The sequence below is a fragment of the Thamnophis sirtalis genome, unplaced genomic scaffold (assembly GCF_051295495.1).
Source record: "Thamnophis sirtalis isolate CommonGarterSnake01/CBP01778 unplaced genomic scaffold, rThaSir2_p1.2 scaffold_4, whole genome shotgun sequence".
NCBI lineage: Eukaryota > Metazoa > Chordata > Lepidosauria > Squamata > Natricidae > Thamnophis > Thamnophis sirtalis.
Window position 1 is genome coordinate 71026937 of NW_028261384.1, and position 576716 is coordinate 71603652.

A 576716-nucleotide genomic window follows, 5' to 3' on the forward strand; every position below is an offset into this window, starting at 1 on the left:
AGTAGAGCTTCATGCATGCATGCTTGCCCATCATTTGTGTGGCCTGGTTTCAAACTGGCTGCAGCCCAGTAGTGGACTGCAGCCCAGGGATGGGAACCCATGGATGGAATAGAAAAGTGATGGGGTTTACTTATAACCTAATTTCACCCTAATGTGCCAAATTCCTTTGCTCACTGATCCAGATAGCGACTGATTACCATAGTATTTGCAATTAATGAACACTAGATTTGTGATCTTAATTTTGACTGGAACAGGTCTTTCTCATCCCTTCAAGATACAGGGAATACTCCTATGAATTTGTGTCTGAAGTATTCATATAATAGACAGTTCTGAGACAGAAATAATTGCTAAAAAAACTGAAGTTAATGAAGTTAGTGTATAGGTGTATTCCATGGACTAGGAAAATTTGAATTTAGATTCCCTACTCCTAGGATGCCGAACCTATGCACAGAGCCATTTGTCAGGGCATGTGAGGCGTTGCCCTGTCAGTTGGCCAGCACGCATGCGTTCAGCCTTTTAAAAGTCATTTTCCACCCTCCCCAGGTTTTATAGGAGCCTGGGAGGGTGAAAACAGCTTCTCCTGCCCCCCTGGAGGCCCTCTGGAGTGCAAAAAAACGGCCCTACAGGCAAACTGGAAGTTTGGGAATGTACAGAGTGCTCGGCGACCACTCTGATGGAGCGCAGGAGTTCATGGCTTCCATGACAGCCATGGGCTTGACTCAAGTAATTCGGGGCCCGACTCACTCAGTGGGTCACACGCTCAACCTCATATTTCTCTCGGAGCAGTGGAGTTGTGATCTTGGTTTGAGGGATAGTGAGACTTGCCCCTGTCATGGTCGGACCACTTCCTACTGAGGCTCGACTTTCGGAGGCCAATCCCCCACTGTAGGGAGGAGGAACTGATTAGGTAGTTCCACCCCAGCCACCTTATGGATCCTCAGGGTTTTCAGACGGTGCTTGGTGTTGTGCCTGATACTCTCGCCCACAGTCCGGCAGAGACCTTAGTTGCTGCTTGGAACTCGGCAGCGTCTGAGGCTCTCCACCGGATTGTGCCTTTATGGCCGATCCGAGGCAGTGGATCCAGGAGGGCTCCTTGGTTCACCGAGGACCTCTGGGAAATGAAGCGCCAAAAGAGACGCCTAGAGCACCACTGGAGGTCCAGTAAAGCCGAGTCAGACCGAGCACTATTAAAAGCCTGCATCAGAGCTTATCTTCTGGCAATTTGGACAGCCAAGAACACCTATATTGCCGCTCTGATTGCGTCCACTGAGTCGCGCCCAACCGCCTTGTTTAGGGTAACCCGCTCCCTCCTGAATGGGAGGGATGCGGGAAATCCTTTACAAGGTAGAGCTGAGGAGTTCATCCAATTCCTCGCAGACAAAGTTGCTCGGCTTCGGACAGACCTGGACTCCAATTGCGCAGAGCCAGCCGAGGTACCGGGGGAGGGTCTTCAGTGACATCTTTGGATTGATTTTCAACTTGTTACTCCTGAGGAAGTGGACAAGGCCATGGGAGTGGTGAGCACCTCCATGTGTGCACTGGACCCCTGCCCCTCCTGGCTGGTCGCGAACAGCAAGGAGGTGACACGGGGCTGGATCCAGGCGATAGTGAACGCCTCCCTTCGGGAGGGCTTCTTTCCCCCTCTATTAAAGACAGCGGTGGTGAGACCCCTCATGAAGAAGCCATCTCTAGATCCAGCCATTTTAAATAACTATTGTCCAGTCTCCAACCTTCCCTTTGTTGGGAAGGTTGTTGAGAAAGTGGTGGCCTTTCAGCTCCGACGGTCCTTGGATGAAACCAATTATCTGGATCCCTTTCAGTCTGGATTCAGACCTGGCTACAGCATGGAAATTGCTTTGGTCGCACTGACCGATGATCTCTGGAGAGCCAGGGATGGAGGTCATGCCTCTGTCCTAGTGCTTCTTGACCTCTCAGTGGCCTTCGATACCAATGACCATGGTATCCTTCTGCGGTGGTTACGGGAGGTGGGGGTGGGAGGCACCGTTCTTCAGTGGTTCTCCTCCTACCTCTCGGACAGGTTGCAGTCAGTGTTGTTGGGGGGCAGAGGTTGACCCCTAGGCCCCTGAAATATGGGGTGCCGCAGGGTTCGGTCCTGTCCCCACTCCTGTTTAACATCTACATGAAGCTGTTGGGCAAGATCATTCGGCGCACGGGATAAAATATCACCAGTATGCGGACGATACCCAGTTGTATCTGTCCGCCCCATGCCAACTCAGTGAAGCGGTTGATGTGATGTGTCAGTGCCTGGAGGCTGTTACGGTCTGGATGGGGGTAAACAAGCTTGCACTCAATCCTGACAAGACCGAGTGGCTTGTGTGTTTCCCTCCCAAAAATTGGCTAAGTATTCCATCGCTCAGGCTGGGGGGTGAAATTCTATGCCCCTCAGACAGAGTTCGCAATTTGGGAGTCCTCCTGGATCCACAGCTGACCTTAGAACATCATTTGTCGGCTGTGACCAGGGGGGCATTTGCCCAGGTTCACCTGGTGCACCAATTGCGTCCCTACCTGAACCGGGAGGCACTCGCAACAGTCACTCATGCCCTTGTGACCTCAAGGCTGGACTATTGCAATGCGCTCTACATGGGGCAGCCCTTGAAGAGCATTCGGAGACTTCAGCTCGTCCAGAATGCAACCACGCGAGCGATTGTGGGTGCACCTCGGTACACCCACGTTACACCTATCCTCCACGAGCTGCACTGGCTACCTATTGGTCTCCGGATACGCTTCAAGGTGCTAGTCGTCACTTATAAAGCCCTTCATGGTATTGGACCTGGGTACTTGAGAGACCGCCTGCTGCCAATTACCTCCCAAAGGCCCATTATATACCATAGATTAGGCTTCCTCCAGATTCCATCTACTGGCCAATGTTGCCTGGCTACTACCCGGAGGAGGGCCTTCTCTGTGGCTGCTCCAGCCCTCTGGAACGAACTCCCCGCGGGGATTCGGACCCTCACCTCCCTCCAGGCTTTCCGTAAAGCCGTTAAAACCTGGCTGTGCCGGCAGGCCTGGGGTTGACGAGTTCCCTCCCCCCCCTCGAATTTTGTGACTATTGATTGTTTTTTTAATTCTCTTTGTATCTTGTTTGTTGTATTACCTTCTTGTTTTACCCTCCCCCCTTTTGGGTTTGTTAGCCGCCCTGAGTCCCTCCAGGAATAGGGCGGCATATAAATGCAATAAACCTTCAAACCTTCAAACTTACTTCTGGTTTGCTCATAGGGCCGGTTTCAGCCCTACGGATCCTTCGGGGGCCTTCCAGAGCTTTCTTGAAGGCTACGGAGGACGAAAAATGACCTAACGGAAAAAACAGAAGTCACTTCAGGTTTGCTCATAGGGTTGTTTTTAGTCCTCCAGAACCTTCAGGGAAGCTTCCTGAAGGTCCCTGAAGGCTCCGGAGGACTAAAAATGGCCCTATGAGCAAACCGGAAGTGATTTCCGGTTTGCTCGTACGGTCGTTTTTCATCGTTCGGGACCTTCAGGAAAGCCTCTGAAACCTCCGAGGGGCTTAAACCCACCCTACGAGCAAACCGGCAGTCCATTCCTGAATTTCCAGTTTGCCCGTAGGACCATTTTTTTTTTTGGCACTCTGAAGGTTCAGAGAAGCTCCTGAAGCCTCCAGAGGGCTTCCAGGGGTAGGGAGGGAGGCTGCTTTTGCCCTCCCCAGGCTCCTATATAGCCTCTGGAGCCCGGGGAGGGTGAAAAAAGCATACAAAATAGGGGGAGTGTTTGTCATGTGCGCATGCACACTGGGGGGTTGCACATTACATTAGGGTGCAGCACATCCATGCATGACCCCCCTGTGCTCCCCCCACTTATGGTGCACAGGCCAAAAAAGGTTTGCCATTGCTGGCCTAGTCACTCATATGGTTTGCTATTTTTCAGTCTAAGCTACATAAGAATTTGGTAGTAAAAGTAAAATAGAATTCAAAATTGTCCCTGATAATTGGGGCCTGGCAACCATAGTCCCAATCTTTAAGAAGGGCAAGACAGACGTCACTGCTAACTTCAGGCCAATTAGCCTTGTTAATATAACCAGCAATTTTCAATCCACATGGATCAAAGCTTTTGAATGCAATCTTTTATTGATAGGCTACTCTCTTTTCTTCCTCCAATTCTTAAGATGGAACATGATCAGGTGAAACAAACTCTAAAGCAACAAATAAAGTATCAAGCAGATCTAAAGAAAGTCCCAACCTTCCTGTCACCAGTGCATAGCAGATGTATCATCACTGCTATCAGCTATCTTTACATAGCTAGAAACAGACATTTGAAACCTTTCTGTTTTGCCTGATGCCAGGTGCTCCCCTCTGCAGTTCCATTGGTTAAAAGGCTTTGCCCCTGTGATTCCAAAGAAGTAGAAACTATAGACCATGGCTCAACAATAGTAATTGTGAGTGGGATCTTGGAATCCTAGTGGACAATCACTTAAATATGAGCCAGCAGTGTGCAGCAGCTGCCAAAAAAGCCAACACAGAGGGATAGATCGAGATGACATGAAATGTTAGTGTGAGTACCACTTAATAATGCCTTGGTATGTAACTTGGAAGATTGCATCCAGATTTGATCACTACAATATAAAAAGGTTCTAGAAGAGTGCAGAGAAGAGCAACAAAAATGATTAGGGGCTAAAGGCTAAAATATGTGAAGAATGATTACAGGAATTGGATATGTCCAGTTTAATGAAAAGAAAAACTATGAGTGACTTTCAAGATCTAAGAGGCTACCATAAAGAAGAGGGAGTCAATCCATTCTCCAAAGCATCTAAGGTAAGGTGACCAGACGTCCTGATTTTGGCGGGACAGTCACGATTTATAACAATTTGTCCCGTGTCCCAGGGCGTTTTTAAAAAGTCCCAATTTTCTGGCTTCATGTTGAAAGCCCAGTGGATTTGCTTAAGAAATCCTAACCGGGGCAAGACAAAAGACACTCTGTCTAAACCCTCTCTATGTCTCAGTACTTTCATTGAAGATAAAATGTTAAAGCAAGAAAATGGACCCCCCACACCCGTTTTACTTACTTTTATAAGAAAAGATGACCCAGTACCATAGAGCTCCAGGAAATACTTGGCTAGAGAAGTCGCAAGTGTTCCTTCCTGGATTTCCTGGAGGGGAGGGGCACGGAGGTTGGAGGTCGGCTCGTGTGAAAAAAATGGTGGTAAAGTTTCTTTGAAAAATATTTCCCTGACTAATTTCACTATTTTAATTTGCTCAGTTCTTTGTATTAACATCTACATCATTCTGGATTGATTTGGAGTTCCTGCCTGCTGGTAAGTGAGCTGGGTTTTTTCTGTAAAATACATTTTTTAATGTATTTTAAAATAATATTTTATTTATTGTGCATAGGATTTTTTAAAATAGTTTTATTCTGTGTGGATTCCTTTTTTAAATTGTCTTAGACTATTTAAAAAAAGATTCTATCCAAAATAAATTGAAGTGAACCCATTTTTAAAAATTCTATGCACAATACTTTGAAATATATTGTGCATAGAATTTTTAAAAATAGTTTTACTTCAATTTATTCTGTGTGGAATAGTTTGAAATGTTTTACTTCAATTTATTCTGTGTGGATTCTTTTTTAAATTGTCTTAGACTATTTTACTTAAGAACTGTGGCAAGAAAAGTGGTATAGTGACCAAAGTTACAAAAAAGTGACTGATGACCATTTTTCACACTTAGCAACCATTTTCACACTTAGCGACCGTTGCAGCATCCTCATGGTCACGCGATCAAAATTTTGATGTTTGGCAACAGATTCGTATTTATGATGGTTTCAGTGCCCTGGGTCAAAGTCAAATGGGTAAACCAGATTCACTTACGTTACTAACTTATCAGCTGCAGTTATTCACTTAAGAACTATGGCAAGAAAGGTGGTATAGTGACCAAAGTTACAATGGCATTGAAAAAAGTGACTGATGACCATTTTCACACTTAGCGACCGTTGCATCATCCTCGTGGTCACGTGATCAAAATTTTGATGTTTGGCAACACATTTGTATTTGTGATGGTTTCAGTGTTCTGGGGTCATATAATCACCTTTTGACAAAGTCAAATAAGGAAACCAGATTCACTTATGTTACTAACTTATCAGTTGCAGTTATTCACTTAAGAACTGTGGCAAGAAAGGTGGTATAGTGACCAAAGTTACAATGGCATTGAAAAAAGTGACTGATGACCATTTTTCACACTTAGCGACCATTTTCACACTTAGTGACCATTGCAGCATCCTCATGGTCACGTGATCAAAATTTTGATGTTTGGCAACAGTTACAATTTATATTTGTAAATTGTAGTTATGTTGAAATAAAAAAAATATTACAATACCATTTTTGCGTTGTATGAAAATTTGTGTTGCTCCGTATAAATTTTTTAATCAAGTCCCCCCCCCCCCCCGGTCAAAGGTGTCCCTCTTTACCAATCTGAAATTTTGGTCACCTTAATCTAAGGCAAAACAAGAAGCAATGGATGGAAACTAATCAAAGAAATAACTTAGAAATAAGAGAAATTTCCTGATAGAACAATTAATCACTGGAATGGCTTGCTCTCAGAAGTTGTGGGTGCTCTATCACTGGAGATTTTAAAGAAAAGATTGGACATTGTCTGAAATAATATGGGGTTTTCTGCTTGAGTATTGAGTATGGAGTTGGAATAGAAGACATACAAGGTTCCTTTCAATTTTATTATTCTGCCCTTGGGAGGCATCAGAACTAGATTCATACTTTCTCTGAATAGCTGATATCCTGTTCACCTAGATTCAGTTTATGCCCAGATGTTAGTCATCGTTGAAATAATTCTTATTACAGCACATGTAACTAGGTTTTGTGTAGCAGAACAGGATCCATCAAACCCTGATGGCCCAGAATTCTATAATACATTCATTGTAATTGTATTTATCTATATTTTAGATACCACTTCCTTGATATTAATAGTTTTAGATAATTTTTGTTATTTTGTAATTTTTAATGCAATTATACTAATATAACTTTAATGTTATATTATGATCTAACATAGACTGTATCCTATATCTTACTCATTAGATGCCAGCTAGCTCATTCTATAAATGTACTTAAATTGTTGGTGATTTGTTCATTGCTTATACTGGTCTTCGATGGTAACAAACTGAAGCAGGCTAAAAGTAACACAAATGTCAATTTTCACAGATGAATGCTATAATAATATTATAATATAATATAATATAATATAATATAATATAATATAATATAATATAATATAATATAATATAATATAATATAATATAATATAATATAATATAATATAATATAATATAATATAATATAATATAATATAATATAATATAATATAATATAATATAATATAATATAATATAATATAATAATATAATATAATATAATATAATAATATAATATAATATAATATAATATAATATAATATAATATAATTAATATAATTAATATAATATAATATAATATAATATAATATAATATAATATAATATAATATAATATAATATAATATAATATAATATAATATAATATAATATAATATAATATAATATAATATAATATAATTAATATAATATAATTAATATAATATAATTAATATAATATATATTGAATGTAGCAGATACTGTTACTAAAAAAATAAGATAATTCCAGATATACACTTATCCAAGTTTAGTTAAAATATCTGCCAAATTCAAACTAATTTATGCATCTGGATTAGTTAGCCAGAAATGTTGCAGATTTCCCCCTGATTGAACAAGTTACATTTGAAGTACTTTAAGTCAAAAGTAGATTAATTTATTTCCTGGAAAAGTGGGGGTAAGTATTATTGGAGTTAAAAGAAAAAACAAACAAGCAAGCCCCTAAACAATAACCATCTGAAAAACAACCACGGAGTAATGTTAGTGGATGCTATCTGCAATAATCTAATGCTGACAGAGAGTAGTATTTTATTTAGTAATTAACAGTGTAAAGGGGAGAGGAGCTGTCATGTTGGTTCTTAAGCTGGGGAATGTGATGAAAGATGATATCTCCGATCTCATCCTTTCCACTTGTTTAGGATTGTCAGGATGAGAAATGTCAGCATTATGAAAGCTCAGCTCTGCTCTTGATATGATAAAACCCTTCAAAAGCCAATCTCTCTCCTCCCTCCCCTCCTCCGTTTCTCTCTCACAGCACTTGCTTCTTTTTTATTTATCCTGTTTTGTTAGATGGCAGAAATATAATTCTTTTCTTTCCTTCTATTATAAGCCACCATTTTTGTTTTATTATATGTTTCACAACCCCTAATGCCCCACTGAAAATTACCTTGTTAAATGACAGTGTTTCAAAGCCATGAATCCTTCCTTACCACCCCATTTCCTCTGAGATTTGAAACAGTCAACAGACTGTAAAGAATAAATAATAAAAAAGTATTGATTATTTTGATGACTGTGAGATTCAATTAAGTATTAATTTTGCCCTCCAGTGGACCTATCAACGTATTCAAAAGGGAGGATTCGGCTTGAACTAAATGCACATTGAGTGGTTTAGCTTTAAATAGGGAGAAAATGTGTTTACCTACAGTATTTGACGAAGAGTGCATTGATGCACAGAGTCCAATACTTAAGGCTGTGCAAATTAAACCCTAGTGACAGTGACATTGTTTTTGGCAATATGAGTATTGACCAAAGAAGTGCATTTGATGACATCTTAAACTATTTGTATTGATTAACATTTTCATAGATTATCATGTGTCATATCAAATTCACTTTTCAAACATGAATATATTAAAAACCCATAGGCAACCACTGACCAATATGTTAATGGGCAGATGAAACATACTAACCAGCCTAGTTGCACACTGGCCACCTGTTCTGTATATAAGAACCAGCATGAACTTGAAAATAAATAGTTGGGAAATTGCATGAGATGGTTACTTGCCCACCAAGGCTGATTTAATTGCAAAACCAAGGGTAGATGTTAGGGAACTTAAAATTGCTCCTCCCCTCTCCTCATTCTTCTGAGAAGATTCGATATATCCTGATAATCAAGAAATATCTAAAGACGATATACATGTATTGCTACTCTGTGTGTGTGTGTGTGTGTAGGTTTGGTAGAATTATAATGTCCTAAACAAGAAGGATTACAAAACTTTAGTAAGCATCCATTGCAAGTTTTTTTTCTTTTTTAAGAATGTGAGTGTTCTTGTTTTTATATATATATATATATCTGTTCCATGTGTGTATGATTAGGGACTTTTGAAGCCTAATAACCCCAAAACAATGCATGAATGTTTCTTCTTGCTTTGTTATATATGATAAAATAAAAGATTTCTATTTTAATTTTTTAAATGTTGGTGTGGGGTGTTCGGGAAATGTTATTTATACCGTGTAGTTTTTTCTTCTGATATGATTAATGTTATAGAAGTGAATTTTTTGAGAAATAATTCTAGGACATTTTTGCATTGCCATTTTTATTGCACTGCTCGACCATAGTGCTTACATTTCCCTCCCTCTTACCACATTACATTAAAGAGTGAAGTGTAAAAAACATTCAGAAGAAGTGCATCTCACAATTAAAGCTGTGTTGGCTATGTAGCTTTCACTGAAGTTTTTCTCCAAGCATCCGGAATCTTTCACATGCTAGTTGAGCTTTAATAGGGTGGGGAGTAATGGAAAACTCATTGGATCTGTAATAGCTCTTCACTTGACTGCAGCCAGCAATAACAGCAGGAGCAGCAAGAGATAAGAGAGAGAGAGAGAGAGAGAGAGAGAGAGAGAGAGAGAGAGAGAGAGAGAGAGAGAGAGAGAGAGAGAGAGAGAGAGAGAGAGAGAGAGAGAGAGAGAGAGAGAGAGAGAGAGAGAGAGAGAGAACGCACATCAAAGCTACCACTTTTTCCCCCTCTTTTTCCCCCATCCTAGGATCCAATGATAACTGGACAAGTCAGTAAGCTCTTGTTGTCAGTGCAGAGTGAAATGAATGCAGAGTTGAGAGGTGAGGACAAGGCAGCTGCTTCAGACGACGAGCTGGATAAGTCCCTGCTTGAGCCTGTGGAATCAAATGACAACGAGGACACTCCCAGCAAGCTCTTCGGTAAGTCTGCCTCGGTATTTCGTGTTTGGGGGCTGTAGTTGCCTCTGCCTCGATACCAGAAGAGGAGAGAAAGCAAATAAAGCTTTCGTATTTGGAAGAACCAACTTCTAGGGAAAGGAGAATGGGCACAAGCTTTCTCTGTCCTGCTTGAGAGTATGTGCCTACTAACTGATAAGAGTTTGGCCTGAGGAATAGCATGCCCTTATTGATTTTAGCTGAAATTGACAAATTGCATGCATGAGTCCCATAGAAATCAGTGGGACAGCATCTTCATGCAAATGGTTTGTTGCATACAATTTTTTTGCTTTGAGATACAAATATAACTGCTTCTTAAAAAATTGACCACTGTCATCTATCTATTTTGTTAAGCAATTGATAAACAACTGAAATGTACAAATATGTAATCAAAGGGTTATGTATTCTTTGTATTACACCATGAAAATGACCTGTCAGGAAGCTGTGGGTGTAGTAAACTTTTCTTAAGCATTTCCAAGAGGGTTTTTTCCTTTTTGTAGGAATCTCTTTTAAAATAGGAATAGATATAATGCTTCTTTCTTAGATATTATTATCATATTCTGGAAAAGTGGTTTAGATAATTTGGAGTAATCTAAGAAATTAATCTTACATATTTTAATGAGTAAGGAAATCAAAAATACTTTTTGTGGTTTATCCCTGTTTCTTAGGATGCATGAATATAAGTATTTTATGTTTTAAACAACTGGACAAATAGTTTATGACATAATAGCTTTTCAGCAATATTGGTTTGATATCTAAATGAAAATAAGAGTAGCAGTCTAGTTTGGGCATCTGTCATTCAAACCAATGACACTCTGTAAGACAACTCAAGCAACTGTAATCTCTAATCAGAAAAGGGAATAAAGCATGTTCGGTGGTGTGCTTGAGTGATAGATGTTGATACATGTCTGAGCAGGAGCAATGCTGCACAATGCAATGTGACATTTCAATTCTATAGCCATTGCTTCTCAGGGAGTTCTTTTTAGTGATTATCATGTACAAAATTTCAAGAACAACATGCTAAAGCATGTATAGTTTGCATCTTGTAAAAGTGTCAGGTTTGAGGGAGGAATACCTTTAGCAACAATCAAAATTATGTTGCTTCTTTATCTCCAATAAAAGTCTGTAATTTTGTGAGACTGCAAAATATTTTTTGCAAGAAAAAAGACCATGCAATATTTATAAGAATATATGCCGTATTATGTTTTTCTCAGAAAGACAAATAGGCACAAGAATCAAGTAATTCTCTATAACAAGGAAATTACAACATTGCAGCTAAAATATATAATCCTTTGTATAAGCTATCATTTCCTGTTTTTGTACAAAAAGAGGTTTTTGAAAGAAAGAAAATAATTTTCTTTCACAAAAGAGATTTAAAAAATAATTTTCTTTCACATAGGACATTACCATACATTTTAATGCAGAGAATACATTTTGACTTTTCTAGATTGCAAAGTAATATTTCAAATGTATAAACATGTATAAACATAAACATATATAAATATGTAATTCTTTAAAAATGTACATATGTTTGGAAGGGAGGAGATAAATAAAAGTATTTTTTGGCTTCAGAATGCATTTATTCATACTTTTCTTCCCAAAAGAAAAATGTTTTCCTGATTATCATTGGCTGCTACTTATTTTAATAGAAAATTTCTGTGAAAGTACTATTAAAATGATAGAGAAGTTTAAATTATTTAAAGTATTCCTAGAATTATGTAAATTTATAATGTAAAGATAAAATAATGTACTTTTAATGAAAATATTATATTTAGTATTAACAACTGCAAGGCCTTGCAACATATTTATACATGATTTCAATAGCCAGCATGTTCTTAACAATATAACCCAATGCATGTCACATTGACTTCAAAAGGAATAACTCAGATCAAATATCATTCTCAGGTAAAGCTTAATTCTCTACAATTTCTATTAAATGGAAACAAAATATTAATTTTGGCTGGACAGTATTTTATTTGACCCAATAATGAAACAATCTAGTATTCTAGACATGCACTCAAAAATGTCATGAAGGGCATTGGGATGATTTTGATAAACATGACTAGAAAGTACTTTTAATGGGGACTCATTCCATTGATTTCATAGAAAGGGCCTATTTACTCCTGTGAATTTCAGTATGAGGTCTTAGCCCATATATACCTATTGAATATTTCACAGAAATTTGTCTTTGAGAGAAGTTGTAAAGAAACAAGGACAGCTATAGAGGGGAAAGAAAATTGGAAACATATATGCAATACAAATTACCTTTTGTGTGTTTAATTAAACATATCCTGTCTGATTGTAACTGATTTAATTTTTATTCTCTAAAGTAACTGTTCCCTTTTTTGAGTAGCTCTAACTATTATTTAAGAATTTAATACAGTTCTTAGTGTTAAATATGTGAATATTTTGTTAATTGCTTTTTAAATGTTTGATAGCCTCTTTTTTGGTATTAAAATACTTAATAGTTTTGTCATAAATCATTTTTATTATTAAATTGAGGTCTAAATGTTAATCAGTCTTGATAGGAAATATAAGGAAATAGAGTTATGACTGAGGCTATCAACATCCAATGAAAATATCTACTGTTAGAATATCTCACTTTTCCCCACAGCTGTAATGTCAGATAGTTTCATGGACAGAACATAAGTAAAGTCTTTTGTTTTTTACTAGTTCTAGTTCTAATTTTAGAGGATAGAGATTCAGGAATAAAAATCTCTATAATGATTTTCTGAACTGAATTAGATTTTTGCACTAAAACAGTTTTTTTTTAAAAAAAATCATTGGATTGAATTGACATTTCCAAGCTGATTTGATTTGGACTGTTTAGATACCATTTCACACATGTTTATATTATATTTAAAGTATCTTAATTGGCAACATTATTTGTCCTCAGAGTAATTTCCTTCTCCATCACCTTTTCCTTTGGGGGATTTTTGAAAGTATTACTGCACAGTTTTATTAAGTCACCAAAATGTTTATTTTATCAATCAATTCCAGAGGACAATTGAGCTTCAGTAATATCTAGTATCTGAATTTATTCAGCTTTCAGATATGTGAGGAACTTTGCTAGATATCCTTAATTAAAGTATAACAGTTTTTTAAACTACTTATAATTCTCATATTTTAGTGTCCTTCTCCTCACATATACCATATTATATTTTCAAAGTCCCTTCATGTTTAAATGACAAAACTTTGTGTGATTACTAATTTCCATTTGAAGTGAGTATTGCTTCTAAAGGATTTTTCTATTCTCTAATGCACTATATCAGTCATGTAATTTTTCTTACAGTGTTTTACTAAAATATTTTTTTTTAATTTATTTTATTCTAATACTAGCAGAAAAGTTGTCTGCAATTAACAACCACTTCAGAAGTTTGCTATAAAATGAATGTAGGGACTTGCTCTTATTTGGAAAGAGAGAACAAGCTCATTGCAATAGCATAGTTCCAATTTATGACACTGATTCAAACTGTAATCCCTTAGATCGAATTTGGTAGACTGAGAAGATATATGATTTAAAACTAAATTAATTAAGAATTATTAATTCTTTAGACATTTACATTCTAGAATGTTTTATATGAAAAATAATTAGGCTTCAAAATGTGTAGCTCTTATTTTAATCTTTGGGGGGTGGGTTGCATACTTACATGCTAAATTAAAGTTACCACCAAATTAAGAGGAGTGGAATTTTAGGGATGGCATTTGGTGCCAGGGACAGCTCATTTTTGTTCCTCCTGCTTCTATAACGTCTAGCAAACTGTTTCTTTTAGTTTTATCTTTGTATTGATAATATTGATTAGAGACAGCAAAGGAATTTATTCATAGTTTAAGTCTGATTCACTTAATTCACACTTTCTTTCTTTTTTAAATGTCACATTACAAATTCTACATATTAGATAGTTCCAAATGTTGCATGGCAATTCTTTTTATAAGCATGTAAAACTCAAACAACTTAACGACTTGAGTTATTTAATAAATGTCTGATTCAAGTGTATTTTATAAATGTATGCTCTAGATAGAATGCAGTGACCATATTACTGTACCATATCTATTACAATGAAATAACATTAGTTTGTAACTTTTAATCTCTGTTCACAATTAATGTTTTTTTAACTGTAACAGAGGCAGAAGTAGTTATGGTAAATATGTTTGCTGTGACTCGATCCCACTTGGACCTATATGGAGAATGTGTATTTTTCCAGTCTTAGTGTGCAAGTGTATTATCTCTTATTGTATATTCTAAGAAACCTTTGTCACCCTGTGAGAAAACAGAATTCCAATATCAAAAAAGAGAGGGGGGGGGGATAAAAGGAAAGAAGTATGCTGAAAGCTGGCCAAGAGCTTGGTGGAAGCTGACTAGGTACATGCTGAGAAAGGTACATGCTTTCAGTCCAAAGTTCCAAATGGTTCCAAATTAGTATTTAATCTTGTTCAACCTTGGAGATACAGCATATTCCTTTATTTCTATGGCTTTTAATGAAGGTGAAATAATTAATAAAAATATTAAAACTAGGGAAGAAGGGAAAAAATAGCCTTGCAGTTATTTTTTCTCATTTCTGAGTTGTGAAAAGGCTCCGAATTGCCATTAGATTTTTCAGAGCAGTAGCGCTCTCAACAATAGCAAATAAGTTTGCTGAGTTAAAATGGGAAAAAACCCTAACAACTGATCAACCAAATCCACTGTTTACTGTTTGAAACAGAACATGAACTAGTAAAATGATTCCATGTAAATATAGAATTAAATCCTTTCTGATGAAGTTTGATCTAAAGAAATTAGGCAAGAGGTGCCTTTTGTAAGATCTTTTAGATCATTAGGTAAATGGTACTGAAGGAACCTCTAAAGTATATTTAGTATAAATCACCTTTGCCTGAAGGAGCTATAAGTTTTACCATGCAGAACAAATATCAGCTATGGGAAATGAATTTGATTTGAAAAATGATGCAATGAGAAAAAAAATAAATGTTTCATAATTTCATAAATGCTAACCCTTCCCAATAAATGAAGTAACAATGAATCAAAATCAGCAATATGACCATGAATTTCTTAATATCTCATTTAGATTGTAATCATGTAACTGAGCAGGAGAATGATGCACTGAACTGTTACACTTACTTATTTTACTAGAACATTCTAAAACAGAAAATTAGGTTCCACTAAAATAAATGGCAATTAATATATTTACCTGGCTTGATGTAGATTATAATTTTTAAATGTTACCTTCTTTCACTGGACACATGACTAAATTATAAATATGGCCAGAACATGCATGCATTTTGGGGGCAAATAATATTTTATAATGTTAAAATGCTTGTCATTGTGTAAATATGCCTATAAGTATTTACCGGATACTTCTTTAATTCCTTCCTATTAGTTTGTTTTCAATGACTTTAATTTTTTTTTAAAAAAATCAGTATCGGTATGTAATTTCTTTGGCAATATTGTATTTTATTTAATAATAAATAAATAAAAAACTAACTATATTATTATTTTACTGGCCTTATGGTGATTATGATGTAAGTAAATCATCATCAATAACAACAAAAACATTCCAATTGTTTTTAGTTAAACTAAGCAATTGTTTTAGTGTTATTAAAATTAGTTTGATCAAATCATAAGTAGATATGAGATATGAGGGCCCAAGATTGAATGGCCACTTTCTTTTTAAAATAAGAACTATTCAGAAGGAACATTTGTGTAGAGTTACTCTGAGAAACAAAATTCAGTTTATAATTACTGTTCATCCCATGTGTGAAATAAAGTTTCTTGAATTTCCTGATATGCACTTGTTATTTTGAGTGAAATGCTGTAATTTTTGATGTCTAAATCTTTACATGTATAATTATGTAATAAATGCAGAATCTGCATATGAGTGTTTGGCTTTCAGTGAGAAAATATTGCAGGATACAGGGCACTAAAATGTACAGTGAAACAAACTTTAAAAATAACGTTCTCTAGAAGGCTGCTACATTAATTCAGCAATAAACAAATCAACATCAAAAGGAACTCAGAATATATAGTTATCTACAAATATATACAATGTTCTCTAACCATCTGAGAATTAAACTGCTACTTTGATCAGAAGAATAATTTAGATGAAAACTCCTAGTCTATACATAGCTTTTCTGAGTTCAAGCATTTAGCAGATTTGCTCTGACTAAAAAAATTACATAAAAACGTTATGAAATTATCTATATCTCTGTATCTGTATTTATATTTCTTTATTATCAGGTGACACCTGCTTTTGCTCTTATCAGATGCAACATTTTAGGCAGCAGTTATGTGCTCTTATATCTCACTGATATCTACATAATGTCAATGAGTGTATCCAAGTGGAAAATTACAACCTCAATATTTTGTTTATAGGTATAAATCAGACACCAATTTCTGTCTTTTTTTGTATGCCAAGCCACATTAAAGTCTAAACATATATTTTAGATTCTTAAGAGAAAGCAAAACAAATAAATAATAAACACAATTTTATGTTAAATAATTATCAGAATTATTAGAGTTTTTAATTCTCAGGTATAAATTTACAATCATCTTCAAATATAGCAGTGTGGGAGACTGACCTAAATAAATAGTTTGTGAAGACAATTTTCAGAGAAAACATGTATTGAAAGATAGTTTGGTACTTAGATTACACCTTTTGATTTCAACCTTTCTTAGATGTATAATATTAAATGAAACATTTAAAAAGTATTTTGAGAAATAATAAATACTATTATTTTTTTCATCAATTTTTACAAAATGGAAGAAGTTTCAAGAGTTTCTGATCTATACTGATTAGAACAATGGAGGAGATTTAGTTTGGAACACTTTTCCTTCAAAAATATTGTAAGGGGAAAAAAATGTAGTGCCCCCCCCCACAGACATCCACATAGACACCCCAAAAAAAAAAAACCTGAACTGAATGAACTTGTATGACATGCAGGTGTTGAAAAAGTAAGTTCTGCTGCTTTCACCAATGAAAGGCAATGCATTTCATTTCTAAATTGGTAATATATTCATTTTAGAAAATACAGTTGCAAAAGTATATTCAACATACCTTTTGAGTAAGTGGAAGAAGGCTATCATTCACAAATTTCCATTAAAATGCATAAATTGAATAATTTTTGTTTGTGTAATAACTTTTTACACAAATAATAAATTGCTTATTTGCATCATATGCATAATGACATTATTACACAAATGTCATGACATTCCACAGAGTATTTTCCCATTGCATGTTCAGTCTATTGTAGTACATTTTGCTAAATTGGCTTTCCTGTAAAATTCAATGAAATTTAGCCATTTCGATCTATATTTTGGGAGGACAAATACATGCATTTGTTTGAAGCCAGAGAAGAAAGTGTTAATATTCTTATGCATGCATATGGGTAAATGTTTTTTGTTGGGTGGACTTTTCTAGTTATCAAAACTGCTCTTGATTTGTTTTACTTAATTTGGAACTGCAGATGTGGTAGTATCAGCTTTGGCACTTACCTCTTTCAAGAATGAAATGTGTATGTGTCATTTTGCTGTGCTACCACACATATAATGATTGCTGCCAAAAACAATGATGTTAATCTTATAATCAACAGAGAGTTATTTGGACCAACAAATTGCTGTGAATGTGTATGCTGGACAAGGGTTGACTAAATTGACTTTCTAATTAATGCAATTAGTTCTTGCAATTTAGGCAATTAGACCATCTTGCAATTAAGGCTATTAGACCATCTATAATAAATTAATCTACTATCAGTCATAAAATTGTTCAATGTGTTAGATTTTGTTATGCATTATACATATGTACAGTTAACCAAGTAATTTTAAATTTCAGGGAAAAACAAAACTTCATGTTTTATTTGCTTCCTTTTAAAGCATATTTTTAAACTGTTACTTCTTGAGTAACTCAATTAAATATGAGAAAAGTCATATACTGACTAACAAATCTTGCTGTAAATGGAAATATTTACCTTCAATGTATCTAGTCCTTCAAAATCACAGCGTACATTGAACATTTTCTTAGTTTTAGCAAATAGAACACAATCTTTGAGATTTTTTTAAAGTGGAAAAATAGGAGTATATTTAAAATTAATAATACATCAAACATTAAAAAGATACGGCTGTGAAGGAGTAGAGACTGATATTTATTCAGACTTTTCCTGGGAACACAGAGATCAGACAAAGAAGCTTATTTCGCATCACTTAGTATCTTCTTTCATATAACACGTTTATTCTTTTCTGTACAACTTTTTCCCCATTCTTAGGTTTTGTTCTTTTCTGACGCTATTGTCATTTTAGTATTTAAAATCTTTCTTATGCAAAGTTTTCTATTAAAACATTTAGGAATATTTGGAGGTCCTTTTATTTAAATCACTTAAATATCTTGAAGTTGAACTGATGATTTTGTGAAAAGTGGGGGTTTTGGGCAACAATATAGGAATGGTGTACTATTGCCTTTTGGGATTTTGTTTTCACTTCCCACTCTACTTATATTCAGCATTCCCTGGAGATCTGCCATTCAGACCAGCCCAATTAGTTAAGATTGACTGTACAAGGCCAGGCTGGATCAGTCAGGTCCTGCAATCTACTGAAATGAGCATTTTCTATACTAACAGAAAACTAGCACTCACAAGCAAGTACTCACCTCTTATTTGGAAAAAAAACCTTTTGCAATAAGATTTATTGCTTTCAAGGAACTTAGGTCTAAAATTTTTGTCTTAATGTATGCATAACTACTCTGAAATAATTGAGACCTATTTAATTGAAACTATCTGAGAAGAATACTAAGGCTGCTTTAGAGGGATCATAATAGAATCAATTTAATATATAAATGTACAGCCTGATATAAACAAAAGTTTAAGACAAACTGCCTACCTTTCTCTCCCCCTCCCCATCAGGCTACATGCATTTTCTTTTTTATTGTGTTTTCATTAGTAAAATAATTCCTATGTTTTTACATATTTCATATATAATGGGCTGTAAGTACTAATCTTTAAAACTTAGTTTAAAAGATTGTTTTTAAAATGCTCCTATCTGAATTTGTATTCTACTGTAAAAAACAAACAAACTATAAAACTTTAAAAAACAAAAACATATTTGTGTTGTGAATATTTGACATCTGCTTTGTTATGTTTTCATAGTTTTGACACTGCCAGGCCTGGGACAAAACACATTTAGTCTGAAAGCAAAGATCATAAAGAGAAACTATATTCTAATGAATTTCAGAGCCCATCCTTAAAGCTTTTCAGTTGAAATTATATTTGCTTTTCAAGCATGTTAGAAATTTAATCAAATAGTAGTCTTAAAATGTTATCCTATTTCTTGAATATGAAGCTATTAGTTACAGTTTATTTACAGTTTTTATTTTGAAATTGGTAAAAATATTTTGTACCATGAGTCTTTTCCCTCATGAAGCATATTAGAAGAATTTATATTGCCTTTAGTTGTTGTAAGCTTTAGCATTTTTAAGTTGCAGATAAGTAACATGTTAATGGATCCAATTAAGTTCCATGGGACTTACGGATAAATAAATATAGCTAGGATTGTCATTGCCATTTATTAGTTTAGTTATGTCAATCAATTAAAGCAACAATTAATTAAACAATAAAACTGAATATTATGTTTGTCAAAGTGCTAAATCTGTTCCAGACCTGAAAAGTAATTTTAAGTAGAAATAACAATAGAAATGACAGTTGAGTAATGAAAGATCTGCAAACAAACAGCCAAGCTCAGAGAACATCAAGTAATTCACCATTCAGCCTTGAGTTACATAAGTTATCTTCTATTAAAATAAAATTTACATTATTTTATTTTAATGATTATAATAGTAATATAATTATGTAAATTATGCAAAAGTATTACCAATAATAATAAGCACCTTTGGATGCAATCTCAAAACAACTGGAACTCCACTTGAACACCTTTGCATGGCAAATTCACTGTCAGTTGCAAAAAGCAGCTTTAGAATATCTTACATTCAATGACAAAAAATGTAACACTATCAAGCATCCATATCTATCTATTCCAAGTCCTGGGGAAGGACTTGATAGACAAAAATGCCGGATCTAATCTGAACATCTGGCTGACTAAGTGATGAACCATAATTATTACAGTTTTATCCTGCATATACCTTCTGATTCACATAGTCTCTAGGTTATTCAGAAAACTACAATTGAAACATTGTAACTTGCACTGGATGTGGTGCATGCTTAGATTAAAATTGGGTTTTATTATTGTTAAGTCCTCAGGGCTACGACGCCCATTGAAAGTCATTGCCGGCTCCTGATTGGCTAAGATGCGAGCAGCTAGCTGGCGGGAGAATGCAGCCGTTCCATTGGTTCAGCATCTTACAGCTCCACTATAAAAGAGCTGTCAGTTGTCAAATGTGGCTGTTTTGCCAGTTTGAGGTTGCCTTGCATTTTGCCTTGTTTAAACTGTTAATAAGGGTTGTTAGCTTCAACCTGCCTTGCCTCAGTTCCTGCCTGCCTCGTTCTCCCTACAGAACACTGGCGACAAAGGTGGGATTAGGACTGAGGTAAAGGAGAATCGAAGTCACTAATAAGAGCTGCCTCAAGTCATAGGCAACGAGATGTCGCTCCAAACCTAACTCCTCAGTTCTGTCCTTCTAAGGATGGCTAGTCTACCGGCATTCACAGCATTCAGCCTGGCCACTGAAACATGGGATGCCTAACTTGAGCGGTTTGAGTGTTTCCTGGTGGCAAATGACTTCACCAGTTTGTCCAGTGGCCGTAAAAGATGGTATTGCCTCAGCGCATGTGACCACGAGATGTTTGGGACGACTAGGGCTCTCGCCATCCCTCAATCTGCCCATTCAATGCCTTGGGAGACTCTCTTGGAGAAACTTAAAAATAATTACTCTCCAACTCCCTCATGCATAGCCAGACACTATGTGTTTAGGCAGAGAACCCAGAGAGAAGGGGAATCTGTAAGCGATTACATGGCTTCCCTCAGAACAGCGTTCCTGCACAGTGACTTTCCTGTACTGGATGAGGCCCTGTTAGAACAGCTGGCTTGTGGTATCAAAGACCTCAGACTCCAGCGATGCTTGCTGGTGTGAAAAGAGCTGAGCCCTCCGGCAGCCGTGGATGAAGCCATGGCAAATGAAATGTTGGACAAATCCAGCGCAGAAATTCAGAGATTTCTGCCACCAGCCACCTATGCCAGCAGGGGCCATGCCGTTCACTATGAGGAAGACAATGACGAAAACATATCTGATGAGGAAGAGGAGATTAGTTGCTTCAACTGGCCACCAGGAAAAAACGGACTCAGGCTGATTTTTTTACCTCAGGCGGGCTGCCTGAGTTGCGGCGGGAACCATGCAAGGTCAGTTTGAAGGTTCAAAGCCGCAATATGCCACCGTTATGACAGGAAGGAACATTTAGCCAAGGTCTGCAGATCAGGCCTTTCCGAAACAATTCACAAAAAAACTTCCCAAACGCCGTGAAGACTGCTTTACCATCTCCAGTGCCCAGCAACAGCCTGAACTGGCTATCAGCCATGCTTCCCTGATCAAGCTTATCCATAAGATCTACCTGATCGTACATATAGAGGAACAGCCCTGCAAGATGGAAGTGGACACTGGCTCCTCCAAATCTCTGGTCTTGCCTGACCAAAACTCAACTCAGACAGTGCCCACTTCACCTCAGAGACTATCAGGGACAGCCAATACCGATTGTGGGTTGCGGCATGTTCACCATATCAAGCAAGAACTTCCAGGGGCCCCCTCCCCTTCATCATTGTAGATAGCCATCTGCCCAGCCTCTTGGGGCTTGTCTGGTTCTCCGCATTGGGGCTCAAAGTCTGTTCCTGATGCCTTTGCCGTGCTAGCCAGTGAGTTTGTGGATGTGCTTGACAACAAGCTGGGTAAATATAAGAGGACTCCCATTTCCTTTAATTTGGACCCCCAGGTAGCACCAATTCATCTAAAACCCAGGAGAGTGCCATTTACTCTTCTCCCCAAGGTAGATTTGGAGCTAGATAAATTGATAGCACAAGGAGTGCTTGAAGCTGTAGACCACTCTCCCTGAGAGACCTCCATAGTGATACCAATTTAGCAGGATGGAAATATTAGAATTTGCGCGGACTATAAATGCTCAATTAATAAAGAGTTGCAAGCCAATCCTTACCCGGTGCCAGTGGTGCAACATCTGTTTCACTCATTGGGCCAGGGAAAGGTTTTTGCCAAACTGGACTTGGCACAAGCATACCAGCAGCTCCTGGTAGATGAAGCCACTGCCATGGCTCAAACCATTGTAACTAACCAGGGAGCTTTCAAATGTAAATGCTTACAATTCGGGATTAGTGTAGCCCCAGGCATATTCCAGAGCCTAATGAAACGGATGCTTCAGAGGCTGCCAGGGGTGGTCCCCTACTTCAACCATGTGCTTATCTCTGCCTTAGATCAAGCAGAGCCCGTCGACAAGGGCATTCCTGCTCCGTTTCCACCAAGCGGGGCTGAAACTCAAGCAAGAGAAATGCAGGATAGGGATTCCCAGTGTAGAATTTTTGAAGTATCTAGTTGATTCCAAAGGTCTCCACCCTACGCCAACCAAGGTAGAAGCAATTAAGAAAGCCCCTATGCCCTCTACCAAGGCAGAGCTGCAAGCTTTTCTGGGGCTGCTTAATTTTTATTCCATTTTTTTACCCCATAAGGCATCTTTGGCAGAGCCTCTTCATAGGCTCCTGGACTTCAAAACGCCCTGGCATTGAGGGTTTAGGGAAGCTCACATCTTTAGGGCATTTAAGGATATCCTTACATCCAAGGCTTTGTTAGTGCAGTACAGTGACTATCTATCATTAACACTGGCGTGTGATGTATCGCCTTATGGCATTGGGGCCATTCTGAGTCACATCCTGCCCAATGGCTCAGAGACACCAATCGCCTATTATTCGCGCACACTCTCAGTGGCTGAAAGACATTACAGTCAACTAGATAAAGGGGCCTTGGCTGATGTAGCAGGGTTAAAGCGGTTTCATGACTACGTTTACGGCCGTTTTTTTCACTTGGTGACTGAACATGAACCCCTTATGGGTCTTCTGGCAGGGGATTGCCAGACTCTCCAAATATTGTCTCCAAGGATGTCCAGATGGACAGCTTTTCTTGCTGCCTATTACTATCAGCTGCAATATAGGCCAGGAAAGGACTTAGGTCACGCTGATGCCCTGAGCCTCTGCCCCCTGCCAGCACCAGCCTTGGAACCTGCTCCTGCAGCTTCAGTCCTCTTAATTGAGGATTGCCCATGCCAATATCCACCTGGGATATTGCCAGGCTCTTTGCATCAGGCCCCATTCTGGTCCAGATCTTGGACTGGGTGCGCAGGGGGTGGCCACAGGGGCCAGTGGATCCTGGGTTTCACCCCTACTATATACGGCTGCATGAGCTGTCTGTTCTTAATGGTTGCCTGTTATGGGGCAATAGGGTGGTAGTCCCCCCCAAAGATGAGGTCCACAATCTTAAGCTGCCTGCATACTGCTCATCCACGCATTGTGCGCATGAAGGCTTTTTTCCTTCACAACTTTGTTTTATTTCATTTTCATTTTACAATCACTTGTATACTGTGCGATTAAACACAACTCATCTTGTATTCCACCATAGGAAACCAACATAACACTTCATCCTCCATACACCCTTTCTTCTCCCCCTCCAACTTTCATTTCTCCCCTCCAACATTCCCCTCTTCTACTTCCCCTCCCCCTCTAACATGCCTCTCTCCCCTTTCCCCCATCTCACCCTCCTTACATTCCCCTCTCACTCCCTCTCTACTCCTCCCTCTTCTTTCCCTCTACTCCTTACTTCGGTGTATTTCTACTATTCATTAATCTATTCGATTTGTATTTTATACTAACATTAAAAGAAAAAAAGGAAGAAAAAAAAAGAAAATAAAAGGAAAAGAGAAAAAGAAAAAGGAGCAACAATGTACAGGTGCATTCTTATTGTTTTGAAAATTGAAACTATGTTTCCCCCTCCCCCCTCCCCCCTGTAATCCCCCCTCCCTACCCCACTTTGACTTCCCAGATCCCATACCCGGTATAGCTTTTTATCCAACACAATCTAGAATATAATAAAACCAAGTAAGTTAAAAATTAAAAGATAAAAAAAGAAGAAAATAAAAAAAATGAGAAAAATCAATAAATTCTTTTCATTGAACTCAGCTTCCCATCATTATTAAGACTTAAACAATGTACATCATTCCTGATCACAATTAATTAATTACTTGCAGGATTTCAAACTCTATTGAAACCAAATAAAAGCATGAAGGCTTTTTACATGTGGTGGCCAAAGATTGACCAGGAAATAGAAAGCTGGGTAGCCACACGCCAGCAGTGCCAGCAATCTAGGCCAGCTTCCCCCTCTGTGCCTATTGGGGAATGGGACATGCCCTGGGCTCCATGGGCAAGAGTCCATTTGGACTTCACTGGCCCGTTCTTGGGGCAGAATTTCTTAGTCCTTGTAGATGCCTACTCAAAGTGGGTGGAGCTGGCATTTATGCCCTCCACTACTTCGGAGGCCATAATTAGAGTGCTGGGAAGGCATTTGCATTCCATGGGTTGCCCGATGTGGTGGTGTCTGACAACGGACCTCAGTTCACGTTGGCATCCTTCCAAATGTTCTTGGGCCAGCATGGCATACGACATGCCCCGACGGCCCCATTCCACCCGACCGGAAATGGCCTGGCAGAACGAACTGTCTGGTCAGTTAAAGAGGCATTGGGCAGCCTGGGGCCAGGGAATTGGCATGACAAGCTCTCCCAATACCTCCTGGCACAGCATGGACCTTGTCCACTCACCAAGCAAAGTCCCACAGAACAGCTTATGGGTTGTCGGCTCCGGACAACCCTGGACCGACTACACCCTGGTTATGCAGTAGAGCAAAGTCCCATCACAGGCAACTCCACATGGGCTTTTAATGTGGGAGACCCAGTCTATGTCCAAAACTACGGGGCCAACCCAAGGTGGCTGCCCGAACAAATCATGAAACTAACTGGACCCTACTCTTACAGGATCCAACTCAGCGACGGGCAAATGTGGCGCTGGCACATCAACTAACTCAAATGGCGGGCCACTAACGCAGCAGATCAGTGCCCAGGGCAGGCCCAATCCTGCCCTGGGGAACTAGCACCACCAGAGACTGCTCCAGCGTAACCAGAGTCGCACGCAACACCCCCCACCAATGTGTTCTTGTCACCAGGCTTACCTGAGAACCCAGTCACTCCTGCAGTGGTTGAGTTTCCCGCTGGCACAGCTGCGCAGTTTCCAGAAGTTCCAGAGGACGCTCCACCAGCTCCTCCTATGGCCGCCTCCCCTGAACTAAGACAACGCCGGCCAGCGTACTTGGCTGACTACACATGTGCTGACTGGGAGGAGAGGGGTGTTAAGTCCTCAGGGCTATGATGCCCCTTGAAAGTCATTGCCGGCTCCCAATTGACTAAGACGCGAGCAGCCAGCCGGTGGGAGAATGCGTTCTATTGGTTCAGCATCTGACAGTTCCACTATAAAAGAGCTGTCAGCTGTCAAATGTGGCTGTTTTGCTGATTCGTGGTTTGCCTTGCATTTTGCCTTGTTTAAAGTGTTAATAAAGATTGTTGTTAGCTTCAACCTGCCTTGCCTCAGTTCCTGCCTGCCTTATTCTCCCTACAGAACAATTATGTTGTAGCATATTGGCAAAAATGCATCAGAATTGGCCACTCATGGCCTAACTGTTAGAAGAAAATGCTCCACGTGCATCTGTGTGTGCTGCTATCACTGATAAACTAATCTAAATCTTCTTTCTATTAGTAAAAAAATGATTAAATTATTACATTGATTAAAATATGGATAAAAGAATAAGAGGTCAATATCAATGAGTGTCTCTGGTCAGAACCATTTCATAAGAAAAGTTGGGAATTAAAATGTAAGAGGAGTAAATAATGAAGAACATGAATTAGCAAAAGGAAAATAGTCAGAAATAATACATATTTATGAAATTAAGACAAAGGAAAATGTCATAATTGATGAAGATTAAAGTGATCTGATGCTTTGGAGTGGTTTTGATGTATATGTGCTATGAAATAAAGGTGTAAATTTGATTTTGAATGGTAGGGTGAAAAACTTTGAATATCATCTTGGTTCCTATAGTTATATATGAAAAATACAATTTCATGAACTAGTAACTGTTAGTTGTTTTTTAGTAAAGAGTACCAGTGGAAGAATCAGAAATGAGTTTTCGTAATAACTTGGTACAAACTTTGGTAATTCTTTGGTAAGTAGGATTAAGCAAAACCCTTCAGCAGAATGACTGGAATTAAAATAAAAGTTATAAAATGATAAAAGTATTTTAGAGATTTGTACGAAAATTGTATGCTGAGTGATGGAATTGAAATGGTTGCTTAGTGCTTGAGATTTAGGATAGGTATATAATAAGATAAATAGGCTTGAGCGTGCAAGTTTTATGTGCATCGCAAGAAGTTTACAAGAAATAAATGAATGTACATTGGTAAAAAATATAAAAAATAGGAAAATGAACATAGAAATTACTAACTATACAAATGCTAGTAAAAAAGTAGTCAATGGTACCATATGTGATCTGTAGCAAGGAAAGAGTAGTGTCAAAATCGAAAAAGAATATGTATAAGAGTGGGCTTTATTATACTGAAATTAGTTCTGAAATTATGTCAGGAAAAATAGTTGGATAAGACCTCTCAATATTGTTTAATATTTGCCCTGGTGGGGGAAAACCATTAGGAAATATTCAGATTTTTTAAAGCAGTATTAGTGTTAACTAGCTGTGCTAGTTATAAGAGATAAATGATCTTAGGTTCTATCCTAAAAAAATCACTACTCTGTAACCATTAGCTACCATTTAGGAACGAACAGATAGTCATTGTCTTACAATTGTTCATTCAGTGACCTTTTGAAATTAAGATAGTGCTGAATGAAGGGACATATTCCTGTTCAAAGTGCCAACTGATGCAATGCCAGTATGGCCATGTGATCAAAATTCAGATGCTAGGTGTGCGTTTATTCTTACAACTATGGAAGGACTACATATCTCCTTCACTGGGTGGCTGACTAGGTTTCTTCCACAGGAGCCACAACCTTCTGGTGCACAGAAATCTGCCATGACCTGAAAGATTTCAGCTTGCTAGACCGAATAGCACACAGACCTCCTTTTTCCCTGCCAATCCCAAGAGGCCTGGCCTTCTTCCTGCCTGATGGTTGACTTCCTGTTTTTGGACAGCTTTGGGAATGTTGCCTCTGAAGCCTTGAGGAAGATTGCCTTTGCCAGATTCTAGTTGAACTTTGAATCAGCTGGGTTGGCAGTCAACAACTGCAGGTAAAAGGAAAGTGAACTTGGGTATGATGGGGCAGGGAGAAGGTCTGGGACTGGAGGTGGGAGAAAAGAGACCTGTGAGATGTTGGCTGAGGACAACTTGTTCTGAAATGGCCACATGATTTTTTACACACACACACACACACACACACCACCCCCAGCCAAAGTTTTTTGACAGACAAGGTTCGATATTAGGACTCTTCTGATGGAGAAAGTGGGATGGAGTAATTCTACTGGGGCGAGATGGCTCCTCAGCTACCCTGGACCCATGCCATAAAGGGCTTTGGGATATAATTCCACACAGATATCCAGCCATTAGGGTTAATAATGCTCATGCTATGTAGAAGATATTACCAACTTTGATCATAATACATTTTATTTTATGCACAACATCAACCTTTTTGAATATCTAAACACTATTGCTTCTGTGATTGCCTCCCTCTGCCTAATGAAACTACCGCTTGTAGTAACTAAATCAGTATATGTAACTTAACACAGCATGCTAGAATCAAATGAACTGCTATGTAGTGGAAGCAATATTCTTTTTCTTTCATCTAGCCTGGTATAGATATAGATAGTTCACATCATATAACGTGCAAAATGCACTACAAAATATAAGTATCTCATTTTAAAGTTATAGTATTGGTATTAAATAAAATGTATTTTATGATTTTGACATTTTGGGGACATTATTACACTTGTTAATGCAGATGATCTTTTGTAGAAGAATTTTATTCACTACTTGAATTCAGTAATAATCGAGTAACTCATTCATATGAGGAAATCTCTGCAGAATATAGATTGATTTACAGTATTTAATTAAGTTATCTACTTTATTCTTTATTAATAATCAGATTCCATTAGCAATTGAGTTTTTGTTAATTGTTCATTGTGTGGAAAAATACCTCCATTACCTCATAATTATTCCTCCTCTTTCAGAGTGGCAGATTTAGAGCATCTGAATCAGAATAGAGCTGGAAGGGATCTTGGAGATCTTGTAGTCCAACCCTGCTCAAGCAGGAGGCCCTATACCATTTCAGGCAGGTGGCTGTCCAGTAAAAGCCTAAAGTACCTGAAGCATCTACCTGAAGTACCTACAACTTCTGAGGCAAGCTGTTCCACTGGTTGATGCTTTTCTCTTTGATTAGTTTCTATCCATTGTTTCTTCTATCCATAAGTTGACGCACCCCTTCTTTGTGGCAGCCCCTCAAATACTAGAATAGATAGCAGGCACCCATAGTCCTTCATTTCTCTAGACTAGCCATACCCAATTCCTGCAACTGTTCTTCATATTTTAGTCTCCATGCCTTTAATCAACTTAGTTGCTCTTTAGTTGCATTTCCCCCCCAAATCTCAACATTTTTTTGTAATCTGGTGACCAAAATGGGATGCAGTATTCCAGATGTGGCCTTACTAAGGCTTTATAAAGCAATACTAATACTTCTATTAGTATCTCTATTTATACAATCTATATATATCTCTATTTATACAATCAAGGATTGTATTAGCTTTTTGGCTGCAGCAGCATGCTGTGGACTCATGCTTAAGCCATCATCCACTAGGACTCCAAGGGCCTCTCACAGTTACTGTTTTTGAGCCAGAGTTTGCCTAATCTGTACTTGTACTTTTGCTTTTTCCTGCCTAGGTGCAAAACCTTGCTTTTGTCCACATTAAATTTCATGTTGTACGTCTATTGTTCAACTCTGTCAAGAACTTTTTGGATCCTGAGTTTGTCTTCTGGGATGTTAGCTTTCCTGACAGTTTAGTGTGAACTGCAAATTTAATGTGGGAAGCTCACAACAACAAAGTTCATGTGCATGTAACTTTTAATCAGCATAATTCCCTAGGTTCCTTCTTTTAAATCTTGTCATTTTAACTGCATGGATTTTCTGTGATTGCCCTGTTTTCTGGAATAACCCCTCCCTCTTTGGTATACAAGGCCAACTATTCAAGGCCTCAACTCTGCTCACCTTTAGGAAAACTCAATTCTTCCTACAGGAAGTTGAACTCTGCTCACCTTTAAAACTTGACTCTTCCTCCAGGAAGTTGAAAGCAGTTGAGTGAGTGGACTCCTCATTTGGTTGTTCTGTTACAGTTCTTAGTCATCATTTGTATTTTGTATTTTTATATTTTATATGTTTAATGTTATATGGCTTGTGGGGGATTTTTTAATTGTTTTTTTAATGCTGTTTGATTTGTCAAATTTTCGTAATAAACTAATGATAAATAGACTTATCTCACAGGCTCCTTCTTGTTATAAAGGAAAATAAGGAGAGGGAATGTTATCCTGAGCTTCTAAATGAAAAGTGGGGATATAAATCAAACAAATATTTGCTGTTAGCTACTACTATATAATTAGTAATTTATGAATCAGACAATCTATCTAAAATTCTTCCGAATAAGGCCTAAACATAAATTTCTTAATTTATACATTTTTATATATATAAAGTTTTTTTTTATTTTTTTCATTTTCATAACATATAACCTCATGTATACTATTACATAGCCAACATCATATTGTATTATTAAATGTTTACATCAGTTCATCGTACCATCAACTCCCAAAAACAATTATTGGCTCTTCTGCTCTCCATACACTTTGCGCAATTTATAATTTCTTTCTTTTCTTTCATCTTTCTCTTCTTTCTTTGTATGGGCTATGCATGAGGTACGCTTGAGATGAATGAATGTCCCACTTTTATGACCATATTGTTGTAAATTTTGTGTTTTTAACTTTTTACGTGGGGACTGTTTGGGGGAGTGTATGAGTATGCGTGATTCGGAGGACCTGCCGGGAGTTGCGGGGGCCACGGGGGTGGTTGAGGGGACCAGAGACATGGGAGAGGGTCGGGGTATTGTGGTCGTAACAGGGAGGGGCAGATACGGCGGGGACTTTAGGGCAGGCCATTACCGGGGAAGGAGGGTTCGCTACATTACAGAGATCCCTCCTTCCGGCCCTAGGAGTCCCACTCCAAGACCAGATGGCGTATTTTCACCCATATAACCCGCGGGTTATATGCGGTTTTTACAAGCACAGCGCCCCCCTGCGGGTTATATGCGTGGGCGGGGTATACGGAAAATATTTTACACGATCGGAGGCTTACACGATCGGAGGCTTGCTTCTTTCTCCGTTTCTTCCCCCACCCCGATCTCAGCTGTTTCCTTCTCCTCCGTTCCTTTCCTCTTCCCCAGCGTGCGCAGGCTTCTTTCTCCATTTCTTCCCCCACCCCGATCTCAGCTGTTTCCTTCTCCTCCGTTCCTTTCCTCTTCCCCAGCGTGCGCAGGCTTCTTTCTCCGTTTCTTCCCCCACCCCGATCTCAGCTGTTTCCTTCTCCTTCGTTCCTTTCCTCTTCCCCAGCGTGCGCAGGCTTCTTTCTCCGTTTCTTCCCCCCCCATCTCAGCTGTTTCCCTTCTCTTTTACTCGTCGCGGGTTATATGCGTGGGCGGGTTATATGCGTGGGCGGGGTATATGCGTGGGCGGGGTATACGGGAAATATTTTACACGATCCGGAAAACCCGCGGGTTATATGCGTGTGCGGGTTATTTGCGTGGGCGGGTTATATGGGTGAAAATACGGTAGTCAGGACCCTGGTCTCAGGCTGTTGTCGCTAAATGCCAGGTCTGTTGTACATAAAGCTCCTCTCGTCCGGGACTTAATTTTAGACGAGAGGGCAGACCTGGCATGTATTACTGAAACCTGGCTGGGCCCAGAGGGAGGAGTCCCCCTTGTAGAGCTGTGCCCAGAAGGATTTCAGGTGCTACATCAGCCGAGAGCCCAGGGAAGGGGTGGGGGTGTGGCCGCTGTTATCCGGGAGTCGTTAGTTCCTCGTAGGGTCCCTGCTCCGGAGATTGTCGGGTGTGAGTCTTTGCTGTTAAAGTTGGACCTCAAGGGTCAAGTGGGTCTGCTGCTAACGTACCTGCCTCCCAACAGCATTGCAGCAGCCCTCCCCTCGCTCCTCGAGTCGGTAGCCGAGCTGGCAATTGAGTTCCCTAGGTTGATGGTCCTGGGGGACTTTAATTTGCCATCGCTCGGTGAAAACTCTGATGGGGCGCAGGAGTTCATGGCTTCCATGACAGCCATGGGCTTGACCCAAGTAATTCGGGGCCCAACCCATTCAGCGGGACACATGCTTGACCTCGTATTTCTCTCGGAGCAGTGGATTTGTGATCTTGGTCTGAGGGGGAGTGACATCATACCCCTGTCGTGGTCAGACCATTGCCTACTGAGGCTCGACTTCCGGAGGCCAAACCCCCACTGTAGGGAGGAGGAACCGACCAGGTGGTTCCGCCCCAGGCGTCTTATGGAGCCGTCAAGGTTCCAGACAGAGCTTGGGGTTATTCCTGACACTTTCGCCCACAGTCCGGTGGAGACTCTGGCTGCTGCGTGGCACTCGGCAGCGTCGGAGGCCCTCGACCGGATTGCGCCACTGCGGCTCCTCCGAGGCGGCGGATCCCGGAGACCCCCTTGGTTCACCGAGGAACTCCGGGAGATGAAGCGCCGGAGGAGATGCCTAGAGCACCGTTGGAGGTCCGATAAGTCCGAAGCGAACCGGGCAATGGTAACCACCTGCACCAGGGAATACACCAGGGCACTTAGGGCAGCAAAAAGATCGCACATATACTGGATATTGGTAATAATAATATTATAATCATAAGAAAAACAAAAAACAAACAAACAAACAAAAACAAAAAAAAAGAAACACCCCCAACCGAAACGCAACTCATAAACCCCACCTATCACTTTCACACATCCCTTCTTCTCCCCCTCCAACTTTCCTTTCTCCCTTCAACAATCACCCCTCCTACTTCCCTTTCCCCTCCTATCTTCCTTTCTCGCCTTTCTCACCCTCCTTCCCCTCTCATCCTCCTTACATTCCCCTCTTCCTCCCTCCCAGTATATAAGTGAATGTACAAAATTGAAAATGAAAATGAATAAAACATTTATAATAGAAAAAAGATCGCACATAGCCACCCTGGTAGCATCCGCTGAGTCCCGTCCAGCCGCCCTGTTTAGGATAACCCGCTCCCTATTGAACAAAAGGGAGACGGGGGAACCCTTGCAGGGCAGAGCTGAAGAGTATGCCCAATTCTTAGCGGACAAAATTGCTCGGTTTCGGTCGGACTTGGACTCCACCCCCGCAGTTCCAGCCGAGGCGCAGGGGGACCAAGTAGAACAGCTCTGGGTTGAGTTTCAGGACGTTACCCCCGGGGATGTGGACAAGGCCATGAGAGCTGTAAGTACCTCCACCTGCGTTCTGGATCCGTGTCCCTCATGGCTGGTTACTAACTGCAGTGAGGTGACACGAGGCTGGATCCAGGCGGTTGTAACCGCCTCCCTTCGGGAGGGGAACTTCCCCGCCACACTGAAAGCGGCGGTGGTGAGACCCCTCCTGAAGAAACCATCTTTGGATCCAGCTGTTCTTAATAGCTATCGTCCAGTCTCCAACCTTCCCTTTCTGGGGAAGGTTGTTGAGAAGGTGGTGGCCTTCCAGCTCCAACGGTCCTTGGAAGAAGCAAACTACCTAGACCCCTTCCAGTCAGGCTTCAGGCCCGGTTACAGCACAGAAACCGCTTTGGTCGCATTGATGGATGATCTCTGGAGAGCCAGAGATGAAGGACGTTCCTCCATCCTGGTCCTCCTTGACCTCTCAGCGGCTTTCGATACCATCGACCATGGTATCCTTCTGCGACGACTGCGGGAGGTGGGAGTGGGAGGCACCGTGTTACGGTGGTTCTCCTCCTACCTCTCGGACAGGTCACAGTCGGTGTTAGTGGGGGGGCAGAGATCGTCCCCTAGGCTCCTAAATTATGGGGTGCCTCAGGGCTCGGTCTTATCCCCCCTACTATTCAACATCTACATGAAACCGCTGGGAGAGATCATCCACAGGCACGGGATTAGATACCATCAATATGCGGACGATACTCAATTGTATCTGTCCGCCCCGTGCCAACTCAATGAAGCGGTAGACGTGATGAGCCGGGGCCTTGAGGCCGTTATGGACTGGATGAGGGTTAACAAGCTTGTGCTCAACCCAGAAAAGACCGAGTGGCTGTTGTGTTTTCCTCCCAAAGATTTGGCTACTATTCCACCAATCAGGCTGGGGGGTCAAATTTTATACCCCTCAGAGAGGGTTCGCAACTTGGGAGTCCTCCTGGATCCACAGCTGTCATTTGACCACCACTTAACGGCTGTGACCAGGGGGGCATTCGCCCAGGTTCGCCTGGTGCGCCAGTTGCGACCCTACCTGAATCGGGAGGCTCTCACAACAGTCACTCGGGCCCTTGTGACCTCTAGGCTGGAATACTGCAATGTGCTCTACATGGGGCTGCCCTTGAGGAGCATCCGGCGACTTCAGCTAGTGCAGAATGCAGCCGCGCGAGTGATTGCGGGTGTACCCCGATTCACCCGCATAACACCTATCCTCCGCGAGCTGCGCTGGCTACCTGTTGATCTCCGGATGCGCTTCAAGGTGCTATTAATCACCCATAAAGCCCTACATGGCGGTGGATCTGGATACTTGAGAGACCGCCTTCTGCCAATTACATCCCTGCGACCGATAAGATCCCATAGATTAGGCCTCCTCCGTATCCCATCGGCCAGCCAGTGTCGGCTGGCAACTACAAGGAGGAGGGCCTTCTCAGCAGTAGCCCCGACCCTTTGGAACGAGCTCCCCGTGGAGATTCGTACCCTCTCCACCGTCCAAGCCTTCCGCATAGCCTTGAAGAACTGGCTCGCCCGTCAGGCCTGGGGATAGGATAGTTACCCCTCCCGAATGATGAATGTATGTTGCTTGCTATTTTATTACATGTTTCTGTCTTAATGTCTGTATTCCCCCTTCCCAGTTTTGTGTGAGCCGCCCTGAGTCCCCTCAGGGAAAAGGGCGGCCTACAAATACTAATAAAATTCTAAAATTCTAATAAAATTCTAAATTCTAAATACACCATATTAATACCTTATCCATCACTTTCTTCTCCCTCTCTCCTCCCCCTCCCTACCTCTTTTATTCCCTCTGTCACCCTTCTCTTCCCCTTCCTCTCTCCTTGTCCTCTCTCCACTTTCCACTCCTCCTTTCTCTCTTCCTCTTCCCCCCTGCCCTCTCCCCTATCCCTCTCTTCTTCCTTTACCTCTCTCCTCTACTTCACACTCTTCAACTCATTTACTTGGTGTATTTCAACTTCTCAGCAAGCTCCATTTTATGTTGATGGTATTTTTAATTCCTTTTCAGTATACATATTTAATTTTAACATATCTTCCTCCTCCTATTTTTTAAAAGAGAGAACAAAAAAGTATACACATATAGTCATTATATTTTTAAACCCCTCCCCCCTCCCGCCTAATTTTGGCCGAGATGTAGACCTGGTTATAATTCCCAGCTATTCTCATCATTATGTTTATATCATTATACATCCACTTTGTAATTCTGTCTTTAAATCTCAATAGTTTCCCATTGTAAGTATATTTCATGGTCCCTCTCCACTTTTCCATATCTTGGTTTAGCTTACCCTTAATTGTCTATAAATGGCAATCCTTACTGTTCAATGTTCATTACAATTCCCTTAGTCTACTATATAGAATAGCAAGCGGCACACATCTCACTTTGTTCATCATCTTAAAAATTCTATATATGTCCATGTTTCATATATTTTAATCCATGCTTAATTGTTCTTCTATTGTCATATTCAATCAATTAGGAACTCAGTTTAATTATCATGTATAAAAGTGAATCACAAACCTCTACTTTACAATCTCCCCATATCAGTTTCATATTTGTCCATATTCCATATGTTTTAACCTTTATTTAATTATCTTTCCATTATCATATTCAGTCAGAGCAACTCCATTTTATTGTCATATTTAGGAATAAACCCCTTATCTTAGTTTTATATTTTCCCATATAACAATTTGTGGTTGTCTGATTTTTTTTCTAGTAAGTCTTTTGTCCCACTTCTCTATTCCTGTCTTCTCCCTTTTCTTTGTTTTGACATGTCCACCCTCTTCAATTTTCCCCACACCTCTGTCAAAAAGATCTTTTATATTTCCCTTTGTTGGGGCGTAACCTCTTATTTCAATTTTCCTTATGCCACTGTCAAATATGTCCAAAACATATTTTGTCTTCTTTTTATACCTGTTGCACTTCCTCTGGATCTGATGAGATACTGCCCCTTCTTTACACCCCCCCACAGGGGGGGTCTGATCCAAAAACAGATCTTGGAGACAGTTTGTCAGACAGGGTTCATGTGAGACTCTTCAGAGCTCACATTCCCTATGTCTGTCCAGCTGGAAAACTTCAGGTTGAACTTATACATTTTTAAATGTTCTGTTGAAAAGCCAAAATTTGATCTGCTGTAAAGCACACTGAATTTTCCAAATGTAAAAGAGTATGAGAGATGACTATTACTATTGAACTGAAAGATGAAGATACACTAATTAAACTAATTTTCCTGTACTTTTATTATTCATGTATTCATGATTTCCACCTTTCCATATTGGTGATAAATTAGTGAAGATTCACAAATGACAATAATTTCTCTTTTTATGATCCTATAGTTTCTTAATTTAGGATAGAGTTGGGGTGGCTAGATGGAGTTGAGCATTTACTGGCTGGATACCTTTCCTGATGCCCATGTAGAGTTCAAAAGAAATATTTTTTCTCTTGTTAAGAGAGAAACATCTGCACCAGAGGTGGGATTTTGCTGGTTCCCCCCCCCCCCCCCCGGATCGGGGCACGTGAGCATGAGCGAACCAGTAGTAAAATAAATTGAAACGCACCACTGAACTGCATTATCTAGGATTGACGTATCAATCTTCCAAATGAGATACAAGTATCTTCACCACTATGCCACCAATCACTTTAAGTATATATGACAGTAATAAACCATAATAAAATTGATTTTCTGACTAATATGCATATTTATATGCCTGAAATTTACTTTCACTTTCACTCTGCTGGGTGTTGCTTCACCATTTCCCAAAAATATTTTATTTCAATCAAAATGGCTCTATACTTTCTCTTCTTTCAATCTTAGCAATATTTTTCTCTCTTTATCTACAATTCATTAAACTTCCTTTTTCTTTACATATGCATTACATATTAACAGTGTCTTCATCACCTCACTTTGAAGCAATTGTTTTGTTATACCAATTTTTTCTAATGTGCATTCACCATCATTCCATATGATGGTAATATTGCAATGTTTTTCATACTTCCAATCAGTATAAATTCTGTGGCTCTCTTTAACATAATTCTTTTCATTCTATTCCAAGGTGCTTTCATATCCTTATATTCACTTTAGCTTCCTTTGGTTGATAAACTGACTTATCTATGAATATTTATGCTTTCTCTTTATGCAGCTGTTTTACTTTCATTCTTGTTTCTTTTACTTATTTTACCTTTCATTTCATGTTCATTTTTGTCAAGATCAATTTTTATATTGACAAAAATGTTCTGTGCATCATTGGAAACTAATCATCTTTATGTCCTTTACTGATTTTCTCAATCCTTCATCATAAATAATCTGTTTATTTCTCATAGATATTGATGATTAGGCTGTTGTTTAAAGCATGATTTTGAAATAAAAGAATGTTTTTGAAATAAACATATGCTTAGCTAATTGTTACCTTTCTTGTCACATATGGATTTCCAAATAGTCCTGTGAGTTTTATCTTACGAACCATAACCCATGGTCATTTCACAAATATTACCTAAACAGAACAGGAATGATCATGGCAAAAAGGCAGTAGGAATGAAAACAATTGTTGCCCTATAATGCACCATTTTGCCAAATTGAAGGTTACAAACAATCAAATAAACATAGAGTTTTAATAGTATATACATACTGTATGTGTGTTTCAGTGGTGGGTTCCAACCGGTTTGGACTGGTTCAGTTTGGCGGCCTGGATCATTGGAACCAGCAGTTGCCCAAGTCTGCCATGTCCCCGAACCAGTTCTCTGGGCAGTGCCATAGGTGCTGCTATCTTGATTTTTGCTTCTGCTCATGTGCAGAAATTGTTTTATTATACTATGCATGTGTGCATAGTGTGCATCAAACACACTCACGGCGCACGCATGAGCAAATCGGCAGTACTGACTATCAGGACCCACCCGTAGTGTGTTTGTGTGTGTGTGTGAGGGGGGATCAAGAGAGAGAGAGAGAGAAGGAAAGGGGGTAGAAGAGAGAATGAGAATATCTAGCAGGAGTCCAATGCCAACTGCAATTCTTGCATCATTTATCTCATAATGAAGAAGATATTGTTCAATAAGATGTAAAAAGTGTGGACAAGTTATATCCATAGTATATCCATACTATGTGCTGCAATTAATGTTCATAGAAAATGCAATAATGATAACTAGCATAATGTTTCCCCCCGGCTGTTATTTATGCCTAGTAACATGCTGAGTACTCTTGATATTCCCAAACTAATTTCTATTAACTTGAATTTATAGGCAACGACTATCAACTTGTGGATTCTCACTTTTGTAATTAAAACAGCAACATAGATAATGCCATACATATGTTTAATCATGAATGAAAATACTACACCTTTTACATATGTATTACATATGTATATTATATTTTCATTCATGATTAAACCTATACCTTCACTTCCAGCACTTGTATTCTGCATGATCATACTATTTTCATTGAGATATTACATCATTTCACTTTGTTTCATAGATATGAAACTTATCTATAGCTTTCTTTGATTTCATTAATGAATACATGTTATTTACATTTATTTTCATATTCCAAATCATACTCTTAGATATGTCTTCAGATACTGACCTTCACTATCCAGGTTCATGACAATGATGATGATTATATTATTATTGTCTTTATGTCTATCTTTTTATCTCGATCTATCTACTGTGTATGAAACTCCAGGCAAAAAACATACCTAATTCTCCTGCCTCCTATTTTTCCCCATGTTAACAAAAAATCTATGAGGTGTGTTATGCTGATAGAGAATGTTTTACCAGTCACCCAGCCAACTTTCATGGTTAAGGAAGGCCTACAACTCATAGTATTTCTGGTTTCTAGACTAGAATTTGATTATCATACCAAACAAATCATTGTTCAATAATAATAATAAGAAAGTGGAGATAGGTTACTAGCATTTGTCATATCCATGCTGCCTGCTCCATTTAATGCTGGTAGAAAAGACAATAATGATAAATGTTGGCATTAGGGGGACCAGTATACTTCAAGCAGAACAATTTCCCAGTTTTATTGCAAGCATACATATGCTATTCTGTGCAAGCTCTTTAGTGGGCATTTCTCGCCCACATTTAGGAAAAATATGTACACATTAAAATGTGATGCATTTTAACCTATCAAATTTGTTTTGGAAATTGTGCAAGTTTTCAATTTTTAAAAATTGGCGTAATCAGAAGGTGCTAGGAGTTTGTTCCTTATCTCATAAAGCCTCTACATGCACGTTTATTGATTTTATTTGTAATGCTTATATTACTACACCTACATATTCATGGACAAAATTATATCAAACTCTATGATTTTACTTTTTTAGTCTTTGTCACTCTTTATTTAATTTTAGATTGTTCCCTACTGGCTTTCTATGTCCCACCTGGTCATATGGCTGGCAAGCCACTCCCACAATGTAGGCCACACCCACAGAAGAGGTTCTAAAAAAAATTGAAACCCACCACTGAGTCTGCCCATGCAGTCATTGGGAAAGATAGATATGTAAAAATGCCAAATCTAATCTAAACATCTGGTTGACTGCAACCAAGTATCATCATCATCATGATCATCATGATCATCATCATGAAATAGAGAGTCACCAACTATTTTAAGTCAAGGACTACCTATATATATATCTATTGTAGGAGAGGGGAATCTCTTATTTTGGTGTCCTGAATACATTGTCACTTATTTTAATGATAACCAGCCCTTAAAAGGATATACAACATGCAAGCAGAATACAGATTCTCACAACAATAATGTTAAAATAGGATGAATGAGACCAACTATTAATCCATTATTCTTTATGATTGAAGTTCAAAAATATCTGTTTCAAACTGATAATTGTATCCTTTTTCTTATATGTGATCCAATTAAAATAAAACTAAAATCCAAGTGAGCATTTGAATGCAAATGGTTTGCCTCCATTGGAAGAAATGTTTATCTGGGTTCAGTTCAAAATGTATGTGTGTGTGTGTGTGTGTGTGTGTGTGTGTGTGTATATGAATATATATGTATGTGTGTGTTTATGTGTATGTATATGTATGTATGTGTCTGTGTCTCTGTGTGTGTGTGTATACATACATACATACATACATACATATACACATACATACATACATATATATACACATACATACATACATACATACATACATACATACATACATTACATACATACAGCCTCTCTTAGGCTTTGAACTTGCTTCTTGTTCCTGTGAAAGAAATGTATTTTGATTGGTTGCCAGACTCCCATAAGGCCATGCAGAGGTAACTTCGTAAGTTGTCTTGAGTCCCAGGCATGGTTGAATCTTGCTGGGTGATGTAATGAAGGAGCCATCTCTTTATCTTTTAAGTGCTGACATCTGCTGTGGGCTATTGAGGAGGGTGGGGGCTATTAAGAGTGGGTCTGCTTCCTGCTTTAAAAAAAACATGTTTCTCCATTTCTCATCCAGAGAAATATAATATTCTGCCTTTTTAATATTTCCTAAAATATTTCATTTTTCTAGGAGAAGGGTAGGTGCTGCTAACTTTCTACACATCTTAGTTTTAAATTTTAATACAATTGTATTTTGGAGCATACAACATACAATTGAAATGAATTCAATTTCTTGGGTTTCTGGGATTATGCTTTAAGTACTATGCTACTGAGTAAATATATCCTTAACCCTGGGATTTAACTACATTTGTTTTGTACAACATGAAACTTTATTTTTAAAACTCCATTGAATAACAAATTTGAACAGAATCAAATACTGTGTTTTGATTTAAAAAGTGAACAAAACACAGCAATATACATGTAATCCAATATAATGCTGCTTAACTGATATTTGTACATGTAATATTTCCTTCATTACAACGTTTATTCATCTTACAGGCTTTTTTTGTTGCTCTTGTTCAAAGCAGGTTTGAGTTGATATAAGAGTATCTTCTTTAAAATACAACTTCCTGCTGTTTTATGTTATGTTTATCTTTGATTTTTTTTAATACATTCATTTGGTAGTTGTAATAAACAATTGCAGAACCTGAGATATCGTGATCTGCAGTGCATCAATATGTTTTTTACAATGATACAACAATCTGAACTTTGTAACATTTATGATTCATTTGAGAATTCTTATAGATCCTCAGAGTCTCAGGAACCCGGGAAACAGTAGTTGACTGTTAGCAAAATGGATTCCGTGACAGAACTAGCCTGCCTATGACTGCATTGCTAAGAAAACATATTGATCTGATTTATCATTAAACTTAAATTAAAGATGGAGGGACATTAAGCACATTGTTGGAAAAGTATACATAATTGAGGCTTAGAATGCACATAGGACTATGCCCCAATGCCCATTGACACAAATATTGATTTGTTATGATTAATAATAGGAATTTTATACATACAATATGTATTGCAACAAATGGCCTTTTTAAAGAGAGGAACATTTTGTTGCTGTTTTCTTTTTCATCTTATATTAAAAAGAGTACAAATAAAGAACTTGAGTAGTAAATTGATGATGATGTAGGAGAAATAGCATGAAATATGGGAATAAAGAATGTTCATGTAACCCTTAGTCACAATATATACGGAGACTGAAATCTCAGTTGTCTTAACATTTGTAATGGTGCTAATTTCCAAGTGCTTTTTAAAATATGCTTCCACATGAGCTCGCAAAACCCATAAAAGCCTAGTGTGTAAATTGTTTGTCACATTGCTGACTACCTGCCATATTTATTGTCAGGAAAAATGGACATTAGTTGGAAAAGCAGTTGTTAAAGGCCAAACAATTTTTAAAGATGGCAAAAGATGTGCAAGGGTTTTTCCTTTTTCTAACAATGAGACACCCTTCAGACATCAAAAGACAAGATAATAAGACACTTCAAGCACAATTCAAGATTATATTCAACATCTAAAGGCTCATCTCTTGTCAGTTTGCATTTACTCTCCCAGGGCTATGATGCTTCTATCATCACGCTGTCAAGAAGTGTCTGGCAGAAGTGATGAGGGTCCCTCATTTCATACACTTAGTATTTTTTTTATCAAATAGCCAGTACTCATTCTGATTCAGCCAAAATAGAGGGATAATTTGAGGAAGGTCATGTGCAAGTACAAAAATCTTGGGTATCGATTTTTATGATTAGAAAACATTAAAATGTTGTAAACTGGTTGGGATTTTTTCTCTCTAGGAAGTAATGTGTTCTTTAAAATTAAAAAGGGAGTTTATTTTTTTTGAAGAGGCAAATGCCCAGAAATTGAAGGTATTACAGACTGTAAAAGTTCCATAAGAAAAAGCATTCTGCAACCTTAACAGAAATATTTACTCTGTGTACAGACACAAGTAATACTCTGGTAATACAACATTATGATGCTTAGCCTAAAAGTGTCACATAGGCAAAATATATTTCTTCTTAAACTTTAATTTAATATGTAGATCAGCCACGACTAAATAGAACTGCAAAACTAGCATTGATTTATATAGAACAGAAATAAGCCATTTTAAATATATAAAAAATTGTGAAGCAATATTTATTATTGTAAATTATTAAATAACCTTTAGGACCAAAGATAAACAATATACAAGAATTAATGTTCCAAAATCTAAAGGGATTTGGGTTGAATTATATTTTAAAAATGACTTCAGTTCTATATATGTAATTTTTTACAGCAGCACCTTTGTCTGAATATACTTTATATAGTCAGTGAATAACTCACGTCATGACAGAATAGTTTAATTTAGTATCAGCCCACTAAGGTACACCAGACTAAGAATTCAAATTCACATAGGTTAGGAATGCTTTTATTGTAACATCTATGGTAACTTCTGCTTCTTTTTCTTTTTTAGAGAGCTAGTTTGGTCTAGTGATTAAGCTACCAGGCTAGAAAGTAGGAGACTTAAATTCAAGTCCTGCTTTAGCTATGAAAACCAGCTGGGTAACCTTGAGCCAGCCATTTTCTTAGACCAACCCACCTCACAGGGTGGGTTGTTGTGGATAAAGGAGAAGGAGAAAGGTGTGCTGAATATGTTCCCTGCCTTGAGTTATTTGTGAAATAATGAAAGCGGGATTCAAATAATAAAAAACATAATTTTTCAAGTGTGAATGTGCTTCATATTTTTCATTTTATTTTTCTACAAATGAACTAGATAGAATCCTATCTGACTTGTGTTCTCACATTGTTTTCTTGGCCCACGCTCAAACCTCTCTTTTCTGATTGACTTGGTAGTTGCTCTTCCTCTTATTCTTCAAGGCCATTACCTCTTTCTTCTACAAGCAGGAATTTAAAAACACAATTATTGACTTGATCCAGCAAGAGGAAATCATGCATACAATTTGCTATACAGTTTGTCAAATAGAGCAGGAAGAGGGCAAATGTATATATTATGTTAATAATATTGGTCTCTTTGTTACCTTAGCAATACTGCTATTCAGTGACGTGCGGTGTGGTTTATGGCTGGTGAGGCACTGACACAGTGGTGGGTTTCAAATTTTTTTAGACTTGTGGACTTCAACTTGCAGAATTCCACAGCCAGGCATGCTCAGTTCCGATTTAAAGTGACAGCATTTGTTTTTCTCCTTTGTGAAAAAGTTTCCTTCATTCTTTTTCTTCTCCCTCCCCCTCCTTCCTCCCTCTCTCTCTCTCTCCCCCTCTCTCAAAAAGACACACGCACCCAGAGAAGTTGGATTGGACTATCTCTCCTACTCCCTTCCCTCTCTCACTCACTCTCTCTCAAACAAACACAGAAGTTGGATTGGAGCCGATCCGAGCCTTTGATTGAAGGCGGAACCATGTTGCCTTTTCAAACTTGTAATCAGTGAAGCTAGGCTTATATAGTTTTATCCAGCTGTGTGTGTTTGTGTGTGTGTGTTTGAAAAGGCAACTTGGCTCTGCCTGCAATTAAACTACACTTGGGGAGGAATCTACACTTGAGGATGAAGTTTGAATTCCTCCCCTTCCCTCCGACCCACATGTACTTTTTCCAGCTGTTTCAGAGAGGATTTCAACTCTACTCTTGCCTGTCATCATGAAAAGAAAAAAAATGTGAAAGGAAAAAGGCAAGAGCTGAGGATGAGCTAGTTGCTGCCAGAGTCACTGTGGATGACTCTGCTTAACTGTTTAAAAAAGCCTCTAAAAAAGCTCCCTCTATAAGAGGAGGCAGGAGAATGACGTGCCTCACCTACATCAGGAATTTTTAGGCTTTTAACCCTTGCTGAACTCTGCTCGAGTGATCATAAAAGGCCTATAGTCAGACTAGATGAGGTACATTGTTCTCCTGCCTCCTCCTGTAGAGGGCACTTTTTAGAGACGTTTTTAAACAGTTAAGCACTAAGCAGTCATCCACGGTGGCTCTGGCAGCAACTAGCTCAGCCTGACCTCAGTTCTTGCCTTTTTCCTTTTACATTTTTTTTCTTTTCATGATGTCAGTGGTGAGGCTCTGCCTCCCCTGCCTCCCCTGACTGTGCATCCCTGCTGCTATTAAAGTTGCTGTGACTTTCCTTTGCAAATGTATATTTGTCTCTTTAAATAAGATAAAGGTGTAATTTCAAAAAAGTACCTTATTATTTAATTATATAAAAATGTATCATTCAGAAAAATACCCAATTAGTCTTTTGATTATAGTGCCAAAGTTTAGGTCTTAAATAAACTAATGCTGAAAAAATATAGACACACTTCATTAAAGGCGGAGGCATACATATATTATTACCATATATTATAAATATACATTTGTGTTTAGTCTCTTGGTAGTTATTCAGTGATGGTTTGAATTTTTGCAGCCCTTGGATAAGTATTAAAGAACTGGAATTTGAAAAAGGATTTAAGCTGTAGGGATAGACATGGGAGCTGTAAACTACTCTAAGAACATTATATGAGAGGCACAAAGAAGAGTATTTCTTGCCAGGCTACAGAAGTACAAGAGGTGAGTTTTTTCACTGATATCCAATTTTATGGATTAATCCAGGCAAGTCAATTTCATTTGGTCAACAGGTGGATCAATCCATTTGAAAAAAGGGAGAGGAGAAGCAAGAAAGTAGGTTAAGGAACCAGGAAGAAAAAGATGTTCCTACAGCAAATTAGCAGAACTGTTTGCGGATACAAACCAAGCAGTGGTGGGTTTCAATTTTTTAGAACCTCTTATGTAGGTGTGGCCTGTTTTGTGGGAGTGGCTTGGCAGTCATGTGACTAGGTGGGAGTGGCTTGGTCATGTGACTGGGTGGGAGTGGCTTGGCGAGCATGTGACCGGGTGGGCATGGCCAACTTGGAAAATGTGGTGAAACCCACTTAATGATGCTCTTGCTTAGCAATCAAAATTTTGGGCTCAATTGTGGTCATAAGTTCTCTTTCTTTTTCTTTCTTTCATCTCTCTCTCCCTCCCTTTCTTTCTTTCTTTCTTTCTTTCTTTCTTTCTTTCTTTCTTTCTTTCTCTTTCTCTTTTTCTTTCAGTCTCTCTCTGTGTCTGTCTGTCTGTATCTCTCTCTTTTTGTGGCTCTTTCATCTCTCTCCCCTCCCTCCCTCCCTCCCTCCCTCTCTGTCTCTCTCTGTCATTCTCTCTATGTCTCTCTCTCTCTCTCTCTCTCTGTATCTCTGTCTCTCTCTCCTCCCTCCCCCATCTCTGTCACTCTGTGTGTGTATGTGTGTGTGTCTGTCTCTCCCTCACTCTCTGTGTCTCTCTCTGTCTCTCCCTCCCTTCTCTGTCTCTCTCCCCTCCTTTCCTCTTTCTCTGTCACTCTGTGTGTGTGTGTCTGTCTGTCTGTCTCTCACTCATTCACTTAATCACTAACTCTGTGTGTGTCTCTCTGTGTGTCTCTCTCTGTCTGTCTGTCTCTCCCTCCCCCCCTCTCTCTCTGTGTCTGTCTGTCTTACACACACACACACACACACACACACACACACACACACACACACTGTGGTCACCTTGTTGAGTGTTCCAATCACATTTAAAACACTCAATAACTGGCCTGCATTTATGTTTTTTTGCAGCATTCTGCAGTCATAGGACCAAAATATATGGTTAAAAGTACCTAGCAGCGGCGTTGTTCCCTGGGGGGCTCCGCAGAATATCCCAAGACTTCGAAGGGAAGCTTACTGCCTGGAGCAGGACTGAAGCCCCTCTCCCAACTGGCCCTTCCTTCCTCGGAAGGCTTTCTAGGGAAGCTTCTGCAGAAGCCCAGGTGAGTAAGAACAAGTTCCTGCTGTTACGAAGTCTCTGAGATTGTAATTTTACGAGCTGTGTGCACACGCCTATGTTTTCCATGGCCTGGAGCAGCGTTGAGGCTCTGCGGAGCCGGCGATGACTCCACATGCCATCCGGAATATGAAAAATGCGAGGGGGACCCCGCCCCCTTGCGGATGGCCTCTGGAGTCATCACTGGCCGCGCAGAACCTCACTGCTGCTCCACACCATGGAAAATATAGGCGTGCATGCACAGCTCATAAAATTACAGCCTTGGAGACTTCGTGATAGCAGGAACTTGTTCTTACTCTCCCGGGCTTCTGCAAAAGCTTCCCTCCGAAGCCTTCCGAGGGAGGAAGGGCCAGTTGTGAGAGAGGCTTTGGTCCTGTTCTGGGCTGTAATTGCACGAGGCGTGCACGCACCTATGTTTTCCACAAAGTGGGGCTGTGGCTGGAAGACAAAGAACATGAGGTGGCGTAGCGGTGGCGGTGGCAGAGGGGGGAGTCAGGGCGCTGCCCGCTGAGCAGCGTGACCCACAGCTATCCCAGGAGCAGTAGCTGTCATTGCCAGTCACACTGCACTGCCATTGCTCTGAAGTTTTATTTAGATAAATCTATTATGTTTGGGCAGGAAGATTATAGCATCTTGGGGTAAGGGTAGAAATTAGAAAACTTCTGCTTTAAGCATCCTACCAAGTGCCATGACAGTAAGTTACTATGCAATGCAGTGTCACTGATGACAGCATCATGATGGATTCAGATATTATTGGCTATGCAACTACCATATTGTCATGGCTCTGGGAAGGATCCCCAGAACTGTGTTTGCTTGAAGGTTGCTGCAATTTTCATAGAGAAGAAATGATGCCATTCTGTACAAGTATCAAGAATACAAAAGTGTCTTCATTGAACTGGTAAGTCCTTTTTCAAAAGACAATTGGATTGTTTTTTTCTTTCGAAAGACAATATGTTTCATTTCTCATCCAAGAAGCTTCATCAGTTGTGATGTGGTGGCGGGGGGGAATGGAAGGATAGGTACTGACAGTTGAGAGTGGATGGTTAGGGAGTGGAAGGATAGATTTTGACTAGATGATGGTGGTTGGGGCAATGGAACGTGTTAGATACTTGTTCTAACTATAGTGGTTTCCACCAAGGTCCTCTGTTCCGGCGGGATTAGAGGTTTAATCCTATTGGTTGAAAGATCTGACAGCTCCCTATAAAAGGGCTGCTGTCAGACTCAACCTTCGCTGGATTGTTCTCACTTGCTGTACTCAATTAAGAGCTGTTGTTACCGTTAGGCCTGTGTGTGCCTATTCATTACCCAATCCAACACTGGCGACAAAAGTGGGATTGGAAGGCAACTAGGCAAACCAAAAAGAGCGTACAATACAGCAAGTACATCCAGCCTGGAGCTTAGCCCGGCTTCGAGCAGCCAATTTTGAGCAGAAGACTCAAAGTGCTCTCAGAACACAAAATGGCCATGCACGCCCCACCGACTCTGTATGACCCAGTCATCGAGCACTGGGACTCATACATACTACGATTTGACTGCTTTCTTGAGGCAAACGACCTCATGGGCCTTTCTGAAGGCCGCAAGAAGAACATGTTCCTCGGATATTGTGGCCGGGAAGTGTTCAAGATGGCAAAAGACCTCTCTGTGCCGACACCGCTGCAATCAGTTGCCTGGTCCATGCAGATGCTGAGGACCCACTATGCCCCCAAGCCATCCAAGCACGTTTGCTGGCATGAGTTTAACATCAGGAACCAGAAAGAGGGTGAGTCGATTAATGAGTATGTTGCGGTGCTTTGCAAGGCTGCAGCATACTGCGAATTCCAAGATCTGGACAAGCTGATTCTGGACCACATAATTTGTGGCATGCAGGACATTAACCTACTCGCTAAATCTAACCTCACTCTGCAGATCGCCTTGGACAAAGCCAGGGCGTCCGAATCAGCCATCAAATCTACTCTGCAACGCTGCACAAGACGCGGGAAAGAGTACACGCGTACATCGTGAGACTGCAGAGCCCGAGAGCTCAGAGGGTGAGGAAGATGACAGCTTCTGCATATGTAGTAGCCACGGCCAGCCGGCGCACAAATTCAAACCTCGTCTCCCACCTTGCACTAGCAGTGGAGGAGACCATGCCAGATCGGTTTGCCATTTCCACGACACAACCTGCCAGCGCTGCGAGCGAAAGGGGCACATCACCAAGGTGTGCCCAAGTGAATTCCCTGCCACTACCTGGCAGCCTAGAAGTGCACCAAACTGCCACAGAGGCCCAACCAAGAGGCCTGGCAGAAGCTACCACGGGGCTCAGAGGGCGACAATAGAGTCATCTACCATACATCAATCAGCCAAGTCCGCACCAGGCGGCCAAAAAAGCTGAAGGTCACAGTCCTCATTGAGGACTCTCCATGTGAGATGGAGATCGACACTGGGTCATCACTGACCATCATGCTGTGGTCTAACCTAAAGCAGGCTATTCCTGGCCTAAAGAAGCAGCATCTTTGCACCCCTGACATCTGCTTACGAGATTACCAGGGAAACTGGGTCCCCATCGTAGGCCAAGGCACCTTCCAGGTGAAGTTCAAGCAGTTCAGCAGTAAACTCCCAGTGACAGTGGTCAGCAGCAACCTGCAGAGCCTTCTAGGGCTGGATTGGTTCCAAGCCCTGGGCCTAGAAGTGCCGATATCAACGCCTTGAAAGATGACGGCGCTGAAGCCATCTTTAAGGGGTTTGAGGATGTTTTTGGCACCGGTCTGGGTAAGTATGTGGGGACCCCAATTTCCTTTAGTTTGGACCCCAACATAGCCCCAATAAGGCTAAAACCCAGGAGAGTACCTTTTGCTCTCTGCCCCAAAATTGACAGGGAAATTGACAAGCTCGAATCCTAGAGCTGGTCGATCATGCACACTGGGAGACCCTTATAGTGACATCTGTCAATGGGTCTGTCCGCATCAGTGCAGACTACAAGTGCACAATAAATAAAGCGGTACAACAAAGTGCCTATCCTGTACCCATTGTACAGCACTTACTTCATTCACTAGGCCCCGGAAAATTTTTCGCAAAATTGGACATGGTGCAGGCATACCAATAATTGCCTGTAGATGGTGCTATGGTGGAGGCCCAAACCATTGTGGCGCACAGGGGTGCATTCAAATGTCACTGCCTGCAATTCAGCGTTAGTATCGCCCCTGGGCTGTTCCAAAGCGTAATGGATCGGCTTTTGCATGGGATTCCAGGAGTCGTCCCCTATTTCGATGACATCTTGGTATTGGCTGAAAATGAGGTGCAACTTTTAAAGCGTGTAGGAACAGTTTTGGCTTGAATTAGAGACAAAGGCCTCCGTCTCAAAAAAGAGAAATGCCAAATTAACATGCCAAAGATTGAATTCCTAGGGTACCTAATCGATGATTCACCTGACCACACAAAAAATTAAAGCTATTCAGGACACCTCACAATCAAACCGAGCTGCAGGCGTTCCTCGGGCTCCTTAATTTCTGCAGCGTCTTTCTCAAACAGAAAGCCACTGTTGCTGAGCCCTTACACTGTCTCCTGGCTAAGAACGTGAAGTGGTCTTGAGGCAGAGCCGAGGCTGCTGCATTTGCTATGGTAAAACGACTCCTGTTGGCAGACTCCTTTCTAGTACAATATAGCCAGACACTGCCGTTGGTGCTGACCTGTGACGCTTCCCCATTCGGCGTTGGCACCGTCCTCAGCCACCGCATGCCCAACGGAACCGAAGCCCCTACTGCATTTTACTCCAGGACCTTCTCCTCTGCAGAGTGGAACTACAGCCAGCTAGACTGTGAGGCTTTGGCTGCAGTGGCCAGAGTAAAGAGTTCCATGAGTATCTATATGGCTGGGACTTTGAACTGGTTACGGACCACAAGCCATTGTTGGGCTTACTGGCTGGGGACCAACCTACCCCAGTATCACTATCACCGTGGATGACCAGGTGGACCATCTTCCTAGCTGCCTACTCTTACTGCCTCATCCACTGACCAGGCTCCACTTTGGGGCATGCTGATGCGTTAAGCCGTTGCCGGCTGCCTGAACTTCTCACTGACCCTACCCCCAAGACACCAGTCCTCCTCATTGACTGCCTTGAGATTGGGCCTGTCTCGTCCAGTGACGTTGCCCATCACTCTGCAAAGGATTCCACCATCAAGCAAATTTTGAACTGGGTGTGGAGGGGGTGGCCCAAGGGGCCTGTTGGGGTTGATTTCAAAATGTATTTTACCAAATGTGATGAGTTATCAGTTGTTAATGGCTGTTTACTGTGGGGGGAATGGGTCATTGTTCCACCCGCATTGCAGTATTAGAATCTTTACATGTAGGGCATCCTGGAATTGTCAGGATGAAGTCTTTGGCTAGGAGTTACATGTGGTGGCCTAACATGGACAGGGAGATTGAAGAATGGGTGGCTACCTGTACACCATGCCAGAAGTCCAGACCAGCTCCCCCAGAGGCTCCCACTAAGGAGTGGGAGTGACCTCAAGCACCATGGTCTAGGGTGCACATTGGCTTTGCTGGCCCAGTTCATGGCCAGACATTTCTCGTAGTTGTGGACACCTACTCAAAATGGTTAGAGGTAATCCTGATGACCTCTACTATGGCAGAAGTGGTCATCAAGGTGCTACGGAGACTTTTCTCCATGCACTGTCTGCCCAACGTCTTGGCCTCTGACAACAGGCCCCAATTCATGGCCATGCAATTTGAGACCTTCCTAGCAGCTCAGGGAATCAGGCATGCCCTGGTTGCGCCATTCCATCCAGCCTCCAATGGTCAGGCAGAGATAATGGTGAGATCTGCAAAAGAGGCCCTCTCTAGAATGGGCCCGGGGGATTGGCAAACACGTGCTGACCACTATTTGCTAATTCAGCACATCGCACCCAGTGCCACTACAGGGAGAAGCCCCTCCGAGCTTCTCATGGGTCACCGGCTAAGGTCCCACTTAGACCGGCTACACCACAATTATTCTGCCTCATCGCCCCCAGACTCCACAAGCAAGATTTGGATATTTAGCATAGGGGATTCGGTATACCCCCACAACTAGGCTGGGGAAACTCTGTGGATTCCTGCCATAGTGATAGGCATCACCGGCCTTCGCTCTTACCTCTTAGAGCTTGAGGACGGTAGGAATTGGAGAAGGCACATTGATCAACTCCATGGCCACCTCTCCAACTCCACTCTTAGACAACCAGAGATAACTCCTGTACAAGTTAGCCAAAGCCCTATCCAAATGGAGCAAACACTCACTCCTTCCACAGCCAGCTCAAGCCCGAGGGTACAGGGGAACTTATCTGGTTATGTTGCAGACCCGCAGTGAGCTCTGAATGAACTGGCTCCAGAAGCTCCAGCCGTGGCCTGTGAAAGGTTCCAGGAGCTTCCACCAAGCAGAGCTGCGGAGCAAACAGGTCTGTCTGACCTGCCCTCCTACTGAAGTGCGCAGGTCTGGCAGAGCTACCCAAAAGCCCACCTACCTGCATGACTACATAACAAGTAAAATTATTCCATCCAAGAGGAGAGGGGTGTTAGATACTTGTTCTAACTATAGTGATTTCCACCAAGGTCTTCTGTTCTGGCGAGAACAGAGGTTTAATCCTATTGATCAAAGGGTCTGACAGCTCCCTATAAAAGGGCTGCTGTCAGACTCAACCTTCGCTGGATTGTTCTCACTTGTACTCAGTAAAGAGCTGTTGTTACCGTTAAGTCTGTGTATGCCTATCGATTACCCAATCTAACAGAAGGATTGTACTTCTTTGCAGTCATCTGGTTGTTAGCATCTCCCTGACAGCTCTTGAGACCACTTGCGGTTTATCTTTGCCCTCACCTAAATTGGTGTGCAACTGGTTATGGAATCTTCATGGAACTGTGCAATGACTGCATTGTAGACTGGAGATAGGTGGTATCTTATCCCTCCTGTTGAGAGAGGGCTGCTCAATGTTAACATAAATGGCCTCTTTTATGATTTATCTCCATCACCCAGTCTCAACTGTCAGTACTTATCCTTCCATTCCCTCTCTCCCCCGCCATCACAACTGATGAAACTTCTTTTTTTAAATAGAATTTATTTTTATTTTCAAAACAAACACAACACATAAAATCTTCCTTCTTTACATATTGTAGAAAGTGTATCAGTTGGTTACAAAATGTTTCTGTGCATCTCTTCCACAGTCATCAAGCATAATTCATATTAACTCAAGTATTTTAACTCAGATGTTTATGCATGTTACCCTTATACCTCCATTTTTATTTGACTATAATTGTTTAAATGTCCTTCATCATAAAATATACCAAGATTTAATACATAATCACATACTGGCATTTTATTTAATATTTCTAAAATCCTCCAATAACACTGAATCCTTATGTTCTATTCTAGCCAAACATCCATAATATTTAATAACAAACTTTTCTAATCCTCCTTTCAAGATCACTGTTTGCAATTTTCATCCAGTTTCCTTATATTGTACCCATACATATATATAGGTTGTCATCATTATCCCTCCTTGATTTGACTATATCCTGTATCATAACATTTCCCCCCTAATAATCAAAACTTAACTGTATCTAACTTAGTTCTTTTTTATTAACCTTTGTATATAATCCAAAAGGATTTCTAATCTTCCTTTCATGGGTACCAGTCAATATTCATATCCAATTATTACTTATCATAACACTACACATTGTATACATTATTATCATTATCAATTATTTCTTTAACTATATCTATTATCACTAAATTTCACTGTTTAACTAATTTTAAGTTATATTCTTCCATCTATCAACCTGTATCTTTCCAATAACAAAACAATCTCATATCTTCTGCCATTTGTGGTACCAATCCTCTAGTCATCTTCTTGATCAGCTTTGTATGGACTTCTCTTAGCAACTCCTTGCTTATAAGATCTCTCATATAATCTTGATGCCCTCTTTCTGTTTCCTTATTCAGTTTGTCTTTGATTGTCAGCAGTGTTATAAAAACTTTTGCTAGTGGAATTCCTTTCTTTAAGTCCATAGGTTCTTTAATTTTATCTTCTATATCTTGACCCTTGAAATAGATTTCCTCCCCATTTAATTCTTCTTTCTGTATTCCATTCTTTCAATTTTCAGGAACAAACCAATTACCATAGATATCAGCAGGTTTAGTCTCTTTATATTCATTTTCCACTTCGGTGTTTTGAGTTTCAATCACCCCGTTTTGCATTTGATGAACATTTTCAATTTTTTCATCGTATTTTCTTGTTATGTGCTCTAGGTATTCCAGTTTTTTCTCAACTATATTTGATAATTTCTGTAGTTCTGAAAATATATTTTGCAAAGTCAAGACCTCTATCTTTCCTTGGGATTGTGTCATTCTAACAAACACAGCTACTCTAAGCTTGAAAGATCAACAAAATTAAAGCATAGAGTCACAAAGAATGCTGCTCTCACTTCTCTCTGGTCAAAAACATACTTCAAAGGGACATCTGTGTACTCTTATAAGTCTGTAGCCAAACAATAAGTCAAAGCAATCCATGAAAGAAAAAAAAAACATTCCATTTTGAATACACAAAACTCAGATCAACAATACCTCCCAGCCTCCTGAGTGGTGACACTATTAAAGAGTTTCTTTTTGTATCTTTTTTGTATATCAAATTAGAAAAAGAGGTCCAATTATTAAACGAATTAGAAAAATACCCATAGCAATAAAAGAGGAAAACTTTAGTCAGTGAATTACAGAGAGTCACAAAGAGAAGGTAGAAGAAGAAAACTTTATCCATCTGTTTCAAAAGGTTTGCATAGATTCGATCCATGTAAATAACATTTAAAAAGTAAGATAACTACTGTCCAAAACCATTCCAAATTCAATTCCGCCACTTGATTCTTCTATTCTTTAATTTAAATTGGTTTTTGAATTTTTATAGGCAATCTTTTTTAAAAAAACAATAAAAATTCCTCACCAGCTGGAAACACTTTCTCTTTCCATATCCTTCTTTTTTGGAGCTGCCCCGACTTTGTCAGCCTTGGCTGGATTTTTTGACACCGGCTTGAAGAACTTCTCTTGTTTCTTTCGAGGATTTTGTGATATCCCCGAGATCAGCAAGACGTATTCTTCCTGTTCACCATCTCTTCAGGACAGTTTAGGTCCATTTGGACCACGCTGTGGCAAAGTGTTGGCTGTGGTCTCAGAGCATTGAGACCACACAACCATCTCATCATGACATTGGCTCCTCCCTCCCAACTGATGAAGCTTCTTGAATGAGAAGTTAAATGTTTCGTTCTTCTTCCTCAAGGAAAAAACAGACCAGCTACCTTTTTGAAAGAGCAACTTTGAGACATTTAAATATTTGTTTCCTCTCCCCTCCTCATCTTGGTAACTTTCTTCTGAGTTCACTCTGGTTCATCAATTCTTTTTTCTTTTTTTCTTAGACTGGGATGCCAAAATAGAGCAAGTAAACTAAGGAAAAATATAGAGAAATAAATTATTTGTCCTTAAATATAGAGAGAAAAATTGTCCTTATCCCAAAGTAGCATGTAAATTTTAGCTGCTGTTGCTTAATGTTTAGCTTGTTGTTATCTGCTGCAATACCTTAACCCTTTTCACATGTATTATGATTAAACCACATCTCTGCTATCCTATATTTCTTCTTTTTCTCTCACTGATGGAGGATGTAATATTTCTTCTTATTAAGTATCATCCTGTTTGTTTTCGGTCCATGCTCAAATCAATCTAAATTTCCTAAAGTTTTAATTTAAAATTTAAAATTTTGTGTTATATGTCAGTTTAAAAATCATCTCCTTAAAGTCCTCATCCACGTCATTAAAAAATCATTAAACGAAACTGGTGACAAAACTGAATTATGTGGCATTCCACTTGACAGTACTCTCGTAGATGTGGAGACATTAACACACAATCATTATCTGTGATCATTCAGCCAATTATAAATCTAACATATTTATAATCTGCTCTATTTTTATCCATTTTATTAATGAAGATAGCATGATAGATTTCACTGAATTCTTTGCTGAAAACAAGATATGTTGTGTCCACACATTTCTCTGCTCAATTAAGCCAGTCATTTTATTGAAGACAAAAATGAGATTAGCCTGGCATTACTAGTTAATTTTTAAGATGACAAGATTGTAATTTTTCTTCTTTATCTTTATCTTATTTTGTACACAGAGATGAAATTTGCAAGTCTTTTTGAACCTCACCAGACTTCCATACCGTGTTTTCCCCAAAATATGACAGGGTCTTATTTTATTTTGCCCCATTAAATATGGCCTTGGGCTTATTATCAGGGAGGGCTTATTGTTTTGGGGTTGCTGGGTGGCTGCTCTCTTGCGAGTGGACTTCCGAAGAGCCAGGCACAGCCTCAGGGGCAAAGCAGCCATGAGGTGGCCATGCTCACGAGCAGCCACCCAGCAAATCCCCTCTCCAGCTGGGCAGAGCGCTATTCACTGACCTAGGGGGTATCACTAAGGCGCCAAGCCACATGGTGCTTTGCTCGCCCCCCCCAGGTCCCGCAGCTTGGCCCATTAGGATACCCCCTAGGTCAGTACATGGAGCTCTGCCCAGCCGGAGAGGAGGGTTGTGCGCATTCCTGTTCCACCCCCAGCCTCACCAAGCCCTTGTGCAGTTCTCCCAGGGCACCACCGCTGGCTGCCGCTGCACGCCGCCACCACCGCCATGCTCCGAGCATAAGTTCCAAATTCCAAAACTCAGCTGCCGAGTCTTCCAGCATCGGCTGCTCTAGGAGTGCTCTCCAGACAGAGAGTCTTCCGGACAGAGAGTCTTCTGGATAGAGAGTCTTCCAGCAGCCGAACCATCATAGAGAGCGCTCCTAGAGTGGCCGATGCTGGAAGATTCGGCCCCTGGTTTTGGAGTTTGGAAGTTATGCTTGGAGCGTGGCGGCAGCAGCAGTGGGCAGCGGCAGCCAGCAGCGGTGCCCTGGGAGAGCTGCGCAAGGGCTTGGTGAGGCTGGGGGCAGAACAGGTGCTCGCGCAACCCCCTTCTCCAGCTGGGCAGAGCTCCATGCACTGACCTAGGGGTTATCCCTAATGTGCCAAGCCGTGGGAGCTGGGGGCCGGGCAGAGCACCACGTGGCTTGGCGCCTTAGTGCAGTGTTTTTCAACCTTTTTTCATGAAAAAAATCACGAGGCACACCACCATTAGAAAATGCTAAAAAAATTTAACTCTGTGCCTATATTGACTATATATAAAGTGTTTTTCCCACGGCACACCTTACACTATGTCACGGCACACTAGTGTGCCGCGGCACAGTGGTTGAAAAACACTGCCTTAGTGATATCCCCTAGGTCAGTGAATGGCGCTCTGTTCGGCTGGAGAGGGGGTTTGCCAGGCGGTTGTTCATGAGCTTGGTCACCTCATGGCTGCTTCGCCCCTGAGGCTATGCCCAGCTCTTCGGGAGTCCACTCGCAAGGGAGCAGCCACCCGGCAACTCCCACCTCTGGCCAGGCAGAATGCCACTCCCAACCTAGCAGTATCCCGAAGGCAACAAGCAATGTGAGCGCCTTTCCACCCCGGCTCCCATGGCTTGCCGCCTTCAGGATACCGCTAGGTAGGTGAGTGGTGCGCTGCCTGGCCTGAGGGGGAGTTGTCCAGGGGGTTATATTTGGGGGTGGACTTATATTTTTGCCCACACAAAAAATGTGACAAGGCGTTAGTTTCAGGACAGGATGTATTTTCGGGGAAACATGGTATTTCTAAGAATGCTTAAAGAAAAAATTACGCCTTTGCTACTTCCTTCAAAATCTTCAGTAATTCAATACAGTAGTGCATCTGGTCATGGAATATAACTTTGTTTAAAGAAACTAAATGTAATTTTACTCTCTCATTAATATTTTTTTAGCTGCAGTCCACATTTTCTGCCAATGGCCTCACTTCTGCTAGAAAACATATATAAAAATGAGTGAAGGTATAGTCTCTTCTTGCCATCACTTATCATTTTAACCATTTGTTTTGCCTTTCATTTACTTTCTCACATATCACTTACACCTTTTTGTTGGACATTTCTCATAAGTCTTAGTTCACTTTGTGCTTTAGTCTTTCTAGCATAATCTATACTGGTTTCTGGTAACTTGTATCTTTCTTGATTACTGTATTTTTCACACTATAAGATGCACTTTTGTCCCCCCCAAAAGTGGGCGGAAATGTCTGTGCGTCTTATAGAGTGAATATTGCGGTGGGGGAAGGGGGTTAGTACCACTGCTGCTGCCTGTCACCACTGCCACTGTTCGCTGCTGCCGGGGAACACTGGAGCCTTCGCTGCCAAGCAGCTGATCGGTGGTTGGATCGGCCTCCCAGAATACTGCCAATCAGTTGTCCTAGGCCAGTGTTTTTCAACCACTGTGCCGTGGCACACTAGTGTGCCGTGACATAGTGTAAGGTGTGCCGTGGGAAAATTACTTTATATATAGTCAATATAGGCACAGAGTTAATTTTTTTAAACATTTTCTAATGGTGGTGTGCCTCGTGATTTTTTTCATGAAAAAAGTGTGCCTTTGCACAAAAAAGGTTGAAAAACACTGTGACCTAGGCAACAGGGATCACCAACGCCATTTGGCACCACTGTTCACTGCCTCTGTTCACCACCACCGCTGTTCACCACTGCTACCGTTCACCACCGCTGCCATTCACCACCACTGTTATTCACCACCACTGCCATTCACCACTGCCAGCAATCTGCATCAATTGCCGCCGCCGAATCATCAACAATTGGTGGCAGCGGCAAAGAGCGGTGGTGATCCCCGCCAGCTAGAACAGCTGATTGGTGGTGTTCTGGGAGGCCAATCCAACTGCTGATCAGCTGCTTGGCAGCGAAGGTGCCAGGGTTCCTTGGCGGTGGCAGCAGCTCAGCTCAGTTAACCAGTGGTGGGCGCACTGGAGCAAAGCCCTGATGAGCCATGTGCTGGGACTGCAATAACGTGCTAAAGTTGACCAGACTGTTTGCTGTTTGCTGTAAGGATGCTAGTCAGATGAATACCAGATGGATGCTGGGAGGCAGATTTTTTTCCTTGTTTTTTTCCTCTAAAGTTAATGTGCATCTTATGGTCTGATGTGTCTTATAAAGTGCAAAAAAAAATGGTACATGCCTCTCTTTCCCTTTTCTATACATATGCTCCCCTGCCCATTTTAGAAAACTTGAAGTTTATTTACTGTATCTTGGTCTCTTTAAATATCTCCTTTTTTTCTTCTGACAGAAAAGAATGTTAGTTTCCAAATTACAATATAAATTAAAAAATTAAGTTTGCTCATATAATAACTTCAGCTGTGTCTTAACCACATAGCTTTCACTGATGGAGTTGTTACTGATGCCCATTAGGATATAACAAATAAATGCTGATCACACATTTTCTAAAAAAGCTAATGAGAATTACAAAAATCCTTTTTATATTTTATATTTTGTTAAACATTTTAAAGAACATGTAATAAAAAATAAGAAAAAGGGATAAAGAAATAAGGTACAAATGAATAAACAAAGGTTAGAAAACCCTTCTAATTCATTCTGATATAAATTGAACTTGGCAATAATATTTATTGTGGTATTTCCATCATAAACTGCACAAATATTAAAGTTTTGTAGATTCTTCTCTTTGGTATTCAACAGAAGTATCAATATATAGCTAAATACAGGAAGATCTTAAAAATTTTAGCTTATCAATTGTTGTTGTTTTGCTTTGTGTTACTTATTTTACAAATGAAAATTAAAATTACTGCTTTTTAAAGTAGAATGTTCAATAACCTACATCTCATTTCTAGTTTTTTAAGTTGATCCTACCTTAGTAGAACTATGAGCTGGTTTTGTGCTCCAGTGGGTAGTGGGAATCAAAATGTAAATATTGATCCGTGTGAGTGGGTTTTCTGCACAGTTCTGGAAGGCTAGACTATTTTCCTTAACATATTCCCATGTAGAGATTGGCTACAATGGTTTAGGTAATTACCATCTTTACCCTGGGAAGGCTACCTAATGCATATATGGACTTCCCCAAATCCACAGAGGTAACTCTCCTTAGACCAATTGTCAGCAGCATCAACTCTGCCACCTACAACATTGTAAACCATGTAACCACCTTATTAGCTCCATTAGTTGGCATCACCATCCATCACATCAACAATTGACAAGACTCAGCCAGCAAAGTTTGGAAATTAAAACTAGACCCAGATGAGACCATGGTTTCCTATGAAGTGAGTTCTTTCTTCACCTGCATTCCAACTACCAAAGCTGTCATGGTAGTGAAAAAATGACTGCTACAAGACAGCACCTTATATGACAGAACTAACCTCAGCCCAGATCATAGGTTCCACCACAAAACCGCGGTAGACTAAAGCGCGCTCGACGAAAGCGCGTACGTGATGTCATCACAGCGTGACAAAAACAGCACGCTGTGAGCGGTAAACTTAAAATTAATGCGCAAATCTAAACCTAACCCCCCCAAACCTAACCCTAAACCTAACCCTAAGCCTAACCCTTAACCTAACCCTAAACCTAACCCTAAACCTAACCCTTAACCTAACGCTAAACCTAATGCTAACCCTTACCCTAATGCTTAACGTAACCCTAAACCTAACCCTAACCCTTAACCTAACCCTAACCCTAACCCTTACCTTTATGTGAATCGGCTTGCTTTAAAAGTGCTTTTTAAAGCACCCTTTTTTCTCCGCGGTCGTATTTGTCGCGCTGCTGATGACGTCAGGTACGCGCTTTAATCGGGCGCGCTTTAGTGGACCGCAGTTTTGACGGGTCACGAGATCACATATGTGCCACGTTGGACTCTGCATGATCATTACCTATTTTAAATACAATAAAGGTTCCTACAGACAAAAACACAGCTGTGTTATGGGTTCACATGTGTCCCCCATTGTAGCCAATCTCTACATAGAAGAGGTAGGAACCAAAGCCCTAAACTCCTTCACAGAAATTCCATCCACTTACTGGTATAGATATGTGGATGATACTTGGGTCAAGGTCAAAACATAGGAATTGGATATGTTTCACCGAACATATCAACCCTGTGGAGAGACACATCAAATTCACATGGAAATATGTTAAGGAATATAGTCTTCCTGGACTGTGCAGTATATATTAAGGAAGACAGATGCCTTAACATTGAAGTTTATAGAAAACCCACTATCAACCCACACAGATCAATATTTACATTTTGATTTCTACCACACACTGAAGCACAAAATGGGAGTAATCAGAGCTCTACATAACTGAGCTGAAGACCTGCCTACCAGTAAAGATGGAAAAGAAAAAGAATGAAAACACATCAAGGAAGCCCTCATAACATGTGGCTAGCCCAAGTGGGCCTTCATCAAATCTCAAAAAAGACCCTAGAGGAGCTCCTCCATAACAGACAATGATGAGAACAATAAATGAAGCAAAGTTGTCATTCCATACCCTGCAGGAAAACCTCAGAAGGATTTTCAGCCAACATAATAGCAATAGCAATAGCAGTTAGACATATACCGCTTCATAGGGCTTTCAGCCCTCTCTAAGCGGTTTACAGAGTCAGCATATATTGCCCCCACAGTCTGGGTCCTCATTTTACCCACCTCGGAAGGATGGAAGGCTGAGTCAACCCTGAGCCGGTGAGATTTGAACCGCCGAACTGCAGCTGGTAGTCAACTGAAGTGGCTGCACTCTAACCACTGTGCCACCTCGGCTCTATAACATACGTGCACACTTCAAACCCAAGAATACACTAAGGCAGAAGTTTATCCACCCCAAAGATAAAACATCCAGACATAAACTGAGCAATGTTGTATATGCAGTACAGTGCAGTGAGCCATGTGCAGATCTGTACATTGGGCAAACAAAACAACCACTTGATAAGCGCATGGCACAAGATAGAAGAACAAATACACCAGCAGTCTATCTGCATTTAAAAGACACAGAGCATTCTTTTGAAAACATCAAAGTCCACATTTTTAGCAGAGAAGACTGCTGGTTTGAAAGCGGAATTAAATAGGCCATCTATGTCAAAAGTGAACAGTCCTCTCTCAACAGAGAGGGAGGGATATGACATAATCTATCTTTAATCTACAACACAGTCCTTTCAACAGTTCCAAGAAGGCTCCACACCCATTGCAACACTCAGGTGACCCTGATGATATGATAAAGTTCCAGGTGACCTTAATGACACGCTAAAAGAATGCAAATGAACAGCTATCTGCAAGGAGTATAAATCCTTCCATTTTCCACCCGAACTGAAGAAGCTTCTTGGATGAGAAGCAAAACAACTTCAAAGAAAAATCAAATAGTCCAGTTGCCTCTTTAAAAAAAGCACCTTTGGGACATAGTGTTAAAATGTTTCCGGCCTGTGGCAGTGTCAGCAGATTAGTAAAAATAATTGTTCATCTTGACAATGAAATATATATTGTGCTTTGAAAGTCATTAAGCAAATATGAGAAAGTGAAAAATACATTTTAGACACAGAGAACCTTTGCACTGAGAAAAATGGGAAGCTGGAACACCTATAGAGTTATTTTCCTTTTCATACTTCTAAGATGTTTTGATTAATTAAGAAGTGGTTCAGTCACTCTGGTCTGAATTAATCTAAGTGTATTATTCTAGTGGTACCTTTCAATGTTTTCAGTTAGAGAGAGAGAGAAAAAGAGAAAATAGTGGCATTCTGCAGAAACTGTAATAAATTTCAAGGACTAGTCCAAAAATGTTCTTGAAATTATATAACCTTTGTAGCTTTTCTCCAACTCAAAAATGCCTAATGTTCATACCGTTTAGTTCTGTAACCAGGGATTTCAAGACACAATGAGTGGCATTATGAAACAACCCTGGTCAAAATATTTTTGATGGCCCCTCTGGCTGGTGGGAGACCTTTGAGAAGAGTGAGATGATCTAGGTGCTATTTTATTTCTCACAATAATTTTGGATTTTACTACATTGCATTTTAGAGCAGTTGCCTGAATGTTGTATCCTAGGAGTTTCCCAGAGGACCAAGTAATCCCACCTTTAGAAATCATCAAATTGGACACCATATTTTTTCTTTGGAGTCAAGCATTCAGGGATTTCTTATAGTTATTAGAGGATAGTTATTACAGTGAACAGCTGTTACTTGACATTTCTCCAGGAAACCATTTAAAATACTTCAAGGAATATGATCACTATCTTTGATATGGTGTCACAATAATTTATTTGGCTAATCTTTAATAAGCCAAAATATCATATTAAAAAATTAAACATCAAGCATGCAGGATGTATGGCAGTGGGATATAGTCATTTGGATTGCTGGTTTCTAGGAAAAAGCAACTTAAACAAGCAATTTAAACAAACAGCCTCCTGAGGCTTTCCTGAAAATGGCCCCAACGTCCCAACTGGAAGTTCGGAAATGAACTTCCGGTAGGCCCATTGCAGCCATTTTTTTTGCCCTCCCCAGGCTCCAGAGGTTTTCCTGAAGCCTGGGGAAGGCGAAAATGGCCTCCCCCAGCATCCCAGAGGCCCTCTGGAAACTGGAAATGGATCCTTTCAGAATTTCTGGTTGGCCCATTGAGGCCGCTTTTTGCCCTCCCCAGCCTCCGGAGGCTTTCCTGAAGGCTGGAGAGGCGAAAAACGGCCCAACCGTAAGTTTGAAAATGATCTGTTTCTAGCTTTCAGAGGGCTTCCCGGGGGCCTCCCCAGGCTTCAGGAAAACCTCCTGGGGGGGGGGGTCATGTGTGCATGCATGGGAGCCCCATGCATTCATGCATGGGGGTCACACATGCATGTGCAGCTGGGCGGGGAGGATTGAGTGGGCACGCACACATGAGTGATAGCACATGTACAACCAATGTTGGCACACCATAGGAAGAAGGTTCGCCTTCACTGGTTTAGAATTATTCCTCAGTTACCAATGCATTGCAAAATATCATGTCCCTTCTATGGCAAACAATTCCATTGAAAACCATGTGAAGTTTAATTTTGCCAACTGCTGCATGGGAGGGGTTAAATCACTGGGAACAACTGATCTCCACATCAGCTTAGGTTCATTTAACAAATAGCTAAGGGTGTAAGAGGCATCAATCTTTCAGATATTGGTCATTTTATTATGTTTGAACTATAATTCAACTTTTTTCAAATACACATCAACTTTAAAGAAATAGAGTGGTAAATGTTTATCAAAAAATCAGATTGATTTGATGTGGAAGAAGACTGCCCCTATGTCTAATCTTCTTTTTAATAATAATAATTATTACTATTTTTAATTGTACAATTTTCTTTGTTATATATAAAAATTTCCATGTCCACAATGGCACTGTACTGTCTGGGTACAATCTCTTTTAAATACAGATAATAAACTTTATACACACCATATTTATAACCATTATTCTCCAAGTATATTCACCATGATCTTCATTTATCCTTATTAAACATTTTCCATTATTAAATTTAAACATTCTATTCAGGTTGTCTATAATTAGTTAATAATATCAAATGTTATAAACATCACATTTGTAACCATTATTCTCCAAGTCTATTAATCATAATATTTACTTGTTCTAATTATTCAATGTTCATTATTTAATTACATCCTACATTTTTATTTACATATCCTCTTTCAATTTAAATTTCTAACTTCTGCTTAATAATGACAGTAATAATCATAACTATAATTGTAATCACATTGATAATGATTTTTGCTTCTCCATAATAATAAATTTTCATTGCTTGATTAATCATTCTCTTAATCTTTTAGTTTCTAACTTTAGCTTCTATTATCTAACCATTGATAAATGTGTCTGATCTTGATATGGCTATGGCAATTATGCTATGTCCAATAGAGAAAATATCTACTTGCTCTAACTTTGATTTCATAGCAGCCACCCAATCACCCCTCAAAGTAGTAGAGCTGAGCAAGACCCTTGTTCTTAAGGTACTATTCTGGCCTGGATGAATCAAAGATATGATTACAAGGCAGCTTTATTTGCTTGTATTTTCTTGTGTCATATGGCTAACAAGCAGTTGCTTCTGTGGTATTTCTACTGAGTCAATAGAAGATTCTCCCTTATGTGTGCACCCACAAGGGGGTGAATATGCACCTTAGCGAGTATGAAAGGAGCAAAGGTCTTCTGAAGATGTGAGCTTCTCCCCAAGCAATTTTTATTCAGTTCTACCTCCAATAAAATATCAACATGGGCTGATAATTACATGACCGAAGGAAACATTTATAGTTAAAATGTATATGAATGTGCAGTAAACACATTCCTAAATAATGATTTACATTTGTAACTATTTTTTAAAAAACAAGTTAATAGTTTTTGACAAGATATTAAATAAATTCAGAGGAAATAAAATTTCAGAGGCAATTACCCATTATAGATAAATGGAACATCTGTGATAAAAGGTATTTAGTTGGGTTCAGATCTAATTAAATTAAGAATATATCAGTAAGCGCGTATTGAGTTCAAGTCAGAGTCAATATTCTATATAGTTTATGGAAACAGATGGTTATATTTTAAGTATGACTAAGGTTGGATCCATATTGATTAATACTGGATTCACAGTATTGATTATTATTTTTGAGAAAGTAACTGATTATTTTTGAGAAAGTAACTATTGCACCATTGCACTCATTTCACATTTCAGTAAAGGTATGCTCCAAATCCTACAAGCTAGGCTCTAGCAGTATGTGGATCAAAAACTACCAGAAGTACAGGCAGGATTTCGAAGAGGCAGAGGAACTAGCGATCAAATTGCCAACATACACTGGTTCATGGAGAAAGCTAGGGAGTTCTAGAAAAACATCTACTTCTGCTTCATTGACTATGCTAAAGCCTTTGATTCTGTGGATCACAGCAAATTGTGGCAAGTTCTTAAAAAGATGGGAATACCAGATCATCTTATTTGTCTCTTGAGAAACCTATATGCAGGTCAAGAAGCAACAACGAGAACTGGAAATGGAACCATGGATTGGTTCAAAATTGGGAAAGGTGTCCAGCGAGGCTGTAGACTGTCACCCTGCCTATTTAACTTATATGCAGAACACATCATAAGATAGGTGGGGCTAGATGAATCAAAAGTTGGAATTAAGATTGCTGGGAGAAATATCAACAACCTCAGATATGCAGATGATATCACTCTAATGGCAGAAAGTGAAGAGGAACTAAAGAGCCTCTTGATGCGGGTAAAAAAGGAGAATGCAAAAGTTGGCTTGAAACTTGACATTAAGAAAACTAAGATCATAGTATCCAGCCCTCTCAGTTCCTGGCAAATAGATGGGGAAGAAATGGAAGTAGTGGCAAATTTTATTTTCCTGGGCTCCAAGTTCACCGCAGATGGTGACTGCAGCTAAGAAATTAAAAGATGCTTGCTCCTGGGAAGGAAAGCTATGGCAAATCTAGACAGCATACTAAAAAGCAGAGACATCACCCTGTCAACAAAAGTGAGTATAGTCAAGGCTGTGGTTTTCCCAGTTGCAATATATGGCTGTGAAAGTTGGACCATAAGAAAGGCTGAACGCCAAAGAATTGAGGCCTTTGAACTATGGTGCTGGAGAAGATTCCTGGGAGTCCCTTGGACTGCAAGGCGATCAAGCAGATCAGTTCTAGAAGAGATCAACCCTGACTGCTCTTTAGAAGGCTAGATCCTGAAGATGAAACTCAAGTACTTTGGCCATCTAATGAAAAGGAAGGACTCACTTGAGCCTAATGCTAGGAAAGATTGAGGGCAAAGAAGAATGGAACGACAGAGAAAATAGGTGTCTGGATGGAGTCACCAAAGCAGCAGGCGTGAGCTTAAATGGACTCCAGAGGATGGTAGAGGACAGGAAGGCCTCTACCTTGCTCAATAGTGGTAACTGTGAGAGGGATCTTGGAATCCTATTGGACAACCATTTAAATATGAGCCAGCAGTGTGCAGCAGCTGCCAAAAAAGCCAACACAGTTCTAGGCTGCATAAACGGATAGAATCAAGATCATGTGAAGTGTTAATACTACTTTATAATGCCTTGGTAAGGCCACACTTGGAATACTGCATTCAGTTTTGGTCACCATGATGTAAAAAAGATGTTGAGATTCTACAAAGAGTACAGGGAAATGCAAAAAAGATTATTAGGGGACTGGTGGCTAAAACATATGAAGAATCGCTGCGGGAATTGGATATATCAAATTTAATGAAAAGAAGGACTAGGGGAGACATGACAGCAGTGTGCCAATATCTCAGGGGTTGCCACAAAGAAGAGGGAATCAAACTATTCTCCAAAGCACTTGAGGGTAGAACAAAAAGCAAAGGGTGGAAACTAATCAAGGAGAGAAGCAACTTAGAACTGAAGAGAAATTTCCTGAGAGTTAGAACAATTAATCAGTGGAACAACTTGCCTCCAGAAATTGTGAATGCTCCAACACTGGAAGTTTTTAAGAAGATGTGTCTGAAGTTTTTTAGGGTTTCCTGCCTAGGCAGGGGTTGGACTAGAAGACCTCCAAGGTGCCTTCCAACTCTGTTATTCTATTTTAATAATACATCTATAATATTGATAGTAATATTTAATGTTGTATTTTTAGCAACATGCTGCTCTCAAAGAATGAAAGTCATCTGTTGAATATGATTTTGTTTTATCTGATAAATTGCACATCCAATGCTAGATTAAAATATTTCAAATAATATTCTTTCTTGTTATGATGCGTTTTGATCAGGGACGTGCAGTTAGGGGAGGCAGGGGAGGCAGAGCCTCACCACTGTCATCATGAAAAGAAAAAAAAATGTAAAAGGAAAAAGGCTGAGCTAGTTGCTGCCAGAATCACCATGGATGACTCTGCTTAGTGCTTAACTGTTTAAAAAAGCCTCTAAAAAAGTGCCTTCTACAGGCGGCGGCAGGAGAACGAGATGCCTCATCTAGTCTAACTTTATGATCACTCGAGCAGAGCTAAGCAAGGGTTAAAAGCCAAAAAATTCCTGACGTAGATGAGGCACATCATTCTCCTGCTTTCTGTAGAAGGCATTTATTTAGTGGCTTTTTAGAGGCTCTGGCAGCAACTAGCTCAGTCTGACCTCAGCTCATGCCTTTTTCCTTTTACATTTTTTTTCTTTTCATGATGGCAGGCAAGAGCAGAGTTGAAATCCTCTCTGAAACAGCTGGAAAAGGTACGTGTGATTCAGAGGGAGGGGGAGGAATTCAAAAAGTTTGATTGCATGCAGAGCCACTTTTCTTTTCAAACACACACACACATACACACACAAATATATAAGCCCAGCTTCATTGATTACAAGTTTGAAAAGGCAACGTGGCTCCACCTGCAATCAAAGGCTCGGATTGGAAGGCAGCAGGGGAATTGGGGGGGGGGGGTTATGGCAGAGGAGCTGCTTTCAAGCTATTGGAAAATATACCCAATCCAATTTCTGTGTTTGTGTTTGTTTGAGAGTGAGTGAGTGAGAAAGGGATCCGAATTCTCTGTGTCTGTGTGTTTGTTTGAGAGAGGGGAGAGGGAGGGAGGGAGTGAGAAAGGAGGGGGAGGGAGAAGAAAAAGAATGAAGTAAAACTTTTTCTGCAAAGGAGAAAAACAAATGCTGTCACTTTAAATCGGAACTGAGCATGCCTGGCTGTGGAATTCTGGGAGTTGAAGTCCACAAGTCTAAAAAAATTTGAAACCCCTGTGTCAGTGCCTCACCAGCCATAAACCTCACTACACGTCACTGGTTTTGATCTTATTGAATTGTCAGATATTTTGACATAGAAAACAAAAAAATTAATCCTTATACTCTGATTTGAATATTGTTTTGGAAAAGTAAATAAGGTGCAGAATGATGTTATAAATAAAATGTTAACTCCTGTGAAATAGATTGTTACAAATATATGTCTTTTTATAGATTGATTTAACAGTTCATTACTGGTTACATATGTTTTTGAATTTCTTTATATGTTTCATGACATTGATTCCTTCTTGTTCCCTGGTCTGTTCTTCTTGAGTGCTTGTATGATTATGAATACCAGGTCTTTATCCCTAGCCTGCCTTTCTCATATATTTTAGCTTGTATCATTTATTTAAATGACCACTAGTTCTTGCTTGTAGAAAAATGATATTTCTTGCAGATATTTGAACACACTATTGTTGCTACTTTCTCATGCCATTGTCAATGGTGGATCTGGGTAATCTTGCAGCAGCCAACAAAGTGGTTCATTATTTCTTCAGCTTGTTTGCAGAGATGACATTTGCTGTCCTCTCAATTCTGGATATATGCATTTATTCTTAGGGCTTGATGTTGTGCGGGCAGAAATAGCTCATGTACATTTAGAGAATATGAAACTGTAAATTAAACCTAATATAATACTTTCCTAGAAATAATACTAGCAATATCTACCACTGAGCTGACCATTTCTGAATTTAAAGATACTTGATATTTGACTTCTGTAACTAGAGATATCAAAAACTGAATCTGGAATTGTCTTTCATCCAAACTTGTACTGTGTTCTTTCCCATGTATTAATTATTTTTCTAAAGATAATTCTTTTGAATTTCAGAAATTACTGTTTTAAAGAGAAGGAAAAAAAAAACAAAGATACTGTCAACTAGGGGTGAAATTCAGCAGGTTCTGGAGAACCAGCATCAGAAATTTTTAGTAGTTTGGAGAACTGGCAAATACCACCTCTGGCTGGCCCCAGAGTGGGGTGGGAATGGAGATTTTGCAGTATCCTTCCCCTGCCACACCCACAAAGCGACACCAACAGAACTGTAGTAAAAAAAATTGAATTTCACCACTGCTGTCAACTCTAACAAGATTTCATGCTTATAGGTATCATGTCATATTATTTGTTATGCATTTTTCCAAGAATTCTTTGATTAACATTATTTCAAGTAATGAATAAACAAAACACAATTTAATTTTTTTTGAATAAATGTATTCTACATAATTTATTATTAAAACTATAATAATATGTTGATTCCGATTAATACCCCATCTGTTGGATGGCAGTTTACAGCACCTGGATCATTGGACATTGACACTCAATTTGTCGAATCCATTTGATTACTTTTTAAAGTTGTTTATTGCTAGATGTCACGATGAATTCCTTTTTCTAATTATGGACTTTCACCGTCGTAAACTTTTGCATTATTATGTGCATTTATATACATTAACTACAGTCTATTATTTATTTTATATGCACCCTAAGCCATTTTTTCTGCACTTAATGCAGCCCAGGTAAACCAAAAAGTTGGACATTCCAGTTCAAAACATTTCAAATAATTTTGCATTAGCAGAAAACATTACCACATCTTCGCTCACTTCTAATTCTTCTAGACTGTAAAAAAATTAATTAAAAAGCTCTGTGCAAGATCTTTTAAGGACCAAATTATTTATAAATTGGATGGGTGAGATCATCCATCACCATGAACAGAAATATCATCAATATTGTACATACAGTCAAATGACCCATTTGATGGGCTCCATCCCATCCTGGGTTCATCAATATTTGACTGTTTGTACTTTATTTTGTACAATAAAAATAAAAATTCAGCACTTCAATTATCCTCCTGGGATATTCCAACAACTGTCTGCACTCTGCAGATACCATGGTTCTTTGCCGTAAGAAACCTTTGAGTAAATTTATTTATTTATTTATTTGTTCAGTTTCACACAATTAAAAGACATTAAGGGCATTTTCCCCACTCTTACGTGAATAACACATTTCCTCTCAGGACATATAGAGTCAGTAGTAAAGTAGTAGAAGGAAAACCAAACATGTTGATAGATATTAAAACATTTATAAATATTTAGAATATTTGATGATATGCTTTAGAACCCAAATCAACTGCTGGTCTTCAATTGTGTGTAATCCAGATGTTCACCTTTATGAAATCCATTTTTGCAGATAAGTTGCTTTTATATATTACAGTGTTGTTTATAGTGTTTGAGCTTTCATTATTGATATGCCTTAAACACATGGCTTAAAATATATGACATACATTTTTCATTGTCTTCTCATTGTCACACACAATTCAGACTCACACAGTACATACAATGCATTAAAAAGATTCCACAAGAGTAACTATTCCTCTCTCAACAGTTCATAAATTGTTCTCACTTTTTTTCACCCAATGGCAACATTTAAAACTTTTGAATGTCTGCTACTGTTCCTCAGCATGGAAATACATACTTCACAAAAGTATCACAAGTACACAAGTGCACCTGCTGTGGTTTTTGTAATATGCTTTACATGAGGCTGCAATTGAATAACATTTGGAAGCTAGAGTTAGTGCAGCATGGTGAAACCTGAGCAGTGAATGGGTTTTCCCAATATTCCTGGGTGAACCCACTACTTTGGGAGCAGTACTAGTTGTGAGGTGGTTTCTAGGTTCAATTTAAGATATTGGTTGACACTTTTGGGGCCTTTTTAGGTTCTGCACTTGGTTATCTGAGGAATTAGTTGTTCTATATTCATCCCACATACTTTGTAACTTTCTTCTAGTATAAATTCAGTCAGTTTCATTCTTCTTGAGCTTTAAGGAAACAATGAAGACCTACCCTCCTTTACCTGACACAGGACTGCTATAACTAAACATGGGATTTATGGATTCGTGTTGTTTGTGTTTTTCAGTATTCTATTTTTGTTGGTCATTTTTTATGTCTAAGTGGAGTTGTATTGACTTTGGAATGGAATAGGTTTTTTGCTGACAAAATTGTTAATAGAATGCAACACGTGTGTGTTTTATTAACAACAGGAAAAAAGGAATTAGTGCTGTCAAACAAAAGACTGAGAGAAATAGCCAAGTATGTGTGCCCCACTCAGCAGATCTGCAGGTTGAGACATTATGATTGACATATTGGGAGTGCTCTGTTGTTTCACCTCAGGGATGCTGTTTATAGATGATATAGACCACTTATAGCAGATTAGAACTAAATTCCAGAGAAATATTTGCCCTCTGTTTCTCAGTGTGCCTGCATATGAACAGGACATCACTTACAAAATCAGGTAAGAATCTATCACAGATGAAAGGATTTCCATTTATATTTAAAGCAAATTAGTTTAAATATTTACCATGTGCTTTCTGAGATTTAATGAAGCTTAATTTAAAAAATGTTACACATACACACACACACGTATATATTAATATGCTGTGCATACATTAGCAATTCCTGTTTACAAAAGGATACTAAATTATTAGTTGAAATAAAGTGCAGAAAAGTTATAAAGGTACTATTTTTGGCAAGGAGCTATGTTTTTGTTTGTGATCCTAAAATAAACGTACATGTTTTTAAACTCTAATAAAGGAGTTAATGAAGAATGGTTCCCTAATTGTGCAAAATAGAGTATGTCAGATTAGAAAAGAAGGAAGTGACCTGATAGAATAAGGCCATTTTTTTCTGCTAATGGAAAATATATACTTCTCAATGGGAGTTTGGAGAGTCTATTGTTCAGCAAAGGCTGGTTTTCAGCAAGACCAGGTTACACAGCTCTTTTAAGTCTGGATCACCAGCCTATTTCTCCCACTATTGAGCAATTACTCACTAGACTTGCAATCTCATTGTCTCAGGTGATCAGATCTCTTCCTTTGTTCCTTAGAAGGTCACAATCTGCCCCTTGATGCCTGTATGAATTTCTCTTTCCTGTAGAGAGCCATCATCATCATAAAAAAGAAAGGAAGGAAGGAAGAAAACACTATGCATTCAATACCTTTTCAATTTCATAGATAAATTGAAAAATCTACCTTTTTTAGTGTGCATATTAAAACATTTTAGATAAAATACGTAGAGATAGTTATGAAAATTCTGCCTCTAAACCTTGATTTCAAATAATATTTTTAAAATGCAGAAGTGGAAAGTCTTTGGTCTCTGAAACATTAAAACAAATAAGATTTTTAGACACAATGTCTATTTTTGCTTAATTCTATTTATGAAGTTTTCTTATACTGGTAGATTGGGTCCAAAATGACTTGAAGTTTCTATCCTTCTTTGTATATGTGTGTGTTTTCCTCAATGAAAAGTGAACAATTTGTCCTGTTTCTGTCTTGATCCACTATGAGAAAGAAATAGAAAGCAAGCACTATTTAAAAATATCCCATTTAATTAAATGTGGCTTGGGGGATTTTATTTCGTTTGCATTACAGAAGGAATTTAGACTTCTACTGCTACCACCTGCTGCCAAGCTGAGACTGGAGCATTGTTACTTTGTCTTTACAGATGCAGGTGAACTTAGTGCTCAACCACTTTCACAGTCCAGAAAGCATGACATTCCTTGTTACCAGTAGGAGGAAAGGCTAATTGAGAAGTGTGTATAAAAGCTGTAATGAGTAGCATTTACATGTATTGATTAGAAGTAGGGCCACCGGCTTTCATTTATCACTGCTAGCAGCTGTGGATTCCCCACCCCCACCCCCACGTCGATTGACACAGCTCATATTCTTGTTCCCTTACTTTATTGCTTTTTCCTTTTCTCTCCTTTCACTCTCTCCCCACCACTCCCTCCCCTTCCTTTCTGAACCAGAAGGCCGATCCACTGGCTGGAATGGGCTAGTAATTACTACAGAGACTCCACCAGCTGCCACAATTGCCAAACTGCTGGAGTGAAAAATTCCATCCTACATTTCCAATTTTTTACATTACCACTGCATAATCATATTTGAATAATAATTAACCTGAGTTAATACTTCAGAGAGCCATTTGCAAGTAAATTGATAAGCCAAGTGTTATAAACAGGTTTCTATAGTGGACTAGAAAGTTTAGGCAACTGCCTGCAGTAGCTAGTGAGTAAAATCTTCTAATGTATGCACACCTCTGACCATCTTAATTAAGAGTGATATGCAGCCACTTCTTGTTGTCTTACAAGTTGCCTAAAGTAGTAGAACTGTAAATCAAGCATAGCAAAGCAATGAATGTTAGGGTAGCAATGAATTTTATGGTGCCTTCCTTGAAAGAAGCAATGGATTCCATATCTTTTCTTGCTTTTTGATATGCTTTTCACTCTTGTAAGTAGAATTATTTCACAGGCTAGTAAAGTTATGCTCAAAATCTTACAAGCTAGGCTCTAGCAGTATGTGGATCAAGAACTATCAGAAGTACAGGCAGGATTTTGAAGAGGCAGAGGAACTAGAGATCAATTTGGCAATTTGATCTTGCCAACATACGCTAGTTTATGGTTTGGTTTGGTTTGGTTTATTGGATTTATATGCCGCCCTTCTCCCAAGGACTCAGGGCGGCGTACAACATTAAAAAAATACATATTACAAAAGTTAAAAAAATTAAATAGAATATCCCAAACAAACCCAATTAGGATTAACAATAACATTTTTTTTTAAAAAAATGATTAAAATTAACAATGATCAATAATTTATTTTGTTTTGTTCAGGCCAGGCTGGCTTGATGGAAAAGCCAACTTTTTAGGGCGCGTCAGAAGGACCAGAGGTCAGGGATTATACGAAGCTCCGGGGGCAGCTCATTCCAGAGGGAAGGCACTCCCACAGAGAAGGCTCTCCCCCTGGGGGTCGCTAGCCGACACTGTCTGGCCGACGGCACCCTGAGGAGGCCAACTCTGTGGGATCGGACTGGACGGTGGGAGGCTACCGGTGGCAGTAGGTGGTCTCGCAGGTATCCTGGGCCTAAGCCATGGAGCGCTTTAAAGGTCATAATTAGTACCTTGAATCACACCCGGAAGACAACCGGCAACCAGTGCAGACTGCCTAAAAGGGGTATAACATGGGAGCACCTAGGTGCCCCCATGATAACCTGCACAGCCACATTCTGGACCAGTTGAAGCCTCCAGGTGCTCTTCAAGGGCAGCCCCATGTAGAGAGCGTTACAGTAGTCCAGGGGAGAAATGACGAGGGCATGAGTGACTGTGCACAGAGCATCCCGATCCAGGAAGGGGCACAACTGATATACCAGGCAAACCTGGTAAAAGGCCCCCCTGGTCACGGCCATCAGGTGTTCTTCTAAACTAAGCCGCGTATCCAGGAGGAAGCGCAGATTGCGGGCCCTCTCTGAGGGGGCTAAAATTTCTCCCCCTATCATCAAAGATGGAACAAGATGCACAAATTGGGATGATGGAAACCACAGCCACTCAGTCTTGGAGGGATTGAGCTTGAGCCTGTTCCTCCCCATCCAGATCCGCACAGCCTCCAGGCATTGGGACATCACGTCGAGAGCATCGTTTGGGTGGTCTGGGGTAGAGATGAAAAGTTGGGTATCATCAGCATATTGATGATACCGTACCCCAAAACCATGGATGATCTCACCCAGTGGTTTCATATATATGTTGAACAGGAGGGGTGAGATAACCGACCCCTGGGACACCCCACAAGTGACGTGCCTCAGGGTCAATCCCTCCCCTCCAGTCAACACAAACTGCGACTCATCTGACAGGTAGGAGAACCACCATAAAATGGTGCCCCCCACTCCCAACTCCCCGAGTCGTCGCAGTAGGATACCATGGTCGATGGTATTGAAAGCCACTGAGAAGTCTAATAGGACCAGGACAGAGGACCAGCTCCTGTCCCGGGCCTGCCAGAGATCATCGAGCAACGCGACCAATGGGGAAGCTGACATGCTACTGCATTCTCAACAATCTTCGCTACAAAGTGAAGGTTGGAGACCAGATGATAGTTGGCTAAAGAAGCTGGGTCCAGGGAAGGCTTCTTAAGGAGGGGCCTCACCACCGCCTCCTTCAAGGCAGTAGGAAAGAACCCCTCTCTCAATGAAGTGTTGGTAATCGCCTGGAGTCAGCCTCGTGTCACCTCTCGGGAAGCCAAGACTAACCAAGAGGGACACGGGTCCAGCACACAAGTGGCAGCACTGAGTCTCCCCATAATCCTGTCCATGCTCTCGGGGGTCACAGGGTCAAACTCATCCCAGATGGTCCCATTTTCCACCTCTGATTCCATCTTTGGCCACCAAAATTGATGCCTGATGAGGTGGAGCATTTTAAGGAATCCAAAGTGGCCTCCTAGTTCTGCCTCATGGCTCCTCTATAGAACTTCCAGCCTCAAAACCGTGGGGACGTACAGTTTGGACCCCTTCCAGGCTAATCCATTTTCCATTGTTAGGATTGCCTGGTTGTTGTTGAGCCACTGGTCTGTTGGGAGCGCCAATTTCATAGCTGTCATCAGCTTATCCTGCCATGCTGCAGGTTTCTCGACAAAACATCCCCCAACAAGTTTTTGGGTACTTATTGGACAGCTGGGGTTTTTGATTCTGCTGCAGGTTCTGGGCTCTTTGATTCAAGAGCTGAGGTGGCGCAGTGGTTAGAGTGCAGCACTGCAGGCTACTTCAGCTAACTGTTAGCTGCAGTTCGGCTGTTCAAATCTCACCGGCTCAGGGTTGACTCAGCGTTTCATCCTTCCGAGGTGGGTAAAATGAGGACCCAGATTGTTGGGGGGGATATGCTGACTCTGTAAACCGCTTAGAGAGGGCTGAAAGCCCTATAAAGCGGTATATAAGTCTAACTGCTATTGCTATTGCTATTCATCCTTGGCTGTCCCTTTTCCTCCATCAGTGGTAGCGGCTCAACCACCATCATCAATTTCCTATCACCATCTTCCCACTTTATCATAGGCTTCCGTTTGTCAAGCCATGCAAGTCCCAAGATTATTTTCTCCGGCATCTCCGGAGCAACAATAAATCTGAGAAGCTCACAGTGGCAGCCCACTTGTAACTTCACCAGTTCAGTTACTAGTGTGGGTTGGGCCCCTCCAATTAGTGTTCCATCTACCTGCTCAACCTGAATGGGACAGGCTAAAGGTCTTGTGCTTATGCCAAGTTGCTTGACAAATCGATGTGCTGATTAAGCATCGAGCGCAACTGGTACTCACAACTGCTTCAACTTATATACATCTTTAACAATCATATTCTAAAATAAACTAAAAGAAATTTAGCATCATCTTTCATTTGTGCTTTAACTCCTCTTTTGTTAAGCTAACTCTAAGCAAATTATATCATTCCTTGCTTTTTCAGTCATAAGCTATTTGGAATTTCTTAGTCCCATATTTATTTTGAATATAATCAATCCATCTTTTCCACTCCAGTTTGTATTTCTCATCTGAATGATCCTTAAGATATGCTGATACTTTAGCCATCTCTGCTAAGTTTGTTACTTTTAATGTCCATTTTTGAATAGTAGGCAAGTCTTCCTTCTTCCAGTATTGCGCCACCAACAGTCTCGCTGCCGTTGTTAGGTTCAAAATCAAATTAGTCTCTATAACAGTACAATCAGTAGTTATACCTAACAAGAATAACTGAGGGGTAAACTTTATCCTCTTTTTAAAAATATTTTGCATAATCCACCATATTTTTATCCAAAATACTTTAACCTTTTTGCAAGTCCACCATATATGATAATATGTAGCATCAACACAATCACATCTCCAGCATTTAGGTTGTAAATTCGGATACATGCAAGCCAATTTTTTAGGATCCAAGTGCCATCTGTAAAACATCTTATAAAAGTTCTCTCTCAGATTTTGCGCTTTACATTTCTTACCTATATCTTTTCCCATGTGTCCAACATTATTGGTTCTTCAAAATTTTGTGCCCACTTTATCATACAGTCTTTAATTAATTCTGTTTCACAATCCATTTCTATTAGAATGTTATATAACCTTTTAATATGCATTTGACTTTGATCCCTGATTTGTTTTAGTAGATTGTCCTCGTCTTGCGTAATACCAATTTTCTGATCTTTTTTCCATCTGGCCTGCAACTGTCCATACTGAAACCATGTTTGGATTACCTTTTCCTCTTTTAGTACATTCAAGGGTTTTAGCTGTAATACACCTCTTTCTATAGTAAAAAGCTGTATACACAACTGTATAGAGGGCCAGTAGAGTTTTCCTAATTGCTTGAAGATAAAACTTGGAATGGCCTCAAAACCAAATCCTAATCTGAAACCTCCTTCTTCAGCCCCCAGAAGTACATCGCCAATACTTGGTACAAAGTATGGTACAAAACTTGGTACCCTCTATGCCCCCTACTGGAGAGTTACTAATGACAGAACTCTTCCTGAGAGAACTGAGTGAAGCTCATAACATGCTGACAATTAAAGTGGAAAACAAACTGAAAGATTTTAAAGAGGAGATAAAAGGGGAGATAAAAGAGGAGATAAAAGAACTTAAGGATGACTTGTATGATAAAATTGATGCCAGGGTTGCTAAAATTAAAGATGATATGCTGGGACTTGTAACTGTACTGACAGAACATGTTTCAGGAGTTGAAGATAGTTTAGAGGATCTTAATCAAGCTAATACTAATTTGACATCGAAAACAGAGGTGGTGCAACAAAAAGTTGAAAATGCTGAAAAAGAAATTATTATGATACAGTACAGACAAATGGAACTCGCATTAAGAGTAAGGGGGTTGCGTGAAGAGAAACAGGAAAACCTGAAACAGATTCTTTCAGAAGCCTTTGATAATCTGGTGGGAAGACAGGGGTTTGACTGGCAAATTGATAAAGTTTATCGTGTTAACTCTTGGGCGGCAAAGCAGAGGCAGCTTCCTCGAGACATTGTTATATATTTCACTACAAGAGAGCTCAGAAACACGATATTACAAGAGTCTTATAAAACTAAGTTCCAGATTGGGGGTCAAGATCTGACTGTTTTAAAAGAGATACCACCTCAAATGCTAAGAGCCAGGAGAGATTATGCCTTTTTAGTTGAAGAACTTAGAAATCGTCAGATACAGTACAGATGGGACGTGCCATTTGGCATCATACTCACACTGGACAGGCAAAGATATCATCTCAACTCCGTATGGAAAGCCCGAGATTTCTACCATAATATTTTGAAGGCGGGACACCCTGCACCATCTGGATCCGGAGAAAGACTACAAGAAGGACAAGACAGACAGCAAACCACACAACTACCAGACAAGATGTACCATCTCCCCTCCCTAGAAGGGCAAGGTGTTATGGAACAAAGACCTAGCCGTATGACTACCAGACGAATGGAAAAACAAGCTAAAAGGCAACAACCTCAACAATCACCGGCCATCGATCAAGGAGTTACAGCAACAAGTTCAGAAGCCGTGGGATGAGCTAGGCCAAAGGTTAAACAGGCCATGCAGGAGGCTCTAAAAAAGCTTCAGGTAACCAAAGATGACAACTGAGATTTTAACATGGAATGTCAATGGGCTGAATTCTCCACAGAAGAGAAAGAAAATATTTCACTATCTTAAACAGTTTAAGAATGATATAATTTGTTTACAAGAAACTCATATCAAATCAACTGATCAAAAATATTTGATTAACTCAAAACTTGGTCAACATTTTGTAGCATCTGCTATGGAAAAGGAAAATGGTATAGTTGTATACTTAAGAAAAGACATGAAAGCTGAATTAATTGAAGCAGATCCCTTCGGAAGATATATCACGTTAGCTCTAATCCTAGAAGGGAAAAAGACATTACTTTTGGGAATTTATGCTCCTAATCAACAGCAAGACGGATTCTATAGAAATCTTCATGCCAAATTAGTACAGTGGGACTATAGGTCTTTTATACTATTGGGTGATTGGAATGGTGTGATAGACACTAAAAGAGATAAGAAGACTTCTCGCCCAAATACTAAGATGTGAGCAAAGATGGACGACTTTGAATTGACAGATATTTGGTGAGAAAGAAAGGCAGAATATGATTTCACTTTCTTTTCTGATAGACATCAATCCCTTTCAAGGATTGATTTTATACTAATCACTAATGATTTGCTTTCTAGGGTGAAGAAGATAAAGATTGCAGCTAGGGTCCTTTTGGATCATAACCCAGTTTGGATGGAATTGGGAAGGGCAGTGCAGGCAAGAAGGTCTTGGAGATTGAATGAAAACTTATTTAGATATGAAAAGTATATTAATGATTGTAAAAAATTGTTATCTGAATACTTTGTTTTGAATATGAATAAGGGTACACCTATGGAATTCATATGGGATGCAAGCAAAGCATATATGAGAGGACTGCTGATGAATATAAATAAAACACATAGACATAAACAAGGGCTAAAACGAACAGAATTGGAAGAGGAAATTAAGAGGAAAGAGTTGGAGTTAACAAAGGTTAAGGAAGCAATCACCATATTAAAATCTCAATTTGACATGATGATCTCTGACCAGGTAGCCACTAGTTTATTATATGCAAAACACAATACTTTTTGTAACGCAAACAAACCTGGCAGATGGTTAGCTTATCAGATTAGGAAAAAAAAGGAAAACTCGAAATATATCTAAACTGACTTACAGAGGGAAGGAGGTGTTTCAACAGGAGGAGATTCAAAAGGCATTTCGGGAATTTTTTACAGAATTGTATAAAGGGGATAAAATTAATGGTTTAGATATAGACAAATATTTAGATAAAGAGAAAATACCCTCAGTTAGAGAAGAGCACAGGCAAAAATTGAACCAACCAATTACCTCGGGGGAAATTTTGCAGGTAATTAAGCAATTAAAGTTAGGGAAAGCACCAGGTACAGATGGTTTGACAGCGGTTTACTATAAAAATTTACAGTTAGAAATGGTATAACCTCTTAGAGAATTATTTAATAAGATTCAAACGGAAGGTAAGGTGCCTCCATCTTGGAAGATAGCGTTTATATCTTTGATACCCAAAGAAGATCAAGATACTACCCAACCAAAAAATTATAGACCTATCTCATTACTTAATGTAGATTATAAAATTTTTACTAAAATACTAGCAAATAGGTTAATGCTGGTTATTCAACAATTGATACACACCGACCAAACAGGTTTTATACAGGGGAGACAGATGAAAAGTAATGTTAGATTAATTATTAATGCATTAGAATATTTGGGAAAGAACAACCAAATTCCTGCTGCGTTTATATTTTTGGATGCTGAGAAGGCCTTTGATCAAGTTAACTGGCAATTTCTGTTGAAGATATTGCAAAAAATGCAGATAGGAGATAATTTTTTACAGTCAATTAAAACAATATACCAACAGCAAACAACACAAATCATAGTCAATGGAAGTTTAACAGACTCTTCAAATTGGAAAAGGTACAAGATAGGGCTGTCCTTTGTCCCCACTATTGTTTATTATAACTTTGGAAGTATTGTTGAATAAAATACAGGGCTTGGATGGTCTAAAAGGGATCAAGATTAGGCAGCAAGAATACAGAGTGCGCGCTTTTGCGGATGATTTGGTCATAATATTGGAACAACCGCAGGAATCCAGTATGGTTTTAATGAATACGATTAATCAATATGGTCAAGTGTCTGGTTTTAAAATAAATTTAGGAAAAACAAAAATATTAGCTATAAATATGAATACTAAACAAAAGGAAGAACTAGGAGGGATGCTAGGATGTGAAGTAGTCAAAAAAGTCAAATATCTTGGAGTTAATATTTTAACTTCAAATGGGAAAATATATAAGCATAATTATGAACCACTTTGGCATAGTATACAGATAGAGATGAAAAAATGGGAGAAATTGCACTTATCTTTGCTGGGTAGGATAGCGGCAGTGAAAATGAACATCTTACCAAAATTTTTATTTCTCTTCCAAATGTTACCTATACTTAAAAAAGATGCGAATCTTTTAAAATGGCAGAAGGGTATCAATAAATTTGTATGGGCAGGAAAGAAGCCGAGGGTAAAGATGAAAATAATACAAGATGTACGCGAGAGAGGAGGCTTGAAATTACCTAACCTAAAACTATATTATGATGCAGTGGCGCTATCTGTAATTAGTGATTGGACTCATTTAACTAATGATAGAATATTGAATATTGAGGGACACGATCTGGTATATGGTTGGCATGCTTACCTGTTATTCAACAAAAAATTGGACAAAAATTTTAAAAGTCATATTTTAAGAAATGCTTTATTTCGGGTCTGGAAAAAATACCAATATAAATTAAATGACAAGATACCCATGTGGGCAATTCCTAGACACGCAATTGAAAATATGAATATAGCACAAAAACAGGATAGAATTACCTACAGACAGCTTCTCATTTTGGAAAGGGGGGTACTACAACTAAAATCTTTAGAGGTATTAAAAGAGGAGAAGGTAGTTCAAACATGGTTCCAGTATGGGCAATTACAGGCCAGGTAAAAAAATTTCATTAGGTTTTCATAAAATCATCATTACTGTGGAACCGGTGGGCGGTTAGAAAATTTTACTACTAACAGAGATACAAAAGTGAGACGGTGATTAGGAAGACAAAACCTTGCTGGTTGCAGGGACACCGCAAAGTCCCTGATCGACCCAAGGGAAGCGCTTCCAACCAGCGGCAAACAGGCAGCCCCAGGCTGACAAAGTTGGAGATGGCTTCAGAACGAAAAGAAGAAATGAAAGTGTTCCATCTGGTGAGGGTTTTTTTCTTACTTTCAGAAGATTACCCTAGGAAAGCTTTTTTTAAAAAAAGATAAATTAGTCCTCTATGTAAGAATAAAGTGGCGAATCCTTTTTGGACTGCCTTAGAAAGTTTTTTGCTCTTGCTTGTAATGATGTTTTGTGGATTGAAGTGATTGCAATGTTCCCTGTTTCTCCGCTTGAAGTGAATGGTCTGATCTTTTTCTTCTATTTTTTACTACCTTAATTCTTTTGACTTAAATTAAAACTTTTTTTTTATTTTAACAAATTCCTCCATCTATTTGTTATTAAAATATATTAAAGATACTTAAAGAAAAAGTATACAAAAAAAGTTGAATCTGTCATTCGGAAGCCTGAGTCTGAAGTTTTTTTTCTTGAAACAATGTATCCTTTGTTCATTCCTATTTGACTTCACTGACTTTGTAATGGAAGGGTTTAGAACTTGTTTATAAAACCTGATAAAGACTCAAGGGCACGAACAGTGTTTTGCAGGTGCTCTTTGAAAATATTTTGGCAAGAGAAGGAAAAGGAAAGAAAAAGGCAAAAACCCTTCCACTTTGAAAACCACAAAAGAATGTGCTTAAGATTTAAAATAAATATAGATATATTCTTTAAAAAAAATTTGACAGGCTAGAGTGGCAGTGATTATCAGATTCCTCTTTTTCTTTTTCTTTATGTTTCTTTTCTTTTGGAAAAATGGATCAATATTCAGATGAGGAAAACTTAAAATTTCAAAACATCGTGGCTGGACTTCAAAACATTTTAGAAGGATTTGAGAGATTTGACAAGAAATTGGACAGACTATTGGGTATCACAGCAAAAAATGATGGGGTTGGAGCCCCAAAAATTTAAGAAGAGAATGAAAATACAGAAAACAAAGACAAAATAATAGATAAACTCATTAATGGAGTAAATGTGAGTGAAAGTGGAAAGAAGGGAAGCTGGAAAAGTGACTGACAATTTGGAGCTTTATCCCATATCCCAAGATGCAGGAGAGAAAAAAAGAGTGAAATGGATGGAGTTAAGAAGACAAATCTATCCAGAAATAAGTTTGATAACCAAAGTTAAGCTTATGGGCAATTCAAGGGCAAAGAAACTACATGAGAAATCTAAGCTACAAAGTGCGGAGAGAAGTTCAAAACTCTGGAAAGGAGCTGAAAAGAGAATTGACACAACAGCTGGCGAGAGAGATAAGACCATTTTGCTACTGGAAAGATACTGGTTGATAATGCTAGTTGATGATAAAAAGTTAGCTAATTTTTGATGATTAATAAGTAGGGATTTTAGTATTTTGTAGACTGTTTTAGATTATCATTGAATGTTTATTCATTAACATATAATTTACTATGATATTAATAATGAAATGATAACCTTAATTAGGATAAATAATCGGGCCATAAATTGTAAATTGGGATCTGGCGAAAAGACATAAATTTTATTAACAAATTTTTGTTTAGATTTTGTTATGAAGGTATAATCAATCTGGGTCAGAAGAGAGGAGACATGACACAAATAGCAAATAATTCCTTTTTTTAACAACAACAACAACAACAATAATAATAATAATAATAATAATAATGAAATGTTAATGGATACTTTTGGTGATTATTAAGTAGAAATGTTAACATCTCTTAGATCTGTCTTAGATTTTAAATGTTTATTTTGTTAACATGTAATTAACTATGATAATAATAATGAAATGATAACCTTAATTAGTAAAATAAACTGGAATAAATTGTAATTTGGGACTTAGGGAAAAGACATATAAATCTTATTAATAAATTTCTGTTTAGAGCTGGTTATAAAGGTATAATTTCTTTTGGGCCTGAGCAGAGGAGAGGTGAGATAAATAGTAAATATTTTTTAGCTAACTACAATAATAACAAGGAAATGTTAATAGATAATATTTAATGATTTATACAGGTGTGTTGTACTAGTAAAAGCAAATTGGACAGAAACGTTAATTTGTGAGTTGCGGAAGAAAAAGGAGAGGGAATGTTACATATCCCACTAACTGACTCTTTTTTAGAATATAATATAAAGATGTAAAGTTATGGCAGACTCATTGAGATTGCAAAAGTATGCCAGTAGGTGGTTGTGATTTTGGAAAGCTCTGCCAAAGCCCCGGCACGGCTTTCCAAAACCCCCGCCAAAGCCCCAGTGCTGTGCCCGACATAGAGGCATCCCTCTATGTCCAACACAGCACCGGGGCTTTCGGAAGGGCTCTACCACACCAAGGGAGAACCCATCTTTCTCCCCTCTCCTACAAAACAGCATCAGAAGGAGAAAGGGGCAGATTATATTAATGAAGACATCCCATACTTAAAGTGGTTCCCCTTAGACAGGAAACGGAAAATGATTATAAACATGCCTGCTGAATGGTCAGCCTCCTCACTTTAACAGTTTTGGGTTGCCGAAACATAAAAGAGAGTGCCAGCCCGTGCACCAGCAGAGGCGGGTAAAATACACACACACACACACACAAATTACTTACAATAATACAATTACTTACAAATTACATTAACTTTGAATTCCTCCCCCTCCCTCCCACCCACATACCTTTTCTAGCTGTTTCACAGAAGATTTCAACTCTGATCTTGTCTGCCATGATGAAACTCTGATCTTGTCTGCCATGATGTCTGCCATGATGAAAAGGAAAAAGGCAAGAGCTGCTGAGGTCAGGCTGGGTTAGCTGCTGCCAGAGTCTCCAATGGATGACTCTGCTTAACTATTTAAAAAAGCCTCTAAAAAAGTGCCCTCTAAAGGAGGAGGCAAGGGAACCACGTGCCTCATTTATATAAGGAATTTTTTGGCTTTTAACCCTTGCTTAACTCTGCTCGAGTGATCATAAAGATAGACTAAATGAGGCATGTGGTTCTCCCGCCTCCTCATGTAGAGGGCACTTTTTAAAGAGGCTTTTTAAAACAGTTAAGCACTAAGCAGAGTCTGGCAGCAACTACCGCAGCCTTTTTCCTTTTACATTTTTTTCTTTTCATGATGACAGTGGTGAGGCCCTGCCTCCCCTGCCTCCCCTGACTGCACGTCCTGTAATGATGGTATCTGGAATGTTATTGTAAATCTCTTTGCCAGAATTCAAGCTTTTTTTTTACCTGATCATTGTTTAATTAACGAATCACCCCTCTATCCTTCAAGGGTATTCTCGGTATTCACTACAACTCTTTCTGAAGTTCATTTTATTTTTCTGAGTTTCTTAAAAAAACTATTGCTATTATTTATATATGTTTAATGCTTTTTATAATTTATTGTACATATTACAACAATATTAAATATTGTAAACATAAATTAAAACAAGAAATACTATGTTTTTAATTACATGTTGCTCTCATTTAAAATTGTCAAAGATTTATATGGATTTATTTAAAAATCAAATTTGGTTTTCATTAAAAGTAACTAATGTGGGGTATGTATACCTTTTATATACTTTTTTTGAACTTTAAATTTCATGAAATTTGTAAAAGAAATCCAGATCTTGGCACAGAATTTTTTTTCAACCAATGTACAGATTTGAATAGACTGAAAACTATTGTTTTCATATACCAACTGAATTCATTGCTTTTCCTCTCTTACATTGATCTTTCTTGCTTATTATTCAAATACTTGACCTTTTGAATTGTTACCCAATAATGCTAGTGCTGTATTCATATTGCCTACTCTGTGACATAAGCAGAATAGTTTCTTCTAAGTCCACTGTGGGTTCATCTTCATGGTGTTCAAAAGCACTTGATTAAATGTGGGGGAGTAGTTGATTATTCTGTATACTTATACAACTTTCAGTTTGACATTATCATTTTGGATTAGAAATTATTTTGTAAATGAGTTTTTTGTGATTGGCTGTGCCTACCAAATGTGAGCTACAAGACCTGTTAGGGAACATGTTCAAAACATTCCAAATGTGCCTATTCTCCTCAAGAGTTTACTTACCATTGTCTTAGGGAAAAATCAATGAAGATGAATTTGATTGAATAGAAAATAGTTACCTGTTGTGAGTCTTTTCAGGATGCAAGATTAACTATGCAGCTGGGGCTCGTTAGGGGCATATTCTGGGGATAAAAGGACGGATGGTGCCACGCCCTGGTTGCAGGAGTCAACGTTCCTTGGTTCGTTCAACATTGATTGATCATCGGTCGTGGTTTATGTAAGATACACTTGGAGAAGTGCTTTGTTTTCCTGTAACCCTGATTCAAGACTACACTTGGAGAAGTGCATTGCGTGTAAGAGTTTTTGTTTGGTATTTTGTTATCTCGTTAGAGACTTTATTTATGTTATTTTTGGGCTCGCAGCCAGTCAAAGCCGAGAACTGATAAAGAGAGTTCCTTTTAAGTTTGTCTGCCTGTCGTCTGTTAACGAGCCGAGAAGGGGGGACAGAACAGTTACCTATGCATCAATGTCTACTTTCAAAACTATCAAGAGAGGCAAATGTGTTATTCAAATAAGAGGGAGAGAGAGGAAAAAATTCACTTGGCCTAATAACTGGGAAATCTAAACCAGTTACCTGTAAAATGACTGTTCATAAAAGTAACTTCAGCAGAACAGTAGATTGAATATAGACAGAATTACAGAGCAACAAGCCCTATTGAACTCAGTGCCAACTTTTATTTTTTACTGACAAATTCATAATTATTGTTTGAGCATATTGGAAAGAGGCTTGGGCCCTTGAAAAAGCATTACACTTGAAATAGCATGACATTATCATGTAGCATCATACAGATATAAAACATTTCCTAAAGGAAAAAAGTAACTTAAATGCATTACATCCTTATCCTACCAAAAAAAAACTGTTTAGAATTACAAACTCACATTTAAATTTTTAATCTTCTAGCCTGTAATCAAAAGTAGTCTTACTGAAGTCTATGAAAATATTTTACATTTGTGACAAGCAATATAAGCAATCTGAATGCTAATTTCATGTCACAAAAAATCAAAACAAATTATTTTTTCTGTCTGAGAAGAAGTGAATGGAATTTGAATTTAAATATTTGTAACCGAGTACACAATACAAAATTAAATTTCAGCCTATCTAAAATAAAACTAAGCCTTGGGTTTGCTATATTTAGCCCCCTTTTAATTGACTCAAAATACCAACTCATATTAAATATGGCATCTGTTTCTATTTTAATATAGCTGAAATATTTTCTACCTAACTAGAAAAAGCTCAAGAAGCACCATAGATAGGATATTTTCTCTTTAAGATTCAGATGATAATGGCATACAACAACCTGATGACTTCAGAAATGCATTAATTTTGAGTTGCATCTATCAGCTATACAAATTATTACCCAAGAAAGCGCATATCACATGTGCTTGTGCAATAAAAAGCTTGTTCAAGTATCTATCACCAGGTGAGGGTAGTAGCTCCTTTTCAAAGCTCAAAGACAGCACTAAGTGAAATCAATAACTGAACAATCTAACACAATTGATAGAATTAAACACCGCTGTTAATGTGACATGTCATTGATTTGACAAAAGCCAAGACTGGGGGTAAGCTTTTAGTCTCTGCATTTATGCAGGAAATACTGGTAAAGTTATGTCTTCCTTCTGAAGTGAACATATATTAAACATAAATAAATAGTAGAAAGAATTTTTTTTCTGGAAAAAAGGCAGGTTTATCTTCTGTGTCAGAGTCAGTATGGCTCAGGAACATTTAATTTTACCTAAAGGTCAGAACATTAGAAGAAATGTACACCTTGTGTACAATTATGTGTGACCATAAGTATTAGTAAAATGATAACATAATATAATATAAATTATAAATACAATCTCAAGAATAATAAAACATAATAAAATAAAACATAATTCCATCACCAGCACCCTATGCTTCATATTATTAATCATTTGATTGCAGCAGAATACTTATATTCTGAATAACAAATGAGTAAATGAAACAGGAAAAAAAACAGCAAAATGAATGAGGAAAAATGCAATATGATTATTCCAGAATAAAAAGTTACTTTTATTGTCAATTACAATATACAGGGCAATACTCTGTGTTGGTAATGTGATAATCTAATTTAACACTAAGGATATTGGCAGAGAATGTCTTGTTAAAGAAGATGTGGCTGGAAGGAGGAGCCAACATCGCAACGATACAGATGTGCGGTCTCGATGCCCTGAGACCACTGCCGATACTTTTGCCGCTGGATGGTCCAATTGGACCTAAACCATCCTGTAGAGATGGTGAACAGGAAGAATATGTCTTGCTGATCTCAGGGACACCGCAAAGTCCCTGATCGATCCAAGAGAAGTTCTTCAAGCTGGCGACAAAAAGTTCAGCCCCAGGCTGATGAAGTTGGGATGGCTCCAGAATGGAAGGGAAGTGGAAAGAGAAAGTGTGTCCATCTGGTGAGGAAACTTTACTGTTTTGGAAAAGACTCCCCAAATGGACTATTTCATGCAAAAAGATGTTAAAACAACCACAGTAAAAAGAGAAGTGTGGTATGTTGAGAGTAAGATATATAAAGATTTTTGATTTAAAATATATAATGTGATTTGAATTATAAGTAATGACTGTGGAAGAGATGCATGAAAGTTATTTGTAACCAATCGACACATTTCTACAATATGTAACGAAAGATGTTTTTTGTGTGTGTTGTGTTTGTCTGATTAACCAAAAATAAAAAAAATTCTTTTCAAAAAAAAGAAGAAGAAGATGTGGCTGAAAGCTGCAATTCCTAGCAACTTCACTTTACCCAATATTGGCTGGGATTTGTAATTCAGCTTTAATGTCTCTGTCTCTTTGTTCGTCTCTTAGTTTCTCTAGCTAAGCTATCATGACACAAACCCATGTACATGCTTATATATATTTTAAAGGAAAATTGTAGTTCTCAGTGAGATGTGGTATTTCTACCTACAACATGTGTTTCAGAAACTCCCAAGCTTTGTTAAATTGGCATGTGGATTCTCCAGCTCCACCAATTTCAATCTTGAACATCTGATTAATTGTTAAGTAACTGATACAATAATATTATTATGTAGTATAATCAGAGGCCAGCCTCCATCCCCCTTTCTTAGGGCTCTGGAAGTCACTTTGCTTGCAGTGGTACTCCTCCTCCTAAGTAGATAATCACAACCCTGCTCATATGTGGAACGTGACCCTCACTCATTTCACATAGAATAATAGAGTCAGAAGAAACTTCTGAGATCTTCTAGACCAACCTATATTTGTGATAGTGAACCTATGGCATGTGTGCCACAGGTGGCACACAAAACCCTCTCTACAGGCATGTGAGCCGTTGCCCCGGCTCAGTTCTGCCATGCATGCATGCATACCTCCCGCCGGTCAGCTGATTTTCAGGTGTCTGCTGTGCATGCATGGGGGCGGGGTGCATACAGGAGATGTCCATGCATGTGTGGTATGGAGTGCACATGGGGTCATGTTTGCATGTGCAAGGTGTGGGGCACACACACGGGGGTCACATCTGCATACACAGGGTCTCACATGCATGCACAGGAGGTGGGGCACATGCAGGGGCAGCATGTTCACATGCACAGGGGACACACATGGGGGGTCATGTATGCATGTGCAGGGGATAGGGCGCATGAAGGAACGCTTTGCATTATGGGTGTGTGTGTATGTGCACGTGTGCGTTTTCAGCACTTGGCACCAAAAAAGTTAGCCATCACTGCCCGATACCATTTCAGACTAATGGCTACCCAATCTCTTCTTTAAAACATCCAGTAATGAGGCACTCACAACTTCTGGAAGCAAGTTGTTCCACTGATTAATTGTTCTCACTGTTGGGAAAATTCTGCTTAGTTCTAGGTTGACTCCCTCCTTGTTTAGTTTCCAGCCATTGATTCTTCTTTGGGCTTCTGGTGCTCCTCTTATTTGTGGCAAACCCTCAAATTTTGGAACACGCTATCGCATCCCATCCCTAGTTCTTCTTTTCTCTAGGCTATCCATATCCGATTCCAGCAATTGTTCTTTGTAAATTTTAGCCTCCATCCCTAATAATTTTTGTTGCTCTTACCAGAGTCTTAACATCTTTTTTTTTTTTGTGGTGCCCAGAGCTGGATGTAGTATTCCAAGTGTGGTCTTAATAAGGCTTTGTGATGTGGTAGAACTTTATGTGATCTTGATTCTATCCCTCTATTCATGCAGCCTAGGATTGCATTTACCTTTTTGGCTGCTGCCACACACTATTGACTCATATTTAAGTGATTGTCCACTAGGATTCCAAGATCTCTATCATAGTTACTGGCATTAAGTCAAGTTTCACATAGTTTATACCTACATAGTTGTTTTTTTCTTGGCTAAGTATAAAACCTTATCTGCAATGAATTTCATTTTGTTAGATAGGGCCCAGTCTGTCAAGTTCTTTTTTGATCTTGAGATTGGAATGTTGGCTATTGGATCTTGCACTTGGGGTGTTGGCAGTTGTTGTCAACTTAGTGTCATCTGCAGATTTTATCAGTTTCCCTTCAATTCCCTGGTCTAGATCATTTTGGATTGTAGTGGGCCTAAAAGAGAACCATGGGGTACCCCACTACTTACTTCTCTCCATATGGATGTAGTTCTGTTGAATACAATTTATCAACCAGTTACAAATCTACCAAGTGGTAGTTCTCTCTATCCCAATTTTACTAGCTTGCCAAGAAATATGTTATGATCTATTTTATCACAGGCTTTACTGAAATCTAAATATACTATTTCCACAGCATTTTGCTGATCTACTAATTTGAATACTTTGTTGAAGAATGAAAAAAATATTTGTTTGGCATGATCAGATTTTTGATGAACCTATGTTGGCTTCTGAGTATAACCTTGTATGCTTCTAGGTGTTCACAGATTTGTTGCTTCAATATTTTTTCAAGATCTAACTGTCAGGTTCTGAAGGGTTAATGAAAACAGCCAAACACAGAAACGGTTTGAAAATGCAGTTTATCTTTCTATGACACAAACTAACCAACAAAGCACTAAGACAATGAATAAATTGTCAGAGCTGATATCCGTTGCTCTCCACCAGCTTTTTTTTATTATTAACTGTTTTGTTTCATTTTCATTTTCATTTTATACAATCACTTATATACTGTGCAATTAAAAAAACAATAAACACAACTCATCTTCTATTCCACTATAGAAAACCAACATAACACTTCATCCTCCACACACCCTTTCTTCTCCCCCTCCAACTTTCATTTCTCCCCTCCAGTATCCCCCTCTTCTACTTCCCCTCCCCCTCAGGCATTCCTTTCTCCCCTTCCCTCCATCTCACCCTCCTTACATTCCCCTCTCACTCCCTCTCTACTCCTCCCTCTTCTTTCCCTCTACTCCTCGCTTCGGTGTATTTCTACTATTCATTAATCTATTCGATTTGTATTTTATACTAAAATTGAAAGAAAAGAAAAAAAAGGAAAATAAAAGGAAAAGAGAAAAAAGAAAAAAGAGCAGCAGTATACAAGTGCATTCTTATTGTTTTGGAAATTGAAACTATATTTCCCCCCTCCCCCCCTCCCCCCAGTAATCCCCCCTCCCAAGCCCCCTTCCAACTTCCCAGATCCCATGCCCGGCATAGTTTTTTATCAAACACAGTCTAGAGTATATTGAAACCAAATAGATTAAAAATTAAAAGATAAAGGGGAAAAGAAAAAGAAAAAAAGAAAAAAAAAGGAAAAAATCAATAAACTCTCTACATTGAGCTCAGCTTCCCATCATTATTAAAACTTAAACAATGTACATCATTCCTAATCTCAATTAATTTATTACTTGCAGGATTTCAAACTATATTGAAACCAAATAAGTTAATCAAATAGAATTCTACTCTAGCTAGGGGCCTTATCTCTTTGTCTAAATATCTATCTATTTCCAAACCTTTAATTTGTCCCTTTTACCTCCTTCTCTAAAAAGCAGTTTAAACACATCTAAAATACTTCTCTTGGTTTCCTTTTCCAACTCTTCTCATCCTACCTCACCCGTGTCCATATATATATATTATTTTCATCCGTACTCCTCTCATATTTGCTCCGCCTTCCTGCACACTCCCTGGGTATATCCTTCCAGACATTATATTCCAATAACAGTTTATATAAAAATCAACTTACTTTCTGGCTCAAAATAAGCTCTAATTGAACCTTCACTACCCTCCCATCTACACCAGGCGTCCCAACTCTATTCAACCTAAACCACAATCCAAGAACATCCCGATCTTCACCCTCCTCACCCTAGAAAATAAATCATAAACAATTTATATAAAAGTTCAGAGTTATCCATCAAGTCTTTTTTTAAGTCTCATACAATATATTTTCCGAGGAAATCAGCGTCACTTCTTTCAGCCTTAATGTCTCTTCATCGGTATACAACTATACCATTTTATACAAGACAGAAGTCACAAAGTATTATTCAGATTAAAATTAAGCAAATGTTTTGGAAGCATAACTAAATCCTTGTTCTCTGCTCTTCTGCCCTTCCGGAGGGGGAAAACGATACCTCCCGCCTTGTAGTTGTGTGTTTTGTTGTTTCTCTTCTACTTCTCCTTGTCTTTCTCCAAGTCCAGGTAATTCAGGAGGTCCCGCCTTTAGGATCTTATAGTAAAAGTCTTGGGCTTCCCAAACAGAATTGAGGCGATGTTTTTGGTCATCAAGTGTAACTGTAATACCAAATGGCACCTCCCATCTGTACTGTATCTGATTATTTCTGAGTTCTTTAGTTAGAAAAGCATAGTCTCTCCTGGCTCTTAACATTTGGGGTGGTATTTCTTTGAAAACGATCAAGTCCTGTCCATCAATTCGCAGCCTGTTATTGTAAAACTCTTGTAGTATCGCGTTTCTGGATTCTCTTGTAGCAAAATATATAATTATATCTCTTGGAAGCTGTATCTGTTTTGCTGCCCATGAATTATGGCGGTAAATTTTTTGGATCTGCCAATCAAAGTTGAGTCCCGGACTTCCCACCAAACGACTGAAAGCCTCAAAAAAGGTCTGTTTCAAATTCTCCTGTTCATTTTCACGCAATCCCCTAACTCTTATTGCAAACGCAGTCTTTTTATAATTTGTCATAACAAGTTGCCTTTCTGCGTTTTCAACTTCCTGTTGCAACATTTCAATTTTAGATGTCAGATTAGAATTAGCTTCTTCCAAAAGCTCCAGTTTATCTTCCATTCCTGCAATATAATCTGTCATTACAGTTATGACCCCGATCATATCCTCCTTTGTTTGAGCAATCTTGGCATCAAGCTTATCACATAATTCCGAAATAAGTTGCTTCATTTCCTCTCTAAATTCTTTAAGAGTTTCAAAAAGAAATTCTTTCGTTAACAAATCTCCAGTAGAGGGCGTAGAAGGCAAAAGCTGCGGCTTTATAGCAATTGCTTGGGATGTATTGTTAAAGAAACGTTTAGACTGCTTTGATTTGGGAGCCATTATAAAAAGGAAACAAACAAAGTCTCTGCTCACCTTGATTTAAGATAAAATACTTTCAATAAACTTTTGGCAATTAGTAAAGAGAAGTCTTCAGGAAAACAGGGCTGATTAAATATATCATATATCAAATGCGGAAGCTATAAAATCGCCATTTTGAAAAGCAGTTAAACAAAGGAGTTTTTTATAAAATTGAAGCTGGTATTTTGAATAATTTTTTAAAAAAGGGTTCTCAGGAATGGTCGCTGCTCGGATTGATTTTAAATAGCTTAGTTTTGTCCTGGGGGGGGGGGGCGACCTGCCTTGAGCTGGAAAAAAAACAGCTGAGAAGATCTGGCCGGAGTAAAAAAAAAACTCAGCTTTTGTTGAACCTCTTCTCCGTTCACAGTGAAAAACAAAAAGCTGTGAACTACAAAGAGGATTCTAACGACTGAGTTCCTCCCTGCTCCTTTCTTGCCTGAAAGGAGAGATATCTATAGATCTTGTAGATATACAGACCAGAACTCTGAGGGCAGCTCTGTTGAGCCACCGGCGACGGCAGGCCCCTCCCCTGGAAGTCCGCTCTCCACCAGCTTTTATAGTTACTTGGTAATTAGGCTAAACTCCACCTCCATGCATGCGCACACCCATCACCTCCTGACCCAGAGTGAAACCACCTGTCAATCAATCATGGATTGTTCTCAGTCAGTTATCAGTTCTGGAATGCTCTTTTGGCAGTCAGTCACAAAGAGTTTGTAGAGTTCTCATCTGGACTGCTTGTGGAGGAGGGAGATCTCCATCTGGTAAGCATGAGTTTTGGCAGCCCACCCCCCAAATGGCAGCTCTGGGATTCTGGGCTTACCAGAGCTGACATGCAGCCCCTCTACCATGGGGACAGCATCTGGGGAGGAAAAAATTACAGTCAGTTAGGAGCCAAAGGACCCCTTCCCCCCGGTTTTGTGGGATGTGTGTGGTGGAATCTCCATACCAGGTGGGGCTCTCTACAGTCCTTACTATGAACCCATGATGCCTCCGACATGGGATAACCTTTCCATAAAACAAGGTATTGTAATTGCCCTCTGTGCCACCTGGTATCTAGTATATCTTGCACTATATACTGCTGTTCCCCATCTACAATAACTGGGGCTGGTGGCCGTACTGGGTCTCCTCTGATATTAGATGCCTGAATTGATCAGAGCACGCTGCAGTGGAAGACTAGATGTGTTTTTCCCAGTAGGAGTGGGGAGCCTTAGCTGTACTGTGACCGGGTTAATAACTTGCATGATTGGGAAAGGTCCAATGAAGTTTCTTATATGGCAATGGCAGCCTGAGATATTTAATAGAGAGGCATACCCTCTGGCCCACATAGAAAGGTACTTGCACCTTCCGCCTTTTGTCGATGTTGTTTTTATATAGGGCAAAAGAGTGACATAACACATCCCTCACCACTTTCCAAACATTTTGCATTCAGGCTATCCATTCCTGTGAGGTCATGTCATCTAGGCACACTTGGGACAAACTCTCCCCCTGTAGCTACATGAAATGGGGTAAACCCCGTACTTTTGAGCACTGCATTGTTATATACACCTTCTGCAAAGGGGAGGAGTTCAGCCCAATTGGTCTGTTGGTACTGGATGAAACACCTTAAATAGTGCTCCACCATCGCATTTGCCCTCTCCGTGGCACCATTGGTCACAGGGTGGAAAGCTATACTAAGTTCCTGTGAAGACCCGCCATCGCCACAAATCTGTGCCAGAACTGGGCAGTAAATTGCCCTCCCCTGTCTGAAATTATCCATTTGGGGATGCCATGGAGTCTATAGACATGGGCAGTAAATACATTGGCTAACTTCCTAGCAGATGGAAGGCCAGTACATGCTACAAAATGAGCCTGCTTGGAGAACAGGTTTATTATCATCCAAATGACCTTGTTCCTTTGCCTGTCTGGTAAGTCCACAATGAAGTCCATGGCTATCTGTTCCCCTGGACGAATCAGATCTGTCACCTGCTGTAAAAGACCAGGAGGCCGGCCAGGCCGGGCCTTCATGGGAGTGCAAACAACACAACTCCTTAGCAGCGCCACAGCATGGTCACCCATGCCACAGAGCTGGAAGGGACTTTAGAGGTCTTCTAGTCCAACCCCCTGCCTAGGCAGGAAACCCTACACCATTTCAGACAAATGGCTATCCAACATTTTCTTAAAGACTTCCAGTGTTGGGGCATTCACAAATTCTGGAGGCAAGCTGTTCCACTGATTAATTGTTCTGTCAGGAAATTTCTCCTCAGTTCTAAGTTGCTTCTCTCCTTGATTAGTTTCCACCCATTGCTTCTTGTTCTACCCTCAGGTGCCTTGGAGAATAGTTTGACTCCCTCTTTTTTGTGGCAACCCCTGAGATATTGGAACACTGCTATCATGTCTCCCCTAGTCCTTCTTTTAATTAAACTAGACATAGCCAGTTCCTGCAACTGTTCTTCATATGTTTTAGTCTCCAGTTCCCTAATCATCTTTGTTGCTCTTCTCTGTACTCTTTCCAGAGTCTCCACATCTTTTCTACATCGTGGCGACCAAAACTGAATGCAGTATTCCAAGTATGGCCTTACCAAGGCATTATAAAGTGGTATTAACACTTCACGTGCAATGTTCCCTCTAATTTTTTTTCAGTGTGTGCAGAAAAGTATAGTGTTTGAGCAGCACATTTTCATGCCTGAGCACCTGAATTTTTTTCACAGATGTTTCACAGAGCAATTGATTTATAGGATCCGAATTGGAATGGGGAAAAATGGTTTTGTGCATGTGTGTGTGTGTTTTTGAGTGAGTGAGGGATCCGGTAAGGGAACTGTGCCTATTTAGGAAAGAAGATAAATTATTGCAAACATGATCAGTCGAAGATAAGTATGGGGACAGACTGGACGGTAGAGAGAAATAATAAGAGTGGGAAAGAGGAAGAAAAAAAGAGGGAAGAGAGACAGAGAAGGAAAGAGAAAGTGACAGAAGAATGGAAAAGAAAGAGAAAGAGAAGAGAAACCAAGAGAAAGAGGATGAGAGAGACAGAGAGAGAAGAGAGGAAGAGAAAAGAGTAAGAGGGAACATCTCATTTCAACCCTGAAGTGCAAATATTCTCTTTGATTGGTAATTTTATTTGTCCATTTACTATGCAGTACTCTTATTTCTCCTTAAGTTCATCAAGAATTCCCTTCTTTTTATTGAATTTATCACAATACCGTGAGAATAACTTTTTCAGCATAGCTTTACAGCTATTTAAATTACATAGTAATTTAGGTCAGGTTTTCAAAACATTAGTCTATTTATAAGTCACTAAGTGCAAAGAAACAGAATTCAGAAAGTTGGCTTCCCTTTTTGCAATTGCCTATTGCCTGCTTAATTTTCTACCTACATTTTTGATAATTGATATTCACTCTTGACCCAAGAAGCCCATCGTAGAAAGAAACCCTCCCTATGAACTTTGTTGGGTTTCCATGGAATGAAGATTGATCTTTTTCTCAACCATACAGTAGCATATTCTTTCTAAGGAGGATATAATCAAGATAGTCCATAATTGCCTATCAATCTAACAGTATGGCGATTGACAATCTCTTTATATTTCAACTCTAACTCTTTCAGTCTTAAAGGTTTAGGGAGGAGAAATCCAAATATTCTTTTAAAGAGGAAAAAAATGCTTGCACAACTGCATCCATGGAGACATGTATATATACACAACACACAGAGAAACAAACTTAACAAAGTGCTAAGCCTGCCCACAACTCTCTCTCTTAATGAGAGAGAGAGAGAGAGAGAGAGAGAGAGAGAGAGAGAGAGAGAGAGAGAGAGAGAGAGAGAGAGAGAGAGAGAGAGGGAGGGAGGGAGGGAGGGGGAGTATCCCTCCTTCCTTCAGCCCAACACTCTTGCTGGCATCCCGGCCAGACGAGAGGGACTGCAGAGGGTCTAGGGCAGTGAGTCATTCGATGGGAAACTTGCCTCTTGGAAGGAATGACCTGGCTTGGCTCCTGCTTTCGATCTGCCGCCCAACGACCGAACGGAGAAGCGAAGAGGCAGGAGATACGAAGCAGGAGCCAAGCCGGGTCATTCCTTCCAAGAGGCAACTTTCCAATCGAATGACTCGCTGCCCTAGACCCTCTGCAGTCCCTCTCCTCTGGCCAGAATGCCAGCGAGAGTGTTGGGCTGAAGGAAGGAGGGGTACACACACTCGCGTTCTCCCCCTCCCTTCCCCCCTCTCTCTCAAATGGCAAATCCGAGCAGCCGTTGCTGGGAGCCCATCCCATGCCTTCTCCCAACCCCCGCACCCCTTCTCTCAGCTACTTTCTGCCTTGTGATTGCTGTCTCCAGGCTGGCTCTCCTCTCCTATTATGGTGGAAGGCATCTCACAAAAACCACTGGGCGGCAGTTGGAAACTGCTGCGTGGTGTTTTGTTGCCACATGCATGGCCATGCACCCGCGCAGCTTAGAGGGAACATTGTTCACGTGATCTTGATTCTATCCCTCTGTTTATGTAGCCTAGAACTGTGTCGGCTTTTTTTGGCAGCTGCTGCACACTGCTGGCTCATATTTAAATGGTTGTCCACTAGGATTCCAAGATCCCTCTCACAGTTACCAACTATACTGTAGCTGGTAGTACCAACTATACTGTAGCTGTGCATTTTGTTTTTCTTGCCTAAATGTAGAACCTTACCTTTTTCACCATTGAATTTCATTTTGTTAGATAGTGCCCAATGTTCAAGTTTGTCAAGATCCTTCTGTATCTTAAGCCTGTCTTCTGGAGTGTTGGCTATTCCTGCCAGCTTGGTGTCATCTGCAAATTTGATGAATTCCCCATTTTATTCCCTCATTCAAATCATTGATGAAGATGTTGAAGTGTATTGGGCCTAATACAGAGCCTTGGGGTACTCCACTGCATTCTTCCCTCCATGAAGATGCAGTTCCATTGAGGACTACACGTTGAGTGTGGTTAGTCAGCCAGTTACAAATCCATCTGGTGGTGATGCTGTCTAACCCACATTTTTCTACTTTATCCAGTATTAGGTTATTGTCTACTTTATCAAATGCCTTGCTGAAGTCCAAGTAAATTATATTGACGGCATTCCTCTGGTATACTAATTTTGTCACATTATCAAAGAATGCAATAAGATTAGTCTGGCATGATCTGTTTTGACAAACCCATGTTGACTTTTGGCTATTACTTTGTTTACTTCTAAGTGTTTGCTAATTTGTTGCTTGATTATCTTTTCCAGAATCTTCCCTGGTATTGAGGTCAGGCTGATAGGTCTATAGTTTCCTGGATCTAATTTTTTTTCTTTTTTGAAGATGGGAACCACATCAGCTCTTTTCCAGTCCTCTGGCTGTTCCCCAGTGCTCCAGGATCTCTGAAAGATATAGTTCAGTGGTTCTGAGATCTCATCTGCCAGTTCCTTCAGAAATCTGGGGTATAATCCATCTGGTCCTGGTGATTTGAACTAGTCTAGGGTAGACACGTGCTCACTTACCATTTTCTTCCCTATTTCAACTTGTGTTCCTAATCTGATTTTTGTGGTGCTGTTTTTGGTAGTTTGGACTGTTTTTTCCCTTTGTGTAAAGACAGATGCAAAACATGAATTAATTAGTTCTGCTTTCTCCCTGTTGCTTGTCACCTTCTTGCCACTTTTTCCCAGCAATGGACCCATTGTTTCCTTGACTTTTTTCTTGTTTTTAACATGTTGGAAGAAGCTTTTTTGCTATTTTTTACTTTTGTGGCAAGCCTTTCTTCATTGTGAGCCTTAGTTTTTCTCACCATATTTAATTCCTCTGTCTGTATTCCACTCTTTCCATTTCCAGACACAAACCAATCACCATAGATATCAGCGGATTTAATTTCTTTGTAGTCATTTTTCTCTTCGGTTTTTAGGACTTTAACCTCCACTTTTTCCACTTGATAAATATCTCCAACTTCTTCATCATATTTTACTGTTAGATGCTCTAGATTTTTCAACTTCTTCTCCGTCCTCTCAAATGTGTTTGATAATTTCTGAATTTCTAACAATATATTTTGCAAACTTAAAGTTTCTTTCTGCTGTTGTGATTGTGACATTATCTCCAGCTGACAAACACTGCTGCTCTGGCTTGGAAGGTTTTTAGAAAATTAAGCATAAATTCACAATAAGGTCTTATTTTCACTTTTCTCTGGTTAAAGATATACTTCAAAGGAACATCTGTATGCTTTTCTTCTTACCACTCTCTATAGACAAAACAGTGATACCTTGAAGTGCCAATCCAGAATAATCAGTGAGGAAAGTAAAAGTGTTTTGTTTCCAATACACAAGCCTCCAGCCTCCGAGTAGCAGTGTCTTCTTAACCTCTGTTGTTACAATTTTCTTTGTTGCCTTTTGTATCTTTTTTATTCCAAGTTTAAAAAAAGTCAAATTCTTGAATGAAATAGAAAAGAAAAAGGGAAAAACACATGCAGTAATGAAGAAGGAGAATTTTAGTCCATAGGTTGCAAAAAAATAATAATGAAAAAAGAAGAAAACTTAATCCATTCATTTTAAAATCCTTGCATAAATTCTATCCATGAAAATAACATTTTAAAAGGTAGATAACCCACTGTCCAAAACCATTCAAAGCTTAATTCCGCCGCTTATTTCTTCGGTTCTCAAATTTAAATTAACTTTAAGTTTTTTATAGGCAGTCTCTTTTAAAATGGTAAAAATTCCTCACCAGCTGGAAACACTTTTTCTTTCCGTATCCTTTCATTTTGGAGCCGCCTTGACTTCATCAGCCTGGTGGATGGACTTTTTGTCGCCGGCTTGAAGAACTTCTCTTGGATCGATCAGGGACTTTGCGATGTCCCTGAGATCAGCAAGACGTATTCTTCCTGTTCATCGTCTCTGCGGGACAGTTTAGATCTGATTGGACCACCCAGCAGCAAAAGTATCAGCTGCGGTCTCAGAGCATCGAGACCGCACGTCCATGTCATTGTGACATTGGCTCCTCCCATCGAGGGCCTCCAAATTCTTGTGGTCCATCCAGACCTTGAAGGGTATCCTCCCCTTCTAGTAAATGCCGCCATGTCAACAGGACCCACCAGACTGCAAATGCTTCCTTCTCCCAAATGGGCCAGTTGCATTCGGTCCCTGTCAACTTCCTTGAGGTGTAGGCACATGGCTGTAGGGCTCCTTCATTGTTCTTTTGTAAGAGGACTGTGGCTACTGCCACATTGCTGGCATCTGCCTGAACCACAAATGGTTTAGTGGGATCTGGATGTTTCAGTACTGGCTCTTGTGCAAACAAGGACTTCAGACGCTCCAACATTTGTTGACATGCTGTTGTCCATTGGACTCCCCAGTCAAGGGTTTGTTATGAGATGTTCTGTACGTAAGAGGTTGGTTAGTGGAAGGGCCACTTGGGCAAAGGACGGGATGAACTAGTGATAGAAATTGACAAACCTAAAAAACTCTGCAACTGCTTACAGGTTTTAGGATCCTGCCAGTCCAACACCATCTTTACCTTTGCAGGGTCCATCTCCACCCATTTAGGTGAAATACAGAACCAAAAGTAATCCAGTTGCATCCTGTGGAACTCACATTTAGACAATTTGATGTATAAATGTGCTTCCAGCAGCTTTTTAAGCACTTGACATACAAGAGTTATATGTTCCTCGATGGTCTTGGTATATCGAAGGATATCATATAAATAGACAAGTACCCCTTGATACAGATACTCATGCAGCACCCCACAATTGAAGGCTGTCTTCCATTCATCACCAGCCCAAATGCATACCCTATAGTATGCCTCCCTGAGATCTAATTTCGTGAATATGCATCCCTCTGCTAACATAGCCAGCATGTCTTTCATTAAAGGGAGAGGGTGCAAATGTTCCACACAGATGGCATTAATCCCCTGGAAGTCGACATAGAGGGGTAAACCACCATCCTTTTTCTCTCGGAAAAGAATGGGGGCAGCTACCCTTGATCTAGCTGGCTGAGTAAAGCCCCTTTTCAAGTTCTTCTCTATGTATGCCCTCATTTCTGCTAGCTCTTGCGGGGTCATAGAGTACATTTGGGGCTTTGGCAATTTAGTCCCAGGGAGTAGTTCCACGTCACAACTAGAGTACTGGGGCAAGGTATCATATTCCTGTTCACTGCATACATCTTTTAAGTTGGCATATAGCTGAGGGAATCGCTCCTCGCCAGCTGTATGGATGGCACTGTAGCTAGCAATCCCACTGGGCCCTGGGCCATGGTTTGCATCTCATGAGGAGGGGGCGTCAGTGCCAAGCCTATTCTGAGATGTGTACTACCAACACCCCACCATATCGTGGGTCCCCCTTTGTGCAACCACGCCAGGCTAGTACAATCTCCTCTGTAATGTTTGGAACCACTTCAAAGTACAGGACATCCCAATGGGGCCTTATATGCAATACCATCCAATCAGTTACATGCATGGCTGGTTGGCCCCCCAATAATGACCTATTCATCTGTTCAAAATGGATTGGCCTAGCCAACTTCCTGAAGCCCACCCCCAGACTATCAGTGATTGTGGCATTCATTGAGCAATGAGAGCACCCTGAATTGATCAGGGCTGTACATTGTCATTGCCTGGCCACTTCCACCACTACCGGTTTCACAAAAGGTTTGATACGGCTTAGTTACCATTGGGTCAGAACCCTCCTCCCCATCACTTCTACCGGTGTTCAGCATATCACCCATAGGCTGGAGTCAACTGGTGTAGGAATTGGTTGACTCGCCCCATGTGACTTCTCCTGACCACCCCTCACACTCTTCCTGGCTGTCCCCCTTTTTTTTCTTGGTGTGCTTATGGATGCTGTAGGACTGGTCTCACATCATACTGCCATTCTATGCCCTGGCCTCCTGCATCTAAAACATGTGATGGGTGGCTGGATGGGTGTTGTCTATCCAGCTGCCATCGGGGAAGGAGGCTTCACTATGGAGATCGCTGAGGGTTGCGGGTTTTGGGGGGCAAATCCGATAGGACGCATCTCTAGCAGTCTTTATCCTCGTGTACTCCACTCCCTTCCTGGCTTATCCTCATGGAACTCTATAGCTAATTCCATGGCAGCCTGGAACCTTACAGTCAGTTTTGGTGGCAACCCTCTGTAGACGCAGGCCTGGCGTAGTGTTCAGTCAAGACTAGCCTTGAACTAATGCACACCAACATCCTCAAAAGTCAGGCTACATCCTCACTTTGCCAGCCAGATGCTGGAATTCTCTGATGTATTCAGCTACTGGCTTCCTTTGTTGTCTTACAGCCAGCAATTCCGCTTCCGCACACTGGATATGGTGGTATCTTCAAATCTTTCCTGCAGTGCAATCAGGAAAAGACCAACAGTCTCAGGCTGTTGTCGCTAAATGCCAGGTCTGTTGTCCATAAAGCTCCTCTCGTCCGGGACTTAATTTTAGACGAGAGGGCAGACCTGGCATGTATTACTGAGACCTGGCTGGGCCCAGAGGGAGGAGTCCCCCTTGTAGAGCTGTGCCCAGAAGGATTTCAGGTGCTGCATCAGCCGAGAGCCCAGGGAAGGGGTGGGGGTGTGGCCGCCGTTATCCGGGAGTCGTTAGTTCCTCGTAGGGTCCCTGCCCCGGAGATTGTCGGGTGTGAGTCTTTGCTGTTAAAGTTGGACCTCAAGGGTCAAGTGGGTTTGCTGCTAACGTACCTGCCTCCCAACAGCGTTGCAGCAGTCCTCCCCTCGCTCCTCGAGTCGGTAGCCGAGCTGGCAGTTGAGTTCCCTAGGTTGATGGTCCTGGGGGACTTTAATTTGCCATCGCTCGGTGAAAACTCTGATGGGGCGCAGGAGTTCATGGCCTCCATGACAGCCATGGGCTTGACCCAAGTAATTCGAGGCCCAACCCACTCAGCGGGACACATGCTTGACCTTGTATTTCTCTCGGAGCAGTGGATTTATGACCTTGGTCTGAGGGGGAGCGACATCATACCCCTGTCGTGGTCAGACCACTGCCTACTGAGGCTCGACTTCCGGAGGCCAAACCCCCACTGTAGGGAGGAGGAACCGACCAGGTGGTTCCGCCCCAGGCGTCTTATGGAACCATCAAGGTTCCAGACAGAGCTTGGGGTTATTCCTGACACTTTCGCCCACAGTCCGGTGGAGACTCTGGCTGCTGCGTGGCACTCGGCAGCGTCAGAGGCCCTCGACCGGATTGCGCCACTGCGGCTCCTCCGTGGCGGTGGATCCCGGAGACCACCTTGGTTCACCGAGGAGCTCCGGGAGATGAAGCGCCGGAGGAGATGCCTAGAGCACCGTTGGAGGTCCGATAAGTCCGAATCGAACCGAGCAATGGTAACCACCTGCACCAGGGAATATACTAGGGCACTTAGGACAGCTAAGAGATCACATATAGCCACCCTGGTTGCATCCGCTGAGTCCCGTCCAGCCGCCCTGTTCAGGATAACCCGCTCCCTATTGAATAAAAGGGAGACGGGGGAACCCCTGCAGGGCAGAGCTGAAGAATATGCCCAATTCTTAGCGGATAAAATTGCTCGGTTTCGGTCGGACTTGGACTCCACACCTGCAGTCCCAGCCGAGGCACAGGGGGACCAAGTAGAACAGCGCTGGGTTGAGTTTCAGGACGTTACCCCCGGGGATGTGGACAAGGCCATGAGAGCTGTAAGTTCCTCCACCTGTGTTCTGGATCCGTGTCCCTCATGGCTGGTTGCTAACTGCAGTGAGGTGAGACGAGGCTGGATCCAGGCGGTTGTAACCGCCTCCCTTCGGGAGGGGAACTTCCCCGCCGCACTGAAAGCGGCGGTGGTGAGACCCCTCCTGAAGAAACCATCTTTGGATCCAGCTGTTCTTAACAGCTATCGCCCGGTCTCCAACCTCCCCTTTCTGGGGAAGGTTGTTGAGAAGGTGGTGGCCTTCCAGCTCCAACGGTCCTTGGAGGAAGCAAACTATCTAGACCCCTTCCAGTCAGGCTTCAGACCCGGTTACAGCACAGAAACCGCTTTGGTCGCATTGATGGATGATCTCTGGAGGGCCAGAGATGAAGGACACTCCTCCATCCTGGTTCTCCTTGACCTCTCAGCGGCTTTCGATACCATCGACCATGGTATCCTTCTGCGACGACTGCGGGAGGTGGGAGTGGGAGGCACCGTGTTACGGTGGTTCTCCTCCTACCTCTCGGACAGGTCGCAGTCGGTGTTAGTGGGAGGGCAGAGATCGTCCCCAAGGCCCCTAAATTATGGGGTGCCGCAGGGTTCGGTCTTATCCCCCCTACTATTTAACATCTACATGAAACCGCTGGGAGAGATCATCCGCAGGCACGGGATTAGATACCATCAATATGCGGACGATACTCAATTGTATCTGTCCGCCCCGTGCCAAATCAATGAAGCGGTTGACGTGATGGGCCGGGGTCTTGAGGCCGTCATGGACTGGATGAGGATTAACAAGCTTGTGCTCAACCCAGAAAAGACCGAGTGGCTGTTGTGTTTTCCTCCCAAAGATTTGGCCAATATTCCAACACTCAGGCTGGGGGGTCAAATTTTACACCCCTCAGAGAGGGTCCGCAACTTGGGAGTCCTCCTGGATCCACAGCTGTCATTCGACCACCATTTAACGGCTGTGACCAGGGGGGCATTCGCCCAGGTACGCCTGGTGCGCCAGTTGCGACCCTACCTGAATCGGGAGGCCCTCACAACAGTCACTCGGGCCCTTGTGACCTCTAGGCTGGAATACTGCAATGTGCTCTACATGGGGCTGCCCTTGAGGAGCATCCGGCGACTTCAGTTAGTGCAGAACGCAGCCGCGCGAGTGATTGCGGGTGCACCCCGATTCACCCGCATAACACCTATCCTCCGCGAGCTGCGCTGGCTACCTGTCGATCTCCGGATGCGCTTCAAGGTGCTATTAATCACCCATAAAGCCCTACATGGCAGTGGATCTGGATACTTGAGAGACCGCCTTCTGCCGATTACCTCCCTACGACCTATAAGATCTCATAGACTAGGCCTCCTCCGTATCCCATCGGCCAGCCAATGTCGGCTGGCAACTACAAGGAGGAGGGCCTTCTCAGCAGTAGCCCCGACCCTTTGGAACGAGCTCCCCGTGGAGATTCGTACCCTCTCCACCGTCCAAGCCTTCCGCATAGCCTTGAAGAACTGGCTCGCCCGTCAGGCCTGGGGATAAGGATCGCTACCCCGCCCGAATGATGTATGCATGTTGTTTACTATTTTATTATATGTTGTTGTCTCAATGTTGTATTCCCCCCTCCCTGGTTTTCTGTGAGCCGCCCTGAGTCCCCTCAGGGAAAAGGGCGGCCTACAAATGCAAATAAAACCTCTAAAAAAACCTCTAAACCAATGTCCCTGAGTTCCACAGCATGATCCCCATACAAATCAACCACCCAGTTGGCAGCCTCTTCATCCATCACTGTCATCATGGCCATCACCATGTCCCACTGCAACATATACATATGACTGTAACGATCCATGTGATTTAACACCTGGCCTAAGAAGAGGGCCACTCTTCCTGGACTACTATCAAAAGTAGCCTGTATTACCAGTGTGCCCCAGAATTCCATCACTTTGGGCACAGAACCAACTGGAGATAAGGATAAGGAGAGGGTGGGGTGCATAGCTCTCTCGTGCCACTTGTCTCCTGCAGGTATCCTGGGCAGCTTGAGGTACCCCTAGTCTGGGCTGCTGATCTCCTACTCTTTCGACCCCTTGGGCATCATACCATTGTGGAGTGGTTATCCTGGATTGTCCAATGACTCCCCCTGTCTGTTGGAGTCCATGTTCCAGGGACCCTGCTGCAATATCCCTCCAACCATTGCTATGTCAATTATTTTGGAAGCCATTACCCCAAACATTTCCTGCAGCATCTGTAGTGTTTGGCTGCCCACCACGGTGGAGTAATTCCAATCATAGTCTGAGCTGCGCCTTTTACACCATTGGGCAAAATGCATTCCAGAAAGGGGGAGCGGGGGAGCATGGGGTGGAAAGCCTCTGTGGTCCTCAGCCACTGGTGAGTACAGACACCAATCCCCTGTCATTCCTGCATGGGTCTGCCCCACATCAGCCTCTAGAGATTATGCTGTAGGCTTCCATGCCACTGAGTGGTTCTTAGACCTTACATCCAATGGTGCTTCTCCTGTTGGCCCAGACACAGACTCCAGCACAGTTGTATCAGTTGCCACGGTAGACACCTCCAAGTCCACAGCCTCCAACCCAAGCACTGTACCTTCAGTGCAGTGGTGTGAGCTCTGGTGTAAGCTCTGGTGAGAGCTCCGACAAAACTGTCAGGTTCCAAAGGGTTAATGAAAACAGTCAAACACAAAGACGGTTTGAAAATGCAGTTTATCTTCCTATGGCACAAAGCACTAAGGCAATGAATAAATTATCAGAGCTGACATCTAGTGCTCTCCACCAGCTTTTATAGTTACTTGGTAATTAGGCTAACTCCTCCCATCCCTACGCACACCCATCACCTTGTGACCCAGAATGAAAACCACCCGCCAATCAATCATGGATTGTTCTCAGTCAGTTATCAGCTCTGGAACGTTCTCAATGGAAACCTCCCGGCAGTCGGTCATGAAGAGTTTGTAGAGTTCCCATCTGGACTTCTTGTGGAGGAGGGAGATCTCCATCTGGTAAGCACAAGTCTTGGCATCTGGCCAAGTCCCCCCCCCCCAAATGGCAGCTCCAGGCCTCTGGGATCACCGAAGCTGACTCTTTCCAGATATTGATGTCAGGCAGTTCTGTGATTTCCTGAAACTTTTTTTTCCTGAAGATGGGGACCACATCAGCTCTTTTCTAGTCCTTAGGTGCTTTTTTTCAGGAGGCAACTAGACTTTCTGACCGTATGGTGGGGAATGGAAAGATTTATATTCCTTGCAGACAGCTGGTCATTTGTATTCTTTTAGCAAATGACCAGCTGTTTGTAAGGAGTATAAATCCTCTCATTTCCCACCATCTAGTCAGACTGAAGAAGCATTTTGTATGAGAAGCAAAACACCTTCAAAGAAAAAACAAAAAGTCCAGTTGCTTCTTGAAAAAAGCACCTTTGGGATAAACGTGACCTGGATGACTGAGAATCTCCATAGGTAGCTCCCCAGCGCTCCAAGAACTTTAAAAAATATGTTCTCTTACCTTATTTTTGCATAATTTGATTTGCATTCCTCACCTATCATATATGGTTCTGTTTTTGGTAAATTGAGTAGGTATCACATTCAAGCTCTATTTATAGTGAAATCAGTGTCCAAATTCTTGTGTAAATTCTCCTGTCTGTTTGATGTAAGGGACTTGAAGTTATTCTCTTTTCGATCCTAGTCTCTTGTAATTGTAATAAAGTAATCTGATTTCAGTCTGTTTTCTTTTGATTTTGTGGGAATTGTAGTTGTTTTACAAAGATAATTTTAAAATATGGAAATTATGTGTTAATTACCTTTTTTGTTATTTTGGCTTCTAAGAAACTGAAAATACTATATATGGCCTTATCTCAGTTCATTTTTTTTAAAAAAGCCTTGTAAAATAGTCTAGAGATGGTTAGAGGTTGTGATTAGTCTGCTATTTTACTAGTTTCATGCCAGAAAGGATGTTTGAACAAATAATGCTTATGAAGAAGATATGGTTTAGTTAGCATATTGTTGGAAGCGTAGTGTTTGTAAGGCATGGGTTCATTTAGTAATATTTATATGCTAGACTTGTCCTTTTCTGTATGCAAGTTATAGATTAATGTTCTTATTTTGAATCAGTTTCCAAGTTGTAAGAATATATCAGGAGAACAATAAAAAAAGGGAATTGTATGTTGGGGGAGGGGGTTACAAAATAAAAAGCATATTATTATAAGACTAGAAAATATCCATTCCCTTCTGATGCTACAATAGCTCTCTTCTTCTGCAGTTAAATAAGCATGTTACAATAAGAAATCTAACTGATTCCTTGATATTCTCTGTGTTTGGTTGTTTGCTTGCAAGTGTTTCATTACTTAATTAGATAATTTCATCAGTGTGAGTGAACATCAGGTGCTCCATTATAGACAACAGTTACCTTACAGATGTTAGTGGGGGTATGGTTTTCTCCGTGGTAGTTCCTTGATTAGGATACTGTCTAATATTAATTCCTGATTATCTTTGGTGTTGGCTGTTGTAGAAGGAAGATATGTTCTGATCTTTTTGTTTCCTTCTTGTGTATCATTAATAGACATGTAAAAAACCTGTTTTTATGTACCATTCAATACAGACAATAACAAAGATAAACATGAGCGAGCACTAAGGTTCTCACAGTTCAACCTTGAACTACATCTATTCTTTTATATTGAAGAATTACGGCATGATGATTTATTTAGAAATTTGGTCTTAGTTCCCCGCCCCCCTCCAATTGTTAGATGAGCCTATTTAAATGATTAATATCATATAATACACTCATGTATATAAAACTAATTTTGTTTTGTGTAAGATTTTTTTTATGGGGTTCTCTCTCACATACATGCAAACACTTATAAAATATAAGAATTAAAAAAGAAATTCAGCTTTTACTCTGCAGGATTAGGATGTGTATCTTTTGTATTTTCTGAACTCTGTTTCGATTAAGTGCATAAGAGCTTTTAAAATATTTTTAAAAACAACTGTGCAATCAAAATTAGAAATATATCCTATATATTCTATAATAAAAATTAACTTTACATGCAGTGTTATATTTATCATTTTATTGCCATATATTATGGTAATTTTCATCTGTGTAGGAAGTGAAATAAATCTTTGTTGAAAATAATTCCTCAGCCTGAATGTGTGAGGTATTCCTCCTTCCATACTTTCATTTCTCTGTTAGCTATTACAAATGCTAGCTTTCCTTTGATGCATTAAATTAAAACTATTTTTAAAGTAACATTTTTGTTATGGTCTGTCTCCCTGCTTCTGCTGAACACTAACATGCATGATGAATATCAAATAAAAACTTAGGTAGAAAATTGCAGATGTGCTTCAGTATAGAATATATCTACTGTTCTGCTGAATGGACTGCCAGATACATTTTAACATCCCAGTGATCAGGATTGGATTTTAATGGAACTACTTCAATGTAGCCCTGAAGCAGAAAAAAAGGAGTAAAACTGAGAATTTATACTTTAGCCATCATTGGTCTTCTATCCATGGTGATATACAGACCTCATTGTAATAGCCCAATAAAGTCTGATATATGCATATTACCTTAGTGGCAGGAAAACCATGGCCATCTCCTAAAATCTTACATTGCTGTAGTCATGTCTGTTGGACATGATTAACATAGGATGATTAACAACTTCAAATTTTACCTCAGTCATTGATCAGAAACCTGGTAGAATAATATGAATTTAAAATAGAATAACAGAATAACAAAGTTGGAATGAATCTTGGAGGTCTTCAAGTCCAACCTTCTTCTCAGACCTGAAACCCTATACCAGTGGTGGCGAACCTATGGCACTCATGCCAGAAGTAGCACTTAGAACCCTCTCTGTGGGCATGGGTACCATTGCCCCAGCCCAGCTCCATTGCTTTTTTCCATCACATTTTTCACTGCAGGGAAACAAAAAGTTGTGGGGCTAAAAAAAAAGTTCACTCAATCAATTCCAACTTCTCACGAAAGAAAAAGATCTCGCGAAGTTGGAATTGATTGAGTGAACTTTTTTTTTGTCCCACAAACTTGTTTCCCTGCACATGTTGAAGAGAAACCTAACAGAGAAATGCAATGGAGCTGAAAATCAGGTAGGCAAAGAAATGATTGGGAGAAGTTAGGGCATCTGGGTGGTGGTAGTGGGTGGGGCAAGCTCTGTGGTGTGGTGCTGCAATGGCGAAATGGGCAATGGAGCAGCCAATACAAGGTAAGGAGGAGGCCTCTTTCCCTCTCTTCTCCCTGCTCCTCCTCTTTCCTTCATGCTGGTCACTCCATTTTCTGTTTCTACATTTCAGTACAGTGCCCAGGATCCACTTTGATGGGGGGGGAGTAATTTGCCTGGCCAGTCCTGCCGTCTCCCCTATATTGGGCTCTGCTTTGTTCAGGTCAGCCAGTTGGTCCGTAGCTTTGTCGGCGGTGAACAAATATCCCTGTCATGCCGTGACTCCTCTTGCCGCCAAGCACACCCAGCCATATGTGGCCTTTCCTCCGCCTTTCTTTCCCTCACAGATTGCAGTGGGGGAAAAAAAACAATGAAGCTACCCACTATAGCCAAGGCCACCTGGCCACCAAGGCCATGGTGGTGATGGAGCATAGGGCAGAGAAGCAAAGAGTATAAATTGGTAACTACCCATGTTGTACTTTTCAGCCCTAGACAATCACATTATTGGAAGAAATGTATTGTGGGGGGTGGGGATAAGCATATTTCTTTATTGGAACCATTCATCAAAGAAGCAGAACAAAAAAAAGGTTTGTGGTCTCTGTACAGTGGATTCAAAGCATCCCTAACCTTGTCTTATCCTGCAAGATACAGGCCACGTACCAATAGTTTTGTGCCCCCTCTTTCTTGTTTTGAATTTCCTGTCCCAAAGTAATGGGATTTTTTTGGCTTGTAACCAAAAGTATCTAGGTTCGGACTCTCCATTCTTCTGTTCCAGACAGGACATTTTATGATGATACAGTTTTCTTCCAGATAAATAATTGATGGGAATTTAGTTTAGGAAGGCTATGTCTCTTTCAATAATAGAAATTAAAACTATTTTATTTTAACAAGAAAAAAGTAAAAATATACAAAGAAAATTGGGATAAGAAAATGAAGAGAAAAACTAAGGAATTATATTTCAAAAGTTTTTCTTTATTTGTTGCTAAACATATTTCAAAAGCAGGGAAAAATGAAGGAACATAAAAGTGCATTTATCATGTTTTTCTTAGAACAATTAGCTGAATTCTGCCTTGTTTATCATTATTTTATGTAGTAAAACCTCAATATTCAGGTTAAATTGCCATGTTGGTACTTTGCAATAAATAAGTGGGTTTTAGGTTGTAGTTTGGGCATTCGGTCTCTAAAAGGTTCACCATCACTGTCCTATACCATTTCAAACACATGGTTGTTCAATCTGTTCTTTAAAATATCCAGTGTTGGAACATTCATAAGGTGACCAGATTTTCAGATTGGTAAAGAGGGACACAATTGACCGGGGGGGGGGGGGGGACTTGATTAAAAATTTTATATTTTGTCAAAAGGTCACAAAAGGCGATTACATGACCCCCGGACACTGAAACCATCATAAATACGAATCTGTTGCCAAACATCAAAATTTTGATCACGTGACCATGAGGATGCTGCAACGGTCGCTAAGTGTGAAAAAATGGTCATCAGTCACTTTTTTCAATGGTTTATTTCAATTTATTTTGGATAGAATCTTTTTTTAAATAGTCTAAGACAATTTAAAAAAAGAATCCACACAGAATAAATTGAAAACATTTCAAACTATTCCACACAGAATTAATTGAAGTAAAACTATTTTTAAAAATTCTATGCACAATACACTTCAAAGTATTGTGCATAGAATTTTTAAAAATGTAAGTCACAGTCATATACCCACAAGATTCTGCAAATGGCTATAAATGTGGGTCAGTTATGGAGTGACTGCAGGGGAGACATGAGGCATCAGAACTTCGAACCAGGTTGTACCTTTTGGGAGGGAGGGAGGAGTCTGTCATAACTTTGAACAGTCACTCAGTTACCAGGCATAAGTCAAGGTCTACCTGAGCAATCCTGCCTTCCAAATGCCAGGTAGCTCCATCAACAATCCTTTTCATCTTTTTGTAAGAAAAATATGATGGAAAAAGAAACAATAACTATTGTACATTTTATTCCAGGACATACACGAAGTCATAGGAATGGATCATGAATGAGAGCACATTTCCACCAATTAATCCAGAAAATAAATCAGCAAGGATCCCACTATCCCCCCACCTCCTCTTTCTCCCTCTCGTTCTCTTTTTGGGGGGAAGGAGGAGAAAGGACAAAAAGGAGAAAGAGGGAGAAAGAGGAGGTGGTGGGGATAATGGGATCCTTGCTTCACCAAGCTCAGAAAGCAGCAAGGATCCCACTATCCCCCCACCTCCTCTTTCTCCCTCTCATTCTCTTTGGGGGGGAAGGAGGAGAAAGGAAAAAAAGGAGAAAGAGGGGGAAATGGCTGCAGGGAGAGCAGCGCCCGAGAGAAGCGGGCAAAAAAAAAAAACAACTTCTGATGGCTGAGCCGCTTGGCCCGGGACCGAGCCTCCTCCTCGCTGTGCTGCTGCCGCCGGAAAGCCGTTGCTCTCCCTGCAGAAAAACGTCACGTATCGGCATGCACAGGAGGGGAGGGAGCCTTGCCCCTCGTCGGGCCTGTGAGTAAGCCAAGCGGAGAGAGGGAAACCACTGCCCTCTAAAGGCCACATCAGAAACGACACTTCAGAGAAATAAAAACTTTTTTTTAACGGCGTCCTTTTTAAAATTGATTTTCTTTCTTTTGGAAAATCGGGACTTTTTAAAAACATGCCGGGAAACAGGACAAATTGTTATAAAGCGTGATTGTCATGCTGAAATCGGGATGTCTGGTCACCTTAAACATTCACAACTTCTGGAGGCAATTCGTTCCACTGATTAATTGTTCTAACTGTCAATAAATTTCTCCTTAGATTTAGATTAGTTCTTTCCTTTATTAGTTTCCATCCATTGCTTCTTGTCTTGCCTTCAGGTGATTTGGAGAATAGATTGACCCTCTTCTTTCTTGTGGTAATCCCTCAAATACTGCAACACTGCTATCATATCATCCGTAGTCCTTCTTTTCATTAAACTAGACATACCAAATTCCTGCAACCGTTTGTCATATGTTTTAACCTCCAGTCCCCTAATAATATTTGTTATTCTTCTCTGTACTCTTTCTAGAATCTCAACATCTTTTTTATATTGTGGTGACCAAAAGTGGATGCAATATTCCAAATGCAGTTTTACCAAGGCATTCTAAGTAGTAATAATACTTCACATGATCTTGATTCTATCTCTGTGTTAATGAATCCCATGACTGCATTGGCTTTTTTTTGGCAGGAGCAGCACATTGCTGACTCATATTTAAGTTCACTAGGACTGCAAGATCCCCTGGTATCATCCATTCTATATATATACAGTTGAATTTTCTTGCCTAAATATAGAACCTTACTTTTCTCACCATAGAATTTCATTTTGTTAGATGGGGCCCAGTGTTCAATCTGTTTTGATCCTTTTGTATTTTGAGCTTTCTTCTGGAATGTTGGCTATTCCTGCTAGCTTAGTATCATCTGAAGATTGTATGAGTTTCCCTTCAATTTCCTGGTCTAAACCATTTTTGAAGATTTTGAACCTGGGGTACCCCACTGCTTACTTCCCTTCATGTGGATATAGTTCTGTTGAGTAGAATTTATCAGCCAATTACAAACCCACCTAGCGTGGTGCTCTCTATCCCACATTTTACTATCTAGCCAAGTAGTAGGTTATGGCGTACTTTATCAAAATCAAAACTTGTGGTCTATTGTGACAACAGAAAACTCTTCAGGCACATTGATAATATTCACTAAACTTCTTATAGATTCTGCCAATCATCTGCCACTTTCAATACTTTGTTTACATCAGTAGGCTCAGAATACAGACAAGAATCTGATGAATAGAATCTTTGATTCTTTTTTTTTAGCAATAGCAGTAGACTTATATACCGCTTCATAGGCCTTTCAGGCCTCTCTAAGCGGTTTACAGAGAGTCAGCATATTGCCCCCAACAATCTGGGTCCTCATTTTACCCACCTCGGAAGGATGGAAGGCTGAGTCAACCCTGAGCCGGTGAGATTTGAACCGCTGACCTGCTGATCTAGCAGTAGCCTGCAGTGCTGCTTTTAACCACTGCGCCACCTTGGCTCTAAAATCAGCAGCCTGAAATATAATAGAGATAAAATTTAGTTAACGTAGAACACAGATGCATAGACTAAGCAGCCATCAGTTGTGTTATACTAGTTGAGGTAGCAGCGATTGCATTGGGTGTTGTATAAAGAACTAAAATTCTGAAACAATCAGCAATTTCATTTTGTTATACTATTATGTGGCAAGGCAAAAAGAGAGATTGCCATTGTTCATATTTTCTGTCACCAATAGAGGATTTTAAGTTGTAAAAAGGCAGTTTCAAAATCAATGTATAAATCAAATAAAAAGTAAATATTATTTCTTTTTATTAAATAAGAAAGTCCTTAAATATATTTAGCAGACCTGACTGCTAGGAATACAATAAAGGTGATGAACAAATAATTGCACTTTGATTTTGTTAAACTTGCGTAGAGCATGGAGATTGGAAAACAAGATTTGTCTGGATATAGTGACTTTATCCATGAGTGTATATGATATGGTTTTTTAAAAATGAATGGTAAAAATGTAAATTAATGCTTACTAAATAAATATTTTGAAAGATGGAATAAATATTATTATGCCCACACTATTGAAATATTTCTGTACAAAGTATGGAAAAAGATAGTTTTCCCTCCCCTAATACTGACAAGAAAATAAGGGAAAAATCACTAGGTAATTATTTCATATTTTAGTTTATATATGATAGTTGGAATCCAGTTGGATTTAGATGGTCTTATTAGACAGTGTTAAATATATACAGGTTGGTGATTAAAAGCTGTATAAATTGAACTCCCTTGGCAATTGACTTATAAAGAACACAGTTGGAAAGCAATTCAATGTGTCATGAGTTTCCAGGCACTGTGGTACATATCAGTGAAACTTTATCAGCAAATGTCATTAATTTATTCATTGTTTATAGGTGTTTGTTTAGGATTGTAGTTTTGAAGTGTCTTTCAATGTAATGTCATTAGGATTAGGATTTATTTCATTTATATGCCGCCCTTTTCCCCGAAGGGGACTCATGAAATAAAATCTAATTTTGGCTTTTCTCCATTTATTGATTCCTTAGCTAATTTTTTTTCTTTTCTTAGATGATTCTCTGATAGAAAACATTTTTAGAAGTTTGCAAGAATGCAGAATTTATTTTTTACAATATGCACATAAAGGAACTTTCACATAAATTATTCCAAATTTCATCCTCAAAAAAATCCTTTGTAATACATTGTTAGAAAGAAAACCATAGTCGTTTGAAGGAGAATACCATATAAGCATATCTGAATTGCATACTTAAACTGCTCCTGTAATCCACTCATATTATTTGATTGTAAAATTCCTGTTTTCCTGTGATACTTTGGTAATAGATTGCAAGCTATTAGGTCCAGACTGTAACTACCAAGGGGACAATGACTGGTCTCTCCTCCCCATCTGCCTCACCCAAAAAGTAGTTGCCATTCACTCTTTTTTTTGTAGACAGAGGTGTGTGTGTGTGACAAATTTACGAAGTCAAATTAATGTTATATATTTTACAGAGTTAAACCTTTAAATGTCAAAACCTGTAAGTTCAACAAGAAGCTTTAAAATGAATTTGCTTTCTTACAGCTCTGTTGGTCTCTAAAGTCTTCTAAAACTACCGTTGCCAATAGTCCTGCAATAGCAAGGTGAATATAACTCTGTTTTAATATACAGAATATTCTTAATTCAGAGGTGTTTTATGCTTCATTGCTTCAACTATGTCATAAAGTAAATTAAAGTAACCCTTTTCTTAAATAAAAGAGTAAAGCCATTTTCAACAAGGTTTCAGACCCAAAAAAATCTAGATATAAGGCATATACTGAAGAACTAAAGGAAGGCTCAAGAAAATATTGGAAATTATGGTAATTGCTGGCTTAATTGTTGAGACATTGCTACTTCTGCAAAGTAGGCAGTCAAAATTTAGGCATTGGTTTAAAAAAAAACACTAATATCACAGTTAATATCAGCCTTTTGAGGTAATCCAGACAAGAATAACACTTATGAATATTAGCTTTAGTTTATTGTAAGATTACATTAACAAATTTTTGCAAGTCTAAAGGTACAACTCTTTCTCCTTGGCTTTATAGTCCAAACTAGGGAGGGTCCATTCTGAGATTTTTGTCACATCCCTATTGCTTTTGCACACCCTCAGTTATTTCTGATCTGACCAATGTTTAATCCTATTTCCCAAGGTCATTATCATTTATCTTTGCAGATTAAATGGAATTTAAGGCCAGGAACAGGAAGGTGACACTTGGAATGCAGAGTAAAAAAAGTAGCCTGGAGGATACTTTACAATAGATGAAGAATGAGTACAACTGAAACCCACTTCTGTCATTTGGTAATAGTTGCCAGCCCATCCTAAACAACATGGCATTGTGTAAAAGTCTTACGCTAAAATATTGAATGTATTACAAGACAGCTCCAAGAATATCAAGAATCTTTAATTAAGTAGTATGATTAACTTCTAATTTAAAAATGTGCTGCAAGGAATGGTAGAAGAGTAAAGGCAACCAAGGAACAGAAAAGAAAGCAAAAAAATGAAATACAGATTAAAAGACTCAGTACAATATTAACAGACAACATTCTGCATTATCAGGCCATATTCAAGCCTTCAGTTTGGGAGCAATATTTGATGGAGCAAAATTATCGAGTCTTCTTACTGTCTATATGCCAAGTTCTATAGGTTTTTAAAACTTTCTTGTGATAATGGTACTACAAAAAAAGAACAGCCCCCACTGATCTACTTTAAATGAACTGGGGTTTTATTTATTTATGGGTTATGTTTAAAGCCAATAAGAATTAGTTAAGGGTTCTTCAAGGGAGCTTTTCTTACTTTTGATTAAACTTTGTTGAGATAGATACTACAAGCAAACACATTAAGTTTTTTCTTTAACTTAGGCAGTGTTCCCAGAAGAGGCAGGGAATGAAATCTAACCTCTTTTAATAGTTTTTCTCAAGATTCCAGTATATTTTATAGGAAGTAGAATTTATTTAATTCTGTTTAATTTATTCACCACAGATATAAAGCACCTGAGTTTTACCAAATCTCTCTATATATATCGTGAAAACACTCACACAAGAATCACAAAATCTCTAGAACCGTAAAGCCTACAAATGTGAAATTTGGCACATATGTTTCTCTTGGCTTCTAGGTGCCCGGTATCAAAGGATTTTTCAAAATGACCATCAGAGCATTAGTATTCCATATATTATTAATAACATGCTCTGATGCTAAACAGTTAGATATTCTACTCCCCCTCCCAACCTGAAAATTTGGATGTGGGCATGGCCAGCTGTGACTCATCCAGCCTGAGGGAGAGAAGGTGATAAGATAGATAGACCTTCTGTGGGGCAAACCTGGGGGAGAGAGAAGGGGATAGGATAGGTGGGGGTTCTGTGAGGCAAACCTGAGGGAGAAAAGATAGGAGAGGTTTCTGTGGGGCAAGGCTGAGGGAGAGAAGGGGATAGGGGAGGTTTCTGTGGAGCAAACTTGAGGGAGGGAAGGTGATAAGATAGGTGGGGCTTCTGTGAGGCAAACCTGAGGGAGATTAGGTGATAAGATAGATAGACCTTCTGTGGGGCAAACCTGAGGGAGGGAAGGTGATAGGATGGGGGGATTCTGTGGGGCAAGCCTGAGAGAGAGAAGGTGATAAGATAGGTGGGGCTTCTATGGGGCAAGGCTGAGGGAGGGAAGGGGATAGGTGGGGCTTCTGTGGGGCAAACCTGAAAGAGAGAAGGTGATAAGATAGGTGGGGCTTCGTGGGGCAAACCTGAAGGAGGGAAGGTGATAAGATAGATGGGGCTTCTGTGGGGCAAACCTGAGGGAGAGAAGGTGATATGATAGGTGGGGCTTCTGTGGGACAAGCCTGAGGGAGAGAAGGGGAGAGGATAGAGGAGGCTTCTGTGGGGCAAGTCCAAGGGAGAGAAGGGGAGAGGAGAGGTCGATGATAACTACTCAATAATTTTCACAGTATTCATTTATCAAGCCCGATCACATAGTTTTGTAGAGGAGTACGGGTATTCAGCTAGTAACATAATAATTATAAAATACTCAGCACTATAGTTTAGTAACTTTGGTTAGTATGTGACTTCTGTTTGTTGACTAAGGCTTGCAAAGTTGAGCAGAAAATAACCAATTCTCTATCCAGTGGAGCCTCATATTCATTCATATTTCCTTAAAGAGTCTTATTTATTTCCATTTTATTAGGTATTGTCTTGCTTGTCCTAGTACCAATTGCATTTGTGTTTTCAGAAAGTCTCTTCCTTTATTTATTGTTATCTGTGAATATTGTATTTTACAGTCTGTAAATTAGATATGGAATTTAATACAGTAGCTGAACAAAAGAGTAAATGCTTGGTTCCAGCAGGGAAGCCACAGGGATGTTTAGAACTTGATGCATATAATGTTAATATTACGTTACATGCTCGGCTGTTGCACCGGATGCTTACAGCAAATGCCTATAGGGAAAATCAGTTTGAAAGATTTCATTTTCAATAAACAGATTATGCAGTTCCACCATATACAATTAAAGAGGTAGTAATGAAATGGTTATAAAATCCCCAGTTGCTCCCTTGTTGTTTTTTAATTTTGTAAATAGTATCAGAAGCAATCTGCTGGGAAGTGCTTATGTATTTATTTATTATTGATTTTTTAAAATAAAAAAATAACATTTAACATTACTTGTTATTGCAAATCCAGTCCTAGGGATGGTGAGACAATGAACTATTTCCACATTATTAAATGTTGGATGCTTGGGGAATTGAAGCAATATATTCCTTGATAAGAATATATTAAATATTAATGACCAGTTATTACATAAATTAATTTAAAGGTACAGTTAATTTGTAGATGAAAAGTTTTCACAACTTTGTTCTTTTGTTGCCAACAATGCATTTTAATCCCCTGGCAAATCACTTGGATGACTGCTGAATTATTCTTTCAAATGTCTGGAATTCCACATGCCATACCCAAGGTAAAGCAATAGATATTCAAAAGAAATTGCTGTACCCTTGACAATAGAGAGGTATTGCAGAAGAACAAAGGATGCATCTGAATGAAAAAAGGACAGGACCAATATCATGCCAAAATCTATCTGTAACTTAGGCTACAATCATACAAACATATATGTGTCACTAAAATCATCTTGAGGGCTACATTATATGTAACTATGAATACAGCCCTATACATATTTACCAGGTAGCAAAACTCCATTAAAGTTAGGTGTGCTGAGTTTCATGTTCCATCCCATTACTCTCAATAGACTTTGGTTGCCCTCATGTTTGGGAAAGTATGCAAAATATTGTACATTTAGTTTATCCATAGGAAATTAAAAATTAAAAAAATATATAAAATGTATCTCTTCATCCATAGAAATTTAATTATTTTAAAATAGTTCTATACTTCAGTTAAGAGAAAAAAGATGAATTTTCTAAAGATTAACAGTACATGTTTAACATTATCTATAAAAGAATCTTGAGGTAGGCTATCTGGAGTGCCTCAGATGTGATAAACATTTCTATTGCTTGTCTGTAGAATAGATTTTTAATGCCTTGCTTTTGAAAAAAATGGAGTATGAAAGTGTGTTTATTTTAAAAAATTTACAAGTTGTTCAAGTGACTTGGATTATTTACAAGAGGTTCTATCAGTCACTCAGTGACCATTCAAAGTTATGACAGACCCCCAAAAGGGGACTTATTGATCCAGATCTGATGGTTGGGACTCCTCCACAGGCATGTGACTGAATTTTGGGTGCTCAGCAACATCACTGCATTTACAGCTTTTTGCAATGTTCCATAGTGACATGATTATATTTTACAATGGCTATCCCAAAACCTGATATTTCCAATTTTAAGCAAGACAGTCCTCATTGCTGACCTTGCTCACTTCTGCTAGGGGTGTGTGTGTGTGTGTGTGTGTGTGTGAAAAAGATCTCCAAGAGTGATTGAAACATGTGAGCATGTTCATGTAAGTGACAGTTTTTGAAGTACATCAACAACAGTGACTTTTCCCATTTTCTATTGTTATGTGATGTTGTCTATGTAATAAAAAATAAAATTATAAAAAAAAACAAAAAAAACAGTGACTTGCGATGAGGTTTATGGCTGGTGAGGCAGTCCTCTCCCCTGACACCCCACTGACTAAAGCATTTTCTTTCATCTGCCTGAGCCTAAAGCACTTTCTTTCGCCCGCCTGTGCTCACAGCAGAGCTTGAGTGGGCTACCACGAGCTCAGGCAGGCGAAAGAAAGTGCTTTAGGCTCAGGCGAGCGAAAGAAAGTGCTTCACTGTCTAAACTGCTTTCCTTCGCCCACCTGTGCTCGTGGCAGAGCTCGGGCGGGCTGCCACAAGCTCAGGTGGGCAAAAGAAAGTGCTTTAGGCTCAGGCAGGTGAAAGAAAGTGCTTCACTGACTAAAGCGCTTTCTTTTGCCTGCCTGTGCTCGTGGTAGAACTCTGGCGGGCTGCCGCGAACACTGGCAGGCGAAAGAAAGTAACTTTCTTTCACCTGTCTGAGCTCGCAACAGCCCACCTGAGCTCTGCTCTGAGCACAGGTGGGCGAAAGAGCCTTTCTTTCACCCGCCTGTGCTCGCCTCGTGGCAGAACTCAGGTGGGCTGCTGCGAGTTCAGGTGGGCGAAAGAAAGTGCTTTAGTCAGTGGGGTGTCGCGGGAAAGGAGAGAATGCCTGAGCATTGCATTTATTAAAGAAAAAAGAAAAAGGAAATTTGAAGGAAAAGAGCATGGGGTGGAGGGGCATCAGAAATGGAGAAAGAGAGACTTCCTGGGCAGAGCTTACTGATGGTGGCAGCTTAAAATAGCTGCCCCCGAATTCCTGGTCACGTATCTGTTTAGATTATCATCTACCTGACGTCTAACAGGTTTCTTATCCTTCATGCAAGAAGGGAAGAAGATATAGTTTTGCTGGCAAATGCCCTTCGATTTTTGCAGCTTTTGTCTCTGCAGAGAGAGGGGGGCCAGCCCAAGGCAGAATGACGTCTGTGCTAGGAACTTCAAACTGCCTTGTGCAGTACAAAGTAAGATCTCTCCCACTCAGTTCACAGTTTTGATTTATTTGATTTTAATGCGAGCTGAATCCGTTTACGAGGACATTAATTGTTTACCAAGATCCTAGCTTCTTTTTTTTTTACTTAGAGGCTTTTAAAATGGCGCCGAGCTGGCTGGATTTTCCTGTAACAATGATTATTTTCTTACTCTCCTTGTTAAACGCTACAGAACTTTAAAACTTCAAAGGAGACAGGAGTGATTTATCACCCTGCCTCACAATCGGCCAGCAGAAACTTTTTAATTAGTTTCATTTTTACAAGACTTCCTTTCTCTCATTAATTTTGCTTATCTGGAATTTAAATGGTGATGAATCTGCTGAACTGTCTTGTTACAATCCTTATTTTCTGAAATTCTTGGTAAAGCCTTGCCAAGCCTCAAATTTCAAAACAAAGGGAGAAATTCAGCATCCCTTCCTATAGCTGCACAGTCAGCCAGTAGAGTTTTATTAACTGCTTGAAGATAAAACTTGGAATGGCCTCAAACCCAAATCTTAATTTGAAACCGTCGCCCTCTACTCCCAGGGGCACATCCCCAGTGCCTGGTACAAGGTCGCAGCCTCCGCTCCCTACACCCCCTGCTGGAGACTTGTTAACGAAAGAATTCTTCTTGAGTGAATTAAGTGTGGCTCTCAACGCTCAGACAATTAAAATGGAAGATAAACTTAGAGATCTTAAAGAGGAGATAAAACAGGAGATAAAACAGGAGGGAAAAGAAGAAATAAAAGGGGAAATAAAAGGGGAAATAAAAGAACTCAAACAGGAGTTGTATGATAAAATTGATGCCAGGGTTGTTAAAATTAAAGATGAAATCCTGGGACTTGTAACTGTATTGACAGAACATGTTTCCGGAATTGAAGATAGTCTAGAGGATCTTAATGAGGCTAATACCAACTTGACTGCGAAAACAGAGGTGGTGCAACAAAAAGTTGAAAATGCTGAAAAAGAAATTATTATGATACAGTATAGACAAATGGAACTGGCATTAAGAGTAAGGGGGCTGTGTGAAGAGAAACAGGAGAACCTGAAACAGATTCTATCAGAAGCCTTTGACCATCTGGTGGGAAGACCAGGGACTAAGCTCGACTGGCAGATCGACAAAGTTTATCGCGTTAACTCCTGGATGGCAAAGCAGAAACAGCTTCCTTGAGACATCGTTATATACTTCACTACAAGAGAGCTCAGAAACATGATACTACAAGAGTCTTATAACACTAAGCTCCAAATTGGTGGTCAAGACCTGATTGTTTTGAAAGAGATACCACCTCAAATGTTAAGAGCCAGGAGAGACTACGCTTTTTTAGTCGAAGAACTCAGAAAGCCCAAGATTTTTACCATAATATTTTGAAGGCTGGACATCCTGCATCATCTGGACCTGGAGAAAGACCACAAGAAGGACAGGACAGACAGCAAACTACACAACTATCAGATAAGATGGAGCATCTCTCTCTCCTAGAAGTGCAAGGTGTTATGGAACAAAGATCTAGCCATATGATTACTAGACGAATGGAGAAACAAGCTAAAAGGCAACAACCTCAACTATCACCGGCCATCGATCAAGGAGCTACAGTAACAAGTCTGGAAGCAGTGGGAGGAGCTAGGCCTAAGGTTAAACAGGCCATGCAGGAAGCTCTAAAAAAGCTTCAGCCAACCAAAGATGACAACTAAGATCTTAACATGGAACGTCAATGGATTGAATTCTCCACAGAAGAGAAAGAAAATACTTCACTATCTTAAACAGTTTAAGAATGACATAATTTGTTTGCAAGAAACTCATATCAAATCAACTGATCACAAATATCTGATTAACTCAAAACTTGGTCAACATTTTGTAGCTTCTGCTATGGAAAAGGAAAATGGTATAGTTGTATACTTAAGAAAAGACATGAAAGCTGAATTAATTGAAGCAGATCCCTTCGGAAGATATATCACGTTAGATCTAATCCTAGAAGGGAAAAAGACATTACTTTTGGGAATTTATGCTCCTAATCAACAGCAAGACGGATTCTATAGAAATCTTCATGCCAAATTAGTACAGTGGGACTATAGGTCCTGTATACTATTGGGTGATTGGAATGGTGTGATAGACACTAAAAGAGATAAGAAGACTTCTCGCCCAAATACTAAGATGTGAGCAAAGCTACCCAAACCTTTTTTTGACATGATGGACGACTTTGAATTGAGAGATATTTGGTGAGAAAGAAACGCAGAGGAATATGATTTCACTTTCTTCTCTGATAGACATCAATCCCTTTCAAGTATTGATTTTATACTAATCACCAATGATTTGCTTTCTAGGGTAAAGAAGACAAAGATTGCGGCTAGGGTCCTTTCGGATCATAACCCAGTTTGGATGGAATTGGGAAGGGTAGTGCAGGCAAGAAGGTCTTGGAGATTGAATGAAAACTTATTTAGATATGAAAAGTATATTAATGATTGTAAAAAATTGTTATCTGAATATTTTGTTTTGAATATGAATAAGGGTACATCTATGGAATTTGTATGGGATGCAAGCAAAGTGTATATGAGAGGAGTGCTGATGAATATAAATAAAACACATAGATATGAACAAGGGCTAAAACGAACATAATTGGAAGAGGAAATTAAGAGAAAAGAGTTGGAGTTAACAATGAATCCAGGCGATACAAAGATTAAGGAAGCTATCACCATATTAAAATCTCAATTTGACATGTTGATCTCTGACCAGGTAGCCACTAATTTATTATATGCAAAACACAATACTTTTTGTAATGCAAACAAACCTGGCAGATGGTTAGCTTATCAGACTAGGGAAAAAAGGAAAACTCGAAATATATCTAAACTGATTTACAGAGGGAAGTAGGTGTTTCAACAGGAAGAGATTCAAAAGGCATTTCGGGAATTTTTTACAGAATTGTATAAAGGGGATAAAATTAATGGTTTAGATATAGACAAATATTTAGATAAAGAGAAAATACCCTCAGTTAGAGAAGAGCACAGGCAAAAATTGAATCAACCAATAACCTCGGGGGAAAATTTGCAGGTAATTAAGCAATTAAAGTTAGGGAAAGCACCAGGTACAGACAGTTTGACAGCGGTTTACTATAAAAATTTACAGTTAGAAATGGTAGAACTTCTTAGAGAATTATTTAATAAGATTCAAACGGAAGGTAAAGTGCCTCCATCTTGGAAGACAGCGTTAATATCTTTGATACCCAAAGAAGATCAAGATACTACCCAACCAAAAAATTATAGACCTATCTCATTACTTAATGTAGATTATAAAATGTTTACTAAAATACTAGCAAATAGGTTAATGCTGGTTATTCAACAATTGATACACACACACCAAACAGGTATTATACAGGTGAGACAGATGAAAAGTAATATCAGATTAATTATTAATGCATTAGAATATTTGGGAAAGAACAACCAAATCCCTGCTGCGTTTATATTTTTGGATGCTGAGAAGGCCTTTGATCAAGTTAACTGGCAATTTCTGTTGAAGATATTGCAAAAAATGCAGATAGGAGATAATTTTTTACAGTCAATTAAAGCAATATACCAACAGCAAACAGCACAAATCATAGTCAATGGAAGTTTAACAGACTCTTTTCAAATTGGAAAAGGTACAAGACAGGGCTGTCCTTTGTCCCCATTATTGTTTATTATAACTTTGGAAGTATTGTTGAATAAAATACGGGGCTTGGATGGTCTAAAAGGGATCAAGATTAGGCAGCAAGAATACAGAGTGCGCGCTTTTGCGGATGATTTGGTCATAATATTGGAACAACCGCAGGAATCCAGTATGGTTTTAATGAATACGATTAATCAATATGGTCAAGTGTCTGGTTTTAAAATAAATTTAGGAAAAACAAAAATATTAGCTATAAATATGAATACTAAACAAAAGGAAGAACTAGGAGTGATGCTAGGATGTGAGGTAGCTAAAAAAGTCAAATATCTTGGAGTTAACATCTTAACTTCAAATGGGAAACTATATAAGCATAATTATGAACCACTTTGGCATAGTATACAGACAGAGATGAAAAAATGGGAGAAATTGCACTTATCTTTGTTGAGTAGGATAGCAGCAGTGAAAATGAACATCTTGCCAAAAATTTTATTTCTCTTCCAAATGTTACCTATACTTAAAAAAGATGCGAATCTTTTAGAATGGGAGAAGGGTATCAACAAATTTGTATGGGCAGGAAAGAAGCCGAGGGTAAAGATGAAAATAATGCAAGATGTACACAAGAGAGGAGGCTTGAAACTACCTAACTTAAAACTATATTATGATGCAGTGGCACTATCTGTAATTAGTGATTGGACTCATTTAACTAATGATAGAATATTGAATATTGAGGGACACGATCTGGTATATGGTTGACATGATTACCTGTTATTCAACAAAAAATTGGACAAGAATTTTAAAAGTCATATTTTAAGAAATGCTTTACTGCGGGTCTGGAAAAAATACCAATATAAATTAAATGACAAGATACCCATGTGGGCAATTCCTAGACACGCAATTGAAAATATGAATATAGCACAAAAACAGGATAGAATTACCTACAGACAGCTTCTTATCTTGGAAAGGGGGGTACTACAACTAAAATCCTTAGAGGTGTTAAAAGAGGAGAAGGTAGTTCAAACATGGTTCCAGTATGGGCAATTACAGGCTAGGTGGAAAATAGATCAAAAATTGGTTTTATTCAAGTTGAGGATAATCTGTTTAAACAAATAAGAGATCAAAGCTTAATGCATATAAAGAGGATATATAATGTACTAATACAGATGGATTTGGAAACAGAATTAGTTAAAGATTGTATGATAAAGTGGGCTCAAAACATTGAAGAACCAATAATGCTGGATACATGGGAAAGAATCTGGGTAAGAAATGTGAAATTTACACAAGCTCAAAACCTGAGAGAAAATTTTTATAAGATGTTCTATAGATGGCATTTAGATCCTAAAAAGCTGGCTTCTATGTATCTGAATTTACAGCCTAAATATTGGAGATGTGGCTCTCTCGATGCTACATATTTTCATATATGGTGGACCTGCCAAAAGATTAAGGCATTTTGGATAAAAATATGGTGGATTATTCAAAATATCTTTAAAAGAAGGATAAAGTTTACTCCTCGGTTTTTACTAGGTATAAGTATTGACTTTACAGTGGTAGAGACTAACTTGATTCTGCACCTAATAACGGCAGCAAGACTGTTGGTGGCACAATACTGGAAGAAGGAAGACTTGCCTACAATTCAAGAATGGACATTGAAAGTTACAAACTTAGCCGAGATAGCTAAAATATCGGCATATCTTAAAGATCACTCAAATGAGAGATATAAACGAGACTGGAAAAAATGGATTGACTATATACAAAATAAATACGGGACCAAGAAATTCCAGTTAGCCTATGCTTAAGATCAGAAATGATTTAAATTGTTTAAAGTTAGCTCAGCAAGAAGAAGCTAAGATCAATGTAGAGATGTCATTAATTTCTTTATTTCTTTTTTCTCAATAGATTTTAGACTGTGTTTGTTAAAAATCCATACCGTGTATGGGTTCTGGGAAGTCGGGGGGGGGAGGAGGAGGGGGTTGGGGGGAGGGGGGAGGGAGGGAGGGGTATACATTAGGCTAGACAAGAATTTGGTGGTAAAATAGAACTATTTTGACACACACAAAAAATTGTACTCCGATGTCTCACTGATTGAGGAATGATGAAATGTTTGTTTTAAAAGAAAATAAAACTTTTGAAACCAGAAATGGAGAAAGAGAGGAGGAAGAGTGAGCGCAACGCTGCAGCTTTAAACAGAATGACAGAATTGAAGCCTCTAAAAAATGCGCCCTCTACTATGAGGCAGGAGAACTGCGTGCCTCAACTACCTTGGGATTTTTTAGGCTTTTAACCCACATTCAACTCTGCTCAAGTGCCTAAAAAGTCAGACTAGATGAGGCATGCAGTTCTCCTGCCTCATAGTAGAGGGCACATTTTTAGAGTAGAGGGCACTTTTTAAAACAGGCAGTCAGTCACAGTGTGGCAGCAGCTAGCTAGCCTAACCTCAGCACTCACTTTTTCCTGTTTACATTTTTTTTCCTTTTCATGATTGACAGTGGTGACGCTGTGCCTCCCCTGCCTGCATGTCACTGATCAACAATTCAAACATGCAAAACTTTAAATTATTAATACTTAAAGAAGCAGTTGCACCAAGATAGATAAACAAACAGTCATATTCACAGTCCCAATAATACAGGTAACCCTCAGTTATTGACCACACTTGGAACCAGCCTCTCTGTTGCTTGTCATTGCGGTCACAAAGTGAAATATGTGATCACATTCCACTTAAAAATGTCACTTCTAGATCCAGTTATGAAGTGACTCAACCATAAGTGCGATGTCTTTTAACTTCTTACCAGCTTTTAACTTCTTACCAGCTTCTGCATTGTCTCTGCATATAGAAATCAGCTGTAAAAATTACAAGTGATCATGTAACTCCAAGATGCTTGATCTTCATAAAGGTGCACTGGATGACAAATGTCGACAGCTGCAGGTTTGACGCCTGGTTATAAATATCCTTTTCTAGCGTCTTTGTAACTCAATTTTCACAGAATGAGCAGCTGATAAGCAAGGACTATCTGTATAGCTGACATATTTTCTATAAATTATGCAAATTATCATTATAGGCAAGGGGCTCTTATATTATAACATCATAACTATTCTAGTCCAATGTAAAAAAATTATACAACTGAAAGCAGACCAATTAAATTAATTGAATGTGCAGGTAAAATGGCAACCAGTGCAGCTTATAAAACAGAGTTTTTACATGGGCATACTGATATTCCAGTAGTTGTATCCTAGACCAGTTGAAGCTTCAGGATGGTAGGGCAGCCACATATATAGGACATTGCAGTAGTTAAGCTACAAAGTGACCTCTCTCTAGGGTCCCCTGTTCTAGGAAAGGACACAACGGGTGCAGTGGATGGATTCATTCCAAGACCTTCCTAACTACAGCTGCCAATTTGTCAACCCTTCAGGATTGTCTGTGCCAGGAAACCAAACCAAAAATACTAATCCTATCTTTATTATAAGGTTGCAGTAACAGAATTGTACAAATGTGGTAGTGCTTTTCCCTTTCTCCTCTCTTTACATTCTGAGATATTGTCTTTATCCATTCCTGCCTTGGACTCAAATTTCTCTTCTCAGATCGCTACCTAGCTTGCAATGATGTGTAAGAATCACTTTGAGAGATTGGGCAAAGTGGTGCTTCCAAGGGTACAGTCAGGTAAGAGACTGCTGGATTGTGGTGAGGACAAGAGGCTCAAAAGGAGTTATGGGAGAAATGTACTTACAAGATTCTAGCAATGCAGTTTTACCATTAAATATAGGTTAGCTAATCTGGTTGTGTTGCAGTGGTGGGTTTCAAAAATTTTTAGAACCTGTTCTGTAGGTGTGGCCTGTTTTGTGGGAGTGGCTTGGTAGACATGTGACTGGGTGGGAGTGGCTTGGTGATCATGTGACCAGGTGGAAGTAGCTTGGCAGTGATGTGACTGGGTGGGCATGGCCAAGTCGATGTCACTGAATTCTTTGCCCCAAAGAATGGCCTACAAAAAGAAGATATAAAAAGAGGAAATTTATTATTTTGTGCACTTACTACTTAAATAAGAATAAAATAAGTACACAAAACAATAAAACAGCTATTTACAGAGGAAATATGGCTGTCCTTGCCAGTCTTAAACATTACTGACCACCTTACACACAGACCTCCAGCCCCTCTGCCTCTTCCCTCTTCCTGGATTCACTCAAAGTTTTAAAAACTCACAGCCTTTACACAGCATACAGTCTTCCAGCCACTCTGCCTCTTCCCGGATTCATTCAGATGTTTTTAAAACTCACAGCCTGTACACACACAAGACATTTTTAAAACCCACAGCCTGTGCACACGCACACACTTCCAGCCCTTCTGCCTCTTCCTGGATTCATTCAGACATTTTTAAAATTCACAGCCTGTGCACAGCACGCACTCTTCCAGCCCCTCTGCTTCTTCCCAGATTCATTCAGATGTTTTTAAAACTCACAGCCTATGCACACACAAGACGTTTTTAAAACTCACAGCCTGTGCAGACGCACACATTTCCAGCCCCTCTGCCTCTTCCCTCTTCATGGATTCACTCAGACATTTTTAAAACCCACAGCCTGTGCACACACAAGACCTTTTTAAAACTCACAGCGTGTGCAGAGCACACACACTCCCAGCCCCTCTGCCTCTTCCCTCTTCCTGGATTCACTCAGACGTTTTTGAAACTCAAAGCCTGTGTACAGCACATACACATCCAGCCCCTCTGCTTCTCCCCTCTTCCTGGATTCACTCAGACATGTTTAAAACTCACAGCCTGTGCACAGCACACACACTCCCAGCAGCTTTGCCTCTTCCCTATTCCTGGATTTACTCAGAGGTTTTTAAAACTCACAGCCTGTGCAAACACACACACTTCCAGCCCCTCTGCTTCTTTCCAGATTCATTTAGACATTTAAAAAACCCACAGCCTGTGCACACGGACACACTTTCAGCCCTTCTGCCTCTTCCTGGATTCACTCAGATGTTTTTAAAACTCACAGCCTGTGCACACACAAGACGTTTTCAAAACTCACAGCCTGTGTAGACGCACACACTTCCAGCCCCTCTGCCTCCTCTCTCTTCCTGGATTCACTCAGACATTTTTAAAACTCACAGCCTGTGTACAGCACATACACATCCAGCCCCTCTGCTTCTCCCCTCTTCCTGGATTCACTCAGACATTTTTAAAACTCACAGCCTGTGTACAGCACATACACATCCAGCCCCTCTGCTTCTCCCCTCTTCCTGGATTCACTCAGACGTTTTAAAAACTCACAGCCTATACATAGCACACACACTCCCAGCAGTTCTGCCTCTTCCCTCTTCCTGGATTCACTCAGACATGTTTAAAACTCACAGCTTGTGCAAACACACACACTTCCATCCCCTCTGCCTCTTCCCTCTTCCTGGATTCACTCAGAGGTTTTTAAAACTCACATCCTGTCCACAGCACACACATTCCCAGCAGCTCTGCCTCTTCCCTCTTCCCGGATTCACTCAGACATGTTTAAAACTCACAGCCTGTGCACAGCACACACACTCCCAGCAGCTTTGCCTCTTCCCTATTCCTGGATTTACTCAGAGGTTTTTAAAACTCACAGCCTGTGCAAACACACACACTTCCAGCCCCTCTGGCTCTTCCCTCTTCCTGGATTCACTCAGACGTTTTCAAAACTCACAACCAGGGCACACACAAGACGTGTTTAAAACTCACATCCTTTGCACAGCACACACACTTCCAGCCCTTCTGCCTCTTCCATACACACTACCACCTTACACACACACTTCCAACCCCTCTGCCTCTTCCCTCTTCCTGGATTCACTCAGACGTTTTCAAAACTCACAACCAGGGCACACACAAGACATTTTTAAAACTCACAGCCTGTGCACAGCACACACACTTCCAGCCCCTCTGCCTCTTCCCTCTTCCTGCATTCACTCAGATGTTTTTAAAACTCACAGCCTGTGCACACACAAGACGTTTTTAAAACTCACAGCCTGTGCACATACACACACTCTTCCACTCTTTTAAAAACATCTGAGTGAATTCAGGAAGAGAGAAGAGGCAGAGGGACTGGAAGAGTGTGTTCCTATAGTATCTTCCAGCCCCTTTCCCTCTTCCCTCTTCCTGGATTCACTCAGACATTTTTTAAAACCCACAGCCTGTGCACATGCACACACTCTTCTATCAGCCCCTATGTCTCCTACCTTTCCCAGCATCCTCCCCCCCATTTCAGCCACTCACCAGTTCTTTCTTCTTCTGGTTCTTCTTCTTAGAACTTTTTGGTGGCATGGTGAGGATGGGTGGGGTGAGTGATAGAGTGAACGTGGGGAGGAAGCGTTCCGGTATGGGGCCTCCTGACCAACAGGTACGGGAAGGCAAGCTAAATTTCACATTGTGTTGGCCATCTAGTTTACCCTGCAGGCTAATAGCAATGTTGCAGGCCTACAAGTACATTTGTCCCCTCATCTCCTTTATGATGAATACTTTATAGGTCATGAAACAGTGACCTAAGCATCTTGGTCTTCCCTGACCAATCAATAATCTAGGTCATAGTAAATCTAAGCAATTTTATCTGTCATATAATCTGAATAATCTTTACAGAGGCCCAACAGATGTTCTGAGGAGCCCTCCCACCCAACTGCAATTGGGCATCTTAAATAAGATGTAATGATATGTAATGGATGTGATATAAAAGGCAGCCTAGCCCAAAGCTGTGTAATAGACACAAAAGGAGTTTCAGAAGGCACCCTCTCTAACTTCTCAGGCTGGAAAAGAAATGGCAGGAGATTTGTATTGTTTGTTTGTTTGTTTGTTTGTTGAATTTATATTGCTGCCTATTTGCCCATGGCAACTCAAGGCAGTTTACAGAATATAAAACCTCATTTAAAACAATAAAAAACTAACAAAAAGAATCATATATATATATATATATATATATATATATATATATGTATGTATGTATGTATGTATGTATGTATGTATGTATGTATGTATGTATATATATATATATATGTGTGTGTGTGTGTGTGTGTGTGTGTGTGTGTGTGTGTGTGTGTGTGTGTCTGTCTGTGTGTGTGTGTCTGTGTGTGTGTGTCTGTGTCTGTGTGTCTGTGTCTGTGTGTCTGTGTGTCTGTGTGTCTGTGTCTGTGTCTGTGTGTGTGTGTATGTATATATGTATGTATGTATGTATGTATCTGCACAAAACCATGTGGACCACTGCATTTTGCACCACCTGGAGCTTCCGGATGCTCTTCAAGGGCAGCCCCATGTAGAGCGTGTTGCAATAGTCAAGACTAGGGCATGAGTGAATGTGAGTAGGAACTGTTGATCTGGAAAAGGGCATAACTGGCGCCCAACCCATAGTTGCACAATGATCCTCCTAGCTACAACCACCACCTGCTCTTTGAGTAGGAGTCGTGAGTCCAGGAAAACCCCTAGATTATGCACAGGGTCTGTTTGGGATAGTGCCACCCCATCCAAGAGCAAAGGTGGCAATTTTCCCTCAGCCAACAAACCCCAAACCTAGAGCCGCGTGGTCTTGGAAGGGTTTAGCTTCATTCCGTTGCCCCCCATCCTGCCCCTAACAGCCTCCAGGCTCTGCAAATGGGAAGAAACAGCATAATTCACCATGGTCTGAGACATACAGCTGAGCATCATCAGCATATTGTGATACCCCAGTCCATGGTGATGGATGATTTCACCCAGTGGCTTCATATAAATGTTGAACAGGAGCAGAGAGATTACTGAGCCCTGGGGAATATGTAAAGCAGTGGGCAAGGGCTGGATCTCTCCCCTCCTATCCATGCTGACTGAGAGTGGCCAGAGAGAAATAAACCAGGATAGCACAAGGCCTCCCACTCCCATCCCCCAAATCTGCCCCAGGAGAATACTATGGTCGGTGGTATCGAAAGCCGCCAAGAGGTTAAGTAGAGCAAGAATGGATGCACTATCCCCATCCCGCTCCTGCCAGAGATCATCAAAAGTGCAACCAATGCTATTTCTGTCCCAAATCCAGGTCTGAATCATGATTGGTAGGGATCGGGATAATCTTTTTCATCCAGCAACCTCTGGAACTGACTTCTCAACAATCTTCCCCCAAAAGGGAAGATTAGAGGCAAGTTGGAAATTATCCAACTGGGTGGAGTCCAGCAATAGTTTCTTAAGAAAAGGCAGACCACAGCCTCCTTAAAGTGCTGGGGCACCACCCCCTCCTATAGGGAAGCATTAATCTCAGAGCCCTTTTAATTAAGCATATCAACAAGGTTCTAATTTAGTTAGAGTTTCATGAAGACAATCATATTAAAAATGGATAAAATAATATAATAAATAGAGCATCTATTGAATTGATGAGGAAGTTCTTTCTAAACTTGTCTTTTACTGCAATTTAATAAATGTGAACATAAACTCTACATACACTTTGTTAATGTGTAACAAAAACAGAAGATATAAAAAATGAAAAAAGGTAGATATGGAGGCAAGAAAAAGTGACTTGTTGATCTTATTGTCTGCCATATTCTGACATTGCAATAAAATCTTAATTATTTGCATAGGGAAGACTCAATTACATCAATATATGTCATTTCAACAACTGGGTTAATTATAGGAAAATTAAGTAAGAGTAGCTTTAGAAGTAATATAACTTGCATTTCTCAAGCTGATATTTTTCCACTGCTAATATTTGGTGAATTATGTCAATAGATCCTATTCAAAGCATAATATAACAATGTGGTTTATTAATATAATTATTAATAAGTAGTGTTAATAAATTGGAGAATACTACAAAATATTAAGATCTGAAAACTGAAATTGAAAGATTAGGGAAGCTTTGGTGATCTCAGTGGCTATCGACATAATGGGTGCAATATCAGAAAACTTGGTTGGCACTTAGAAATTTTGTGCATTAACAAAATTTCCATCCATTGATTACAAAACTACACATTGCTTGAATTGTCACACATGCTATTTTGATATATTGCGATATCCTAGGTTCTTGGAAAATAAAGTTATATATGAAGAGCAGGATGCTTATAGAATATGCAATAGAAAAGTAATGGTACTTTTGGTTATCAAGCTGCTCTACATTTACATATTGTAATTGTACAGAGATATTATCCTTCATGATAACATATCTTTCTGCACATTTATTCAAACCTTAATTCTCTCTTAAGTATGTGTGATAGTGCAGTCCTATGCATCCATATAAGCTGATTTCCTTTAAGTTTAATGCAAATTATTTCCAGTTAAAAGGGTGAAGAATGAATGGCAGCTGAATAACAGTGATTGCAACTGTTAAATTATTGCCATTCATGATATATAGAATGCAATGTTAACCCTCTTTATTTAAATAATATTTCAAATATATTCTCTACCTGTATTACATGCTGTAGCGTGTTTCTGTTTTCTAAAATGAATTTGGTCAATATTTGTTTGAGCAAAATGTTTAATTCTTTTCTAGTTGTGAAAGTAATATGCAAGTCAATAAAGTTTGCCTTCTATTGAAAAAAATATTAAAACTAATATTTGATATCCATCCAAAAAAATCTGTCACTAAGATTTATACAACAGAAAACTGCCAAAATGAAAGATCATTTTGAGATAAAACAGGCAAACAAAAATGTTTTGCGAATAAAAACAATTAAAAGTAGATAGTGGCTTTGCCAATGAAGTATGTGATAGAGTGATATCATATCATGGACCTCCTTGGTTCTATTTGGAAGACTACAAGTATTGCATAGCTTAAAGAGCAAATAGGAAGGAAAAATGCCTAGTTAGGATTTTAGTTTTGGATCTTCATGGCTTATTATAATATAAATCCTTGGCAAAACGATCTCTGTTTTGCCCTATTTCCTATTCCTTCCCCCCACCCACCCCTTTCAATAGAAGAGCATCAATCAAATTAAACTAGACTAGTTCCACAATGTATTTTGGTGCATGTACTGGGGCTGCTTTATGAAAAAGCTCTTTTTTGATCACGTGATAGGACTGATGTCTGATATTTTTCCATTCAAGATTTAGTTGCATTGGCTACTATAGTCAACACCCATATACAGTCCCTTAACAATGGCTTTGGTGTATCCATAAAATACCACTGGTGAAGTGCATTGGTTATCAATTATCAATTTAATTTAAATGGTCATCTATAAAGTCCTATATCTGCACAGGCACTAGATATTTGAGGGACCACCTGTCTCCAATTATCTCTACTTATTTTGTTATTTATTTATTTTGTTATTTATTTATTATTTAAACTTATGTGCTCCTTGTCTTGCAGTTCGAGGTGATTCTGAACAGCTTATAATAAAACATATGGATATAAAAACAATTATAAATATATGAAACATTAAAATTACAAAAGATTGAAACATTTAAAAAAACCACAGCTTGACTGAAGAAATAGTGGGAATTTCTCTGTTACTACACTAGCCACCTCCAGCCAACAGCTTCTCCTCCAGGACTCATGCCAACATAGCCAAGTTTTAAGGCATTTCTTAAAGACCAGAAAATGAATTAGATCTCAACTGCAGCAAGATGTTCCAAAGAACAAGGGCAAAAAAGGTTTCTTCTCCCAGAGTGCACCAACTGCAATTCCTTGGCTGATAGAATCCACAGTAGGCCATTTCTGCCATCATGAATACAGCAAGCCAATCCCACTGTCAAATCCTGATTGTGATATTGCCTTTCGGGGGGGAGGGGGTTTACCCCGGATTATTTTAGTCACTTATTGCTCTCATCCTCGTTTCCTATGTATCCTTTAATTTCCTAGTTTATAACTTTTACCCTGTCACCTATTCTGCCCTGTGCTTTCATTTATCTTGGGGGATGTGGGCGGGGAGCATCTGTTTTCTCTCAGTTTGAAAGGCTCACAGAAGAAGCGCATAGGAACAATTCCTTATAATCTCAAAAGTTTCCTTTTGAAATGCTAAAGTTTTGAGAGTCTGTGCTTTCTTGAACAGGAGGGAGAGGCAGGATCTTACATAAAGCAGGGTCTGCAAAAGTGGTCAACCTGGCGAAGCAAACTTGCTCTACTGAGGGAACCCTGCACACAATGTGCAAGCAAAGAGGTGAGCAAAGAGAGGGAGAATGCTGGGATGAGATCTCCACCCCCCCCCCAGCCAGAAGCCAGTCCTTCTGCCCCATCAAAGACATTGAAACCAGTTTGGAGGCCCCTATGAAGCCCAGATGGTTGATCCGAGTGGGGAAGAAATATAACTGGGATGGAAGAACCCGAGGAGTCACCCTCACCCAGGGCAATTGACAACCAGGCTGAAAACGTCAGCTAGAAGCCCTGTCTGACCAGGAAGAACTGATTGAAGAACCGACCAGAGATGACCGCCTCAAGAGAAAGGTTATGTGGTTAGTGATGGAGGCTTTTGAAAACCTCAGAGCCAGGGGGGAAATTAGATCAACACCAGAGAGGGGGTGAGGGAGCAGCAGCAGCCCATGAGGCTGGGGCTGCTGCTTTGGATCCAGCAGCAATAGGCCAAGCAGATGTAGCAGTGGGAAGCAGCTATCCAGGTGAATCCACTCTGTGTAGCACCAGCCCTTGCAATCATTCCTGGCTAGCCCAGAGCACCACAACTAAAGAGGAAGACTCACTCTCCTTGGGAGTGAAGTACGATGGAGACCCACAGCAACTGGGGTTTTTCCTGGCACATGTCCTCATGTACATGCAGGAGTATGGGAGGGATTTCCAGACCTAAGGTGCTCAGGTCCGAGTCATCACCTTGGCCCTGAAAGGGGCAGCTGACCATTGGGTGGTGATCTTTCACAACGCAGACGCTCCTGAACTGTGGAACTTCAACTAATTCATGGCTCTCTGCTGCCGATTTGAAGACCCCTTGGCAGATCATAAAGCTCACAATCACATCAGAACCGTGAAATGGGGGACCTGGCCAGTAGCTGAATGCACTGAAGAGTTCCGAAACCTCGCCCCAGAATGGACTGGCTGGAAGACATACTAGTGAGTTGGTTCAAAGATGGCCTGAATGATGACCTCTACCATGCCTGCCTGGCACGAGGGGCCTCAGACTGCCTGCATGACTGGTACGTGGCAGAAGAAGTGAAGATTGGCATGGCCAGAAACCAGTACCAAGGGGGAAGAGCCTGGAAGAGATCCACACCCCAGGGGAAGCAAGAACCATTCAAGCCACAAATCCCCTGTCACTGCTTTAAATCTGCCTGCTTTAAATGCAGGAAGGAAAGGCACTGTACAGCTGAGTGTTGTTCAAAAACTCCTGCTTGAAAGCCAGAATGCCTGTCCAGAGAAAAGCCTGCGAAAATAACCCCCTGAGGAAAAGACAGCACACTGAGAAGTGGAGAAGCCATGGAGTTTTGCTCCCTTGCAAAATCGGGGGAAGGAACTCCAGCATCACTTGGGGAAGAATTATACCCATCCGAGAGTGATTCTGAAGACAACCCATTGGTACGTGAATCAATTGAGCCACTCACCCTGCCCCTAAGACTATTTGTTCCCAGTTGGGAGAAAAGAGTAAAAATCTCAGCCCTCTTGGACTAAGGGTGCACCTGGTGTTTGATTAGCTCAGGGGTCCTTAAACTTTTTAAATTCTCAGTTCCTCAGACTGTTGGGGAGCTGGATCAGCTGGGTGGGTGTGGTTAGGTAATCATGTGACTGGGTGGGTATAGCTAGGTCATGTAACTAGGTGGGTGTTGCATCCTCCCGATGCAGCCGGCAGGTGGGGCCGGAGCTGCTGGTTCCTGATTGGCTCCGGTGCACCTGCCGGCTGGCGGGAGAATCGCTGGCCGCCTATTGGCCAGTCGCCTGACAGCTCAGATATATAAAGAGCTGTCAGGCGAGCTGGCGCTGTCCGTGTTCTGAAGTTACCGTTGTACTTAACTGCTGAATAAATCCGTTCTGTTACCTCATGCCTCGTACTTATTACTGGCGACGAGGATGTCGGACATGGACCCCGTCATCGTCCCTGCCCTGGCCCCGTCATCTGTTTTTGCTGCTTTCAGGCCAGAGGCCGAGTCATGGGACGCCTTCATGGAGAGGTTCGAGGTTTTCCTCATGGCCCACGACCTCTCAGAGCTCCCTGAGGGGCAGCGGCGGCACATTTTCCTCCACTATTGCAACCCTGAGATGTTCGTTACCGCCCGGGTTCTAGCTGCACCGGCATCGGTACATTCTCTGCCTCTCGATGTCCTTACGGAGCGGCTCAAGATCCACTATGAGCCTTTGCCCTCCAAGTATACCCGCTGGCAATACTTCCGGCGTTGTATTCAAAGGCGGGGCCAATCCATCGCCCAGTATGTCGCCGAACTACGTGCAGCTGCCATCAACTGCGAATTTCCTGATTTAGAGGACGCCCTCCTTGAACAATTCATTTACGGGCTCCTCGACATAAACCTCCACAGGAAGATCCTGGCACGTACCAAGCTCTCCATGAAAATAGCTGTAGACGACGCCCAGGCTTACGAGATGGCCGGGCAGTCCACTCCTGATGTCCGCCGTTTCCTGCCATCGGCATTACCGGCGCTGCCCAACTCTGCTGTCCACAGCCAGATGTTGGTCCTAGACCCTTGTGCAGACTCCGTAGCCTCCGTCGACCACCTTCGTGCACAGCCTCCGTGAGATGGTGGCGTGTGCCTCAATTGCGGCGGCCGCCATCCCAGGGCTTCCTGCCGTTTCCACATGGCCGTTTGCCACCGTTGCAGCAAGAAGGGCCACATCTCGAATGTCTGCCGCTCTGCTTCAGGGGATGCTCGAAACCCGAGGCCGCCTCCTCCTCCTCCGCCTGCTCAGCCTCCTGTCAGTCACCGCCAGCTTCCAGGGTCCTCTTCATCCACCCAAATGAGCTGCTACGCTGTCTCCGCTCCAGAGCTGTCCCTGCCCGATTGGCAGGCCGATTCCGCTGCTTTGTCCTCCTATGGCGGCCAGGGTAAGATGCATCTCCGCATCTTACTTGCAGGCCGCCCCTGCAAGATGGAGTTGGACACGGGCTCTGCCCGCACCATCATGTCATGGGACACCCTGAGGTCACTTATACCAACCCTCAAGGCTAGCCAGCTGGGCCCAGCTGACTGCCTCCTCCGTGACTATCAGGGGAATTCCATCCCCATTCTGGGTTGTGGGCATTTCCCTGTCTCCTTCCACAAGTTTCAGGGCTCCCTACCCCTTGTCGTTGTCCAGCCACCCCTAGCTTCTCTCCTTGGAATGGACTGGTGCAGGGCCTTGGGGCTGAGCATCACTGGCATCAACTCCCTTGGCGTCATCCCTCGATTCCCTCTTGTCGGAACGTCAATGACGTTTTCTCTGACACCCTTGGGTGCTACAAGGGCACCCCTATCTCCCTAAATTTGGACCCCTTGGTGGCGCCCATCCACCTGAAGGCCCGACGGGTTCCCTTTGCCCTCCGGGCTCGCGTGGACGCCGAACTCGACAAGCTTGTCGCCCAAGGCGTCCTGGAACCTGTCGACCACGCCCCCTGGGAGACCCCCATAGTCTGTGCCGATTACAAGGCGACCCTGAACAAGGCCTTAGAAGCCCACCCATACCCCGTTCCGGTTGTGCAGCACGTTCTACACTCCTTGGGCCAGGGCCAGATCTTTGCCAAGCTGGACCTGGCCCAAGCCTACCAGCAGTTGTCGGTAGATGAGGCCTCTGCCACCGCACAGACTATAGTGACCCACCATGGCGCCTTCAAGTGCCGCCGGCTACAGTTCAGGGTCAGTGTGGCCCCGGGAATCTTCCAAGGCCTTATGGAGCGGGTGCTCCATGGCATACCGGGGGTTGTCCCTTACTTTGACGATGTTCTGATTGCCGCCAAGGACCAATCAGGACTTATCAAAACGCTTAGGGAGGTCCTCTCGAGGTTCTGTGCCTCTGGCTTGCACTTGAAGTGTTCCAAGTGCAAGCTCGGCGTGCCCTCCGTGGAGTTCCTAGGGTTCCTGGTGGATTCCTGTGGAATCCATCCCACCCCCTCCAAAGTGGAGGCCATCGCCTCTGCACCCACGCCTACTTCGAAGGCGGAACTCCAGGCTTTCCTGCGGCTCCTGAACTTTTACGCCTCATTTATTCCACACAAAGCCTCCACCAACCAAGCATTCCAGCAAGAACTGGAGGCCTACCTTTAACTCTCCCATTGGACTCCGGGGCTGGGCCTTCCTATCAGCCACATCACGAAGGAAGGACACCTCCTCTTCACTCGGAGGACACTCCCAGTCTGGAAAGATCTCAGCACGTGCGCAGGAAGCCTGCGTACTTAAAGGATTATGCATGCGCTATCTGGGGAGAAGGGATGTTGTGTCCTCTCGACGCAGCCTGCAGGCGGGGCCGGAGCTGCCGGTTCCTGATTGGCTCTGGCGCGCCTGCCGGCTGGCGGGAAAATCACTAGCCACCTATTGGCCAGCCACCTGACAGCTCGGATATATAAAGAACTGTCAGGCGGGCTGGCGCTGTCTGCATTCTGAAGTTACCGTTGTACTTAACTGTTGAATAAATCCATTCTGTTACGCCACACCTCATACTTATTAGTGGGTGTGGCCAATTTAACAGTCATTGAACAATGCACACAAATTAAACTTTAATTTGTTTTGCTCTTGGGGGGTTTAATTTGATTTTGTTTGCATGTTGCTCTTTTGAAGAGCCGAGGTGGCGCAGTGGTTAAATGCAGCACTGCAGGCTACTTCAGCTGACTGCAGTTCTGCAGTTTGACTGTTCAAATCTCACCAGCTCAGTGTTGACTCAGCCTTCCATCCTTCCAAGGTGGGTAAAATGAGGAGCCGGATTGTTGTTGGGGGCAATATGCTGACTCTGTAAACTGCTTAGAGAGGGCTGAAAGCCCTATGAAGCGGTATATAAGTCTAACTGCTATTGCTATTTTGGTTGCCTTTTTTTTACTAGATTGTTTTTTCAGTTGTTTAGGAGTCTAGTAGTTCACTTCAGGAAACTCAGTTTTGCAGCAATTCTTCCCAAGCCCAAGGAGCTTGAGAAAACTCTGTCTCTGTCTCTTTCTTTCTCTCTCCCTCTCTCTGCCTTTCTTTCTTTCTTTCTTTCTTTCTTTCTTTCTTTCTTTCTTTCTTTCTCTCTCTCTCTCTCTCTCTCTCTCTCTCTCTCTCTCTCACTCATTCCCCCTCTCTCTGTCTATCTATTTCTCTTTATCATCTGGAGGTGGGAGAGATGAAAAATTGGCTGTTTTGCCAGTTTTTTGGCCTCCTGGGGCATCCTTGTGCCCCATTTTTCACCCCCCCAGAAGCATTCTTCAGGCCAAAAACAGCAAAAATGCCCCATTGGGGGGGGGCAAAAACAGCCTATGCTGTTTGTGAAAATGGGGCCTTTTTTTCAAACAAATTGCATGCATAGCCTTATGGAAGCTTATAGAGTGCTGCTGGGGACTGAGGGAGCAACAAACGGCCCATTTTTTGCTCATTTCTGCCCTTCCCAGTCCCCAGGAGCTCTCTGAAAGCCTCCATAAGGGTATGCACGGCCATTTTAGTGAAGGGGCGGGGCTTCGGGAGGCAAAAAATGCTGTATTCGATGTATAAGACGCACCCAGATTTTCAGCTTCTGTTTTGAGGAAAAAAGGTGTGTCTTATACTCCGAAAAATACGGTAGTTAAATTCAAGTGCAGATTAAACCAAGTAATACAATTATGTCTATCAAGTACAAGTGTCAAATCAAAATCTCTGTTATGGTCCTAAACCCACATTGATGTCTTGGCAATAGTCAAAATTTTGGATGCTGTGTTTGCAAATAAAATGGTTTCATTTTCCAAATAGAGAAAACTCACCATATATAAATATATAAATAAAGTGAAAAAAAATCATAAGATACTATTGTGATAAGTAGTTTTTCTTTTTAAAGAAAAAACAAACAGTAGCAATGGTTCCAAATAATAGAAATTCTTTTAATATGCTCAGCCTTTGGCATTTAGCAAGCTTGCAGAATAGAAGGAAAGGAAGTCTAATTTAGAGAATCATCTGGTCTGTTTAGTGAGGATCAGCTGCCCAACATAAAATAATAATGCATTCAACTGCCCATCTTCTAACAGGCAACCTTTATCACCACTACATTCAGCTGTGCTGACAGCAAATGAAATATTGTATGCATTCACACAAAATTGATAGAGTCTGTATGACCTTAATGTGTGTGCTAATGCATTCAGCAGAAAAGAAACCAGAATTTACAATGAGAAAGGTCCGGTTCATAAAAGATGTACGCACTATTACTAGAGGGATCTGTGCACTACTTGGGAAGGGCAAGTGGGGGTAGCTTATTTTTTAATAAAGAACATGTTTTTACATGAATTCTTTTCATGCAATGGCTTTGCTATTCAGCCCTCATTTAGCAGTAAAAGGTAGGAAATAAAATAATGGCATGCCACAGTTCCAATATGCCTACATGTATCTGTTTGTGCAATTGTAACTAAATCAAATTTTAAAAAGAAAGCAAAAATATTGCTAAATAGACTAGTTTGGATCCAAACTTAATAGCAATATCTTGAGTGCAGTAGAGATTAATGATACTAACCCATTAGAATATATTGAGGTATAAAATTTGGGGATTGCATGTATGTCCAAGTGGTGTGATTCACTTACCTTCCCTACTGGTTCACAAATGTGAGCGTGCGCAGTGCTTGAGCATTACATTTGGGTGGGGGGCGTGGAGCCTCCCACAACCGCCGCTACCAGTTTGCCCAAACCGGAGAGAACCGGCTGAGTACCACCTCTGATATGTCCAGTATATAAACTCTCAGCTTGGGTTGCAAGCAGCTTGAGTTGGAAGAAATTCAGCCAACCCAAGCTGCTTGAGAGTTTATACATTGTTAAGGGTTTTTTGAATGTTACAATATGGAAGTGATATAATTATGTAAATTGTTAACTTTTATTATAATCAAAATGAAAGGTCTCAGTGGAAATTGTAAACAAGTGGCTCCATTAAAATAGGATTATTCATTAAAAAAGCTGTCCTCAACACACCCACCTATGTCTGCACTGTACCATATTTGTACTGTACCATATTTAAATATGGTACAGTATAAACATAGGTATGTGTGGTGAGGCCTAAGATTCCTCTTAATTTTTATACTAATTTTTATTGTTAATTAATTGCTGTGTTATTGGGGATGTGATGGCTCAAAGATTACAGACGCTGAATTTGTCAGCTGGAAAGCTGATAGTCTAGGTGTGTGACTGAACACTGCACAATGGGGTGAGCTCCCGTTACTTGCCCCAGTTCCTGCCCACCAGTCAGTTCAAAAGCATGGAAATCAGTGATGAGTTTCCATTTTTTACTTCTGCTTTGCTGCACATATGCAGAAGCATCCTTGCAGCTGGTGGAGCCTCCTGCAGCCCCAATCCGGCCGAACTGGGAGCAACCCACCTCTTATGGAAATGCAAGTACATAAGTAAGTATCACTTTGGTGGGAAGATAACAGCATTCCCTGCACCTCGCCATATAGTCATGTTGGCCATATGACCACAGAAATGTCAACATTGGCTCTCTCAGTTAAGAAACAGAGATGAGCACTGCCCCCTAAATTCAGACACAACTAGGCAGGGGAAAATTTTACCTTTAATTGCTGTATTATTTAGGGACTTTCTAAATAATATTTAAAATTATTACTACTATTGTAACCAGAATAGCCCCATTTCATCCATTAGTTATGTTAAAAACATTGTAAAGAAACAATACAAGTTTTCCTTTGAATGTTTTCTGGATGTACTTTTTCCTTCTAGGTATTTTCACCTGTGTTTTCAGTTACCGTATTAGAAATCAAAGAATAAATTCAACTGGAATGTGGGGTGCAATGGTGCTTCTAGCCAGCTTGAAATTGCTGCTTTACTGCTTTACTCAGGTTTCACATTACAATCTACCAATTTCTTTTCTGGCTTTCAACTTGCTCTCCTCCCCCACTTCCCCCTCCCCCCCAGAGCAATCCCTATATAGTAGCTAGATTAAGAAAAAAGCCAAAAGGCTACAGAAAGGATAAGAGGGAAATAAATGATACATTCCTCTTTAATCTGAAAAAAAACCCAGCATGAATATATAAACATATATAGATGGTATAAAGCCACAGTACTCATACACATGGAATTGTGTGTCACTTCACAAGCATTGCTAAATGACTGAAGAAATATGGACAATTTAGGGGCTACTTATAAATTAGACATTTAATCCGGAATTACTTAAAATGTTTGCAAAGGGCAAACATTTGGATGTAACTATGAATAGCCTATGAGAAAAAAAAGACATCTTCTAATACTGAAACAAAACTATGTACAATCGATATAAAAAGTATATGCATCCCTGCTAAAATGTTTTTTTAGATATAAAAAATAAGATCAAGATAAATCAATTCAGAATTTTTTCCACCTTTAATATAAGTTGTACAATTCAATTGAAAAACAAACTGAAATTGCTGTGTATAAGTTCTCCCTCTGGTCCACGTAGCTAGGGAGCACTGTGCTACACTGTGATTGGTCACTTGTTTTACAGCCAGGATATATAAAGAGCTGTCAAAGAGGCTCTCAGCTGTTGCTGTTAGCTGAGATGTGTGCGTTGTGAATGGCTGCTTTGGCAACCTGTTAGTAATAAACCTGTTAGCACATTTTAAGCCTGGCATGAAGATGTGAGCCCTGACAATGCAACTGATGATGATGACGATGTCCACTGTATGAAGACTGGGAAGGTGAGAGGTCAGCAGGGTAAGCCCCAGAGTTTACAAGCTAAGTGCTCTGGGTGTGGAGGTAGACGTGCTAGAGCAGACTGCCAATTTAAAACTGCCTGGCTCACCTCAGTACTTAAGTATAAGTATAATCTTTATTGCAGTGACATGTGGTGAGGTTTATGGCTGGTTAAGCACTGACTCAGTGGTGGGTTTCAATTTTTTTTAGAAGCTATTCTGTAGATGTGGCCATTTTGTGGGAGTGGCTTGGCTGTCATGTGACCGGATGGGAGTGACCAACTTGATGTCACTCACCAGGAGATGTCATGGATTGGGTAAAATGTGGTGAAGCTCACTTAACAACGCTCTTGCTTAGCAACCAAAATTTTGGGCTTAATTGTAGTCATAAATCAAGGACTATCTCTGCCTTCTTCTGCATGGCAGCCTTGTCCTAGTAAACTATTTTTCCTTTCTTCAATTTTCCTCTCTATTAGAGGCACCAAAATAATCCATACAATGTAAGGTTTCCTGCTGCAGCAGCCCTAAATTGCTGTTCCGAGCCGATCCGAGCCTCCCAAAAGAATGGGGCTGGGGGAAAGTGTGTGTGCTACAGCATAGCTCTTTGCCTGGCTTCCTGCCTCCTCCTGTGGTCTCCTCAGTGCGCTCTTGTGCTCTCCCTCTTCAAGTGTAGTTTGATTGCAGGCGGAGCCAAGTTGCCTTTTCAAATTTGTAATCAGTGAAGCTGGGCTCGATTTTTATAGTTTTATCCAGCTGTGTGGGTATGTGGGAGAAATGGATGGGGACCTGGGGAGGAAGTCACTACACTTGGGGAGGGAGAGCACCAGAGAACATTGAGGAGACCTCAGGAGGAGTCAGGAAGCCAGGCAAAGAGCCATGCTGTAGCACACTTTCCCCCAGCCCCAGAAGTATTCACTATGTAAAAATCCAGCCCAGCTTCACTGATTACAGGTTTGAAAAGGCAACGTGACTCCGCCTGCAATCAAACTACACTTGGGGAGGGAGAGCACAAGCGAGCCAGGGTCCTTCCCTCCAGCCTTTGCCCAAAGCCCCACACAGCACCAGGAGGATTAAATTTGAATTCCTCCCTTTCCCTCTGACCCACACGTATCTTTTCCAGCTGCTTCAGAGAGGACTTCAACTCTGCTCTTGCCTTGAAGAAGAAGTCCCGCCCTTGCTTCCTTTTCTTTGAGAAGTGCCTTGCAAATGGGCTGTGGGGCAGGGAAGCATACCGGTATGGGGGCATGGCCACGCCTCCGAGGAACAACTGTCACTTACTCTGCTGCTGCTGAGTCACAGGAAGAATGAACCCCCTCTACTATGAGGCAGGAGAACTGCGTGCCTCACCTAGTCTGAGATTAAGCTCCTTCATTCCTTTACTTTCCATCCCCCACAGGCTGGGCAGACGCATCTCATCTCAGCTTCTTATCTCAAAAGGCTGGCTCCTAATTGTTCGCTGATATTTTACACTGACCGGGTGGCTCAGCAGTTGGAAAACAGCAACCTTCACCAGCCCCACCCCCCATGAGGGAGGGGGTGCTGGTGATTTATTTTGAAGAGAATATTGGAATAATGTCAGCGTTCCAAATATCATGCAGAATTAAATCAGAGTCCAAGGCAGAGCTATCCTTAAGGTTCCAATTTAATAAAGCAGACATCTTGGCACATTGCTATGGAATTCCAATACTGGAAATGACATCAGAATTCCACCCAGTTAAAAGTTCATGATCTTGTCCCCACACCCACAATCTATCACATGATCCAATCTTCTTCTTTCATTTCATTTCATTTCATTTATTATATTTATATGCTGCCCTTTCCCCCCGAAGGGGACTCGGGGTGGCTGACAAATCAAATCTGGGAAGGGGGGGGGTACAGACAAAAAATAAAAAACAAACATGACAATACATAATTTAAAAACACACAACAGTCATACCATTCGAGACGGGGGCAACAGCTCTTTAGCCCCAGGCCTGTCAGAACAGCCAGGTTTTAACGGCTTTGCGGAAGGCCTGGAGGGTGGTGAGGGTTCGAATCTCCATGGGGAGTTCATTCCAAAGGGTCGGAGCAGCCACAGAGAAGGCTCTCCTCCGGGTAGTCGCCAGTCGACACTGGCCGGCGGATGGAATTCGGAGGAGGCCTAATCTGTGGGATCTAATCGGTCTAGTGGAGGTAATTGGCAGCAGGCGGTCTTTCAAGTACCCAGGTCCAATACCATGAAGGGCTTTATAAGTGATGACTAGTGCCTTGAAGCGTATCCGGAGACCAATAGGCAGCCAGTGCAGCTCGCGGAGGATAGGTGTTACGTGGGTGAACCGAGGTGCACCCACGATCGCTCGCGTGGCTGTATTCTGGACAAGCTGAAGTCTCCGAATGCTCTTCAAGGGCTGCCCCATGTAGAGCACTGGCATCCACACCCAACTTCTTCCGGTCAGGTGTACTGGTGTGGAGACAAAGGATCACCTTGGCTTCTAGTAAAGAATGAAAAACAATACATTCCACAATCCTACTCTTTCTATTCCCCCCTCCCATCGACTATACTAATGAAACAGCATAATGAAATAAGAGAAAGTGTGGCAGACCAAAATTCTAAAAGGAATATAATTGCAGGACTGACAGCCTGACTAGTTGAATGGTAAATGTGAAAATTCTGCAATTTTAATACCAAATAATGTAAAACTGGTGAAATTAAATGGAAAATAACTTTATGGTACAGATCAGTAGATAAATACAAACATTTAATTTATTTTTTCCTTTTACATTTTTCTTTCTTTTCATGGTGAGAGATGAGGCTGTGCCTCACTTGCCTCACCTGACTGCATGTCACTGCTTTATTGTCATTGTACTTAAATACAACAAAATTGGTTACTAACTCTACCGTGGCACCAGAAGCTCAAAGCTGCAGTGTCTAAGCACACTGCCATCTTGGGGGGAAAAACTTCTGCCCATCGTTCTCCTAGCTAGAACAGAAATCTTTTAGGAGGGAAATTAAAATTAAAAAAACTTACAATAGAATGGTTGCATAAATGTACACATCGTTAAACTAATATTTATTGAAACATATTTTGATTTTGTTGTAGAATTCAGTCTTTTGGACTGAAGATGTTGTCTTGGAAAACTTTGCTCACTTTTCCTTGCAAAAGTGTTCCAAATCTGTCGGCATTGCTGTGCAAAGCCTCCAAATCATCCTACAGATTTTTTATTCAATTCTGGTCCAGGCTCTAGAAAACTTTGATTTTCTTCTGGTGAAGCCATTCTTTTTTTGATTTGGAGTTATGCTTTGGGTACTTGTTGTATGGAAAAATGAAAATGCTCCTTATCTGTATCATTTTAGCAGAGGTCTAAAGGTTATCTGTCCAAATTGACTGATATTTGGAATTGTTCATAATTCCCTCTTGGAGAAACATCCACCTATATTTTCTCCCTAATGATCAATCTCTAGTCTATTATTTCAAATCTCCCAGTGGTACACTCACTGCTGCTACTATCATTCTTTCAGAATCTCTTCCTCATGTTGCAAAAAATCTAATTTACAGGAAGAAAAAGAATAGGAAGAAAGGACATTTCCCAATTTTAGGCCTTTAATTTATTTGACTATAATATGTTAAGGTTTTGAGAATTTCAGATTTCTTCCTTAACCAAAATTATAAACACTTGGATGAATGATAACTATAACAACTATAACTATAACTGTAACTGTAACTGTAACTGTAACTGTAACTGTAACTGTAACTGTAACTATAACTGTAACTAACTGTAACTAACTGTAACTGTAACCGTAACCGTAACCGTAACCATAACCATAACCATAACCATAACCATAACCATAACCATAACCATAATTATAAATAAATAATAATAAGCACTGAAAAATTGCTGCAGGCTGTGAAAACACAACAGAAACAAAGGCAAAATATAAGGAAAAACAGCTGGATGACAGATTAAATAGAGGAAAAACCAAAGCTTTGCATGGACAGCACTTGAAAAACATTGAAGGAAAATATGATGACAACTTCATATGGACATGGTTTAAGATGGGAACTAGCATGAAGGAAACAGAAGGTTTAATACTGGCTGCTCAAGAACAAGCACTACAAACTAATGCCATGAAAGCGAAGATACAAAAATCCACTGACAACCCAAACTGCCGACTTTGCAATAACAAAGTCGAAACTGTTTCACATTTAATATGTGAATGCAGCAAAATTGCACAAACTGATTACAAAGCTAGACATGACCGAGTTGCTAAATTAATCCACTGGTCACTATGTAAAAATATGATTTACCTGTATCCAGAAAGTCATGGGAACATAAAGTGGAAAAAGTTATTGAAAATGAGAAGGTGAAAATCTTGTGGGACCTTCGAATACAAACAGATCATCATTTGGAGCACAACATGCCAGATATCACAGTTGTAGAGGGCCAAAACATTCAGTTTATTGATATCTCTGTTCCAGGAGATGCCTGCATCAAAGAAAAAGAACTAGAAAAAATAATGAAATATCACAACCTGGCCATCGAAACTACACAGCTATGGATGAAGCATGTAACAGGGATACTCATTGTCATCGGGGCACTTGGCACCATGTCCAAGAATTTTATAAGATACATCAACAAATTGCAGCTTCCTGCAATAACACCAGCAGAACTGTAAAAAACTGCGCTACTCGGAACATCTTATATTTTAAGAAGGTACTTGGTTGATACCTAGGACACTGGCAGAAAACCGTATCAACCATTAGCACCAGTCAACGGTGTTTGTAATGCATTTTTAATGTTCAGTTTACTGAGTTTTATGTTTAATGAATAAGGTATATAATAATAATATTGCATTAATTCTCCTGACAACACTAATCCTATGAAACACAAAACTAGGATACCAAATCTCAAGCCAGCATGACAAGATAAAACTAACATGGATAGTATAAAACTGCAGAACTGGGTTATAAATGAAACTCACTGGAAACTTCCACCAAAGTGGAAAATTCGACTTGAAAATTTAAAAAACCTATGAGGGGATGTCAGCAATCTGAAGTACCTGAAAGAAGGAAAACTAAAAAACAAAAAGCTGAAAAATAGTTTACACAAAAAATACAATCTGGAAGAAAAAGCAATAATCGTAATCGTAAAAAAAAAAGAACTAAAACAATGTGTAATAGCAACAGCAAAGACAATTGAAAAATACGAAGGACAAATAAAACAGTATCGTGAAAATGCCCAATTCAGAAGAAATCAACATCTTTTCTACCAGTCCCTTGATAAAAATCAAATCCAAACTAATGTTCACCCATGTAAAAAAAAAACTTTGAACTTTTGGAAAGAACTGTGGGAAAACCAGTGTGGGAAAACACAACAAAACTGCCTCCTGGATCAAAGATATTCAACAACAAACAACATGAAACAAAATGCAAAATATTTTAATAAAATCTGACATGGTGGCAAAACAAGGAAAGAAGGTCAAAAACTGGAGTGTGCCTGGCCTGGACAAAATGCATGGATACAGGCTAAAACATCTGACCAGCCTCCATCATTGCATGGCCACTCAATTTGATGAAATGCTTCAAAATGCAACAAGCAAAGTATTGTTAACAGCTGGTCAAACACACTTGATAATGAAAGATCCAGAAAAGGGCACAGAGCAAGCAACTATCACTAAATTATTTGTCTGCCAACAATGTTCAAACTTTTTACAAGGATACTGGCAAGTTCAGTATTCAATCATCTGATGGAAAACAGTTTGTATCTAGTAGAACAAAAAGGAAATTATAAAAAATCAAGAGGAACAAAAGATCAGCTGTTCATTGACAGAATGGTACTAAAAATGCAAAACAAAGAAAAACAAATATAGATATGGCGTGGATTGATTACGAGAAGGCACTTGACTCATTAACCCACACCTGTCTGGAAAACTTTGGAATCAGCAAGAATATTCATACATTTTTGAAAACAAATATGCAAAAATTGAAAACAATTCTAACAGTAAATGGGGAGGAACATTGGTGAAGTAAACATCAGACAAGGAATCTTCCAGGGGGACTCACTTCCACCACTACTGTTCAACATCAAATTAATTCCACTGACAATAATCCTACGAAACACAAAACTGAATACCAAATCTCAAGCCAACATGGCAAGATAAACCATATATGGATGACTTTAAAATATATGTGAAAAGCTCCACTGAACTTAAATCAATACTTAACACAGTTCAGCTGTTCAGCAGCAACATCAAAATGAACTTTGAACTTGAAAAATGTGCTATATTATCCATGCAGTAATGAAAAATGGAAAAGACCCAGAAGAAATAGAATTGGAAATGGAAACATAGTGAAAGCATTAGCAAAAAATGATGGTTACAAGTACCTATGCATATTGGAAGCAGATAACATCTTGAATGGAAAAGTCAAAGAGTCAACGCCAAAGAATACATCAGGAGTATCCGCAAAATATTAAAATCAAAGTTGAATGCTGGAAACATAATTAAAGTCATTAATACATGGGCAGTACCAGTGATACACTACTCATCTGGAATCATCAACTAGACTCTGGCTGAACTGGAAAATTTGGACCAGAAAACATGCAAACTTATGAATTTGTACCATGCTTTACATCCACGAAGTGACATCGACAGGTTGCACCTGCCAAAAAAATAGGGAGCAGGGGGCTATTGCAAATCCATCAAACTGTAGAAGAAGGAAAACAAAGTTTGAATGATTATGTGAACCAAACTACAGAAAAATTGCTACAGGCTATGAAAATGGAGAACATTATAAACACAACAGAAACAAAGGGAGAATATAAGGAAAAACAGCTATATACCAGATTAAATAGATGGAAAACCAAAGTTTGCATGGGCAAAACTTGAAAAACATTGAAGGAAAATGTGATGACAACCTTACATGGGCATGTTTAAGATGGGAGCCATCAAGAAAGAAACGGAAGGCTTAATACTGGCTGCTCAAGAACAAGCACTACAAACTAATGTTATGAAAGCAAAGATACAAAAATCCACCGACAATCCAAACTGCCAACTTTGCAATGACAACGTTGAAACTGTTTCACATTTAATATGTGAACTCTGCAAAATCACACAAACTGATTACAGAGCTAGACATGATCAAGTTGCTAAATTAATCCAGTGGTCATTATGTAAAATATACGATTTGCCTGTATCCAGAAAGTCATGGGAACATAAAGTGGAAAAAGTTATCAAAAATGAGAAGGTGAAGATCTTGTGGGACTTTCAAATACAGACGGATCGTCATTTGGAACACAAGATATCACAGTTGTTGAAAACCGAAACATACAATTTATTGATATCGCTGTATCAAGAGATGCCAGTGTCAAAGAAAAAGACCTGGAAAAAATCACGAAATACCGCAACCTGGCCATCAAAACTACGTAATTATGGATGAAACATGTAATAGTGATACCCATTGTCATCGGGGCACTTGATACCATGTCCAAGAATTTTATAAAATACACCAACAAATTCCTGCAATGACATCAGTGGAACTGCAAAAAAATTAACTACTTGGAAAATCGTATATTTTAAGAAGGTACTTAGTTGATATCTAGGATGCTTGCAGCAACCCGTATCAACCATTAGCACTAGTCAATGGTATTTGTGATGCATTTCTGAATGTTCAGTTGACTGAGTTTCATGTTTAATGAATAAACTAAACAACAACAACAACAACAACAGTGATACCCATTGTCATCGGGCCACTTGGTACCATGTTCAAGAATTTTATAAAACACATCAAGAAATTGCAGCTTCTTGCAATAACACCAATGGAACTGCAAAAACTGCGTTACTCGGAATGTCGTACATCTTAACAAGATATTTGGTTGATACCTAGGACGCTGGAAGCAACCCGTATCAACCATTAGCACCAGTCAATGGTATTTGTGATGTGTTTTTGAATGTTCAGTTGGCTGAGTTTCATGTTTAATGAATAAACTATATAATAATAATAATGAAAATCACCAACGGTCAACTGCAAAAGACAGCTTACTTGGAAAAGCCTATATCCCACAATATCTTTAACACTATCAAAAATCTACTTTATCCTGTGTTCTTGGGAAAAATTCAGTAGATGGGGAAAAATACCAAATCCAGTCTAATTTATTTGACTGACTATGCAGCCAACCACAACATGAAAGTCATCAGTTTGATATATAAAGTAGATTATGGGAATATTGCTGATGCCTTACTAAATCCAAGTTATATAGGAAATAGAAAAATTCAGTTGTCTTGCATGAGCACAAGTTTAGCAAAGTCAGCTTCTAAGAGAGATTTCAGACAGCTGTAAAAGAATGTGGTAGTTAATACTGGAAACCCAGCTTTGTTTCTCATCAAGAATAGTTTATGTAATCAAATATTTATTCCACAGGAAGGTTAGCAATTTGAAAGTGACATAGGAGATTTATTACTTATTCTATTTTAACTCTCAGAGGTTGAGTTTTTAAATACATACTTACCAGTGGTGGGTTTCAAAAAGTGTTACTACCAGTTCTGTGGGCATGTCTTATGTTATGGGCATGGCTTGGTGGTCATGTGACTGGGTGGGAGTCGCTTTTTGGCTTGGCAGTCATGTGACCAGTGGGAGTGGTTTGGCAGTCATGTGACTGGGTGGGAGTGGCCAATTTAGCTGTCCACTAAACTGCTAAATTTAATGGAAGGAACTTCTGAGGTTCCTTCCAGCCCTGGATTGCTGTGCTGTTTCAAAGCAGTCCATCAAACAATACACAGCAGCCCCTCTTTCTATTCTTTTTAATACTGCATGATGTTTTTGCTCTAGGTTTTTTTAACTAGGGGGGGAGAGGTTGGCAATGCCTGGGGATTTCTGGGGATTTCTCCTCTGTGTTAGAGGCACCAAAATAACCAAGATGATATAAAGTCTCCTCTGCAGCAGGAGGCTAGACTAGATGACCTCTGAGGTTCCTTCCAGCCCTGGATTGCTTGCTGTTTGAAAGCATCCTCTGAAGATGCATATAGTGCCAAGTCTGTGGTTCTTCCTTCCTCTCCTTTTTCTCTCCCTCCCTCTGTCCCTCCCTCCATCTCTCCATATCTCATTCACTTTCCTTTCCCTCTTTCTCCCTTCCCTTTTCTCCCTTCCCTCCATCCCTTTCTGTGAAGAACCCCAGAATATCTTTGGTAAGAGGAAGAAAAGCCAGATGTTTTAAAACTGAGAACATGCCCATTGATCATCTGGAATTCTTAGACCTCCACTATTGATTAGCTTAGCCTGAGTAAGGATAACTAGCAGCACTTTCAATAAGCTCTCAATTCAAACTCCATGCACTTGGAGATATCCAAACAGTGAGGATTTCTTTCTTTCTTTCTCCCTTGAAGTCCCCCCCCCGGCAGCCCATTTTTGTTCCCAGGGGGCTGCAGGGAGGCTTTTTAGGCACCCAGTCCCTATGTTGGGCCTAGCATAAGGTGACCAGACGTCCCAATTTCAGTGGGACAGTCCCTCTTTTGAACAATTTGTCCCGCGTCCTGGTTTTTTTTTTTTAAGTCCCAATTTTTTTTAAGTTATGAAAAAGCCTCCAGCCGCCTTGAGGCTCTCCTAGCAACTGGGAGCGTATATTTTTCTTTGAGCCAAGCGCATTCCCGCCCGCACGTCCTTGGGAGCTGTTGCCAATGGCTGAGGAAGGAGAATACTTTACTCCATGTGGAGACCGCGGACTTCCCTCATGCATTTTTTCTTCTGTTGCTTTGAGCAGCCCCTCCCTTCCCCCCTCTCTCTTTCTCTCTCTCTTGGACCTAGCGGCTGCGTCCGAGGCTGTCCAAGCTCAGCCCCTCCCCCTTCCCCCAGACTGCCGCTTCGCCTCGGCTGCTCGGGGCTTCTAAATTGGCATTGCGTGTTGTTTGGGGAGGGGATTACTGTGCCATAGAAACACAGCGTATGTCTCACATGGCTGATAACCTGGTCTCTATACCGAAGAGGTAATTTTAAAAACTTCGGAGCGAATCCGGAAAGAGGGGAGAAAGAGGCTGAAGGAGTGTGTATGCACAGGAGGGGGAATTTATAAACAGTCCAGTGAATCCAGAGGAGGAGTGTGTGTGTGTGTGTGTGTGTGTGTGTGTGTGTGAGAGAGAGAGAGAGAGAGAGAGAGAGAGGGAGGGAGAGAGAGAGGGGGGAGGGAGGGAGGGAGAGAGAGAGAGAGAGAGAGAGAGTTGTAGCTTATGATTCTTGATGAATGTATTCTATTTTATTTTTCTTTATGTACACTGAGAGCATATTCACCAAAGAGAAATTCCTTGTGTGTCCAATCACACTTGGCTAATAAACTATTCTATTCTATTCTATTCTATTCTATTCTATTCTATTCTATTCTATTCTATTCTACTCTATTCTATTCTACTCTACTCTACTCTACTCTACTCTATTCATTTCTATTTCAATTCTAATAAGGAGTTTAGCTTCTCTCTCTTGAAAATGTAAGCTAGCATAAGGCATTATAATGCAAGCTAGCTTTAGCTTTCAAACAGTTCATTTAGTGACGAAAGTTACAATGGCATTGAAAAAAGTGACTGATGACCATTTTTCATACTTAGCGACCATTTTTCACACTTAGCAACCGTTGCAGCATCCTCATGGTCATGTGCCAATCCAAACTGGTAGGAATACTTACCAGTTACTTACAAACTTGATACTTACAAACCAGCAGATACCAAGCTTATCATTGAAGATGAATATAAACTTTGACAAAAGTTTGTCAAATGACTTTATGCGGAGACAATCCAAATGGTCTTGTTTGAATTACTTTCACAAAATAAAGCTCACTTGAGTTTTTGAAATTATCACAGAGAAAAAATCCCTTGCAATATATATTTTTCTTACATCTCCTCAGTATGGAAGCATCAGAAAAGGAGATTGTACATATTGTCAGCCAATGAAGCTTGTGACAGGATCAGTGGGAGATGATACCAGCTCCACTCCACTACAATTCATCTTACAGCTTCTTTAAATCCCCCAGGAATAGCATCTGGTTTCATATAATGAAGTGGCTAGATATAGTAGTATTAAACCACAAAAAGTTATGTTCGTTATCCTTATGCATTTTCATATGAAGATTACATGAAAAGTATTCGAAGACGTTCTTATCAGAGGTAAACTCATCCATAAAGTCTTGTAACTTAGTTTCTTAGACACTGAGTTACATTAGCATTTATTCTGATAGTTAAGTAAATTGGATTAAATTCCTTTAATTATTATACCATATATAAACTATGTATTAATATCTAATTCCTTGTCTGAAAACTGTGCCAGACATAATCTGGTTTTATTTTTGGAAAATTAGTTGATCAAATGCTTCAAATATTGATAGGCAATAGGTGATGGAAAGAATGCTAAATGCAAAAGAATTTCATGATTGTTCTGGAGAAATTCGGTTACTTCCTTCCCTGCAAGGACTCCAATTTGCCAATCTTTTCACTCTTCCCCTAACTCTAGCTACAGATTCTACCAGATTTCTAGTACAGCATCTTTATTTAGAATTTTGCTAATATTATCAGAGAAGGTCCTTCTGTGTGTACCAAGACTTCAGGGGTGGGTTTCTCGCCCCGTTCCAACCGGTTCGGTTGGAACGGGGCCGGCGGCGTCCTCATGCACGCGTGCAGTGCATGCATGCATACTAGCGTCTGTGCGATGCTCCAGCTGCTCCTGGAGGATCGCGCAGGCGCTGTATGCGTCCTGTGCATGCGTGGAAGTGCAGAACTCATCAAAAGAGGGCCAGCCCTTCGCCGTTCCCGGAAGTTACTTACTTCCGGGTTCGCCGACCAACCGGTTCGCGGGGACCGCCGCAAACCGGTTGAAACCCACCCCTGCAAGACATCTTATTTGCATGTGCTGCAAATATGATGCCTATTAAAACACCTCTTAAGTATCAATTGAAGACTACTCTCTTCACCCTGGCTTTCTTTGCATGAATGTTGGAGGAATTGCTTTCTTTTGCTTTGTCTCTCCTTTCCCGGATTTTCTCATTTTTATTACAGTATTTTAATTATTATTATTACAATATTTTGTTACAAATCACATTGGGATACATTTTCAAAGCTATTGACAGAATTTTATTGAATAAATAAATACATAAACTTAAAAATTATGTAATTTTTTTTTGCTGCACTTGGCTCAGTTGATGAGACGTGCTGTTGTCTTCTCCTGTAGTATGGCAAAATGTGAGAGTTTCGGGTGACATTTCTTTTGGGGATGATATGATGCACTCTTTTGGTGTGGAACTGAGGGGACGAATCAAGATTTTAATTAAAGCTTAGCTTATTATATGGAAAGTACATTTTGGATAATTAATTGTATAAGAAAAACAGTGAATTTGTATCAAGTCAGAGTAGAAATTTCAGGAACTCTTATGGTAGTCCCAATACAAGGTACATCTCTTTTTTTTCTTTAATTACAAATTAGTCAGATGCAGTAGTTTCTGCTTAATGATTCTTCTCATGTACAGCTTAATCTCTTTATAAAATATTGTTAAGATTGACACATCACTGTAGAGATAAACGTCAATTGAATAATATGTACAGTAGTAATGTATTTTATTTGTATCTTAATATGGTGAGGTTTTTTATTCACATTTCCATTATTTATAAATCTGTCCCCTTAGAGAATATATAGAATAATTTGTTTTAAATGAGCAGATAATACCTTCTTTAAAATTTATAAGTATACCAGAATCAGAATCACTTTTTACTTGGCAGTTATGGTGTGGCAATAAAAATATGCTTGTTATTCAAAGAACAGACATTAAGGAGAAAAGACTTTTGTGAAGATGGGTTAGAAATTCACTGTCAATATCCAAGGTTATATTGCCTCTTTGTTCATTTTCCCTTGGGTTTTTAGGATTCTAGCTTTCACTTTTTCCATCAGGTTTTACCACATTACAATTTATATTTTCAACATTTCCCCATCTCTTCTCAATTCTCTCTGTTGTTTCTAATAATTTTTGAATTACAAACATAATCTGTTGTAATGTTATGGTTTCTTTTTAATGTCTTGCCATCCTTCCAATTATTAAACACTGCCACTCTGGTTTAAAAACAAATCTTTGTTTTCACTTCTTTCCAGCTACCAACAAGCATCCAAAGAGCACCTGTGTAAACAACCCATGCTCTTCTCCTTATTTCTTCTATAAACAAGCTGAAGCCTTTGAAGTGCAAGGTCAAAATGATCAAAGGGAAAAACGAAAAAGCAATGTTTCCAGGTCTCAACCTCCAACCTCCAAGTGGCAGTGTAACTTATTTTCCCTCTAAGATTATTACCCTCCTTATATTCCTTTTATATCTTCTTTATGTTTCAGGCTTAGAAGAAACAAAGTTCTTAAATGAAACAAAATAAAAAAAATCCATCCCAACCAGTATTGTAGAAATAAAGGAAAAGATTTAATCCATAGGTAAAAAAAGAAATAGAAGAAGAAAATCCGATACTTTCACTTTAAAAAGTAAAAAATGTTTTAAAAACTTCAATTCATAGAAAAAAAGTAAAATAAAAAAGATAACACACTGTCCAATAATGCTTAATTTTGCCACTTATTTCCTTTTTTTACCAGTTTAATTTAACTTCAATCTTTTTTGGGTAGTCTTTTATAAAAATAAGATTTCCTCACCAGATGGACACACTTTCTCTTTCCACTTTCCTCCCATTGTGGATCTGTCCCGACTTCAGCAGCTTGAGGCTGTGCTTATTGTTGCCGGCAAGAAGAGATTCTCTTGGATCAATCAGGGACTTTGCGGTGTCCCTGAGATCAGCAAGACATACTCTTCCCTATCACCGTCTCTTCGGGATGGTGTAGGTCTGAATGGACCATCCAGTGGCAAAAGTATCAACTGTGATCTTGGAGCTCCGAGATCGCACGTCGTACCATCGTGACGTTAGATCCTTTCTTTTAGCTATTTTTTATATTGTTGATAATTGTAACTGCTTGTTAGTCATACTGCTAATAGCTGGCTATGTAAATTCAATTAAAATGAATTATTATTGCAGTAATTGCATTTAATAATAATATTATAGAGAAACTGAGATCTCAGAAATGTTTAACAGGGAGAACAACCTATATAACTGCATGCCTAGTTAGATGGCAGCACCTAACTGATCATAAAAGGTTAAACCCAGGTGGACCTGCAGTTTAGACTTAAAGATATCCATAAAGATAGTGAAGGTAAAAACACTTAATTCTAGTAAAGTAGAAATGCAATAGTAAGGCTATCAAATAGTTGTTGCTTGTTCCTATTCTTTACAATTTTGTTCAATAAAGGAAATGGAACAGCAGGGTTTTTACTTATGTATACACTACTAAAACTCATTTTTATGACCTTTAAGTGGGTGAAATGTTACATCATAGGGAAATTTTTGAATCAAGTTACCTGAAATGGGCTAATTTACAGACTGTGTTCAAAAGCCAGCACCCTTATCCTATACATCTTCCTCAATCCATGCAACACTTCTTGGGCATACTCACACATCCTTCCTAATCTGCCTCCCCCACCCATCCAATTCCTGACAGGTACAGCATTTCTTACTCACCCAAAGGTGCCCTTCCTGATTTATGCTCACTCTTCCCACAGGCCATCTCCAATCACGCAGCTCCTCTCACATATCCCTACAAGACCCATGCATTATTATTATTATCCATCCTAACTGTCATGTGCCTCACTTGGCCTGCACAGAATCATTAATTTACAAAATTACAACTGGCTTCCCAGGGGACAATTACAATTCAGATTTTAAATTCCAATAACTCTCACAGTCACATAACTACACTTTGGGAACTTGGCAACTGAACCACATTTATGACTGTTTGTATTATCTTGCAATTGAATTGTCCACATTACATGTTTTATGATATTTTGATTTTGATTTTATTTGATTTTATTGCATTTATATGCCGCCTATTCCCGGAGGGACTCATTTTTGCTGAAAATTGGAGTTTACTGCCAGTTTTCAGCAAAACCACTCCATTGTGAACCATTTATTTGCTTAATGACTATGGCATTTTCTTAGCAACTGCCACAAAAATTGTAAAATCATGTTAATCATGAATAATTTATGACTGTCAGATGTTACAACTGTAATGGCCAGACTCCATTATGGTCATAATTTGAGGACTACCTGCATTCCTTACTTTAGTCAGTTTGAACTGACTTTAGATGGCACTGCTTCATCCTGAGCATCTTATTGGAAATGTAATCAAATAGCACAACAGGCAAAAAAAAAGGTCCTTGGTGTGGTTGTTTACATATCTGCTTTCATATCTGTAATGTCCACTTTTTTGTGTATTATGGAGGACCATGCAAAACTATGATGCTCCTCCTGTGGTTTGAAAGGATACAGTCTAAAATATTGAGACATTCATTTCATATTCTAGGCACCTGGTAGCACTTCTTATGTAACCACACTTGTTCTGCTTATGGGAAATTGCAACCATAGATTACAGGATGACTCATATTGTATATCTAATGTGTTTTATTACTAGGGAGGTAAATAGATATGACTTGACTTTGGCACAGACTCTTTTCTCCAGTGAAATCAACGTAGCTTTTACTTGCTTTTTAAGATTCTGGAAAGATTTCCTCTTGTGAAGAAAGCTTTCCTGTAAGTGATTGTACAAACCACCTGTAACTGCTTGTACAATCCACATTAATAATGATGATAGATGCAATTTCACTGTTTTCAGATTTCTGTATTAGTTCAAAGGATGGACCTGGACATAATGAATGTTGGATAATTTATGCATCTGATAAGTGAATTGAGCACATGAGTTATTGATAAACTGGTTTGACATATTATTTTTAGTATGATGCTATGTGACACCACAGTAAAATGTAATGTGCTGGTCCTCAAGCTAGAAATTAAGATATATATTTTTTTTATTTGAATTTCAGGAGCCAGAGGAAATACAACTCTGTGCGATACAAATATTTCTGACCAGCACCAATCTAGTAAATCCCATACAACATTCCCTGTTGGATCCCAGGTATGTTTCTCATTGAATCTAAGCTTTTCTGAAAGCAGATTTTATACCAACAAGAATCATATAAAAATGTTCACATGCTTCAGTTGCAAATGTTTGTAGATGTTTAATACACAACAATTCAGGGTTTTTGTTTGTTTTACTACAAGAATATGTGCTTGTATATGTATAGGGGGAAAGTTGCTCATTCTTTTACAAAAATAAGGTATGAATTTCTATACTGTTCAGGAAATATTGGGAATATTGTGGTCAGTTTATTGGGGGTATTGTGGTCAGTTTGAGTTGGTATAATCATAATAAGATATGAAGAAGATGGTAAGATTTCAGAAAACAACAATAAAGCATTCTCTTGAATTTAGAAAATACATTGTCTGTTGTAAATTTAAAGGAGCTGAAATTATTTATCTCAAAGAAAAGTTGAGTGCAGCTTTTAAAGCTGAAATAGAAATTGGTTCCATCTGTTTAATTATGATTTTTAATTTCTTTCCCTGCTAGCAATCAGGGGAAAGCATTTGTGTTTCCAAACAGGAATTATTCATATTTTTCCTGTGATAAAAATATTGCAAATAACATTTGTGCTTAGTTAACCATCATGTTCAAAAAGTCAATACATTTTATTCTGTGTCATTCATATGAAAATATTAAAAATATTTACATTAAATAAATATATGAAAATGAAATAAATGTATAAAAATAAAAATGAAATAAATGTAGAAAAACTTATATATGGAAAGTAGCTGTTAATTCTTATTGTGAATGCATAGTTATGCTACACCCAACTGAAAAAGATTCTCCAGCAATCACATTCCCAGTCTTTAGCATCAGTATTGATCTATGAATAAGATAGAATTTTCCAGATTAGCTTTTGGTTTGTTTCTTCTATTAATGAATAAATATGAAGTGTTTCATTTTTCCTAATTGGTTTGGTATTTTGTAATCAAAAGAAGAGTTGCTAATATAGTTGTTTAATGCACTATAGCTGTAAGCTTAACAATGGTTGCATCTGCAATTACAAGGTATTCCTCAACTTACAACAGACCATTCAAAGTTACACCAGCCTGAAAAAAGTGACATGATTGGTTTTCATGGCATTAGAGCATCCCCATGTCACTTGCTCAACATTCGGATGCTTAGCAACTAACTCATATTTTTGATGGTTGCAGTGTCCCAGGGTCATGTAATCAGATTTTGTGACTTTCTAACAAGCAAAGTCAATGGGAAAACTAGAATCAACTTAACTATGCTACTAATTTAACAATTAATAACACTGAACAAGAAAGGTTGTAAAATGGAACAAAACTCACTTAATAACTACCTTGCTTAGCAACAGAAATGTAAGTTGATGACTAACTGTATTAACAGAGGATTATATATTTTTTTCTTTCACATGAGATTTATCGATTGGAATTGATAAAACACCCCAGAAAGTGAAGAATGTGTTTTAAAGTTTCCAATTTTTGCACTTAATTCTGTCTCTAAAAAGACAGATTCTCTTTAAACTCTTTGGTACAATTGCTGTCCTTGCATCCAGCTAGCCCGAACATAACTACACATAAATATACAGTATGTATAAATATGATTGCTTGGGAGAATAATGGGTGCTCCTATAAACATTGCTGAATTTAATAGCAATTGCAATAGCATTTAGACTAATATACACTTCACAGTACTTTACAGCTCTTTCTAAGTGGTTTACAGAGTCAGTGTTCATTTTACAGACCTTGGATGGATGGAAGGCTGAGTCTAACTTGAGCTTACTGTCAGGATTGAATTCCTGACAGTAAGCAGAATTATCCTGCAATACTGCTTTCTAACTACTGTGCCACCATGGCTCCAACTAAGGTGGCAACATAATTAAATACTAATTTATATTTTTATACATTTTAAACTTTTAAATTATGTTTTATCAGTTATATTTACACCAAGTTGCATAATTTTTCAAGAAGTATATTTAATTTTTTAAAGATAATAAATAGAATTTATCCCTTTAAGATGCTTCTTTTCATTTCAGCAGTCTTGATAACCAGCCTGGTTAATTGGGGACAATTTCTGAAACAGTTACACTTTTAAAAATATTGATTAGTTTAATATTATGTCTCATCTTTGGACAGGGTATCTTAAATGAGTCACAAGATTAGATGCATTGGAAGAATCTGTGGCTCCAGTGAAATAATTGTTTCCCACTTGCTATATGTCTATTTTGTTATATGATAATCTGTGATTACTATGTTTTGTTGCAGCCATTGTTGACAGCTCAACAGTTAGCCTCAGCTGTAGCTGGAGTGATGCCAGGAGCCCCTCCAGCACTGAATCAACCTATTCTGATTCCTTTCAACATGGCTGGACAATTGGGTGGTCAGCAAGGTCTTGTCCTAACTTTACCTACTGCTAACCTCACCAACATCCAAGGGCTTGTAGCAGCAGCTGCAGCAGGAGGCATCATGACATTGCCACTGCAAAATCTACAAGGTAAAAAGTTATTGAATCTTCATCGTATTGATTTATTAGCACATAACAACATCTGTAAATCCAAAACCATATTTTGAAAAGTTACATTCCTTGATGCAGATTCACATGCTTGTTCCTTGATAGTTGTCTCTTTGATATAATTTATACTTTTAAAAGCTTGGATGGTAAAATTCATGCCTCATTTGATTCTTGTGTATATATTTATTTATGAACTTCAACCTTTGTCATTTTTGGCAATGACTGAAATAGCCAGAATTATAGAAATATGAAATCTAGTTTGAAAAAAGCATGTGCTATATAATGTGCTAACCTGTGGAAGTTGTCAGTAGATTCCCTTGTCTACTTGTGGAGAAATATCCACAGTCAGGCTTTCTTACAAATGCTTTTTATTTTATTAGGAAAGTTTAATATTTCATTGTGTGGATTCAAGAAATGTGTCATGCAAAAACTAAGCCAGAAATAAGCTTTTGTCAGATTTTTTGCCCATTGGGCAGCAACTCTATTTCCTATGGATGATATGCCCTTGCCAAATTTCCTTTCTCCTTCTAGACCACCAACATCATTATGCTATCTGCCTATAGCTATAATTTTATAGTTTTGCCAACAAGCTAGGTTTATAGCTAGTCTCAAATCTGAAGTATATTTTGGGAGGAAAAAACCCTTCGATTTGTTTATGGACTTATAACAAAGAGAGACAATATTTCATAACAAGGGTCATTACAAAGAAAATTGCAATTACTTTCAGTTTCCTGATTCCTTCTTTGTATTTTCTTCTATCCATGGTTTCATTAATTGAAAAAACATGTATAATACTTGTAATAATACAGGCTTCTCAACCCGATGTTGAGGTTAGGGTTAGGGTCAAATATACCATTGTTGTAGATATAGACTCCGGTAGTTGCAACTGGAGGCACACCTAGGAAGGCTGACATTGGTGAAAACATTCGTGGTAGATTAAAGAGATACTGCATTAATCTGTGGAATAATGTTTTTTTTTTACAAATTTATTTTATAATCAGATGATGATGCGAGGAAATTGTGCAAATTTTTGAATAGTTAATAAATATAATACAATATTGGTATCAAGGCACTATGAATGGTTAATTGAGACATGCAAATTTCTTTTCCTAATGCATATTACACTTAACAAAGCAATATAACATACAGCAGGAATATTCAGGGATGATCCAATGTTATGTGTTCAATGTTTATTACACTTGTATGCCGCCCTATTCCCGAGGGACTCAGGGCGGCTAACAAACAAGGTGGGGGGGGGGGAATACAACAACAAACAAATACAAAAACAAATACAAAAAACAGATTAAAAACAACGCAACAGTCGCAACAATTCAAGTGAGGCTGGGAACTCATCAGCCCCAGGCCTGCCGGAACAGCCAGGTCTTGATAGCTTTGCGGAAAGCCTGAAGGGTGGTGAGGGTCCGAAGCTCCACGGGGAGATCGTTCCAGAGGGCCGGAGCAGCCACAGAGAAGGCCCTCCCCCGAGGGGTCGACAGTCGACATTGGCTAGCGGATGGTATTCGGAGGAGGCCTAATCTGTGGGATCTAATTGGTCGTAGGGAGGTAATTGGCAGGAGGCGGTCTCTCAAGTACGTGTGTGGCTCACATATGCATTTATACTCTATTTTTAAACCCATAATGATTCTGTCATATGCTAATAATGCAAGAAATTATGTGTCTTGAATTGGAGAATAAGAGTCTGTTAAAATGTATAAAATGGTAATGCTTATTATAACTGTTGTGTAAGGTACAGGCAGAGTTTAGATCAAAATATTTTTGTTAGAAAAGCAATCCCCAGTCGCTTTTCTGTCATTATACCAATAAACGATGTAATAGCTGCAGTTAGGACCATCAATGGGTCATCCAGTGACACTTAAGATTTCATTAGCCTTCCACTGAAATTGATTGAGGACTGATAAAATAGGAATAATATACAATTAATTTATATAATTATAATGAATTATTATATAATGTATATAAGTAATCTTATATAGCAGAATTTTAAATAGAATTAAGAAACATAGAAGATACTTGCAACAAAGAACCATTTGTTAGAGAAATGTTTCAAAAGATAGAGATAATGGGAAGGCACATCTCCATGTCCTCCTGTCTATGGGCTCCCATCAATATCTGTAAGCTATTCCTGGAAACAATGTTGGGTTAAATATTGAGGATAGTGACAGCAACATAATGAAACCAAATGTGATAAGAATTCCTCAGTTAAAATTAGTAACCATCCAGGATACTGTGGGAGATAATCTGCATAGAACATTTCTTATGCAGAGATTGAAACTCTGGATTTGGAATCCAATCCAAATTCTGGATTTTACCTCTTTTCTTCAAATCAGTTTGCCTTTCTCTTTTCAATGTAAGGTTTCTTGCATTGAAAAAAATAAAGCCTTGTTTAGAAGCTGCAACAAACATGTTTTATGTCAAATAAATTTCTTGTGTTCATTCTTTTCCTTTCGCTTTCTCTTCCTTCTCTTGTTTTCTTCATTTTTACTACAAATAGTATTATCTTGAATATATTGAATACGATCCCTCTATCTTTGAAATGGGCCAATCAATTCTGACTGGGTTAAAAATATAAGCCTTGGAGGAATTTTTTACTCTCATACTTCCTACATATCAGTTAACTGCCTCCTTGTTTTTCTACCTTTTAGATATTCTGTTTTCAATTGTGTATCCTGAGTTGAACTGCTTATAAATACAATAGACAGATAATAGATATTACAGTAGCAATATAAAACTGCTATAACAAGTCCTTATAAAATGATGCATCATTGAAATGTAAAAATTAAGTATTTAAAAATGAGTGCTATAAAGAAAAAAAACAGTTGTTAATTATTTTATTATTTTTGGCATAGAAGTCATTAAGAGGAAACTTTTTTCCTTAGTCATCTTTCTTTGCATATTCTTTTTACCATTGAGGAAATAAGAACAGGAATTACCAATCTATACTATAATACAGCACATAAGATTCAATTTGAAACATTTTCAGTTATCATTCAACTTCATATTTTCTATTTCCTAATGCATACTCTATAGCTATGTATTCCAAAACACAATCTAGAACAATATGTAATGGAAAAACATTGAAGCATGTGTGAAAGAATTAGATCCACCTTAAAACTTTCCATTTTATATTTTTTTCTATTTGCATATTTTGCTGACATAAAGACAGGCAAAATTTTCTCACAAATCAAATGGGACTTTCATTAAGTGAAACTGACTAGCATTCTAAATAGTTTTTAAGTAATTAAACTGCAGTTGCTTTGATAATATGATGGATTGTTTGATGCACCAAAACTAAACAGTTGCCAAAGATTGAGAAAGGAAGACAACTAATGTGCTGAACTATCTACCAATTGCATGCATGATGCCCTCACCTGTTAGCTCAGTGGCTCACCTCTACCTTGGGCAGATTTTAAACTTTAATGTCAATAGACCTTTCTTATCATAGTTGGAAATGGTTTTTACCTTAATGTTTAAAATAATGACTTCCTCTCGTACCATCGTACCATTATGCTGCACAGAAGAACCTGTCATTCATAAATCATAAATGAAAAGGACATACTAATGCACAAATTTTGCTTGTTTAAAATTTGAGAGTGCATGTAAAGTAGGGAACTGCAGATTAAAAAAAAGAATGGAGGAAAAGAGTTATGATGAAATAAAATGGAAGGAAGAGGCTTTTTAGTGTAGGTGGGTGATGAAATCTTAATAAGGTCATAGGCATTTTAAAAGCACAACTCTTGATTCCTTCATATTCCAGTTTGTATTTACTGCAGGTATTATATTATAAATAAACGTAAGATGATATATATTTTCATTCATTCTACTTTACTAAATTGGATTCATTTGTTCAGCCTGTTACATGGTAATTTAAGAATCCATGGAATAAATTCCTAAATGTCAAATACAATTAATGGAAATATTCATAATTGGAAACCATTTGCAATATATTCATAGTAATAATAAGAATTTTTCTACAAATTACATTGACTCTACAATATACAATATGATCTTATACTTTTTTCTAGAATGTTGCAATATCTCTTTTTATCAAGGGAATGAGAAAGCAGGACTATGACAAAATATTCTCAAAGTGCTGGAATATGTTTCAGTCAAGAAGCATGAACACTTTACACAATGAAAACAAATGTAATAATAAGACACTTGGCCTCTGCATGCCTACTTTGGTTGATGGGGGAAATAAAAATGGAGAAGTTTTTTAAAATCTTTTCATCTACTATACTTAATAAGGAAGTGAAGTTCGTGTTATGTTTGGGTGGAGGGATCATTGTCTTCCATTTAATTACAAATGGAGAATAATTGAGGAAGGCAGATTATCTACTATCATTTCTTCAGTACTCACTAGAATAGGAAGGCAAGATATACTTGAGTTACATATGGAAATAATAAAAAAACTTTGGCAACACTAATTTTAGAAGGTCAACAATCTCTCAGACCCAGTAGTAAGTCCCTGTTTCTCACCAACTGATTCCAAAAGATATTCCCCCGTTTTCCATAGCTTTTGTTCTGTTTTTCTTCTGGGAACATTTTTTGAAGCATGGTTTTTATCCTGGAAGATAAAAACACTGCTGTATTTCCAGTTGAATTTAGAATAGCCACAATAGTTACTCTATGTACTAAAAAAAGGAGTTGTGGTTTCTGATTTCTCCAAATTGTAATTTTACTAAAAATATCCTTAAGTACAGGTAAACATTCTCCATGCAGTAAAGATAAATTTCCTAGAATGCAGGGACATGCAGTCAGGGGAGGCAGGGGAGGCAGGGCCTCACCACTGTCATCATGAAAAGAAAAGAAAATAAAAGGAAAAAGGCTGCGGTAGTTGCAGCCAGAGTCACAGTGGATGACTCTGCTTAATGCTTAACTGTTTAAAAAAGCCTCTTAAAAAGTGCCCTCTGCAGCAGGAGGCGAGAGAACCACCTGCCTCATTTAGTCTCTCTTTATGATCACTTGAGCAGAGTTAAGCAAGGGTTAAAAGCCAAAAAATTCCTTATGTGGATGAGGCACGTGGTTCTTTCACCTCCTCCTATAGAGGGGACTTTTTAGAGGCTTTTTTTAAACAGTTAAGCAAAGTCATCCATTGGAGGCTCTGGCAGCAGCTAACCCAGCCTGACCTCAGCAGCTCTTGCCTTTTCCTTTTTACATTTTTTACATTTTCAACATGGCAGACAAGAGCAGAGTTCAAATCCTCTGTGATTGTGAAACAGCTGGAAAAGATATGTGGGTCGGAGGAAGGGGGAGGAGTTCAAAATTAATGTAATTTGTAAGTAATTTTTTTATTGTAAGTAATTTGTGTGAGTGTGTGTGCGTGTGCGTGTGTTTGTTTCTTCACTTCACTCAAATAAACTCTCTCTCAATTTGAGAGCCTAGAACTGTGTTGGCATTTTGGCAGCTGCTGCACACTGCTGAATCATATTTAAATGGTTGTCCACTAAGACTCCAAGATGCCTTTCACAGTTACAACTGTTGAGCAAGGTACCACCTATACTGTACCTGTGCATTTCATTTTTGTTGCCTAAATGTAGAAGACCTTACTCTTTTCACCATTGAATTTCATTTTATTAGTGCCCAATGTTCAAGTTTGTCAAGATCCTTCTGCATCTTTAGCCTATCTTCTGGTGTTTTGGCTATTCCAGTCAGCTTGGTGTCATCTGCAAATTTGATGAATTCCCCATTTATTCCCTCATCCAAATCATTGATGAAGATGTTGAAGAGTACTGGGCCCAAAACAGAGCCTTGAGGTACTCCACTGCATACTTCCCTCCATGAAGATGCAGTTCCATTGAGGACTACACGTTGAGTGTGGTTGGTCAGCCAGTTATGAATCCATCTGGTGGTGATGCTGCCTAACCCACATTCTTATACTTTATCTAGTAGTAGGTTATGGTCTACCTTATCAAATACCTTATTGAAGTCCAAGTAAACTATATTGACGGCATTCCTCTGGTCACAATTTTGTCACATTATAAAAGAATGCAATAAGATTAGTCTGGCATGACCTGTTTTTGACAAACCCATGTTGGCTTTTGGCTATTACTTTGTTTGCTTCTAGGTGTTCACTAATTCACTGCTTAATTATCTTTTCCAGAATCTTTCCTAGTATTGAGGTCAGGCTGATAGGTCTATAATTTCATGGATCTGTTTTTTTCCCCCTTTTCTGAAGATGGGAACTACATCAACTCTTTTCCAGTCCTCTGGCAGTTCCCCAGTGCTCTAGGATCTCTGAAAGATATAGTTCAGTGGTTCTGAGATCTCGTCTGCCAGTTCCTTTAGAACCCTGGGGTGTAATCCATCCGGTCCTGGTGATTTGAACTTGTCTAGGGTAAACAGATGCTTACTTACCATTTTCTTCCCTATTTCAACTTGTGTTCCTACTCTGATTTTTGTGGTGCTGTTTTTGATAGGTTGGACTGTTTTATCCCTTTGTGTAAAGACTAAGGTGACCAGACGTCCTGATTTTGGCGGGACAGTCATGATTTCTAACAATTTGTCCCGTGTCCCAGGGCATTTTTAAAAAGTCCCGATTTTCTGGCTTCATGTTGAAAGCGCAGTGGATTTTCTTAAGAAATCCTAATTGGGGTAAGACAAAAGACACTCTATCTAACCTCTCTCTCTGTCTCAGTACTTTCATTGACGATATTAAAATGTTAAAGCAAGGAAACGGAACCCCACCCGTCCTTTTTACCTCCTTTTATAAGAAAAGATGACCCAGTACCATAGAGCTCCAGGAAATACTTTGGCTAGAGAAGTAGTGACTGTTCCTTCCTGGATTTCCCGGAGGGGAGGGGCATGGAGGTTGGAGGTCGGCTCGTGTGGGAAAAATGGTGGCAGGGTTTCTTTGAAAAATATTTCCCTGGGACTAATTTCACTATTTTAATTTGCTCAGTTCTTTGTATTAACATCAACATCATTTTGGATTGACTTGGAGTGCCTGCCTGCTGGTAAGTGAGCCGGGTTTTTTTCTTTTAGTTTTTTAACGTATTTTAAAATATTTTATTTATTGTGCATAGGATTTTTAAAAATAGTTTTATTCTGTGTGGATTCTTTTTTTAAATTGTCTTCGACTATTTAAAAAAAGATTCTATCCAAAATAAATTGAAATAAACCATTTAAAAAATTCTATGCACAATACTTTGAAATGTATTGTGCATAGAATTTTTAAAAATAGTTAATTTATTCTGTGTGGAATAGTTTGAAATGTTTTACTTCAATTTATTGTGTATGGATTCTTTTTTTAAATTGTCTTAGACTATTTAAAAAAAGATTCTATCCAAAATACAAAATACCAGCTGCAGTTATTCACTTAAGAACTGTGGCAAGAAAGGTGGTATAATTTTAGTGACCAAAGTTACAATGGCATTGAAAAAAGTGACTGATGACCATTTTTCACACTTAGCGACCATTTTCACACTTAGCGACTGTTGCAGCATCCTCATGGTCACGTGATCAAAATTTTGATGCTTGGTAACAGATTCGTATTTATTATGTTTTCAGTGTCCTGGGGTCATGTAATTTTTGTTGCTCCATATAAAATTTTTATTCAAGCCCCCCCCCCCCCCGGGTCAATGGTGTCCCTCTTTACCAATCTGAAAATCTGGTCACCTTAGTAAAGACAGATGCAAAACATGAGTTAAATAGTTCTGCTTTCTCCCTGTTGTTTGTCATCTTCTTGCCACTTTCTCCCAGCAATGGACCAATTGTTTCCTTGACTTTTTTCTTGTTTTTAACATGTTGGAAGAAGCTTTTTTTACTTTTGTGGCAAGCCTTTCTTCATTGTGAGCCCTAGCTTTCCTCACTTCATCTTTACATGCTCGGGCTATTTGCTGATATTCTGCCTTAGTTATGTTCCCCCCCCCCCTTTCCACTTTTTATACTTATCTTTTTTGTCTTTCAATTTGTCAGAGAGTTCTTTATGCAGCCATGCGGGTTTCTTTTGGGAGCTGTTATTTTTCTTCTTCATTGGTATTGTGCTAGACTGAGCTTTTTTAATCTCATTTTTCAAAATTTCCCAAGCTTCTTGAGTTGTTTCCCCCTTGACGATTCTCATCCATGGAATTTTTCCCAAGCTCTCTCTAAGTTTATTGAAATTAGCTCTCTTAAAGTCCAACACTCTAGTTTCACTTGGTTCTACTACTTGTGTTGAATTATAATGTTGAATTTCAATATTGCATGGTCACTTGCCCCCAGGGTTCCTGTGGCTTCAACACCTTCTATCATTTCCTCTTGGTTAGTGAGAATTAAGTCCAATATGGCTGATCCCCTTGTTCCCTTCTCTACTTTTTGGGAAACAAGGTTGTCTGCTAGGTTTGTTAGGAACCTGTTGGATCTTCCACTTGGTGCAGAGTTTGGTTCCCAGTTGATGTCAGGGTAGTTAAAATCTCCCACTACTATTGTGGTGTGCTTCCTACGTACCTTAGTTAGCTGACTGGCAAAAAGTTCATCTACTTCCTCTGCTTGGTTGGGTGTCCTGTAGTATAGATCTATGGCAATGTCATTCGTCGTCGTCCCCCCACCCAACCTTTAATATTGACCCAAATGCATTCAAGATAGTTCTCATCATTGTTATGCTCTATTTCTGTAGAGAGGTAATTATTTCTTATATATAGTGCAACTCCACCTCCTCTTTTATTTTGTCTATTTCTTTTAAATAATTTAAATCCTTCTAGCTGTATGTTCCATTGTTGGTTTCATCCCACCAAGTTTCTGTAATGGCAACAATATCGTATCTGCCCTCTTTTACTTGAATTTCTAATTCACTCTGTTTATTCCTCATACTTTGTTCATTGGTGTATAGACATTTGAGTCCATTTTGATTGACCCAGTGTTTACTGTCTACATAACCTGTGTTATGCCTGACTGCCCCTTTTTTCTTGCCACTTGTATGATTCATGCACATGGTATGGCACTCACTATTAAATGCTTGGTTTTGCTTGACAGCGGGAGTGATAATCTTACCCGCACAAACATCTGTGTTACATGCACTGATAACCCTAGTAGCCAGCATGGGTTTGTTAAAAACAGATCATGCCAAACCAATCTTATTTAATTTCAATTTTTCATAAAGAGACTAAATTAGTTGAGCAGCAAAATGTTGTGGACATAGTATACTTAGATTTCAGTAAGGCATTTGACAAAGTACAATTTAACCACAATCTCCTTCTTGGTAAGCAAGAAAAATGTGGAATAGACAACATCACCACCAGTTGGATTTGTAGCTAGTTGACAAACCATACACAATGAGTAGTCCTTAATGTAGTCCGCATGAAGTCCACATCGAGAGAAGAGTAGGGTACCACAAGGCTCCGTCTTAGGCCCAGTACTCTTCAATATCTTTATAAATGACTTAGATGAGGGAATAGAAGGGGAGCTCATCAAATTTGCAGATGATACTAAACTGGAATAGCAGGAATAGCCAACACTCCAGAAAACAAACTCAGGATCCAAAAAGATTTTGACAAACTTGAACAATGGGCCCTATCCAACAAAATGAAATTTAATGTGGAGAAAAGCAAAGCTTTACATTTAGGCAAGAAAAATCAAATGTATAAGTACAGATTAGGTGAGACCTAGCTCAAAAACAGTAACTGCGAGAGGGATCTTGGAATCCTAGTGGATGATTACTTGAATATGAGCCAGCAGCATGTAGCAGCAGCCAAAAAAGCTAATACAATCCTGGGTTGCATAAACAGAGGCATATAATCAAGATCACATGAAGTATTAGTGTCACTTTACAGAACCCTAGTAAGAACATACCTGGAATACTACTGCAACCAATTTTGATTACCATACTACAAAAAAAAAATATGCTGAGACTTTGGAAAACATTAAGAGAAGAGCAACTAAGATGATCAAAGACCTGGAGACTAAACCATACAAAGAATAGCTGTAGGTTTTGGGTCTGGCTTGTCTAAAGAAAAGAAGAATAAGGAGTGACATGATAACAATATTCTAGTATTTGAGGGGCTGCCTCTTTACCAAAGAAGAGGGGATCAAATTATTCTCTAAAGCACCAAGGGGAGGACAAGAAGCAACCTTCTCTCTTTGTAAGGAGAATCCTCCTAACAGTGAGGACAATTAACCAGTGGAACAGCTTGGTTTCAAAAATCATGAGCACTCCATCATTGGAGGCTTTTAAGAAGAGACTAGGCAGTCACTTATCTGAAATGACATAGGTTCTCCAGCTTGAGCAGGGGGCTTGACTAGAAGACCTCCAATGTCTGTTCAAGATTCTGTTCTGTTCTATTCTATTCTATTCTATTCTTTTTTTAATGTGTTATAAAAGAGCTCCTGGTCCCATTAATGGCAGAGAATCTCTCCACCTGTCACAGTAGCAGTAAGTCTACAACTCTGTGACCTCCTTCCAAATCACATCTTTTTTAAATTATAGGGACAAAGTGAACATATTCACTTTTATTGCCATCCATTGTCCAGATCAGAAAGGAAGATGGTACCGTTAAATCTGCATCTTACCTGAAATATATCAAAGAAACAAAGACTAGATTCTTCATAAATCATAGAGTAATATATTCTAAATGTCACCATAAACAAGGTCTATTTAAGCATTATACGTATAGGGCACAGGTTACAGCTCATTGGGGGGATTCACACATGTACAGTTTTGCTGTCTCCATGGAAATGGGCTTTTCAGTTTTTCTCCCATGCTAAATTATTTATATTCCTGCCAAATAAAACTAGTTTTGCACTAGAAAATAGGATATTAAGAAGCTGCACATCAACCATCAAGCCACTACTATTTTATTTTATTTTTTAGATTTTTATCCTGCCCTTGTTATTTTATAAGTAAATCAAGGCAGTGAACATATCTAATATTCTTTCTTTCTTCTATTTTTCCAACAAAACAACCCTGTTAGGTGGGCTGAGTCGAGAGAAGGTGATTGGCCCAAAGTTGCCCACCCAGCTTACATGCCTATTGGAAGTCATAGTCTCCTAGTTTCTAGACCAGCACCTTAACTACTACACAAGATTGGGTCTCACTATTATGGCAGATATATAAGATATGGAAAGATTTCCATATAGCATCTGCATACTTATTCTCTGGTTTAATTGATCGATTGAAGGGGGAAAAGAAATTGATAATCATTTGACATGATTAAGATATTTGAACTATGTTATGTCAGACCTAAGCCAGCAAATTTTGAGACATTAAAGGTAAAGGTTCCTCTCTTACATATGGGGTACTCATCTCCGTTTCAAAGCTGAAGAGCCAGTGCTGTTCAAAGACGTCGCCATGGTCATGTGGCCGGCATGACTAAACACTGAAGGCACATGGAATGTTGTTACCTTCCCATCAAAGATGGTCCCTATTTTTCTACTTGCATTTTTACATGCTTTCGTACTGCTAGGTTGGCAGAAGCTGGGATAAGTAATGGGAGCTCACTCCATTACGTGGTGCTAGGGATTTGAACTGCTGACCTTTCTGATCAACAAGCTCAGTGTCTTAGCCACTAAACCACCACGTCCCAAGGCATTACTGGAGGTATAAAACAGCTTAAGTGATATTTCTACTTCTAAAGTAGTAAGTTTTAGGAGAAATTTTCTATTATCTAAAAGTTTAAATATTCCAAAATTGAAAAGTTTTATGACACCAATATATTTATGTATCTTTGGTTCCTGAAGTCAGTAGGAATCAGATATCTTTTGTCATTAGAGAAATGCACAGTGCTAGAAGAAAAATGTATTTTTTTCCTGAAAACGTATTTGTTTTATGCTTATGTCTATGTGAATTAATGTAATGCATTTATTATTATGAGAAATAGGAACTGAAAGATGAGTGTTATAATCTTCAGACTGATACTTATCCATATAATTGGCCTCTTTATAAATAAGCAAAGCACAATAAATTTAATGCAATTGATAAAGCTTATGCAATTCTAATGAGAAAAGATACCTAAAAGCTGCATGAGACGCTTTCATTCTTTTTGTAAGTTTAATTTAAAATTTAGACTTGATACATAAAAAGAGAAAATAATAAAACAAGTTCTACCACAATGGCTTACTGATCTAAAACCCAGAGTTCTTCCCTCGAAATCCTCTTTTTAACTAATGTTATGCAGTCCTATTCATTTATATTTACTGTCCATTTACATGAAGTAGCTTTCAGGCCCTACAGAAAAACTGTTTTTTAATGAGCACCAATGTCAATAATAATCAAAATGATATTTTACTTAAAGGAATAGTTTATTTTCATGTACTTTTGCATGTACTAGTATTATCAAACAGGAACAGGAATAATAATGACAATGGTTAATAATAGGTTACTCAGTAATGTTTCTTTTTTTTTAATTGAAAAGACAGTGCCATATCATGATAACAATTACAAATAAAGCAAAGCCAAAGAAAAAACAATAGTAAATCTTAATATACAAGCTAATAACTGTAAAATACTATATTAACAGTAATTACAGTAATATAACCAAAAGAAAAAGAAAACAAAAAGAGCTTTAACTAAATTTCTTCTTACATTAGATTATTTATAATTTTTCCATATTATATCCATAGTTTTATACTTCTTTGTTTTCCAAACTAACAATTATTGACATTCATAAACTTCCCTCTCATTTCTACCTTTTGTCTCTATCCATTCATAAGATGTATTCCATGTCCTATAATATTTTGAGTCTTCTTTATCTTTAATTTTTAAGGTTAATCTATCCATTTCAGCACAATCCCAAATTTTCCTAATTATAGCATCATCCAATAGGGTGTTCACATTTTTCCAATATTTAGCATTATCAATATATGTAACACTAAGTATATGGCTGCTTTCTGGCAGTATACCTAAAAGCCGTGACGTGCAGTCAGGGGAGGCAGGGGAGGCAGAGCCTCACCACTGTCATTATGAAAAGAAAAAAAATGTAAAAGGAAAAAGGCAAGAGCTGAGGTCAGGCTGAGCTAGTTGCTGCCAGAGTCACCGGGGATGACTCTGCTCAGTGTTTAACTGTTTTTTAAAAAGCCTCTAAAAATGCGCCCTCTACAGGAAAAGGCAGGAGAACGACGTGGCTCATCTAGTTTAACTTTAGGCATTTTATGATCATTCGAGCAGAGTTAAGCAAGGGTTAAAAGCCTAAAAATTCCTGATGTAGATGAGGCATGTCATTTTCCTGCCTCCTCCTGTAGAGGGTGCTTTTTAGAGGCTTTTTTAAACAGTTAAGCAGAATCATCCACTGTGACTCTGGCAGCAACTAGCTTAGTCTGACCTCAGCTCTTGCCTTTTTCCTTTTACATTTTTTTTCCTTTTCATGATGACAGGCAAGAGCAGAGTTGAAATCCTCTCTGAAACAGCTGGAAAAGCTACGTGTGGGTCGGAGGGAGGGGGAGGTATTCAAACTTCATCCTCCTGGTGCGGGGCTTTGGGCAAAGGCTGGAGGGAAATGCTCTCCCTCCCCAAGTGTAGTTTGATTGCAGGCAGAGCCATGTTGTCTTTTCAAACCTGTAATCAGTGAAGCTGGACTGGATCCTTCCGGAGCTGGAGGAAAGTGTGTGTGCTCCAGTATGGCTCTTTGACTGGCTTCCTGCCTCCTGTAGTCTCCCTGACTCCCTCCAATCCAACTGTGTGTGTGTGTGTGTCTGTTTGAGGGGGGGAAGGGAGAGAGAGAGGGAGGAAGGAGGAGAAGGGAGAAAAAAAAGAAAAAGAAAGAAGGAAATTTATTTCGCAAAGGAGAAAAACAAATGCTGTTGCTTTAAATCGGAACTGAGCATGCCTGGCTGTGAAATTCTGGGAGTTGAAGTCCACAAGTCTAAAAAAATTTGTGTCAGTGCCTCATCAGCCATAAACTTCATCACACGTCACTGCCTAAAAGGCATTTTCCTGGTTTGAACTCAATATGTTACTCAGTAATTTTTCTGATATGGATTTTTATGGATATAACTAAATACTGCATCATTTTTCATGCATTTAATTATATAAGTAAACATATAATATAAAGTTAATAGCTAAAAATAGCCCAATACAGATTTATTCAAACATTTAGAATTTGGACCAGAAAAATAAAAAGATTTAATCTAACAACATTACTTTACTTCAATTTTATATACTTACACATATAAATATATACATACATTTAATATCCTGTATCCTATTATTTGCTCAGGATCTCAAAGCAGTATATAAACCCTTCTTGAATAAGATCTCAATACAGGTTGAAAGAGAGAATCCTTAGTGAACTTCAATAGCTTGATTTGAATTGCATCCTTCCCTTCTCCTATCTCAATAGTTTGATCTCTATACCACATTAATATCATATATAAAAGCTATAGGAAGATTATTATATTTTAATTTAAAATAGTATGTTTTCCCACTAAAATATTTTGATAACACTATATGACATAAGTCTTAAATGGCAAGTTTAGAGTATTAGATAAGGAAATGAAATGAAATGTTAAAAGGTAAATTTGCTCTAAGAAACTACAATGTTAACTTGAAGAAGTTTAATTGATTACATTATATTCTCAGTATCATACTCAACTTGCAGTAGATTGCAATAAAAATAAATACCCAAAATATTAATTTTAAAGCAATTAAAAATAGTCAAATGCTGCTACTAAGTTGAATTTTTATAATAATGATACAAAGTCATACAAAAAACAAAACATCTGCTTTGAAAACCTTCTGAAAATGTGTCATGACAAGTTCCAGCCAAATCTTGGGATGAGAACTGTTGCATAGGATGAAGTCTGCCACAAAAAATGTTTTTACATTTTATCCATCAAGACATGATACACACCCTTTTGTCTGTATATGTTCAGAAGTTTAAAAATGCTTACATTTAATTATCAATGATATTAAGTGTCAATATTCTTCTCTCTATTGAACAAAATATTTTATTTATTTAAACATTTGTACTCTACCTTTAGTAAGGCTCCATCTTACTGAATTGCTATGATATTCCAGACCGTGACATATTTAATTAGAGATTCAAAGTCTACTAAAGCTTATGGGATGGTGCTTTATTAGATCACATAACTGTTTGACATTTTTCTTTGAAAAGCTGAACTCTATGCTGTATAATGCAATTCTTAGAAATTTATATACTACCCATCAGGACTGATATTAAAGGGTACATCTCAGGAAAAAATATATCAAAAGCTCATAGAATTAATTTAATACAACTGGACCTCTCAAATTAGATTTCTTAACATTTCTTTTATCAAGATGTTGTATAATATTTAACATTCCTAAGTCACTTATAGGTCTTGGGAATAGGTTGTATATTATTTTGATAATATAAAAATAATTATTCTCTATTCTAAGAAAATTTATTGTAAGCATTAATTTAAACTTTTAAACAGGTTTTCCTAGCAATTGTCCATCAAATACAGACTTAAACAGGAAGACTGTAGTTTAAGAACCAAGAACGTATGCTGAGGAACAATATGTGCTTAGGCACTTAGAAAGCTTAGGAATTATGCATGAATCCTATTAACATTTGTGGAATGTTGACACACAATAAAATACATGTGCAAACTTTATTAAAGCTATACTAGCTAATATAAAGTTTATGCTATGCTCTTCCTATAGTTTTAAAAATATATATATATGCTTTAGAGATGACTTATCTAATCAGACTCCCCAGTTGAGAAAAGATAAACTTGACTCAAAGGAATGCTTATAAACCCAACAAAATACATTCAAAATACATCCGTTCATCAGTACTTGTCTTTAAAAAGATACCAATAACGATGTATTTAAATTACAGCTCTCTCTGTTGTACAGGATTATGCTGTAGCATAAAATGTTTGAGATCACCCTAAAAATAATAATAGGTCTGGGATTATAAATAAACAATGTTTCCTCTTTTTGATGAAATGTACATTTTAATCCAAACAGTGCACACATATAGAGAATCCAAAAATGGTACGTCCTTGAATTTCCACTTTTCCACCTATTTTAAAGTTACAAAATGAAGAGATATTGAATAAAACATGAAAATCACTTTTTGCTACACGTAGCCTTGCTTACATATTTCAAATAAACATATGTAGAATTTAAAGCCTAATGGATAAGTGGAATAAAACTGGGTGAATAAATTGTCAGAGTTGGAACACAAGCAAAATCAAGTTTAAAATATGAGACTTTATCTAAAAAACATACAGATATTGATCATACATTCTGTGTTCCTTAACTGTCAACTGCAAGATAGAAAGGAAATCCAAAATAATAGATAGATAGATAGATAGATAGATAGATAGATAGATAGATAGATAGATAGATGATAGATAATATGGTATATTAAATGAGTCACATTCATTTATTCATTTTATATGCTTTGCACTCATTTCATCTGTGAGCAGGTTATTAAAAACAAATCAAAAGACAAACTACACCAGATTAAAAGTACCAACATTCATTTCCTGTTCCTAAGTGAAGAACCAATGTCTAATGATATCTTCAATGTTCTACAAACCTAGAAGAAGCAGGGCCATCACAATTTCAGGAGCTATATTGTTTCATAGGGCAATTACCTCAACAGTTTCCTGGGACCCAAAAAATTATACTGTTTAATTGAAGGGTACTAAAGTTTCATTTCATTTCATTTTTTCATTTTCCCTTTATTTGTATGCCGCCCTTTTCCCTGGGGGGACTCAGGGCGGCTCACAGTTCAAAAAAGCGGGGGGGAGGACAAACAATTTTCCAACATGAAGACAATACAACATATTAAAAAGAAAACACAACAGTGACACAATTTGAGTGGGGTTAGACTCTTAACCCCAGGCCAGCCGGGACAGCCAGATCTTTAGAGCGGCGCGGAAGGACTGGAGGGTGGTGAGGGTCCGAATCTTCATGGGGAGTTCATTCCAGAGGGTCGGAGCAGCCACCGAGAAGGCTCTCCTCCGGGTAGTTGCCAGTCTACACTGGCTGGATGATGGAATTTGGAGGAGGCCTAATCTATGCGATCGTATCGGTCTAGTGGAGGTAATTGGCAGTAGGCGGTCTCTCAAGTACCCAGGTCCAGTACCATGAAGGGCTTTGTAGGTGATAAGTAGCACCTTGAAGCGCACCCGGAGATCAACAGGCAGCCAGTGCAGCTCGCGGAGGATAGGTGTTACGTGGGTGAAGTGAGGTGCACCCACGATCGCTCGCGCGGCCGCATTCTGGACTAGCTGAAGTCGCCGAATGCTCTTCAAGGGCAGCCCCATGTAGAGCACATTGCAGTATTTCAGCCTAGAGGTCACAAGGGCACGAGTGACTGTTGTGAGGGCCTCCCGGTTCAGGTAGGGACGCAACTGGTACACCAGGCGAACCTGGGCAAATGCCCCCCTGGTCACAGCTGACAAATGATGTTCGAAGGTCAGCTGTGGATCCAGGAGGACTCCCAAGTTGCGAACCCTGTCTGAGGGGCGTACAATTTGACCCCCCCAGCCTGAGAGATGGAACACTTGGCCAATTCATGGTAGGGAAACACAACAGCCACTCGGTCTTTTCTGAATTGAGCACAAGTTTGTTGACCCCCATCCAGTCTTTAACAGCCTCAAGACCCTGGCTCATCACATCCATCGCTTCGTTGAGTTGGCACGGGGCGGACAGATACAACTGAGTATCGTCCGCATACTGGTGGTATTTTATCCCGTGCCGTCGAATGATCTCACCCAGCGGTTTCATGTAGATGTTGAAAAGAAGGGGGGACAGGACCGAACCCTGCGGCACCCCATACGTTAGGGGCCTAGGGGTCGATCTCTGCCCCCCAACTAACACCGACTGCGACCTGTCCGAGAGGTAAGAGGAGAACCACTGTAAAACAGCGCCTCCCACCCCCACCTCCCGCATACCGTTCTGACAATTAAATGATAAACACCTACTTTTCGGCCAACTTTCCTATCTAGGCAATATTTGAATGAAAAGTGCCAGTATCGTCACAAAACTGCATTCCCATGGATAGATCATTAAAGAGAAACCATACTAACTGAACTGGAATAAAACACAGATACATACATAAATATGAATTTGTAGTGGCAGATGTACTGTAGGAATTTTGTTTCCTGATACCAGTTTGTCAAAATGATCTGTTAGCATTGCAGATAGTAAAGATTTGAATTGTTCTTTTTTACATTTGTACTTATTATTAATAAAAATTTACTATTAAATAAACAAACTATTTACTTTGTTTTTAATCTCTGAAATCTAAATGATAGTTATCAGCAATTTCTAATTATATTTACTTCAGTCACTTTCTTATTAGTTTATATATTATATTGCATTATTTACCTGCTTGTAGGTAATTTAGGTACATCAACCTATCTGGTATTTTCAGATGATGTTTTATTAATATTTTAAAATATTTCAACAGTCTTTCATTTGTATACCTCTTACATAGATATTATATATGTATATTAAGCATCTGATTAAGGTCTGATTTAAGCTAATTTGAGTTTTTTGTGCTTGTGAACTTATATCCAAAAGTGGGGATTGGAAGTTGTATTAAATAAATAATAAGGAATAAAAATGTATACTCCCATATGTTTCAAAGATAATGCAACCAATATATAACAGACTGGGAACATGAAGGCATACTGTGCTGTAATTTGATTGATTCATTTTGACAGCAGCCAAATAATTGAGAGTGAAAGGTGTCAAAACAGATAAAATATTGTAGACGTTACATTCAGAAGGCAACCCCAACAGCAATTGCAACTGGAGTTTTATTTCCTTTAATATTGTACTGTTACTCACTTGCAGTTTATTACAAAACTCTGAAAGATAGGCAAATTTTCAAATAAAAGAAGTGCTTACATGGAGAAGAGCAAAATAGGGGTTTATATCAGATACTTGAAGAATGGAGTATAGTTTGACACTGAATTTATGACAGATATATTGTCAAAAGCAAAATTATTTTAATCTTTCCCCCTGCTTTCTCTCTCTCTCTCTCTTTTTAAAAAAAAAAAACCCTTTACAAACTGCTGCTTATCAAGTACTTATTTCTAGTTTAGAGGGTTAGTGAATCCCTCTGGAATTTGTGCCATTCTATGAATAGTTTACTAGGAGTTTACTGTATCAACATAGTCTTTTGTTTGGTTTAGACTTTGAGCAGATACATTTTCTACAGCACAGCAGTAAGAAAACGTGAGGGTTAACTAAAAGGTAAACAGCAGTCAGGAAATTGGACATAGTGGATCCAGAAAATTGAAGCTGGATGTTGCAAGATTGAACAAATCAGTTCATTCAAAATTACTGGGTTAAACTTGCATGGCTTAGGTTTTCTTTTGTAGATTCATATTTAAATCTATGATACATATAATTTGAATACAAAAAAAAAACTGAATTTGACTCATAGCTTTTGAAACAAGGGGAAATGTTATAAAAGACTGTGGAAAACCTAGTTCTAGTCCAAAAGCTTCCATTTTAACCCAATTCTGTGTTTCTAAAAGTGGGTGATAATTTTAGGAAAGAGCCAGTGATTGGTCTAGTAGTCTGGCATCAGGTTATAAACTGAAATAATGATTTCTAGTTCCCCTTTAGGCACAAAGTGAGTTCTCTTAGCCATAGGAGGAGGCAAACCACTTCCAAAATCTTGTCATGAAAATTGTAGAGATTTGTCCAGGAATGACTCAAAGGCAGAAAAAGGAGAATTTTTTTTAACGGGAAACCTACCGCTATAGCATCATACTACAATATTCCTGAATACTGAACTTTTATTTTGCTGCTATATTAATAGCATTGTTAGCATACCTTTTTTCTTGAAAGCCTTCTAAATGTAACACTCCAATTTTGGAAAATTCTTTCTATGCAAGGTCATGCATATGAATCTCGCTTCCATCATATTTAAAAAAATTTTAAGTGCTATGTTTTGTAGATTGCCTAAAAATGGACGTATTTAGCATCTTTAAGCAATACACTTCTGAATCATACTGTCACAGAGATGAGTGGCACAGGGGTTGGGCTGCAGGTAAACTCTGAAATGTGATTGGGATGCAGATAAACTCTGCCTACAGCTTGGAATTTGATCCGGACAGGCTCAAGGCTGATTCAGCCTTCCACCCTTCTAAGGTCAGTAAAATGAGGATTCAGATTGTTGGGGGCAATATCCTACATTGTAAACTGCTGAGTGCTGTAAAACACTATGGCACAATATATAAGTGCTAGCTATTATATTCTTAATTTAGATGAAATAGCTATGTAGTATCAGAAATACATTGAAACTTATACTTGCAAGGGTATTTTTGAGTTTAATAAGGAAAGGAAAGTGAAAATCTTCATAGCATCTATTTTGAAGAAGTTGTTGGGTCCTATAAAAGATTTTATACATGCATTCTGGCAGAAAATGTATTTAATTAAAATAAATAGCTGCTTCTGATCTAGGGACAAACACTTTTGGAAGAGGAAATTTTACAAAGGTGGGAAAAGGACATTCCTCATTGTGCCTGAATGAGACTTCTCTAGCAGTCCTCAGATAAGTTGGGTTTGCACATTGGTATCTGGAACCCATTGGGATGAATGAGTTATTTGGTGTAGAGAACCAGCTTTAAATTGCAACACTTCTGATGATATCCTAAATTCTTTGGATTGCACTACTTTGGATCAGAGGTGGTTCCTCTCTGTTTGGTCTGGTACACCAGAAGAGGTAGTGAAAATCTGGCGGTAGTAATAGTGGCTTGGCCACACCCACAAATCTGTTGTCCCGGCAAAAGCTTTGTCAGAAGCTTTTTTTAAAAAAATGTTTTCCCCTGCCAGTTCAGGCAAGGGAAAAGAAGTTTTTAAAAGTAAGGAAGATGGAGGGAGGGAGGAAAGAAGGGAAGGGAGAAAGAAAAAGAAAAAAAGAAGGAAGGAAGGAAGGAAGGAAGGAAGGAAGGAAGGAAGGAAGGAAGGAAGGAAGGAAGGAAACTCACTTTTCACCCAGGAGATTCAGCAAAGGAGAAAAACAAATGCTGCTGCTTTAAATCGGAACTGAGCATGCCTGGCTGTGGAATTCTGGGAAGTCTTAAAGCTGCAAACTTTGGAGTCCTTCTTTAAATTGAAAAGCTCCTTGGAAGGAGGTTTGCAAAATGACATTCAGCCATTATTTGAGGTACGGGGGGTGCTTTCCACAGAGGGAAGGGAGAAAGAAAGAAAGAAAGAAAGAAAGAAAGAAAGAAAGAAAGAAAGAAAGAAAGAGAAAGAAAGAAAGAAAGAAAGAAAGAAAGAAAGAAAGAAAGAAAGAAAGAAAGAAAGAAAGAAAGAAAGAAAGAAAAACAGCACAGCAATTTAGGGCTAAAAGGTTACTCAGAAGTCATCTACTCCAACCCCCTGCTGCAGCAGAAAACCTTACATTGTCTGGATTATTTTGGTGCCTCTAACAGAGAGGAAAATTGCCAGAAAGGGGAAGGAATTTTCGAGGACAAGGCTGCCATGCAGAGGAAGGCAGAGATAGTCCTTGACTTATGACTACAATTGAGTCCAAAATTTTGGTTGCTAAGCAAGAGCATTGTTAAGTGACCGAAATCACATTTTACCAAATCCATGACATTTTCTAGTAAGTGACATCAAGTTGGCCACACCCACCCAGTCACATGACTACCAAGCCATGCCCACAAAATAGGCCACACCCACAGAATAGGTAGTAAAAAGTTTTGAAATCCACCCCTGCTTTGGATGATATATTGACTTTTGTGTTGTAGAATTCCAAATAATTTTATCAGAAGGGTGAGAAGTGTGAACTGTGTGCCGTTGTTGAGCAATTGATAACCACAGGTTTAAACCTAGGTTTTAAAGACTTCTAGCACAGATTCTAACCCAACTATGCTTTTCCTGCCATTATATAATTCAGATATTTTCCTCTGGAGAAGCAGAAACATAAGCCAAGGCTTTTCAAAACATCTCCCCTGTAGCATTAGCAATGATAAGAATAGAATCTGAATTCGCTTAAACCCAGGAGTGATGACCAGTGAGTGGTGCTTCATCAGGGACAACAAGGATTAAATAGGCCTTTGTCAGCATTTGGAGGCCTGAGGTGCATAATAAATCCTTTACTTATGACTGATTTTATGTGGGAGTATGCCAGTAGGTGGAGATTAGTCCCTTGACCCTATAGTTCTTGCTCACTTCAGATAGGGCGACAGATGAAAAATGCAGCTCAAAGGGCAATTAGCCCAGTAATTGATGGCTATTCTTGTGAAGTATCACAGTCTTTTTTTTTCCTGGCTGGCATTTCTCATGCCATGGGTTCCAAAGCAGGAATAGGAATGCATGCAATTGCCAATCACAAGTGTTCAGACATCGTAAATCAACCATTCCTACTGTAATGACAGGTTTAAAAATAACACTACCTTGTTTGTATGTACCTTCTGATTCCAAGCCTTTAGGGTGCACTGCAGTTTGCTGTAAATCTTTTCCCTGACAATACAACTACTGGCTCTTTTAATGTAATGTAGCTTTGCCTCTAAAAAGATTTTCATTACACAATCCAAATGTATTTTATTTTTTTTATTTTTTTTTATTTATAAAATTTATATGCCGCCCAATCCCGAAGGACTCCGGGCGGCTTACAAAAAAGAGAGAGAGAGAGAGAAAAGAAAGACTCATAACGAACACATAACGGGGAAAAAAACCGGTTTAAAATAGCAACACCTCATATAAAAGTGAGAGGAAACCTTGATTTTCCTACTGCAAAAATATCTGTAAAGATCTTAATGTCTTTGTTTCTTTTCAGGCACATGAAATTTAAAATTGAGAAGTTGGTGAATCAGTATATTCCCAACTGATCTATACTTTTTCATTCAAATACTGTCAAATATTGCAGTGAAAATTGTTCTTTTTAATAATTTAATATTAAAATTAAAATGTTATTATTTTAATAATAATAACAGTCTAATAGGTAATAAATATGGTACTAGAAAAATAAATCAAAGGAAAAACAAACAATGTAAGAAAAGAAAGGTTTAAAAATTGGAAAAAATATAAACTGGCTTCTGATAGTCTTCAATTACAAATTATAATGTTTGTCTCTAAAGTTGCATTATATTACTCTTGTTTCTATAATATATCCTATCTAATTGTCGTAAGTCACAAATTCTTTTTTTTTTACACAAAAAGTTCATAAGGGACTTCCAGTTGACAATAAATCTAGATAGAGTTCTTTTCTAATCAAAGAAGTGAATTTATTTTAAAATTTAGCAAAATTTGTCAACTTCACCAACCATTTCTCCATGTCAATCTTCAATCTTTCCATCTCTGTACATGCAATAATTTCACTGGTGTGATCATATATTAAAATAATCTTCCATGGCTTTTTTCTGTTTGTCAATTAATCCCCAAAGGAAAAGTTATGATTTCAATTGAATATTAATCTTTAAAATCCTGTGTATCAAAGCATGTATTTGAATCCAATTTTTAGCTTTTTATGTCTACCAAGCACAATAAATTTATATTATTCACATTTCCAACATACATTTGAAATGCCTTTATACACTAGATAATTTCTCTTGCATCATGTACCAAAGATACATCATTTTATAAGAATTCTCTTTGCAATCGGAACAAAATATAAATTTCAATTATTTTAATCCTATATTTTCACTGTGTAAATCATTTCTGTTTTGTATTGCAACCATCATGGATGGCATTTTTCTGTGTCCCTTACAGCCATCATTCAGCATTCTTTAAACTTTTCAATTCTCGTTGCATGGTTTTCATTGGTGAGGAGAAGAGATGTCATTCTTAGGTTATTTTCCCGTACAAGCCCTTCCTATACCTGCATGCTTTTGGTTCTCTGAACCTGCCAATAGCTTGTTTCTCAACACCCCGTTTTTGCTATTTTTAGTTTAATAAAAGAGTTATTATATTGCATATCATTGGAATGATGATTACATTTATTTAATTTAATCATTTAATTTATTTGGGCAATTTCATTAGATTTATTTCATTACAGCAGAAAGAGCTTGTGGTTGATTTTGGTTGTATCTATTTTTTAATTATTCTATACTTTCCTTGTTGCCCAATATTTTTGACTAAAAATGCACAGAAGAAATATTCCCTCCTGGTGTGATTGAAGAATCAGAATTCTAGTAATGAGAGGCCAATGAAACAATAGTACAGTAAATGAGAGAATATATATATCAGTGGTGGGTTTCAAAAAATTTTGCAACCTACTCTGTGGGTGTGGTCTCCTTTGTGGGAATGACTTGCCGGCCATATGACTGGGTGGGAGTGGCTTGCCAGCTATGTGACTGGGTGGGAGTGGCTTGCTGGCCATGTGATTGGGTGGGAGTGGCTTGCTGGCCATGTGACCGGGTAGGTGTGGCTTGCCGGCCATGTGACTGGGTGGGAGTGGTCAAGACGATGTCACTGAATTCTTTGCCCCAATGGATGATCTACAAAAAGAAGATATAAAAAGGAAATTTATTATTTTGTGCACTTACTACTTAAATAAGATTAAAATAAGTATACAAAACAATGAAAGAGCTACTTACAGAAGGTAAGTAGCTTACTACTTACTACTTGTATTTCAAAGGGAATATATACATATTTAATTTTACACATGTTAACAGCTGCTGGAATTGTGTTTGCACAACAGTGGAAAAAACAAAGATATGAAAATGAATAAATATTAGAATATGCAGGAATGAATAAATTGACAATTAAAATCAAGAAGGCTTCGAGTACTTTTTCACGTGGGATTTGTTTTATCAATTGCTAACTAACAGAAACAGCAATTAGAAATCTAAAAGTATGAAAGAAAACACCAATTTTGTAAAGAAATGTCACTAAAATGTATAAGGAAATATTATTAATACTTGGTCATTATTAATGTGTAGATAACTGTGGGACATTACACACCCACACACACAAACTGTGACAGTGCCAGGAAAACACCAAAAAATAACAATTTGCCCCCCAAAAGATTGCAGATGAAACCAGTTTTTTTTCCTTAACACTAAGAACAGGAAAGACAAAGCCACTGGAATGAAAACCATCAAGGCACTGTGGAAAATTATAAAGGACAGTGCCAGGAAGCTCACAGAACCAGCAACCACCTCACAATTACCTAAACAACCAGGTATCACACAGAAACACACAAAATCTGGCAAAGCTGACTTGCACCAACCTGGCCTGCCCATAGAAAAGCAGCCACCTTGAGACACATAAACTATGCACCAACCTGTACACTTAAAAGCAATATATTGCATCACAAATAAAACATTTGCAAAAAGGAATAACATTTCTTGTAATAAACATTCTATAAACAATAAATAAATAAAAATTCCATAAAAATAATTAAAAACCACCAAGCTCAGGGAACACCAAGGATCCCGTTGTCGTTCCCCTCCCCCCTCCTCTTCCTCCTCTCAATATATCCCACTCTTTCTAGCACTGATGATGATGATAATGCCTGGTTTGGGTAATGAAACATCTGCAAGAAAACAAGCAAACTCAGAGAGCACTAAGGACCACACAGTTGTTGCCCTCCTCCTCCTCCTCTCTGCATACCCCATTTTTTCTAGCACTGATGATGACTCCTGGTTGGGTAATTAGATCCCTGCAAGAAAACCACCAGGTTCAGAAAACACCAAAGGATCCCACAGTCCTCTCCTTCCTTTTCTTTTTCCTTTTTGTCCTTCAACTTCTCCTCCTCCTCCTTTCCCCACAACTACATTCCCTTCTAGCACTGATGATGTTACCTAGTTTGGTAATGAAATATCTGTAAGAAAACTACCAAGCTCAGAAAGCAGCAAGGATCCCACTATCCCCAACCTCCTCTTTCTCTCTCTCTTTCTCCTTTTTGCCCTTTCTCCACCTTCCCCCCCAACTCCACTCCCTTCTAGCACTGATGATGTTACCTAGTTTGGTAATGAAATGTCTGTAAGAAAACCACCAAGCTCAGAAAGCAGCAAGGATCCCACTATCCCCCACCTCCTCTTTCTCCCTCTCTTTCTCCTTTTTGTGCTTTCTCCTCCCTCCCCCCAACTGCCCATTCAAAGTACGGTAGTCTGACACCTTCTTTTCCCCCACAGCAAACTTGTGGCAGCTGCCCGAGCTCCCTCCCATGCCTTCTCACCTTTCCTCAGATGGAACTTGCTCGCACTCACCCTCTCTCAAGGCTCTCGGCTCCTCCAGGGACGCTCGCCGTGGTGGCTCAACAAGCTCTGGCTTCCTCTGGCTGCTGTTGCCGCTGCATTCTGGCTCCAGCAGAACGCAGCATAGGAGGGCTTGGGGACACGGCGTGGCCGGCGCAAAATACCATCCGTTTCCCCATGCTTAGAAAAGGAAGCCCAGGTAAGTCGTTTGCTAGCATGCAGGTTCTAGGACAACTGCCACCAACAAAGGACCTTCCTGAAGTTGCTTTTCTGACACAGACAGTAGTCTGCGCGGTGCGGCCAGCACCTAGGAGGTCCTACGAGCTCCTGCCCCTGCACCCGTGCTTTTTACCAGCCAGGCATCTTGGGCAAGTCCGGGGACCTTGCAAAGGCCTTGCAAGGTCCCCGAACTTGTTAAAGATGCTGGCCGTGCCACGTAAGCTCCCGCCCCCGCCCCCATGCCCGTGCTTTTTGGCGGCCAGGCATCTTGGGCAAGTCCGACAACCTTGCAAAGGCCTTGCGAGGTCCCCAAACTTGTCAAAGACTCCAACCACGCCGCGTAAGCTTCAGCCACCCTCCGACTTTGCTTTCTGGCAGCCATGCGGCCCTGCGCTATAAGCGAGCCTGGGATCCTTGCAAGGCTGCAAAAGAGCCGAGGTGGTGCAGTGGTTAGAGTGCAGTACTGCAGGCCACTTCAGCTGACTGCTATCTGCAGTTCAGCGGTTCAAATCTCACCGGCTCAAGGTTGACTCAGTCTTCCATCCTTCTGAGGTGGGTGAAATGAGGACCCAGACTGTGCGGGCAATATGCTGACTCTGTAAACCGCTTAGAGAGGGCTGAAAGCCCTATGAAGCGGTATATAAGTCTAACTGCTATTGCTATTGCTAAGTCACTGGACTCACTTATAGTTCAGGGCCGTGGCAGGCCACTCCAAATGGCCTGCCGCTGCCCCCCCCCTGCCCCGCACTTAGTTGCAGCTTACTTACCTCCTCGGAGTCAGCAGGCAGCAATAGAGAGCCAAGCAGGAAAAAAGATAAGTGGGTTTGGATAGGGTTCTTAGAGGCGGGTGGGGCGATTGGTGAGCCAGCCAATCAGTGAGCGGTGGATGGGGCTAGGATAGTGCAGACGGGCAGGAGGAGCAAGCAATGGAGCAGCTTCCAGATGGGCGGAGGTGAGCGAGTGAGCGAGAGACAGAGCCAGGGGCGGGGCAGGCATTCTGGAACTTACTTCCGGGTCCATCGGTGATGAACAGGTTCGCTAGAACCGGTGCGGACTGGCAGAAACCCACCACTGATATATATGTACTATTCTCATCCACTTTATAATTAAAATAAGTGTCACCTATGAAGGGTAACCTATATGGGTCGGTCTGTCTGTCTGTCTGTCTGTCTGTCTGTCTCCCTCCTCTCCCTTTCTCTGTCTTTGAGAAAAAATGAAAAACAGCCTCCCTGTATCAAATACAAGGAAGAGTTATGAAAAATGCAAATAAATTTCAGCACAGAACTAATTATCATTGCTTCTATAGCATAGAGGGCGCTCCATGAAATATAACTCTAAAAGCTTCTGGACATTATTTGTCTCTGGGGAGTTCTAGGTGACATTAATGCTAAGAATTAACATGTTTCCTTTGTTACTGTTGCTATACATTTAAATAATTAATACACACACATGTTTCAATTCCATATTCTGTGAATATGCACCTGTCTTGAAAAGAAATTATAGGAGTTGCGATCCAACATATCTGGAGTTATGTCTGATAATGACTATGTACTCTACATATATAATTATAGCTTAATCAGAATAATTTATTCCTATGATTCTGATTTTTTTGAGTAAAAGTATGTGTGTGTATGTATGTATTGTCATATTTTCAAGAGCAATTGCATTTAATGGAAAAGAGTGAACAAGGAACAGGCCCTCAAAATCTCATGTTTTTAATGTAAAATTAATTCCCTTAAAAAGATTTTTTTAAACCAAAAAGCTGCTACAACATTTTTTTTCTAATATGCATTAAGAATGTTGGGGAGTTCAGTGAAGCATATGCCTTGAGCTTTCAGGGGCAATCTGTAGTCAGGCATTTTAAATGAGAATTGATTTGTGATTTACATGGTCAGTGGAAAGAAAATTAACTTATGGAAGGCTGTAATGAAATATTAGACAAGTAAAAAAGTAGATGGTGATCTAGGGGAACTAAAAGTCCCATCTGGAAGAATTTGGTGACATTTTTACATTTATCTATGTTCTGCATGAGTTGTAATGTTCATGGTAATTTTATGGGACTGAGCTGAAATGAAAGGGTGGTATCAAAGATTGCCTACAGTATATGATTGTGTTCAGTGGAGAGTCCTGTATCTTTTTCCTCAATTTTCTTATAATATGAGTCATCACATTTTTAGCTATTTTGTTGAAGTGATTCATCTTTATTCTTGAAGTTATTAAAGAACATAAAATGCTCACAAATACAATTTAAAGTGCTTTTTAAAAAAAATCTTCTGCATGAGCTTCCAGGAACATTTAGTAAAGACCATCTCTAGAGTGTGTGCCACAACTAATGTGAGAACTACTACCATAAAGGATTTAATCTCCATGGACCAATTTGCTTATGAAGTTACCCTGTCTGATGTGGTCACTTTCATAATGCATGGAACAATGGTTGGGTCAAGCTCATGGGAAGAAACCATTTTTGTTAACCAATATGTACATTGCAATGGGATATATGTGACTATCTTTGTAATTGTTATAGCTGTTCTAAAAGTGTTGATTGGAATAAATGAGTTTTATCTGCAAGCAAGCTTGATAACCATCTTATACTGTATGTTCCTAGATTGGTAAAGAACATAACCATAAGAAAACCATTCCTCTGTGTGTGAATTTTTCTCTGCTTTAAAATATGTTGCTCAGTAACTTAACCCAGAACAAATAAGCATGCTACTCTTCATAAAACTCTCTCAGTACCTTAAAAATGATGAATGGTAAATAGAAAAGAGGACAGAATGAAACGTTTCCATGAGAAATTGTATGCAATGCTCAATTAATATATGCAGCATAATTCACATATTGCTTCTCAGGCTGCTGATTCCTGCAATTGCTTTTCCCCCCCCCCCCTTTTAATTGCTAGGTCTCTTCTGCCATTTTTCAAAAAATTACTTTTTTTAGGGAAGTGACCTGTTTTTCTATCCTCTATAAACAATACTCATACATATTGTTTGTAATAGTAATAACAGCAGCCACAAGTGATTTGCAATGGGATTGGTTGGACAAGAAGTACAATATTTGGAAAAAAATTTACAACTTCAAGTTAATATTTGGTTTTGAAGCCATTTCAAAAAAATTTTACAATTACAAAATTGTAAATTTTTTTCTTATTACTATTCAAAATACCAGCTTCAATTTTGTAAAAGGCTTTCTTATCCAGCTGCGTTACAAGATGGCGATTTTATAGCTTCTGCGTTTGATATATGACACACTCAATCAGTTCTATTCTCCTGAAGACTTCTCCTTATTAACTGTTAAAAGTCTATAAATAGTATCCCATTTAAAACCGAGGGGAGCAGAGACTTTGTTTGTTTGTGCGTTTTTTATAATGGCTCCCAAATCGAAGCAGTCTAAGCGTTTCCTTAATAATACATCTCAAGAAATTGTTACAAAATCGCTGCCCTTGCCTCCCACACCCTCTACTGGAGATCTCTTAACGCAAGAATTTCTTTTTGAAACCCTTAAAGAGTTCAGACAGGAAATTAAACAACTTTTATCGGACTTATATGATAAACTGGACGCCAAGATTGCTCAAACAAGGGAAGATACGATCAGAGTTATGACTGTTATGACAGGCTATGTTTCTGAAATGGAGGACAAATTGGAACTTTTGGAAAAAACTAATTCTAATTTGACATCTAAAATTCAAACGTTACAACAGGAAGTTGAAAATGCTCAAAAACAACTCATTATGATAAATTACAATAAGACTGCGTTTGCAATAAGAGTCAGAGGATTGCGTGAAAAGGAACAGGAGAATTTGAAACAGACCTTTTTTGAAGCTTTCAGACGTTCGGTGGGAAGTCCGGGATTTAACTTTGATTGGCAGATTCAAAAAATTTATCGCCAGAACTCGTGTGTAGCAAAACAACGACAGCTTCCGAGGGACATAATTATATATTTCACCACAAGAGAATCCAGAAATGCGATAATACAGAAGTTCTACAATAACAGGCTGCGAATCGATGGACAGGACTTGATTGTTTTTAAAGAAATACCATCTCAAATATTAAGAGCAAGGAGAGACTACACTTTCTTAACTGAAAAACTCAGAGATTCTCAGATACAATATAAATGGGAAGTGCCATCTGGTATCACAGTCACATTTGAGAACCAAAAATATCGTCTCAATTCTGTTTGCGAAGCCCGAGATTTTTACTACAAAACTCTGAAGGCGGGACTTCCTGATTCACCCGGACTTGGAGAAAGACAAGGAGAAGGAGAAGATAAGCAGCGGGACACGTGGCTACAAGGCGGAGGGTGTTGCTTTCTCTTTCCGGAAGGGCAGAAGAGTAAAGAATAAAGATCCAGCTATGCCTTTAAAATACTTCTTAAATTTTTAATTTGAATAAAATTTCAGGACTCCTGTCTGGTATAAAATGACAAAGCTGTATACCGATGAAGAGATATTGAGACTGAAAGAAGCGGTGCTGAATTTGGACATATATTGTATGGGACTTATATAAGACTTGTTTGAATCTTAATTTAAACTGCGCATGATCTATTCTTTGGGGCGAGGAGAGCGGAGATCATAGTTTTCTTGGATTGTGGTTTGGGATGAATGGAGTCGGGTGCGTGGGGTAGATGGAAGGGTAGTGAAAGTTCAATTAGATCCAGAATGTAAGCTGATTTTTGTATAAATTGTTATTTGAATACAAGGTTAAGAAAGATTATCTGGAGAGTCTACACGAGGGTGGAGTAAATATGAGAGGAGCAATGGATGAGGATAAAATATATATGCGGACACGGGTAAAGGCAGGATGGGAGGTATAGAATTTATATGCGGAAGCAGGTAAAGACATTGTTTAAGATTTTAAAAATAATGAGAAGCTGAGTTTAATGTTAGAGAGTATATTGACTTCTCTTTCTTGGGGGGGTTCCCCCCCTTTTTTTTCTTTCTTCTTTTTATTATTCTTTTCTTTTTTGTTCTTTATTTTTTATTATTTTTTATTATTTTGTAACTTCTAATCTATTTGGTTTCAATATACTCCAGACTTTGCTTGATAAAGAATGATGCCGGAAATGGGACCTGGGAAGTCGGAAGGGGGTCAGGGAGGGGGGTTCAGGGGGTGGGTGGGGGGGAGGGTGGAAGTACAGACTCAATTTTCAGAACAATGAATGCACTTGGATACTGTTGCTTTTTTTTTTCTTTTTTTCTTTTCTTCTTTCTTTTCCTTTTATTTTTCTTTTGTTTTAGTACAAAACAAATAGACCAATGAATACTAGAAATACACCGAAGCGAGGTGTAGAGGGAAAGAAGAGGGGGGAATTAAGAGGGAGTGAGAAGGGAATGTAAGGAGGGTGAGATGGTGGGAAGGGGAGAAAGGAATGGCTGAGGGGGAGGGGAAGTAGAAGAGGGGATTGTTGGAAGGGAGAAATGAAAGTTGGAGGGGTAGAAGGAAGGGTGTATGTAGGATAGAAGTGTTATGAGTTGTTTATTGCTTCTTCTTTTTTAACTGCACAGTATTTAAGTGATTGTATAAAGGAAAATGAAAATGTAATAAAAGAATTTTAAACTCGAAGAAGTACAATATTTGGGATGGTTTGGAAACACTTCAACTGTCATAATTGTCAATCTGTAGTTCACTATTTCTCACTCTAACTCTCTTCCAATGTGGTTTTTAATTTCCAGAATTTGACTATTTGATTAAGAATTTTGGGAGATGAATGGTACACAAATTAGCAACCATTTATTGAAACATAGCACATTCCAGTCTAGAATAGAGCCCATTGAGTTCTAAATAGACATTTATAGAATTTTATTGTAAGACTGGAATCCTACTTACCAGAGCAAAAATTAGCATTCATAGTTAAATTAATTAAAAGCATTCTTATATTCTTCCATTACAACAACATTAGAAAGAAAAGGGATGACTTACAGGAAATATCTATGTGTGTCAAATGTCCACATCTGTAATAGAATGAGTGAATGGCCTACACAAATGACAAGAGATGCTGGCTAAAAAACAATCAGACAAGGGAGATCCAATGGAGGAGTGGGTTTCAGCTGGTACGCACCAGTATGCCCATACCCCTTCCTAAAATTTAGCATGCCGTCCCGTACCTGAGCTTCCAGAGGCCAGAACGCTCCTTCCTCTGGCCTGCCTCCTGCTCTCTCTCCCCTCCCACTCGCTGCTCACCCTGCCTGTCATCGCTAGGCTTGCCCCGTCCACCCACTTCCTTTGCCAGAGCGGAGGATTCGGCGGTTGGGATAATCCCATGTGTGCCATGTGGGCTTCTTCCAATGAGGAAGAAACAGAAGCAGAGGACTCGCCTGCTCTGCCAGGCTCCCCCAGGGCTCTGTGCCAACAGCTGAATCCTCTCCTCCTGTTCCTTCTTTGGCTGTTGGAAGAAGCCCAAGCAGCGCACACTCCCTTCTCTTGACAGCCACCTGGTTTCCAATGGGGAGGGGAGAAATCCATGCATTAGAGAGGGAGAAAAAACACATGGATTTCTCCCCCCCCCCATTGGAAACTGGGTGGCTCTCAAAGAAAAGGGAGCATGTGCCACATGGGCTTCTTCCAATGAGGAAGAAACAGGAGCAGAGGACTTGCCCGCCCCTCCAGGTTCCCCCACAGCTCTGCGCTCTCCAAAAAGAGCTGGGCCAATGGGGGATCCCTGTCCTGGGATCCTCCAGGGAAGGGCTGGGGACTGCACTGGACCTTATTCCGGCCACTGCTTTTCTCTCGCCCTCCATTTTGGGAGCCAGGTGGGCACCTGCGCAACCTCACCTGGCACCTTTGGTGCCTAAGGCCCACGGGGGCAGGACCAAAGTTTCAGCACCCAGAGTTGGAGCATGGGGGGAGACAAGTCCCACCAATCTCGGCTGGCCCGAGCACCAGCCACTCCTTTGCCTGCATCTCCAGGGCAGACGATGGCTGCCTCCCTGGCGCAGCCCCCGCCTGCCCATCAGAGAAAGGCAAAGGGAGAGGCAGGGCAGTCAATTGTGCTGGATGCACAGCACTGAGGTGGGGAAGAAGATTGAGGCACGTGGAGCCACAGACTCCCCCCTTTCCCCCGCCCCACAGCTTGCTTCCTTCAGTGGGACCAGGGAGTGCATGGGATAAGTGGAGTTTGTGACCAACTTCAAAGTGAATGGGGCTGTTTGTGACTAAATGGGATAGAGAACATAGAGGGATGCAAAGGAACGTGGAGGTAATCTAGTCCAACCCCTTCCCAAGGCAGAAGTCCTTACACTTCCTTCTCTTTGAGAGCTGTCAGTGGCAAACATGAGGGAAATTTGTGTGTGTGTTTGTTTGAGAGAGAGCGGGGGGGGAGAGGGAGAGAGAGAGAGAAAGAAAGAGAGAGAGACAAAGAAAGAAAAAGAAGGAAAGAGAAAGAAAGTTGGAGAGAGAGAGACACAAGAAAGAAGGAAAGAGGGAGGGGAGGGAGGGAGGGAGGGAAGGAAAGAAGGAAGGAAGGAAGGAAGGAAGGAAGGAAGGAAGGAAGGAAGGAAGGAAGGAAGGAAGGAAGGAAGGAAGGAAAAGACAATCTATGATCACAATTGAGCCCAAAATTTTGGTTGCTAAGCAAGAGCATTGTTAAGTGAGTTTCATCACATTTTCCAAGTTGGCCGTGCCCACCTGGTCATATGTCCACTGAGCCACTCCCATAAAACAGGCCACACCTACAGAATAGATTCTAAAAAAATTTGAAACCCATCACTGACCCACTGGCTTAATAATCAGAGAGAAAAAAATCACAAATGATCTGTCCTAATTGACCAGACCCTTAAAAATATAAATTTGTACCTTTAGACTTCATAGTCTGTTAAGGTAGCCCTGACAATAAAATATGATTAACTTATCTAGTCTTTCCTGCCTGGTTTATGTGGGAGGGCTGAAGAGAGACAGAAAATACAAAGTTGCAACTTACATTCATAGTCATGTTAGTTCTAAACAGAATGTTTCTCTTGCTTTGTGAACATTTCCAACTTTATACTCTGTCACTGGCTTCTACAAAACATAACAGCTGAGTTACAGCTAAAAGAGCAGATTGCCAAGGATTACTTTAGCTTATTTTGTAGGAGCTGCACTGGCCTCTTATTTGCTACTGAGATATGCTCAACATACTTGCAACCACATCTATAGCTATATTTTTAGATAATTGTTTGAATATCTTCCCTCCTGGGTATTTGTCTGATATTAATATACACCTTGGCATGAATTCATTAGGCAGCAGTCTGCAAAAGACTGTCTATAATATATAAGGAAGAATCAAATATCCACCATATCACTTTAATACTGCCTTGGCCAGTGGTGGGATTCAAATTTTTTTACTACTGGTTCTGTGGGCGTGGCTTGTTGATTATGGCATGGCTTGGTGGGTGTGGCTTGATGGGTGTGGCAGGGGAAGGATACTGTAAAATCTCCATTTCCTCTCCACTCCAGGGAAAGAATACTGCAAAATCCCCATTTCCTCCCAATCAGCTGGGACTTGGGGGGGGGCAGAGAATAGATGGGGGCAGGGCCAGTCAGAGGTGGTATTTACCAGTTCTCTGAACTACTCAAAATTTCTGCTATCGGTTCTTCAAAACTGGTCAGAACCTGCTAAATACCACCTATGATCTTGGCCCAGCTTGTTCAATTTAATTCAGCTTCTATATGTCTAGTTGAGCTTTCTTCCCAAGGAACAGCAAGCAAGACATATAAATCAATTGCTGATGTTGTGCTATATGGTAATAAGCCTTTTTTTTACCTGCTTCCATCACTACATGAATAGGTCTCAATTAACCTGTCCAGTTATGTAATGGAATCCATTCCCCTTCAGGATATTGCTCCAGTATCATGAACAAAGCATTTCAAGACATGAATTGGGCTGCAAGTGAACTTGTATTTTTTTAAAAAAAAAATGTTTTAGTAATTGTAAACTGTCCAAAATTGCTGGAAGTCAGGAAACATATAAACGTAATATTTTATAATATGGTTCTGTGTCTGATCATCTGATACAGTCAGATGATCAGACTAGATTTAGCATTTTGGATCTATTGAGTCTTTCCCAAGAACCTGGGTTAGGCAGGAGTTACTGTTCATGGTGTTCAATATATTGTTGCATATTAGCTGCTTTTCATAAACTTCATCTTTGAAATTAATTGATTTATGACCTTGCCAATGCCAATGGAGTTCAAGTATTGCTCCAAATGATTTTGAATACATCCAAGGTACCAGGTACTATTGATTCTATTTTTGGTGGGGAGGGGGGGTGTTGCCACAGTCATTCTACTTTGTTTTGTAAGTTTTCATATTTTGTTATTTTTTTCCAATTTTTTCTCTTTTATTGTGCTTTCTCCAGGTATTGCAATGTGCACTAAATTTTGTCTTTGTTATCCAAACATTAAGTCTAGGATATTATGTGGCTGGTGCTTATATCTGTTTGAATTCTAAAATCTGAGAGCATTTTAGCTTCTATTATTTTGTCTGATTTGTGATCATACCAGTTCCTGCTTGCAGGCAAATAATATTTCTGGAAGATATTCCAATGCACCATTGTTGTTACTCTATTATACCATTTCATATATTGATACTTTGTGGTTTCCCATAAAACATCAGATCATCTATATAATGCAAATGTAAGATTGTATTACCATTTTTGCTTGATACCAAGATTTGTTTTCCTCACTGAAAGTGAGGTGATGGCAATGACAAATAACAAGGGTTTGAATTAAGTAACAGGCTTGAATTGAGGGAAATGTCTCATTTTTAGATTGTACTTGAATTCTGTAAGACATAGAACAGATTCATCATAGTATTAATAATTTTGGGAGGTGAAATGGCCATTCCTCCTTCTGGAAATCTTAAAAAGTGGTGGTCATTGTACATAATTTGAAAATAAAATAATTCCTACAGGTTTGTAATTTAATAATTTTCTTAATTATTGAGTTTTTCCTATCATGTTTTACTTTGTCTACAGATCTACAGATCTAAAAGAAGGAAATATCACATGTTTTTCAATAAACATGTATAGCAATCTTTTTAATTACCCTATATTGTAAAAGTCAATATTAAGTATTGGCTTTCCATCCTGTTTATCTGAACAGCAAACTACAGTGAATGCATTTGGTAAATGGTGCTAAATGAACCTTTCAGAAGTATTAGAAGAGCGGAAGGGAAAATCTGAGATTAGCTGCTAAGTGGATCTCGTGGTTTACAATTGTAGTCTGGGGAATAATTATCCTAATTAATAGCTGTGTAATCCAGCTATGTGCTCTGTGTGAATTAATGACTAGTGTTCTGTTGTGCATGTATTTTAGTAGCATTGCCAAATATGTCAAAAAGGTAAAAAATCCTCAGGGGCCAGATTTAAAGATTTAAAGCTACTTTCTCTAAGCCACAGGAACAGTACTCTGGGATCAGATAACGTTTTTATAGACCACAAAATTGTGGATCATGGTTATGTCATACTGAGTGTAAAGATCTATTACATCTGCCTCACATTGGCGTTGACAGAACAGCTTCATTTTAAAAGCTCAATGCTTTACACACATCAACTTTTTTTTGTCATGATATTAATTTATTTCTCCCTCTCCTTTTTCTTCTCCCTATTCTTTTTGGATTAAACTAGCAGTAGGGACTATATATATATAGGGAGGGATATATATATATCCCTTCATTTATTTATCAGCACAAATACAACGTGTGTGTGTGTGTGTGTGTGTGTGAATTAGAATTAGAATTAGTTTATTTGTATGCCGCCCTTCTCCCTGAGGGGACTCAGGGCGGCTCACAATTCAGGGGGGAGGGGATGACAAACAAGTTATAGACATAAGACAATACATTATTAAAAGAAAGCACAACAGTCATACCATTCAGGCGGGGTTAGGGTCTTTAGCCCCAGGCCTGCTGGGACAGCCAGATTTTAAGGGTGGTACGGAAGGTCTGAAGGGTGGTGAGGGTACGAATCTCCACGGGGAGTTCGTTCCAGAGGGTCGGAGCAGCCACCAAGAAGGCTCTCCTCCGGGTAGTTGCCAGCCGACATTGGCTGGCTGATGGAATTCGGAGGAGGCCTAATATGTATATATGTATATATGTATATATGTATATATGTATATATGTATATATGTATATATGTATATATGTATATATGTATATATGTATATATGTATATATGTATATATGTATATATGTATATATGTATATATGTATATATGTATATATGTATATATGTATATATGTATATATGTATATATGCATATATGCATATATGCATATATGCATATATGCATATATGCATATATGCATATATGCATATATGCATATATGCATATATGCATATATGCATATATGCATATATGTATATATATATGTTATATTTGTGCTGATAAATAAATAAAAGCACAAATATAACACAAATATAGCAAAGGCAACAGTAAAAATATTGGGTTTCTGTTGTGATGGACTCTTGTGACGAGCCGATTGACAGATAATGGAAGCAGTTAGCTTCCTCCCATAATTGGGGCATACCAGGGATTGTGACTATATATATATAGCATTTGTGCTGATAAATAAATAAAGGGAGACTAGTATAGATCTATTTCAAGCTATTTAGTTCTCATCAGCTAGCCATACCCTTACTGGGATTTGAACCTGTGCTGTATTACATATTAAGCAGTTGTGTTCGTGTGAAGTGTGAAGCCACACTTGAAACATTTAATACAGGCTTTATATAGGTTGAGAGGCTGTTTGGTGTAGTCATTAAAGTATCAGGCTAGAACCATAAATTTTAGCCCCATAGGCACAAAACCAGATAGATGACCTTGGAACTATTACTTTCTCTCAACTCTAGGAAGGAGGCAGTAGCAAAGTACTTCTGAAAAGCCGTACCAAGAAATAAGTGTTTGTGTTTGTTTGTGTGTGTGTGTGTGTGTGTGTGTGTGTGTGAGAGAGAGAGAGAGAGAGAGAGAGAGGGAGAGGGAGGGAGGGAGGGAGGGAGAGAGGGAGAGGGAGAGGGAGAGGGAGGAGGGCGGAGGGAGGGAAATTATTATTTGAAACTCTTTTCAATTAGGTTTTCAGTTGGTTTATAGAGACAGGTTGGTCACTTTATGAGTGTTCTATATTGAGAAATGGATAAAGAGATCATGTTTTCATGGACCTTTTCATGGCTGGTCACCATATCCTTTGGAGCCTGTAGATAACCTGTTTTACAGTCATTTCTGCCTTTCTTTTCAGCAAGCGACACAGATATTGTTCAACTTTTAACTATTGAGTTATGGATCAGCTTGCATTTGTTGGGATTGTATTCTAACTGCAAAAGAGGTTTGCCTTCTGATCTTTCAGGAAACACAGTTAGTTATCGTGTCTAAGAATATATTTAATAGAGTAACATAATAACAGAGCTGGAGTGCACCTTGAAGGGCTTAAAGTTCAACCCCCTGCTCAAGCAGGAAACCCTATACTATTTGAGACAAATGGCTGTCCAGTCTCTTATTAAAAATATCCAGTGATGGAGCACCCTCTACCTCTAGAGGCAAGCTGTTCTACTAATTAATTGTTCTTGCTATCAGGAAATTTTAGCTCTAGGTTGATTCTCTCCTTGATTAATTCACATTCACTGCTTCTTGTCCTGCCTTCAAGTGTTTTGTAGAATAGGTTGACCCCTCTTTGTTTTGGCAGCTCCTCAAATACTGGAACACTGCTATCATGTCATTCCAATCCTTCTTTTTAATAGACTACACATACCCAACCATACTTAATATGATTTAGCCTCCAGCTCCCTAATCATCTTTGTTACAATAATAAGCCATAGGTGGGAAAGTAGTTCCATTGAAGACTACATGTTGAATGTATTTTCTTAGCTAGTTACAAATCCATATGGTGGTGCTTCTGCCTATTCCAGTTATTCTATCTTAACCAAGAAGCAGATTGTGGTCTACTTTGTCAAATGCATTATTGAAGGACTTCAATAGTATACTTGGACAAGTATACTATATGCACAGTATTTCATTTGTCCACTAATTAAGTCATTTTTTTCAAAGAATTGAATAAGATTTGTTTACAATGATGTTTTTGACAAATCCATATTGGTTTCTGGTTATAATTTTGCTTGCTTCTGGGTGCTTGCAAATCTGTTGCTTGATTATCTTTTCCAGGATGTTCTCAGGTATTGATGTCAAGCTATTTTATAATTTTATATAATTATTATATATAGTATAATAATAAATATAATTATATAATTTATACATGTATATACTGTATATTCATATACTTTGAAATTTTGTTTCTAATGTATTTGTATCCTACTCTTTTCTAGAACTCATGCTGTTAGCTATAGTAATTTGGTAAACAAGCATCTGCAAGAAAACAGCCAACCTCAGAGAGCACCCCATAGTTCAATTCTGAAAATAGATATTTTCTTCTATTGATATATTCAGTGTCCCTATTTCAATGTTCATCAGTAATTGGATCTGGAAACAGTTACTCCTGATTTTAGTGCAACCTGATTTGCAATGCTTCCACATGTTCCCCTGAAAATATGACATACTCAAAAAGTAAGTCCTAGCTTTTTTTACATGTGCACCCAAAATAAGCCCTACCGCCAAAATAAGCCCTAATTAAGACTCAGCCTACTCCAGGATGCACAGGTAAAAAATTAAGCTAGGGTTGGGGGAGTGGAGCTGCCGTACTACCTATCTTCAGATAGTTGCAGCTAGGCCTCTCACACCTCAGTCCATTTCTTATGTTGCAGCTGGCAAGGCTTTCCTAAAGACCTCTCTAGTTGATAACAGAGCTCCAGTTCAATCCAGAGCTGTTATCAGCTACAGAAGCCTTCAGGAAAGCCTTCCTGGCCTTGATGGATGAAGAAGTTCCTGAAGGCCTCTGATAGCAAAAAAGAGACTGTGGTCAATGCGCCCAAGTGAGGTAAGTCAGTGGATGACATCCCCCCGCAAAATAAGAACTGGTGCCTTTTTTGGTGGCAAAAGAAATATAAGGCAGGGTCTTGTTTTCAGTAGTACATGGTACCTTACACAGTAGGTAATCTTTGAAGGCAAATCTGAAAACCACCCTTTGGTAGAAAATATTGCAGTCAGGCTGCTAATTGATATATCATAACAGAAACATATTATAGTTGTGCTGAAAGACTTGAATGATCACCAATTATTTTCCATGTACAAAATATGAGGTTTAGATTTTAAAGCACTATATAGCTTGAGAATTTGCAATTGTTATAAACTACAATTATTATAAATGTATCTTGGCACTGAAATCAGCAGCAAAGGCCCTCTTAAAATGCCTTTATTTTTCAGGAGTTGGGAGAATCATTTTGCTCTGAAATGTACTCTTAGTCTAACAAGTTTCGGAATGTTGCATAAATGGTCTGAATAAGTAATTGCTAGAATTAAAACACAAGTACATTAATATAGTATTTTTGTTGAACTATTATTGCATAAACCAGTATTTCTGCAGATTCAAATGAAAGTTTGCAGTCTGATTTGGGCTTTTCTAACTAAATAGGGTGGCTGGGGATCAATTGAAGATGGGACTTATGGATCTCACTCCTCCAACTCCCTTTACGCAATTTTCATCTCTTGTATAAGAATGCATGTTGGTAAGGAAGAAAGGGCCTTTTACACTACCAGTAGCTGATTTTTAAAGCTCTATCTAGATCTTTAAATATTTCTACATTTATGTTTGTATGTGTATTATGTTTTTTTTCCCTTTCTTTTTAAGTTTTCTTTTACAATTTCTTTGGGACATTTGATGATGGATGGATGGATGGATGGATGGATGGATGGATGGATGGATGGATGGATGGATGATTCAGTGCTTCAAAGGACTAGATTAGAATATAACATTGGAAAGTTGAATCAAGTACAGATGCCAAATTGTGTGTTAAGGAAGCACCAATATATCTGTTCAATAAAGGGGATTAAAGGGCAGAGCTTGTTTTTTCTCAGTCCATTTGATTTATGTAGATGGAATAGAACACAACCTACTGATCAACATAGGCAACTTAAACTGATATGATAGATAATCACATTGCCAGAATCAACAGCATAAATTGTCTACTGATACATGTGATCTTGGGTGCAGAAATTTGGTTATTATTTGTTCCCAATCCCGTACATTAGTGGTTAGAATTTTGAAGGAACAAAGCTAGCAACCAAATTGAGAGCAAAAGAAACCATCAAAAACTTTTAAAATGGGCATGCAAAAAGAAAACATGGATGAGCATTAAGAAAATTGTATTATTATTTTTGTTAGGTATAATTACTGATTGTACAGCTGTAGAGATAAAATTTGATTTTGCACTTAATAACTGCAGCTAGATTGTTGGTGGCGCAATACTGGAAGAAGGAAGATTTGCCTGCTATCCAAGAATGGACATTGAAAGTCACAAACCTAGCCGAGATGGCTAAAATATCTGCATATCTTAAGGACTATTCAAATGAGAGATATAAACGAGACTGGAAAAAATGGATTGATTATACTCAAAATAAATATGGGACTAAGAAATTCCAGATAGCTTATGATTAAGATCAGGAATGATATAAATTGTTTAGAGTTAGCCTAGCTAACTTATTAATTTTCTACTCTCTTTTCAAATATATTTGAGACTGTATTTGTTAAAGACTTATACCGTATTGGTTCTGGGAAGTCAGGGGAGGGAAGGTTTGGGGGGGTGTCAGAGGGTCAGGTGGGAGGGAGGGAAGTATTTCCACTAACACTGGTATATTAGGCTTGAGGAGGGGTGTTAGGTTTTAAAGTAATATGATTGTACATGTAAACTGTCTTCTCTTATTTTTTTAAAACAAAGATATGTTATGTATATTGAAATGGAAGTATAAATACCATCAACACAGAATGGAGTTTGCTCAGAAGCTGAAATACACCAGGTGAATGAGAGGAAGAGTGGGAAGCAGAGGAGAGAAGAAAGATAGAAAGAGAGGGATAGGAGAGAGGGCAAGGGGGGGAAGATGAGGATAATAAGGAGACTGGAAAGGGGAGAGAGGAGAAGGAGAAAGGAAGGGGAAGTAGAGTAGAAAAGGATGATGGAGGGAAGAAAGGAGGTAGGAAGGGGGAGGAGAGAGGCAGAAGAAAGTGTTGGATAAGGCATAAATATGGTGTATAGAGAGCGGAAGAGCCAATAATTGGTTTTTCTTTTTCTTTTATTTTTTTCTGGGAGTTGATGGCAAGATGAACTGATGTAATTATTAATTAACACGATATTGGCTATGTAATAGTATACATGTGAATTATATGTTATGAAAATGGAAAATAAAAAAAGATTATAAAAAAAAAAGAAAACTGTACTATTAAAATGGAATTTAGGTGGTATGATAAAATTTATTTGCCATGGCAGATTTGAATATGTTTCAACCAAGTTGTGGTCTTTTATTAAATCAATATTTTCCAAAGAAGAGATACACCAAGTCAATATTCAGGTGAAATATCAATAGCATAATTGGGTCTGCTGGCAAATAATGTGTGATAGTGCCTTGAAAATGTGGGATTGGGTAGAAAGGTGGGTGTTTTTTTAATATAATAAGTGAAATAATAAGAGCCTGAGAAGAGCAGATTGTATGACATAGGTTTGATAAGTCCTATTAAAAAGTTTACTATTAAAATAAAACTATTAATCAGTGAATAGGTACCATAGCCTTATTGCTTAAATGAGAACTATTTTCTAAATTTTAGTGTATTTATGTTAGCTTTCAAACACTAACACCACATACTGTATCTGCAGGGCTAATTTTGACATTGATCAAGAAATCATTTACGATACTTATTAAAAGTGTACAGATTTACTCTTGCTTTATTTACAAGGTTAGATAACAATCACAATTTATATTTAAATTAATTATACTTTATTATTTCTTTTTAATTACATTTCTTAATTTTTTAAAATGCAGATTTCACTGTTATGCTGTCATTAGAGTTTCAGTCTCCTTTCTATATATTACTAGAACAGATATACCAGATATACTCTCTCTGGAATGGTGGACTGTATTGTTTTTTACTCTTTTAAAAATCATATCCGAGCAAGCGAGGGATTACATTATGACTTTGATTTTTATTTATAAAACATAAAAGACTAATATATATCAGTTAGGAGTTTGCTTCTGAAGTGCTCTGTAGCAAAAATAATTGGAAGGCAGTTGTAGTGTGAAATATATGACAGCTTTACAGGTCATAAAAAGCAGCTTTTTCTTTGTAATGGTGTAATTGCCTTAAACCCCACAATCATAATTGTTATCAAAAAATAATCCCAAGGAAAGGCTAATATAAGGTGAGCAGACTATTATGAGAGCTTTAATACACTCAATTCCTTGGAATGGGAAATGCAGGCCCTCAATCTCCCAGTGCTTTTAGTGTCAGTCAGAGAGCACTCTGTCATTTCAGTGCATCAAGCCTGCAGTATTGATTTTTCCACTGACTGAAGCAGCCATATAAGCATAAATTTTGCATGAGGCTTTCACTTTGTAGACTCTCCTTTGGTCAGATGACACATGATGTGAACATGAAGACTGGATAATAACAATGCACGATCAACCTACAGGCATTAAAGTATGGGCATTCGCAGCTTTGAAGGACAAAAGCTGGGGTGGTGTCTCTCCGGCATGATAGAAAACAGATATTTCCATCTTGGCAGCAGGCACTCATGTAGAGTTTCCATCTATCTCTCTCGCCCCCTTTCAAGGGAAAATATATGAATGTATATTGTGAAATTGTATGTATTATTATGGTGAGGGAGGAAGTATTTATCCCACCTTCTCCCCCTCACATACATCTCAGAATCCACTGTAGATGAAAATCTGTTCATTGCTGAGACAAGATTTTGCTACCCAAGATGTATCAAAGTCACAACTCTTTCTCTATTTCCTATTTTACTATTTTCCCCAGTTTATGTGTATGTACTACTCTGTTTTTTGGCCTATTGCCATATCTTTTAAGTCAACCTTGGGACTAAATACTGCATTGTGGGTTTAATAACTTCTAGTATCTGTACTTTGTGCTTTCTTTTCTTTTCTTTTCTTTTCCTTTCCTTTTTAAATCCTTATTCTGCCGCATGATAGACAGGCAAGAGAAGTGAAATCACATCTTAAAAGCAATGTCCTGTTCATTCCATTTTGATCCTGAGTGATTTTCTCTTCTTGTTAATATTCCTTGACTTTCCGCTCTTCATTCATTGTTTAAGTATTCCATTTCAGAATCCACTCATCCGATTTTGAGATCATGTCACTGGATGAAGAAAGAAGAAGTCTAAGTAATACAAATACCATAGTTTCCAGTAAGAATTGCCCCAGTGCACTAACAACTGTTTCAAGAACATTAATTACTGCTGTTTGTAATATCATGGACTGAAACTTTTTCAAATTAAATTGAATTCACTTGAAGGAAGATATATTGTAAATGAATCCATGCCCATTAATTCAATTTTAAGCAGTAAAAAGGTGAAAGCCATTTTGCTTTAAATAACAATCAGAAGAAGAAAAAAACCACTAGAATGAATAATTACATGAATTTATTTTTCATTTTGCTAAACGTGTTTTTTTATCTACTATAGCTGAAGGCATATTTCAAATAGACAAAGATATCCTAAGCCATATTAAAGCAATCTTCATATAATGGGTAAATATTGAGTAGTAATTCCAAATGAATCAGAGATTATGGGTGAGATCCATGTATACATGTTCTAAAGTGATAAATCGCATGTGTGTATTCTTATTTCTTTTATTTTTCTTTATTTTACTATAGTTACACTATATGATCACAGCATGGTTACTTTCTAAATGTTGCTTTTCTTTATTGACAACACTTGTTAAATTATTATTATATACTTTATTCATTAAACATGAAACTCAGTCAACTGAACATTCAAAAATGCATCACAAATACCATTGACTGGTGCTAATGGTTGATACGGGTTGCTGTCATAGTACCTTCTTAAGATTTATGATGTTTCTAGTAGTACAGTTTTTTTGCAATTCCAGTGGTGTTATTGCAGAAAGCTGCAATTTCTTGATGTATTTTATAAAATTCTTGGACATGGTACCAAGTGCCCCAATGACAATGGGTATCACTGTTATATGTTTCATCCATAATCAGGTAGTTTCAATGGCCAGGTCACGATATTTTGTGATTTTCCCAGTTCTTTTCTTCTGTTCTGACGTCTTCTGGCACCACAATATCAATAAATTATACGTTTTGGTTTTCAACAACTGTAATATCTGGCATGTTCTGTTCTAAATTACGATCCATCTGTATTCGAAAGTCTCACAAGATCTTCACCTTCTCATTTTCAATAACTTTTTCCACTTTATATTCCCAAGACCTTTTGGATATAAATAACTTCTATTTTTTACATAATGACCATGAATTAATTTAGCAATACGGTCATGTCTAGCTTTGCAATCAGTTTGTGCAATTTTGCAGCATTCACATATTAAATGTGAAACAGTTTCAACTTTGTTGTTGCAAAGTTGGCAGTTGGGATTGTCGGTGGATTTTTGTATCTTTGCTTTCATGGCATTAGTTTGTAGTGCTTGTTCTTGAGCAGCCAGTATTAAACTTTTCGCTTCTTTCTTGATGGTTACCATCTTAAGCCATGCCCATGTAAAGTTGTTATCACATTTTCCTTCAAAGTTTTTCAAGTGCTGTCCATGCAAAACTTTGGTTTTCCATCTATTTAATCTGTCATCCAGCTGTTCCTTATATCCTACCTTTGTTTCTATTGTTTTAATAATGTTCTCTGTTTTTGCAGCAATCTGCAGCAATTTTTCTGTACTTTGGTTCACATAACTGCAGAACTGCAAAAAACTTCATTTTTCTTCTTCTACAGTTTGATGAATTTGCAATAGCCCTCTGTCTCCTATTTTCCTTGGTAGGTACAACCTGTCGATATCACTTCATGGATGTAAAGTGTAGTACATATTCATAAGTTTGCATGTTTTCTGATCCAAGGTTTCCAGTTCAGCCAAAGTCCAGTTGATGATTCCAGCTGAGTAGCATATCACTGGAACTGCCCATGTATTAATGGTTTTAATTATGTTTCCAGCATTCACTTTCATTTTAATATTTTGCAGACCCTTCTGATGTATTCCTTTGGCGTTGACTCTTTGACTTTTCTATTCAAGATGTTTTCTGCTTCCAATATGCCTAGGTATTTGTAACCATCATCCGTTGCTAATACTTTCATGATGCTTCCATTTCTCAGTTCTATTCCTTCTATTTTTTCCATTTTTCCTCCCTGCATGGGTAGTATAGCACATTTTTCAAGTCCAAAGTTCATTTTGATGTTGCTGCTGAACAATTGAACTGTATTGAATATTGATTTAAGTTCAGTGGGGCTTTTCACATACATTTTTAAGTCATCCATGTATAGTAGATGGTTTATCTTGCCTTATGGCTTGAGATTTGGTATCCCAGTTTTGCGTTTCGTAAATTTGTTTTTCTTCATTTTTCATTTTTAATACCATTTTCTCAATGAGCAGCTGATCTTTTGTTTCTTCTTGTTATTCTACTGGATACAAACTGTTTTCCATCAGATGATTGAATACTGAATTTGCTAGTATACTTGTAAAAAGTTTGAACATTGTTGGCCGACAAGTAATTGGGTGATAGTTGCTTGGTTCTGTGTCCTTTTCTGGATCTTTCATTATCAAGTATGTTCAACCACCTGTTAACCATTCTTCACTTGTTGCATTTTGAAGCATTTCATCAAATGCAATGGTGGAGGCTAGTCAGGATTTTAGCGAGTATACATGCAGTTCATCCAGGCCAGGTGTACTCTAGTTCTTGACCTCTGCTTGTTTTGAAACCATGTCAGTTGTTATTACAATAGTTTCCATTTTGTTTCATGTTGTTTGTTGTTGAATATCTTTGATACGGAAGACAGTTTTATTGTATTCCACTTGGTTTTATTCTTCCATGATTTCTGTTATTGTTTTTTCCCCCAGGTTGTATTTTTTGTGTAAATTATTTTTCAGAATATTTTTCAGAATATTTTTCTTCTTTAGTTTTCCTTCTTTCATGTATTTTAAATTGCTGACATCGCCTCATAGTTTTGATTTTATTTTCAAATCAAATTTTCCATTTTGGTATTCTAGTAGGTTTCTTTTTTGGCATGTTATAACCCAGTTCTGCAGTTATAACAGCAGCTGTGTTATACATTAGTTGTTTGGTTTCATATAGTGTGCTGGATGGGATGGAAGTTAAAATGTTGTTCACGGCAGTTAATAGAACTTCCACTCGTTTGCTATGCACTTCATGAATGGTAGGTAGTCTTTTTCTTTGATGTGGTTTTCAATCTTTTCTTTCAGCACTTAACTCTACACTTTTGAGTTGTTGCATAGGAGGATTTTCATCCTGTATGTTGGTTTCTTCCACTGGCTAGTCAGTTTGTTCAGGTGTTGGAGCAGATTCTTCAGCTTGTTCATCATTACTTGTTGTTTTCATTTTAGCCAATATTTCTAGATGTTGCATTTCCACTTCTGTGAAAATTTTATGGCAGATTATGAAACCTCTTTGATCCATTAATCTTTGTTCAGTTATGTCACTTTCTGGGGTTTTTCCTTCTACAGTTGCATCATTCTTTTTTGAAATACACTGATTGTTGATTCTGCCTGGTAGTAATATTTGATGATTTCTCGATTTTCTTTGGTTGTGCAAGTTTTGCCCTTTTGTTCTAGTTGCTTTGCAGTTGCATGTCCTGTTTCCCAGTAGTAACAATTGACCCCTGTAGCCCCTTTTTCGACAGACGTCCAGGAGCCATAGTATCTGACAGGGCCCTTGTTGATCCAGGCAATGACTGATCCAATGTGGAATTTTGATGATTTCTTCTCATCATTAGTAATGGTAGGTGCCTGGGTTTGTTCATGGTGGCTAAGCCACTACTGATCCAAAGATGGTAATCTCATAACTGTAGGATAGCTGTCCAGGCTTAGCCATGGCAGCCTAACTGCCCGTTTGATGGCAGAACAGCAGGATCAGGACTGGTGGGGGGAGGAAAGCAGCCTAACTTCCTGTTTGGTAACAGAAAAAGAATTATTATAATTATAATTATATTACTTTATTCATTAAACATAAAACTCAGCCAACTGAACATTCAAAAATGCATTACAGTGACTGGTGCTAATGGTTGATACGGTTTGCTGCTAGAATCCTAGATATCAACCAACTACCTTCTTAAAATATAAGATGTTCCGAGTAGCGCAGTTTTTTGCAGTTCTGCTGGTGTTGTTGCAGGAAGCTGCAATTTGTTTAATGTTATTGCTATTGCTATTGCTATTGCTATTGCTATTGCTATCCTTATCATCATCATCATCATCATCATCATCATCATCATCACAACAATAGAATTGTATCACAGCGGCCAGTTGTTTCGCTGGATTTGGCATTGATTACTAGTCGGGGCCCACCCAGGGGCCTAGGACGTCATAACGTATTTTCGGAATATGCGTGCAGATCCAAGCAGTGCGGCTTTTTGCATTTGACTGATGGTGATTTTGTCAATTTTTAGCTGTTTTCTTTGTAATTCCAGTGCTTTTGAAATAGCACCCATTGTGCCGATTACCACTGGAATTACCACTGCTGGTTTGTGCCATAATCATTGGATTTCGATTTTTAAGTCCTGGTATTTCACAATTTTTTCATATTCATTCTCGTCGACCCTGCTATCACCTGGTATTGCAATGGCTATGATTGTAACCTTGTTTTTCTCAACCAGTGTGATGTCTGGTGTATTATGTGCCAGTATTTTGCCCATTTTTATGCGAAAACCCCACAAGATCTTGACCATCTGATTTTCGGTGACTTTTTCAGGCTGATGTTCCCACCAATTTGTTGCTGTTTTAATATTATAATTTTTGCACAAATTCCAATGGATCATTTGTGCTACTGAATTGTGCCGCAATTTATAATCAGTCTGTGCAATTTTTTTTTTACAGCAGCTGAGTATGTGATCAACAGTTTCATCAGCTTCTTTGCATTTGGCATCATCAGAGGATTTTTCGATTTTGGCCTTAATGGCATTTGTGCGGATAGCTTGTTCTTGCGCAGCCAGGATTAGTGACTCTGTTTCTTTCTTTAATGTACCTGCTGTTAACCATAACCAAGTTTTTTCATTGTCCACTTTATCTTTTTTTTTTTTTCAGAAATTGGCCATGCAATGCTTTGTTGTGCCAACTGTCCATTCTTGATTTTATCACATCTTTTCTGTATTCTTGTTTCGTCTGTTGGACCTTCAATAGATTTTTGTTCTTTACTTCGATTAATAGATGTTCTTGACTTTCTTTTAAATAATCAGCCAGTGCATGTTTTTCTTCTTCAACTATTTGCTTCACTTGTAATAATCCTCTGCCACCTGATTTTTGGGGCAGGTATAGTCTATCAGTATCACCACCTGGATGTAAACTGTAATGCATTGTCATTAGTTTCCTCGTTTTTCGGTCCAAAATGTCCAAATCAGCTTGTGTCCAGTTAACTATACCAGTTGTGTATCTTATAACTGGTATTGCCCAGGTATTTATGGCCTTGATTGTATTTCCACCATTCAATTTAGATTTCAAAATTTTCCTAACTCTGTTGGTATACTCTCCCCTGACAATTGTTTTTATTTCTCCATGCTTGATGTTATCCAACTGCAGAATGCCTACGTATTTTTAGGCTTCATTTCCGCTGCATTTAATTAGTTGGCAATTGGGCATTTCAATTCCCTCACATGTAGTGATTTTTCCCCTTTTTATGGATACAGTGGCACATTTTTCCATGCCAAACTGCATTGAAATATTGGTGCTGAATACTTGGACTGTGTTTGTCAGTGATTGGATTTCTATTTCTGACTTTCCATAGAGTTTCAAATTATCCATATATAATAAATGCGAAATTTTTTCAGCTTCTTGGCTGTTTGGTAGCCTAATTTCATTTTTTTTAAGATTACTGATAGTGGGATCATGGCGATGATGAAGAGAAGAGGTGAAAGTGAATCAGCCTGGAAAATTCCTCGCTTGGTATTAACTATTCCGTAGTTCTCATTCCCTACTGCCAACTCAGTTCTCCATTGTTTCATCGCCTTTTCAGTAAAGGATGTAATATTTTTGCTAATGCCAGTTGTTTCTAAGCATTTTATGATCCAACTATGTGGCAATGAGTCAAATGCCTTTTTGTAATCAATCCAGACCATATTCAAGCTCGTTTTTCTGTTCTTACAATTTTCTAATATCATTTTATCAATTAGGAGCTGATCTTTTGTGCCTCTGCTCCTTCTTTTGTTGCCTTTTGACTCTACTGGCAAGATGTTGTTTGTTTCCAAATAATCCATCATGTTATCTGCAATAATGCCTGTGAGTAATTTGAAGGTTGTTGGCAAGCATGTTATTGGTCTGTAGATTTCAGGTGTTGTTCCTTTAGTTGCATCTTTCTGAATCAAGTATGTTTTTCCAGTTGTCAATCGTTCATTAATTTGGCCCTTTTGTAAAATTTCATTCAGTTGCCTAGCCAATATTGCATATAAACTGGTCAGATATTTGAACCAGAAACCATGTAATTGGTCCTTTCCAGGTGATGTCCAATTCTTTACCTTTTTTACTCGATTTTTGACCATCTCAGTTGTTATTTCTAATACTTGCATTTGTTTGTTGCCAATGTTTTTCTCAAAGTCATGTATCCACTTTGCTTCCTTATTGTAGTCCTTTGCATTTTCCCACAATTCTTTCCAGAATTCAACTGTGGCCTGCTTTTTCACTTTTGGTGTCACCATTCACATTAAGACTTTGATAAAAACGCCATTGGTCTGATCGAAATTGCTGATTTTGTTTATATTGGATGATTCGTGTCTCATATCTTTCAATTTTTCTAGCTGTTGCTGTTATCTGCTGTTTTACAATCTCTACAGTTTCATTGATGTTTCTTGTATGCAATCTATATCTTCTGATTAGCCGATCTATGATTTTGTTGTTTTTAAGCCGTTGCTCATGCATGTTCTTTAAGTTACTAGCATCTGCCCTTAAATTTTTGACTTTTTGTTCTAATCGGATTTTCCACTTTGGCTTTGATGCTTTTTCTGTTGTGTGACTAGGTATTTTGATTTTAATGCCCAGTTCATTAGTGACTATTACAGCTGCACTGTACATTAACTGGTTTGTTTCCAAAATGGATCCCGATTCAATTGTTGAAAACACTGCATTAACCATTTTCATGTTAGGGGCCAAAATTTTCTTAGACACAGTTTTTAGTGATGGTAAACGTTGCCTTTCCTCATTAAGCAGAAAATGCTCGATGATCTTATCCTTCAATTCTTTTTGTTTTTGAGTTAGTTCATCAGTTGGTTCAGTGATAACTGGTTCTAGTGGTAGTGTTGTTATTTCCTCCCCGACAGCTTCTTCTGGGAGTTCTACTATAATGTCTTTAGTTGTGTCTTGAATATCAGTTATTTCTGCTTGTGATGTTGTTTTTTTGGTTTTGCAATTTGCCTGAATTTCCTCAAGTTCAACTTCACTAAACACTTTATTCCGTATAATAAATCACCTTTGATCTGCTAGTCGTTGTTCACTAACATTTGAATCTGGATATTGTTCTTTCCATAATTCATACATTCGCTTTAAATAACCTCTTTTTTCTGGCTCTGAGTTGTAGTAACAGGCCATTATGGCACGGTTTTCATCTGCACTATATTTTTGTCATTTTGTTGGCTGGTCCACTTGTAGCCCATTTGTCGACGGATGTCCAGGGACCCCAACATCTGCCACGGCCCTTGTTAACCCACACAACGACCGATGCGGTATAACATTTTTATTCGTTTCTTTCACCATATTGTATGGGTTGGCGGGTTTTTTTTATGGGGCCAGGTTGCCAACCTGACCCCAACCCTCCTCCTTTCTCATCTGGGCTTGGGACCAGCAATGGCAGAGTTGTTGTTGTTGTTGTTGTTGTTGTTGTTATTGTTGTTGTTGTTGTTGTTGTTATTATTATTATTATTATTATTATTATTATTATTATTATTATGTTAATCTTTGGTGAGATTCACAGCCTTTGGAGCTGGTTGGTAGCTCAACAGCTCGAGTCCTAACCAAGGACCTAGGAACTGTTAAGGTAACATTGGAGGATATAAGCTGTTCCAAGTAGGGTGGTTTTTTGTAGAATCAGAATGTTCAAGTTTGATAAATTTAGAATTTCCAAATAGTGAGGTAGCCCTTTAGGTATTGCTCCAAGGGCTCCAATTACAATCGGGACTGTTAGGTAAGCTCCCCGTTGGGAGAGCGAGTGTGTTCAGAGAAGTGTTGTGAGAGTTGTGTTGGAGAACACACAAACCAGCAGACAGAGACACTGCAGTTTAAATAGGCTTTTACTTTCGTGGAAATAGAGGTATCAGAGTCCATCAAACAGTCCATGTCATACACGCCTAAGACAGTCAGTCATCAATGTCTTTCAGTTAAGAGATAACACAAATAACATAGTCCTTAAACATACAACTGCTAGCAGTTGCAAAACCTACAATAGCTCACAGCACTTTCTAACAGCCAGCTTCCAAAAACACTCAGATCAGCCCAGCATCTAACAAAGAGAGCTAACAGTCATTCTGGCTCCCTCTTATGGCCAATTGAGGAAAACAGCAACCAATCACATTTTACAGTATGATTCAAAGAAACAGATATAGCAATGTTACATGATTTATATATTGCCAACCCAACCATTAGATTATATTCCTAATATTCTTCCCTTTGGGTAGAACAATATATAAATCTTACAATCTTAATCCGTATTCCTCGCAATAACGTTTATGCATTATATTACCTTGGGCCTTAGTAAAATGATCTGTGATGTAATGTTCAGACATGCAGTCATTTCACTCCAGTGAAACTAATTTACTATTCACACTTTGCCTTACATTCAGATATCTTATATCAGTGTGTTTTGACCTAGTTTTTACAGCAAGATTGGATGCCATCTGAATTGCTACTTGATTGTCTTCATAAACTAGGCTTTCATATGTCAATCCCCATATCAAGTAGGAATCATTTATAGCAAACATAGTACATAATAATGACAGACATGAGAATTCAGCATCCATAGTCAATAGACTTAAATGTTTTTGTCTAATAGACCGCCATCCAATTAGTGCTTTTCCCAGTAATACAACAAACCCTGATGTTGATTTCCATGTAGACACATCTGTAGCCAAACTGGCATCAGCATATGCAGTTAACTCAGATCATCTTTAGGTTCTAATACAATGCATAATGCATCGTTTGCTTAAGATATCTTAATATCCTCTTAGCAGTTTGCCAGTGCCTTTCAGAAGGTTCAGCATTATACCTGGCTAATTGATTTACACTATATGCTATGTCGGGCCTTGACCAATTACTCAGATACGATAAGCTACCAATTAATGTTTGATAAATACCTTTATCAAACACAGGGCTTTTTACATCATCATGGCTAAATTCCTGACCCATTGGAGTTTTAGCTGGTTTATACAGTTCCATCCTAAACGTTCTGAGTAGCTGGTTAAACTTAAACTTATTATTGCCTAATCTCACCAAGATGTTTTATACTGAATTTTGTCGTCAACAGTGTTATAATCCTTATAGCTTCTTGCTAAGGTTCAGTGATTAATGCTATGTCATCAGTAAACAATAGCAACAATGAAATCACACCATTATTTTCTTTCTTAAACAAACATGGATCAGCCATGCCAGCTTTAAATAGTTAACTCTTTAACTATACATTGATTCCATTCATATTCTGATTGCTTCAAGCCATACAGATTCTTTTTCAACCTCTAGCAATCAGTTTTACTATCAGTTTTGAACCCCGCAGGCTTCTGTAAATATATAGTATGTTGCAATGGTGCATGAAGATATGCTGCCCCTACATCTAAATGATTAACTATATATTCATTCTTAGCTGCCCACACTAATGCAGTACACAATGTTGTAGCCTTTAAACTAGGTGCAAAGACCTCATCATAGTCATTGGCTGACTGAGCAAACCCTTGTGCAACTAACCTGGCTTTATGGGTTACAGTCCCATCTACACTATTTTTAAGCTTGAAAATCCATTTACAACCAATGGCATGTTTACCTGGTGGTAACTTTACATTTTCATACACCTCTAATCTTTGCAATGATTTTAATTCCTTTTCCATTGCATCTTTCCAAGTTTTCTGTTCCTCACTTGGATATAGAGTTAATTCTTGGTAATTAACAGGAACCTTATTTGCCTGACATGCTATAGACGCCTGATACCTGTCAAGTGGTCTAGTTACATGAGTTGAACGTCTATGTATTTCAGGACTCACCAGTGGACTCTCCTGTATAACCTGCTCTTGTTCTTCTGGTTCATCCTGTAACTGTACTTCTTTCTTAATTTCTTTAATTACTGGTTTTCCTACCTCATCATTAGGGACTACTTGGGTGTCGATAATTACATTATCATTTGTTTCTAATTTATTCCACCCCACATGTTCTATAAACTTAGCACTAGCACTACAGTAAATCTGTGCCCTTCTCCCAAAACCTAAATGATCTATGGTTAGCCTCATATCCTACAAAAAATAATTTTCGAACTCGATGTTGTCCTTTCAGTCTCACTTGTGATGTATATGCACCCATGCGGAGGCTCCGAATGTATGTAGGTAACTCAAATCTGGTTTTCTGCCATGCCACCTAGTGAATGGCAATTCACCGGTTGTTGTATTCAGCACATTATTTAAAACATGGTTACTACACATCATAGCTTCACCCCACAGTGTTTCCGGCAAACCTGAATCAGCTATCATAGTTCGAGCCATGGCCTGTAATGTTTGCCCCCTTTGTTCTACAAACGAGTTATGTTGTGGCCTATAAGGAGCAGAACATTTGTGCTCAATTCCAGCTGTTTTTACATTGTTTGGAATTTATAATTGGTAAACTCCGTCCCATTATCAGTAACTACGGTAATAACCTTGGCTTTCATCTTTCTTTCTGCAAACCTCAGCCAATTAAAGAAATTCTGAAACATTTCTGTTTTGTTTTTCATTAAGTAACAGAAACCGTATGTGGAATAATGATCCATGATACTCAAAACATAATAGGCACTTCCCAAACTGGGTTTCTTAGGTCCTATTATATCAGCAAAAGGTTCCTTTGTTTTAAAACCATTCAGTCTGTTTGCTGGAGTAACTTTTCTTTTCTCCTGATTGCAAACATTGCAGTTTAAATATTTACTGCATGGTTTTAATTTTATTCCTTCTGCCAACTTAACAGTTCATTGCAACATCTTGAAATTAATGTGCCCCATGCGTCTATGTAGTAAATGTATGCATTCATCATGGGGTTTAACATTATGATAAGCTGTGTTAGCCATCTGGACATCCGGTATAACATACAAATGGTTTTTTTAAAGTAGCAGTAACCCTGTTATCCTCCTTTTCACTGATACAGATATCTCCCCTAAAAATTACCACATAGCCAATATTAACCAAAGCCCTAACTGATAGAAGGTTGAATTTCAGGTTAGGTACATATAACATTGGTAACTGATCATTTAGGAATGAACAACATGCATTACCTTCACCAGACGCCCTCACCTTCCATCCATTTGCCAAAAATACATGTTCCTTGCTCATGGTCATTTTTACAAACCTTTTTCTATCTCTAGCAATGCACTGTGATGCTCCACTATCAACAACCCACAAATCATGGTTTACTGGTACATTGCTAGACATAGCCAAAGTAGACATAGCTAAGTTGACATTAGCATTTTTTCTAGCTCTTCCAGCATTCTGTTGCTTTGCCTTTTTACAGAACCTAGCTATATATCCCTTAGCCCCACAAGAATAACATTTTCGAACAGTATAGGCAGTAGAATGTGACTCCATGTTGTGGTGGTTTCTCTCTCAGTTGTTCCCTCTCCATCCTTCTTCTTGACTCTTCCAACAGTCGTGCAGTAATGTCAGTCAATGTTAGTTCATTTCGGGTTAGAAGATACAAAAACATCATAACTCTCATCCAGTGAGGAGAGTATGATATAAACTTGATGTAGCTCAGAAAAAAATAGTTCTTTTTCAAGTAGCTCCTGGAAAACCCCTTTCATAAAGTTTAAATGAGCTAACATATCTCTACCTTTCAGAAGACGTGCCCTAAACAGTTTGCATGTAAGATGTATGTGTGCACCTACAGTGTCACGTACATAAATCCTTTTTAAATTCTCCCAACTTCTTGCAGCAGAATTTTCTCCATGAATATGTACTAATTGTTGGTCATTCAGTGTTAGACCAATTATATACAATACCCATTCGTTGCGTTGCTGAAAATCTGCTATCTTCTTGGCATCATCATCATTATCTGGATTCCAAGCAGTTACATCCGGTGGATTCTGTACAGCATCCTGTAAATCTTCCCTACGCAGGAGTAGACTGCATTTCATAGACCAGGAAACATAGTTTGTTTAATTAGTTAACCTTTGGTGAAATTCATAGCCTTTGGGACTGGTTGGTAGCTCAAAAGTTCGAGTCATAACCAAGGACTTATGAACTGTTAAGGTAACATTGGAGGATATAAGCTGTTCCAAGTAGGGTGGTTTTTTTGTAGAGTCAGAATGTTCAAGTCCGATAAATTTAGAATTTCCAAATAGTGAGGTAGCCCTTTAGGTATTGCTCCAAGGGCTCCAATTACAACCAACACTTGATTTCTTTTTCCACAGTCGCTCAACTTCAATTTGCAAGTCCCGGTACTTCATGATTTTTTCTTGCTACTTATATTCAATTTGCGCATCACAAGATATTGCAATGTCAATGAACCAAACTTTTTTTCTTTTCAACTATTGTTATGTCAGGTGTGTTGTAGGCCAAATGCCTGTCAGTCTGAATTCTGAAATCCCACAAGATCTTGACTTTTTCATTCTCTAGAATCTTCTCATCCTGATGTTCCCAGTGGTTTTTGCTGTACTCAAATCCAAACTTCTGGCACAATTTCCAGTGAATGATCTTAGCAACTCGGTCATGGCACTGTAGGTAGTCAGTTTGTGAAATTTTGCTGCACCCACTGATCAAATGGTCGACTGTCTCATCTTTCTCATTACAGAGGCAACATTTGCTATTGGTGGTAACATGTTGAATTTTTGCCTTCATGCAGTTTGTGGTTAAGGCTTGTTCTTGAGCTGCCAAAATAAAGCCTTCTGTTTCTATTTTCAGTACTCCTGATCTTAACCAGTTCCAAGTTAGCTTTTGGTCAGCTTTGCCTTCAATACTTTTCAAACATTGGCCATGCATAGCTTTGCTTTACCAATTTTCAGCTTGCTTCTCAATTACTTCTTTCTTGTATTCAGCTTTGGACTTAGTTATCTTCAGAAGGCCTCTATTCTACTTCCTTAATCATTGGTTCTTCACTTTTCTGGATGTAGTCATTCAAGCTGTGTCTTTTTTCTTCCACAGTCTGCTTTACTTGTAAGGGTCCTCAACCACCTTCTGTTCTTGGTAGATATAATCGGTGAATATCACTTTTAGGGTGCAAGGCATGATTCATTGTCATAAGCTTCCTTGTTTTTCTGTCCAACTTGTCCAACTCCATCTGGATCCAGTCAATTATTCCTGCAGAGTATCGCATCACAGGTATAGCCCAGGTATTTATGGCTTTTATGATGTTTCCTCCACTCAATTTGGACTTTAATATCTTGTGAATTCGTCGAATGTACTTGGCTGAAGTTAATTCCTTGACTTTATTATGCATTTAGTCAGAGGCCTCTAAAATCCCCAAGTACTTGTAACTTTCTTCTGGTTTTACTGCCTTTATCATTTCTTCATTCTCAAGTTTTATTCCATTATATTCTATTACCTTGCCTGCTTTAACTGCCATTGTTGCACATTTGTCAATTCCAAATTGCATGCCAAGGTCTTGGCTAAATTCTTTTGTGCTTTCAATTAATAAATTCAGTTCAGCTTTTGTTTTACCAAACAGCTTCAAATCATCCATGTATACCAAGTACGAAATTTGCAGTCCTTTCTTTGCAAGTTCGTATCCACAGTTCACCTTCTTCAAAATGGTTGCCAGTGATAGCATTGACAGTATAAAAAGTAGGGGTGAAACGAGGACTCCTACAAGTAAAACAGACTGTGGAAGAAGAAAAACACAGCTTGAATGATTACATCCAGAAAAGTGAAGAACCAATGATTAAGGAAGTAAATAAAGGAGGTCTTCTGAAGACAACTAAGTCAAAAGCTGAATACAAGAAAGAAGTAATTGAATGGAAAAGTCAAAGAGTCAATGTAAAAGGAATACATCAGGAGGGTCCGCAAAATATTAAAATCAAAGCCGAATGCTGGAAACATAATTAAAGCCATTAATACATGGGCAGTTCCAGTGATACACTACTCAGCTGGAATCATCAACTAGAGTCTGGCTGAACTGTAAAACTTGGACCAGAAAACATGCAAACTTTTGAATATGTACCATGCTTTACATCCACGAAGTGACATCGACAGGTGTCAAGACAAATAGCGGGCAGGGGGCAGGGGGCTATTGCAAATCCATCAAACTGTAAAAGAAGAAAAATGAACTTTGAATGATTATGGGAACCAAAGTACAGAAAAAATTGCTGCAGGCTGTGAAAACAGAGAACAGCATAAAAACAACAGAAACAAAGGCAGACTATAAGGAAAACCAGCTGGATGACAGATTAAATAGATGGAAAACCAAAGCTTTGCATGGACAGCACTTGAAAAACATTGAAGGAAAATGTGATGACAACTTGACATGGACATGGCTTAAGATGGGAACTATCAAGAAAGAAACGGAAGATTTAATACTGGCTGCTCAAGAACAAGCACTACCAACTAATGCCATAAAAGCAAAGATACAAAAATCCACTGACAACCCAAACTGATGCCTTTGCAATAACAAAGTGGAAACTGTTTCACATTTAATATGTGAATGCAGCAAAATTGCACAAACTGATTACAAAGCTAGACATGACCGTATTGTTAAATTAATCCACTGGTCACTATGTAAAAATATGATTTACCTGTATCCAGAAAGTCATGGGAACATAAAATAAAAAAGTTATCAAAAATGAGAAGGTGAAGATCTTGTGCAACTTTCGAATACAAACGAATCGTCATTTGGAGCACAACACGTTATATATCACGGTTGTAGAGGGCTAAAGTGTACAGTTTATTGATATCGCTGTTCCTGAAGATGCCAGCATCAAAGAAAAAGAACCAGAAAAAATAATGAAATATTGCGATCTGGCTATCGAAACTACACCAGTGACGTGTGGTGAGGTTCACGGCCGGTGAGGCAAGCGAGCAAAAGCCGCCCTATGTCTGCCAGCACTAGCTGCCTGCGTTGGGACTTCAGGGGCGGCTTCGGCGGGGGGGGAGAAAGAAGGGGAAACCCAAGGCTAGGCAGTCCGCTCATACACGTGCGCCCCCGGCCACACACTTCCCCCTTTGCAAAAAGGCAAAGTCGAAGCAAAAGCCGGGAAAGCAGAGCCAGACCCAAAGGCGGTTTGAAGGGGTTAAAGAGAAAGCGAGGGGCGAGGCCATAAATGCGAGACCCCTGGCCTGTTGGACACAGTGGCGAGAACATCCCTGCCGCTGCCACGCTCCGACGCCTCGCCCCCGCCTCCTCTGACCCCACCGCTGTGTCCAACAGGCCAGGTGTCTCGTGTTTATGGCAGACATAAACGTGAGGCGCCTGGCCTGTCAGACACAGTGGGGGGGTGAGGTGGCAGCCGGCAAAGAAAGGGGAGAGGAGGAGGAGGAAAGGGAGAGGGGAGCAGGATGGGGCTCCCAGTGGGGGGGGGGGAAAGGGCTGCCACTCTCTTCTCAAACAAACTCTCTCTCAAATATACCTTTTCCAGCTGTGGATTTCAACTCTCCTCTTGTCTGCCCGCCATGATGAAATTGTAAAAAATTAAATAAAAAAGCAACTTAGGCACGATTTGCTGCTCCCAGATCAGGAGGCAGAGAACCACGTGCCTCCTTTGCATAAGGAATTTTTCGCCTTTTAACCCTTGGTTAACTCTGAGCAAGTTTTAAAAGGCGAAAAAATCCTTATGCAAAGCAGGCCCGTAGTTCTCTTGCCTCCTCCTGCAGTTAGCACTAAGCAGACTCAGAGTCATCTGCTGTGACTCTGGAGTCTGGCAGCAACTACCTTAGCCTTTTTAATTATTTTAATTATTCTTTTCTTTTCCTCATGACACTGGTGAGGCCCCGCCTCCCCTGCCTGCACGTCCCTGAACTACACGGCTATGGATGAAGCATGTAACAGTGATACCCATTGTCATCGGGGCACTTGGCACCATGTCCAAAAATTTTGCAAGATACATAAACAAATTGCAGCTTCCTGCAACAACACCATCGTAACTGCAAAAACTGAGCTACTCGGAACATCTTATATTTTAAGAAGGTACTTGGTTGATACCTAGGACGCTGGTAGCAAACTGTATCAACCATTAGCACCAGTCACTGGTATTTGTAATTCATTTTTGAATGTTCAGTTGGCTGGGTTTCATGTTTAATGAACAAAGTATATAATAAATAAAAGAACTAGAAAAAATCATGAAATATCATGACCTGACCATCAAAACTACACAGCTATGGATGAAGCATGTAACAGTGATACCCATTGTAATCGGGGCACTTGGCACCATGTCCAAGAATTTTACAAGATACATCAACAAATTGCAGCTTCCTGGAGGAGAAGGCGGGGCTTAGCAGTGAGAAGACGGAGTTTCAGGCTATTCCTGAAATTCCCCTATTCCGAAGGATTTTTGGACGGGTCATGGACCCTAGCTGTCCCGGAGACGACAGTGAAAGGTGAGGGGAGACCCAGTGACCTCAGAGACATTCGCAAAGTCTTTGGGGGGGGGCTTGATATTAACCCCTCCTGCCAATTCCTTTTTGGATTAGCTGTATGCTAACTGAAACTGCAGGTTGCCCCTAAGAATGGTAGAAGTGATGTCATCTGGTAAGCTGATTTTATTATTCAAAGAGAGACGGTCCGCACTAAAAATTTAAGCTAATCAAAACCAAAGAATAGAAGAATTTAGCGGCGAATTGGTCTTTTTTTTTTTTAATGGATTTATGGCTGGTGGTTACTTTATTTCTTAAACACTTCAAGGAATTCTTCGACATTCCCCCCCTTGACTCTTTCTAAGTGGGTTGTAAAGCTAACCTTCTACTAATTAGCCCTTCACGATCTGACACTTTTATTGCTTGGCTGTGTTTAAGATCAGATAAGAACGCACAGCTTCCAGCGTGTTTTTACTTGCAATTCTAACTACGACACAACATGGCGTCGAAATATATTCCTAAGGGCTCACTCCAGATTCTTCTTTCTGCATTTCGAAAGCTATTTGATTCATTTCAAAAATTTGAAAAAAAATTGGATTACTTGACTTTAAAATATGAAGGAAAAGGTGAGAACATTGAATGTTTGAATGTTCCTGAAATACAAGTGGAAAATGTGAGAAATGACGTCTGGTCTATCTCAGAGGAAGAAAGGAATGCCATGCTGGAAAGGGGGGGAGCTATAAAGAAGATTCATTTTAAGAGACAGAGCGCAGGAGAAATGAAAACTCCACCCTTGAGAATTAAAGTCAATTTGAAAAGTTTTACAAGCCTGGGACAACATTATTATCTCATCAGTGACATTCTGAGCAAAAAGGTGCGAAGATATCCCTGTTTGGACTTGCTTATAAAAACATTTGGTAAATTTATTCAACGAATGGCAATAGGATTGAGAAGATTTTGCTATTGGAGAGACATAGGCTGACAGACAACTTAAAATTAGCTAAATCTGATTACTCTTATTTGTAATAGATATAGCTGAATAATAATTGATATTGATAGTAATGTATATAATGTGGAGTTGATATGATAAATAATAATTGGATATGAGAAAGGAAGGTTGGAAATACTTTTGGGCTACACATAAATAATAACCTTTATATTACAATATTGTGATAATCACAATAATTATCACTACTAAAAAATAAAATAAAATATATACAGTTAAATATTAATTAATATGGGGAAAATGTTATGATATATGATACAACTACAAAGAAGGGAGAATGATAATAAATTATATTGCATGGAGGATGGAATTCTTGGTATTAAATATTATGGATATTCAGTTAAAATAGGATATGAGGATTTGATGTCAATAGAGGATTTTACAAACAAGTAAATGAAATGTCAGCATGTAGTTATGAATTAACTTTTTGGCATAGTTAAGGTTGAAAGACGTTTAAATAATTGTAGTTAACTAGAAGTGGAGGTATAATGATGTCAATATGGTAAACATTTGAGTTAAGATATTTGAATTAATATGAATTAATGGAAGAGATGCACCAAAACATATTGTAACCAGCTGATATACTCCCCCAACAATCTTGGTCCTTATTTTACTGACCTTGGAAGGATAGAAGGTTGAGTCAACCTTTAGTCATTGACAATCGAACTGCCAAACTGCTGGCAGCCAGCAGTCAGCAGAACTAGCCTGCAGAACTACATTCTAATCACTGCACCACAACGGCTATTATGATTTCTGTGCAACTGTGTCTAGTGCATAAATTGTGACTGTGTCTAAGTTTGTTGGTATTAAGTATGAGGCGTAAAACATAACTGGTTCATTAATGGTTAACAGTACAGCAAGAACTTCAGAACGCGGACAGCGCTCGCCCTCCTGACAGCTCTTTATATATGAGAGCTGTCAGGCGGCTGGCCAATAGGAGGCCAGTGATTGTCCTGGCAGGCGAGCCAGGGCCAATCAGGAGCCTGTGGCTCCGGTCCCGCCTGTCGGCTGCGTCGAGAGGACGCAACACCCCTTCCCCCCCAGACAGTGCATGCATAGTCTTTTAAGTACGCCGGCCTTCTGCGCACACGCTGGGATCGCCGTAGAGAGGGAGTGGCCGTCGCTGGAAGAGGAGGTGGTCTGCAGTCCTGACGCGGCCGATGGGAAGGCCCAACCCCAGAGCCCGCGGGAAAAGTTAAAGGTAGGTTGCCATTATGAGATGGAATGCTGGGGCGGCAGAGGCGCGAAGCGGGGAAGACGGCTGGAGCTGGCAGAGCGAGTCTCTTCCGTCTAGCCCCGCCGGATTGCATCCAGGACCCTCTGGAGGAGGGGGTCGGAACGAGAGGCCGAGAGGGGACAATTTAGGTCATTGGTCAGGGTGGCGACTGAGACATAGGGAGCCGGGTCAGAGACCGGGAGGGGGAGAGGGCAGCGGCTAAGGGCAGCGGCATGGTCCATCTGTTTGCCCGGGCGGTAGATAAGGGAATAGGAGTAGGCGGAGAGGAACTCCAACCAGTGGCCCATTCCTAGAAATTGCTATGAGTGAAAAATATGATAGTTACTGTGTGAGTGGTGCAAGCTTCAGAAATCATACAGATCTGTCAGTTACTTAGAATAGCAAGGGGGTTGTCAGAATCTTACCTATCTGAGATATGACAATATTTTCCTGTGTGGATCCCAGGTTATAGAATAAACTACCCTTAAAAAAAAAAAAAGACAAAAACCTCTTTTTGTCACCAAAGTTGTACATTTAAGTTGAACTGAATGTCATGTTTAATCGTAATGATTTTTAAATAAACCTTGTCTTTAAATATATTTGCATGCTGCACAATTTTTACTTTTCAAAATGGTGTTTTGATTTACTGAAAGATAGAAAGGTTTATTTAATTTATTTAATTTAAAGGTTTATTTAATTTAATTCTGATGACATTGTATGCAATAGAATTCTGTATTAGGACTCCCATTTAACTAGATGTGTCTAGGGTTATAGGGTGCTTTTGGTTTCCTTTAATATAAATATTTTCCTTGTTACACTGAGGAGTGGTCCCTAAACTTTACAGGTCTGAAGAAACGTTTGTGATACTGTAATCACTGGGCATAGTTGGAACATGTTACTTTGGAGGGTGTGATCAGTCCTACTACACACATTTACAGAAAGACAAATTGGTCAAATTGTTTCTGCAATTCTTTTTACTCCCATTTTCATTAGCACATGTATGGGGAGGGTGGTGGTGGTGAGGCATGGATATAATTTCCAAGAAAACTCTACATTCCAGCCACTGACTTTTTATTTTCTAATAATACCTCTGGGATGTGTTTTGAATTCATATGTATTCTTGGAACTAAAGTTGAGCCAATTGAGTTGGTAATATTGGCTTTCCAAGCATGAATTATGCATTTCAGTAATTTTAAAATGTAAACCTAAGTATATCTACTCAGAAATAAGTTCTATTAAATTTACTAGTGTTTGTTGCTAGGTAAATCTGCAGGGCAGGCAATCTTTTTCTAGGCCAAAAGTACATTCAGACTTGCATAGATTGCTGAGTATTCTACCAAAAAACAAGGAAAAGTGAACAGGGTTGGAAGGGAAAAAAGGGAACAGAGGAAAAATGTGGATATGAATGAATGTTTAATATTTTACATACTTGAATGAATAAAATATTATCCTTTCAATAGCAGGCAGATGCTTTGTCTGGAAGAAGGGTATGAAAGTTATCAAACACATTATTTGAATTTTTTTTGTTCTACCTACAGTAAGGTGACCAGATTTTCAGATTGGTAAAGAGGGACACCTTTGACCGGGGGGGGGGGGCGGGGGGGGGGGCTTGATTAAAAATTTTATACGGAGCAACAAAAATATTCATACAACGCAAAAATAGTATTGTAATTTTTTTTTATTTCAACATAACTACAATTTACAAATATAAATTGTAACTGTTGCCAAACATCAAAATTTTGATCATGTGACCATGAGGATGCTGCAACGGTCACTAAGTGTGAAAATGGTCGCTAAGTGTGAAAAATGGTCATCAGTCACTTTTTTCAATGCCATTGTAACTTTGGTCACTATACCACCTTTCTTGCCACAGTTCTTAAGTGAATAACTGTAGCTGATAAGTTAGTAACATAAGTGAATCTGGTTTCCCCATTTGACTTTGTCATAAGGTGATTATATGACCCCAGGACACTGAAACCATCATAAATACGAATCTGTTGCCAAACATCAAAATTTTGATCACGTGACCATGAGGATGCTGCAACGGTTGCTAAGTGTGAAAATGGTCGCTAAGTGTGAAAAATGGTCATCAGTCACTTTTTTCAATGCCATTGTAACTTTGGTCACTAAGCCCATTATACCACCTTTCTAGCCACAGTTCTTAAGTGAATAACTGCAGCTGATAAGTTAGTAGCATAAGTGAATCTGGTTTCCCCATTTGACTTTGTCAAAAAGTGATTATATGAGCCCAGGACACTGAAACCATCATAAATACGAATCTGTTGCCAAACATCAAAATTTTGATCGCGTGACCATGAGGATGCTGCAATGGTCGCTAAGTGTGAAAATGGTCGCTAAGTGTGAAAATGGTCATCAGTCACTTTTTTCAATGCCGTTGTAACTTTGGTCATTATACCACCTTTCTTGCCACAGTTCTTAAGTGAATAACCACAGCTGGTATTTTGTATTTTAGATAGAATCTTTTTTTAAATAGTCTAAGACAATTTAAAAAAAGAATCCACACAGAATATATTGAAGTAAAACATTTCAAAGTATTGTGCATAGAATTTTTAAAAATGTTTTCACTTCAATTTATTTTGGATAGAATGTTTTTTAAATAGTCTAAGACAATTTAAAAAAAGAATCCACGCAGAATAAAACTATTTTAAAAAATCCTATGCACAATAAATAAAATATTATTTTAAAATACATTAAAAAAATAAAAGAAAAAAACCCAGTTCACTTACCAGCAGGCACAAGTGAGCATTCCAAGTCAATCCAGAATGATGCAGATGTTAATACAAAGAACTGAGCAACTTAAAATGGTGAAAGTCAGGGAAATATTTTTCAAAGAAACTTTGCCACCATTTTTTCCAACCTCCGTGCCCCTCCCCTCCGGAAAATCCAGGAAGTAACACTAGTGGCTTCTCTAGCCAAGCATTTCCTGGAGCTCTATGGTATGTGGTCATTTTTCCTTATAAAATGAGGTAAAAGGGGCGTGGGGGGGTCCGTTTTCTTGCTTTAATGTTTTAATATCTTAAATGAAAGTACTGAGATAGAGAGAGAGGTTAGTTAGACAGAGTGTCTTTTGTCTTGCCCCAGTTAGGATTTCTTAAGCAAACCCACTGGGCTTTCAACATGAAGCCAGAAAATCGGGACTTTTTAAAAATGGCCCGGGACACGGGACAAATTGTTATAAAGCATGACCCGCTGAAATCGGGACGTCTGGTCACCTTAACCTACAGAGGACAAAGCATGCCATTTTCTCTAGCTTTTTATTTCTAATCCAATTTATGGTGCAGTCTTGGTAGCAAATAAGAAAGAGTTTCTAAGTGTGTGATATTAGAGACTTTGAAGATTTAAATTTGGCCTTTGGTTCTAACGTACCTACCTTTGAGCTTTAGAGTGCAACCTTAATTGGGCAGGACTTCTGATCTTGACTAAAATTTGCACAAGTGTTTTTACTATATTGGTATGCATTCAGTGAGAAATTTAAGCATGAAGAACTCCACAATGGTATATAAAAAGGATGAACTTTATTTCCATTTTCTAGAAAGAGACTGCAAATTTTACCGACATGTGACCTGAAGCCTTCAATGAAATTATCCAATCTGCCAGAGGCTATAGAATGATCACATCAGGGGTGGGTTTCAGGCGGTTCACGGTGGTCCCCGCGAACCGGTTGGTCGGTGAACCCGGAAGTAAGTAACTTCTGGGAACGCCGAAGGATCCACCCACCCGCCTGCGTTTCTTACCCGGTTTTGACGAGTTCTGTGCTTCCACGCATGCGCAGAATGCATACAGCACCTGTGCGATCCTCTGGGAGCAGCTGGAGCATCGCACAGGCGCTAGTACGCATGTGTGCACTGCGCGCATGCACGAGGATGCCGCCGGCCCCGTTCCAACCGAACCGGTTGGAACGGGGCGTGAAACCCACCCCTGGATCACATCCAGAATATTGTATAGCCAAATGTATTCTTCACAGTATAACACTGCATTTTTTAATGTGAATGATCCTCAGAAACTATATTTTATGCAAGCTGAATGTAGGAAAAGAGAAAGATAATTAAAGGAGCAACCATCTAAATTACACTGAAGTACAAAATTATAGAATTCTTCACCCACTCAGAAACTAATGAATCATCCAATTGCTTTCCATTTGTCATTTCTTGTTCTCTCCTCTGGGCATTTAAAATTGCTTTGTATTGTCGTAGTTGTAAAACAGAAATGTATGTTCCTCAGAAAGGATATGACTTATTATTTCAGGAAATAATACAGATGTCCAATTTAAGAGCAGCATAGTTCACACTTAAAGACATTAGTATATTCTTTGGTTTTGAATGGACCCTAGACCAAAAATAGGAAGAAAGAAGTGAGGGAAATAGAAGAGAGGACTAGAGGAAGAGATAATTTACTTTTCATAAAGCATATCTTGTGCAATTAGTAAGAGATGGTGATGGTGAAAAAAACAACTAAATTTTTTCGTGATATCTGAACTAAATCAGGATTGTATACAATACACTGGAAAGTAGGTAGAGTCTGGATTTAGATATGTGCAATTCTGTCTTCACATCAGTGATCTTTGCAATCAGATCACTTCAAGTCTTCCCTGGCCTTTAGGACAGATAGAACCAGTGTATTATAATAGAATAGAACCTGTGCTCGCCAAGAGTATAAGGAATGTTTAGCTGGAAATACTGAGACAGCCTGCTGCATTGTCCATTCTCAATCCATTCTCAATCTAACCCCTTTTACAAAGGACTGTTGGAATGTAGAAATAGGATGGAGTAGTCTAATCAAGGGATGTGATGAACAAAATGTAAAACAAAAAACAGTATATTATAAAATAATGATGATATTCACACCTGATTCAGAGTAAGATTTTCAATCTTTTAAAGAAATTACTACACTCATCACCTGACTGTGATATTAATAATATTAATCTTAGGATATAAATCTAAATGTCCTATTACTAATTTTGCTAACAACTAGTGTGCCTAATTTCTCTTTATAGTTGAAGCTATTAGATATATTGTATGATGTACTGAATGCATTTTAATAATCTTAGTGTAAATCTATCTGTACAAGTTTCTATTGAGAAATGTTAATAGATGGATGCTGGAGGAGGAGGAGGAGGAAGAGGAAGAAGGCTGATTACATGATAGTGGATAATCCCTGGCATTTAGATAGTTAAAAGATAGATGAAAGAAACACATTACTAATGTATGTTGATTTTATTCATGGCGGGGGGGGGGGGACCAAGCTTTTTTCTCAAGTTCCAAATGAATTTGGATTTGTCTAAATCACGCTTTGGACCTGGAAACAAGTTGAGATGAACTATCTTAAAGTTAAAGGGATGTAGAAGACGTTATTCTGGATTGGGAATCCAGACTGAAGCAAATCAGGCAGTGACATGGGCATGAATCCATCTTCCATTCTTCATAAGCAGAAATCGGGAAATCATGTATTATTTCGATCAATAAGTCAACTGTAGTCTTTCTATTCTGAACAGAATAGTGAACTAGTGAATACCAACAAAAGGATAACTAATTCATAATTACAATGTATTCAAAGAGCTGTCAAATGCATCATGTTCAAAGCTCTTAGAAGGCAAGCAACTTGCCTTTATCTTTCCTTGCCCAATGCTATCTCCTATCCTAGCAATCCTTTTTCAAAGGAGACAATTTTAAAAAGACATTGCCCTAACTTTCTTTTTTTTAATCTTTTGATAAGGTCTTAAGGATTTATCTGCATCTTTAGATGAGAATGAATGGTTGTATTGCAGATAACATTAAAGGGCCCTGATTGATCAGGTATCTAATAGAAAGATACTTAATTACTACCTATATTTGGGTTACATCCCAATATCTATCTTGGCAGAAATAGGGTTAGCGTCAAAGACACATATGTCTAGATGGCAGAAGACTGAAAAATCATATAATCCACTTTAAATAGTTCAGAAGAAAAATTGTTTAAATTGTATGTAAATTTGATAAATAATTAAACTAATTCCACTTAATAGACTAAATCGGTTTTAGTAATGAATTAGTAATTAGTTAAGAATATGCATAGCTTTTGTCTATAAAGATCATTATGCATAAGTTATTTGTGAATACATGGAATGTGAATCCTTAATTGTCTTTAGAAAATTCTATTTTCAGAATCACTTACTAAAAGAATGATAGAATTAACTGTAGTAAATTGATTTGAGGTCAGATTAATTAATTTAGCATCTTATAGTTTCAGCTCACAATTGATAATTGAATTCCATAGATTGCAACATTCTGAGATATCTGACAGAAACCTGTGAGAATCATTTGTTAAATGTTTCCCCATCAAGTTAAGCTTACAGTCATTAAAGTCTGCTTTTTTATGCATTTATCTTCTAAATTGATCAAGGTGACTGTCTCTAATTTATGTTGATTGTGAATATTTTATGTTGATTATACAAAAGCTGAATCTCCAGAGATGGGATATTTGAAACACACTGAGTTGAAAATGTTTTGGCATGAATGCTTGTTCTTTATGGATCAAGAACATGATCCTACATTTTCCCTTCAATTTAATACAAATTTTAAAAGTTTGTGCTTTGCTTCTAAAATCTTCTCTCATTTTTTTCAGTTCTTGAGGAACCAATAAGATACTTTTTCTATTTCTTCTCTCTTTGTGTATTATAAGCTACAGTGAATAACATATACTTAACAAAATTACCCAGTACATTTGCTATGAGCAATGCCCAACTCCTTTTCACTTCTGTTCTGACAAGAAGAATGCTATCACAAGAAAAACATCGACCTCCATTTCCACCTCACTTATTTGGCAGAAAAGAATCAAGTTTACCATTGTCTCTCTCCCTTGCACATTGTTCAGCTCTTCTGGTATGAGATCATATTAAGGAAGATTGTGGCAATTTGTCTTACCTTGTTGTAAAAGCATATACTGTTCCCCCATGCACTCAAGCTATTTGCTTAGCATGGAGGTTTGAGTGGACCTCAATCAAGCCAAATGAATATGTTGCTTCATGTACAGCACAATATAAAAAATGCAGCTCGATCCCCCTGCTATATGAGTGTGTAAAAAGTAATTATTTCTCTGAACAAAAAACAAATCCTGCTAGAAAGAGAATTTTGAAATGATTAGGAAATGAGAGGTCTACTTTAAGGTGCTGCTTTTAGGCTAGGCCTTCTTAATACAACTACCTAAACATTTAAACATGTTTAAATGTCATTTACTTCAAAAGAGAATTTATATAGGCCTTTGGAGCAAAGTTCGTTTGTACTGTTGTGATGACACTCAATGATTGAAGCTCTGTAAATAAATAAATCAACAAGCGAGCAAGGAAGCAAAGTAGTACATAAATGTCCTCAACAGTATATCGCATTCCATATTTATGCAAATTCCCTGGAAGCTTACTTTACCTGTAAAGAAAGGTAGAAGACTCAGTGAAAACCACTGAGGGATGTGTTTGTGTTCCCTTTTGATAGCTATTAGAGAAGCTAATCCTTGATCTTCCCCTTCTATATTTTCTTCTGCCTATGTATTCATATCTACAATTCAGGTTCATGCTACCATTTTTATGGATTTTTATTTTATTTTAATTAAACAAAAACACAAAAAAGAATCATCCTTCATTACATCTTGTAGAAAGCGTGTCAATTGGTTACAGATAACTTTCATGTCTTTCTTCCACAGTCATTACTTATAGTTCATATTAGATTATACACTTTAAGTCAAAAATCTTTGTATATCTTACTATCAATGTACCACAATTCTCATTTGACTACAATTATTTGAACATGCTTTTACCTCAAATCATTCATACCTAAAGACACAACCACATAATGGCATTCATTAGCTATTTCAAAAAATCCTCCAATAACATTACACCTTTATAGCATCTTTTAAGCAAAAGTCAATTAATAAAGTTTCTAAGCCTTCCCCTCCTTTTTTTCCAACTCACTGATTAAAATTTATATCCAGGTTACTTTTGCCAATACCATTAGCATGTATATATTGTTAAACAATGGCCATTAACATTTCCTTGTTATTATTATAATTAGCTAAAAATCATTTATTATTTATGTTCTATCTCCTCTCGTCAGACCTCCCCCAAAAGCAAAAAACCTTACACCTTTATAACAATATCTAAATAAAAATTTGTTAATAAAATTTTATAGGTCTTTTTCCCAAGTCACAATTTGCAATTTATATCCAATTTTTGTTTTGCTAGATTACCATACATGTATATATCATTAGGCTATATCCATTATTGTTTCCTTATTGTTATTATAGTTAATTAATTGTTGGCGAATAAACATTTGATAACTATCTAAAAACAATCCAAGAGTTACAGAATTCCTACTTATTAGTCACCAAATCAACTGATTTTTTATTATCAATTTTCATTATCAACCTATATCTTTCCAATAACAATTTTTTTATCTCTCTTGCCAACTGTGGTGTCAGTCTTCCTTTTATCTCCTTTATAAGGTTTTTATAGACTTCTCTCCGCACTTTGAACTCACTGTTTAGGATTTATATCCAAGTTACTTTTGCCAATACCATAGCATGTATATATTGTTAAACAGTGACCATTAACATTTCCTTGTTGTTATTATAATTGGCTAAAAATCATTTACTATTTATGCCCCATCTCCTCTCATAAGAGCCTCCCCCCAAAAAAACCTTACACCTTTATAACAAATGAAAATTTGTTAATAAAATTTATAGGCCCCCAACTCACAATTTACAATTTATATCCAAATTTCTTTTACTAAATTGCCAATACATGTATATATCATTACGCTATATCCATTGTCATTTCATTATTATTATTTATAGTTAATTAATTGTTAGCGAGTAAACATTTAATAACAATCTAAAACAATCTAAGAGTTACAAAATTCCTACTTATTAATCACCAATAATAAAAAAACTAATTTTTTATTATCAACTTTATTGTCAACCTGTATCTTTCCAATAACAAAACAGTCTTATCTCTCTTGCCAATTGTGGAGTTAGTCTTCTTTTTATCTCTTTATAAAGTTTTTATAGGCTTCTCTCCACACTTTATTGTTTGAAGGGTCTCTCAGATGAACTTGTTTCCCACCAGTTGCTACTAAAATTAACTTGCTTCTCAATCTTGCTTCTGAAAAAAATTCTCTTCTTATGTCTATCATCATTAGTATTTTTTTTCTTCTGTGTCCTGGAATCTGGGGTAGAGCTCCAATTCGTTGAATTCCCTTTTCCATATTCCCTTCTTTCCACTTTCACCCACATTTGCTCCATTAATAAATTCATCTATTGTCTTATCTTTATCTTCTATATCTTCATTCTCCCCTTTAATTTTGGGGGCTCCAACTCCATCATCTTTTGCTGTGAGGAAGACTAGTCTTTCCAACTTCTTCTCAATTATCCCATATTCTTCCAATAGATTTTGAATTCCAGCCAAGATATTTTAGAATTTTAAGGTTTCTTCATCTAAGTATTGATCCATGTTTCCAAAACAAAAGAGAGAGAGAAAAAGAAAAAAAAACTAATAGCGACTGCTACTCCAGCCTTCCAGACCTCTTTTCTTTTTTCTTTTAAATTGACTTGAACACAAGTTTTTTTATGTTCTTCAAAGGGGAAGGGTTCTGTTTCCCTCTTTCTTTCTTTCTTTCTTTCTTTCTTTCTTTCTTTCTTTCTTTCTTTCTTTCTTTCTTTCTTTCTTTCTTTCTTTCCCTGCCAAAATAATTCAGAGGGCTTTAAAATAATTCATAGGCACCTGTGAAAACAGTATGTGCCCTTGGTTCTTTATCAGTTTCTGTAAACAAGTTGCAAGCCCTTCAGCTGCAAAGTTAGTGAAGTCAAATAAGAAGAGTGATACGTTGTTTCAAAAACCCCAGTTTCTGACCTCTGAGTGGCAGTTAATTTTCACCTTCTATAGGAAACAAAGTTCTTCGGATTTCTTTTAGTGTGGTTTAATAACAAGTAGTAGGAAGAGTTGTTAAAATAAAAAGGAAGGTTTTAATCCAAAGTCAAAAAATAAAGCAACAACAAGCAGAAAAAAAACCAATCCTTTCACTTTAAGAGGAGAAATGAAGAACATTAGGAGCATTTCAATCCACAAAAAATAGTTACAAAGTTAGACAGCGATCCCATTAGGATTATTTTTGCCGCTCAGTTCTTTTGTTTAAGGATCTAATTTGGCTTTAAAGAAACATTTCTTGGGCAGTCTTTAGCAAAATTAAAAAAAATACCTCACCAGATGGACTCACTTTCTCTTTTCACTTCCTTCCTTCCGGAGCATCCTGATTTCATCAGCCTGGGGCTGCTTGTTTACCGTCGGTTTGAAGCACTTCCCTTGGGTCTATCAGGGATTTTGCGATATCCCTGAAACCAGCAAGGCTTTGTCTTCCTGATCACCATCTCTACGAGACAGTTTAGGTCTCAATGGACCCTCCAATGGCAAAAGTGTCAACGGCGATCTCAGATTATTGAGACCGCACGTTGTAACATCGTGGCATGGCTCCTCCTTCTGGTCCGGTTCATGCTATCATTGTTTCTCTTCAGAAGCTTTCTCACTTTATCATCTCTCTAATGCTTGCTATTTTCATATTGGATGCAACCTGATTCAACATAATATTCCTGTCTCATGGAATTGGATCTCAGATGATTTCAGAAAATCATATCAAATAGGAGCTGTGGTGGTGCAATGATTAGAATGAAGAAGTATTGCAGGCTGACTCTGCCCACAGCCAGGAGTTCAAGCTGATGGCTCAAGGTTGACTCAGCCTTCCATTCTTCTGAGATCAATAAAATGAGGACCCAGATTGTTGGGGAAAATATGCTGATATTTGCAAACTGCTCAGAGAGTGCTGTAAAGCACTATGAGGTAGTACATAGGTATAAATGCTATTGCTATTGTTAAATTATTCAGAACAAACAAGAAATAATTTCTGGAATCTTCAGACTGGTAAATCCCATTACACTCTTCAAAATTAATTTTTAGAGCAATAATAGCATCTTTCTAGGGGCTTCAGAATTTCTCTACTATTAAGTATTCATTTCCAGCCTTTCTAATTATGTAACATTACATAATGTTACATAATTAGGGCTTGTACTCAAGATACATTTTCAGAGTTCACTGCAAGATTCTGTTTTCAGAATCTTTAAATCTGAAAATAGCTTTTTCATTTTCAGAGGCATAGAAGAGGAGGAGAGATTATTAGGAATATTCAGCTAATCTCTCAGTACTTGGAATAAAAGAGAGACAGAGAATACTGACATTTTTGAAGAATCCCTTGGTAAATATCGGGGGTCCCTCATCTCCCTCAGTTTAGACTCTCAGGTTGCCCCAATTCACCTTAAAGCCCACCCAGTGCCTTTTGCCCTGCACGCTCACTAATAGCTCTGGGCATCCTGGAACCTGACCACCATTCCAAATGGGAGACACCTATTGTCATCCTTATTAAGGCTGACAGGTCCATTAGAATATGCATGGACTATAAGTCCACCATTAACAGGGTCCTGCAAACCAATCCCTACCCACCTTCTCCACTCTTTAGAACCTTCTCCACTCTTTAGGACAAGGCTCCATTTTTGCAAAGCTTGATTTGGTGCAAGCCTATCAGCAGCTTCTGGTGGATAATGAGACAGCTGAAGGCCAGACCATCATTACCCACCAAGGTGCTTTTCGCTGCCGGAGATTCCAATTTGGTGTCTCTGTGGCCCCTGGAATTTTTCAAAGCCTCATGGTGCAGCTGCTCCAGGGGTTTCCAGGAGTCATCCCTTATTTCAATGATGTTCTGATCACTGCAGGCAGCCTGTCAGAACTCATCAAAATGCTACGGGCCATCCTCTTCCATTTTCGGGATGCTGGCCTCAAATTGAAAAGCAGCAAATGTAGCATTGGGGTTTCCCAAGTCGAATTTCTTGGTGCCAAGAGGTTGCCAAGTGGTTGCATCCAACCCCTTCCAAAGTGGCAGCCGTTAGAAACGCCCCTGCGGCATCCAATAAGACTGAGTTGCAGGCATTCCTAGGTCTCCTCAATTTTTATGCCACCTTCCTCCCCCATAAAGCGTCAGTAGCCAAGCCTTTACACTGGCTGATAGACCATTCAGCAGCATGCGCATGCGTTCATGGCTGTCAAATACCTACTGACATCAGCGGCCATCCTTGTTCAGTACAATGACAGCCTGACACTGATGCTGGCCTGTGACGCCTTCCCGTATGGCTTTGGTGCTATTCTCAGCCATGTCTTTCCCAAAGGAACTTAGGCCCCCATTGCCTACTTCTCCCGTACCCTGTCAAAGGGGGAGAGAAACTACAGCCAGATTGGCAAGGAGGCTCTGACTGCAATTTCCAGAATCAATTGATTCCACGATTACCTCTATGGTCGACCCTTCCTACTTATCACTGACCACAAATTGTTCCTTGGGATTTTGGCAGGCGACTGCCAAACCCCTCCTATATTGTCTCCATGCATGTAGCATTAGACAGTGTTCCTAGCGGCATATTCATATCTATCTCCCCGGAAAACAATTGGTCACGCTGACACATTGAGCCTCTGACCCTTGCCCACTGTAGGTCAAGACCCCACCCTCTCTTCTTCTGTCCTCCTAATTGAGGATCTCAACATGCCCACCTCGACCTCTGGTATTGCACAGCATTCCTGGACTGACCCCATCACTGTCCAAGTCTTGGACTGTGTGCACACGGGTTGGCCACTTGGCAACTGAGTTCCAGCCTTACAAACAATGACACTGGAACTGTCAGTCCTATGTGGGTGTTTGCTCTTGGGAGGCCAGGTGGAAGTTCCTCTGCCTGCACAAGGGCCACCCAGGCATAGTGCAGATGAAGGCACTGTCCCACAGCTATATCTGGTGGCCTAAGCTTGATGAGGCCATCACTGCGTGGGTAGCCAAATGCTGTCCCTGTCAAGATCTCGACCGGTGCCTCCTGCCACACCGATCTGGGAGTGGGAAATGCCCCATGCCCCAGCGGCTCTGGTCTAGAGTTCATGTGGACTTCAAGGGCTCTTCCATAGACAGACCATAATGGTGTTGGAGGATGCCTTCTCCATGTGGGTGGAACTGATATTCATGACATCCACCACCACTGAGGCCACCGTCAAGCGGTTTACAAGGATGTTTACTGCCCACAGCCTGCCAGATACCCTGATGTACGAGAATGGCTCCCAGTTCACAGCGGCCAGTTTCCAGGCATTCCTGACAAGACTGGGGGGTCTGCCATGCCCTGAAAGCCCCATACCACCCTGCTTGCAATGGCTGGCTGGAATGAGCTGTCCAATCACCAACAAAAGCCCTGCAGAGCTATTGATGGGCCAGCGGCTCTGCACTAAGCTAGATCCCTCTTACTGCAGGGGCTCTGACATCAGAGAATTCCAGGTGATGGAGGGACTGGATATATGCCCAAAATTTCACAGGGGACCCAAGGTGGTTGCCAGGCCAGGTCAACCATGTAACAGGACCCTCCTCTTACACGGTCCTCCTTAAAGATGGCCGACAATGGCAGCACCACATCAATCAACTGAGGCGCCACAAACCCAGCAAAGCCTTCTCCATATCCTCAACTACGCAGTTGCCAGATGCCACTTACCAGCACCCCAACCAGCTTCCAACAGAGGCTGTTCTACCCCAACCCACAGCGTTCTCGGCAGAGGATTTACCTGAAGAACCAGGGCCGCCTCCGGGGGTAGAGCCTCACAGTGGAGTCAATGCATAGTCCCAGGTCAGGGAGGAGCAAGAGGCGTACATCCTGCCCCTTCGCTCTCCGTCCCTGAACTGAGGCACTCAGGGCAGAGCCGACACCACCCCACATATCTGCAAGACTACGCATGCATGATCCAGGAGGGAAGGGGTGCTAAGTCCTCGACTTACAACCAGCACTTAGTCCTCAACCTATGACCAGCACCAGGTCCTTGACATAATCTGTCAGCCTGGTAACCAGAGGTCAGCTCTCATTGGCTAAGATGCGCCTGGCTAAAGTGGGAGTTTTACTGCAAGCTGATTGGTTGCTCTGCTTGACAGCTTAAGTGTCAGCCTCTGCTTCACTGCTGCTTTTCGGCTGCCATTGAAAAGGGGAGGGGGGGCATGGTATTTGGGAGGGGAATCATTATGTACTGGAGGATTGTTATTAGGAGTTGTCCTGACCATCTATCTGCGCATGTGGAAGAAGGGAGTTTCCCGCCAAGGCCAACTGTCCAGCATTCCAGCCTGATGATGCTGTTTGAAGACATCTCCCACCTGACGGTTGGGTGAATTATTATTGGACTATGAAATGGGGTGCCAAGGGGAGGGGATTGAATTATACATGATATCTATTGCTTTCACGCCTTTTTACTCAGACTCAGCTTTGCTTTGCTACTCATCGTTTGTAATTAGTAAAGGTACACTTAATTCTAAAGCATGGAGTTGAGTGGTTTCTTTCTTGATTATTAAACGAAGGAGCACCTGACATTAAGTATAAATAGCTGTCAAGCAAAGCATGGTGCTGAAGTTGTTATGGTTCAGATCTGTTGCCGTTTTGAAGTTAAATAAAGCATTTTTGGTTACCTCAGTGTTGCCTCCATTCATCTGCTGGCTAATACAAAGCCCCAGGATGTCTGGCTTGAGGTCAGTGACCACCCCATTGTGGTTACTGTGGTTATTTCCTGTTTTGTCAGATCTCTCTGCTATGACCTGTCCACCTTGGGTGGCTCTGCACGGCATAGCTCATAGTTTCATTGAGCTACCCAAACCCCTTTGCCAGAGGATTGATCCCTGAAGAATTTTATTCAGTCATGAATAACTTAAGCCCTATTTAGGTTAGTGGATCCTTGATTAAATCTAAACCTTACCTAAACATACTTGAAAATGTTTCATACTAAATCTAATTAGAACTAAGTAATTAAGATCCCAATTAGAAGAGAAACAATGGCAAACAATTGTTCTTATTGTAAAATTTTAACGATATCATGCTTAAAAAGGAGGTCTATGATGAAATGTCCAGCTAAACTAGTTTAGAGTCATTGCCCTGCAGGATGCAGCGTAGGCCATACCATCCCCACAATTTTTGAAACCTTATCTTGCCAGTCACAGAGGAAAGCATTGGGTTTGGGTTATTTCCTTCGTGAAGAACTTTGTATTTGTCCCTGTTAAATTTGGAGTGAGCTGTCTAGTGGGGTACCCAAAGTTTCATCTTTGAATCTGTATTTCTTCTTCATTTTTGATCATGACTTGAAGTTGAAATAAATGCTTATTAAATTTTTTAAAGACAGTCAATACTTGAGAAGACAGAAATAAAATTTGTTAGAATTTGCTGAAATTAATTAGTTTTGAATTTTGTTCTGTCTTCTCAAGTATTAACACTGCTTACTTCTCTCCATGTAGATGTAAGTACCATTAAGGACTACTCTTTAAGTGCCTATTTTGCCTACTTTGTCAAATGCCTACTTTGTCAAATGCTAAGTATACTATGTCCACAGCATTTCTCTGGTCTATTAATTTAGTCACTTTAGCAAAGAATGAAATAAGATTGGTTGGCATGATCTGTTTTTAACAAATGCATGCTGGCCAATAGTTATAACTTTATTTGCTTCTAGTTGTTCACAGATTTGTTTTTTGATTATCTTTTTTAGGACCTCCCCAGGTATTGATATTAGACTGATTGGTCTGGCTATCTGCTGATAATCAGCCCTAGTTAGTTGTCCCTCTTTCCATTTTTTGCACTTGTGCTTTTTGTCTTTCAATCTGTCAGAAACATCTTTGTGCATCCTTGCTGGTTTTTTTCTTGAATTTCTTGTTTCCCTTTTTCAGTGGTATTATGCTGTTTAACCTTTTATAGTTTTGCTTGTGCCATTATGAAACAATTTACAGATAATAAACAGTACACCACAGATGTAATGGTGCCATTAAACAATAGTTTGTTCTTAAATTCAATGGAAAAAATTGCCCCCGTGTCTTCCTTGAAAAACTTCTCATTTGTCAAGTACTCAGTGATGAAATCTGTGCACAACCTTATGTAGTAGTTCACATCTCATCCTCTTCCAGGCTCTATATTGTGGAGCTAGATTTCTAGTCTCTTTCATTTAGCTTTTCCTTCTCATGAGTCCTCCACACGATAGTTCACGCCACTGAATTTGCTGTGCAATGCCCTTATAGGTGAAATCTCAGGCTGTAGGTTGGTAGACCTGGATTCTTTATAAAATGGTAGAGAGGTGTGGGTCTTGTCTCCTTTATTTCTTGCTCACAAGTAGTCTTTTAGCCAGAAGCCTGGTTCCTGATGCTCACTCTCATAGCAATAGCAATAGCAGTTAGACTTATATACCGCTTCATAGGGCTTTCAGCCCTTTCTAAGCAGTTTATAGAGTCGGCATATTGCCCCCACAATCTGGGTCCTCATTTTACCCACCTCGGAAGGATGGAAGGCTGAGTCAACCCTGAGCCGGTGAGATTTGAACTGCCGAGCTGCAGAACTAGCAGTCAGCTGAAGTGGCTGCAGTACTGCACCCTAACCACTGCGCCACCTCGGCTCTCATCTTTCCCCCTCTTATTCTTTGCCTTCCCACATGCAAATTTGGTGTTTCTCTCCCCAAAATGACAGCTTTCTCCTCTATTCTACCTCATTACATGAATTTAGGGGCTAGTTAAACTAAATCGTGGAGTTGATAGTTGTGGAAAGTGCTTCTCATCTCTTCACAAAATTCTATTTTTTTTTAAAGTTACACTATCTGAAGATATTATTACCTACTTCCTACAAAATGTAGTTTAACAAATGTAACCTTTCCAGCTGGGCACCAACTTCCCTGTAACTCTAGCTGGCTTATATTTACAGCATTCTCATAATACTAAGAATGCTATCTGATCAACAGACTGACTTATGAAAATTTCCATTTTACCAAAGTATTCTTTGACTGAACACTTTATGATCTGATGTAAAATCTTTTCAGGTTTTAATATCTGGCAAATTGACTGTCATTTCTTGAATCTTTTTTTCTCCATTTTGGTGATGGAATTGATTTTGATTATCCAGATACCATATAAAAGTTTGACCAAACTATTAGATACTTCCTTCAGTGACCTAGTGTAAAAAACATAAAAATAACCTGGGAGAAGGTATGCAGAGACCATCAGCAAAGCATATTCTAAGCAAGAAAACAAAAATACATGCGAAGGAAACTGAAAATGATCGCACCTTCATTATTTTTTATATAAGATGGAGGAAGATGATTTTTTTATTCAGATTTGTATACCTACATTAATAGACTCATAGTGTTTCTTATAGTGTCTGTTTTCTGATTTGACCTACATTGATGGACTGACATCTAAGTTGTTGTTTTACAGATTTAATCACATTCCATGGAAACAGATATTCCTTGAGCATGTCTCTGTCCTTTTCAAGTTTCAATCCTGCCTCTTTATCCTGCTTCTTACAGCTGTCTAGTAGTACTTAATACCATCTTGTTCTGTAGAACCAAAATAGAAATTGAATATATCTTGGTTTTCTTTGTTTAATACAGATAATCCTGGATTTACAACAGTTTATTTAGTGACCATTCAAAGTTACAACAGCACTGGAAAAGTGACTTGTGACCAATTTTCACACTTATGACCATTGCAGCATCCCCATGATCACGTTTAACATTCAGATGCTTGACAACTGACTCATATTTATGATGGTTGCAGTGTCTTGGGGTCATGTGATCATCTTTTGCAGCCTTCTGACAAGAAGCCAGATTAATAACCATGTTATTAACAACTGCAGTGATTCACTTAACAATTCTCACTTAGCAACAGAAATTTTGGGCTCAATTATGGTTATAAATCAAGAACTATCTATATTAGTACTTTGTTGTCTTCATTGAGAAGAAAGTATATTGATTTTTTTCATGCTATTTTGAACATATAACAGATAACCATTTTTGATATTTTGCAGTGGTACTCTTTTATTCTGTGCTTTAGCTTCTTGACATATGCTTTGAATTTCAGATTATAATCAGGGAAAAATAAAAGATTCAGCATTATATAAAAAAGCCTAGAATCTGAGGCCCCTTAATAAGGAGTAGGTTGCATTTACATGCTTAGGGACTTTATATCAGAGGTGGGTTCCTACCTATTTCTGTTCTGCAAATGCTCAGAACATGCGTGGGGGGGGGGGGCAGGAGGCATTTTGGCTCCCAGCAGGCTTTAGGGAGACCTGCTAGGCCCAAAAAAGAGCAGAGGGATGGGGGGGCATTTTGGGTCACAGCAGGCTTCAGGGATGCCTGTTAGGCCCAAAATAGAGCAGGGGGTGAGGGGGCATGGCCCATTTTGGCTCCCAGCAGGCTTCAAGGAAGCCTGCTAGGCCCAAAATAGGGGGGGGGGCTAGCAAGCCTCCCTGCAGCCCCCTGGGAATAAAAGCAGGGAGGGGGCTTCAAGAGAGAGAGAAAGAAAGAAATCCTCACCATGTGGGGATCCCCGAGTGCATGGAGCAGAGGTCTGCAAACCTGGCAACTTTAAGACTTGTGGGCTTCAATTCCCAGAATTCAGCTCTGCTGGCTGGAGAATTCTGGGAGTTGAAGTTTATAAGTCTTAAAGTTACCAAGTTTGCAGACCTCTGGAATGGAATTGAGAGCTTATTGAAAGTGCGGTTAGCTATCCTTGCTCAGGCTAAGCTAATCAATAGTGGAGAGAAGGGAGGGAGAGGGAGGGAGGGAAGAGAGAAAAAGGGAAGGGAAATGAATGTGATATGGATGGATAGAGGAAGGGAGGGAGGGATAGAGAGAAAAGGAGAGGAAGGATGGACCGCAAGCCTCGCACTAGAGGTTTCCTTCAGAGGATGCTTTGAAACAGCACAGCAATCCAGAGCTGGAAGGGACATCAGAGGTCATCCAGTCCAACCCCTGGCTGCAGCAGGAGACCTTATATCTGTGATTACGATCCTATGGTACGTGTGCCACAGGTGGCACTTGGATCCATGTCACCTGGCACGCCACCCACCGGGAGGCTGATTGGCGCCTGTGCCTGCACGCAGAAACTGAAAGTTAATTCAGTTCCTCTTATCTTGTGTGAGAAGCTGAACTTTTGGTTGCCCTTTGGATCTCCGCTTGCTGCTCCTGGTCCTTGATGGCTTGATTGGGGGAAGGTGGTAAGCCTTGCTGGCTGCTTCCCAAATCCCTCCACCTCGGAAGCCATTTAAAACATGCTGGACTAGTGTTTGGGGGGGGGGGGCTAAGGGGAAGCCTTGCTAGCTGCTTCCCATAGCCCTCAGGTCTGAAGCCATTTCATGCCCTGCTGGCCCAAATGAGATGGGCTAGCAAGGGTGGGTGGGGAGAGATGCTTTTTAAGGAGCCACAAGGGTGGCTGAGATCTGATTTCTGTCCCATAAGTAAGATTTGGTCCAATCCCAACATGAAGGTCTTTTATTTGCTCCTTGTACTCCTTCTCTTTGCATTTTTACCAGGTAAGAAATTAAATTTCTGATGATGTAAAAATAGCTCATAACTCACCTTACTAAACAGCTATTATTGATACTTTTCTCCATCTTGTCTGGAGTGCGATTTAATCCAGAGCCTGACTTCTGGAATTAATAATGTAAAAATGCAAAGGCAAGAAGTACAAAGAGCAAATAAAAGACCTTCATGTTGGACCAAATCTTACTTCTACTTCTCTCTCTCTCTCTCTCTCTCTCTCTCTCTCTCTCTCTCTCTCTCTCTCTCTCTCTCCCTCCCTCCCCTCCCTCCCTCCCTCCCCTCCCTCCCTCCCTCCCTCCCTCTCTCTCTCTCTCTCTCTTCCCCAGACAAACCATCCCACAGCCCTCTCCATACCTTCTTCTGTGAAATTGCTTTCTCTCACTCTCTGGTGGTCAGCAAATTCAAAAGAACCCCCAGCTGAGAATTACTGCTGTAGATTGGTTGATTCAGGGAATTTCTTTAGTGTTAACTAATAGTGTTATCTACTGTATTTTTGGGACTATAAGACATACCAGTGTATAAGATACACCAAGATTTCGAAGAGGTAAGTAAGAAAATAAAGTTTTTATTTTCCCCAGCCCCCAGAAGCACTCTGCAGGCTTCAGCAGGGCAGGGGGAAGGGAAAACCACCCCCATTTCCCACAAAAATGGGGGCATTTTTCCCTTCCCTCAGCCCCACTGAAGCCTGCAGAGTGCTTCTGGGGAGTGGGGGAAGACAAAAGCTTCCCACCGTTTTGGTGGGAAATGGCCTATTTTCTGCCCATTTTTCACCAAAATGGGAGCATATTTCCCCTTCCACCAGCCCTGCTGAAGCCTGCAGTGGTTTTTTTTTTCAGAGAAAAGAAGTTAATCATGTATGAGTTGTTTTTTCTAAACTAAAACCTCATTCTTCAGGTTAAATTGCTGTATTGGCATTCCAAGATAAATATGTGGGTTTTGGATTGCAGTTTGGGCACTCGTAAAGTGACCAATCGTCTCCTTTAGGGAGGACAGTCCTTCTTTTGTAAGTTCTGTCCTCCCTCGAAAAGTGTCCTCCTACATGTCCTCCTTTTCGATATTTGAATCTGTTGCGCGTTATGTGACGTATTTGTATTTGACATGGCAATTCGTCAAGGCTCGGTATAGTGCAGTATAAGACGCAATTATGAGTTGCATGCGCTCTGCACGGAAGACTTTGAGTGAGAGCGCCACGCGCAAGTGGCTTTGTTTACTTCTTACCGAAACATGACACGGCACGTACGCATGCAGTAGACTCACGGCATGTCGACAATTGAATGACTCACGGTAATTATTTCTTTCTCAGCGAATATTCAATTATACAGAGGTAAGTACAATTCATGTTTTATTAATTAATTATCTATTATCTATACATAATTTCCAAATATGTATAATTTTATTTACAAGTTTATACAACCCTGTTGTCAACAGAAGTGTAAAATAATTTAAATTTAAATTTTAGTGAAGTTTATTCGCTTATGTTATTAAAGTTTCAGTTGTAATAATTAATTTTATTTATTCATAATGTGCTTGCATTGTTCATGTAGCTTTATATTTTATTTTAAATTTTAAATTTCATTTAAGGGATGGAAAAATTGAAAAAGAGGAAATGCCATTTCAACGATCAATTGAAAAAGGAATTTCTATTCCTCATATCAAAGAAAGATGCCATTGTTTTCTGCAATATTTGCAGAGGAGAATTTTGTATTGCAGTTGGGGGCAGAGCAGCTATAACGAAACACTTGTCCACCAACAAACATAAGCAATCATTAGATGTATCAGCTTCCAGTCGTAAAGTAACAGGTTTTTTAAAAAAACTTCAAATTATTCTGAAGATGAAAAACAGTTAGCTGCAATGGAGGGAACATTTGCATTTCATACCATAATTCACAATCAAAATTTTCATAGTATGGATTGTACAACTAAATTATTGAAAAAGTTTCACAATGCTAAATTATTTTCATGCACCAGGACAAAATGCGAGGCTATTATTAAATCAGTATTTTAAAATTACTGTGATAAAATACTTACAGCAGACTTGAAAATTGCAGCATTTGTAATGGTTTTATCTGATGCATCAAATCATAATGAAACCAAATTGTATCCAATACTAGTAAGATATTTTAATGTTACCAAGGGGATTCAAGTAAAAAATTTAAATTTAGAATCCATTGAGGGTTAAACTGCTGAAATTTTGTCAAACCATCTATACAGAGTAATAAATGAAAACAATTTGAAATCCAAATTTGTTGCACTAACAGCTGATAATACAAACACAAATTTTGGTGGGCGAAGACGCAAAGGGGTGAATAATGTCTATGTAAAATTACAAGATTTACTCCAAAAGAAAATACTAGGAATAGGTTGTAATGCACATATTTTGTCAAATGCAGTCAACACAGCATCATGTGCCATGCCAATTGATGCAGAAGTAATAATAACTACAATTTATTTGTATTTTAGTCGTTTTACCATTCGTGTGGCTACTTTAAAACAATTTTGTGAAGAAGTGAATGTTGAATACAATTTTTTTTAGGATATTCAAAAGTTAGATGGCTTGCTCTAACACCTGCTGTAGAGCATGTTCTACAATTATTTGAGCCTCTCCGTTCATACTTTTTAAGTTTAGGCAAATGTCCTAAAATCCTGGAATCATTTTTCAATAATGAAATATGTGAGATATTAATGTATTTTGTACGTAATCAAGCATCTATTTTTCACAAAACAATTCAAAAGATTGAAGATGAACACATTTCAGCTATAGAAGTTAGTCTTATTTTGAATGACTTTATCCTTCAATATAAATCTCAATTTGAAGATAAATTTCTTCCTTTAATTATAAAAATAAAACTGTCAGACTTAGAGGAATCAAATCCGGACATAATGGAAAAGTTTATCAAAGAAGTGCAGAATTTTTACCAAACATGTTTTCAATATATCGAAGAATGGTCTGAAACAAACATCATGGGAAATAACAGTTTTCAATGGTGTTTTTTTGACTTCATCACAAGTATATTGGACAGATATTGAATTTTGTGTTCAGTTTTTATCTAAAGAAATGCCAGACATTAAAATAGACGACAATTGTCTCTTTGAAGAAATTAGAAGACTGAATTTATATTTAAATTCTGAAAAATTAATACAGTGGGAAAATCAACACGTTGAAATTGATAAAAGATGGGTGGATATTTTCAACCATTTCAAAAATGAACATATTCCATGTGAAAATTTATTTATACTTGTTCAAGTTACGTTGTGCTTCCCTGGAACTATGCAGCAGTTGAAAGAGTTTTTTCAATTGTCAATGATTTTTGGACAAGTGAGAAATCGAGATTGAATGTTGATACTCTAGCTGAAGCACTTGCCGTAAAATTCAATATGAAGGATATTTCTTGTTTAGATATTTCCAATATATTGTTAGAAGATGATACATTGACAAAAAATATTAATTCAATGCACAAGTACTCATTTAAATAATAATTAACAGGCATGTAAGCATAATTACAATATAAAATGTTACAAATATTTTTATTATGCACATGTCATATTATAGTGTATTATTGTTGTAATGAATAAAATATTTCTTTTATTTACAATTTTTTTTCAATTTATTTGTCCTTTTCATTGTAAAAAAGTTGGTCAACTTAGCACTCGGTCTCAAAAAGGTTCACCATCCACCTTTCCCCCCTAGTAAAAAAAAAACCTAGAGCAAAAACTTCATGCAGTATTAAAAAGAATAGAAAAGGGGGCTGCTGTGTATTGCTTAATGGACTGCTAAATTGACAAAATGAACGGCTAAATTGGCCATGCCCACCCAGTCACATGCCCGCCAAACCACTCCCACCTGGTCACATGACTGCCAAGTCAAGCCCACAAAATAAGTTATGCCCACAGAACCGGTAGTAAAAAAAATTGAAACTCACCATTGCTTTATATGGTCCAGTTTCTTTAAGTGAGGATTAGGTAATTGTTTTCTGTAGGGCTGAAGTATTTCTTATTTTTCTCTGACTTCAGCATTACATTTTATATGCACTGATTCTTCCGCATAATCCATTTATCATTCCCAGCTCTACTTCCTCCCTTTCCAGAGCAGAGCTACAGAAAAGAGCAGGAGCACATTCATCTACACAAACTAAAATTAAAAAATGATTTTTTATTTGATTGCAACCATTTTTAAAACACAATTTTTCTTTTCACTATAAGTAAAGCATTTTTATGGTATTTAGAAATTCTTCGGGTATTTTAAAAAGAGTCTGTAGTAGTAACTTTAAGGTTATCTGGACCATTTAAAATACAAAGACTTTCATTCAGTATTAATAAAGATTTCCATTCACTCTGATATCACTTAGCAGAGTACTGCAGTTGTAAATATTATCTATCAATTATTCTTAGCTTTGTTTGTCCTTATGGATCCTATCAGAGGAAATAAAAAGCAACAGAGTTTTCTCTGATGAAAGCACAACCATAAAGCCAACATATTGCCTTTTTACTACCTTAAAAAGCAAATAATTCTTTTTGAAAAGATTTTTTAAATTTTTTTTAGAATTCATGGACTTTAATTGTTATTCAGGGATCCCCTAAATTAAAAAAGATTATAGGTGAGGGAAATAGCAAAAGCTATGACATATATTGTGGGACTAATATTCATGTTTATGGAGGTGGCTTGCGTTTTATCACTAAAGAAAAGAATAATTTCTATTCACATTTTTTCAGAATTATTCAGAATTCATGGCCCCTTTTCTTCTCAGATTTTTAATATATAATATTAAGCACATTTGTAGAGGTGGGGGATTTTATTGTTTAAGATGTGTGGACTCTGCTTTAAGTTGTTTTGGAATAATTATGATTTAATTATATATTTGATCATTTAAATGATTCTCATGGATGTATATATTATATTGTTCTCAGGAGAGCGGCAGTTTTCCCATTTCTCTATTTAATAAACTATATTCGAAATAAAACAAACTTTTCGCTGAAGTATTTAAAGCAAGGGAAGGAAATTACATGAAGGAGAGCCATAGAAATGATGGCCAGGTTTGAAACACAGTTTCATTAATATTGGATGGCAGGGAAGGAGCCCAGTCCCAGATAATGAGGAAGGAGTTGCAATTTTTTTAAGCTATCTGGTGACAGAGAAAACAAATATGACATTCAGCTGATGAATGAGTGGAGTTTGACCTAGCCTTTTGACCCTTGACAATCTATCTTACCTGCTGCTTCATAAAGAATTATAGCTGTGACACTCACATTTGACTCCAGGATTTTACTATTCCTTAAAAAAACCTTTTTCCTTTGTGAATTCATAGCCCAGAAGATAAATGTGAGCTTTGAATATTGTAAGGAGGCTCTTAAGCAAGGGAAGAAACAGAGCAAAGGTGCAAACATTGATGTTTAGTGGATGATAGAAAAACAATAATAAAATAACTACAGGTACAATTCAAAAATGATGGGAAATATATCAGAGTAAGCAACCTGCATATTTTCTGAGTATCTGCAGCCATTTATGTACTGACTAGGGCACAAAGAGAAACCTTTCATGCAATTTTAAGATGAAATGATGGATAGAATGATAGAATCTAGATAGCGATAGAAAGAAATCACTGACCTCAGTACAGATTCCTTGAGTTTTTACAGCCATCCCTTAGAGTAATTTATGCACCTATGAAATGTAACCATCATATAATCAGGGAAAGGAAGAAATATTTCACACAAAGTATAAGTAACCTTCAAATTCCACAAGGGTAAAGACACATCTCTTGCTATTAATGATTCAATTGTAGAGTGTTTTCTGTAATCAAAGAAGAAAAGAAACCAGAGAAAGGGTAAAACAACATTAATCTACTGTATCAAGAGAGGAAATAGTCTAGTCCAGAGATTTCTTATATTCTCTAGTAAGAAACTGTTTCTACTAAGTCTTTGCAACACCAAATCCTCCCTGTTATCACCAGAAACAAAGCAAATGATTAGTTGTTTGAGAAACAACAAGGGCACCCATATATCAACATTATTTATTTACTCTGACTTTTATTGATTTCTGGCATTGGTCTTTACTACCACCTAAGATTTCTTACCACAAAATTTATCAAGCTGGAAAAGTTTCCTAAGTACCTAATTGTTGTTTCTCTTTAAAAAATTTATTAGACCAAATTATATTGGAGCCAGAAAGATGTAATATAAATTATTTTGGATAATTTACCACACTTTGCAAATTTAATAAATATGGATATAAAAATCTTAAGTAGCTTTTGTGCTATCAGACCATAATGTAACAAAACAAGTCTGCTAATTTTAATGTGAATGTAACCTTTTCAAAATAAAAAAGTGCCCTTTCATCTTTTTCTTTGCAAAATACTTATAGGGATCATATTCAACTAAAATACTCTGTGGAAATATAAATGATGGACATCTAGGAGCTAACATTTTGAAACACTTCTGGCCACTTGGAGAAGAATAGAACTGATCCTATAAAGGAGGATGTTGAAATTTAAATCTGAAAAATTGGGGAAGTTACATAATTTAAATGTAAAGCTGTAATGTAAAAATCATCATCATCATCAACAACTCTAGCTACCAAAATTGTATGCAACTATGGTATTTGTGGATTTGCTTTTGTAGTAGAAAAAGAAAATTGGGAAACAGGATTAAGCCAGGGCTATTATTTGTGGACTGCAAATCCAAACAATATTTGAGGATAATAATTTAATCCAGTCTACTAGCATCTAGTAGTCACCTGAATTATTGTAGTCCAGGTGTGGCTGTAATAAGGCAGAGGTGGTGTAGGTAGTATGAAAATAATTTTGAAAAAGGACTGCAAAGGACACTATCTAGAGTTATCTACTCTAGATAGATGAACAGCATATTAAATTTAATTAATAAATAAAAATAAAATAAATAAAATTCAGCTTTGCCCTGAAATTGCCTCAAAGGATACAGAAGAGGAAAGGCAAAAGGTGAAATGAAGTGGCAAGGCTGTAGAGAACACTGCGAGAGGCTAAAAACAACCAAAATGAATTGGAGAGAAATGGAAGGCATTGGAAGGCATGGAGAACAGCTGAATTGAAAGTATTAGAAATGTTTCACAGACAACCAGTGTTTGAAGAAGGGGAGTGTGTTTGAGCAAATATGAAAAAACTCAGATCACTGGAGAGTGGGTGTGATCCACAACCCATAAAAGAAAAATGGGAGATTTGAATGGTTGTTGCATGCTGAGATTAAAGTGAATGAATCTTGTGTGTTAGCAAGTTAGATAAAAGCAAGGTTTAGAGTATTCTTGAAGTGAAAGGTAACTTGTAAGATATACATCACGCAGACTTTGTGCTGATGGCCATGATCTTCTCATTTTCATCCTGCTGGCTGCAGATTATAGAAATTATATTTAACACTGTTATAGCTGGAAGCCAGGGTAGCTTCATCTGCCTATTTCAATCTTTTTTCTGGGTGCATTGAAGCCATAAATGTGAAACATAACTGGCACAAACATTTAAAATACTACCATGTTCCCCCCAAAATAAGACAGGGTCTTATTTTCTTTTGACCCACAAAATATGGCTTGGGCCTTATCAGGGGAGGGCTTATTGTTTTGGAACTGCTGGGTGGCTGCTGTCTTGCAAGCGGGCTCCTAAAGATCTGGGCACAGCCTCAGGGTCAAATGGCTGTGTTGCGCTGTCGCAGCAGCGCAATACAGCAGCCATGAAGTTACCAGACTCACGACCAGCCACCAGGCAAACCCCCTTTCCAGCCGGGCACAGCACCATTCACTGACCTAGGGGTGTCACCAAGCCACGTGAGCGCCTGTTTGCCGCCCCCTGGCTCCCACAGCTTGGCACCTTCGGAATGGCCCTAGGTCAGTGAATGGGGCTCTGCATGGCTGGAGAGGGGGTTTGCACGAGCGGCTTTTCCGCTCCTCCGCTTCCGGTCATAACAGGGAGAGGCAGATATGGCGGGGACTTTAGGGCAGGCCATCATTGGGGAAGGAGGGTTCGCTATATTACAGAGATCCCTCCTTCCGGCCCTAGGAGTCCCACTCCAAGGTCAGATGGCGCGAGTGATCAGGACCCTGGTCTCAGGCTGCTGTCGCTAAATGCCAGGTCTGTGGTTCATAAGGCCCCCCTCATCCGGGACTTGATAATTGATGAGGGCGCAGACCTGGCATGTATTACTGAAACATGGCTGGGCACGGAGGGAGGAGTCCCCCTCGTAGAGATGTGCCCAGACGGATTTCAGGTGCTGCATCAGCCGAGGGCCCAGGGAAGGGGTGGCGGTGTGGCTATAGTAGCCCGGGAGTCTTTAGTACCTCGTAGGATCCCTGCTCCGGAGCTTGTCGGGTGTGAGTCCCTACTGGTGAAGCTGGACCTCAAGGGTCAAGTGGGTTTGTTGCTTACGTACCTGCCTCCCAACTGCGTTGCAACAGCCCTCTCCTCGCTTCTCGAGTCAGTAGCCAAGCTGGCGGTTGAGTTCCCTAGACTTATGGTGCTGGGGGATTTCAACCTGCCTTCGCTCGGTGAACGCTCTGATGGAGCGCAGGAGTTCATGGCTTCCATGACAGCCATGGGCTTGACTCAGGTAATTCGAGGCCCAACCCACTCAGCGGGTCACACGCTCGACCTCGTATTCCTCTCGGAGCAGTGGAGTTATGATCTTGGTCTGAGGGGTAATGAGATCATACCCCTGTCGTGGTCAGACCACTGCCTACTGAGGCTAGACTTCCGGAGGCCAAACCCCCACCGTAGGGAGGAGGAACCGACCAGGTGGTTCCGCCCCAAGCGACTGATGGACCCTGTTAGGTTCCAGACGGAGCTTGGGGTTATTCCAGATACTCTCGCCCACAGTTCGGTGGAGACCCTTGTCGCTGCCTGGCACTCGGCAGCTTCGGGGTCTCTAAACCGGATTGCGCCACTACGGCCCCTCCGGGTCAGCGGCCCCCGGAGGCCTCCTTGGTTCACCGAGGAGCTCCGGGAGATAAAGCGCCGGAGGAGACGCCTAGAGCACCTGTGGAGATCAGACAGGTCCGAATTGAACCGGGCACTTGTAACAGCATGCACCAAGGAGTATACTCGAGCTTTAAGATCGGCAAAAAGAACACACATTGCCTCCTTGGTAGCGTCCGCCGAGTCCCGCCCAGCCGCCCTGTTTAGGATAACCCGCTCCCTCCTAAATAGGAGGGAGACGGGGGACCCCTTACAGGGTAAGGCTGAGGAGTATGTTCAGTTCTTGGCGGACAAAGTTGCCCGGTTTCGAGCGGACCTGGACTCCACTCTTGCAGAGCCAGCTGAGACACAGGGGAAAGACTTGGCAAACCATCTCTGGGTTGAGTTTCAGGAAGTTGCCTCTGGGGATGTGGACAAGGCTATGCGAGCTGTGAGTACCTCCACTTGTGTACTGGACCCGTGTCCCTCCTGGCTGGTTGCCAACAGCAGTGAGGTGACACGAGGCTGGATCCAAGCGGTTGTTGTTGCATCTCTTCGGGAGGGGCACTTCCCCACCGAGCTTAAGGCAGCGGTGGTGAGACCCCTTCTGAAGAAACCGTCTTTGGATCCAGCTGTTCTTAATAACTATCGTCCAGTCTCCAACCTTCCCTATGTGGGGAAGGTTGTTGAGAAAGTGGTTGCCCTCCAGCTTCAGCGTACCTTGGAGGAAGCAAACTATCTTGACCCCTTCCAGTCCGGCTTCAGACCAGGTTACAGCACAGAAACCGCTTTGGTTGCATTGACCGATGATCTCTGGAGAGCTAGGGATGGAGGCTTTGCGTCCATCCTAGTTCTCCTTGATCTCTCAGCGGCTTTCGATACCATCGACCATGGTATCCTTCTGCGACGACTGCGGGAGGTGGGAGTGGGCGGCACTGTCTTGCAGTGGTTCTCCTCCTACCTCTCGGACAGGTCGCAGTCGGTGTTGGTGGGTGGGCAGAGATCGTCCCCGAGGCCCCTAACATATGGGGTGCCACAGGGGTCGGTCTTGTCCCCCCTCCTATTTAACATATACATGAAACCGCTGGGCGAGATCATTCGGAGGCACGGGATAAAGTATCACCAATATGCGGACGATACACAATTGTATCTGTCCGCCCCGTGCCAACTCAATGAAGCGGTGGACGTGATGAACCGGGGTCTGGAAGCTGTTAAAGACTGGATGAGAGCGAACAAACTGGTGCTCAACCCAGACAAGACCGAGTGGCTGTTGTGTTTTCCTCCCAATAATTTGACCACCGTACCATCAATCAGGCTGGGGGGACAAAACTTATACCCCTCAGATAGGGTCCGCAACTTGGGAGTCCTCCTGGATCCACAGCTGAGTTTTGATCACCATCTATCAGCTGTGACCAGGGGGGCATTTGCCCAGGTTCGCCTGGTGCGCCAGTTGCGGCCCTACCTGAATCGGGAGGCTCTCACGACAGTCACTCGAGCCCTTGTGATCTCTAAGCTGGAATACTGAAATGTGCTCTACATGGGGCTGCCCTTGAAGAGCACCCGGAGACTTCAGCTAGTACAGAACGCGGCCGCGCGAGTGATAGTGGGCGCACCTCGGTTCGCCCACATAACACCTATCCTCCGCGAGCTGCGCTGGCTGCCTGTAGATCTCCGGGTGCAATTCAAGGTCTTACTTACCACCCATAAAGCGCTCCATGGTAGTGGATCTGACTATCTGAGAGACCGCCTCCTGCCAATAACCTCCCTGCGTCCCATCAGATCGCATAGAGCGGGCCTCCTCCGTATTCCATCCGCCAGTCAGTGCCGACTGGCGACCACCCGGAGGAGAGCCTTCTCAGTTGCTGCTCCGACGCTATGGAACAATCTCCCCATGGAGATTCGTACCCTGACCACAGTCCAGGCCTTCCGCACAGCCCTTAAGATCTGGCTAGCCCGTCAGGCCTGGGGATAAATTTTCTTGCCCCTCCCGAATGCTGAGTGAATGTTGTGTTTTAGTACTTTTTGTTATCTCACACTTTTTTTTCTGTATTTTGTCTTTCACTCCCCTTCCCTTACTATTGTAAGCCGCCCTGAGTCCCCTCAGGGAAAAGGGCGGCCTATAAATGTTAAATAAAATCTAAAAAAAAAAATCTAAAAAAAAATCCTCGCTTGCATGTCTCCCAACTTCACGATCCCTTTGCCCAACTCTGCCTGCAGAGCCATGGCACCTCCGTTGCCGCCCGCATGGCTTTTTCTGCGGCTTCCAAACCATGGAGGTAGTATGCCAAGTCTTCCAGCAGTGGCTGCTCTAGGAGTACACTCTATGGTCGTACATTCTGGGAGTACGCTTTGCTGGCAGCCAGTCCACAACCATAGAGCGTACTCCCAGAGCAGCCATTTCCGGAAGACTTGGCATCCTACCTCCATGGTTTGGTGCCATGGCTCTGCAGGGAGAGTTGGGCAAGGACATCGTGAGGCTGGGAGGAACGTGAGGGGAAAGGCAACCCATACAACCCCCCTCTCCAGCTGTTCAGAGCCCCATTCACTGACCTAGGGGCATTCTGAAGGCACCAAGCCACGGGAGCCAATGGAGGCGAACAGGTGCTCACATGGCTTGGTGATACCCCTAGGTCAGTGAATGGTGCTGTGCCCGGCTGGAAAGGGGGTTTGCCAAGTGGTTACTCATGATGATTGCTGTGTTGTGCTGCTGCGACAGTGTAACACAGCCGTTTGACCCTGAGGCTGTGCCTGGCTCTTCGGGAGCCCACTCGCAAGAGAGCAGCCGCCCAGCAACCCCCCTCTCCAGCTGGGCATAGTGCCGCTCACCGACCTAGCAGTATCCCGAATGTGTCAAGGAATGTGAGCGCCTTTGCCCCCAAGTTCCCACAGCTTGGTGCCTTTGGGATACCGCTAGGTCAGTGAGTGGTGCTCTGCCTGGCTGGGGGGGGGGGGGTGTTGTCCAGAGGGCTTATTTTCAGGGGAGGGCTTATATTTTTGCCCAGCAGAAAAATGTGGCATGGCCTTATTTTCAGGACATGTCATATTTTCGGGGAAACATGGTAGATTACTACCAGAAAATCAGGCAAAAGTTGAAATTCTTTGATATAAAAGAGCAAGGGAATAACACTGGATAGGATAGGATAGGATAGGATAGGATAGGATAGGATAGGATAGGATAGGATAGGATAGGATAGGGTGGAAATTTGCTTCATGGCTATGAATATGACATTTATAAAGCATATATTTTCAAAACAACATCAACAACAAAACTTTTGGAAGAGCAAGACAGGGAAACCTTATTAATGAAGAAAGTGAGGTCAGAGGTTACAATCTTATCAAGATGACAAAATGTATGAACCACATCAGAAAAAGCATCTACTTACCTTCAGCTAGTTGATATAATAAGCCCACCTGGGGCTCATAGTTATGTGCCTTGAATTTGTTTTTGCCTCTTTGTTATCTGTTCTCATCTTTGGATCATTTTGTCTTGGTTGCTATAGCACAAACTATATTTTTTTGTTTCTTTGTGGGGCATGTTTCTATATACATAAGAAAGAAAGAGAGTGGGGGGAGAGGATATGTATATGTATATGTATATTTTCAATAGTTTGATTGAGATAGCAATGTTTACCAGTTTCTGAAATGGAAGTATTCTATGAGATTGTAATAGCAGGGCATAATAGAGCTAAGTTCAGTGTTTGACATTGATTCCGACTTCTGCTTACTTCAAGCCAATAGTTTTAAATTTAATATTATTTAGCAAAATTATAACAAACAATTCAGAAATAAAGTCAACAATAATACATCAAAAAACAACAATAAATAATTCAAAGTCACATTTTTCTTTGAAGACAAGCTGAAGAAGCTTCTTGGATGAGAAGTGAAATGTCTTCAAAGAAAAAACAGAAAGTCCAGTTGCCTCTTGACCACCATCACCTGGATGACAGAGAATCTCCATAGACATTTAGTGCACACATCTTCCAAATGTTGAAGAAAGAACAATGATATATTTCTGTATTATTGGATTCTGTTTACGTGAAATGAAGGTTACACTTTTGAATGCAGAAATGAAAAAATCATATTTGGACCAGACTTCTTAAAGTCACAACCCCATGATGCAGATTTAGAACCACCAGGAGATTCTAAACAATCCACCGAAAACATTATTCTGTATCTCAATAGAAAAGGGAAGCGCAAAGTGGTGTAGATCAGTTGTACATTGGTTTTATTTTTTTCATACAAAATGGCAGTTGTATAAGAGATGTGGTACAAAGCACACATATAGGAGAGATTAGGATTTTTAGTCATCTTCAACAACCTTTCATTCTAAGGTGGCGCAGTGGTTAGATGCAGCACTGCAGGCTACTGCTAGATCAGCAGGTCAGCGGTTCAAATCTCACCGGCTCAGGGTTGACTCAGCCTTCCATCCTTCCGAGGTGGGTAAAATGAGGACCCAGATTGTTGGGGGCAATATGCTGACTCTCTGTAAACCGCTTAGAGAGGCCTGAAAGGCCTATGAAGCGGTATATAAGTCCACTGCTATTGCTATTGCTATTCTATCTAATAACAATAATGTAGCCCTTTTGTCTTAGACAGCTATGATAGAAATAATATTAATTTATAATATCTGGAAACCAAATGGTTCTTTTTTATATACTGGTTAACAATTGACCAGATTGTTAGGTAAAGCAAACTAAACTAGATGATATTTCTGACATATATTCCTAAACCTATACTAATACTGTTCCATATTCTATTTATAACTAACAAAATTATGAGAAATTTGATGCTTTTCAAAATTTATTTCCAATGTGTTATTGATTGTGACAGATGTATAATTGGGTCAGCTGTAAAGTAATTTTTCCACCTATTGATGAACAAGTTTGCCTTGATCAATGTTGGAATTTACCTATGAATTGTGGAATTAGAGTTGAAATTTTATTCCTGTTCAAGAGGATATGCTTATTTTTTATTTATACATTATAAAGCTTTTAAGATTATCTTCCTAAATTAGCCTGAATCACACAGAAGAGGCACAATTAATTTTGAAATTAAATTTCTATTGCTAGGTCTTAATTTGGATTTGTGGCATGTAAGTTTTATGACTATTTAAGCATATTTTATTGTTAAGTTAAGGGTCCTTACCATCTTGGTTTTCCATGTGAGAAAAAGCATACAAATGAAGGAAATGAAGGAAATCAGATTGGTTTGTTATGATTGAGAGTGTTCAAGTTATTATCTTTGTAGTCACATACATGAATTCTATTCTACAATATAGAAGTGTTAAAGAATTCTAGCATTGGTTTCCATGGGAGCAAATTGACGTGATCCACTAAAGCAGCCTCTGTTGTGCCACAGACTAGCAGCAATGAATGTAGCAGGCTAGTCCTCGTTGTTACCTGCTCAAAAGTGGTGGCAAAAAGTATATATTTGAAAAAGCAGTGTTCAAAGTAGAGTACTAATTTAGGAAAATTATGTACAAAAATTGTATATTGGAAGTGTTTCTAAAAAACATGCATTAAAGGAATTTATATCTTTTAAAAAGTTTATATTAGAGATCATTATAAGTGAAACTTGGATGTAAGAAAAAGTTACATACAAAATAAGCATGAACTATGCAATGAATTTTCCATCAGCTTTTTTTTAATCTTAAAAAGATATGGATATATATAATAGTGCAGCTTTGACCTGGAACATTTTTCAAGTGATTACATATTATGAATATAAATCCTTTTCTAAACATTCCTTAGAAGCTTTTTTTGAGGTTTGCTTGAGAACCCAAGTTTTATGTAATATTTAGGCTGAATTAGGAGGCTGAGGTTTTAATAGTAACTAGTAGAGCAGAGTTTAATTCATGAACAGTTTCCATAAATTTCTCAGTAGGAAGGGCAGAAACATTTCTCTAATGATTTCTCAATGGCTAGAATATCGTTTATCGGTTTGCTGCTATTGATTTGCTGCTATTGGAAAAGCCCCAAGAAATGAGCTCTCCAATCCTGTCTTCTTTGGGATTTAATTGAAATGTGACAAAACCAGGGAGATTGGAGGCTACTGAAAACATACTTACTTATTTGTTTGTGACCAGCCTTTTTTTATTTTTTACAAATAACTCAAGATGGTGAAAATATCCAATGCACCTTCCTCCTCCTATTTTCCCTACAACAATAACCCTTTAAACTGGGTTGGGCTAGGAGAGGATAACTGGTCCAAAGTAACCTAGCTAGTTTTCATGGCTAAGGCAGAACTTGAACTCAGGATTTCCTGTTTTTTAGCCTGGTGTCTTAACCACTAGACTGGTTCTATGCATTATATGTTCTATCCTATCCTTCTTATCCTATTCCTATTCCTATTCTTAGTCCTATTCATTATATTAGGCAGGAGATTTACTGATACCTCTTGAACCATCTCTTTACTAGGGCAAACACTCAATCCTCTATCCATGAGAAAATTTCTTTTCCTGCAAAACACTATCTATATTGGATTTATGCTTTAAATAAAAACTGAAAAAGACATTAATGTTAGAGTCTTCTGCACAGCATTAGTGAATACTTTATGTCACTATGTCCTCACGATAGCAGATCGCTTACATGAAACTTGGTGCACCATAGCTGAAAGGTGGGGAATGGGAAACAGAAAAACAAATTACAACAAACATTCGCAGCAAACCATTAAGTGGTTGAAAGTAAAGGGAAGCATCAAATGATTTTTTTAAATATACCAGAATCAGTAGAAAATATTTCTGAACATCATCAAAGAATATACATTCTCCATTGAGATGGCAATAGCATCCAGGAATAGGAATGGGTTGACCTTGTCTGTTTGCTGATAAGTCTGAGTCTGTCAGAGCTGTTTAAACACTCCCCTGTTGCTAGAGCTTCCTAGCTTTCGGCTCAGTCACTCAGCATGGACAGACATGTCAAACCTTCTCTGAATTATATTTCTGGAAAAATGAAGACATAGTATTAGCAAGGAATTGAACTATTTTCCACTCCATGAGTACTACCAGCTGATTCCCTCTCACAGGTAGAGTCACTGATTTCCCCTTGGTGGCAGAGCTTCAGCTCAAGCCTTGAGGAGCATAGCCCAGGATAAAATATTGACAACCAAAAACCTCTGATATCTGACTGAGCTTAGTGCTCAGTTTAAAGGCTCATTTGAAATCATTAGAGTCTACAAGGTGACAGAAGCTTCACTCCACCCCAGCCTCTTACCAGCCATTGTAAAAGACATTTTTTTTAATTTATTCTTTTTTTTTCCATTTCAAACATTTTATTTCATTTTCATTTTCCTTTAAACAATCACTTAAATACTGTGCAGTTAAAAAAAAAGCAATAAACACAACTCATAACACTTCTATCCTTCATACACCCTTTCTTCTACCCCTCCAACTTTCATTTCTCCCCTCCGACAATCCCCTCTTCTACTTCCCCTCCCCCTCAACCATTCCTTTCTCCCCTTCCCACCATCTCACCCTCCTTACATTCCCTTCTCACTCCCTCTTAATTCCTCCCTCTTCTTTCCCTCTACTCCTCACTTCGGTGTATTTTTACTATTCATTGGTCTGTTCGTTTTGTAATTTACACTAAAATTATAAGAAAGAAAAAAAATTTAAGGGAAAGAAAAAAAAAGAAAGAAAAAAAAAGCAACAGTATCCAAGTGCATTCATTGTTTTAAAAATTGAATCTATATTTCCACCCTCCCCCCCTCCCCCCCATGAACCCCCCTCCCAGACCCCCTTCCGACTTCCCAGATCCCATTCCCGACATCGTTCCTTATCAAGCAAAGTCTGGAGTATGTTGAAACCAGATATATTAAAAGTTAAAAAATAAAAAAATAAAAAGGAAAAAATAAAGGAAAAAAAGAAAAGAATAATTAAAAAATAAAAGGGGGAAACCCCCCCAAAAAAGAAAAATCAATAAACTCTCTACCTTAAACTCAGCTTCCCATCAATATTAACACTTAAACAATGTACACGATTCCTAATCTCAATCAATTTATTACTTGCAGGATTTCAAACTATGTTGAAACCAAGTGAGTTAATCAAATAAAATTCTACTCTAGCTAGGGACCTTATCTCTTTATCTAAATATGTATCCATTTCCAAACCTTTAATATATCCCTTTTACCTCTTTCTCTATAAAGCAACTTAAACACCTCAAATATTTCTCTCGGTTTCTGTTCCAACTCCACTCATCCTGCCTCTACCCGTGTCCATATATATATTTTATTATCATCCGTACACCTCCCCTATTTGCTCCGCCTTCCTTCAAGCTCCCTGAATATATTCTTCCAAACTTATGTTCAAATAAAAATTACTATAAAAGTCAGCTTACTTTCTGGCTCAAAATAATCTCTAATTAAACCTTCACTACCTTCCCATCTGCGCCACCCTTCCCAACTCGATTCAACCTAAACCACAATCCGAAAGCGTCACAATCTCCCCCTTCCTCACCCTAGAGAATAAAACATAAGCAGCTTATGTAAAAGTTCCGAGTTGTCCATCAAATCTTTTTTTTTAAGTCCCATACAATATAATTTCCGAGGTGATCAGCATCGTTTCTTACAGCCTTAATGTCTCTTGATCGGTATAGCGCTATGCCATTTTCTACAAGACATAGTCACAGAGTGTTATTCAAGTTAAGATTAAGCAAATGTTTTGAAAGCATAACTAAATCCTTGTTCTCCGCTCTGCTACCCTTCCAAAGGGGAAAAACGATAGCTCCCGCCTTGTAGTTGTGTGATTGGTTATTTCTCTTGTACTTCTCCTTGTATTTGTCCAAGTCCGGGTAATTCAGGAAGTCCCGCCTTTAAAATCTTGTGGTAAAAGTCTCGGGCTTCACAAGCTGAGTTGAGGTGATGTTTCTGATCGTCAAGTGTGACTGTAATACCAAATGGCGCTTCCCATCTGTACTGTATCTGATTATCTCTAAGTTCTTTAGTTAAAAAGGCATAGTCTCTCCTGGCTTTTAACATCTGGGGAGGCACCTCTTTAAAAACAATCAAATCCTGTCCATCAATTCGCAGCCTGTTGTTGTAGAACTCTTGTACTATCGCGTTTCTGGATTCTTTTGTAGCAAAATATATAACCACATCTCTCGGAAGCTGTCTCTGTTTTGCTGTCCATGAATTATGGCGATAAATTTTTTGGATCTGCCAATCAAAGTTGAGTCCCGGACCTCCCACCACACGACTGAAAGCCTCAAAAAAGGTCTGCTTCAAATTCTCCTGTTCGTTTTCACGCAATCCCCTAACTCTTATTGCAAACGCAGTCTTTTCATAATTTGTCATAACAAGTTGTCTCTCTGCCTTTTCAACTTCCTGTTGCAACTTTTCCATTTTAGATGTCAGGTTAAAATTGTCTTGTTCCAAAAGTTCCAATTTATCCTCCATTCCTGCAATGCAATCTGTCATCATGGTTATAACTCCGATGGTATCCTTCCTTGTTTGGGCAATCTTAGCATCAAGTTTATCACATAGTTCCGAAATAAATTGCATTATTTCCTCTCTAAATTCTCTGAGAGTTTCAAAAAGAAATTCTTTCGTTAACAGATCTCCAGTAGGGGGCGTAGAAGGCAAAGACTGTGGCTTTATAGAGATTGCTTGGGATGTATTGTTAAGAAAACGCTTAGAATTTTTTGACTTGGGAGCCATTATAAAAGAACAAAAGCGAACAAACAAAGTCTCTGCACACCTTGATTTGCAATAAAATACTTTGAGTAAACTTTGGCAATTAATAAAGAGAAGTCTTCAGAAAAACAGGGCTGATTAAATATATCAACTGCGAAGGCTATAAAATCACCATTTTGAAAAACAATTAAACAAAGGAGTTTTTGGTAAGATTGAAGCTGGTATTTTAAATAGTAATAAACAAAAAAGGTTTTCAGGAATGGTCACTGCCCGGACCGATTTTAAATAGTTTAAATTTGTTCTGGGGGCGGGAGGACGACCTGCCTTGGGCTGAAAAAAAAAAACAGCTGAGAAGATCTGGCTGGAGTAAAAAAAAAAAGCTCAGCTTTGTGTTGAACCTCTTCTCCGTTCACAGCGAAAAACAAAAGGCTGTGAATTTCAAAGAGATTCTAACGACTGAGCTCCTCCCTGCCCCTTTCTGCCTAAAAGGGGAGATATCTATAGATCTTTTAGATATACAGACCAGAACTCTGAGGGGAGCTCCGTTGAGCCCCCGACGACGACAGACTCCTCCCCCGGAAGTCCCATTGTAAAAGACATTGAGCCCCCCCTGGCCTGTCTACAACTCAAACCCAGGTTTTCAGAGTTTTTGTGACGCTGGCTATCTCTCCCAAGACTCTGTCAATAGTGGTGGCCATTTTAAGAGCTTCAGGCTCTTTTTTTTCACAGTGCCAGCAATCAGAGGGGATAGCGGTTGCCAGAGGTTTACATGCGGCTATCCAGAGAAAGCAGTGAGCATTGTGGTCTAAGCCCAATTGCTGAGCAGAGCTTCGCGCTCGCCTGTCATTGCAGTAGTCTTGAAGTAGTGCAAGAGCTCTGGGCACACTGAAATGACCTCCATGGACAGGAGCTTCGCTCCCTGCACAGAGGTGACTGCAGCTGTCGCACACACAGAGAGGATGTGAAGTGTGAGGCCCCTGATCACCATGAGCTGTCTTGGTAGGTGCAAACCAGCTGACTTTAAAATGCGAATGCTTTTGCAGTAGCTGTCAAACACTACCTCGATTAGCAAAAAGGGTGAGAAACAGCATTCTGACAGGAGTTAGCTGGGCTGCCTATCAATGTGTCAAGATGGAGGCAGTAGCAGTTAGTCTAAGCGAGGGAGAGTTTGACAGGGACAGAACTGCTACTCTGGAGTCACTGACAGCCCCCCTCTGAGCCTCCTTTGCAGCCCTCTATCTCAATGGGGCACAAGCACAGCTCCAAAGCTGCTTCCAAAAAGGAGAAATCCCATAGGGGCTCCAAGGCTACTTCAAAGTTTGAAAAGAGAAGAGATAAAACACTAGAACTAGTGTTGCTCAAAAGCTAGCAGCCAAAGGGCTCAAGACTCACATGTCAGAGGTGAGTCAAGCCACTCCTGTGGCAGACACCCATTAGCTCTGTTACCAGGGGGAGTTGAAGTGCAACTTTCTCCCCCAACCACTGTTTTCCCCATCAGCACCTCAGGTCTATGGGGATCAGTGTCAGATTTGCATACTCCAGCTGTCATTATAGATCAACCTCAATCATCAGTCAGGGCAATTCCAGAAGCCACATTTATACTAATGGCTACAGGCCTTCACCTAGAATCACAGCCAGATCCAATGACCCAGCCAAATTTACAAGACATAAATACTAATGCAATTAGGCAAGTTATTGCAGCCGGACTGCAACCCAGGACCCCCTTCTTGAGCCCTGAGCTACATCCACAGCACACAGGTGTGTTACCAGACCAGGAGCATATTCACCGGCCCATTCTCAATGCAGTCCATCTCCTCCCTTAGAAGAGGGAGAGATAAGGGAAGCAGACTTGTCAGAGGATGAGGGCATAATTCCAGCCTTCACCAAATTGTTCCAACCAACTCTGTTTAAGTCACTGCTCTTCAAAGTAAGACCTCAGCAAACTCAGGGTCAAGACTACCATGCTGGCAACATAGACCCTAGCTTCCTCAGCGGATCCACTCTTCTCAGAGCACACCACAGAGTTGGAGACAATTCCATCTTCTAGACTCTTTATGGATGTGATCCAAAGGCAGTGGACCTCTCCTATCTTGGGTCCTACGCATACCTCAGCTGATACGTAGGTTACAATGTGGCACCAGACTCTACAACTTCCTACAGTAGACACACCGGTGGCACTCTTTATACATCTTCCACCATGCCCAGAGTGCCTGAAGAATATCTGAAGCCAGAGGACAGACGGGCAGACATAACTTTACAGAGGAGCCATCAAGCAGCAGTGTGGGCAGTCCGGGGATGTGATCCAGTTTTTTGGTGGCAGTGATCCAGTTTTCAGCGGATGCAACCCTCAACACTGCTAGACTTGCATCCAAGTCCATGGCTGCATCTGTAGTGATGTGTCATTTACTCTGGTTCCGCTAGTGGCAGGCAGATGTTTGCCACCAGTGGTGCTGGCTTCAGCACCCTTTAAAGGGGAATTCTTGTTCAGAGAATGTCTAGACCCCATCTTGATGGAGACCAGGGACAAGAGAAAATTTTTGTCATCTGCTACCAAAAGGGGCTTCTTTCATCCCTCGTCATACACGAGACATCCTTCCTTTTGGGCCCCAGAATCTGGACCTACGAATTTGAGACCACAGGGGAGTTACATCCCAAGGCAGCAACAACAGTGGGACCGGCCTCCAAGAGGTAGACAGAGGGGGTCTGTCAGAGGGGGTCAATACTTCTGTCACCCCTGATACTGATGTGTCCATTCCTCACATCGGTGGCTGCCTGGCCCTTTTCACCGACCAATGGGAGTAAATTACTTCAGAAGCATGGGTCAGAGATACTGTGAGATCAGGGCTCTCCCTTGAATTCATCTCCACACCCCCAAGGTTTTTCATTCGATGCCTGGTTTCTAACAATCTGGCAAAGAAGGCCCTCATGCAGGCTGCAATTCAGCACCTGCTGGGCATTCGAGCTATTCAATTCTATTTGTGATACCCAAAGCCTTGGAATGGAGAGCTATTCTAGACCTCAAATGTCTGAATCACCATCTGTTTTACAGGCATTTTAAAATGCACTTGTTGCAAACCATCCTGGGGGGCATATGTGAGTGTGACTTCCTTACATCCATTGATCTAATGGAAGCTTATCTACATATTCCCATCTTGCTTCATCAGCAATACCTCTAATTTCACTATGCAGGCTGTCACTATCAGCATAGGGCCCTACCATTCGGCCTTTCATCAGCACTTAGGACATTCACAAAAGTCCTAGCAGCAGTGGCAGCCAATCTGCGGGCCATGCCCCTGTGGGTCCAGTGCAATTTAGATGATATACTGATCCAGTTCTCCTTGGCCATCTAAGCTAAAGAGGACCTGAGAGTCATGGCCCAGACACTGCAGTTCCATGGCTTCTCTATTAACATAGAGAAGAGCCACCTTACCCCTACTAACAGCCTGCTTCATTTGGGAGCAATTATTGATACAGTGGTGGGCAGGGTGTACCTGTCCCAGGAATGACAGATCAGCCTCAAGGACCTCACAGGGCAGGTCAGGAGGGAATGGATAGTCTCCTTGGCCCTCCTCTCACAATTCCTAGGCAAAATTTGCCCTGTATCTCAATAGTTTCATGGGCACGCATGTACTCCAGAGACCTTCACTGGTTTCTTTTGCCATTTTAGAGAACATGCTGGAGCAGCTCTCTGGCCAGGGTCACAGTTCCCTTGAAAGTCCTCTACTCTTTACTCTGGTGGAGGTCCCCAGCCATTGCCATGGGATGCTGCTTCAAAGAGCCAGAATGACTGACAGTGACTACGAATGCCAGCCTCTTTGGATGTGGGGGGACACATTCAGTCGCAGATGGCCCAGAGACATTGGGACCAGAAGGACCAGACTCACAACATCAATTGGTTGGAGCTCAGGGCAGTCCACCTGGGCCTTCATCATTTTCAACAGATAGTCTCTGACAAGCACATGTTGGTTCTGACAGACAATGTGGCCACCAAGGCCCACATAAGCCACCAGGAGGGGACCCACTCCAGGTCCTTCATGCAGGAGGCCAAGGGACTGGGCCACTGGGCAGAACACATCTCTGGGGTGACAAATGTGCAGAAGGACTGGCTTAGCAGGGCTTCAATGGACCACACGGAGTGGCACCTGCACTCACCACTATTTTGGGAACTTACAGACCAGTTTGGCCTCCTGGTAGTGGACCTATTCACGGAGGTCATGCTTCTCCCCCCCCCCCCCCGGCCTTGGTTTGCCTACTTAGTGAACTTGTCAGTAGACCAGCCCTGGAGGATCCCCCAGGACAAGATTTCACTCAGCCAGGGGGTGCTGCTTCATCTAGAACCACAGATGACTCCAGATGACTACCTGGCACTTGAGTGGAGCATTCTGAGGGAGGACAATTTCTCCTCCAGAATCATTAAGACCATCCAGGCCTCTAGAAGGCCTTCCATTGACCGCATGTATAATTCCATCTGGCAGACTTTTTGTACCTCGTGTGCTAGGAAGGGCATCCCTCCCACAGGGGTGACAGTGCCCCAGATCCTGGATTTCCTCCAGGAGTCTGTCTCCAAATATTATCAGGAGACAGGTAGCCATGCTGACTTCTGTTCTAATGTGCAGGAACCTACAGTCACTCATGCAGCACCCCACGGTGCACCAATTCCTAAAGGAAGCATCTAACTTGAGACCAATGGTGGTGCACATGTATCCTTCCTGGGACCTGTCCAGGGTATTGAACTCTCTCATCGGAGTACCCTTCGAACTTTTGTGGATGGTCACCTTATGTTTCCTTACCCTGAAGATGGCATTCCTCATGGCAATCACCTCAGCCAGGAGGATTTCAGAACTGCAGGCCCTCTCCATAAGGGAGATCCTCTGTATTTTCCACCCCGACAGGGTAGTGCTATGTCTTGATCCCTCCTTTGTCCCCGAGGTGTGCACCTGGTTCCATAGGGCCCAGCAACTGATCCTTCTCATCACCTAGAGAAAAGGGAGCACACCTTGGATGTCAGGAGGGCTCTCAATGTATACATAAAGAGAATTTCTCCCTTTAGGAAGTCGGAGTCCCTATTCCTGTTCTTCCAGCCTTCATCCCTGGGCAGGAAAGTAACTTCCTTGACTACAGATGATGCCTAAGGGTGTACATTGCCAAGGCATAAGATCTGCAGGCTATACTGTTACCTGGATGAATCATCATTCATTCTACCAAAAACACAGCCACTACCATAGTGTGGATTCATTAGAAGAGGTCTGTCAAGCAGCTATGTGGTTCTCTCCCTCTCCATTTATCAGGCACTTTAAACTGGACATCTTTGCCTTGCCCGAGGCAGCGTATGGTCGACAAGTGCAGCAAAGTGTTCACAAGGGATGGGGAACCTCGGACCAGGCTGCAGCCCCCACACCTAAGGACAAGCCAGCTTTAATATGTCGCATTCCTAGATGCTATCTCCACCTCAATGGAGAAAGAGTGTTGTACCTGATACATCTCTTCTCATAAGGTGGAAATAGCATCCAGCCCCACCCTGAATGAGGCTGGTCCTCATTCTGAATAAACAAGACCTCACCACAAGACACATCATGTCTGTCATTTCAACTTCGCCTAAAGCTGGGAAGCCTTAGCAACAGGGGAGTGTCTAAATAGCTCTGTCAGACTCAGTCCAATCAGCAGATGAGATCAAGCCATTCCTATTCCTGGATGCTATCTCCATCTTATGAGAAGAGGTGTATCAGGTAAGACCAACACCCTTTTTCTGCTGTTTTTAAAAATGGTCACAGGAGAATTGAGTAGGAACTGAGCTTTCACTATCCCTCAGGGTACGTTAGAGTTCTCTAAAGGAAAACAGAATTGGTTCCTCAGTTGAAGTTTCATTCCCAGACATTGTTCTAATGCAAGATAATCAGTGCAACAAGACCATAACAAAAATTTCCTGCTATTGTATTAATATATTTTAGAAAGCATGCTGTAATTGTGTGTTTTTCATTAAAAAATGGTTTTTTTTATGTAACTATAATTCAGGACACTGGAGTTTGGCTTCCCACTCCACAATAGGTAGTTGTCACTTCATGAATATTCAAGTAACTTAGTAATGCTCAGTGACTCAAGCATTTTGCAAGTATGAAAGGATTCTATTAGTATATGGCAAGTATACTAAAACCTTTATGTTTGTAGTGACAACTATACAGTATATGTAGAATGGGAAGCCCAAATTCCAGTGCTCTTCAATTATTCCTGTATAAAAACATTTTGGATTTAATTATATCTTTAAAAAATAATAAAACATATTTTGAAATTGTTTCCCCAAATTTTAAAAAAAGATTAATCAAGAAATTACATCTTACACTATTCAGTCAGTAATAGCCCCATCATCTTTAAAAAAACCAACAAAAGTTGAATTAATTTCCGCTTCATTGGGAACATGTAAGTTGGGGTGGGGGAATTCATGATTGCCAAATGGAAGCGATTTAAAATTGATGAGGAAATGTTTATTTTAAAGCTTCCAAGCGGGTCATAAAATCAACAGAGTAAAGAAAAATTGCTTGGCATTGTATCCTAAAGAATATTGTTTTTCATTTATTTAATGAAACCAATTTTAGTGGTTTCAAATTTCTTAGTGCATTCATACTATAATTGTCACTGACTGCATTGCCATCATGGTTTCCATGATTTGAGAGATGCTGCATAACTACAAAATGTTTTTTAAATTTAATATTTATTAAAATTAGTCAAAGCAGAGTACGTGTTTATTTTCTTCATAAACCTTTTTACCTTAGCTTTGGATAACAATTAATATCGACCATTTTCATGATGTGAGAAGTGAAAATATTAGATTCTTGCAAATTTGGCTGCTATTGTCTCAAATCCAAGGCCTAGACCCTCTACATTTTGTCATGAAATGTTCTTCGATACTTTTGTAGTACTGTGTGGTTTAGCTATCAGATCACTGGACTCAGTATACTATTTCTTACCTCTTTCGATATCTACCACCTCTTCCTTTCTTTCCCTTCTTTTACAATTGGGGTCGGAAAAAGTATTCTTATATTTTGGAGAACTTATTATATTTAATCCGAAAACAATTGATAAGAGATGTAACTAAAAACAAAGGTGGAAATTTGATTCAGGAGAAATTATTGTTGATTTATGGGATGTTAAAATGCCATGGAAAATTTTCTATGAGCTGATTACAATAGTAGTTTGTTAACAGAGAGTTTTGAAACTTTAACCTTGTCTTTTTTATCATTATTGTTCTTCCTATTTCTATAAAATATAGAACCCACAAGGCTCTAGAGAATGAAAATGGTGGTAAATTCTCAGTGTACTAGGGCTGTCAATCTAGCTGAAATAAGCTATTTAAAAATCAGAGGGGTCTCTCCAGTGATAACCAAGAGGAACATTTGCAATATGTAACAATGTTCTACAGAAATTAATATTTTTAATCCCCAGACGGTTCATAAATTTGTCATTTAAAAAATAAAAACCTAAGTCTGTGCATGGGGATTTATAGTCTATGAAAACCAATGTGTTTCTTGTCCTCAGTCTCTTTTAGATTAACCTGTCAGGAGTTTCATCTGTGAATGCTACAGAATTCCTTGGTAAGGTCCCAAACTGCAGGTATCAGAAAATAACTTGTCAGACAAGTGGTACCCTGATGTGTTTAATTAGATGCTTTGCTAACTGCATAGATGAACACATAAGCTCTTTCCAACATCCAATATTCAGGCACAATTGTAGATATTCATACATTCTCAAAGGAAACAAAGGGAAGGGTAAAAACAATGTCAATATGTTGGCATTATGTCTGACAGTTTGATTTTAGTCATGTTAGACAGCCTATTGTGTGACACTATCTCAATCCTAAGATATTATTGCTATTAGGAATTTATACGACACTGGTGTGAGGGTTTCCATTGTGTTATTTTCACTACAAACTAATGGTATAAGATGTTTCCTGGTTTGAAGAGCTTTTCATTTATTCCAAAGTCATCTTAAAACACACAGGATGAAAGGGGGAAAGACTATAATAAAAATGCTCACCACATGTTTAAATAAACGGGCCCTTGAGTTTATTCAGTTACTTACCAGGATGATATTAAGAAAAAATACAATACACAAACTAACAAGGACACTGAAATACAAATGTTTCACCAACCTAAATTCTCATGTAGAAACTATGGCCTATGCTATACTCCTTCCTGAAAGACGTGTAGGTGGGAGATGGACTATGATCATCTATTTTGTATTGGGAATTGTGATTGTGGGATGAGATGAGTTCGGAAATAATCTTTTAAGCATTCTTTCTCATCACCCCTTTTTTATTTTGCACCCCACTAACTGTTGAAAACAAAGCTTCCACTTGCATTAATTTTATTTTTAGTTAAGGGAATAATGATTTACTTCAAAGTGTTTTTATGAAAATACTTGCAATGATGTTCAGGAAGCAAATAATTGTTACTTTCACATGTTTTTTTCTACATTGCACATACAAATACAATCACTAGTCATGCCTCCAAGCTCCTGTTCAACCCTATGATTCTATGAACTAGAATCTGATCCAGATATAGACAGAAGTCCACTAAAGAGATGTAAGGAGTAGTCAAAAAGAAAGGTGAGATTAATAATTTTATCAGTCAAGAGTTTGTTTGCTTTATATTTATACACCTTATTTTATACTTGTAGATGAAGTATATGAGTATATAATATAGAAACAAAACATCAGAATAGCAGAAAGAGGACAATTAAGACAAAATAATAAAAATATAAATGTATCATTTTACAGAAGAATAAAGTAAAACAGCTCTCTTTTTGTAATGCTATGTAATGCTGGCAATGGAATGAATTTAGAAATTGTGGATTGTTAGGGTGGCTAGTGATATTTACAATGGACAGAGGTAGATGTCAGATGGTTTGAAACAGTTTGGGTGACCCATTTTGTTAAAATACTGCCCAGTTCAGCTAACCGGCTAATCCCACCACTGGCTGGCCCTGTCCCCTCCCACTTTTGACCTTTTTTGGCCTGTTTTTCAGGCCATTTGGGGGGGGGGCGCATTTTTCAGGCAGTTTTGCCATCCAAAATGCCCGAAAACTGGCCTGAAAATGGCTTAAAAACAGCCTGAAAATGGCCCACAAATGGCTTGAATGGACCAAAAAAAATTCCAAGAGCCAAAAAATGAAGATTTCAAATCTTTAATTACCTCTTTTGAAGCTGTACAACAATTTGGATTTGAAAGGGGAAGAGGAATTCGTAGCTTGTATGGGCAAACACTTCAGACCTCTCAATATCTCACATCCATTATGCTTTTTCCTGCCATGCTGCACAAACCTTTAAAACATTTGCTGGCAAACACAAAGTGAGCCTTCACCCCAAAGCATATTCCTCCTTCTGAATTTAGATTAAGGTGACCAGATTTTCAGATTGGTAAAGAGGGACACCATTGACCGGGGGGGAAGGGAGCTAGGCTGCGGCGGTTACTGCCAGCCTGCGGCCTCGCTAGGGAGGTCTGGTCACCTTAATTATACATATCCTCTCTCTCTCTATCCATCCATCCGTCTGTCTGTCTATCTGCCTGCCTATCTGTCTATCTAGTTATGATATCCCTCTCCCGCTTTCCCCCTCTCTCTCTCCATCCGTCTATCTGACTGCCTATCTCTCTCTCTCTCTTTCTCTCTATCCATCCATCTATCTGCCTGCCTATCTGTCTATTTAGTTATGCTCTCTCTCTCTCTCCCTCTCCCTCCCTCATCTCATTATCATCTACCTCAGTGTTTCTCCACCTTGAAGACTTGAAAGTATGTGGACTTCAACTCCCAGAATTCTTTCAAGTCTCCAAGGTGGAGAAACACTGATCTATCTAATAAATATAATTATTTCTCCCTCTCTTTTTCACTCTCTCTCCAGCGCACAGACGCAAATGCATAGGGCAGCCCACCTCACACACAGGTAACTCTGGGCTTACAACATTATGATGCACACCCAAAGCGAATAGAGTCAGGTGCCTGTGATCCCAACCCTCCTTTCCCAAGGGGGGAAGGCCATGGAACACTGCAAAACTCTTCTTGGTTGTGTCACTCTCTGGGGCTTTCACTTTCGCTTGTCCCCCCCCCAACCTTTCCAAAGCCAAGCTTCATCCAATTCTAACCAATCCCAGCGCCTCTCACATCTCTCCTTTGCAAGCGTCACCCTGGCCTCTGAGCATGTGCATCTTTTCCCTGGCTTTCCACCTAGCCGCGAGCGGATGGTGGTGGGATCGCCGCCCGGGAGCCGTCAGCCTTCCTGCCCAACACCTACTCTCCCTGGACTTGTTTTGATGAGCGCGAGGCGACTGATGGTAGTTTGTGCCGGCCGCACCCGCTCAAACTATCGTCAGTTGCCCCGTGTTATAAGATTAAGATCTCTTGAATTAGATTCCAGCTGATGCGGCGGGAGGCGCGGATTGCAGCAGGGACGGCCGCCGATTGCAGCCCGATTGTGCCAGGGGCTACGCTGGCGGGGATGGGCGGGGGAGATGGGACTGGTCTTGCTAAGGGTGCAGAGGACGTGCCTCTTGTCGGTTGAGGCATCGGCTGCCCTCCCTTCTTTTGCCTTATCTCTCTACCTTTGCGTTGGGAAAGAGGAGCGGAGTGGGAAAGCAAGATGGATTGCCATTGTCAGTTGCCAGGCTTCCAGCAGGTTGGCTGGACGCTGCCCCTGCACTCCCTTCCAGTAGCAGCAGCAGCAGGGCTGGCGCCTGAGTGTATGGCGGAGACACCCACACCCTTCTCCGGCTCACTGATTCTCCCCAACCCCATGATTTTCCTCCTTTCCAGCTGGATGGCAGGAGTGCCTGGGATCTCCCTAGGTCAAAGCCGAGAGGAAGGAGGGAGATTCCATATAAAGATATCCCGAGGCTCTACTTTAACCCATGCGGGAAGTTTTGGGGGGGGGTTGCATCTTTTCCCTGGCTTCTCCGAGCTTCGTTCCTCCCGCTTCCGCTCCTTCAGCTGGAGACAATTACACACACACACACCCCAAAGAATCCCAGGCACACAAACAAGCAGCTTCCCCACCGTGGGCTTTGTTCTTAACTGACAGCGGGCAAAGGGAATAGAGAGAGGTGGCGGTGAGGCTACCTTTTGCGGGGAGAGCAGGAGCTTGGCCAACCGTGGAAAGGTGCCCTGGGGCTGGGATCCAAGGCGTGCTTAACTAGGCGAGGAACTTGTGCAGATCCGCCGGGGCGTGGGAACTGAGGAAAAGAATAGAGAGGGGGGCGTGTGGAGAAGAAGAAGCATGCCGAGCTGTCATTGGGGCTGCTGAAACTTGCGAGGGAGATCTAGAAACAGATGGGATGGGACTTGGAGTCCTACGATCTTGGCGAGTGGGGATTCCTGCGATGGGATTTGGAGTCCTAAGACACTGGCCATTGGGGGCTGCTGCAGTGGGATTTGGAGTCCGATGCCCCTGGCGATTGGGGGTTCCTGCAAGGAGATGCGGGAATAGGGGGGAGGGGTCTGCACAAGCCCCCCGACCCCCTTCTTTAGAAGAGCCGGAAGCATTAGAGGAGGGGGTTTTGCACATTCCCTCTCCCCCGAAGCCCAGCGCCTGCTTACAGCAGCCCCAGATCACCAGTGTCTTAGGACTCAGCACGCTTCTTCTTCTCCATACGCCCCCCTCTCTATTCTTTTCCTCAGTTCCCATGCCCCGGTGGGTCTGCACAAGTTCCTCGCCTAGTTAAGCGCGCCTTGGATCCCAGCCCCAGGGCACCTTTCCACAGTTGGCCAAGCTCCTGCTCTCCCCGCAAAAGGTAGCCCCGCCGCCGCCTCTCTCTATTCCCTTTGCCCGCGGGTCCTGCAAAGGAGTCTCCGGCCGATGCACTCGTCTCGCCTGCCGGCCTCCGAAGTGCGCGAGGGATGCTTTGGCAGAAAGGCACCACTTCCAGACCCCGCCGAGGGCCACATACACAGGTGGCTCTTTTCGGAGAGGCGGAGGCTTTCCCATGGCTTGTCCGGGTGGAAGTGGGGCTGGAAAGGTGAGCTCGCTTCCCCGCCCATCCGCCCGCTCACTCGCTACGCTACCACGCCCATGCGAGCAGCAGCGGATGTGTGGGGGAGCGAGCGATCAAAGAAGGCGCCAAAATTAAAAAGCGGGATCTTTTGAGAATGGCCCAGGACGCGGGGAAAATTATGAAAAAGCGTGCCTGTCCCGCCAAATGCGAGACGTCTGGTCACCCTAATTTAGATTATTACACAAACATATGAAATAGTATAAACTCGCACTACTAAACACAGTAATATCTGGACTATAGCAAAACTTTGTGGAAAAAAATTATATGTTCCCATTTCCCATATATAGATTATGTTAAACAAATGTAATATTCAAGATATGAAAATAAGTAAAACAAGAAAACTTCATCAAAAACTTGAATTGCCATAATGCTGTCTTCCTAAAGCTCCCTGCTTCCTTCTTTGCTCCAATTATAATTTCTATACTAATAAACTTTACGTCCAGTTTTAGAACCAATTCTGAGAAAATAAACCTGAAAGAGGGTCAAAAATCCTTCCACCTAACTTGGACCTTTTCTTTTTATCAGTACATCTCTTTGCAAAACAGATTGTGTTTTAAAACACACATCTGTCTCTACCACATTTATTTGGACAACAAGAAGACTCTTTGGAAATAAATCAAGGAAAGGAGGGAGGAAAACCAAGAGACCCGCTCAAAAGAGGAAATGGGGTGAGATAGTGTAGAAATCTTAAGTATCAGTATAGAAGTCCCTTTTTTCCAGTTATAACAGTTCTAGGATAAATCAGATCAATAATAATGTCTGTCCATGTATCTCTCCAGCTCAGCTTTTCCTCATTATCTAACTTCCAGAATATAAATAAAGACAGAGGAGGGCAATTTTATGATTGGGAGAATTTTGTGTCTATTTTTAGGGTCCCATACTATAAATGAAGAGAATGGAGGACAATTCTTGTGATTGAGAGAACTTTGTCTATTTTTAGGACCAGAATGATCACAGTTCAATGACAGATTATAGACATTGCATATTCAGGCAAAGCAGAGCTGAGAAAAACTTCTGTTGAGATCATTGCGAACTTCTTCTCATAAATTATGGTTCTTGAAGGTGGGAAGATTAGTAATCCTTAGATGCCTTTCAATATTGTATGCATAAAGCATGTCTCTAATAGAAGACTCTAATAGTCTTCCTTCATAGATATGCTGCTCAGGATAATCTGTAATAATCTGGGGGTTTTTTTCAAAAGGATCTTAATTTGCCCATTTTGACAGGGTTTTTCAAACTTGCAATACTAAAATTGCCTGGACAGCAATTGCGGACCGGTTAACTTCCAGGAACGCTGGCAATGTTCCTTCTAAGATGTGTGGCTGCGTGGCCGCGCACGTGGCAAGAAAACACAGCACAGCAGTTTCGAACTGCCGCGCAGTGATTTCTGTCACAGGATCCGGAAGCTGAGGGGCCTCAGAAAATCTAAGGTTAGCAGGGGTGCGGGAACAGCAGCAGGAGCTTATGCGGCACAGCCGGTCTCCTAGGACCTCCTAGGCACCAGCTGTCCTGCTCATTACCGTCAGTCACCCCGTTTTCAGCAAAGCAAGCGCGGGGAAGTCCTTTGCAGGCAGCTAAAACTGGCCACCCACAAAGGACCTCCCCAGACTTGTTTTGTTGAGCACTGGGCAACTGACGGTAGTTTGCGCCGGCCGCGGCCGCTCAAACTAGTGTCAATCACCTCATTTTCAGCAAAGCAAGCCCAGGGAGGTCCTTTGTGGGCAGCCAGTCCTAGCCGCTTGCACCCAGCTCTGCGGCTGAAGTGAACCCCCAAAGCCCCTGCCACCACTGGAATATCTGCTTCCGCCTCCTCCTCCTCCAACAGCACTGCCGGATTTGCCGCCCAACGCTGCGGCTGAGGTGAAGCCGCCAAAGCTCCCGCCGGCACCCCTGCCCATGGCAGTGGTACCTCCCCCTCCGCTGGGAGCACCAGAGCTGGGCCCCGCATTACCCTTCCTCCTCCGCCATGCTTTTGAGGAGCCATGAAGCCGCGGGAGCCAGTAGGAAGGCAGCGGAGGGGGCAGGAGCAGGAAAAAAAGGCCTCATGGCTTCTCAAAAGCACAGCAGAGGAGGAGGCGGTGGCAGCAGGGGTAACGCGGAGCCCAGCTCAGATGCTCCGAGTGGAGGGTGAGGCGCCACCGCTGCTGCCATGGGCGGGGGCGCCAGTGGGAGCTTTGGCAGCTTCACCTCAGCTGCAACACTGGGCAGCAAATGTGGTGGTGCTGTTGGAGGAGGAGGAGGAGGAGGAGGAGGAGGAGGAGGAGGAGGAGGAGGAGGAGGCAGCAGTTATTCTGGTGGCGGCTGGGGCTCGTTGGGATCTTCAGTGGCAGCCCTGCCCCCTGTGAAAAAACCAAAGATGGAGCAGATCCGCGCAGATGACATCACCGCAACATGACTGGAGGAGGAATTCTGGGAGTTGAAGTCCACAAGTCTTAAAGCTGTCAGGTTTGAAGACCCCTGGTTTTTTTTTTTCTAAAGGGTTAGAGGTGCAAGGATCTTGTAATTTGACAGCTTTAAGACTTGCATGCTTCAATGCCAGAGTTTCTGAGCCAAAATAAGTGGAGGAGGAATTCTGGGAGTTGAAGTCCACAAGTCTTAAAACTGTCAGGTTTGAAGACCCCTGAGTTTTTTTTCCTAAAGCGTTAGGGGTGCAAGGATCTTGTAACTTGACAACTTTAAGACTTGCATGCTTCAATGCCAGAGTTTCTGAATAGCTACTTGGACCGACCTAAGTACTAATTCATAATTTCATATCCGGTCACATGTGTGGCAAGCCACTCCCACAAAGGAGGCCACACTCACAGAGTAGGTTCCAACAATTTTTGAAACCCACCACTGCTGGACAGCATCTGGAAGTTGAAGTCTACACACCTTAAAAGTTGCCAAATGTAAAAAACACTGATTTATCAGAACATCTAACTCAGGGATATCCAACCTTGGCAACTTTAAGACTTGTGGACTTCAAAACTGGTGGAAAAACAGGTGGGGAGGGGCCAGCCAGTGATAGGATTAGACCAGTCTAAACCCAGTGAATCCTACCTTGGCTTTGGATGCTGCCTCCCAAAGACAGTCCAGATATTCCATCGTTAAACCTGGAAGGTGAAATTATACACCCCTCAGAGAGGGCTCGCAACTTGGGTGTTCTCCTGGACCCACAGCTGACATTAGAACACCATTTGTCAGCTGTGACCAGGGGAGCTTTTGCCCAGGTTTGCCTGGTGCACCAGTTGCGGCCCTACCTGGACCGGGAGGCACTCCAAATGATCACTCATGCCCTCGTCACCTCAAGGCTTGACTATTGTAATGCGCTCTACATGGGGCTGCCCTTGAAAAGTGTTCGGAGACTACAATTGGTCCAGAATGCAGCCGCGCGAGCGATACTGTCACACCTATCCTCCGTGAGCTGCACTGGCTTCCTATCAGTCTCCGAACACGCTTCAAGGTGCTGGTTATTACCTTTAAAGCCCTACATGGCTAGGACCTGGATATCTCCGTGACCGCCTCCTGCAACATACCTCCCAGCGCCCAATAAGATCCCACAGGGTGGGCCTTCTCCAGGTACCGTCGACCACACAATGTTGTCTGGTGGTTCCTCGGGGTAGGGCCTTCTCTGTAGCTGCCCCGGCCCTTTGGAACGATCTACCCCCTGAGATCCGGACCCTCCCCACTCTCTCAGCCTTCCAAAAGTCTGTTAAGACCTGGCTGTTCCGGCAGGCCTGAGGCTGATGATCTTTGATTGGACTTCAGCCCCATTATAATTGAGAGTATGTTGTGTCTCTTTTAATCTGTCTCTGTTTAGTATTTTTAAACCTTTAAAAAAAATATTTTTAACTGTTTTATGTAAGCCGCCTAGAGTCCTTCTGGATTGGGCGGCATACAAATCTATTAAAATTACAAATTACAATTACTATGTGTTTGAGCTGAGTGGTCAGGAGGTGGGGCTGGGGGTGATGTTGAGTTGGCCATGCCCACCAGTCACATAGCCACCCAGCCACGCCTACCCAGCAAGGCATTAGGGCAGAGAACTAGTTGTTAAATTATTTGACTCCCACCACTGACCATGAATAAGTAAAATTGATACATGAAGGCTTGGGGATTTGAACATACTGCTTTTGTGACATAAGTCACAAGATTTCAAAATAGAGCAAGAAACTAGAATCAGCAATGGAGTAAAGAATCCAGAACAAACAGGATTCTTTACTATTGAACTATAGCTTATTAATGAATTAGTCTAGATATACATCACTTCACTATTGATTGCCTCTCTTAAACTGTGACTGTATGGGTCATCTCTTCTTGGCAGGGAAAGACATCAAAGAATCTTAACATGTATGCTCATTCATGAAGAAAACAATCCATTTCTCATCAGCTTTGCTAAAATTAAGTCAGAGTGAAGATTACAATGATTACATATTCTTTGATAAAGAATGCATTGATTCATATGTTTGAATACACTGAAATAAATAATATGGAGATGTTTTAACTTTAAAGAACAAAAGGGTTTTTTTTTTTGTTTATGAACCGAACCAATATAGAGAATGATGTTCCAGCCTTCTATACAATATGCTGTTTTAATTCCCATTTTCACAGAGGAAGCAAATAGTACTTAAAATCTAATTTCTTTGGCAATTTCCTTACATATGATGGTTTTAAAATAAGTTAGTATAGTTTTTACGGTGCACAAAGGGAACTTGAATCAAAAGCACTGTCATAAGCTAAAAAGAAAAGAAAAAAATAAATTTGAGATGGGAGTAGCTGCTGCTTTTGTGTTAGTTTTCTTAACTAGAACATTTTAAAATTATTACAGTTTTCTACATTACAAACTCTAATAAGACAATGAAAATCTGAACAGTGAAACAAATCATTTCTCCAATAAATAGCCCCATGTATCACAATATTAGGATGCTACAGAAAAACTCCTGATGGATTCATTCTGATCTATTATCATAGTTTCTTCTTTATCACTTTGTTTTATTACCTTCAGTATTTAAGTTATATAGTCTACACAGACAAAATAATCTAATTGTGATCAGAGCCACAGTCTGCTCTGTGGCTCTGAGGCTAATTCATATAAAAATGTTGGATTGTGCTTCCTATCAGAGGAGTCATAAGTTTCAGCAGAAAACCATGCCCATTTTTGACAGGGTTTTTCAAACTTGCAATACTAAAATTGCCTGGACAGCATCTGGAAGTTAAAATCTACACACCTTAAAAGTTGCTACCCCCAGTCCATCAGTATCTGACGGGAATGGGGGTAGTCCTGTGGGCTCTCATCTGCTCTCCATTTGGGCCACTACGAGCTTCCAGCATCAGACATCTGATTCTTAAAACCACCTTTCTCATAGCCATCACCTTTGCCAGGAGGATTTCAGAGTTGGTGGCACTATCAGTCAGGAAGGACTTATGCATCATCCACCCTGACAGGGTCATCCTCCTTTTGGAACCTTCCTTTATTTCTAAAATCAACTCCTGGTTTCACAGGTCCCAGGAGGTCATCCTACCAGATTTTTGTCCAAAACCCAGACATCCCAGGGAGTGGTCCTGGCACATGCTCGACATTCGGAAAGCTCTGTGCAGATATACTAAACATTCAGGAATTCTGAGTTGCTCTTCATCTCCTTTCAGTAGGTATTTATGGGTCGTAAAGTCACCCCCTCAACCATTGAACCCTGGTTGTGTGCTTGCATCTCCTTGGCCTATGAACAACAATCCAGGCCAGTCCCAAGATACATCACAGCTCACTCCACTAGGAGTGCATTGGCGACTCAAGTGTCCATAGAGGAGATTTGCAGAGCGGCAACCTGGACATCACCTACTCCCTTTGTAAAAAACTATAAACTGGACAAGTTTGGCTTGGTAGAGGTGGCATTTGGGAGACAAGGTCAGGTTATTCATTCTAGTGGAGAGACTCTTGATGCTCGTGCTTCCCACCCTAGTGACATTTAGCTTGGGTATGTCTCATGTTTAGACTCTCCAAGCAGCACATAGAAGAAGCAACATTGACTTACCTGAATGGTCTTCTCTGTGCGCTGCGGGAGAGTTCAATCCTGCCCTGGGGTCTCTCACTATCTTGAAACACCTTCTGGACGTGCTGAATGACATCATGGTTGAAATACCTTCCAGACGTACACGACAGAACCACTGTTGTACAACATGACAAGACCATGTCTTTATTGAAAAAAACTGAATCCAATATGGAACCAGAGGTGTGGCTAAAGATTGCCAATTCAGTCCTGGGCAGATGAGCAGAATTTAACCCATGCTTGGACTTTCTTGGACCACTCAGATAAGCCAACATTCCTTCTATTTTTGAAAATGGTTTACATCTTTGTGCTAGGCTGTAAACTGTATTAAATACTCTACAAATAGGGCCTACATATTTTTAGTGATTATATCTATTATTTTCATTATTATATCCTGTTGACATTGTTTTAAGTTCTCTTTACAAATGTTATGAGCTTTTGATGAAAAATGTTCTTTCACTTTTTTTCTTAGAGAAGCTTGTTGTATCTCTTTATTTTTCCCTGATGCCTCAATCTGAAAATATTTCCATTCTTTTGACACATGAACCCTTTTTTTATTTTGTGGAGTCATATTTTACACAATATTCACAATCTAACTTTTTGTTAGAAATTACCAGTCTTTCATATTTTTCTTTAAAGTTGTTATATTGTTGCACTGTCCAGCAGTCAGGAAGATTATTTTCAGTTTTGGAGTTATTAGCTCAATAATTGATGTGCTGCTTTCTCCAGGTTAGGGTGATTGTGCTTGTGACTGTTTTGGATCATCCAAGGCCAATTCTGATACAATTTATTCCGATCTTAGTTTCTTACTGAAAAAGCTGTCAAACTCTGTTGCCTTTTCATCCTGTTAAGGGCTGCTGCAAAAAAATTAAAACATGTTTGAGTTTGGATTCGATTTAGTTTGGAGCAGATTTTCCCATGGGCAATGAAACGGGGTGGGAGGGCTGGTCACACCGTACCTGTACATGTGACACAAAGCACTTACCAAAAATTAGGTGAGCAGCGAAGGCTGGCGAGCAAGGAAAGCAGACGAGGGAGCCAGAGAGCAGCTGGGCAAGTCTAGGCGAGTGAGAAAAGCAGGCAAGGAGCGGAGATCAGTGATATTTAGTTACTTTTAAGAGTGTCTGATATTATAGATAGTGTTTAAAAGATGTTATGGAAGAGGAACAAGTTTCACCAGACAAGACTGAGACTGAGCTCAAAGTGGATTTTAAAATGACACCCTATAAGAATGGCATGCAAAAGATGTTACACAGTATATATAAAAGAATGGCTGATATTTTCATATGTTCAGTTAATTAATAATTGAAAAATAAACACCTAAAATGGAAATACAATTACCAAACCAAGGAAGTTGTTATTTTGTCCCAGTATTGGCACAAAACTCTTTCCTAGCTAAGACTACATTACATTAGCCCAGGTCTTACCTGGACCAACAGTCTCTAATGGAATGCTCTCTCTATAGCAGGGAGAGAGAAGCCAGGGAAAACCATGTTTAGTCATCCAAGCTTTTTAGACTTTTCATCTTAAAAATGTACTGAAGCTTTTTACAGCCTTGAATTCCTGCCAGGCGGCACTGTTCATTTTATTTCAGCAGCTGCTTGTTTTCCTAGGATTCACATTATTTTATCTTTATGAATGCATGCTTTAGCAGTTGCTTTGCAACTAGAATGACCTCACTAGTGTAGTAAATTTTTAAAAATGAGCGGGATTCGGGTCCAACAAAATGGGGACAAACAAAAAAGATATAATCCAAAATCATCTAAGAAGTTAGATCAAGAAGAATGAAATTCATAGGTACATTCACAGAACAATACTGAATTATGTTTCTGAAATGTATTCCTAAGTTTAAAAAATGGAATATATGAGTAAGGTTCAGTACTGGCTGAGCTTATATTCAAGCCAAATAGCATATTTTCTGAAAAACAAGTAACAATTCCATAGGATGGCTTTATTCATTCCTTTTCTTTTCAGATGAAGGAACAGATCATGCAGAGGAAAGAACCCCAATCAACTGAGCCCATTACAAGACCAAACTTTATAAGGATTGAATACAAACTTAAGACAGATTTTTAAAATAGAGATGGATATCAGCAAAAAAGGAGTAGAGGTTAAGCAAACTTTTAAAAAGATCATTTATAAAAGGTACCTATGCCAACAAGATAAGTTTATAAGTAGGTCAGAGAAGGTGAAGGAAGGTAGGTGAGGCAGAAAGGTAGGTCAGGGACTCGGGGAGGTAGCTGGGCAAGGAGCTGAGTCTGCGGGAGATCGGGGAAGACACAGGCAACCAGTTTAGGCAGTGGAAATGTAGGCTGGGGTGCGGGGCAGGCAGCTGAGCAAGGAGTGGAGATCAGGGAAGGCAGCATTGGTGGGTTGCAGGCAGTACACCCCGGTGCCTGCCTGGACCACCATGTACTGACCCACCCGCCAGCCCGTCGTCCTTCTCTGTCTTTAAACTCTTTGGCGCTTCCATGCATGGTATGTACAGCACCTGCGTGATGCTCCTCCGGGTAGCTGGAGCATCACGGAGGCTCAGGGAGGCATCACTGGAGGATAGGATGCCTGCGCACGCGAAAGTGATGCCCACTACCTGAATGAGGCAGATGGAGAATGAAAGGAGATCGCGTCAGGCGGGGGGGAGCATTGGTCCCATTATTGCTGGAGCTGCTTTTGTTGACTCCAGCATGGTGGTGGGACTCTTGCCATCGGTTTAGTGGCCCGCCTTCTTTGCTAGTTCGGGTGGGTGGAGAAAGGAGGCATGCAATAGTCAAGGGTGAAGGTGCTCCTTTTCACCCTTGGTGGCAGAGGTGTTTTATCACAAGCCTCCTTTCTTCCTCTGCCCACCTGAGCAAAGAAGGTGGGCCAGTAAACCGATGGCAAGAGTCCCACTGCCATGCTGGAGTCAGCAAAAGCAGTTCCAGCAACAACGGGACCAATAGGGGGTGGGAAATCCATGCAGAGGGAGGAAAACGCATGCATTCCCCACCCCCTCCATTGGAAACAAGGCAACTGTCAGAAGAGCACAGTGCACACCACGTGGGCTTGTGCAGCAGTCGAAGAACAGGAGGTGAGGTGACCACAGTATGTGTGTGTCTGTGTGTGTGTGTGTAAGTGAGTGAGTGAGTGAGTGAAAGAGAGAGGCAGACAGAGAGAGGCACAGAGAGACAGGGATGGGGGAGGGAGGAGAGGCAGAGAGACACACAAAGAGACAGAGAAAGAGGAAGGGAGGGGAGAGACAGAGAGATACACAGAGAGAATTACAGAGAGACAGAGGAAAGAAGGGAGGAGAGAGAGACAGAGAGACACACAGAGAGAATTACAGAGAAAGACAGAGAGGGAGGAAAGGAGAGACAAAGGGCCACACACACAAAGAGAGAGAGACAGACATAGAGAGAGAGAGAGAGAGAGTCAGAAAAAGAGAGAAAGAGAAAGAAAGGAAGAATTGGTGGCTGTTTTGTTTTTTCTTTTCTTTTTTTCTTTTTAAAAGAAAGGCACTCTTTTCACTTAGAGCCAGGAGCCTACTCTTAAACTTCCCAGACAAAATTTCATTTATTTGTAATTAGAAATAAATATTTCACAATATATAATTACATATTGTTTTTGTGATTAATCACTATGCTTTAATTATGTTCAATTTATAACAATAAAAATACATCCTGCATATCAGATATTTACATTATGATTCATAACAGTAGCAAAATTACAGTTATAGAGTAGCAACGAAAATAATTTTATGGTTGGGGGTCACCACAACATGAGGAACTGTATTAAAGGGTCACGGCATTAGGAAGGTTGAGAACCACTGACATAAAAGGAAGATGGTTAATACTTAAGAGGAGAGAAGTAATTAAAAACAAAAAATCTAGACAATCTTAAGTATGCTGAAATAAATAAGATGGAACTTAATTGGGAAACATAAACTTCTGCATCTGGATAGGCAGAAGTATAAGATGGGAAGACTTTGCAGCAATTTATGTGAAAGAAATCTGAATCTTGTTTATCACAAATTTGATATATACCACTAGGGTTAAATAGATGCTACAAAGACAAATGATACTTTAAGGTACATTTGCAAGACCTAATGTTCACATCATACGGAATAACTATCCCAACTCCGCTCTTCCTTGATTAAATCCTACTTGGAATACTGTGTACTGTTCTGGTTATAAATCAATATGGTCTAGTGGTTAAGGCACCAGGCTAGAAAACAAGACATGTGAATTCAAGTCTTGCCTTAGCCATGAAGGTCAGCTGGATGACTTTGGTCCAGTCACTCTCTCTCAGCCCATCTCACCTCATATAGATGTTGTTGTAGGGAAAACAGGAGGAGAAGGGTGTTTTTGATATGTTCTCTGCCTCGTATTAGGAAAAATAATAAAAGTGGGACATAAATAAAAATAAAAAGGGCAATTATAAATTGGAGCAAATTTAGAAGAGAAGTATCACAAAGATGATTGATCTAAAAACCAAGCAATATAAAAAGCAATTTATAGATATGTTTAACATACAGAAGATATAACCAAAGAAATATATAATAATAGTTTTCAGCTATGTGAAGGGCTATCTTTTGGAAGACAGCATGGGATTTATTTTCTATTAACCCAGTGGACAGAACCAGAATCAATGATAAAAGGAAGTATATTCAGGCTTCAGATTACTTGACTTACAAGCTCTTGGTTAGTGGAATAAATTGTTACAGATGTGCTAGTTTTTCTTCATTGGAATTTTTTGAATATAGATTGTATGGTCATCTGTCATACAAGCTGTAATGGTTTCTGCACTGAGTTGGAGATTGAATATGATGCTACCACCCATATGTGAAGTGGAAAATGTCAGTAACCAATGGTTTGAGATACTTACAATGCCCTTATAATGTTAGCCCTGACTCTACCACAAGGGGAAGGAGGAGCTTTGTTTCCAAGCAAGTGAGGCTTGCCTTAGTGAGCAGCTGGAAAGCAAGGTGACGGGCCAGGCAAGGTGAGCTGACGGTGAGGAGAGGCCAGATGAGGCTAGGAGAGACAGGACATGACAAGGAGTGGCTGGGAGAGGGGAGGGAGAGGGTGCAGGCATGGTGACAGGAGGCCAGACAAGGGAGATGACCCTTAATGTGAGTGAAATTGAGTTGGCCATGTCCACTCAATCACATGACCACCCAGCCATGCTTACCAACCTGGTCATTAGGACAGAAAACCAGTTATTAAATTATTTGAATCCCATCACTGATTCAGGTTGTAGCAAAACCATTGGCTACATTGGCTAGAAGATTTGAGAATTGAAGTCCAACACAGCTAAAGGAATCCTGTTGGATAATTATTCCATTTCCTCTGTGCAGTGCTGTACCATTTTTCTGAATCTGGTCTCAACCAGTATCCATCCATCTTTGTTCCACTTTACTTCAGTGTTTCCAGTCCTTGACCATTTCAGATTTTATTTGTAGAGGTTCCAGAAATAGCTATTGTCATTTATAACTTTGTGAAGAATCATTTGTAACTCCAGCTTTATTTTTTAAATCACTTATAGCTACCTCATCCCTGAATTCCCAACTCCAGCAACTCCAGCATCTTCAACAATTCCAGCAGCAGCAACAGCAGCAGAGCCAAATTAGCCAGCAAGCACAGGGACAAGCTAGTCAATCCCAACAGCAACCAACACAGCCACAACTGCCTCAACAGCAACAGCACCCTCCACTTCCACCACCACAGCAACAGCCTCACAATCAAAATCCACCAGTTCCAGCTCACCAAACTTCAAGCTCCCCCACAAAGACCAACCTACCTCCAGGTCATGGTCTTCCCTCTTCACTCACATCCTCAAATCCCCTCCAGGTAAGTGTTAGATGATATGCTTGTTGTCTCTTACATTATCCACCATTGTTTAGCTCATCTATCTTTTATTTGAATGGTTTCTACCACTTTTCAATGGTGGTGAGTGAATGATTTCTACCATTTTTTCAGTGTGGACTGAATTTGTTTTGCATAATATAAGCATTGTGGTCAGCATATTCTGGCCAAAATTCTAGATTACTTGTTTTTTTCTTAAATGAGTAACTGGCATAACTATTATTTTATCATCTTTAGCATTTCAATATTTTAAAGATGTTTATATGCTTCCCATCCACATATACATACATTCATATTTTGACTTCACAATAGTCTTTGGACTCAGATATTTCATCCCAGCATATTTCACATTTGAAGTAGGGATGGTGATAATATTTCTCTTCTGCAGATAGAATGTGGAACTGGAGAAACAAAATGAGAATTATTGTCAGCCTAGGAACTACTAGTTTCCATTCATCTGTTTCGTGTTAAACTGTCCTTCCTTCAGAGGGCCAAGAGTAGAAATTTATTATTCCCCCCCCCCATTCTAATTTTATCTTTATAAAATTTATCTGTAATGTGGACATTATCATGAATAAAGTGATAGATTAAAAAGCAAATAGTAGAAATGGGTCTGATAAAAACTTAACGCATGTCATTTTTCTTCAGGTTTGCTCTATTTAATTTTAAGAAACTCTGGTGCCCATCACTATCTAAAGAAGTTATATTTTCCTTTTGGTCAAAATGCACCATTTCTTTCTCCAACAAATTGGCCTTTATTAATTATATCCACTGCTTCATCTTTTATTTGTTCCAGAGGTTTAAATGCTACATTCTTATTTATACCTGCTTGAAAAATGAAGTAACATACTAAAGGAGAAAAAAAATGCATCAGCATTCAGAACTACAGAAGTATTCCAGATTAAACATAAACAACAGTAACAATTAGCAATTTTGATATTTTTAAAACAGATACGTTACCTGAAGATGTGTAGGGTAAATAACATATGGAAAACCCCACATTTTGCCAAATGTATCTTATGTTTTCAACAAATAAATCCAATATAATGAATGATAGTCAAAAAGCCAAACAGGGACACCTAAAAGGGAAACTGTCACTGGATGATTTTTACCTTCCAAAAAATGTTTGATACAATTTCCTGAATTCCAGACTATTGGACTGGATGGTATTAAATTGGAGGGCATTAAATACTCTCAGATACCTCTGATTCATTAAATATATCATTTAAATTGCATGTAAAGTATGTTTAGTGGTAAGTATTGTGGATTTAGTGAATGTGTTAATCATTTTGCTGATTATTCTTTGGCTCTAAGTAAAAACTTTGATTAATCTATAGGTTCCAGATGTTTTTGGTGGTACAGTGCTGATACACATTTTTAGTAGAATTAAACTCCTATTATGCTTGAAATGAAAATTGTTCCCAAAGAAAACAATAATTTTCTTATTAGATGAGGAAAGAAATAAAGTACAAATTCAAGTAAAAGCTAGCTAGGTAGAATTGGGCATTCTGGTTATTTAGAATGTCAGCTTTTTCACTGGTTCCTTTCTTTGTCTCTTTGATAATAAATTATCCCTTGGTGTAGTAGTGGGTTGCAGGTGGTATGCCCCAGTACAGGCGTACCGGATCCTCCCCAGAGCACCGGATACTGTTCTAGTACAATGTTCCAGAGGGCCCACCTACCCGCCTGCGCTCCTTACCTATGCTTTAAGCTTTTGGCGCTTCCGCGCACTGCTCATACAGCACCTGTGCGATGCTCTGTCGAGCAGCTGAAGCGTCGCAGAGGCTTGCGGAAGCGTCTCAGGCAAGTATGATGCATGCGGGCAATCCGGAACCCACCACTGCCTTGGTGATGATTATGTCAATGTCATGACAAGTTTTACCAATTGGTTTCTATATGTCACATAGTACAAGGACAAGCAAAACTTTTATCCTCCTGGCCAGTGGATAAGTTTAGATGTATTCCTTTGATAGAAGAGGAAATTGGAAAATTTCATTTATATATAAGAATTTTCTATCATGTAGTTGCTTTAATCATAGTGAATGCCTACACAGATGTAGTTTCATGGATAAGGAGGTAGTTTGATATCTGACTATAGAGAAATAAATTTTGACACTGATTGAATAAGAACATACATTAGTGCTAACAATCAGTTTTAGAATTAGGACTCCTAAGATTACTTTTTATGAATTAATCACTTTCCTTTTGCAATATTTTTACTGTTGCCTTTTGTTACATTTGTGTTGTATTTGTGCTGATAAATAAATAAAGGGAGACTAGTATAGATCTATTTCAAGCTATTTAGCTCTCATCAGCTAGCCATACCCTTACTGGGATTCGAACCTGGGCTGTATTGCATATTAGGCAGATGTGTTAACCATTAAGCCACAGGCTCTCCTCCGTTATCAGCTGAGCCAGGGAGAAAGGTATATATTTAAAGTCACAACCCCTGGTATGCCCAAATATGGGAGGAAGTTCACTACTTCCATTCTCTGTCCATTGGCTTGTCACAAGAGACCATTCAGACAGAAACCCAATATTTTTACTGTTGCCTTTTGTTACATTTGTGTTGTATTTGTCCTGATAAATTATATATATATATATATATATATATATATATATATATATATATATATATATATATATATATATATATATATATATATATATATATATATATATATATATATATATATATATATATATATATATATAAGATTAGATTAGATTAGATTAGATTAGATTAGATTAGATTAGATTACTTTATTTGTATGCCGCCCTTTTCCCTGAGGGGACTCAGGGCGGCTCACAATTCAAGGGGAGGGAAGGACAAACAAGTTACAAACATGAAGACAATACATCGTTAAAAAGCGCAACAGTCATACTATTCGAGTGGGGTTGAAGTCTTTAGCCCCAGGCCTGTCGGGACAGCCAGATTTTAAGGGCTACGCGGAAGGTCTGGAGGGTGGTGAGGGTACGAATCTCCACGGGGAGTTCGTTCCAAAGGGTCAGAGCAGCCACCGAGAAGGCTCTCCTCTGGGTAGTTGCCAGTCGACATTGGCCGGCTGATGGGATTCGGAGGAGGCCTAATCTATGGGATCTTATTGGCCTAGTGGAGGTAATTGGCAGTAGGCGGTCTCTCAAGTACCCAGATCCAATACCATGAAGGGCTTTGTAGGTGACAACTAGCACCTTGAAGCGCACCCGGAGATCAACAGGCAGCCAGTGCAGCTCGCGGAGGATAGGTGTTACGTGGGTGAAACGAGGTGCACCCACGATCGCTCGTGCGGCTGCATTCTGGACCAGCTGAAGCCGCCAAATACTCTTCAAGGGCAGCCCCATGTAGAGCACATTGCAGTACTCCAGCTTAGAGGTCACAAGGGCACGAGTGACTGTTGTGAGAGCCTCCCGGTTCAGGTAGGGACGCAACTGGTGCACCAGGCGAACCTGGGCAAATGCCCCCCTGGTCACAGCTGACAAATGATGTTCAAAAGTCAGCTGTGGGTCCAGGAGGACTCCCAAGTTGCGTACCCTATCTGAGGGGCGTAGTATTTGACCCCCCAGCCTGAGAGATGGAACACTTGGCCAATTAGTGGGAGTGTGTGTGTGTGTGTGTGTGTGTGTGTGTGTGTGTGTATATATATATATGTGTGTGTGTGTGTGTGTGTGTGTGTGTGTGAAATCTAGCATTATATAGAGTTATTCTTTACAGAACCTCTTTTATAAAACCAGGATGAAATTTGTTCATGGGTTCTTTTAATAGGTAAAGTCTCTTCTGAGTCAGTATTGATTCCTGGTGATTTCGTTGACATATTTAGATTTCCTGACAGCAGCACAGACATGCTTCTATGATGTTGTTTCGACTTCTCAGTCTAGATGACAGCTCTGGCACTCAGAAAGTTCCTAGTGAAGAATATCTGAACTCAACTCAGGTTAGCTTCTCAGATTTGCCAACTTTTAAGACTAATGACTCTAAACCAATATGTTATAGCAGTTCAGATGCTGGACTAGGAATAAGGACACCTAGTCTCTCTCAACCCAATCAAAAGAATTATTATGTGGGAAAAATGAAGGAAGATCCCATGTTGGGATAAACAAAACAAATAAATGAAATAAGCCTTCGTAAATCAACAATTTTTGAAAATAAAATTTTTGAAGGACTAAAGCAGGGGTGTCAAACTCAAGGTCTGCGGGCCGAATTTGGCCCGCAATGAGGTCAGATCTGGCCCATGCAGCCATCCTGAAAACTGTAAAGGGCCGGCCAGCCCATGTCATCCTGTTGGGTGTGCACGCACAAGAGACCATAGCCGAGGTGGGTTCCTACCTATTCGGACTAGTTCAGTTGAATAGGTAGTAACTCAGCCGGACACATGGCCATACCGGTTCCATCCTGGGCGACACCATCTTTAATTTCTGTATTGCACACATGCAGAACAATCTTCATTGAAATAAATTTGGCAGGAACCCACTCCTGCTTTGTTGGGAGGGAAATGGATGGCCCTGGGGGCCTGGGGAGGAAGCCATTTCTCCCTGCCCACCAGCTGGACAAAGCTATGTAAAATAGCAATAGCAATAGCAGTAGACTTATATACCGCTTCATAGGCCTTTCAGGCCACTCTAAGCGGTTTACAGAGAGTCAGCATATTGCCCCCAACAATCTGGGTCCTCATTTTACCCACCTCGGAAGGATGGAAGGCTGAGTCAACCCTGAGCCGGTGAGATTTGAACCGCTGACCTGCTGATCTAGCAGTAGCCTGCAGTGCTGCATTTAACCACTGCGCCACCTTGGCTCTCACCAGCACCCAGCTTCACCAACAGCAACCTTGTAAAAGGCAATGTGGCTCTGCCTGCAATCAAGCTAGACGGGGGAGGGGAGCACAAGCAAGCACTAAGGAGGAGGGAAGCAAGCTATAGCACACACTCTTTCCCTCAGCCTCCTTCTTTCAGAGCGCTCCGATAGGCTCCCCTCCGCCTTCTCTGAGCTCACCCTATTAGGCAGCCACCAGCAGGTCAGTGGGTGGGCTTTATTGCATTCCAGGCAGGGGTGAAATGCCTGAACCAGTTTGCCTGAACCAGCAGGGAAAAAAGGCTTGAGGCACACAATCCACAGAACCCCCTTTTTTACTTTTTAAAACCTTTTTTCCTGCCAGTTTGCCTGAAAGAGGGAAGGGGAAGGGAGGGGGAGGGAGAGAAGGGAGAAAGAAAAAGAAAGAAGGTGTTAGAAGGCAAAAAAAATCAGGACTCACTTTTCAGCCAGGTGATCACTTGGCAAAGAAAAACAAATGCCGTAGCTTTAAATCAGGAACCTCAAAAGCAGCATGGCTGGCTGTGGAATTCTGGGAGTTGAAGTTCACAAGTCTTAATATTGCAAACTTTGGAGAACCCTACTTTAAACTGAAACGGCTTCAGAAGGAGGTTTTTAATTGCAGAAGAGAAAGAAGGAAGAGGGAGGGAGGGAGGGAGGGAGGGAGGGAGGAAGAAGGAAGGAAGGAAGGAAGGAAGGAAGGAAGGAAGGAAGGAAGGAAGGAAGGAAGGAAGGAAGGAAGGAGCTGGAAATGAGATGGAAGGAAGGAGAGGGGAGTGAGAGGGGAAGAAGGAAGGAAGAATTGCATGTGACCCCAAATAATTTTTAAGAAGGAAGGGAGGAGGGAGGGAGAGAGAAAGGAAATATTCTAATATATTATTACTTTTTTGAAAAAATATTTATTTACAAACATGCAAAATGCACACACACAAAACTTAGACGTACACCACATTTACACAACATGATACAAACAGGAACTTCCTGTTCTTTCTAATAGCAATTGCCAATCGATACCATTCTCCTTATATTATTTCCCCTTCTAGTATATTTCATTTGCATTTCACCATTCTTAACCCTCTTATTTTACTCATCTGTCTGCTATATTGGCTGATTACCTCTAATAGATTTAAAGCTCTTGGATGCATATATATGTGTTAATTCTCCTTAACTACTGCTTTTAGGCTTTATTGGCTTCCTTCATTGATCCTTGTTTCTTTCCTCCATCCACCTATACCATTTATCCCATATCTGGTAGTATTCTGTTTCTTCTTTTCCCTGGATTTCTTTTGTTAATTTATCCATTTTGGCACGATCCATCACCTTTTTTATTATTTCATCTTCATTTGGAATTAATTTGTTTTTCCATTTTTGAGCGAAGGCAATTCTCACCGCCTAGTTATATGTAAAATTAAATACTGGATTTCTTTTTTATATTTTGCAGCCATTATTCCTAGTAAAAAAAAACTTTGGCTTTCCAATCTATTTTTACTCCTGTTATTGCCTCTAGCCAATTTTTGATCCTTTTCCAAAAGTTTTTAGCCTTAATAACTCAAAAAAAAATTAGCACAGAAAATTAAAGCGGCCGAACAAAATTATTTTGAACAAGCCAACAAACCTGGACGCATATAGATTGAAGAATGAAAGAGAAAAAAGGATGATATACCAACTAAAAGATGATGAGGGAAAAATTCAATATAAAACGGAAGAAAAGAAGCATATTATTCAGAAATACTTCACAAAACTATATGCCCAAGATAGTGTGGAGGAAACTAAGATAAAACAATATTAAAACACAGAAAAGATAACCCCAATCTCAAAAGAACAAAGGGAGACGATAAATAGGCCAATAACGTTAGCTGAAGTGGAATTAGTCCTGAAAAGCCAGAAAAATAATAAAACCCCAGGACCAGAAGGAATACCAGTGGAGTTATATAAATATAATAAAATAATATTAGAAGAACTAGGAGTGGAAATGTTTAATGAAGTTTTAGAGAAGGCCAAGATGCCTGAATCATAGACGGAAGCAATAATATCCCTAATCCCGAAAGAAGAAGCTAATCTACAAGAAATTCAAAACTACAGGCCAATTTCATTACTGAATTCCAATTATAAAATATTCACAGCAATTATAGCAGGACGAATTAAACATGCTTTAAATGAATGAATACACCTGGACCAAAACAGATTTTTACCTCACAGACACATTAAAAATAATATGAGAGTCATCTTAGACATAATAGAGTATTATGAGGTGCATCCAGAAAAGCAAATAGTACTGATTTTCCTTGACGCACAAAAAGCATTCGATAATGTAATTTGAAAATTTATAATAACACAATTAGATAGGATGAAATTCGGAGAAAAACTTACAAAAATGATAGAAAAACTTTATAACAGTCAGACAGCCAAAGTTCTGATGAACGGAGAACTAACAGAGAAGATCAAAATAAAAAAGGGAGTTAGCCAGGAATGCCCCCTCTCTCCTTTGCTGTTTATATTAACTCTGGAAATATTATTAAATGAAATTAGGAAGGACCAGGGAATAAAAGGTTTAAGACTCAAAAATGAAGAATATAAGATCCAAGCCTATGCCAATGACTGTGTGTTTGTTCTAGAGGATCCACTAGAGTCCAGTCTGAAATTAATTCAAAAACTAGAAGAATATGGCGAAGTGGCAGGATTAAAAATCAATAAAAGCAAAACAAAAATGATAACCAAGAATATGACAAAAGAGCAAGAATAGGAACTGGAATTAAAAACCAAAATGCAAATAGCTAAGAAAGTAAAATACTTGGGGATCTGAGTGTCGGCAAAACGTTCTACAATTAAAGACGATAATTACAATAAACTAGTGACACAAATAAAGAAAGATTTAGAAAGCTGGAAAAATATTCAGTATCAGTAATGGGACACATAGCCACAATTAAAATCAATATTTTACCAAGAATTTTATTTTTGTTGCAAGCCGCACCTATCAATTTGGGTAAAACTTTCTTTCAATAATTAAACAAAATAACTGCTAGGTTCACCTGGCAAGGACGAAAAGCGAGGATGAAACCAAAGTCAATGCAAGACATCAAGGAGAGGGGAGGTTTAGCATTACCAAATTAGGAATTATATATGTTAGCAGTAACAATAACATGGGTGAAGGATTGGATAGAGCTAAAGAATAAAAGAATTCTGACCTTAGAAGGCCATGATTTGCAAACAGGTTGGCACACATTCCTATGGGATGATAAAAATAAAATGCACAAATACTTTCAAAAACATCTAATTAGAAAAGCGTTATTGCAAAACGGGCTCAAAATTTAAAAAATCCATTATGTGAAAATCCCGAACTGGCTATCCCTGACAGAAAGGACGATCCATCCAAATTTTATAGATATGAACAAAATGCTAAGATACAGAGACTTAATTAACGGACAGGGAAATTTAAAAACAATTGAAGAATTGGCAGAACAAAACGTGAAAGTTGACTGGCTAACCTACTTGCAAATCAAAACTAAACACAATAATGATACTAAATTATATGGCATCGAAATGGAACCACACGAATTGGATAAAATAATTCAAAGCTCAGATAGAAAGATGATAGGGAAAATATATAAATTTCTCCTGAAGTATAAACTGGAAGAAGAAATTGTGAAAGAACAAATGATAAAATGGGCACAGAACTTTGGCTATAATATTGAATTAGACAAATGGGAAAAATTTTGGGGAACAAATTTAAAAATGACACTATCAGTTGCATACAAGGAAAACCAGTACAAAATGTTTTATAAATGGCACCTGGCACCAACAAGGTTAGCTAAAATCTCAGCAAATACCTCCCCAAAATGTTGGAAATGTGAATCAATACACGTAACATATTACCACTTATGGTGGACTTGTGAGAAGGTCTAATATATTATTACTAGTATGTTTATTAAGAGACATTCAAATATTAAGAACTGAACACCTTTCTTTCTTTCTTTCTTTCTTTTCTTTCTTTTTTCTTCTCTATTATATTGTTTTGCTCATTTCCACATTCTTAAAAAAACCCTAAATTATCTAAATGGGATCATATATAGTCAAGTTAACAAATCTGAGCTAAAGCTTTTGTCACAGAGTACAATCAGTTTTGAACAGACTTCTAGAGGTCCTTTAGATGTGATTCCTAAAATGTGAGAGAAAGAGAGAGAAGAGAAAGAGAGAAAGAAAGAATGAAAGAAAGAGGAGGGAAGGAAGGGAGAGAGAGAGAGAAAGGAGAGGAAGGAAGGACTGCTAACCCTGGCACTAGATGTGACTTTAGAAGATGCTTTGAAACAGCACAGCAATCTAGGGCTCGGAAGGGATCTCTGAGGTCATCTACTCTCGCTCTACATGGGGCAGCCCTTGAAGAGCGTTCGGAGACTTCAGCTTGTCCAGAACGCACCTGCACGAGCGATTGTGGGTGCACCTCAGTACACCCACGTTACACCTATCCTCCGCGAGCTGCACTGGCTGCCTATTGGTCTCCGGATACGCTTCAAGGTGCTAGTCGTCACTTATAAAGCCCTATACATGGTATAGGTCCGATACCATGTAGGGTACATGGTACCCTACATGGTATCGGACCTGGGTACTTGAGAGACCACCTCCTGTCAATCACCTCCCAAAGACCTATTAGATCCCACAGACTAGGCCTCCTCTGAATTCCATCTACCAGCCAATATTGATGCGCATCATGCGCATGTGCGAGATTAGAGATGGCTGCCAGACGTTTCGCTCCGAACTAATCAGGCAAAAAAAAATGCTGAAAAGCTTTTAAAAATCAACCTCGTACCTCTGGAAAAGGGTCCCTGGGGATGTCCGGAATTCAGGGGACCCGAGGAGCCCAGGCCTTTGCGGGAGTCGCCGCTCTTGGGCAGCCCCGGACTGTACAATCTCCGAAGGTTTGTGTGCTGCCTGCGTCGCTTGGCGGTGGGGGGGCGGCACCACGCTGGCTACAGCGGTGGCGTTTTTCAGCAGTTTCAGCAATTCCATCCTACTTGCTGAGCTTCCTGGGGGCTTCGTTTGGCTACCATCGCCCCGGAGAGAGAGTGATCGAATTGGAATATTGCTGGGACTGGGCAAATTGGGCGGCTGGCTTTGCCTGATGCCGCAGCAGCCCCTCCGGATGGCTCTCCTCCCTGTTTGGCCCCACTTCCTTCCCAACATTGCCTCCTTCCTCCTCCGTTCTTGGGTGGCTCTTCAGGCGTGATTTCTTCTCTGCCCGTCCCCGCTGCTGTGAGGTCTCCTCCTGTGTCTTCTGCCTGGCATTTGGCTCTCCCCTATTTTGGCACCTTAACATCTGGCCTCTTTTGACCACGACCTCAGGATTCCTGGACTCGCTGGTACGGCCCCATCTGGCTTTGACTATTACCATCATTACCACCCGCCATTGCCCCTGGGGTATTATTTTGGAGAGCGCCTGTGCAAGAAGGCCCTTTGCTCCCCTCAATTGCTCCGGACTTTTTGGACCTTTTCAAACCTACAGAAGAGGGGGATACGAGACACTCCCCTGTACGCCTTGTTTGGACCATAGCTGGACTCAGTTATTTCAACCATCTCGAACGCTGAGAGCCATTGCAACTACCTGAACTTGCACTTTTAACAGCTGCGTAATCTATTTCTTTCTTTCTCTTTCTTTCTCTCTCCTTTTTTCTTTCTTTTTGTATGGGATATGCATGGGATATGTATGTGATTGAGTGAATGATCCCACTTTTTATTACCCATTATTGTTGTATTTTTTGTGTTTTTAATTACTACGTGGGGATTGCCTGGGTGAGTGAATGAGTATGTTTGATTCGGAGGACCTGTCGAGGAACGCGGGGGTCATTGGGGTGGTCGGGGGGACTGTGGACACGGGAGTGGGCCGGAGCATCACGGTCGTAACAGGGAGGGGCAGATATGGCGGGGACTTTAGGGCTGGCCATTACCGGGGAAGGAGGGCTCGCTACATTACAGAGATCCCTCCTTCCAGCCCTATGAGTCCCACTCCAAGGCCAGATGGCGCGAGTAATCAGGACCCTGGTCTCAGGCTGTTGTCGCTAAATGCCAGGTCTGTCGTTCATAAGGCTCCTCTCGTCCGGGACTTAATTTTAGACGAGAGGGCAGACCTGGCATGTATTACTGAAACCTGGCTGGGCCCGGAGGGAGGAGTCCCCCTCGTAGAGATGTGCCCAGAGGGTTTTCAGGTGCTCCATCAGCCGAGAGCTCAGGGAAGGGGTGGGGGTGTGGCCATTGTTATCCGAGAGTCTCTAGTACCTCGTAGGATCCCTGCTCCGGAGCTTGTCGGGTGTGAGTCCCTGCTGGTGAAGTTGGACCTCAAGGATCAAGTGGGTCTGCTGTTAACGTACCTGCCTCCCAACAGCATTGCAGCAGCCCTCCCCTCGCTCCTCGAGTCGGTAGCCGAGCTGACAATTGAGTTCCCCAGGCTTATGGTTCTGGGGGATTTCAATTTGCCTTCACTCGGGGAACACTCTGATGGAGCACAGGAGTTCATGGCTTCCATGACAGCCATGGGCTTGACCCAAGTAATTTGGGGCCCAACCCACTCGGCGGGTCACATGCTCGACCTTGTATTTCTCTCGGAGCAGTGGACTTGTGATCTTGGTCTGAGGGGTAGTGAGATCGTACTCCTGTCGTGGTCAGACCACTACCTACTGAGGCTTGACTTTCAGAGACCACACCCCCACTGTAGGGAGGAGGAACCGACCAGGTGGTTCCGCCCCAGGTGACTTATGGACCCTCTGAGGTTCCAGACGGAGCTTGGGGTTATTCCTGATACCCTCGCCCGCAGTCCGGCGGAGACTCTGGTTGCTGCTTGGAACTCGGCAGCGACGGAGTCTCTTAACCAGATTGCACCTCTACGGCCGCTCCGAGGCAGTGGATCCAGGAGGGCTCCTTGGTTTACTGAGGAACTCCGGGAGAGGAAGCGCCGGAAGAGACGCCTAGAGCACCAATGGAGATCCAATAAATCCGAATCGAACCGAGCACTTTTAACATCTTGCATCAGAGAATACATCCGGGCAATCAGGATGTCGAAAAGAACTTACATTGCCACTCTGATTGCTTCAGCCGAGTCGCGCCCAGCCGCCCTGTTCAGGATAACCCGTTCCCTCCTAAATAGGAGGGATACGGGTGATCCTTTGCAGGGCAGGGCTGAGGATTACGTCCAGTTTCTCGCGGACAAAGTTGCTCGGTTTCGGATGGACTTGGACTCCATTTCTACAGAACCAGCCGAGGCACTAAGGGAAAATCTGGTAGACCATCGCTGGGTTGAGTTTCAAGCTGTTGCCCCTGAGGACGTGGACAAGGCCATGAGAGCTGTAAGTGCCTCCACATGTGTACTGGACCCGTGCCCCTCCTGGCTGGTTGTTAACAGCAGGGAGGTGACGCGGGGCTGGATCCAGGCGGTTGTTACCGCCTCCCTTCGGGAGGGGGTCTTTCCCCCCGCTCTTAAGGCGGCGGTGGTGAGACCCCTCCTGAAGAAACCATCTCTGGATCCAGCCATTTTAAACAACTATCGTCCAGTCTCCAACCTCCCCTTTGTGGGGAAGGTTGTTGAGAAGGTGGTGGCCTTTCAGCTCCAGCGGTCCTTGGAGGAAGCTAGTTATCTTGATCCATTCCAGTCTGGCTTCAGGCCTGGCTACAGCACGGAAACCGCTTTGGTCGCATTGACCAATGATCTCTGGAGAGCCAGAGATGGAGGCCACGCCTCCATCCTGGTACTCCTTGACCTCTCAGCAGCTTTCGATACCATCAACCATGGTATCCTTCTGCGACGACTGCGGGAGGTGGGGGTGGGAGGCACCGTTTTACGGTAGTTCTCCTCTTACCTCTCGGACAGGTCGCAGTCGGTGTTAGTCGGAGGGCAGAGATTGACCCCTAGGCCCCTTACATATGGGGTGCCACAGGGTTCGGTCCTGTCCCCCCTACTTTTTAATATCTACATGAAACCGCTGGGCGAGATCATTCGGCGGCACGGGATAAAATACCACCAGTATGTGGACGATACTCAGTTGTATCTGTCCGCCCCGTGCCAACTCAATGAAGCGATGGACGTGATGAGCCAGGGCCTTGAGGCTGTCAGAGACTGGATGGGGGTTAATAAGCTTGTGCTCAACCTGGATAAGACCGAGTGGCTGCTGTGCTTCCCTCCCACTAATTGGCCAAGTGTTCCATCTCTCAGGCTGGGGGGTCAAATACTATGCCCCTCAGACAGGGTCCGCAACTTGGGAGTCCTCCTGGACCCACAGCTGACTTTTGAACACCATTTGTCAGCTGTGACCAGGGGGGCATTTGCCCAGGTTCGCCTGGTGCACCAGTTGCGTCCCTACCTGAACCGGGAGGCTCTCACAACAGTCACTCGTGCCCTTGTGACCTCTAGGCTGGAGTACTGCAACGTGCTCTACATGGGGCTACCCTTGAAGAGTATTCGGCGACTTCAGCTAGTCCAGAACGCGGCCGCGCGAGCGATTGTGGGTGCACCTCGTTTCACCCACGTAACACCTATCCTCCGCAAGCTGCACTGGCTGCCTGTTGATCTCCGGGTACGCTTCAAGGTGCTAGTTGTCACCTACAAAGCCCCTCATGGTATTGGATCTGAGTACTTGAGAGACCGCCTACTGCCAATTACCTCCACTCGACCAATTAGATCCCACAGATTAGGCCTCCTCCGAGTTCCATCAGCCAGTCAATGTCGACTGGCAACCACGCGGAGGAAAGCCTTCTCTGTGGCAGCTCCGACCCTATGGAACGAACTCCCCGTGGAGATTCGTACCCTCACCACCCTCCAGACCTTCCGCATAGCCCTTAAAACCTGGCTGTCCCGGCAGGCCTGGGGCTAAAGACCTCACCGTACCCGAATAGTATGAATGATGTGTTTTTTAATGAAGTACTGTCCTATATGTAACTTGGTTTGTCCTCCCCTCCTTCTGAATTGTGAGCCGCCCTGAGTCCCCCCAGGGAAAAGGGCGGCATACAAATATTAATAAATACCAAAAATACCAAAAATACTGGCGACCACCCGGTGGAGGGCCTTCTCTGTGGCTGTTCCGGCCCTCTGGAACGATCTCCCTGTGGTGATTCGGACCCTTCAGGCTTTCCATAAAGCCGTTAAGATCTGGCTGTTCCAGCAGGCCTGGGGCTGCTGAGTTCCATCCCCACTCGAATTGGTGTGCTTGTTGAGACCTTTTAAACTGGCTCTGTATTGTTGTCTGTTTTTGTTTTCTTTTTTATGTATTGTTCCCTTCCCTTCTGGTTTGTGAGCCACCCTGAGTCCCTCGGGAATAGGGCGGCATACAAGTTGAATAAAATCCAAATCCAAATCTAGTCCAACCCCCTGCCCTATCAGGAAACTGTATATTGGGAACCCTTTTTATGTACACTGAGAGCATATGCTCCAAAGACAAATTCCTTGTGTGTCCAATCACACTTGCCAATAAAGAATTTTATTCTGTGCTATGCTATGCTATGCTATTTCATCTGGATTATTTTGTCATATTTGGCTCAAATCTATCTAAAACTGGCAAACCACCTCCTCCTCCTCTTCCTCTGATGCCTATTGATGTTATCCAAATTTCCACAGTTTAAATAGTAATTAAAAATAGTGTCAACATTTTCTGTGGGAAATGGACTTCTTTACCAGATATGAGAAGTTATGACAAATATTGCCTACCTATTGCAAATAAGTGTGTGTGTGTGTGTGTACATACAATATATATAGTAGATAATATATATTTTTGTTTGCTTATACACACTATACTATGTAATATGTTACACATATGGCATATATACATATACTATATATACTATAAATAGTATATTTTGGATGTTTAGTAGTAAATAAATAGACAGGAAAAAATTGTATCTTGTTGAGGCCTTTGAGGCGAGGTGAGGCCAGGGAAGGCGCCCCTTGACACTGGTCACATCAAATTTGCCATATCCACCCAGTCACATGACCAAGCAGCTATGACCAACCAGTCACATGACCAATCAGTCACATGGCCATAAAGCTATGTCTGTCCAGTCACTTGACCAACAAGCCACATCCACCATACAAGCCATGCCCACAGAACCCTGGGCCTTAGGCATACACACGCACAGAAGGAGGTATATGCGCATGCATGCACAGACCAGTTCGCTGACACCACGTGCAGGGTAACAAAAGTAGTTTGTGGGACTATGGTAAAAAATTAGTTCAGGCCTTCCAACTTCACAAGATTTTGTGTTGTGTGTGTGTGTGTGTGTGTGTATGTGTGTGTGTGTGAGAGAGAGAGGGGGGGGTTAGATAGCCTGAGCTATTCAGCCAGGCACTGCTGTCAACCTGGTATAACCCTCCAAGGTTGGATCAGATATCTCTCTCTCTCTCTCTCTCTCTCTCTCTCCCTCCCTCCCTCCCTCTCTCTCTCTCTCTCTCTCTCTCTCACACACACACACACGTGAACACTCACATGCGCAGACACACATGGATCAGATTGCTTTCTTGCTCTCTCTCTCTTTTTCTCTGTCTTGCTGTGGCAGCAGTGGTGGCACTTCAGTTCCTGACAAGTGGAACCCTCCTCACTCTGCTGCTTTTCCTCTTCCTTCTCCCTTCTCCTCTTCTTCCTTCAGACAAAAGCTGCACTTTTCATCTGTCCATTACAGCATAACACCCAGGATTTTCTTTGACAGCAGCAGGGCTTTGGCGGTGATCAATCCCCATTCATGGTGCGGCAAAGAAGGCAGAAGGCAATCCCCACACTATACCAGACCAGCCTGGTGGGGATGGGCTGGAAAACCAAGAACCCCAAAAGCAGCTGAAGGCATACCAGCTATAGCTACCCCACCTCCTGCCTCACCTTACCTCATCCGATGGGACAAGCCTCCCTCTCCCTGCTCCACCCACTGGAGACCCCTGGATTCACTCCTCAACTCTGCCTGGCCCCCACAAGCACCACCTATGCAAGTGACATCAAGCTGGCCTTGTCCCCAAATCATACCCAGTCAGCCGTTGCCCCACCTCCTGCCTCACCTCACCTCATCCGATGGGACAAGCCTCCCTCTCCCCACTTCACCCACCAGAGAACCCCTGGATTCACTCCTCAACTTCACCTGGGCCCCACAAGCACCACCTACGCAAGTGACATCAAGCTGGCCATGCCCCCAGATCACACCCAGTCAGCTGCGACCACCCTGGCCAAGCCCCTTCTCCCTCCCAGCCCCTGGAGGACATCACAATGCTGATCCAGCGTTCAATGAAATTGAGTTTGACATCCATGGATTAAAGGATGGTTAACCAAACTATAGCCCAAAATTACTGTATTGGATTGACAACTCTGAATTCCTCACCCACCAGATGTTGCCAATCAACACATTGTGTGATTCTTACAGTAGTATATAGCAGATACCTGGCAACATTTTACATTCTATTATAAGTCTTCTAAGAGATGTTGCCTTTTGAATTGTCCCCTCCCCCCATTACTTTACCTTAAATATTGATTTGGAATTAAATTCAAGATACTAATACCCTCCAAGGTGAATGATCTTTATGAACAGGAACATATATGATTGCCTTGAAGAATATTAAGGGAATAAAAATAAATTAAGTTAAAATTTGACAGGTGAAATTTCATTTCTCAATACCTGATATTTTGTGTGGGTTTAACTTCTTACATTATTGAGGGATGGCCAAGAGATATTGGCTTAGAACAATGCAACTGAGAAAGATAATTGTAAATTCCAATGTTATGAAAGGATCATTACATTTATTTCAAGAGGGTCTGAAGTATAGCAACAATTATAATTAAAAATATACAACTAATATCATATCTCCAGATAGAAAATTAAATTAAAGTGAATTGTTATATTACACTGAACAAGGCATTTGAACTTTTTTGGATGACTAGAATGAATATCTTTGTTGGATTAAAAGGTACAAAATTCTCAGAATGATCCTTATCAGATTTCTCAATAATTAATCATACTGTGATTTTTTTTTAGGACTAAGTAGGGGCAGCTACTTTTCCAGATGGTTAGTTGTTATTATAACTATTATTATGCCAAATATTTGTATCTGACAGAATAATTAGAGTATTATTGATCTGGAGGTTTTTCTGCTTTTTTTGGCCTAATTGGTTGTGTTACTTTTCTCACTGATTATGAAAATAATTGATGATTTTAGGTCAGAAAACTTTATGTACAACATGTATTAAAAGATCATCCCAAAAGGATACAACATGACATCCAAACGCACAACCATGTGATAGAAACATGTGGTCAGGTAAATTACATTAGATAAATTACATTTTCTGAAGCTACTTTGTTAACTATATGTCTACATTTATCAGACTGAAGTTTTAATGTTTTAAAAGTATTCCCAAGATATACTAACTCCCTGTTCATCTGGTTTGTGTGATCAAAGCCAATGGTTAGAGTAGTGAGGAGGTTCATTCCCATTTTCCCACACAACTGCTTCCATAAGCATGATACAATCTAAAACCAGAACTCCCTACTATGAAAAGTTGATATGAAAAAATCAGTGTGTTCCTCCTACGTTATGCAGACATGCAACAATGCACAATGATTTTTAAATTGGCAGCAATTAGCCTCATCAATAATCTATCTACCTTGTAAAATACGAAATAACAAAGTAGTTAATAAGAGAAATGTAAGAGAAATGTATCAGTCTTTCTTTAAAAAGTGCTATCTTATTTGTAAGACAGCACTTATTTCACACAATAGCAGTAAGAAAAGGTTTTTCACTTAAATTTCAAATAGGATTGATTGATCTTGTTTATCACCTTGATATCAAGAATCTACTCCAAATGACGCAATTTAATTAAAGCTAAATTGAAACCCTTAAATAATGTAGTGGCTTTGGAATAGAAAACTAATATAAAGCATCTTCCATTTGAATTGGTTTGCATTTCTTGACAAAGGTTAGAAAATTTATATTGTTTGTTCTGAAAACTGAAGACATAAGAAGATAACCTTGTTGTAGGTGGATGGTAAACATATGAGTGCTTAGAAAGAATGTATTTTCATTATGAAAGCTGCCCTCTTTTTTAACATTGCTGTTTATGGTAGATTATCAAATATTTCATTTTAAAAAAATTCTTACTATTTAAGAGGTATCAATTCCAATTCTAAACTCCATACACTTCTTTTTTGAACTTGTTGGCATGATGCAGTTTTTGGTTCAGAAACCTGCTTAATTAAATAGTATATGTACATATAAAAATAGAAGAAAAGTTTGTCCCAAATAATAAACATAAAGTTTTGCTACAAAACAACCAGGTTCAGTTTTGAATTAGGTATTTAAACCTCAATCCCAGAGTTAAAATATTAACTCACCATTTTCTCCTGTTTTGCCTCGTCAAGCTATCTGCCTTCAAAGTCTGGAATGCCATCTTGTGAGGGCTCTGATTTTTCCTGTGCATGCAAGGCAAGTCATGCTCTGTATTTTTTCCCCACTCTATCTGGCCAAGCCAGCTTCTTCAGGCAAAGTACGGTAATGGGGGTAATGGGATAATTTTTTTTTGGCCTCGTTATAAAGTGACAACTTAGTGACATATTCTCATTTAATTGGACTGAACCACCTAGATAATATCCTTGTAATTATGTGTATCCAAGAGAGTGCAACAAAGGACCCAACTTTTTTAAGGCCTTGGTGTACAGATATAAATTCATCCCTCACTAAAATGGATAAAATATCCAAAAAAGCAATGTCATACATCAATATGAACATCTAATTTCAGGTGACAAAACAATTACATAAGTTGGATAAAAAAGTATTCAAAATGGAAATGCTACAGCTTTTTAGTAATGTATTTTGCAGTTTCTTACTAGTTAATACATGAATTTAATTCAATTTTCAAGGAATGTAGAAACACTATCTTAGCCATTTTAGATGAAATTTCATGTTTTGTTTTTTAAATGTAGAGTTATCGACAGAATATGCTTGTTCTGAATGAAAAGTAGTATATAAATCTAAAATATAAAGCTGCTATGGTATCTCCAGTTAGAATAAGGTGACCAGACGTCCCAAGTTCAGCGGGATGGTCACGCTTTATAACAATTTGTCCCGTGTCCCGGGCCGTTTTAAAAAACTCCCGATTTTCTGGCTTCATGTTGAAAGCCCAGTGGGTTTGCTTAAGAAATCCTAACCGGGGCAAGACAAAAGACACTCTGTCTAACCTCTCTCTGTCTGTCTCAGTACTTTCATTGAAGATATTAAAACATTAAAGCAAGAAAATGGACCTCTCCCCCCCGTGCCCCTTTTTTACCTCATTTTATAAGAAAAAAATGACCTAGTACCATAGAGCTCCAGGAAATGGCTAGAGAGGTCGCGAGTGTTACTTCTTGGATTTTCCGGAGGGGAGGGGCACGGAGGTTGGAGGTCTGCTCCAAAAAATGGTGGCAAAGTTTCTTTGAAAAATATTTCCCTGGGACTAATTTCACCATTTCAATTTGCTCAATTCTTTGTATTAACATCTACATCATTCTGGGTTTACTTGGAGTGCAGGCCTGCTGGTAAGTGAGCTGGGGTTTTTTTCTTTTATTTTTTAATGTATTTTAAAATAATATTTTATTTATTGTGTATAGGATTTTTTAAAATTCTGTGTGGATTCTTTTTTTTTAAATTGTCTTAGACTATTTAAAAAAAGATTCTATCCAAAATAAATTGAAGTGAAACCATGTTTAAAAATTCTATGCACAATACTTTGAAATATATTGTGCATAGAAAGAATAGTTTGAAATGTTTTACTTCAATTTATTCTGTGTGGATTCTTTTTTTTTAAATTGTCTTAGGCTATTTAAAAAAAGATTCTATCCAAAATACAAAATACCAGCTGCGGCTATTCACTTAAGAACTGTGGCAAGAAAGGTGGTATAGTGACCAAAGTTACAATGGCATTGAAAAAAGTGAGGATGACCATTTTTCACACTTAGTGACCATTTTCACACTTAGAAACCATTGCAGCATCCTCATGGTCACGCGATCAAAATTTTGATGTTTGGCAACAGATTCGTATTTATGATGGTTTCAGTGTCCTGGGGTCATATAATCACCTTTTGACAAAGTCAAATGGGGAAACCACTTATGTTATTAACTTATCAGCTGCAGTTATTCACTTAAGAACTGTGGCCAGAAAGGTGGTATAGTTACAATGGCATTGAAAAAAGTGACTGATAACCATTTTTCACACTTAGCGATCATTTTCACACTTAGCGACCGTTGCAGCATCCTCATGATCACATGATCAAAATTTTGATGTTTGGCAACAGATTCGTATTTATGATGGTTTCAGTGTTCTGGGATCATATAATCACCTTTTGACAAAGTCAAATGGGGAAACCAGATTCACTTATGTTACTAACTTATCAGCTGCAGTTATTTACTTAAGAACTGTGGCAAGAAAGGTGGTATAGTGACCAAAGTTACAATGGCATTGAAAAAAGTGACTGATGACTATTTTTCACACTTAGCAACCATTTTCACACCATTGCAGCATCCTCATGGTCACATGATCAAAATTTTGATGTTTGGCAATAGTTACAATTTATATTTGTAAATTGTAGTTATGTTGAAATTTTAAAAAATTACAATTCTATTTTTGTGTTGTATGAAAATTTTTGTTGCTCTGTATAAAATTTTTAATCAACCCCCCCCCCCCGGTCAAAGGTGTCCCTCTTTACCAATCTGAAAGTCTGATCACCTTAAGTTAGAAAATAGATTCAACCTGTGCATCTAGGGAAATGTAAGATCATGTTTCATGAATCTGTTTTTTACAGAGCATGAGTGATATGTAATGCATTCGTATGTGAATGGTATTTAGTTTTCCTTATTCATGGAGGGAAAGAACTAAAAAGAAATCCAGCCAATCAGGGATGCAATAGATGTGCCTTATAATTATGAATGAATAGATTTCCTTCTTCAGATCTTTCTTGGCCTTCAGTTCAAGAAACTTTCTCATAATGAACAAATGGCCATTCCAAACATTCACCTGCCTGCCATTTCCAAGAGATTTGTGTTTTTGCAGTTATTATTATGAAAAATGGCAACCAGCTTGTATAATCTACTCATAAATTCCTCCATAATTCATTTTCATAATTCCTGAAAACTGCAGTCTTTCATGTCTTCATGGCCATTAATTTGCTTTTTTTAGGTTATTTCTTTTGGGGGGGGATATATTTTTATTATTTTTACATTTAAAACAATGCAGTACCGCAAAGTCGAAGTGACCATACATTTACATTATATACAGCTAGTCTCAACCATTAACAATTAGCCTACTTAATACATTGTCTATCATTCTGTCCAATCACAATATATACAGTTTGTTCCAGTCTTGTCACCTTGTCTTATTCCAATTGTAAAATCTGTTCCAGACTTCAAAATATTCTGATTCCCCTTTATTTTTAAGTTCAAGAGTGAGCCTATCTGCTTCCGCACAGGCCAACACAGCCTGTGTTGGTGTTTAGGTTATTTCTTTGTACAAGTTTGTTTTCTCTTTTTTGCCTGACAGTTGAAGCATAAACTTTGCCTTTTAAACTATGAATTATTTCCCGTAGTGCAAATGTCTTTGCAGATTTTGTCATTCTTTGGAGGCAGTTATGGTTCAATAAGAATATTGCAGGTTATAATAGAAATTCAAATGTTAAGATTAGTTTAATTCTAAAATGAATAATTTCTCTAATCAAAGAAGCCAATTTAGCCACCTGAGCAAGTACCATCATCTTCACCACTCATTCCACTATTGTGGGTAATGCTCAAACTTTCCATTTTTGTGGATACATTAATCTATGTGCAGTTATCATATCCAGCAATAAAATTCCACAACTTTTTTTCAACTATTTTGTTCTTGTCCACAATCCTAAAAGGAAAAACCGCTGGTCTCAATAATTATTAGTCATTAAAATCTTCTGAATCGTTATGTGTACTCTAGCAGTGCTTGGGGTTGCTGCTAGTCTTACTACTGGTTCGTAACTCAGGTGCGTGCACTATTCAATGTAAATTGTTCTTTGTGTATGCGCAGAACAATTTACAATGAACTGCACATGCGCAGTCAGTAAAATCCAAAATGGCAGTGGCCAAGCAGCAGTGAGGGAACTGGTTCGAGGGTGTGGCAGGCCTGGTTCATTGCCGTTTCTGCGACCTAGGCCTGAATTCCACTACCGGTTTGGCCAAACCAGGCTGAACAGGAAGCAACCCACCTCTGATGTAATGGAATCTGAAATTTTGTAACTTTTTTTACACACCCACCCACATGATGAAATATCTTTTCTTGTATTTTTTCTGTTTCTCATATTTATTTATTTTATTGATTGATTGATTTAAAAGATTTGTATAGCTATCCTTCTTGAGTCTCTATCTCTGGGCAGCTCACAATAATAATAAATGAATTTTATACACACACACACACACACACACACACACACACACACACACACATATAAAACAAAAATTAACAATAATTAAACGTACCCAGTGCCCCCAAATGCAAACATTTACAAGTGTAGCACTTCACTGGGCCCAAGTCTCAACATCACCCAAGGATTGCAGGAAAATGTCTTTACAAGTTTTCTGAAGGCCATTGGGTTAGGGGCTTGCAATATCTCAAGGGAAATGAGATATGTGTGGTGATATCACTGTATTCATTCATAATTGTTGTATCATTCTGGCTTTCTCCTAAGTACCTATCAATCATTTTGAGGTAGACTAAATCAGGAAACAGGCGCCATAAATACTACAATTACAGTATAATTCATTTAAATATTCTAAAATAACAAAATCTAACAAGCCTGATTGTACTTTATCTTCCCTCTCTTTAAGATCTCAGTGAATTAGGGAGGAACCTGCCTGAGTCTCTTCTGAATATTATCCTGTTTTACAGGGTTTTAGAAATATTTCAGCTCCCTTTGCTTATATAATCATTTTTGTCAAATTTCCTCAACACTACCATTAAATCTATATGACTAGAAACTGAAAAGCTTGTTGGAAGTTGAAGTTGAAATGCTCTATGAGCATTTTTGAGAGAGAATTTGACCTGAGCATGATCAGTGATTAGTGAAGCCGTTTTTGTAACTATGACAGAAAGGAATTATCTGTAAGAAATTCATTGCAGAAATAAAGAAGACCTAGCAGCTAATTACATTCTACCAGGAAAAAGTGAAACAATCATAAATTTGTAGTTGTCTGCCTGGGAATACATGAGGTGATTTGAGATTAGCAATTTTAGACAAACTGCAAGCACTGGGGATTAAGATTTACTTTGTTTCTGCTCTACCTTATCTTAATTTTCTTTTTCAAAGAATTTTTATTCTCTTACATACCATTTTAAGTATACATTCACATAATTGTTATTCTTCTTTACATTTAACATTCCTATATATTGATTATTTCATTTAATAAGTTATAATGTACATTTTGGGTTGCTGTATTTAGCATCCCTTCCTCCTTTTGTAACACCTTCTTGTTTTCCCTTTCTTTTCTCCCCCCCTTCTCTACTTCCTTCCTTCCTCCTCTCCTTCTCCTCCCTTCTTCCCTTACCTTTCTCCTACTCCTGCTCTTCCTCTTCCCCTTCCTACCCTCTCTCCTTCTCTTTCTCTCCCTTCCACCCTCCCCTCCCTACATCTTTCTTCTTTCCCCCATCTTCCTTTCATTCTCTCCTCCTCTCCCTTTCTTTTTCAATTATTGTTGGTGTATATTTCAAAACTCAGTTAATGTTTCCTTGGGATGATATTTCCACCAACCCAAATATAATTTAGTATCATTTCTTATTCCCTTACCTTCACTAGTCTACCCTAGTTATGTTCCTCCCCCTTTATATCTCGCTCTTGAATATACAATAGACTTATATATTTAATATTTTCTTTTCTGTTTTCCCCTTATCCCCCCCCCTTTCCATTTAATAGTGCATTGTCTGGGTATTTTATCTTCTTCCCTACTTTCTTTCTTTTCTAGCTTGCTTTCTCTAGCCAATCATAAAATTTTCCCCATGTCTTGAAGTACTCTGATTCCTCTTTATCCTTTATTTTCATTGTCAACCTATTCATCTCTGCACAATCTAATATCTTTTTTATTATCTCTTCGTCTGTTGGTAGCTTATTTAATTTCCAATTTTGGGCAAATACAATTCTCACTGCTGTAGTTACATGTATATAAATATCCTCTTTCTTGAATTTCTCTGGGATAACACCTAGTAAAAAAAATCTCTGGTCTAAATTCTATTTCTTGTTGTAACATTTTCTTAACCATACGGGGGACGTGGGAGGGGAGGGGGGTCTACGGCGACGGGGCCGGGACGGAGCATCCCTGTCATGGTTGGGAGAGGCAGGTATGACGGGCATTTGCTGCTGCTAAATGCCAGGTCTGTGACTCAGAAAGCTCCCCTCGTCCGGGACTTAATATTAGACGAGGGGGCAGACCTGGCATGTATTACTGAGACCTGGCTGGGCCATGAGGGAGGAGTCCCCCTCTCAGAAATGTGCCCAGAAGGGTTTCAGGTGCTGCACCAACCACGACACCAATGAAGGAGTGGGGGAGTGGCAGTTGTCATCCGGAAATCATTAGCACCTCGTGGGATCCCTGCTCTGGAGACTGTCAGGTGTGAGTCCCTGCTGGTGAAGCTGGACCTTGGGGGTCAAGTGGCCTTGTTGTTAACGAACCTACCTCCCAGCTGCGTTACAACAGCCCTGCCTTCGCTCCTGGAGTCAGTAGCCGGTTTGGCGGTTGAGTTCCCCAGACTTATAGTACTGGGGGACTTTAACCTGCCATCTCTCGGTGAACGCTCCGATGGGGCACAGGAGTTCATGGCTTCCATGACAGCCATGGACTTGACCCAGGTAATTCAGGGTCTGACTCATACAGCAGGACACACTCTTGACCTTGTGTTTCTCTCAGGGCAGTGGAGATGTGATCCAGAATTGAAGGGCATAAAGACCTTGCCCTTGTCATGGTCAGATCACTTCCTACTGAGGCTTGATTTTCTGAAACTACTCCACCACTGCAGGGAGGTGGAACCGATTAAATGGTTCCGCCCCAGGCGCCTGATGGATCCTTTGAGATTTCAGACAGAGCCTGGGGAGATAACTGACTCCCTTCCCACAGTCCAACGGAGTCCTTTGTCGCTGCTTGGAACAGAGCCAAAAGAGACGCCTAGAGCAACGCTGGAGGGCCAGTAAATCCGAATCTGGCCGAATACAATTAAGAGCCTTTATTAGGACTTATCTAATGGCGATTCGGGCGGCTAAATGTTCGCATTTCTCTGCTCTCATTGCGTCCTCAGAATCACGCCCAGCTGCCCTATTTAGGATAACCCGCTCCCTCCTGAAAGGGAGGGATGCGGGTGAACCCTTGCAGGGAAGAGCCAAGGAATTTGTTCAGTTTCTGTTGGACAAAGTCGCTAGATTCGGATGGACCTGGACTCCACTTGGACAGTACCTGCTGAGATGCTGAGAGTGGGCCTTGATCGGATTTCTTGGAGCGAGTTCCAGCTTGCTACTCCTGAGGAAGTGGACAAGGCCAAGGGAGCTGTAAGTACTCCACTTGTTTACTGGACCCGTGTCCCTCCTGGCTAGTTTTGACCAGCAGGGAGATCACATGAGGCTGGCTCCAGAGGTTTGTTAATACCTCTCTACAGGAGGGATCTTTTCCGCTGCCCCTAAAGGATGCGGTGGTAAGACCCCTCCTTAAGAAGCCTTCTCTGAATCCAGCTATTCTTAACAACTACCGTCCAGTCACCAACCTCCCTTTTGTAGTGAAGGTTGTTGAGAAGGTGGTGGCTTTTCAGCTCCGATGGACCTTGGATGAAGCTGATTATCTAGATCCCTTTCAGTTGGGTTTCAGGCCTGGTTACTCCACTGAAACTGCTTTGGTCGCGCTGACCAATGATCTCTGGCGGGCCAGGTATAGAGGACATTCCTCTATCCTGGTGCTTCTTGATCTCTCAGCGGCCTTCAATACCATCGACCATGGTATCCTTCTGCGATGACTAGGAGAGGTGGGAGTGGGAGGCACCATGTTACGGTGGTTCTCCTCTTACCTCTCAGATAGGTCACAGTCGGTGTTGGTTGGAGGACAGAGGTCGACCCCTAGGCCCCTAAAATATGGGGTGCCTCAGGGCTTGGTCCTGTCCCCCATCCTATTTAACATCTACATGAAACTGCTGGGTGAGATCATTCGTCGGCACGGGATCAAATATCACCAATATGCGGATGATACTCAGTTGTATCTGTCCGCCCCGTGGCAACTCAGCGAAGCAGTAGAAGTGATGTGCCAGTGCCTGGAGGCTGTTAGGGTCTGGATGGGAGTAAACAAGCTGGCACTTGTTTACAGACAAGAGAGGCTGCTGGGGTGGGAGGTCATCAGCGGCCCCCCACCTGCCCTCTGGCCAATTTGGGTCCCGCTTGAAGGAACGGGCGCTCCCGAAGGCAGGTTGTGCTCTGCCACAGCGCATCCATGTAGGGGAACTCCCCAGCGTAGCACAGTTCTGGGATGGCAGAGAGCCAGGGCAAGCTCTCCCCCCACCGCCACCATTGCTGCTGCTGCTGGGCGCATCTGCACAGAACTCCCCGGTGCGGCGCAGTTCTGAGATGGCGGAGAGCTAAAGCAAGCTCTTTCACCACTGTCTATGTGCCCAGAGCAAGTATGTGTGTGTGTGTATGTGTGTGTGAGAGAGAGGGGGGGAGGGAGAGAGAGGGAGAGGGAGAGAGAAAGAAGGAAGGATAAACTCTTTGGGGAAACATAATTATCTCAGGATCCTTTCTGGATAGAAGATGATGGACTATGACAACTAATTTTCTATAATGTTGACATATTAAAGATTATGAATGATGTCCACCCTGTAAATTTCAAAAGTATTTTGGGTCCATCTGGATTCATTACAAAATTTTGAAGAATATTTCCATGCTGGAAAATGGATTCAGAAGATGGAACTTCCCTCCTCTATATCTGTCTGTCTGTCCGTCCATCCGTCCATCCATACATCCATCCATACATCCATCTATCTATCTAACTCTATTTAGCTAGCTAGCTAGCTAGCTAGCTAGCCATCTCTGTCCAAATAGTATTAAACCTGATAGGGTACCTGAGTTGATAAAATGTTTGTTCCTCTCAAGGTGTTTTTTTTTATCCAGACAAATAAGGCACCTGCAATAATGCCTTTATATTGCATGGATACAAGAGACAAAAATATTGGCCCCTCACTTCATCCTTTTCCATCACCAGTTCAGAATAACCATTATTTCACCAGTTTGGATGAAAAGGAAAGGTAAAACTGGCTGTCTCCTCAGATTAATAATGCAACCAACTTCTGCCAGCTAATCTCTCTCTTCTCTTATGGAAATAAATATGTTTATAAAGCCTATAAAAGATGGAATATTATGTAAATACGAGAAATATTTTTTTCACAGCAGTGAAGTCTCTGTTGCTCAATTGGTGCATCAGCTTTGTAAGGTACCATATAGTTTATGGTGCATAACATCTAGTTAGGTCTACCTATTGTGTCCCTTTGGAAAGAAAGAAAGAAAGAAAGAAAGAAAGAGTAAGAGAGAGAGAAAGAGAAAGAAAGGAAAAGAAGGAAAGAGAAAGAAAGAGGAAGGGAGAAAGAGAGACAATAAAGGAAGGAAGGGGGGAAGGAAGGAAAGAAAGGGAAATAAAGAAAGAGGAAGAAAAGAAAGAAAGAAAGAAAGGAAAGAAAGATAACTCATGACCACAATTGAGCCCAACATTTTGGTTGCTATGCAAAAGAAGAGCCGAGTTGGCGCAGTGGTTAAATGCAGCACTGCATGCTATTTCAGCTGACTGCAGTTCTGCAGTTCGACTGTTCAAATCCCACTGGCTCAGGGTTGACTCAGCCTTCCATCTTTCCGAGGTGGGTAAAATGAGGACCTGGATTGCTGTTGGGGGCAATATGCTAACTCTGTAAACCACTTAGAGAGGGCTGAAAGCCCTATGAAGCAGTATATAAGTCTAACTGCTATTGCTATTGTTAAAAGCGTTGTTTAGTGAGTTTCACCACATTTTACAAGTTGGCCACGCCCAGCCAGTCACATGAGTGACAAGCCACTCCCACCTGGTCACACAACTGTCAAGCCACTCCCACCCAGTCACATGACTGCCAAGCCACTCCCACCCAGTCACATGCCCACCGAGCCACTCCCACAAAACAGGCCACACCTACAGAATAGGTTCTAAACAAAATTGAAACCCACCACTGTTTCCAACATTTCGCTGTTTCCAACATTTCGCCAACATTTGCTAGTTTTCCCGGTGACATGTGCCATCTGTAAAACATTTTGTATAAGTTTTCTTTGTAAGCTATTGACATGGTTAATTTATAATTCCTTTTCCAATGTTGTTGCTACTTTTCTAGTTCAATCGTATGGCCAAAATTCTTTGCCCAAATTAACATTGTATCTTTAAACACTTCTTCTAGCATAGTTCTTAATTGTTCCTTGATTATTCTTTCTTCCATTCCATAAAAGTATCTTATCCAACCCTGAACTTCTTAAGTTAAAATCATACTCCCTTTTATCTTTTTCATATCTTGATTGTATTTGCAATTGTGAAAACCAACCTATATCAATCCCTTGTTTTTCTAATTCTTGTTTTTGTTCTAGTTCCCCCATTTCTGTTAAGATATCTTTGCATCTAATAATATTTTTCATACTATTAATATTTGGATGTGTCAATGCTTCCATTGTTGAAAACCACATTATATTTCTAATATCCATTCCTTACATAATGTCTTTGAAAATAGTCATGTGCCCTATTTTTATCATACCACAAAAAAGCATGCCAACCCAATTGCAAATCATGACCCTCCAATGTCAATAATCTTGTATTTCTCAATAAAATCCATTATCTCATCCAAGCTAGTCCAGCTGCTTGATAGTACAGATCCCAGTTTGGTAATCCAAATCCACCTCAAATCCTTGCATCTTGCAACATTTTTATATTAATTCTTGCTTTTTCCCCCTGCCATATATATTTCCCCACTATTTTATTCATACTTTCAAATAATTTTTTCTCTAGTTTTATCGGTATTGTTTGGAATAAGTATAGCAATATTGGTAATATATTCATCTTTACTACTGCTATTCTTCCCATCAATGATAATTGTAGGTTTTTCCATCTTTCCAAATCTATTTCTATTTGTTTTCTCACCTTCTAATAGTATTACACACCTTGATGTCAATTGAATACCCAAATGTTTCACTTTTTTCACCATCTGTATGTCCAGTTTCCCCATCACCTCTCTCTTCTGTTTTTCTGTCATATTTCCCCCCAGAATTTTTGTTTTATCTTTATTAATCTTCAGGCCCACTACTTCTCCATATTCTTCTATTATTTTAACTAATTTTGGCCCTGTTTCTATTAGATCCACCATAATAAACACCAAATCATCCACAAATGCTTGTAATTTATACTCTTCTTTCTTGACCCTCATACCTTTTACCTCTTTATTTTGGCATATTTCTCTATTCAAAATCTCTAGAGTCAGTATAAATAATAATGGCGATAGTGGACATCCTTGTCTAGTTCCCTTTGTAATTGCTATCTTTCCTGTCATATCACCATTTACCATTACCTTTACCGATTGGTTATTATATATCATTTTAATCATATTTATGATTAAACCCTAACCCTCACCAAATCTCATCATTTGAAGTTGCATTATCATGAATTGCCAGTTCACATTATCAAAGACCTTTTGACAACAATGCCATTTGCTTTTCTGGGTGGGCTTCATAGTACTCTAGCATGTTCAATACAATTCACATATTGTCTCTGAACTGTCTCTTGGGGAGAAATCCATTTTGGTCTATGTGTATAAATTCATTTAAAAGTCTCTTCATTTTTTCTGCCATTATTGATGAAAAAAAATTATAATCCACCTTTAATAATGAAATAGGTCTATAGTTCTTTACTTGTTATGGATCTGACTCTTCTTTCAGTATAAGCATTATATATGCCTCTGTCCATGTTTCTGACATTTTTGCCTCCCTTAATAAGTCATTGAATAGTTCCAACATTACCTTGCTTAATACTTCTTGTAGTGTTTAGTACAATTCTGTCAGTAATTCATCTGGTCCTGGTGTTTTCCCCTTCTTTTGCCTTTTGATACCTTCTGTTACCTTCTGTAATTCTTTCTTCTAGTATCTTAAATTTTTCTGCAATTTTGATTATTCTAGTTTTCTCTAAATATTGTCTTATTTTCCCTTCTGGAACCATCTCATATTGATACAACTTATTGTAGAAGTTCTCAATTATTTTTCTCTTTTTTTCATTTGAATGATATATATTCCCTTCTCCATTCACCAATTGACTTATCAGCCTTTTTTCTCTTTCTTTTTTCATCTTGTAAGCCAACCAACGTCCTGGTTTATTTGCATTTTCAAAAAAGTTTTGCTTTGCTGATTTTATTTTACTTGCCAAGTCCTTATTTTCTATCAGGTTCAATTTATGTTTTTGCAGTTCCATCATGTTTTTTTACTTTTTTTTATTTTGTGGGGTTTTCTGCATCTCCGCCTCCAAACTTCTATACTTTGATTCCAACTTCTTTTGAGTTTGACTGTCTGTCTACTGTTTTTCCCTAAGTATGTCATTGTAAGGCCTCTGATATATGCTTTACAAGTGTCCCATACGTTCTGTAATGATGTGTCTTCCTTTCTATTTTCCTGGAAAAAATATGTCAATTCTTTTTCCATATATTGCTGGAAACTTTTTTCTTTTAATATTCTTGAATTTAAAGTCTATCTCCACTTTTTTCTCTGTCCCTTCCAAGTCATTGTTATTGGGTTATGATCTGCTCATATGCTTATATCTATGTCTATCTTAATTGTTTTGAGTGTTAGCTCTGTTGATATCCACATCATATCAATTCTTGACCACGACAAATGTCGATTTGAATAGAGTGTATATTGTCTTTCTTTTGGGTGTCTTATTCTCCAAACATCTTGCAAATTCTTTCACCATCATGAAAAATATTTTGGGTAGGATTTTTCTCAGCTTCTTGTTCATCTTTGTAGATTTATAATCTATTCCATTATTTACAATTGCATTTAAGTCTCCTAATATATATAATATTCATATATCTTCATAGTCATATTCTATTATCTTTTTGTGTAGTTTTCCAAAGAATTCTTTTTTGTCATTTGGGGGGTATATTGCCACTAATAATATCTTTCTCATGTTCATTGTTATTTCCACCATCAGTGGAAAAAATAGATTAGTAAATTAATTGTAATCCTGGATTTGCTCACACTGGCCCAAGCACCAGCCTCCAATAAACCAAACCCTGTTCTTAGGCCCCATCTTCAGGTTCTTGCTACCTTAATCCATTTGCTTTATAATGGCCATGTAAATTTAAAAAAGAGAAAAGAAAAAAATAGGAAATAACGAGAAAAAAAATAAACACATAAAAGAATATTGGTCAAAAAGCACTCACACACACCCAAGGAGAGAAAAATGGGGGGAGCCCACAAAATTAATTCCACAATGGTAATCCACACCTCATTGCAAGAGATTAAAAAAGAGATAAAAAAGGAAAAAGGAAAAATTGAGTAGGTTAAAAAATGACCTAAAGTAACCAAATGAACAGGGGGGGGGGGAGAGAAGGAACATTTAGTATGAGTTGTCTGAGTTATCCAAATTCCTCCACCACCACCCATAGGAAAAAGGGGGAAATACACACTATCAGGAAGACATTCTCAGCAGCCCATTATAATGTAGCCAGGGAAGGCAAGGCAAGGCAATGTTTACACAGCTGGTCTTATTTCTTTCTTCTAGAGGGCTTTTATTAGTTTGCTATTATCCACAATGCTTCAAGGTCAACTCTTCTTAGGCAGCTTTTACCGGGCACCATTTACTACTAGACAGCAATGCAGACAATTAATTCAACATATTTTCTTTTAAGTTCCTGACTTTGAAAGCAAATCTCAGCAATTCTCGAACGTTACCAAGAAAATCAAAGGCATAGAGTGCAAGTTAAACACCAAGAGCTTCTGATTTGCTTTCTAACATCCTTAAGCAGTTCTCAAGATCTATCACTTCCTTTCTTCTATCTATCAGCTCCGTCCATTCGCTGCTGGCCCAAGGAAGAAAGAGCTTTGTAACGTCTGCTTCCCCCTTTCTTCTGCCGCTCTCTCTTTAAAAAGCTTTAACCAGAAATTAAAAAGTTAATTTACAGGAATGTTGCACTTTCAAGCACTCTTATTATCTCACCCAGACATTCATCACGTTGATTCCCGTGCTTTGTCTGGCCTTCCAGTTGCAGTAGCTCGCATTGGCTACCTTTCCTGCTTTGGGTCCGAAGGCAAATGCAGGTGTTTTAGGGGAGTTGCGGGTTCCCCAACCACACCTACTTGCACCCCCCCCCTCTTTTCACTGTCCCGTCAGGACAGCTATGGTAGGGTTAAAAAAATAACCCTTCCCCCGGTACAGCAGGAATCTGACAGTTCTTCCGAGAGCCCTCTGGAGAACACATCCTGTTGTTGGGATTCAGGCCACACCCCTCATCTTAATTTTCTATTAACACTTACTGCCTGGTAGTGGTTACTACATTTAAAGGTCCTGAAGACTCAGTGCCATTGAATTTACACTTCCAACAATATAAGAAAACCTAATAAATATTCTCAGCCTCAAAATGAAGTTTCTAGGATCCTTCTTTAAAAAATCATGATAATTATTGAATAAATTCAATATATCATCAATATAATTTTACTATGTACAATTACCACAGATAATGCAATAATGCATTAAAAGACTAACAAAGTAAAATGAATAAACTTGTGAACCAAAAACATGGTTAGATGTTTGCTTTTGTGCAATGCACAGTTTGATTCCATGGAGTTCTATTCATATATCTGAATCATACAAATCCACTATCTCAGAAAATTAGAATATTACATGCAACCAATAAAACAAGGATGGTACATAGAACAATATTGGACCTCTGAAAAGTATAAGCATGCATATGTACTCAATACTTGGTTTGGGCCTCTTTTGCAGCAATTACTGCCTCAATGCGGCGTGGCATGGAAGCTACCAGCCTGTGGCACTGCTGAGGTGTTATGGAAGACCAGGATGCTGCAATAGCGGCCTTCAGCTCTTCTGCATTGTTCAGTCTAATGTCTCTCATCTTTCTCTTGGCAATGCCCCATAGATTCTCTATGGGGTTCAGGTCAGGTGAGCTTGCTGGCCAATCAAGCGCAGTAATCCCACAGACTTTGAACCAGGTTTTGGTGCTTTGGGCAGTGTGAATAGCTGGAAAATGAAGTCAGCATCCCCATAAATCTCATCTGCAGAAGGAAGCATGAAGTGCTCCAAAATCTCCTGGTAGACAGCTGTGTTGATCCTGGTCTTAATGAAGCACAGTGGTCCAAAGTCCTGTTGCTCCTTGGTCCAAAGTCCTCTTTTCTGATGAGAGCAACTTTTGCATCTCATTTGAAAACCAAGGACCCAGAGTATGGAGGAAGAATGGAGAGGCCAATCAAGCACAGTAATCCCACGGTCATTGAACTAGTTTTTGGTGCTTTTGGCAAAAGTTGCTCTCATCAGCAGTCGGAATTCATACAGGTGTTCTTCCTCATTTAAAACTGTACTTTCTTATCTAATTTTTATTTTTAAAAAAACATATCTAGCAGCCAAAGATTAGCATGAAAATTTAATCAGAAGGAAAATCTGGTTATTTATGCTTTAATTTATTTATTTTGTTATTGTAGCTCTTGTTCTAATGTTTCTCATTTCTCTGTTTTTCCATCCCAACATACTCCTTTTCTTTCACCCATCACATTCCTGTATTGGCTTTATTTTGTGTCAATTTCAACAACAATTGAGATTGAGAATGTTCAAAATAATGCTACAGTAAAGGCATCCCTGGGGGAATCTCCTATTTTTCTTATGGGTTTTGCAGGTAACTGTTGGTTGTTTTTCCTCCTCATACAACTATGGCTCTTTCTTTTGATCAATCAATCAATCAATCAATCAATTTTAAGGCTTCTTTTCACAACCATCTCAGTGAATGATGATCAATGAAAAAAAAGCTTACAGTATTGTTGACATCTAGCAGCATACTTTCTCCTGAGTCAATCACCAAGTTGTATATATATATGTATATGTGTGTGAATGTGTTAAAGTCTAGATGCACATTGAAATGAGATTTAGCCAGTGGGTTTTGATCAACACAAAATTCATTGGCAAAATATTCATTGTGAACATAGTTTTCCTATTTTTCTGAGATAATTATACTAATAGTGTCTATTCTTGTTTTGGCATTCCTGAGATATAATCTCTTAATAATGAAAAGTCAAAAGTGCTATCCTATGTATCAGAATTATGCACTTTCTTCCATATAAGAAGCAGAAATAAATTAAATTTATAAATAAACTAATTTTACAGCTGTTTCTTCCAAATTCTGCTATTTGGATTGATTAATGTTTGATCATGTTTCTGCAAGATTTCAAGAGATATATTTAACAAAATAAGAAAGGGAAAGTATATGAGACTTTTCTCTTTCTATAATGACTTTCTGTGCCAAGACACTGTCTGCCTGATCTATCCAAACATCTATCTAAACATATTCTCATTGCATTTGCTTTTTTAAGAACCACTGTGAGGATTGCTTGGAATTAAGTTTAAAGTTGAAGAAATTAATTTTGTTAAAGGGGAAATTTCGCCAATGCGTGAAATTTTGAATGAGTCTCGCCACTGTCTGAATTAACTCACACCATGTTTACCAGGTAGTTGTGAGTAACCATTTGACTTCATTCCCTCCACCTACTCTTAACAGTACCTGATCCATATAAGGAAACTATTTGCTATGTCAAAGGTCTGATTGGTGTCATTCACTAATATTTTGGTGTAGACAGGCTCATACCAATACTTTCCTTGAACCTTGATTGGGGATCAGCAGGAATCATACAACTAAATTTGAGATTCTCAGATGCCAAATTTCTTCATACACATATGATGAAGCTGAAAACATATTTTTGTAGCATAGTATTATATACAATGTACAATGTACAATGTACAATGTACAATGTACAATGTACAATGTACAATGTACAATATACAATATACAATATACAATATACAATATACAATATACAATATACAATATACAATATACAATATACAATATACAATATACAATATACAATATACAATATACAATATACAATATACAATATACAATATACAATATACAATATACATACACACACACACACATACATACACAGTATATTGACCATTTGTGAAATGATTTGTTTAATGGATGCAATAAAGAAAGAAATAACAATGGGTTTTTTTCTAAACAAGAATGTTTTGAAAATGACTAAAGACTCCTGGAGTTTATGAAATTTCTTTAAGTATTAATGGGTTGATTGCTGAGTTAAAACTTGCCATATTTTCACTAGGAATTGATTGACTAGTGCTGAGGTCTTTCATACTTGACACTCAGATTTGACTTGAAAATTCTGCCAAGTCTTTTACTCTGAAATTTATCTTAATTAGATCTGAAAGACCTGCCACAGCAGAATAGTCACACCGATTAAAATGAAAAACAGGAGAAATTACTGATCAAATTAATCATAATGCTGGGTTACAGCTGTAGGTCTGATGTAATTTGCCACTCCAGTGACTTACATCAGGAAAAAGAGCTGGTGTTATGCTGATCCATAACCCCAGCCAGCTTCAGGCAGCCCATCAGGACTCTTATTCCATTCATTCTCTTGGCTTAGTCTGACCTCAGTGCAGCCTCTAGAAACACATAAGGCCAAAATAAATTAAATAATATTAAATAAAGAAAATATCCTCTATCACAGAGATCACACAGTGCTTATGAAATGTATGGATTTGTTCCTTTTTTTCTTGCACACTGCATGTTCTCCAAAGATCTTACATATCACACACACAGAGACCCACACATAGAACCCCTAAACCAGTCACATAAAGAAAAAAGTAAAGAGTAACAGCCTTTTCAGAAACTTATTTTGGAAATAAAGCTTTGAAATGAGTGGTAAGAGCTGGTGTTCAACTGTGTAAGAGTTTATAATGTTTATTAAAGTATCTGAGCTCAGTATGAACTCAGAATAAATATGAGAGGTATTTCTTATATAGCAACAGTTTGGGTACCTGTTCTACTCTTTTAAGGCTGCTAATATGCTCGAACATCTCCCAACTCAAAGAAAGCTTCTTTCCATCATATATACTATCCTTCATTATATTTTTCTTTTTCTTTTTTTAAAGCATTTTCTTAAGCAAGTAGCTAAAAAAATGAACGAGTTAGTTGATAAGTAACAAACTAAACAGAAGTCTAGTCAAAATTCTAAGACTAGTTAACTACCTTTGGGTCAGATGGAGTGACAAAGAGCTTGGAAATCCCCTGACCTACAACACAAAAAAGGCCCTGTTTCATCTTGCCTTTGTATAAAAAAACACAATAGAAGAAGGCATGATATAAATAATAACAATGTATTAATGAATAGAAGATTCTGGGTACTAGTGTAGAATTATTACACCAAGCGAGTAGTTGTCGTCTTTGCATTTTGCTTCAAAATAAAATAGGGATTAGAACTAGAGAATATGCAATATTGCACTGGGGAAAAGAGAACTGTTAAAAAGAATATACCATTAAAACATATGGGGTGAGGAATCCAAGGGAAGTAAGCATACTTTGAAGCCCTAGGGAATTTATGCAATTCTGTGTGGATTGTAGTGAGTTGGCACATCAAATATAAAACAGATCTATCTGCTCATGAAACACCAGAATTCCTCTTGCCAGTGTTCATCACACTTGAGAAGTATAGGAGGAGAAAGCTCTCAAACTCTGGAAAAGCACAGGCCAAAATCAAAAACATTTTACAATCTATGAAACACTGAAGACCTGTGGGAACAGAAGCTCTCTGTCACTCATCACTAATGATGTGGCTGACAAAGGCTTCAATGAAGCAATATGTGCATGTAAGCAGAGATCTATTGTCTGAGGCACTGAAAACTTCCAATCTACAGCACAGTTAAAGGATGACAAAAAACACTGATGTTCCATGGGATAAGGATGTGATTGAATTCAGCCAAAGAGACTCTGCATTTATCAAAAAAGCTGACTAGTGAAATCACTGGTTTAGTATTACTTATTCATTAGTCAGGGAAGCACAACTCAAAAAACAACTCTAGTTGATGTATAACTTTGCATTTTGCTATTAACTTAACTTTGCATCTTGCCAGATGAACACTGACAAGAGAAACCATGTTGTTTCATGAGCAAACAGATTTGCTTTATATTTGATGTGCTCAACTCACTACTATCCACACAGACTTTTTTGAGTTCTTTTTGTGCTTCCATGACTAATCAGTATAATACTAGATCATGGGATAATAATTGCACTACTCCTTAGTAGCTTTGGAAGCATAATGGCAAGCTCGTTTGCATGAAAATGTCTTTGCTTTTCATCAGGTTTAATCCATGAAAGTTTTTCCCCAGCTCAATAGGGCCAAATGTCTGGAAAATTATTTTCAAGTAACCCTGTTTTGGATTTCCCCCCATACTTTAATGTGTACTTCATGAATCAGTTAAATTTTGTATGTAATACAAAATACTTTGTTTCAACATTTGGAAACATGAGCTAGTAGAGTATTTGGACAAGGACTTGATAGTACTTTCTCTTATATTTCTTATTGATTGAATCCAAGGACAATGGATTATATGCGCAACAGAGCGAGTAGAGTTTTGTTTTTAAAACAGATTCATCCTTGCTTTCTACTATTGGTCATCTTAGTCACAATATTTGAACATAGAAATAATTTTTAGTTCTACCATTCCAATTCTCTAGTACTGCACATTTATGTTATGGTGCAAGAGCCAGTTCACTTTGTCAAGAGTTTAAGAGTTTGCTTTGCCTTGCTTCCCTCCCCTCCTCTCCTTGTCTCTTCTCTTGTATGTTTGCCTATTCTCCTATACAATTGTTAACTCTACCATCTTCCGAAAGGGTAGTCACTATTCCTCACAAACTGTTCTTATATTGACACAAAACCTGCTTTCCCTATTTAGTTGATTTATGATGAAAAAGAAAATTACCCTTTCCGGCTTTCTAGTACTAATGATAGGAAGCCAGAGCTCTGGTTTTTCCAGGGACCTGGTCAGATTAGACTCAGATACTAGATTACTCCAGCCTATACTGAACTATTCTAGACACTCTAGGATCTAGTAGTTTCTATAAACCTCTTTTTGAATTATTTTCAGTTGGAGCCTAGAAATATTTTAACTCTGAAAGCTACCCTAAGGAAACATATCAGATGCTAATTTGTTTTTACAGACATTAATTTTTTTGAAGATTTTCTCAGAGCTGATCACTGTGCTGTCAAATGTGCTAATGAAAGACTTTCCTAAAGTTAATTTTTCCACTTGTAATACAATAAACAAATTTACTTTAACACTTGAAAAAATTCAGTCATACTAAAAAATATCAGTTGCTTAATCCTAAAATTAAAGGTTATTGCATGCAAGAAGAAATAATTACATGCTTAAAGTATGGGGGGAAATAAAACTTTTTAATATGTAGGTATTTGTATAATTAAAGACTAATCAAGCCTGAAGGCTGCTGACTAAACCAGAAAATGAGATTGTTGGCAAGCAATATTGCAATGTAAATGCTGTTTTTGTTTAAGGAGTCAAAAGCTGGAGGAATGATATCCTGAAGAGATTAAAAGCAAACAGCATTGATAATAAATATTTATCAGATTTCAAATGCAACATGATATTTTACATACAAGATATATTTGCACTGAACTGTTCAGTACTTTTTCAAGGCCTATTAACACTTCTATTTTTAAAAGTGTGGAAAAAGCAATGAGTTTATCTATTTACTGACTACAAGATTTTACACTACTCAAGTATGCATTGTTAGAGCAGCATATTGGTAACTGGATCATTGGTAACTGGACTTTGGGAAGAAGCTAAAAAACAGCATTAGATAACACACTGTCTACATACAGTACAGTCTAAGGGGGGAAATATAAACTAGATACATAGAAAATTATATAAAATAAAATATAGTTTTCTATGTATCTATTTATGTTTTTCCCCTTAGGCTGTACTGTATGTGGGCAGTGTGTTATCTTGTGCTGTTTTTCAGTTTCTTCCCAAAGTTTCTAAATAAAATTAACAAGGAAAATTAGAACCTACAAGTGTTAACAAGCTTGATTATGAACTTTGAACAATTATTTACGGTATTTTATTAGTACATATGTTATATGTAGAGACCTTCATAAATGTTGCGATTATAATTTCTAATTGTGACAATCAATCATTCTTACAGCTCTTTCTGGGTACTAGTTAGAGAAGATCAGCATTGACCTAGATGGCAATCATCAAAAATATGGCTGTATGTATGTATGTATGTATGTATGTATGTATGTATGTATGTATGTATGTACATACATACATACACACAAACACACACACACACACACACACAGTAGATCTTTACTTCATTTTTCTTTTGAAAACAACATACTTATTTGATTATGCTCTGGGATTTGTCCTGATACAATAAGAGTGAAAATTAAGAACACTTGATTTTCTATACCATAACTGATGGATTCATAATAGAATAAAAGAAATGAAGGAGAATTGAGTGCTATTGAATGGCATAATCTGCCAAGGTTGTTTTTTTTATAAAAAAAAATCTAAATAAATAATTTCAGAATTAATTTTTGAAGCAAAGTTATTTTTAAATAACTATTTAATATTTAATAATTATTTCCAACTTTAGTTGTCATATATGTTGCATTCTATAAACATAAAGGATAATAGCATTTCATGCCCCTCAGCTTATAGTCATGCTGGCCACATGACCATGGAAATGTCTTTGGAAAACTGTGGCTCCCTCAGCTAAAACTGAGATGAGCACTGCCTCCCAGAGTCAGAAATAACTGAACAAGATAAACCTTTGCCTTATACCTTTATAAACATAACATATTGATATAAATTCTTCTTTAATCATAAAGATTACTTGGATACATCTACTTTGCTTGGCAACTGTATGGAAGTAAAAATAGAAGGGTAAGATTTGGAAGACAAGATCTAAATTTTATCAGGATGAACATCCAATACTAAGAACCAAAGAAGGGCAAAAATAGCGTAACAATTTTTCAGTTATCAAGTTATGTTAAAGAAATTGTGAAATATGAAGGACATAAAATACAAAATTAAAGAACATGAAATGAACCTTTGCTTAAGTCATGAAGTAAATCTGGAAATTGTCAGCATTATTACCTTATGTTTTAGCTATTTCTCAAAAATTATTTAAGAGAGAATAGCAATTTATATACTGTATATCCAATGCATCCATAATAATATGCTATCCATCTAGCTGACAACGGTTATAGCCATTCTGATCCTCTGAATACTAGTACTAAAGGTTATAATATCTTTGGGTAAATGTCTATGGAGATTCTCAGTCATCATCATTGTCCCAAAGATGCTTTTTTCAAAAGACAACTGAACTTTAGTTTATGAACTTCTTCCATGAGAAGACAAATGTCTTCAAGGAAAAGCAAGAAAATCCAGTTACCCTTTGAAAAAACACTTCAGTTTTTTTCAGATTCATATATGTTCAGTTTCATACAAGCCCTAAAAAAACTAACTTAAGTTCTCAGTATATTATGCAATGTCTTCATAGTATAAGGTGACCAGATTTTCAGATTGGTAAAGAGGGACACCTTTGACTGGGGCGGAGGGGGGGGCTTGATTTAAAATTTTATACAGAGCAACAAAATTTTTCATATAACGCAAAAATAGTATTGTAATTTTTTTTTATTTCAACATAACTACAATTTACAAATATAAATTGTAACTCTTGCCAAACATCAACATTTTGATCACGTGACCATGAGGATGCTGCAATGATCGCTAAGTGTGAAAATGATCACTAAGTGTGAAAAATGGTCATCAGTCACTTTTTTCAATGCCATTGTAACTTTGGTCACTATACCACCTTTCTTGCCATAGTTCTTAAGTGAATAACTGCAGCTGATAAGTTAATAACATAAGTGAATCTGGTTTCCCCATTTGACTTTGTCAAAAGGCAATTAAAATGACTCCAGGATACTGAAACCATTATAAATACGAATCTGTTGCCAAACATCAAAATTTTGATCGTGTGACCATGAGGATTCTGCAATGGTCACTAAGTGTGAAAATGGTCACTAAGTGTGAAAAATGGTCATCAGTCACTTTTTTCAATGCCATTGTAACTTTGGTCACTATACCACCTTTCTTGCCACAGTTCTTAAGTGAATAACTGCAGCTGGTATTTTGTATTTTGGATAGAATCTTTTTTTAAATAGTCTAAGACAATTTAAAAAAAGAATCCACAAAGAATAAAGTTATTTTAAAAAATCCTATGAACAATAAATAAAATATTATTTTAAAATACGTTAAAAAAAGAAAAGAAAAAAACCCAGCTCACTTACCAGCAGGCACAACTCAATCCAGAATGATGTAGATGTTAATACTAGCCACCCTGAGTCTCTCGGGAATAGGGCAGCATACAAACTTAATAAATTGAATTGAATAAATTGAATACAAAGAACTGATCAAATTAAAATGGTGAAATTAGTCAGGGAAATATTTTTCAAACAAACTTTGCAACCATATTTTCTTCCACACGAGCAGACCTCCAACCTCTGTGCCCCTCCCCTCCGGAAAATCCAGGAAGTTACACTCGCGGCCCCTCTAGCCATGTGTTTCCTTCAGCTCTATGGTACTTGGTCATTTTTTCTTATAAAATGAGGTAAAAGGGGCGCAGGGGGTCCGTTTTCTTGCTTTAATGTTTTAATATCTTCAATGAAAGTACTGAGACAGCGAGAGAGAGGTTAGACAGGGTGTCTTTTGTCTTGCCCCGGTTAGGATTTCTTAAGCAAATCCACTGGGCTTTCAACATGAAGCCAGAAAATCGGGGCTTTTTTAAAACAGCCAGGACACGGGACAAATTGTTATAAAGTGTGACCGTCCCCCGTCCCTCTGAAATCAGGACATCTGGTCACCTTATCATAGTATTATGTAAAACTCATTTTTCCAATGAATCGCAACTTTGAAAACCTATCTTCTATTAACATAGGAATTAATATTTATTTATATTTCATATTTCTAAACTGCTCATCTCTTTTAAAGAGTGACTCTGGATAATATACAATATATAATATGTAATTGATAAATGAAAGAACTATAAAATTAACATTAAGTTAGGAGTAAAAAAAATTAACATTACATAATAATGACATTATAAACATCAAAACTTCAAAAACATTTGGTATTACAGGTAGAGTTCTTTGGAACACCACTACCCTCATGCAAAGCTGCAGAATCAAGTTTTGACCTTTTGAAAAAGGCCAAGGCCTCTAGGAAAAGGATAATTAACAGAAAATTTCCTTTTCTGAGAAGGTGAAGTTTGGGGTTGTGTTTCTAGCTTCTCACTGTTCCTCATTTTTTTCTGGTAGTCTTCCATCCAAGAACTAACTCTTGGGGTGGGGAAGTAGAGTGATATGCACCAAAGTTGCTACACGTCACTGTCTATATATGCATGTTAAACGTAACTAAAACCGTGATATCTGGAATGAAACTATTTTGAACATGATGCTCTTATATATTCTATAATATATATTTAATGCCACATAATTAAATGAATTGGATACATAATTTGATTGTAAATTACACTGCATCTTAGTAATGTCTTTCTGTGGATCTTTGTGCAGGGAGGGTGGGAGGATTTGATTACTGAGGCCCATGGGTTGCCTGAACTCCCCTATCTTTGATTTGGGAAGCCCAGACCACTTTCCTTTAGCAGATCATATGGTCAACATTGGTTAGTAAACATGCTATTTTCATTACTGTGATTCTTTTTTTACTATAAGAGAATATTATCTTATTTTTACAAATATTTTTTTTTATTTTTAAACATAAAAGACAACATAAATTCTCATCCATTACATACAGCATGTCATTTGGTTACAAGCGTTTGTGCATCCATATTTTCAATTACATATACAATCACAGATTTTCCGTCTAATATAACTAGATACCTCACTTTCATTGTACAACATATATTCAATTACGATTAATATTTCTTTCTTTTCAACAAACCTAATTCCCTTGCATTCTTGATTGTCTATTTAATAGCAATATATCTTTATCTAGTCACTTATCTCATTCTGAATATTTTTACAGTGTAAAAGAATTTACCAACTGTTTATGTTTATACATCACTACTTTCAATTATGCATAATCCCGCCAATCATCCAAGTATACTTATGTTCATTGTTGTCCTTGTACATCATACATTCAAGCAAAAATGTGATTCCTTCATTTTTAAACAAAGTATTCTAAATACTCGCTTCATATAAATGCCAATCTTTCATTACTTTCTTATTAAAACTATTTATCAACAACAGGATATTTTTATAATATACATCACTACTTAAAGTTATGCATAATATCACCGATTCTCTATCAAATGTACATAGATTCATTATTATCCTTATCCTTCATTTTAAAACAAAATATTTTAAATTATTCAATTCATAGATATATTAGTTTTTCATTGTATCATTGTTAATTTATTTCACAGCATGATTGTGTTATCATTTAACTCCTTCAGTTAAAGCATGAGTAAAACATTTCCCCCCCAGCCACTGATAAAACAAATCCCATATCTTATAAAATTGCTCGTCTTCTTGTTCTCTAATTTCAAATGTCAATTTACTCATTTCAGCACACTTCATTATCTTTCGAATAACTTCCTCCTGTTTTGGTATTGTTTCATTTTTCCATTTTTTTTTTTTTTTGCAAATACGATTCTAGCTGCTGTTAAAACATTTACAATCAAATATTTCAAATCTTTATTGTAAATTTCTGGTATGATTCCCAATAAAAAATCTCTGGTTTAAGGTCTATGTGTTTGTGTATCATTTTCTCCAACCACATGTGAATTTTAGTCCAGTATCTTTTGGCTTCAATGCAAGTCCACCACATGTGGTAATATGAGCCTGGTGTCTGCTCACATTTCCAACACTTTTCTGATTTATTCTTAGACATTCTTGCAATTCTCGTTGGGAGTAGATGCCACCTGTAAAATATCTTATACATATTTTCTCTATATGCAGTTGATGTTGTCATTTTATAATTTTGAGACCACAATTTCTGCCATTTCTCTAAATCAATCCCATGCCCAAAATTCCCCCTCCTCCCAAGCTATTATAGTTTCTTTAACTTGTTCCTCTTGTAATTTAACCTCTAATAAATATCCATATAGTTTTTAAATTATTTTTTCATCAGTAACTGTTAAAATTTTATCTAGCTCAGTCATTTTGTTGTAAAGACCTTTTGATTTTCTATCTTCATTATATCTAGAGTGTATCTGCGGATATGAATACAAATTCATTTCTATTCCTTCTTGTTTTAACTCTTGGATAGATTTGAGTTCACCCTCTGCATTCAGTATTTCAACATATCTAACAATTTGTTCCTTTTTATATATTGTTGGATATGAAAATGCTTCAATGATTGATATCCAGACTGGAGTTTTTAAGTAGTGTAATCTTTTAACTATTTCCCAATTTAATAGCAAAGCCTCCCTTATATAATGTCTTCTAAAATAACCATGTGCTTTAATTCCCGTATACCATAAAAAAGCATGCCATCCCAACAGTAAATCATGACCTTCTACATTCAATAATCTAGAATTTTTTAGTGTTATCCACTCCTTAATCTACATCAAGTTTGTAGCTTGATAATATAACTCCCAGTCAGGTAAGCCCAATCCTCCTCTTGTTCTAGCATCTTGTAGCAATTTGAGTTTTATTCTTGCTTTTTTCCCTTGCCAAATAAACTTCAAAACTATTTTATTTAGATATTCAAAAAAGTCCTTGCCCAATCTGATTGGGATTGTCTGGAACAAGTATAAGATTCTGGGTAAAATGTTCATTTTAATTGTAGAAATTCTTCCTATCATTGATAGTTGTAGGTTTACCCATTTCATCAAGTCAGTCGCAATTTGTTGCTTTAGTCTAGTATAATTGACCTCCTTAAGAGTGCTGCATCTAGCTGATTGGTATATCCCCAAGTATTTAACCTTGTGTGTGACTTGAATCTGCAAAGCTTCCGCCAACTCTCCCTTTTGTTTAATGGTATGTTCTTTGTCAAAATCTTTGTTTTGTCTTTGTTTATTTTCAAACCTGCTACTTTTCCATACTCCTCTATTCTTTCTAACAATTTGGGTGCTGTCTTTAGTGGATCTTCAAGGATAAAAACCAAATCATCTGCAAACGCTTGTAGCTTGTATTCTTCTTTTTAAAATTTTCATTCCTTTTATTTCTTCTTCTCTAATCTTTCTATTTAAAACTTCTAATGTTAAGACAAAAAGTAACGGTGATTGTGGGCAACCTTGTCTCGTACCTCTCTTTATTTCAATAGAGTCTGTCAGTTCTCCATTTACCATTATCTTTGTTGTTTGTTTACGATATACCATTTGTATAGTTTGAATAAATTTCTTACCAAAATTCATCTGTTCCAATTGTAAGAACATAAATTGCCAATTCATGTTATCAAAAACCTTCTGTGCATCAAGAAACATCAAAGCCATTTGTTTTTCAGGATGGGTCTCATAATATTCCAAAGTATTCAAAATCATTATCGTATTGTCTTTAATTTGTCTCTTTGGTTAAAAAAAAAACCATTTTGATCAAAGTGGATAAAGCTATTTAAGTACTTTTTGAGTCTCTCTGCTAATATAGATGCAAATAACTTATAATCTGAATTTAATAAAGAGATTGGTCCATAGTTCTTGGTTTGTATTAAATCAGTCTCCTCTTTAGGTAGCAATGCAATGTATGCTTCTGACCATGTTTTAGGTATTCTACTCTCAGACATCACTTCATTCATAACTTCTAAGAGTAAGAGAGACAAGGTTTCTTCAAATATTTTGTAGAATTCCACTGGTAATCCATCCGGTCCTTTCCATTATTTTGTTTTTTAAGTGCTTCTGTTACTCCATCATTGTTATTTTACCTTCCAACATTGTTCTAGTTTTGTCTGATATTTGGGGAAGATTAGCATCCTGTAAATACTTTTTGACTCCTCCCTCTTCTATTTTCTCTTGATCATACATCTTAGCATAGTAGTCTTGTATAATTTTCTTCTTCTCAGCATTTCCATACTGCATTTGTCCTTGCTCATCTCTTAGCTGCAATATTTTCTTTGCTTCTCTCTCTTTTTTCAGTTTATATGCCAACCATCTGCCTGGCTTATTTTCATTTTCAAAGTAGTTCTGTTTAGTGCCTCTAAATTTTTGTGCCAGTTCTTCCTTTTCCAGTGCATCCATTTTATGTTTAATTATATTCATTTTTATTTTAACATCTTTTTTTGTGGAGATCTCTGTAACTCTTTTTCAAGTATTTTATAATCGTTTTCTAGGGTTTTATGCGTTTGTCTTTTCTTTGAATTTCTCTTCCTTATGTAGTCTATTATCAGACCTCTAGTAACAGCCTTCATTGTATCCCAAAGATTCTGCATTGATGTATCTTCTTTTCTATTTTCTTTAAAGAAAAAGGACAGTTCTTTTTCCATTTTCTGTACAAAGTCTTTTTCTTTCAATATGATATTATTTAGTGTCCATCTAGATCTTGTCCTTTGGCCTTTCCATTTGATTGTAATTGTATTATGATCCGCCAAAGTGGTTATTTCAATCTTAATTTCTTGTACATTACAAATCAGTTCTGTTGAGGCCCATATCATATCAATTCTAGAGAATGATGAATGTCTGTTTGAATAAAAAGTATATTGCTCTTTTGTAGGATTTCTTTCTCTCCATATATCTTTTAGATTTATTTCATCTATCATCCTGAAAAAGGATTTCGGAAGCAATTTTCTATTTAAATTTGTTGTTTTGTGTGTTTTGTAGTCCATGTTCTGGTTTACAATGTCATTGAAATATCCCATCATACAAATATCAACATAGCACAAATCAGAATTTTTTTTGTGGAGTTTTTTGTAAAATTCATCTTGCTTTTCATTAGGAACATAAATTGTGATTAAGAGTATTTTTTTAATATTATCCATAATTTCCACCATCAAGATTCTTTAATATAGAAGATCACTCTTCTTTTCTTACAATACTCCAGGGTAGTAAACATTTTTCCAAGCTTTGGTTGTGTTAGTAGGTATTCATGTCTCTTTTGAATATGCACTTTGTCCTTGCCATGTAAATTTGCTGTGTAAATAATATACCTTCCATCCTTGCCGGGTAAATAATATACCTTCCGGTATGAGCCATCTATAATTAACACCTTTTTTAATCAGAACCTTAGTCAAAAATTGATATTCTCTTCTCTCTCACTGTTCTCGGAATTTGTTTCAGAACTACAACCTCTTTGCCTTTATAGTCTAATTTTTTATCTCTCATTTTCTATAGCATTTGTAGTTTAGTTGTTTTCTTGGTAAATCTTACGTGGACTTCCCTTGGAAGGGCATTTCTCATTGCATATCTTGTATGTACTTGGAACTCTTCATCTATGCCATCCATCATCTTCTCTTGGGATATCTCTAATACATTTGTCAAAATTTCAGATATTATTTGTACTAGGTTCTCTCCTCTTTCTTCTATGTTTTGAAATCTTAAGAAAAATTCAGACCTATCCATCTCCCATCCTAATATTCCACTGCTCTCCGTTTCCACGTCACTCAATCTACTGTCAAACTCCTCAACCTTCTTCTCTTCGTTGAACCTTTTCTTCATTTTTTTGGATTCTGCCCTCGTATTTCATCGTCCAATGTTGCATATCTTCCATTTTTCCTTCCATTTAAGCTGTTTTTGTTCTATGCTTTCAGTTTGTTGCTCTATTGTCTCAATTCTTTTTTCTATACTCTGTCTTCTTTCCAATAGTATCTAACTTTTCATCCTTGCTATCAGCTCCTGCTTGTAATTTCAGTATCGCTTGCATAATTGCCTCTAAGGTTACTCTCTTCTCCTTTTCTTGTTGAAGCATCAACTGTATTGATCTTTGTCCTCCTGCAGGTGAGGAGGCAGGGGTTGTTGTTGTAGAACCAACAGGTGTTGTCTTTCTACTCATCTTCTAAAAAAATTCTTTTGTATTCTAGTCCAGTTAGTACCACAAAGATTTAAACATCAGCTTATAAAGATACAAAATTAGAGATAAAATGAAAGGAGAAAAAAAGAGAGAAGAAAGAGGAAAAAGTGAAGATCTCTCACTTAAAAAGAGAAGTAAAAGAGAGAAAAGAAAGAGAGAAGAAAAAAAGTCTTCAGTCCAATTTACTCAAATTTTAGAGCAAGCCATCCATTTGTCTCCAATATCTTCAAAAGGAAAAGAGAGCCAAGAAAAATCAGGAATCAATACTTCAAAGCCTCAAAAAAAAGGAGTCAAGGATCCAAGGAAGAAAAAAACTCACCACCTCCCCAGCAAGATAATATAAACACTGCCACAAAGCTGGAAGAAATAGATTCAGAATCTTTTTTTTAGATGAAAGTCTTTTCAAGGCCACTCTGAGCTGTCCCTTAGAGCTTCTGTTTAGTCCAAAGTAGGTTTTCAGATACTGAAAGTTCCACAGGAAACAGCTGTGTAAACAACTATATTCCTGCCCCCATCAGCTCTTAACTTCAAGGGAACCGCTTCTCTCTAAACAATTCAGATAATAAAACTTAGTAACAATGTTTCAAGTCCACTAGGTGGCAGTGTTAATTGTATCAACTCTCAATGCTTATTTCTTCCTGGCTCTATTTTTTACTTTAAAAAACAGAAAATCGGAAATATAATAAGAAAAGCCAACAAAAAAATAAAAGAGAAAAAAGAATATTCAGAGCAATTAAGATTTAAATACATTCAGTATCCCCAAAATTAAAAGTATAAAAAAGTGCAGTAAGCCAATCCACATTGAATTGCAATTGAAAGTCCAGCCTGGTTTCCGAAAGTAAAAAGGGAAAAAAGAAAAACTTCAATTGGCCAGCTTAAGTCCACCGCTTTTCCCTCTAGTCAGCCTTATTTTAAATTAAATTTCCAAATTTAGGGTGTTTTCTCTCCAGTAGAAAAAAGGGTTTAAAAACTCTCACCAAAACGACATGCTTCTCTCCTGCACTTGCATATAGGAGCTGTCAGCAGTTTCAGAAGCCTAGGGACTGACTCACGATTGCTGGCAAAGGGGGCTTTTTCCGGGTTACCAGAGACTTTGTGGGTGTCTCTGGGACCACAGGATCTCCCCCTACCTTTCACCGTCTCTTCGGGACGGTATAGATCCAGATTGGACCATCCAGACAATCCAAATTAGACGGCTATCCGGAGAAGCCAGCAGAGTCATCGTATCACTGCGACGTGAAGCTCGTTCTCAGAATATTATCTTATTTTTCACTCTTTCCATTATGCCATCAGTCATACCCCTTGAGGAATCAAAAGATCTACTCAAAATAGTTACTACAGCAAAGTGCAACTCAACTAAGGCAAAAGTTGCATGTAATACATTAAGGTATATGCATAAAGAACAGTGAATTCAATATACAAATTTTATATTTCCAATTCTTTCATATGTTTTTCTTCTTTCTTTCATTTCTACATGGTAAACCATATCTGAACCTAAACACTCCAAAGAGCATAAGATTCTTCAGTTTGCTGGATTCAGGGAATCTGTATACTATATTTCTCTATCTTTAGCTAAAGTTTTCTGAATAGGGGGGGGTGGGGAGGGGAAATCTTGATAAAATTGCAAAAGGGATGAAGGGATGGTAAAATCAAAGATTTCCCTTACTTTCTTATACATTTCCATCACTTTTTTTGCTTGCAAGGGAAATTAATATTGACATAGAGATACAAACGCAGGATCTGTTGAAGAACTCCAATGTCAGAACACTCCAACCTCATTTTGGATTTGTCCAAATCAGGTTGTGATATAATATGAGAAAAAATGTGGTCAGACTTTTGGGTATATTTCTTGAGCTTGCAGTATTCTTTTTTTAAATAGAGAAATTGAACTAAAATCAGTAAATTATGATAAATGTAGCATAAAGACATCAGAATATTTGTTAAAATATGAAGTGATCATTAATTATTTAAACATCTAGATAATATGCTTCATGATATTATATTATGCATTTAATAGATAAATAACAATGTCACATTTTCGAATGATGTAGCTTTAAACACTACTAAAAGTCTAGACCTCCGACTAAATATTCAAAACCTCTGGTATTCTACTGAATATTTTTTTTTGCTTTATTGCTTTGCTAAAGATTTGCCCTTCATGACCTTTTACATATTGAATGTAAGCTATAAAAATAGCACTTCATATTGATCACATGGTTATTAAAGTCAACCCATTACCCCATTTATATGTCAAACTTGTAGTATTTCCTGTAAATATTAGCACAAAAGGTAGTTCATAATATTACGATATGCAGTCACATTAGAAATGTTCATTTTTTCATCACTGAAAATATAATAAAACTGTCATTAAAGCTTTATTAAGATAATTTATAATATATGTTATATAATTATAATTTATAATATAAAATATAATTTTTATTTATAATGCCATACATTTATCAAAGAGTCTGGTTTCATTTATACATGTGTCTTCTACATGCTGAATATATATTTTGTGCAGGTGTTTCAATAAGCCATACATGTATCTCAACAAAGTTGCTAATGTCTATTATATAGTCTCTCATTTTGCAGAGCCTTTCCTTTTCTAAACTCATGACTATATTTAGGGGATATAACATAATATATGTAACTATGAAAATAAGGCAATTTAAGATTGTGTACATTTTATTTTCAAGGCTCTTTAAACATTTACTCCATCTAATAGCATATAAGAGACATACCAAGTGAAGTCAAAGCAAAGATTCTTACATCTTCAAGTTCATTTAAGTTGCCTTTTCTATAACCAGATGCTTTTGTATGAGTAATTGAAAGAAACCTTTCACCAACCACAGGGGAGTATTTTACAGCTAAACTTCGGAGTCTTGAGTATGGCCTGTGAGTAAGTAGGTGTTTGTAAGCATTTCTAATGGCATTTTGATGTACATTTACAAAATTGATGTTGGAAGGATCATTGTAAAGTCCCAAACAATGTAACATTGTGAATATTTTCAAGTGGCAATCAGATTGTAGTGGGTAATCCCAGTGTAATTTCTCATGTCACAGTTGATTAGGTTCACTGGGAAGCGGGAAGTGTAAAAAAATTCTCTTATTACTTCAGCAATGCCATATCAGCTTTTCCTTTTGAATACAACGTTAGTTTTTGTCCAGAACTCTAACTTCTTTCTACAGTTTTGGGAATTGTAAAGCAGAAACAATTTTCCTAGGTAGGTTGACCTTCACAGTAATAAGAAATGACTGAGATTTCTCTTTAAATCTCAAATATTTGGCCTTTGAGTGGGGGCAGAGGAAAAGAATATGTTTGCTTACTTCATCGTTTGTTGCAGGCATCAATTTGGCACTGTGAATCTAATTTTGTTCCATTCAGAAGATTATATACAGTGTGTTAGTATCTCATTTATTGTAACCTGGCAGGAGCATTCGGAAATAATATTAATTTAAACCTTAGCAATAGCAATAGCAATTAGACTTATATACCGCTTCATAGGGCTTTCAGCCCTCTCTAAGCGGTTTACAGAGTCAGCATATTGCCCCCAACAACAATCCGGGTTCTCATTTTAACCACCTCGAAAGGATGAAAGGCTGAATCAACCCTGAGCCGGTGAGATTTGAACAGCCGAACTGCAGAACTGCAGTCAGCTGAAGTAGCCTGCAGTGCTGCATTTAACCACTGCGCCACCTCGGCTTAGTATTAAGTATTACCATTTAAACATTTTATTATCAATTATCATCAGCAGCATACAGATGGCATTTTGTTTTTTCCATTACAGGAACATACCATTATTAACTTCTGGGAATAAATAAATAAATACTTTTTCGCTGGGTCCAAAATGAATTTCTACAAATCTGAAAAAACAAAGAACATACAGTATATATGGAATATACAATATATAGTGGTACACAGAAAGGCTTCAGTACAACTGCTCTACTACACAATACTGGAACATTGCTTTATGCATTGCGGTATTACTGAATGAATCCAACAGATTTATAGTAACATAAAATGTCATTTCCATCTTTATAAAACAAAATGCAGTGGTAGATGCCCTCACTCACAAAGAATCTAAATGGAACCATGCAAATTTTATTATTACACAGTCAACAAATTCACATGTTACCCCATCATGGACAGAATGAGATAAAAACTATTAGTCCCAACACAAATTGTTGAGAAGTTCCACTTCATATTTCTCTCTTTGCCCATTTTTTTCCTATTCTTTGCTTTCTGTTTCTTAACTAGTTATCAAATCCATAAAAATCTCAAATCTTCAAATTCCATAACTATTAAATTTACTCAAAAAGCTTTGGTAAGTAAGCTTATTCAAAAATTATACCAAATTTATATCAAAAAGGTAGAGGTAGCCCAAAATAAAAGGTTACTGGTTGTCAGGCTTTAATGCATTCTCTAATCTCTGTAATATTCTGAAGGAACACCTAACAACCATGAGGCTTGCCCAGAGTAATCCTACTGCTCATATACAAACTGAGATGTTGCACACAAGAAGGGAATATAAAAACATTATAACGTTAAAGAAAAAAGTTTTCGCCATTTCAATCTGGTCAGAACTCGAGTTGGCTGCCAGAAGTCATGACTCAGTAATATTTTGGCACTCTGTAGCAGGTGTCCTGAAGGAACAGAGATTTGGGTTTGACATACCAATTTTTGCTGAGGATGGGAGAATTATCATCAGTGTTTGTTTGCTTCCATGGAACGTGTAGGGAAGCACTGATCTAGTAAATCCTAGAACTGCCCCCCCCCCTTGGCCGCCAGTCTCAGAAAAGGAGATACAATCCATCATTAAAAGATTAAAGAGCAATAAAGCCCAGGTGAGGATTTTTTATCAGCAGAATTATTCAAGAAATTTCCCAATTGGTGGGGTCCAGTATTGGCAGGTCTTTCTACACACAAAAATAACACCTGCCATATACCAGATGGGTGGAAGATGGTAATAGTTGTTCCCCTATATAAAAAAAGGAATAAAAATGATCCTAGTAATTATAGGCCCTTTAGCCTGATTGACATTGCAGCAAAATATATGCTAGGTACCTTTTGAATATAATTGAAACCTGGGTAGAGGAAAACAATATCCTCACAGAAGAATAAGTAGGTTTTAGACAAACCAGATCTACTATTGATAACTGCTTTGTCTTGAACTAATTGCCAAATATGCATATAAGAGGAGACCCCTGTTTGCTGCTTTCATAAACCTTACAGCAGCATTTGATATGGTAAACAGAAAAGTACTATGGAGTAAATTGGCATCTCTTAAAATAGAACCTAGACTTCTGGCTTTATTAAAGCGCTTTAAACAAGTACCTGTTTGAGGGTGCAGTATAGGGTTAATGGGATTCATTAACAGGATTCACACAAATAAAGGAGTATGACAAGGGTGTATCCTGGCCTCATTATTATTTAGTTTATACAGCAATGACTTGCCAGGGTACACATGCTGATGATTCTAAATACTTACTGTAACAGCTTGCTTTATGCTGATGGTGTGATTTTACTATCTTATACACTAGTAGGATTATGGAGGCTATTAAGAAGATTCAGCTCTTATTGTCAGGATAACTCCCTAATCATCAGTACATAGAAATAAAAAATAATGGTGTTTGGGAAAACACCATCAGAGACATAGATGGCAATTAGATGGCGAACCTATTGAACAGGGTAACACATTTGTATATTTAGGCGTAACTTTTTCCAAGACTGGATCTTGGATTTGCCATCATCAACTGAGTACATTTGGAGCAGAGCCCCATTTGCTCTAAAAGTACTCATAACTGCTTAAACTAAAGTACCATGGTTACCCAAGCTTCTTAGCCCCATTAATTAAGGTTTATAAAGCTAAGGTTACCCCTATGCTTTTATATGGGGTAGAATTTTGGGGTTTATACTCAACCACAGTCCTAGAACAAACACAGTCCCAGCATGTGAGATGTATTTAGACCCAAGAACATCTGCAGCAGCAGTTAGAGCCGAATTGATAATTCATGCAATTCATGCACTCTCCAAAATTAGCACATATAACTACTGATACAAAGTCAATGAAATGGAGACCAATAGACTCCCCAAGGTATGTCTACTAGAACAAATAAAATTACAATTGCAAATCTCCTGGATCACCAAACTAACAAATTTTGTAAGAAGATGTGGCTTTCCTGTCTCTTGCATAACAGGAGAACAACTCAAAAAAAGAACTGCCCAAAGAATTAAGGATATATGTAGAAGCAGAAAATGATATAGCCATCCTTAGTAAGGTGGGTAACTTGAAATGGCTGAGTAAATACAAACATACTTTTCAAGAAGACAACTATTTGAAGTTACAACTGCCTAAACATCTTAGGGGGATATTTATGCAAGCACGATTTGAACAGCTTGACACAATTATCAGATATGGAAGATTCCATTCTATACCCTACAATGAGCATCTCTGCATTTGCGGAGCGGCAGAGATAGAACACCTGGCTCACATCCTATTTGATTGTTGCTTGTATAAGGTGGTAAAAGACAGGTAACTTCGTCTATGACCTATTGGGATCGCCATATCAAAACAGTTTACCTTATGTGCAGCCAGAACCAGAAAATAACATTTAATACAGCACAGTATTAAACAAAATGGTTTGGTTGCAGTGGTGGGTTTCAAAATCTTTAGAACCTAGTCTGTAGGTGTGGCCTGTTTTGTGGGAGTGGCTTGGTGGTTATGTGACTGGGTGGGAGTGGCTTGGTGATCATGTGACTGGGTGGGAGTAGCTTGGCAATCATGTGACTGAGTGGGAGTGGCTTGGCAGTTATGTGACTGGGTGGGAGTAGCTTGGCAGTCATCTGACTGGGTGTGAGTGGCCAAATTGATGTCACTGAATTCTTTGCCCCAAAGAATTACTTACAAAAAGAAGATATAAACAAAGGAAATTTATTATTTTGTGCATTTACTACTTAAATAAGAATAAAATAAGTACACAAAACAATAAAACAGCTACTTACAGAGAAAATATGGCTGTCCTTGCCAGTCTTCAACATTACTGACCACCTTAGACACAAACTTTCAGCCCCTCTGCCTCTTCCCTCTTCCTGGATTCACCCAGACGTTTTTAAAACTCACAACCTGTGCACACACAGACACTCTTCCACTCTTTTAAAAACTTCTGTGTGAATCCAGGAAGAGGGAAGAGGCAGAGGGACTGGAAGTGTGTGTGCTGTGCACAGACTGTGAGTTTTAAAAGCATTTTTAAAATGCACACTTCCAGCCCCTCTGCCTCTTCCCTCTTCCTGGATTCATTCAGATGTTTTTAAAAGAGTGGAAGAGTGTGTGTGTGTGTTCACAGGCTGTGTGTTTTAAAAACGTCTTGTGTGTGCACAGGCTGTGAGTTTTAAAACTGTCTGAGTGAATCCAGGAAGAGGGAAGAGGCTGAGGGACTGGAAGCATGTGTTCCTATAGTATCTTCCAGCCCCCCTGCCTCTTCCCTCTTCCTGGATTCAATCAGACGCTTTTTAAGACCCACAGCCTGTGCGCACGCACACACTCTTCTAGCAGCCCCTCTACCTCTTCCCTCTTCCCCAACATCATCTCACCCCCACCTCAGTCACTCACCAGGGGAGAGGCAGAGGGGCTGGAAGATACTATAGGAACACACACTTCCAGCCACTCTGCCTCTTCCCTCTTCCTGGATTCACTCAGACGCCTTTTAAAACCCACAGCCTCTGCACATGCACACAATCTTCTAGCAGCCCTCTGCCTCTTCCTTTTTCCCCAACATCCTCTCCCCCCACCACCTCAGCCACTCACCAGTTCTTTCTTCTTCTGGGTCTTCTTCTGAGAAATTTTCAGCAGCGTGGTGAGGATGGGTAGGGCAAGTGAAAGAGAGAACAAGTGGGGGAGCGTTCTGGTACAGGGTGTCCTGACCAATGGGTATGGGAAGGCATGCTAAATTTCACCATCTGGACCATACCGGTCCGTACCAATTGAAACCCAACCCTGTTTTGTTGAGATCTGTATATGTGGGACAGATTGGGCTAGATTGCAGGAATGACACCAAAATATATTTTTTTCATATTTTATCTATACCTTAAATTATTATATTCTATTCCAATTTCATTTTAGATTGTATTTTATTCCAATTCCATTTTAAATTGTATTTTATCAAATTCTATTTTATATTGTTTATATCAAATTGTAGTAATAATTTGTTTCTGGAACGTTGCAGTTTGATATAGCCCAAGGGCTAATCAATAAAGATTCAATGTCAATGTCAAAAATTCTAAAATATAATAACAGGATCTCATCTATTTATGTACATGCTACCAACTTCAAAAAAAATCTTAAAAATTTAGTGGAAGCATTTGCATTTGCAGAATCTATTCTGATTTTCTTTCAACAATACTTTTTCTGCTTGTTATTTAGTTTTTTTCCTTTGATAATTATTTCAATCAGACCTAAAGCAGACATAAAACTAACTAGGTTACAATTTCCCAGATATTTCCCAAAATTGGTTTCACATTGCCTTTGCTGTTCTTCTGGCATAACGCTGATTTGAGTTATATACTTCTGTTACAAGATCATCAATTTTACATTTGACTCTTGGGAAAATGCCAAGTGTCATGTCTGGTGCTCCTCATCTTGACTTGGAGATTTCTACCTTTGTCCAAGATAAAATGACCATCTATTAACCAAATTCCAAAGCTGAACCCATATCTTATAATGCATTGTGAAAGATCTAATTCTTTTCACGCCAGATAATGCCCATTATTTTCCAATTCCCCCCCCCCCCCAGTATTAGGAGCTATACTGCCTCCATTTTAATGTTATGTGCTAGCTGCCAATTTTTGTTTTCATTCTAGAGAACCTCATCTCTCTTGTACACTTGGCTTGTCCCAAATATTCTGAAGTGTCTAATATAATAATTCTCCTCCTTTAAAACCACTTTGGCAGTTCTGAACCTTAATCTACTACTTAGAACAGGGGTCCTCAAACTACAGCCCACAGGTCAGATTCAGGCCACTGAAGCCATTAATCTGGCCTGCGCAGGACCATGAGGCTGCCCACCCACCAGCTGGCCCCCACCCTTCAGCCAAGTGTAGGACTTACCTTTGCAAGCTGAAACTGGAAGGTAAGGCAAAAAGGTACTGGAGGCAGGGGAAGGCCAAAAAAGGCCCATCTTTGGCTGGCAGAAGGCTTCTGGAGGCTGGGAAGACCAAAAATGGGATGCACAGAGGCCCCAGGAGACCAAAACAGCCTCATTTTTGGCTGGCAGAAAGGCACTGGAGGCGCGGGGAGGCCAAAAATAGGCCCTTTTTTGACTAGCAGAAGACTTCTGTCTTGAGGCTTCCTTGCCAGATCCACTCGGAGCGATGCCTGCCCAGACCAATCCTGCCTGCCAGATGTGCGGAGCCCTTGCTGGAGCCTGTTGCGCACGTTCAGTACATACAGAGGAAGCTTGGAATCCAAAAGTGGATTGAGACCACTGCGATGCAAATAGAATGGAATGGAAATAGGAGTGAATGGAATGAGAATGGGAATGGGAATAGGGATGAGATGGGGTGGGATGGGATGGGATGGGATGGAGTGGAATGGAATAGCAATAGCAATAGCAATAGCAATAGGATGGAGTGGGAGTGGGAATGGGAATGGAATTCAATGAGGTATCCCAGGGTACTGCCAGAATTTAAGGGGATCCTGCAGAAGGAGCCAGTCTCATCTCTGTACCCATCAAGCATTCCATGTCCTGGTTTCTCTTCCCTATCCTCATTTGCTTGTCAACTTTAGTTGTACTTGAAATCTTAATTTCTCCAGAGGGGCTGAAATAGTAGAAAGGGGAGAGAGGGGGAAAGAGGGAGAGGGAGCGAGGGAGAGAGGAATGGAGAGAGAGAGACTTTTTGATGTAAGCTCCTTACGGCTGGTAAGAATTGCTGCAAAACTGAGTTTCTTGAAGTGGACCACTGGACTCCTAAATAATTTTAAAAAGTAAAAGAAAAGAAGTATAAATAAGTCAATCAAAAGAGTAACATGCAAACAAAAGCAAATAAAACACCCCCAGTAGCAAAATAAATTAGTTTAATTTGTGTGTATTGTTTAATGGACTGCTAAATTGGCCATGCCCACCCAGTCACATGCCCACCTAGCCACATCCACCCAGCAGATCTAGCCCCCACAACAGTTTGAAGGACTGTTGTGGGGGCTCCTGTTTAAAAAGTTTAAGGACCCCTGACTAGAGCCTAGATATCATTTTTAGGACAGATGAAAGTTATTTCCCAATGCCATTAGTGGCAGCATGGGCCATGCACATTGCTTCGGGTGTTGCGAGGATGTCAGAGTACTAAAATAATTTTGCAGTGTGAAATTAAAGACACTATTTATCAATTGCAAACCCTTTTATGCTTCTTGACAGTTTTCCTCCTTCATTTTGGTTGGGGTTTATATACCATCCCAGGCTTATACAAGTAGTGCACTGCAAAGCCCAGCTGACTAGATTCTGTGCACAGAACGGAAATACCCTGTAATTTCTAGGCACTTGATTATCCACTTATGTGGCAGAGAATCAAATGCCTTTTCTGTAGTTAATCCATGCTATACTCAGGTTGGTTTTCCTTCTCTATCACTTTTCCTAAATCATTTTGTCAATTAGGAGTTGATCTTTTGTTCCTCTGCTATTGGGGTGATTTGCTTTCTGCTCAGGTGGAAAGAGATTGTTTTCAATTAGATGCTGTTGGACTGCATCAACTACGACACCATTTAGCAATTTAAAAGTTGTTGATAAAGAAGTAATTGGCTTGTAGTTGCCTGGTGCTTCCCATCTTTGCTGGATCTTTCATTATCAGGTAGGTTTTCCCAAGATGTTAGCCACTCTTCAATTTCACCTCCTTGTAGTATGTTGTTAAATTGCTTGGCAATGAGTGTGTAGAAACCAGTTAGATGTTTCATTCAAAAAACATGCAGTTCATCTTCACCTAGTGCTGACCAATTCTTGATCTTCCTTGCTCTTTTCTCTACCATTTCTGCTGTTACTACTAGTTCTTTCATTTCAGCTTCTTTTTTTTATTCTTATCTACCTTTTTTAACCAAGCTGCATTCTTCTTGTATTTCTTTGGGTCATCCCAGTGACATGCGGTGAGTTTTATGGCTGGTGAGGCAGCTTTTCAGACTTGTGGACCTCAACTCCCAGAATTTCACAGCCAGGCATGCTCAATTCCAATTTAAAGCGAAAGCATTTTCCCCCCTTGCAAAATAAGTTTTCCCATTCTTTTTCTTCTCCCTCCCCCTCCTTCCTCCCTCTCTCCCTCCCCCCTCTCTCCAACAGATACATGCAGACAGAGAATTTGGATCCCTCTCTCACTCGCTCACTCTCAAACAAACACAAACACAGAAGTTGGATTGGATATATTTTCCAAAGGCTTGAAAGCAGCTCCTCTGCCATACCCCCCCTTCCCCTGCTGCCTTCCGATCGGAGCCTTTGGTTGCAGGTAAATCACGTTGCCTTTTCAGTGAAGCTGGGCTTATATACTTTTATCCAGCTGTGTGCATGTGTGTGTATGTGTGTGTGTGTGTGTGTGTGTATTTGTGTGTGTGTGTTTGAAAAGGCAACGTGGGTTCTGCATGCAATCAAACTTTTTGAATTCCTCCCCCCTCCCCACACATGCACCTTTTCCAGCTCTGTCCCCAGAGTCCCTAGGGAATGGGTGGCATACAAATCTTATTAAAGTTGCAAAGTTGCAAAGTTGTTTCAGAGAGGATTTCAACTCTGCCCTCATGAAAGGCCAGAGCTCTGAGTCAGACTGAGCTAGTTGCTTCCAGAGAACTCTAAAAAGCCTCTAAAAATGCCCTCTACAGGAGGCGAGAGAACACATGCCTCATTTGCATAAGGAATTCTTCGCTTTTTAACCCTTGGTTAGCTCTTAAAAGGCGAAAAATTCCTTATGCAAAAGAGTTCTCTGGCCTCCTCCTATAGTTAACACTAAGCACTGTTCCAAGTCACTGTGACTTAGAATCTGGTAGCAACTACCTTGGCTTTAATTATTTTTAAAAAATTCTTTAAAATTCTTTCCTTTTCCTCATGACTGGTGAGGCCATGCCTCCCCTGCCTGGGTCATCCCATATCTGCACCCAGAACTGCACTGTTTTTTCCTTGTCAGATACTGACAGATTCACTGCAGTTTCTCCATTGATGGATTGGTAGAAACATTTCTGATTGGATTGAAATTGGAGATTCTGCTTATAATTTGCAATTTGAGATTCATATCTGCTGATCTTCTTGGCTATAGCTGTTATTTGCTGCTTTATTATTTCCAATGCTTCCTTGATCTTCCTTGTTTTTAAGTGGTATTTCTTGATTAGGTATTCTTTGGTCTTTTTACTCTTCAGCTTCTTTTCTTTCATCTGTTCTAGCTTGCTTGCAACTGATCTGAGCTTGCCGATCTTATTTTCCTGTCTATTCTTCCATTTTTCTAGCACACTGTGGTTTTTTTCTTCTTTGTTGATTTTGCATCCCAGGTATTTAGTTATAATTGCAGCTGTGCTGTACATTAGTTGGTTTGTTTCTTGCAGTGAGTTGGTGCTTATAATTGATATTGCAGTATTTTCATCTTTTAATGCTTGTACTATTTATTTCTTCGGAACACACTTCAATGCAGCTTGTTTGGATGTTTTAGTGCTGTTCTTGATCCACAGTTATTTGTTGTTTTGATTCTTTTACTTCTTTAGTTAGAGGGCTTTGTTCTTCTTGAGGAAGAGGAGATGGTGCCTGGTTTCTAAATGAAAACAATTGTATATCTTTGCTGGATTCCTCTACTGCCAATTCTCCCTGGTTTGCATCTACATTTTGAATTATTTCTGGCAAGGCTTTCTTTGCCCTGGGTAAACCTTTGCAGTTCTTCCAATTCTGTGTCTATGAGTACTTTATTTTGTATCTGCTAGCCTCTGTTATATTATTTCTGATTCTAGATGTTGTTTTAACAGAACTGGTGCATTCATTTCAAATATCCTCTTGTTGTTGTACTTGTAATGACAAGTCATTATTTCTTTGTTTTCAATCACTGTATATTTGTGACAGCTAAACATCTTTTCTTCCAGTATTCTGCAACTGCTGGCCCTGGTTGCTCAGCCAACAGTTCTAAGTCCCTTTTTTTCATCAGATATCCAGAAACTCCAACATCTGATGTGGACTTATTAAACCAGATGACATCCAAGCCAGTATGGCTTTCTGAAATTTACGTCTCATGATATTTTTTGTATGGGAAAAACACTCTTTGACTAACTCCTCTGATGAGACCTGTCCAGTATGGTTGAACCTCTGGCAAAGCTCTCATCCTCCTCAGAGTATACAAGCCCCACAACCACATCAAGGTAGTGCCTTACTGGGGTTTATTATTAATTATTTATTAATAAAATCAATATCTTCCTTACTACACCTTCTTATTGGGATGATGATGATGATGATGATGATGATGATGATGATGATGATGATGATGATGATGATGATTCTGTTGTTTTGTCTCCAGAGCTTCTGCACTGGAGACAAATTCCTTATATGCTAATCATACTTGGCCAAATAAAGTATTCCTATTCTGTTCTGCTCTATGCTATTCTATTCTACTCCTCTATCTATTCATTGTTAGCCTCATCTAGCAGCTTATTTAGACAGAGTGAATCTTTATACTAGGCAGATAAGTCTTTACATAATCTATACACCCAGTAAAATATTTTCAACCTTGCTAAGTACTAAGAAATATAGAATATCCTTGGTAAAAAGAAAAGAAGGATTGAATGCTTTCAATGGAAATATCTTTACTGAAATCTTTATCTTGAAATGATGCACTCCTTCCTCAAGATAGTTGTTCTACCTGATAGCAAAGAGAATGGGACAAAAATATTTTTGGGTTTCTGTTTAGGTATTAAAGCATTAATTAATTAATTTGGTTTCAAGGGAATATATTTGCTTCCTGAGAGCCAATGGTTTATTTCTTGTAAACTGCCTTGAGTTGCCATGTGCGAATAAGCGGCAATATAAATTTCCTAAATAACGAGAATAAATATTTCATTGTGCACAAGCCCAAATCATGCTTATGTCCAAGACATAATAAACTGGATATTAATATACATATGTAATGCTCGTTTAACATAGTTAAATGAGCTTGTTTAACATATTTTAACAAGCTCGTTTAACATATTTTAACGAGCTCGTTTAACATAGTCAGTATTTACCAGTATTTAGCCAGGAAATATTGTTGGTGGGGTACTTCATTTACTTTTCCATAATTCCAAATAATATTAAACATGTTAATAATAATAATTATTTATTGCCAGTGCACAACATATGTACAATGAGATTGGTTGAGCTCCCTCAGTGCATTCCCCCCCCAACACAATACAACTCACAGTAAAGACAAAGAAAAACAAATATCCCTAACCCCATAAATCATATTAACAAACACACAGTCCCATTACACCAGTGTGAACATGTTACATGTTGCGCCGGCCCTGTAAGTCTAACGTAGTTATGATATTACTTCACATTCAGAAATATGACAGCCCATGGATAAAAACTGTTCTTCAGCCTGTTTGTGTGGCTGGCTATGCTTCTCTATCGCCTTCCTGGTAGTAGGAGAGTGAAGAAGTGCTGACCAGGGTGTGAGTGGTCCCTGATGATTTTCCTCACTCTTCTAAGGCAGCAAGCCCTAGCGATCTCATCTAGTGGTATCAGGGGGCAGCCCACGTTGTTTTGTGCTGTGCTCACCACCCTCTGTAATGTTTTTCTATCTGCGACTGTCAAACCAGCATGCCATACTGTGATGCAATAAATGAGGACGCTTTCTTTTTTTTTAATTCAATGTTTTTTAATTTTTAATTTAAAACAAATACAACATCCTTCTTTACATGCTATAGAAAGTGTATCAGTTGGTTACAAAAAGACTTTTGTGCATCTCTTCCACAGTCAACAAACATAATTCATGTTAACTCGAGCATTTTAACTCAAATATTCATACATGTCACCATCATCATATATCCATTTTCATTTGACTATAATTGTTATTAAAAAAATAATAATAATAATAATTTTTGTTACTTAAACAACACATGCCCACACCAGTGGGAAAGGAAAAAATCAAAACACAGAGAAGACAAAAAGAACAAAAAACAAGGCAGGGGAAAAAAAGGGAAAAAGAAAAGAAAACAAAAGAAAAAAACAAAAAAAACCACAGGTATATATTATAAAAAAGTATATCAGCTGGTTACAACATGTTTTGGTGCATCTCTTCCATTAATTCATATTAATTCAAATATCTTAACTCAAATGTTTACCATATTGATATCATTATACCTCCACTTTTAGTTGACTACAGTTATTTAAACATCCTTCATCCTTAACTATGCCAAAGATTTAATCCATAACCACATGCTAGCATTTCATTTACTTGTTTGTAAAATCCTCTATTAACATCAAATCCTCATATCCTGTTTTAGCTGAACATCCATAATATTTAATACCAAAAATTCCATCTTCCATGCATATAGTTTATTATCATTCTCCCTTCTTTATGTAATTATATCGTATATCATAACATTTTCCCCATATTAGTTAACATTTAACTGTATATAGTTTTATTTTGTTTTTAATAGTGATAATTATTGTGATTAATAACCTTTGTATATGGTCCAAAAATATTTCCAACCTTCCCTTCTCATATCCAATTATTATTTATCATATCAACTCCACATTATATACATTACTATCAATATCAATTATTATTCAGCTATGTCTATTACAAATAAGAGTAATTAGGTTTAGCTAATTTTGAATTGTATTCTTCCATCTATCAGCCTGTGTCTCTCCAATAACAAAATCTCCTTAGTCCTATTGCCATTCGTGGAACAAGTTCACCAAACGTCTTTATAAGCAAGTCCAAACAGGAATATCTTCGCACCTTTTTGCTTAGGATGCCTCTGATATAATATCGTTGTCCTACGCTTGTTGCACTTTTCAGCTTGTCTTTAATTCTCAGGGGTGGTATCGGAAATTCTGCAAATGATGTTTCATAAAGTATAGATTCTTTAATGCTTCTCATTCCTCCTGCGCTCTGTCTTTTGAAATAAATCTTCTGTATGGCTGCCCCCCTTTCAAGCGTTGCATCTCTTTCTCCCTTTGAAGTAAACCAGACGCCCGGCGTGTCAGCAAGTTGAGAATCTTTAAACCAGATGCCCGGCGTGTCAGCAAATTGAGAAACTTCATTTCTGACATTCTTCATTTGTATTTCAGGAACATTCAAACATTCAACGTTCTCACTTTTTTCTTCATATTTGGATGTTAAAAACAACAAATAGTCCAGCTTTTTTTCAAATCTATCATATGTGTCAGACAACTTTTGAAATGCGGAGAAAATCATTTGAAATGAATCATTTGAAGCTTGTATAGACGCCATGTTTATGACGCAGCTAATATTTCTTCCTTTAGAGGCTTTAAGGTATTTGCAAGTAAAAACAAGCTGGGAGCTGTGCAATCTTATCTGATCTTAGACCAACACAGCCAAGCAATAAAAGTGTCAAATTGTAAGGAGCCAAATGATAGTAAATTGGTTTACAGCCCATTTAAAGAGAGTCAGAGGAGATGTTGAAGTAAACTTTCCTTTATCCATGTAAATAGCGTTTAAAGCATTTAAGAAATAGGGTAACCACCGGCCATAAACCCATTAAAAAAAACCAATTCGCCGCTAGATTCTTCTGTTCTTTGGTTTCAATTAGCTTAAATTTTTATGCGGATCATATCTCTTTGAGTAATAAAATCAGCTTACCAGTTGAAAACACTCACACCATTCTTAGGGGCACCTGCAGTTTCAGTTAGCTTACAGCTAATCCAGAAGGAACTGGCAAAGGAGGTTAAATTCCAAGCCCCCCAGAGACTTTGCGAACATCTCTGTGGTCACTGGATCTCCTCTAACCTTTCACTGTCTCTCCGGGACAGCTTGGGTCTGAAACAGACCGTCCAATTTCCTTCGGAATAGGGGAATTTCAGGAATAGTCTGAAACTCCGTCTTCTCACTGCTAAGCCCCGCCTTCTTCCAAATGAGGACACTTTCTATTGTGGACAGGTAAAAGGAGGTCATCAGTTATTCTTCCACTCTGTTTTTACACAAGACCCTAAGGAAGTTGAGTCTCTGTTGGGCCTTCCTGGCCACCCGGATCATGTTGTTTTTCCAGGTGAGGTCTTCGCTGAGATGGACTCCCAGGAATTTAAAGGAGGAGATTCTCTCTACACAGCCCCCCTCAATGTAAAATAGGGGAGTTTCCTCTTTCTTCCTCCCCAAGTCCAACATCATCTCCTTGTATTGAGGTTAGTATAGTTAAGTGCCACAGAGATTTTTTTTAAAAAACTTGTTTCATATGCATTTGTATGTGCATACTAATTAACTAAAAGATAAGCATGTCAATCATGCTGGTGTGTGTGAGCACAGGAGCACACAGCATTACAGTGTACAGTTTTGCTCCTTCAATATCCAATAATATTTAAGACATAAAAAATATGCCTGTTAATGCCTATTAATAGGCAGGATTGTGCTCTATGAAAATAGAGTAAGTTAATCATTCTGGCATTAAATAATAGACACTGATTGGCCAGTTGCCTGATATTTTGCATTTCAAAGCATCTATTCCTCTCCTTAAAAATAAGAAGTGTAAGGATAAAGATCAGTTTAAAAAACTCTAAATTTTGTAAACCTCTAAATTAATAAAATATATTATCCAAACTAAATCTAAACACAAGTGACTTCCTGAAAAAAATCCATCAATTTTGTAGGCAGAGAAATTGGATAGGTTTTTTCTGGGAAAAAAGAAATTCAGTAATAGTTTCAGAGAAGCAGGTGTAACAATTAATTGAAAAAGATTATTGATAGTGTCTTGAATGAAATATGAAAAACCAGGCTGAGCAGTGAGGAAAGACAGCATATTTCTCAAATATGAGAACAGTGAAATACAGACAACACCCTTGTATATATTTTGCCATCTGATAATCAAAAGCAAATGAGGAAAACACATTCTTTCTGGGATAATTCTTCAAAAATTATTTGCATTTGAAATAATTTCTAAGGCAAGTGCTTCACGAAACTGAAGCCTCCTTAAATCATTGAGAATTTTGGGTGGATAAGGTATTGCGTGGTATACCAACCATTCTTTTCAGATAAGTGAAATTACACTTTTCTGGCATCAGTTGTTCAAACATGGTCATAAAGTATATACAACCATAATGCATGACTAATAGTCTGCTCTTAAACTGTTGTATTAGAGGTTATGCAGGCTTCAACAATAAAAAATTCCTTAAAATAAAATATATTCAGCAGATGAGATGCTAGTTTTCTTTTGATTGCAGCTTTTTAAAAATATTGGCACTTTCCTTAATCATTTAGTATTCAGTTTAATCATTCACTGATGAATGATCAGTTATTTAAATATTCAATAGAATATTCAAGTAACTAGAATGAAACTAGACAATACAAAGATAAGAGATTCATATATAACCCCTTCTGATAGTTTTCAATTTGGCAAAATTCATGATGATTACTATTTATAGCATTTAATTACCATTAGTATCTGTAGGAGAGCTAAACTGAACTCAAATATTTTTTTTAAAAAAAGATCATTTTTTTCAAGGTCACATGGGAAATCTTTTGAAAATCTGGATATGAAACTCAAAGAATAAAAATGTGGCATATAAAATGTTACTTGAAGCTATATTTCTTAATTATTTCTCATATTAAAATGTTGCAAAAGTAGGATGCAATCTTCTTACCTTTCATATTGATGAATGGCTTCTCAGTAGCGCACAATAAAACAGTTTCTATTATAATGTGCAATACTTCAACCAGTGATCTAAAAAAAATGAAACCAAACTTTTTACTTGATTAACTGAATTTTGATTTTCTTTCTTTCTGGTAGTGATAATTTGTGGTGCATTAAAGGTATTTTAAAGGCCTAATATTGGGTAAAAGGTTGATTCTACAAAGCACAGACCACCTTCTATTGATTTTACTTTTAGTAAAATAAATTGAATTTGAAGACCTTAATCCTGTAGGAAAAGCAGAAAAAAGCCCAAGAAATAAAATCACCAGAATTATTCAGATGTTTCTTTCATTTGATCTTATGTGAAGAAGTTCTACATTGAAATAAAACTGCTTACCAGATATTTTAGTTTTTGCTAGTTGAATAGCAGTTTGAAAAATGACAGAATGTAGAAAAAAAAATTCAGAATGTAGGAACATGTGTTTGGAACAGAATCCTTCATCAGCCTAAGATTCATTTGACTCTTAGAGGTGGGCGGGGTGATTGGTGAGCCAGCCAATCAGTGAGCGGCGGGTGGGGCAAGCGTGGTGCAGATGGGCAGGGGGAGGGAACTGGAACCAGTTCTAAATGGCATGGGAGATTTGTGGAACCTTTTCTATAGAAGAGATTAGGACTGGCAGGAATACACCCCTGGAGTGGAAGGAATTAGGGCAGCAGTCCCCAACCTTTCCACCTTATTGGCCTGGCCAGGCACAGGTGTGGGTGTGGTTGGGTGAGAGAGAGAGAAAGTAGCAGATGCACACACACTGCACAGCTCCATTGGTGCAAGCAGAATGGCACATGTACTTGAACTCATCACTTCTGTGGCCCGGTTTCAAACAGGCTGCAGACTGGTAGTGAGCTGCGGTTCGGGGGTTGGGGAGCCCTGAATTAGAGAATCCATTTATTGCTACTGAATTTAAACCAGATCATATTTCATATTCCAATAATATTCAGTTCTTTGCATCAGAATCTCTTGGTTTGACTTGTGGATTGAGTGACTAGTGCAGCAATTCCATATAATATAATCTTGTAATAATATCTAGCAAAATCAAATTTCATATATATGTCTGTGTTTGACTTTATGACTAGTAAGACATTTACAAGTTTGGTATAGACATTTACAAAGCATAGAATTATGTAGCCAATAGACAGATAAATTGTTCCATGATTAATGCCTTCTCCTTATCTTATAGTCTGACACATAAAGCAGCACTTGTTTTATTCTGACAAGCACTAAGGACTGAACAACCAAAGGACTTTTGTTCAGCAAAAGCTAACCATCAGATTGCAAGAACAGAAACGAGAGGTCTGACAAGGAAACCCAAATTCATTGGTCACCTTACATTGCAATGAACATACATTCAATTCTGCAGCAACTAAGATTATTGGTTAATCAGGTACAGAGATAGCCAGGGAAATGATTGAAGCCTGGGAAACAGGTCCTTTATAAGTCAACAGAAATGCTGATTTACCACCAGCTGACCAAGTACTTAGGAGTGAGAATATGACAGTGCAAGGAAACAACAGCCAACAACTTAATGGCTTGTCCCAATCAACAAATAAAAAGCCACACAGAACCAGGCATCTATCCCAATATATACATTCTGGTAGAGAGAAGTTCCCTGAGGATGTGCTTCAGCATGTCCAAAAGCTTGGAAGACTAAATCTCTGGTACCAGTGACTGATCCAGAGCCTGCAGATTTATTTTTCTGATAATATATCATTTTATAATTTTGGCTAGCAAATATAGCCTGAACTAACCCAGTCATATCCCTCTCTCCTTTTAATGTGAGATTGAACTGAGTCCCAACAGTAGTCCTTAATTTCTATCCATTTATTTTATCCTAACAGCACAAAATCCTAGCACAGATGAATATGCATAATCAAACTGACTGATTTAATATAATATTTTTGTTATTTATATGTCTTTTATTGTTGTTTTTTGTTTTTGCTAAGACTACTGCTAAATATCTTTTGGATTGAAAACAAAATTAGGTTTTGTTCTAACTACAAGTAAAAATGTCTTGAGATATCACAATTTATGCCTTGTATTGAGTGAAAGCAGGATGTATGTTGAAGGATGCAGTGTGCTGTCAATTCATATTGAATCAAGTCAGGTTGTATCAGCAACATCCCTATCAGTAGTTATTCTTGAGTACAGTAAGTTTGACTTTAAGTAGATTTAGACAGCAAATTTTTCAGCTACAATAAATTTATATAATGAATGGTGCAAATCAACTTTTTTAAAGTCCCCTGAAAGCTCAGATGTTTTTATACCAGGCATGTGCATATTTCTATCATGGTCTCTTAATACAATCAAGTATTCATTCAGATTTTTTTTTACTTTCAGTATAAAATATATATTAAATAATAGAACAATGTGTGTTTTGAAAATGATTTCTAAGAGCCATTTGAAAGAAATATAGCCCCTCTTTAAAGAGCTAATACTTCCCCTTCTTTTTCTCTTAATTTCCTTTTCTCTTCCCTGCAGCTTAAAACAAATCTAAAAGATGTTTTAAAAGTCAACTTATTAAGACAGTTATGTCTTTAATGCAGCACTTTGATTTGGTCACATATTTTTAATTTCACAGGAAATCTGAGGAATGATACATATTGTTTAAAAATATATTGTACTTGTGTCCTTACACATTTGGTTTCATTTGTTCTGAGTAATTTTCTTAAATTATATGCCCTATTAAATGACCATAATAGTTGAGACAGCCAGAAATGTAAATTAAGATCTACATTCAATTTTTAAAATATTTCCTATATTCCTTTTAACTTTTTATTTTTAGAACAATACAACAGAAATTTTAATAGTGAATTGAAACACTTTAAATTGCCTTTTATAGGATTTTAAAAATTTCATAGAACACTTAGGAATTCTGTTCCCATCATCTACCTTTAAAAAAAATGTTTTCTTAATTACTGCTATAAACTTACTTTGTTATATTCTGTAATTCAAAAATTGTTATGTGATTTGTGTGAGTTATACATTCTCTGGATTTTCCTTTAATTTATTTAATGTAGGTTTTCATGGAAGAAAAAGAGAAGAATGAAATATGGCTATTTATATAAAATTGTAGATCATTTGGTTGCAAGATTTTTCCTGGGAGAGGAATTCTGCAGCTTATGGTTGTCCCAGCTGAAAGAGAATAATTGAAGAATATATATAGTGTTATTTATTTATTGAATAAATTTATTTAACTGCCCATCTCAAATATATGTATCTAATTCAGAGTTGCTTTTGATGAATCTCTTTTAAACAAATAGTTTTACATAATGTTTTTAAAAGCCATATTCCATTTGAATAAGTTATATTTCTTTTTTTTAAAAAAAAAATCCCTACAGATAGAAAAGCCTCTGAGCAAATTTCATTATCATTACCATCCACTTGCAGTCAAATCATTTCCACTTCTTCCAATCGAACTTATAAAGTGTTGGAATTGGACTGCCTGATATTCACATTGTCAAAGCTCTCAAACACATTTTGAGATGTTAAGATTAACTGTTCCTTCCCATCAAGCTGATTATTAATAATGTCGCGCTATAGAACTGAATTGCAGTGAGTAGCCTTATTCTTTCCTCTTTTATTCCCATTTTCAGCTGGTTAATAATCCTCTGGCAAGTCAAGCAGCCACTGCCGCAGCCGCCATGGGCTCAATAGCTAACTCACCAGCTTTTGGCAATGTACTCTCCAGTCTTCAAGGGGTCACAGGTCAACTAGTTACTAATGCACAAGGACAGGTGAGTGGAAGATGGATGGAAATAGTGAATTCAAATGGCATATTGAGTATTTCCAATGTTAATAATCTGAGACTGTACATATATGAAAGGGCATAGATATACAAGAGAACATTTTCAAAAAGTAGAACATTAAGATAAAGGTTTGAATTGAAGCTGTTATATTAAAGTATACCCTGAAAATCATTGGAACTTAAATCTCTGTGTTAGTGCTCATCCAATATTATTTTTAAAATTATTTTATTTTATTTTATTTATTTATTAAATATATTTGCCGCCCATCTCCTTTTGAAGAGATTCCTGGCAACTTACAGCATTAAGAACATAAAACTATGAGATAAATATTTTTAAAAGGATAATAATTTAACATGACCATTTGCTTGATTTGGCCTTGCACCTACCTTTGCAAACGTATATATAGAATAACAGAGTTGGAAGGATCTTGGAGGTCTTCTAGTCCAATCCGCTGCTTAGGCAAGAAACCCTACACCACTTCAGACAAATGGTTATCCAACATCTTCTTAAAAACTTCGAGTTTTGGAGCATTCACAACTTCTGGAAGCAAGTTGTTCCACTGATTAATTGTTCTAACTCTCAGGAAATTTCTCCTCAGTTCTAAGTTGCTTCTCCCCTTGATTAGTTTCCACCCATTGCTTCTTGTCCTACCCTCAGGTGCTTTAGAGAATAGCATTACTCCCGTTCTTTGTAGCAGCCCCTGAGATTTTGGAACACTGCTATCATGTCTCCCCTTGTCCTTCTTTTCATTAAACTAGACATACCCAGTTTCTGCAACCGTTCTTCATATGTTTTAATCTCAAGTCCCCTAATCATCTTTGTTGATCTTCTCTGCACTCTTTTTAGAGTCTCAATATCTTTTTGCATTGTGGCAACCAAAACTGAATGCAGTATTCCAAGTATGGCCTTACCAAGGCGTTATTAAGTGGTATTAACACTTCACGTGATCTTGATTCTATCCCTCTGTTTATGCAGCCTAGAAGTGTGATGGCTTTTTTGTCAGCTGCTGCACACTGCTGGCTCATATTTAAATTGTTGTCTACTAGAATTCCAAGATTCCTCTCACAGTTACTACTAATGAGATACTGTACCTATGCATTTTATTTTTCTTGCCTAAATGTAGAACCTTACTTTTTTAACAATTGAATTTCATTTTGTTAGATAGTGCCCAATGTTCAAGTTTGTCAAGATCCTTCTGTATCTTAAGCTTATTCTTCTTGAGTGTTGGTTATTCCTGCCAGCTTGGTATCATCTGCAAATTTGATGAGTTTCCCATTTACCCCCTCATCCAAATCACTGATGAAGATGTTGAAGAGTACTTGGCCTAAAACAGAGCCTTGGGGTACTCCACTGCATACTTTCCTCCATGTAGATGCAATTCCATTGAGGACTACAAGTTGAGTGTGGTTGGTCAACCAGTTATGAATCCATCTGGTAGTGATGCTGTCTAACACATATTTTTCTACTTTATCTAGTAGTAGGTTATGGTCTGCGTTGTAAAATGTCTTACTGACGTCCAAATAAATTATATCAACAGTGTTTCCCTGGTCCACTAATTTTGTCACTTTGTCAAGGAATGCAATAAGATTAGTCTGACATGATTTCTTTTTGACAAGCCCATGTTGGCTGTTTTTGCTAAAAATGGGCCGCTTTTTGCTCATTTGGGGAGGGTCACCCCCCAGGAGCACTCTACAAGCCTCCTAAAGGCTATTCATGCCCTTTCTTGGGAAAAAACAGGCCTGTTTTCATGAAAAACAGGCCATTTTGGGAGGTCTGCAGAGTGCAAAAACTTTTTAAAAATTTGCCTCTTCAAAATCTTGGTGCGTCTTATACTCCGGTACTTTGTTTGCTCCTGATTTGTTGCTTGATTATCTTTTCCAGAATCTTCCCTGGTATTGAGGTCAAGTGATAGGTCTGTAGTTTCCTAACCCTATTTTTTTTCCCTTTTTGAAGATGGGAACTATATCAGCTCTTTTTCAATCTTCTGCCAGTTCCTTCAGAACCTTGAGCATATCTTGAGCATTTCTTCAGTTCAGTTCTTATTCTATACACTGATCATTTAATATCAATAGAATTAACAAGCCTCCTTTATTCATTTGGGAAGATTGATACCACAAAATAATGTTTAATTTTAACATTTCATATTGTACTAAATTCCATTTTTATAATGAGGGCTGAGTGATTCTTCTGAGAATGATTAAAACAACGTTCACAGTTTAATGTTATTACAGGTAAAGCTTGACTTACAACAGTTCATTTAATAACCATTCAAAATTACAATGGCATTGAAAAAAGTAACTTATGACTGTTTTTCACACTTGCTACTGTTGCAGCTTCTCCTTGGTCACATGATCAAAATTCAAGACACTTAGCAATTGATTCATATTTATGATAGTTGCAGTGTCCTGAGATAATGAGATCATCTTTTACAACCTTCTGACAAAAAAGTCCAATAGGGAAGCCAGATTCATTTAACAACTGTATTACTAACTTAACAACTGTTCTAAGAAATGTCATAAAATGGAGCAAAACTCACTTAACAAAATGTTTAACTTAGCAACAATAATTTTGGACTCAGTTGTGGTCATAAGTCAAGGACATGGTTGGCAAGGTTTATCAGTGAAATTTGGGCCTATTGTTGTTAATATATGGTTGAAATCTGCTGCACTTTCTCTTTTGCTTTTTCTACCAGGAAAATTGTTGATGTTCTGAATCAGTATCTTGCAGAACCTATAAGAAAAGTTGAATGCATAATAAATTAAAATAATTCTAATTGAAAAGCAAAAGTATGCAGGAGTAGAATTTCAATTGTTTTGTATCTGATAATATTCACCTGCAGAAATTGGTTCACAGTCTGGAATGTTTCTAGTTTCAGTTTTGCATTTGGAAGGTTAAATGACAGAAGTATATTTGTCCAGCTTAAATTAATGCAATATACTTTATGTGGAAGTACCTTTGAATTGTTTTTGGAAAGTGTTTCTGGAACACTGGAACTTTTTGGAAAGTGTTTCTGTAGTTTTTTCCAGAATTCAGCACAAACCTTCCTGCAAGGTTCCACTGAATGCCACACCTAAATATCTCATCACAGGAAGACATATTGGCACCCTCCTTAGTAATTGTACACCCCACAATGATTATTTTTTGACAAGTATGCTATTTGTTATCTTTGCTCTAATTAGGTAACTCGTGTTAGATAAATATTGCAATTAAAAGTCTCTGTGTTGTAGATTTTTAGTCATTTTAATTGTTGTTACCTGATATGACTTGGAGTGAAGTTCTAAATTTTCCAGGTAAGATAAATACTTCTATGCATATACAGTCATAAAACATTTCTCTTTTCTGCTATGGCTTATTTTATATAGAATTGCAGTTTTTTGTAGGTAGCAGCATTGTCAGTGGTGTTGAATAAGTTTTACATCATCAGCGAAGAGAACAAAGTTGCTTATAATATGATCGCCCAGGTCATTTATGTAAAGTATAAAGAGTGTGGGTCCCAAAATGCTACCTTGGGGTAGGTAGCACCTGTTAACAGGTGCAGGGTTTGATAGGGCATTTCCTATTTTGACTATTTGTTGCCTGTTTGATAGGAACACAGTTGTCCACTTATGCAGAGAACCGGAGATGCCATAAGATTCTAGTTTTAGAAGTAGTTTGTCATGTACTACTGAATCAAAGGCTTTACAGAAGTTTATATAAATTGCGTCTATTGCCTTACCCTGGTCCAGTTGTGAAGTCCATATGTTTTTGCAGTGTAAGAGTTGCAGATGGCAGGACAATTTTTTTCTGAAGCCAAACTGCTTGTTAGAGAATATGTCGTTTGTCTCTAAGTAGAGGATAATGGATTGGTTTACGATTGATTCCATGACTTTGCAGGTGAGACAACATAATGAGATTGGTCTGTAATTTTCAACTAGGCTGGGTTCACCCTTTTTGAAGATAAGGATGACTGTGGCTAGTGACCATAAATTAGGTTCTGAAGGATATTTCAGAGATTATGCCAAGAGGTTTTGCTAGGGTGGTTGAGAGCTTTTTAAAGAAGTAGGCACCTAATACATCAGGGCCAATAGATAGAGATGGTTTTAGGTTGCATGGTGCCTTTTCAACGGCATCTTCTGTAAAATCGACATGTAATACTGTTTTGTATTTGTAGTGCTTTGTTTTCAATGAAATCCATTTTCTATTTTCCATTTATATATATAAAAGACTTGGTTGCTATCTTACCGAAACACACAATCAAAAAAATAATGATGGTGCCAAATGTTAATGCATACTAATACAGTAATTACTAGACAATCCAATGGATCATAATTTCAAAGATATTTCCTTATCTAAAGAGAAAAACAGAATGACAATGGATAACTAAAAAGTCAGTTGGACTGGGATTGATTTCCAACTATCTATTGGCTACACCACTGGATCTCTTTGTGGTGAGCTGGCAGGCAGAATCTGAAATCTTCCTTTCTCCTAGTTGCTTCCTTCCTGCTCTCCCTTGCTCTCTCACTTCCTGCCCCCATCCCTTTATTCCTACTTCCTTCCTTACTCCCTTCCCTCTTCTTCCCAGATTCAGGTGTATGGCTGCTGTCCCTTCTCTCTCCTTCCCAGAGGCAGGTGAGAGGAGGAGGGAGTGAAAAGATGCATGAGTGGCCTGTGCAGCCTGAGCACAGAGCAACTGATGGAATAGACTGAGCAACTTTTAACCTTCCCTGCCAGTTTCCCCATCATCTTTCTCCCAGCAGCTTTCCACAAGCAAAGATATTGCTAATAGGAAGAGGGTAGAGGGCATTGGCAATCACAATCAATTTTACAGTTCCTGTCTGAAGGATTCAGAGTCCAGACATCACAGGGTTCATTCCAAATTATCTCCCCGCCTCCTCAGGATTTATTCTTTTTATACAGTTTTTACAAGCAAAGCAATGAGCATATAGCAACAGCATTGTAATTGGCACATTCTCCTTGTCAATCTCTAAGAACATCCCACCCAGGGTAGAGTCTCACATATCCAGATGGTTTCCGGTACTGCCTGGTGAAGCTAATTAGGCGAGTTCATGACAGTCTCTATAAGAAATATGATCCACAAACTGAATGCTCAAAACATCTATAACTTTCTCAACTGCAGCAAGAGCTGCAAAAGAAGGCTGTGTGGATCTGGATGGGGAGGAACAGGATCAAGCTCAATCCCTCCAAGACTGAGTGACTGTGGTTTCCATCATCCCGATTTGTGCATCTTTGATGATAGGGGGAGAAATTTTAGCCCCCTCAGAGAAGGCCCGCAATCTGGGAGTCCTCCTGGATACGCAGCTTAGTTTAGAAGAACACCTGAATGGCTGTGACCAGGAGGGGGGCTTTTACCAGGTTCGCCTGGTACGTCAGTTGCGCCCCTTCCTGGATCGGGATGTTCTGTGCACAATCACTCATGCCCTTGTCCTTTCTCGCCTGGACTACTGTAACGCTGTCTACATGGAGCTGCCCTTGAAGAGCACCTGGAGGCTTCAACTGGTCCAGAATGTGGCTGCGTGGGTTATCATGGGGGCATCTAGCTGCTTCCATGTTGCACCCCTTTTAGGCGACCTGCACTGGTTGCCGGTTGTCTTCTGGGTGCGATTCAAGGTACTAATTATGACCTTTAAAGCGCTCCATGGCTTAGGCCCAGGATACCTGCGAGACCACCTACTGCCACCGGTAGCCTCCCACCATCCAGTGCTATCTCACAGAGTTGGCCTCCTCAGGGTGCCATCGGCCAGGCAGTGTCATCTAGTGACCCCCAGGGGGAGAGCCTTCTCTGTGGGAGCGCCTTCCCTCTAGAATGAGCTGCCCCTGGAGCTTCGTATAATCCCCAACCTCCGGTCCTTCCCGTGGCACGACAAAACCGCGCTTGTCAAAATAGTGGTGATAAAACCGCGTCGCTAAAGCCGCAACATCATCACCGCGCGTCATCACCGCCGCGACAACAGCGTGGCGACTGAAGGGTGCTTTAAAACAGCGCAGCGGCAGAAAGCCGATTTAAATTAAGGTAAGGGTTAGGATTAGGTTTAGGGGTTTGCTTTAGGGTTAGGTTTAGGGTTAGGTTAGGTTTAGGGTTAGGGTTAGGGTTAGGGTTAGGGTTAGGGTTAGGGTTAGGATTAGGGTTAGGTTTAAGGTTAGGTTTAGGGTTAGGTTTAGAGTTAGGGTTAGGGTTAGGTTTAGGGTGCTGAGTGCTTCGGAACGCGCGGATTTGCCCTCCGCGGTTATGTCATTGCGGTAGGGTCGCCTTTTTCCTTAGCGCTTCGGACGGCGCGGATTTGCCCTCCGCACTTATGTTGGCGCGGATAAGGGCTTCGCGGTTTTGTGGTGGAACCGGTCCTTCCTACGCGCCCTAAAAAGTTGCCTTTTCCAGCAAGCCAACCTGGCCTGAACAAAACAAAATAAATGATTAATTATTGTTAATTTTAATCGAATTTTTAAAAAATGTTATTGTGAATCTTAATTGGGTTTGTTTTTTTGGATATTCTATCTAATTTTTTTTTAACTTTTGTAACATGTGTTTTTTTAATGTTGAATGCCGCTCTGAGTCCTTGGGAGAAGGGCAGCATATAAATCCAATAAACCAAACCAAGTTCCTGTACATGTTGTTGCTGGTGTAGAGACAGACTGAAATGTATACTTACCTCTAAGCGGTCCTAAAGGACGAAAGGTGCACCTTGGGGTCTATTCCAGATGAAGGTAAGTATGTTGTCTGTTGCTCCCCTGGAGGGTGTCCTGCTTCAGGCACCAGATGAAGGATTCAGCGTCCAGACATCACAGGGTTCATTCCAAAATGTCTACCTGCCTCCGCAGGGTTTATTTTTTTTATACAGTTTTTACAAGCAAAGCAATGAGTATATAGCAACAGCATTGTAATTGGCACATTCTCCTTGTCAATCTCTAAGAACATCCCACCCAGGGTGGAGTCTCACATATCCAGATGGTTCCTGGTACTGCCTGGTGAAGCTAATTAGGTGAGCTCATAGATATTCGAGGTAAACAGCTACTGAGATCGTGACAGTGTGCTGCGCATGTCTTTACGTAACCTTTCCTCTATCCCTACACCTGTCAGCTTCCCATTGACTTCAAAATTGCTATCAGGAATTTTATTTCCCAAGCACGACTACAAATGATCATGCCAATGCAACAGCAGCATTGAAGCACTAACAGAGAAGCAATACTGAAGCAGCCACAACTTTCCAATTCATTCCCCATGGAATTCATATGTCCTGGCATTCTGTAAGTTAGGTCCTTTGAGTTACTTGATTCAATAACTGTTCCCCTATACCTTCCAATTTCACCCAACTGAAGATTACAAACAAATGATCTTGAGAGTTTTAATATATAGACATTGCAGATACCATTTAATATGCATTTGTATATAGAGGATATATAAAATAGTATGTACCATTCATATGCTTGGATACCAATTCTACTATGTTTCTCGTTATATGTAGATTACTTGTTTTCAAGAAACACATTTAGATGTGTTAGTTCAAACATTTGGAGTTCTTTCTACAATAAACTTAGTTTATGAATATTGTCAGGACTAGATCCAGAGCCAGATTTCAAAATGTTTTGTGATTCTCAAGTTTTTCCCAAATGTTACATACTGACAGCCAGTATGGTAGGTTCCACTAAAGTACTCCAATCTGGTGGGAAAATACTGAATAGTGATTGGCTGAGTTGTTTGATAGCTCCCTATAAAAGGGCTAGCTGTCAAACAGAGCGGCGCTGGATTGTACATAGTTTATTCCAGTAAAGAGCTGTTGTTTGTCACTGAAGCCTGAGTCTGCCTCATCCATTCACCTGACTTAACATTGGTGACAAAGATGGGATCGGAAGGCAACTAGGCACAAAAAGAGCTGACATTACAATCCAGCAACACAATCCAGTCGCAGCAATCGTGGCATCAAGCGGCCATCTTAAGTGGCAAATTCAAATGTGCCTTGACTGCACAAGATGACAACGCATGCCCCTCCAGCTCCTTTTGACCCAACAACTGAACACTGGGATTCCTACATAATGTGCTTCATGGAAGCGAGCGATCTCCTTGGGCTCTCTGACAACTGAAAAAGAGCCATCTTCCTGATCTACTGTGGGCCAGAGGTCTTTGACACCACCAAAGCTCTATCTGAACAACACCGGTTCAGATTGTCGCCTGATCGGCATTACAAAACACAATGAGAACACACTATGCTCTACAACCTTCTAAATTTGTGTGGCCGCATGAATTTAACCTCCAAAACCAGAGAGAAGGGAAGAACATAAATCAGTATATTGCTGCACTCCGCAAAGCCACAGCATATTGTGAATTTTGTGATTTAGACAAACTACTGCTGGACAGATCATTTGTGGGGTTTGAGACATCAACCTGCAAAGGAGATTGCTGGCTAAAACAAATCTCACTTTACAAATTGCGTTAGATGAGGCCAGGGCTACAGAGTCCTCAACTAAGTCGATGGAAATGCTGCAAAAGAATGGCAGCTTCAAAAGTGCACACAGAGCCATAGAAGTCCATTGTGAGATGATTGAGTAAGAACTATCTGGCAGTGAGGATGCGGTCTGCCACTTGCACATGGAGAGGAGAAAAATGGTGTGAGATTTCGAAAGTCATTTCCTGCCTTGCACCAGCTGCATAGGAAACCATTGGAAATCTGCCTGCTATTTCCAAGATGCAATCTGTCAACAGTATGACCACAGGGGACCCTCGTTTCGAGTCTGCAGAAGCAAGTTCCTGGTCACCCCACAGCAGAAACCCTCTGCCAGCCAGGCAGCATGATGAAGATCACCCAGGTGAGAGGCATGGAAGCTCGACAGGGACAAGAATAGACAGAATCCAATAATGCATTCCGGACAATAATCTGGCAAGCCAGCACTCCAAGAAACAAGAAGCTGTGAGTCACCATCCTCATTAAGGGGTCGCCATGCAGCATGGAAATAGACACTGGGTCATCTCTGATCATTCTGTCCTGTGCCACATTGAAAAAGGTCACACAAAGCATCAGAAAACACAAGATGAGGCACCAAGACCAGGAGAACCGAATCTCCGTTTTGGGATGGGGCACCTTCTGTGTCCAATTCAAAAATTTTGACGGGTCCAGTGACAGTTGTCAGCGGTTTCCTTCCAAGCCTGCTCGGCTTGGACAGGTTTGAGTCCCTGGGCATGGGGGTAATTGGCATCAACACCTTGCGAGATGACAGAGCCAAAGACCTACTGCAAGAGTTTGAGGACGTCTTCAGCTATGGTCTTGGCAAGTATGTGGGGAGCACAATAACATTCAGTCATGACCCCAACATCACCCCCATTTGTTTAAAGCCTCATATGATCCCTTTTGCCCTCCCACCCAAAGTTCACCAAGAATTGGACAAACAAATTGGCCAGGGGATTCCGGAGCCAGTCGATCATGCCTGCTGGGAGACTCCTATTGTGACCCCGATCAAGCTTGACAAATCTGTCTGCATCCCCATGGACTACAAGTGCACCCTGAACAAGGCTCTCCAATAGAGCACTTATCCGGTGCCCATTGTCCAGCATCTACTTCATTTCCTTGACCCAGGAAAAGTATTTGCCAAATTAGACTTAGCACAGGCATACCAGCAACTGCCTGTAGATGGCATCACAGCGGAGGCCCAAACTATTGTGACGCATAGGGGTGTATTTAAATGCACCAGGCTTCAATTCACTGTTAGTATTGCCCCTGAATTGTTCCAAAGGGTCATGGAACGGCTTTTGCAGGGGATACCAGGAGTCGTCCCCTATTTTGATATCCGCTGGTATCTGCTGCAAATAAGGAGCAACTTTTTAAATAATTGAGAATGGTTTGGACCAGAATTAGAGACAAGGGCCTCCTTTAAAAAAAGAGAAGTGTCAAATTGCAGTTCCTAGGGTAGAATTCCTGAGGTATTTGATTGATGGCTCTGGGATTCACCCAACAAATTTAAAAAAATTAAAGACATCCAGGATGTCCCCACACCTCATAACCAGACTGAGCTGCAGGCGTTCCTTGGGCTTCTCAATTTTTACAGTGTGTTTCTAAAGCAGAAACCAGTTCCTAGTTCAATACAACCAGACCCTGCCACTTGTATTAACTTGTGATGCATCACCCTTCAGCATCAGAGCTGTCCACAGCCATCGCATGCCCAACGGGACTGAAGCTCCCATTGCCTACTATTCGAGAACCTATCAGCCGCCGAATGCAACATGCTGGCTGCGGTGGCTGGAGTCAAGAGATTTCACGAATATGTGTATGGCCATGATTTTGAAATCATCACGGACCATAAACCTCTGCTGGGGCTCCTGAGCAACACCGGCTTCACTTTCACCCTGGATGACCCATTGAACTATTTTCCTCATGGCATATAGCTACCACTTCATACACTGACTAGGTAAGACTATGGGCCACGCTGATGCCCTCAGCAGACGCCTGTTGCCGGAACTTTTGGGTGATCCGGCCCAGGAGACCCCGGTTTTGCTGATAGACTGCCTTGAGGCCGGCCCTGTGCCATCTAACGAGGTCGCCTGCCACTCAGTGAGAAACAAGACTATTTCTCAAGTTTTGAACTGGGTGTGGAGGGGTGGCCCAAGGGCTGAGTTCAAACTTTTTGTAAAAAAGAAAAATGAATTGTCTGTATTGCGGGGGTGTCTTCTGTGGGGAGACTGGGTGATTGTTCCACCCAAACTACAAATTGCAGTATTAGAGGCCTTGCACATAGGGCATCTGGGAATTGTCCAGATGAAATCTTTGGCAAGGAGTTATGTGTGGTGGCCTAACATGGATGGGGAGATAGAAGAGTGGGTGGCAACCTGCACTCCGTGCCAGGAATCCCAATCAGCTCCCCCAGAAGTGCCTGCTCATGAATGGGAATGGCCTCAGGCACCCTGATCCAGGGTGCACATTGACTTTGCAGGCCCCATGCATGGGCAAGTGTTCCTCATAGTTGTGGGCACCTACTTGAAATGGCTAGAGGTAGTCTTCATGACCACCACCACAGCAAAGGTGGTCATCAAAGTGCTACGGAGACTGCTCTCCATGCCCGGCCTGCCCAACATCCTTGTCTCAGACAACAGGCCCCAATTCACAGCCATCCAATTTAAGACTTATTTAGCAGAGCAGGGAATCAAAGATGCCCTGGTTGGGCCTTTCAATCCAGCTAGCAATGGTCAGGTGGAGAGAATGGTGCAATCTGCAAAAGAAGCCCTATCTAGGATGGAGCCATGAGATCGGCAAAGCTGGGTAAACCAATTTCTCCTTCCATCATGTCAAGTGCCTCCACTGGCAGAATCCCCTCTAAGTTGTTAATGAATTACCAGCTAAGGTCTCCCTTAGACCGCCTATGCCCCAATTATTCTGCCAAACCACCTAGTGATTCAACTACCAAAACAAGGACATTTAGTGTAGGGAATTGAGTTTATGCCCACAATTACACGGGGGGGGGGGGGGCTCTCTGGGTTCCTGCCACAATTGCAGATATCACTGGACCTCGGTCTTATAAATTAGAGCTCGAAGATAGGAGAATTTGGAGGCAGCACATTGACCAACTCCGAGGCCGCTTCAACCATTCCAATCTTACATAACCAGAGGTAACTCCTGCACAAGTTAGCCAAAGCCCTACCCAAAAGGAGCAAACATTCACTCCTTTCACAGACCACTCAAGCCCAAAGGTACCAGAGTACTTATCTGAAAAGGTTGCAGGCTTGCAGTGAGTTCCGAGCAAACCGGCTCTAGGAACTCCAGCCATGCCCCAGGGAAAATTCCAGGGGTTTCCATCAGGCAAAGCCAGAGAGGCAACAGAACTGACCAACCTGACCAAAATCCCAGTGCCAACTGAACTGCGTAGGTCAGAGAGAGTCTCTAAAATAGCAATAGCAATAGCAATAGCAATAGCAATAGCAGTTAGACTTATATACCGCTTCATAGGGCTTTCAGCCCTCTCTAAGCGGTTTACAGAGTCAGCATATTGCCCCCTAACAATCCGGGTCCTCATTTTACCCACCTCGGAAGGATGGAAGGCTGAGTCAACCTTGAGCCGGTGAGATTTGAACCACTGAACTGCAGATAACAGTCAGCTGAAATGGCCTGCAGTACTGCACCCTAACCACTGCGCCACATCGGCTCTACTCTACTACGTCACCAGCCAGATCAGCCCATCTAAGAGGGGAGGGGTGTTACATACTCACAGCCAGTATGGTCCACCAAGGTCCTCCAATCTGGTTGGCCAAGCCGTTTGACAGCTCCCTATAAAAGGGCTAGCTGTCAAACAGAGTGGTGTTGGATTGTACATAGTTTATTCCAATAAAGAGCTGTTGTTTGTCACTGAAGCCTGAGTCTGCCTCATCCATTCACCTGACTTAACACCAAACATCTTATATTGGGAAGAAAAAGGAAAACAACAATACCATGAAGACAAGATTATAGTATTGTTTTTGAAACCATTGGTTATAAATGGGTGTTCCCTCAATTCAATTCATTTCATATATTTAAAAAACAAATTATTCTATTCCACCTGATTCTATTGTTATTATTATACTTTCCTTAGAAGTAGAATTTATTTTCTTCTGCCTGATGTTTCTAAAAATATTTATTAAGAATAAATGTTATTTAAGTTTGATTAAGATAAAATAAATATTTATCCGGTGCCAATGTGCCTTGTGTAAGGCCCCACAAGGAAAAAGCTGACCTTGTTATATTTACTAGTGGGTACAGAATTGTTCCATCACTATCCCGAGAGTTGAACAATGGTCCTTGTCAAAAAGAAGCCTTATCTAATGAATCATCTTACTGTAGGTGCATGCCACACATATTAAAGGAGGATTTCATGACCAGTGTGCCCTCAGTGTGTACTTTAACCCTTGCTCCAATCTCTTTTCATCAAAGGAGCATTTTATACAGCTGACTTTAAATGGAGGCTCTCAAAAGCCTATTAAGTTTTCTTTTAGCGAAAGAGTATTGGAATGGAAGAAAACTTGGTTATAATACCTATAACTCATAGTCAGATCAATTCCATCTAGAAAGCTTGCTTGTTTATGTCTATGTTATGTCTATGTTTTTGTCTATGTTTTAGAAACAGTGCTATACTCAACTCTCACCAGAGTCACCAGAAACACAAAATGTACATTTAAAGGCTCTGCAAGAGAAAACCAGGATAGTTGGTCAGTTGAAGATGCTCACCTTTTGTTCCCTAATCTTTTCAGAGTCTTTGAGGAAGGCAAATAATTGGAATGTATTGATAAATTTTTGGGAAATTTATAGAATTTTGTGTATATATTTTTTTAAAGTTAAAAGATTTCACTGCTTGTTTGTTGTGTGTTTACAGTATTTTGACCTCTACATTTGATATTGTTACGGTCCCCTGGCCTGTCTCTGCTCACTCCCGCTCGCTCGCCCCACCCGTCTGTACCACGCTTGCCCCACCTGCCTACCCGCCAGCTGATCAATGTGTCTCTAGCTTGCCAATCGCCCTGGTGGGGGGCTCTGACCACCTCTCCCCCCGGAGAGCTGCTATGTCCCATTGCAGGCCTGTGCAACCTCCCCACCACCACACTGACCTGGAAATGCTCCTGGCTGTGCTGGGCAGCCGCTCCTTCATGCCCCGTTGCTGGCTTTAGTTGGCTTTTTCCTGGCAATCCTTCCTCTCCAGGGCAGCACCGTAGCTCTGGCCATGTCCGGGCGGGGCCTGGGTCAGTCAGCAGCCTGCATTCCACTACTATGTGACTGCTCTGGGAGCACAGTGCTAACACAGTCAGAGTGGTGGGGCTGCCCCAGAGGGTTTCTCCCAGCCAGGAAGGATTTCCAGGAGAAAGCTAACTGCAACCAGCAATGGGATGCGAAGGAGTGGCTGTCCAGCAGAGCCAGGAATGTCCCCAGGATGGTGGGATGGCAGGAAGGTTGCGCAGAGAATTTTTTGCCAACTGGAAGGGGTGTGTGTATGTGTGTGTGTATGTGTATGAGAGAGAGAGAGGGAGGGAGGGAGAGGGAGGGGAGACAGACAGAAAGAAAGAGTAAGAGAGAAAGAAAGAGAAAGGGAGGAAGGAAAGGGAAGGAGGGAGGGAGGGAGAAAAAAGTGAAAGACAAAGATAGAAAAAGAAAGAGAGAGAAAGAAAGGAAGGAAGGGAGAGAGAAAAAAGAGAGACAAAGATAGAAAGAGAAAGAAAGAGGAAGGAAGGGAGAGAGAAAAGAGAGAGAGAGAGAGAGAAAGATAGAAAGAAAAAGTAAGAGAATTTATGACCACAATTGAGCCCAAAATTTTGGTTGCTAAGCAAAAGCGTGGTTAAGTGAGTTTCACCACATTTTATAAGTTGGCCATGCCCATCCAGTCACATGACAACCCAGCTACACCCTCACAATAGGCCATGCCCACAGAATAGGTAGTAAAAAAAATTGAAACCCATTCCTGGTCTGTTTCTGTTTCAGTACAAATTCTGAGATGTTAAGTGCAGTGAGTTTTATACCAAAAAATCAATCATTCAATACAAGTGACCTCAGCCTGAACGTAACTCTTTTCACATGTTGAATATAAAATACTCATAGAGACTGACTAATCATCTCTGTAATGCAGCTGCAGTTGTGAGTTCTGGTATTCTCAGTGCAACTTACACATCCATGGAACTCAATTTATGAATAGGCAAGCTGATCCTCATAGTATTAAGAATGTCCATGTCGACAACTGCCAGCTTCCGGGGAGTGGCCTGTCGCCGGTCGGCAGCTTAACAGAGCTGCCCCCAGAATTCAGGATCGTTATCTACTCAATATCAAGAAGATAACTCTTTTTTCAGACAAGAAAAAAGCAGTGAGGAATCTCAGCTGGTAAGAATCTTCTTTGAAGTTCACAGTTTGTTTCTTTGTGAGCTGTGGACGGAGGGGGAGGGTCAACCCAAAGCTGAGTCATTCAACTCCGACCTGAACTTTGCAGCTGTTATTCACAGCACGAGACAGGATCCCCTCCCCCTCAGGACAATCTTTAGAAAAGAGACTATTAAAAAACAATACGAGCAAAGACCAACTTGTGAACTTTTAAACCTTTCTCTATCTGAAATACCAGCTTCAATGTTATAAAAACCTCTTTTGCTTAATTGTCTTCAAAATGGCGTTTACAGCTTCTGCATCTGTTATCTCCGGCTTCCTGCTACAGAAGTAAAGAAATAATCTCTTATAATTTAATTAGAGCTACTCCCTTAAAGCTTTCAAGACTCTTTGTTGATTCAGACACATTCCAAACATTCTAAACGGACTTTCTCTTTTGAAATCCTCCGTAAAACCCCTTGGAAAAAAAAAAAGGAAAAAAAAAAAGAAGGGAAAAAAGGGGGGGGAGGAATTTCTTTTTCTCCACATAGCACAGTGGATTAGTAATTTAGAATAAATAATTAAAACCAAAATATAATGGCATCCAAATCAACCTCTGTTAAATTACCTCCGAAAACGTCTCCCATACCTGGCACAAAGTTGCAGCCCCCACCATCTATGCCCCCTAGTGGAGATGTACTAACAAAAGAATTTTTTCTGGAAATGTTCAAAGAATCCAGAGAACAGAACTTAGAAATGTTTAAAGAATTCAGAGAACAGAATCTAGAAATGATTAAAGATTTCAAAGATGAAATAAGGAATGAGATGGAAGTTCTATATGACAAATTTGATACCAGGGTCACTAAAATGAATGATAATATGATGGGAATTGTAAATGTGATAACAGAATATATTTCTGGAATGGAAGATAATTTAGAAACTCTCAATGAAGCTAAAACTAACCTGATATCCAAAACTGAAGTGGTGGAACAAAAAATTGATAATGCTGAAAAACAAATTATTATGATACAGTATAAGCAGATGGAGCTTGCATTAAGAGTGAGGGGGCTGCGTGAAGAAAAGCAGGAGAACTTAAAGCAAATGTTTTCTGAAGCTTTTGACCGTCTGGTGGGAAAACCGGGATCCAATTTTGATTGGCAGATTGACAGGATTTTTCGTGTTAACTCATGGGCGGCAAAACAAAGGCAACTTCCCCGAGACGTGGTAATATACTTTGTTACAAGAGAATCTAGAAATATGATACTACAAGAGTCCTACAATACTAAGCTTCAAATTGGTGGACAGGACCTGATTGTTCTGAAAGAAATACCGCCTCAGATGCTAAGAGCCAGAAGAGATTATGCTTTTCTGGTGGAAGAGCTCAGAAGGCGCCAGATACAGTACAGATGGGATGCCCCATTCGGTATTATAGTTACAATGGACAAACAAAGATATCGTCTCAGCTCTGTATGGAAAGCTCGTGATTTCTATCATAAGATTCTGAAGATGGGATACCCTGAACCTTCGGGATATGGTGAAAAACCACGAGACGAACAAGATAAACAGCAAACCACACAACCATTAGATAAAATGTATCATCTCCCTCTTCCGGAAGGGCAAGGAGTCAAGGAAAAAAGATCCAACCGCAAGACCACCAGACAAACGGATAAACAAGCTACTATGCAACAATCTCAACAATCATTGGCCACTGACCAAGGAGCTACTGCAACAAGCTCAGAAGCTGTGGGAGGAGCCAAACCAAAGGTGAGACAGGCCTTGCGGGAGGCTCTAAAAAAGCTTCAGGCAACCAAAAATGACAACTAAGATTTTGACATGGAATGTTAACGGATTGAACTCTCCACAGAAAAGAAAGAAAATATTTCATTATCTTAAACAGTTTAAGAATGACATAATTTGCTTGCAAGAAACTCATATCAAATCAACCGATCAAAAATATTTGTTTAACCCCAAACTGGGCCAACATTTTGCGACCTCAGCCATGGAAAAGAAAAATGGCATAGTAATATATTTAAGAAAAGACATTAAAGCTGAGCTAATTGAAGCAGATCCCTTTGGAAGATATATTGCATTAGATTTAATCTTAGAAGGGAAAAAGACGTTACTTTTGGGAATTTATGCTCCTAATCAACAACAAGATGGATTTTATAGAAATCTCCATGCTAAATTAGTACAGTGGGATTTTGAGTCTTGTATATTAATGGGTGACTGGAATGGCATGATCGACACCAAAAGAGATAAGAAGACAGCTCGCCCGAACACCAAATTTTGAGCTAAGTTACCCAAACCCTTTTTTGACATGCTGGACGACTTTGAATTGCGAGACGCTTGGCGCGAGAGGCATGCAGAAGAATATGACTTTACCTTTTTTTCCAATAGACATCAATCTCTTTCAAGGATTGATTTTATACTAATTACAAATGATTTACTTTGTAGGGTGAAGAAGACAAAGATTATGGCGAGAGTTCTTTCAGACCATAATCCAGTCTGGATGGAATTGGGAAGGGTAGCCCAGGCAAGAAGGTCCTGGAGGTTGAATGAAAACTTATTTAGATATGAAAAGTATGTTAATGATTGTAAAAAATTGCTATCGGAATATTTTGTCTTCAATATGAACAAGGGTACATCTTTGGAATATGTATGGGATGCAAGCAAAGCGTATATGAGAGGAGTATTAATGAATATAAATAAAATACATAGATACAAACAAGGGCAAAAACGAAAAGAATTGGAAGAGGAAATTAAAGGGAAAGAGTCAGAATTAACATTGAATCCAGGAGATACAAAGATTAGGGAAACAATTGCTATATTAAAATCTCAGTTTGATATGCTGATCTCTGACCAGGTAGCTACTAGTTTATTATATGCTAAACATAATACTTTCTGCAATGCAAATAAACCCGGTAGGTGGTTGGCTTATCAGATTAGAAAAAAAAGGAAAGCTCGAAATGTATCCAAATTGTGTCACAGAGGGAAGGAAGTGTTTCAACAGGAAGAGATTCAAAAGGTATTTCGGGAATTTTTTACAGAGTTGTATAAAGGGGATAAAATTAAGGACGGAGATATAGACAAATACCTAGATAAAGAGAAAATCCCCCTAGTCAGAGAAGAACATAGGCATAAGCTGAACCAACCTATAACCTCTGGGGAAATTTTGCAGGCAATTAAACAATTAAAGTTAGGGAAAGCACCAGGCACAGATGGTTTAACAGCTGTTTATTATAAATATCTACAGTTAGAAATGGTAATAGCAATATAGCAATAGCAATAGCAGTGGACTTATATACCGCTTCATAGGCCTTTCAGGCCTCTCTAAGCGGTTTACAGAGAGTCAGCATATTGCCCCCAACAATCTGGGTCCTCATTTTACCCACCTCGGAAGGATGGAAGGCTGAGTCAACCCTGAGCCGGTGAGATTTGAACCGCTGACCTGCTGATCTAGCAGTAGCCTGCAGTGCTGCATTTAACCACTGCGCCACCTTGGCTCTTCGAACCCCTCAGAGAACTATTCAATAAAATTCAATCGGGAGGGAAAGTGCCTCCCTCGTGGAAGACTGCGTTCATATCGTTGATACCCAAAGAAGATCAAGACCTTACCCAACCAAAAAATTACAGACCTATCTCATTACTTAATGTAGATTATAAAATTTTTACTAAAATATTAGCAAATAGGCTAATGGGGGTAACTCAGCAACTGATACATACCGATCAAACTGGTTTTATATAGGGCAGACAGATGAAGGATAACGTTAGATTAATTATCAACGCTTTAGAATACCTGGGAAAGAACAATCAAATCCCGGCCGCATTCATATTTTTGGATGCGGAGAAAGCCTTTGATCGAGTTAATTGGCAATTCCTGCTGAAGACATTGCAAAAAATGCAGATAGGAGATGGCTTTTTACGGTCAATTGGGGCAATATATCAGCAGCAAACAGCCCAGATCATTGTCAATGGAAGTCTGACAGACTCCTTTCAAATTGAAAAAGGTACAAGACAGGGCTGTCCTCTGTCCCCATTATTGTTTATTATAACTTTGGAAATACTGTTGAATAAGATACGGGGCCTGGGCGGTCTAAAAGGGATCAAAATTAGACAGCAAGAATATAGAGTTCGTGCATTTGCGGATGATCTGGTTATAATATTGGAACAACCGCAGGAATCTAGTAGGGTATTATTGAATACGATCAATCAATATGGTCAAGTCTCGGGATTTAAAATAAATCTAGGAAAAACCAAAATAATAGCTATAAATATGACTATCAAACAGAAGGAAGAACTGGGGGCGACGCTAAGATGTGAGGTAGTTAAAAAAGTTAAATATCTTGGAGTTAATATCTCAATCTCAAATGGGAAATTATACAAGTATAATTATGAATCACTTTGGCATAGTACACAGTTGGAGTTGAAAAGGTGGGAAAAACTGCATTTGTCCTTGCTGGGTAGAATAGCGGCAGTAAAAATGAACATTTTACCAAAATTTTTATTTCTTTTTCAAATGTTACCAATACTTAAAAGAGATGCGAATCTTTTACAATGGCAGAAGGGTATCAACAAATTTGTGTGGGCAGGAAAGAAGCCGAGGGTAAAGATGAAAATAATGCAAGATGCACGTGAAAGAGGAGGATTGAAATTACCTAACTTAAAATTATACTATGACGCAGTGGCATTATCTGCAATTAGTGATTGGATTCATCTAACTAATGACAGAATTTTGAATATCGAGGGATATGATTTGTTATATGGTTGGCATGCTTACCTGTTATTTAACAAAAAAACGGATAAGAAATTTAAAAATCACATCTTAAGAAATGCTTTATTGCGGGTTTGGAAGAAATATCAACATAAACTAAATGATAAAGTGCCCATGTGGGCAATTCCTAGACATGCAATTGAAAATATGAATGTAGAACAAAAACACGATAGAACCACCTATAGACAACTTCTTATCTCAGAAAGAGGGGTGATGGAACTAAAATCTTTAGAGGTACTTAAAGAAGAGAAGGTAGTTCAAACGTGGTTTCAGTATGGTCAACTACAAGCTAGGTGGAAAACAGATCAAAAAACTGGCTTTGTAAAAGTTGAGGATAATTTGTTTAAACAAATAAGAGATCAAAGCTCAATGCATATAAAGAGGATATATAATGTATTAGTACAGATGGATTCTGAAACGGAACTGATTAAGGATTGTATGATAAAATGGGCTCAGAATGTCGAGGAACCAATAATGCTTGAAACATGGGAAAGAATCTGGGTAAGAAATGTGAAATTTACACAAGCACAAAACTTGAGAGAAAATTTTTATAAGATGTTTTATAGATGGCACCTAGATCCTAAAAAGCTTGCCTCTATGTATCCAAATGTTCAACCTAAATGTTGGAGATGTGGTTCTTGTGATGCTACATATTTTCATATATGGTGGACATGTCGTAATGTTAAGGCATTTTGGATAAAAATATGGTGGATCCTGCAAAACATCTTTAAAAGAAGGATAAAATTTACCCCCCAGCTGTTTTTACTGGGTATATGCATTGATTTTACAGTAGCAGAGACTAATTTGATCCTGTATTTAATAACGGCAGCAAGACTCTTGGTGGCGCAGTATTGGAAGAAGAAAGATTTACCCACAATTCAAGAATGGACTTTGAAAGTTATGAACTTAGCCGAAATGGCCAAAATCTCAGCATATCTCAAAGAACATTCAAACGAGAGATACAAAAGAGACTGGAAAAAGTGGATTGATTACATAAAAAGTAAATATGGGACTAAAAAACTCCAGATAGCTTATGCTTAGTATCAGTAATAATTTAAATTGTTTAAAATTTGGGTAACAGTAAGAAGCTGAGCTCAATGTAGAGATATTTCAGACTGTGATTGTTCAAAAATTATACCAAGTATGGTCTTTGGGAAGTCGGGGGGAGGGAAGGGAGGTGGGGATTTAGGGGGAGGGGGAGGGGGGAAATACAATATGTGTTAAATTCCATGATTGTATTTGTATACTGTGGCTTTTCAATGTTAGTGCGAAAATAGTACAAACCGAATATACTGGAAGGTAATAGATACCGAAGGAAAGAGTCGAGTGAAAGAAGAAGGAGGGTGGAGAGGGTGAGAGAGAGGAGGAGGAGAAGGGAGGGAGGGAATGGAGAGGGAGTGATAGGGTTAGAAAGAAGGGGAGGGGAAGTAGGCGTAGAGGGGTGTGTGAGAAGGAAGAATGAAAGTTGGAGGGGGTTGAAAGAGGGTGTATGGCAGGCCAAGGTGGTATACTGGGTTTGTATTGTAGAGGGCATTTTCTATATAAGTGAAGGTCGTGTTTATTATTCAATGTTATATGCCCTGATCAAGCACAGTGAATATGTGATTGTATAGAATGAAAACATAATAAAATATACATTTAAAAAAAAAAAAATGTCCATGTCATGTCTTGGCATTCCAGTGTATCCATAAGCCAAAGATACTAGATAGTTTATGGTGCTACATTTAAATCAACCATTGCTAATGAAGTGTCAATGATCAAAGGTGGGATCAAGCCTGTATATTCAGAAAAATTGCATGTATCACATGTTTGAAATTAGCCAAATTGCCAATAAATGATGTATATAAAGTATACTTATGCAGAAATACATATGTGTAATTAGGATTAATAGATCTGACCTGAAAAAGACTGCACAGATACTAGAAGTCACACAAAAAATGAAAACCAATGGTTTGGTGCCATCTAGTAGCTATTCAGATTTTTGCAGGCCAGACTTAGTAGCCCAAGAATGTAATATTCCACAAAACACTCTAGATATTATTCTTGTTCAGGAAGGACAAATTGATAAAATGCTCACATAGATCTAACTTGATATTAAAACTATTTCAAATAATTAATCTCAGTTTCAGGTGATTTCATGGTTATGCCTATGTAGAGAATAATTCAGAGATTGTTTTCCAGGGGCATTCTCTAGGATGTGTTCAATGTTTTCTGCCTTCAAGCACTGGAATCTTCTAACAATATCTCATTCAAATATTACCATTTTAATTTTATTCTTATATTTTATATTATTTAGATATAACTCAGTGGTGGGTTTCACATTTTTTAGAACCTATTCTGTAGGTGTGGCCTGTTTTGTGGGAGTGGCTTGGTGGTCATGTGACTGGGTGAGAGTAGCTTGGTGGTCATGTGACTGGGTGGGCATGGCCAACTTGTAAAATGTGGTGAAACTCACTTAACAACGCTCTTGCTTAGCAACCAAAATTTTGGGCTCAATTTTGATCATAAGTTCTCTTTCTTTTTCCTTTCTTTCTTTCTTTCTCTCTTTCTTTCCTATCTTTTGTATCTCTCTCCTTTTTTCTTTCTTTCATCTCTCTCCCATTTTCTTTTTCTTTCTTTTTCTTTCTTTCTCTTTCTCTCTCTCTCTCTTTTTCTTTCTATCTTTGTCTCTCTCTATTTTTTCTCTCCCTCTCCCTCCATTCGGAATGGGACTTTTTGTCTCCTACCCTTGGCCATGATTCCTTTTCTGCCAGCGTTCCTCCTCGGGCAATTCACCTCTGACTTTTCTCCTCAGCTGACAGGCCCACACACATTCACCCTGGACAATGGGCCAAGGCCCCTCCATCCCAAGTGCTTTGACATGGCCCATTCACCAAAGCAGAGTTCATCCTCAGCTTTTCACCACCTGGGGCAGTTAGCTGCCAACCAATCGGCTAGCTGCCAATGCAGCTGATGCAATGCAGCCAGAAGCCACAGTGTGATTGAGCACAGTGGTGGTGGGGTTTGAGGGAGGGGCTGCAGTCAAATGGCTTTAGAAAAGGCAAGTGCTTTTCAGAAGAATGAAAGGGAGGGGATGGAAGCTCCCCTGTACCTGATCGTGCCTCCCTGATGAAGAAAAGGAAGGGAAGAGTGGGGTGGGGGTTAATTATGCCAGCTTCATCCAAAGGGAAGAGGGGTGCATGGATTCCTTCCCCCCCATTGGAAACCAGGCGGCTGTCAAAGAGAAGGGAGCCTGTGCCACAAGGGCTTTTCCAACAGCCAAAGAAGAACAGGATTCGGATGTTGGAAAAGCCCATGTGGGCTTGTCCAACAGCCAAATCCTCGCCTCCTGCTCCTTCTTCGGCAGTTGGGCAAGCCCACGTGAAACACGCTGCTCCCTTCTCTTTGACAGCTGCCTCATTTTCAATGAGGGGGGGGAATCCATGCAGAGGGAGGAAAAATGCATGGATATCTCCCTCTTCCCCATTGGAAATGAGGCATCTGTCAAAGAGAAGGGAGCACATGCCACGTGAGCTTCTCCAATCCTCCGGCAAAGGTAGTGGGCGGGTGTGGCAAGCCTGGTGCAGACAGGTGGGGCGAGTGAGCGGCGACTGGGCAGGCGAGTAGGGGGAGTGAGCGGGGGGCAGGCCAGGGGAGAGACCATTCTGGTACAGGGCCTCTAGAAGATCAGGTACAGGAAGGCATGCTAAATTTCACCATCCAGTATGCCTGTACCAGTGTATACGGGCTGAAACTCACCCCTGATATAGCTCCATATGACTCTAATCAATTTGATTATAGAATCAAAAATAGAACATAAAACAGTGAAGAAGATGGCAAATCAGCAGCAAAAAATATATCATATACCCAGTTAAGGGGTTTCATCTGCTTTAGCCCAGAGCCAAAGAGAAGAACCAGATTTTAAAGACCCTCCAAAATGTAACCAGAGAGTGAGCTACTTAGTTCTCATTCCAAAAGGAAGATGTTGCAATAGGGAAGGCAGTTTTCTGAGGTGCCAATAGATCAGTGTTTTTCAACCACTGTGCCGTGGCACACTAGTGTGCCACGGCACAGTGTGAGGTGTGCCGTGGGAAAAACACTCGCCCCCCCCTCCCCCAAAAAATCATTTTTAAAATGCGCTTTCTGAACTCGGCCTCTGTTGTCTTGGGAGCCTTCGGGGCGAATTCGCTTAATCTCCCGCCGCCGTCGTCCCTTTCACCCGAACCAGAGCTAGGGCAAGCCCCGTGGCCGTTGCACACGTGCGCGATCCTATTTTCTCCAGGGGACGATGAGCCCGAGGAAGAGGGAGCCGCGCAAGGGTGGGGCTTGTCATTGCAGGCTCTGGGCTGACCCTGCCTGAGAGCAGCTGCAGCTGCAAGCCAAGAGAAATTGAGAGAGAGGGAATGTGCACGTTGCGCTCTCCAGAAGGGCTAGGAGTGGGTCCGGCGGCTAAGGCTAAGCAACGCGCGGCCTTCGCCGGGACTGACAGCCGCGGCGAAAGCAGCCCCCGCCGGCCAGCCCTCGCTTTTGTCTGCTGGGTAGTGAAGGCGGCGGCGGCGGAGGAGGAAGCAGCCCGGCGTTGCTGCTCGCCTTTCCCGCTCTGTGCGTGGGAGAATGTGTGTGTGTGTGTGTGTGTGTGTGTGTGTGAGAGAGAGAGAGAGAGAGAGAGAGAGAGGTAATTCATAAAATCCCTTCCCCCTCCAGCCATTCTTCCCCTTTCCTACAACTGACATTGGTTTTTTTAAAAAAAAAAATTGTGGCGGAGGCTGTTTGCTTCAACGTGGCTTGCCTCGTCTTTTGGGGCGGGAGGAGGGCTCTGCCATAATTCCACATTAGCCAACAGTTTTTCCATGCTAGAGCTAGAAGTGTTGTGTAAGCCCAATCTATATGAGAACCAATAGAAATTAGTGGATGAATTCAATAAACCATGGTTAACCATGTATAAATGTCTTGTGGAAACATTCCCATGTTGTCCTATTGCAAGTAGATTCGGTGTGTGTGTGTCAGGGTGGAAGGAAAATTGAAGTAAGATTATAAGCACAGTTGTAGTTTTAGTAGTTTTATTTAGAGGCAAATAAACGTGACTTGCCTCGTTCTTTTTGTTTATTTGATTCCTATTCAAGAGAATTACTTTATATATAGTCAATATAGGCACAGAGTTAATTTTTTTTAACATTTTCTAATGGTGGTGTGCCTCGTGATTTTTTTCATGAAAAAAGTGTGCCTTTGCACAAAAAAGGTTGAAAAACACTGCAATAGATGATACTGCTTAATCAAAAGAACCCTATCAGGCCCTATGCAATGTAGGGACTTTATAGAATCACTGACAAAAATTGCATCTGTTCACCTCATGAAGCAAGAGTACTAATGGACATACTAAAATATACTCATCACTGCTCATCCTGCTGCCAACTAACTGAAATTTTTGGATTATCTTAAAGGGCAATTCTATGTGGAGTACATTGTAGCAATAAAACTAGGGGATAATTAGGGCATGAGCTATTATCTGAAGGGCCTCTTGGTTATGAAAATTGCAACAGATACATCACATAAAGCTGTGCAAAGACCTTCCAGGCTATAGTTGCTACCTGCTCATTGAGTAGGAACTGTAAGCCCATTTTCCACCAGTCAGGAAAAACCTTGCTTAGTTTTGAGCCCAGAAAGGCTTGCAAGATGTTTGACCTGGTATAATTGGTGTTCTTAAGCTTGCTTATAGCACATTGTCCAAATGTTCCAGAACTGATGGCATAATCCTTACTATCACCAAGAGGTGCTGCATGTTGCATGGGTATGACCAAGGTTAGTCATTTAACCCAGAGGTGTGATTCACTTACCTTCCCTACCAGTTCGCAAATGTGAATGCCCTCGCACATGCACAAGCTTTGCTCACAGGTGCCTCATCTGTACATATGCACTGCCTTCTGTGCATGTGCAGTGCTTGCACAATACGTCAGGGTGGGTGGCAGAGCTGCCTTGTTCTCCCGAACCAGAGAGAACTGGCTGAATGCCACCTCTGATTTAATCTATACTTCATCTATCTTACTAAAACAGCATTATGTGAAGGACTTTATTGTTCAAACCTATGATTGCCAATAAAAAGCCATAAGGCCCGAGGGAAATTGTGACTTGGAAAATAAGAGGAATAAATGGCAGAAAGGTATAAAGCAATGAGTTTATTATTGAAATAAAAATAAATAATTTGCATGATTAAATTAAGAAAAACAGAAAGATTATAACAGATTTCAATGAAAGACGGATGTTAAGGAAATAAATGTGAATGTAATTATGAATAAAATTAAGTATCAAGAGACTTGGTGTCTCATGGGTTGTTAGACTGGATATGGAAGTAGAAATCATTAAATGGTAATGGTTGCATCTAACATTCCAGTGACTAATGATAAAGAAGAATGAAATATGAGTTTGGAAAAAAGTTCATTATTCTAAACAAATGTGATGTACAGAAAGGACTATATTATTATGTGACATGAATAGATTGGTAGAAATGAGATGATACAATAAAACAAAGTAAGTGGACCATGCAGAGATTCAAAAATAGAATGGTAACCAGTGAGTATCTGTGAAAAAAATGTTTTGAATACTTGATTTAAATACATGGATATAAACCTAAGAATATAATTGATTTAACTGCTTATGATGAATGATAGAACTAACAAACAATAGCAGGGTAATGTGAAATTTTAAATCTGAATCCAACCTTTTTTTGGATAGTATCATGGGTATCTTAGAATAAATGGAATTACGATAATGGAAAGTATGAAAAAATGGTTGATAATGATAAAGTGAAAGGCAGTGGCTGCAGAAATGCAAAAACTAAAATTAAGTAGATGTGTTGCCACCTTGAGTTATTTATAAAAATAATAAGGTTGGGATATAAATAGATGTATATATAAAGATAGTTGCAAAGAATATTGCAAGAAAGAGAACAAAGAGTAGTTAAAATTAAAAGAGAAAATATAGAATGATTTGGATTGGGAAGGAGTAAACATTATTTTGGGATTGATTAAAAAAGATTAGAGGGGCTGTTAAGAAAATAAGCATGGACTTTTGTATTACATGTAGTCCTCGACTTACAACCACAATTGAGCCTAGAACTTATGTTGTTAAGTGAGAAATTATTATGTGAATTTTGTCCCATTTTATTACTTTTCTGGCCATAGTTGTTAAATGAATCACTGCAGTTGTTAAATTAGTAATGGCTATTAAGTGAATCTAGCTTCCCCATTGACTTTACTTGTCAGAAGATTGCAAAAGGTGATCACATGACCTTGGAACCCTGTGTTGTGGCCTGCCAGCAGCCAGTGGAGCTAGTGGCAGATTCAGACAGTGAGGAGGTTGAGGAAGAACATGAGCCAGACCTAGAGTCTGGGGAAGGCTCTGACGAGTGCTCAGAGGCAGACATGGGGCCAGGGTCATCTGACAATTATCAGCTGGATAATTGGAGTCTGGCAGTGAGGCAGAAGAACAGCTGGAACCTGATCCCAGTGTGAGCATGTGCAGAGCTACCAGGAGAAGGGAACAGCTAAGGAACAAGGATCGACTCAGGAGTAAAGCCACAGGTGGACAGTGAATGACCCCTCCCATAGGGAAAAAAGAGGACCAAAAGGGGAGTGGAGTTTGCAGGAGATAATTAGTTCAGTTCATTAGGGTGAAGATCTATTCCTAACTTCTTGCCAAGTATTGTCTGCTACAGAATGGCATTTGGAAGATATTAGCCTGGCAGCTCTCCAAGCCTTATAAAGCTCTGTAGTTGTGAAATCTATTGAAAGGCTGTTAGCCGGGACTTGGCTGGAGAGGAATTAACTTTAAACTAAATAAAAGGGGTTTTATCGGGACAAGGAGTTGGCTTCAGTGCCTAGATCAGAACACCCTCCTGCAATGACCCTAAGTCAAAATGGGAAAGACATAGCGGGTCCTTCTCCAGCTTTGTTCAATAATGTCTGCACAAATAGCTTACACAGAACTTACTTCTGTCTCTTTTATTGAGGAAAATTAAATTACAGAGTGATAGCATTTCAAACTTGTATGTGTTTCTCAATCTGTACTTGTTTACTAGAAGAAATGTAGCTATATTCTCTGGGGAGCTCCTCAGTACAGAGCACTCCAGAAAATGTCCTACATCTTTTAACCATTGTGAGATTTACAATTCACTTCCTTACTCTTTACTGAAGCAAGAAGCAAGAGTTGAATTAACAGTTTCCTTCTGGGGAAAGGTCTGTCAGACTCAGCCCCCTGTATAATTAATTCTTATCAGAATAACATGAAAAAGTTCATAAACAGATATTTAAAAAATGAAATTTCTTTAAAAGATAGTGATGCAGGGAATGGAATTACTGTAAAAGTGAATTAAAATGTAAAGTGCATTTCTTTAGAAATGTAATATTGGGAGCCAACGTCGCGACGACACTTCGCACGGACCCGACAGTCCTGGTCCGTCGATGAAACTTTTGTCTTTGGACGGTCCGGTAGGACCTAAACCATCCCGAAGAGATGGTGACAGGGAAGCCAAAGCCTTGCTGGTCACAGGGACATCGCAAAGTCCCTGTCTGACCCAAGGATAGTGCTTCCAACTGAGGACAAACAGGCAGCCCCCAGGCTGGCATAGTCGGAGACGGCTCCTGAAGGAAGAGACGAAGCAAAAGCGTTCCATCTGGTGAGGGTTTTTTTTTCTTTTTTTTACTTTCAGAAGATCAGTGTTAAGAAACTTTTTTTCTTAAAAAAAATAATAACAACTAGTCCCCAAAGTAAGAATAAAGCAGCGAATTTGACACTTATTGGACTGCTACTAGAAGATTTCCTGCTGTAGTTAGTAACGATGTTTTGTGGATTGAAGTAATTGCAACATTTCCTGTCTCCCTGCTTGTAGTCTATGGACTGATCTTTTTTTTTCTATTTTTTCCTTTTTACTATCCTATTTTTTTTGTTGGCTAAATTAAACTTCTTCTCTTACTTCAACAAATGTTTCCTTCTATTGGTTAAAACTATATGAAAGATATTTAAGGGAAAGCAAAAAAAAAATTACAATTGACTAATTATTGAAAGCCAAAGGAAGCCAAAGTCTGAACTTTGTTTTTGTTTTGGATACAATGTACCCTTTGTTCTGCTTCACTTGGTTTCACTGACCTTGCAATGAAAGGGTTTGGAATTCGCTTATAAAACCTGATAAGACTTAAAGCACGAAACCTGTTTTGTTAGTGCTTCTGGTAAATATTTTGGCAAGAGAAGGAAAAGACAAGCAAGAATAAAAACCCTCCTATTTTAAAAACTTTGAAAGAACTGGTGTTTAAGATTTAAAATAAATACAGACACATTTCCTAAAATTTTGACAGGCTAGAGTGGCAGATTACTTTTCCTATTTTTTTTCCTTTATATTTCTTTGCATTTTGAAAAATGGATCAGTATTCAGAGGAAGAAAATCTAATAATCCAAAACATCCTGGCTGGACTTCAAAATATTGTAGAAGGACTTAAGAGATTTGACAAGAAATGGCACAGTTTATGGGGTGCTACAGTTAAAGCGGAGGGGGTTGGAGCCCCAGAGATCAAAGAAGAGAGTGGAAACATAGAAAATAAAGATAAGATGTCAGATGAATCCATCAATGGACCAAATATGAGTGAAAGTGAAAAGAAGGGAAGCTGGAAAAGTGTTTTTGACAACTTGGAGCCTTTCTTTCAACTTCAAGATGCAGGAGAGAAAAAAAGATGGAATTAAGAAGGCAAATATATCCAGAAACAAGTTTGATAACCAAAGCTAAGCTACGTTAATAACAATTAAAGAGCAACGAAACTACATGAGAGATCCTTTAAGCTACAGAGTGCGGAGAGAAATGCTAAACTCTGAAAAGATTCTAATAAAAGAAATGACACAACTGCTGGCAAGAGAGAAAGGATTATTTTGCTACTGGAAAGACACTGGCTGATAATGCCAATTGATGATAAAAAATAGCTAATTTTTTATGGTTAATAAGTAGGGATTTTAGTATTTTGTAGACTCTTATAGATTATCATTGAATATTTATTCGCTAACATATAATATATCATGATATTAACAATGAAAGGATAACCTTAATTAGGAAAATAACCAAGCCGCAAATTGCAACTGAGATTTGGTGGAATGATAAAGCCTATAAATTTGTGTTTCAGACCTTGTTATGAAGCTATAAATAATTTGGATTAGAATAAGAGGTGATGTGACATAAATAGCAAACAATTGTTTTCTTTTTTTTTTCTTCGCTGTCTTTTTCTAATTACAATAATAAAAGGGAATGTTAATGCATACCTTGGAGATTATCAACTAGAAATTTTAATTTGGATTAGAAATGGCAAACAATTGGTTTTTTTTCTGTCTTCTAACTATAAAAACAAAAGGGAAGGATAACATATACTTTGGTGATTATCAACTAGAAATGGCAACATTTTTCTTTTTCTCTTTAGATTGTCTTAGATTTTAAATGGTCATTTTGTTAACACATATTAATAGATTGTTGTTTAGAGATTGTTGCCTTTTGCATCTGTGGTGAGAAGAGGAAAGAAAAATGTAAATAACCCCTAGTTAACTATAATAAAAATAAAGATATGTTAGAGAGAGGAAATGTTAGATGTCCTACTAATTGACTTTTTTTTCTTAGAATATATTATAAAGATATAAAGACATGGCAGATTGACTGGAACTGAGGGAAGGGGAAAAAAATGCCTGTAGGTGGCTGTGTCTTTGAAATCTTAACTAAATGAAAATCGTGGTATGGTGATAGTAAAATATATAATTTTTTAACATATACAATTTAAACTGAATGGAATATATGTGATTGTGGACAGAACGCACGAAATGTACTTGTGACCAATGGATAGGCTTTCTACAAGATGTAATGACAGATGATGCTTTTCCAGTGACGTGCGGTGAGCTTCATGGCCAGTGAGGCAAGCGTGAAAGCCCCGCTGAAGCCCCGGCACCGCGTCCGCCATAGAGCGGGACCCTCACCGGCCATGAAGCTCACCGCACTTCACTCGGCAGTTCAAACTCTGCTCTGCAGCCCAAACTTTCTCCTCCCAGCAACTTGGCCTGTTGGACACAGTGGTGGAGGGGGAGGAATGGGCTGGGTGGGCTGGCTGGCTGGGGAGGGGGGAGCCCTTTAAAGCCCTGCTGCCGCGTCTTCCCAGCAAGACTTCCTTTCGGCTTGCAGTTTCCCTTGCCTGCCTTAACCAAAGCTTGGCGCCCTGCCTCTGCTTTCGCGCTCTCCCTCTAGCAATAGCAATAGCAATAGCAGTAGACTTATATACCGCTTCATAGGCCTTTCAGGCCTCTCTAAGCGGTTTACAGAGAGTCAGCATATTGCCCCCAACAATCTGGGTCCTCATTTTACCCACCTCGGAAGGATGGAAGGCTGAGTCAACCCTGAGCCGGTGAGATTTGAACCGCTGACCTGCTGATCTAGCAGTAGCCTGCAGTGCTGCATTTTAACCACTGCGCCACCTTGGCTCTCTCAGCTGTGCAGCAGCATCGGCAGCACTCTCGGCCTACGCCGGCAGCGTCACGCAGGCTGTGGAAGGAGAAGGAGGAGGAGGAGGAGGGAACCAAGAGAGGCATTTAACGGGCGTCCGTCCCACAGCCAGAACCGTCATTGTGCCTCAAGCCGCGTTTCTTCCTGCAAAGCCCTTCGGGCATCAGGCGGAGCTCTCGGGTTGCCGAGATTCATGCTAATGAATTGCTTTGTCCATAAATGGGAAGCTGGCCTCAGCATACTATAAATCATTGATAATGATTTAAAAATAAAGAGACCACCAGTCATTCTGAGAAATTGGTCTGAATTATATAACTAATGTTTGCATGAGACTTGACAGGACAAAGGCAAGACATCAGGAACATTTTTGTGTTTGAATAAATAGGATGATACAGTTTCTTTCTTTATGTGTGAATAATCACAAAACTATTATTTGGGGACAATGACATATATATTCCTAATACAAGTTGGGAAGTTCTTCAGGAAGATGCACAAACATAATTCTATAATGAAAATTCATTGGCAATATTGTCACAATGGCATACTAACTATTTTCATTAAATTATATAGCTCAATTCTTTCCTTTCTTACACCTCAATAATCAAATTGATTTCATGTGTTTGAACCAAAGGCTGCAGGCAAAGTTCTGAAACTTGCCCATTTTAATAAGAGTTTTTAAAGAATAGTAATATTTATCATTTCACTTCACTAACTTCAGAATAGATATATTCTGAGAAATATTACAATTGAAAGGGGGAGGGAAGGTTCTGTTCTTGGCATCTTGTCCCATAATTAAATTTTAGAATGTAGTAATTGAATGGAATACAGCTCAAGAGTTGTCAAAGATCTTTATCTGTAAGGGACCATATGCTTGCTTCATTGAGAGGGAAAGTAGCACTTGGAGAAGAGACAACCTCTAGTATGGTCCCTATAAATTGATTAAAATTAACAGCCATCAGAGAGGTTTAATCCCCAAATAATTCACAGACTAAACAGATAATATGCTGAGAGTTATCCAGTTTGATAATGGATATTCTTGGGTTCTCATTATTCTGATGAGAAGGCATCCATTGGCTCCTGATAGTAAATGGTGCTAATAAAACCTGAGGATTCTCTTTTCTAACAAGCCATATCTGCAGGGAGAGTGATTACAATGGAGATAGATTTGATGGGATGAGTTTCCTTTTGTAGGGCCTCAGCTGCTGATGTTCAGTGACATAATCAGGTCATCAAGCTAGTCACCACCGTTAGCAAAAACTACAGTTCTTTCCCTCTTTATCCCAGGTCTTCCTAATATTTTTCTTATTTTCTATACATGTGATATGCAAATTTGTCTTCCACCTTGTCATTTTTGTAAGTACCAACTTTCAATTAGCTAAATAAAATCCTTTAACAGCCAAAAAGACTTATATTTTAAGAGAAATAAAATCAAAGAGCTCATTTTAAATCCAATGAAAGGGTCACTATTAAATATGAAAGAATTTTTGTCACAAACTTCATGTCACATGTACTATAATGATGGGAAAGAATTGCAAAATAAGACAAAGCTTTCTGTATGGATAGATTTATAAAGGTATATTCTCATTGAAAGATCTCAGTGACTGCTTTTTAATATGTGGATACTGCTTCCACAAAACCATCCTGTCCCATCTGGTCAGGGAAAGAAGATATTTTATGGACCCTGTCAGTAAAAGAAGTTTGACTCATGGGATCTGGGAAAGGAGCCTTTTCTGCATTGCTCCAGGCTTCTGGAACATCCTTACTCCAGAGGCGAGCTGTGGCCTCATTGTCCTGGCCTTTCAAAGGAGTCTGAAGTGCTGGCTCTGCCAACTCACATGGGGCTGATTTAGCAACATGAAACCCTGGGATTTGTTAATGGCCTTCCTCCATCCTTTATCTTATTTTATTCTTGGTTTTAATCTGTATTAAATATTAAAACTAATCTGTAATTTTATTGTACTTTTATACAATAAGTCGTTATATTTTTAACTATACACTGCCAGAATCATTTTGTGTATGAGATGGGCAGTATCTGAATGCTAAAAAAATATATGAATGAATGAATGTATTAATGTATTGATGAATGAATGTCCAATTCTTTTAAATACTGTGAAGCTATATGGAGAATGCAACTTCAATACACAATCAAAGTTATCAAATACATATGAGTGAATAGAACAAAAATTGGAATACTTGGAGCAGCTAACAGCAAAATATGATGAAAAAATTGAAGATGTTTATCAAATGCAAAATGAGGAAATTGAAGTCCAAAAAACTGAAGTGGAAAATGAATATAAAGAGATTAAACCTGCTGATATTTATGGCAACTGATTTATTTTTTGAAAATGCAAAGAATGGAATATTGAAAGAGGAAATAAATGGAAAGGAAATCTATCTGAAAGGGCAAGGCATAGAAGAAAAAGAAAAAATTAAAGAATTTATGGACTATGAAACCTTATCAGCAAAAATATTGATAACACAGTTGACAATCAAAGATAAGCGCAATAAAGAAACAGAAAGAGGGCATCAAAATTATATGAGAGATCTTACAAGCAAGGAGCTGCTGAGAGAAGTCCATAAAAAGCTGATCAAGAAGATGTTTAGAAGATTAATACCACAAATGGCAGAAGACATGAGACTGTTTTGTCAATGGAAAGATAAATGTTGATAGATGGAAGAGTATTATTTAAAACTAGTTAAACTTAGTGAAATTTAGTGTTAATAGGTATAGTTAAATAAAAAATTGATAATGATAATAATGTATACAATGTGTAGTGTCTTGATAAGCAATAATTGGATATGAATATTGAATGATACCCATGAAGGGAAGATCAGAAAACCTTTTGGATTATATATAAAGGTCAATTAAAAAAAACTAAATTAGATAGAGTCAAGTTTTGACTATTAGGGGGAAAATGTTATGATATAGGATATAGTCAAATAAAGAAGGGATAATGATAAATAATTTATATATAATTATGGGTACATCATAAGGAAATTGGATGTAAATTGCAAACAGTGTTTTGAAAAGGAGGATTGGAAAATTTTGTTACTAAATATTATGGATGTTTAGCTAGAATAGGATATAAGGACTCAGTACTATTGGAGGATTTTAGAAATAGTAAATGAAATGTCAGTATGTGGTTATGTATTAAATTTTGGTATATTTTATGATGAAGGACATCTAAACAATGATAGTCAAATGAAACTGGAGGTATGATGATGGTAACATATATAAACATTGGAGTTAAAATACTTGAGTTAATATGAACTATACTTGATGACGGTGGAAGGGATGCACGAAAGCTTTTTGTAACCAACACTTTCTACAGTATGTAAAGAAAGAAGATTTTATGTGTTATGTTTGTTTTGAAAATTAAAAATTAAAAATTATTTTTAAAAAAATACACAAACAAAGAGACTGAATGAAAACTTTAGAAAGTAGAATTTGTGTTTTATGTGTGCACTCATCTAATTTTTATATTCTCTATTTATATATCAGATATGGATAGTTCTAAAATTTGTTTCATTCCAGCTGATAAATGGAAAAAAGAAATGGCAGAAGGATAAAAGCATTTACACATTCTACACCACAATAAATGACAATTTCAAACCACTATAACATTTTAAATGTTTTCTGCTTAAACATTTAACCAAAATATGCTGATAATATTTGCTCATAAATCATTTTCATTGTAATTGAAAAGAGGCTTTTCTTGACAAGTTGCACGTTGATGTTCAAAAGAAGAAACTCATATAATCAATGGAAAGTATGCAAGGGGAAGTTATTTGCTGAACCCACCAATCAAATAAATTAATTGACTTTACACATAATGTTAAATTATAATATGGTTTCTAGTTTTGGCTTAGCATAATTTGATGACAGGTTCATCAGTTTTAAATTTGGCATTGATTACAACCAGAGCTTAGCATAATTGATATAACAAAGATTCATAATTTGTGAGATGTAGCAATAAGGTGGGGAAATCATAGAAGAAAATATTTTTATCAGACTGATACATATAATGAGAAAAGGCAATTAAAGCTCAGATACTTGTCATTGTGATGATTATCACCAAAGATTAAAGAAAACCTATTGACAGCTTCTTCATAGATAGAATTGGCATGGCAATTGTGAAGGTAAGGGCAGCAGGATAAAATATTTAAATAACTGTTAATACATTTTAATCACTACTTTTAAATTTTGGTGTTTGAAACTACTTCCTAATGGAAATTATATTATAGTAAATTATATAAATGGATATCAATAATGACATTATAGTCACAATATTCCATTCCTTCAATATTTCATTCATTTTGTCTCACAACAATTAATAAACAAAATAACTATTAATTCCTCTTCAGGTCACAGAAACTGCTGCTGAGTAAATAGGTGGTAATTGTTTGAAATTTTGAAACTAGCCAACATCTCAGAAGACAAGCTCAGGATCCAAAAAAAAAAAATCTTGACAGACTTGAACAATGGGTCCTATCCAACAACATGAAATTCAATGGAGAGAAAAGGGGCTTCCTGGGGGCGGAGCCTGTCTCCGAAGGAGCTCAACGGAGCCCCTCTCAGAGTTCTGGTCTGTATATCTAATTAAGATCAATAGATATCACCCCTTTCTGGCAGAAAGGGGCAGGCAGAAGCTCAGGTGCTAGGATTTATTCGTAGTTCACAGCCCCCTTTCTTTTTTTTTGGGCTGCGAACGGAGAAGAGATCCAGCGTAACTGAGCTCTTATCTCCAGCCAGTTCCTCACAGCTGCCTTTTTGCAGCCCTAGACAGGCGATCCCCCCCCCTCAGGACAATGATAAATTGCTTAAAGCAACTTAAGGCTAACACGAGCGGGTCTTACTCCTGTGATGTTTTTTTTTTATAACTATCTAAACACCAGCCTTGTTTTTCCTGTGAAACTTCTTTGTTCAACCGGGCTACAAAATGGCGTTTTTACTGTGCTGGTGATTGATGACGTAACTAACCGGCTTTATCTCCCCGGAGACTGCTACTCATTAACAAGCAAAATCTACAAATAATTTATTGAGAACTGACCAGGTGAAGACACTGTTTATCTGTTTATTCTCAGCTTTTATCTATAATGCCTCCCAGGTCTAAGCAGGCAAAAAAATCCCCCCCGCATGTGCTTAAAGAACTTGTTAGTAATTCGCTGCCTTTGCCTCCTACACCCCCTACTGGAGATTCCTTGACACAGGAGCTTTTTTTTCAAATAATGATTTTAAACAAGAAATCAAAGAATTTGTGCTGGATTTATGCGACAAAATACAGACTAAAATTGCCCAAATAAAGGTGGATATGTTTGAAGTTATGTCTACTTTGACAGATTATATCGAAGAAATGGAGACTAAACTGGAAACTTTGAGGAGGCTAATTCTAATTTGACTTCCAACATCCAAGCATTACAACAAGAGATTAGAGATACTCAAACACAACTTATAATGATAAATTATAACAGAAAGGCGTTTGCAATAAGAGTTAGAGGACTGCCCGAAAAGAAAGGAGAGAACTTGAAACAGACGTTTGTAGAAGCTTTCAGCCAAGCGGTGGGAGGTCCGGGATTCAATTTTGATTGGAATATTCGAAAAATCTATCGCCAGAATTCGTGTGTAGCAGAACAACGACAGCTTCCAAGAGACATAATTATATACTTTTTCACAAGAGAATCCAGAAATGCGATCATCCAAAAGTTTTACAACAACAGGCTCCGAATCGATGGCCATGATTTGTTTGTCTTTAAAGAAATCCCGCTCCAGATGCTGCAAGCAAGGAGAGGCTATACTTTTTTAACCCAAGAACTTAGAAATCGTCAAATACAGTATAAATGGGAAGCTCCAGTTGGAATCACAGTTACACTCGAAAATCAAAGATTTCGTATTAATTCTGTTTCGGAAGCTCGGGACTTTTATTATAAAACTCTGAAGGCGGGGCTTCTTGACTCACTCGGAAATGCGGAAGGACAAGGTGAAGGAAAGACAAGCAGCAATTCACTTGGTTACAAGAAGGAGGGAGTTGTTCTCCCCCTACTGGAGAGGCAGAAGAGCGGAAACTGAGGATTTAGTCATATTTTTAAAGCAGCGGGACACGTGGTTATAAGGCAGAGGGCTGTCTTCTCTTTCCGGAAGGGCAGAAGAGTAAAGAATATAGATCCAGCGATGTCTTTAAAATACTTTCTAAGCTCTTGGACTGATTAAAATTTTAGGATTTCTGTTTGGTATGAAATGGTAAAGCTGTGTACCGATGAGGAATGGAAAGAAGCATTGCTTATTTTGGACAGATATTATACGGGACTTTTATAAGACTTATTTGAATTTCAATCCAAACTGCGCATGAATTGTTTTCTGTGAGGAAAGCGGGGATTAAGATTTATTTGAATTGCGGTTTGGGATGAATGGAGTCGGGAGGAGTGGGGCAGAAGGGAAGGTGGAGCGGGATATCGATGAAGGGATCTTGGGATTGAATGAAGTGGTATGGATTTTGGGCACACATTTTACGGATTTACATGCTTGAAGTATAACATAAAAAGTTCAGGATTTTAAAGTGAAGAGCGAGATCCTAATCTTATGGAATTTGGGCTTGGGAGGAATGGAGATGAGAAACGAAGGGTAGGAAGATGAGTAGCGAAAGTATGATTAGACTGCTCTGTATTTGAAGATAAATTGATTTTTGTATAAACTAATATTTGAATATAAGGTTAAGAAAGGCTATCTGGAGAGTCTACAGGAAGATGGGGGTAAATATCAAAGAAGTAAGGGACGAGGACAAAATATAAATGGAATGATTTATACTGTTTAAATTTTAAGAATGATGGGAGGCTGAGCATAATGCAAAATATTTTTAATTTTTTTTTATTTATTTTTTCGTTTTTTTTTTCTTTTTCGGAGTGTTCTTTTTATTTTATTTTCATTATTATTGTTAATAAGATATTTTAGAAGGTGAATGGTACTGAACTGTGCCGGGTGTGGGACCTGGGAAGTCGGAGGGGATTAGGGAGGGGGGTTCATTGGGGGTGGGTGGGTGGGTGGAGATATAGTTTCAATATATAGAATAAGAAGAATACACTTGTATACTGTTGATCCTTATCTTTTCTTTTTATTTTTCTCTTTTTTTTTCTTTTTATTTTTTTTCCTTCTTTTTTCTTTTTAGCGTAATTTTTAGTAACTGAATAGATTAAGGAATAGAGAAATGCACCAAAGTGAGAAGTAGAGGAAAGGAAGAGGGAGAAGTAAGGAGGGAGGAAGAGGGGAATGTAAGGAGGATGAGAGGGGAAGGAGGGTGAGGAAGGCGAGAAAGGAAGATAGGAGGGGAAAGGGAAGTAAGAGGGGTGATCGTTGGAGGGAGAAAGGAAAGTTGGAGGGGGAGAAGAAGGGGTGTATGAAAGTGATAGGTTGGGTTTATGATGAGTTGTGTTTAGGTTGGGGTTTTTCTTTTTTTTATTATTATATTATTATTATTGCAAATATTCAGTATATAAGTGAATGTACAAAATTGAAAATGAAAATGAATAAAACATTTAAACACAAAAGCAAGTTTTTTCACCTAAGCAGAAAAAACCAAAGATACAGACTAGGTGAAACCTGGCTGCTCAAAAACAGTAACTGTGAGATTGACTTTTGAATCCCAGTAGACAATCACTTAAACATGAGTCAGCAGTATGTGACAGCAGCCAAAAAAAGTTAATACAATCCTTAGTTGTATAAATAGAGGCATAGAATTAAAATCACATGAAATATTAGTACCACTTTATAAATCCTTAGTAGGACAACACCAGGATACTGCATCCAGTTTTGGTCATCGCATTACAAAAAAGATGCTGAGATTTGGGGGGGAAATGCAAAGAAGAGCAACTAAGATGATCTGGAGGGTCTAAAAACATAAGAACAACAGTTGCAGGAATTGGGCATGGCCAGTCTAGAGAAAAAGAAGAATTAGGGGTGACATGATAGCAGTGTTCCAGAGCTGCCACAAAGAAGAGGGGGGTCAACTTATTTTCCAAAGCACTAGAAGACAAGGCAAGAAACAATAGATGAAATCTAATCAAGGAGAGAAGCAACTTGGAATTAAGGAGAAACTTTCTAACAGTGAGACAATTAATCAGTGGAACAGCTTGCCTTCAGAAGTTGTAGGTAATTCACCACTGGAAGTTTTTTTAAAAAGTCTGGAGAGCCACCTATCTGGAATGATATAGTCTCCTGCTTGAGCAGGGGATTGGGCTAGAAGCAGGGATGGGATTCCACCAGTTTAACAACTAGTTTGCTGAGCGCACTTCACTGCCCGTGTGTTCACAATTTAGAGAGAAATCACCTTCTTCATTACTGCTGGGGAGAAAAATCCACTCTGCCGAGACTTTCAGCTGGGCTTCAGAAAAGGGAATATAGGTGAGTAGAGTGCAGGAGCAGGAGGCAGGCCCAGCTGGAAGTCGGAGTGAACTGGTTCTCTCCCAGCTGATAGTCAGAGCTACCAGCTCGCCCAAACTGGTCTGAAATGGTAGAATCCCACCACCGGCTAGAAGACCTCCAAGGTCCCTTCCAGCTCTATTCTTATAGATTGATTCATTTGTAGTGAAACATCAGAGCAATTAAACCATTATATTGGTCTAACTTCCTTTCTACCTCCCAATTATTTATCCACTCATTTCCAAACTACCGATGTATGTAAACTAAGACTTTCCTATTTAAACCCTTGGGTATATTATATCGTGCTTCCCCCATATAAACCTTTCCAAGCACAGCAATTCATTTCTGAAATCCTTGTCCTCTGGGATCTGATGGGATCTGATGGTTACAACATATCCTCTTTTTTTTTAGTGGCACTCAGAATTTGGAATATATTCCTGAGAACTTTGCATGACTATTTCTGTTTGTTTTTGGTCATACAGCAAACAATGCTTTCCTTATTCCAGCTTTTCCTGAATGACAAAGAAAAAAGGCAGTGGTTAAAAATCTGCTTTATACTTATATACCCATCAGACTATTCCCTGTCATGTTGAGCAATATTATGGAAATCATTAAAAAAAAGTAAGCAATAGTTGACTACTACCTAGCATAGCTTTGGTTAAATGAAGCTTTCACATCATGCTTTTAAACTTATTCATTATTATCTTTATCATAGACATGCATCATAGATATGGTAAGGATACAGTACCAATCCATTTTGACATATTTTATGCCATAAGCAAATTTTACCTCAGGCATGCTTATGATGGTCTATGAAAATAGGTTCTTTAATTTGGAGACCTTGCAAGTCAATGCACTATTGGCATTGAGTCAACCATGAGCTGGAAATTATGGAATTTACATACATAATTATGTAATGCTAATACCTAAAATTTTTATCAGTCAACCTACCACATGCACAAAAATTTGTTTGTTTGTTTTTTTAGACATTTATAGGCCGCCCTTTTCCCTGAGGGGACTCAGGGCGGCTTACAATCAAAAAGGAAAGGGGGTGTAGGACAATACAAAATGAAATGTGCACAAAAATAAATTAAATAGTAAAACTCAACATTCACTCAACATTCGGGAGGGGCAAAAGTAAACTTATCCCCAGGCCTGACGGGCTAGCCAGTTCTTGAGGGCTGTGCGGAAGGCCTGGACGGTGGTGAGGGTACGAATCTCCACGGGGAGATTGTTCCATAGTGTCGGAGCCGCAACAGAGAAGGCTCTCCTCCGAGTAGTCGCCAGTCGGCACTGACTGGCGGATGGAATACGGAGGAGGCCAACTCTATGCGATCTGATGGGACGCAGGGAGGTAATTGGCAGAAGGCGGTCTCTCAAATAGCCAGATCCACTACCATGGAGCGCTTTATAGGTGGTGAGTAGGACCTTGAAGTGCACCCGGAGATCGACAGGTAGCCAGTGCAGCTCACGGAGGATCGGTGTTATGTGGGCGAACCGTGGTGCGCCCACAATCACTCGCGCGGCCGCATTCTGGACTAGCTGAAGTCTCCGGATGCTCTTCAAGGGCAGCCCCATGTAGAGCACATTACAGTATTCCAGCCTGGAGATCACAAGGGCTCGAGTGACTGTTGTGAGGGCCTCCCGATTCAGGTAGGGCCACAACTGGCGCACCAGGCGAACCTGGGCAAATGCCCCCCTGGTCACAGCTGAGAGATGGTGGTCAAAGGTCAGCTGTGGGTCCAGGAGGACTCCCAAGTTGCGGGCCCTTTCTGAGGGGTGTAAGTTTTGTCCCCCCAGCCTGAGTGATGGTATGTTGGTCAAATTTTTGGAAGGGAAACACAACAGCCACTCGGTCTTGTCTGGGTTGAGTATCAGCTTGTTTGCTCTCATCCAGTCTTTAACGGCTTCTAGACCCCGGTTCATCACGTCCACCGCTTCATTGAGTTGGCACGGGGCGGACAGATACAACTGTGTATTGTCCGCATATTGGTGGTATTTTATCCCGTGCCTTCGGATGATCTCACCCAGCAGTTTCATGTAAATGTTAAATAGTAGGGGGGATAGGACCGACCCCTGCGGCACCCCATAAGTTAGGGGCCTCAGGGATGATCTCTGCCCCCCCACCAACACCGACTGCGACCTGTCCGAGAGATAGGAGGAGAACCACTGCAAAACAGTGCCGCCCACCCCTATCTCCCGCAGTCGTCGCAGAAGGATACCATGGTCGATGGTATCGAAAGCCGCTGAGAGGTCCAGGAGAACTAGGATGGAAGCATGGCCTCCATCCCTAGCTCTCTAGAGATCATCGGTCAATACGACCAAAGCGGTTTCTGTGCTGTAACGGGGTCTGAAGCCAGACTGGAAGGGGTCAAGATAGTTAGCTTCCTCCAAGGTTCGCTGAAGCTGGAGAGCCACCACCTTCTCAACAACCTTCCCTACAAAGGGGAGGTTGGAGACTGGACGATAGTTATTAAGAACAGCTGGATCCAAGGACGGTTTCTTCAGGAGGGGCCTTACCACCGCTGTCTTGAGCGCGGTGGGAAAGTACCCCTCCCGAAGAGAGGTGGTAACAACCGCCTGGATCCAGCCTCGTGTCACCTCACTGCTGTTGGCGACCAGCCAGGAGGGACACGGGTCCAGTATGCAGGTGGAGGCACTCACAGCTCGCATAGCCTTGTCCACATCCCCAGAGGCAACTTCCTGGCATCATCACACAATTTTTTTTGGCGTCAGTATAGTTACAGCAGCCAACCCAAAGTCACTGACAGATTAATACATTGCATTTATTTGTATTTTTGTGTTTTTTAACAGGTATATTTATTGTGTGGTTCTTTCACTCACTATAGGAATGAACAAAAGCACAAATGTAGTGAATTTTGAAACTATAGAATACTTTTTGTTGTTTAAGTAGCAAAAACCTACTTTATTGAGGCATCCCTGATGCTCTTGGAGCTTGGTTATTTTCTTGCAGGAGTTTCATTACCCAAACTCAGCATCTGTGCTTTATTTTCCTACTTTATTTTCCTAAACCTACTTTATTTTCTACTATCTTCTGAATCACATATTGTGACTATGAAAAGTGTGCTACACAATTCTGAGGAGTTTAACCATGTCCAAGTTCTTGTGCCCCTCAGGGAATCTTACAGTCAGTAGATTTACCTGAGGCTAAATTGACTCACAGAGAAGCCTTTAAGGCAACCTAGTCCCACTTCATTCTAATGCCTTAGGCTCTCTGTGTTCAGCTCTTTATTTCACTTCATGCTTTCATCATAGCTACCACCACTTTGTGGTATTCCAACACATGTGAACAATGATAGGATTATATTTCCTGTGAGTAAGTACAGACTTTGGGTTTTTAAAATATCAATTGATCAAAAGTATACTGGTTGAAAAATAAATTCTAAGACAATCTTAGGATTCTTCAAATGTATAAGCTTCAATTTCCATTCATAGGTGGCTGGTACTGAAAGTGCTGAAAGATGCATTGTGTCAGGGTTCCAAATAGCAAACATAACTCTGAAGCAAATAGAATAATTTTATGTTGATTTATTATATTTGCAGAGGCTAGTGAAAACCGATTCTGAATGTTCCTGCAGTTTCCACATAATTAAAAGTAAAAGTTTCTTCCCTTCACGAAAGAATTAGTCACATGGTCCAATCAAGGTGTCATTTGGTTGCCTGGTAACTTCACTCCTCTTCAACCACCTGTGGGAATGTCCTTGGTTCCTAGGAGAAAGTATTTTGTTTTGGTTATAACCACCAACTAATTTCTATTCCCACTCCCTATCCTCAAACTCCAGTGTGGCAACACTGAAGCCTCAAAATGGCCTTGGTCAGGTCAGCTTCAAGATTAACAGGTGCCCCCCCCCCGCCGCCGCCTTAATTGAAAAGGACTTCCTGCAAAGAAAAGAAAATGCAAGAGGTTACTTAAAGCTCAATTTAACCTCCCCTTCCTTCCCCTGGGGTTATTCATCATGAAACTGTTTGACCAACCTATCTCCCTTCACATCCCAGGTCTTGACCCAAGTAGCTTTGGAGATGGGTATCCTATCCATTATGCTAGGTACTGCAACTGGCCCCTATGCAATTTGGAATCGAGGATTTTCTTTACCACATAATGTGCACCACTATTGGATTTGGGGCTACCTAATCTACCAGCCTGATCTGGGAGCCTACCACCAGCTTTAACAAGCTGCTGTGACAGACCAGATGCACTTTCCCTAACAAGCAGGAGAGTTTAGGTTATACTGTAACAGGGTTGATTACTTTCACTATAGGGAAAACCCTATGAACTTTGGCCCTAGTTTCTTGCAAGGGAGTTTTAACTTTAGGTAGTTCATTGAAAAGTAAACTTTGCTCCCCACTTGTAATAGCACTTGGGGATTGCGTCCTTGTTGGCCTGTGTTTTATGGGTTTTTGCCACTTCTCGTAAAGCATTTGGTATTTTGGTATTTGGTATTTTCCCATGCCTCTTTCAGTGACTCCCTCCATTCATTTAGTGACATGGATGGGGGGGGCTCCCTGAGGAGTTCAGGCATTGGGATGAATTCTATGCCATGGTGACTTGAAAAAAGACTCAGGCCAGTGCTGCTATGCACTGTATTATTATATGCCACTTCAGCAGATGGCAGCAACTCTGCTCAGTTAGACTGCTGATAGTTGACATAGCATCTCAAATACTGCTCCACCATGGTATTGGTACATTCCACCACCCCATTGGTACTTGGATGAAACAGTAAGCTAAGCCCCCTGTGAGGACCCAATGGACCTAATGAACTCCTTCCAGAATTTAGCAGTGAATTGGACCCTCTATCAGAGATGATCCTGCAGGGAAAGCCATGCATCCTATAAATCTGTCTTACAAATAGCTTGGCCAGTTTTTTTGCTGATGGGAGCTCTGGGCAAACTATCAAATGGGCTTGCTTTGAGAAAAAAATCTATCATGGTCCAAATGACCATATTTCCATCACTCTCAGGGAGCTCGACAATAAAGTCAATGGCAATTTCTTCCCAAGGTCAGGGTGGATCTGCCACTTGCTGAAGCAATCCTGGGGGTTTTCCTCTTCTTCATGGCTGCACTAGTGAAATCACTTTTAACATAATCCTCAATGTCTTTTTTCATTTTCGGCCATCAAAATTGCTTTCTGGCCAGATGCAGGGTTTTCAAAAGGGTGCAGGGTTCAAAAAGGTGCAGGGATGCAGGGTTTTCAAAAAGCTGAAGGGCCCTGCTTGCTTGGAATTGTGACTCCTATGAGTTACTTGGAGTTGCAGGCTTCTTTTTTGTCTCTGTGGTCAGCTGGCAGTTCATCCCTTAGTTTTTGTGTCATCCCCCTGCACTCATGTGGAGTTGTTCTTCATTTAGCCTGACACTAGTTGTGGCTTGTGAGGCAGGTTGAGAGGGGGGATCGTAGCATGGACTACCTCTTTACATTTACTATTGTATTGTGGCTTGCATGACAGTGCATCTGTCAGGAGGTTTTATTATTTTAGCTCGAAATTGAACCATTTGAAATATTGCTTTGGGGTTTCATGGGGTTTTGAGTGTCTCTGGGTTCTTGTGATAGTCCACACTTCAAATGCACGAGGCTGCCCTCGAGAAAGTGTCTCCAGGTCAGTACATTTTATGATTTCCTGGATGCAGGTACAAATGGCAGCTATAGCTAGAAGTGCTTTTGCACAGATCTGTTTTGCACACCAATTGCACCTAATTCTCAAAGGGATATCTATTCACTATTTTGATCATCTCCTGTCTGTTACGGGAGTATGCTCATGTAACACTTCAACTTTATGAGTTGCACTGACTCCCATTTGGCTTCCAAATGCAATTCAAGGAGCCCACTATTAAAGTTCTTCATGGCACAGGGCTTGATTTTCTGTAGGACCATATTCTACAAATCATTTCTGTTTGTCCTAAAAATTCTGACATGTTTCAGATCCTTTCTATGAAACAATGGCAACTAAAGAGATGTAGGGGTGTGACGTTTTTTTTTTTTTTTTGTTATAGTGCCTTCCCTATGAAACAATATATGGCAATCTGATACTTTGGATAGCCCTAATCCTGCTGCTTTTTGAAACACTAAAACTGCTTTTTCTCCTGGGCATTGAGTCAGGATTTTGGGTTTGACCATCTTAGTATTCCTGGTTATATCTCATTGAATTGCTTTGAATTGTTTCTCTTTATTCATGATTTAAAGTGATTTTTAAAGCAATTGTCACTTGCCTAGATTGTGGATTGAACAGCAATAGCACTTAGACTTTTATACCATATTATAGTGCTTTACAGTATTCTCTAAGTGGTTTACAGTATAATAAATATTGCCCCCAACAATATGGATCTTCATTCAACCTTGGAAGAATAGAAAGTTGAGTCAGCCTTGATCTGGTAAGTGCTGGCAGCTGATAGAATTCTACTGCATTCCAACCACTGCGCCACCACAGCTTTTAGGCAGCATATAAATTGAAATAAATAACTAAACAAACAAACAAATAAAAATCATATTTTTGGGAGTTGAAGACCATGCATTTTAAAGTTTGAAGAAACACTGTTCTATATAGACGTAGAGATATTGATAAAGTCAGAGTGGATAGAAGGATAGATAGCCCCAAAATTATAAGAAAACAATGGAAGTGAATTCACTTAATCTAACTTTGGAATCTGAAACATGTGAGGACAACTTCTTGTCAATGCTCATTTATTCTTTTCTGTCACAACACCAAAACTGAACACTTCGTCTTTACTGTCACTGCAGAAGTGTTTCTGTTTTCTGACTGAAGTCATTTCCCAGATATTTTGTGGGAATTTTTATTCACATTAGTAGATTCAATATTCTCTAAGGTATTACTTTTGATTACAGGAAAACGTGATATTTTGCACCAGATCTCATTTGGTATGTAACCAAGTAACCAAGAAGAAATTTGAAAAAAATAACCTTCTTCAGATGTTATTTTCTATATACTGCTATCAGGACTATGGCACCCCAAATATCAACCAATTAAAAAATGATCAACTAAAAGGAAAGCAAATTTTGTCAAGCCCTTTGAAATTAATAAAGTAGGTCTCACTAAACAAAATGTTATCCCTAAGGCTATTTCATCTTTATTTTACGATGTTAAATGTCAGTTTAACACAACACAATGTTAGAAGTCTGGGAAAATAGCTGCCCTTTCAGTGAAATTGTACTCAAGTTAAGAGACAATATAAGAGGCTCATATAGATTACCAGGAAGCCCTCATTATTTTTTATATAAATTCTTAATTTTTCATACTCAGCAAAAAATATTTCTGCATCAATCTTTTTAATTCTTTTAAGGAGGGCAATCTCTTAAATTAAAAAAAAATCTCTTTCATCTTGGTCATATTTAAATCTATTTTGTTCAAATTAAGTACATGATTGGCTTTAATTCTCACTGAAATTAATAAACATCATGATTTGGTGGAGCAAGATTTTGCATATACATGCAAAAACTAGTTGTTTTCAGTTTTTAATTTGATAAAGATTAGAACAAGAAACCAACATCAAAAGGAAGCAGATTATGAATTTCAATAGATTTGCTTATCTTTCTTATTTTCTTATCTTTGTAGCTGCAAAAAGTAAGAATCAAAACATAAATGATTTTGCTATTGCTATTAATTTGCAACTGTTTTTTTTTTTGTTTCATTATCCACTGAAGGACTAGCAGAAAAAGAACAGAGCATGAGTGATTGAAAAGAATGTGTTAAATTTACGTTTTCTCCCATCATTTTGTATAACACATACACATACTCACATGGGGGTGGGGGAGCAAGAGTGATGGCCACTGATTTATTATTGTTCACCTGTAAAAAGGTTATAATTTTTATGAGCTAAGCTCATTAGCACCATTATGAGTTAAGAGTTTTATTGTGAGCAAGGAGATATGCTGTAGTCTCATCTTTAAAAAAAATATTTAAAGGTATTATTACCAACAGGAAATTGAAAAAGGGATATATGTTAGATGGAATATGACAAGATTTTTCTAATAGAGCAGGCAGATAAATATCACCTACAAGACTCAAAATACAATTTTGTCACTATGATAGTCTCTTGGATAAAATACAAATGAATTAGCTTTGAATCATAAGAATACGATAAACAAATGTGTATCACATCTCCTTTTAAACTATCTATCTCAACCATCCAAGCTGTTTAATACTTTTAGTTCTTTAAATTTTGATTGGTGATTTGAAAACAGTCTTGTTTTAAGGACCATCAAACTGCAGTATTTTAATTAGAATGCAAACACCAATTTTGGTCTCTCATCTTGGTAGTCCCTTGATAGGGTTTTAAAACTTTTTAGCAAATATAAATGTTTATATTTTTATTACCATTTATTAATATCTTCAACCCACATATGGTAATATATAAAAATAATAAAACCAAGCAAAGACGTCATCAATAGTAATAGGTATCTTCGGTACAATCCCAATCCCAATCCAACTGGATCACTACTTGAATACCATCGACCTTTACAATATCACCTTCAGTCAATTGCAAAAAGCAGTTTTAACTTGGAATAGCTTTTATGTTGTTAATATTATTAAACAGCATCAGTCTGATCTTGAAAAAGACTCGATAGATAGAAAGAAATACCAAACCTAGTCTAAACACTTGGATGACAGTGCGACCAATCATCATCATAATGTCAGTTAAAGAGGATCAGTCCAAATCCAAGTTAACTAGGAAAATTCCATAACTAAAAATACTAACTATTGCCAAGACTTCTTTCAAAATCAAGAGAAATATAGTCGTCTTGTCCAATGAACTGATTTTGTCCTCCCATCTCCAAGGGTACCAAGGGTCAAAGTAAAAATTGTATTAGATAATACTTTTTTACCCAACTATCAGTTTTTGTGTGTTTTTGTTTGTTTGTTTTACATTGTCAAATACATTGCATGGTCTTTCCCCAAACCATTTTGGAACTGTCATATGTGAATCAAAACAGCTTATATCTCATTCCTATAAAGACCTTCTTTTTTAAATTTCTCAATTCCTGCACATTTGAATTGAAGACTAAAAACTAATCACCAGTGATATCATACTTTAATTTGCTATGTGAAATGTGTTAACAAAAAATACTCTTTGCATTGTATTAAAAGAATGACTTATTGTTATAAACATAATAGTTTGGATTTATGAAAGTCTAGAATGCAAATAGTCATTTTATAGGCCATAGAACAAAATAATTCAAGTTATATGTTATAAATATATAAGAACCTCAGTTGAAAAATATTTTGAAATTTAGTTGTTAATACCTCTTAATGCAAACTATTAATTATTTTTCTTTATAATGTTGCTGTAAATCTATGTATAGTGTTAACTGTGTAACAATATTCTACTCATCTGTTCCCATTTCTGTTATCCTTACTTTTCACACACTATGATTATCAAGGGAATTTTTTTTAGGAGATAAATATAAAGATAAGAATCTAGACTCATTGTGAAATCAGTTTAGGGAATAATAAGAATTTGCCGTATTAAGGTATTTCCTTTGAGATATTCTTAAATAATTGAAATAACAAATAAGAGCCCAAAGGCAACTTTACTAATAATAAAATATTTCCTTCCTTTGTGCAATCAGAAATTTTGAGTAAAGCAAATTTCAAGTATCGTGCTGTAAATAAACACTGAATTAAATTAAGACTGTCTTCTAGCTATGAAAATGCTTCTTTTTCATGTTGCTTCTGTAGGAACAAGAAAATAAACAAATGCTTCCACTGTTGAAAAACACATGGTAACAATTTCACATCTGAATTGTCAATTAAAAATTTATAATTGTACCAATATTATGATTCAGTGCTGAGATTTGAATGTTTTGTAGAGTGTGATATAAATGTATATGTTAGGATTGTAACTATATTATGACTTCTTTTTTCTACCCATAAAAACTAGCATATCAAAAGGTAGCTTCTTGGAGTCTTTATGTGCCTGGTGTGCATCTGTCTATATGTATAAATACAAGCACATACCTATGTGTACATTTTATTTTCAACTATCCTTGAACTAGCAATTAGTTATTGGATTTTCATTTAGACAAAAAGATAGATTAATATTTATGCCAGTCCTCCTAACCTGATGTACTCTTCTATTATGGGAACTGACATCCAAAGCATCTAATGGGCACCAAGTTTGGATAGACCATTCATTGCTTTCAAACAAACAGGAAGGAGAGAAAAGTGGTATTTGGTTAAAAATACACCATGGTACTTTTAAGCTGACATCTTATGATCCCTTTAAATTGCTTTGTTGAATATGTACATTATGTACAGAATAATTCACAGAAAAATGCAACACACTTGGAAAGAAGAAGTCATCCTGCTTCTTCCAATCTTGCAAACTATTCACTTTAGCAGTGTCATTCTCCAAGAAATGTATTTTAAATCCGAATAAACATTTCTATTACACCATAAAACTAGTCCAGAAAATTTTGCCTTATGGGCAATGGAGGCTTTCTGAGTTACAGGGCCAAAAATGACAGTTCAAACCTATGTCCTTTGTCTTTTGTGAGGTAAGATTTCTGTTAATACCATTAAAAGAATGATAATTATTTTTCTTTCATAGCATTTAAAGGTAGAATGCCTCTAGTTATATTCATTCCAAGTTTTATAGGATTACAAACCTGAATTCTGCATTAGCAGAACCACTCAAAATAATTCTAAAACCTGAAGTCTTGTTCATTTATTCCTATTGTAAGTCCCCTAACAAGGATTCAATCTGGAATATGTGGTCTAGAATATATTGACATGCAGGATATCACTTAGCTGTTTTCATGATTTCATTTATATTTTAAAACACTGCAAATATCTGTGTACATATGTGTAAAAAAATCTTCTCCCTGTCTGAAAGTTTTGAACCAAACTTACATAACAAGAGTTTTGTTTTGAGCTCAGTACACTGCTACTTTAATCTTGAAACATTTTTGCAACCCATTAAAGAAATCAATAGCTTAGTTTGACATTATTATAAAATCATAATGTAGCAACTCATAATCTGAATGTACGCTAAAATATTTCTGTAACAGTCCAACTAGTCATTGTAAAATTAATTACCTTTCTAGTGTGAAGGTAAATTTGATATTGAAAATTAATGAAACAGAAAAATAAGTTTTTAAGTTTCATCAACACTCTTAATGCTGAAATCAATGGAGCAAAATAAAATAAAAATTCTAAAAAAACCCCTTTAAAATATTTTACCCATTTACTATAAAGTTGAACACATATCTTGGATCTTACATCTTAAAATGCAAGTTGAAATATGTTCTTGCAGATATCCATTGATACTGGATTCTCTACTAATGAATAATATTAAAAATATGTTTGGAAACTTTATTGTTCACTTAAGAGAATTAAATATTAATATCCTAAATTGATTTTAGGATTATCTGTAATTAAAATGCTACATGTTACCAAGATTGATATAGTTTGATATAGATACAGGTGTATGAGATATTAGAATTGTGATTTTCATACAGGCAATGTAGCTTGTAGGCAATAGGCTTTTAACAGCCAAATGATTAGTTGGATCAGCAGTTATTCAGAACTCTACTTTCAAAAATGTTTTCCACTCTACAATAACTTCAGAGTGAATGAAAGTTTTTTTGATAAAAGTGGGATTGGGATTATATCCTCTGTATCTTCAGGAATTACAAATAGCTTCTGGAACCTCTTTATGTGACTCATACATAAGGTGACCAGACAGCCCTCTTTTGGTGGGACAGTCACGATTTCTAACAATTTGTCCCGCATCCTGCGGCGTTTTAAAAAAGTCCCGATTTTGGCTTCATGTTGAAAGCGCAGTGGATTTGCTTAAGAAATCCTAACCGGGGCAAGATAAAAGACACTCTGTCTAACCCCTCTCTATGTCTCAGTACTTTCATTGAAGATATTAAAACATTAAAGCAAGAAAATGGAACCCCCTCGCCCCTTTTACTTCCTTTTATAAGAAAAGATGACCCAGTACCATAGAAGGAAATACTGTAGGAAATACTTTGGCTAAAGAAGTAGCAACTGTTCCTTCCTGGATTTCCCGGAGGGGAGGGGCACGGAGGTTGGAGGTCGGCTTGTGTGGGAAAAATGGTGGCAAGGTTTCTTTGAAAAAATATTTCCCTGGGACTAATTTCACCATTTTAATTTGCTCAGTTCTTTGTATTAACATCTACATCATTCTGGATTGACTTGGAATGCTTCTTAAAGGCAAGCACAGAGAAAGTGTCATTGAAATGTATCATTTTAAAGGTCAGAAAGAACAGCAAACCCTTCTCAGAGTCAAAATTATAGCATAAGGAAAGAAGAAGAAACTTTTCCAAATCTTTGATGGAAATGGCACCAAACTGAGCAGTAAAAGGCACCGAAATGGAGCTGTGCACTGCACAAAGTTCTTCAGGGGTTCTTTTCAGCGTGGGGGGGACGGAACCCTGGTCCTTTCATTTCCCATAGCAACTGAGGCACAGGAAAAAGGGGGCATTTTCCTTCTGCCTTTTCCTCTTGCTAAATATTTTTAAAGAAAAGTTTAGAGTTTTAAAATGGATGTAAAAAAAGATTTTTCCTCTTTTAATATAAATGATGATAGTCTATAAAGATTAATAGGTGTGAACAGAATTATATGTTATTTATTGCAGCAAGATGAAAAGTAGGGATGGTTAAACTGATTGCTTTATTCAAAGAAAAGAACGTATCTATTTTAGTTTCCATGTGGAAACCACTTTTAAATTTTGTGCTTGCGGTGGAAAAAATGAAATTGTGATTTTGGTTTTCCTGATTAGATAGTTTGTTGTTATAGAATTGGGTAGTATATATTATTGTGTAAAAGTAAAAAGGTGAGGTTGTAATGTTATTATCTTCTACTGTGCTAAAAAAGAGTCCGAAGTCAATGCCTCCTCCCCCCTTTTCCCCTTCTATCACACACTTTCTCCTTTTTCCCTTTTTCCACTCTTAATTTCCCCTTATTTTCATTTTTTTGTCTTTTATATTCTGATAAACTAATAAAAATAATTAAGCAGGCGAGAAAGATGAAAAGTGAATGTGATTAAAGTTCACTTTTCATCTTCCTCCACCATCAGTGCCTTTCCCTCTCACTTTGGCCTTTTCTAGTGGAGCAAAAATAATATTTCTGTCAAAGCTTCCTTCCCAGGGAGAACTCCCAGAATGCCAAGAGATGGGCATTAAAGCCAACCCAAAAAAGAAAGACCCTATCCCAGAAATCTTGTTTCAAGCCGAATTTTCCCCCATTTCCCTCATTAAACTAAAAAAAACCCTCTTCCATGTCTTCCTACTAAATGAGAGCCTTTTGGTGTAGTGGTGAAAGGGCTGGGAAGATGAGTTTGAGTCCTGCTTTTGGGCCAGTCGTTCTCTCTCAACCCAACCCACCTCACAGGGTTGTTGTTATGTGGAAAATATTAAAAAAAAGATTAGCTATGTTTTCTGCCTTTCAGTTATTTGTAAAAATAAGACAGATGGGATAAAAATCTAATAAATAATAAAAATAAATGAACCATAGACTATTTATTCTATCAGAATATCTTATTCCTAATCAATTCAATTGGATTATTCCTTCATGAGGATTGAAGGTAGCATTAACTAAAAAGTCCTGATTTTTTAAAAATTTTTAATCAAGAACACCCCCCCCCCCGGTCAATGGTATCCCTCTTTACCAATGTTAAAATCTGGTCACCTTACTCATACAAGCTTCTTTGAGTGGTTGCTGAAAATTGATGATAGAATTTCCCTTCATTGTCATGGTGGTGCAGTGGTTAGAATGAAGTACTGCAGGCTAACTCACTGCCAGGAGTTTGATTCTCACTAGCTCAAGGCTGACTCAGCCTTCCATCTTTCCGAGGTCAGTAAAATGAGGAACCAGATTGTTGGGGAAAATATGCTAACTCTGTAAACCTCTTAGATAGGACTGTAAAGCACTATGAAGCAGTATATAAGTAAGTGATATTGCTATTTTAGATGGAAAATTTACACATACTACAGTGTAGGGGATCCTAAAACAGGCATAGCACAGGTTAACAAGAAATCAATCATCTCAAAATTGAGACTAATGTGTGTGGCGGGGGAACATTTTAAAAAACTGTTATAATGTAAAAAAAAACTGTTTATTCTGTAGTATCAAGCTATCTATTTGCACCATTGTCCCCTCCCCCCCCCCCCGGTGGCCTTTTTCTCCCCAAAGCTATTGCTATGGGCCACCAGAAGATTATCCACTACTTTGTTGAGAGAATCTTAGGCATCTCCAATTGATCATTGATCTCCTCTGTTGGCTTTAAAACATGTTCCTTGCTATTCTGGAATTCAAGACTTCAAAGGAAGAATAGCAGAAGGCAAGCAAAATATACTAGAATGCAGGAAGACAGTTTGATAAAGACTGCTGATTTACAGTATATCAGTTACCATATATGGTCACAACTAATACATTAGTTGGACAAAATGTGGGTTTCAAGGCAGTTAAAATACATTGTGTTCCTAGATGTATTACTTTCACAATAAAATATTTATAATATACAGAATTTCTGCTTTCTATTTCTTTCAGATTATTGGAACAATTCCACTAATGCCTAATCCAGTCTCATCCAATCAAGCAGCAGCAGGAGCTCAGGGCTTTCAAGTACAGCCAATTACACCACAGTTATTGACCAATTCCCAAGGTCAAATCATTGCAACAGTAATTGGAAACCAGATATTGCCAGTAATCAACACACAAGGAATCACACTGTCACCTCTCAAGCCAGGCCAACAAGTAAATGAGCATTAATGCAGCCATTAAGCAGAATATTAAACATTAAAGGGGTCATTAAGCAGAGTATCCCGTTCCTGTCCCCTGAGACCTCCTAGGTTTTGGCCTGCTTCCCATTCACTGAGTCCTGTATGCTCCTCCTCATCCCATCATCACTGATCACTCACTTATCTTTGTAGCTCTTCTTCTAAAAGCTCTGGAGATTAGATTCAGGATATCTCTACTACTATCTGCAGAACTCTAGAGATCCACCCTTAGGCCATGTGGTTTGCTTCTGGAAGCAAGTGTTAAGCCTGAAGCAAACCATATGGCCTAAGGATGGAATGGCATGCTCTTCTCCATTGGATCTTTGGAGTTCTGCAGATAGTAGTAGAGATCTCCCGAATCTAATCTCCAGAGCTTTTAGATGAATTGTAAATAATTGTAGCCATTCTAAAATGGTGCTCTCTTCCAGGAGTAAGTTCTCAGGGACAGAGTTGGTTGCTCAGCTTCCCTAATGTGATCTCTGGGGCCTGTGGATCACTCCGAATTGCTGCAGAACTTGCATTAGGAAAGCAGAGCAGGCCTCTTTGTTCCTGGGCTGTGTGGCACAATCCCATTTACGGAATGGCATTGTATTGCAGCCACTCCAAAAGTGGAGGACACTTCTGGTTCATGCCGCACACTAAAGAATGCAGCATTCTTCCCCAATCCCTAACTCAAACTCCAGAAACTTTTGAAAGATAAGTCACAAAGATGATACAGGGTGAGGAGGCCTGCAGGAGCCCAGTGAGGGGAAATGGTGGAGATAGGAGAGAATCAGTGGGTGTGGCTAGGTAGTGGTGGGGTGATGTGACTGGGTGGGCGTGGCCAACTTTTTTTCACTTTTCAAAGCATTTTTTCCTGCAAGTTCGGGTGAATAGGCAGGAAAAAAATGCTTTAGAAAGTAGGGGGGAAGCTTCCAACAATCGTGTGGTCCACAGCTGATCTGTGAGATCATCAGAAGCTCTTTTTTTCACTTTTTAAAACATTTTTTTCCTGCCTATTTGCCCGAACTGGCAGGAAAAAAATGTTTTAAAAGGGGGGGGGGTACCTTCTGCTTACAGCAGATCAGCTGTAAGCCACGCGATCATCGGAGGTTTCCCCCCCCCCCACTTTTTAAAGCATTTTTTTCCTGCCGGTTTGAGCAAATAGGCAGGAAAAAAATGCTTTAAAAAGCGGGGGGGGGGAGCTTCCGACGATTGCGTGGCTCACAGCTGAGCCATGCGATCCTCAGAAGCTGTTTTTTTACTACTGATTTTCAGAACCGGGCCAAACCTGGAGGATTTCACCCCTGGTGATAGTTATTAGCTACATCTTAATTTTATTGCTGAAAATGTCTTTGTCTTTGTCTGTAGCTCCATCAACCCTCTCAAGCACAAGTAGGACAAACAGCCTCACAGACCAATCTTCTACACCTGACTCATAATCAAGCATCTATATCTCAAAGCCCAGTGCGTCAGGCTTCTTCTTCTTCCTCCTCCTCCTCCTCCTCCTCATCTTCAGCTTTGAGTGTTGGCCAATTAGTCAACAGTAAGTACTGCACTCTTGTCCTATTTTCTCATTGGTCTACTAGTTTCTCTAGCTACTGTTTGTCTTGTTTTTATATGATTTTATATTATTGGGAATCTGTGGGAGGCAATCCCTATGATCTTTCAATGACTTATGAAATGCTGTCTCAAAGAGCCTTTGGGGCAGTGGATGCAATCAGAATACTACATTATTCTGTGTAAGATATAGTGCAATGGGGTGATATATTGATTGGGCAGCATGGTTTGTTATTTGTTGTTGTGTGATTATTATAAATTGACTAGATTGAAGTAACATAAAAATTCCTGTAATAAATTATTAGAATAACTAATAAATCATTAATTGCTAAATAATACAAATAGAAGAGGCACAGAGAAACTGTAAGCATGAAATGTTTTGGACTAAATTCAAATTAGAAAATGTTTATGCAGTGTACATTAATTCTTGTGATATCATATATGTGATTAGAAATAAGTCAATCAAGAAATACTGGAGTTTTTTCCCCATTTTTAGGGGCTGTTTTCTATCTAGAAGATTTTTTTATTTTGGAACTGAAATATACAAAACTGAATTCCTATTGTAAGAGCTCCCGCCTATTAAGAAGTCTTACAAGTCTTCTCCTATCTTAAACCCTCCCCAACTTCCAGCACACATTACAAATTTGCCTCACACAACAAGAAAATAGCTTTGAAAAAAGGTGGTATAAAATTAAGGCAGTGTTTCTTAACTTCAGCACTTTTTAAGATGTGTGCACTTAATTCTCCAATTTTAAGAGTTGAAATACAAACATCTTAAAGTTGCTGAGAGTGAGGAAAAAAACACTGAACTACTGGTCAAACATTACATATGCAAGGCAAGAGAATGTGGAAGTAGTAGTTCTCCACACAAATAAGAGCCATAATGCCTGGATTTAAATTAAATTAAAAATATGAACACACACACACACACACACACACACACACACACACATGTATATGAAAATAGGTGTATGTGTATGAATGTATATTCAGATTTTTAATTTCAATGATCCATTGGGTTTTTATATGGTGTGTGTGTGTGTTTGTGTGTAGACACAGCAACAAATAAATGTAGAAGAGGACAACTTGCAGCAAAGTGGATGGACTCAATTATATTGCAATTGGTACCCTGTGGAAAGAGACCAGGTTAAGAATATATTATCATGGCACATGATGAATTAATCAACCAACCATACTATAACCGATAAGGCAAACATTTGTAGTAACTTTTCTGTCCCTTTGATTTCTTAAAGTCCTAGTCCTGCTTTTGAATTATTTTAGTCAAGGAATGAATATTAATAATTAACAATAATTAACATATACATTTTATGGGGAAAGATTCTTCTTTTTACATGGAAAAAATAAAAACTTTTGAGATAGTTTAAAAAAGAAGTCTCTCTATTTAACCCTTATAGGTTACAGAAATAATAACCAAAATAATGACAAAATATGCATCATGATATTATGACATAAGTTCTGTCCTTTCATATGTGCACTGCAACATGGCACACCAATACATATGGGGAAAAGTTTGTACCACCATGTATATTTCATAACTTGCCTTCCTTGCCTCCTTCCCCATGTCCATGCCAACACTATCAGTAGAAACAAAGATAGAGGTTGTAAATATTTTTAAACTACTTCTTACTCTTAGGGGGGAAAACCTGTGCAGAAATATAGATATATATTGCAAAAAGCAGGATAGTAGCTGAAAAGTGGAAATTATGTGGATTATTTTTTTGCCAGCTCAGAGAAACTCAGTATTGTTGTGTCAATTTTGTTCAGTGTATATGCATGTTCCTGGTGTATTTGAGCAAGAATGCATAATTTTTCCCCTTTTCTTCCAGATGGGACCTCTTATTTTCTCTTAGACTACATCTGGGTGCTGAGGTGATTTGGGATAACCAAGAAATCTGTGTTTCTATGATGTTGTAAAGAACTCCATTGTTAAAGCACCAGTGTCTTATGTATTACCTAGAGCAGGAATGGTGAAGGTTTTTCTGTTCAGGTGCCAAAAGGGGGCCTACACCCATAATGCAATGCCCTCCTCTCAGCATATGCGCGCACAACCTCCCCCCGGTGCTCCCCCTGTGCATGTGCGCAGGCTTCACTGAAACCTCTGGCCTTCCAGTAGGCCATTGGGCCGTTTTTCACCCTCCCCAGGCTTCAGGAAAGCCCCAGCAGCCTGTGGAGGGCAAAAAAATAGGCCCAACAGGCTTACCGGAACTTCAGGAAAGCCTCAGTTTTCCACCATCCACAGGAGGCTTTCCTGAAGCCTGGGGAGGGCGAAAACGGTGAAAACCCTCCGGAAGGCCAAAAATCAGCTGGCCAGTAGTGGAGCTGACATAGGGTAATGCCTCGCCTGCCCTCAGATATGGCTCTGCGTGCCACCTGTGGCATGTGTTCCATAGGTTCACCATTATGGACCTAAAAAAATAGAATGCAGGGTGAACCTAATGACATTGAATAAGAAGCCATTGAATGAGGGAAGCATTTCTTTTATTAAATATTTGTCACATCAAGTGCCAGTGGCAAATTATCTCAAAAAGCTAAACAGAGTCCAACCTGAATTGGGGAAGACCAAACAGCCCCAGGAAAATAAAAGGAAACCAAAATAGAAGCAATAAATCTGTGTGGCAAATATAACTTAAGCTCGACACAAAGGAGTCTTTATTTTTTATTTTGACATTCCCTTCAAAACAATATCCAAAATTGCTGCATTGATTTGCACCAATTCTCTGATGTTTCATTTAATTAATGAGGATACCATTGTATAATCTGAGCTAAGCTAAGTTACAATTTGCTTTCTTTCATGTAGTTCATCACTGATCTCAAATACTTTTAGGATTTTGAATAACTTCCTTAGATTTCAGTCCTTGAGGACTGTAAACACAAAATATAGCTTGGATCCCAAGTTTCCATGCTGGAAAAAAGTACATCAAATGTATCAGTATCTCATGGTCAGGCTTATCTATCTTGGTTTTTAATCACCAGAAGAACCTAAAAGGTTAGATATATTTTTTTATACTATGAGCCTAATTTTTTATTAAAAATGCAGCCAGGGACAACATCTACAGTTTCAGGAAAAAAATCTGCTTCAAGTGCTTTTGTGCAGTATAACATCCAAGTATTGCAAAGGTTTCATTATATTAACTGATGAAAAGGTTTGTTGGTCAACTGAAAGACATATTAATTCTAAATTCTGGCTGAATATATTCACTTTTCCTCATCTTCAAAGCAAAAATATATATCTATAATAGAGAGGAAAAGGCCTACCTCAGTATAGGTTATCCATTTTTTATGCAGCAAATATTTAATATTCGGCTACTACAATTAGATCAAGAAAAGACTTTTGCTGAAATCTTGAATCACAGCTGCTTATTAATATAAATATAAATAAGTGTTTTTCTATCAGTGTGTCCACAGGTAGTTTTCCTTCATCAGGGTTCTTCCCTAATTAACCTCTTACCTATAAAGATGAGAAAGTGCCATGCTGTGAAGCCATGTGTCAGCCTCCAGCCTTAGCTTTATTTTCAATGGTATCTCTTGTCTCATTTGGGATTATACGCTCTCACAAAAAATAAAAATGATGGCCAGTTATTGCAGCCTGGTGATAGGTTTAAAGGTGAGTCCTACTGCTTAGAAAAAGAAAAGCAAGCAGGAATATTAAAATGTCTTAAACAATAAGGAAGAGGGAAGGAGAGCAGATACCTAAGTGTAGCATAATAGTCATTTTGACAATGGACAAACGATTCCCAAGAGCTATTTTGTATGAGTATATACATACTGTTGTCGTAAAGGGAAAGAAACCACTAATGTAGATAATACTGAATATTACACATAAAATTATAGTAAAATTCTGCATACTCTATACTCTATTCCTAGGGTATATATCCTATATGCACTAGGAAAACTCGAACAGATGACCATGAAAATAGGCTTGACAAATAAAGAAGGCCCAATAGGTTATTTTTTTTTCCCTTTTGGACTGCCTACAATTGTTAAATGGAAGGAAGACCAACTGGTACTTCATAAATGGTAATGAACCTAAAGATGGGGCAGAACCAAGAGATTGCTCGTCTAAATGAGGATGCATTTATAATTGGATGCTGGTAACACGTCAACAAAAATAGCTTCTCTACAATCACTAGTATAGGTCTAACAAATTGTGAGTCTCTGTCCTGCTCATTCTAACCTGTAGTATTTAGTGAAAGCAGATGAATTGTTTGGGAATGAGCCACAAAGGAAAGGTAATTATCTAGAACTGTAAAATGTATTTCATTTTGTGACAGACTATATTTTATGTATTTCTGTTTGTTTTATCTGTTCATAATGCTATTGAGACACATAGGTTGAGCAGAATTTTACAATACCTCTAGTGATGTCTATCACAGACTATCACAGGCATTCAAAGACCAAATTCTCAATGGTAGACATCATCTAATATTAGCTAGTGTTTGTTTGTTTGTTTGTTTGTTTGTTTACTTATTAAAGTTACCCATCTGGAGTAGAAATCTTTATCCAGATTAAATATAAACATTAATGACATATATTTAGAAAAATATGCTATTATGTGAGCATCTTTGTTTTCTCTAAAAATAATATGAAAACAGTATACAACAAGAGTTTCAATACATGTAGAACTGAATAACACTTTCAAATCTTCCACCATACTATTGTGTGCTGCTTTTACCAGTCTGGAGAATGCTTCATTTATCAAGGAATCAGTTGCAGAAAGAGAAAGAAATGCTATTCCCAGCTGCTGTACTAATTCCCTCAATAAAACCTAAACTGATAATGCTTCCAGCATCAAAAGTGTCTTCCTCTAGTAGATAGCTTTTATTATGTCCCCTTTCGGGACAAAACTGTTGTCAAAGAAGTCCAATTTATCTCTCAACACTATGAGTATTATCTACTGAGGGGCCAATTAAAAATTAAATGGGGATCAGTGTTACAATTGGAAGGCTGGACTTCCACATGCCTAACAAATCTCTCAGTTAAAATGTCCGAACAACTTTAAAATGCAAGTACTTTAGATGCAACACAAAGAATTTCCATTTGAAATTTAAGAATTCCTTTTTCCAAAAACAAGACATATTGAATGCTATTAGGAAAACAATCTATAGTTCTGAGTAGCTGCTTATGTTACCTGAAATTCAGTTTGTGAAAAAACTGAAGGTTTGCAAGTCAAGAACTCAATATGTTGCAAAATAGCCTGATAACATGCATTGTTTTTTTTAATGTTCCTCTTTCTGCTCTTTTTCAACTGAAGATGGGAAACCTGTTATTAATCTAAAACACTTGCTTTATGTCTTGCAAAACTATTTGGATGTAGGAGGCTTTCCCTTGCTTTATTGGAAATAATTCCCTTAATTTAATTGTATAGGACCTGAAGACATTCAAATTGTTTTCTATTATTTCAACAGATCCCCAAATAGCCTCTAGTGAGGTGGATGGGGTGAATCTTGAAGAAATACGAGAATTTGCCAAAGCTTTTAAAATCCGACGCCTGTCTCTTGGTCTCACTCAGACACAAGTCGGCCAAGCTCTAAGTGCCACGGAGGGTCCAGCCTACAGCCAGTCTGCCATCTGCAGGTAACAAAATGTGTAGTTTGTCCTCAATTCGCCAAACTTGTTCTCTTAAGGCTTATTGCTTGCTGCCTTTATAGTAGAATTTTATCTATATGTCCAGCAGAGCAGCCTTATATGAACAAACACTGACATATTTTATCACCTGGCTTTAACACAATTTTCATCTTCCCACACCCAAAAATGTAATTGTTTATGCAAAAACAAATTGGGAGCATTAAATATGTTCCTGGTTATAAAATTTAAGACAGCATGGAGTTGGAGACCCTGTGGCTGCTGCTATCAAACACCAGTTAAGCTTCTTAAAGGTAAAGGTTCCCCTGTTCTAATCATGTCCAATTTTAGGGGGCATGTCTTAGCCAAGGCATCTCCATGTCTTAGCTGAGGAAATCAGCATTGTCCAAAGACATTGCTGTGATCAATGTGGCTGGCATGACTATACTCCAAGGTGCGCAGAACACTGTTATCTTCCCACCAAAGTGGTACCTGTTTATTACCTGTATTTGCATGCTTTCAAACTATGCATTTTTACTGGGGTGAATTCTGAACAATTATTTCATGTGCCTACCTGCTACATTTCAGCCTGTAAGGCCACAATCCATGTTACCTGTAAGATGTTTGTGGTGATTTTTATAATGCTGGGGGTGGGGGGAGGTAAACCAATGAAAATATTTTTCTTGGGCTTTCTAGAATTAATTATATATCTTCCTAAAGTGTTTCAAAACAAAAATATGTATTTAGAAAAAGAATAATAATATTCAAGAGCATAGTGAAAAATAATGAAAATACAGTAGCCTTGATAGAGTTAAAGTATCTTGAAAGCAAAGCACCTTGGTCTTCATATATGTATGTTACTAATCCTATGTTTATGCATGAGGTAACAAACCCACTTAGGTAACAGATTTTTCCTCTTGGGCCACATAGTCTAATAGTTCTCTTCCATCAATGAGAGCCAAGAAATGAACTCTAAGTTCATTTAAGTGGATTTTATTCTTGGTGATCCACGAAATGCTCTGTCTTTTTATCTGCTCTTTATACTTCTAATGTATTCCCCATAGTATGGAAGTGTACTTTTCCTGCAGTTTAAGACTAAGGTTATAAATAACATCAGTATGGGGTAGTGAGCTTGCAGCTCACATTTTGCTCAATGATTTTCCATAAAACCCATTGATTGTTGTTAAATACAAAAAGCTCCATAGGATCCTCTCACTTCTATGGCCTCCCCTACTGTTTTTTCTTATAAGATACCTCCCTGCAGAAAATAACCTTTATCTAGTGTATACAAGGATACCACTGCTAGGAAATTTGTTTCAAGGCTTAGATACCAATGCAGAAGTACAAATGTTAACAAGACACTTCTTAATATAAATCTGGTTTTCTAATTATTTAATTTTAATATAATTTATATTCTCTAGGCTAGTTGATGAATAAAACCAGAACTAGCAGGTTTTGTTTTGTAAAGCAATGTGTTCAGTATTGTTATATTGCCTTAATTTATAATAATATTGTACCTTAATACAGAATATTATATTTTCAAATCTTTTATAGGTTTTTGGATTTTGATTTACCTGAGATTTTTGGAGAGGGCGGAGGTTACTGGCTAATGCAATTTCTAAAGACTCAGGAAGCTTGGAAATATGTGCCTTAAAATCCAGTGAACCTGAATTATTACTGATGCTGATAGTAATTTAAATTTAAACTATTAATGAACAGCAAATGTCATTTAATTCAATTCCATAACAGGGTTGCAGTTACATATCATAGGAAATACTGTATATAAGAAAATTATTATGAAAGTTGCAACTATAATAAAAGATACAAACAACTTACAATTAATATCTGCATTCAAAACAACATGGAGAAATATGGCAAAGTCACTCTATCATTAAGAAATCAAAAACTACTACAGATAGAAAGGATTTTCCTCTCTTCGGGTCCTTCAATCATCTTATAAAGAAGAGCTACTACTACTTAGGAAGAACGACAAGCCTAATGCAAAGCACAAAATTTTCATTAGTTGTGCAAAGAATCCAATAGGGCTGAGCTCAAGACTAAAGTATAACATTATGAACGTGTAAGAATGGCAAAGTTGTGTGACAGTTCTGAGGAACATGAAAGGGCATCCTCGGTGCATTAATTAAGTTGGATGGATCATTGTGGTGTTTTCAGCTCCAGTTCTTTTAATCCAGTAGAGACATGAAACTGACATTTAATGTTTGTCTAAGCAAAAAAAATCTAAGGCCATCACTAGAATTATGATTCAGAGGTTTTCCTTAATAGGGAAATCATTTATTTCTTTGTTTTTCAAACCATCATTGATGGATTAATGAGACCTGGGTTTGGTTCAAAGCTACTTTGTGAATTTTCTCTCAAATATTTGTGACACTTTGAACAGTCCAAACATAATATATAATTTATTATTGAAAAAGGAGAGAAAGTAGACTTAATCTCAAAATAACAGAGTCATTACTTCTTACCCTACAATACACATTTCAGGTGACACATATTATAGGAAAACAAGGGAAGGAAAAGGGAAGTGGAAAGTATAGGGCAAAGGGGGAAAAGAAAAAGTGTTGACTTCCAATTCCCTTTGTTGCAATAGAATAATAGCGTCAAACTTCAACTTTTTACTTTTACATAATAATATAAACTAATCGTTTCTATAACAAAATCCAAAATCAAAGTTTCATTTTTCCTCACCTCAAGCATGAAGTCCAGAAGTGATTTCCAAGTAGAAACAAAAGTAATTTTCTTTGACCAAAGCAGTCAATCTGGCCATCTCTGCTAACTCCATTAACTTTTGCAACCATTCATCCATTGTAGGAATCAATTTGTCCTTCCATTTTAGTGCATAAAGTAAACTTGCTACCATCAACATATATAACATCAAAGTTCCGATTTTTTTCCAAGTCTTTTTTCCATTAAACTCAGAAGAAAGGTTTCTGTGGTTTTATCTTTATATTCACTTTGAGAATCTTCTATATTAAGATGTGAATCCTACTCCAATATTTCTTTGTTTTATAACATGTCTACTGTAAGTGATAAAAGGTCTCTTCTTTATATTTGCATTTCCAATATTCATTTGAAATGCCTTTATACATTCTTGACAACTTCTCATTTTAAATACCAAAGATACATCATCCTATAACATTTTTCTTTTAAATTATAATTTAGTGTAAATGTTAGAATGTTTGTCCACATATTTTCCTATTGTTTAAGCATTATATTACATCCAAAGTTTCTTTCCCACTGAATCATGCAATGCTTTACATATTCATTCTCCAAATTCAAATTCAATAACAATTTATAGACCTTAGCAATAATGTGTTCATCACTACCATGCAGTAGGATTTCCAATTCATTTTTCACAAAATCACCCATAACTCATTTCATCTTATTTAAATCTTTCTTTCAATAGTAAATATGTAAACCAATGGCAGGCATGTCCTTTTGCATCCAATTCTTCTTTAGATTTGAGGATAGGATCACCAAAATTAAAAAATATTATTTGACCATAAGTCCACCAGTTCTTTTTGCCACTATCTCCTTTCTGAAAAAAGCTTCCTGGGGATACACCCAGAGGTGCATCTTCACAGGAAACCTTGCTTTATATTTATTCCAAACTCTTAGGATACCACATCTAATAAAATAGTTATTAATTTCTACATTTACTTAATCTTGTCATTCCGTAAATAGTTCATGGCCTTCTAAATCAAGTAACTTCTTATTCTGAAGATTAACCTACTCTTTTAGCTAGACAAAAAAGTATAATACAATTTTAAATCTGGTAAATCCAACCCCCCCCCCCCCACCACCACCACCTTTCCTCAGCATTTTGCAATTCATTTGTATCTAATTCTTGGTTTTTCCCCTTACCATATAAACTTGGAAATATCCATCTGCTATTGTTTAAATGCAGTATCAGTTGCAAGTATTGCTAATGTCTGAAACAGAAAAAAACATCTTTGGTAGTAAAACATTTGTCTTAATTACAAAAATTCTACCCATTCATGATAATTGCAATTTATCCCATTTTAGAAAGTCCTCTTTGATATCATTCCATCCACTTGCTTCTTATAAGTGAATTGAATTTAATAGTCTAAAGGCTAGTTTGAAGTGGGGGGCAGAGAGCCCTAATAAATGGTTTATGCATCCTCTCTTGTTACTATCATTGAGATACAAAGTTACAGGCATTTTTTTTTGTTATTTATGTGTTTTAATTATGGAGCATCAGCTGGGAGAAATCACTTTTCTGTGATGGCTGAATTTGAGATTGATAGACTATTCCTGTTTTTAATCTCATTACACATTTTGCCAAGGCATCTCAAGGATTAAGTTGGACTTTTTCTAGGAATGAATGTAAAACACTATAATCTTTGAAGTTACAACTAGTGGATAATGTAAGACTTTAAAATGGCTTAATTTTAAGAGAAATAAAATCTTCAGTTTAGTTTAGAAATGTTTTTGCAGGTACTGCAAACTGACTTGTAAAATCTGGTCCAGTAAAAGAGTTTTGATGGTAAAATGAGACCTCGGACACCTCATCTACAGGAAATGATATCATTTGGCACAGTGTGGAGACATGCCACAATAAACCCAGCTTGATGCCAAAGCATATTAGTTCACTATTATGCTGGGTTTTATCAGGAAGGCATGAGTTTCTCGTAACACTACTTGTGGGGATATTCAAGGTAATTACAATGTGTCCAGCTGTTTGAACTGAAGATTACACCTGCTTTGGAGATTTTGCAATGTTAACTTCTGACCAGTGAAAATTGTTTGAAAATGAAAATGAAAATGAAACCTGAATTTGGGAACATAACAATCTGCAAAATTAAAATAGCAGGGTATACTATAAGAAAAAAAAACTAATTCCCAGAAAAAAAAATAAAACAAAAAGAACCAGAGAGTCAATTGCTGTCATTTCCATTTCTAACATTTGTGTTCAGCTTGATCATAGTATATATTGTTTTGAACATGCTTAAATCTGAAATATATTGTATATCTTTAAGAACAGTCCATTCCAGGAAGAGTGGTGCCCTTCCAGTGCAAACACATAGTTCTTCTGGCTGGAGTTTCATCCATTTCAGTGAAGCAAGTCGACCTAGACAAATAGACTGAAGGGCATGGGGTCAACATGATTCACAGAAATGAACTGAGAGGCCCATCTCAGTTCATTGAGTTGTGAGCCGCCCTGAGTCCCTTCAGGGAAAAGGGCGGCATACAAATAAATTAAACCATAAACCATCTGCACCAAAGATAAACGTGAGCCTCTGATTTCACATGAATCTCCAGACTGAAGCAACTATTTAGATGGAGTAGCATTTTGTCAGTATGATTGTATTTGTCTGTCTGCTTGCTGAAATATATCAATAATTGTAGACATGATAATTTTTCATAATCCGTTGTAAATTATCTCTGCCAGTCAATTAGGCAGGCAGGCAGGAAGTCCCACCCTGGCAGAGCATCAGTGTAAAGACTCTTCTTTTTCAATTTTCCCCTCAGACACACCATCCTGAGAAGCCACTTTTTCCTACCACAGGAAGCCCAAGAGAACACTATAGCTAGCAGTCTGACAGCCAAACTGAACCCTGGCCTTTTGTATCCTGCCAGGTTTGAAAAGCTGGACATCACCCCTAAAAGTGCCCAGAAGATAAAGCCGGTGCTTGAACGATGGATGGCTGAGGCTGAGGCCCGCCATCGAGCAGGTATGCAGAACCTTACTGAATTTATTGGAAGCGAACCATCCAAAAAGCGCAAGAGGCGCACTTCCTTCACCCCACAAGCTCTTGAAATCTTGAATGCCCATTTTGAGAAGAACACCCATCCCTCCGGGCAGGAAATGACAGAAATTGCACAGAAACTGAACTATGATCGGGAAGTGGTTAGGGTATGGTTCTGCAATAAAAGGCAAGCACTGAAGAATACAATTAAACGTCTAAAACAGAATGAGCCTGTAACAGCAGCCCCAATGGAGCCCTTAACAGACTCTCTGAAAGAAGACTCTTAAATGGATAGATATAAAGGGGAAAACACCCAGACAAAAAAAAAATGAACATCATTATAAACATTGGAAATCTGTAAAGATGCTTTTTCTTATCTTTGTAAGTAAAAGATTGAAAAAGCTACAAGCTGGACTGAAGATTTATAAATGTTTGTGGGATTTCCTAGGAACCCCCCTCCCCACAGCACTTAGGGTATGTGTGTGTGTGTGTGTGTGTGTTTGTTTGTTAGAACTAGTTCCAATAAGCCAATTTTTTTTCTTAATGGACTTAGAAATAAACCAAATAACTATTACCTTTTCTGTACATTATGGACATGTGAACTTTGTTTGTGGAAAAAGAACACAACAGCGACAAGGACAACAAACATTTAAATGTTCTTAGGAAGCAAGAGAGTACAAGCCTGCCACCTGGAGGAGTGATTGTAGTCTTTCAGGTATCAAGTGCTTCTTCACAATGAAAACTATTAACCAAAGTCAGAAACATGACATTAAAACTAGATTGTTGGTCAACTCTTTTGGGAATGCTACATTGTGTTTTCAATTTTTACATTTGTCGTTTACAGAAAGGAAACAATAATAATTAAAGGACTTTCTTTCCCCCTGCACCTTCTCACACATACCCAGCACGTGAGTAAATTTCACTTGGTTTGAGCTACATTGCTCAACCCTCATGTTGACAATATACAGTTTTGTGATCTCCAAATGTTTGTGTGCCAAAATGACAGTTTCCCTAAACAATAGGTTTGGGGATTTGTAGACTTTATTTGCAATTAGAGTAATCTTTCATTTTAACTGACCTCCATCTTAATACCACTGAAATTTATTTAAAAGACAATTTATTTTTTTAAAGTGCACAAGTTGTAACAGTCAGTTCTAGGACATATAAAGTTACTTGAACTTTCACTTACTGTAAACAATTTGTGACATTCTCTGTCCTTTGGCCGCAAATTGGGCAGGTTACCAAAGCTACTTTTTGTAATGTAATTATAAACAGCACCATTTGGTCCAAAATACAGTATCAATGCTTATGATTCTATGTCAACCAATTTCTCTCTGAAGTCTGATAACCAAAGAAATTTCTTGGGATTCTAATAACAGACAAGCAACTGGCAAATTGATAAAAGAAGTAGAACATTAGTTAGGTTTGATTTTATTAAAAGTATTTATTTTGTCATTAATGCTTTATTTATTTATTTATTTATTCATTCATTCATTGCATCGCATCGCATCGCATCGCATCGCATCGCATCGCATCGCATCGCATCGCATTGCATTGCATTGCATTGCATTGCATTGCATTGCATTGCTGAACTCAGAAGTGGTTTTATGATTGCTCAAAATGACTAGCTATAAAATGAATATTTTGCAATGATTTATTTATCCTAATTTGGGGGGGGATGGACATTAAGGAACAGAGATATCCTATGCAAACCAGCTTTGTGGACAAAAAGCATATAGTATGAGTTGTAGAGGTCAATCAGAATTGATTAAGTTTATATTTAAAGGCTGGAACTCGGGGTCAGAGTTCTGCTCATTTATACATTAATGCTAATTATGTACCAGATTCTTTAAGTACATTTGAATTTGAGCCCATATAACTAAATAATTCTTAGTTGATCTTAATGTAAATCCAAAAACTTTTTTCTCTTCTAGCAAAACTACTCCTTTGTAAGTGAGTATAAAACATCTACAAAAACTGTAGGCTTCAGGGTTCCATCTGTTCACAATTTTTTTATGTCTTCCTAGAAGATATGAAGAACTAATCTTAGACAAATCAGATGCAGGATAAACTGTTCCATTCTAGAAGTTTATTTATTCTGATTGCAATTAATTTTATATTCTTACTGGAGTTCTAATCTACTTTTCATCTTAAATAAGTTTGCGCAATACAATTTTTTGACAGATTATTCCTGAGATTTTAAAATTACTTAAAGCTCTTAATGTACCATTTCCAATCAAGTTTGGTTTTGTGCCAAGAATAAGCTCCATAATCACATACTGACACTATGTGAACTTCAGTTGACCATGTACCACTAAGTATTTAATAGAAATGGAAAAGGTAGATTCTTCCTGTTTCTTAAAATTTCACAGGAGCCAAATAAATTATAGTGTTTATAAATATCCTATTGTTGGAAGAGAAATAGTTAAATAGAACCTTTATGAAAACCATTCTCTTTTATTCTTCATATAATAGTAAAGGACATAACACTACATGAACAAAAGAGTAAGAATTCCCAATAAGCAGAAGCAGATTAATTAATAAGTCTACATTCATCAGGTTTTAGATTTATTGTGGTTGTTCACTTTGTCAGAATAGATTTCTGCTTATTTTGATACAATAAGTAATGATACAATGGAATTATTATTCCTTAGGTATTAGACCTATTGAAACTTAGGTGAATTTAATCTGCCATAATAACAAAAAGTGCAAATGTTTAGGACAGTAAAAGAAAAGAACATTCGTTTATACAATCTAAATTATTTAAATTATACTTTAGTTAGCAAGAATCATAAAGTTTCTGTATTGAGCAAACTTAATAAAACAAAGAGGACAAAGTTTTCAGTTCTTCCATATTCAGTAATGCTGTTTCTTCTCATTTTTCAAGATTAAAGGTTTCCAGGAATTAATAAAATACAAAGCCTCAGTAGCAAAAAGCCCATCACATTTCCAGATTTGGTAGCCATGCCTGGATATGAAAATAGATAAATGCAACACTTGTTGATTAATTTGTTAAAGGTATTCCTCAAAGTTGTACCTTAGTTACAGATAATTGATGGGTTTGATTAAAATTATGTAGTGTTAAAGAGGTGTGTGTTTGTGTGTGTGTATATATATACACACACATATATATACATATATATACATGCATATACACGTATACATACATACATACATACATACATACATACATCGAACTATCCTAAAAATACAGGTTCCAGGTGTAGCTATGAAAGAAGAGACAGACATCACGATCTCCGTAACTTAAAATATATTATTCACTTAGCTTTTGTTAGCCTCTGCTAACATCATCAGAGTGTAAAAACTACCATTGAAGAGATATTTGCTTTATACATTATTGATCAATTTGGCCATTGCACGTGTGATAGGCCCATCCACCTGCCTCCCACTGTCTGAAGCAAAAAAGACGGAGATAATTATAGGTGGGAGGCGGGTGGATGGACCTATCATGTGCCCAATGGTCAAATTGATCGATAATGTATAAAGGCAAATATCTCTTCAATGGTAGTTTTTACACTCTGACGATGTTAGCAGAGTGAAAGCTAAATTGATAATATATTTTAAGTTCCGGAGATCATGATGTCTGTCTCTTCTGCTTCCCAATTAATCTTAATTATTCAATTAAGTTTCAGCTTCAAAAATTCTGATTTAAGCTTCATTTGTTTCTACTAAAATATTGAGTGAAAATAAATGATTGTATAATTTGCCCAAGTTCAAATGGACACAGCAGTTTGTGGTTATGACAGTGAAATGAAAGTTTTCTAACTCTTCTTTCATAACTATGCTAAGCAGTCAAGAATTCAGGGAGGAGTTTATTCATAAAATACTAATCTGGACTTAATATTATGTTAGTGATCTATTAATTATACATTTTCTGAATTCAGTTCAAATAATGAACAGGAATTAAATAATTGTAACACATATTGTTAAATTATTTTTGTGCTTTGTTCCTGGATATGTCATTTTCTCTTTTGCTAGTAAAAGTCTAATCCTACAGTTTTCTCCCTTCTCTGCAAATCCATGAGATGCACTACATAATGAGATATATAGCTTTGTCACAAACTCCTGCATTGCATCACTGTATAGCAGCATCGCTTCAGTGTTTGAGACAGTATCATGCCAAAAATGCTTACATGTTGAGTGTACAGGTTCAAATGAACAGAAAAATATCAAATTCATTTAGAACTTTTCAATTTATGTTATAATCACACAAAGAAGTAAATAAACAAAGAAAGGAAAAAGGAGCTAAGAAGGAACAAGTAGAGGTGTGTCAAAGTACTCAAGCTATAACCCAAAAAAAATGTATAATGCCTTTGCTCATCTTCTCAAAGCTGGACCAAAGCTCATTGTATGTAGGTATATGCACAATGTATAGATATGGCTAAATGTTGCTGACAATCTTGCAATATTAAAATGTTACTATTTTAAAAAAAGAAAAAAAAACAGAAACTGTTCATAAATGTTTTACCTCAGCACTCTACTTGTACCCAGTTAATGAGCAACACTGAATTAATTTAAAATAAAAATAGAAACTAATTTCCATGTAAATGTTTAACTGTAAGAAAAAATGTTTCAGTAACATTTTATATTAAGCTTTTTGTCATGCAGTTTGCTTGTTTCCAGTTTGAACTTATATGGGTGGGGCACATTGTTTTATTTATTGTTGAGAAAGTGTTTCTTTTTTAACTTTAATTAATTTAAAGTTCCACAGCTTTACAAGCGTACCAAACTGTTGTTAAACTAGTTCCCTTAAGTTAAAAAAGAAATAATTTCATTTAACTATAATATAAATTAACTTATAATTTATATTATATATTTATATATTGATCTTATATGTTGCTGGGTGCAGTACAGAAATATGATTGTTACATATCCTCCCTTCATTTTAATGGCACTTCTGCAAGGCTCCAGAGCCTGCTCCCTTGAAGAGAATGGAGGCCATGTAGCAATAGGTTGTAGTATCTTGTTCCCAAAATCTACTGGATGGTCACCAGAGTCACTTATGAAGCATGCAAAAGAGATCTATTTTTCATGCAGAATACATGCAACAGGACAGATGGCAGAGACTGCAATGGGATGTATTGGATTCTTCATTTTGTTTTGTTTTTTAAAGAAAGAAAAGAATGAATATGGAGAACTTGTGACCAAGAAGCTAAACGGTTATTTCAAACTCCTTATCTATTCTGACTTTCAAACCAAAGCTGATTTATCTGCACAGATTGCTTAACATTAAAAAAAAATGAACTGACAGAAACTGTACTTTAGAGCAATATCTGTATGGTCAGTAAAGCTGCACTTTGTGTATTTCTTAACAGCTTCAGATCTGTCACTTTTAGTTCATATCATTAAAAAAATAAAGAATTGTTTGACATGAAAAATAAGCTTCCATCATAGATTTGTTCCTAAGTCTCTTGAATTATTCACAAAATAAAGCCTCATGTTATTTTACATCAGTTCACTACAAAACCCTTTTAAAAATGTGTGAAAGAAATTGAAAGCTGGTTTCCACAGGAAAAAATGGTTGAATGAAAAGAGACAGTGGTTTTAAAAAAATTAAAAGATAGTACATGGATAGTTTTCTAAAATGAACATACATCTATACATACAGGTAATCCTTGACTTATAATCACAATTGAACCAAATTTTAATGTGTTTAAGTGAGATAGATGTTAAGTGAGTTTTGTTCCATTTTACGACCTTTCTTGCCAGACTTCTTAAGTGAAGCCTCTATTGTTAAGATAGGAACACAGTTGTTAAGTAAATCTGGCTTTCCCATTGACTTTGCTTATCAGAAGATTGTAAAAGTGATCACATAACTTCAGGACACTGCAACCATCATGAGTCATTTGCCAAGCATCTGAATTTTGATCATGTCACTATGAGGATGCTGCAGAAGTCCTAAGTGTGAAAAATGATCATAAGTCATTTTTCATCTTTGAATAGTCAGTAAAAAAAACAGTTGTAACGTGAGGACTACCTGTAAATATGTACAGGGTTTACAATCTCAGAAGAATCTAGTTTGAATTGTGTGGAAATTTCATGAAATTTGGCAATCTTGAATAGTGAAAATTGATCATTACATGAGCAAGTGATTGACAAATACTGAGTGTACATTTATTGACAAACATTAATAGGCTGTCTATGTTTTGCTCAAGATTCCAAGAAAAACTGAATAGCAATTGTTGTCACCAAAATGTGCCCAAAGACTAGGGGATCTTTGTATTGTATTCAAATCATTCCCACATCCACTGGATACTACTTTTATTGTAAGAATATTAATTTTTATATCTATGTTGAAGATTGGAAATAGAATTGCATTAGTTACATTGAGAAGAACTAATTTGGTGTATTGGTTAAGGTACCAGGCTAGAAATGGAAACTGAGCTCCACTTCTTCCTTAACCAATTGGGTTATCTTGGGCCAGTCATTCTCTCAGCCCTAGGCAATGACAAACCACTTTTGGAATCTTGCCAAGACAGCTACAAGGACTTGTCTTGGCAGTCATCAAGAGTCAAGGCAGACTTGAAGGCTGCCTTGACTCTTCAACGCATTTTGAATCATTACTCAATTATTTATGTTTGTTGACAAATAGTGTTACCTTTGATTGTCAGCTATAAGAGAGATATAAAAGCCTACCCTAATAAAAAATAATGCTCTTTGTCCTTTATTACCATGGTCTCCAACCTTGCTGCTTGACAGCCCAGCTGGGGGAAGAGGAGAACTGGCCCACATGGATGCACATGCTAATTTTGGTGACAACACATGAAAAAGGACATAGAAAAGTATGTGGCCAATTGCCCAATATATGCCTTGGTTAAAAGATGCCATGGTAAAACCCTGAATTACTACAAACTGTGGCTAGTTCCACTACTCCATGGAAGAAATATCCATGGACTTCACAATAGAACTGTCATTTTTCAAGCAAACACACTGTGTGGCTTGCACCCTCTGCACAGAGTCTGGCAAAGGAGTGAATAATTTCTAATTGGGAGGTGCAGTTTACATCTAAATTATTGCAGGAGTTCCTAAAACTGTTGGGCACCTCCCAGAAGCTCAGTTCCTTGTATCACCCCAAACTAATGGGGCTGGTGAATGTATGGTGTGCTGGAGCCAGGGACGTGCAGTCAGGGGAGGCAAAGCCTCACCAATGTCATCATGAAAAGAAAAAAAAAATGTAAAAGGAAAAAGGCAGGAGCTGAGGTTAGGCTGAGCTAGTTGCTGCCATAGTCACCGTGGATGACTCTGCTTAACTGTTTGAAAAAGCCTCTAAAAAAGTTCCCTCTACAGGAGGAGGCAGGAGAACGAGGTGCCTCATCTAGTCTAACTTTAGACATTTTATGATCACTCGAGCAGAGTTAAGCAAAGGTTAAAAGCCGAAAAATTCCTGATGTAGGTGAGGCATGTCATTCTCCTACCTCCTCCTGTAGATGGCGCTTTTTAGAGGCTTTTTAAACAGTTAAGCAGAGTCATCCACGCTGACTCTGGCAGCAACTAGCTCAGCCTGACCTCAGCTCTTGCCTTTTTCCTTTTACATTTTTTTCTTTTCGTGATGACAGGCAAGAGCAGAGTTGAAATCCTCTTTGAAACAGCTGGAAAAGGTATGTATGGGTCAGAGGGAGGGGGAGGAATTCAAACTTCATCCTCAAGTGTAGATCCCTCCCAAGTGTAGTTTGATTGCAGGCAGAATTTTTATACCCCTCAGAGAGGGTTCGCAACTTGGGAGTCCTCCTGGATCCACAGCTGTCATTCGACCACCACTTAACGGCTGTGACCAGGGGGGCATTCGCCCAGGTTCGCCTGGTGCGCCAGTTGCGACCCTACCTGAATCGGGAGGCTCTCACAACAGTCACTCGGGCCCTTGTGACCTCTAGGCTGGAATACTGCAATGTGCTCTACATGGGGCTGCCCTTGAGGAGCATCCGGCGACTTCAGCTAGTGCAGAACGCAGCCGCGCGAGTGATTGCGGGTGCACCTCGATTCACCCGCATTACACCTATCCTCCGCGAGCTGCGCTGGCTACCTGTCGATCTCCGGATGCGCTTCAAGGTGCTATTAATCACCCATAAAGCCCTACATGGCAGTGGATCTGGATACTTGAGAGACCGCCTTCTGCCAATTACTTCCCTGCGACCTATAAGATCCCATAGACTAGGCCTCCTCCGCATTCCATCGGCCAGCCAGTGTCGGCTGGCAACTACAAGGAGGAGGGCCTTCTCAGCAGTAGCCCCGACCCTTTGGAACGAGCTCCCCATGGAGATTCGTACCCTCTCCACCGTCCAAGCCTTCCGCACAGCCTTGAAGAACTGGCTCGCCCGTCAGGCCTGGGGATAAGGATAGTTACCCCGCCCGAATGATGAATGTATGTTGTCTATTATTTTACTATATGTTGTCATCTTAATGTTTGTATTCCCCCTTCCCGGTTTTGTGTGAGCCGCCCTGAGTCCCCTCAGGGAAAAGGGCGGCCTACAAATGCTAATAAACCTAAACCTAAACCTAGAGCCACATTGCCTTTTCAAACACACACACACACACACACACACACACACACACAGCTGGATAAAACTATATAAGCCCAGCTTCACTGATTACAAGTTTGAAAAGGCAACGTGGCTCTGCCTGCAATCAAAGGCTCGGATCAGCTCCAATCCAATTTCTGTGTTTGTGTTTGTTTGAGAGAGAGTGAATAAGAGATGGAAGGGGGTAGGAGAGATAGTCCAATCCAACTTCTCTGTGTCCATGTGTCTGTTTGAGAAGGGGGGAGGAGGGAGAGAGGGAGGAAGGAGTGGGAGGGAGAAGAAAAAGAATGAAGGAAACTTTTTCGCAAAGGAGAAAAACAAATGCTGTCGCTTTAAATCGGAACTGAGCATGCCTGGCGGTGGAATTCTGGGAGTTGAAGTCCACAAGTCTAAAAAATTTTGAAACCCACCACTGTGTCAGTGCCTCACCAGCCATAAACCTCACCGCACGTCACTGGCTGGAGCAATACCTCCATTGCTATGTAAATTACCAACAAAATGACTGGGAGGGGGGATCTCTTGCCATTTGCAGAAATCACATATAATTCAGTCCACAATAGCATGAGATTTGCACCATTCCATATGGCTACCAGCCTGGGTATTGTTCCTAAACCAGGACTTCCTCAACATAATGCCCAGCATGCCTCATTAGCTGGCCAGTGAAAACTTTGCAAAGCACCTGGCCAGTTGTTGGTAAGATACTAAAGGAGGCAAGAGAGACATGCAAAAAATATGCTGATAAAAATACTCAAGCGGATTTCAAAATAGAATATAAAGTACACCTCTCCACCAAGTTCCCACAATACATACAGAATATTCCTGACATCTGGATGACCTGCAGTCTGCTGTAATTTAGTAAAACCATTAAGTTTTGGATCTTCACCCAGGACTTTGGCAAGAGAAAGTGAGATTCCCTTGTATCAACATGCTTTACCTTTTACCTTTTATTGATTTTTATAGTGATTTCTTTGTTTGATTGGTATGAGCTACCAAGAGTGAGTGAGAGTTGAGCACCATATTAGTTTAAAAATAACCACTAAGCACTTTCCTGATTTTGGTGATTAGAAAAATGAACTTATAAAAGCCAAATACCACTCACTCATTATGAAATCTCCAGAACCGTAAAGCCTACAAACTTAAAATTTGGCACACATGTTCCTCTGGACTTCTAAGTGTTCACTAAGAAAGGATTTTTAGAAATGACCATCAGATCATTAGTATTTCTTATACAGTAATTAACACACTCTGATGGAGTTCTATCCCCCCCTCCCCACCTGAAAGCTGACTAGTTACCTCACATTCCGTTACCTAGTTCAAACTGGTGCTTGAATGCTCCACTCCTTCACTCAGGATCAGTCTGGGGCTCCTTACAGTACTAAACGTCGGTACCTCACCAAAATGTCTACACCTTCCACCTATGGAACTGCTTCTGGACTCAAGGCGGTGGGAGCAGTATTCCCTTATGTGTTTCAATTACTATTGAGCCAACAGATTGAACTGGAATGAATCGGATACCTCCTGCAATGCACATAGTTTTGTCACAAAGCATGGGTATCCAGCTAGTCATAGAATAAGCGAGAAGTAGAAATGTGTGTTAAAACAAGAAATGATGGGTGATATATATATGGATGTAGTTAAAGCAAAGATAATTTCCAAATTAGAAAGTATGGATATTTATCTACTTACATATTTACTGAAATTAATATGCCAATCAGCCCCAGAAAAAGGTCAAGCAGCTAACAATGCTACTAGCATACCTGCAAAAGTAATATAATAAAAAGCATCATCCAACATGAGAAATAATGATGATGATGATGACGACGATGGTGAATTCCTCTTCATCTTCTCACTTAGGAAAACCCATCCTCCATAACAATCATTTCCTGTGAGATGGGAATTTAACATACTACTAATCCCTACCCAAAACATCCAGGTTTTAGCAATTTTCTTAAATGCCAAGCCAGCTTGCACTTATTTTGTAACACATGCCTTTAATTTATTTGGCTTACTACTATTCCTTTTCTATATTCTGTATGACATTGGTTAATCTTATGGAGTAGTATGTACAGTATAGGTAATAGAAAATTGTTTGGTTTGATATGTTGCTGTGGTCCATCACAAGATGCTTTCTGACACAGGACCTTTATATCTACTTGCAACTGCTGCCAAACAGCAAAATTATGCAGTGCTTGCAAAACATCTGTTGCTCTATAAAAATGTAACCCTGAAAAAAAGGATTTTTAAAAAGTTTTTCTTGATTAGAAAAAAAAATCAAAGAGCAGTAAAAAAAAGGGGGGGGGACTACCTGCTGGACAATCTGAAATAATATGACATAGGCTTTTATTTACCTTGACTTCAAACTGGAATTTTGAACTGGGGAGTTTTATTGTTTCTTTCATCTGTTTGGGCTATAGGAAAACCAGCTATAAAATAAAACAATTGTAGAACCCCAGAGAAATTAACTAATTTGTTTAGATATTTTTAAAATGTGCTTATCTTCAACATCACTGAAAATAAAATAAACAGATCACATTTTTCCTTTCTACATTTTTAATAAATATAATCACTAATGCATTTCAGTAATTATTTACATGTAGTACCTGATATCTATATTTGTAGATATTGTCCTGTACGAACATAATTATCTATTGAGTCATTACCCTAGTGGTTATTTTTGGTGAATCACTGCTGTTCCAGAGGTGGGTTGCTGCTTGTTCGGCCTGGTTCGGCCAAACCAGTAGTGGAATTCAGACCTGGGTCACAGAACCAGCACTGTCTCAGGCCTGCCATGCCCCCGAACTGGTTCCCTCGCTGCTGCTTGACCGCCGCCATTTTGGATTTTAGTTACTGTCCGTGCACAGTTACCTGTAAATTGTCTGTTCATGCACACAAAACAATTTACATTGAAGAGCACATGTGCGTACAGCACATGTCTGGTGCACGCACAAGTTGTGTGTGGGTTGCGAACCGGCAATAACACTGGCAGCAACCCATCCTGTGCACTTTCATATGTCATCATAGAATCTATGTCCTCTCCTTTTTCACAATGCAAAGGCCAGGACCTTTTGGGAATAGAATGGATAGAATGCAGAATAAAAAATCCAAATGGCAATTGTGGCTCTCTAATCAAAGACCCACCCTTTGGTGCATATATGTAACATTGAGACATGTACAAAAGGGGTGAGACCTCAATTGCATGGTCATGTCTGCCCTCTTGACTTTTTGACCTCCTCTCTTGTCAAAGGGTCTGTCAAAGGTAGTAGATTCATTCAGATCTTAGATTCTTTCATTTAATGTGGGATATGGACAATTCCATTCAGTTCACACTATTTTCAAGAACTGCAATACCCATTCTTAGACCTGACACTAGGTAAAATTCTTTCATAGAAAGAACCCCCTCCCCCAGCATAAATAAAAATCAGGAAAAACTGGACATTAAAAACAATTGAAAAATTGGCCATCTCAAATGTGTCCTTTCTGGTTTTTGAATGTACATCCATCCATTCTCAAAACAGAAATCAGACCTGGCAACACAAAATTGTGATATAGCTGTATCTTTGGCAGAAAGCATCCAATTTTACTCAGGAAGAGAGAATGTGCATCCATGTTTAGCAGGAGGAACAATGAAGCAGCCAATCTAAGTGCCTGTCAGCCGGATCACCAACATGGGTTTTTCTTTTGATGCATACTTGCTATCAGCTGCCCTAGTAGGTGAAGGGGGTTGGCATTTGGGTTTGAGAAGTGAGCTGGTGGGGTGAAGACCCCTGTGAATTAAAAGGGAGGTTTACTCTCAATAATTACTGTGCTGCTGAGTGCAGTTGTTTACAAAGCCAACTGTCTTAGAACTCCAGATGGACGAAAATATCTGAAGATGAGCTTCATATGATATTATGCAGGATGTGGATTGGACATTCAGCCTGGGACCCTGGGGAAGGGATTTGGGGAAACTTTCATCCTTATCTTTTGTGCCTTTTGAATCAGATCTTGCTTGGTTTTCACTGCTTTCATTTCAAATCCAGTAAAAGTACCTCTTCTCTTTTTTATTTTTTGTTCTCTATTTATTTATTTTTTTTAAAGTACCTCTTCTCTACTTCAGTGGAATTGGGAGTTTTTTTTCCTTGTGTTTTGAATGGAAGTGGGCCTGATAATGCCTTCAGCTTCAGCTATTGATACAAAGGATAACAAAGATAATTTTTCATTATTCAGCAACACCTGGACAAATTTTCTTCAGCTCAATACTACTCTGCTGAGTAGTGGACCTACTTGATCAGAGTTTCCCAAGCTTAACAACTTTCAGACCTGTGTATTTCAACTCCCATAATTTCCCAGCCAGCAACTCCTGGTTGGGGAATTCTGGGAGATGTCAAAGTCCACACATATGAAAGTTGCCATGGTTGAGAAATACTGTGCTCCTTTTCTGTGCTTTGGCCATCATAGCTGGGATTTATCCTGAAAGGTTTTCCAGTTTTTCCTGGCAATGTAGCTCTACCTCTTAGCATATGTCAATTTATTTATTCATTCATTCATTCATCACATTTCTGTGCTCCCCATATCACCGAAATGACCAATAAACATGTCACATAATAAAGATGTAAACAAGAACAACTAAAACAGAATTGAAAGAATATTAACTGTTCAGAATTTTAAAAGTATTAAAAATTAACAAACTGCAAAAGGTGGGGAAAACACCCCCACAACACCAACCATCCTCACAGCTTCCTAACATTCTTCAATTCCCATAACCAAAACCAGATTTTAACATTCTTTCTGAAGACCAGATGAATGATAGGACAACCGCAGCTCAGGGATTAAGGTGATCCAAAGGGTGCACACAATGATACAGAAGGCTCTCTTCCTGGATTTTTCCACGGAAAAACAAAGTGACACACAACATACTCTCTTTGTCTGAGCAGGTGAAATGGACCGATGTAATTGGAATGAAACATTTCCTTAGGTAAACTGATTCCATGCTATAAAAGCATTAAAAGTAATAACCAACATCTTGAGTTGGACCTGGAAACAAACTGGCACCCAATGCAGATCATGTAGCATAGGTGTTACATGGACAACCTTAGGGACACCCTATATGGGTTATCTTACTATATTCTGCAGCTTCCAGATGCTCTTCAAGGACAACCTGTATAAGTAATTATCTCAACATTACTTCTGTATTCCCACTGTAGTCCTATTACTATTTGTAATGGTTCAACTTAGTTTCCCAGAAAGATAAAGGTTCTGGTAATATAAACAGTCAGCTGCAAGTTAACAATGAAGAGACCCAATCGCCAACCCAGTCATGTGGCTCCAATAACAAAGAGAGTCACAAAGTTTCCACCATAACTCACATGCAGATAAGATTCATTCTTAATGCAAAAAAGATCATTTGCTGCGTTTTTTTAAACTGATCCCATTCTTCTTAATAAAAATTAATGAGAATCATGATTGGAGTAATTTTAGGCAGCTGCCAAAGAGTCATACAATATGGCTAATCCATTTCCATTGGTTTCTGCTGAGCGTTGCTTGGATTCTATGGGAAATACTGTATATTTTGGACTATAAGACGTATAAGATGGACCAAGATTTTGAAGAGGTAAATTGTTTTAAAAGGTTTTTGCTCTCTGCAGGCCTCCCAAGCCCACTACATGCCCCATTTTTGTGAAAAAGTGGGCATGCAGAGAGTTTGAGAGGCCTATAAAGTGCTCCAAGGGACTGGGGAGGGCAAAAACAAACAAAAAATGGCCAGTTTCCCCCCCAAAATGTGCCCATTATTTTGCAGCAAACAGGGCATGCATAGGGTTTGGGAGGCTTGCAGAGTGCTCCCGGGGGCTGGGGAGGGCAAAAATGAGCAAAAAAATGTTTTTCGCTCATTTTTGCCCTCCCCAGTCCCCAGGAGCACCTTCCAGACCTCCCAAACCCTCTGTTCATCAATTTTTGAGAAAAATGGTGTGTGCGTGGTTTTGGGAGGCTAAAAATGCTGTATTCAGTGTATAAGAGACACCCAGATTTTCACTCTCTTTTTGGGGGGGGGAAAGATGCATCTTATACTCCGAAAAATATGATAAGTAAAAGAGGAGAATACTTCTCATGTTATTCATCTCATTTTGTCATCAGTCAGCTAATAATGAATCTTCCATGAGAGCCTAAAGCCACGATGGTGAACCTATAGCATGCGTGCCACAGGTGGCACATGAAGCCATTTGTCAGGGCACACAAGGTGTTGCCCTGTCAGCTGGCCATTGCGCATGGGCACACTGGCCAGCTGACTTCAGCCTTTTTTTTGAGGCTCCAGAGGCTTTATAGGAGAGGGCAAAAACAGCCTCCTTGCCACCCCCCAGGAGGCCCTCCAGAGGCTTCAGGAGCTTCCCTGAAGCCTCTGGAGTGCAAAAAACTGGCCCTAGGGGCAAACCGGAAATTCAGGAACAGACTTCCGGTTTGCTCATAGGGCCAGTTTTAGCTCTCTGGAGCTTTCAGGGAAGCCTTCTGAAGGTCCCTGAAGGATCAGGAGGACTAAAAACGGCCCTACAGACAAACCGGAAGTGATTTCCGGTTTACTCATAGGGTCATTTTTTGCTCTACAGAGCCTTCAGGGAAACCTCTGGAAGGCCCCTGAAAGCTCCAGAGGGCTAAAACCGGCCCTACAAGCAAATCCAAAGTCCATTCCTGAATTTCTGGTTTGCCCATAGGGCTGGTTTTTTTGTGCTTGGGAGGTTTCAGGAAAGCTCCTGAAGCCTCCAGAGGGCCTCAGGGGGGGGAGGGGACTGTTTTCACCCTCCCCAGGCTCCTATAAATCTCTGGAGCCTGGGAAGGGCAAAAAAAGCATACAAAAATGGGGGGAGCTCTGTTCATGTGCACATAAAGCAGCCGTAAAGTGAGATTTGGACATTAAGTGTGAAACCTACTGGGTCAGGCTGGACAGCCTCTTAGAACCCCTTTACTTCTATATTAAAAGTCACATAGACAAGAGTTTGAACTTGCAATAGAATAACCGGGACAGTTAGAAGTTACTTAAAGGAAGTGTCCCCATTCACTAACCACAGGATGATCTCGCACGTCCCTATGTCCAAACTATGTGTTAAAAGTCCAAACCACAAAGTTCAATTAAAGTTCATTAATAACACGTAAGCCATACCTGAAACAAAAGGAGAAGTAAGACCTTCATCTCCTTATAAGGTTTTCTCCTCAAGGTAACCACTAAGAAATGTGTTAAGAATTTCCATGTTGCAATGCTTTTGGGAATGTATAAGAATGTGTGCTTCGCTAATTAAGGTTGTTCAGAACTTGCAATGGTAGCCATGGGCTAGCTTTCTGAACCTGGCTGCCAAATAAACTTTTCCTGTATCCTGAGAAGTCTAACCCCTGTCATTTTCTGCAACATATTCTGGCGAGCCAGCCAGGAATTAGAGCGATATTTCGCTGAGGATGGAATGGACCAACCGGTGCCCCATCGAGACCATCTCGCCCATCTTCAGGCGCCACAGAGACCTTTCTCTGGAAGAAGGCTGATGACCTCTCTTGGGCATCCGGAGATCACCACCGATCCAAGAATCTGACCAGGGATAGGACAAGTTAATTAAAAATTACGCCGGCTGAGAAAGAAGACGTCTGCAGGCAAGTATCAAAAGAATTGTAGACCCACTCGGTTAGGAGTGGAAGAGGGGGCCCGATCACTCCCCTGGGCCCGGGATAGCGTCCCTTCCAAACGGAAGCAGCGTATCCTAATGAGGCTCTAGGTTTGTGCAGGAGGTTAATCTGCTGCATTTCCTGTTGGTGGCTGTGAGTTCCGGGGCCGCAGGTCAGCAAAAAGTATCTTAGAAATAGAACATGGGAGGGTGGAGAGCGTTCCTCGAACGCCCCTCCAATACATGTTGAGAATTTCCGTGTTGCAATGCTTTTGAGAATGTATAAGAATGAGTGCTTCGCTAATTAAGGTTGTTCAGAACTTGCAATGCTAGCCATGGGCTAGCTTTCTGAACCTGGCTGCCAAATAAACCTTTCCTGTATCCTGAGAAGTCTAACGCCTGTCATTTTCTGCAACACACATGCACGCTAGGATTGCGCATTGAATTATGGGTGTGGCACACTCTTGCACGACCCCCCCTGTGCTCCCCCCCGCTTTTGGCACGCAACCCAAAAAAGATTCGCCCTCACTGCCCTAAAGGCTTTTTTCTCTTTTCACAACAATCCATCTCACAAACACTAGGAGCATAAATCCTTAATACAAATCAAGTTTCACCTCCAGGTTCTAGAAACAAAAACTTTAGGAGAACACAAAGCAACCTAAAGTCCCACTTCAGAGTTTAGTATATAGCATTGTAAAACTTTTATTTTCTGATTGCCATTGTCAGCTCAAAGGAAACAATGTTTTAAGTTATTTCAGGGAATAGAATGCTGCCACTTCTAGTACATTTGTCACAATATTTTCCCTCCTCCTGTATTCTTATCATCAATGTGGATGAGTTCTGAATATATTAAAATGCTGTTTACATTTCAGATATCCTTCTTCTAAGATTTCCAATGACACACAATTATGAGATCTCTGGATTATTGTAATTAGTCTTTGCAGTTTTATATGATTTTATATGCAATTGCTCTGATTTTCAAGCTGATCTCAATAAATACAAGAAAAAAGGAGGAATTCCTTCTAGCTTACAATAAGAAGAAAGTTTAATAGAATAACAGAATAATAGAATTGTAAGGGACCTTGTAAGTCATCTAGTCCAACCCACTGCCCAAGTTGGAGCCCTAAACCATTTCTGACAAATGACAGTCCAGTTTCTTCTTGAAAGCCTCCAGTGATGAAGCTCCCACAATTTCTGAAGGAAAGCTTTTCCATTGCTTGATTGTTCTCACTGTCAGAAAATTTCTCCTTATTTATAGATTGAATCTCTCCTTGATCAATTTCCATCCATTATTCCTTGTTTGGCCTTCAGGTGCTTTGGAAAATAGCTTGACCCCCCTCATCTTTGTGGCAGCTCCTCAAATATTGGAACACTGCTATCATGTTTCCCCTGGTCTTCACTAGACTAGCCATGCTGAGTACTTGCAATTGTTCATCATATATTTTAGCTTCCAGTACCCTAATCATCTTGGTTAATGTGACTTAGGATTGCATTGGCTTTTTTGGCTGCCACCACACACTGTTGATTCATATTCAATTGGTTGCCCACTAAAATTCCTCTCACAGTTATTGCTATTAGGCCTGGTTTCACCCAGGTTATATGTGTATTTTAGGTTTTTCTTATCTAGGTTAAGACTTTACTTTTCTCTGCATTGAAAAAACATTTTTTAGATAGGCCCAATGTTCAAGTCTGTCAAGATCCATCTGGATCTTGAGCCTATCATCTAGGGTGTTTGGCTATTCTTGGCATATCAGCCGCAAATTTACTAAGTTCCCCTTCTATTCCATCATCTAAGTCATTTATGAAGATATCAAATCTGTTTAATCATAGCAGATCTATTTGAGATTCTAATCTTGTATTCATCTGCTTTACAATGATTCAAAATTTATTTTGCTCCCTGTTTCTTGTTCCTTCATCAATCAGTAAGATAAGAATATCTTAACTAAGCTGGTGCTCCTTAGATGAGTATTGAGAGTGTAAATGCTAGAATGTTAGCCATGACCTAGCCATGATGGCTTGGATTTCTGAGAGTTGTCATCTCAAGGCTATATTTCTAGAAGATAACAGGTTAAAGAAAACATCATCTTATCCTTTGAATACCAAGTTTACTAAAGGACATTAGATGAAAGATTTTTTTCAGAGTGATTTGAAATTCTAAGTGCCTTCCACTTGTGTCATCCTAGCTTGTTGACATTTTCAGGATATTCACGCTTTGCCTTGACTGAGAAAGCATGGTCATGTTCACTATAAATAGTATCCAAATATTGGCCAGATCTTCAGCATAAAACATTGACTGGAGATACAACAGGTTAAGCCACAAAGATTAATGAGCGGGCATTTTTTCCCCCCAGTAAAAGAAGACTAGGCTTCTAATTATAGTTACTATGAAATGTAGAATGATTCTAGTCAAGGTCAAAGGATGACTTCATTTCCTTAGAGTCCTGTGAAAAAATCGGGTGGAACAACCGCTGATGACCTCTTTCTATCGGTCCACCATAGAAAGTGTCCTCACATATGGTATTACAGTATGGTATGCTGGTTTAACAGCTGCGGATAGAAAGGCACTACAGAGAGTGATTAATTCGGCACAAGAAACCATTGGTTGCCCTCTGACACCACTGGATGACATCGCCAGATCTTGCTGCTTTAGCAGAGTAAGAAAGACACTCAGAGATGATTCACACTCTGGTCAGTGTCTCTTTGCACTTTTACCATCAGGCAGAAGACATCAAAGTATAGCCAGCCAAACAAACAGATTTAAAGATAGTTTCCATCCTTGGGCAGTGAGACTTTTAAATACAACCACAATCACTCCATGCACACGCTAGTTTTTTTCTTTTTATTTCTTTTTTCATTCTGTTATAATTTTGCATCAGTGAGGTTAAAACCAATTTCATTGTATTTAAATACAATGACAATAAAGATTTTTTAAAATATATTTTATTTTTTATTTTCAAAACAAACACAACACAAAGAATCCTCCTTTTTTACATACTGTAGAAAGTGTATCAGTTGGTTACAAAAAACTTTCATGCATCTCTTCCACAGTCATCAACCATTTCATATTAACTCAAGTATTTTAACTCAGATATCTATACATATTACCATCATCATATCTCCATTTTCATTTGACTACAATTGTAGTCAAATGTCCTTCATCATAAAATATATCAAGATTTAAAACATAACCACATACTGGCTTTTCATTTGCTATTTCTAATATCCTCCAATAACACTGAATCTTTATGGCCTTTTCTGGCTAAACATCTATAATATTTAGTAACAAAAATTTGTAATCCTCCTTTCCAAATCACTGTTTATAGTTTACATCCACTTTCCTTATATTGTACCTATGCATATATATACGTTGTTATTATTATCCCTCCTTTATTTGACTGTGTCCTTTATCATAACATTTTCCCCCTAATAAACAAAACTTAACTAAATTTAACTTAGTTCTTTTTATTAACCTTTATATATGACCCAAAAAATTTCTAATCTTCCTTTCATAGGTACCATTCAATATTCATATCCAATTATTACTTATCATAGCAATACATATGTATACATTATTATCATTATCAATTATTTATTTAACTATATCTATTGTCACTAAATTTCATTAAGTTGAACTAGTTTTAGATTATACCCCTTTCATCTGTCAACCTGTATCTTTCCAGTAGCAAAACAATCTCATGTCTTCTGCCATTTGTGGTATCAGGCCTCTAATCATCTCCTTAATCAAATTTGTATGGACTCCTCTTTGCAACTCATTGATTATTAAGTCTCTCATATAATTTCGATGCCCTTCTTCTGTTTGCTTAATCAGTTTATCTTTAATTGTCAGTGATGTTTTCAATGATGTTGCTAACAAAATCTCTATTTTTAAATCCATAAATTCTTTTATTTTTTCTTCTTCTGTATCTTGCCATCTGGGGTAGAGTTCCCCTCCATTTAATTCCTCTTTCTGTATTCCACTCTTTCCATTTCCATACACAAACCAATCATCATAGATATCAGCAGATTTAATTTCTTTGTAGTCATTTTTCTTTTTGGTTTTTAGGACTTTAACCTCCACTTTTTCCACTTGATAAATATCTCCAACTTCTTCATCATATTTTACTGTTAGATGCTCTAGATTTTCCAATTTCTTCTCCGTCCTCTCAAATGTGTTTGATAATTTCTGAATTTCTAACAATATCTTTTGCAAACTTAAAGTTTCTTTCTGCTGTTGAGATTGTGCCATTTTCTCCAGCTGACAAACACTGCTGCTCTGGCTTGGAAGGTTTTTACAAAATTAAGCATAAATTCACAATAAGGTCCTATTTTCACTTTTCTCTGGTTAAAGATATACTTCAAAGGAACATCTGTATACCTTTCTTCTTATCATTCTCTATAGACAAAACAGTGAGACCTTGAAGTACTAAACCAGAATAATCAGTGAGGAAAGTAAAAATGTTTTTTTTCCAATACACAAACCTCCAGCCTCCGAGTAGCAGTGTCATTTTAACCTCTGTTGTTACAATTTTCTTTGTTGCTTTTTATATCTTTTTTATTCCAAGTTAAAAAAAAGTCAAATTCTTGAATGAAATAGAAAAGAAAAAGGGAAAAACACACGCAGTAATGAAGAAGGAGAATTTTAGTCCATAGGTTGCAAAAAATAATAATGAAAAAAGAAGAAGAAAGCTTAATCCATTCATTTTAAAAGGCTTGCATAAATCCCATCCATGAAAATAGCATTTAAAAAGTAAGATAACTCACTGTCCAAAACCATTCAAAACTTAATTCCGCTGCTTATTTCTTCTGTTTTCAAATCTAAATTAACATTAAGTTTTTTATAGGCAGTCTCTTTTAAAACAGTAAAAATTCCTCACCAGATAGAAACACTTTCTCTTTCTGTATCCTTCCATTTCAGAGCCACACCGACTTCATCAGCCTGGTGGCTGGAGTTTTTGTCACCAGCTTGAAGAACTTCTCTTGGATCGATCAGGGACTTTGCAATGTCCCTGAGATCAGCAAAAAAAGAGATCAGCAAAACATATTCTTCCTCTCTGCAGGACGGTTTAGGTCCAATTGGACCACCCAGCAGAAAAAGTATTGGCTGCGGTCTCGGAGGAGGGGGGAGGAGGATCTGACATCTCAATGACACGACATGCAATCTTGGAGCTCCAAGATCGCAGTTGATATTTCTGCCACTGGACGAAGCTTTTGGACCTAAACTGTCCTGAAGAGATGGTGATAGAGAAGATACATTCTGCTGATCTCAGGGACCACAAAGTCCCTGATTGATCCAGGAGAAGCTCTTATTTCCGACGACAGAAATGCAGCCATTGAAGCTGGTGAAGTTGGGACAGCTCCAGAACAGAAAGAAAGTGAAAAGCGAAAGTGTGTCGAATTGGTGAGGACATATTATTATTAGAAAAGAGGCTACCCCAAAAAAATCAAAGCTAAATTAAAATTGAAGACAGGAGAGAGTAAGCGGCAAAATTAAGCTACATTAAACTTAGTCTGTTATCTTTTTTAATTTTTCTTTTTATGGATGGAATTTTTGCAAATGTTCCCTATTTTTTAAACTGAATGGATTAGTTTTTCTTCCACTACTTTTTATTCTTTCTTATACCTATGGATTAAAAATTTTCTTTTTTTATAGTGCTTGATTGGATTGTTTTCTCTCTCCATTTAAGATTTTTTTCTTTAAATTTGGAACATAAAGAAGATATATAAAGGAATATAAAATGGGTTGTAACAAAAGAGGGAAAAGAAGTAACACTGCCATTTAGAGGCTGGAGGCTTGGAAACATTGTTTTTTCTTTTTTCTCTTTGATCATTTGACACTTCAAGGCTTCTCAGCTTGTTTACTGAGAGTGATAGTAGGAAGAACACAGACTGTTTACACAGGTGTTCTTTGGGAGTTCTATCACCAGCTGGATTGGAGGGAAGACAAAATCTTGACTTGAAAGATTATAATGAACTTGCTTGAAATTTAATAAAAAGCCTTGAATGCTATAGTGGCAGTGTTTACAAATTGGAAGAATGGCGCAACAGGAAAAAGAAATTTTAACATTGCAAATGATTGTTTGAAATTCAAAAATTATTAGTAGTAACAGAGAAAATTGAGAAGAGATTGGAGAATATAGAACACAAAACAGAATAATTTGATGGAAAAATTGAGGATGTTTATCAAATGAAGAAAGTGGAGGACAGAGTTTTAAAAATTGAAGAAAAAAAATGAGCAAAGAGATAAGAAAATTGTGGATACTGACAACAAACTGAGCGTGGTTGGAAATGGCAAGAGCGGAATATGGAAAGGGGAGATAGATGGACTGGAATTCTACTCCAGATTTCAAAGTATAGAAGAAGAAAAGAGAGAGAAATTGATAGAGGTAAAGAGAGAAATCTTGACAGAAGCACCAGTGATAACCAAAGACAAGCTGATGGAAGGAGCAGATGGAGGGTTTCGAGTTTTCATGAGACATGAAATGAACAACAACTTGCGAAGAGAAGTCCATACAAGACTTACCAAGAAAGCAATCAGAATACTGTTGCTACAAATGGCAAAAGACATAAGACTGCACTATTACTGGAAAGATACAAGTTGATGTAATGAAAGTGTATAATAAAAATTAAGTTAAACTTAGTTAAATTTAGAGTATTATGTATAAAATGAAGTGATAATATAGTCAAATAAATGATTAATAATGATATAACATATATATATATATATATATATGTATGTATGTATGTATGTATGTATGTTAGTTATATCTATATCTATATATCTATATCTATATATCTATATCTATATCTATATCTATATCTATATCTATATCTATATCTATATCTATATCTATATCTATATCTATATCTATATCTATATCTATATCTATATCTATATCTATATCTATATCTATATCTATATCTATATCTATATCTATATCTATATATATATATATATATATATATATATATATATATATGTTTGACAATATGAAATTTTATATAAACTACAAATAGAGACTATGAGAGGAGATTTAAAAGCTTTGTTATTAAATATAATCAATTTTTATTTAGAACATGTTACAAAGATGTAATGTTACTGGATGTTTTTAGGAAGATCTAATGGAATGCTATTATATAATTTTACTTTAGATTTAGAATATTTCATATAAAAGTATGTAAAAACAATCATAGTCAAATGAAGGTTGAGGTACAATAATAGTAATATATATACACACATACATACACACACACATATATATACAGATATATATATCTGTATATATATCTGTATATATATACACACATACATACACATTCATACACATACATACACATACATACATACACATACACACACACACACACACACAAACACACACACACACACATATATTTGATTTTAAAATATGAGATTTGATATGAATTACAAGTGATGACTATGGAAGGGATGCACAGAAATTTTGTAACCAACCGACAAACTTTCTATAATTTGCAATGGAAGATGTTTTTATGTTTTTTATTTTTGGTTCTGTCGGTTTGTGTTTGTTCAAAAAAATTTAAAAAATTTAAAGGGAAAAAAATTGGGAGGTTTGGCGATTGCCTACCAACAACCCCAAGAGTGGTCCATTACTAACTGAAAAAATCATCCATATATCATGGAATCGTTTGACTCCTGCTACAGCTGCTATGGCCTCCTTATCTAATTGGCTGTAATTTCTTTCTGTAGCCAACAAGATTCGTGAATAATAGGCAATAGGGACTTCTGTCCCATTGGGTAGCATATGGCTTAGGACAACCCCAATGCCATATGACGAAGCATCACATGCCAATAATAGTGGCTGGTTGTCACTATATTGGACCAGCAAGGCATTAGAGGTCAGGATGTCTATAACCACTCTGAAAGCATGAGCCTCCTTTTGGCCCCAATGCCATAATAAACTGTGGAGAGGCTCAAGGGAAGCCTTATGGGGCAGAAAAATGGCATAAAGGTTAAGCAGTCCCAGAAAAGCCTGCAGTTCTGTCCTATTAGATGGGATTACTGCTTTTTTAATGGCTTCTACTTTGGACAGGGTAGGGTGAAGCCCTTGGGAGTCAATGAGATACAAGAATTCTACCTGGGGAACTCCTATCTTGCATTTCTCCCACTTCAATTTGAGCCCCATGCCTTTAAAACATTCCAGTACGGCTCTCAATTTACTGATGAGTTCTGTCTGATTGGTGGCTGAGATCAGAACATTGTCAAAGTAGAGTAATATGCCAGGTAGCTCCTTGAGCAACTACTCCATCAGGCTCTGAAAGATGCCAGGGGCTACGCTAACTCCAAATTGGAGGCATTTGCATTTCAAATCTCCACAGTGCGTGACAGTAATGGCAGGAGATTTATCAACCAGGAGCTGCTGATACACCTGCGCTAGGTCTAGCAAATATATTTCCCTGGCCCAAAGAGTGAAGAAGATGTTGTACTACAGGCACAGGATAGGGGTTGGCTTGTAAAGCCTTATGATGGTGCACTTATAATCAGTGCATATCCTAATGGTGCCATCCTGTTTTATAGGAAACACAATGGAGGTTTCCCACTTTGAATAGTCAACAGCCTCAAGGACTCCCTGGGCTATCAACTTGTTGAGCTCCAGGTCCACTTTGAGATGGAGTACGAAGGGCATCCTTCTAGGTTTCAAGCGGATTGGCACTATCCAGGGGTCCAAATTAAAAGAAATGGGGTTCCCTTTATATTTATCAAGGCAGCTGTCAAAGATATCTGTGAATTTGCTGGATAACGTGCCGAAAGCATCAGGAATGGTTGCATGGATGCCAGATACATTGAGCCCCACTGCTGAGAACCCAGGAGACTGGGCAGTGTGCCATTCACAATGATTAGTGGTAGGCAATCATTGAAATTTGCGTGGGTAATCTTGAAAGGGCCACATCCCAAGATGGGAATTGAATTTCCCTAATAGTCAGGCAGTCTCACAGGGCACTGTTTAAGACGTTTCCTGGAAATGTTGGGCACCAGCCTCTTGATTGTGCTCCAGGAAACCGGGGACTTGGATGAACTAGTGTCTACCTCCACCTTGCAGGGAACACTTTCCAAATTTACCGTGAGGTAAATTTTGTTGTTATGTGAGGACACAGTGGTGTGGCTAACAGCCATTTCAGGTGGACAGCTGTCGCGGGAGATAGGGAAGCAATCTTCACAGTGTCTTGGAAGTTTTTGACAGGCATTTTGTTGTAGGTTGGCTCAGAGGGCAGTGGCTGGTAGAGTAGCTCTGCAGACCTTTGCCAGTTTTTCCACACCGGTGGCAGATGGCGGCTTTGAATCTTCAGGCAGCCCTGACATGGTTCCTGCCACAACCCAAGCAATAATCCTGAGGTAATTTGACAGCTGCAGTCCATTTTCTCTCTTGGTCCATTCTGAGGTGACTCACTTCACCCTCATCATCAGTGGTGTTGTCCTGATCGGTTTCATCATAGTGGATGGCTAAGTTCCTGCTCATAGGGCAGTCATTGGCTGGAATTGTTGAATCTCCACAGTTGACCTGTCCAACATTTTGGATGCCCTAGCTTCATCCATAGCCATCTGAAGATTCAGTTCAGTTCAGGCCAGCAAATGTCACAGAAGCCTTGGGTCTCTTATCCTACAGATGAGCTGGTCTAACAGTACATCGTCCAGTCACGGAAGTCGTAATACAGGGTGGCTGTCCGGAAAGAGGCCATGTATTGATTGATGGATTCCCCATCTCTCTGAGTCCTCTAGTAGAACGCATGCCACCTGGAAATGTGTGAGGGAGCCTGAGAACAGTGATTTTTTAAATTTCTCCAGGAAAGTCTTCCATGGCACTGTGTGGATGGGTTGAAAGGCAGATAGAGCCCTAGTCATCCTAAACATAAAGTCCACATGAGCTAAGGAAATAGCCTCATTTGCAGCCACTGGATAATTAGGTGAAATCATTCGCCTCCAGGAAGCATTCTAATTGTTCAAGGTAGGCATCCCAGATCTCAGTGGCTAGGTTGAAAACCTTGAACATGGGCAGAACACCCATCCTTAGAAGGACGGTATGCTGGGGACGTAGTCTTGGTGCATCATGCCATCACATGTGACTAGAAGGCAGCACTCATCTAGACATGCCTCAACTTTTGTTAGTGACTTTGACTAGCCATTACCTCAGCCCTTACCCACCTTCATTGCCACTGCTTTGTATGGCAAACTAGGCAGGCAGGAGGCAAGGTGGGTTGTGAATAACAACAACCTTTATTGCTAACAGTAACATAGCAAAAATGTAAGGCAACTCCCGAACCAGCAACAAACAACATTACCGCCTGACAGCTCTTTATATAGTAGAGAGGACCAATGGTGAGGCTGCGCTCTCCCACCGAATGGCTACTCATGTCTTAGCCAATCAGAAGAGTCCTGCAGCTGGCAAGTCTTCGGGCATTGTCATAGTACCAAGAACTTAACAAATTTTCTGGGTTTATATTCCTGCAACATCACCAGACAATGATGCAGAAATGTGAAATGAACATGACTAGGAGTGCGGCCTGGAGCCCCCTCCACTGAGTGCAGATGGGGATGGGGGCCCGGAACCGCCTCTCGTCCTGGAGTGTATGAGGTGAATGGCCTGCCGAGGAGAGTGGGGGCCATGAGAGGGGAGGAGGGGTCTACGGAGGATGGGACGGGCTGGAGCATCATGGTTACGTTTGGGAGATGCAGGTACAATGGGAGCTTCAGGGCTAGCTATTACCGTGGAAGGAGGGTTCGCTACGTCACAGCGATCCCTCGTTCCAGCCTTGATAGCTCATCTCAAGGACCAAGTGGCAAGAGATGTCAGGACCCTGGTCTCAGGTTGCTGTTGCTAAATGCCAGGTCTGTGATTCATAAAGCTCCCCTCGTCCAGGACTTAATATTAGACGAAGGGGCAGATCTGGCATGTATTACTGAAACCTGGCTGGGCCATGAGGGAGGAGTTCCCCTCTCTGAAATGTGCCCAGAAGAGTTTCAGGTGCTCCACCAACCACAACACCAGTAAAGGGGTGGGGGAGTGGCTGCCATCATCCGAAAATCATTAGTTCCTCGTGGGATCCCTGCTCTGGAGATTGTCGGGTGTGGGTCCCGTCTGGTGAAGCTGGATCTAGGGGGTCAAGTGGGCTGGTTGCTAACGTACCTACCTCCCAGCTGCATTACAACAGTCCTGCCTGCACTCCTAGAGTCAGTAGCCGGACTGGCGGTTGAATTCCCCAAACTGATAGTTTTGGGGAATTTCAACCTGCCATCTCTTGGCGAACACTCTGATGGGGCGCAGAAGTCCATGCTTTCATGACAACCATGGACTTGACACAGGTAATTCAGGGTCCGACTCATACAGCGGGACACACTCTCGACCTCGTGTTTCTCTCGGGGCAGTCGAGACGTGATCTGGAATTGAAGGGCATAGAGATCTTGCCCCTGTCATGGTCTGATCACTTCCTACTGAGGTTGGATTTTCAGAAACTACTCCCCCACTGCAGGGAGGTGGAGCCGATTAAATGGTTCCACCCCAGGTGCCTGATGGACCCATCAGGATTTCAGACGGAGATTGGGGAGATACCTGACTCCCTTGCCCACAATCCAACTGAATCCTTGGTCGCTGCTTGGAATACAGCAGCGGCTGAGGCTCTTGACCGGATTGCGCCTTTGCGGCCTCTCCACGGCAGTGGATCCAGGAGAGCTCCTTGGTTCACCGAGGAACTCCGGGAGATGAAACGCCAGAAGAGACGCCTAGAGCGACGTTGGAGGGCCAGTAACACCGAATCTGACTGAACACAGTTAAGGACCTTTATTAGGTCTTACTTAGTGGCGATACGGGCGGCAAAATGTGCTCATTTTTCCGCTCTTATTGCCTCCGCAGAATCTCGCCCGGCCGCCCTGTTTGGATAACTCGCTCCCTCCTGAAGGGGAGGGATGCGGAGGAACCCTTACAGGGAAGAGCTGAGGAATTTGTTCAGTTTCTGTCGCATAAAGTCGCTCAGATTCGGACGGATCTGGACTCCACTTGGGCAGTACCTGCCGAGATGCCAAGGGTGGGCCTTGATCGGATTTCTTGGAGTGAGTTCCAGCCTGTTACTCCTGAGGAAGTGGACAAGGCCATGGGAGCGGTGAGTGCCTCCACCTGCTTACTGGACCCGTGTCCCTCCTGGCTGGTTTCGGCCAGCAAGGAGGTTACACAAGGCTGGTTCCAGAGGATTATTAACACCTCTCAACAGGAAGGATCTTTCCCGCACCCTTAAAGGATGCGGTGGTGAGACTCCTCCTTAAGAAACCCTCTCTGGATCCAGCTATTCTTAAAATCTACTGTCCAGTCTCCAACCTCCCCTTTGTTGTGGAGGTTGTTGAGAAGGTGGTGGCCTTTCAACTCTGACAGTCCTTGGATGAAGCAGACTATCTAGATCCCTTCCAGTCCTTCCGGTTTCAGGCCTGGTTACTCCACCGAAACTGCTTTGGTTGCGCTGACTGATGATCTCCGGCGGGCCAGGGATAGACGACATTCCTCTATCCTGGTGCTTCTTGACCTCTCAGCGGCCTTTGATACCATTGACCATGGTATCCTTCTGCAATGACTGGGGGAGGTGGGAGTGGGAGGCACCGTTTTGCGGTGGTTCTCCTCTTACCTCTCAGACAGGTCGCAGTCGGTGTTGGTTGGAGGACAGAGGTCGACCTCTAGGCCCCTTACATATGGGGTGCCACAGGGTTCAGTCCTGTCCCCCCTCCTATTTAACACCTACATAAAGCCGCTGGGTGAGATCATTCGCCGGCACGGGATCAAATACCACCAATATGCGGACAATACCCAGCTGTATCTGTCCGCCCCATGCCAACTCAGTGAAGCAGTGGAAGTGATGTGCCAGTGCCTGGAGGCTGTTAGGGTTTGGATGGGAGTAAACAAGCTGGCACTCAATCCAGACAAGACCGAGTGGCTATTGATGTTCCCTCCCAAGAATAGTCCAGACTCTCCATCTATCAGCCTGGGGGGTGAAAGTCTACACCCCTCAGAGAGGGCCCGCAACCTAGGTGTTCTCCTGGATCTGCAGATGACATTAGAACACCATTTGTTGGGTGTGACCAGGGGCGCTTTTGCCCAGGTTCGCCTGGTGCACCAGTTGTGGCCCTATCTGGACCAGGAGGCACTTCAAATGGTCACTCATGCCCTTGTCACCTCAAGCCTCGATTACTGCAATGCGCTCTACATGGGGCTGCCCTTGAAGTGTGTTTGGAGACTACAGTTGGTCCAGAATGCAGCCGCGCGAGCGATATCGGGTGTACCTCGTTACACCCATGTTACACCTATCCTCCGCGAGCAGCACTGGCTTCCTATTGGTCTTCGGATGCGCTACAAGGTGCTGGTTATTACCTTCAAAGCCCTACATGGCCTTGGACCTGGATATCTGAGAGACCGCCTCCTGCTACATACCTCCCAACGGCCAATAAGAACTCACAGACTGGGCCTCTTCCGGGTGCCGTCGACCGGACAATGCCGGCTGGCGGCCCCTCGAGGGAGAGCCTTCTCTGTAGCTGCTCCGGCCCTGTGGAACGATCTACCCGATCTGGGCTGTTGACCCATGAATGAGGTCCAGCCGCCAGTTAATAGCAATAGCAATAGCAGTTCGACTTATATACCGCTTCATAGGACTTTCAGCCCTCTCTAAGCGGTTTACAGAGTCAGCATATTGCCCCCACAGTCTGGGTCCTGGTTAAGTTAAGTGCATGGTGTGTTCTTTTTAAATTGTTCCTGTCTTTCCCCTATTTTTTATTTTATTTTATCTTGTATTTGTAAGCCGCCCGGAGTCCTACGGGATTGGGCAGCATATAAGCTTATTAAATTATGAATTAATTATGATTGTATATTATGATTTATGATCTATGAATTATCACTTCATTCTTGTATGTACAATGAGAGCTTATGCACCAGAAACAAATTCCTTGTGTGCCCAATCATACTTGGCCAATAAAGAATTCTATTCTAAATTATCAAAAAGACTGCTTGCCATACTTCTGATGAGGAAATGTTAAGAATCTAACATGCTGCCTTCAATTCCTTGGTGAAAAGGCAAGATAAAGGAATGTTAGAAATAATCTGGAGTGCAGATTTGTCTGGAGTACAGATTCCTCTGTCAGGAAAATGGCCTTCTGTACAGCTGGCATGTGGTAATAATGATGCTATCTGTCAGTGACGTGAGGTGAGGTTTATGGCTGGTGAGGCACTGAAACAGTGGTGAGTTTCAATTTTTTTTAGACTTGTGGATTTCAACTCCCAGAATTCCACAGCCAGGCATGCTCAGTTCCGATTTAAAGCGACAGCTTTTGTTTTTCTCCTTTGCGAAATAAGTTTCCTTCTCTCTTTTTCTTTTTCTTCTCCCTTCCCCTCCTTCCTCCCTCTCTTCGTCCTCTCACCTCTCAAACACACACACAAACACACACAAGTTGGATTGGACTATCTCTCCTACCACCTTCCCTCTCTCACTCAAACAAACTCTCTCTCAAACAAGCACACAAACACACAAAGTTGGATTGGAGGGAGTCAGGGAGACGACAGGAGGAGTCAGGAAGCCAGTCAAAGAGCCATACTGGAGCACACACACTTCCCCACAGCCCCAGAAGGATCCAGCCCAGCTTCACTGATTACAGGTTTGAAAAGACAACGTAGCTGTGCCTGCAATTAAACTACACTTGGGGAACGAGAGCACTTCCCTCCAGCCTTTGTCCAAAGCCCCAGGAGGATGAAGTTTGAATTCATCCCCCTCCCTCCGACCCACACATATCTTTTCCAGCTTTTTCAGAGAGGATTTCAACTCTGCTCTTGCCTGTCATCATGAAAAGAAAAAAAATGTAAAAGGAAAAAGGTGAGAGCTGAGGTCAGGCTGAGCTAGTTGCTGCCTCACCGTGGATGACTCTGCTTAACTGTTTTAAAAAGACTCTAAAAAGCGCCCTCTACAGGAGGAGGCAGGAGAACGACATGCCTCATCTATGTCAGGAATTTTTAGGCTTTTAACCCTTGCTTAACTCCGCTCGAGTGATCATAAAATGCCTAAAGTCAGACTAGATGAGGCACGTCATTCTCCTGCCTCCTCTTGTAGAGGACGCTTTTTTAGAGGCTTTTTTAAACAGTTAAGCACTAAGTAGAGTCATCCACGGTGACTCTGGCAGCAACTAGCTCAACCTGAGCTCAGCTCTTGCCTTTTTCCTTTTACATTTTTTTTCTTTTCATGATGACAGTGGTGAGGCTCTGCCTCCCCTGCCTCCCCTGACTGCACATCACTGCTATCTGTTCATTTGTGTCCTATTCTCAATGATTCTATGAAACAGTTCTTTTCACATTTTCCAATCTTGTACAACTTCTTTTCTACTCCCGTTGGAGTCAGCCACCAGATTTTTGGGGTAATCTCATTTCTTTCTATTGCTGATCACTTCAAGCATAGCCACCTTTTCCAATGACTTTGGTCTCATTATATGACCAAAATACATAAACTGGGATTTTATAATTTTACCTTGCAATAAAATGTCTGGTTTTAGGCTCATATACTTGTTTCTCATATTTGCCATAAACAGAATTTGCAGGATCCTTTTCCAATATCAGAGCTCAAATGAATCAATTTGAGTCAATCTCTTGTCTTGTAGTTTTATGATCCAGCTTTGGCAACCATGGATAATAATGGAAACCATAATAATGCAGTCTAAACTATTTACCGTATCTTTGGGAGTATAAGACGTACCTTTTTTCCTCAAAAAAGAGGCTGAAAATCTGGGTACGTCTTATATATCGAATACAGCATTTTTTGCCTCCCAAAGCCCCGCCCCTTCACCAATATCACCATGCCTACCCTTATGGAGGCTTTCGGAGAGCTCATGGGGGCTGGGGAGGGCAGAAATGAGCAAAAACGAGCCATTTTTGCCCCCCAATCCCCAGCAGCACTCTATAAGCCTCCATAAGGCTATGCATGCAATTTTTTGAGAAAAAAATGGGCCTGTTTTCATGAAGAACGGGCCGTTTTCTGTTCATTTTTGCTCCACCCCCACCCCCAGGAGCACTATACAATCCCTGCAAGGCTATTCATGCCATTTAAAAAAAGCAGGCCCGTTTTTGCGGAAAACGGGCTGTTTTTGGAAGTTTTGCAGAGTGCAAAAACATTTTTTTTCTTTTGGAAAGCTCTTCAACTGATTGATGAGAATTACATTGATCAAGTGCTGTGCCAGCAGAAACAAATTCTTAGGTGCTGCAGATTGTCAGCGATTTCCTTTTCCAGCACATGGATAAATACACTTGGAAACATCTACCTACCTACCTACTCTCTCTCTTTCCCTACCTATCTACTGTGTTTTGCGCTTTCTCCCCCCTCTATCTACCTCCGTACCTACCGACTTTCTCTCTCCCCCAATCTATCTACTGTATTTCACGCTCTCTAATTCTCTCTCTCTCTATCCCTCTACCTACCAACCTATCTACTCTCTCTCCCCCTCTCCCTACCTATCTATTGTATTTCTCTCTTTCTCTCTCTCCCTTTCTATTTCTCTTTCTCTGTCCCCTACCTACCTACCTACCTACACTCTCTCTCCCTACCTACCTACTGTATTTCTCTCTATATATATATTTCTATTTCTTTTTTCTCTCTCTCTCTCCCTTTATCTCCCTACCTACCTAAGTACTCTCTCTCTCTCCCTACCTACCTACTGTATTTCTCCCTCTTTCTCTCGCTCTCTATCCCTATATCTATATACCTACTTTTTTTTAAAAAATGCTTATTCCAAACCTTGGTGCGTCTTATATTCCAGTGTGTCTTACACTCTGAAAAATATAGTAGTTGCCAGACTGATGATCTTGCTTTTCCATAATTGATTCATTCTCATCATTGCTGTATGATCCAGTGCAATCTGACACTTTATTTCTGAATGTTATTCACTGCTTTGATCAATCTGTGATCCTAAGAAAATGAATTCTTGCATGCATTGAATTTCTTCATTGACAACTGTAACGTTGATCTTTTATTTCCTTACAGTAATCATGAGCTTGGTCTTTTTGATGTTCAGGAGAGTCCAAATGTCTCACTCTCTTCCTTAATCCTTTTAACTAGGAGTTTTAAGCCTCATTTGGTTTGTTCGGTTATATCAAAGATTGCTGTTGTTCTTTCCTGCAATATTTACTTTAATTTTTTTATTTTTCAAGTGCCAACTTCCTCATGATCATTTAAGCAAACTGATTACATAGGGAAGGTAGAAAAACACAATATTCTATTTATTTATTTGATTTATATGCCACTCATCTAATTGAGAGGCAACTCGAGGCAGCTTACAAACCTTTTCAAACTCCTTTCTCTATCTTAAACAAATAAATTCCTTGTGGTGTTTATACAATAACTTCTTGATCAGATGTGTTGACCTCCCTATGTCTTGTAGGTCTCCCCAGTGTTAATCATTATTCTTTTATTCTAAAACTTCATGATCTCTAGGAAGGGGAATAATAATTGTGGGATTTCTGTCTTCAGTTCCTGGCTGATGGATGCTTGGAACAAAGACTCCTCTGATAGTTTCACTGGATTAGATTGGCTGAATCAGGCAGACATTTCTTTGATGCACAGCTCCATTACAATTGTATGTTTTTTAACCATTTGAAATCCTTGGAAAACATTTATAATTTGACAGATCCTTTAAGATCAAAGAGAGTTGATCTGGAAATAACTTCAAAGAGCCAGGGCAACTTGTCTGATTTCACTTCCATGACAACAAATGCCTGGTATTGTCTTTGATATGCTGGTAGCTGCAAAAGTTTGAAGTTTTCTATTAAGACAAGCACTATTTACTTTGGTGGCACTTACACATAATGGAGCACTTTTGACTTCTATAAAGTATATGTTATTAAAGCACTTTGCTAATGTTCCCAAGCTCTTGCTCAAAATGAGGAAAGATAGTAGCAACCACTTTTCAAAGGTCTTTAGGAAATGAAATGAAAGAGAGGTAGAAGGGGGGGAATTTCAGGGTGCAAAGCAGTTATTTAACAATAAGAAGAGCTGTCTAGAAGTGCTGCATGCAATGCCATAACCTTTATACATGGAAGTATTTTTATAATAATTTATAACAATGTAAGCATACACTACAATTCTCCAGAGCATCGTGGGATAGGTCACAGTTGGGATATTGTCACAGCCTGATTGGTCGAGACTGAGTGCCAATCTTGAAGCCACACCTCTCCTGTAGCCCCCAGTTTGTCACTTAGTCTGGTCAAGGTGTGATAATTTTAGCTCCTGAGCAAAAAAATTCTTTATATTTGTGAGCTGATTGGCTATTTTTCCAAATTTAACTAAAAGCTGCTGGCATTGCAAGCAAGCCATTCCTGCCATCTGTTGAGGTTCCGGAGCGTTGGTTCGGCTTTCCAAAGCCTGGGCGATTCCTGGTACTGGGGATGACTGGCTTTGAGCAGCTGGTTCCCACACCACCTTCTTGCATTGCAGAGGGTTTTTTTTTTTTTTTGGGATGAGCGGCTGCTTTTCTTCTAGTGGGACTGCGAAGCCTTGTAATCGGCCACGTGTGCTGAGTGGCCACATCAGAGCAGCCATGCAAGCTGGGTGGGCCATTTTGGTGTGACCGCGTGGCCAGGCAGCCATTTTAAGAGGGCCACATGGCCGAGTGGCCATTTTGGTGAGGTCAATCATGCTGGCGAGCACTTTGGAATGGCCAAGTATTGGGCAGCAAGGTGATGAGGTTGTGGGTGCCAGATGGTGCCGGAAGATGGCCACGTGGAGCTGCATCACGATGTCTGAGCAAGAGGGCCTTTGTTTGCATCTGTGAGAGAGAGTGGGTGTGAGTATCTCCCAAGGGAGATAATAATTGCGGACACCAGGCCTGGGGCAGGTGTTGAGGCCCCAGAGTGAGAAGGTTCCCCTGGGATAGCAATTTCTCCACAGATCCCTTACCAGGGCCTGTAGGGCCAAGGCCTTGGCCTCTCAGTGCCCTTCATGGGCTACTCTTAAGGACAAGAGAGTGGCTCAGACAGAGCATCATAGGGAGGCACGTAGGGCTAGCCCCTCTCCCAGGTCTAAATCTCCAGTTTAGCTTTCCAGTCCTTCGCCTTCACCTCTATGTTTCTTGTTAGGCCTAGGGGGCATAGTAGACTGGAGGTTTCTCCCTCACCTTCAGTTTCACGAAGGTCATCAGGGACATGATGGGAGACCTCCTGGAGGGCACCTAATGCTTAGGCTCAGCCTATCCCTCCAGAGGGAGGCAGAGAAGGTAGCTGCTGATCCTTATGAGGATCTAGCTGATCTGGATAACCTACCAAAAAGTTTAAAAAGAATTTTGACCTCCGCCACTTCTTTGGGCATTGCTTCAGGTATGAGACAGCAAAAGCAACCACTTCAGGCCCCCGTTAGATCTAAGTAGGGTGACAGGCCCAATCTTCAGCCCAATCAAAGTACCACCAAGGAGGCCATAGGCCTGCCTCTCCATCTCTCACTAGCAAGATATCATTGGTGATAGAGGAGCTGCACAAGAGTCTTGAGCTCTCAGATAATGAGGGGGTGCCTGTCCCAGACACCCCAGCATCTTTGGGGCTTTCCCCCACCTCTTTAAGGTACTTTTAAGTAAGGCTCATTCTACTGACGCTGGAGTTACTGCTCTAGCTGCAGCCATTATCAGGACGAACCTGGCAAGATCATGTTTTCTAAGATGTCCACAGAAAAGGAGGATGTACCTGCTCTACCCATCTTTCTGGAGCTTTCTGGAATCAAAAACAAATGGGCATGCCCAGGGAACTTCTGAATCCTGGCAGCAATGATCGCCGATTCTATAATATGGACAAGGAATTTTCGGATGCCCTGCAGGTTCCAACAGTAGATGCCCCAGTCGCTGCCCTAGCTACCTCTTCAACCCTAATTTTCAGGGATGTTGCAGACAAGCTTAAGACTGATGATAAGAGGGCTGAACTCACCCTACACAAGACATTCCAAGCATTGGCATGGGCTATTAAGGCTGCAGCTGCAGTATCCTTTTTTAACCATACCACTTTATTGTGGCTACGACAGCTGCAGGATCGCATTCCCCTTGATGATGCCCAGCTGATGTAGGACGTTAATAAGATTATTGCAGCCACCCAATTCTCTGCGGATGTGACACTTGACTTGGTCAAGTACACGTCCAGTGACCTGGTTACCTCAGTAACCTCAAGACACCTCCTGTGGCTCTGAAACTGGCAGACTGACAATAAATCTAAGTGGTACCTGCCACTATGTGGGTGGTCCACTGTTTGGGGAATCCTTGGATCCTATTCTTGTGGAGAACAAGGATAAGAAAAAGGTGTTGCCAACGCACTGAATCTAGGCCTGTCTTTTACTCCCGAAGGATGGCCTTCCGAGCCCCGAAACCTGACTATCAACAACAACACTATTTTCAACCCAAGTCTGATAGACAACACTCCAGGTCTTAGTACCAGGATAGACAGGCCCAGTCCAAATGGCCCTTTCGCGGGGCAGGTGGTCGTCCTTATTGCAAAGGGAAATGATTTGAACCTGAACCTTCCCATAGCGGTCCCTGGCGGATCAGTGGGACCACATTACAACCGATGCCTGGGTACTCAGCATGGTCAGGGAGGGGCTCAGGCTAGAGTTCCTCTTTCTCCTCTCGAATCTATTCAGGCAGCTTCCCACATCGAAGAATCCAGTGAATTGCAAGCTTATGGCTCTGGCGATTCACCACCTGTTGGATATCCAAGTAGTCAAACCGGTTCCACCAGAAGAACAATGATTGAAGGTTTATTCCAATCTGTTCATAGTGTCAAAGAATTTGGGGGATTGGAGGGCAATCCTAGACTTGAAGCTTCTCAATACATTCATAATATACAGGAGGTTCAAGATGACCTCTCTGAGGTCTATTCTGCAAGGGATCAGGTGGGGGGACAACCTAGCCTCAATAGATTTAACAGGGGTCTACCTTCACATCTCAATTCTTCCAGTTCATTGCAGGTTTCTCAGATTTTCTCAGGCAAGGTCCCATTACCAGTATCGGGTCCTCCATTTTGGCTTAGCATCTGCCCCCAGGTCATTCACAAAGGTCCTAGCAGCATTGGCAGCCTACCTTCGCACCATCCCGATGAGGCTTCAATGCTACCCAGATGACATCCTGGTTCAAGGAAGATCATCTACGCAGGCAGCTTGAGATGTTCAACTAACAATCCAGACACTTCAACATCTGGGTTTTTCCATGAACTTTGCGAAGAGCCACCTTACACCATCTACAAGATTTCTGCACCTGGGAGCGAAAATAGACTTTGTGGCAGGGATGGTGTTTCTCTCTCAGGATTGCCAGAACAAGCTGAAGACTTCTGTTTGACAGCTGCATTCCAAAAAGACTGTTCCAGTGGTTGCTCGGACAAATGATATCATGCATCGGGATTGTTGCTTGGGCGTGCCTGCATGCGAGGACTTTTCGTTATATAGCAAATAAGCATGCCAACCATATAACAAATCATACCCTTCAATATTGAGTATTCTATCATCTGTTAAGTTGATCCAATCACTTGACATTCCAAGTTAGAAACTTAGTTGCCATCATTAGCCCCCTGAAACTTTTTAAGAGCCATCTGAACATCTTGGAATTTAACCTTTGGCCTGGCTCCTCCCACTGCTTCTGATGTAACGCCTGTAGGCTCCTGAACGGTGGCTTGTGTTTGTTGCTTTTTTAATTCCTGTTCCATTTGTCTAGTAACCATGCGGTCTTGTCTTTGTTCCTTAGCTTCTTGTGCCTCTGAGAGAACAAGTTGATCCCCCCTTGTTAATACTTTAGTGGTTTGCTTTCCATCATATCCTTCTTGTTCTCTTTCTCTAAATCTAGAGGGAGGGGGTTGTCCAGCCTTCAATATGTTGCTGTAGAAATCTTGGGCCTTCCATACTGTATTGAGGCGATGTCTTTTTCCAAGGTAGCTAAATGCAATGCTGGCTGGCGCATCCCATCTAAACTGTATCTGTCGATTTTTAAGCTCTTCAACTAAAAAAGCATAGTCTTTCCTAGATCTCAGCATTTTAGGTGGTATCTCCTTCAAGACAGTCACCTCCTGACCCCCGATTTGAAGCTTATTTTTGTAGGACTCCTGTAATATCGTGTTCCTCATATCTCTAGTGGCAAAATAAACCACTATATCTCTTGGTAATTGCTTTTGTCTTGCCAGCCAGGAATTAACATGATAAACCTTTTTGATTTGCCAATCAAGATTCCCTCCTGACCTTCCCACCATCAGGTCGAAGGCTTCAGAGAGAATCTGTTTCAGGTTCTCTTGTGTATTTTCAGGGAGGCCCCTTATCCTTAAAGCAAATTCCACTTGTCTATACTGTAACATTATGATTTCATTTTCTGCATCGCTGACCTTTTGCTGGACAGTATCCATCTTCATTACCAAGTTCATATTAGAGTCACTAAGATCTTCTAACTTTTCTTCAAGTCCATATACATAACCGGATAGAGAATTCAGAGCCATCAGAAAATCCCCTCTAATCATTTGGTTACATGTCATAAGTTCTTCAGACATCTGTTTGTTAGAAGCAACTATCTCTTCCTTAAGTTTTGCTTCCATTGTAACAGCATGATTTTTTAATGCATCAAGCAATGCATCAAGCAATGCCCTGGAGAATGAACATTGGTACTTACTTGAACATCGCTTCTCAGGGTGTCACGGGAGGGGTCACATCTCTATTTCTGTCTAACGAGTTAGGGTCAGGGTGGCCTGGGTACAGTTCCCTTTCTTATCATTACAACTTGACCTTCTACCATGACCTTGCAACCAACTGGGAGTTACAGGAGAGGCGTGGCTTCAAGATTGACACTCAGTCTCAACCAATCAGGCTGTGACAATATCTCAACTGGGACCCCTCCCACAACGCCCTGAGAAGCGATGTTCAGGTAAGTACCAATGTTTGTTTTATACTTCCCGCTCAAGGATTCTTCTTATTAGTGGCAGCATTTTGGTTGAAGCTGAAGAGAAAAGATAGAGAAGAATAAACCTACTCAGCAGTCTTCATGAGCTTTCTGTCAGAAGAACAATGGTGCCATCAGAAAGATAGCAATATGACACTGTTTTTGTTCCCAGATAGCCTCTATGGTTTGAAGATTGAGGGTTAAAAATTGCATCACACATCTGTTGCCTGTTCATCCCTTTCAAATTAAATGTGTTGGCACTGACAAAATAATTGCATAGAAACTAGAATTCTAGAGTATGATAGACAGGAACTACTGGGAGAATTCTGGGATGTTGAAACTATGATATAAACTTTGGTGGAACAAGATACTGTCTTTTCCCAGCTTTGAGCCATAGAGCTGTGGGGCTTCTCCACAGATCTAATCCTGGTGCATCCCATTTTTCATGGATTTGTTTGCTGATCTGTGACCATGAGGAAGATTGATTGATTGATTGACTGATTTTTCACATTATAAGCTTTAATGTGTGTTATATTCAACAGAAGGTAAATTCATAGGAAAGGGACTATGAAGATAAATCAAATTGTTTCCATAATTCACACCACTGTCATTGAAAGGAAAAAATAAATTTTGGAGGTTTTTTGCTTTAGAAATTTGTGCGTTTTATGCTATATTCTCTGGTCTGTTACCATAATAGAAGCATTACTCCTGAAGACAATTCAGGACTTTTACTTTTTTATTAATTGGTTTTGTAACAATCAATACAGCAATTTATCTGGAGTTGAACACTAGCAATTTCTAGCGTGTAAGTATTTGGGTATTCATGTATTCAAATAAGAGGCATGCTTAATACATGATTTGTCCTCTTTTATCTTTTTCTCACAACTATTTTCAGTACCCGCAGGACATCCATGCCTGTAATATATCTGCTGGCAGACAATCTTCATTTGTATCATGGTATACAGTGGTGGGTTTCCATTTTTTTTACTACTGGTTTGTGCACATGCGCATGCGCAGAAGCATCAGGGTGGGTGGGCGGAGCCTCCCACCATCGCCACTACCGGTTCACCTGATCTGGGCCGAACTGGGAGCAACCCACCTCTGATGGTACGCAATCTATTGCTTATACATGTTCAAAGACTTTATTTTTCAGGGCACAATTTCACCAATGATGGATTTATTCAGGTATCATTGTGCTAAACCAGGAGGAGGCTCATTTGATTAAAAACATTAGACATCTTCCTTTTCTTCTTGACTGCCTTTAAGAAAATAAATTATGCAGTCAAATTATTAAAGTCAAAACTTCATAAAAATGCATATATTGGCAGGACAACTAAAGTCATCTATTACAAAGGGATATGCAACATCTTTCTACCTCTTTTTTTAAAAAAAATGTTATTTTCAGAGCAAAGGAGCTCTCTACTCTACTTTGCTGCCCCCCCCCCCACTATCAATTGAAAACTTCTTTTTGGTCTCGAAGCTCTACGCTTGGCTAACTATTATATAGAATTGTAGCAGGATAAATAAACTATAGCCAGATTCCAATACAAAGAGTTCATTTTGGTACATGAAATAAATCCCTAATGGGTAGTGTTCAAGCACTCAAACTGACCCCATTATATGAAGTCCTTTGGTAGAATCTATAATATCTTATATCTGATTCATTACTGAATTGCTATTCCGCTTATAACAAGGTAGGCTTTTTTCTCTTTAAGTATAATTTTAAGCATTCTTTAAAATGTCATAAACACATTTGAAGTATGTTTATCATAAGGGCATGATTTATAGAACTTGAACCCATTCACAGCAACAGCATATTAAATTGTGTTTTTTTTTCCTTTTTTGTTAGCAAAATAAGGCAAGTTTTTAATTTATTTTTTCTATATGAAAGAATATTGGGCATATTTAATTACAGTAGGTAAGGAATACATTATTGAGTTAAATCCTATTCTTCTATTTTCCTGCCTTCTTAATCTGCCTTTCTCATAAGCAGTAGTAAAGTAGTAAACAAAAGGCTTGGTTTAGGAACAGTTGGTCAAGTTATTTTTAAATTTAACTCTCTCAAATGGATATGTATGATCCAACAGTCTAAATGTGTATATTCTTATTTCTGGATCCTACTTTATTTTTTACTTACTTACTTAAACTTACTTATTTATTTATCCATCCAATTTAAAGATCACCTATCTCATAAAGTGACTTGGAGTGGTATAACAATTTAAAATATAAAATATATGAATTAGTAAGCAAAGTTTGTATATGAAATTATTATGTATGGCTGGCATTTTGTCATTTAGGGTGACAGAATATGGCTTCCATCTTCTCTTTTCATTAGCTTCCCATTGAAGCTATCTGTGATAAGTGGAATTTCCCCATGTTCCTCCATTCTTCTGTGGGTCTCCTCTGGGCCCCACCAGCTCTGCAGCAACAGTTTTGTCCTCAGGCTTCTTTTGGAACTAACAAATTTTCATCAGCTAATGCTTTCTAGAATCTATTTTTAATTTGTCAAACAAACAACCCTCTTCCTCTTTCCAGAAGTCACTCTCCAATTTTTTTCCCCTCTTGTCAGTGCAGCAAGAATAACACTTCCTCCCTTTTTTTTTCCTATGCGAAACTTACTGTCTATGAAAAAGTATGCCATCTTTCCTAATATCCATTCTGGTATCAGCTAAAAGGAATAGGCAATATGTTAGCAAGCTCACATGACAGAATGGCAGATAGCCCTGGGTTACTGCATGCTGTCACAGTGCTGAACTTCATCTCTTTTTAGTTTGACAAGGAAGTACATTTATTTTCAATCATGCTTCTGGATGGTTAATGTCCAACAGACCCTCTGTTTCTTAGATTTAATTTTGACATGTCAGCTGTATTATTGCTATTTAGATTTTATATTTTTTCAGTATTTTTGATGATTCCATTACTGCTAACTTGGCATTGAAACAATGAAGTTTCAATAAACAATTGATTTATTGAAACACTGATGTTTCAATAAACAGTTAGTGTAAAATAGCATATTTGTCTCTTCTGAAAATCCAAGGTAGATTTTAAAGACCAAAATGTTGATTGTTGAATGGACTCTTGTTAGCAAGAACTTTCTTCATCTATGACAGATGTATTTGGATGAACTTGAGTCAGCCACTTTCTCAGTGCTGAACTCCTTACCAGTATTTGAGCTCTTTGAGACTTCCGCGCAAGCGCACAGAGCATACAGCACCTGCACGATGCTTCGCCGAGCAGCTGGAGTGCAGAGCATCGCAGGTGATAAGTATGCATGTGTGTGCTGCGTGCATTTATGTGGTGGACGCTGGCCCTGTTGCACCATACCGGTTGCAACAGGATCCGGAACCCACCACTGGTTGCTACCTACCATCATCTATATGACTTTCTTGTGTTTTTAATGTACCAGGAAGCTTCTAATACTCTAATACTTGTGTCAGACATTCCTCATATGAAGACTCTAATGTAATAATATAGTGCAAGACTTACATAAAAATCCTGGGAAATCAGCTTCACTATATTGAAAATGCTGAGGGTTTTTTTGAAGGCTCCTAAGATCTTTTGGAAAACAGACTGCCAAGAACAATTAAGTTAATAATTTTATTTAACAGCAGCATCTTCAGGCAGAATCAAGATAGAGATCATGGCAAACCATTGTATTTTGTATGTTCATGCAATATTGAATGATATATATATATATATATATATATATATATATATATATATATATATATATATATATATATATATATATATATATATATATATATATATAGGATGGGTTTCATTATTGCTGCCGCAATTGCCATCTTGACCATTTTCAGATAGAGAGATACACATGATGCAGACACTACTTCCACTTCCTTTTTTCAAATAATTTTATTAAGAATGAAAACAAAGAGAATAAAAATCAATACAAACTCAATCAAAAATCAATACAAAGAAGGGAGGGAGGGAGGGAGGGAGGGAGAGAGAGAGGGAGGGAGGGAAGAAGGAAGGAAGGAAGGAAGGAAGGAAGGAAGGAAGGAAGGAAGGAAGGAAGGAAGGAAGGAAGGAAAAGAGAAGGGGAAAAAGAAGTAACTTCCCCTTTCATTCAAACAGGTAAAAACTATTTTTAATAACTTATCACAATTTATAAACAAAATAAATTTTCCCTTCCACAGCCCATCTCTTAGAAAAGGATCAGAAAATCCAAATGGTACATCAATCAATCTAATCAATTAATCAAACACCAGTAAGGGCAACCAGATGTAACTATTTTCTTCTTTTAACCCTGCTCAAAGAAGCCAATCTTATCTTACCTTCCCTGATTTTTTTTTTAAAACTATTCTTTAATCCCATCAAATAAGCTTCAGGAGTAGTTTGCTATTCATCTATATTTCAAAGCAAAAATCCTTTAGATTTAGAACTTGCAAATCTTAGCAGGGCTCTTTTTATTGTCCAGAAGGAAAAAAAACATCCAGATCATTTTCCTGGTTTAATATCTGCTCATCTCCTTGGGAATGAGATATCCATCAGATCTATTTGTACCTACATTTAAAATCCTCTTCAAATTAATTTCATAGACATCTATTGTCATTCATTCTTGTTTTACAACCTAATTAGAACATGCTCTTTCTATTTAATCAAGTATTTGATCCATGTTTGATCAAACATGGTTGAAAGATCTCAAAGATGCTTTTTCAAAAGGTAACTGTGACCTGGACGACTGAGAACATCCATAGAAATGGTTGAAAGATATTCAGAAATTTTCACTAAGGATTTCTGTTCCATTTCCTTTATCTTCTTGCTGTAGTGTCAAATATTTAATATTTCCTTATTATAAAAGAAAATAAAAGCATACAGTATTTTCCCATGATAAAATATTTTCTAAAGAATTCAGATCTGTAATTCCAAATTCTTTTGATCCTTTAATCCAAGGGTCACCATCCTTTCGGACTTCAGGAACCACTAATTCATAATTTTAAATCCCACGGACCACTAATATGAATCCAGTATGCTGCTCGCTGAAGCACCTGGACTCCCAGTGATGGGATGGGATCCTTAAGGCAGTTAGGTTGGCCGCCTCTTTCTGCAACCTTAAACACTCAAAGAGCCATTTGGACCCGTTTCCTACAGAAAACAAAACACTGGGAGATGCACGCACATACATACATACATACATACATACATACATACATACATACATACATACATACATACATACATACATCATTCTTCACTCATCTCTCTTTCTTAAGGTGACCAGATTTTCAGATTGGTAAAGAGGGACACCTTTGACCGGGGGGGGGGGGGGCCTTGATTAAAAATTTTATACGGAGCAACAAAAATTTTCATACAACACAAAAATAGTATTGTAATATTTTTTTTATTTCAACATAACTACAATTTACAAATATAAATTGTAACTCTTGCCAAACATCAAAATTTTGATCACATGACCATGAGGATACTGCAACGGTCGCTAAGTGTGAAAAATGGTCATCAGTCACTTTTTTCAATGCCATTATAACTTTGGTCACTATACCACCTTTCTTGCCACAGTTCTTAAGTGAATAATTGCAGCTGGTATTTTGTATTTGTATGTAAAAAAAGAATCTTTTTTTAAATAGTCTAAGACAATTTAAAAAAAGATACTTTCCAAAATGCAAAATACCAGCTGCAGTTATTCACTTAAGAACTGTGGCAAGAAAGGTGATATAATGGGCTTAGTGACCAAAGTTACAATGGCATTGAAAAAAGTGACTGATGACCATTTTTCACAGTTAGCGACCATTTTCACACTTAGCGACCATTGCAGCATCCTCATGGTCATGCGATCAAAATTTTGATGTTTGGCAACAGTTACAATTTATATTTGTAAATTGTAGTTATGTTGAAATAAAAAAAAATATTACAATACTATTTTTGCGTTGTACGAAAAATTTTGTTGCTTCGTATAAAATTTTTAATCAAGCCCCCACCTCCAGTCAAAGGTGTCCCTCTTTACTGAAAATCTGGTCACCTTGCTTTTTAGGATGCTGTCTAGATTTGCCATAGCTTTCCTCCCCAGGAGCAAGCGTCTTTTAATTCCTTAGAATTGGGTATGTCTAGTTTAATTAAAAGAAGGACCGAGGTATTGTATTGTGGTTGCTGCAATTAATATACTTAATAACTCCATTTTTATTCTTTATTTTTTAACAATAATTTTCATAACAGTTGCTCCTGTTTTTGTAATTACTGTTTTATATTATTATTTTAGTGGATTGTTGTCACCCCTGAGAGTCATTTCTATTGAGATGTACACATTTGAACAATAAATGTATTTATTTTCATATTTAAGGAAAGGCATCATCTATAAACTAAGCAAAGGTGTAGCTTCCAAGATGTGCCCTTGGGATCTTGAAGTTGGTGGGAATCTACTCAGAGATTAATTGAGGGAAGCTTAATAACAGGGAGTTCTTAACTTAAATCCACACAGAATAAAACTATTTTAATAAATCCTATGCACAATAAATAAAATATTATTTTAAAATACATTAAAAAATAAAAGAAAAAACCCACTTACCAGCAGGCTTGCACTCCAAGTAAACCCAGAATGATGTAGATGTTAATACAAAGAACTGAACAAATTGAAATGGTGAAATTAGTCAGGGAAAAATGCCACTATTTTTCGGAGCAGACCTCCAAACTCCGTGCCCCTCCCCTCCGGAAAATCCAGGAAGTAACCGCTCTAGCCATTTCCTGCAGCTCTATGGTACTAGATCATTTTTTTTCTTTTTTTTTTAATTAAAATTTTTTAATTTTTAATTTGAAACAGGTACAACATCTTTCTTTACATGCTATAAAAAGCGTATCAGTTGATCACAAATAAACTTTGGTACATCTCCTCCACAGTCAACAAACATAACTCAAGCATTTTGACTCAGATATTCATACATATCACCATCATCATATATCCATTTTCATTTGACTGTAATTACTATTTAAGGATATTAATAATAATAATATTCTTAAACAATACATACCCACACCAGTGGGAAAATAAAAAATAAAAAGAAACACATAAAAAAGAGAGCAAAAAATGACAGAAAAAAAAAGACAAGGCAGGGAATTTAAAAAAAAAAGAGGGGGGAAAAAACGAACACAGGTATATATCATCAAAAAAAAGTATATCAGCTGGTTACAACATGTTTTGGTGCATCTCTTCCATTATTTCATATTAATTCAAATATCTTAACTCAAATGTTTACCATAGTAACAACATTATACCTCCACTTTTAATTGACTATAGTTGTTTAAACATCCTTCATCCTTAACTATGCCAAAGAATTAATCCATAGACACATGCTGACATTTCATTACTTGTTTGTAAAATCCTCTATTAATATCAAATCCTCATATCCTATTTTAGCTGAACATCCATAGTATTTAATACCAAAGATTCCATCTTCCATACAGTATAATTTATTATCATTCTCCCTTCTTTATATAGTTATATCATATATCATAACATTTTCCCCATATTAGTTAACATTTAACTGTATATATTTTATTTTATACTAGTAATAATTATTATAATTAAAACCCTTTATATATAATCCAAAAATATTTCCAACCTTCCTTTCTCATATCCAATTATTATTTATCATATCAACTCCACATTATATACATTACTATCAATATCAATTATTATTCAGCTATATCTATTACAAATAAGAGTAATTAGATTTAGCTAGTTTTCAATTGTATTCTTCAATCTATCAGCCTATGTCTCTCCAATAGCAAAGTCCTCTTACCATTCTTAAAACAAATTCCCCAAACGTTTTTATAGGCAAGTCCAAACAGAAATATCTTCGCACCTTTTTGCTTAGGATGCCTCTGATGTAATAATGTTGTCCTTCGTATATTCCATTCAATTTGTCCTGAGTTTTCAAAGGTGGTGTCAAAAATTCTGCAGATAATGTTTCATAAAGTACAGATTCTTTAATGTTTCTCATTCCTTCTACGCTCTGTCTTTTGAAATAAATTTTCTGTATGGTTCCCCCTCCTCTTTCTGCCTCCGAAGTTTTCTGTGTGGCTCTTCTTCTTTCAAACGTTGCATCTCTTTCTCTTTCTGCCTCCGAAGTAGAACAGACGCCTGGCGTGTCAGCAAGTTGAGAAATGACATTCTTCATTTGAATTTCAGGAGCACTCAAACATTCAACATTCTGACTCTTTCCTTCATATTTTAGTGTTAAAGATAACAAATAGTCCAGTTTTTCCCCAGATATTTTGTCAGATTTTTCATAAGTATCAAACAACTTCTGAAAAACGGAGAAAATCTTTTGGAATGAGTTACTTGGAGCAAGTAGAGACGCCATGATGTGACGCAGATGAAATGTAGGGACACGCTGGGAGCTATGCAGTCTTATCTGGTCTTAAACTAACACAGCCAAGCAATAAAAGTGTCAGGTTGTAAGAAGCCAAATTATAATAAATTGGTTTACAGCCCACTTAAGGAGAACCGTGAGGAAGTATTGAAGTAAAGTAAACTTTCCTTTATCCACGTAGACAGCATTCAAAACATTTAAGAAGTAGAGTAACCACCAGCCATAAATCCATTAAAAAAAAGCCGATTTGCCGCTGGATTCTTCTTTTCTTTGGTTTCAATTAGCTTAGATTTTAGTGCGGACTGTCTCTCTTTGAGTAATAAAATCAGCTTACCAGTTGAATCCACTCAAACCATTCTTAGGGGCACCTGCAGTTTCGGTTAGCATGCAGCTAATCCAAAAAGGAATTGGCAAGAGGGGTTAATTCCAACACCCCCCAGAGACTTTGCGATCGTCTCTGAGGTCACTGGATCTCCCCTCACCTTTCACTGTCTTCTATGGGACAGCTAGTGTCCAATGACTCGTCCAAAAATCCTTCGGAATAGAGAAATTTCAGGAATAGCCTGAAACTCCATCTTCTCACTGCTAAGCCCCACCTTCTTTCCATCATTTTTTTTCTCTAGCCATTTCCTGCAGCTCTATGGTACTAGATCATTTTTTTTCTTATAAAATGAGGTAAAAAGTGGCACTGGGGGGGGAGATATGTTTTGTTGCTTTAACGTTTTAATATCTTCAATGAAAGTACTGAGACAGAGGGATTAGACAGGGTGTCTTTTGTCTTGCCCCGGTTAGGATTTCTTAAGCAAATCCACTGGGCTTTCAACATGAAGCCAGAAAATCGGGACTTTTTAAAAACGCAGCAGGAAACGGGAAAAATTGTTATAAAGCGTGCTTGTCACGCTGAAATCGGGACGTCTGGTCACCTTATTCTTTCTCTCATCACTCTGTCTCTCTCTCTCTCTTTTTTTTTCATCTCTCATCTCTCTCTCATCTCTCTTTCTCACACACACCTCTCTCTCTCTCTCTCTCTCTCTCTCACACACACACACACACCCCTAATTTGGGGCGGAGAGGAAGTCACATGTCTCCAGTTGCACAGCACCAACAAGGGCCAGAAGAAACACCCACAAGACTCAGCAAGAGATAAAGCTTTGCTCCTGGTCTGGAATATGGAGTAAATGGACCACTAAAATTGCACTGTGGACCAAAAAATTTTCTCATATACCACCAGTTGTCTGTGGCTCACCGGTTGGTCATCTCTGCTTTAATCTGTTATTTTTTATATCTATATCTATATCTATATATCTATATCATCTATATCTATCTATCTATATCTATATCTATATCTATATCTATATCTATATCTATATCTATATCTATATCTATATCTATATCTATCTATCTATCTATCTATCTATCTATCTATCTATCTATCTATCTATATATATATATATATATATATATATATATATATAATTATTAATATATCCATATTATCTTTTTGCTGCATAGTACAAAAAAAGTTCTTGTAAACTTTTAAAATAAAATTTACACCATCATCTTTAAGGAGGTGGAAACTCGCCAAATGAAAACAGCAAAACTTGCCTGTCCAAAGGGTCTCCCCAATGTGTAAAAAATATATATATTTCTAATTCTTTCTGGTTTTCCCAGCTCATATTTTACTGAAGTTTTCTCCAAAGTCATCCATACACTCTTCTATATATAATTATAAGTAACAGTTTGCAAAAAATAAAAAAAAATAAAAAAAATGAAGGAGGAACACTATCAACTGAAATTCATATAATAGAGCTAATTTCTAAATCTGTCAGTTTATCTGCCGGCTGGCCTGTCTGACTATCCATCCATCCTCTTCTTTCTTTCTTTCTTTCTTTCTTTCTTTCTTTCTTTCTTTCTTTCTTTCTTTCTTTCTTTCTATCTATCTATCTATCTATCTATCTATCTATCTATCTATCTATCTATCTATCTATCTATCTCTACCTACCTACCTACCTACCTACCTACCTACCTTCCTATTATCTATCTATTATTTATCTCTTATCTATCTATTGCATCAATTCCTTGCACAAAGACACATCCAAATGGACTCTACATCCAAATGGATTCTGGTGGCTTATTCACATAAGCAGGCTAGGCATCTATTTGAAGCAATAACCCAGAAAAGACAGATAGATGAAACCAGGTATCTATTATTTCTCTCTGCTTTACTCAGCGTCAGTAGGAGGAAGTTGAAAAATGCTTCCCCCATCTCTGAACAACTATACCGTTTCTTCCTATTGTTTTCCCCCTCCCTCCCAAGTTAAAAACAGAACAGATGGTAAAAGTTCCTTCTGTGAGTTGCCAAGGTTCTCCCAGACCATTGTGCACAATCATTGTCAGGTTAAATTAGAGAGTACAGGCTCTATCAGTGTAAAAAAATCAATACTTGATGGAACATTGCTCCCTGGAAAATCTGTTTTGATTCCAGGATTAATTCGCAAGCAAAGGCTTTTGCAAAATGACATACCATTAGTCAGAAAATGAACACATTCTACTCTTGAAATTGGATGGAAATATGTCAGGTGATTGACCTATTCATTCTTTTTCTCCCTGGATAGAAAAAGTAGGTGAGGTAACCAAAAATTAGACTTGTACACTGAGTCCATTTCCCAAGCAGTAATTAATATATATTAAAAATAACTGCAATGTGAAGTGCAAGTATTCTCTAGGCCATTGTCAAAAACAACTGAAGATGCATTCAGTCAAGGTAAATGCATTTGTCTGGAAGGCTTGACTCTCTTGTGTTTTCAGAAAAAAGTATACAGCAAAAAAAATCTTAAAACCAAAGAGGGAGGCATTTGCAGAGGAGGGGAGGGAAATAAAAGAGGGCTTGAAATATTAATGATCTAAAGTAATGCTATACCTGCTGGCCTATAGCTTGACTTACAAATCTGTGAGTGTGAATGTGGATGTATATCCTTCCTAAATGCTTTTAAGGGGAAAACACAAGTATTTCAGCTTTTCTGAATGATGGCACAATTGTTGCAGGATTTTAAGGACAGATCCACCAACACAAATGATGTATTTATTGGATTTGTTTTCATCTGCACTGTCTTTGCACCCATGTTTTTCAAGTAAAGTGCTGATATCTTTGGACAAATGGGGACTTTTTATTTTTATCTTTATATATTCTGTGGATCTCTCCACCATGGTGTGTAGCTAGCTCATAAGTTGTTGTTGTTTTTCTCTAATTTCACTTTAAAGGACAGGGACAAAGAATTTATCCATGCGTTGATGTTTCTGGTCAATATTGCTCTGTTTGTTCTGTCATCTGTCAATGCCATCAAAATATTGTTTAATAATTTAGAAGCAACCATGTCATTTTCTTTCCAGTAGCAAATTAGGCACTTACTAAATAATTGGGGGGGATTTAATTCTAGGGGTGTCTTGAAGAATGTGCTATTATTAGCTGATGTTTTTATAAAAAAATACTTGGATCTTTCATTTTACTTTTTTTTTAGATCAAGCAGGACCCAGGACTCAGAATTCTTATTTTAAACAACTTTTCCCATTTGTAATACAAAATTTATTATTCTGGTAATATCTCTGCTTATAATAGCTAAATTATTTAAGCCCAGTTTCTCCACCATCTCAGGGCTTATTATGCAACGGGAACACCCAGAGTCTAATAGAGCTAAAAGTTTCTCTGTTGCACCAGAAGAGGGCACTCTAAGCTCAATTGGGATAAGCATAGGACCAGATCGGGAATTTACCCAGCGCTGAGAATTCTTGTCATCAGATTCGTCAGACGAGCTGGAGCTTCGGTTTCCCTCCTCCTCTGGCTCGAAGCGTCGAGAAACATTCTCAGCAGCGAAAGCAACCTCCCTCCACTTAGTTGGAGTCTTCTCCGGTTTCCCCTCCCTCCGGGGTGGTGGTGGAGCGGGTTGAGTCAGTTTGACGCAGCAATTCATAGCACGATGCCCCTTCTTTCTACAGCGGAAACAAGCGAAAGGCTTGGCTTTGCCTGCAAAACTTCCCCTGCCTTCACTCCTTGGGCGGGGGGGGGTTAGGTGCTGGGGGGGATTTCTCAACTTCTCCCTCTCTCATGCAACGCAATCTGACTAAATCCAATTCCACGTCTGCTGCATTTTCATACCAAGTTTCTAAACGACGGGGAAGGGGTCTGTTTATGCATTGCTGGTAAACATCTTTATCCAAGCCATCAGCGAATTGATCCAGCAAGGCCTCTTCCAACCACCCCCTCAGATAGGCTGACAATTCCTGAAATTCCTACACCTAGTCAGGCACAGTTTTCTTTCCCTGTTTAAGGGCCGTAAATTTCAGCCTAGTGCGACGCTCGGTCAAAGGGTCGTCGAACCTTCTTCTCATGGCTGCCATAAATTCATCAAAATTCCTCAGGAGAGGGGAATTGCATTTATGTAGCCCGACCATCCAGTCGGCCGCTTTCTTCTCCAAAGCCATTAACACCATTCTCACTTTAGTTTCATCTGTCTCTAAATCAGGTCCATATATTTCCATATAATTCCAGACCTGAATAATAAACAACCCGAGGCCTCTGGGGTCTCCATCATATTTTACGCTTAAGGGTGGGACCTTAGCCATCTGGCGTCGCCTGCCCCCCCCCCCTGCTCTTGGAATGTCTCTAGCCGCAGGGGGGGTGGCTGGTTCTGGGTTTTCTTGTGCACATCCCCCTTCGGCCCTCCAGTTTCCCTTAAGCTATGCATTGAGTACCTTTTCTCCAACTCCTCTGTTGGCTCCCTTCCCACAGCTCTCTCGCGAATTCGACGTTCACTCCATGCCTCTTCGAGGAGCCTCATGGCGTGGGAGATTTTGTAGTCTTCTTCTCCAGTGCCACTCCAGTCAGCCGCTGGTTTTTTCTTTGGCCTCCTTCTCGTGACTCCAGCTTGTAATTCCTCAGGTTCCTCTTTCTGTCCCACACCCCAAGTCCATCTGGGACGGACGGCAGGTTCTTCCACTCTCAGTTCGGCCAGTCTTTCTGTTAACGATGGTCCCACAGCTGCCCCCACTTCTTCCTCCTGGTTGCTTTCATGCAAAGACATTTTCTTTTCTTCTTGTGAGGGCACCCCCCTCGGAAGTTGTTCGCTCCGGGATGGGTGCTATTGAGATTCAGCTTATTGTCAGCTGCGACTTCATTTAATAATCAGGAAAGAAACCACTCAACTCATTTTTGTTTGAAATCAAGTGTACTTTTACTAATTATAAATGAACAGTAGCAAAGCTAAGCTGTATCTGGTTAACTAGGCGCGAAAGCAAAGAATATCATGTATAATTCAATCCCCTCCCTTTGGCACCCCAGTCCATAGTCCAATTATAATGCACCCAACTGTCAGGTGGGAGATAACTTCAAAACACATCACCAGGATGGAATGCCGGAAAGTTAACCTTGGCGGGAAACTCCCTTCCTCCACATCCGCAGTAAGATGGTCAGGTCAGCGTCTAGAATCTTTCTCCAGCACATCATGATTCCCCTCCCAAATATCGTGCCCCCCCTCCCCGTTACAATGGCAGCTGAAGCAGCAGCAAAGCAGAGGCTGACACCTTGGTTTTAAAAATATACAAAATGAAAAATTGTAACATAATTGTTATATCTATTAAATTGTCTATTTAGATGAAAAAGAATCAACTGGGCTCTCAGATGCTTCTAGAAATGAAAGATATATCCAAATACCAATTATTTCTCATAAATCTCATAAAATGTAACTCACTTTTGTGATAATTTTAGATCATTCTAATCACATTATCTGATACCTTACTCCATAATGAAAAAAAACTATCAGAAAGAGACAGTGATGTGCGGTGAGGTTTATGGCTGGTGAGGCAGTCTTCTCCCCCAACATCCCACTGTCTAAAGTGCTTTCTTTCTTTTGCCAGCCTGAGTTGCCCACCTCTGGGCAAAAGAAAGAAAGCGCCAGCCCGCCAGCTTGCTTTCTTTTGCCCGTCTCTATGTCCGCGGTGGACATAGAGGCGGGCAAAAGAAAGCCAGCGACGGGCTGCCGCTTTCTTTCTTTTGCCCAGAGGTGGGCAGCTCAGGCGGGGTACCACCTCTGGGCAAAAGAAAGAATGCGCCAGCCCGCCAGCAGAGATCGGCAAAAGACCTGCCTCTGCTGGCGGGCTGCCCCGGACACAGAGAAAGAAAGCTTGCGGGCTGCCCTCCCTGCCTTTCCTACCCCTTTTCCTCTCTTCACTCTCAAACAAACTTTTCCAGCTGTTTCACAGAGGATTTCAACTCTGCTCTTGCCTGCCATCATGAAAATTTAAAAATGTAAAAGGAAAAAGGCAAGAGCTGCTAAGGTCAGGCTGGTCTAGCTGTTGCCAGAGTCCCCAATGGATGACTCTGCTTAACTGTTTAAAAAAACCTCTAAAAACACCCTCTACAGGAGGAGGCAAGAGAACCACATGCTTCATCTACATACGGAATTTTTCGGCTTTTAACCCTTGCTTAACTCTGCTCGAGTGATCATAAAGTCAGACTAAATGAGGCATGTGGTTCTCCTGCCTCCTCCTGTAGAGGGCACTCTTTTAGAGGCTTTTTTAAACAGTTAAGCACTAAACAGAGTCATCCATGGTGATTCTGGCAGCAATTAGCTCAGCCTTTTTCCTTTTAATTTTTTTTCTTTTCACGATGACAGTGGTGAGGCTCCGCCTCCCCTGCCACCCCTGACTGCACGTCACTGGAAAGAGAGCAAAATGACAATGGAAAGTTAATTAAATATATTTCTTACACTATCCAAAGTTTAATTCAATTTTCACACTTATTTTCAGCTGTTCCCCATTCCCCATTTCATAGGATAAACTTTGCAGCCTTAAATTTTATATTCAATATAAAAATATTTGACTTTTATTTTGGATAATTATACCTAGTCTTGGGATTTGAGGGTTTGATTATATTAATGTAAGCAAATTAAATTTTCCTTTACCTTTCATTTTGACTGCACCATGGGCTGGGGTTATGTTTCTATTACCAAGTAATAGTTGTATATACAGGTGAAACTCAAAAAAATAGAATATCGTACAAAAGTTCATTTATTTCAGTAATGCAACTTAAAAGGTGAAACTAATATATGAGATAGACTCATTACATGCAAAGCAAGAGTTCAAGCCGTGATTTGTCATAATTGTGATGATTATGGCTTACAGCTCATGAAAACCCCAAATCCACAATCTCAGAAAATTAGAATATTGTGAAAAGGTGCAATATTCTAGGCTCAAAGTGTCCCACTCTAATCAGCTAATTAAGCTATAACACCTGCAAATGGTTCCTGAGCCTTTAAATGGTCTCTCAGTCTGGTTCAGTAGGAATCACAATCACGGGAAAAACTGTTGACCTAACAGTTGTGCAGAAAACTATCATTGACACCCTCTATAAGGAGGGAAAGCCTCAAAAGGTAATTGCAAAAGAAGTTGGATGTTCCCAAAGTGCTGTATTAAAGCACATTAATAGAAAGTTATGTGGAAGGGAAAAGTGTGGAAGAAAAAGGTACACAAGCAGCCTGGAGAGGATTGTCAGGAAAAGGCCATTCAAAAGTGTTGGGGACTTTCACAAGGAGTGGATTGAGGTTGGAGTCAGTGCATCAAGAGTCACCACACACAGACAGATCCTGGACATGGGCTTCAAATGTATTCCTCTTGTCAAGCCGCTCCTGAACAACAAACAACATCAGAAGTGTCTTACCTGGGCTAAAGAAAAACAGACCTAGTCTGTTGCTCAGTGGTCCAAAGTCCTATTTTCTGATGAGAGCAACTTTTGCATTTCATTTGGAAACCAAGGATCCAGAGTATGGAGAAAGAATGGAGAGGCACACACTGCAAGATGTTTGAAGTCCAGTGTGAAGTTTCCACAGTCTGTGTTGATTTGGGGAGCCATGCCATCTGCTGGTGCTGGTTCACTGTGCTTCATTAAGTCCAAGGTCAACGCAGCCATCTACCAGGAGATTTTGGAGCACTTCATGCTTCCTTCCGCAGACAAGCTTTATGGGATACTGACTTCATTTTCCAGCAGGACTTGGCACCTGCCCACACTGTCAAAAGCACCAAAACCTGGTTCAATGACCATGGGATTACTGTGCTTGATTGGCCAGCAAACTCACCTGACCTGAACCCCATAGAGAATCTATGGAGCATTGCCAAGAGAAAGATGAGAGACGTGAGACCGAACAATGCAGAAGAGCTGAAGACCGCTATTGAAGCATCCTGGTCTTCCATAACACCTCAGCAGTGCCAAAAGCTGATAGCTTCCATCCCACGCCGCATTGAGTCAGTAATTGCTGCAAAAGGGGCCCAAACCAAGTACTGAGTACATATGCATGCTTATACTTTTTAGAGGTCCGATATTGTTCTATGTACAACAATGTTCCCTCTAGTTTTTTTTCAGTGTGTGTGGAAAAGTATAGTGTTTGAGCAGCACATTTTCGTGCCTGAGCACCTGAATTTTTTTTAGCCATAATTGCATCAGAGCAGATGTTGGGGAGGCGGGCAAGGAGGAAAAGGATCCCCTCCCTCTCCCCCAGACCCCCAGGAAGGAAGGAAGAGAAGGGAGGGGGGAAAGGAAAGGAAATGGGAAAGAAGAAAAGGAAAGCATGAAGGGAAGGGAAGGGAAGGGAAGAGAAAAGAAAAAAGAAGGGAAAAAGAAATAAGGAAAGGAAAAGAGAAAGGAAAAGAGAAAGGAAAGGAGAAAGGAAAGGAAAAGAGAAAGGAAAGGAAAAAGGAAAGGTAATGGGAAAGAAGAAAGGAAAGTATGAAGGGAGGGAAAGGGAAGGGAAAAGAAAAAAGAAGGGGAAAGGAAATAAGGAAAGGAAAGGAAAACAGAAAGGAAAGGAAAAGAGAAAGGAAAGGAAAAGAGAAAGGAAAAAGGAAAGGGAAAGGGAATGGAAATGAAGGAAAGGGGAAAGGAAATGGGAAAGAAGAAAGGAAAGGATGAAGAAGGGAGGGAAAGGGAAGGGAAGGGAAAAGAAAAAAGAAAGGAAAAGAAAATAAGGAAATGAAAGGAAAAGAGAAAGGAAAGGAAAAAAGGAAAAGGAAAAGGAAGAGGACAGAAAGAGAAAGGAAAGAGTGGAATGGATTGGTACTGCTCAAAAATCAAGTCTCAAGATCCGATGGACTCCTTTGGCTCAGGCAATCCAACTCCATGCTGCTTCCCTCTCTCCGCAAAGCAAAGGAATCGCAGAAAGGCTGCTGAGCCCAGAATGGTGTTTCAGATGATGCAATGCCTGAAAAACACGGGATGTGCAGAGAAATGCAGGCTACAACTAGTGAATTGCATTTTCCCAGGAACCGACGAAGCCCCAGATGACCAATGGGAATTCTCCCTTCACAGCATCATTGGTCTCCGGGCAGAGTCTTCCTTGACTTCACCCTCTTGAGCAGAGAGTATGGTGCAGAGAAAAGAGGGAGGGAGGGAGGGAGGGAGGGAGGGAGGGGGAATATTTTAAGTCATATTTTAAGACATTAAAAAACACTACCCGGCAGTTGGAGGGAACATTGATGTACAATCATTGTTTTATTGATTGCATATAATATTCTAATTTTCTGAGATTGTGGATTTGGGATTTTCAGGAGCTGTAAGTCATAATCATCACAATTATTACAAATCACGGCTTGAACTATCTTGCTATGTATGCAATGAGTCTATCTCATATATTAGTTTCATCTTTTAAGTTGCATTACTGAAATAAATGAACTTTTGCACAATATTCTAATTTTTCAAGTTTCACCTGTATTGTGCCTTACTGTATTCTGATGATAGTTTCATTCCTAATGTTTCAGGTTTTTTAGATTTTATATTCCTGTTCAGTAATATAATTATACATATGAGGCATAGATTGGCTAGACCAGATGGGAGAGAAATATGTGTTCCTTCAAAAATGTTTGAATAACATCTAGACATAAAATGCACATCTAGACAGAAATCATCCACCTGTCAGCATTACAGATAGCACTCAAAATTAAATCCGAGTCCAAGGCAAAGTACTGCTCAAAGTTCCAATTTATTAAGAGAGCCAGTCTGGCACAACTGGGAAAACCTGAATCTGAAGCTTCTCAGTTTTCCCCAAAAGTCCCTTTTTTAGTACTTGCTGGATCCCTGGGGGTTTTGCATCTGCGGCAGAGGAGCCGAGGTGGCGCAGTGGTTAAATGCAGCACTGCAGGCTACTTCAGCTGACTGCAGTTCTGCAGTTCGGCTGTTCAAATCTCAGCGGCTCAGGGTTGACTCAGCCTTCCATCCTTCCGAGGTGGGTAAAATGAGGACCTGGATTGTTGTTGGGGGAAATATGCTGACTCTGTAAACCGCTTAGAGAGGGCTGAAAGCCCTATGAAGCGGTATATAAGTCTAACTGCTATTGCTATTGCTATTGCTAGAGGCTGCAGGCTCTGGATCGCCTGCTTTATTGGGTTCAATCGTCCCAGGGTGGCTCTCTGGCTTCACCGGTGGTAGCGGCCCAAAGCTGATAATCAATTTCCCAATGCTGTCCTCCCACTTTATTGTAGGTGCCCACTTGTACAGCCATGCAAGCCCCAAGGTAATTGATTCATGCATTTTTGGAGCCATGATGAATCTGAAGAACCATAGTGGCAGCCTATCAGTAACTTTACCAATTTGGTAATTAGCGTGGCTGCCCCCACGCCCCATTAGTGTTCCATCTACCTGCTCACACCGAATGGGATGGGCTAGGCGTCTTGTGCTTATGCCTAGCTGCTCTACAATAGACATGCTGATTAAGCACTGGATGCAGCCGGTGTCCATGATTACCCTAACTTCCCCTTCTACCCCCATTTCGGGCACTTGGAATTTGGTTTTGATGGTAAAGGGGTGGGTGCACTTACCATCGGGTCGTCTTCACTATTCTCCTCCTCCTTCTCCGAGGTGGAAGGGATCTCCCCAGTGGTTGGACTCTTCGTCTCTTTAAGTTGGGGATCAGGCTTCTTAGGTTGTTGGACCAGACAACCTTTTTCCAGTAGCTTTCGGGGCCTTTTCTTTATCACGCTGGTGGGTGGTGCACACACTTGTGGGACTGGGGATGGACCCAGGCACTCTGATGCTCTATGGCCAGGTTGACCGCACCAGTAACATTTTATTGCCCCCCCTTTGGGAGGGGAGAGGCTTCTCAGCTTGCTTCATCTGCATTCGGCACCCCACAGACCTTGTAGCAGGTCTTTCTGCAGTAGGTTTTTGATGGTGGTGAAGATCATGGTCCAGCAGGATTGCAGTGGTATACCAATTCTGCATCCATTCTGGGACACACACACCCCTTATGCTGCAAGCTCTCCTCAGTTCAGGATCTAAGGTGTTCTTGAACGTGTGGACTAGGAGTCTTTATGGCCAGTCTCAGTTTTCCAGACATTCTCCTGAACTCCCAGACTAACTCCTTCAGCCTGTCACAATCTCCTCTTCAGTTCTATATGCTGGCCCACATCGCTAAATTGCGAGTGCATCAGTTGGATGAATCAGGTTGCATCTTCTAACTCAGGAACAGGTCTGTTTTAGCTTGACTGTCTACCTGCTTCTTGGCCAGAGCTGTTTATCAGCTCTTTGATGAGAACCAGGATCAGAAAAGAGATCTAAAGATGTTTTTCTGACCCAATTCTAAAACATTTCACCACTAAGGACATCTAATTAGGATGGGTGAAATATTGGTGTACCCATCCCTTTTATAGTACAGCAGGAATTATTTCTTTTCCTTGTGAAAGCAAATCCTAGGAACACCTTTGGAATCCCAGGAAATTAAAGTTTACAAGAAGAGTCCAAGAACACATTTCTCAGAAATACTTACAGGTAAACAGAATTCTGATCTTTCTGCTAAAAGATGTTAAGGAACAGTACATTCAGAAGTAGGACAGACATACAAAGGCCCAGTTTAACAAGCCTGAATGGCCAATGGAGAAAGCATCTGGAATAATCAAAAGGCACTTGGCATTTTATTAGAAGAGGCTCTTTGGTGATTCAGTAAAAGTGTAATTGCAGACACACAAAAGATCAAACCATAGATAAGAAGTGACTCAAAAGGAAGAGAAGAATTTGAGGGCAGGGAGGAGGATTTTGTTTTTTAAAAAACTGCCAAATTGCTTTGTGGGAAGTTGTTTTATTTGTAACTTCATATATGCAGCTATCATAACCATAACAAAATATTATAAATGCAGTGCATGGAGAAAACACATTTTTTCTTGACAAATAGAGCCTTAAAGTGTAACTGGGATATGAGAACAAAATATATGATTTTTGGAAATATTCAAGTCTCAATAGCTAATATCAGAATTCCAACAAAAATAGAATTTTAGCATTTTCTAGTCTTTTATAACTCCATATGGAAGCTTACTTTTATAATCTACAGAGAGAGATAGAGATATAGGCTTCTTTTTAAGACTGTATCCCACTTTCTTATGCTGGTCTATCACTAAAATAAGGATTACCAGTAATTTGATTTGCATTAATTTATAGTATAGAAATAGTTCTGAGACCTTGCCCCTGTTCTGTGAATTTTTCAATTCTTGCTTTATTCTCACCATTACAGTCTGGAATTTATGAACATATGAACCAGACTACATGGTTGCAATACAGAAAATAAATAAATTCTGAGAATGCTCTTTGTGAGTAGTTTATGAGATCTTCACAGCACGATCATTCACACTGGATTCTCCCTTTACCTTCTACAACACATATTCTTTGTTTGAGCAATCATTTTGTAGTGAAATTCCAGGCAGAACAACTAATAGAGTCACAGCAGTCTATCTGTATTATAACAGGAGGGAGCAGCGGACACCAGAGGTGAAGTTAAACAACTCAAGATTAACTGGTGCACTGACTATTCCAGTGTTTGCAAAAAGATCTCTGTGGATCTGACCATTGTGGATTTGAAACAATTTGCAATCATATGAGTTCCTCTATTGTTCTTTCTTGGTAAAAGTATAATGAGTAGAGCCTACTCATAAACATATGCACAACACATTCCCACTTAGAGTTCAGCACATTGTAATACTAACTCACTGCTTTGTAAAACTGGGACAATATTGGCATGACTTTCATTATATTGTTGTTGACTGCACAAAACCTAGGAAGCAATTTTTTAAAAATCACAGTGGATATCAGTAGCACCCAGTCATTCTAACTATTTCATAAGATACCCAGTTTATTTCACTACCACATCATTATTTCCTTTGCCTTGTAGAATCCTAAATCAAGAAAGGTACTTTATGTTTAACATCGAATACCCTCTTTTAGTTTCATTAGGATCAATAACTGTATAAATGTAATTCAGGCAATGTCACAAAAATATACTATCCAAAGCTCTGGAATGTAATCTAGAAGCTAAATGCATTTAAGTCTTACTGAAATCAGTGGCACTCTGCTTATTTACCTATACTGAATACATGCAGGGTAACCAACCAAGAAAAATGGAGACATATACGCAATAATGCCATTTTTCCAGTCCCAAACAGACATCAAAATCAGAAAGGTAACAGAGCTTTTAATGGACTACCATACTGTATATGTTGGTATAGCTGGTATATGACTTTCTTTCATTTCATTGGTCACTAGTCTTGCAAGCTTCATTTATAAATTTGAGTTGACTTCATTTGGCTTTGGATCTGTTTAATTCAGCTCATTATGCTATACTCTTTGTACAAGTTTAACCACTACCCTCTGCTGCCAATGTAATACTGAAAGTTAGGAAATCCTGCTAATCAAAAATTGTCTAATATAGTCAAGGGGTTCACTAATGCTTGGTTATAATGAACACCTGCTGTTAGTCCTGACATGTGATGCATCCCCATTTGGAGTCGGGGGGGGGGGGGGACAATCTAGAGAATCATGAAGCTCCAATAGCATTCTTTTCTAGGACGCTATCATCAGCTGAGAGAAACTACAGCCAATTTGATAAAGAGATGTTGGTTGTAGTCTCTGGTATTAAGAGATTCCATGAATATGTTTATGGAAGGAAATTCGATTTAGCAATGGAACATAAGCCGTGGCTGGGACTAATTGTGGGGGACCGGCAAACACTGCAGGTCCTGTCCCCATGGATGATGTGCTGGATGGAGTTTTTAGCAGCGTATAACTATCGATTTATACATCAACCTGGCACAGAACTGGGCCATGTTGACGGCCTAAGCCGTTGTCCGCTACCAAATCTAGTGGAGGCTCCAGCAGCATCGGTATTGCGAATAGAGACTATGCCGTCCAAACTTGTTACAGCTGCAGAAGTGGCAAACCAGTCAAGAAAAGATCAAAAGATCATGCAAGCATTAAACTGGGTATGGGGGGGGTGCCTAAAGAGACAGGAAGTGTAGCGTTTAAGCCATTCCATGGAAGGCAGTACAAACTTTCTGTGCAAAAGGGTTGTCTGCTGTGGGGGAACCGAGTAGTGATACCATCAAAGCTAAGGAAATCACTGCTAGAGACTCTACATGAAGGCCACCCCGGGATCGTAAGGATGAAGGCGTTGGCTCATAGCTATCTGAGGTGGCCAAATATAGATAGAGATATCGCAGAGTGTGCCAAGCATGCCAGGAATAGAGACTGGCACCTCCTTCAGTTGCCACCATGGGATTGGGAAACACTGAAAGGCCCCTGGGTTAGAGTTCACATCTATTTTGTGGGGCCAATAAATCAAATGTCTTTTCTAATTGTCATTGATGTGTATTCCAAATGACTGGAGGTGGCCATGATGAGGTCAACTATGATGGACGCCATTACCAGGGTACTAAACAAAATGTTTGCAACACATGGGTTGCCGGACATGTTGGTATCGGACAATGGGCATCAATTTACGGCAACTGCATTCAAGGTATTCCTAGCAAATCAATAAATACATCACAACCTTGTTGCACCATTTCACCCAGCGAGTAATGGGCAGGCAGAACAAATGGTGTGAATGACAAAAGAGGCATTGACTCAAATGGGCCCCGGGGACCCTCAGGAGAAACTTAATAAGTATTTGTTCAACCAATATGTCACTCCTTGTGTAGCCACCGGTAGGAGCCCAGTCACCACTTGAGAACAAATTTTGACAGAATACATCCAGATAATTCAATAGAAACCCTTTCAGACTGGGAAAATACGGCAGAACATTTGAGCAAAGTGGCTGAGTATTTGCCCAAAATTGTACCTGTCAATTCCTATGGGTGCTGGCACATATCACAGAAGTCACAGGTTCCCATTCATATTGGGTGGAGCTCGAGGATGGATGACAGTGGCGTTGACATATTGACCAGCTTCGGAACCATGCGTTGGGGACAACTGCTAGGGAGCTGGAAAAAAGTGAACCTGGGTGGGGATTGGAAAGGCCAAGTTTAGTGCAGAATGAAACACCTGTTATTGAGGGTCCACTACCACGGAGTCTGTCTCGCTCTTCTTCATCTTCAGCTGAGGGATATGCCCAGCTGGAGACCCCGGAGAGCATTAGTAATCCATCTGATGTAGTTGAAGAAGTATCGAGGATGTGGTTGAAGGATGGGGGCCCAATAGAAATACAGGAGAACCACAAGTCGACACAAAGCCATCAAAGATCAATGTATCTGGATGATTATGTTTGTGTAGTACTAAATTAATGGAATATCCAGCAGGTGGGAAGAGGTGTTACATCCACACAGGCACAAGTAGAGGCTTTTCCTACTGCCGTGTAAGTGCAGGACCTATTTTAAAGTTATTGGTTAATGGCTGATAGCTCCCCTTAAAGGGAGCTATCAACCAGAAGCTGCATGGTTTATAGTCTGCTCTTATCTTGAATAAACAGCATTGCTGGAATCTGGCTCCTCGTCTGTTCCCCATGTATAACATTCCAAGCACCTTATCACAATTTACCCCCCATACATCTGGACATCCTGACTGTTAAAGAGTATTCTCAGGTGATTTGTATGAAAAATCATTCATTTTAATGAAAGTAAAACACAATTTATTCTGTCTTAAAAAAAATTAATTGCAATGAAACTAAGGTCATGGTTCTTTGGCTAAAATCAGGGGTGCTGTATTGTTAAAATATATCTTTACCTAGAAATTATGAGTAAAATATTAATATGATCATATTATAAAGTACTTAGTTTTGACTGGATATTGGATATAACTTTTATTAATCTTTATCAATAATGGTTTTCCATACTATATCTTTCAAACTAACTTATAACAAAACAACCAATTTATTGTTAGAAAATTAAGTAAGAATGATATTGGTGAACAACAGTAGCTTAAAACATATCTTCATAGAAATACTAAATAATTTATTATGGTATAATCAATAGAATACACAATTTAATTATATTTATATATCAACAAACATTCAATGAGTAACTTTTAAGATTGTTTTATTAGAATTGTTACATCTCTTTGCCTCGTAAATTCAATTTGAAGAGCAAATATATAAAACCATACTCAATCTAAGTTTGTACAAGCCCTCTTTTCAGGCTAAATAAAAATTAATTATAAAAATATAAGATTCCCAAATAGTTGCTTTTCAGATCTCTCGGACTAATTTCTTTGTTCTAATCATTACAGATTATAGTAATTCCAATACAGTAGAAACATCAATTTCTGATTAGAAAATAATCCATAAATTTAATTTATTCAATTTGAATATTGTCTGATTCCAAAATGCCTACAATAAACCCAAACAAAATACAGAGAATATAATACATAGCAAAAGAAAAGGTATGGCAATAAAGAACAAAAATAAATAGTGTGAATCTTGTTGTTTGGTTATTGCCGAAAAGGCTGAACCTTGAATGACAACTGATTCCCAGCACTGATAGTCTCTCTCTATATATAATATACACAGGAGTGGATTGCTGCCGGTTTTACTACTGGTTTGCAACCTGCCTGCAACATGTGCTGCATGCGCGTGCGCTGTCCAGTGTAAATTGTTCTTTGCACATGCAGTGAACTGTAAATTTGCAGTGAACTGCGCACGCGCACACACAGGGACCAAAAAGCAAAATGGTGGCAGTGCAGCAACACCAAAGGAACCGGTTCAGGAATTGATTTGTTCCTTTGCTTGGTCAAAGGATTATGCAACTAGAATTTTTGCCTTATGCTATGAAAACAAGATTCAGAGGAAGACAGAGAAATTTTATGCCCATTTATTCCAGCCATTTGCAAAAATAACTTGAAAAAGCAGGTGTCAGCCCCCTAGTATATTACTTCCATTCAAGTGAGGAGGGGACCCCTTATCCTTTTACTCACTTATTGCTCTCATCCTGTTTTCTATGTATCCTATAATTCCCTAGTTTATAACTGTTACCCTGTCACCTATTCTGGCCTATGTTTTGATTTATCTTGGGGGATGTACAACATCTAGAGTATCGGAAGAAGGCGGGGCTTAGCAGTGAGAAGACGGATTTTTAGGCTATTCCTGAAATTCCTCTATTCCGAAGGAATTGGACGGTTCATTTTTGAACCTAAGCTGTCCCGGAGAGACAGTGAAAGGTTGGAGGAGATCCAGTGACCCCAGAGACATTCGCAAAGTCCCTGGGGGATTGGAATTTAACCTCCTTTGCCAGTGACTTCTGGATTAGCCACAAACTAACCGAAACTGCAGGTTGCCCCTAAGAATGGCGTGAGTGTTTCCAGCTGGTAAGGTGATTTTATTACTCAGAGAGACACGGTCCACATAAAAATTTAAGCTAATTGAAACCAAAGAACAGAAGAATCTAGCGGCGAATTGGATCTCTTTATGGGTTTATGGATGGTGGTTATCCTATTTTTTAAATGTTTTAAATGATACTTACATGGACAAAGGAAATATTACTTCAACAACACCTCTGACTTTCTGTAAGTGGGCTGTAAACCAATTTACTGTAATTTGGCTCCCTACAACTTGACACTTTTATTGCTTGGCTGGGTTGGTCTAAGATCAGATAAGATTGTACAGCTCCCAGCTTGTTTTTACTTGCAAATACCTTAAAGCCTCTAAAGGGAAAATACTAACTGCGTACAAATATGGCGTCTGTTCAAGTTTCAAATGATTCATTTCAAATGATTTTTTCTGCACTCCAAAAGCTGTCTGACACGTATGACAGATTTGAAAAAAAACTGGATTACTTGCTGTTTTTAACATCAAAATATGAAGAAAAAAGTGAGAATGTTGAATGTTTGAATGTCCCTGAAATACAAACAAAGGATGTCAGAGATAAAGATTTTCAATCTGCTGATATTTCAGGCATCTGGTTTACCTCTGAGGGAGAAAAAGATGGAACGTTTGAAGGGGGGGCAGCTACGCAGATGATTTACTTCGAAAGACAGAGCGTAGGAGGAATGAGAAGCATTAAAAAATTTATACTTTATGAAATATCATTTGCAAAACCTTTGATACCACCACTGAGAATTAAAGACAAGCTGAAAAGTGCAATAAACACAGGACAACAACATTATATGAGAGGCACCTTAAGCAAAATGGTGCAAAAATCTTCTTGTTTGGGCTTGCTCATAAAGTCGTTTGGAGAACTTGTTCCATGAATGGCAACAGGATTAAGGAGGTTTTGTTATTGGAGAGACACAGGCTGATAGATGGAAGAATACAATTCAAAATTAGCTAAACCTAATTAATTTTATTTGTAATAGACATAGTTGAATAATAATTGATAATGATAGTAATGTATATAATGTGGAGTTGATATGATAAATAATAATTGGACATGAGAAGGGAAGGTTAGAAATATTTTTGGACCATATACAAAGGTTATTAATCACAATAATTATCACTATTAAAAAATAAAATAAAACTATATACAGTTAAATGTTAACTAATATGGGGAAAATGTTATGATATACGATATAATTACATAAAGAAAGGAGAATGATAATAAACTATATACATGGAGGATGGAATTTTTGGTATTAAATATTATGGATGTCTAGCTAAAACAGGATATGAGGATTTGATGTTAATGGAGGATTTTATAAACAAGTAAATGAAATGCTAGCATGTGATTATGGATTAAATCTTTGGCATAGTTAAGGATGAAATATGCTTAAACAACTGTAGTCAATTAAAAGTGGAGGTATGATGATGTCAATATGGTAAACATTTGAGTTAAGATATTTGAATTAATATGAATTAATGGAAGAGATGCACAAAAACATGTTGCAACCAGCTGATATACTTTTTTATAATATATACCTGTGTTCTTTTTTTCTTTTTTTTTCTTTTTTTCCCCCCTGCCTTGTTTTCTGTTTTTTGTCTTTTTTGTTTTTTCCCCACTAGTGTGGGTATGTGTTGCTTATGTAACAAAATAATTTTTTTTAATAATAATAAAAAAACATCTAGAGTATACATATTATTAAGAATATCTACAGTAAACATGTGTCCTTGCAATACCAATTTGACAACAGTTTTGAACTAGTCAGTAAGAAGACGAAGCAGTCTGTTTAGCCTAGAAAGAATTGCAGGCTTCTCATCTTTCCAATAATATGACTTACTAATTCTGAAGTGATGATTAGGTCAGTAGCCATCTTCTTGTTCTCTTCACAGCTCAGCAAAAGAACAAGAGGCAGACAATTTTGACCTAATCATTTGAAAAAAAATCTTATTGATTCTCTTTCTTAGGACTTGAGAGACCGCCTACTGCCAATCACCTCCACTCGACCAATTAGATCCCACAGATTAGGCCTCCTCCGAGTTCCATCAGCCAGTCAATGTCGACTGGCAACCACGCGGAGGAGAGCCTTCTCTGTGGCAGCTCCGACCCTATGGAATGAACTCCCCGTGGAGATTCGTACCCTCACCACCCTCCAGACCTTCCGCATAGCCCTTAAAACCTGGCTGTCCCGACAGGCCTGGGGCTAAAGACCTTAACCCTGCCCGAATAGTATGAATGTTGTGCTTTTAATGATGTATTGTCTTATATGTAACTTGGTTTGTCCTCCCCTTCCCCTGAACTGTGAGCCGCCCTGAGTCCCCCCAGGGAAAAGGGCGGCATACAAATAAAGTATCTTATCTTATCTTATCTTATCTTATCTTATCTTATCTTATCTTATCTTATCTAACTTTTTGCTTAGAGAGTACTATTATAAACATATTATCAAGTGAATGTTTCATTCATATAATAAAGATTTTTGGATTTTAATAGTTTTGGATTTCATGTAACAAAGTGAGGGTTACCAAGATATAAAATAGACAAGTTTCTGGTCAGCTTTGATGGTGAAGAGCAGTGTTTGAGGAGAAGCAGGTGAACTGCCACCTTATGATAGAAAATGTCTAATATTGCTTCTCAGGCAGAGAAAGACCAGGCAGCAGTGACCATAGCTTCTAAGTGAGCTGTTGTTTTATTGTTTGCTGCAAAGACAACAGAAAAAGAGATGTTTGGAGAACTGGAAGGCAGCATTGCTTAGAGCAAGAGTCCCCAATTTCCAGTCTATGGACCAGTAGGAACTGGGCCATGCAAGTGAACCGAAGCTTCATCTGTTCATATGTGAGTTCTAGATAGTGTGCAAAACCACACCTCACCCCAATCCATAGAAAAATTGTTTCCCACGAAACTGCTCCCTGGTGCCCAAAAGTTTGGGGACTGCTGGCTTAGAGGTCTATACTAGGTTTCAACCCTTGTTTTGTTATAAAGCTTGCTAGGTAAACTTAGGGTGAATGCTTTAATTTGGTGAATTTGCTTTAAAATGACAAATGTATCATCCTGAAGCACTTCTGGCAGTTGTAAAATAATGTGCTCCCTATGGTCACATGACATTTCAGGCATTTGGCAACCAGCTCATCTTTATAGTCATGTGACTGCATTGTGTGTACATTTTTTGCTAGTTTCTAATATTTTTTACTGCTTTCCAGAAAGAAACACCCATTCAGAAAAATAGGTTCACATTTACAATCATGATGTTTGCTTTATGACTGTTGCAAATATTGTTGTAAAATCAGATCTGGTGAAATGAGTGCCATATAACTTATCTTACCACTGGAAACCAGGTCCCAATTTCAGTCATGTTGAAGAACACCAATATATCATACTTGACCGAAGATATATAGATATTTTTCATTTAGCAACCCAACTGGGACCAGCAACTCAATTGTTAAGTAAAGTAGTCACTAAGTGAAACAGCACCTTTGCTTATTATTGTATTTCAGCTTTCCTTTGCTTTACAGATCTGTGAAGGTTGAAAATTTATTCATGAAAAACTACTTTTCATCACTGTTGTAACTGCAAATAGTTGCTAGATGAGGCAATTGCAAAATGAAGACTGCCAATAATTGAAATGTAAGACTATGGAGAGGGGGGAGGGGGAGGTTAGTTATCCACAGTCCTAATATTTGGCATAGAAGTTTTTACTGCAACTTTAACTTTCAGCCACAATGTTAAACTTGCAATTAATGAAGAGGAACTGGAAACCAACCCATAACTTTTCCCCCTTTCTTTCAAGCATTTATATATATAACTGTTGACCCTATCTCCAAATTAAATAAAAGAAGTACAGTTACGGTGATGTTGACTAATTACAATATTGCTTCCCACTATTAATTTCTCCAATATGAAAAGTGATTATGACAAGTGCTAATATTAATATGTTAATAAAGTTCATTTTTCCTTTGGAAAACAAGGTGACTGTAAAATATCTGGTTAACACAATATATAACTAGGCCTCTTGATGGATCATTAATTGCATAGGGTACTAATTGCAAATTAATTAATCAAATTTTTTGCCTTCACATAATATGTTGGATCATAAAATGACCAAATGATTGGATTAATGAATAAGAATTTTGATTGGGGAATTCTGGGAGTTGACGTTCATACATCTTAATGTTGCCAAAGTTGAGAAATATCATGCTAGAGAACGAATTCTGGGGAAATATCTGAGAGCACCATTAAACTCCAGGCTATACGAGAAATTGAAGATGACAACTTTCAAGCCACCTACACGCTCAAGGTCAAGTAACACCAAAACATAAAGAAGCAGGTCAACCCTGGAGCCAGCCTGTTTCTCATATATCATTCTGATTGGAACTTATGTTGTAATGAAAGAGAACAAACAATTGTTTGGGGCATTTTCTTGATTTTTTAAAAAATGATTTAACATTTTATTGTAAATTTATTACAACAATAAATTTACAATTTATTGTAAATTGTCTACACAGACAAAACAGCAGTTTAAGATGACAGACATGAAAAGCTAATCATGGTGATGATGGTCCAGGTGTCATTGGCAGACTCCAAGAACATAACCTAACACTGATTTTTTAATGGCATTTGAAATTAAATTGAATGATTTAATGAAAATACCCACTACAAGGGTATACTTTTTGGTATCCAAAGTCTGTAGTTCATCTTAGCAGGAAGACAATGACTGCTACAAATGGAATAGATTAACACTGCCCTGCCCCCAACTTTCCTCCCCTCAGGTCTTGGATAGATTTAGGGTCTTTTTTCTTCTGTGGTATCCAGTGGTGGGGATAAAGGAAATTTCAGCACCAAAACAAAGCTTGAAGCCTTCAAAATCATGGAGTATTATCCCATATTTGTCCCCCCCAGGGAACTGCATAAAACAATTACTACCTGCCAATTCTTACAAATGAAAAAGTCATTACATTCACTGCTATAAGAGGCTGCCAAAAGAAAAATACTTAATTTAAACCACAGCACTATCACAAGAATGGTGTTAGAAGAACAGCCTTCTTCAAATAATGACTATAAGAATGTTTTTTATTGTAGCATCCACAGTGGGTGTCAACCTTTGCAAGATGGGAAGCACAGTGTGTGATCAAAGCCCCATCCTTTTTGCATGTACATAAAAAAGGGCTTTGATTGTAACATAGTGTTTGCCATTTTGACTCCCTCCCCAAGTGGATGTCACTGCCCAAATCATAATATTATAATACAAACAAAGAATAACTGAATTACTATGTTGAAAGCATTTGTTTCTGATTGACGATAGGATAGGAGTTCACTAAAGCAAAACAGGTCAAGAAATTCAAATTTTTCCCAGTACCTGAAATGAAGATTGTACATTTTCTGTTATTAAAAGGATTTGTTAATAGGATTATGAGCTCTGTAAAATAGCCAAGGTCCTGCAGCACCATCTGGTGTTGACAATCAAGATCTTTTCTCAGAAAGTTAAAAGCCAGCAATAAAGTTTTTGGATTTTACCTGCAACATACAGACATGTGTGCTTTACTGTACACTTTCTGAACACCAATTGACACTATGAATTGTGATGAAAGTAGGAAATTAAATGTGGGATTCAAATACAACTATGAAACTATATTTACAATCAAGTTTCAATACTATACATATTTTGTTCATGAAGTAAGGCCTTCTGACTTTGAAATGGTTCTAAAAATCATGTTTGGGATATAATTAATTCAGTTTAAATCTATGGGATATTATTCATTGTAATTTTATAAACAAAATGAGTTTTGGTCAAATAGCTTCAGAAGTTCAACAAATCAGAAAGATAGATCATAGACCATAGAATAATAGAATTGGAAGGGACCTTGTAGGTCTTCTAGTCCAACCCACTGCTTCAGCAAGAGACTCTATACTATTTCAGATAAATGATTGCCAAGTCTCTTTTTGAAAGCCCCCAGTAATGGAGTACCCATAACTTCAGAAAACAAGTTATTCCATTGGTTGATTGCTCTCATCATTAGGAAATTTCTCCTTAGTTCTAGATTGCTTCTCTCCTTCCCATATATAGGAAGATAGCAGATAGGAAGCACTATCTGCTAGAAGGGTTTACGTCCTGTTTACCATCCCTTCCTGGCTTTGTAGATGACCAGTCTAGCTTAATGTACATCTTTTAGACTGGATTCCAAATTCCAAATATGAACATGTACTGTATCTACCCTTCTATCTCTGCTTGGCTGCAATCTAAAATACCTTTATACCTCTTGATTCAACTCAGCTCTTCCTCAATGTTAACAAAAGTTTACCATGGATTATTAAAACAGGAACTCCCAAGATAAAGGCAGCTGTGCTTATCCCTGGAATTAAGGCTGTGAATTTAGTACTGCAATTTTATAAATTATAATTTATGGCTTAATGACTTAGTATAATATAAGAATTTCACCTCTGAGTGTAAACATTGGAAATTATCTAGGGTTTTTAAAAATATGAAATACTTTTATTTAAAAAATCAACTATCTACCAAAATTCCAAAAGCATCCAGTCACTGAAAGCCTTGTTTAGCAAAACCTATACTATAAGTTTTCTATATATAATCCATTCCTCTTTTTCTCTTGTCAGCACAAGCAGACAGGACCAGCAGTGAGTATGCTTGCCTACAGAAAGATAAGAAATCTTGACCTTAACCACTCTCTAGGATATACAGCTACCTGTTATTGTTTCTTTCAACAGCCACTTGTCTCACTGATAGTTGCTATAACTAGCCTCAATTAAATGAAGTTGACTAATGGACCCAGATGGGTTCCCAAAGGAACTGGGTGTTATAACTGCAAATTTATTGTACAGTCCAGCCAAACTATTAGTCACTGTTTGGAATAGGAAGGTGACTGAGGCTCTGGATAGGATTGTACCCATGCGACCCCTCCTCACCCATAGACTTCTCTTTTCCCCATGGTATACAGAGGAACTGGGAGGGATGAGGAGATGTCTAGAGCACCACTGGCGGAAGACAGGGAATGAACTTGATTTAACATGGATAAGAACTGCTACTAAGTAGAAGTATAATCTTTATTGTCATTGTACTTAAATACAACGAAATTGGTTTTAACCTCACTGGTGCAAAATTATAACAGAAAGAAAAAAAGAAAGAAAAAGAAAAAATAACTAGCGTGTGTATGGAGTTATTGTGGTTGTATTTAAAAGTCTCACAGCCCAAAGATAGAAACTATCTTTAAAACTGTTTGTTCGGCTGGCTATACCTTGATGTCTTCTGTCTGATGGTAGAAGTGCAAAGAGATATTGACCAGGGTGTGAATCATTTCTGAGTATCTTCCTTACTCTGCTAAAGCAGTAAGATCTGGCGATGTGATCCAGTGGTGTCAGAGGGCAACCAATGGTTTCTTGTGTCGAATTGATCACTCTCTGTAGTGCCTTCCTGTCCGCAGCTGTTAAACCAGCATAGCATGCTGTAATACAATATGTGAGGACACTTTCAATGGTGGACCAATAAAAAGAGGTCACCAGCCGTTGTTCCACCTGATTTTTTCGCAGGACTCTAAGGAAATGAAGTCTCTGTTGGGCCTTTCCAATCACCAGAGACGTGTTGTTTTTCCAGGCGAGATCTTGACTAATAAGCACTCCCAAGAATTTAAAAGAGACTACTAAGGCTACCTTGTGGTGATTCATGGGGCGAAATGTAAATACTTCACAATAATTGCACCCAGGGACCTTCTTTAAGATGAGCACCTCCTCCTGGAGAAGGAGTTGATTGATGTCCACCTGAAGGGGTGCGCTGAGGAATTTACAGATTTTCTAGAAGACAAAATCGCTTGACTTTGTTCCCAGTTAGATGTCAGTGTGGTTGCTGGTCTCGTGGAAGCCCGAGGCAGGTTCTTGCCCTGTTATCTGGGAACAGTTTGATCCTGTTGCTCCCGAGGAAGTAACAGGATCCTAGGAGTACACATGCAAGCACCTGTATTTTAGACCCATGTCCATCCTGGCTTGTGAAAGCTTCCCAGGAGGTGACAGGTGGGTGGACTCTGATGATGATTAATGCTTCTCTACAGGAGGGGCGATGCCCCAGCACTTTAAGGAGGCTGTGGTCTACCCTCTTCTTAAGAAGGCATTGCTGAGTTGATCGGAGGTTCTTCAGCTGGACAGATGTGGGGGGGGTGAGCTCTGAAGAGCCTCACATGAACTCTGACAAACCAATGCTGATCCTTTTTGCATTGAAATCTCCCTGTGGCGGGGAAGAAGGCGGGGCTTAGCAGTGAGAAGATGGAGTTTTAGGCTACTCCTGAAATTCCTCTATACCAAAGGATTTTTGGACGGGTTCTTTGAACCCCAGCTGTCCCGAAGACGACAGTGAAGGTGGGGAGGGACCCAGGACCCCAGAGATAATCGCAAATCTCTGGGGGAGGGTATTAACTCCCCGTGCCAATTCCTTTTTGGATTAGCTTCGTGCTAACTGAAACTGCAGGTCGCCCCTAAGAATGGAAGAAGTGATATCATCTGGTAAGCTGATTTTATTATCCAAGAGAGATTGTTCGTGTTAAAAATTAAGCTAATTGAAAACCAAACAACAAGTAGATCAGCGGCGAATTAGCTTTTCTAATGGATTTATGACTGGTGGTTACTTTACCTCTTAAATGCTTCAAGAAACTCCGCGATATCCTCCCCCCTCTGAATCTCCCTAAGTGGATCGTAAAACTTATCTCCTACTAATTAGCCCGTCACGATTCGACATTTTTATTACTTTACTATCCAGCTCTGTTTACAACTAGATAAGATTGACAGCCGGTAAGAGACTAAAAAAAAAAGTAAAAAGTGCTTCGAAGCCTCTGGGGAAAAAAAAAGAGAGCCTTTATTTTAACTACGACACATCATGGCGTCCCAAGATACCTCTAAGACTTCATTTCAGACTCTTTTCTCTGCGTGTAGAGGACTTTTTTATTCTTACCAAAGATTGGAAAGAAAACTGGATCAATTGATTCTAAAATATGAAGCCAAAACTGAGATCGTTGAATGCTTAAATGTTCCTGAAACACAAACGGAAAATGTGAGAAATGGTGTCTGGTCTATCTCAGAGGAAGAGAAGAGGGGGGAAGCCATAAAGACGATTCATTTAAAGAGACAGTGTGCAGAAGGAATGGAGAATCCACCCTTGAGAATTAAAGTTAAATTGGGAAGCTTTATAAGCCAAGAACAACTTTATTATTTCATCACTGACATTCAGAATCCAAAGGTGCCGAAATATTTTTGTTTGGACTTGCTTATGGAAACATTTGGTAAATTTATTCAACGAATGGCTACTGGACGGAGGAAACCTTGTGGCTGGAGGGACACAGGCTGACAGATGGGACAATATAAATTAAAATTAGCTAGATCGGATACTGGCTGATAGATTGTTGAATACAATTGAAAACTAGTTAAACCTAATTGCTTTTCTGTGTAACAAATATTGTTGAATAATAATTAATATTGATAGCAATGTATATAATGTGGAGTTGATATGATAATTAACAATTGGATATGAGAAAATACTTTTAGATTACACATAAAGAGTATTAACTATAATAATTAGCACTATTAAAAAACTAAATAGAGTCCGTACAATCAAATGTTAATTAATACTGGGAAAATGTTATGATATATGATATAATTGAATATTATGGATGTTTAGCTAAAATAATTGCTTTTTTGTGTAACAGATATTGCTGAATAATAATTGATATTAATAGTAATGTATATAATGTGGAGTTGATATGATAACTAACAATTGGATATGAGAAAATACCTTTAGGTTATACATAAAGAGTATTAACTATAATAATTAGCACTATTAAAAAACTAAATAAAATCCATATAATTAAATGTTAATCAATATTGGGAAAATGTTAGGATATATGATATAATTGAATATTATGGATGTTTAGTTAAAATAGAATATGAGGATTTGATGATAATAGAGGATTTTACAAATAAGTAAATGAACTGCCAGCATGTGTTATGGACTAATTCCTTAGCATAACTAAGGATGAAGGATGTTTAAATAATTATAATAATTAAAACCGGAGGTATAATGATGTTGATATGGCAAATATTCGAGTTAAGATTCTTGAATTAATAGGAGTCAATGGAAGAGAAGCACCAAAACATGTTGTAACCAGTTGATATACTTCTTATTTTTTCATAATAGACACCTGTGTTTTGTTTTGTTTTTCTGATTGTTGTTTTTGTCTTTTTCTGTATTATCTGTAATTGATTGATATATTAAGAAAGATGTTGTACCAGTTTTAAACTAAAACTAAAAAAACATTTAATAATAATAAAAAAAAGAAATCTCCCTGGGGGGGGGGGAGTGAAGAAGGGGCAGTGTCTCATCAGACCCAGAGGGAGTGCAACAGGTCCCTCGTAAGTCTGAGATTTGCCCTCTGAATGGGCATCAGTGCAGCAGCATGGCAACATAGCTGCACTTGAAGCTGACTTCAGGCCAAAGCAACTGAACAATAGCATGCAGGAGATGAGATGAAAGCCTGATAAGAAGATCTAATTAACCCACAGTCAGAAATCAGAATTTGGAAAAGGCAAAGAACCTTGAGAGTATAAATAAATAATATTGATGGGCAGATCAGGATTTTTGGGGAAAATTGTTGAGAAGTTTGTTGCGTGGCAGCTCCAGAGGTTGCTTGATGAAACAGACCCCTACCAATCAGGATTCACACCTGGATTTGGGACAGAAATGGCATTGGTTGCACTTTTGGATGATCTCTGGTGGGGGCAGGATGGGGTAGTGCATCCATCCTTCCTCTACTCGACCTCTCAGTGACTTTCAATACCATAGATCATGGTATTCTCCTGGGGTGGCTTTGGGGGATGGGAGTGGGAGGCCTTGTGCTATCCTGGTTCACTTCCTTCCTCTGCGGCTGCTCTCAGTCAGTGTTGATAGGAGGGGAGAGATCCAGCCCTCGCCCACTACTTTATGGGTTCCACAAGGCTTGGTATTCTCTCCACTCCTGTTCAACATTTATATGAAGCCACTGAGTGAGATGGAATGGGTGAGAAGAACCTGACCAGAGGAGAGTCGAGAAGTGAGTTGTTACATCTTTATCTTCTCAGAGACTGAGTCATAGTTGAAGCCATGCCTCCAGTCCTCTCCTGCTTGGCTCCAATTCTGACAAAGATGCGGCTCCAACCTAGAGAACAAGAGAAGATCAGCCCCTTCCCTGCAGCTCACCCAGCCCAGTGGACTACAGACTTGACTGACAGAGAAAGATCTGGATCGTTCTGAGCCACGCTGAGAAGAACGTTCAAGTAGGACCAACGTTCCTTCTCCAGCTGATGGCACAGGACGTTCAAGAAGTGGGACAAACCAAAGCTGCTGTCCTCAGGGTGGGGAAGTTACTGGTCCGTAGTTCCCGATGGTGAAGTTCCCAATCTTTGAAGCACCCTTTGAAGGATGCCTTGGCGGATGCAAACACATCCAACCTATAGTGCTTTATGAATGGTGATGGAGATGCCCATGTAGCCGCCCTACAAATATCCCCAATCGGGGCCTGAGTATTCCATGCTGCCGTAGTGGCAGCACTTCTAGTCAAGTGTGCTGTGATCCCGAGGCACAGGTTTACCCTGAGCCTCATAAGCCCATGCGATGCACGCTCTCAGCCAACGTCCTATGGTAGAAGGTGAGACTCTAGAATCCAATGCAGAAGGCTGAAAAGAAATGAATAATGCTTCCGTTTTCTGAAAAGGAGCAGTCCGCTAAATCTAAATACAGAGCCCTCCGGACATTCAATTTATGCCAAGATTTCTCCCTCCCATAAGAAGGATTGGGGCAAAAATCAGGGTGAACAATCTCCTGAGCCCTATGAAAGTATGAGTTAATCTTATGAATGAAGGTGGTGTTTAATTTCAGCACCAGAGTGTTGGGATGAAACACACAGAGGTCTTCCCTCACTGAGACAGCTCCTAGCTCTGATATGCACTTTGCAGATGTGATGACGACTAAAAAGACAAGTTTGAGAGTGAGAAACTGCAAGGAGACAATTCTCAATGGCTCAAAAGGTTCTTTAAGAAGAGACAAGAGGACTGTGGTCAGATCCCATGATGGGAATCTGTGAACCACTGTGGCTTAAGATTAGCCTTCCCCTGAATGAACCATTTGATAATGGATGTCGGACCAGGCTCTCCCTGCTCTCCAGCACCAAGATGGTGGACAATGCCACCACCTGCCTACGAAGTGTGTTATGAGACATGCCCTTGTCCAGGCCATCTTGGAGAAATTCCAGGATGTGGGGGAGAGATGGCCCTTTAGGGTCCCCATTTGCCATGTGACACCACTTGTAGAAAGCCAGCCACGTGGCATTGTATATCCTAGCCTTGGAGGGGCATCTAGATGCCACAATGGTCCTCATCACCCTTGAGAAGAAGTTAGCTTTCCGCAGAAGTTCCCTCTCAAACACTAGGCAGTCAACTGGAGCCACTGAGGCTCCGGAGGGACCAGAACCCCCTGGCATAGAGAGATCCTCTCCCATGGAATCCTCAATGGTTTGGCAATGAACAGACCTACTAGGTCTGCAAACCAAGGTCTGCAAAGCCAGTAAGGGGTGACCAGGATGACCTCTGCCCTCTCTGACACTATCTTCCCCAATATCCCTGGAACTAGAGGAAGGGGAAGGAATGCATAAAGCAATCTGTGGGGCCACTGGCTGCGTAGGGCACTGCCTTGGGAATATGCTGAGCTGAGGAGGCATTCTTCTTCTTATGGCCTGCCTGTGCCTTCTTCAAAGAAGATGATGAGGCAGCCTTAGAGGGTCCCTCCAATCTAGCAGAGGAATCCACCATCGCGCTCCACACCCTCGTAGGAACTCATGATACTGCCACATGATTCCTCCTGGTGAAGGGAAAATGGCCTGGCAACTGCTCCACTGGGCTCTTGCGACCAGTCAAGGCAAGCAACAGCCCCAAATGAACTGTGCCGTTTCAATGATGACAAAATGGCCACTGGTACTAGTGTCCTGATAACAAAATGGCCACTGCCCCTATCACTTCATGGCTCCAACAAAATGGTGGTCACCTAGGCTGCAGCATGACCGACAAAATGGTGGCCATGTCACTTCATGTCCGTCTGAGGCAGCTGACCGGCTCCGAGAATGCCCGGCCAAGCCAATCATCACCGCTGCACCTAAACAAGTTGGCACCCAGAGTGCCTGGCTCCTCTGATCGCAGCCACTGTCTCCCAAAGCCATGGTTGATCTTCAGATGTGTGCATGCTCTTCTCAGTGCTGCCGGTGATTCAATCCGGCTGCTGATCCCCAGTGGCAACTCACAGTGGGATCACACAAGTCGGGCCATCCAAAAATCAGACATGCGGTACCGAAACAAAAGCCCGCTTTTGGAGCCCCGATCTCCGGTGCTGTTAGCGGCACTCCCGTCTGACTCAGTGGAGCTATACCAAAGTGCAAATTTGAAATTTGTACTAAAGCCAATTGGAAAATTATAAAACCAATTGTAAATGTTTTGTGGAAGCCAATTAAAGCCAAATAGAACAAAAAAGAGAAAAAATTAAACACACTTAAAACTCATGAGCAAAGGTTTTTATGTCTCTATCAGGCAAAGACTGAGTCAGAATTGGAGCCAAGCAGGAGAGGATTGGAGACGGGGCTTCAACTATGACTCAGTTTCTGGGCAGATAAAGATGTAACAACCCACTTCTGGAACGTTCTGCACCATCAGCTGGAGAACATCAGTCGCCTTGGACTGAGTATTGCCTAATATGCTGATGATACTCAGCCCGTGGTGAGTTAAGTGATGCCATGTCCTCCCTCTCCCAATGCCTAGATGCTGTTAGGGGCTAGATGGGGAGCAATGGGTTGAAAATAAACCCTTGTAAGATCGGGTGACTCTGGGTTTGCGGTTCATTGGCTCAGGGAGAATTGCCACCTTTGGTCTTGGATGGGGTGGCACTACCCCAAATAGACCCTGTGAGTAATCTAGGGGTTTTACTGGACTCACAATCCTGCTCAAAGAGCAGGTGGCAGTTGTAGCCAGGAGGCCCTTTGCGCAGCTGCAGGTTGTGTGCCAGTTATGCCCTTTCCTGGACCAACAGTCCTTACTCACAGTCATTCATGCCTAGTCACTTCCCTTCTTGACTACTGCAACACCCTCTACATGGAGCTGCCCTTGAAGAGCATCCAGAAGCTCCAGTTGGGGCAAAATGCCCCAATGCTCTGTCTTGTGCTCAGTACTCTTCAATATCATGATTTAGATGAGGAGATAGAAAGGGAACTCATCAGATTTGCAGATAAAAATCAAGCTGTAAGGAATAGCCAAAACCTCAGAAGATAGACTGAAGATACAGAAAGATCTTAACAGATTTGAACCTGGGCCATATCTAACAAAATGAACTTCAATAGTGAAAAAAGTAAGACTCTATATTTAGACAAGAAAAAACAAATACACAGGTATGGTACCTGACACAATAGTAGTAATTGTGAGGGACCTTGGAATCCTAGTGAACAATTACTTAAATATGAGCCAGCAATGCAATCCTATACTGCATTAACAGAGGGATAGAATCAAGGTCACATGAAGTGTTAATACCATTTTATAATGCTTTGGTAAGACCACACTAGGAATACTGCATCCAGTTTTGATTGCCACAATAGAAAAAAGAGGTTGAGATTTTTGAAAGAGTACAAAGAACAGTAACAAACATGATTAGGGGACTGCAGGCTAAAACATGAAAAACAGTTGCAGAAATTGGGTATGTCTAGCTTGATAAGAAAAAAACTCACTAGAAATAACATTATAACAGTATCTTAATATTTAAGGGGGTTGCAACAAAACAGAGGGGATCAACCTATTTTTCAAAGCACCTGAAGGCAGACTAAGAAGCAATGGATGGGAACTAATCAAGGAGAGAAGAAACCTAGACCTAATTTCTAAACAATTAAAACAATTAATCAATGGAATGACTTGCCTTCAGAAGTTATAGAAGTTCCAACATTGAAAGTTTTAAAGAAAAGATTAGACAACCATTTGTCTGAAATGTATAGGGCAGTAATAGAGAACCTTTTTGGCACCAAGTGCCCAAACTGGATGTGTGCACATGCGCGCCAGAGTGCCGGAAACCCAAAGACCAGCTGGCCGTTGCACATGTATGCATCAGCCACTTGGTCTTTTGAGTTTCTAGCACACGCATGAAATTTCCCTCACAAATTTCCTCAACTGTTCATTTCTAACAGGGACCAGTTAATACCATTCAATTGAAGCATAATTCCTATTGTGGCACCAGAAGCATCCAAAACAAATCTCAAAGAAATAATTAATATGTAAAAAGTGGTCCAATGCCGCTATATTGATCCAAAGGATTTTTGGACAAAGATTATAATCAATTCTTTTTGGTATTTATCCATATTCACTGGTCAAAAATGGCCTTTTAGTGGCATACTGCTGCTCTCTGTTTTGTTTAATTTCTTTGAATACTTAATTTTCAGGACTTTTACATCCCATTTCATAATGGTTTCACCAAAACTATAACTGTGAACTGCTTAGGAAAAAGGAATATAAACTTCTAAAGCAAAAGAAAGTATTATATCAAACAATTCTTTGGCTTTCCTGACTGCCATAGATTGTAAAGACATAACATTATACTGGGAACTGATAAATACTTCAATTATCTACCTTTTCACATTACTAGACCTCTTAATGCCTGAAGATTGAAATTATTCAATTTTCTACCTTCTTGATATTGTAAACTTCAATCACAACTACAATATATTAGTGTATTTTGGTTGTTGTAGTTTGAAAATGTATTAGAAAGAGTATCAAATCAAAGTACTGCTCCTTGCCAAAATCAAATTTAAAACAGCCCTGACAGATGCTGAAGCATCCACTAGAAGGTCTCTAGCAAAGGGAAACTCATCTCAGTAATTGCTGTCAAACTGCTCCTTCTGTTAGGAATTTTTTTTCTAACATTAAGTTAGAAACTGCTTTCCTATAATGTAAATCTGGTATGCCTTATACAGGATGACAGACAAGATTCTGACTGCATGATATTCTTTGAGATATTTGAAGAATACTATCATTTTCCCCTCATGCCCTCAGTATTTTTTCCTCAAAATTAAACATTGTTAGTGCTTTGAACATCTTTTCACAGACTTGCTTGTAATAAAGTTATAAAATATATTGGAACAATGAAAAAGTTTGTGCATAAAACTGTTACCAAATGTCTTTTTATGTCTGGACTTGATAAACTTTGCACTTTAAGTACAAAAGAGTAAACCTATTTTTAAAGTTTCAGTTATATTCAACTATAGAATCATTTGCTGACACTGGTGGCACTGAAATCAAATAAATAAAATACTATAATTCTTCTCTTATGTTTCTCTGGGATGCAAAAAAATGAAGGAACTACAAAGCAAAATGAAAGAAACATATTGGGGTAGGATTTTCATCAAACAAGCTGATCTTCGCTTCTCTTCACTAAAAATGTAAAATAAGAAAGTGCTATAGGAATCAAAATGGTGCTTTCACCACCACAGAATCTTGAGGATGGCTTGAATAGATACACATATGCAGACACATTGAATATCAGTTTAGTTTATTTAAAATTGGTAGTAAATGCTCAAAATCACAAGTACATTTTAGTAAATTATATATCTAATTCCTCTAATCCCATATTTTGAATATGCAAAAAAGCAGCAAAACAAGTTAATGGAGCAATTGAAAAGACATACTCTTTGAATAATGTTAAAGACATACAAGATGAGAATAACATTACAATTGTTTTTATAAAATATGCGTTTTGTTAGAAACCTCGAGTAATGCAGAACAATCTTTCATTCGCTTGTAAACATTAGAAAAAAAGTAAAAAAATAATCTGTAGCTTACAATTTAGATGACACAAAAGAAATTACATGAATATAGAGCAATGGGATGCATATCTCAATAAATTAAAATAGATGACAATTATATATTGCTTCTGCATATATTTTTCATAAAAGTGAAAATAATGTGCCTTTATTGCAAGGATATATAGACTGTAATCATTAACCTTGTAATCTTATGATAATCAGTTATTGCAGACATATACTAATTCAAAATAATTAACTCTATTTTTATTGTTTTTCTATTAATTTATTGTTTTTATGCATGGGAAAACTTGTTCATTTTTATTGGAGCAGCGGACTAAAAAATAGCATTAATTTGTTTTTAAGTTAATGACTTTCTAAGATTTCTCATAGCTCCTGAAAGGATACCAAGAATAGAGAAGCTTGTATCTATAATATACAACAGCTTCTTTACAAACCACAACTCTTGGAAATATAGATTAAGAATGCATAGCAAAACAGAAGTAAATCAGACAAAAAAATATTTAAAGAAGAAATTTTAATAATTCATAAATTATAAGGCATTGTATGTAGATAAAATATTTAATATATTTTAAAACTGAATTATGCTCATGGACTCATTAAATATGAGAAATGTATATTACTGCGTCCTGTCAATTCGGCTATCAGGAAACTACCTGAGTGATATTGAGATAATTGCTAATGCTGTATTTGTTATATTTATTGTTTTATTTTCCTTCCCATAAATACCAATAAATATGCCATCTTTGCACTGCTGTATTTGTTAAACTTTTCAAGAGATACATCAGAAATATGGGAGGTGGAGGCTATAAATGGTCTAGTAATTAAAGCACTAATTGATCTAATGTTTAAGGCACCAGGCTAGAAATTAGAAGATTGTGAGTTATAGTCCTGCTTTAGTCATAAAAGCTAGCTGGGTTCTCTTGAGACAGTCACTGACTCTCGGCCCCTCTATCTCACGGGATTGTTGTTGGAAGTTCACCACCTTGAGTTATTTGTTGAATTTATTTATTAAATTTGAATTCCACTCATCTTGCTGTCCAAAGCAACTCTGGACAGCTTAGAAAAATATGTATACAAAACAATTCTAAATATAAAACAAATTAAAAATACAAAAGATTAAACACAAACTAAAAGACTGGCTCAGATGATAATAGGCAGGTGGTGCATCCGCTTTTACCCTATAGATTCTCCATCAGGGCTTCATGGCATTCAGCAGAGTCTGGTTTCCAGGAGAGTGGGGGCAGATCCTTCAGTGGCAAATTGCTCCAAGGGCAGGGGCCATGGCAAAAAATGCTCTTTTCCTAGACTCAACCAGCAAAATTCTATGGCTAATATGGACTGAAGTATGCCATTTCTGCCAGAGCAAATGGGGCAGGGCAGTCCCATTGGAGCAAGGCAGTTCCTCAGATATCCCGAGGGCTTTAAAGATAACCAACAGCATGAACTGGACCCAGAAGCAGATTGGCAACCAATGCATTTTTAATAAGTGATTTTATATGTGCTACCCTAGGGTCTCTCCATGCCAATGCATTCTGAGCCAATTGTAGCTTCTAAATACTCTTCAAAAATAGCCCCATATCAAGTATGATGCAATAAGCCAAACAAGAGATGACAAGGCAGGAGTGACTGAGGGCACAGCCTCACAATACAGAAAAGATCACAAGCTGCAAAAATGCTCTCCTAGTCATGACTGCCACCTGCACTTTGAGCAGTAGTTGGAGTCTAAGAGAGCCTCTAAGTTGTGCATTGGGTCTGTCTGGAGTAGTGCAACCCCAACTAGAAGTAAAGATAACTTCCCACAGGCACTTCCCTTATTGGAGTTCAACTGAAGCCTGTTGTCCCCTATCCAGCACCCAGTCTCTAGCACCATGAAGGACAGTCACAGATTTATAAAAATAATAAAGATGAAATATAAATAATTACCATCATCTGTTGAAACCATACAGATAGTCTTGCCAACTGCATTGTGCAGTGACAGCTTGAAATTAAGACAATCTCAACTTTGTGTCCAATTCTTGTATTTATGATCACCGTGGTGTCCTGTCATCATGTGAGTGTCAAAAAGAATATTATAAATATAATTTAAAGCAACACATTTATTTTGCCAAGAGCTAGATATGTTTAACTGTGTCTGGAGACAAACCAAATTGTTCCATGATACTGGCAGTTCTTTCTTTAAGCCAAGAAAGGGTTGCTCTTTTAGAACCTATGTGACCTTCTGTCCCGCCACAATATTCATTTTGAAATGAATCTGTTCCATTATTTCTGCAACTATTTTTAGTGAGCTCAGCACAGGTTCTATTATGTTGTTCAACAGCGCAGCATTCGCGATCAAGATCCATGTCATTAAGAGTATGTAGCAAATCTCCAACACTGGTTTGTGGGTTTACACGATTTAAATGATTAAGTACATGTTCTTCGTATACTCTTAATTGATTCAGCAGATCAGTCATCTTATTCAGCATTGCAGGACTGTGTTTATTGTGATGATACCAAGACAGAAGAGCACTACAATGTGGATATGTGAAACAACAAAACAATATTTACTTTTAAAATGCCAAAATAAACTGTGAATCTAGAAATCACCATTGTATCAATAAAAAATTCAGAATGGATTCTTTCCAGAAAATGAGAGATTTGAACAAAAGCCCTAGTGTTTATTATGGCATAGAAATCCTTAAGTGTCATTCAGTGGTTCCAATTTATCACATTTTCCACCTCTTACCTTGCAAACTACAGAGTTGGCAAATATTAGTTCTATGTTATTCAGGCTATGAAAAAGATAACAATTATACATTTAATTAAACCCACTGATCTCTGGGGGAGGGTATCTTTATTTTTACAACATACCTTATGGTTCCTTTGAGCTGGCTACATGCAAATATCACCCTTATTGCTTCTTTGTAACCCTGATTGAAGCCTTGTTGAAGTGTTACCACTTTCCCAGCTTCAACACCGTCCCTATAGCCCTCCTTTAAGCAAAAGAAATAGAGTACAATTTGTTAGCATTTGTCTGTATTATTTAAATATAGCATCAACTAAAATAAGTAAAACAAAAAAGCTAAAAAAGTATCCTTCCAAATGATTATCAAAAAGAAAACAAATGAAATTTAATTTCAGAGCCTGATTTTATTTTAACGAGGGCTCACCCATGTGGTATCATATAAGTATTTTTGCTAATTAAAAGATCAGTTTTGTTCTATAGGGTCATTTCTAAAATTCAATTCTGAGGTAAATTCTATCCAACCGGCATCTAATTTTTAAGAATCCCTCTTAACAGAGAATAAGATTGACTTTTCCGATTCCTATCAAGAATTATGCCAGCATTCCATTTGTATTCAAGTTAATACAAAAGAGACAGAGAAGTAATTGCATCAATCAATATTATAGAGGTACCCTGGTTAGTTTTACCTTGATTCGTTTCTCCATTTCACTCTTCCATTCTTTCTGGGCTATGTCCATCTCATCTGCATTTTCATCAAATACATCTTCACCGCACTGGCTAACTGCAGGCTGTAACCATGACATTTTGCTTGTGCTGCTGATCCAAAAGAGGCTAAGAATCAAAACAGCTGAAATCGAGCATAGTAGGAAAGTCGGGCGAACAGACTAAACCTGAAAAGAAGAATGATTTGAGAAGCATTGGAGACATTAAACTGTGCGACAAAATAAGTCGAATCAGAAAGAAAACCGCATTAAGTTCCCTCCTAACAACTAGCGAACGAGGAAGGCAAAATAAATCGGAGTGTCTGTTCTACAAAAAGAAAAAAAATACGACCTTCTCCCCAAATGATATATAACGCATTTTCTCCTCCTCCCCTTTAATCGCCGACAGACCCGAAGCCAAACTCACAGCTACCCCTTAATCAATCTTCCACTCTTCTTCTCGCCCTCTCGCCAGGCAACAACCCTAAGTCCCTATTCCTTCCGGGGTCGCAGAAGAAGCAGCCAGAGGCGCGCGCGAGACATCTGTAGCAGAAATGGAAGTTTGCGCCTGCGCATTGACGACATCACCTTGAGTTCGAAGGTCGGGAATACGGTGCTGTCGGATTGATAGGTGTGAGCAGGAGAAGAGAAAATTACCCACACCCGAAATAGCTGCAGATAAAACTCTGAAGTTGTCAGTGTCAGGCTAGCAAATGTTCAGCTGTTAAATGTTGAAGAGGAGGCCGCAATTGCCATCAATATGCGATGGCACTCGAAAAGACTCCGTGGGATCCAGTTCGGTCCCAGCTGGGTTCCCAACTGATTATATCTACGTACCTTTCTGGGAAACAGCAGATAAATCATTTTATGTTTGCCTTCCTCTAGAATTTTCAAAAGTTAAAGTAGACAATAGTTGTGCCACCCTTGACCAACTACCATGTAAAGATTTTTGCAGAATGAATGTGGTATCATTCTCAATTGACAAATAGTTAAGTGTGTTAACTAGAAGTGTAGACGTGGGAATGAACCGAAATTAATGAGATTTGTTGTTTTTATATTTTCAGCCTCATTGTTTATGTCTCTCTTCTATATACTCCACTTGTGTGTGGTAAATGCAGCTTATTTATTATCTTCTCATCCAGAAAAACATGCTTCAATTAAATTGTTATTCTCTAAAAAGGTGTTGCTTGCAGTGTGCATTTTCTGAAATTGCCCAGAAAGGTATGGAGAAAGAAGTTACTTAGATTTTAAAAAGTTATCCTTTCTTTCTTTCTCATCCTCATCTAGACAAGTTGTATAGATGAGTATGAGAAAGAATGAATGTTTGGATAGAAATGGTGTTGCTTAATAGAAATTCAGTCACAAATCTCAATCACTGACTGCCAGTCATTTTTTTAAAAACCAAGTATTGCTGTAGGAAAGAGGAAAGAATGCTGTTTTTTCTTTCTTGAATTCCTGAATGAAAAGTGACATATAAATATGAACTGGACCAGGAGCCGTATATGGCTCTTTCATCCCTCTGCTGTGGAGAGAAGTGGGTGGGGTGGATTCTCCAGTGCGTCTCTTGGGTCTCGTGGATGATGGAAAAGGGGACGGGCCTGTAGCACCCAGCCGCAGCGTTAAACCTCGCATGGGGGACTTTAGCCACCCAAAAGACACTTTTCAATCAATGCTGCTGGCAGGACCATTCTGCTGTAGAAGTAAAGAAGCTCAGGGCAGCGGGAAAATGGGGCTGGCCCCACCGAACCTCGCATGCCCAGTCCAGGGGTCAGGCTTGCAGAAAGCTGGGGTGTCCTCACCAAAGATGCTTGCCCATCAGCCGGTCAACCCTCCACCCCATATGCCTTCACTGCACTTTGGCTGAGCACAGCCGCTCGCTTGAGGAGGGTCTCCCTGCTTGTATGCACCCTCCAGGCCCCATTACAGCTGGCCAGGGGGTTGCATAAGAAGGACGAGGGTCATCTTTGGGGAAGTATCCTCCTCAGCCAGCTCTTGCGCAGCACAGTAAATTTTCACAATGGGGGAGACTGGGTTTCCTCCTCATTCTGTAGCCCATTACAAGGAAGAACTACAATGTGACCTGTCCGAGTGGCTCCTGGCAATAGCAGCTTTATTGGGGACAGAGAACAGGTTGTACATCTTCCTGGCACCAACAAAGAACAGAAGTAGCCGCCCACCATTATCTGCTGCAGTCTGTTGAGCAGCGAGTGAAGTGCCGGAGATTCAGAATCAGAGAGACAGAGAGAGAGAGTGAAAGAGACAGACAATGGCATAGAGAGAGAGAGAGAGAGATTGATAGAGACAGTGACAGAGACAAAGAAAAAGAAACAGGAAAAGAGACACAGAGAAAGACAGTGACGGAGACAGAAAGTGGGGGGGAAGAAAAAAAGAAAAAGACTCAGAAAGAAAGACACAGTGAGAAAGAAACAGAGAGGGAGCGAGAGAGAGAGGAACACACCCAAAGCCAGGTGTGGCAAAAGGTGGAAGGGGAGGGGTGAGGCGGGACAGGGCAAAGCAAAAAATTTAACAACTGGTTCTCTGTCCTAATGACCAGCTGAGTAAGCATGGCTGGGGTGTGTGTCATATAACTGGGTGAGAGTGAGTGACATTGAGTTGGCCATGCCCACCCAGTCACACGGGTTGTTAAATTATTGGCTATTCCTTTGCTGATGTTTTCTGTGGGAAAGGGGTTCAAATGGCTCTTTGAGTGTTTAAGGTTGCAGACTCCTGAACTAGACCTACAAATACTTGAGCAAAATAAATTTGGTGATCCAAAATGTCTCAAAGAATGTTGGGTATAGACAATGTCTTTAGTCAATGCATGAAGGTGGAGTGAGCTATAGCTCACTCCACCTTCATGCATTGCTCACTTGTGGCACTGTAGCTCACTTGTGGCAAATTGGATGTGGAGGCAGGCTGCTAAATGCCCTAATTTTGATATTCTTTGGAGCGGCTATAATTATAAGTCTCTTTGTTCAGCACTAACGGTTGTTAAGCAAGGACTATCTTTAGTAGAATTTCTCCATGCAAAGAGGAGGCCAATGACAAGTCCTCATGGGTTATGTGCAAAGAACTACTCACAAGTGCTGAATTTTCCTTTTTGGAAAAAGAAGTGAAAATATGTTGATATGAACAAATATGGAAATGTGGCTTTCTTAAATATTTTGATTCCAGTTTCTTTTTATGATAGCACTTTTACTCCATTTCCAAAATCCAGTAATTCTCTGTAACCCAGTTAATATGGGATATCATAAAATGATAATGTTGATACTGGAGCAGGGGAAACAGTTTTATTTCTTTGGTGAAACGGATATTAAAATTAATCAGAAAATATTACTTTACATTCCTCTGCTAAATATACTAAATATTAAAACATATACTTAAAAAGTATGATTTCTCATAAACCATTTGCAGTTTATTAATTTGCAGCAATTTAAATTGAATTGTTTTCATGATTCAATTTCTTACAAATCTGTCACAGTCTTCCCTGAAGACTTCAGAGCGCAAAAAACTCCAGCTCTATGGGCAAACCGGAAGTTCGGGAACAGACTTCCGGTTTGCTTGTAGGGCCCGTTTAAGCTCTCCACAGGCTTCAGGGACCTTCAGGAGGCTTCCCTGAAGCCTCCGGAGGACTAAAAACAGCTCTACGAGCAAATTGAAAGTCACTTGGAAGCCTCTGGAGCCTGGGGAGGGTGAAAAAAGCATGCAAAAAATGGGGGAGTGCCTCTTATGCGTGCATGCACACTGGGGGATTGCACGTTGCATTATAGGTGCGGCACGCCCACACACGACCCCCCTGCGCTCTCCCCCTTATAGCACACGAGCCAAAAAAGGTTCACCATCACTGGTATAGAGCAGTGGTGGGTTTCAAAAAATTTTGGAACCTCTTCTGTAGGTGTGGCCTGCTTTGTGGGAGTGGCTTGTGAACCATGTGACTGGGTGGGAGTGGCTTGCCAGCCATGTGACTGAGTGGGAGTGGCTTGCCGGCCATGTGACCAGGTGGGAGTGGCTTGGCAGTCATGTGACCAGTTGGGAGTGGCCAAGACGATGTCACTGAATTATTTGTCCCAGTGGATGATCTACAAAAAGAAGATATAAAAAAGGAAATTTATTATTTTGTGCACTTACTACTTAAATAAGATTAAAATAAGTACACAAAACAATAAAAGAACTACTTACAGAAGGTAAGTAGCTTACTACTTACTACTTGTATTTTAAAGGGAATACAATACATATTTAATTTTATACATGTTAACATTGTGTTTGCACAACAGTGGAAAAACAAAGATATGAAAATGAATAAATATTAGAATGTGCAGGAATGAATAAATTTGTCAGCCTCCGCTTTGCTGCTGGTTTGGCTGCCATTGAAACAGGGGGGGGGCATGGTATTTGGGAGGGGACTGATTGTTGTGCTGGAGGAAGATTCTGAAGTTTGAACTGTCCACCTTACTGCGCATGTGGAGGAGGAGTGTTTCCCGCCAAGGCCAACGGCATCAGCATTCCATCCTAGTGATGCCTTTCGAAGTTATCTCACACCTGACACTTGGGAGAATTATGATTGGACTGTACATGGGATGTCAAGGGGAGGGGAATGAATTATACAATATATTATTCGCTTTCGCGCCTAAATAATCAGACTTCGCTTTGTTTCGCTTCTGTTCATTTATAATTAGTAAAAGTACACTTGATTTCTATCAATGGAGTCTTGTGGTCTTCTTTCCTGATTATTGAATGAAGGAGTGCTGACAATTAAGCGAAGTCTCACACTCCACCCCACCAGGAGCTACAATCTACCGAGGGGGGTGTTCTCACAAGAAGAAAAAGAATGTCTTTGCATGTGAGTGATGAAGAGGAGACTGAAGGGGCAACCGCAGAACCATCTTTAACTGAAAGGCTGGCTGGCCTAAGAGTGGAAGAGCCTACTGTTCACCCCGGATGGACTTTGGGTGTCAGGCAAAAAGAGGAATCTGAGGAGTTGGATGCAGGAGTCACAAGAAGGAGACCGAAAAAGAAACCAGCTGAATGGGATGAGCCTGGGGACGAAGATTACAAATTGTCCCAGGCAAAGCGGCTCCTTGAGGAAGCTATGTCCGAGTGCAAGACCCGTGGGAGAGCAATGGAAAGGGAGCAAGCGGAAGAATTTGAACAAAGGTACTCCATGCATAGATTAAGGGAGGGTGAAAAGGCCGAGGGAGGTTGGGAGCAAGGAAACCCAGAACCAGCCTCCCCCCCCCAGCCAGGGCTGCTGCCAGAGTAGGGAGGGCCCCCAGGCGACGCCGAATGGCAAAAGTCCCTCCCTTAACAGTGAAATATAATGGCGATCCCAAAAGGTTAGGGTTTGTCATTCAGATTTGGAATTATATGGAAATTTATGGTCCGGATTTAGAAATGGATGAGATGAAAGTAAGGATGGTCTTACTCTCATTGGAAGACAAAGCAGCCGACTGGATGGTGAGCTTACACCAATGCAATTCCCCTCTCCTGAGGAATTTTAATGACTTTATGGCTGCACTGAAGAGGAGGTTTGATGGCGCGCTAATTGAGAAACGCGGGAAGGTGAAATTTATGGCCCTAAAGCAGGAAAATAGACCAGTGGCTGAATATATTCAGGATTTTCAATAGCTGTCAGCCTATATGAGGGGATGGTCAGAAGAGGCTTTATTGGATCAGTTTGCCTTGGGATTGAATGAGGACATTTACCAGCAGTGCGTTAACAGACACCTTCCCCGACGAGTTGCTGCTTGGTATGAAAATGCTGCAGACGTTGAGTTAAATTTGGCCAGACTTCAACGCATGAAAGAGGGAGAAGCAGAGAGGTTGCCCCCCCTCAGCCCAAAAAGCCCCGGCTCGCATCAGAAGGGAAGGGAAGGGAAGCTTTGCTGGCAAGACCAAGTCTTTCACTTACTTCCGTTGCGGGAAGGAAGGCCATCGTGCCCAGAAGGGAGGGGAGGGCAGGCAAGGCCCCGGGGAAGAAGAGAGAGGCTGCGTGTGCTGCTGAGAATGTTCCCCAGTGTTTCCAGCCAGAGGAGGAGGAGGGGGACGTTACCGCCAGCTCCTCTGATGAATCTGATGACGACACCTCGCATCGTTGAGTGAGTTCAAATAAAGGCCCCATGTTAATCCCTATTGAATTAAGAGTGCCATCTGCTGGCGAGATGGAGAAGCTTTCAGCTCTGCTGGACTCCGGCTGTTCTCGATGTATGATTAGTCCAGCGATGGTGGAAAAACTGGGATTGAAGTTGAGGACTTTGAAAACCCCTATTGTTTTTTGCCAAATTGATGGTTCCATTGCAGGTGGGGGCCCTGCCCATTTTTATACTGAGCCATTGGAAATGAAGATGGGAACCCATCAAGAGTTAATCTCTTTTATTGTGGCACCTGGGATGGACAGGCCCCTTATTTTAGGACTCCCCTGGCTTCGTAAATGGAACCCTCGCATTAACTGGAGGGAGGGGTGGCTACGCATTCGCACTAGCGCAGCCCCTGACGGAGAGGTTGAAGCCCCAGAGCCTACTGGCTCCAACCCCACTTTGGCAGCCAGGGGGCAGGAGAGGATCGAAGGGGAAGAGAAAATTCCAAAAGAATATTGGGATCTAAGAGGAGTTTTTAGTGAAAAATCTTCTGATAAGCTCCCACCCCACAGACCCACTGATTGCACCATCGAGATTTTACCTGGAGTGGCGCTTCCAAAACCCCAGATATATTCTATGTCGCCCAGGGAGATGGAGGAGATGAGAAAATTTATTGACAAGAACTTGGAGAGGGGTTTCATTGAGCCAGCTAGACCCAAGATGGCTGCTCCTGTGCTATTCAGAGAAAAGGTTTCAGGTTTCAGGTTTCATTTTATTTATATGCCGCCCTATTCCCAGCGGGACTCAGGGCAGCGCACAAACCCAAGGGGGGAAAGGGAAACACAACAAGTACAAATACAAGCATTTAAAAATAGCCAACAGCCACACAGATCGAGAGGGGAAGGGAACTCATCAACCCCAGGCCTGCCGACACAGCCAGGTTTTAACGGCTTTTCGGAAGGCCTGGAGAGAGGTGAGGGTCCGAATCTCTGCGGGGAGTTTGTTCCAAAGGGCCGGAGCTGCCACAGAGAAGGCCCTCCCCCGGGTGGTAGCCAGATGGCATTGGCTGATAGACAGAAGCCGGAGGAGGCCAAGAAAGATGGCTCTCTCAGATTATGTGTGAACTTCAAAAATTTAAATTCTGTCTCGGCCCTAAACCTCTATCCATTGCCACTGATGAAAGATATGCTGGCCCAGCTGGGAAAGGGGCGCATTTTTACTAAACTGGATTTACGGGAGGCATACTATAGAGTCCGTATTAAGGAGGGAGACGAGTGGAAGACAGCTTTCAACTGTCCCCTGGTTTGTTTCCAGTTCCATGTGATGCCCTTTGGCCTGCAGGGAGCGCCTGCGGTCTTCATGCAATTGATTAATGAGGTTTTGCATGACCATCTTTACAAAGGCATTATTGTATATTTGGACACTATCCTTATTTACACGCAAACACGTGACAAACACGTCGAGCTGGTTCGTACGGTGCTGAAAAAGCTCCGAGCCGCGGAGCTTTATGCCAAATTGTCCAAATATGAATTTTATCAGGAGAAGGTAGACTACCTTGGCTATCGTATCTCCCATGCGGGTGTGGAGATGGACCCCGCTAAGGTCAAAGCAGTCACTGAGTGGGAGGCACCTTGTACGCGCAGGCAGTTGCAGAAATTTTTAGGCTTTGCCAATTTCTATCGCCAGTTCATCCCTTCTTTTGCTAAGATAGCTCTTCCCATCACCAACTTGTTGAAGTCCAAAGGTGGGCCGAAATCCAGACCTAGCAAGCCGTTGGATTGGACCATGGAATGTCAAGCTGCTTTTGAGAAGTTAAAATGACTTTTTGCTGAGGAACCAGTTCTGAAGCACCCGGACATGGACAAACCATTTGTGGTTCAAGCTGATGCCAGCGACGTGGCGGTGGGGGCTATATTGCTTCAGACCAACGATCAAGGTAAATTACAACCTTGTGCATACACCTCTCGCAAACTTACTGACACAGAAAGGCGTTGGGCTATCTGGGAGAAGGAAGCATTTGCTGTTCGTTGGGCTTTAGCCACATGGTGCCATTTCCTAGAAGGCGCTAAGCACCCGTTCGAGGTGTGGACTGACCATAAAAATTTGGAAGATTTGAGAACTTCCAGGAGACTTTCCCCTAAGCAAATGTGCTGGGCTCAGCATTTCAATCATTTTAATTTCACCCTGAAGTACATCCCGGGGGGGAAGAACTTCATGGCTGATGCTTTGTCCAGGCTCCCTCAGTACAACTGTTCTAAGCTCAGCGTGGTCCAGCCGGTCGTTCCCACATCAAGCCTCGCTGCTCCTATGGTTACTAGACAACAGGCACGTTCTAAAGTGGAGTTGTCCCAGGATTTTCTCTCCAATCTCAAGAATGCCCTTGCTCATGACGATTGGTTCCAGCAGCATAAAAATGAATGCACCATGAGGGATGACTTGGATTGGGGCGAAACTTTATGTCCCTGCCTCTCTTCGTCTGGTGGTTCTCCAACGGGCTCATGATTCCAGGATGGCGGGGCATTTTGGGTTCGTGAAGATGCTGCATCTGGTGAAACGGCAGTTTTGGTGGCCTTCTTTGAAAAAGGACATTGAGCTTTATGTCGCCGGTCGTCCCGTTTGTGCTGCCGCTAAACACCCGCCTGGAAAACCGCAGGGTTTGCTCCAGACTGTAGCTCACCCTGTTGCCGCGTGGAGAGAGATCTCTATGGACTTCATTGTCGAACTTCCTGAGAGCCAGGGGCACACCGTTATCTGGGTGGTTACCGACTTGTTCTCCAAGCAAGTTCATTTTATACCTTGCCCCAAGATTCCTTCTGCTAAAGCCCTCGCAAAAATGTTCATTTCTCACGTTTACCGTTTACATGGGGTGCCTGATCGCATCATTTCAGATAGGGGCGTACAATTCACCTCAGTGTTTTGGAGGGAATTTCTTAAATAGATTGGCTCCGCCCAGGGCTTAAGTTCCGCCCACCACCCTCAGACTAATGGGGCTTGTGAGAGGACTAATTCTGTTCTAGAACAGTATTTACGTTGTTTCATCAACTACCAGCAAGATGATTGGGTAGACTTGTTACCACATGCGGAGGTGGCTTATAATAATTCTGTGCATAGCAGCACTGGTTTCACTCCTTTCCGGGTAGTGTCTGGACAGGATTTTGTCCCTATTCCTGAAGTTCCTCATGAGCAGCTGCAAGTTTCATCTCTCTCTGAGTGGAGTGATCGTCTTCAGCATGTTTGGCCTTTAGCACTTCGGACTTTGGACACTGCACATCGCGCACATAAGAAACAGGCGGATAAGAAACGTGCTAGGCCTTCTGATTACAAAGTGGATGATCAGGTTTATCTGTCCGCCAAGTTTCTTCAAACTACCCAGAAATTCAAGAAGTTAGGGCCTAAGTATGTTGGCCCATTTCCTATTGTCAAGGTCATCAATCCTATTTCTGTTCGCCTACAGCTGCCTAAACACCTCAGCTGGGTCTCTCCTGTTTTCCATGTTAACCTCATTAAGCCTGTTCACTTTTCGTCTTTACATCCGCCGGTTGATCCGCCACCTGCCCCCCTGTTGATTGATGGTGAACAACATTTTGAGATTCGCGAAATTTTGGACTCTTGCAGACGGCGGAATCGTGTTCAGTACCTGGTGGCTTGGAAGCATGTTCCCCTGTCTCATGCCGAGTGGGTGGACAAATCACATGTCCGGGCCCCTGAGTTTCTCCGCCAGTTCTGTTCTGCTTATCCTGACAAGCCTTAGTTTTCCCATATTTCCTGACTTTCTCTCTCTCCCTCCCACCCCGTTTTTCGCTTTCCGTTTCTTGTTGTTCGTCTGTTTGTTTGTGCTTTGTCATTTTCCAGGTCTGACGACCTTTTTCCGGAGGAGGGCCGGATGCTGCTTCAGCTGCCATTGAAATGGGGGGGGCATGGTATTTGGGAGGGGACTGATTGTTGTGCTGGAGGAAGATTCTGAAGTTTGAACTGTCCACCTTACTGCGCATGTGGAGGAGGAGTGTTTCCCGCCAAGGCCAACGGCATCAGCATTCCATCCTAGTGATGCCTTTCGAAGTTATCTCACACCTGACAAAATTGACAATTAAAATCAAGAAGGCTTCAAATACTTTTTCACATCGGATTTGTTTTATCAATTGCTAACTAACAGAAACAGCAATTAGAAATCTAAAAGTATGAAAGAAAACACCAATTATGTAAGGAAAGGTCACTAAAATGTATAAGGAAATATTATTAGTACACACACACACACACACACACACACACAAACTATGACACTGTGAAGAAAACACAAAAAAATAACGATCTCCCCCAAAGACTGCAGATGAAATCAGTTTTTTCCCTAATCCTAAAGACAGGAAAGACAAAGTCACTGGAATAAAAACCATCAAGGCATTGTGGGAAATTATAAAGGACAGTGCCAGGAAGCTCATAGAACCAGCAACCACCTCACAATTACCTAAACAACCAGGTAGCACACAGAAACACACAAAATCTGGCAAAGCTGCCTTGCACCAACTTGGCCTGCCCATAGAAAAGCAGCCACATTGAGACAAATAAACCATGCACCAACCTGTACACTTAAAAGCAACATCTTACATCACAAATAAAACATTTGCAAAAAGGAATAACATTTCTTGTAATAAACATATTCTATAAACAATAAATAAATAAAATAATAATTTTAAAAAAAGATTCTATGCACAATAAATTAAAATAAAACCATTAAAAATATTCTATACACAATAAATACATTTGAGATTGTGGAGATGTAATTATGAGGCCCGTCATTGTGGAAGGTCCTGATGAGGAGTTTGTGATGACCACGAGGTAGGAGGCATATAAATTTAATAAATGAAGAAATAAATGCCCTGTGGTCTCGATGGTTTGCTTGCAGATGTTTTATTGTGTGAGATACCTAGCTAGGTCATGAAATGTCTGCAAGAAAACCACCAAGCTCAGGGAACACCAAGGACCCCGGTGTCGTCTCTCCCCTCCCCCTCACTCCTCTTCCTCCTCTCAATATATCCCACTCTTTCTAGCTCTGATGATGATGATAATACCTGGTTTGGGTAATGAAACATCTGCAAGAAAACAAGCAAACTCAGAGAGCACCAAGGACCACACAGTTGTTGCCCTCCTCCTCCTCCTCCCTGCATACCCCATTTTTTCTAGCACTGATGATGACACCTGGTTGGGTAATGAGATGCATGCAAGAACACCACCAAGTTCAGAGAACACCAAAGGACCCCACAGTCCTCACCCTCCTTATCTTTTTCCTTTTTGTCCTACTTCTCCTCCTCCTCCTTTCCCCACAACCCCATTCCCTTATAGCACTGATGATGTTACTTAGTTTGGTAATGAAAAAGAAAACCACCAAGTTCAGAAAGCAGCAAGGATCCCACTATCCTCCACCTCCTCTTTCTCCTTCTATCTTTCTCCTTTTTGTCCTTCTATCTTTCTCCTCCTCCCCCCCCCAACCCATGCAAGTCCTTTGCTAGCAGGCAGGTTCTAGGATGCCTGCCGCCACCAAAGGACCTCCCCGGAGTTGCTTTTCTGAGCACGGGGAGAAGGGCAGCACAAACTACCGTCTGTCTCCCCGTGCAAGTCCTTTGCTAGCAGGCAGGTTCTAGGATGCCTGCTGCCACCAAAGGACCTTCCCAGAGTTGCTTTTCTGAGCACTGGGAGACAGACAGCACAAAGTGCCATCCATCTCCCTGTGCTCAGAAAAGGAAGCCCATGCAAGTCCTTTGCTAGCTGGCAGGTTCTAGGACGTCTGCCACCACTAAAGGACCTCCCCAGAGTTGCTTTTCTGAGCACGAGGAGACAGATGGTAGTTTGCGCGGTGTGGTCGGCACCTAGGAGGTCCTAGGAGACCAGCTGCATCATGTAAGCTCCCGCCACCTTCCCCACCTTCGCGCCCATGCTTTCTGGTGGCCAGGTATCTTAGGCAAGTTCGGGGACCTTGCAAAGGCCTTGTGAGATCCCCGAACTTGTCAAACACGCCGGCTGCGCCGCATAAGCTCCCACCGCCATCTCCACCCCCATGCCCGTGCTTGCTGATGGCCATGCGGCCCTGTGCTATAAGTGAGCCCGCGATCCTTGCAAGGTCACCGGACTCACTTATAGTACAGGGCTGCAGCACGCCGCTCCAGATGGCCTGCCACCGCCCCCTCCCGCCCCGCGCTTAGTTTCAGCTTACTTACCTCCTCGGAGTCAGCAGGCAGCAATAGAGAACCAAGGAGGAAAAATGTAAGTGGGTTTAGATAGGGTTCTTAGAGGTGGGCTGGGCGATTGGTGAGTCAACCAATCAGTGAGTGGTGGGCGGGGCTAGGATAGTGCAGACGGGCAGGGGAAACGAGTGATGGAGCTGCTTCTGGACAAGCAGATGTGAACGAGCGAGCGACAGGGCCAGGGCAGGCATTCCGGAACTTACTTCCGGGTCCACCGGTGGAACCTCTTCTAACCAGTTTGGTAGATTTGACAAACCAGTTCTACTGAACCAGTGAGAACCGGAAGGAATCCACCTCTGGTATAGAGTCTCCTGCCTGAGCAAGGATTGGACTAGAAGATCTCCAAGGTCCTTTCCAATTCTGTTAATCTGTTAATTCAAAAAGATATATCTCTAGTTTCACAGGAAATTAAAATGAAGGTGTGACATAATCAAATTTGCAAAATTCTTTAACAATAGTTCACTTTAGTAAAAGTAATTTTAGATTTCCCTGGACTCTGTTCCTAATTTGAATCATATTGTTGGGCTGACACATAGGGGGTTCCAATACAAGCAAAATACAATAGTGTGCCTGTGACTTTTGGAAGCAGCTTGTTGCAGCCTATCGCCCTCTCTTTAATTAAAAAATGCATTTTCTGAGATTGTAATTGATGTGCAACTCCAGGAAATGATGCAACTTCAATTAGGTGATAGCACATGTGACCATCCTATTTCATGCCTATTGTACACCTATTTCAGAGTACCTTTCTTGCTTTGGAACCAAATCCAATACATCATATATATTTTATAAAGTTATTAACAGATTAGATGATAATTAGGATAAAGATATATAGGTGTCAGTGTGCATATATTTATTATGCAGTAAATTTTCGGTAGTATTAAGAATGACTTAATTGTATTATTGAAGATGTAACCAATGAAAAAGGTGAAGGAACCAATAATTACCAGGCAAGATAAACCATTACATCAGTGTTACTCAGGTTCCTCTCAGCTTCACAATGATGAAGAGAATGGCTATATATCTCTGGACTCAAAAGGACGGGAGAAAATAGCATGAAAATTAAATATTGGTGAAAAGATAAAAATATTATTTCATTTCTATGTATTATAGTAGGCTGCTCTTCTGCTTTAACCAAATGATATTTAAGAGTCATGTCTTATATGGGAAATTTATTTATTTATTTGTCAAACATACAAGAAAACAAATATTTATGAATATGAGCAAAGGAAGTAAATACAGATAAATGGGGACAGTAAGACAGGGACAGTAGGCACACTGGTGCGCTTATGCACACCCTCTTTACAGACCTCTTAAGAATGGGATGAGGTCCATGGTAGACAGTTTGGGATTGAAGCTGTGAGGGTTTGAGGCTGTAACAATGGAGTCGGGTAGAGCATTCCAGGCATGTTGCTGAAGTTGTATTTTCTGCAATTGAGTTTGAAGTGGCTTACCTTCACTCTCATCGATTGTTTGCCCATGTATTATTGTGGTTGAAACTGAGGAACTGACAGGCAAGATGTTGTAGCAGACAATTTTGTGTACTATCTTAGTTTGGACCGCAGGCGGCACAATCCCAGATTGTCCAAAATACAAAGGCTTGTGGCATAGGGAATTCTATTGTGAGTATAGGAGTAGAGCAGGGGTGTGTTTCAAATTTTTTTTACTACTGGTTCTGTGGGCATGACTAGGTGTGGGTGGGGCATGTGACTGAGTGAGCGTAGCCAACTTGACATCATTTATGCCCACTCAGTCACACCCACAGAACTGGCAAAAAATTCTGTTTTGCCAGCTGGGAGGCTGATAAAGAAGCCTTGCTTTCCCCATCTCCATGGCTCTTGGAGGAAGAGGAAGGGATGCCAGCCTGGGGCTCACTTCCCTTACTGCTCGCCGCCCATTCCAGATGGAGCATTGAAAGCCAGGCTGGTCCTAGCCGCTCACTCGCTGCTTTCCCAGCCAGCCGCCCAGCTCACCAGGTGGAGCCCGGGCTGCTGCCAGTGGGAAGAGGGTGTGCATGAGGTGAAATGGGAGGTGCCCTGCCAGCAGATGCTCTATGTGGATGGCAAGGAAAAGGCGGAGCAGCGGGGGAGTCTGGCTGTCCCCCAAGCCAGCTCTCAGAGGAAGAAAGCAGGGATGCCGGCCTGGGGCTTACTTCCCTTACTGTCCGCCACTGCCATTGGAGGCCAGGCTACTCTGGGTCATCCACTCACTCACTTGCTGCTTTTCCAGCCAGCCACCTACTTGAACAGGTGGGGCCTGGGTTGCAGCCTGCAGGGTGGTGGTGGGGGTATGTTAACATGAATGCTGCTTACCTGTGTGTAGACAGGAGGGGGCAGTTCTGTGGATCCACATGGTGAAGGTGAGGCAGGGCGAGTGTCCAAGTGGGTCAGTTTGGGGGCATGGCCAACCAGCTGTCATTACTGGTTTGGCAATCCACACCCAATTTCCACTACCAGTTTGCCCGAACCGGTCTGAACCGGGAGCAACCCATCTCTGGAGTGGAGTACTCTTCTCATGAAATACCTCTGAACCCGCTCAATCATGTTATTGTACAGTGTGGGTTCCAGGCAGACGAGCTGTACTCAAGAATTGGCCTGGTGAAAATTTTGTATCCCTAGTTAGCAATGTTACCAGAGAAGAAGCTTCGCAAAATTATGTTAACAACTCATAATGCCTTTTTGGCAATCCTGTTACAGTGAGCTTTGGGGCTTAGATCATCTGAGATCAGTACTCCTAGGTCCTTGACAGAGTGAGGGTTGTTTCCACCCAATTTGTATTTGGAGGTGGAATTTGGACATTTTGTTTGCAAGGCTTATTGTGTTAAGTATAAAGTGACCAGATTTTAAAATTGGTTAAGCGGGACACCATTGGGGGGGGGGGCAGTGTGTTCTTGATTAAAAATTTTGCTGCCCGGCGCTGTGGCTGAGGTGAAGCCGCCAAAGCTCCCACTGGCACCCCCACCCGTAGCAGCGGCCGTGCCACCTCCGCCTCCGCTCGGAGCACCTGAGCTGGGCACCGCATTACTCCTGCTCCCGCCCCTTCCGCCACCTTCCTACTGGCTCCCGCGGCCTCATGGCTCCTCAAAAGCACAGTGGCAGATGAAGGGGCAGGAGTAATGCAGTGCCCAACTCAGGTGCTCCGAGCGGAGGGGGAGGCACCACTGCCATGGGCGGGGGTGCCGGCGGGAGATTGGTGCCTTCACCTCAGCCGCAGCACCGGGTGTCAAAAGTTTTAATCAGTAACAACCCCCCCCCCCCCATTCCATTCCCAAGCAGAAGAAAGAAACTCCGGGGAGGAGAGTTTGGCCAGTCATTGAAAGGCATTTGAGGAGAAAAGCAGGCAAGGAAACTTCTCAAGAAGTTCCAGAAGCAGCTGCTTCTCCTGTGGGCTGGAGGGAGGGGAGGAAAAGGAAGGAAGGAAGGAAATGCAGGAGGGAAAGAAAGAGGGGAGGGAGGTGAAAGGAAGGAAGGGGAAAGGGAGGAAGGGAAGAGAAGGTAGGGAGGGAGGAAGAACCCGGCTTTCCCAAGAACGGTCTGCTCTGGGCTGGAGAGGGCGAACCAAGAAGTTTAGATGGGACTTCGCTGGCGGTTGCAAAGCAGCCTTTCCCCAATTGCCTTCCCCCAATGCCCCCCAACCCTTTCAAAAGCCACCCCCATCACCAGCCTCTCCCAACCGGATCCCCGCCTGCCTCCCCTCGGCTCACCCAGACCAGGTTGCTGACAGCGGCTTGCATGGCATGGCTGCAGGGAGAGTGGCGCCTGAGAGAAGCGGGCAAAAAAAATAACTTCCGACAGCTGAGCCGCTTGGCCCGGGACTGAGTCTCCTCCTCACTGCGCTGCCGCCGCAGCCAGAAAGCCATCGCTCTCCCTGCAGAAAAACATCATGCACGGCGCGCGCACGCACAGGAGGGGAAGGAGCCACTGCCCTCTAAAGGTCACATCGGGAACACTTCAGAAAAATAAAAACTTTTTTTTTAAACGGCGTCCTTTTTAAAATTGATGATTCAGCGTCTTTTCTTTCTTTTGGAAAATCAGGACTTTTTGAACATGCCACAGAACATGGGATAAATTATTAAAAATCGTGACTGTCCCGCCAAAAGTGGGACGTCTGGTCACCTTAGTTAAGTAGCTTGCATTTTAAGTCTATGGGGTAGACCTGAAAGAAATTGGGGTAGTGCATGCCTAGTTTAAGTTGTTGGGGGGAGGTTGTTTAAGTTATTGGGGGGGGGAGGTTGTTGGGATGCAGGCCACTGGTCTTGCGTTTAATACAGTTAGCATGGTAGTCTATGTAGTCAGTCTCTCCTTGGTCCTGGTGTCTTTTGAGCTTCGAGCAAAGCTCGTGGGTGCAGGCACATTGTGGTATAGACAGGTCGGGTCATGAACAAAGTTTCTTATGATTTGTGTAATTGGGTAAAGGTGATTTTTCTTATACAAGCCATTATCAACCATAACAGGGACATTTCAATTTTCTTAAGCGTTTTATCCAGATTTGATAACGACGATTTTCTAATGGGTGGTTTTGAGTAATGAAGGAAAATCTTTCGTTTAAATGATTTAAAATAAATGAATTTTGATTTAAAACAAAAACACAAATACTTGCAACAAAAAAATAGAGCTACAAACAAATATGACCAAATGTGAATCAAAGAATCCTCAAATTCTATGTAATGCCAATATATATATATTTTATGGTGGCACTAGGGATACTTCTAAAGCAGAGCCATAGTCAACAGCAATGTGGACAACTCAAAAAAGTATTAAAAGCATTGCTGGATATGATATAACTCTTGAACTCTTTTCATTAATTTGTACTAATTTTCTTAGAGTAAAAGAACAGTAAAGATAAAAGTTCCCCTCGCACATATATACTAGTCATTCCTGTTAGGAATGTAATCCTAGTCTTGAGTTGGCAATGTATGTATGTATGTATGTATGTATACATGATTGAAATAATGTATCTGTCACTATAAGTGCTCAAGTGAGATACGATTGGATGCTGTTGCTTTAATCAGCCATAAGAGGAAGTAGGAACTACTACTGGTACTCTAGTCTCCAAAAGGAGATATACTTAACATTGTTTATGGGCCCAGAATACCGTTAGTAGTGATAGGGGAGCTGGAGTCGCTGCATACCATCGTATCCAGATAGTTGTTCGTGATCACACCTATCAAAGAAGATGGCGCATGAACAAGCAACGAATTTGTGGTTGGTCACCTGATTGGATGGCACAAACCATGTTTCCTGGTCCACGAAGTGCAGTCTGCTCTTGCGTAGAGAAGGGCTATGAGATGTTGTGCGGAACCCACCAGATGTATCTGTCTGGGATCCACAGGATGATGATGACACCAAGAAGATAGCGGAGGTATGGGACTTCCGGTCTATAAAGAGGTATGGGACTTCCGGTCTGGCGTCACGCCGGAACGAGCTGCTGACAGATCCTCTGTTCGGTTCGCCCGGTCTTTGCATGAGCGTGGCCGTAATAGGCAAGGTCCCTTCGAGGTGCGAGGACCTGTGGAGAGGGGAAGCATCTGTGCAGTGGAGGGTGAAAGGCGATCTCCCCCCACGAAGCAAGAGGCTCCCTCAGAGTTCGTGCAAAAGAGGTCGGCTGATTAATGGCCGACCAGAAGACGTGACTGCCAGCCACTAATAAGGAAGGGAGAGACAGTAGCAGGGAACATAGCGGATCGAATGACGGTAATCACAAGATCTGACTTAAAAGCCTAAATCTAAAAGATAAACAACTTAACTGGAATAAGTACAGATACGTGTGTGGGCGCATTTATCTGAAGCGGCTAGTAAAGACAAACAGGAAACTTTTGAGAGAGCTGATTGACGGAGTGGATAGAGGAAGACTGAGGCTTTGGACTATTTAAATTTGAGGATTAACGGAGGACGAGACGGAGGAGAGAAAGACAGTCAGCTGGATTTGCCTGCCTGGGAAAAAGGGAAAAAGCTTAATCACAAGGGTTTGAACCAACTTTAAATCACTAAGTACGCGGTGTCATATTACAGCCAGAGACAGCAGAAGGATAACATTACACTGACAACAGGAAGAGATTGATGGGTGAGTTCTAAATACTTCCTGGCCTCTCCTGCACCCTGTTGTATCACGCTGAAACATTTCTCTTCCTGACTAGTAGACGTCTCCCAGATACTATAGAATTAACTGAGCCTATATTTCACAGCCCTGCTCCAGCTTAATTACCTTGTATGTACCCCGGGCTCTGTATAATTACTTAAACAGCACTCAGAAGGTACTAGACTTACACCTTAAAGGGGAAGAGCTGAATCAAAGCAAATGGCAACAAAAACAGTAACTTTAATTAAAGGGAGTAAAAAGCAAACTCCCCTATCTACCCCAGTGAGGGAAAAGTCCCCTGAGGGCAGGCAAACGGGAGATAAGGCAGCCCCAATCCTACAAGACCAGGTGGTAACAATGGACTCCCTACAAGAGGCAATATTGAAGATGGGTGAAAGTGTCACCAAAGGCCTAGAGGGAGTAAAGAATGAAATGCATGAAGTAAGAAACAATATGGGAAAGATTGAGGAACGTATAGGAGTAATACAAACAGCGCTGCTGAAAAATGAGCAGGAAATTCAAAATGTTAAGGGGAGAACGGAAATAGCGGAAAAAAGGATAGACAAAGTAGAGGACAATCTGGAATCTATAAACTCAAGCCTGGAGGAGGCCATCCTCCAGCTAGAATTAGAGCGATCAGCATATTATTTAAGACTACAAAACGTGGAGGAAGCAAAAGATGAAAACCTCCGGGAGCTGATTGGAGAAATCCTGGGATTAGTCCTCGACAGGCCGAAAAAAGAGGTTATTAACGAACTGGACGAAGCCTATAAAGTCAATACAGGCTTCGCGAGACGCCACCGGCTTCCGAGGGAGATCCATGTGAGGGTGTTGAGAAGGCAGCTGAGAGAGGACATTCTAAGTACAATAAGAGGGGACTCTCTAACATACAAGGGTAAAGAAATTCTCATCTTAAAACAGACTCCACGGAGAGTCAGAGAGAAGAGAAGGAAATACAACTTCCTCTCCACACGTTTAAACAGAGACAGAATCCAGTTCAGATGGCTCCTTCCAGAAGGAATGTTGATAACATGGAGGGAAAAGAAATACCGGATAGATACCTTGGCGAAAGCTCAAGAATTCCAGGAACTTTTACTAGCAGACGATGAGAGGTTTAATAAAGAAGGACTTTTAAGACAGGAGGACACTATAATTGAAACTCAACCAGAGGGGCGGGGGGCGGGAGAGGCCAGAGAGCGAGAGAGATATGGCAGAGAAGATTCGAGAGCAAGGTCACCCATTGAGACACGATCTAAAGGCGCCCTCAAAGCGAATAACGTGTAATGGAATTGAAGAATGGGAAACGAATGTACTATCAGCAAATGTAAATGGTCTTAACATAACTTCCAAAAGAAAACGTGTACTGTTGGATCTAGTGAAAGAAAAGTTAGATGTAATCTGTCTTCAGGAAACCCACATTAAAGAAAAGTACAATAACCTGTTGGTCTGTCCAAAACTAGGTAAAACATTCTGCTCGTCAGCACAAACCAGAAAAAGAGGAATTGTGATGTATATAAAAGAATGGTTGAACCCCAAATTAATACATGCAGACAAAGACGGTAGGGTATTAATGGTGGAGATAATGAATGGTGGGAAAAAATTTTTACTAGTTGGAATTTATGCCCCAAACCAAAAACAAGAGAGATTTTATGTTAATCTATATAAGAGGATAAATGAAATAGAGTGGCAAAATATATGTATTCTAGGGGATTTCAACGCTATAGCAGACGGTAAGATGGACTATAAGGGTACACACAAGAAAAGTACAAGAAGGAAACTACCGTCTGCCTATGTAAATATGGTGAAGGAATTAGATCTTTATGATGTCTGGCGAACAATGAATGACAAGATGCAACAGTACACGTTTTACTCCCATCCACATAATTCATGGTCCCGTATTGACATGGTTTGGTCAAACTCGGAACTACTCATGGATACTGTAAATATTGAAATAACAACCAACAAGTGGGCCGACCATCACCCAGTCTTATGGCAATGGAAAGGGAAGGCAAGGATAAAAGCTAGGTGGACATTAAACCAGAACATACTACAAGAGAAACAATTTGTACAACAAATAGAAAAGGAATTGGGCTACTTCTTTAAAGAAAACTGTAAAGAGCAGACCTCAATACAAAATGTTTGGGACACGATGAAGGCAGTTGTGAGGGGAACATCTATAGCCTATATAATAAGAAGAAACAAAGTGCACAGGGGAAAACTTAATACACTGAACAAAGAATTAAGAGAGACGGAACTGCTGACCCAGAAAGAGCCAGAAAACAGTAGACACAGGGAAAAAGGAGAGTTAATTAAACACCAAATAAATTTTATCTCTCAAGAGGAAATAGCACAAAACATTAAGAGAATGAAGCAGAATTATTTTGAACATGCAAATAAAACTGGGAGATGGTTGGCCCACAAAATAAGAAAGGAGAAGGTCAAAAGAATTATTAAACAATTGTGTGACGAGGAGGGGAACTTGAAACAAGAAATAGGAGAAAAGAAAAAAATCATACAGAACTATTTTAGGAAACTATATAAACAAGACGAAATTAGTGAACAAGATATTAGAAAATACCTTATAAAGCAGAAACTTCCAGTCTTGTCGGAGGAGATGAGAGAGATGCTCGATAAAGAAATTACACAAGAAGGGAGGGAAGAAGGCGGGGCTTAGCAGTGAGAAGACGGACTTTCAGGCACTTCCTGAATGACCATCTATACCGGAGTCTTTTTTGGAGGATTCTTTTGAATCTAAGCTGTCCTGAAGAGACAGTGACGTGGGAGGAACTCCATGGTCCCAGAGGTGTCCGCAAAATCTCTGGGAACCTAAGGAAAGCCTTCCTAATCCAGTGACTTCCGGATCGGCTAAACAATGCCGACTACAACTGCAAAGACCCAGAGAGAGAGCTGAATATGAGCATGTCGTTCGATGTGAGTTTTAAATCCTTTTTTTTTGTTGGAAAGAGAACACCCTAAATTTGGAAACTTAGTTTAAAATAAGGCTGATAAGTGAGAAAAGCGGCGGTGATAAATGTTTGCCATTTGGAAGTTTATTTTTCTGTTCCTTTTTTTTAATTCCTAAGCCGGGCTGGACTTTCCTGTAATTTGAATCGGCTTTTTGCGTTCCTTCTCTTTGTTGTCGACACCTTTAACTTTGAATCTATTGGGGCACTAAATCTTAAACTTAAAGTGCTTTGAAGATCTGGTTTTTTTTTTTTTGGTTTGCTTTTCTTCGTTGCCTTTTAGCCCTTTTGATGTTTGTCTTTTTTTTTTTAACAATTAGTAATTAACAAACGGAACGGACTAAAACAAGCTGTAAATTACAAACTACAAGCCAACACTGCCATCTTGTGGACTCGAACTTTGTTATTAAAATCCCCCCTGTAATGCACTTGATTTACGTGTTTACGCAGCTGGGAAACTGTGAGATAAAGCAGCAAAGCTGACCGTGACCTTGAAGAGACTCTTATCTTAGGGGGGGGAAAAAAAGAGTCCGGGAAAAATCATTTGTTTTAGCTTGTTGGCATCCTTTCATCTCCCAACACCATTCTCATATTACCGGCTGTGGAGATATCGACACCGAGTTTTTCTTTTTTGATCATCACCATCGACCTCTTGATCTTTTACATATATTTTTTTCTTCTCTGTTTTGATTTTTTTTTTTAACCTTTGGATCACCTCTTGACTATTTACATTTTTTCTGCTTCTTTCTTTTCTCACTTGTAACTGAAGCACCCCTTCTCCCCTTTTTGGAGGGGGGGGTATCTTCCTTTTTTTTATTACTATTTCATACTCTCTTACTTATATATATATATTTTATTGCACTCTACTGCATTTCATCCTTGAAACAAAAAAAAAGCTTCCTCTTCTTTCCTTCCTTTTCTCTCCCTTCTCTCTTTTCCTTCCCTTTCTCTCTCCCCCTTTTCTTATCTCCCCTCCCTCTCCTCTGTGTACTTTACGTACTTAATCCACTATACTTATAACCCTCCACCCTCTAATACTAATTGACTATGAGTAGAAAAGCAGTTGCCTCTGGCTTTACATCAACCCCTGCCCCCTCACCTGCGGGAGGCCAGAGGACAACACAGATGATGTCTCATCAGGAAAAAGAGAAGGAAGCCAACTTTGAAACACTTATACAAATGATGCAGAAAATGCAAGCAGGAAACGATACCCTTGTAAAAAAAATGGAGGCAATGGAACAACAAAATCAAAGCATAGTACAAAAAGTTGATAATATGGAAGGAAAAGTAGAAAGTATACACAACTGGATGCTGAAATATGAAAATAGGATTCAAAAAATTGAAAATAAGATTCAAGAAGGAGAGAAGAAAACTGAAAAGCTAGAGATTAGACTAAGTGATGTAGAAAGAGAGAGCAGTGGAATATTAAGATGGGAGATGGACAGGTCTGAATTTTTTTAAGATTCCAAAACATAGAAGAAGAAAAAGGAGAGGACTTAGTTCAGATAATTTCAAATATTTTGATAGATGTTCTGGGGATGTCCCAGGACCAAATAAAAGAAACAATCGATGAGACTTTTAGAGTATACACAAGGTATGCAATGAGAAATGCTCTTCCAAGGGAAGTGCATGTAAGATTTACTAAGAAAACAATTAAATCACAAATCCTACAGAAAATGAGAGATAGAAAATTAGAATATAAAGGAAAGGAGATTGTAGTACTTAAACAAATCCCAAGAGAGGTGAGAGAGAGGAGAAGAGAATATCAATTTCTGACCAAAGTATTGATAAAAAAAGGTGTTAACTACAGATGGCTCATACCGGAAGGTTTATTATGTACTTGGCAAGGACAAAGACACAGGATAGATACAACTGAGAAGGCAGAAGCTTTCTACGAAGAATACTTCAGAGAAACGGCGGAGAAAGCTGGGAAAGACGATGCAGTGATACAAATACTGGAACCACCTGTAACCGCGACCGAAAAAATAGAAGGAGCAGTAGGTGGAAGTGAGAAAGAAGGGGAGATAGGGAATGGGAGCCGCAAAGAAAAACGAGAACCTAGATCCACTAGAGCGATAAACCCTGTATATAAAGTATAAACATGGAAGAAAGAAAAATGATTACAATTAACATTAATGGACTCAATTCAGTAACTAAAAGGAAGAAAGTATTCCATAAATTAGAGAAGTTACAACTTGACATAATCTGTCTGCAAGAAGTACATATTCAAAAGAAATATGAACATTTACTAACTCAACCAAAGCTTGGGAAAATGTTTTCATCATTGGCAAATTGTAAGAAAAGAGGAGTGGTCTTCTATATTAAAGGCAACATCCCAACAAAAGTAGTATACGCAGAGGAAGAGGGAAGAATTTTGATGGTGGAAATTATGGATACCAAAAAGACACTCCTAATTGGAATCTACGCCCCTAATGAAAAACAAGATGAATTCTACAAAAAACTACACAAAAAAGTTTTGGAACTAGACTATGCTGATATTTGTATGATGGGAGACTTTAATGGCATTGTGAATCCAAATATGGACTATAAAACACATAAAACAAAAAAATTAAATAGGAAGCCTCTGCCGAAATCTTTTTTTAGGATGACAGATGAACTAAATTTAAAAGATATATGGAGAGAAAGAAACGTTAAAAAAGAACAATATACCTTCTACTCAAATAGACATTCTTCACTCTCCAGAATAGATATGATATGGGTCTCAGCGGACCTGAGCTCCAACATAAAAGAAATTGAGATCGAAGCTAGCACCTGGGCGGACCACAATCCAATTTTAATTAAATGGAAAGGACAAAGGGCAAGATCTAGATGGACACTAAATAACACTATATTGAAAGAAAAAGAGTTTGTACAAAAAATGGAAAAAGAGTTAGTCCTTTTTTTTAAAGAAAATAGGAAAGAAGATATGTCATTGCAGAATCTCTGGGACACAATGAAGGCTGTTATTAGAGGTTTGACAATAGACTACACAAGGAAGAGAAACTCCAAAAAAAGACAAATGCATAAAGCCTTAGACAATGACTATAAAATACTTGAAAGAGACCTACAGAGAGCACCACAAAAAAAAGATGTTAAAATAAAGATGGACATAATTAAACACAAAATGGACCTATTAGAAAAGGAAGAACTGGCACAAAAAATTAGAGGTGCCAAACAGAATTATTTTGAAAATGCGAACAAACCAGGCAGGTGGTTAGCATATAAGATGAAAAAAGAGAGAGAAACAAAGAAAATACTACAACTAAGAGACAAACAAGGAGAAATTCAATATGGAAATACGGAAAAAAAAATTATACATGATTACTACGTTAAACTTTATGAACAAGAGAAGGTGGAGGAGGGACGAGTCAAAAAGTATCTACAAGATGCCAATCTCCCCCAGGTACCAGATGAAACTAGAACAATGCTAGAAAGAAAAATAACAATGATGGAACTAACAGAGGCACTTAAAAAACAAAATAATGGGAAAGCCCCAGGACCAGATGGTCTACCCGTGGAATTCTACAGAACATTTGAAGAAATATTGACCCTCCCACTCCTACAAGTCATGAATGAAGTGATGACTGAGAACCAAATACCGAAGTCATGGTCAGAAGTGTATATCACATTACTACCCAAGGAAGAGACTGATTTAACACAAATCAAGAATTATAGACCAATTTCTTTATTAAACTCAGACTACAAGCTATTTGCATCTATACTAGCTGAGAGACTTAAAAAATACTTAAATGGCTTCATCCATTCAGATCAAAATGGCTTTTTACCTAAAAGACAAATCAAAGACAATATGAGAATAATTTTGAATACCTTGGAATACTATGAGGCCCACCCAGAAAAACAATTGGCACTGATGTTCCTCGATGCGCAGAAGGCCTTTGATAATGTGAATTGGCAGTTTATGTTTTTGCAACTGGAGCAGATGAACTTTGGCAAGAAATTCACTCAAAGTATACGAACGATATACCAGAAACAAGCAGCAAAGATAATGGTAAATGGAGAACTAACAGAACCGATTGAAATAAAGAGAGGTACAAGACAAGGCTGCCCACTATCTCCGCTACTCTTTGTCCTAACACTAGAGGTCTTAAATAGAAAGATCAGAGAAGAAGAAGAAATAAGAGGAATGAAAATTAAGAGAGAAGAGTATAAACTGCAAGCGTTCGCAGACGACTTAGTTTTCATTCTTGAAGATCCATTAGAAACCGCACCCAAATTGTTAGAAAGAATAGAGGAATATGGAGAAGTAGCAGGCTTGAAAATAAACAAAGATAAAACAAAGATCATGACAAAGAATATCCCAGCTACACAAAAGGATCAGTTGTCAGAAATGTTGCAGATTCAAAACACAAGTAAAATTAAATATTTGGGGATACATTTATCACCTAGATGTAGCACTCTTAAAGAGGATAATTATACCAGATTAAAACGACAAATAGCAATCGATTTGGAGAAATGGGGAAACTTGCATTTATCAATGATGGGAAGAATTTCCACAATTAAAATGAACATTCTACCTAGAATTCTATATCTGTTTCAGACAATTCCAATTAGACTGGGTAAGGATTTTTTTCTAGACTTAAATAAAATAGTTTTGAAATTTATTTGGCAAAGGAAAAAAGCTAGAATAAAGCTTAAATTACTACAAGATGTTAGATCAAGAGGAGGTTTTGGTTTACCCGATTGGGAGCTATACTATCAGGCAGCAAACCTGATGTGGATTAAGGAGTGGATATCATTAAAAAACTCTAGATTATTGAACGTAGAAGGTCACGATTTGCTGTTGGGATGGCATGCTTTCTTATGGTATAAGGGAACTAAACCACATGGTTACTTTAGAAGACATTATATAAGGGAGGCGTTGTTGTTAAATTGGGAAAAGATTAAAAAATTACATTATTTAAAAATTCCAGTCTGGATATCAACAATTGAAGCATTCTCGTATCCGATAATACATAAAAAGGAACAAACAGTTAGATATATAGAATTATTGAATGCAGAGGGTGAGCTCAAATCTAGTCAAGAGTTGAAGCAAGAAGGGATGGAAATGAACTGGTATTCATATGTACAGATACAATCTAGATATAATGAAGATAGAAAAACTAAAGGTCTATATAATAAAATGACTGAGCTAGACAAAATTCTAACAGGTACCGATGAAAAAGTAATTAAAAAACTATATGGATATTTATTGGAGTTTAAATTGCATGAAGAACAAGTTAAAGAAACTATGATTGCTTGGGGGGAAAATTTTAAGTATGGGATTGATTTAGAGAATTGGCAGAAATTGTGGTCTCAAAATTACAAAATGACAATGTCTACTGCATATAGAGAAAATTTGTATAAGATGTTTTACAGGTGGCATCTACCCCCGACCAGAATCGCAAGAATGTTTAAGAATAAATCAGAAAAGTGTTGGAAATGTCACCAGATACCTGGCTCATACTACCACATGTGGTGGACTTGCACTGAAGCCAAAAGATACTGGACTAAAATCCACATGTGGTTGGAGAAAATGATACACAAACAAATAGACTTTAAACCAGAGATCTTTTTATTTTAATTTTAGCAGAAACCTACAACAAAGACTTAAAATATTTGATTGTAAATGTTGTAACAGCAGCCAGAATTGTATTTGCAAAAAACTGGAAAAATGAAACAATACCAAAAGAGGAAGAAATCATTCGAAAAATAATGGACTGTGCCGAAATGAGTAAATTGACATTTGAAATTAGAGAGCAAGAGGATGAACAATTTTATAAGACATGGGACTTGTTTTATCAATGGCTAAGGGAAAAAAAAACAAAATTTTGGAAATGAAAAATGATACACTCATGTCCTAATTGGAAAAAGTAAATGATGATATAATTATGCTGTAAAATAATTTAACAATGATATAAGGAAGTACTAATATAAGGTCTGGTGATATAATGTATAAGGTTAAGAATTTATTATAACGATATTTCGCTGCTGATAAGGCAATTCTAGTAGGGGAACAAATGAAAACTGGTATATATAGGCAGCGATGCCTTGTTGAACAATGAAGGAATAAGATCCCTGTTTGAAGGTATGAAATGCAAGATTAACAATGAATAGAAGTATATTCCCTGGGGGAAAACAATGCTAATGTTAAATGAATATATATGGTAGAAGGAAAATGAGATCTTTAGTTACATTAGAGGAAATATCTGAGATGGTAAACATTATTTGAAGATGTAGATGTTAAAACAACTGTAATCAAACGACATGCTGCATGTGATGATGGTTTTTTTTTTCTTTTTTGTTTTTGTTTTTTTTTTTGTTTTTTTCCCCCTTCCTTCTTGGACCTTTTTTCTTTGTCCTTTTTGGCCTTCCCCCCTCCCCCCACCTTTTTTTTTCTTTTCCCCTTTCCTTCTTGAACCTTTTTTTTTGTCCTTTTTTAGCCTCCCCCCCTTCCCCCACCTTTTTTTTCTTCCTCTCTCCCTTGTTTTATTTTGTTGTTCTTTGTTTTTTAAACCCTAGCTTATTGTGGTGCTTATTAAATATATAATAGAGAGATACGGGATGTATAAACTTAGTAGGGATGCACCTGTGATTAAACGACATATTGTATGTGAAGATGGGTTTTCCCTCCCCCCCTTTTTTTCTCTCCATCCTCTCCCTTTCCCATTGTTGTCTATGTAACAAAAAATAAAAAATAATTTATATATTAAAAAAAAAAGAAATTACACAAGAAGAACTGAAAAAGGCCATTCAAAAACAAAAAAACAATAAAAAACCTGGGCCGGATGGGCTTCCGTCGGAAATATATAAAAAACTTCAAAATACCATGGAAGACAAATTATTAGAACTATGTAATGAGGCACTACAAAATGGTAGGGTCCCAAAATCATGGGGGGAAGCTTACATCACCCTAATACCAAAGGAAGAGGCGGATAGTAGCAAGGTCCAAAATTATAGACCCATATCCCTGTTAAACGCAGATTACAAAATTTTTGTTTCAATATTGGCGGAAAGACTAAAAATAATATTAAATCAAAGTATCCATTCGGATCAAAACGGCTTTCTCCCAAAAAGACATATTAGAAACAATACAAGAATAATAATTGATACCCTGGAATTCTATGAAACAAGGTCCGAGAAACAACTCGCATTAATTTTTGTCGACGCCCAGAAAGCCTTTGATAACCTAGATTGGAACTTTCTAATCACTCAACTAAAAATGATGAAATTTGGCGACAAATTCATTAAGATTATAGAATCTATATATTCACGGCAATCTGCAAATATCATAGTCAACGGGGAACTAACGGAGAGGATACAAATTGGAAAGGGTGTTAGACAAGGGTGCCCGCTCTCCCCACTACTATTTATTATGTCACTAGAGGTTCTTTTAAATCGGATAAGATCAAATCAGGAAATTAGGGGCTTGACCATAAAAAAAGAACAATATAAAGTACAGGCCTTCGCGGATGACATGGTCTTTATCGTGGAAGACCCCTTACTTTCAGGACCGAATCTGATGAAGGACATTGAGAACTTTGGGTGTGTGGCCGGTTTAAAAATAAACAAGGAAAAAACAAAAATGATTATAAATTTTTTTCCCAAAAACCAGATTGGAGAACTAGAGAAAACAATGGAATTAAAGGTAACTAAAAAAATTAAGTATTTAGGGATCTGGCTGTCTGCGAAATGCTCTTCCATAAAAGAAGACAACTATGATAAGTTGTTACAGAATACTCAAAAGGACTTAAAAACCTGGTCAAAACTACAATTATCACTGATGGGAAGAGTCGCAGTAATTAAAATGAATGTTTTGCCAAAAATCCTCTACCTATTTCAAATGGCACCGGTCAAGCTAGGGGAAAAATTTTATAATGATTTGGACAAAATGATTCAAAACTTTATATGGAATGGTAAAAAGCCCAGAATAAAATATATGCATCTGCAGGATAAAAGAACTCAAGGGGGAATGGGCTTACCGGAATGGAAAACATATCATCAAGCAGCAACAACTATGTGGATAAAAGAATGGGTAATGTTAGCTAATAAAAGAATCTTAACAATAGAGGGCCACGACCTGCAATACGGGTGGCACAACTACTTATGGTGCAAGGGAAATAAAATCCACAATTACTTTAGTAGACACCATTTAAGGGGGGTATTAATTAAGGACTGGCTGGAAATTAGAAGGAAATACTACACGCAACTACCTAAATGGATATCTCCGACGGAAGCCCTGATATACCCGAATTTGATAAATCTGGATAAAATTGTTACCTACCAACAGTTGCTAGACGACCAAAACAAACTAAACCCCAGGGAAAATTTGGCTGATAAGGGAATAAACATCGATTGGTGGCCATATCTTCAAATTCAGAACAAACACAAATTCGATCTAGCACAACCCGGCTTCCAGAACAAGAACCAGGAATTAGATAAAATTTTAATTGGACCAGATGAGAAACTAATTTCAAAAATATACAACTGCTTACTGATTCGAAAAACGGAAGCAGAAAGAGTAAAAGAAGTCATGGTAACCTGGGCCCAAAACATCGGCCACACAATAGACCTAGACGACTGGGAAAGAGTCTGGGAATGGAACCTAAAATTGACAAAATCGACGGCCTATAAAGAAAATATATATAAAATGTTCTACCGCTGGCATCTTCCACCGACAAGACTGGCGAAAATTTCTTCAAAAGTTTCGGCCATATGCTGGAAATGTAAAACAGTGCTGGGCACATACTACCATATGTGGTGGACGTGTCCGGTTGCCAAAGCGTATTGGAAGCAAATACTACAATGGCTGAATGGAATCTTGTCAATTAAACTATGTCTTAAGCCGGAAACTTTCTTATTAGGGATAATAGATCAAAAAATATGCAAATCTAACCAATACCTCCTAGTCCATATTCTGACAGCGTCAAGGATTGTTTACGCACAGTGCTGGAAGAGTGAAAATGCCCCCACCAACACTATGGTGATGAATAAAATTTTAGAACTAGCAGAAATGAACAGATTGACAATGCGAATTAACGACAAAGAAGATACAGACTTTTATACAGTCTGGGAGAAGCTGTACAAATGGCTTGATGAGTCAGTGAAGACTTAGACACAAAAAGAGATAGCTGACTAACCTAATACAATTAAACCAATAACTCAAATGAACAATATACAACTGAGAGATAAGCAAAAGGAGAAATGTATTAGGGGTGAGAACCCACTGTCGAGCAATTTTGTTAGACTACAATGTTGGGAAAACTTAAAAAAGCTGATAGGAAATCCGCTATAATTACCTGCTTGGAATTAGCAATTAAACTTCATTTTAGATGAGGTGAGAGGATTTATAATCCTTGCCTCTTTAAGCAAGGAAAGGAAAAGAGAACCAGGTTGTCCTCAGCAGAGGAAAATATGTAAATGTAACAAAGGTTAGAGGGGAGGGAAGGAGGACAGTAGGGAAGTCAGGATGGAGAGGAGAAAGGAGAGGAACAGGAAAGGCAGAAGAAGGGGGGAAGGATAAAGAGGAGGAGGAGAAAGAAGAGAAGGGAAAGAAGGTGGGAAGAAGGAGAGAAGAAAGAGAAGAAACTGGGGGAGGAAGGAGGGAGGGAAGAGGAGAGGGTAGTAAAGAGGGAAAGAGGGAGGGAAAGAAAGAGAGAAGGAGAGTTGAAAGGAAGGAAGGAAGGAGGGAGGAAAGGAGGGAGATTAAGAGAAAAGGAAGGAGGGAAAGAGGAAGGGAAGGAGGAAAGGTATGTGAAAAGGAGGGGGGGACCGAGGGAGGGAAAGGAGGGGGAAGGAAAGGAGGAAAGGAGAAAAGAAAGGAGGGAAGGCAGGGGAGAAGGAAGTAAGGGGGGAGGGAAGAAAAGGGTATGGAAAAGAAGAAATGAGGGAAGAGAAGAGGGAGGGAAGGAATAAGATACCTAACCTTTGATGTTTATAATGATTTGATAGTATGGGAATATCTCGAAATGTAGTTGTATTGTTTTTTACAAGTTATGGATGTTGTATTTTCTTTTTACCAATAAAATCTTTTTTAAAAATTTTTTAAAAAAAAGAAAAAAGAAGAAGATAGCGGAGTTTCACCATACCAATGAACGAGTGATGTGTATCACTGGACTAACATTAGCTGACCAACAACTGGTTCATATTCATGGTGAAGATTCAGCTGTAAGGTGTTGGGGTACTTTAAAGAGGATTTATGTCCATGACACTGTGGGTGCGCATATTTATATTACACGTAAACTGTTCAGAACATGGCTCCAGAAAGGTGGAGATATGTTAGTTTATTTGAACTTTATGAAAGCAGTTTTCCAGGAGTTACATGAAAAGGAGTTGATTTTTTCTGAGCTATATCGGGTCTACATTATTCTTTCTTCGCTGGATGAAAGGTATGATGAGTTTGTATCTTCTCTTTTATGTTTTAACCCGACAGGACCTAACATTAACTGATGTGACTTCGCAACTGTTGGAAGAGTCAAGACGGGTGGAAAGAGAACAAATGAGAGAGAAACAACTTGACAACATGGGTTTAGCTCCATCTGCATATACTGTTAAAAAATGTTTTGCTTGTGGTGCTAGGGGCCATATAGCTAGGTTCTGCAAAAAGGCAAAATCACAGAACACCAGAGAAACTAGGAAGAATACTAACCTTCATTTGGCTAAGTTGGGAAATGTACCAGTAACCCACGATTTATGGATAATTGATAGTGGAGCATCACTGTGCATCACTAGAAATAGACGAAATCTCATCAAAATGTCCGCCAGAAGATAACATGTGTCTTTGACAAATGGGTGGAAGCTAAAGGCCTCTGGTGAAGGTACTGCACACTGTGCATGTGTAAAGGAGCAGTTACATATGTTATATGTGCCAAGACTTAAGTTTAATTTACTTTCTGTAAGAGCTTTAGTCAATATTGGCTACACAATAACATTTAGGGGAGATACATGTATTATAGAAAAAGCAGGTACAAAGGTTACTGCTAATTTGATAAATGGTTTGTATGTAATGCCTGATGCACATGTAGTTAATTCGGTGTATACAAATGTTAAACCGCATGATGAATGTGTACATTTTTTACATAGGCGTCTGGAGCATATTAATTTTAAAGCATTACATCAAACTGCTAAATTAGCAGGAGGAGTCAAATTAAAGCCATGTAATAAATATTTCAATTGTAATGTTTGCAATAAGGAAAAAAGTAAGGCTACTCCTGCACACAGGCTAAACGGTTTTAAAACTAAGAAATCTTTAGAGGTTGTATTTGCTGATTTAATTGGTTCTATGAAACAAAGTATTGGAAGTGCTCGCTATGTATTAAGTATTATGGAGCACTATTCTAGATATGGTTTCTGCTATTTACTAAAGGACAAAACAGAAATGTTCCAGCAATTTTATAACTGGATGAATTTGCTGAGAGGAAAACAAAACTTAAAGTAGTTACCATTGTAACTGATAATGGAATTGAATTTATAAACCAGTTTTCAAACTATGGTTAAGCAAACTGGAATTGAGCATAAACATGCCGCTCCTTATAGGCCACAACATAATGCGTTTATGGAATGGAGTGGACAGTCATTACAGGCAATGGTATGGACAATGTTGTCAGATTCAGGTTTACCGGACAAACTATGGGGGAGGCAATGATGTGTGGTAACCATATTCTTAACAATGTAGTTAATGCATCTACTGGTGAATTAGAGCCAAGGTGGCGCAGTGGTTAGGGTGCAGTACTGCAGGCCACTTTAGCTGACTGTGATCTGCAGTTCAGCGGTTCAAATCTCACCGGCTCAAGGTCGACTCAGCCTTCCATCCTTCCGAGGTGGGTGAAATGAGGACCCGGATTGTGGGGGCAAGTTGCTGACTCAATTTGCTAAAAAAAAATTGTAAACAGCTTAGAGAGGGCTGAAAGCCCTATGAAGCGGTATATAAGTCTAATAAATAAATAAATAAATAAATAAATAAATAAATAAATAAATAAATAAATAAATAAATAAATAAATAAATAAATAAATAAATAACCATTTACTAGGTGGCATGGCAAGAAACCTGACCTTAGCTACCTACACACATTTGGAGCTCCTCCATGGGTTCATATTCCTGCACAAGTTAGACCAAAAGGACAACATTGAGCTTGACAATTAATATTCAAGAGTTATACTCTAACCACCGATCATATAGGTTTTGGGAGCAAGGCACAACTAAGGTGTACCATAGTGCTAACGCTAAATTTCTAGAAAATGTTGGGTGGAATAGACTAGAAACCAATGATGAAGTAGTCATTGACACCCAAATAGACCATGAGAGTAGGACAGAAATACCACAATCAAGCGATTAAGGGAAGGTGTCTACTAAGGAGGAGGAGGTAATAAAGCAGGAGGTTCAACAGGATAGTCCACGTATAAGCCCTGAGTTACCCAGATGTTCAACTCGAGTAACTCGGCCACCTGACAGATATCACGCATCTATTGCATGTCAGGTGTACAAGGTGCCTGCTACCTACCATGAAATGACTACATATCCCACTGAGGATCAAAAGGTATGGCAATCTGCAATGTCTAGGGAATTTAAGTCATTGCAGGATCTAGGAGTGTTTGAAAATGCTCAATTACCTTGCAATAGGCTAATTAACACGCAATAGGCTGCAAATGGATATGTAAACTTAAAACTAGATTGTATGGGACTGTAACGTATAAAGCTAGGTTGGTTGCTCAGGGATTTGATCAGTCGGCTAATGACTACGACAAAGTTTTTGCTCCTAGTTTGAAAGCAACCACATTGTGCGCAGCATTAGTATGGGCAATGAAGTATGTAGTGTACCATTTGGATGTGGAAACTGCATATCTGCATGCACCTCTGCAGAATACCATATACATGAAAAAACCATTGGGGTTGAAAGCCAAAGAAATCACTGATTGCTGGAGATTGAAAAAGAGTCTTTATGGCTTTCAGCAATCAGGATTCGAGTGGAATCAGTGTATAGTTAAAGCATTGACTAAAATAAGATTTAAGGCTGGTATGGCTGATCCTTGTTTGTTTAAAAATGATAACAATGGCATAGTTTCATTATTACTATTATTTACTGACGATATAGCCATAATAACGAAAACTGAACAAGAGGCTATTAGAATCATTTCACTATTACAGAAGCAATTTAATATTAAAAATCTTGGAGAGATTTGGCAGTATCTCGGATTGAGAATAGTAAAAACAAGGGGAGGATTTAAAATATCGCAAGCAGAGAAGATTAATCAGTTACTTAAGAATTTTAGGATGGAATTATGTAAACCATCAAAAACCCCGATGAGTTAGGAGTTTGGCAATGTTGATGTAAAGAGTCCTATTTTTGATAAAGGATTGTATCAATTGTTGATTGGTAGTTTGTCCGATCTCAGCAACTGGTCGAGACCTGATATATCATATAGTGTGAACCAGCTAGCCAGGTTCAATGTAGAACCAACTGAAAGATACTGGCAAGCTGTGAAAAGAATATTAAGATATTTGAAACACACAATGCATTATGTGTTGTATCTAGAACCTACCAATGATTTTAGGTTGTCAGCCTATGCTGATGGAAGTTTCGCCACAGATGTTAATACACGGAAGTCAACTTCTGGTATTGCTGTGTTTTTAGGTAAAGCACTAATTGGATGGAGGTCTATTAGGCAAAAACATCTTAGCCTATCAACAATGGAGGCTGAATTTTCCTGTTTATCATTATTATGTACAGACATAATATGTTATAAATAATTGTTAATAGAGAATCACTGAAATAGAGCCGATCATTGTTTATGAGGACAACCAGGCAGCTATACAGCTGGCTACAAATAAATCTTGCAGTAAAAAGCAGAATTAAACATACGGACTTGCGATATCTGAATGTGTGACAGAGTATTCAGAGTAAAATGATTGTATTGGAATATTGAATGTCTGAACACAATATAACTGACCATTTCACTAAGGCACAAGGTGCTATAAGACACAAAAAGTGTTGTGATGACTAAGAATGTGAGGTATGTGTATATACATTGGCAACCCAAGGGGGAGAATGTTAGGGATATAATCCTAGTCTTGGGTTGTATGTATGTATGTATGTATGTATGTATGTATGTATGTATGTATGTATGTATGTATCTATCTATCTATCTATCTATCTATCTATCTATCTATCTATCTATCTATTTATCTATCTGTCACTTTAAATGCTCAAGTGAGATACGATTGGATGCTGTTGCTTTAATCAGCCATAAGAGGGAGTAGGAACTACTACTAGTTGTTCCTGGTTGTTCCTGTATGTTCTCCGTGCTTGTTATTGGAGTTGAATACTGTATATTGAATGGGGCTACTCTGTATGTTAGTTACCTGTCTGCATGGTGAATTGTGAGTTGAGCATCTGTAAACCAACGTGTTGTATCATAGACTATGTATATAATTCAAGACTACTTATCGCTTGTTTTGAAGAATGTTTATCCTACTTTATTTTTGTTAATGCAAGTAAAGTTATCCTTGTTTTAACTTCGGCAGCTGTGATTGATAGTGTGACTATTCAGCGGCACATTCCTTGCTACCTTCTGCTAATCAACTCTAGTTTCCAAAAGGAGATATACTTAACAATTCCCGACTCTAGGGTGGGGTGCTCATCTCCATTTCAAAGCCGAAGAGCCTGCACTGTCCGAAGATGTCTCCATGATGGTGCGGCTGGCATGACTCAACACCGAAGGCGCACAGAACGCTGTTACCTTCCCACCAAAGTGGTCCCTATTTTTCTACTTGCATTTTTTACATTCAAACTGCTAGGTTGGCAGAAGCTGGGACAAGTAATGGGAGCTCACCCCATTATGCAGCACTAGGTTGAACCATCAAACTGCCAACCTTTCAATTGACAAGCTCAGTGTCTTAGCCACTGAGCCACCATGTCCCCTTAAAAAAGAACAGCACCAGTACTTTAAAATGGGAAATATTTTCCTCATATTGTAGCACAATTCTTTTCCGAATGTGAGGTATCTATCCAGTTAGTGGAACAGAACTCTAAGGTGATGTAGAATGCAATTTTATGCAAACTAATTTGAGAATAAGTCCCTTTGGGTTTAGTGAGTTGTTTCTAAATATAATAATGTAATGTTCAAGCCTCATTAAAATGTTAATTATTTTCTTGCTTCAGAATCCTAAAGGAGCACTTCTGTTGTGGAGGTGAAAGTGTTGCCATTAAAAAGTCATCATTGGTTTAAAATTAGAATGTGCTACTTAAAATTTACTATGTGCACTGCAATAAGGGAAATAGCAGTTATTTACACCTAAGTTTCTCTTTGTGGCTATAGAAAGTGAAGTACAAACATTTTTGGAAAACCCAAATCAAACAAATATATAATAGAAACAATATCTAAAAAAACCAGTGGAAACGATTTTATTAGAAATATGAGAAGTGTGAGGAGAAATTTACAAATCAATGTTTGGCTGTAATTAAATGCTCCTTAAGTGAGTTGTGTCCCATTTTACAACCTTTTGTGAAGTGAACAGATCACTTCAGTCAAGTATGGTTATTAAGCAAATCTAGCTTAATGATACGTAATGATATTATTTCCTGATATTCAACTAGGTGGAATTACATGGAAATAAGTGCATATGCAATAGCAAATGTAATACAGTCCTCTGTAGGCTTTGGAAGAAAGCCCATATGAGCCGAGAAACCTCTCACATGTTGCACCCTTCTCCCAACGTTCTCCCGCACCTCTGCACCATTTTCAAGAGCCCAGCTTGCTGGGCTGTCCCTGTCCCCACCATGGCTGCAACAGCGGCAGCTTCAGGAGACACTAACCAAGCAGGGAGGTGGGGGCAGCCCAGCAAGATTCACAGCCCCATAGCAAACTCCCATGGGGCTATGCAGGGGTAACTTTGCAGGTGGTCTTTGTCAGGATTTGTTGCAGCAATCACATCCAGAAAACACACACGGGTAACTAATTCAGCAGGATTCATTAACTTCTCTTTATATATAATATAAAACATGAAATACATTTACAATACCAAAAACAGGTTTTGCAACGTTGTAGCAAATACAAGCAAACACAGGCAGAAGAAAGAAAGGGCATTAGGACTTACCTGATACGCTGCTTCACATAGGGTGGAGATAGCAGCCAGACATGGGTTGACATTGTCTGCTTTCGGATTGGACTGAGTGTGATTAAAGATATTTAAGACATGCCCCTGTTGCCAGATATACCCAGCTTTCAGCGAAGAAACACACAGACTCGATGTGTCATCAATTGGAAAATAGCCAAAATTTTAATGTTCAATAAACAGAGGCCCAGTCATAAGAGTTGTTACACCACATTTTCAAATTTCTGATAAGATAGATACATAGATAAAGTCAGCCAAGATCTCCCTACTGCCTTATAGAGAAGCACTGACATACTAGGGGTGTGTGTGTGCTGTCTCCACCCTATGAGAAGAGATGTATCAGGTAAGTACCAGTGCTCTTTCTCCATAGAGGTGGAGATAGCATCCAGACATGGGACATACCAAAGCTGTATTGTCCTTACGGGTGGGCTGATGACTGGGCCAAAGCTCCCCCTGCTGAATGAACTGCCTGCAACACCCTGCGACTAAAGGCCACTTCAACTGATGCAAATCTATCTAATTTGTAATTGATGATGAATGGGGAGAGTGATGACCAAGTGGCGGTCCTGCAAATCTCCTCCATAGAAACTTGCATTGCCCAAGCTGTGGTTGTGGTCCCGCTTCTTGTAGAGTGGGCCATAATGCACCCTGGTGTTGTCCAAATGGACTCGTATACCCTAGCTATACAGCTTCTTAACCATCTGCCAATGGTCGATGCCAAGACCTTCCTGCCCATAAAAGTGGGTTGGAATGAGATAAAAAGTGTATCAGACTTTCTAAAGGTGGCAGTACGTGTAATGTACCCTTTTAGAGCCCTTTGCACATCTAATGTGTGCCACTTTTTCTCCAATGGGTGGACGGGGATGGACAAAAATTAGGGAGAATAACTTCTTGAGCCTGGTGAAACCAAGAACAAACCTTGGGCACAAAGGACAGATCTAATCTTAGTACCACCCTGTCAGCGTGAAAGGTGCAGAGATCTTCCCAATAGAGCCTGTAGCTCCGAGATCCTCTAGGTGGAGGTTATAGCTACCAGGAATGCCATCTTTAAAGTGAGAAACTGCAAAGAGACACTGCAGACGGGTTCGAATGGGGGACCAGTGAGAGCATTAAGAACTTTTGCCAAATCCCACGTGAGGTATTGGGAGGACTACCAGTGGTCTCAGGTTCACTGCCCCTTTTAAAAACTGTCATACCATCATACTGTGGGGTGATGGGATAACAACTGCCTGCCCCCCCTCCCCAGGTCAACACAGTTGCTAAAGCCTCTACCTGTCTTCTGATTGTGTATGGGGCCAGACCCTTCTCCAGTCCGTGCTGAAGAAAGTCCAGGACTTGCGGGACCAATGCTGCCATGGGGGCAATGTCCTTGTCCACACACCAAACACAAAATGTTCACCAGGTGGCATTATATATTCGGTCCTAGAGCCCTGGATGGTGGCAATGACCTTGGAGGAGACGTTGTCCTCCCTCAGAGTACCCTGTTCAAATGCCAGGTGGTCAACTGGAGCCACTGAGGGTCTGGATGCTCCACCACCCCCTGTCTGAGGGAGACTATCTTGAGGGATCCTCCAGGGTTTGTCCACCAATATGGTCTGCTGATCAGCAAACCACAGTCTCCGTGGCCAGTGGGAGGAGGGGGCGAGAAGAATAACTTCTGCCCTGCTGGTGATGATCTTGCGGATGACTCGGGAAAGCAGGGGAAGAGGTGGAAATGCATAAAGGAGTCCATGTGGCCAAGGGCACCATAGAGCATCCACCCCCTCTGCTTGTTGCATGCTGAACCATGTGAAATACCTGTGGAGCTGAGAATTGCTTGGGGTTGCAAATAGTTTCAAGTTTATTGACATTTGTATGCCGCCCACTCCCTTGGCACTCTGGGCAGCTCACAACAAGACAAAAAACCTATATAAAAATTAAAATAAGAATACAATTATTAAAATTTCACACCATGCATACTGTTAACGTGGGGCTGGATACTAATCAACAGCCCCAGGCCTGCCGGAACAGCCAGGTCTTGGTAGCTTTACGGAAGGCCGGAAGAGTAGTAAGGGTCCGGATGTCTACGGGAAGATCGTTCCATAGGGCCAGCGCAGCTAGAGAGAAGGCCCTCCCCCGGGGAGCCACCAACCGACATTGACCGGCCGACGGCACCCGGAGGAGGCCCAATCTGTGTGATCTTATTGGTCTTTGGGAGGTAAATGGCAGTTTCAGTTTCAGTTTTATTAAACTTCTATGCCACCCTATTCCCAAAGGGACTCAGGGCGGCTAACAAACCGATAGGGAAAGGGGGCAATACAAAGAAAACAAACAAGACAACAACAAAATACAAAAAAACAGATTAAAAAACTCCTCAGCAGTCACAACAAATTTGAGTGGGGCTGGGAACTCATCAGCCCCAGGCCTGCCGGAACAGCCAGGTCTTGACAACTTTGCGGAAAGCCTGAAGGGTGGTGAGGGTCCGAATCTCCACAGGGAGATCATTCCAGAGGGCCGGAGCAGCCACAGAGAAGGCCCTCGTCCGGGTGGTCAACAGTCGACACTGGCTAGCTGATGGAATCCGGAGGAGGCCTAATCTGTGGGATCTAATTGGTCGAAGGGAGGTAATTGGCAGGAGGCGGTCTCTCAAGTACCCATGTCCGATACCATGTAGGGCTTTAAAAGTAATGACTAGCACCTTGAAGCGCATCTGGAGTCCAATAGGCAGCTAGTGCAGCTCGTGGAGGATACGTGTAACCTGAGTGTAGCAGGGTGCACCCACAATCGCTCGCGCGGCTGTATTCTGGACAAGCTGAAGTCTCCGAATGCTCTTCAAGGGCTGCCCCATGTAGAGCGCATTAGTCCAGTCTTGAGGTCACAAGGGCGTGAGTGACTGTCCTGAGGGCCTCCCGGTTCAGGTAGGACCGCAATTGGTGCACCAGGCGAACCTGGGCAAATGTCCCCCTGGTCACAGCCGACAAATGGTGTTCTAAAGTCAGCTGTGGATCCAGGAGGACTCCCAAATTGCAAACCCTGTCTGAGGGGCATATAATTTCACCCCCCAATTGAGAGTTGGAATACAATGCCAATTATTGGGAGGGAAAAACACAAGCCACTCGGTCTTGTCGGGATTGAGTGCAAGCTTGTTCACACCCATCCAGACCCTAACAGCCTCCAGGCACTGACACATCACATCAACCACTTCACTGAGTTGGCATGGGGCGGACAGATACAACTGTGTATCGTCCGCATATTGGTGGTATTTTATCCTGTGCCACCGAATGATCTCACCCAGTGGCTTCATGTAGATGTTAAACAGAAGGAGGGACAGGACCGAGCCCTGTGGCACCCCATACTTAAGGGGCCTAGGGGTTGATCTCTGCCCTCCAACCAACACCGACTGCGACCTGCCCAAGAGGTAGGAGGAGAACCACCAAAGAACAGTGCCTCCCACTCCCACCTCCCGCACCGCCGCAGAAGGATACCATGGTCGATGGTATCAAAGGCCGCTGAGAGGTCAAGGAACACTAGGACGGAGGCATGACCCCCGTCCCTGGCTCTCCAGAGATCATCGATCAGCGCGACCAAAGCAGTTTCCGTGCTGTAGCCAGGCCTGAATTCCGACTGAATCCTGACTGAAAGGCGTCTAGATAATCAGTTTCATCCAAGGACCGCCGGAGCTGAGAGGCCACCACTCTCTCAACAACCTTCCCAACGAAGGGGAGGTTGGAGACGATAGTTGGAGACGATAGTTACTTAGGATGGCTGGATCCAGAGACGGCTTCTTCAGGAGGGGTCTCACCACCACCTCCTTTAGGAGGGGCGGGAAGGACCCCTCCCGAAGAGAGGCGGTAACTATCGTCTAGATCCAGCCCCGTGTCACCTCCCTGCTGCTCATGACCAGCCAGGAGGGGCACGGGTCCAGCACAGAAGTGGTCCCATGGCCTTGTCCACTTCCTCAGGTGTGACAAGTTGAAAATCAATCCATAAATTCCACTCAAGACCCTCGGCTGGCTCTGAGCAATTGGAGTCCAGGTCTGTCCGAAGCTGAGCAACTTTATCCATGAGAAATTGGACAAATTCCTCAGCTCTACCTTGTAAAGGGTTACCCTCATCCCTCCCTTTCAAGAGGGAGCGGATTATTCTGAACAAGGCGGCTGGGCGTGACATCAGAGCGGCAAAATATACGTTTTTGATGTCCGAATTGCCAGGAGGTAGGCTCTGATGCAGGCTTTCAACAGTGCTCGGTCTGACTCGGACTTACTGGACCTCCAGCGGCGCTCTAGGCGTCTCTTTTGGCGTTTCATCTCCCGGAGTTCCACAGGGTAAACCAAGGGGCCCTTCTGGATCCGCTACCACGGAGAGGCCATAAAGGCGCAATCCGGTTTAGAGCCTCCGCAGCCACTGAGTTCCAAGCAGCGACCAAGACCTCCACCGGACTGTGGACGAGAGTATCAGGTATAACACCAAGCACCGTCTGAAAGCCCGGAGGATCCATAAGGCGGCTGGGGTGGAACCACCTAATCGGTTCCTCCTCCCTACAGTGGGGGATTGGCCTCCAAAAGTCAAGCCTCAGTAGGAAGTGGTCCGACCATGACAGGGGCAAGGTCTCAATACCCATCAAACCAAGATCACAACTCCATTGCTCCGAGAGAAATATGAGGTCGAGTGTGTGACCCGCTGAGTGGGTCGGACCCCGGATTACTTGGGTCAAGCCCATGGCTGTCATGGAAGCCATGAACTCCTGCGCTCCATCAGAGTGCTCACCAAGCGAAGGCAGATTGAAATCCCCCAGCACCATAAGCCTGGGGAACTCAACTGCCAGCTTGGCTACTGACTCGAGGAGCGAGGGGAGGGCTGTTGTAACACTGTTGGGAGGCAGGTATGTTAACAACAAGCCCACTTGACCCCTAAGATCCAACTTCACCAGCAAGGACTCACACCCAACAAGCTCTGGAGCAGGGATCCTACGAGGAACTAGAGACCCTCGGATAATGATAGCCACTCCCCCACCCCTTTACTGGGGTCGCGGCTGATGAAGCACCTGAAAACCTCTGGGCACATCTCAGTGAGGGGGACACCTCCCTCCGGGCCCAGCCAGGTTTCAGTAATACATGCAAGGTCTGCCCCCTCGTCTAAAATTAGGTCCCGGATGAGGGGAGCCTTGTGAACCACAGACCTGGCATTTAGCAACAGCAGCCTGAGACCAGGGTCATGATTACTCACGCCATCTGGCCTTGGAGTGGAACTAGTAGGGCCGGAAAGAGGGATCTCTGAGACGTAGTGAACCCTCCTTCCCCGGTAATGGCTAGCCCTAAAGTTCCCGCCATATCTGCCCCTCCCTGTTATGACCGTAATGTTCTGGCCCACTCCTGGGTCCATGGTCCCCCCATCGTTCCATCTGGCTACTGCATTCTTTGGCAGGCCCTTCGAATCAAACATCCTAGGCTGGGATTAGGCCTAGGCCCCTCTGACACTTCTGAAGTGCACTCAATGCAGAGGTACTACTCAGTACCTACTCAGCCTACTCAGACATACAACACATCCATTCACCCAAGCAATCCCCACGTAGCAGTTAAAAACAAAAAAATACAACAATAATGGATTAGTAAAAAAGTGGGCTCATTCATGCAATCATACAATCACACCCATATCACATGCACTCCCCATACAAGTTAAAAATTGCGCAGCGGTGCAAGAAGTTCTTATAAAGCTTATGCTAATATGGAAGAGGGAGTCCTAGTATTCCTGGACTTCTCCTCTGCAAAGTCCTGTAGAGAAGGCAGAATCCAAAAGTCTGGAGCGATAGGGAAGCTAATGTCAGTAGGAGGAATGTGCGGAGCAAGCTCCCCACCCACGTCCTCTTCATCCACTGCTTAAGTGGGAGTCTCAGCGAGGCCGGGGATGGATTCAAAAGACCCAGCTCGCTCCAAGGTGATGGTCCAGAGAACGAAAGCAGGGGCGGGGATAACCGGGAGGCAGAAAGGCCATGGTTGGTCTTGGGTACAGCAGCGAAAACCGAAAGGCCGGTCATGATCAAACAGCCAGGAGTTGCAGCAGCCAAAGCACAGCCCCGCCCCCCGGCAATCTGGATACAGCTGAAAAGGACTGTGTCCCCGATGGAAGGGGGGTAGAAGAGGGGGGCGGACACCCCTCACAGCAGCTGAGCCACGGTGTTCACAAGGTGGCATCAACAAGCCAGCGGTCCATCAGGCTATCAACCCCAACCCTACCCCTAGCCCTAACCCTAGCCTAACCCTAACCCTAGCCCTAACCCTGGCCCTACCACTAACCCTGACCCAGATCCTAACCCTAACCCTAACCTAACCCTAACTCTAGCCTTAATCCTGGCTCTCACCCTGACCCTAGCCCTCTCCAGCAACAGCACAGTAACAGTTGTAGCAGTCAGGGCAGTAATAGCCGGGTCAGGCACCCCCCAGGACGGACCTCCGGGCTGCCGAGACCAAAGCACGACAGCCGCAGTTAGTGTTCTGCTTGATGTCACAGAGGGAGGTCCTCCCCCTCAAAAGCCAGAAGCCGGAATCTTGCCATCCCAAAGTCGTCGCTGCCCCCAGAGTTTAGTTTAGAAATGCGCCATATTCAAAGCACCACCGCCATTTTCCGTAGTCAGCCTGAGGGATGGGCAGCTCTCTAGAGCGTTCAAATGTCCAGGGGCCGCTAAAGCAGTCCCCCTTACAGTGCTCCCTCAGTCCCTCACTCTTCCCTCCAAAGTTTAATAGTCAGGAGTCTGCCGCCGCTGCCGAGTGCAAAAAGCCGCTCTGCAGCTGATCTAAAGCTGATCTACTGCTGATCTTCAGCTGATCTTCAGCACCGTCTTTGTTGCAAGCCAGCATAAGGTGGGAAGATTTGGTGTGTTCAAGGCGCCTGGGGAGCATTTACACAACCCACCTCTGGTCAAAAACGCACCCCTGGACTGCCTGCTCAGTCACCTCCAAGAGGGAACTTCTCCCCCTGAATTTCCAGGGGCTCCGTCCCTCTCAATTCCGCTCAGAGAGCGGCTCTACAGCGGGTCTGAAGCCACTCTACAGCTGATCTTCAGTGCCATCTTTGCTGCAGACCAGCATAGGTGGGAAGATTTGGCGCATTCAGGGCGCCTGGGGAGCGTTTACGCAGCCCCCCTCCAGTCCAAAAACGCACCCCCGGACTGCCTGCTCGATCACCTCCATGGGGGACTTCTTCCAAAATTCCAGGGGCTCTGTCCCTCTCAATTCTGCTCCTCTCTTTTCGTAAAACTCAAGCGTCTCGCTCGAGCAGCCATCTTCCGCCTTGCACATATGCAGGAGGCGGTCTCTCAGATAGCCAGGTCCTAAACCATGTAGGGCTTTAAAAGTAACGACTAGCACCTTGAAGCGTGTCCGGAGACCAATGGGGAACCAATGCAGCTCTCAGAGGATAGGTGTAACGTGGGTGTATCTAGGTACACCCAGTATCGCTCACACGGCTGCATTCTGGACCAACTGCAGTCTTCGAACGTTCTTCAGGGGCAGCCCCATGTAGAGCGCGTTACAGTAATAAGTCCAAGGCTGGCATGCCAAAGAGCTGCGTGATCTCCCAGAAGAGACGAGGATGCAGGCACCATTCTGCAGGGTCTACTGTGGCCTGACTGAGCCAGTCTGCCTGAACATTTGCCACACCTGAGATATGCTCCGCTGTTATGGAAAGGAGGTGTCTCTCCACCCAGATTCCTAGCCTCTTGGCTTCCATCATGAGATGCTTGGATCTGGTCTCTCCCTGACTTTGGTGGCCACGTTGTCCATCAGGATGAGGACATGCTGACCTGCTATAAACTGTCTGAAACTTTGCAGGGATTGCTCTGAGTTCCAGTCAGTTGATGCTGTGAGATCTGTTCACCTGGTCCCACTGGCCCTTTGCCATCTATGATTGCAGATGGACCCCCAGCCAAATAGGCAGGTGTCAGTAGTAATAGTCAGTCTGGTGGACACTTGGAAGTGGCATCCCTGGGAGATGGCTGGAAATCTCCACGAATGGAGAGAATGCCAAACCTTCAGGGGCATGCTGACCTTTGCCAGGGACATGCTGGTGCATTTCTTCTGAATTGGTAAAAGGAACCATTGGAGGTCTCTGGTATACAGCCATGCCCAGGGCACGATGGCAATAGCTGATACCATCTTACCAAGCAATTGGGACAGCTTGGCTAGGGAGACATTAGCCAAGGTCACCACTTCTGCAACTAGTTGTCAAAGGCTGGTCTGTCTGTCTTGGGCTAGGAATACCTGGCAAGCAATCGTATCTATCCATGACCCCAAATGGAGAATTCTGGTGGTGGGCTCCAAATGGCTTTTAGCCTCATTAGTGAAAAACCCATGGGATTGAAGGACCTGTATCGTGGCATCAAAGTCCTCCCTAGCACTGGCCCGAGAGACCAATTGTACCAAAATGTCATCTAGGTAGCATTGCACCCACACAGGGAGTGTCCGTAAATGTGCCACCAATGCTGCCAAAACCTTGGTAAACGCCCTGGTGCTGAGAAGAGGCCGAAAGGCAGGGCCCATTATTGGTAGTGTCAACCCCCATAACAAAACCTAAGAAACTGCTGATTGGTGGTGCAGGGTGGGGATATGTAAGTACGCTTCCGTCAAGTCAATAGACGTGAGGAAGTCACCTTCAGGCACTCCCGCCAAGATGGACTGCAAGGAGTGCATTTTAAATCTTCGGTACATTAAATGGTGATTGAGGCATTTTAATCTAAATCACTCTCCATTCCCCCCCCCAGGCTTTAGGGATAACAAATAAAATGGAGTAAAGCCCTTGGTGCAATTGATCCTCCAGGACCCTTTAAATGGCAGATCACATAAGGAATTGCCTCTCTGGATTGCGAGACACAGGGCAACATATGAAAAACCTTGGGGGAGTGGAGATGAATTCAGAGTGAGGCCCGACCTGACTAAACTTTTAATCCAACCATCAGAAGTGGTTTCATCCCACCAGTCGGTGAAATATGCCAAACGCCTCCCAATAGGAATCTGGGCCATATGTTGGTTAGGGTCTACGGTAATAGCGGCCCCCTCTGCCTTGAAAGGGCCGCTTGGATTGGTTTCCTTTGTAGCTCTGTGTGCCTGCTGTCTTTGCCTCTGGGTGTAATCCCCCTGGGCCCTGAAACCTGAACTGGCCCTGAACTGGCATAATCAGGGGTACGAAAGGAATTGCCATAATCATGAGCCTGAAATGGCTGCCTTCTGACATAGAGTCAGGTGAAATAACCCCTTCGTTAGATTTATCTTTGTTTTCAATAACAAAGGAGTAAGGGATTCCCCAAATTCCATTGTAGAGTGCAGATGCCAAGCGCCACTTGTGCCACATGCCTGCCTGCCACTGCCGTAACCAAAGCAGGCAGTGAGAAGTGACTGAGGATGCCATGGCCCTGGATGCAAATCTTGTGGTATAAAGGATGTTGTGAGAAGTGAATTGGACTGCAGCACGATCTTGTTCAGATCCTGGTGGACTCTGGAATCGGTCATCGGAATTCCCTCTTGCAATTGCTGCAGCCAGAAAAGGCTGGATCTGGAGAAGAACAAAGCCGCCGTGGATGCTCTGCCCAAGCCTGGTTTCCGCCTGATGTTCTTGCTGAAGGATCAAGTCGGCCCTCTTGTCCTCAAACTTGAGGACCTCCTGTCATCCCGGCATGGTGGTAGTCGTGTAAAGGGCTGCTACCGGGGCATTGATGGAAGGCAATTGAAAGACTTTGTCAAGCTCATCTGCAATGTTGTAAAAGTGCTTGTCTTTGGTGGAAGACAACGGGCCAGATGTCAGGGCTGACGACTGTCGCTGTACCATGTCAACAAACAGTTGAGGCATGGGGATGGTCTCTGCCTCCATCTTTTGCTTGGTAAACAGAGAACTAGACAAGGTAGAGGATGTCATGGCTGTGAGCGCTGTAACCTGTCCCCCCAAATCTGCCAAGGCCTTGGCCTTTCCCAATAGTAGTTTAAACAGTGAAGGTTGAAATAATCCGGAGAAGGTAAGCTTCTGCGGGACTATGCCCTCATCTTCTGATAAATCCGCATCCCTAATCTCGCCTTCCTCAGAGCCTGGAGATTGTCTATGGGGAGATTGATCTGGGGACTCGTCCTTGACCTCAGCCAGAGTTGCCTCTGCCAGTGGGAATCACAGCTGGCTCCTTACCAGGGCGTTGTTGTAGCACTTCTTCTATGCCTTGCTTAATGGTATCTGCAATGATGGTCTGCAAATTAGGAATGGACATAGCATTCATCTGCAATTCAGAGTGGAGCCCCACTACAGTAGGCGTGAATGATGTCCTGCCATGGCCTCCTGCTACACTGGAGCTATGGAGATGAAGGACAGACCCCCAGAGTCCAGATGTACTGATAGGAAACAAAGGGTTGAAGGGGCTCGGTTCTCTTTCCATCCTCAATGGGGACAAGTGAAGAGAACGGGAGTTCAGGGGCTGACCCCGCTCTGCCTATAAGGAGGAAGAATGCAACCTCTGAGTCTCAGACTTTTCCTTATGCTTTGACAGCTTACTGGCCGATTTTGAGCCCTTCGTTGACTTGGAGGTCATGCTAGTAGATTTAAAAGTCTTCTTACAACTTCCTTTTGCCTCCTCTCCTCCCTGGGATGTAGATGGTAAGGCTGGGAGGAGAGGAGCCTGGGCCACTATCAGCAAACTGGGACCTGCTACCTGGTCATCTCTGTCCATGTCCTCAACACTCCAGTGCCACTTGCCTCCATCATTTCCTGTTGTTGCCTGGCAGTTATTGGAACAAAATGGTGTTTGTGCCTTTTCCAAGTGAGCAAGTGATCCAAAATGGCGGTTTGCACCCTTTTTGATAGGGACTGTCTCCACAGAGTGAGAATCAGCTCTGTGAGTCTGCCGCAGCTGCCTCTTAGAAATGAAACTAGGTTTGGTAATTACACCCGACCCCGAGGCTTAGAAAACCGGCGCTCTTACCACCGGCTCCCACGTGTCTGTAGATGATCACAAGGGATCAAAGGGAGCCAACCAGCTGTGCTGCGGCTGCTCTCCACCACACTGTTCTTTAGGGCTTCTCAGTGATCGCGAAAGCCAGCTGACGATCGCTATGTCTTTCTCTCTCTCCACTAGCGCAGCAAAGAGCTTACGAGGGCTCTAAAGCCCTGTACATCTCTCTCCCTGATCTATCGTAACACTGCAGCCCACAGTCAGTCAAGTGGAGACACTTTAAAGAAGGTGGAGCTCTGTAGCAGAGCCAAATGCACTAGGTGGCTCACTCCCAGGCTATGGACAAAGAGCGCTAAGCTCTCTTCTACCTTATGGCCAGATGCCTTATGGCCCCGATGAATGAGGGCAGGCTAGTGGGCGCAAGGCCCTTCAGCCTTGTGTGGTGTTCCATCCCAGCAATCTGGCACCACAATTATGCAAAACCTCTGTCAGCGAAAATACAGGTACTCACAACCACATTTAAGATGAAATGTCCAAAAAAACAGGTATTAGAGTTATTCCAACAACTATATAATTGAGGAGAAGCTAGATGACACATCCTGTCTTTTGCATCTTGGAGCGAAGGGAAGGGACGCGACAAAGCGGGTATGCAAACAGCAACCTTTATTTAGAACAGAGTGACTACGATTCAACGTGGCGTGGTTCGCGCCAAACATTTATACCTCCGGGTTTGAACGAGGAGCCAATGGGCCGTCGAGTAGCTCGACCAATCGGGGCGAGGATTGAACCGGCTCCGCCCGGGAACCAATCAGAAGGGAGTCCTTTATTCCCGCGCTTGGATTTCCCGCGCTAGTATTCAACACCCCTCCCCCCCTAGTCAAAGAGTTCCCTTAGGAAGGGCAAACATAGTCTTGTAAGTAGGTGGGACGGTGACGTTCTCGTCCCGACCTTCGTGGCTCCCCGGCGGTTGTCGTCGGGGGGGGGGGAACCGCCGGCGGAGGTGTGTCCGTGGCGGGGCGGTGAATCTGCGACGCGGTCCCGTGAGATGGCGCTGGCCCCGGGCCCGGTGCCCGATGTCCGTTTGCCCGGGGTGGCGTCTCCGTGGCAACAGGAGCGTCCGACAGTGGCCCCGTGCAGTCTGGTTGGGGTGTAGGTTCAGAGTCTCGATAAGGGCTTCGAGGAAGGGAGTAGCCGGGTGAGGCGCGTCTGTCCGAAAAGTTCGTATCGGCTTGTCCCCCGTTCCCCGGGTGGAGGCGGTCCATTGGGGGGAAGGTCATCGAGGGTGGCTCATGCTGAGAGCGGGTGTCTGAGAGGCTCGGGCCGTCTGTTTCCGCGGGGAGGCGTCGCCTTAACTGGTCCACGTGGCGCCTCCATTGTGTTCCGTCGGCCAGGCCGACCCTGAAGGAACAGGGGCCAGTCAGAGCAGTGATGGTTGCGGGAACCCACCGTGGATCCCCAGAGAAGGAGCGGGCCCATACAGGATCCCCTAACTTAAACGCGTGGGAAGGGAGGGCCCCCAGGTTGCTTGGCAGATCCCCTGCGTAAAGTGGATGGAGCCTGTCTAGGGGGGTTCGCAATCTCCTACCCATCAAGAGCTCCGCGGGACTTTTATTAGTCGTTGGGCAGGGTATGGAGTGCTGGCTCAAGAGGTAAGCCGCCACTCTTTCTTGCCAGTCGCCCTGGTCCATGCGGCCCAAAGCTTCTTTGGCTGAGCGAACTGCGCGCTCCGCCCGGCCGTTACTAGCTGGGTGATAAGGGGCGGTGGCTGCGTGTCTGATTCCTTGTTCGGCCAGGAATTCTTGGAACGTGGTGGAGGTAAACTGGGGCCCATTATCTGAGACTATCACATCCGGTAACCCATGGGTGGCGAACATCTTACGAAGGGCCCTCACTGTACTCTCTGCTGTGGTGGAGGTCACGATTACCAGCTCCACCCACTTGGAGTAAGCATCGACTACTATCATGAAGTTTCGGCCGTGGAAGGGGCCGGCAAAGTCAATGTGTAAACGGGACCATGGGCCTCTAGGGATTTCCCACTCACGAGGGGCGGCTGTGGGGGGATTCGGCCTAGAGTTTTGGCAGATCCTGCATCGGCCTACGTACTCTGCAATTTCCGAATCTAGCAAGGGCCACCACACATAGCTACGGGCTAAGGCTTTCATTCGCGCTATGCCTGGGTGGTTTTTGTGGAGTGCGGGCAGGATTCGTGCCCGCAGGGCTGTGGGGATCACTACCCTATCCCCCCAGACAAGACAACCCCCGTGAAGGGCGAGTTCGGCTTGTCGTGCTTTAAATGGTCGGAATCCTTCCGCTACCTTTTCCGCGGGCCAACCCCTCAAAACCCATGAAGCTACTTGGAATAGGACGGGGTCAGCCTTTGTGCAAGCTGCGACGTCCGCGGCAGAGACGGGGAGGTCGGATTCGGCGATGGACAAAATAGAGAGCGCGGGCACGTGGGCTGTGTCCGTCTGTGGCAAAGGGCAACGGCTCAGGGCGTCTGCGTGCCCTAGCTGCTTACCCGGACGGTATAACAGCGTATACGAATACGCCGTTAGAAACTCCGTCCAGCGTGTCATGCGGGGAGACAAAATGGGGGGGGTTGGCTTGTCGCCTGCCAGTAGCCCCAGGAGCGGCTTGTGATCCGTGACAAGGGTGAAATTCCTACCATAGAGGTAGTCATGGAACCGCTTAATGCCGGACACTGCAGCCAGGGCTTCCTTATCGATTTGGCTGTAGTTCCGCTCCGTGGAGGAGAGTGTCCGGGAATAGAAAGCTATGGGGGCCTCTGAGCCGTTCGGGAGGGCATGGCTCAGGACCGCCCCTATGCCATAGGGAGAGGCGTCGCAAGTCAGAACTAGGGGCATCCTATCGCTATATTGAATTAGGACTGCCGACGAGGTCAAAATGTCTTTTATAGCCGCGAACGCGTGCGCTTCATGGCTACCCCATTGCCAGGCCGCTGACCGGTCAAGCAGTCGGTGTAGTGGCTCAGCTAGCGACGCCTTGTGGGGAATAAAAGGGGCGTAGAAGTTTAAAAGCCCCAGGAACGCCTGCAATTCCGCCCTAGAGGTGGGTGCAGGTGCGTTTTTGATGGCGGCAACTTTGGAGGGAGTGGGGTGGATGCCTTGGGCATCAATGAGGAACCCCAAGAATTCTACTTTGGGAACAGCAATTTCGCATTTGCTGCGCTTTAGTTTCAGTCCTGCCTCCCTAAAACGTGTGAGAACCTCCCGCAGTATTTTTAGGAGTTCCGAGTGGCTGGGGGCTGCGACCAGGACGTCGTCGAAGTAGGGAACGACGCCTGGGAGCCCGTGGAGCACCCGCTCCATGAGGCTCTGAAAAATTCCCGGGGCAACCGAAACGCCGAATTGGAGGCGGCGGCAACGGAAGGCCCCGCGGTGGGTGACGATGGTCTGGGCTGTAGCCGCATCGTCGTCTACGGGAAGCTGCTGGTAGGCCTGTGCCATATCTAGCTTGGCGAAAATGCGGCCTTGCCCTAAGGAGTGGAGTAGGTGTTGCACTATGGGAACCGGATATGGATTTGCCTGCAGGGCCAAATTGATGGTCGACTTATAGTCGGCACATATTCTCACCGATCCGTCGGGTTTGACCGGGAGGACTATGGGGGTTTCCCAACGGGCGTGATCTACGGGCTCGATTACCCCCTGCTCTATAAGCTTATCAAGTTCAGCGTCTACCTTTGCTCTCAATGCGAAGGGGACCCTGCGTGCCTTCAGCCTAATGGGAGCGACCTGGGGATCGAGGCAGAGGGAAATGGGGGTGCCCTTATAACAGCCCAATTTCCCATCGAACACATCTGCGAACTCATCTAGGACGCTATCTACGGTGAGGGGGACTACCCTGTGCACCCCCTCTATGGTGAGGCCCAAGGCGGGAAACCAATCCAACCCAAGGAGAGCGGGCAGATCGTTCCTGACGATTAGAACTGGGAGTTTCCCCTTAAAGTCTCCGTATTCCACCTGGATGTGGAATATTCCTGCCGTGGGAATCCCATTTCCCTGGTAGTCTAGGAGGGAGACCCCGACGGGGCGCAATTGGCTCTGGGGAACTCCGGGACAAAGGCGGGAAAACAAAGCCCAAGATAGGAGAGAACGGGAAGACCCGGAGTCCACCTCCATTCGACAAAGCTGACCTTCGAGTCGGACGGCGGTGCTGATTTTGCGATCGCCGGCGGGAACGTGGGAAGCCTGGTAGACCACGCAGTCGGCGCCGGAGGGCTGGTAGGTTGAGTGGCAGTCCTCAGCTCGCCTCGCAGGACGTGGCTGTTGGCGGCGTTGCGGTGCCTGGCACTGGTCGCTGGGCTGCATGAACGATGGGGCTGGCACGAGAGCCCGGCAGACCCTGGCGAGGTGTCCTTCTCCTCGGCAGCGGCGGCAGACGGCGGAACGGAACGGGCAGGATGCGCGGCTGTGGCGGCCGCCGCATCCGCGGCAAGGTGCGTTTGAGACTGGCTGAGCGGGCGTCGGTGGTTGCTGGTGTGGCCTCCGCTTCGGCTGCGTCCTCATTTGTCCGACGGTTTCCTCCTCCTCGTCTTCAGCAGGAGAGAGATCGTCGACGAGGTTCGTCTGGGTGGAAGGCCCCGCGGCGGTTTGCGCGGGGGTTTTCAGCTGGAGGCGTTCGCTGCCGGAGTTCTCAGCCTGAGGATAGCGTTTGTGCTGGTTCAGACGCGGTGGCAGCTGGCTTGTTCTTCTCCGTGGTCGCGGAAATCGGAATCCCACCCTCGTCGCCAGTTTTGCATCTTGGAGCGAAGGGAAGGGACGCGACAAAGCGGGTATGCAAACAGCAACCTTTATTTAGAACAGAGTGACTACGATTCAACGTGGCGTGGTTCGCGCCAAACATTTATACCTCCGGGTTTGAACGAGGAGCCAATGGGCCGTCGAGTAGCTCGACCAATCGGGGCGAGGATTGAACCGGCTCCGCCCGGGAACCAATCAGAAGGGAGTCCTTTATTCCCGCGCTTGGATTTCCCGCGCTAGTATTCAACACTGTCCTTTCGGAGTGGACTGAGTCGAAAGCTGGATATATCTGGCAACAGGGGTGTGTCTTACCTATCTTTAATCAGACTCAGGCCAATCCGAGAGCAGACAATGTCAACCCATGTCTGAATGCTATCTCCACTTCTATGGAAAAGTTTCAGTTTCAATTCAGAGCAGCAGACTAGCTTTGAGCTCAGCACAGCGTGCAGCTTTAGTATAGAACATTTGAACTAAGCCATACCCAGGCCCCTTGCTGTCTCCTTGTTACTCACATAGCAAATACTGTTTCAGTTTCCGAACAGCCCCCATTGGCTGAGCCAGTTGCCATATCTCTTCATTGGCTGACCTTGTTACCATGTCTCAGCCAGTCATGAACTCTCATACACACTGACAGTCTTGAGTCCCAGGCTTGGTTGAATCTTGCTGGGTGATGTAATCTTCCCAGGTGCCACGTGGTGAAGTGGGTAGAAGGCTAATTCTATTATGCCCTGCTGGTGAAGGTCTTTTGTGTTGTAGATAAGCTGGCCCAGCCTTTCTGGGGCTATTAACAAAGGTGGGAGCTGCTTTCCAAGAGCATGTATCTGCTTTTCTCATCCAGGGAGGTATAATATTTCGCCTTTTTAATATTTCCTAGAATATTTTATTCTTCTAGAACGGTGGGTGCTAACTTTCTACACTCTCTTACAAGCTTCCAGCAGCTTCTTCATGACAGTAGAGGGACCCCAAGAGTGGCCAGTTCTCAGAGTACTCATTGCTAGATTCCATGCAGAAGCCTTTGAAAACCTACAGCTACATGATAATTCCCTCACCTTTATTTAGTAAGCAAGAGTAAAATAAAAATCCCAAGGAGGTAGCTCAGAATGACTTGTAAACTTCTAGACTTTTCTTATGAAGGAGAAATCAAATATGTCATTCCTCAAAATAATATGGTCTACACTCCATCCCTGACATATTTTAATATCCCTTTATATTTTTCCTTGCATGAATTTCAAGTCTCCAAGTAATAATCTCAGCCTCTGTTTTGCTTGCTCGCTTATGGCTGCTTTGCTATGCTTGCTTGCTATTGGCTGCCATAGGAAAGGGGGAGGAAATGGTATTGGGGAAGGGAATTATATTGTACCGGAGGAGTCTTGTTCTCACCATCTTCTGTGCATGCTGGTGGCTGATGTTTGGACTTGGTCAAGGCCAACCTTCTCACATACCAACTTGATGAGGCTGTTTGAAGATGCACCCCACCTGACACCTTAGGAAGTTGCAGATTAGACACTGGGTTGGGGAATTGAGGGGAGGATGCTGGGTAAACATTTGATATGTATATGTTCCTGCCTTTCTGGCGGAGGTTTTTCTTTCTTGGATTTTGAAGGAGGCATGCCTGACAAATACATTGTAAATTTGCAATCATTTAACTTTAACATATTTATTTAAAATAGACACCATTATAGCTATTTAAAATGGTTGTCATAGTTATACTCCATCCTGAAAACACTAAATTTCTCCAGCAACTTCTTGGTGTACTATGACCCTGCTCTGTTTCCTTAAACTGTGAATGCAGGATAAACACATAGCTATCTTGCTTAATGGCACACTTTAATCCTTAAGCAGCACCCCTAATAGGTGGAGGAGCTGTGATTGCATTGATTTCCTCTCTATGTTGTGGTATATAGTAAACTATCAGTAATATTTTGAACAGCTGTGATCAGACTCCTATAGGCCACTTTTTTTATTAGAGTCAATTCATAACAGAATTATTGCCTTCATTGCATTCTCTGGTTAGGTAATGACATTATATAATTCAACTACAAAAAATACTCTAATTCCCCAATAACTTTCTAAAATTAAAAATTGTAAAGCTGGGAAGAAGAAAAACTATATATATTCTGTGCTTGAACTACTTCTATAGTCAAAAGCTGCTTAATTTTTTTTTCAGATAAACCATACCAGTCCTTGGAGGCTCTATTTTCTTTTTCATTTTATTCATTGTGTGCCATGTTGAGGGGCAAATTAAATCCCATAAATTTCTTCTTATAATCCATATAGCTTTTAAAAGCTAAAACACATGAAGCTATTACCCCTCCTTTTTTCCTGATTTACTTTCATTCATCAATGAGAATTTTCCTTTCTCTTCTTTTCAAAACACTATGGCAGCTGCATGTCTGTGACCCCTACACTCGGATAAGATTGCTGACCTCTGTTCTAAACTATGCTGTAGCACAAAGATGGTCCTGGAAATGAATAGGAACTGCCCAGCTGATTTTCTTTGGAAAAGCAATGTGATATGAGTTGTCAGTCTCAATAAAATGAAATAAAGTTCTTATGTTTCTGTGGAATTTGTTTTCTAGCAGTCAACCTGATTTTTTTAAAAGAACCTCTATAGAAACGATTCCTAAGCCTGGCCCTTGCCTAGATAAAACCAGAATGAGTGCATGGACTGGGATTGGGAAAGGTGGTTATTTAAAAGCCCAGCCATAGATCAACTGAAGGCACTACCACTGGTACCTTAGTAGTCACCATTCTGTACAAGAAAGTCATTTTATAATTTCAGCGGAAGTAAAATTGTGACAGAAAATTGGTAAAATAGTATTCCTGAAACCCTCAGCAAAATGTTCGGGGAGAGTGGCTGTAGTGATGGCATTTGGCTGTGCTTTCCGGCACTGTCCTCGCACCAGGGGCGCAATAGGTTAGCTGCGAAAACGAGTCTATAGTGAAATCTTTATGAATGTTAAATTGAACTAGTTGCTAGTGATTTTTCTCTTAAGATGGGAGGGGTTACTCGCTTTCTTAATTTAAAGATTATACTGAATTTCTCAGGGTCATTCCCAGCTGAGAACAATTGCCTTTCCCTCAATCCCAGGTGAGAACAATCACTTCGAAGAATTATCGATTCCGAAATTACTCTTGCACTGTTGAGTATAAGGCATTCACCATAGAGATGAGCGAGAAAGAATGACATCACCATGTTCTCAGGATGTATAACCAATGGAGGCTTCTTAATTTAAAAAGCACTTGGTGGCCTTCGCGCAGCACCACGCCCTTCTACATTTGCACCCTTGATCTTCCTTCTCCTCTCTCTTCGGAAAACACATGAAACCCATTTCAGGCTCCGCCCACCTCCCTTCCCCCTTATCTTTCTCCTCTGGAGGAGGAGTCGACTGGCTGGCGAGACGCGTCTGCCAGCAAGCGGTTGTGGTCAGTGTCGCCCTTAATCCACCCGTCCCGGTCTCGCCCTAGCGGATCTGGAGCTAAAGAGAGAAGCGGAGATAGTATCTATAAGCCCCGTACTTCCATCTCCTACCTTAGGTGGGCCTGATAAATCCCTTGCAGGTAAGTATATGCTCTCTTTCATACCGCAGTCAGTTGTAGGCTGCCTAGAACTGGGCGGGTGCGACCTGCTGAGCCTTTCAGCTTCTGAGTGGGGAATGGGAGGACGACGCTTCTAAACCCAGGGCAGTTTTAGGGGAAGAAGGGGGCCTGCCTAGGGCAAGTGTGGTGTGGAATGCCTTTGGAGCCCGACGGCGGAGCCCTTGCTTTAGGGAGAGCTTTCCCTTTTCCGGAACTCTTGCCTTTCTTTCCTGATCGCTTGTCCTCGCTTTTTCTCTTCTGAACGGGCCGCTGTGGCGCTCCCTTTTCCCATATCTTGAACGCAATGGGCGCGCCACGCTGCTTGTGTGGGCGGGTAGCTGGTTGGTTGGTTAAGGCGATTTCAGGACTGCTGTAACGCCGAAAAAAAGTGATGGAGGCTTTTCCGTGTAAGGCGCTCGTTTTCCACTGCAGTGTTAAACTTATTCCAAGCGAGATATGCTGGGCCTACCTGGAACTCCGTCTTATTGCTTGAGTCCAGACAGACCTGAAGTTGGCTTTAGCTGGGAAGGGGTGGCAAATCCAGTAAAGAGAAAAACTTATCTCACCTTTATTGAGGTGAAGCACTAAGCAAATCGTTCTGGAACACTATCTCCAGATTTCTGAAGTCGGCAGCTTTCTTCTGTTACTTATGCTGCCTCTAAATAAGGTTCTATTGTTGATAATGATGGATGTTTATATACATTGGTAGACTTGTTCACCACTTGAGAGCCAGTGGGGAATAGCTGTTAAGGCACCAAGCTAGAAACTGGGAGACCCTGAGTTACTTCTGTCTTACTCAAAGCCAGCTGGGTAATTGAGCCAGTCCCTGTCAGCCTAAAAAAACAAAGGTAATTCACTTCTGAAAATTGTAGGGATTTGTTCAGGTGTTCACCCAGAATACTTAACTTGAAAGTGCACACACCCACCCACACACCCAAATATTCTCTACTTATTTATTTCTTTAAGGGTTATTTAGTTGTGCTATTTATACAATATATTTAGGAGTTAAAACTCAATTAAAGCAACAATTCTTCAGGAAAGTATTTATTCTGCTTGTGTATTGTTTTACTAATTTGGAAGTCCATATGAAGTTCTTTTATGACTCATTCTGAGTTGTTGAACAGAAAAAAAACCTGAATATTTTAAATCCTATTAATGCAAACAATTTCTTTTGTTCTAGGTCTTTGTGTGAAATATCTGCAGGTAAAAATGGCAACAAATAAGCCTAAAAGTCAAAATTCTTTGGCTCTGCATAAAGTAATTATGGTAGGCAGTGGGGGAGTAGGAAAATCTGCATTGACTTTACAATTCATGTATGATGAGGTAAGAATTCAGAATGTTTTTCTTTAAATTTCTATATGTATTTTCAAAGTATATGAGAGCAACTGAAACAATATTACATTACAGTACATTAATCAGTACTTAATACATTTCACTCATCAGTGGTTGAAACAGTTCAGATACAATCTGAAAATTACTTGATAAGTAATTAAAAATAGATGAGGGAATGTTTTAGTTATATTTGGAAAGTCAAAATTTGACTCTTAAGTTTAAACAAAAAAATCGTGTGATTGAAAACTTTTTTGCATACATTTATAGGATTTGATTTAAGATTAGCTGAGGGTTTTAAGTCCTCCCTTTAAGGAACAGGTGGCAGCTGTGGCTAACAACTTGCAGTCTTTGGAAGCTGCCAGTGATCCAGAATACAGTGGTGCAGGTAGTTTTTTGCTTCTGTCATTAAGTCTAATAAGACAGCTGCTCTGCAAGTTGCATTGGCTCCTTGTAGGCTTTGGGATGAAATTCAAGGTGCTGGTTGTCATTTTAAAGCCCTGTATGTAGGCCAAACTTTTATGCCTTTCTCCCATTGTTTCTGTTTGCCCTATCAGATCTTATAGAATAGGTTTTTTCCCCATTATTTGTTGGACTTAGGAGTCCTGCTTTTTCTGTAACTGCCTCCCTTTTTGAACAACATCCCACAGATTACCTTGGCTCTTTTGGTCTTTTATAAGACTCTGGCTACTTCCTTAGGTGTTTGGGTCTGTTGAGATTTGGATTATTGGAACTGGAACACATTACCTCTCATGTGATGAGTTATTTTCAACTGACAATTTTTTAACACTTGTATACATTCTGGGTCACTTCTATAAGATAAATGGCCTTAGGTGATTTTTTGAAATCATTATTAAAATTTTGTTGTTTAGAATGGAATTGACTATTTCGTTAACAGTTTGTAGAAGATTATGAACCTACCAAAGCCGATAGCTACAGAAAAAGAGTGGTCCTTGATGGAGAAGAAGTTCAGATTGATATATTGGATACAGCTGGACAGGAAGATTATGCTGCAATTCGTGATAACTATTTTAGAAGCGGAGAAGGTTTTCTCTGTGTATTTTCAATTACAGAGCTTGAATCTTTTGCTGCTACAGCTGACTTCAGGTAATTAGATGAGTGTTTTAAATATTTTGAATGTTGATAATTTTTGTTTTATAAGTTCCTTGCCTTTTTATAATGGCAATTCTATAAACATCCACCAACTGATAAAATGGTACAAGAAAACTACAAATAACTGAAATGTCTGATTATTGCTCCAGATAACCATGTGTAACAGGCTATATCATTTCATAGATCCAGGGAAAAATTTACATGTGGCAAAGCATCCTGAGGCTATCCTAATTCCAGATTGTTTAACAATCTGGAATTAGGATAGCCTCAGGATGCTTTGCCACATGTAAAGCTTTTCTGGCAGGGGCAAAACATTGCAAACCCACCCCTACCGCACCCCCATGGTCACATGATGATAATCTACATGTTTGGCAGCTTGTTTACATTTACAACAGTATATTTAGTTCAAAATATCACAGATAAATAATTATATTTTTCATGAGTTTATAGATCAAAAGTGTGGTATTTTTTCTTCTCCAGAGAGCAGATTTTAAGAGTAAAGGAAGATGACAATGTGCCATTTTTGCTTGTTGGCAACAAATCTGATTTAGAGGATAGAAGACAGGTTTCTGTAGAAGAAGCAAAAACTAGAGCTGATCAGTGGAATGTTAACTATGTGGAAACATCTGCTAAAACACGAGCTAATGTTGACAAGGTAAAAGCTATTTCCCATTTTGGGTAATCCTCTTCACATAAGATTTGCCAACTATTATTTTTAAGTAACTGTATTCTCATACTGACTATAAAAATCCCAGTACAGGTTAGAAAATTTTAAATCTGAAAAGATAGGTTTTAAAAAGTGGGTAGAAGTAATGAAAATCTTTATTCCACTTTTCAATATTACAATTTGCTTTATTTTCTGCTGCAATTGTTTCCATCCGGAGCAGAGTTTGGGAAATAAAAAAGGAACTGTTGTGGCCTGTCCGGCACCAGCGTGGAACTCAGGGTCAGCATTAGGATAGCCTGGGAGCTCCAAGGTGGAAGAGGGAATGGAGCTGGCAGAGAGAAACAGAGACAGAGCCTGGGCCCTCTGTCAGCCCTCAGATGGAGAGTCAATAGCCCCCAAGTTTGGAGGTGGTTGATGAAGAAGAGGAAAAGCGCAGAAGGCAGAGAAGGGGAGAGAAATGGAAAGCCGTGGGCCGATCCTGGGGAAGAAAGAGCCACTGCTGCTAACGAGGCCTCACCCTAGCTCTGGGGATAAAAGGCAGGGAGCGGAGATGAATAGTTGTGGCAGCCTGCGAGATAATTTTTTTGCCAGGGATACTGGCATTCCTAATAAAGGAATCTTTTGAGTTCACATCAGAGGGTTTGTCATGTTTGGGGAGCTGGGTCAGAACACAACTTTGGCATGGAGGAGAATAAAATTAATGGTGCAGATGGTACCTTCTCCCCCCCCCCCCCCCCCCGCCACATCTGACTTTCTGGGTCACTCTGTTCTTCATTGTCCTTTGCAGTTAGTTGCAAAGCAATTTCTGTCCTATGCTCATATGGAAGAGAAGAGAATATTGGAAATGGGAGATGGACAAGTATGGCCCTTTCTCTTTCTGACAGGATGTGGTAGCCCATTTTCTGATTTTCTTCTCATTAGCAGTTTTTTATCACAAGGAAAAAAATTAGGACAAAGAGGAGCAAAAGAATAAAGGAGCATAGTTTCTACAACCAAGGGTATGGTGACTTACATAAAAACGTGACTAGCAAAGAATTCTGTTAAAGTCAGATACTAGAGTCTGAGTCAGCAAACAGAATGGTTGAATTATATGTGATGGCCAATGAGTTTTTTAAAAGTTTATTGACTGTTAGCTTGAAAGACTAGTTCTGTATTCTTTGGTTGTATTTTTCATGTGTTAAATTTTAAACGTAAATTATTTCATTAACCTATAGTCAATTGTGCAAGATCTTTGTTTTTGCTGTTGAGACATAGCAAAAAAATTTCAGGTTTCAGCATATAATTTAGAATTAAAAAGATACATCGTGGCTTAATTAATAGCTAAATGAAATTAAGTACATGTTATATTTAAGCATTCAATCAAATGTATTGATTCTGATATTTCTCCTAGGTATTTTTTGACTTAATGAGAGAAATCAGAGCAAGAAAAATGGAAGACAGCAAAGAAAAGAATGGAAAAAAGAAAAGGAAAAGTCTAGCCAAGAGGATCAGAGAAAGATGTTGCATTTTATAATCAAAGTTTCAAACTCTTTTCCTAGTTCAACCACAATAAAATCCATTAACATAGAACATGCTATTTGGAGGCTGTTATGGCAGAAATCACTCTTAATAATTGGGGAATTCTAATATACCACTTAAGATATGGTTTGGACACCACTGAAAATCTTAATTGAAAAAAAAATAGTTTCAAGAAAAGCAGAATTTAATCCACGTAACTTGTTTTCTTTTGCCATGGTTCTTCTGAATGTATACATTTTTTTTTCTTCCAAGGCAGTTTCTTGAACTGAATGAAAAAGCATTACTGTTTTTCTTTAAAGCATATACTTTTATATCAGATTTTTACTTTATATCTTACTGCCTTGAAAATTAAGTGGTAATGAAAACTAAACAAAGATAGTAAATAATCTTTCTTTTTTGCTGTTAAAATTATGCAAATTAGAGAAGAGCCTATCTTCTCTGCTTCTATTGGAATCATTTGTATATGGAGCTAGACTAATGGTATAAATTTAGGACAATATTTGAATATGCCTTAATTTAAAAGTATATCTTCCTTGCAACACACTACATTTATGTGTGCATCATTGTGAAATAATATCTTGTAATGCAGTTTTTGAGCATTTTTACTAGCTAACAGTACAGTTGATCAGAAAAATGTGCCATACTCTGGATCTTGAATTATCCAGAATACTGTGTTTCCTTGCTTTAGTGAAAATTGCTTTAGTAAAAGTCAACTGATACATTGAATTTAAAAATGAAGTGGGTGCAGTGCATTTCAATTAGAAGTGTTTACTTGCTTCTTAATTCAGAGATACTGACATTTACTTTTCTAAGTATTTTATGTTTGCCTATTTGAGAAGAATATTTTCCTCAGGTAGGGTAGCACTATGGATTTCAAAAGCACAAATAAGGTTCCATTCTGAAAAATATGTAAGTTGTTAGAATTTTTTTCTAGATTTGAGAACATTTACTATATGTTATTTAATGGAAACGTACTCTTCTGGTTTATATCAGTCAACTGACTTATCTTCTTTTGCAATATCAAAATACTGATGATATGCTTCCAAAATTGTCATTAAAATATTAAAAACAGATTGTCTTCAATTCTTTATTGTAAGGAATATTATTACACTGTTAACATGTGTAACTGAGCTAAAGATAAAGCTCCAACTCAGAGACTTTTGGGAATTTGGGGTTTCACTATAAAAGATGACTTCCAAAATGCTTTTTAAATATATCTGTGTAAGCCTACATCTAACAAAATAGGCAGCATATGTACATAATGTACTAACTAATAGGCTTTATTGATGTTACTGTTTAGAGGTCATTTGTTCAAGAAATTTTGTTTGTACATCCTGCAGTAGATATTATGTGCAGAATTATTTCTTCATGTGGCTGCTAGCAGCTTTGGTCCTCACTGTGTATTTGTTTTCAGTCTGACTTAGCAAAGGAGTTCAAGCACTAGCATTCTATTTGTGTAATGGGAACCAAAGTGTTATGATGCCAATGGACATGTATAATAATAATTGTCACAGGCGGATGCCTTACCAAACTTTATTTGCTATTTGAGCCATTGAATAAAGTTTTTTTTAAAGAAACTGTTGTAGAATGTTGATTATAAAATATTGTTGCAGACTAATGGTCATCATTAAATTTAAAAACATGTCTATAAACAGGATTTTGTATGAAGATTTTTCTAATTTCTCAGTATTCTGCAATAAGGTTTTATTTTCCAATTATTCCAATTATTTAGTAAAGATTGTTAAAAGCTTTCCATCCCCCAAGAAGGATGTTCTAGAGAAACGTTGAAGGAGACTTACAAATGGAATGGGTATAAAATTGTTCTGAATCTAATACTGAAACAAAAATGTTACTTTAAATGGATGCTCAGGTCTTCTAAGCTATTGTGTACTCAACTTGAAAGTATTCATTTCAGGTTCTAAATTATTTGATTCTGAAAAAAAATAATTTTCTGCATAAGTAAACTATTTTTGCTTATTTACAATACCTGATGAACTTCCAGAAAGTTTTGCAAATAGAAGCTTTCAATCTATTGCAATGTAGAGGTATGTGTCAGGCCTAGAAGCCATCTTTTACATTGCCACTTCAGGCCAGCCATATTTTCTGCTGTGGGAAAATGGGGGGATTATATAGAGTATGGGGGATACATAGTCTAAATAACATTCCTTTCTCAGAGTCAAGGACATCTTACCCTGCACCTGAAATGATGTGACGGAGTTATCTCCAGTTGGGATGGTGCCTGGTTGGACCATGTGTTGGACATGTGGATGCTGGGCAGAGATTTAAACTTTCACTTGTGTGGGGAAAATCTGAAAGCTTTCAGATTCAGGTTTTCCCAGATGTGCCAATATGACATCTCTAATAAAATTAAACTTTGAGGAAACTCAAGCCTCAAAGGAGTCTTTCGTTGGGGGTGTTACTTGGAACCCTGACAGTATGTAGGTAATGTTTGTGTGATAATGTGTTAGTAGCATTCCTGATGAATAACATAGACATAAATCTCTACTTAACTCCCTATTCCATGGGTGTCAAACTCGCGTCATGGCAGTGTCACGTGAGGTATTAGGACTTTTCGCTAAACGGCATAGCTATGACAAGTGCGTTGAAGCATTCGGGTTGGGAGCTTGACAGCCCTGCCCTATTTCAACATTCATGTTTCAAACACTTGACTTCATCCATTCATCCCTCATAGCCCTTGACAAAATTGCACCTAATTAGGAAAAAAGCAAGTTCATTAAAAATATGAACTAATAAAAAAACCAGTTACTTAATTGTATTGCTGTAAATGTTTATGGCTAAACACAATGTTAAATTTAGTCTTGAATTATATCCTTAGCAGCTGTGTCAAGCTATTCATAATTCTGGTGTTTTCCTCTTTAGCCATGCGCCATGCTGTAGAGTTTTTATCCTGATATTAAAGCTACAAATATTTTCTCCAATCATATTCTATATGGCTATATGATGAAACTTTTTTGCCTCGGGTGCCAAAAGCATGAGTGTGTGTGCTATCATGCTCGCTTGCTCGCATGCCCACCCACATAATGCCACCTGCACCTTATCCCTGCGCATGCACGCCCCACTTTCTTGGAGCTGGGGAGGGTGAAAACGGCCTCCCTCCCCCCCCCCCCCGGAGGCTGGAAAGGCTCATTTTCCTGAAGCCTCCAGAGGGCGAAAAACAGCCCAACATGCAAACTGGAAGTCCATTCCCAAATTGACAGGAAAGCCTCAGAAAGGCAGAAAATCAAGCCCAAAAATCAGCTGGCCAAGGGCGCGCTGGAGCTGACAAGGCAATGTCTCATATGCCCTCAGACATGGCTCCACATGCCACAGGTTCGCCATCACGGCTATATGATATGGCATTAATTGTCTGAATTAATGATGTAGCTTTATGGTAGCTATTATTGCTATTACTAAATTCCTGAATATACCTCACATGATGCTCTCTCCTTATATCCACTGTTAAGCTAGAATGATAGTGTAAAAACTGTGAAAAGAGATTCATGAATAAATTGTTAAATTATCAATTAGCAATCTTATTATCTACATTTTGTTCAGAGTCATAAGCACAAGAGATAATACCCATCCTTTTGTGGATGAGGGAGGGAGCTGTTTCTGATGGGCTTTTTGACTTGGGAACATTCTGCCTAAAGATAATATTTTTAATGCTAAATTGCATTGCATTGCATTTGTCCTGACATTTCAAGTATTGTTTCTGTCAGTCTTAATAACTTAAATTTTGTTGAGTTTAATATTATTATTTACTATTTACACTATTGTACTGATTGATACCGTGGTAATCAAGATGAAAGCAATTTAGATATTTTTGAAATTAATAAATATTTAATAAACAACTATTTTCAAAGCTAGATTTGTAAATAGCTATTTATTTAGTCATTAAGAAAACTAATTCTTCTGCCAGATAAAGAAAGAACTTGCACATTATATAGTAAAGCTGCAATATAGTTTGCTTATTTTTGACTTAATTTGTTTTATAAATTTAGCCACTGCAGTTTGTAGTTTATTGTCACACATGACCTCAAAACATCTAAATTGAATAAAAATGAATTTGTCATCTGTAAATTCAGGTTATATAAAGTAGCACTTTTCTCACTATGACTTTTCTAATAATTGAGAAGAAAAAGATTATTTTTGTATTTCTTTTTTAAGGGGAGGGAGTAATGAATATAAATAGGAAAAAAATAAATTTGGTTCAAGCAGTTTGTCTATTTAAAGATGTAGTCATCATGGGATTTGATCGTTATTAATGACAGAAATTAAACGGACAACTCTCAGAAATATATTATCACTATAATATGGGTTTTTAAGCTTGTCTTTTTTGGAGTGTAAGTTATGTCTGAAAAAAGGCTGGGCAACATAATGCTTTCCTTATCAAGGCCTTAAGGAACAATTAATATGATATGGGAAATGTTAAATAGAGCAAGATGCCCAGGAGTTGAAAGGAAGGCTATGTATGTGTCCAGTAGCTGCCCACTAGTTCTCAACTTATAACATTTTGTAACAGCAAGAACTGCTTAACTGGTCATAAAGCACTTTTTGTGAGGCCATCAAAATTCTGAATGGTGATAAAACAACAGATCATAAATTGAGGACAACCCATATATTGGTCAATGTATAGCTAAGAATGTCTGTCGGTTAGTCCATTCTCCATTCACCCACCCTCCAGGTAACATTCTTAATTCTGGAATTTCTATTATTGGGTAGGGCTCAGGTAATTATTCTAAGATGATGTTAACCATAATTCCATCCCCTTTTATAAGGTGACCAGACGTCCCGCTTTTGGCGGGATAGTCACGATTTTCCACAATTTGTCCCGCGTCATTGTTAAAAAGTCCCGATTTTTCATTTTTGGTGTATTGCAGCTCGCTCGCTCACTCCCCCGCCCATCCGCACTAAGCCAGCCCAGCCTGCCTTTCACTGATTGGCTGGAGTCCAGTCAATCAGTGAGCGGGTGGGGGCAAAGCGTTTAAATTTAAAAGCTTTGTGCTGCTTGAGTCTGACCTCCATTTCACCTTCGCCTTCCAGGAGTTTGCTGCTTCCCCCTCAGGTAAGCAACTAAGCCACGGTGGCGGGACTCGGGAGGCTTCGGGTGGGTGGTGGTGGCCTAGCTTTTGTAAGGGAAGGCCTTCCCTAGCGAAGTCACAGGCTGGCAATAACCGCCGCAGCCTAGCTTTCGCAAAAACTGTGGGCTGGCAGCGAAGACAGCCTAGCTTCCCCCCCCACCCCCCTCTCCAGACCTGCTTAGTGACCCTAGCCTTGTTGTCCCTCCACAGTCCAGTCCAGTGTCTTACCTGTTCCTGCTGCCTCTCTGCCTGCCTGCTCCCTGTTGCTTCCATCCATTGCTGTGAGAATCCATCACATCGGAGTTCCGCTGATTCTGCCTGCTGGTAAGTGACCCGGGT

At 39.8% G+C, this 576716-nt stretch overlaps 5 protein-coding genes across 9 annotated transcripts; 3 read left to right on the forward strand and 2 right to left on the reverse strand.

Annotated features, from left to right (window-relative positions):
• Positions 1 to 9796: 9796 nt before the first annotated feature.
• On the forward strand, positions 9797 to 426093 carry POU6F2 (POU class 6 homeobox 2). Of its 3 annotated transcripts, XM_087713107.1 has the most exons (10): positions 9798 to 10071; positions 159398 to 159489; positions 161727 to 161955; positions 286735 to 287039; positions 357424 to 357564; positions 411583 to 411789; positions 413163 to 413337; positions 418778 to 418946; positions 424446 to 424648; positions 425508 to 426093. In XM_087713107.1, exons 1-10 carry the CDS (start codon positions 9906 to 9908, stop codon positions 425519 to 425521), a joined length of 1701 nt encoding a protein of 566 aa, XP_087569233.1. In that variant the 5' UTR covers positions 9798 to 9905; the 3' UTR covers positions 425522 to 426093. The 3 variants fall into 3 exon arrangements, with proteins under 3 accessions (XP_087569231.1, XP_087569232.1, XP_087569233.1); XM_087713105.1 differs by having other exon boundaries at positions 9797 to 10071; positions 424446 to 425591; XM_087713106.1 differs by having other exon boundaries at positions 9797 to 10071; positions 424554 to 425591.
• LOC148045909 (uncharacterized) lies at positions 209592 to 214197 on the reverse strand (the record flags this gene model as incomplete). The annotated part of the gene is given in 4 exon segments (XM_087712162.1): positions 209592 to 209692; positions 210882 to 211350; positions 211352 to 211668; positions 214095 to 214197. Coding segments are annotated over 4 exon segments (990 nt in total), but the record flags the coding sequence as incomplete, so codon positions are not given.
• On the forward strand, positions 253093 to 255057 carry LOC148045910 (uncharacterized). Its single transcript, XM_087712163.1, has one exon. It carries the CDS (start codon positions 253093 to 253095, stop codon positions 255055 to 255057), a length of 1965 nt encoding a protein of 654 aa, XP_087568289.1.
• Positions 426094 to 506257: 80164 nt separating the features above from the next.
• On the reverse strand, positions 506258 to 510529 carry YAE1 (YAE1 maturation factor of ABCE1). Of its 2 annotated transcripts, none has more exons than XM_014069984.2 (4): positions 510408 to 510529; positions 509960 to 510163; positions 509399 to 509520; positions 506258 to 509056 (listed from the first exon to the last, which is right to left on the reverse strand). In XM_014069984.2, the coding sequence occupies exons 2-4, from the start codon at positions 510074 to 510076 to the stop codon at positions 508660 to 508662; spliced, it is 636 nt and encodes a 211-aa protein (XP_013925459.2). In that variant the 5' UTR covers positions 510077 to 510163; positions 510408 to 510529; the 3' UTR covers positions 506258 to 508659. The 2 variants fall into 2 exon arrangements, with proteins under 2 accessions (XP_013925459.2, XP_013925458.2); XM_014069983.2 differs by having other exon boundaries at positions 510402 to 510495.
• A 55929-nt stretch (positions 510530 to 566458) lies between these two features.
• Positions 566459 to 572873, forward strand: RALA (RAS like proto-oncogene A). 2 transcript variants are annotated; one of them, XM_014072430.2, is made up of 5 exons: positions 566459 to 566651; positions 567850 to 567992; positions 568897 to 569105; positions 569592 to 569766; positions 571169 to 572873. In XM_014072430.2, exons 2-5 carry the CDS (start codon positions 567879 to 567881, stop codon positions 571289 to 571291), a joined length of 621 nt encoding a protein of 206 aa, XP_013927905.1. In that variant the 5' UTR covers positions 566459 to 566651; positions 567850 to 567878; the 3' UTR covers positions 571292 to 572873. The 2 variants fall into 2 exon arrangements, with proteins under 2 accessions (XP_013927905.1, XP_087569234.1); XM_087713108.1 differs by lacking the exon at positions 566459 to 566651 and adding an exon at positions 566958 to 567076.
• Positions 572874 to 576716: the final 3843 nt, after the last annotated feature.

Coding starts and splice junctions, on each gene's coding strand:
- LOC148045910 (XM_087712163.1), top strand. CDS start 253,093: ATGGTGCTGGGGGATTTCAACCTGCCTTCGCTCGGTGAACGCTCTGAT.
- RALA (XM_087713108.1), top strand. Junction 567,993..568,896: donor TACAATTCATGTATGATGAG/GTAAGAATTCAG, acceptor TTTCGTTAACAG/TTTGTAGAAGATTATGAACC. Junction 569,767..571,168: donor CACGAGCTAATGTTGACAAG/GTAAAAGCTATT, acceptor TATTTCTCCTAG/GTATTTTTTGACTTAATGAG.
- YAE1 (XM_014069984.2), bottom strand. CDS start 510,076: ATGTCATGGTTACAGCCTGCAGTTAGCCAGTGCGGTGAAGATGTATTT. Junction 509,521..509,959: donor AAATGGAGAAACGAATCAAG/GTAAAACTAACC, acceptor TTTTGCTTAAAG/GAGGGCTATAGGGACGGTGT. Junction 509,057..509,398: donor CAGCTCAAAGGAACCATAAG/GTATGTTGTAAA, acceptor TCCACATTGTAG/TGCTCTTCTGTCTTGGTATC.
- POU6F2 (XM_087713105.1), top strand. CDS start 9,906: ATGATAACTGGACAAGTCAGTAAGCTCTTGTTGTCAGTGCAGAGTGAA. Junction 159,490..161,726: donor CATTCCCTGTTGGATCCCAG/GTATGTTTCTCA, acceptor GTTTTGTTGCAG/CCATTGTTGACAGCTCAACA. Junction 411,790..413,162: donor CTCTCAAGCCAGGCCAACAA/GTAAATGAGCAT, acceptor CTTTGTCTGTAG/CTCCATCAACCCTCTCAAGC.